This window comes from Pipra filicauda, unplaced genomic scaffold, assembly GCF_003945595.2.
Source record: "Pipra filicauda isolate LSUMZ 115617 unplaced genomic scaffold, ASM394559v2 scaffold176_size3548034_pilon, whole genome shotgun sequence".
NCBI lineage: Eukaryota > Metazoa > Chordata > Aves > Passeriformes > Pipridae > Pipra > Pipra filicauda.
In genome coordinates this window covers 1,066,520-1,496,406 of record NW_024104283.1, presented here as the reverse complement: position 1 = coordinate 1,496,406, position 429,887 = coordinate 1,066,520, and the positions used below count along the sequence as shown (strand labels likewise).

Sequence of the window (429,887 nt, the reverse complement as noted above, 5' to 3'; positions counted from 1 at the left end):
ATAAATTAAAATTTAACAAATTTTATTAATAAATGCAATGAAATAAGCAAGTTACTGCTGCTTTCAATTTAAGAAAAGAATCCATATATATATACAGAATGGTGTATATATATATGTGGCATATATATACGTGGCATATATATATATATATATGGTATGTACATGTATATACACGCCTCACTGGATATAAGCGTACTGGAGATATGTGAAACATGCAGATAGCAAGGGACAAAGCTGGAACTGAGATCGAGAGGTGTGCTGTCAGCAGTTCCCTGGCCACATCCCTCTCTCTCCATCACTCATTCCTTTCTCTCTAGGCTTTTCCAAGAACTGGGTTTAGAGCAACCCTGATTTTTAAAAAAATCTTCCTTTTAGTTGCAAAATAATTGAAAACCTAGAAAAATCTTAAAGTTCCTTGGAGAATAAAAAGTAGTATTTAATTAAACTCTCTTTTACATCTTCCTTCTAGTATACTTCAGATTTCAATTTTTTAAATGAAATTTCAAAATGCATGGCACTTCAGCTACCCCTAAAAGACATGCTGTTACTAATTCACCTTGTTTAATTTGTCAGAACGCAGTGGGGGAAAGGACGTTAACATATTTGATTCTCTTTCTCTCTTTTGAAACCAGGAGATTGATGGCAATGCTTTGTTACTTCTGAAAAGCGACATGATCATGAAATACCTAGGGCTGAAACTGGGACCTGCGCTGAAACTGTGTTACCACATTGATAAGCTCAATCAAGCCAAGTTCTAACAATTTCTTGAACAACAGAATCTGAGCTAAATCTAGACGGAAAACTAAAGGTAACATATTGCCTTACAGAAATGCATTCCTTTGCAGATTGCTTTTCCCTTTTTTTTAACAAAGACTTGGTCTTTTTTAACATTTGTGCATTGTCACCTGTTTTTAATCCAATGGGATCTTTTGTGCTGCTTTGTGTTAATAATATGCCAAAAATTATATAATTACAATAATTATTTTGTATCATCAATATTATTATGATTATAGTAAGTCCTATTTTTGTAATCAGAAGTGGAAAATCAAAACCAAACATCGTTACAGCATATGCTGAGGACTGCCAAAAGACAAATGAAATGTTCCTCACTTGCCATAGTTCCACCTCGGAGGAGTAACCGCTGACCTGCATCGGCTGGGCACCAGCTACACTGTCCTTGCTCGAGGACTGAAAAAGTGCAGCATTTGGTCACCTACTGTCTGATGGGAACTGTCTTGCACTATCTGGAAAACTTGAATTATTCACTTTAAAAAAAATTTTTTAAAAATTTAAAAAAATAAAAAGAGAAAAAAGACAGAAAAGAGAGTTTAAAAAAAAAATTAAGAAAGAAAGAAAATAGCGGGGGAAAGTTTTTTTTCCCAGCTAGGGTAATTTTCCCCGCTAGAGGGAGCAGCCCTAGCAAACTTGTGGCTGGAGCTATGATGCCGTTCTGTCTGATGAGCTTTGACCACCATGACTCAAAGCGAGCACATCCGTAAGTACCGCCCAGGAATCACAGACTCCCAGCAGGACAAGCGCGTTACCATTTACAGATAATTAATTCAAGAAAAGCCCAAATGCAGAGAGTGTTTCTGACAGGATGTTTCCCGTTACACCAAACAGGGGGTGGACAGCTCCCACGGTGTCTGGCATGCACAGCTGTCAGCTCCCTTCCCCGAGCCGTTACAATCTGGCACACAGTTTGTGGCACTCTAAGAAAAAAATTCTGGGCAGCATTTCTGGGTTTTCGTTTGCACCGTGAAAAAGAGAGGGAGCCGGGTGGGAGTGTTCCTCATGAGGACCTGAGCACATCTCTGCATTTTGCAATAATGGTCAGGTCCAGCACAGATGTTGTAGGGTTGGTTTCTGATTGCACCGTGGTTTTCAGTACACAGATAGGTGTGCTGGACTTTATGTCTCAAGTGAATTAAAAATTCACTTCTGCCTCTTACACAAATCTAAAAGGTGCCCATTGATACTCCATGTAGTCAGGGGAGGATTACTTCCTCAAGCTGAGGAAGTAATCTGTGGAATGGGTATGTTCTTGTTTTCATCTAAAAGAAGGACTACAAGGGGACACGTCCATATAGTTTAAACCCTTAGTGCATGACAAGGACAGGCAGCAAGCGTTTTTAAGTCATGCAGGTGATTTTAGAGCTAGTTGGCTCAGCTGACTTGAGAAATGGGGTCCTGATAATACACAAGACATCATGCTATTCGACCCTGTTTATGTAGAAAAGAATGTTACCAAAAATACCTCCTGGAATAAAATTCAACTTGATGCATGTTGCTAGTCTAGAACTCCTACCCATTCAAGGCCTAATCCTGAAAATCCTTAAAAATAGGAGAAACCGCATCCTATAAGACTTTCACTAAATTCTTGGGGACTACTCCCCCCAATAAAAGAAGTTGTCATAAGTTCGCAGGATTGTGTCTTTACAGGACTGATCAGCTTTCAGCAAATCCTGTCTGCATGCCAAAACACTCTTAATAGGGATAGCTGAACAATTGTGTTAATTGAAAAGTCATATACTGTTGAGTTATGTAATATATGGAACCCTAAATGTGCCAATGATTGGAACACAACACTCATCCAACACAACATCATTTTGTGTTTGTGGTATAAAGAATGCAAATTCAGTCAGCTGTCTGGTTGAGGCAGAGGTGACTTTTCTTCAACATCAAACTTGTACAGTTGATTCTTCACTCTTACATTTTTTAAAAAAATTGAGGGTTTTCCCAAAAAGATTCCCAAAATATGTAAAAATCTTGCTGTATTAGCAATATCACCTTCAGAGAGTCCTCACACAATCTTTTTCTTTTTATTTCCCTGCAATTTTGAACTTAGTTAACCTCTGTGCTTTTTCAAAAGGTGATTTTAATTCCCCCACTTTAAACCCCATCTTACTGTAATATATCAATAGTCAGGGCTGGTTAGACTTTATCAGATGGCTTCAGTGCTGGAAAATCCCACTTTGTCAAAATCAAAACTCTTCATAAAAGCATGTCACTTTCTAACATTAAATTCTATTCAACTGAAACTACAGCTTTCAGTAATGTCAAAACATCATTTTGACATTTTGGAAGTAGAACATTTGTGTTCGAAGAAGATTTTTGCATTTTTTTGTCTTTTCCTGGAGAATCTGTAGCCTCACATTTCATTCTGAGAGCGGGAAAAAAAAGCCATCTCAGAACCAGGCTTCTGTGAATAAGAATCCTTCCCATTCTGTTCTGTGTCTCACCCCTTCCTTCCATCCCCGCACCCACCTCCAGACATTACAGCCAAGAGGGCTGATAATACCAATGCAGTATTAATAGACTCCGTGGTGGTAATGATGTTCATACATATGATTCAATATGCTGAAATAGTTTTATGTATGTATCTGATGTGTACAGTCAGTGGTGCTATCTCATTCGATATGACACCTGTAGGTATGTCAGGACTGCCCAGGCCATGAGATTTAGTGTTCTGTTTTTCACAGGGGAGGCAGTAAGAGGATTCATTTTACGTGTAAGTAATGCTTGTAACAAGAATTCCTCTTTGTATGGTGGTTTGGTTTTTTGGCTTTTTTTTCACTGAGAGGCAATTAGGAGACACACATTACTGCAGTAATATTGCAATTGTAAATAATTTTTCTCTTTCAAGTCTTATTAGTGAAGGTAGTTAAGCAGCTCTGCTGTGCTGAGGGTGTCAGGCCTTTTCCTCAGAACAGGCGCTGAAGAACCAGAACATGCATGTCAGCTGCTTCTCCATTGACTGCTGCTCTAGACACCACTTGTACAAATTACTTCACTTGCTATTCCTTTTCCAGCTCTTGCTTCAGGCTGTAGCCAACCCAGTTGTTCCCAACAGGTGGGTGGATGTGTGATACCTTTAAAAGCAACACATGTGCCTCTTTTTTACTTCTAAGCACTCATAGCTGGATCAAAAGACACTTCGGTTGCTTCAGGCAGCTTCAATTGTTTGTGAGCATTCACTGTTTTTAAAAATAAAGAAGCAAGCAGGCAAAGTCCAAGGATTTGGGGACCACTTCTCCCTTGCTGAAATGACAGTTACAAACTGTTGGGAGCACAGAGACAGTCCTCCCTGGCAGACCATCTTCTTGCATCTAGCATGGCTGACCAGCTCAGCATCCGCTGCCAACATAGGCCACCCACATTGCTTTCCCATCCACCTGACATCACAGTCTCTTCTCTTGCACCAGCAAATGCCTCCTTTCCTAGCCAGACGTAATTGAGTTTCAAGAAATGCCTCTGGGAATACCTCCACTTCTCAGAGCCCACTGTCTTGCTTGGCAGGCTGAGGAGTGCAGTAGCCTTTGCAGCATTAGCAGCTTCACACAGTGTGATTAATGCAGGCAGGCACCCTTGGGACTGGCAGGTAAAGCATCACCCTGGGCTGTTATTATCCTTAATGATTGCTGAATTTCTATAGGTTGTCAGCAGTCTTCATGAGTAACACTTCCTTCCTTCTTAAAGAATGGATGGCTGCAAGAGATTAAATAGAGCATTATTAGCAAAACCAGCAATTAGCAAAACAACAAGAAAATGGCTGATGAAGTTTCTGTGTTGGATCAGCAACAGGAGCACACACCATCCTCCAAAGCCCAGCCATGACTGCAGCAGTTATGGATGGCCTTTCCTCTTGCCCTGGCACAGCCACCCTGTGGTCCCTTCCTGCCCATGGGGTGCAGCACCCTCCCATCCCTCGCTGTGCAGTCTGGGGGATGCGCAAGCTCAGGGAGGAATCTGTCGGCTCTTACCTCCCCAAAACATACCCAAAACCTTCAGTTAATTAGTTAGTGCCTTCTCTCTCTTTTCATTTGAATGGTTTCTATTTGAAAAAAGACAACAAGAGGGTGATTCCCCAGGTCCTTCCAGGAATGACCCCTCAGCTCACCACGTGAAGGAGCATCTCCAGGGTCAGACATCCACCCGGGTACAACTGGTCCTCTGTTGGCACAGGAGAGGGAGGCAAGAATAAAATGCCCCCTTTTAATTAAAATTAAATGCTTTTCAGGCACTTCCCCTCTCTGAAATGCAGCCTCCCTCCCCAGAGCCAGTTGGTTGGCTCTTCCCCAAGCATCAAGGAGGGAGGCAGAGAAGGTGCCCAAAAGGACTGCCTGCTGCTGGTTCATTCCAGCAAGGCAGGAGGTATGGAAGGACCAAAACCAGCTGCTACCCTGGTTTGAAACTGGTTTTGCTGGAAAGAGGTCTTGTGCCCTGGGATTTGGTCTGAGGGGTTTTGCTGTCCCAGATTCAAACACCTTTGTCAGAGAAAGCAGGCGAGTTCTTGCACACATTGCCTCATACCTTGCAGTATTTGCATGCTGTTCTCCAATCCGTGCTCCCTTCACGGGCAGTTGGAAATCGATTCCCTTGGAAATCTAGAATTTTGCTCAAAAAAAAATCATTTTTATTCACTGCCAGGAGTTAAACATTATGGAAACATGTCTGCTAACAATTTGTTTTGCGTAATTTGTACTAATGCTAATAAGCAACAGCTGCAGTACTTCCTGTTGTAAATTCTTTTGTGGTTGCAGTGGAATTATCACATCTGTACTTCACAAATCTGATAGATTCGAGCACAGCTCTCTCATTCTGGCCCCAGCTCCAGCAAATCCCTGTGCCTCAGAAGTACGGCTACACAAACAAGTATTTATAATCTCTGTCTCCCTTTGCTCCCAAAGCCTCCACTCCTCACAAGTACCTGGAGCAAGAGGGATTGGAGGAGTGGAGAGAAGGAAGAGATGTGGTAGCCTGGGGGTCAGCCAGTGCATATATAGTGTGGTTGAAGTGGATTGTTTTCAGCAGAGACATCGCTGACCAGCCAGGTTTATTGCAGTTCAAGCAGACAGGTTTTGGTCAAAGGCTAAGTACAGGAGAAAAGTGATTTATTAAAGAAAAAGAAAGAAATATGGGTGTGCAATATACTGCCACCATAAGACTTAAGCAGAAACCCAAGAATCTTTCAACTGTAATCTAAAGAAAAATGTTTCCCTCACTCAAGATGCTAAATAAAGCATATTAGGCCAAACCCAGATCCCACTGAGGTCCGTCCACATAAGTTATTCTATTGAATTCATAAGACTGGGGTTTGGCTCATAAACCAGGTCAAGCTTCAGCCATGTCTCATAGTAACTAGAGCCTAACAAGGTATTTCATCCTCCCTTACAAAGGGTGGAGACAGCCTCCGCTGGCCAGCCCACTCTCCCCTGCTCCCAGGAGAGCTGCTAGCTTCCTGGTAGAGAGTTCTTCCAGCTGCACCTCTACCTGATCCCAACACCTTCTCCAGTTAGCTTTGCATTTTAGCTAAGAGTTTCATAGAGGGTGGTTTGAGTTTTCCGCATTGGAGCAAACCAAAGCCTGTGCCCTGAGGATTTCAGCCGTGCCACTAGGCAGAAACTCGCCCTGATTTGAACATGACTTCACTGGGAGATTTCCACACATTCCTGAGGCAAAGCCTGAGGTGGGATTTAAAAATAAAACTTTTCAAAATGGGTCTCGGTGACCCACAATTTTTGGCTCCTTCAGCATCCAAGGCACTTCATCACACTTCAAACAGTTGAGTCTCTTGGTAGTGCCATAATCTGACAGGGCTTCAGAAGAGACTCCATCTCTGACTACAGAGTCTTGCTCCTATTGGTCTATGGGCAGCTGCCAAAAAGACACATTTGAGGCCGGACCGGAGAATGAGTGTGTGCATGTTGCTCAGAGAGGCTTGTCTCGCTGCACAGACAGGCTGTGAAGTGAGTGAAATAATAGCATGGTAAAGCAGCTAGGAAGGATGTCCCTCAAAAATGGGAAAGTCCCAGGCTTCACTGGAGTTCCACAGAGTTTGTGCCCTGTCGCCAGGTCTGTATTGAACTTGCTCTGCATAGCACAGTACATGTTTATTACCCATAGTCTTCCATTAGTGCTATATAAAACTGAGATCATGCTGCCCTTTTTGAACATAAAATACATGCAACCAACTTCATATTGTCAGATACCTACAAAAGAGTGGTGAATGGGAAAAACCTGTGTACAAGAATGAGGACATTTCGGAGTGGAGCAGTTTCACAGCTTTCAGCATCTTTCAGTTGCAACACAGAAGGAGAGAAAAAGAACTTCTGAATTGCAGTGAATCCAAGCCAGTGAAAGAACAGTGATTAATTTTATCCCTCACTTTGATGGTTTCCTGATGTGTAATGTGTTTTATGGCCCTGTATTTGCTGTAGTGGCAGTATGGTGAATTGATCCACATGTACAGGTTCCACTCTGTAACAAATGTGGATAGAGCCTTCCCAAATCTTCGTTCGCAAAGCCCAGCCATGAGTGAGTGACAGGTTCCACTGTCTCTAAAAACTATCTGTCTTCTTCATGGCTTTTCTAATCTGCTGTAGCATCCAGAAAGCTTCTGATCAGCTTGGTAAGAGTGAGTATTTAAAGAAAAACATATTTTCATTTCTTTTCTTTTTTTTTTTCTTGTGACACAAAAACTTTAGAAAGCAGCTGTAGCCACAGCTGTGTAGCAGGTCAACATACACCAGCTTTTCATTTTATGCCTCTCAGAAACTTTGTAGTAAAAAAATCTGTTGCTTACGCAGTCTATATGCTTACAAGAAACCAACTTAAATTCCAGTCTTCCATTGACCTTGTAAATGGAAGTGTTAAATATAGTAGAATTATTTACTCTGTAAATTTAGTAGAGTTATTCTGCTTTTTTACTAGTGTAAATGAGATCAGTATCTCATTTAATAGATCTCTCCTCTGACAATACTAGGAGTTTAAATGCAAGCTGTTCTGGCTGCTGTTATCAAAACTCACTATCAGTATTTGTGTCACAACAACGTGTAGGGATCGTGTCTAGTGCTGTGCAGTCATACTATGAGACGCTCAGCCTGCCTTAGAGAGCTGGCAGCTTGATAAGGCAAAAGAGACAACCTAAGGAGAAGAGTTTCCTAGAGGCAATTTTCCCTCCCTATTGCAGACAAATGCTGAAAACAGACAGAAGTCAATGGCATAAATTTCCCACAGTCATGTGAGTGGAAAATAGCAGAACACTGAGAAAAATGAAGGAAAACTTCAATGAAGGTGAACAGTATTGCCGCCTTCTGTTAAACCTCCACTGTTAAACCTGACGATTGGTGAAGCCAGGAGCCTGAACCGAGACCTTCTGGTCAAATCTAGTGCCTTACCCATAAGACCATCTGCTCTCCTGTATTCCAGCTTTTCTCTGTGCTCTCCGCATCTGACTTACTCCTCACACAGCCCTTACTTGCACCTACCTTATGCACCTGAAAAATAGCACCCAAATGGGCCTTTTAAGGTTAATTAGTCCTTCACCCTGCCCTCACTCTTCTCTATCTCAGTCTTCCTCTGCTATCTAGTCTTTTCCCTGGAACTTCCTATCCCTTTCCATTCCTATCCTCCCACTGTAGTTACTTCCATTTTTTGTCCTCTGTTCCATTCTTGCAGCATAGCTTCCTTTCCTTCCTTTCCATCTTTCAGTAAACGTGGACGTCACCTTCACCCCTGCTGCAACTCCCTCTCTACCTTTTGGCTTTTCTCTGCTCTTTCATTTCCCTTCTCTCTAGTTTTCTGCAACACTTTCTTTTCTTTCAATCAAGTGCCCTTCACAGGCAAGTCTTGTACCTGTTCTGCTGTGACAAAGACTACCATTCACTGACATCTTTAAATAAGGTTGTCTGTATATTTTTGACATATTTTTTATCTCACACAAAAACCCTTCCACTGCCTTCATTCACCAGGCACTTTTTGAGGATGGTTTTTAACTAGTTCGCTGATTACTATTTGCAATAAATACCTCATTAAAGGCTCAGCACTTGTATGCAGGGTGAGTGCAGTTTCCCCCTCTAGCTTCCATCTTTGCCTGAGCTGCCTATTGATATTCAAGCTGCTTAAATGCTCCTTGTTTTGAGCAGTCTCAGTTACACTGCTCACTGGGATGAATCCTTGGCTCCCACCCTGTTGCTGATGGCCACATGGACCAGGCTTGGACCTGTGAATGGCACACCATTAGGCAGGTGTGGGCATCGATGTGTGCTGAGCACAGAGCCACCAACATTGCTTCCTCAGGCCTGGAGAAGGTCCAGCCTGCTTTCAGTCAGCATCAGAAAGTTGGTTGGAAAGAAGAGGTGCCATTGTCAATGCTAAGGGCAACAGAAGGTAGGAAAGAGCCATTAAGCTGGAAGAAGAAAGAGAAGTGGTGTTGGCCAGCTGGAAGGTGGTGGTGGGATAAACAAAAGCAGCAGTGAGGGAAGGCCATGCTTGTAAACCTACATTAAGAATGTGAGAAAATCTATGTGGCAACTGGCACTTCGATATATACAGCCTCGTCCTTCATACTGAAATACATGCAATAACGCAGGGCAGATTCACACATGGATGCACAAGCGTGAGTTTAGAGTAATGACTGTAGCTTCTGTGGGGCTCCTGCATACTTCTACCAGTGGGAATGAGATCAGATATTGGCTCTGGGTCTCTGTTTCCAAACAGTGCAAAGGATGAGAGCAGAACAGTTTCTATCCAGCTGGAAAGTGGCAGCCTTAAATCAGGCCACAAAATAGATCAACTCCTGCTTACACTTTTTTTTTTTTTTTCAAATGCTGCACTGAACTCTCTTCCAACTCCTAACCATTAGCTTCCAAGGCTAGTGAGGCATTTACAGGGATTTTTTGATGTATGTGCAGCTATCAGTTTTTGTGTTGCTAATTGGGCTCGAAGTGTGTTAGCTTTGATTTTTAATGTTCTGTGATTTGCTAGATAAGCCTCAGTTTCTGTAGCAGCTATATAAGTGGGCTGCTTTCATCACATCTTGGAGATATTTTACAACATTGGACTTTTTATATATCTACTAACCTTGGAAGGTGAATGACATCTCTTTCTCAGTACTGTACAACCCTAGGAATAGATATTTTGTGACAGACATCAGATATCAAGCGACTATGTAACTATTTTAATTTTTTCAAGCATATACAAAATCTGCTAGAGAGAATAAAACCTGAATATACAAGCAATTCGGTTACAATCAAGATTCAAACTCACACTGTCTTGCATTCTGTCACCCCAAAATTTATTACAGCCTATATCACTTACTACAGATAGACATAACATCTCCACAGCTCATATCATTAGAAAAACACGTGTGGCTGCTCTCATCCAAATCCCAAAGGAGACAACAGGACCCTGTCCAGTACATGGCATAGGCTTCTCCTCGGTGACTGCTCTCAAAACAGAGAAATCAGTTCACGTACAGTAGCTCACCAGGCATTCTTCACCTGCCAGTGTGTATATTATACATAGAATGTAAATAATGAGATTTCCTATATAATAAAAATGTGCTGTCATGATAAGATTATGGGCTTGAATGATGCTGACTTGACTCATCAAACTATTCTATGATTCTGCTTTGTGGTTCTATGACTTGATGCGATGTGTAGGTAAGGCTGATGTCTTTTGAAAGTCCTTAGCTCAGACTCTCCCACCTCTTTTCATTGTTCAGTTTGATTTTACTCAAGTTGGCACTGCCACACTGTTGTCACCAGGCTCCTACTCTATTCTTGATGGCAAAAGGTGGCAGGGTTTATTTATTTATTTATACAGGCAGTATAACATTACTAGCAGCAGCCCCACGGATTGTGATGTAAATGATGCTGCCTGATTGCCTCCTTGGAAAGAAAAGACCATGGCAGCTCCCTCAGTGCACCCACCACTGCCCCCAAAGGTGATGATGCCCTATCCCCAGTGCACAGCACCACCCAGCTTTACAGTGTTTGATTGTGCCCTGCTGTGTAAACCTTCCTCAGTTGCTTCTTTCCTGGTGCTGATATAAATCTAGACCATCCCCACCAGTGTCAGAGCAAGGATTCCTATGTCATGCTCACTGGTGAACAATCAGGATTTCTGTATTAATCTTTTACATATCTTTGCCTTGGCACTGGGGTTTTTTGTTTGGTTGGTTAGTTTTTTTTGTTTGTTTTTTGTTTTCTTTCTTTCTTTCAATGAGAGAGGAACAAGATACATCTTACCCTGTGAGCAGTTTCAAGGTCCCCATGCAGCAATGCAGTTCTGTGCCAGTTGATGCCAAGCCTGCACATTTGTATCACTGCCATGAGCCTTGAGCTTTGTCTCAAGCTGAATGCTCAACATGCTGAATCTAGGTGATTTCTAATTCTGGTAAGCCTAATGTTCATTCTGCTGTCCACTCATTTTCTGTTATTGTCAGGAGGTGATAAACAATTTGGGTTGCTTTGATGTCTACATAGGTTTAGATGACTATAACTTTTCTCCATTTTTGATCAAGAATTCTTACTAAAGATGACATACAGGATATATTATTAATTATACCAGGATTACCATATGATGCTAATAATAATTGGGGAAATGACATCTGTCCCTTAGTTCTACTTATTGGAAAAGCAATGCAAACCCTTTTACACTTTGCTGTTTCTTAGCTATCAAAACCTCCCCTAATAAACCATCTCTAACAGTGAACATTGCGTTACATTGAATAGTTTTGTATTCACTTTGCAAATATGCAAACCAGGGAGAGCTGAGGTAAAATGAATGTGGAACTTACGGGTGGGAATAGCATGTGAATAAAATGTCTGGACTCCCAGGAGTGGCACAATTATGACAAACAGCATATTAGCATTGCTCTCACCCTGCCTCAAAGGGTTTTATTGAAGTGATTTGTCTTCAGCTGTGGAGGTGTGTGCCTTTCTGCGTGTATGTACTCACTGGTATGATGTATGTACACAGACATGCACCTGCCCACCACGTGTACACCTCATACATATTCATGCATCCAAGCAAAATAATAACTGTCAATTTAGCATGTTCTATATGGTGGGTCCAAAATATTCATTCTTCATGTGTACAGTGTTTCAATACATATGCAACCATTTACCAAATATAGTGTCAAACTGTGATTCCTTTTTTATTTCTTCAGCCAGCGTTCTTTATTAACTGCAACTTATTCCTTCCAGTTGTTTCTCTGTCACTATTTAGAGGCATGTTCTAATGTATAGCTGTATATTGCCTGTTCTGTGTGCTATATGCTACTGTTTAAATATTAATTAAGCTGAGTAATACTGGTCTAAATGTTCTTAATTTTGTACAACAGACTTTTGCTTGGGTTTCACAATTTGATGCAGTATGTTTAAGACTGTAGTATGGAAGGGGACCGTCTGTGATAAAATAAAAAGGTCTCAAACCTTCAGATTTATGTTTCATAGAAAAAGCCAGTACTTTCTTTTACTATTGCAAAATTATTTCTGTATTTTTTAATAAAGGATTGGATTTATTTGGTTCTATGTATGTTTTATCTAATAAACCTTATTTTTTAAATAAGAACCTGGACTCGGTCTATACACATCTGCTGTGTTCATTGTGTTCAACACACAAAGCACTTTTACCTACCAAATTCCCTGTGGCTGAGCCAGCAGCTCTGCTAATGCCAGAATTACCTCCTATCCTGATCAGTGCAGAACTAATCTCACATTTTGATTCACATTTCTCTGCTATGCAAATAAGAGATGGATACTGAGGTGTCAGCCTGTTGATAAATCCACACCGGGATACATTAGCTTCAATGCTCATTTGCAGGGCAAGCAGTTTCTTTGGTTCTCCACTGAATTAAGGCTAGGGTGTCAATTTGAAGCAAGGGCACAACACACAGGCAGACGCCTAATCCCTCAGGCTGCATCTGCATGGATAGACCCTGCTCTCATTTATGTTGATGTAAATCTGAGGTGGCTCAGCTGAAGTCATTACTGTTATTCTGGATTTACACTGGGGAGAAAGCAAGAGTCAAATTTTTCCCAAGACAAAAATATTTCAAGGTTGATCTGCCCACTTTACACACTGGCAGCTACTGGAATACTCTATCAATGTCTCAATAAAAAACCTGAAAAAGAGCCAAAAAAATCTCAGCTCAACTACCATTAAGAAACTTTCCCTAGAAAATAAGAAATGTTTTCTCTGCTATGTAGAGTCAGCTCTAGCTATCCAAGTAATACATTGCACTGAATGATTCCCTTCTTTTTTGCCCTTTAATTGCACTTTCCTCTATGTTGCTTTCAGCAATATAGCATGACGAAGTTTCCCTTGAAGTCAATTTGCCATCCACATCAGCAAAAGCAAGAATAGGCCCTGGATAATAGTCTTTGGGTCCTATCTTATTGCCCTCCATAATCAGATAGAAATAAGGTGCACAACCTAATATCACAGAAAAGGTAGATGAATGTATCCAAGGGACTCCACTAAAGAAAAGCAGGTTTAGGACACCCCTTGATATTGTTGATTCTGGCCCCTCTTTATGAATCCTGAATTTAAGGTAGACTTCAAAACAATGTTTAAAAGCTGTTTCTTCTAATGCTATTCCTTTGCATGCTAAGACTAAAAATGAGGCTTGTGAGATATACAGCAACCCAGCTGCTGCTCACCCTGAGCTGTAGCTTGTTGCTGCACTTCCATTCAAGGGGCAGGAGAAAGAGCAGGCAAGTAGATATCCCACTGCTGAGCAGACAAAGGCCTTGGTAGAGTCAACACAAGGTCCTGGGTCAGCTCCTGCTGACAGCCACAGGATCCTCTCCCCTGGTATGGATGTTCACATTTCCAGTGGGTCATGGAATTAAGTACCAGTTCATACAACAAGCCTGACCTCAGCCATATACTTCTCTTGTGCCCCTAAACAATGAAGTACAGCATTTTGGTTCTTCTGACAGGGACAAATTTGCCTTTTTTTCACCAGACCCTTCTTTTATCTCCAGGCTTTAAAGCCAGAAGAAAGTTTTCCTTCAGACTGAATATATTTAGAAGCTGTCTGAAGTCATTTGGAGCCTGGTTTCTGAGGTGAAGCAATTTAACTTCATTGCTGGTTTATGTGTCTGCAAAGTGCTCTGTCGCCTTGGTTTGAAGCTCAGACACTGTCTGTAATAAATACTAGGGGGAGGGGAAAAAGCTTTGATTATAAAAAGTGTATAGAGTAGACTGGACTTCAGGAAGCCTGCATTGATCTTGAAGATCACTGAATAACATGGGCCATGAGGCACTTTTCATTTACTATTCTGTCTAAAGATCCCAGCTGGGCCTCACATCCCAGCTCCACAAGGAATCACACAAGGGGAAATAAGACATCAGCATTCCTGCCTTGCACAGCCAAGAGACCAGGATTTAGATCTCAGGCAATGGATGAATATGTGTCTATATACATATATAGACATGCGGATATAAACATATATACATGCATATATATAAGGAGAGAGTAAAACACCATTTATCAAAACTGCCAGTGCAAAGCAAACAAAAGATCTGGATGCTTTCTATAATTATTATGTAAATTTTTTTGTATAGCAGACTTTTTCTTCCCCTAATTACCAGGTGTGATGGCAACAGTGGCCTGTCTGTCCTTCCACGTATAGGAACTCACGCCATGTAAGACCAGTCAGTTACTTGCTCTGTGTCTCACACAGAAGCAAAGAGGAAGAACATACATATCCTTCATAGTCTTGCTGAGCACCCTGTTAACGCCTAGAGAGCATGAAGCAGAAAGATGCATCCTGAGCAGGGGTAAGGAGCTGGGTCTGAGAGACAAGATGGTAGGAGAATGGGCGAATGCCTAGAGATAAATAAGAGCCTGGGAACTGGTGGTATTGTTTGTGACTGGGACAAAATAAGAAAGACAGAAATTGTAGGGAAAATGTGAAGCCAAACAATTTTTAAAAAAAAAGGAAAATGTGGGTCAAGTTGATGAAAGAATTATGAGCAAAAGAAAGGAGGCCATGATGGCCTGTAAGAGGACATGATGCTGGAGCTAGGATAAAGCACATCCTCTGAACCTGGGAATCACTGCGGGGACCTGAAGCGTGGGTGAAGATCTGCAAGTAGCAGTGGCTGCATCTTCGTAGGTTCCCCACACTAGCACTTCAGGAGTAGCTGCAGCAGGGATTGAATCCCTACCAGCCTGCAAACTCACACTCCCCAAGACACTGTGCCGGCCGCCAAGGAGCATAGGTAACCCCCAGGCACTATGGTGTGCCTTCAGCCCCTCTCCCCACCCTGGCACCCCTCTCCTGGCCCCACTCAGAGCCCTAGCCTTTCCTTCCCAGTCCTGATTTTTCCATTTCTCTTTTGCATTCATTTTTAACCCTCTGGCTTTTTAAACCGACGGGAGTTCTTTGTTCAAAAATAAGCCATCTTTTGAAATAGTGTTACTTCTCTCCTTGAACTTTTCCCTGTGAATGACTTGACATTAAGCTGATAGTTGCTCTTAACCAATTGTTAACCTATTAGTTGAGACCATAAAAATTACTGAAAGGCCAAAGCTGAAGCTGTTTAAATGAGAAATATTTCTACAGAACTCCCCTGAGATGAAATAAAAAAGCTCCTGCCGACAGAGCGGCTGCCAGTTTCAGACTAACAGGTTTGAAGACGATGTTTTGCTAACAGCAGTTAATCAGTAAATTCCCATTACTAATAAGGCCATCACTCTTGGCTGAAGCCGCAAATTACATGTTATGTTTCTCACTGCTGAAGATAAAGTGTTCTTTAAATTTTGCATCTGCAAATGTAATGTTTAGCACAAAACATCATCAGGAAAAACAAGAGGAAAATTGAAAAAATGTCACATACATTCAGCATCAATTTGCTTCTCTGTCACTAAAACTGAATATCTTTTTTGGTTTGGTATTTATTACCACCTCGAAATTTCTATTTAGGAGGGGAATAGAAACCATCAGTGCTGAGTTTTGATCTCAGGCATGCTGCTGCATGAGAGGCATCTTAAAGTCAGACATAGCCTGATGTAAGTGAAATCAGAACAGAACCCTGTCACAAGACAAAATTAAAAAGGAAACAACCTCAAAAGTTTCATTATAATGTTGCACCTTGATTATCATCCAGATCTTCTGCTCTCTTACAGAATTGCAAGTCTGGCTTCCTTCCACTGATGTAATCGTCATTCCAAATTTCAACTCTTACTAGAAAGTAGGATTTTTGCCATCGGTTCCAAAGAAGAGTACAAAAATGTAGTTTATTTTGGTTAGAAAGCTGGAGGCACTCCTTGATTACCAGTCCCTTTTGTTCTGCTTTCCCTGTCCAAGACACAGCCAAATTCAGAACACATCCAGTTGCTTGGAAATGGAAGACGAAATGTGCCAATAGCTGACTCGACAGCAGGGCTTTTTTCCAGTATGAAATGTTCTTTATCTTCATTTCCAGAGACAGCCATACAAAAGTCAGCTGCTTTAGGCAAAACTCATCCCTCCAATGCCAAATGATCTTTGCAGGGATACAGCAGCCTCACTTCTGCTGACCACTTCACATGAAAACATCTACATGCCTGGAATCCCACCATGACCTTCAGCAGCAACTCCCAACTTACTGGGCTGTTGGTAAGAGTGGGATTTTGGCTTGTGCACTTAATTCTGCGCAGGAGTGGGTGCACACATCCAGGCAGGCACATGCCAACCCCGCAGCAGTGACCATGGGTCCCACTCACTGTTGGTGGATGTTGGTCGGACTGTGGAGCACATTGTTAAGCCTCTGTGCTGGGGTGGGTGCAGGCAGGAGGCCCTCGTTGGTGATGATGGGGGTGTCTCCCTATTCTCCTCTTGGTGCTGCTACTGTTGTGTTCGGAACTAACCCCTCCTTTTTTCCAATGCTGCAGCCCCTTTCTGGAGCATGCACAGAGCCACTGGGGAAGGAGAGATTGGTGTAATGGTGTACAGGCAGCAGACAGGAAATACCGTGCTTTGGTTCAAGGGAAGTTTTTCCCTCACTGGGAAAAAACTGAAAGATCAGTTGTTTCAAAGGAGAAGCATATGTGGCCCAGGAGAATATAAAATATGTTGTGCACTCCATAGTATCGTCGCTGCAGAGAGCGGTGCCTGTCAGGAGTCAAGAAGGGCTCAAGACCAGAGGGTCAGAGCCTGATACCAAAGTGCCTTTTGAATCCCTGGTGCTGTGTTTTCTTGGCACTTAAAAACTTGCCTGTGAATTTCTCAGTCAATAGATGATGCTGGCTGGTGATGTCTGGTGTTTCTTCTTCACTTTCATTTCTGTTAACACATCTTCTGCTTTCTCTTAGAGCTATGTACAGCTTCCTTTTGGGTGAAGTCTCTATTTTTTGGCCGTGCTCTACTTTCTACATTTTTTTCACATACTTCCCCACTTTTGCTTGCACCTCTATATCCTTCCTTCACTTAGCTGCTAACCTTGTATTAATCATTGCTTACCCATCCCTCACTCTCCTTACTTAGAACAGCTTGGTTCTTCTCTTACAACTTTGTATTTTCCACCAGAAAAATCCACTTCCAGCTGGATCCCTCCTTCAAGATCACTGTCTAGGAAACAAAATGTCAGCTAGGAGTTTTCCGTCTTGAACTGGGAAATGCTGACTGGCATGAAATTCATGTTCCAGGGAGCACATCTAGAAAGCTGAGAAATAATTTTCTGTTGTGGCTCTACAATATGAAGGCTGTAAGTGGCCTCAGAGCAAGTCAGTGACCTCCACCACAGTTCTTAGTTTTTCTCTTCCAGTTGCCAAAGAGGGTCAATGCTCTCTCAGTCAAGTTACCTGAGCTTTGCCTCAGTGCACCTACCTGCACAGGGGAGTTGATAACAATTCTTTTCTCAGTGAGTAATTTTAGACATTATTTCTCAGGTGCTAGAAGTCTCTCACCTGAAGTCTCAGCTGCTAGAATCTTAAAATTAGGCACAGCGAAATAGGACTAATTGTTTTATTATAGATACCCCCCCCACACACACATATATATGCATATGCACACACACACACACATATATGCACATGAATGCCTATCTGCATCCCGCCCCTGAGCAGTGATCACCCCATACAGCAAACTGCACATTCCAGAGATAGTAGATGAACCTGGTTTCTATTTGAAGTCTCTCCTGAGCACCCTGGAGGTGATTGACGAGGTGTTCAGCTTTCCCAAACTGCTACCTCCATGTGTCACACTGACAGAGCTTCAACTGGACCCATGCCAGTGAAATTCTTTCCAGCTTGTCTTCCTGAGGAAGGGATAGTGTTTCCCTGTCTATCTCCTTTTGACCTTTTCCCTCCTAGCCCTTTGACCAATTGGCACAACTCAGTCAGAGGGTAGAGGTTCAGGGATGCTGAGATCCTTCAAGTTTTACCCATGAAGTCCCCATGCTGACACAACACCCCTTCCGTGTGAGGGAGCCAGCCTTGCTGTTATTACAACCGATGTCTCCATTGCCACGAACAGCTACTTCTACTTCAGGGACAAAGGTCTCAAACTGTGATCCTCAGAGGGGTTTTTTAATGGCATCTCCAACAAAAGGCGACATAAGGACCTCAGTTTTCAGTAGGGAAGTTCCCTGGAGACCCTAACAGCTTGGTTTTGAGCATGGGCAGTGGTTTTTAAGGTTGAACTAGGATGAGAATCTCCACCTTACTCCTACTTGCAGGATACACAGAATAAGCATCCCTCTGCCTTATGTCACCTGGCAGGGTTTTTTTATACTTTCTCCTGGGAGATGCAGATTTTAATCACCTCACTGGTAAGCATGCAAAGCAGGAACTCCCCTCACTGGGGCTGAAAATTTATGATGGCTTATTCCATACTTCAACAAGTCATCTATCCACAAACCTGCCAAATAAAAGACCTGCCACCATGTCACCAGCTTGTCTTTTGGAAGGACTGAGTTCTTCTGAGTTTCTGAACAAACAGGCTTTGGCCTCTGGTTCCAGGAGGTTTAGTACTGTGAATCCTAACTAAAATAAAGTACCTCCTTCAGCAAATAGAGTTCGTCCACCCCCGGAGGAGGGCATAAAATTTAAGATGAGCCCTTGTCTGTAATGCTTCTTCTCAACAAGCTTCATGAGATCTCAGCCTTCACAGACTCACAAAGTAAGGGGCATCCTGAGCAGTGACTGTAACATAAAAGTCAGATCATAGAGTTTTGAGTACTGTTATGAGACGGATGGTTTACAAATCTCCTCCAGGGTATTAAACAGAGTTGGCTAAGCCCAGTTGAGTTGGGAGAAAACTCCGATCTGAAAAAAACAAACTCACACAACTGCAGGGATGGAGGCAGGAAGGGGGTAGTTTCTCTCTAAATTTCCAGATCTTGATTTTCCATTTCCAATATGAAGCTGTCTGTCTCCTGTGTTTTATTTATCCAGTTTGAAGTATTTCAACTTGGTCTTGATTTTATTGACTTGAGTATTTTTGTTGGCTCTACCATCCCTCATCAGCAGGGACTGAGAATGGGTCCTTCACAGCCAAATCCATGTCCTGCTTCTTGCCTGTGAGCAAGAAGCATCACCAATAGCCATGGGCAGCAGCGGTCTTCTGCCTTCTCCAGAGAAAAATTGCCTAAAAGAGTATGCAAACCTCCAAGGATATCTGTTATGTGAGAAACAAAAAACACCTTCATTAGAAAAATTATTACTTCAGGTTTCCTTTAGTGGTTACTGGCAAAGCTAATGAGGTGACTGCTTGGTTCTTTTGCAGAGAACTGTGAGGTATGGGTTTTCAAATGTGAATAGGTTCATTTTAAGCCAAATTTATAGTTCCATGCACCAGCTGCAAAGACCTAGAGCTGCAAATCATGTTTATCTCAGAAATAATTTCAAATGAGCAATCTGGGTAAGAGACTCTCCAGTTTAAGAAACAAACTGAATTAGAAAGCATGATTAATTGCTATAGCCTCATCTAGCTTCAGATTTCTCTGCTTTGCATGCTTACCAGAGAAATCACAGCAGTTACATTTGGTGCTAATAAAAACACTATGCATGCCAATTGATTTTTACATTGTAGCTTTATTACCTAGAGTTTCATGCTACTTGGCCTTGTGGTTTAACATCCTCCAGCCCACATCTGGCTCAGAACAGATACTTGCATTAAAGCTCCACAAACTGAGCATACTGCAACTTCAAGACCCACCCTAACACAATCCAGCACAACAGAGGTTTCCCAAATTCACCAGACCTATCCTCAGATGAGCAAATGTGCACTGGAGGAAGAGCCCTGCTGGTCACAGGAACCATCCAGGCCATGGCTCAGGGGGTTTGAGAGGATCTTCAGGTCACAGAGCCTGTGTCAAGCCTGGAACTGTAAACAGAGAGCAGAGGGAGTGGGAGGCTGAGCAGCACGAGGCAAGCAGCACTGTCTGAAGATGCCCTGAGATATAAGGGAAGAATGCATCAAAAAGACCAAGTAAAAATTAGTTGGATCACTTAACATAAAAAATATCATTTGGAGATTTATCCAAGATTCAAAGGATCAGTCATTTCTGAGTGTGCAATAGCACTATTCGTTTTTATTAAATTTTGCTCCCTTAAATTATGACCTCTGCCTGGATGCTGCTATTTCGAAAAGAGCAGAACTATTTTTTCTCTCTCTTTTTAACTTTCTTCCAACTTTCCACAAAACCCTTCACCTCCAGCTAGAGAGGAGGCCTGGAAAATTTCAGCCTTCTAGGTGAAACTTTTGGATAGTTGAAAGCAAGTGAAAACAGAGAGATATAACATAATGGAAACACTTTGGCAGCCTTAGCTATAGCTGTCACCAACGTTCCAGCCCTAATGAAAACTTTCCTGAAGCAAGGCTGGGGTAGACACATTAACACAAAAAGGGCCTTTCCTGACCTCACTGTGGTTTGCAGGCAGGCTGAGCCCCCGAGACGGAGAGAGTTGCTCAAGCAGCCATGTTCCACATTGGAAGGGGCTTGCATGTGTAAATCAGAATGCTATTTCTGTCCAGGGGTTTATTCCCTTCACCTTGGGTGAGAGCCCACAATGACTTGCCTGGGACAAGAGGTTTCTGCATTCCTGGTTCTCAGAAAATCCTGTCTGGTATTCTCCAAGCACCAGCAGTGCTATTCTGGCCAGCTTCCCTGGACCTGCCATCCCACTGTCATGGGATGACAGACATGTTGTGTGCTAATCTGCTGGACTCCCCGAAGACTCAGACAAACAGGCCTCAGTTCCTGGCTCGCCTTCCCTTGCAGGGCTCACCTTCCCTTGCAAGGTCAAGAGATGAGCCTCAGTGCAGTGCCCCAGCCAAGCAGGAAAAGGTGCACCAAGGCTCCTGCTACCATAGCTCTTTCTACAGCAGTCCCAGCCAAGGAAACAGAGCTCCACCATGTCCAGGGCAGCCCGTCCAGTGCAGGGAGTAGGCAGCCTTGGCCCCAAAAAGCTCTGCATTTGCTCTAGACCAGCTGGCATTTCTGAGAAAGGTTCATGGTGTATTCTGCATTGTTGGCTGGTTTGCAACACGTAGAAGCAAAATGTGCTTCATATATTAGAATCATAGAATACCCTGAGTTGGAAAGGACCCAAGAGGATCATCAAAGTCCAACTCAGATTATACCCCCTGGCAATCCACACCAACTGTGTGGTCTTGAAACACCACACCACTATCTCAGTGAGAGCAAAACCCAACCAGCACTTTACTCACCATCACATGTAACTGTTACTTGAGTGTCATATTCAGACAAAACCAAGATGTTGAATTACTATTTGTCATTTAAAATCATTAATTTTGGGCCCCGAATTTGTGCTGCTCAACTTCAAGGATTCAAATAAAAGAGTTTTCCTCATTATTTTTAAGGTCCTGCAACTGGATTGGGGAAACTCCCAGTATCAATACAGACTGGGGGATGAAGGGATTGAGAGTAGCCATGCAGAGAAGGACTTGGGTGTTCTGGCAGATGAGAAGTGGGACATGAGCCAACAGGGTGCACTCATAGTCCAGAAAGCCAATCATATTCTGGGCTGCATCAAAAGAAGTGTAACCATCAGACTGAGGGAGAGGATTCTGCCCTTCTATTCTGCCCTTGTGAATCCCCACCTGGAGTACTGCATCCAGCTCTCCACAGAAAGGACACAGACTTGTTGGAGTAAGTCCAGAGGAGGAACACAAAAATGACCAGGGGGCTGGAACCCCTCTCCTATGAAGACAGGCTGAAAGACTTGGGGTTGCTCAGCCTGGAGAAGAGAAGGCTCCAGGGAGACCTTACAGAAGCCTTCCAGTACCTAAAGAGGGCTTATAAGAAAGGTATAGGGACAAGCTTTTTAGCAGGTTTAGCAGGGCCTGCAGCAATAGGACAAGTAATGTTTTTTAACTAAAAGAGGGTAGATTTAGGTGAGATATAAGGAAAAAATATTTCACTATGAGGGTGGTGAAACACTGTCCAGAGAGGTGGTGGATGTCCCATCCCTGTAAACACTCAAGGCCAGGTTGGATGGGGTTCTGAGCAATCTGACGTAGTTGAAGATGTCCCTGTATATTGCAGGGCCATTGGACTGGGTAACTTTTAAAGGTCCATTCCAGCCAAAACTATTCTGTGATTCTATGATTCTATGATTACTTTCTTATTATATATCTAATTGTCTTATAATATGCCTAATTTCAAAAGGTGCCTGAGGGCTGATTCTGAAGAGAAATAGCACTTTCCTGCTGCCGAAGTGCCTGAGAGGAGAAATACCTCTGTTGCCAACAGAGGGCTTAGGCGGCTGCTCCTTGAATACGCCAAGTACCCTTTACTCTTGGGGTCTTTTCTCTACCCACACATTGCACTGGGCCCCGCTGGCAGTCTTCAAGGGACCACTGCAGGAGACCCACAGTGCCACAGCTAGAAGGGATGCTATTACAAAGCCAGGGTAGGTAGGCACAGTCCTTAGCTGAATGGGGGCTGAGCAGTCATGACCATCAACTGCTGGTCTCCCTACCATCAAAGCATGAAACAGTGTTCCAGTTTTCTGGGACAAAAGGGCTTCAGCACAGGAATGGAGTAATCTGTAAATACATCACAGCCTTGGGGCAAACATCAAGGCCAAAGTAATTGCAGGCCTATCTGGCAAACTAACACCTGGTCACTGGACTGATAACCATGTATGCAGTCCCAGATCCCGCTAATGAAAGGCAGAGCAGAAGGAAATACTATTCTTTTGGCCCTTGGGCAAAAAGTGATGCTCCTGGGCATCACTGAGGTGTGTGGTTGTTTGGTTGTATTTTCATATGTGCATGTACTGCACATTGCCTGTATGTCCAAATAACACTTGCACCTCTATAGACAGATGAATATTGATCAATATTGGTATACATAGATTTTTTGGTGTTCTATCAATCAGGAGTGAGTCAGACTTTTGGTAACAGCTTCTAATTTTGCTCTGTAAATGCAACTGATCGTTGATTTCTAAGAAAGTAGTAAAAAAATATGATGATAGTTTATGTGTAATTCCTTCTCTACCCTTAAAAGAGGGAGGTTTCTGGCCCCACAGCTAAAGGATTGCCAGACAAACACTTGATTTTGAATCCAATATAACTGAGGTATGGGAAAGAACGGGTAAAGGATCCTCTAATAGCGAATCTACCATGGGCGGAGAAAGTTTCTGTTGTGTCAGAAGCTGCTCGACACAAAGCCGCTGCCTCCCCCGCTTCACTGCTCATTTCTGCCTCAAGTCCTCTTCCTCCAAATCCCTTCCTCCCCCAGGATGAACCAAACAGCAAGAGCAGTTTTTGCAGAGCTAATCCAAGTCAGGCTAAAACCTTCCAGGAGGGGTTAGGAACAAATAGCTGGGGCTGCTGGCAGAGGCCAGAGGAAAATATTAAATAATAATAAAAAGCAGTTATCATCTATAAAAGGATGACTGGCTACTGTTTAACAATCCTACCTGTGACCAGGATGATACTAGTATTAAAACCAGGAATATCAGTGATGGCAAGTGCCTGGAAAACATTACATTTAAGCACGAAGGCTCTTAAAGTGTCAGTTCCCAACATCCCTCTGACATACTGCTATCAGGCCACTCAGAGTACCTAGATATATGAAGCAATTGAAAGGACACATACTGTAATTACAGGGATATACAGATATGCACGTTTCAACCTTAACTTCAGAGCAATAAATCTTTGCTAGGTAGATAAATCTTTGGCTGGTAAGAGAGGACTCCTGCAGCTGGTTCCTGTAAAGTAAAAGTGCTCTCATATTAATAAGCTTTTAAAGTGAATAGTTCCATTGATTTTGGTGGGGTTCCTTTCTGAGGTGAAGGTTGTAGGGTTTCTTGAGAAGAAATCTGACTGGGATGCATTTTTTACAATGTATTTTAGGCACATTTATACTAAAATTTACTAACTTTTCCAAACTGAGGGTTCAGTGTGTTTCTTCTTCATTATTAAACCAGTGATCTACAACAGACAGCATTTTTATACAGAGTAGTCCTGGGTACATTTACTGCCAGCAGGTAAGACACAATGGTTTTACTAACAAAAACTTGCCAAGAACTGAGTGTATGTATCTTCAGACTTTACCACTGTATACTCGAAGGATTGAATTGATCTGCTTTTTACTTGTGTAAGAGGTTGCCTTAGCCATAGCAGAATTGCTTAGAAGCTCCAAGTCCATTTCAGACTGTAACATCTCTCTGACTGGCACTCGATGCCATCAGAAGAAGATATAAAACCCACAAATATACCCAGATGTTTTGCCAGCCACTGTCAGCTAACAGCTGGCTTGTGTTCTGGAAAACTTAACTCTGAATGTCTGTCCTTCTGCAAATGTGTTATCCTTTTAAAAATTCATCTGCCTCCAAAGTATTGTGGCAACAGTACCCTCACATTAATATGTAATGCAAAAAAATCCTTGTACTGACTTTTTCTTTCCATACTGTGAAGGGTAAGCACCGATATTTAACGTACCCTTCCTCTGCCATTTTTCTGTGCTTCTCTCTCAGAAAGGATACTCACGTCTGCCACCTCTCCTTTGCATGGAAACCTTTCCACACTTCCAGACATTTCTGTAACCCATTCTTGTTACCTATTTATTTCTCCCACAGTTATGTTCAGGTAAGCAGGTCTATCTCAACCAAGGCATGGACTATTTCCTAGTATTCCCCTGCCAGTCTATATGTAGAGGATGGCAATCATCGTACCTCAGTGCCAACAAGCTCTTTGGATTGCTTTTCCTACTCTCTAGACAGTCTGTGACCCTGAGGGGCTCAGTTACTGGTTGAGGCTATTTAGACAACACAAATAATTAACCCTTATCCAGCTGAATCCTTCAGGTCTAGCTGAACTCAGCAAGGCTTAAATTAAACTCAGTGAGGTTCAGGAAGCTCAGTGGCTTGCAGGATTGACTCTTTTTTATCTCTGAAGTACTTTCCCAATTTAGCAGTAGTTCAGAAGAGGCTGTGGGATTTGGATCATTATAGGTGTCAGTCCTTGGGAGCTTTGAGGAAAGGGCCGCAGGGTATAGTCCCCTCTTTCACTTGAGCAATAAGGTGACTCCTCTGGAAATCATTTCTTTTAGTGCCCTATTAGTATTCTGACACACTGCTCATCCTATTCAAAATTACCTCGTCACTGGTGCCTTTACTAACTGTCATAAGCATGAACGGGACATTAACAGGCAATTCATTAGCTCCTCTCTGTTCCAACACTCTATTCACAGCTGCTAAGGATGGGTTTTCTTCTATATGGGACGGAGACTGCCCTAGAAGCATACATAAAGATGCACGCACCTCTAACTAGGTGGCCTAGAGACCACAATATTATTTTCCCCACTGTTGCCCCCAGAGCAAGATCAGGTGCATTTCTGCCCTGAGTCAGAAAAAGGCAGGGAAAGCAACGAAGATAAGAGGACTGTCAAAGATGTGAGCAGGACAGGGACAGTAAAGTCTTTTTGTAATTTTATTAGAGCTGTAAAAATAACTGTTTTTCTCTGTTCGATTTTACAATAATAACTGTTTGGGCATGAAGAAATACTCATTTTTAGTTTCTTTTTATCTTACTTGCATTCTACATCCAGTTTAGATTAATTCTGATCCTAAAGTGAAATTTCTTCTATTTGTTTCTCTCTTTAAAGTTGTGGTGCCTTGCATGCCCCCCCTGACTCAAGCCATCCTACAAGAAGGCTTATTTATATGTCTTCTTTCATTTTGTTTTTGTTTCTATGTAACATAATCTGTAGGAAATCTGGATATGCCTTTTTATTTGAGAAGAGGAAACTTCTTCTCTGAGGCATTCTCTGTGCCTGAATACTTCAAAGAGCAGAGTATAAAAGCAGCTACATAGAAGCGCAATCCAGAGTAATCCTCTGCCAAAAACACCATCTCACCTCTCTAGCTGTAACAGACCATACACGGGGGAAGCAGCCTTCACCCTCTGTTCTACAAGCACAACTCGAAAGGAGAACCATGGAGAGATCATCTTGACGTTATGTGGGATTAAGAGAGCTAATCCAAGAAATCATCACATGTAAAGGATTCTTTGGATCAGATAAAATATCAGATTGGGATCATTTTCTTTAAAATGTGCTCTGCTTTCCTTTGAAGGGTCTGCATTTCTAGGCGCAGACAGAGCATTTTCTGAGGCATCATTTAGCCATTTCCTAATGGTCCTGCAAAGGGGTAGCTGCAGGTTTACGCACAGTAGAGGTCAACATCCATCTGCAATGAACTCTAGAGTCATAATGAAGAACAGTTCAGAAATCAGTTTCCTGCTCTTTACCCAGAGAAGGAGGAACATGGGTTTGGGACCTGGCTCCTAACTAGACATCATAAATAACTACATACAAAAGCAGAAAAAAAATCTATTTCCATGAGTTAAGCATATACTTTAGGAATAAATTAATCACTCTGTTGTTTCCTGTCTCCTACCAATAAAAGGGGACTTACTTTGAGTATGATGCACACAAGTCTCCAACAGAGCCACTCAATTTTTACAAAGAACTGTTGGATTATGTTAGCAAAATCCACCAGCTCATTGACTCCAGGTTTGTTGGAGCTGCCAGATCCTGTGTGCTGGCTTCCAAGTGGGGAATCACATCCTGGAGAACAGAAGCCTGCAAGACTACCCACATGAACGAGAGGTATCCCATGGCAGGGACCTCAGCAAGGTCATTCCTTTGGAGATCAAGCGTGCTGTTAGAGCAGTCCTGCAAGAGATTCACTTGGCTCCAGAGGATGTAAAACACTGCAGCCCCTCAAGCGTTGGTGTGACTATATCCCAGGGCCAGTGGAACTGCGCTACCTCTTCAAAACATGGCAGCGCAAGTCCGAGATTTGCAGTGGCATTTCTGTCCCTAAATCACACACGCTTTGCCAACACTTGGGTCTCTAATTTCTACTGAAGTGCTTAGCTCCCTTGAAACCTGTACTAAAGATTTCAATGCCTTGATGCGAGTAGCTTCTTTGGCAGCTCCGGCAGAAACACCTTAAGCACCGAGCTCTTCTTACGGACAGGCTCCCGCAGGGCCGCGGACATCACCCACGGCCGACATCTGACGGCTTGCAAGCCGGCTGCAAGAGTTGTCGCTCCCCACCCATCACTCCACGGGGAGAAGCGGCCCGGGCGGGCTCCGGCCCCTCTCTCTGTCCCTGCTGCGCACCCCGAGGAGCCGCCACCGGGCGCAGCCAGCGACGAGGCCCCTGCCCGGAGCGCGGCTGACACCTTGTGGCTGCGGGTCCGCACGGCCGCCCCGGGCCGCGGGCAGCCACAGCCGCCGCCGGCGGCTCCTCTGGGCCGGGCGGGGACGGGGCGGCGGCGGGACGGGCGTGAAGGAGCCCCGTCCGCCGCCCATCCCGCCCCGGGGCAGGTTTCCGGCGGGAGCCGGCGGTGCCGCCAGGTGGCGCCCGGAGCCGAGCGGTGCCGGAGGCGGGCGGGGGCGGGGGCGGGCGCCGTAGTCATTCGGCTCAATTCCTCCGGGAGCATCCCAGCCGCTGCCCGCCTCCGCAGCTCCGCCACCGCGCACACGGAAAGGCTCGGTGTTGGCTCAAATCGTTCGGCGCCAAAAACGGGACGTGGGGAAATGCGCGTTGTGTCAGCAGGACGCGGGCGCGGGGCCTCTCTCTGCCTGGCAGTGCGTTCACAATGCTGCAGCTTTTCCCCCTACCTTTTCTTTGAACCACACCTTCCTGATGCTCCAGTGACAGTCTGCACCGCAAGGCGTCCTGGAGGGTGTTAACCACAAAGATCGTTTGTGTCTGGCTTGTCAGGTTCAGAAAGCACAAAATGTGGCTTTTTCAGCACAGAAATAGCATGTTCTTTGGACAAAAGAGTGTGGTTGAGAATGGGCTGTGCCATCCTTCAGCTCTTCAGTGTCCTGCTAAGAGCTTCTGGTTTTTCTTTTCCTCATTATTTACCAGTAGCATCTGTAATTTAAAAAAAAAAAAAAGTCTTGAAAGTGTCACCATTATATTTCCCTGCCTTGCATTCAGAGTGCAGGAGCAGTGCAGACTGTGGTAATGAGGCTGTTTGGCTGTCCTGGCCCAGCTGGAGTGAGTGGCAGAGCCTGGCAGAGCTGGCTGGCAAATTCTGGAGACATCATGAACTCAGGTGATTGCCAGACTCTGAGGTGAAGTTACAGAGGGGCCTCATCTGACTTCACTCATGCGGCGTTTCATTAAAGGACTTTGCACCAATCAAAATGATGGAGCATAGGCCAGCATGTTGGCTCGGCAGGCTAATTAGTCTCTCAGACCTTCTGCTCCTCTGGAAGTCCCAGCCCGGCTGGGCAGGACAGGGCTTTGTGTTGCTCGCGTCAAGTGGCCAGCTTCCACATCTGTGGTGCTGGTATTTCGCTGGTCTGTGGGGCTCTCATTTGGCCTATAAACCGCAAACATCTGCTGGGGTTATGGTCGGCTTGTTGGCTGATTTCAGCAGGGGTGGTGACCTGCTGTACTAGTCAATCAGTTCTGGAAGAGCAAACTGGATGCAATGCGTAGGAGTTTGAGAGAGCAGAAAAAGCATTCAGCCAGTCAAAAACAAAAACTGGGTAAAAAAAAAAAGTCTGTGGAAATGGTAAAATGCTGCAGCTTAATAGCCTAGGAAAAGCGCACACCTGTGCCCAGGTGTCCTTGGTGGTTTCCACACATTTTCTCCCTCGACAGCTAGATTTTTTTTTTAATGCGTGTTGACAATCAAATGTGTTAGTTTATCAATGCATTAAGATAAGCAAAAATATAGAGTCACTTGAAATGAAGTAAATTATGAGAGGAAAATGTACCTCACACCTACACTGATTAAGTACTCTTAATTTAATTTAGTCGGGGAATAGTTTATTTTAAATTGATATAACAGAAATAAATTCACCATAATAGCCCAGATCACACTGACATCTTCAGCTCTTAATGCAGATGTCATGTGCATCTCAGAGAAATGTCATCATAGTTTGGCAGTCTGAGGAATGCCGTATAAGAGACTAATTCTGTTCTCTATCACAGCAGTGTCGGCTGGAAGAATTTCACCTATCCTTCCCTCCACTTTCTTTGGATTGACACAGATGGAAACTAAGACAGGAACGGACTGTCAAAGCTCTCAGCATTCATCCTCATTTCTTTGAAAAAAGTCCCTGCCACTGCTCTGATTCGCCTCTCTCCTGTGCCAGCGTAGATCAGGACTGATTCTGGAGGATTTGCACTAGCTGGCAACAGAACTGTCCTTTCTTAAGTGAAACATACATAGTTCTTTCCATGTAAATTCAGTTTAGATGCAGCAGTTTGGGTGCTGTTGAAGCGACTTATCCCACCAGTTATTCTATAGTCTCACCGAGCATTTATTTCCAGGGCAAGCTGGGTAGTACATGCCGAGAAGGCATGGATGGAACACAACTCTGTGTAAATAATACATTAGGTCTGAACTGGACCAGTTTCTGCTGGCAAAACAGACTCTTTGTTCAGGAACTTTGTCCAGATGGGACTTCCAGCAAATGAAAGTATTTTATAGTGCAACCTTGCAAACTACTTAGGGATTTTGAAATTAAACAAATAAAAGCAAAGATACTGTTCCTGTTCCTCAATATCTGGTAATTTCCCATGAGCATGGATGGCCAGAGAAAGATCTCTTTTCTTGTGGTTACATACCCTGCTATTTTGGGGATGTCACTCAGTGGACTGCATTATAAAAAAACATTTAATGAATCTCCCCTTGGGTTTGCATTCCTGGAGAAAGCCACAGCAGCCCAGATTGCAACTCATAGCAACCTAACCGCTTCTTGAGGCCATTCTTAACCTGCTGGGCAACCTCCTCAAGTCTCCCTAAAATGCATATGAGTGCTCGTGCCCCTTAGGAACCCTTAAAAAGCCGAGCCAGGGTATCTGTCAGCATGTGTCCATCTCAAAAGACAGGGGCTGCACAGGAGCAATGTGAAGAGACTTCTGAAAAAACAGTCTACAAACTTGTGATCTTCATGTTCAGTGAAATATATACTTTTTTTTTTTAATCAACCGTTGTAAGTATTAGAGTAGGGAATTAGATTCTCTGTGGTGGGAAAATTATCGCTTTCTATCAAATTCTCACAGATTTTCCTATGAGAGCTAATGTGTCTCACTGATAGTGTGTGGCTATCAGACGCAAGGAAAATGATCTAATTTATAGCCAGTATTGAGAAAGCTACCAGCAGCAGAATAAAATAGTTCTCCATATGGTACCATAAAGCTTCCAAAAACTGTAGTTAAAGGAAACAATGCTCGTAGAGAAATTCTCCTTTCATATATCAAGGAAGGGGTTACAGCAACAAGGCTAGTGAAGACTCACAAGAAGGAACAATGTCTTTGATTGTCTTAGATGAATTTATAGCTTTTATGTACAGGATTACAAGTATTAGATGCATCTTTTTGCTAACAGGGCTCATGTTTTGAAGTACAAGAAAACTCTACAGCTACATTCTGTGGAGGCTTCCACAGTTTGCCAAATGGAAAAACATTTGGAGGTTTGGAAAAATCTTGCACATAAATTACTAAAGGCATGAAGCGCCTGAAAGATGGATGAAATCAGAAGCCAAGGAAAAGCAGTGTGTGTGCCAAAGAACAAAAAAAAACATGTAATGATTTCTTTTAATGACTCTCCTGCAAAATGGAGAGCAAGCTTCCAGGGCATGTCGTATTCTCATAAAAGCAGCTTGCATGGGTGAGGAGAAATACCCTGTAAGTGGTCAGACCAAGACCCAATTTTTCATCCTTTCTGCACGTAGCTCTCCATTGATTATGTTAAGTGCTACCCACTGGTTAAAAACACAGCAAGCTCATTGTCTCTGCCTGTGGCAAAGGGCAGCCACACACTTGCTAATTTCCTGATTTATGACACCCTATAGAAGGAATTGAAAGTGGGCACAAGGCGGGGACACACACACACGATTAGAACAGAGGGAGATCAGGAAGTTTGTGATAAAGGAAAGGCAGGCTCTCGTCTGACATGTGATCTCTCTTGGCTTGAAGTAAACCTGCTCCTTCAAGGCTATGCCATCAACAGGGCCTGGCTCGAGTTTCACCACTAAATCTGAGTCAACAATCTCTAATCTGGACACTGGGCTCAGGATTCAGGCTCAAGTTGCAGTTGGAAGCAGACAACAGGGACACGGGGAGGTGGGGGCTGTGGGGAGTGGGGAGAGGAGGAAAAAGACAATCTTTGTTTCGCACTTGATTGTCCACATAAGGCTGAACTGAGACCATGTGTCTTTTTTTTTTTTTTGTCATCTCCAAGATAAAACTTCACACCTCTCTGGCCTTGAAGTTGCCTTCCTGACACTTAACATTAAGTACAGAAGATATATGTCTGAGAATGGAGGACATAAGTTTGTGGAGCAGCTCAGATTTGGAGTTCTTTTCATCTTTCTGACATGTGATACCGTGACATAAGCTGCCTGCAGTGGGGTTGCTATGCAGATATACAGTTTCTGAAAAGTTACACCAGGAAAACTAAAACCTACCGATGGATTTAGCATTTCACAAAGAAGGGGGATAAAATGTGTGGCAGTTAGACTCAGAAGCTAAAAAAGGTGAATTAAACTTTCATGAAAACAATCTCCCTAAAAAAACCCCCAGGATCAATAAGTATAAAAGTATCCTGTTGCAATCCCAGCCTTTGGGCTGCTGGCTTAATCCCGCTACTGTATATAATAAAGGAGACCCTGTGTGTTTAATGGCAGGGACAGAAAGAAGTGGGAAATACTTGGGTACTGTTCCTCCTAATTTCACCCTCTTCCCCTTCTTTGTTACTGCCTTGCCATGATTTTATTTTGAAAAATAAAGACTAGAATAAAAAATATGTTGTCTGAGGCTTCCAGCCAAAAATGTGCCAGCACTTTCCCTTCCCACCGCCCGCCCCCCCTCAAACTCCTTAGGCCAAAAGCCTTAACAAAAGCTGTTTTCTGTTTGGAAGATCTCCGGGTCCTTCGTTCTCTTTCCTAACCCCTAACACAGGAAATTATTTTATAATTCACGTTATTAAGGAATTCAACTCATGCTCCTGCCCTCTTTCCATCCTGTTCCCTGGATGTCAACTGACAGCAAGCCTGTGGGCTGGCACCTATCCTCTCTGACCCGCTTGTGTCAGCTCCTCTACCTGACCCTGCCTGTAAATCATCTTGCCGCACCTCTCGTGAGGGCGTGCAGGCGGCAGCCAGCTTTCCCCAGCATCCAACTGTGCTGCAGTGCCTGGGCGCCTGCTTAGCCTTATGCTTAGAAAGATACCTGTGAGCTATATAGTGGGCTGCTCCCGAGTTATATGTGTGTGTGTGTGTGTGTGTGTGTCCCCTAAACATTATGTTTCATATAATGCTTGTCACGCCAAAGACCACGCTAGCAATTGGGATGCCATAAATCAATCTCCTTTGGCTAGAGCTGGAAACCACATCTCCTGAGGTACTCCATAAGGAGAGGACAGGTAGTGTGAAGGGCCAGCATCACACAGCACGTGTGGGGTAGACCTGCTGGTGCAATTCTGCCAGCCTGGCACGCTCTCCTGCTCCAGAGCTGACTAGGGGATGCTGCCAGCACTGCTGCCCCAGGGAGTTCTTTGGCTGCCTGCCCTCCTGTGCTGAGGGCCCAGGAAGTGTGAAGGAAGCCATGGCTGCAGCAGGCTGAGGAGAACTCCCAAGAGCTGGGTTAGGGAAGGTTCCCTTTGCTTCAGAGATGGGCTCTGTAGGGGGTCAGTATTTACTGCAGCAACTCTAAAGCCCTTTAGGGCAGATGCCCTTTTTCCAGGAGAAAGCCACAAGCCCTAACTGGAGGGCTGTGCTTCCTCTTCCCAGCACTGCGGGTATTGTATTTGCGCCTCTTTCCTGAGAAGTGAAGAGAACTTCTCCCGCCTTTCTTGGTGTAGCTTGTGTCCCAGCAGACAAGCTAGGAGAGATTGTATCACACTGATCCTGGCCTGGGACATGGGAAGGGATAACAGCCTCTCTCAACAACTTCTTTTGCATGTGCCTATGTGGGCTTGATTCCTTCAGATGAAGAAGAAGAATGAAGCAGAGTCTCCCGGTCCCTCTGCAAATCCCCTGAGGACAACAATTTTCTGGAAAAGAAGGCAACACTGCTTCTTCCTCAAGCCTTTTTCTTTTACTAAATAGGTCCAGCAAGGTCTTTCAAAGAAAAAGTAGGCCTGCTGAGAGGTGGGAATCACAACACATCTCTGTTCTCAGCTATCATTAGATAATAATAACCAAGCTTTCCTCCCCAGGTGGTGCAGCATCCCACCTGCAAGTGTGGGCTGCCTGGATGCCAGAGAACTCAATGCAGGAGGAGCAGGTGAGGCTGCCCCTTATCCTGTGACAGTCGAGTACCTGGGCTTGTGTGTGGGTAGGGACATACAACTTTTAGATGCTTGCATCATTTGTAAGGAAAGGTCCTGTCTGCTCCTCTGTGTCTTGCGTATCCTTGGAAAACTTATTTCAGTAGAGCAGTGGGTGAAGTGGCTGGGAACTTACCTTCTCCAGCAGGTAGGTGATGCTTTGGAGACCAGGGAACAGCTTTGAGAAAAGAGGCTGTCAGCGGCCTAAGTTACTCTTTTTTTTCCCCTGTGGCTGGGTCTGTTCCTCACAGTGTCATAGAGGTTCAAGTCTCAACAAGGCTTGACTGGCCAACGTGATAGGCTGAGGGGCAGCCCTGTATCAAATACCCTGTCTCCTTTGGAGGTGTTGCAGTGTCCTGCAGCCAGCATCCATTGCACCTCTGAGGGGCTATGCTCCCACCATTCCTGGAAGCAAGCAGCCAGGAGCAGCTGTTCAGCTGTGTTTTTCACAGTTCTGTGTTTTGCTGGCGTGTCCTATGTTTTCTGGAAAATGTCCCAGTGTTGCTCAAGGTAGCAATGCATTTCTTTGCCTAGTACCACATAAAGGACAAATAAAATGTGTGCAAGCCTATGTAAAGATGTTCTACTCATTCCAAAACATTCAAGCAGTTATGATCAATATGAAGCAAATTCAACTCAATTCCTGACTCTTCCTCTGCTGCATGTATGACTATTGCCTGAGTACCACCTTGCCCCATTTACACATCCCAAACATCATGACAGCTTCGGGTGGGAGTGGAAGACAAGGCAACTTAAGAGACTGCTTCTTTTCTGAGTTACACCTCTATAAATCCAGAGCAATTCCAGGGGAATCCACCTGAACTAGCCTCAGCAAATTTGCTCTTAGTTCGAGCACAGAATGTTTGTCATAGTTGTTATTAAATGATGCTTTTACATATTCCAGGCCTATTTTTAAAACAAAGGCAATGAAGTTAGGGCATCCAGTTCTATATATGGACACTCCAAATGGCACTGAAATGCCTCATGCATGTGTTTGGCTGAGTGTTGATTTGGGTGTCCAAATATGGACCTCAGAATGGGATATATCACTTGGATAAGCATCCTTGCAAATTTGGCTCACAGCACTTATTTGAAAAAAGCAAATTTATTTCTATAATTTAGCATGGAAAAAGCACAAATTGTTTTCATTTTGAGGGACATCCTTATTCATGGAATTGGGCCACTCAAAAACTGTCATGTGTAGTAGTTACGAAAAAAAAAATAAAACCCTCAAAATCATCTAAGAAAACACAGCAGGAAATTAATGCAGAGCATTTGCAGCACATAGACCTCCTCTTATCACAAGGGCAAAATTCACGCTGACAGTGAGAATTTAGTGCTAGCAGAAGGACCCGTGCAGCTTGATCACAGCAAACTCCTCCTCTGCCCCAGCAGTGTGAAGGGATGCACACAGGGGCAGCTGCTTAGACACCTGAGGCAAAGCTGCATCTCTCTACTCATGAAGACAATCTCTGCATCTCAAATCTGTGCATGTGCAAGAGCTGGAGCGATGGCTGTTGCACGCAGGAACTTTCCCCTGTATCTCCCAGTGCATCAGGATTTTCTTTGGCTCCTTGGTAGTCAGTTCTCCAGGAAAGAGCTTGGCTTGACTATTAGGTCTTAGTAAGTAATAAATAACATCAGCAGCAAGCAAGCACTGTTCTGCAAGTTTGCTGGGTTCCCACTAATTGCAAAGGATTTTTACATCCTTGATGTAATTCCATTCATTTTGTTGGCATTGTACAAAGGATGGATTTGGCCTCAAAAATAAAGCAGGTTTCTCTTGCATAATGTATCATACCATTTGGTCTAAATTTTCCTCAAGGTTTATGTGTACTTGGATATTTCTCCCCATATATGCAGCTGGAGATATTTTTAAAATAACAAACAATGAACTGATTCAGCTGTCCAAGGCAGTTGTTCACATTCTGAATTTTGGGGTAGGTTGTTAAGAAAGTGTAAAGCGGGCAAATCTTCAGGAAAGCTAAGGTAAGTTTGTGATCATTGGAAATGTGTGAAGTCAGCTCCAGCCTAGATCACTTTTTCTGCCTCTGCTGTCCTGATGATTTTTGACAAGCTGATTCCATTTCTGGAAAAAAAAAAAAGAAACAAACAAAAAAAACCAGTTCACCAGAGAGAAAGATTTCTCTACAGAGTCTGTTGTTTTTCAGAAAAGTGAAAATGTGTGCTAACAATTCTGGACCACTGACAAAAGCAAAATCAACACACACAGCCTTCATTTTACAGCCAAGTTCATATGAATAAATAGAGATGCAGCAAGCTGTTTATAGGGAGACAAGCTTTACTCTACATGCCCTTCCAAGCAGGCATACTTAGGCTGTTGTTGTTTGCCTTACATGGCTGGTTAATGAAACTGTCTAATAGTTCCAGAGCTCAACAGACATTTCCAATCCCTACATCAGCAGCGCTGGCTGCGCTGGCCAAGAGCTGAGAACCAAACACTACTGTGTAAGATAGCTGTTGCAGAGGTCTGGGGGCGCTTGGGAGGAGTTTGGTGCTTTGAAGAACCTGTGATTTCAGGGGGAGTTCATACACAGAAAAGCCCCATCCTCACAAAAGGTAGGCAGAACACACTTCTGTACACTGCCATAGGTGCAGCATGAGCAAATTGTGCTTGGATAGATCCCCTCAAAATGAACAAAGCTGCAGCAAGTGCATCTATCCATGGGCCTTCTCCAAGATCAGGACCTAACTCTGCACTGTGGTGAGTGCATGGTTTTTTTCTCCCCACGCCTTAAATATTGCAGAAACAGAGAACGGTCAAGGGAGACATGAAGATGGAAGGGACATAGATACAGCTTTCAAGAACACTTACCCATATTTTTCTAAGACTTCAGACTGAGGGGTTTTTTTGTCTGTGATTAGGCAGGTAGAGGAATGAATAACCACATGCACAAAAAGGAAAAAAAATAAAACAACAGCACATTTAAGTGCATTTTTTTTTCTTGGAGATTTATTTTGTTTTAATAAATCTGACACCAGTCAGGGAGAGAGAAAAGAGTTGCAAGCCCAAAAGGAAAGCAGAACACTCTGAGGGTGCTTCAGATTCTTGCCCTCTTTAAGATGTTTCATCAGGATGTTTTTGAGCTCTCTCCTTAGACTCAGGAGTTGTTGGATTCCCTCCCCACCCCTCTTTTTTTTGTTGGTTTTTTTTTGTTTGTTTTTTTTTAAAAAGCGAGCTTACTCGCCCGGTGTGATTTCCAAGCTTTCACAGCTCTAATAAATAAGGAGCACCTGTAAAACAGTAGCTTGACTTAAGTGAAACTGTACAAAGGAAAATATAGAAATACAGTATATACATAGTGCTCATAGTGCACCATCACTACAAGGCTCTGGTTCAACTGACTCTGCTGCCCTGCTCCCAACACCGCTGACGCAGACACTGCTCCTGCAAACTGCTCCTCACTTCCCCGCAGCAGCCTTATAGAAAAGGTGTACTCTGAACACTCAAGAGTGAACAATTGCTTTATTTGAGTTAGTAAACAGTTACACTGAATCACAAGGTGATCTGAAATATTTTTTTTTCGATTTTTTTTCTCTCTTTTTGATTTTTGTGGGGTTTTTATGGGTTGCTTTTTTTTTTTTTTTTTTTTTTTTTTTTTGGCTTTTTTTTTGCTTTTTTTTTTTTATTTGTCAGAATGGGATACTCCACGACTCTCTTACCAATTCAGTGCCAGTATAACATGCTCTAGTGTACTTTTGGACTCTTGGCTACAACTGTACAAGTGCACACAAGTAAATTCTACCCTGTTATCCTCCACCCACTGATTGAGGATCAAATTGCACATTTCTCTTAACCATGACAGGAGAAAGCAAACAGTGAAACAGAATCATGGGGGATCTTTCTCACTTTACCCTTGTTTTCATTGGTTTGTCCATACCATTCTAATTATCATGAAAGGGCTATGCATATGGAGAGATTGTCTCACTGCCTTCCTGGATCACTGAAAACCATCAGGGTTGAAATTTCATCCAAGTCTTTCGTGACGCCCAGCAAATATTCCCCTCAGATTATTTTACACCTTGAGGGAATTTTGGTCTTTAGTTCAACACTCTTGCTCTGTTCCCAAATGGGGCGCTATTTAGGGGAATTTAAAGAGAAAGCTGAGAAGAATAAACATTTACTGAGTTCTCTTGGCATTCAGTCTCTGAAAAACCACAGTATAAACTATTCATGCTGCTTCTTACATCTGTCAAATCAAAAATTAAAAGCCATAAAAGTGTAACACTGAAAATATGGCATTAGAAAGGATAAAGGTGGCCTTTGTAAAAATAACAAGGAAAGCATATTAGCCAATAAAATATTCTAACTCTTCATTTAAAAGTGCATCATGGGTAGGACAGAGATGACTCTGAAGTGTTGCCACTCCAGTATTACCCCTTTCCCCCATCAAAACTTGAATAGGTCCAAAACCATACAATGCAAATCACGATTCTTAGTGTAGCAGCAAAACCACAGCAGTTTTTCAAAGGGAAAAAAAAATTTAAAAAAAAAATCCATATCATTGTCCAGTCTCAAATATCTGAACTTCCAAGTCAGTGAGGGAAAAGTACCTATGTTGGTCCATGTGGTTTTTGAAACCTGGGTGAAAAATCCCCCCCAGCAAGAAACCAAGAGGAAAAAGCGTTCCAAGAGGAGAAGAAGGGTGGTCGCAGGAATGCTGAGCACACTGTGTAGGTCCATGATGTGCTGTCTTCTGGGTCAAAGGCACCCGTGGGACCGAGGCTTCCTCGGAGGGGCTTCATGACAGGAAGCTACTTTCTTTGCTTGGACTTTTAGCCAGAGGGGGTGGTGAGCGGACCGGCTGGCGTCATTCGGTGGAGTGACATGGTTTGCTCTGCTCCCTTTCTCCATGCAAGGTACCCTGTCAGCAAGTGCTCCTGCAAAGCAGACAAACAGAGGAGATCAGGGCAAGTGGCAGGAGACTCATTGCAGGCAGGTGGGGCACTGTCTGAGCTCACATTCCACAAAGCCTCATACCGGACAAGTAGACAGGATGAGGCAGAAGCTTTACAGAGCTGCAATGTACTGCTCTCTTCACAGCACAGACAGGAAACTGGAGTCACAGAAGGGGAAGCAATTGAATGAGGATCCCACAGCACCTGGGATGGGGATGGGACAGGGGATGTGCCATGGTTCCCCAGAGGCACGCACTGCATGGGCTGGTGCGTGGCTCCACAGGGCTGATTGGTCTCATGAGGAAACTGGGACAGTACCCAGAGACAGCTCCATTGTCATGTAAATACTCATCTCCCACTAACAGAATTAAATCTGTAGGAACTATTTATGCTGTGTGTGCAAACTGAAGATGCCCCTCTTGGCCTTTCCCCAAATCCATAGTCCTATAAAGCAGAAGTGTATGCTCAGCACAGCAAAACAAGCTGCTATGAGTGAGGTCAGGCTCAAGTATCCCACAACCTCCTCAGTCTTCCCTTGGGATGATCTGCAACTTGTCTTGTACCACCACCATAACAGCTACAGCACCAGGGAGTCACAACCAGCAGAGCATGATGATTGGCACTGCCTAGCATGACAAACAGAATTAAAATAAAGGCATTTTAGGACCCAAAGAAGAAGTAGGCATTACTCTCACTAGGGTAAACAATTGCCAAGATCTGGTATTTTCAATGTTGAACACATATATTTCCATGGACCACAACAAAACCCTCCAGATCCTGCTAGAGCAGATTACAGGATTAGGGAAAGGATTTAACCTTCTAGTTGTTCCCTTTTTGTATCCTGGTCGTCATTTCCAGGTCCATTTCTCTCCTATTATTTGACGTGGGGTTCTAACTGCTTCTGTTTTCTTTTCTCATTTTTTTTAGGGCACAAAATGGATTAATTCCATAGGACCAGTTCAGACAAATCCCTTCTGAAGCCCACCAGTGCTTTGATTGGGTGAACAATAATGGAGTAAACACAGCTTTAATGATTTGAGGTCTTCAGAAAGCTGCAAGATATCTCCCCTAAAATAACGTGAGCTTTGCCAGTGGTGAAGGCCAGGGTCACGAGAATCTTTGGAATCATGTTCTTGAAAACCCAAATCACCTCATCAATTTAATGCAACTAACGACACGCAGGTGGTTATAAGCTCCTGATGCCTGGGGGCTACAGGGAGACACACCATTGCCTCGTGTGCTTCTGCTTCCCTTGCCAGTTGACCATGTAGGCTACCTGGCAGGGACTGTCCTTTCTCCCTACACAGTGAGCTTTGGACTCTGTCTCCTTGGATGGGATCTGCTGTCCCCTACAGATTTGGATTGAAACTCTGAAGTACTTATCGGCCTTAATTTTGGTGCTGGGGCACATTTTTCTTCTCAGTCTGCTCCACAACCTCCCCTTCACACTGGCTCCTCTGCAACCCCTCTCAACACTGTGCTTGTATCCCATTGCCAAACCTCCACCCTTCTCAAAGCAGAGACTGGAAGGCACATTGAATATGTTGACCAGCATAAACTGCCAGGGCACGGAGACCACTACATCTAGGTTAAGGAGTAACATTTGCACTTACAGCCAATGTGCCTAGCAAGATGAGCCTCTTTGTGTGCACAGAGAGCTGTGAACAAGAACTAGACTGAGAACTGGGATGTATCCACCTACTAAGTATTCCCCATAAAGTACACAACTGCTTTCTATCACTTCTTTGGCTTGAAATCTTACAAGAGAAGCAGAGAAAATAAAACCCGTAATGTCTGTATGAAGCCTCACTTTGCATTTCAGGTATTTTGCCTGCTCCTCTCTTTCCATACATTGACAGAAATGAATTTCCATCCCTCACTAACCAGTCTCAAATGGCATGGCATAACACAGACAGGTAAATGATTTGGGAGGGAGAGCATAAAGAAGTTCAGTGGTTCTTGATGCTTTCTGCCTAGAGCAGTCATCTATTTGTGTAAGTTCTGTCTGTTTTCCCCTACTGCGGGTAGACTCAGTGTAACAGAGAGTGCAGACTGGGGAGAAGAACCTTCCCCACTGACTGGCTCATATGGCAGTAATTGCATTTGATGAATGCATCTTTGTAGCGATCAGGTGACAGAATAAAAATCCATATCAGGCATAGCATGCAAAGTTCTAAAAAGAAATGAGAATGCACTAGTCATCACTGCTTCAGAGTTTGATGTCATGCACCTCATGCCAACACTAGTGTGGATGACCAGCACAATGAAGTCAGCTATTGATATCTTCCCCCAAAAAAACAAATTATTTTTTAGGAGAGCAACATATGCTCTTCACCCCAGCTGAACCTGCCTTCAACACACATCAAATATTGCTGACCAGACAGAAAAATTACATCAGCCACAAAAGAAGAATTTTCATATGGATAAAGCCACGGAGTTGAGCTTATGTGAGTTGTGCTGAGGTGAATATACTGGGTTTGTTCACCCCAAGAAGGGCTGGGCTGATTCTGGGTAGAAAGCCCACAGAGAAGTCAGAGGGAGGCTGCAGTTCCAATCCAAGAGGCAGCAGGAAAAATGTGACAGAGACAGTAAGCAGGAAGGCTCATTTCTGGCCTACTGTTAGTACAGGGGGGGAAAGAGAATAATGCAACTGGATGATGACCCAGCTCAAGCAGGTGATTTAAAGATTCATCTATGAGGGCTCAGATAGTGATGCAGTGCTTCCCTGAAATAGGTGAGAACCACACTGGTACCCTCAGAGGCTGAGCAATCAGCAGCTGTGACACAGGCTGCACCCACACAGAGCTTCCTCTTTGCTTGATGCCCTGACACATGAGGATTTAAATCCTTGCTAGAGCAACACAGAATTAGAGCACGGCAGGTCAGTTTGGCAGCTAAGGCAAAGCCTCCCCACAAGCGTCCCTGCTCCCTTTCTGCAGCTAGCCAGCTCTTTCCAGGTGCTGCTGCAGACCTACAGCCCTTTGTCCTGGGCAGCCCCTGAGACTGTTGCAGTGGGAAGCTTGGCCCTGCTTGGTAGAGCCAAGTGCTAGAAGTGCTCCTCGCTTCACTCCCCCTCCATGCTGAGGAGTTGGGTAGCTCAGCTGCAGGGGAATGTCCTTCTTCTGCTCCCTCACACCCAAGCACTAATCCCTATGTGTCTGCTCCTAACACTGCCCCAGGTGCCAAGCATGGCAGCATGCTCCTGCTGGCAGTGATGGCCACCAGAAATAGCTGCTTTTACACAGTGTCCTCCCCAGTGATGTCCTGCCCCCTCAGGGTGGCCAAGTCATTGACATGGTTTTGGATACGTGCATGCACCCACACCCACCCACACCCAGTTTTTTCCATGGTTGCTTCCCTCTCATTCTATGGTCCATTGAATTCTATCTCCAAATTCACATCTTATTGTTCAGGAAAAATTAGAGACTGGGTGGGAAAGGCTGAGGCAACTGTTGATGTGGACTGGCATGGCAGAGTTTCTATAATTTAGCACAGCACTTAATTCACCCAGACAATGAATGCTGACGTGCTAAAAGAGGCCTAGTTCATCTGGGACATGCACAGCTCTAGAGTAAAGGCACTGCAATTATTTTCTCAGGGAAACTGCTCTGAAGATAAACCACAAGAGTGCAGCTAAAGTCAGCATGGGAGCAAGCTCAGCCCTGGAAACACTCTGGAATCATCTGTTACTTGTAATAGTTCTCCAATATATTTTATTTTTTAGCAATTCTTAAAGCAGTTCAAGCTTCTTCATTAAAACCTTCCCCTTTCAACACTCTGTGATTTATCTTTCCATGAGCTGACTGAAAGGATGCCACATTGCAAAAGTCAGGGGAGACCTTTAGCATGAATAGGAAAAGAAGTAGAGTCCTTATGCACCAACTCTTGATTTCAAAGGTGGTGATTTCCTTCTGCTCTGAACTTGTACGCTAAGAATCCTCAGCTTTGGGTCAGCTATTAAACTCAGGCTCTCCCACCTACTGAAACATGAAATGTAAACTGAGCAGACATTGTGACTTTAAGAAATGCATTGGGGAAGAGCCCTGGGATTTGCCGTCCTTTTATGCCTAGGTAGAAGAAGTAGTAAGGACACTCCCAGCTCTATGAGTGAATTGTTGCAGGGATGCACCATGTCTGCAATTGCATAGTTGCCTTGTAGTCAGGAAAGGACCTTGAGAGAGAAAGATGAACTGGAAAGCAAAAGGTCTGTTGTATGCTGACTCCTGCTTTACTGCATCAGTTCCTAGAAAAGCTTTTGGGGAAATTTCACCAGTTTACATCTACATTTCACTCCTTGCTGGTACAGTTAGGACCATCTCTCACTAAACTTATTCAATTGAACCCTGAAACTAGCTGGTGAAGTCAGGAACAGTGATGTATGCCACCATGACCTTGTTATGTAGCAAGGAAATGGTGGAAACACAGTTCCAGGCTCTTCTTTATGCTCCTGCATGGGCCGAGGGAAAATCATCTCTCAAAAAGATGGACCAAAGGAATTTTGACTGTGGAAGAGACTCTGAGAGTGACCAAGGAAATATGGGGTCCATGCTTCCGGATTTACCAGACAGCCAGTTCACTGAAAAGAAACAAGATAGAAATGGAGCTTTCTCTGCCTCTTTCAAAAACAGTGACCATCATTCAAACCCCAGGTATATAACAGCAGAGTCTGCTCTTGACTGCTTTGTTCCAGCCTCAGGCTCCATGATAGGGATACAGCATAAGGCAAAGGGAAAAGGAGTCTCTTTCCTCCATTATACATTTCCATAAAGACAAAACAGGAGTACAGTCTAGAGCCTCGGTAAGCATGCAGCTCTTCTTCATAACCAGTGGAAATAGAATTACCTAAATTCAGCAGAGACCAGGCATATACTTGAGGAGAATGGCCTGGGTTGCTGTAAATCCTCCCTGTACCAGAAGGCAGCAACACAGCTTCACCATACCACTTGCTCTGCACAGACCAAAGAGGCATTGCACCTCCCCTCCCCTTTCAGATTTGGATTCTCCTGGGCGGAACAGCTGCCACCAGGAGCCCATGCTACAGTGTTTTAAATTTTCACTTCCTCATGTTCACATCACTTCCAAGCTTTTTGGGAAAGCAGATCAACACTGAATCAGTCTGCTTTCACCTTTCCTCTCCTTGCATTACAGGTAGGGCAGCGGTAAGGGTTCAGGAATTTTAACAGGAGAGGACCAGTGTCTTCATTCTCCTTTCCACAGCCTGGGGTGCTCCAGAGCAGGCACTGTGTTCAGTGCTCTGAAACACATCTGGTAAGAGTCTCTATATCCACCAGCTTTGGAGGAAGGCAGAGGAGACCAGACTTGGTAGGCTAAGATGAGCATTTGGGTTGTTATCCAGATTCCAGCATTGGTGTTGCTGTCTGGTTTCCCTGCTGTTGTCATCTTTCCTTCCCTGTCTATACCACATTCTTCTTTTCAAAGCAGCAATCTCCTGAAAGCCTCTCTAAATAGTCTCTTCATATAATTTTTAACCATATCAAATAAGTTTCATGTGGTTTAACCTCTTGTAGAACGATTGCTCAGTGAGTTTATGAAAATCTTCATTTTCAGTGTGAACTAAAGGCAAAACTAATGTCAACCAGACCCTCCTGCCCAGTCTCATGACACCATCTTTCTCCAGGCTTTTACTGACAGGAGGTCTCTGATTTATATTTTGGGGCACTTTGAGATATGCACATGGATCATGCAAAGTGGAAAATTCCTCCATGGTTCTGGATTTCTAATCTCTGCATTAGAGCGTACCCTATAGCAGACCACTACAGTGGCCCACAGAGTTTGCCAGGGCCAGTCCTGATCTACACTAGGATAATTGGGTATATCTCCACAAAAACAAGGCAGCCCATCACCCTCCAGTTAGTGCAGAAGAAGCATGTTTGGCAGCCTGGTAACTAGTTCGTTTTGCCCCACTGATGTGCAGACGTGGTAGAATATATGATTTTCCTCTGAAAAAAAACAAGCCAAATTTTCAACAAAGTTTCCCACTCTAATCTCGAACAGAGCTGAAACTTTGCAAGGATCTTTTAGCAAAAAAACACCCCAAAACAACAACAAAAAACACCTCAAACCAAAACAAACCAAAATAGAACCCCAAAAAACCAAACAAGCAAACAAAAACCCCCAACAACAAACAAAACCAAAACCAAACAAAAACAAAAACAAAAACAAAAAACCCAACCTCAAAACATAAAAGCTGAAACAGAATACAAACCAAATCCAGACAGTTTCTACTCTCCTTTCCTGAAAACAGGCAACCACTGTGATGTGATAACCCTTATTTAAGCCTCCGATTTTGTCTGAATCAGAATAGAAACTTCAGCTTGAATTTCAGCAGCCTCCTGTGGGCCCAAACCGCTAGGCTTTTGGCTATTCTGAGGTGCTTCTCAATTTTCTAATTCAAGTTGATCTCTCCAGTAAAACCAGTTAAATAGCCAGAAAAAGGCAGATTAACTGTTGGTAGTGGTATGGAGGATGGTGAGGGTGGATGTCTTGCTGAGCCACAGCCCATACCTCCCTCTGAGAGTCCTCCCCCTCACCTGGGTTACACTTGGGCCTGATTTTTTAACCTGAAATGCTATTGTGGGTCACAAAATTATAACAATTACAACAACAATAGTAACCATACTTTTTTTTTTTTTTTTTCCAGAATCAGCATTTGCAAATTTCAGCATCATCTATCAGGAAGCAATCAATATTTTCCCATTTTCCCATTAACGAACCCTCCACCCCTATCCATTTAGGACTGAATGTCTGGCACCATCTCTGTGGCATTTCTCCCTGGTTTTCACACCGCCCATCCTGGTTCCTTTCAAGTCTAAGGCTCATCCGAAGGCAAGGGGGCATGCTCAGGTGGTTAAAATGTCATGTAGATTATACTGTGGGGAAAGGAAAAGGAAACCCCCAGAACACATAGGGAGCAAGTGGGTGAGACCTGTCATAGACCTCAGTGCAGTGCTGGGCACCTTAGAGAATCCCCCTTATCACCAGCACTGCTTGATACTGAAAGACCTGCACTGGACCCAACCATTGCTTTAGATTTGCTTTGTTTCCTACCTCAAGAAAACAGGAACTATACTGTTTATCACCAAGAAGAACATTTCAGCAATAATTGATAAACTGCTTCAAATAAAACTGAATTGGCATTTTAATTGATCTGTGAAATTTAGGGTCTGAATTCAAATTTTCAATGACTTCATCATGTATCTTTTCTCATCATGTTCAAGCTTCTCTCTGTTGGAGAATTCCTGTGGGAAAGGGCTCTTTTTCTCCTCCTTTTGGATACACAACTTACAAGTGGCAGCATAAGTGGTTCATGAAACCTTATAAATATTTGGAGCAAAAGCAGACAACACAAAGTTTTACATTTAACCATATGGGCTCCAAATAAATAGCTGAAAAGTGCTCTAACCATAGGTTTCAATATCAGTCGCCTGATGATGGGATGCAGATCTTTCCAGAGAGGTTGGAACTCCATAGTTATTTCACTCAACACTACCCAACCCCTAAACCCCCTATTTTTTAAATTTTTTTTTTTAATGTGTCCCTCAATGGAAGTTGATTACATTACACAGCATGAGAGTCCAAAACTGGGACTGAAAGATGGAGCCCAACAGAGAGCATGGGTCTCCTCTCGGTAAATGCAGTCCAGCCTCTTTACCTCTAGAAAATTTGTTATTTAAGGTTGGCTCGAATTTAAGGCAGCAGTGTTTCAGAAACACTTGGAAAAGCAAGCCAGCTGCAGGGTGGATATCATTACAAAGTGAGACACATGTTGTACAGGAATACCATTCTTTCCAGAAGCCAAAGTTGTGTCTGGGGAAGTAAAGCCATGCAAAGGAGTCGGAGGCAGGACCTTGATCCAGAATGTTCCGAGGGCCTTCAACTTGCATTAAAGGCACTGAGCACTGAGTGCGCCCAGTACTGAACAGGACCAAGCCCAGATATTTAATCAGCTGTAATGTTCATGGTAGAAGCAAACATTAAATAGTTGAGGGTTCTGCAAAATGTTAGAGGTTACTTTGATTCACGGCTCTCACGAGATGATCATACGCTTCCAAACATAACCTCCGGTCTCAGGAGTGCAATGCAGCTCATTATCAAAATACTGTAAATAAGGTCATGATTAGTAGGTCTCAGCCATGAGGCCTTGACTTATGGGGGCACCCAGGCACATGCTTAACTTGCCTGTTTTACTCTACGGGACCTATAAAAGATTCAGGAGAGGCTCAGTAGGTAATCTGGAAACAAAAATTGCTTCAGAAAGGCTTGCTTGCCATCATCTAATTTCCTCCTGACTTCTTACTCAAAGAATTTCACTTCTGCTTTGCTTCAATCTTCCACCGGTTTTTTTTTAACAAGAACTTAATTTTATCTTAAAATCTATGGCTCACTGCTTGAGTATGTCCAACTTTTTCACAACCACAGTCCTCAAAAGTTTTTTGTTCCTTTCTCTTCCACTTTCATTGCTCATAATACTGAGAAATACTTTATAAGCTTCCCACAGTTGTTCAGAGCTCACTGCTCTGCACTGAAGTTGGCCATGACGTTTCAGGGTCAAGCGTCACAAAGACTGTGAGGTGCTTAGCTCCTTACCAGATTTCAGTGGCAATCAGACACATCCTGTCCAGCATCTTGGCCTCTGCATGTAAAAGCAATTGTTTTCTAGATGACGTTTTTACAAGAGTGCCTGTCTGTTTTACTATGGTCTTTGTTGCTAAGGACTCTGTATCTAATTATGAGTTGTGGTTTTTTCCCCCCTATAAACTTTCCCTGGGCCACTGACTTCAGTAGTTAGATGGCAAAAGAACAGGTTAATGGGGGAGCTAGAGTCTCCCCATATGGCTGTTTCAATATTAACACTTTTGAATACAGCCAAATCTGCCTTGAAACAACTTAAACAAGAAGAGCATTAGACCATATATGTATGAAAGTGCCTGATTAGTCTTTAAAGCCTGGCAAAGTATTATAAGTAACTCATCATTTCAAATGAATGTGGGTTGTACCAGCTTAGGGAATGGTGTGGATTGGATGCTTAGTTCAGTTCAAATAATTTTAATTTCATGAGACAGTTAAAACTAATCACAGCAAGTAAGCACCAAAATGATCTCTGAAGTCAGGGGTCTCAGGTCCTGGGAGCTGTCAGGTAGGCTACAGTCTCCAGGAGTTACAGGTTCTGCAGATTTCTGTGGGTCTGTCAATCGAGCTGTGATCATTTTTGCTGTCTGAAGTTCTAGCCATGTGTTTTCTTTGCAAACAGCCCTAGATGCTCATTACCTTTACAGATCAGACCAGGTGTAGGTATTTTCTAAATTGGGGTCAAGAATCAGATTTCATATTTGAAACACATGCCCTAGGAGGTTTTATAGAAAAGCAGGAGGAGCCCATCAGAAATCAGTTCTTGCTCCTTTGATTCAAAGAGTGTGCAGTGATCTATGGCAGCATACCACGAGCCTGCTATTTACTGCCACTGAGACGGAAGTTAGCACTCCCACACCCCGGCAGCAAGATGTGGGAGCTGAAAGCTACACTGGAAGTATGTCATTTTATACTTCACCATTTTGAGAATCTTTTTTTTCTTTCCTCTTTTTTTTTTCCCTGGGAAATCCTTTTTCTGATTTAATATATCTGAGAAGGTACACAGGCAGTTTCGAAACATAAGATCACACTGCTAGAGTCAGGCAGCTCCCAGGGGCAAAGCTTCAGTTCCCAGCAAATGTGTTTAAGACTTAGCGGTGTTAGTAGTCTCTCCTCTCCCCCTTGGGATAAATGGAAAATTTCTGTAGGCTCATAAGAAGCTAGGTGAAGGAAAACTTCTGAAGCAGAAGAATAGGTGCTAAGTGTATGAGTCCAATTACTCTGTTGATTTAGATTAGTTTAGCATCAGTGGAATCATATTCAGTTAAAATTAGCTAAATCTCTGGCCCATAATACTGTGTCAATAATGATGACTAGCATAGAAATATGTTTAAATATAGAAAATCTGTTTTCAAGTATATCTTTGAGGTCAAATTCTGTCCTGTTCATAGCAAGCAGGGCAGGGTAAGATGTTGGTAGATGTATGTTACAGTGACAGGGGAGAGAAGAAGTCTCTTAGGGCAGAAAAGGAGGTTAATAGCTATGCCCCTTGCCTCAGGAATCCTGACCAGAGCAGGAAATCTTGTGCTGGACCATTATGGGCAGAGGAGCTCACAGTGGGATATAGATTACCTCTGCCCTGAACTGGAGTGGTTCTGCATGTTGTATATTTTTACGACTACAATGCATGGACTAGACAGATGAAGGTTTGCTCTGTAACTCAGCAGATGCTGACCCCAGGACATACAGGTTGGCTCTGCAGGTGGCTACTATTTCCATTTTTTCTGGAAGAAGTTCTGCTGACACAAGCAGAAAAATTCCTTCCTTTTCTTACCCTTCTGTCCCCAAAGTAGGATTAGCCAACACACATACACATACACAGAAGCTAGTTGTGAGTTTACCATTTGCCACTTGATTTTCTAATTCAGTTTATCATAACTATCATGTTAAATATAAGCAGATGTCAGTGTTTTCATTTATTTGCTTTAGGAAACTTCGACATCAAAGCTGGAGGGTTAAAACTGATCCCATCAGGACATAAAGCATGTAGCAGGCAACACTAACACTGCTAATTTTAGAAACTCACGTTGCTCAAACTTGAAAAAATAACACTCAACAGAATATTCTCCCTAGCTTCATTCCTTTATCATAGTAGGACTTTGGCACCGAGACATCTTTTGCTAGTTCCTCAAATTGCATCAAGCAAGATCAGCTTGACAGTCCATATCCTGATGGAGAGACTAAACTTTAACATCAAGGATTATGTTGTTGATTAGCACTTCCAATAATCAAGTAATTGGTACATTTAATAATCCGGAGTTTGTCGACTTGCCCAAAAAGGTCATGCTTGCTTTGATTCCTTTTTTGAGAGTCCATGTTGCTACTATATGAATTCAATCTGTCTGTCCAGAATTCTAGCATAAAAATATTTGGCTATTTTCCTTCTTGTCATACAATTTGATGGGAAATAAAATTCAGGAAAAGTTGCACATTAGGGCAATATGTTCAGATTTTCCAATTAGGGTAGGCAAGAGAGAAAAAGAGAATTTGCTGGACTTTTTTTCTCCCAGGTTAGTGTGGCCAGTGCAACCAATACAAACCTCCAAGGGTCCAAGTCAACACAATTATTGGTCCAGTTTTTGCCCTCCTTGTATTTTATCAGAATTTCTATGAGGTTGGGAGCCTCTCTTGAGGGATCCTCCCCACATCCGGACAGCCCAAGGAGCAGGGTTTCACCTCCATGCTTCCTGGCAGGAGGAACTAACCCATGGGCACAGCAGAGGTCACAGCTGCAGTGCAGGAGGCTGCACCAATGTTCTCCTCCCCCTGCTTACCCCCTCTGCGTAGACACAGACAGGTCTGAGTGCTGTGCAGTTTTAACAGGCAGGGAGAGCGGAAATCTAAGCAGCCCCTTTGCTCCCCCAGACTGGCTATGACCAGCAATAGTGAAAGGAGGGCTCTGCATGAAACCACAGAGTCCTCACCTCAAATCAGTCATCAGAACTGCATAAATCACTTGTGCGTGCTTGAGAGGCTCAAAACCGACCCACGTTTCACTGCGGTACCCACTGGAATGAGATGGTTACCATGCTGTTTATTTCTACAGAGTATTTGGGGTATCTTCTTTCCCTTGAAGCACGTAACAACCTGATCTCACATCTCTTCTGCTTAGAGGCTGCTTTTTTTCTTTTACTGGAGGAAGGAGGGGACAAACACAGACTAACTAATAGTCATCACTGTGCCATGCTATGCTATTGCACAAACCCCAGAGGTACGGCAGACACTTAGGCTGGGCTTTTTAACTTCCAGTGTCTATGGGGACATCTATGTCTATGCCAGTCACCCTAAGTTTCCTTCACAGCAGGGAGAAATAGGCATTCCTAGGGCACAATTTGTCTGAGCTGTCTTAGTTGCTGACTTCAGGATGAGCTCAGCTGTCTCTTGAAATGCCTGCTTCTCTAGGTTGATTTTAAAGAGAATTTAGACAATTAGCTCAGCTGTGTCTTTGTTCCAGATGTCTGTATTGGGTCAGATTAATCTTGCCTGGCAACCTGAAAACTTTCCTGTAAGTTAACCCTCACACTGAGACAAAGGAATATGTAAAACTCTCGGTGAATGGGAAAATGGTTATTCCTGAGGATAACCACAGTGGCAGTTATTGACATTTAAAGAATACAAAGAGCTGAGGACAGTAACTGAGTGATAAAGCATCCTTCTTGTCTTTCCAATGCAGCTTGTTCAGTTTGCCCACTTTCACTGTCAAATATTATCTGTGAAGTTATGTCGTGTATAATCACATCAACAGGCAAAAATACATAACTCGGTGAAGCCAGAACTCTCTCTGAGATTTTAAGCTCTGGCTCTGAATAACATTAAACTCCTCCTGGGATTGGGACCTCATCAAAATGGCATTGCTGCAGTCTGGATGGTCCAGCCAAGCAGAAATAGATGCTTAGAACCAGCCTGTCTTTGTCTACACTATAAGCACATAAATGTGCAAGTGTCCTAGCACTGGCTTGAAAGAGCTATGAGGAGCTTGAATAAGATGGGAAAGAAAGGGTTAATCGTGGCTCTCCTAAAATTAAATAAAAAGGATACAGCCAAATAGTGGCCTTCTCACCAGATCAAATCACTACTCCTAGACAGAAGAGTGCATACATTTATGAAGAGAACCTTTCAAGCTCCAGAGGTAACACTGAGGTTTGCAATAAAGATCTCACTGCCAAGGGACATTTAGTCCATCCATATCTCAGGATATGGGGGTAGAGGGATCCCCACTAGTAGGACCTAGGAATGTGTAACGATTTAAAATATCCATTTGACTACTGAGTTATTGTATATGTTGGTTATTAGTCCAAGGATGTTAACTATAACTATGTCCTCTGTTCTTACTAACGTATCTTTTAAATGTGTCAGCACATGCTGACAGCAAAGAATAATGGTTGTGTTCCACCAAAGAAAGAAAATAAATAGTTTATGATCAAGAGAAGCAATGTTTCTGGCACTGCAACCAGCACAGGGGATGTGGTGTTAACAAATAAAAAGAGAGTCCTGACTATACTATATATTTTGATGGTGCAATTAGCCTGCACTGATGAAGCAGGGAGACATTACAATGGCCCAGATTCCACTGCATGCTGCTGCTGTCTATGGCTGTAGGTGCCAAACACCACTGCAGTCACTATTTGTGCTACCAGGGACAGGGATTTACTGGAGGCTGCAGAATATTTCATGGATTGTAATGAAATCTGGCATGTCACCAAGCCACATCCGGCAAGACATCAGTATTTTACTGCTGAACAGATTTCTTGAAACACCCACTATTTCCCCTTTTCCTGAAAGAAGCTCTCCGTGCTTGTGAATCTAAACAATTGCAATTACATTATCTTGTTAAAGAATACCTTCAGGGCAGGTAGCTCAGTGTGCAGCTGCAGGGTGAGCCGCATGTTGAGCTCTGGACGTCAGGAGCCCGAGCCCCAGGCAAGAGGCCATGAACTGCTGACCCTTTGTGTAACAAAGACATGAGGACCAACCAGGGACAGGACACTCAGAGACACCGCAGGAGCAAGAGTATAAAGCCCAGGGGTTCTTTTGTTCTGGGTCCCTCCTCAGAAACACCCAGCTTGAGCTATTATTTTGTTACTTAGAAATTGCACCATGACTAAATTATTTTAAGGATCTGGATGTCTGAGACTCTGTTATGGGAAACATGGGGTCAAGCCAGTAAGGAAACCTGGTCTGTGTGAGTGTGGGGTGTGTAGCTGCAAAGAGACTTCGATCCCAGCTCACGCGCTGCAAGGGTGACTGCAAGAGTGACTCCTGGATGGTCGGACAGGGAAGTTTCCTTATCAGTTTCTTGTTCACAACTTTGAAGCATCAGATATATATTAAAATATCTCTGCCTTGTTTTGCAGCCCTACCAGGAACCACACACACATACCAACTGCAGGGCTGGGGGAAACCTCAGCTGCTTTTCTAAGGTGGGAGATTTGCACCCAAGGCCTTGGGTACTTTAGATAAGGGAGTAAAGCCCCATGACAGAGGTTTTCCTGCCATAAGCTACAGCATGCAGGTCCCAAACAGCAGGCAGTCCCTAGGCACCAATATATGAGGAAGGCAAGCACAGGGAGAGGGGGTTGACTGCTGTTCAGAGAGAACAGCGCAGCAGAAAGCCAGGGTGCAGTCTGGAGGCAGACCAAAGTAAGATGGCTGGAGATGACCATTTGTTAAATCCATTGGATCTGAGCTAGCGGGAAGCAGCTGCGTTGTCCTGCTCTATGCTATGCTGCAGGGCAATTTCAATCATCATCATGAAGGCTCGAGTTGCTGTGTAACTCAGCTGGAATAAGTAAGCAGATTAATGGCCCAGACCTAAACCATATTCTAGGCAGAAAACCACTCACTTTGACATACACAGCACAATAACTTCACAGCCAGCACCATCATGAAATGTTCTGTGAGCAAAAGTGTAATGAGGCTACTGATGGATGGAGGACTGACAAGTACAGATGCAATACAACACAAAGAACAATATTAAAACATAAAAAACAATAGTTTTCTGAAAGTGCTGATAAATTGAAATTTGTATCTTTTTGTTTCATAACAGCCACACCCACACGGGTTTGACCTCATACCTGAAAATACGCAATTCTATTCACACAGAAGGCAGTAGCGATTACACAAACCTTTACTTATTCTGATTTCGAATTCGGAGACACCTCCTTTTCAATGGCGGCTCCAGATCCTCTGGCCCTGTGCTGAGTATTGGCGTTGAGATAATGCATGGTGCAATAGCAGTCTTTTCTGCTGGTTTTGGCACAGGCTGGATAACGCAACCTGTCTTGGGCAGCATCCGCAAAGCATATGCATGGTCCTCATCTGCTGGATTGTTAAGGTTCGGGTCCTGTTTGTCTCCCCCAGCAAGGGGCTCTTCCCCAGTCTTCTTGCCAGCGTCTCCCTCGAGGAGGCAGTTTGATACACAGTTGTTCTCCTTAACAGACTCCAGCTCACTCACCACCAGCTCCTCTGGAGGCTGGGGCTTTTTTGGCTCCTGGGGCAGCTCCAGGTTCTTGGAACCCTCTGTGCTCTTTGTGCCATTCACAATGACGTTGCACACCGCTGCACTAGCTTCCAGTCCCGGCGTGCCAGATGCCAAGGAGACGGGACAGCAGTGAGCTCCATCACTGCACGGTAATGTTTTTGAGTCAACCGGGCTGCAGTTGTCCCTGCAGTCACTGCAGTTCCTTTTGTCTGAGCTACCAAAAGCCAAATTTACAACACTATTAGGTTCACGTTCAACTTTCACTTGGGTGTGTAAAGCCCTGTGGATAACATTGTGCAGCCTAGACCGGTGGCCTACTGTTAGGTCTATCACACCATCCTGTGGACCCTGTAGCACACTGGGGAAACCAAACTTACTGTTCACTGGACTACTAGGTCTGACAGTCAAGTCAACAACTTCATTTTTACTGTGCTCCTGAAGCACTTGAGCTTGATTAAGGGACTGGCCCGAGCAGCTCGGCGATGAGTCAGAGGATTTAGACGATCCTTGCTTTGACTCTCGAGGAGATGAAGAGCTGTTGGTTGGCTTTGCCCCAGGCGTCTCGCTGGAGGTACTCGGAATGAAGCTTTCACCATTGCTGGAGAAGCCATTGGGGGGTTTGGAGTCATTGATGTGAGGGATGGGGATGGGAATGGGGATGGGAACGGGCAAAGGGACAATGACAGGATATGGCACTAGTAGAGTTGGGGGTGGCACCAGCGGGGCAAGGGACGGCAATCCAAAGTTCATCATCTGTGGCATAGGCATAGGACCATTTGGCATCATGCTGACAGGGGGAAAGGGAAGACTGGGCAAAGGAGCTCCAGGAGGAGGAGGCGGCAACAAGCCAGGAGGATTCCCAGGCATGGTAGGTGTTGTGGGAGGATGGATATGAGGGGAAAGCATTGGCCTGTGCATGGGGCTAGAGGTGGGACCCATATTTCTGGGACCACCTGGTGGGGGACCAATTCCAGGAATCATTGGATTTGACAGAGGGCTGTTAGGATTTGAGGCATGGTGAGGTGGCCCACGAATAAACGGTGGACGGATTTGTTGCATAATTTGCTGTTCCATGAATATGGGCAGAGGAACTGGCCCACGGTTCGTCATCACCATCGGAGGACTGCGAGGTGGGACACCAATTGGAGGCACAATGCTAGCAGGTGGCTGGACAGAAACTGGTGGAATATTTGGATTCTCACTGATGGGAATAGGTTTGGGAACTGGTGTGGGGATTTTAGTGACAGAGCAGTTGGCAGTGTCAGACGGAGAGGCAGTGGTAGACGCTGATGGTCCAGGACCTTGAATTTGGCCAGCTGCAGACACTGGGGATGGGGCTTTTCTCCGAGCATCTGCTAGTGGTATATTCCAAGAATCTGGAGTCAGCAGCTGCACTCCAGTGCCTTCTGCTTTATTTTCAACTGGAGGATGTAATGTACTGCACAGTCCAGCTGGAAGATTGGCCTGTGTCTCTTTGTAGAAAATGTCCATTTTGTACTGATTGAGACATTTTGCACTGCAGAACTGAAGCCTTCTTTCCCCGTCCCCAAAATCCAGATACTCTTTTGTGTGTCTTATGTGCTTACACCAGTCACATACCTAAAACACAGTAATAAAATCAAATCAGGTAAGAAAAGCAATCTTCTCTTCATAGCATTATTTTAAAAGTAATTTTTCAGTTAAATACATTATTTTTCTAATAGGAAAAAAAGTAACATTTCTGAAAACTGCACTTTTTTTTTTCTCCAACATATTGGTGAAATTGAATGCCACTCCCTTTTCTGGCTCCCATGATCTCAGTTCTACCTTACACAATGCATTATATATCTCACAGAGAAGAATCCTCAGTTGGTATAAACTGTTATAACATGCATATGTATGTATGCAAAATCCATATGAGTATGGCTGTGATTACTTCTCAGTGGTAAACTATGCATGCCTGTGCCATCTGAGATGCCATATTATACAAGGAGTGTGACAACTGGAAAAGGACTCAGAAAATTGCTGGAAATTAATGCAAACCAGTTCTGCTAAAATGCAGGACACAGTAACATATAGCATTCTATTCAGGGTATCAAATAATAACTTGGAAAGAGTGTGATATTTTGAAATGGCATCACAAAGCGAAAAGCATCATTCATTCTTTGCCCTTTGTTCCAAGGAGAAAGTTGGAAAAAGTCAGGGTATTTGTGTAAGGTTCAAATAGTCCCAATTTGTGATGTTTCAGCAAGCTGGAATTATTTTCTGAGCTGTTTGCCCACTCTTGTGTACAAGTCACTTTGAGTAAAACTTCTTGGCAAGCAAGGACCTGTTTAGCAACTTTTCAAATACTACAGCGAAAAGTTTGCACTGCAGGCTCATTTTTGTTTTGTTTCTCTGCTTTTCATTTAATCCTCTTCTGTGTTACTATTGGTGTGGTGGAGGCATAGCCAATTTTTTTTTAAATAAGGCTGCAGAACTAATTAAGCTGTGAAAGGTTTTCCCAGTTGTAAGCCACTAGACACTAAAGTTCAAAAAATAGTCATTCTAGGCTTCAGAATCCATTACTTCAGAGAAATTATTGTGATTTCATTAACACATTAATTTTGCAACACCAACAGCTCTCACAGATGGTGAAGACATGATCTACAATTCAAATATGACTCTTGTTTGCACAAATGCCTTTCCTTCATATGGCATTTTAAACAAGAATTAATGTGAGTAATCTTGCCATAGCTATAAACAGATAAACAGATGTCAGATTTTGCAGTGCCTCACTTTTTTGACAGAATTTTACACACACAAAAACCCCCCGTTTTTGTCATTTACATTAGTTCTCAAAATACTCCACTGACAGAGACTTTTAGTGCTTTCTATCAGCATGTTGAGCCTATGACCATGTCAGAATACATCCTGGTATTATTTGTTCTGCATTTTCCAAATAGCTCATATTAGCTTGTTTTGAAATGACCGTATCTTTTGTACAAAGAAAAAAAAACCTCCAAAAAAACCCCAAAGAACACTATGATTGTGAAAAGACTGCATTAAAAGGATAATTAATTTTAATAACTATTGGCCATATAAACAATTCAAAACAACATATGTTGGGCATCTGATTACTCATCTCATTTAACTCTCAGCTTTCCTTTTATATAAACAGTGGTGATATTTTTGAGTTTTCAGTAATATATCTTTTATATATATATATACACACATACACACACACTATATGCTATGGCTATTAACCCATTTAACTTCTCAACCTTTTGGTTCTCCAGTCAGGTTGCTGTTTGATTCCCTCCTGCCTTCCCTCCCCCCCTCTTCACACACTCACACATACACACATTCCCTCTCTTTTATCCCAACCTTTAAATCAAACTAAATAATCAATTTAGTAGCAATCAAGAAGTAGCAACTATTAAGTCATCCCTGAAGTTTACGAATGCAGGGCACAGATTTTTAGCTTGGGCACACAAACACTGTGCCCTGTGAGATAAAGCACAGGGGGTACTGGTCCTGCTCAGTGCATGTGGCATTAGGAAGGGTGTATTTCCACCATGATGCCCCATGCAAGAAAGAAAATTTCCCAGTGCATTACAAACAAGTCCAGCCCTGCATTGAGCACACAGTGATGATGTCGCACCCTCAAATATGCGGGCAAAAAGGCTGTCAAATGCACTGAAGGGTGATGCATCCCCCCAGGTGTGGGGCAGATGGGAAAGTAGGAGTGCATCAAGCAGGGCAAAGAGGAGCATCCCCACTTCCAACAGCTCCTGGATTTTACCAGGCATCAGCTCTCTCTCTGCTCTCCACAGGAAGGTTCAGTGACCATCACACACAGCACTGAACTGAGCAACCCATCACTGCAAACAGTGCAAACACACAGCAGTGAGCACTGAACCGTCCTGGGTATTTGGCATGGGTATGGGTTTTGCCACCCATCTGGCAAGTCAGCACACATGATGGAAACATCTTCTAATCGACCTCCCAAAATTTTCTGGCTTGCCACTGTTTTTCAAGCAGACAGAAGGGGAATTTGTGACTCTATACCGCACATTAATAAGGTACTATTTAACTCAGTAAAGCTGCTGAATTTTCTTTAAAGTAATTTTTGTTCAAGAGCTCACTGTTGTAGCCACAAAATGCTATCTATTTTGAATGTTTGGAATCAGAATGTACTCCACCTCTTGCCGCTTGCAGGGTACACCCTTGCCCCAAGGCCTGGCAAAGAGGCAGGGGGTCTCCACATGTACCCTAGGAGTTGCACAAAGAGGTACCAGGAGCTCCCAGACAGTTCCTGAGGCAGGCTGGTGCGGTTTGAAGTCCACGCTGGCCCATGACTGTCTGTTTGCAGGGGAAAGACAAGGAGGAAACTGACCTCAGGGGTGCCTGCAGTAAGGGATGGAGCAGGACTTCAGAAGCAGCTGCAGTGAAGACTTACCTTTTCTTTGGGCCAAGGAAGCAAGCCACCTTGTAAGCCCACTGCCAAAGAAGCAACTGAGAAATATGAGAGAATAAATCCAGCCTCCTTATCTTTCTAGGAAGAGCCCCCTCAATGACTTTAATTAAACGGACTGAAAGAGAAATACAGCCCCCCCCCCAAATTGTGGCATATTTTCTAATAATTTAATTTTTTTAGTTATCATTTGAAAAATTCACTGAAACACTTCACTGCATTATTGCTGTATTGATTTGTTTATCTCCAGTGGGCTCCTGTATCTCTCCTGGCTAGACAAATATTTTCTCTTCCTTGGTAAAATATTTAGAAGTCCTGCTTAGAAATTCTCTACTGATTTCTCCTGTTTTCAATAATTCACTGAGAAATAAGAAACTCTGAAGTCCGCCCGCCTCACTCATATATTGATCACGGACCCTTCTGTATATTTTATCACTAGATAAAATTAATTAAAGCCACAGAAATTAAAGGCAGCAAATCTGTTCCTCTGAATATCCTGGAGAGACCAAATATCCAATAACTATCTCATTGATTTCATGCAACATCTCAAAGTGTTGATGCTAATATCAGTGAGTAATGTCTATCTACTATGTGCATGCATTTCATTATTTTCTTTTTCTTTCTTTCTTTTTCTTTCTTTTTTTCTTTCTTTCTTTTTCTTTCTTTCTTTCGTTCTTTCTTTCGTTCTTTTTTCTTTCTTCCTTTCTTTCTTCCTACATAAGCAATCAGTCTATGCTGCTTAGTTAAGATAAAAGGATAAAAAGTGCATGTCATATGCAGGTAATATGATGCCTCATAATACCATAATAAAAGGCAGAAAAACAGTCCCCACATTGAAGAGGAAATTACTGGAGGAGAAAAAATGTCACTTAAGAATTAATGAATCAAGTCTGTCTTGCAGAATTGATCATTTAAGATGAGGTCAATTAATTTATGATACAAATGGCTATATCACTAGAGGTAATAAAACGGAGCAATATCATTCATTTTATATATAACTAATGACGTGCTCAGAGTAATTACAGACTTCTTCTAAAAGCCTACACTGATTAGTTCAGATGTGATAGGTGAAACATATATATCTTTCCGTTCAATAAAATAACATTTTCTTATCTGTAAAACACACAGCTGATGTCTTATTTTTTTAAGGACTTGCATTCCAGATATAACATCACTGTTCTTCACAACCAGCTCAGAATCATTCTGTTCATGCATTACTTCTGCTTCCCTTTTCCTGCCTCATCCTGTCCCTTCATAGTACAACCAAGAGAAGAGCTAAACTGTTGCAGAGTGCTTATTAACGCTGCACATTGTATTTGGTAGTGCTCACACGTGGGGCAGCTCCCTGGGTTTCAGTGGGATTAGTCACAAGCATTAATGCTGTAAGACCATGTTTGGAGGGTCTGACCCAGCACCAGTGGAAAACAATTAAGAGACTCCTCTTTAATGCAATCCATCGGCTTTGGGCCTGTTGCTTAATGCTGGGCCCTGCTCACCCTGGAGTCAGTGGGAGCTTTGTCCCTGACCTCAACAGCAGCAGAGGCACGGCCAGGTATTTTGGAAGGAACTGAGGCAGGAATACCCATGAAGAAAATAAATGCAGCGGGGCTGAGTTTCGGACATTTCCTAACAAATGTAGGCAAAGCCACTATTTTGTACATTTCTACCCAACAGGAGACTGAACCAGTAGTGGTGTGACTGACAAGGAGTGCGAACGTTACCAAGATAAAGGGTCAAAACTTGCAAGGTGCTAACAGATCCCCTACGCACCTTCATCTCCCTTGGAAAACACTTCTAGGACCGCTCTTGGGCAAGTACACTTCACACCATGAATGCCAGAACACGAACCCTGAATGACAGAAAGATCAGTAATAAGATAACAGCCTATCTCATTCAGCTGTAACGCAACAACCCTCAAGAAGATTAAATTTACCTAACTGGGGCATGTCCAAGGCTAAACAACAGAATGAACATTTCCTTCAGTACATTTAATGTATTTATATTTTAGTGGCGGGTTGCCAGTGTGCTACTTATAAGCTGAATGACTTGGTATCATTTATCCACTTTCCTGGGAAACACGCAGCAATCTACACCAGGAGACAACTCAGAAGACACCGCATCAGCAGAAACACGATTCGTGCCAGATGCGGGAACACCAAGGAAGCCAGGACCAAGGGATCCTGTAACACTCCAATTTCTCTAATACGAAGAGGTGGAATAAAGCCTTTCCTGTTGGCATCCATATCTTTATTTTGATAGAAATATCCAAAGTGGAGCCCAGATGTGGCTATGAGGCTGCCCTGTAGCACGACACAGGATTCTACTGTGTTTAAAAGGGCCACACTTGGGCTTTAGGCACAGGGTAATTAATACTTTAATCAATCAGTTGTCAAATGCAGGCACGAAGTTCATACATCAGTGCAGTCCACCACTAGCCTCTGAAGGATAATCTAGTATCAGACACTACTTCATTAAGAAATACATTTGGTAAAACCTGTTTGTAGACGTATTTACATCAGCCCAAGAGAAACCAGCATGCAAACACCCACCACTGCTGCAGTAAAAGTGAGTCTGTGCCTTATATTCAATGCTTTGGACTAGTATCAACCCCTCAGTAAAGCTTAGCAAGAGGACAGAAAGGGGTCACTAGGGCAAAGATGCCATTTTCAACTTCTCCAGAACCAGAGCGTGACTGATGAAACTCCTCTTCTTGCTCAGGAGAACACCACTGGGGGACACCTTGCACAAGGGAGGGCTGTATCTTGAAGATGCTGAAATGTGGGACTGAAGATTATAAAAGCCTCACATAAAATCCATGTATTCAACTCTGCTGACTAGTTGCTACTTCCTTTTCCCACTGTGGTATCCAACTGCTGTCTCTTTATATACACTCAGGCATATGTTCTGACTTCACAAATACTACTGCACATTTCTTATATCCCATTCTGGCCTTGGTTGCCTTTCCTTTTATCCCACGCTGGGTCCCAGAATGGTCTGGGAAGTTTCCAATCCTGACACCCAGCCAGGATGTGCAAGGCATGGAGGCAGAGACTCTCACCCCATCCCAAAAGCCATAAGATGAGGAGACAGTGCCCCTTCCCCTGTATATCCTCCTGCCTTGCAACCAAGTGAGAACCTGACACACCAGCCATATGTTTTTCAGCAAGGGCTCAAGTTTTTTGAAGCCTGCCAAACATCGGACACAGCAACAATTTAGAAATTAGGTAGTGGCTTGAAGCACACATACAGAGGTTTCTAGTATACGGCCAAATGAGTCACAACTAGTCCTCTAACACACAGCTCAGTCAGACCCTTTCCAGAACACCCAGATGCTGCCCAGCGTGAGCACCAAGGCACCTTGCCACCTGGGCCCCCTCACAAGGCTGTGAGCACTCCTGGCAGGACACTAATTCACTCTATCAGAAGGAAAGAAACCTAGATCTGTGTGTCCTGGGGAACTATGTGCCTAACTGTCTCTAAGGGGCAAAGGCATGTGAAACCTCTCTCAGCTGACCTCGCCAGCTCCCCAGGTTTATTGGGCAATGTGGCTACCTGCTCCCTCCCTTCTTTTCTCCATTTATCCATCAACAAGGCTTTTCTTCAGAGCAGGTAAAAGGTAATCCCACTCACAGATCCCATCTGCGGTGCTAATCCTGCAAATGTCCTTGTTTCTACAGTCCATTGCCTGATCGAGCACAGAGAAACTCTGGGGCAAAGCCTGAACCTCAAGTGTTAATTTACTCAACACTTGTGAGCACAGAGAACCTCTGTCCCCAGTGGGGCTCTCAGTCAGACTGACTCCTCTACAAACATCAGTTTGGAGGTCTGTACTAACTCTTCACCTCCTGTTCTGCTCACCCCCTGAGGAACTGCCCTTCAGGAGCCAAAGCTCACACTGGGCTGGATGGGTGCTGCTCAGTTCTTAGCACAGACTCACACACTCGTTTGACATAAAGATTGTTCCAAGGCATTGAATTTCCCTTTCTCAACTCAGAAAAAGGACGAATATTAAGAAGTGCTGTAAGGTAGGAACACAGCGGGTGTGCAGGTGAAACACTGCAGATCTGCAAAAGGGCACAGCCATGCTCAGAAGCATGGGGTCAGAGTGAGGAAGAGGGGGGGAACGTGTTCCACCCAGAGACGATGGCAAATGACAAACTCCTTTAAGAGGTTAGCAATAATCAGCATAATATCCTAATGCTGTTGTGTGCTCTTTTCACAGCTAATTGAGTTATCACAAAAGCTATTCAGCTGCCAGCACCCTGCGCCAAGCGATAGAGTGGGTGCAACCTTGCCAGAAGCCGCAGAAGCTGCTGTCGCTCAGCAAGGTGTCCCATGTTTCCCTACTTGATCCTCCTCCAAAACTCCCACCGGATCTGCTCAGGCTTCCTCCTGAGATGGACTGGGTAGCCTGGGGCACAGCCAGTGCCTGAGCAGGGTATGCAGGTGTCTGTGTGTCCAGCACTGCAGCGCTGCATGCAAGCCTATGGGGCTGGGGGCTTTGTCTGGCAGGGATGCAGACTGTCCCCGAAGGGGAAGGGCAGTTCACAGCATCTACTTTGAAGTCAACTATGACTAAGTCCCTGCCTCAGCTGTCATGACTGGGAATTGTTGCTCTTTCACTACCAAATGTCAAACAATACTGTAACAGGCATAATCCAAAGTGTGGCTCTAAGCAGTTATTCAGCCTCGATCACCATTTTTGATGTCTTATTGTAAAACATTCAGCATGTTTATTGTAGCAGGATTTTTCTATCCAAGATGGCTTGTGATAATTTCTTCATACTGATTGTTCCATTTGAATGGAGTGATTATTATAAAAAACAAAAAGAATCATTCCAGCTGAAACCTGCTGCGAAGGAACCCCGAGGCAGGCTCTAACACACTGTGAATGTGGTTACAATATAGCTTGTAGCGATGCTAGGTGTGAAGGAAAACAGATTTTTACAATGTTTGGAGCTTTGTGTAAAAACAGTTGACAAAACAGAACACTGCAGTTGCATACAACCTAAAACTGTCCTGTAACAAGTTTCTCTCTGTTTAAAAGAGATCAAAGCTTGTCTGTTTGCTTGCTTTTCCTTTCCCTGATGTAACCCTCCTAAACTTCTTGTTCTCCCAAAAATCTTTACCAGTTTTCTGAGTGAATACCGACTTTATGTCATTTAAATGCAAGACCCACTCTGTCTCCATTTTTCATCCTAATTATGCAGAAGTCTAAGCTACATGAAGCATAAGGAGAAAATAGAGTTATTTGGTAATTAATGGCTAATGATAAATTGATTCCATTTTTTGAATCACTGCAGTTGTCATCAGTGGTATTTAAAACATAGTCTTTTCAAAGCCCTTGTGTTCCTTTCTGTTGGGTTTTTTTTTAATGTTTCCAGTCAAAAGGAATGAATGTAAGTTATGCTAATGTCTGGTGGTAATACAGGTTGGGTCTTGTTTCATCAGAGTGGCTACATATTTGATTTTGTATATAAACAGCTGAGCTCCATGTTTTCAACTTCAGTCTGAGGCTTTGAAACCACAGGAGGAACTTTGGATCTGAAACCACTGGTAAAGCCTAAAATATGGTGAGCAAAACTTCAGGGAAAATGAATATAGTGTGAAGTGGGGCTTGCCAAGAAGGAAGTTCTTCTCCCTAGAAATGTTCCTGGCTAAAATAACACAGAATGGGACAATAACAGCGTTTAAACCTAAAATCTTTAATGTGAGGTTTTTACACTGGTACCATACAAGAGCTGATTAAAGGGCACATCTGCACTGCTGTTTCAGTACTGGCCTAGTCCACCACTGCAGCAGTGAGAGAAGTTCTAAATAAAATTAATACGATGCAGAAGATAAAAGGAGGGTAAGAGAAGTACAAAGAAGTGGGGGTTAAATGCCCTCAGCAGGTCAGACTGTCTGTCTCACCAAGATTCACATTTCAGAAATGCCTAAAGAACAACACCTCAGCCTGAATGCCCTTTCCAAGGGTAGTGCAGGCTCTGGGAAACCTCATCCCACACCAAGTGGGTCTTTGAGCATAACTATGTCATGCAACAGACTGTAGGGCAGAGCAAACCACCCTTCAAGCCATCAAGTCCTACATTCAACTCTAGAGCTCCCATCAAGCCTTATCAGACGGTGGCCACAGGTCAGCAAGCAGCAGCCCAGCATTCGCATGATGTTCTGCCCACACAGAAAGGCCAAGAGGCAGTTCCTCTGCCAGGCTTAGCCTAGTCTGAGAGGAGATCATTCAAGTGTATCTGTAGCCACCTTCCTGGTGGGACTAATTTGAGGGTAGGGATCTGTGGAGTCAACTGAGTGTCTCCACCATGCTCCTCATGGCCTTTAGCTGATGGGTGGCAGCACAAGAAGCCAGCTTGGCAGAGCAGTGGCACAAACACATTTGCTGGTCAGCCAGGCAGTTTGATTTGGGTTATGTGGGAATTGGTCACCTTGATGTTCAACACTTGATTTCCAGGCCAACACTTACCATGATGTGCATTCTCAAAATCCCCCTGGCTCTGAAACTCTCTGGAAACAACTCAGCAGCCAGAAATAAGAAGTACATTGAACAGGTGAAGCTGGGAGTTTTGGTGAACTACAGCATGTGCCTTCCCACAACAGGAGGTTTAGCTGTAGTGCCCCAGCGAGAGCTTTACTACTTTCTAAAGACAACATGAGTGAAATTCATGAAACTGCTGTCACTAAAGCCGTGCAAATTATCAGCAGTGGGAAGCGCTGTAAAGACTTCGAGAACAGGACAAGAAATGTTGGCTTTGAATATTTGGGAAGTGATAAGAAAGAAATCAAAGCTAGCAGCTGAAAAAACATTTCTGGGGCTTAGAAATACTTTCTCACAGTGTCCAGGCCCCGTCATATCTTTGGGTAGCAGGTGAAGGTCGCACTAGTAAAATCCCCTCTTTCCTATTCCTCATAGAATAGAAATGCATTTCTTTTTTCAGGAGGACATTTACTTCCATGTCCTTGGAGAACCTTCTGCAAAATTTCCATTTCCACATGTTCAGCTACAGGAGGCAGAACAGCTTCTCCATCCCTGGGGTGCCCAAGCTGTGGAGTCCCATTAGCACCTAGGCTGAGGACCACTTTGTAGGACAATCAACAGGGCCAGCACGGCTGTCATACCAGGAATCCTCACACCTGCACAGGGGCTGCAGAGATCCTGCTCCCCATGAGAACAGGACAAAACATCAGCCACAGAAGGTTTCCTCTGCAGAGCAGCTGTCAAACAGTGCAGTGAGGAAAGAAGCCTGTATGCGCTAGGCACTGCAGCACTCCCTGCATCTAGCCCCAGCAATGGGGAAAAGAAAGGGAAGTTGAGAGCAATTAACACTGTAAATTTTTCTATCAAATTCTTTTGAGAAATATGGATGGAGTTAAGCAAAGGAAAGCTTAAAGGTAAAAGATGAAAGGGGTACTTTACTAGGCTCAAGCGGTATCTCATTGATTGACCAAAATCTCCCCAAATGAGAAATCTGCACCCTCAGGAATCTCATGCCTACCAAGTCTGCAGATCACTTCAGAAACCAGATGAAGATTTACATTCTCTAATTAATTCACTTTTTTTATGCAGTATCATCATAAACACGTTCACCTTTCTTTTTACTGATCCAAACATTATTCTGATAATACAGCAAGCATTGTGAGGTGGGAAATAACCCATTTGTCTAGAATTTATATCTAGTAATATCTTATATGTATTTTTCCTAGTATATTTTCTTTTAGTATTCAAGAGAATATAAAAATAACAATAAAACCCCCTCTGTTACGATTCCAGTTGCTCATAGGTTGGTTGACAGGACTATAAGTGTAATAATGAGGAGGTTTGAGGGGCAGGTTAATGTTTTTTGCTAACATATGATGCTTTTAGCCTAGGGCATTGCTGGAGGCCAATATCGCTTCACCTGAAACCAAAATCACCACTGAACAGTCATTAAATCACTTGGAGTTAAATGTAATATTATTGGGTCTAGAGAATTATACTGTAATCTAGATTCAAAATATCATTAGTCCATAGAACAGAAAACAAGAATACAACCTGAAACCTTAGGAAATCTTTATTTACCCATAATAAAGGGTTCCAAGTCCAATTTCTTCCTCGCACCTATGCCATTTTACAGTGGCATAACTCTCACAGATTTGTGTGTTGCTTCCTCTGATTTATGCTTGTACAAGCAAGAAGGTTACAGAATAGAAGTCTCTGGGTAATTTGAAATATATATATATATATATATATATGTCTCTGTGTGTTTTCCCCCATTTATATAGGTCATGGATCTATACTTTTATTATTACATATTAATCTTTATCATGCAATAATATTTATAGGCCAGAATTCACTACACTATGTGCTCTAGCACATGCACGGCCATAGCATGGGCTGCAGCAGAACTGTCTGGGTCTCACAGTCTACCTGAGGCAGACTCCCTGCATATGTTTCCCCATCTTTCCCAAACACACAAAATCCTAGAGGGACTGTATCAGCTGCTGATCCGAAAAAATAATGTTAGGGAAAGATTGACTTGATTAGGGAAAGATTGATTTGACCATTAGTAAAAATGGATGAAAAAACCCCCAAAACTTTCCAAGAGAGAAGCTGCTGAGTTTTAGTCTATAGAGCTTTGAAAGGAGTCAAAACTGTTTGAGATTTGAACACATGTGATTCATACTTTGAGAACTGCTGTTTTCCCTGATGGTAATGGTACACACCACCCTACGTCCCAGAGTATGTTCAGTTTAAAAAGCAGCCCTCTCTCTGAAAACCACATTTGATTAGAATAACCCTGGGCCAGATCCAAAATCTGCCTGGATCAGGGAAGTGTGTCACATCAGTTTCAGCCTGGGACTGAGACATGCTACATCTCTTGCACACTGGGCATAGAAAGTGGAATTCATTTTCCTATTTCCTCTGGAGTTGAGGGCTGGAGAAGATGAAGCTAAGCAAGGGAAATTGCTTTGCCGCACACAGAGGAAGCATTCTGAGTCCTCTACTTACTGCAAGGCAGTGATCCTGGCTGAAAACCCAAAGCCCATTGGTACAGGCCAGGCTCCGCTTCCCCCTCCTATTAGCACAAAATCCCCAGTAGAGAGAGGCTGCTTATGAGCTCACTGGTTAGGCTTACTCTTGGGCACTCCCATATGGAGCAGGTAAGACTGAAATAAGGGGAGGAGAGGAGAGCAGAGGGAGGGGAAGGGAGGAGAGGAGAAAATCCAGAAGAGAATTTTAAAAAGGAAAAGAAAAAAAAGATTACTCTGTCCCAGGTAGGTAGGATTTACCACGACTATTACAGCCCCTAGCTATCTTAAACCATAGTTTTCCAGGATTTTAACCTTGAAAATAATAAAGGAAAAGTTATAAAGGTCTGAAACTGCAGCCTAGAGCCAAACATATGGTGAACTAATGGGTGTGAAAACTTCTTTGTCTTGTTCTGCTGATGCTCCTCTTGTTTCACTAAGAACATTCCTGCCGAGCAGCCACAGGACCCAACAGCTGTGAGGGTGGTGGGCAGCAACCAACTTGTGTGCAACACCTGAGGGAGAAAGAGCCAGCCCTTCACACACCCTACTGCGCACTGTCGTGCTTTTGTCAGGCCCAAAACATTTGCTGGTTTCAAGGAATGGAAAATGTGCCTTCTTCCTTGCTGATTTATACCTACCTCTTTCTAGGCAGGGTATGGAAATGGAAAAAAACAGTCTTTCGTACACAAATGAAAAGGTCTTACCTATCTCTCTGTTTACAAAGTGTATAGCACTAGAGCGTACCTGACACCAAGCTATTTAGATAAATAAAATCTATTTTTAGTAACCCCAGGATCAATCTGGGATAACTCCACTGAAGCCAGTGTTGTTTTTCCAGTTTGAATCATGTAACCAAGTGTTGAATTTGGCACAAAGAATTAATTTCTCACTGAGGAGGACACATTACAGCAGAAGGCATCAGATGCACTGTTCAGTAAAGAACACAATCACAGAGGAGCCTTTAGCAATGCATTGTGTTACTGTAGATGGCACTCATTCCTTGCCTGGATGTACGATGCACACTGCAACCGCACAGATTCTATTAGGTAAATGCATCATGGCAAACCCTTTCATACTTACAAGACCATGCAGATGATTTTCTCCTTGCATGACATGCACGACAAATCAGCTATGTGGAAGTGGCACACTAGGACAAAAGAAATCAATGTATTTAAACCATCACCCTACAAGTGATGAAGGATGTGCAGATTGTTATATTTCCCATCTCTTCTTGCACGTGTATCACAAGCAAGACCCTTAAGAATGCTATGCTCTTTAGATTCCTCCTCAAAGAGGACTAACTCTGTCTTGCTTTCTCCCGCCCTTTTCCTTCCCTAGGTCTTCCCACAAAACTCCTTCTGACAACAATTTCACAGGGTAGAGCACTACCTGAAATATTCCTCATCAGATCAACCTGAGATCCGGCAGGCAAATGAAGACCTGCAGCCATCACATACAAAGACTCCTAACGGTATATTTGTTCAATGCAACTGGAGTGTTTGCTTTTCTTTTAAGGGCCTTCCTTTACATTTATTTTAACACCCATCCTGGGTCAAGTGCTCCTCATCCAGTGACTTAGAGCAGTAGTAAAAGGAAGGTTACATAGCTGCAGCACTGAGATGGGACTTGCCAGATCAGCCTTAGTTGTTCTCTGCAAAGACAAAATTCCTGAGTAACTTCGGACAAGGGGAAGGGTAGACAGTGAAATAATCCAAACAGCACAATCATAGGTATTTACTTTGATTGTCCAGCTCAACTCTGCAAACAGAGGTAGAGATCTCAGGAGGGTGGATCATGGCAGGAATCTAACTAAAGCTCTGAACTAGTTCCAGCAAAACTCTCTCTCTCTCTCCATCTATTGCTGAAGGAGTGAAGGAGGAGAAAGCTCAGGCAAGTCTCTAAGGCCAGGAGGCTTGTATGTTTTTTATTTTCGGTATGTATCTTTGATCCTCTTTTTAAAATTTGGAGAAGGCTTACCTGTGTCTAACTAGCCTACTTGGAGCATGAGGTTTTTCAAACAGGTATCAGGTTTTCTTACATGTGTGTACAACATCCAGTACAATCAACCACATACCACGGGTGCCTTGATCCACCACCATCAAATGACCAAAGAGCAACATCACTATGAGAGTCTTTCCACTCTGTGGGATCAGGAATCATGAGGGGCTTTGCTCAAGTCCTGGCTTTAGGATTGGGTCCTCTGTCACTCAGTACAGACATTTGCACACTTGCTACTCATACACAGCTTGTTATATGGAATGTTACATGGAATGGCTTATTGTAGGATGCAATATAGTACTGGGGGAAAGGAAGATGGAGTTAAGCATAGTGTATTGACTATTAGACATGACTGAGAATATTGACTGTTCTTCACATCTTCCAGGCACATTTGTCACCCTGTGATATAGGAGGGGATATGACTCAGAGGTGGGGACATGCCGGTTAACCTCAGGCACTTGTCCAAGCAAACGAGAGATCTGAGGTATGCACAAGGGTTGAAATTCCATTACAGGTTTTAAATAATTAAACACTACATGTTTGGAAGCTCATTCCTTCCTATTACTTCTTAAATAATTAATCTGTATTTACATCTAGTGAACTTCATGGAGCTATACACATAACAAATTTGAGTCAAATTGCAGAAGAGAGATTGTTCCTGTCTGACAGCATTACAAATGTTTTTTGTTGTATACAGTAACTTCAGCTATTAGGGATCAGTCAAAAGCCAAATCCAACCTAGATGCTATACATCACAGGAGTTTTTTTATCAAATTATTCACAAGTAATCAAAACACTAAGAGAAACTGTAAATCCCCAGAGGAAAAAAAATGTGCTTCTTACCTCTTACAATAGTAAAAAGTGATTCAAATTGGAAGACAGAGAAATGAAAAACAGCATATATTGTTCTTATTGCACATAATCATTATGTTCAAGCTAATGCTGTCAGTTCCATGTAATCTGTAGTACAGTCTGATTAAAAAATACTAATCTCAAAGCCTAGAATAATAGATATAACAGAGTAACAGACCTTGGAATAGAAAAAAAAAAAATCAAAATCTATGTAGAGTCCTTTTCTTCCTACAACACATTATTTCCCTCTACTTGCTTCTAGTTCAAGCTGAACATGCCATTAAATACCCAGCAGGTTTCACCTAACTGGAACTACATGTGATGCACCAAAGCGAAGAACCAACACTGTTCAAACCTTCAAAACAATAAAGCACTGAAAAAGGCACTTGAAACACAGCTCTGCTGTGGGAAAAGAATTTGTAGGAATGGCATCAGGATTACATGTTTAATATACATGTGATTTGCAGCTCCAGTTAGCCTCTATTTACAAGTAAACAGATATATATTCGTTCACTTATGCAATTCTAGGTGGTGTTCCTACAAATTCAGTCCAAAACTAAGGTATTTCCTTTTCAAACAGCATTACTACTAACAGAAATGCTGCCAGTCAAACAGTTCCTTCAATTATAATAAGTGGAGCAAAGCTGCCTTCAAACTGAGATCTCAGTTACACCTGCACAGTAATTCTGGAAGTTAATTAGATTGTGGAGGGGTAAATACGGACTTAATATGCTCTTCAGAGGCCTCATAATGGCAAAAGACATATTAGGGAGAGAAGAAAGAAACCAACTTGATTTTCAAATCTCAGGTTGGCTTTGCAAGGAAGTGAGTAAAAATGTCTGTACCTGTAGATGAAGCAGTCATGCTTTGGAGATCACAGAAAGCCAGTGTCACCTTGCAGAGGAAAGGTTTGCTTAAAAAATATCTCGCAGTGTTCTTATTTTGTAATTCTTATTAAAATATAAAAAACCAAAGCAAGGACACCTAAATGAAGAGCAGGCATTGGATCCAATAATGACAACTCTCCTGTTTGCTCCTCTGACCTGTGCAGCTCTAATTCAGAGTCTCGAGGACAGAAGCTGCACATTTCTGAATGGCAGAAGACAAACAGTGCTGCAGAAGAAGGGACCATGAGGTCAGGTTTCAGTAAAAGCCAGGCTTGCATGCCAGGCACGGAGATCAAGGAGCGACTAACTCAAAGCACAGGAAGAATCAGTGCTTCAGATGTCAGCTGTTTCAAGGATTACAGGCCCTCCTGTTTCTAGTGTCAAGGTAATAATCAGAGCAGCGGATGCGCGAGGCTCCTCGCCGCGATAGCTGAACGTGCAGCTCTCGATTTGGATTCAGTTTGCGGGATTTTGTTTCCTTTTTAAACAAAGCCAACAGTGCCAAGTATTCATATTTCAAGGCTGTTTTAAGGATCAAAACCCATCTTACTTAACAAAAAGATGAGCAAGAGTCAAAGCAGAAAATTATATGGGAGCTTCACATACAGTAGGTGGAGAGGCAGGATTCTGTGACTTTTTATCAGAGGTATTCATTTAGATATTGGAGCTAAAAATGTCACTGTGGCGTGTGTGCTGTCCCATTCCCCCCCATATTCGTGTTTTCACATAAATCCTGATTTTGGCATATTACTTTATTGTGGAGACATGTTCTGTGTACTGGATGGCTTATGCAAATTAACCAAATGTCCTATAAAGTAGTCTTGAAATGCCTGAGATAATGAGTCGCTTGCATGGTGAGCAGTGCACAGTATTCAAAGAGGGACTCTTTACAGGTTGGGAGAGTAGGAGAACGTGATAAATGTGTCCAGACTGCACAGCAAGGCAGGATGCCTCACTAGCACTGTATTCCTCATCTCAAAATGCAAGGCTGACTGACTGGAATAGAAAAATGCAATGCTAGGAAATACCCAAAAATTGAAAACCCCGGTAATTACATGGTAGGCAGACAACGTGGCCCTAGCTGCTGAAGCACAAGCATGGAGGTCTTCTTAGCTGACTTGGCCAACACGTCTAAACCCGTTGCAGGCTGGGTTTTCTTCCCTGCATAGTTTGGATTTTCACTGAAGGCCTTTTGACATATGTTCTGTATGTGAATTGTATTGTATGCATTGCTTTCTTTTGGAGATATGTATCTGTCTACCAAAAGTCATACCTCTCTTGTGTTCCTTACCTGAGATGGAGAGAATGCTTCAAAAATGCACTCCCGGTTGTATCTTAAAAACAGATGTTTTATGTCAGTTGCTGCTATCTTGTGAAGTGTAGATGTAAAAGCAAGCTTTACATAGAAAGGGCTGGTTGTCTGCTCCCGACTCACATGGTGCTGTCTGAGGCATGTGAGGTAAATGACAATAAATCAAATGATAAATCAAAAATATACCACTTGCTTTTGGTGTGTGCTTAATTGACATTCCACCTCTAATAATTACATCCATATGGAATTTCTGTGTGAGCAGCTTCATTTGCAACATCACAATAATTAAATGACATTAGCGTTCAGAGGCAGATATGTGAGAAAGTGCTGTTTAGGAGTACTTGACAACAATGACAGACCTAAGGATGCCTTTACTTTGCATTCCTTTATTTCATTATTGTCACAGAACTAAACTGGGGAGGGTGAGGGAAAGAGGCTGGACAACAGGCATGAAAACTAGAAGGGTTTTTAAATGGAGCATTCCCTTTGCCTCCCTCCCTCTCCTTCTGGTCCTTCCAAGGCCCCAAATTTTCTGCTAAGGATCCTGCGGAGCAAGCCCTCAAAGGAAGCCTTTTTATACCTTTGCCCTGCAAAAACTACTGTGCACTCCTGAGCACCCTGCCTTGGAAACATCTCTTTTGGCTATTCACAGAGAGCATAGGAAGCTCCTCAAAGCACACAAAACTGCTATGCAGAAGGTAACAAAGCTGGCTCTCTGCTGTCAATGTTATTGGGATATGGTGACTGGCTGGGCCAGCTGCTTGGAGCTTTGTGCTAACCATGGCTAACCCTGATTCGGTGCGTTTTATCTCGTTTGACAATTGTGCAGACAAAAGCCATGAGGTAAATGCAGGAGGAATTCATCATTGCAATTCCACATGAGCTTCAGAAGTGCAGTTATGCCCATTTTTATGAATGGGAAGCAGAGACAGAGAGAGATAAAGTGACTTGGTCAGGGTCACAGGGAATACCTGCAACAGGGTCCAGAAGCAAACAGACACTTCATTAAGGTCTGGTCTAATACCACACATTGGGGCAATCTTCCTTACAAGAAACTCAGGGTTTGCATTTAGAGACCTACCTAGTTTGGTCATATGGAAAAATCAAGCTGTAAGCAGTTGCAGGTAACTGACAGGGTTTTAAGTGGTAAAAATCAGATTTAGTAACATCTAGGCCTTACAACATTTAGGGAAGGGGACTTTCTGCAGTTAACAGTGCTTAGAAGCCGAAGACTACAGGAAGATTGAAAACAAGTGGGGGCATAAAAAAAAAGTTACATGATTTATCATGGACCTGAGGAAGAAGATCATTAAACTGAAAGAAAGGAAAGATAGTAATGGGGAAAGAGAGATATTTAGAAGGGGAAGAGAGACCTAAGGATAAAACTACAAGGAGCAGAAAACCAAAAACAAAGGTCAAAAATAATTTAAAATGGAAGAATAGCAGATATACATATGTGAAAACAGCTCAGCTGACAGGGACAATCCTGCCTCACTGCAGCTTTTGACAAACACATACCGGCTTGTGTGAACCTTGAACAGAGGAGCCCATTTGTACTGGGGACAGTCACAAGTGGAGCAGCTCAGGAGACAGGCTCCCAGTGCAAGGGTACCAAGACAGGTGAGGGGGAGCAACCCTGCTCCCCTGTGAGCTCCACTTGCTCCCTGCTCACCATCTGCGGCAAGTGTAACATTAGCATTAGCTGTTTCAATAACGTTTTAAACCTTCCTACCCTCCTTTTTTAAAGTTCCAACATGTAGATTCAAATCGCAGGACATTCACAGGCAATTATTTTCTAACGATGCTAGAAGAAAAGCTTCCAGTCCTACAGCTTCAAAAAACCCTGCCCGGCCATGCTCTGTGGTTGACCTTTCTCAAGACCTAAATATATATGAGATACCTAAATAACATAATTGGCCAAGTATAAGGCTGATGTGAGCTGGAGGCCTTATACCAGAGGTGACATAGGCCCTCTCTAAGCAGGAGAGAAACTGCAGGAACTCCATCCTTGCTGGTTTGCCCCCTGCGTTCAAAAGCTTCTCTGATGCTCACTCCTCTCCCAGTTTTGTGTGATTTTATTCATGTGCATCCCAGTGTCATGTTTCACAGTGGGTGTACTTAGCTGTACAAACTGTGCCAAGTGAGCTTACCAGAACGGCAATGTTGTGCAGGAGGTGGTGCTTCTGCAAGTGCAGCCCAAAATTCCTATTTTCCACTGTTGCATGAGAACAGCCTATAATGCTGTAAAAGATATAAACGTTTTGTGGCCTTGCAGATAAGCTAGACAGCCAATCCATCATCATGACTCTGCATCACCACCACCACGGTGAAGGGATAAGGAGCGAAAGCTGATGGCTTCTGCACAACAAACAAACAAACACAGAGACAGTGTTTGCTCATTTCAATGTGCAAAGTTGACTTGTTTAAATATGAATATGTCGCTTATAGACAAATTTTAGTGACAGCAGCCCAACGGCATCTATCACTGTTTGAACTTCTGCTAAAAATAGTCACGTTGTCTTTCGATTTAATTAGATGCCACATCTGCAGGTAGTTTTCATTCCCTCCACCACATCTCTACCTGTTACCATTTTCTCCACCCTCCAGGGTATATCGTGCTCAGGAAGATACTAACAACACAAGGTTCATGTGGTGTCACAAACACCTGAAATCACTTCTCTGTCCTCACCAAAAGGCTGTGCCCTTTTCTCTCTCTTCTCCTCTCACTTGTTCTCTTTCTCTGTCATGCTCACAGGTGAGAGGTGCCAGGTACAGCTTCAAAATGCCCCCAATGCCTTCACTGAAGACTGAGGTTGTCTAAAAGACAGCACACACTATGGACACTGCGGAGCGGTTTCTCTCAGACCAGGTGGTGATAATCACTGCTTCTCCATTTACAGAAAAGTGAGCGATTTTCTCTTCCCCCTGTGCAAGCCTACAGCATATTACAGATGTGCTTTAGAATCAAAGCACTCTCTGGAGGAGCCAACTGAACTTTTCTGTTTCTGGGTTTTCACTGCATATATATTCAGATGAAGCATCTGTCTTAAACTCAGGGTGATCTGCCTTGAGTCAGGCACCTCCCAGAGCTCACTTAGGCACTGTGTTTACAGATACGAGAAGGAGCAAATCCCACCCAGGAAACAAGCAGCAATGAGAAAATATAAAACGTGAAATCTAAACACTTCTGATTTCCTCCAAGAGCTGCAATCCAGGCACTCTCCAAATCCCTCTTCTGAGACTCTACATGGAGTTCCTGAAGGAACTTAGCAAGGTCCAGGATATTTCTTATTTGCCCTCTTTGAAGTTTTTGAACTCTGAGAGCACTGGGAGGTTCCAATGACCACAGCAGCTCATCCCTCCAGCATAAGTATCTGCATGGATTTTGGTGCAGGATCAGGGCTTTGAACACCAGGGATGTGGTACCTCCACAACACTCCTGCTGTGCTGGTGCACCATGTGCTGCCACTCTGCCACCCAAAAAGTGGCTCTGAAAATAAAAGGTGTATTTCCAATGCTATGCACGATTTTGCTAGCTCAGCACCTAGGAATCTACAAACAGACAGCAAAGACCACGAACTGCCCATTAGACCACAAATCTTCAAAAAGGCATTTTGCCTTCTAGACACAACGTTCCTGCACGAGTGGCAATCCTCAATGTTTTACAGCTGAGCTATTTTGTCTGCTGTGTTAATCAGATTTGCTTTTAGCAGGTTTTTTTAACAGCACAGGGGGGAAATTGGACCAAACTCATCTACACGAGGGCTACTCCCAACACATACTGATACAGCTGAGTTGGAGGCAAAGAGTGGTGGGATTATAGTAAATTCCATGGAGGCAAGCACAGCCAGCTTTCCAAGTATGCAAGCAAGGTACTACAGCTCCCCAGGCAGGTTGCTGTGGTCTTCTCAGCCCCCACCTCAGCTCCCACCAGTAGTTCAAGGATACCAAAGGGACACATCTCACACATCTCACCAGGGTGGCCTTGGAGAGAAAAGCTACCACACTGAAATCACTGCAGCTGTGTGATGACTTAGGCCAGCTGAGATTTCAGCAATCAAAATCCTCACAGAAGGATTTTGATAACCATTGTGGACAAATACCTCCATTTATGCAGGGAAGTACATCAGCAGCCAGGCCCTCTGGTTATTTCCTTTCACTGACCACAGTGATCTCAAGCTAATCTCATTTGAACTTTGGACAGCTTGCACTCATCTGGTCCTTGGCCATGCCTTGCTGCTGGGGAGAGTTTCAGCCCCAGTTTGTGCTGGAGGAAAAAGGGACCTAAAGCTGGACTGCTGGACTGTGCAAGCACATCAGCTATAACCCCTCATTAAATGAGTGCAATGTGGTGACTAAGAAGGATGACAGCACAGTGGCAATTGCCAGAGCCCTGTGGCAATACACTGAGCATATCCACTGGGGAGAACAGCACTTGATCAACACAGCCTGCAATCTCTCGGAAAGGAAGAAATAGGATACATGTAAGATAAAACTGAACACATTTTCCAGGCCTTGCGCAACCCCTGTGCCTGTAAGGGAGTGTGTGCCCCTGCCAAGGACCCCATTCTTCCCTGGGCACGTGCTCTGGGAGGGGCCCTGCATGCTGCAGGTGCGTGCATACCCAAGAGTCTCACCTGCACGCTTTTCTCATGGCATTCCACGCTTCCAGTTTAAAGAAGAGACTGAATCCTGTAGGATCCGGTGATTTTACACGAAATACTGTCCCAGAGATTTATTAATATAAAGGGAAAAATAACTGCTAACAGAAGCATTTACCATTTCTACCTATGGAGTCAATCTCTTAGCTCTTTAATATTTTAGTTTCCAGCATCCTTCAGCACGTACTGGTAACATGATACACCACACAATGTCCCAGCACTATCTTCAGGCATTACATAAACCTATGTTTGGGATAGATTCTTATCCACTCTGAGACTCCTTTGCACCACCTCTGGCAGCTGAAAGGGGCCGCCTGAGTACATTATATGCACACCAACTTCTGAGACTTCTTTCTATTGCCAGAGTGATATAAAGGCATCCCTGTCTTGAGCAGAATCTGGTCCTTTGCTTAATGTACGTAACAAATGAAGCTGCTGTTTGAACACCAAAGGCAGAGGGAGAGGGTCGGTAACCAAGCGAACACCAAGCACTTCTTCCCTTGGCAGTCAGGATCCACGTTGTTAGAAAGTGGAAATATATCAGGATGTGTTACCTTACTAACCACAAAAAAACCTCTCAGAAAATGACTGTTTCCCATCTTGAGTAAGGAGACATTCATTTCAGCGGTATGTGCAGTTCATTTGGGACAGGCCACAGGTGGTCAATTGTTCCTCTGCCTGTCTAGATGAAGTATGTTTATTTCCCGTAATAAAATGTATTAATATAATACAGAGTTTATAGCTCAATTAGGAAAGTGACATGCAAAGAGAGCTTCTTGCAGAGAATACAGTTAGAAACGAAGTTTTGCAACTGAGTGAAATACTACCCTCCTCCCCATCAGACACACAGAAACTACACAGTTGGAGAGGCAATTGACAGGTATTTTAATACTTAACTAGCCTGTACAACTGAATATTGTATTGTATATTAAAGCTCTAGACTATAACTGTGTTCCTTTCTCTGTTTAAAACAATTTTAACTGATCATGCAGGCACTGAATAAAAAATAAAAATTAAAAAAAAAAGCACAGAATTTAATTTTGGTCCCGAGCATAAACAAAGCTGTGCATTGAGCAAAATTTGAGAACATTGTGCACATGCACACTTTGATCACTTTGCAGGATCCACACACACTGCTCTGCTTACTTCAGTTACTATGCATTGCCAGGGCAATCAAACTGTTCTTAAATACCTATAAGTAAATCTTGGAACCTGTTTTCTTCTATTGTGTCATATAATAATTCATAATAAATGAACTTCTCTGCAAATACCAACGATGCTGTTGTTCACTATTTGAACTATAACACAACATTAAATAAGAAATATCATTTTTTCACTTTGAACATTTTAAACTCAAATTGTATGCAAAGGCAATTAAACAACAGCATCCCCATTTCAAAGCTGGAGACCAGACATCTAAACATAAAGTTAGCAGATACCTAACTTCAAACATAAGCAGTCCCTCTGCTTGAATTGAATGGCTCTACCTGCAAACTTGAAGTCAGACACATGCAGGAATATGCAGTTCAACTGATGACTGTGGTGCTGAAAATGTAGGTGTTAAATGGAAGGTATTTATCTAGTAAATGAACATCCAAGGGTAGTTTAACCAATCCTAAATCAACATCTAATTATTTTGAGTAAACCACACCCTATAAATGCTTGCCTCCCTCTGTTAACTGTGGGACCTACAGAGAGAGTTCAAACCAGATGCCAAATACTGAGATGCTACAGATAGGCATCCAAACTGTGTCCTAAACAAAAGGGGGCTGTGGAACTGGGAAGAAACATGGCACTGGTGAAAACCAGAGTGAGATGAGGACATAGCTGAAGCTCAGAATGAAACACCTTACTGCGAATGCAACTAACAACAACATTGGATCACCTGAATTGCACAGGATTACCCTGTTATCCTGAGGGATATCAAGTACCTGGAGACATGCATGATTTTTTCAGAAATGGAAGTCACCTCAGGCGTGATGAAGATTTCACTGAAATTGTCAGTGCTAGATTGGTGAAAGGTGTACAGCATGGGAATATTTCAGATTACCAGAGCAAAAACCTGTGCTCAAGATACTGCTGTGCATTGATCTGCATGTACACCCATCTGAAAGACCCTAGTCTGCAAATAAAAGCAGGAATCAGAAAACTTCATGTAGGGAAACACACAATTCTTCGCAGGGTGAGAGACAACAGCACATAGAAATCACACTGTGCAATACAACATTCACAAAAATGTTGATACATATCGTCCCCCATTTGACTTATGGAGCCATCAAAAGCTCACTTCCATGGAACATTTTTGGAGCCTTTAGTTGAGTAAATCACCAATTCAGAATCTGTCAGACTTCATTATGCGGATTAAGAGTCTCTCCTTGGTTTCATTTGTTATGCATTAATAAGGGAGCATTGGTGACTGTACCCTCTCATACAACGAAAGCCTTTCTGCCATTACATAGTAAATTTTGTTCTTTCTTGCATTCAAAATAAACCTCAACACAACAGCAACACGGCTTAGTTGCTATGCAAAGACTTAGAGCCACTGCATAGGGATCAGTTCCAGAGTTTGGTTTGATTTGCACCAAGCCAGGCAAAGTACACCTGGATGTGGTCTGATGAGATTTTCCTGCTTGCCTATTTCTCTCGTCTACAGGTGAAGCGTGTAATCAGGACAGAACGACCCCAGGATCTCCGCAACCCTGTACAATCCCCATGCACATTTACTGCCTTCAGCTCAATGCCTGGTACAGTTAAAATACTAAGTACCAACAGACAGATTTATTATGAATGCTAGCAGCAATCTTTTTTCTCTCTCATTGACTAGATCTGACTCAAAAAGTTAATGGTAATTGCTCTCATCTTCATTTAGCAATGAGAGAGAGAGAGAAATGGGAGCAATTTGCAGATCTGAGAACAGGTCATTACAGGTGTGTTATATTAGTGTATTCATGAGCCCCCTGGGACAGCCATGCTGTGATATCCAATAACTTTCTTAATGTGTAATTACACACCATTGGACTATAATTGATTAATTGAAAAGAGAATGTAGGCAGATGCTAGGCCAAGGCTGATGCTGCTTGTTAAATGAATATGTCCTTGCTTCTTTTTAATAAGTTAAGTGAACTACTCAAAAGCAATTAACTGAGAACTGAAATTCATTAGATTTTAAGTAATTATTGGTATTAACTTTTATAATAAAATGAAGGATTTATATTTTGGGGTTTCCTTCCCATCCCAAAAGCAATATAATACACGTCACTGCTGAGATGTAAAAAGGTGTCTGCTACAGACAGTGAGCAGTGAGATATGCACCCCTTGCATTCAGATCTTCTTTGGTGTGCTTTCAGATAACTGTGTGGCACTAATCTGCCTTCTTGGGATGTCATTCCTGGAAGTCCTGAAGAGTTCTAGGGATTCCCAAAGAGATGGAGTCACATGCTCAATATCTCAGAGCACCCCCAAACCTCCCTGCAGTGCAGTTGAATGGTGGCCAAGCTTTTCCCAGCCCTCCTTCTCAAGGGCTGGGTCTTAACTCTGAGAAATAAAAAGAGCACAGGCTCCTGACTTTCAAAAGCCCACTCTATTACTGTTGTATGTTGTCTCTACAAGGGGTCAAAGCCTTCAAACCCTTTTCCTTTTCAATGGGGAAGACAACGCATGCAGCAAGATGAGGCATGAGCCAACTCCACTGTTACAGAAAGTCACGCTGGTTCATGTCAGCATCTTTTCAGACCTGACAAAACCCATTCTAATTAACACTTTGCATGACTGAGAGCCTGGGTCAAAGGTGCAAAAGAACCTGAGCACCAGGGAACCACAGCCAGTTTTACGGCCTGACCCTATGCTGAAGGTAGGGTGGTGGTGAGATGCAGGGCAAAGTACAGCTCCTCCCAGGTGCCTCACGAGCCCTACTGAGTCATCTGCATCTCCTGCACAGAATCCAAGAAGAAAATATTTATAGCTTTGGAAATTTTATTTCCAATTTATATGGAAGGAAATCTGACGAATTTTATTTCACCGCACTTCCCTTCCTTTGGAACAAGGCATATCTTTATTCTTTAACATTCTATAAAAACTGTCTGAATTTTATTTAAATTGGTTATGAATGCCAGTTTCATAAAGCAAAACCATGATTCACAACTGGTTTTCTTTCCAAGAGATACAAATCTCCCTTTTTTCTTTTTTTTTTGTCTTTTAGATTTATAGAGGTTTGGGTGCAGGGATGGCTTGGCTGACAATTTTTTTCCAGGCTATTTAACTTTAAAATTTATTGAAATCATTATTAAGAAGTAGCCTGCTAAAAAATGCATTTTCATCTAACAGTTTCTTAACTTTTTACATGTTTAAATTTGCAATCAATAAAAAGATTGTGGCAGTTTTTTTAACGTTGAAAAAAACCCCAAATTTTTCAATGAGAACATGTTTAATATGAAAATTATAACTTCAGTAAACACATCAAGTAAGGCAAGCAGAGAGTAAAAGTAGAGTAATACAACACAGCATTGCAGTGAGGAGAAATTAAGGTTGGAGAAATTATTCAGAGGTCACCAGTAATTGCAGATTTATTAATGAAAATTTTAATGCTTGTTCTGGGAAGGAAGATGACAGATTCAGAGCTGTAATGGGATTTTAATTATTTTCCTTTTTAACAAATGCATTCTGCTTCTCTTTAGAAATAATAAAGGTGATGTTAAAAATTGAAAAACATGCCTCCTTCTGAGGAAAGGCAGGCTTGTGCTCACAAAGTGTCAAGTGCCACATCCTAAAATAATGCTCCTGTGCTGGCATGAAGGAAAATGCTAAATTAGAGGCACTAGGGCAAAGTTGCTTGCTATTTGTAGCTGGCTGCAGTGGGATACAGGGATATGACTCACTCTTGGCTCCAGGGTGCCAAACACCCACCGTCTGTAGCCATGGTCTTTCCCAAATCTGTTCCATTCCCATTGTCCATCTTCCCATGCTGCCTTCCCCTCTCACTGTCACACCTTTTATTCCATCTCTTTAGGCCCCTGAATCATCTTCCTTAATTCGGTTCATTGGACCGAAAAGGTGGGGATTATGTAGAGCTACTGGTGGGACCAGCCTGCTTGTGCAGGAAGCTGCATCCCAGGCCATGGGGGAGCTTTGTTCCTTTTATTCCCTTCCTTCCCTTCCCTATTCCTGCTCCCCATGCTCCTGTGCATTTTATACCTTATACTTAATGCACCCCTGGGAACTGGCAGAGACTTACCCTCCCTACTGCTCGAATGGCAGCCCCTGCCCACCTCTGAAAGAGGCATGGGGAATCTCTCATCCTCCTTAATGCTATAGGTCATGGTCACTTGCTAATCCCAAGTATAAAAGGAGTGAGGTTTGGGTCTTATTTCCAGTAGAGCTGCTATCTCAGACTTGCTATGACAAGGTTTTGTTTTCTGTTAGTGTTCCTACAACTGGTCTCTGATTGCAGCCTTCAGCTTAAATATTATTAATAAAGATCATGTTCTCTACCTTTAAATTAGCTGTTAGCTTGCCTACTGCAATTTTTGATCAGAGAGGATGAAGATGTCTCAAAGCAGTTATTTGTCTTTTTTTGTCTACAGAACACAGGGTGTCAGTCAGAGCCCACCTAAAGTTAACAGGAGGGATCCTGTTGATTTCACTGGGCTTGATTTCACTGGATCAGAGGTTATGGAGTCCTACAAATGGTGTAAGTCAAGAAAAAAGCACATAACTTTAGCAGCATGGTGGTCCAGGATGGGGGAAAGAGAAAGGAAGTCCTGAAAGACCAAAGAAATCTCTCAAGACCCCCAAGCTTTTCTCCTGGCCCCAGGAACAGGATCCAAATCTCCCAGGCCCAGCCCATGCTGCTGTAATGTGAGCAACGGCCTTCACTTCCATTATGGGATAGAAAAACTTATCATTGAAAAGCAGGGCAAGAAGGACACAGCCTGGGTGCCAGGCAAGACAGTGGCTGCATTTGTTCTAAACTAGTAAACAGATCTGTGCAGACAGGCATAGAGACTACCACTTCCTGTGGAGAGCATATTATGGGGCAGCTGGCAGGCTGCAGCTCTGTGGTCCTGTGTTATCCCAGCGAGAGGTTGATCAGGGCACAGATGCCAAGGAAGCCAGTGCCCCATCAGTGCCTACCTGTGCCGGCAGGTAGGAGGCAGAGAGGGTCAGCTGGAGACAGGTGTAAGGGCTTCCCTCTCCCCACAGGACTGCAAATCTGCCCGTGGGCTGAGCGCTTCATATTTTCAGTGCATTCACTGAAGCCCATGGACTTCAACAGTCTTTCAGGAAGACTGCATAAGATGAACACCACGTAGCCCTTCGTTCAGCCTGGTAGCAATTAAGAACAAAAAACCCCTATAGAATAATTTTGCCTGGTTTGTTGCCCTTGCTTGAAAAGAAACAGAATGCAAGTTTTTAGTGGGGTTTTGGGGATGTTCTTTTTAAAATATTCTGCTATAGCTCATGGACAATTTAGTTTTTGAAAATGAAATGTTACAGGCGATTAGTCTACCATATGACCTAAGCGTCACTGTTATTTCAGTCACAAGAAAGGTTGAATTTCATGTGGCCAAGATTACTGAGGTTTTAAGAGCATCAGTATCAATTCACTGCTACAATTGCTTTTCTCCATATTTTTGTTCCAGGGCCATAACCGCCATTCTGACAGCTCTCTGTGCCTAGTCCAAAGTTCCTGAAGCCAACGGCGGCCTCTCCGATGGCTGTTATGGGTTTTGCACAGTCATCTGCTTGAATCACTGCACATGCCACAGTGCAACTAACTGTAGCAGCAAACTGAGCAAGGAACTGATGAAATCCATCAGGAAAACATCAAAAAATACCACCAGCAGTGAGATGCAGCAAAGATTGAGTGATGCTGAAACTGCGTTAAGCATGGATGTGGAAGTTTTAAACTCTCATCAGGCTTGGTAGCTCTATGATCTGAAACTCTGCAAGGTGTCACTGGTCTCTTCCTCCTCTACCCTCCTGCCTCTCTGTGGTGACAAAATTGCCTCCTGACCACAAGATTAGTACCTAAAAGGCTAGATGTGACCCTACATCCCTCAGAGCTGTTGGGCAACACTTCCGCTCCAGCTTTCTGGCCAAAAGCTCTGTGCATCCCCAGGCCGGGGCCAGGATGAAGGAAGTGCTCTCCTTCTCCCTCTGCCTCTTTGCAGCTAACAGGGTGAAGGAAGAGCCAGGGAGAGCAGAAGCGGAAGTGCATTTGCTTTCACTCTCCACTCTGCTAGGAATAAGGAGACAGCATGGGAAACAAAAAGGGTGGAAAGGCAAGAGAGGGGATGAGCAAAGCTATCTCTCCCTAATTCAGTCCTCCCTTGAAGGCACTGTGATTATAAATGGACTGAGAGGTATTTTCTTTTATTGCTGAAGCACTAACAAGGAGGGGGTTTGACCCTGGGGCACAGGAAGCAGGTCACTTACCTTACCAAAAAGAATTCAAGCCTCATTTTCTGAAACCAAAACTCTCATGGCCTTCAAAGGATACCAATATGCCTATTTACACTTAAATTGACTACAGCTGCAAAACCTATTGGCTTCATCTCATGAAAAATATTCTCTCTGCTTTTTAATATCAGTGTAGCAGGTATGAAATCTTTCCCACATTCCAGTACCATAGTTCTGAAGTTAACCTGCCTGCATCCTTGCTGCCCGTCTGGATGCCCCACATGTGCCATTTTTTCTGACCATGCCTCTAGTGCTGGAACAGCAGAGCAGAGCAACACAACTTCAAGAAAAGCATTAGCTGTAGCTCTGCCTCATCTCAGCTTTGCCATAGCCTCCCCAGAGGCCTTTTGCTCATAGGAGAACATTTTGCATTTCATGTTTCAGTTGCAGAGGTGTTTTCAGAGCTTTCTCTGCCTCTTTTTGTCAATGATTAAAGATAACTGGCTGCAGGTGAGTTTGCATTAAATCCAATAGCAAGCTTGTTTTATTTTGTGTCTTTTACATAATAGCTTCCAAGCACCAGGACTAACTTATAATTCATCGCATACCGCACTCACAAATGTATACTTTCAGAGCAGAACTACTAGGAGCAGACTTTTTTATTTCAAAGATGAAAAGATCATGGTTTGATTGCAGGAAAACCATGGATTACCACTGGAAAAGAAATTTTTTTCAGGGCGTTTATGTTTTGTTATTTGTTTGCTTTACATATAATCCCATAGCGGTGGGTGGTACTCACATCATCTCCATAAACAAATGATCTGGAAAGCAACATGGTGTTTAATTTCCTTAACCCATCAAACCCTCCTTACCTCATACAGCAGCATGCCAATCTGAAACCTTGACTTGATATTCTGAGTAAATGGGGGGAGGAAGGACAAACAGTAGGTTTTTCTTTCCCACTTTTGTTAAAAGGCAACCAAGCATGACTCTTCCTACCCTGACTAACCTGGGTAGATGCCAAACGGATTTTTCCTTTCTCTAGGCAATGGCTCAGGAATTTCATCCGGCTAGAGCTGAGGCTGTGGCCTTCTCTCTGGCCTTTTCACTCCAGCCTCCCCTTTCTCCACAGTTAATCCCATTTTTCTCCTCACATCCACAATTAGCTGGACTGTACTGCTCCCTGACAATCAGCTTAGAGGGGGGACTAATTTCTGCTTTTTCCTTCTGGAAACAAAGAGATGTGCCTGAAAGAAAAGCTTCCAGCCACTCATGGAATAAGAAACTCAAATCCTGAGGCAGCATCTATGGGAGAAGAATGGATGGCTGGCCAAGACAGCATGCTGACCTGGCTCCTTAAAAATAGATTTCTTTTATGTAGTTCCCAATATTTATCATGGATAGCTAAACTTAAGAAAACATGATCCTCAAAAATACTGAAAAGTACAAAGGGAAAATTTGATGTGCTCATTGATTGGAGCCTCTTAACCACTCTGGTTTTTGTGCCCTACAACAAATGTAAGGGCAAAACATATCTGGATTTAGCATGGGAAATGAAAACCCTATCCTAATCCTATAACTGCACAATGGCTTTCTATACCAACCAAAATACTTAATTATCACTGCTTTTCTTATGGAGCAGAACTACGGTAAGTACTTCAGGGGTTTCTTCTGCCTAAATTATACCTTTCTTCCTCTTATTTTCTATCAAACTTGTTCTCTTTTGAAAAAGAAAAAACCCCAAACAAATAGAATAGCTGAGTTGTACCTCACCACCCAAATTATCTCCTCTTCTGAGGAGTAAGAAATGAAGAAAACATACAATTTGTAATACTCTATGTTGCATTTGTAGTACTCTAGGTTACTTTTTTAATAATCAGCGTTACTATGCTTTAAAATCTCTCAAAGTATTGAGGAGCTAAAGTTTGCTCTTTGTGCCTGTGACCTGGGATGTTAAGATTCAGTCAGTGTAGCCCGACTCTCGCGGGAGAGCCCTGGCATGCAGACCAGGCAGCAGCAACTCAGCCCCTGGATCCTGCCTGGCAGCACTCTCCCAGCACGAGCATTTCCCAAACGGAAGAGCCTGCACTTGCTGAAACAAACCTCACTGGAAAATGGCAGCTGAACCCTAAAGCAAAGAAAGCACTTCTGAGCCAAAGCCTCCAATTTCACCTGACATGCTATTACACTTCTTACTCTCAACTGCACTCAGAAAACTCCAAGGATTTCCTGATTCTCAAAAGCACAAACAAGTTTCATTTTCTCTTTCATTTAAAAAATCTCATTTTTTCACTTAGGCACCATCTGCCCTGTGCTGTTAGATTCTGGGTAAGTTTTCACCATTGGGAAAATATTTTTTTAGAGGGTCAGGTGTCCCCACTCCTTTCTTTCATGTGTTTTTTTTTTCTCCTCTCCCTAGAAATACTGACTAGTCTTTAAGAGAAAGATGGTGTGTAAATGGCCAGTTCTGGTGAAATTTGCTTTACACTTGAGCACATTTTAATATAGCATTTCTTCCCAAAAAGTAAAAATATAGAAGGAATACCACTACCTCTCTGTGAAACGCGTAGCAACTTCAATGAATAACATTAGTTCCCCTACCACCCCAACTTATGCCCAACATCATATTTTCACTGCAAGTTCCTAAAATACATCTTTAAGAATAGTAGAGGTACATATTCATTATTTGTCTACTATTTCTTTTTCACACATAAATTGAGTACAGATTACACCTCTGCCAATTTTGTTTCCAATAGCATAGGAAAAATAAAACTATAACAAATTGCTTTTATTACGTCCTTAAACAAGAACTGAAACTTGTCCAAAAAAGCACATGAAAGATTAACTTTGATGACTTGAGATTTTGCCAGGTACGGGGGGGATATAATATAACAAAAACTTAAATATGTATTAATAGAGGAATAAGCAACTGGACATTAAAAGAATGCTTGATTTTAATAGCATAAAGTGAGTTAATTGGTTCATTGATTGCTTACACTAAAAACAAAGCAGATTTCAATGAAACTAATACGTTACTTATTTTATATCAAGTTGTCTCCCAGCTCTAGGTTCATCGGGCCTGATTTGACCAGAGTCACAGTAATTAAGCATGGCCTTGAAGAAACAGTTTCATTTATTTGGCACAAGAATTATGAGTACACCAGGGAATCACTTTCTGTGTTTGTCTAGTTTTCTCCCCTTAGGATGTAACACTGCTTCTTCTGAAATCACCAGGAACTTTGCAAAGGATTTAAGAGGAATCAAGACCAGATCTTATGGGTCACATTTACTGTGACTGGGTACTGGGCTGGGTACTGGGGACAAACTGACCCTTCTGAGTGACACCTGTGGCTCTAAAAAGCATTGTCTTTACCTAACGAGGGGTTGGCTCAGCACAGGAGACACTTGTGGGGTAGGAGAGCCTGTGGGCCCACTAATGCAGGTGTGGCCAAGATGCTTTGCACTTTGGCCAGTGCTGGGAGTGAGGATTGGCCACCATCCCTCGAGCTGCTGCCCCAGGTGTGGCCTTCTCTGATCAGCTGACTGAACCTGGGGGCCAACTTCAGCATCAGGTTAGGTCAGCTTAACAGGTCAACTTTCAATGGCTGTTGCACCTGGGACACCAGGATTAGCATTTGTCCCTGCATCCTCTACGGGGAAGGCAGGTACAGGCTTTAATGCAGATAAAACACAGCATGTTCCTCCACTGCCATCCGCCTCTTCTGTAGTCACAATGAAAAAAAAAAAAAGTGCTGTTGTTGTTGTTTCAAAGTCTAACCTCGTGTCCTGACTCTCTACAAATATTTCCATTTAGCCAAATGATAGATTTTACTTAAGTACAAACCAGAAGAAAGGTGAATGCAAGGGAGAGATCTATCTACTTATCTAAAACTCCCTTTTCGAAAGCCACGCATGAATCTCTTTTAAATGTATTACAATTCATCCTCTGTTTACTTTAGGCAAACAGAAAAACTCATCATGGAGCACTCATTTTCACAAGCTAATCAAGAACATTAGGTCCCAAAAGATTCATTTAACAGAAATATAATAGGCATTCCTGCTTGCTTTTAATCTTGCCTAGCTGCAAATGCTAAAATGAACAGCAAATTAACCCTGCCTTGGAACAGAGATTCTTTCACAGCTGATATCATCTCTCTTATGGCTTGTAAATACTCCAGGCTCCTTGTATGTAAGCCTTCCTAGCTTTCGCTCTTTCCCCACAGCAGAGAAGAGGAGTGGAGAGGAGAGGAATAGAGAGGAGAGGAATGGAGAGGAGAGGATGCTCCGGATGGCATGCAGCTATGAAGGGGTGGAGTAAGTGAGTGCTAAAGGGAGGACTGCCTGCCAGCAGAACAAAATGCAGCACTGCCACCCAAAAACAAAGCTAAAAGGTGGATGGGAGAGTGAGTTTTGGAGCAGTTCAGGGGGGAGGAGGGGCTTTTCGTGCATCATCAGCCACTCCCTGCATGGTTCTCCCTGATTTACCAGTGCAAGACAAGGTAGTATGACAAGGCCATTCACGTGCTGACATCAAATATATGAGATTTTTCAAGCAATTTGAGATTTTAAACTGTTCATGGATAGCAGAACTAGCATTAGAATGCTAAACAGGAAAAAAACCTATCATATTTCATAATGTATGTCATAATAAACAAAAGCCTTTAAAAAAAACGGTTTTCACTGTGCTAAAGTAACAATCTAGACTTGTTGTAAGTATGTTATTCTTACAAGTAGTTCGCAGTTATTCTTGAAGGCAAGTCTTGGAGTTTCCTTAGCATAGTGCTGCTGGGGAAAATTTTCAGCATGTCCATCTTCATCTCTAGCCTGAAGGGAAATATAATGGCCTATTTAGGGACTTACAAATAATGGAAGGAAAAAAATAGCTAAAAGCATAACAGCTCAGATCATTAAAACAGACGGGAATCCCAAAATACAACATTATTAAAAAGTTTCTTTAAATATTCAGTATACCTTTTAGATATGAGAACTTGGGATGCTGTTTTCTTACATAGCTTAGGTTGAACATGCAAATTCATTGCGGTGTAATAATTAAAACAACAAAAGACAAACCCAAAATGAAATATTTGAGCTGGAAACTGTGAGTAATTCAGGGTTTCAATTTACTCCATTGCATTTCTCAGGATTACATTACATATGTACTCGTTTAAACTTTTTGACATGCTTAAGCGATCCTTAGATAATGTACTTGTATTTTTAGTTTAACAGCAAGGCCAAAAAAAAAAAGGTTTTCATACTCATAATTTACATGTAACACTATTATAAATAAATTGATTCCCCCTCCATGTTTAAGTGAAGCTTTGAAAGGAGCAATCATTTAGAGACAACAATGATCCTTCAGTCCCATGCGATCAAAATATTTAATGACAAAGATGCATTAAAAGTTACTGGTTATTTGGAACTACACTGTTATTAAGAAAGTTGAAGTTTAAACGGAGACATTACCAGAGCCCATTAGCAATCCTGCTTGCATACAGTATTTTTCCCTTCTCATCTAGAGCGTTTTCTGCTTTTGAGTTAAAGCAAAAGGGAGAAGCAGGTGAAAGGAGGAGTGTCAGCAATACGCTCATTACACTGTTCATTTGAGTGACACTTGCACTCCGTTCTGCTCCATCTCATCTGATTCCTGACTGTTCGCTCTCTCCCTCTCACAGCCTCCCTAAATTCACAGCTGAGCTGTCTCCCTCACATATGGCTTGCATATAATTATGCACATTCTATTTTACACTGCATTAAAATGATGAGCTCCTGGCTCCCTGCCAACCCATTTAAATCAGCCCGTGCCCAAAGGAGCCAGGGAGAGGAGGAGGGCAAAGGCAGCGTGACTAGATCAGGGGCAAGGGGAGCAGGCAGAGGCAATGGGGGTGAGGAGCAGGTAGTACTGCTCCCCCTCCCTCCTGCTATCCCATATGTGTGTCCCCGGGGTGGGGTGGGACAGGGGGTCCAGGGATGCCCAGGTGCAATCCAGGCATACCTTGGTGGTTGTGGCAGCGCTGGCATATTGTTCACCCCTCACTCAGCGTGAACTGCCTGTCGTCATGTGTCACACACTCAGCGCCCAGGCTTTTCAGTGTTGGCATTTATGAAAGATATTTACACCTTGTAGGCTCTGTGACTTGTTTGTCTTCAAACAGGCTTCTGCCTCTCCCTGAGGAGATGGGATGGGAAAGGGGAGATGTGGGCTAACAGCACTGTTGATTTTTAGGAAAACATGAAGGGTCTGCACCTCAACGAAAGCCCCTTGACTCCAGCAGGCTTTGACTCAGGCCTCTGCTTGTCAGCCATGGGGCATGAACACAGTTTGCCCAACAGAAAATATCATTTTTTACAGTGCAAAATTTGTCAAAAAGTGTATTTTGAGAAGCACCTACAATTGACGATTATTACAAGAAGCAGGAAGTGGGAGACTTTATCAGTTTATTCTGTATGTTTCCTAGCAGCTTATAGTTATTTTCTCTCACTGCCCTCAATAGTTGCGGGTTGGAAAATATTTAAAATTTTTCTTTAAAACCACAAGAAAGAGGTAGAGGATTCCTGAGCACCTGAAATCACTTTTATATTGACAAAGGTTTAAATGTGTTCTAATTATTAGTTTGAAACTGAAACCTCTCTTACACAATAAATCTACCTCCATGCTGTGTGGAATACAAAGTCCAAATCTGACTGTGTTTTATAAAGAAAACCCAAAATCTCATTTTGAAAACAAACTTTGTCCTTTCCTTTCCTCAAAGAAGGAATATGGGTAACTCGCTGAAGCTCTTCCAGGTCATCTAGAAGACAACGGGGGGATGAATGCCTTGCTCAAATAGAAACAGACATATCAGCTCGGGATCACAGATGCCAATGGGATGCTCAGTGATGGACAGCTAGGGAGATATTGGTGGGGCACAGGTGTTGTGTAGGGCTCCAAATGCTGTTGGTGCTTCCAGATCCCTGAAATTCTACCTTGGTACCATGCTAGACATTGCGCATATGATGGCTGGCACATTGTACCCTGCCAGTGACTCTCTGGAGCATTATCTTGGTGCATGCACACACCTTGTAAAATGAAATGGATATCAGGGTGTTTGTAGTGCATATGCCAAAATACAGAGACAAACCCCACCGACTTTGACACGCTTACCAAAATTGCCAGTTACACAAAGGTTATTCACCCCTGCTGAACAACAGCCAGGGGTGAACATGCCCCTGTTCCTACTGATCCAAACCTTACTTTATTTATTTTGGATGTCATTACAATTCCCTAGTCTCAAAACCTGTTTAGCTACATACTGCTATAATTTACTCAGGCAGCAGAAATACATCTAATATATCTAGCTAGTTTCCATTGTGAAAACCACCTATTGTGATCAGCCAGGGAAAATTCTTCAGTTACTTTACAGTAATTCATTACTACCATCTTCCAGTTGCAAATAATTTGCAGAAGAAAGCACTTCTACAATGTTCAGCACTGTTCTAAGCGTATTAAAAAACTGGCTTGGAGTTTATCTCGCAATGGTAATATTGTGATATGCCTGTGCCTACACTGACCCACTCTCAATCATGACTGCCTCAGTTCCCCAGGATCTCGAGCTCATTCACAGCAGGCTGGCATCTACAGCTTTGCCATCAGGCTTGGCTGCCATGGGATGCTATTGTTTAAAAGCCAAATCTGTGATCACTCTGATTTTTTAAAATGCTTTAAAACTGCTAAAATCATTATACAAATGCTTTTATCAAAAAACGTATGTCCAAACTGCTAGATGTGATTGATTGCATATATGTAATACGTAGTACAACTGCTCTCACAGCACATTTTGTTCCAGGACAAAAAAGGCTTCAGCTCATGTTCTGAGGCCTGGAGCCATGGTTAGTGCTGCTAGTTTTATCAGTACAAAACTGCTGCAACTTCACTCTGGCAGTGCCTCTCCCGGGATTTACTGAATCTCCTAATTCAATACCCTCTACTGACAGGCAGCCGCCTTCCTGTCAGCTGCATGGGATCTGAGAGGGAAACCTGCCCATTGCCAGCTCCTGGGACACCAGGCTGGACACTTACAAAAGCAGTGGCACACACACCACCTCAGCTACTACAGCCAGAACAGAGCACATTGCCCAAGAAGCAGTATGGGCAAGGAAGACCTAGTGAGGAAACTGCAGCTGACTTGGTGGAGCTGGTTTGGCTGTAAAGTCAGCCTGATGATGGGTTGCAAGGGAAATCATGGACTTTAATTGCAGGTTAGATATCAGGAAAACCTTCTTAATGACAGGTATAGCAAAGCACCAGAGCAGATTGCCGAAGGAGACTGTCAAAGCCTCATCACTGGAGTTTTTTAAGAGCAGATTAGGCAAACATCTGCCAAGAATGACATGCACTGAGTAGCTCCCGATGTGGGGAAGCTGGACAGATGAGAACATCTCCTTTCCTAGGTCCCTTTCAAAGCTTTCCACCACTGAGCTTCGAAAGAAAGTGGCAGGAGATTAAGGAAAAAAAAAATTAAAAAAAAAAAAGAACAGAAAACAGGATCTGAAAGGACCTCTGAAATAGGACAGCATTTGATGTTCAGATATACATGGACTCATTAATAAGTGCATGATGACAACTATCTTTGGCTACAGAAACTGTGCTTTTTGTTCATAAGCCAGCCAGCCTACATTTGTGAAAGATGCCAATAGTTTGGAAACAAACCATATATTCAGTCAAGATTCCTTTTTTTAACACAACGGAGGAAGAATAACCTACAGCAGAATTTCCTTCTCTACAAAGTGCGTGGATATTTGTTTCTCCTTATTCTCAGAGAAAAATTATCTTGATCCAGGCAGAGAAATTCTGAGCTTCAGTGTAAGTCCTTTTGTACAGGTTTAGCCTTGGGAGAGGAAATCTGTGCTTACATTTTAATATTAAGGGCAGGATCTTATGATAGGATAAATCACAAGGCAGGTTGAACCAAATAATTTATTAAGATGGAACTTGTTAATGCAAAGCTTCCACTGAAATGGGACAATGCATGAGCAATGAAATCCTACTGCTTAGTCCACAAAACTTTAATGCCATTTAACCAAAAACACCTAATATCTATTTTCTAAGAGCTACAGTCACTTGAGTAATGCAGAGTGACAGAATATTAGCCTGCTTACTCAGGATAAAATTGGCACCTACTTTCCATAAACATCCTTTAAAACATATGAAATATGAGACCATTACCCCCAGACACGCTAAAGGCAGGCATTAGTTGAATGTCTCTGGTAGGACAAAAAATAAGCTGCAAGGAGTTGAATAGTATTGCTATAGAAGTGCAGATAACTGCGTCAAGGCTCCTGTCCCACAGCGATAAACAGAGGAAGTTCACATCACCCTTAACACTGTTGTCTCCAGAGACTGGCTGCAGATAGGAACTGGAAGCTGTGTTTCCATTTCCACCACAAAGGTTATCTCTCCCTTCACCAAAACTCGAAGGAAATCCTCGGGGAGACCCTAATCCTTGAAATTTTACTTCCTGTGCATTTCTGTTGTCCCACATAATCAATTATCATGCTCTCTACATTCACTATACCAGCAACAGTAAAAATAATACTAAACTTCCACCTGCTGGTATTCTTCCCAGAAATATGAACATACTTGCTGTGGGCTGGGTGGTGGGGGAGCCCAGCATCAGAGTTCTGCATGGTGGTTCTGTGCTGGGAGTGGAGCAGGGCCAGGGAAGATGGTCCAGAGAGGACGTCCCCTGGTTAAGCAACCATGCAGTTATAGGAGTGAATGGACTCTCAGCTCAGGGAAAGTCTTCTCTCAGGGAAAGCTCCCACTAATGTTTGATGACAGATTTGCTCTTCACAAGAATGTCAGGATTTTCTTGAATCACAAAGTGATGCAATAAGTCATATTTATTAGCTTGTTGCCTCTCTAGCTGCATTCTATTCACTAATCTCTACAGTTGTAACATTTTGCCACTCCAAGTCTCTAAAGTCTTCTCAAGCTTTTTGAAAAAGTCCCAGGTATTTTGAAACATGTCAAAACAATGTTTCATAAAATCTCCCAAGAATCAGATTAGTGAAAAGAAAGGACCTAAAATCACACTGGTTGTTTATCACATCATTATAACTTACATTCCAAGAAAGTTGAAGTTATCCCTTTTGCCTGACCTCTTGTGACTAGCCCAGGTTATAGGTGAACACCCTACCCAACATTTTCCAGCCTGGGGTCTCTTTACTGGCAGTGGCTCTCTGCACACTCGGTGGTGGTCTATGGAGAGCTTGCAGGTCATGTGCTACTAACTCCCCTTGTTTCCAGCTGCTAAAATGCATTTAAAGACAGCTAAAAATACATTAAATACTTTCCTAATGTTATTTTTCCATGTAAGCAACTGCTGTAGTCACCACAGGAATGTTATTTGATCACCAAGGGGAGGGGAAGTGGTCCGCAAGACAATCTGTCTACTGGAGGAGATCTACAAAGTTAAAAAGAAATTGGGAATATGCCCTCTTATAACTTCTTTATTAAGTATGCAAAGGGAAACCAGAAGGGCTTTGGCTGACTTGCTACCTCCTCTACTCTCGCCAAACATGCCACCCCATGCTCACACGAACACATGCACCAACACACATGTGCAGATCTCCACCCACTATTTAAGTTAGGAACTGAGATCTTATTTATGCTGGAAGCAGTCATCAGTGGATAGAAACCAGCAGAACAACATCACCATGACAAGCCAAACCTTGGGACTGCATGTGCAGCTCTCCCCAGGTCCTGAGAAGAGGGTATACCTCTGGCGACAGGTTTGTGCCATTTTGTTGCCTGTGATCTTTCCACAGACTTCCTTGAAATCTCTCTTTGGCACTCAGCTGCTCCTGGCTCCTACATATTACAGTACAGACTCCACAACTGTGGAGTCCCTTTCACAAAGTGAAGTTACATGGTCCCCAAGAAGGAGCAAAGATGTCCCTGAAAAGGTGCAGTTCCTAAGCAGAGCCCGAGGTTTAATTCCCCGCAGGCATCCTCAACAAGACAAGGATCCCTTTCATTGTCATATCCCTTGCTCACAGCTGCTCATGTCTTATTGTGACCTGCCCATTACAGACAGTGATGAATCTAGATCCAAACTCCAACCTTTGTTCAAATTTTAGTTGCTATTTCAAAAGCTAATACAAAATCTGAACACTAAACCACTAATGGTAAACTGGACTAAAAAAATTATTGAGTCCACATGTTTAAGAGAAGGTTTGGTGTGGAAATGACTTCAGGAGCCAGCGATCTGGCTACTGTGATCAAGCCCAGAGAAAATACATGATTCTGAATATCCTGCAAACTTCTCCATTGTGCTAATGGACGAAAGACCTACTGACTTCAAAAATAAAGTCACCAGGTCAAACCTCCTGTTCTAACTAAACCCAACACACACCACCTCGCTGTCCCTTTCTGAACACATGTAAAATCTGGCAAACAGGCAGTTTTGCTGAGAAAAGCCAACCCAGAATAAATGCATTACAACAAAGAAGGTGCCAATCTGTGGAATGATAGGGCAATGTTTCTGAAATTATACTTGTCAAAGCAACTGAGGACTGTCACATTCATTTTCTTGCATAACTGAAGCACACTAAAAAATCCAAACAAATGTGCCTGCAAATCTGAAAAACAGTTATCTAAGGATTTTTATTCTTTTTTTAATGCCTGTCTTCCACAGGTTATGGCACTGACTGGTCCACCTTTATGAACTTATTTTTCACTCAGAATTTCATGGTATAAAATTACCCACAGTTTATTTTAAAATGCAAACTGCAAACTCTTATTATAATGTAAGGAATATTAGAGGTGAATCAAAAGAAAATACTAATAACAGTACTATTTTAGTGCCTGCTAAAGTAATAACTTCCATCCTATTGCATTGAAAACTTAGACCAAAAAAAAAGAATTCAGCTTTGGATTCTATAAATCTTTTTCTACCTTTCCCCCAGTTTTGTTTCTTATATTTTATAGAACCCTGCTGGACTTCTCATTCTTCCAGGCAAAAATCAGGATTTTTTTTTTATACTATTTGCAATGCTGTACATTTATAGCCCTTTCAACCACAGTCATAAAATACCTAGAGAAAAACTGGTGATCACCTTCAGTTTCCCCATACACCCAGAAAGAGCAACTGAAGTAAAAATAGCAGTGTCTACTGCCCTGGATCACTCTTCTAATTTTTATAGGAAGAGGAGTAAAAGGATTGAGATGTTAAAGGACTCAGGCTCACAAGCAAGCGAAGGTGGTACAGCCTCGATCCAGTTGCTCAAGCAGGGAACTGCCTAATGCTCTCAAGCGAAAACTCTGCATTCAATCTCATATTCCCATTGCATTCCAGACTTACAGGCCTTTTCCTTCTTCTATCAGCTAATACCCAGGCAGTTTCTGCAGCTTTCCTGTGCTACCCTTTCCCTGACAGTTCATGGCACAGTGATATATGAGAATTCTTCAGGTGGCTGCCTTAAAAGCTAATTTTTCAAACTGCACAAACCTTTAACCATATCATAAATTTTTAACAGCCAGTTCAGAATTGTCAAAAAATAAATATGATAATAAACACATAACATTGAGACAATTTGAAATAAACTCTGTTTATTGCCCCCTCGAATGGTTTTCAACCAGTCACAGCTATGTGGGACCTTCATAAAAATGAACCTTTTCTAGTAATCTCCCTCCTGATTCATGACAGGCCTGATCTAGAGACACTTATGGACTGTGCTTGACAGTTATTGCAACATAGTCAATACACAGCCTAAAATATGGCTAGGAAAGAAATTAAAATATACTACAGACTTCCTGATAGCTTCCATTTTTGTAATGGGTAGCTCACACCAATGTAGTTGATAAGCTTTTCCTCTTTCTTCACATTCCCCGAGATAATTTATGAGATAAAAGCATTTTCCAAAGTATTCTGTGTGTTTCACTGTCAGGTAGTTCAATTATCCCTTTTCACTGCTGCCATTTCTACAAGGGTTCCCCAGCTCAGATGAAAGACTTAGGCACGAGGCAAGCAAACATTTCCAATGAGCCTGCCAGAGAAGCACAGAGACACAAAACCAAAACACAACACCAAGGAGAAGGAAAAAAACAGAGAAAAAACCAAACAAAACAGAAAAAAAACCCTCAAATGTTGGTTAGGGTTAGCTAAGGCTCACAGACCAAAGAAATCACCGTCCCTAGTGAATCTGTTTCAATGCATCTGCTTATTTCAAGCTTTGGTGTTGTTAATACCAGAGCAACAACGCAGATTTTCTCTCATTGCAGTGTCACATATAGGATTAATCATCTTGACTTGGAGCATATTTTTTTAAGGCAATTGCAGGCTGGTTTAATGAACTCCTCTCACACTGGCTTTTATAGACTAGTCATGATCAACATACCATTAAGATCCCTTCGCCCCATCCCTCCCCTCTCCGACAGCTTGCCTTATTTGCCTCACAACAGTCAATATCCAATTAAGAACCAACAGATTTGATCAATACAGAAGGTAACAATGAGACTTAAACAGCTGGTAAATTCTACATCTACTGTTTTTCTTCAGTTCCCATCTCTGAGGCATATAAACAGTTCTGCACCTTGAATAAATGCAGAGAAGAAAAAGCAATGACCAGGTCTGGCTGGTAAAGCTTTCCCTCAAATGGGCTGTGTCTGACACTACTGCACAGCAATAAATGCTTGTCTGAGGTCAGCGCAAGACAGGCAGGATCCTATGTTCTGTATTTTCTGTGGTCTTTTAAAGGGTGAAAATAGAAATCTCTTCCTGCTCTGGTTACAAGTGACATGTCACTTGTGCCGTTCACACATGAAAATGAAGGGGCTGTAATATTATTAAAGCAATCATTTATGAGCTGGGCCAAGGGATGACTGGTCTGGAGAGGGGGGTAAAACTCAATAGTAATGGAGTGCAAGCAAGAGAACAGGCAAGAAGAGGGTGAAAAGAAAGGAGGGGAAGCTTTAATATAAATGACACATCCTACAACCTTAATATCATCTCTCAGTCTTTCTGCCAATGATGAATGGCTGCAATAAAAGGTTGGATAGTGGCAGATATAAGCAGGAAAAAAGCAAAACCTGGCTGGTGGTGAGAAGCATTTGTTACAATTCCCAACAGCCCAGCTGGAGGTCAGGGACCGAGGTCACAGTACTGCGACTGCCTTTTTGTCTAATACCAGGTGCAGTACTTCTCCCTTGTCTCCTGCCACCTTTTTTGATGAAAAGTTTTACTTTCAAAGACATTTCACAGAGTAACAGGCTGATATAGTCCAAGTGAGGTAGCCCTCCTTTTCCAGGATTTCCACTCTTCTTTAAACAAGAAGTCGTGACCATGGGGGATGCCACGCTCTCACTGACAAATGGGACCTAATCCAAACACCTCTAAGCTTGCTCCCAAAACTGCCAGAAAGTTATTCCTAAATCACAGTGGCATGCCTGTGTTCTCCACTGCCCACTGCAACCCTCTGTCATTTGGAGGGATTCCAGTAACATATATCATGTCTAAAACCAGGAAACTGTCTGTTCAAACTCATAAGAAAGTTCAGAGCACACAGAGTTTTACAGGCAATTGGAGGCAATTGACTGTAATTTTTCTTCCCAACTTGCCTTGGGATTTGAGAAGTCCCATTCTGAGTTTTCTCCCTTCTGTCACAATAAAATAAAACGTGCTGAAAAACACCTCTGTCTTCCCAGTTCCTTTCACTACCATCTTCCATGGGGAGCAGTTGTGGATAGATCCTTGGCCAAGTTTCTGAGTCTACAGGAATCCACTTCTAACCATTCCCAGCAGTCTACTTCAGTCCTCAGGGTTTATCAGGCTGCACCTTTGTTTTCAACTCTGTGCATTGTTATTACAGAAAAAAAACCAAAACCAATACTACTCTAACTCTTAAAGATAGACTTAAAAAATGGGGATGCTTCCACTTGAAAAAGGAGCAGGCAGAAACACATTCACCGTCTTTCTGTCTTCTGCATTCACTCAAACGGCCTTTTTGTCACTTCTGTCCCTGACCCACTGGGCCCTTTACCACACAGCAGAAGCCTGCATGTTTTGCCACCTCTTCTGTAATCCTGATTTGGATGGTTGGACTTGATGATCAACTTTGATGGTTGAGCTTGATTATCTTAAAGGTCTTTTCCAATCTTAATGATTTTATGATTCTCTTTTCTACTTTTCAGTCTTAGCTCGTGTCTTGAAAAGCATCCTTTAAGGCTTCACCAGACTCCTGCAAGCTCCCAGAGAGCACTGTTGTCTCCTCAGGTGTATGCATGCGTATTTACATGCCACCCCTACCATTTCAGGGAGGCACTGTCAACTTTTAAAACTTCCATGTGTTTATTCCAGACTCTTATGAGTTTGCCCTTTATATAGCTTCTGCTTACCTATATATATTGCATATACTTAGCCAGTAACCTTGCTTACAGCTCTGCCCTTCTTTAATGTTTCCTCACAGTTCAATGGTCTACTCAGTGTCACCTCAAATGTGTCATCCATTGTGTTCCTGAGCCTGATGAAGCCCAGCTGATGGCCTGTACAGTAGGCCTGCTGCCATAGGTTTGTCTCGTTTTCCTTAAAGATGGAGCTATTGCTTCCACAGGGAAGAAAAAAGATGCAGCTATGACATTCCTCTGCAAAGCTGGTACCAAGGCTAAAGAGCTGGGAGCTGTCAAAATCACACCTCTGCACAATGAGTGACCCTGGGTCCTCTGTTCAAGGGTTGGGCTTGAAGCAGCCTGGTGGGCTTTGCAGTATTCGAAGAGCAAAGTACTCCTCACGCTTCTCCACTCTCAGGCTGTAAATCAAGTGCTTGCCTCTTCTGTTGCCAGCACAGGGACTTACCTATCTCAGTTTAGGGCAGAGTTGAAAGGATGTCCCTGTCTAAGCAAAGTCTGGAGAAACCTGTAGAAATGTGGCCTTTGTTCTTTCATCCACCGTGCAAAGCTCCAGGAATTCCGCATTGTTTGACCAAGATGTAGAGGTCTTTGTCTTGGTCACAGTGTACATTGCAGTAGGAGGCAGCAAGGTTTGAAGGAAACTGGTGCTCTTATTACTATCACTACATGGAAGTACAAATGCATCAAGAAAAGAACCAGATTTAAATAAACACTTTAAGCACATTCTTCCTCTACTGAATATTGCTGCTCTCTGAAAAACTTCACATAATTTTCTACTCCATACCTGATTCCATCAAAATTCAAGACCCAGTTCTCTTGTCTGCAACCAGGCCACTTTGCATTGGGCATCAGCTCTGTAAAGTGCATGAATGGTTTTGACCTCTGTTGTTCTTAGTGCACTTTTTCCATCTGTGCCTAAAGATACTCTAAAGTGAAGAAAGCACCTGCTTGCCCTTCACACAATCAGGAATGAAGTTAAGCTTAGACAAAGACCGGAGCCAGCAAGACAACCACTGGGGTGGTGACAGATGCTCAGCCTAACATGAGATTGAGGCCAGTGGACAGGAAAATCCGTCACTGTTTCCCAGTACTAGGAGCAGGAAGAGCACTGTGCTGGTAGTCATTATCGTCTCTTTATTAGCAATAGGCTGGTCAGAGAGAAAAGAAGCTGAGGAATCATCTATTCATACTCAGAGCGTGAGTTCCAGGAATAAAATTACAATTTAAATTAATTACATCTAACTATGTAATTAATGTTTGTGTCAGTTTATTACAAGCATTTTCACCATTCATGCTGTGAAATGCAACTTAGTGACTTTTTTTGTAGGGAATAAGATGGAACAAACATGTGTCTCACTTGCATTGTTAATATATTAATCGTTAAATTTTTACTAATAATATTAATCTCATTATCCTAATTACATGTGTTCTGCCTTTTTACAGTAGCATTCCTATCAGAATTAGATTGCTTCACACATCTCCATTGTTCCTTTCTTACAGTTTGGAAACCTGATGGGGAATCACTGGCATTGAAGAAAGGTGACATGAGTATTGAGCACAAGAAGCTGCAACATCAGCTGCTTAGCAGGAAGGGGAAATCTATGAGTGTTCTTTAACAACCGGCACACTTCTCAGCATACACTGGCAGAACATTTCACACGGCAGGAGGTGAGGTTTAAAAAAATTGGACCACTATAATCCTTTAAAAGCAGCCAGGGTCTCCTTCTGAAAGTCTAGGTCATGTGCCTGGCACTGCCTCATATGGTGTCTCTCTTCCACCATTTGTTTATTTGCTTCTGGCAGTTTTGGCAGTGAGGTATCAGAGTGAAATGCACACCACTCCATACATATGGTGGGAAGAATCTAGTGCATCAGTTGAATGCATACTGTACTGTATACACATTCTGTTTTATCTCTGAGCACAGCTGTGCTGTAAAAGCTTACAAAATGTGAAGCCTTCTGTGCAGCAAAAACATCGACAGGAGAAGCTGGCCTATAACTTATTAGGTTGTGACACAAGCCAAAAAAAGCCGGAGTTACAGCTGACAACTCCTGGCATCGTGATGAAAAGCACAGTGGCTCAAGTTAAAGAGGGAGTGTCAGCCCTAACTTCATGTTTTGAACTTTCGCTGCCGCAGGTCACAAATAGCATTGCTGGTTTGTTGTAGAACAATGATTCCCAATCCCGGTGCATGGCTTCCAGCTAGCAACTGAAGTAAAAAGGCAAATCATCCCCCTTGTGTCCCGCTGTGCTCGCAGGCAGCCTGCACTAGGAAGGGATTCAAGGAAGAGGTGGGCAAGAGCCAAAAAGCGATTGTGCCTTTCTTTCTCACCCATCACAGCAACCTTCAAGCTGGGATCAGTCCTGCATTCCCTACTCCCCCAGCAAATTGGACTGAAGGTAGTAGAAACACATGGTAGGAAACTCTCCTGCACTGGTTGGAGCAGATGTCTGGTAGATATTTTTCACCACGACCTTGAAACAGGGACTCTTTATTTAAATCCGAGTAAGAACAGCCACAGACCTAAGGTACCCCAGCTCATGCTTGTCTCCAGTAGTGGTCAGCACCACCCTCTTGAGCAGAATTGGAGGAACAATGGGTAACCAGACCTTCCAGGGGTACAGACCTGCCCTGAGGGCAGTGGGAGCAGGTGTGTAAGAGGCTTGACAAGTGAGTTTGGCCTGTATGTCCATGGTTTCTGGACTTTTTTTACATATATCTCAGTGTGCAGCACTGAGCTAGGTGAGATTGTAGTTCATCTCTTTCCCTACCTACTGACAGACTGCATATGTGCATGTATGTGTAGGCAGAGGAAGTGTGGTGAGTAAGCCAGACAGAATGGAAATGCAAGGTGGGATGGCACAAGACCGGAGAAATCACATTTGCTCCCTGATCCAATAGGAATGAACTCCTTTGGCAGCTGGATCTGTCAGGGCTGACCTGTTTGCTTCCCATGTATGCTGTTAGGGCTCCTCAGTTGGAGAAAAAAATCCCCCCTGTCCAATCTCACTGCTGCCTGAGACGATATCAAGTCTCGAAGTGGGCTTCTGAGTCCAGCAGCTTCCTTGACAGACATAGGTTGTGGAGAGCACCTTATGATGGGAGAGCACACTGGCATCCCACAGGCACTCAGCCAGGGGAATTGCACACTTTTCTGCTCCTCACGCAAACTTATTTTCTCAGGCAGGAGCCCACCCGATTCCAAGAGGAAAGGAGAGCTAAACCATCCTGTCAACTAGAGCTGAGGGAGAAAGGTATTCCACAAAGAAGCCTTTACCAGGGGGCTTCCCTCCTCCAATACAGTCATGATGGCACCCCCAAACTTAGCTGCTCCTTGGAGCTTCCCAAAAGGCATCGCAGGAGTCCTGCAGCAGGGAGCTGGCTCTCAGCCCACTCCCACCGCAGCCCTGTGCCCATGGGGTTCCCACAGCGTGTCACCACAGGGGACAGAATACAACCCCCAGCTAAGTTCAGCTTGTCTGCCTCATGGTAGCAGAGTTGTATGGCTTTGCCATTGCTCTGTGTCCACTGCCTTCTTCCTTAGCCCTGAGGATGACACCCTGGCTACTCCACGGCAAAGGGGAAGGGGGACATGGCTGTCACACTTTTGGAGGGGGGAGACAGAAAAGAAAGAGCAATTTAAGGCTCAGCCAGACATTTTGTCACCTCTCCTATCAAATATATGAAAATAAAAGAGAAGCAAGGAAAAGGGAAAATAGCAAGTTCTTGCCTCAAGCACCAATTGCTGCTGATGTTAGTTCATTTTCAACAACAGACTTTAATTGCATCTCCACACTGGATAAACCTTCTTTTCCAAAAGTTATTTTAAATACATGGCAGACTCCTCCTTAAAACCAGGCCATGGTCTGCACTAAAGGAAATAGTATCAGTGAAAGGCAATCAGAGGTTTGAAACAGCTCTTATGTAAGATATTAAATAACAAGAACTTATCCACTTAAAAAAAAAAAAAAAAAGAATAAATATGATAGTAGTCTATGTAAGCTATTTTATTTTTTTGCTACCAAAAAAAAATCTCCCATATTTTTGTTACCAAAACAAAATTGGCTATTAGCTATCCATTAACTATCCATTGTTTCTTGCAATGCGAAAAGTTCAATAAATGTTCAGTGAATGCGCAAAAACAAATGAAAGAAAATAACTTTGCAGAACAAGTCATCAAGTTGGGTGGTTTGCAGGCCACAACCACGCACAAATCCATGAGGAGAGTAATACTTTCTGGAAGGACATGTTCATTAGCTATTAACAATGGTACAAGAACTCCCACACTAAAGTAGTTCCAAGGAACTATTACAGAGATGACCTTGATGTAAAGAGCCATGAGTCTGGCCTGCAGAGTGCAGGGTTGACCTCAGATGGAGTTTTTGGACATTTGCGCCTCCCTGCAGTCAAGCTCTAGGAATTGATTTTGGATGTGGCAACTCTGGATCTGCTTTCAAACCTTGAAAGTAACCCATGGAAATTAATTGGGGCTATCATTTCTGCCTCCAGAAAAAGGTAATTAAATTGTTTCTTAGACTGATGAGAGAATCATAGAATCATAGATTCATAGAATCAATCAGTTTGGAAAAGACCTCCGAGATCATCAAGTCCAACCCTTGATCCAACACTGCCATTGTTACTAGACCATGGCACTAAGTGCCACATCCAGTCTCATCTTAAAAACCTCCAGGAACAGTGAGTCCGCCACCTCCCAGGGCAGCCCATTCCAATGTCTGATTACCCTCTCTGTAAAAAATTTTTTTACTAATATCCAACCTAAACCTCCCCTGGAACAGCTTAAGACCGTGTCCTCTTATCCTATCCTGGTTGCCTGGGAGAAGAGACCAACCCCCACCTGGCTACAACCTCCTTTCAGGTAGTTGCAGAGAGTGATGAGGTCTCCCCTGAGCCACCTCTTCCCCAGGCTAAACAGTCCCAGCTCCCTCAGCCTCTCCTCATAGGACTTGTGCTCGAGTCCCTTTACCAGCCTCCTTGCTCTTCTCTGGACCTGCTCCAGCACCTCAATATCCTTCCTGAACTGAGGGGCCCAGAACTGGACACAGGACTCGAGGTGTGGCCTCAGCAGCACTGAGTACAGGGGAAGAATCACTTCCCTGGTCCTGCTGGCCACACTGTTCCTGATCCAGGCCAGGATGCCATTAGCCCTCTTGGCCACCTGGGCACACTCTTGGCTCATGTTCAGCTTCCTGTCAATCCAAACTCCCAGGTCCCTTTCTGCCTGGCTGCTCTCCAGCCACTCTGTCCCCAGTCTGTAGCGCTGCAGAGGGTTGTTGTTGCCAAAGTGCAGGACCCAGCGCTTGGCCTTGTTGAACCTCATCCCGTTGGAATCAGACCATCTCTCCAGCTTGTCCAGGTCCCTCTGCAGAGCCCTCCTGCCTTCCAGCAGATCAACATGCCCCTCAACTTGGTGTCATCTGAAAATGAGACTTTAGAGATGGGAGTTGAATTTAACATTTACAGTAAATACAACTGGTTACACTACACACTGGCTGAGAGATGGAAGGGTAAAACACAGATGGGTATCTCCTGATGGTACTGGACATGGACTAGCTTTTCTTCTTACACGTGTCCTAGGAAAGGTTTGTCGTTGAAAGCCAGGAGGTCACAGCTTCTCTGGCCTTCCAAGTGTCTGTTCATGCCACAAAAAATTTTTAGGAGTCTACTCCTATAACAAGGAAGCACAGCACTCTTGAAATTCAACAACTTTGAATATCCTAACTTGGGCCAAAATGGACCTGAAACATGTAAATATCCACATGAAATCATACACACATAAGTACAACAGAGAAAAATTTCCCTTGACTCCTAATTCTTCTTTCTTCTGTTTTTCCTACATTTCTGAGTTCAATTACATGGTTATCCAGGAAGCCAACTTAGATTGCACTCCTAGAAATACACGAAGTAACTAGAAATGTCATCACTCTCGTGATGGCTTTCAGCAGGAGTTTAAATCTTTCTCTCTCAATCTAAGGAATGCAGAGTTGCTCAGAGGAATTCAGACAATTACAAATGAGCATCCTAGAGAATACCACTACTGGAATGGGAGCCTGCTCAAGTATTACCAACTACTCAGACACATATGAGCAGGAAGGCAAAGGGTAATTAGAGACATTAAGAAATGATTTAGTCTAGACCCTCAGCAAGACCTTTAACGTTTTCTTTACTAAAAAGTGGGATAAAGTAAATAAATAAATAATACTAGCCTTGGACACATTTTTAACCATCTTTCATACTACAGTTTTACTAGCTGTAAAGGACTCTCAAAATCACCTTCAGTAGTTCTATCAGTTTCTGCAAGATCACAAATTCCAGTCTCCTTCTACTGGCAGTCACTTGCTGTGATAACAGATAGAATGGAAACATTTATATAGCTCTGGGAACAGAAAGGAGAATGTAGTATATGGAAAAGAAGTAAAACCTACTGGTTGTGCCAAGATATGCCATTTTTCTTTAGACAGTTCTGAAGAAAAGATACAGTGACCTCACTATGAGCATAAAGCTTGTATGAGCATGAATCTCCAGGTTTAGTTCCACCACTCATGAGAAGTAATTGGAAACTTTAAAGTCAATCCTTAACATCCTAAAACTACAACTAAGTTACTTCATGAGAGAATGGAACTGCCACATACTGAGGCTGAGCAAATGATGCAAGAGCTCACAAAAGCCTATATGGTTTTTATTTTCTTTTTGAATCATTTTTCATCCGTTTTGGGCACCAAGTGATGGTTACCGTAGAAAGATCACTGCAGAAAGCAGAAGATACTCAGAACAAAATTGAAAAGGGGTTTCTAAACCAGCCTTTTTGGATCAGCTAGATCAGACCAACTTCCAATTTTTTCACATTTTTGCTCATACACACACAAACACACACACACCTCCATCAGGAAAGGCCTGTGTTATTCTACAGATTGACTTAAATGGAAAGCAGAATAATAAGAGAGCCTTGTCTAGGCCTTGTCAGGGAAAAGACCTGGCATATTCACAATAAAATTGACAGGCTTGATGGCTCAATGGATTTAAGCAACAGCTGGAATCTGATGAGTCTAAAATCACAAGTAAGCTAATCAGGAGAATAAATCTATCAGGATTATATTCGATTGACTGTTTTCACATCGCTGAGACATCCATACATACTACCTGTGTTCCAGGTTCACCCATGAGGCTGAAAGCACAGATTTCTGGAGTTTGTCTGCCAGGCTGGCTATTGGCCAGTGGCAATTAATGCGGAAAAGTGACTAACAGTTTTGTAAGGAGGTTAAACTCTAAACATCCCTCCAAGGGCATCCTCTCTCCATAAACAAAGGGGGAATGTTTTTAACTGAAAGAGGGTAGTTTAGATTGGATATTAGGAAGAAATTCTTCACTGTGAGGGTGGTAAGGCACTGGAACAGGTTGTCCTGAGAAGTCGTGGACACCCCATCCCTGGACGTGTTCAAGGCCAGATTGGACTGGGGTCCTGAGCAACCTGGTCTACCAGAGGGTGTCCCTGCCTATGGCAGGGGAGCTGGAACTAGATGTCCTTGAAGGTTCCTTCCAACTCAAACAATACTACAATGCTATGATAATGAAGCACATGCCTCCTTTATACTCATTACATCTAACATGCAGGAGATGGGCTGATTTCTAAAAGCCGCCACTCAATAAGAAAGGCAGCAAATTTCTACGCCAACTACTTTTAGCCACAGAGCAGAAAGTGGTAGAGCCAAGCCCATTGCATGTGCAAAGGTTTTCATTCCATGGGTTCCCAGGGCACAGAAGCTGTGGGGCTCTTAGCAAATCTGAAATAGCTTTTACGGTTGGAGATCAAGTCTCTGCAGTGAAACTTCATGAAACAGCAAAGGCAGAGAGGCAAAGAACTGAACTGAAGCAAAACAAACCAACAGTTGATTGGAAAGACAGCAAGTCTCTTTGGAAAAGTGTTTGCACGTGATTGATTTCATGACGCTAATATTTTTCATTCATGCATTTCTCATTTTTCCTTAGAGGAAAGTTTTAAGAGGGACTGATTTCTTGACGAAGTTTCCCATTAAAAGTATGTCAGAACAGTAATTAAGACATGACAAAAGGAGATTACAGTGTAGGTTCTGGATTTATACAACAGTTTCAGAGTCAAGGGCCCACGCAATTCCCTCTCACTAGGTCACTTGGGCTTGGACTTTCCAAAGACGTGGTATAGGTTAAGCAAACAAAGCCTATTGTTTTCTTTTTTCCAGGGAAATCGGTTGCTTAATTTGGTCCCATGCTTTCAGAAATCTCAGCCTTGGCAAAAGGAGCAAAGGAAACATTTTCCCTCATTCCAGAGCTGTGATGATGACAGGTCACAAATGCCCAGCTACATCAGGGCTGCTCAGGCATAGTGCTCCCCGTATGGTGGCAGGACACCCTCCTTCATGAGTGCTCCATGGAGGAAAGGGTTCATGCCGTGCAGGAGCACCCACCTGGCTTGCACTGTACCTTTGTGGGTCCCTTTCCTCTCCTGATGGGAGCATGTATCTCTCTGACTGCTACAGCTGTCAATCAGAAAGGAAAATAAAATGGCAGAAACCCATCTTTTCTTGATATGTAGCAGTTTGCTGGTGGGAGAGGCTCTTCCCTGTGAAACTCTGTCCAAGCTTTAAATTCACCGCAGATCTTCATCTGTCAGTGGCCAGTTCACAATTACCTTAAACACTTTGACCCATGCTGTGTCCCAAATATCCATCAAGCAGCAGCTGCTGTCTCAGACCAGCCCTGAAAGACTTCCCTTTTGACAGTTACTACATCAGATACGCTCGGCTTTGTTTTTCATTACAGCAGTGGCTTTCTGAGGGCAGATAGGGCTGTGCTTTTCTGTCTGTCTTATAAAATCAACCTGTAACTCAAAAATTAAGCTATGTTCTTTTGGTGTTTTGTCACTCCTGATAATAAAAAATCTGTGTGTCAGGCTTTCTTGACCGTAACCCTGACGATGCTTACTGATGTGGGAAGTCATCTAGTCATTCCCCAGCCACACTGACAGGGACAAGATACATCTGAGTCAACACAGGAAGCATACTGAGCACGCAGATTCTCTTTGTTAAACAAGAAGGTGCCATTTCTAAATAACCACTTTCTTAACTACAATCTCATTTTAAGCAGAGGTCACCGTCCTCTATTCTTCAAGGAATAAGAGTAGTGTGATAAAATCAGCACCAGGAAGGATACAGGATTAGAGACAGGGGCCACGGAACAAGGATTTAGGAAGTTGAGAAAGTGTCTCTAAATCTCAGAAAATGCTCACTTTCCTTAAACAAAAATCTACTATTCAGGTCTTGAAATAGGAGACTCACAATAGGAACATGAGCTCCGTCAAACCAGCCGGGTTTTCTGCAACTCTGACAAGGAATTCTGTGCAACAGCTCGTGAAAACAGGTGGTGAGTGTCCAGTTCAGACTGGGAAGCAGTGTACTACTGCAAAATTCCCATCTTCCCACCCCTTGATTTAAGAATTTCCTTGGCAAAAGAAAATGGGTAGCTCAGCAAACAGACTGAACTATCTTGTAAAAGCCTTGTTTTTTTATTTGCAATAGATGTAAAACACACAATGCATCTTTAAGATTTTACAGTTCTGGTAATACAAAAGAACTTAAATATTTCCCATTATCTTATAAAAGTATCGGGCCTTCAACTCACAGGAATATTTTATGAATGGTAAGCTAGAAAGACTTGCTTTTTCATTCTTGGGTCACATTCACGGCAATGCAAGAGTAAAGAATAAGCCTCTCTCTCTTTCAGAGAATTGATTTGCTTCATTAAAAGCCAAAGCCCTCTTTCTCTTGCCAGCTGAAATAGCTGCCTTTGTATCCTTAAGTGAAATCATTAAGAAAGGTGTCAGACAGAGAGATGTGTTTTTCCCAGGTATTCCTGAAAGCCATTGAATACTACAAGTCAGCGCTATGAAATTACGGTTGCACCACTCCGAGCATGTTTCTCTTCCCAAACAGAGCATCATTGTTCTTATTTAAAGAAATAATCCTCACAAAGCTGAAATAATTATTCAACCCAAACAGCCCATAGCAAGTGAAACTGTCTTTAGACAGCTGTGGTGGCTCTGTCTTCCGGAAGCTTTCATTTTAATGAAACTCATTAAGGAAAGAAATTAACAGAAATTAACAGGAAAATATCATAATTTGTCTTGTTTCAGAAGGCCTGAATGGAGACAAAAGGCTCTTTAACATGATGCGTAATGTGACCGGTCAAAACTCTCTGTGTCGCTGTCTTGCAGGCTGAGTAAATAAGTCCAAAGCTGCTTATGTTGCAGCTCCACAGTTTGGTGCAGTGAAATGAACACAGCACATGAGAATACCCTGTCTTTGGGCACTAAAGAACCTGTCTCTTAAGCATCTGTAGGCTATGTGCTCATACAAGCATGCAGGGATGTTCAAGGTAATGAATACGCTACCTGTAAATATCTTAGGGTAATGAGAGGTGAAGGCTAATAAACTCTCTGGAGAAGAGAACCATCTTACAGATAGTTCATGACAACTGTTTCTTTTTGTCACACTCTTCAAAGGAGGGGAAAAAAATACTCCACTTATCTTTTCAGATACATATTAGGTATCTAAGTTATCTCTGATTTCCCATTTAGAAGCACAAAAAGGAACATTTCACCATGGTTTTTAATCTCAGTGGAATTGACAGAGGAGTACGCAGTGTTGTAAGCAGCTCAGAAAGGCAGAGATAATAGCATCTTGGGTTAGCGTCCTCCACCTCTCCTCTGGCTCTCACTGCCATCCTCTTCCTTGACTGAGCCTGCTATGCTGCTGCCTCATCCCAACAGAGAGCCACACACACACCCACTCACAATGTGGGACAGGCATCTGCTCAATGAGAGTGGCTGGGCTAAAATCCTGCCCTTCTGTAACCAAATAAGTTTTACCTTTGACTTTCAAAGGAGCCAAGATTTAGACTTCAGGGAGCTGTGAAAAGGAAAGGGGTGGCACATGGGAAGCAGAAGGGACAGCTGGAGAGCAAGAGGGACGTGGCAATCCACAGACTAAATTCATAAACCAAAATTTTCCCCGGAGTCACTCTTTGTTACTCATGGGGACCAGTTGTTTGCTGCAGAAATATAGGGAAAATCTACTAAAAATCTGTTGAAAACACAATATATAAAAGTATTACCTATTTGGCATTTGCCCTTGCCACCTGCAGTGGCAGTCAGCTCCTGAGGCAGAGTCATGTTGTTTTGCCATCATATTATGAATCTACTGGCAATGCCGGAGTAATAAGAGGGACACAGACACTATAACTTCCTAGCACAAGGAATACGTTTAAAGACAATGTAGTGCTTCTGGGGAAAAAAGTCTTAGTTATATGGAATTTAGAAATAGTTTTCTTGTGATTTCTTATGGAGTTCACCGTGTCAGTGGCATATAGAAAGTGCCAGGATCCATGAGGGCAGATACAGAGAGCAGGTATGACAGACAGGAAAATTTGAGTGAGTAAGCAGAAGCTGTTGGCAGGAGAGAGAGAAGGATGGGCAAAGGAAATCAAGACTAATGGAAATGCTTCCAAGAAAAGTAAAAAGAATTGGGCCTTCAGATAAAGGAATTTTTGAGAAACAGACAACAGCAGAATGACTCCTCCTCCCCCAAATCGCATAAAGCCTTAAGAAGAATACAAGCCATAGAGGATATGGAAACCAAATGGCTGCAGAACAAGTTGTATCTGTCTAAACTGAAATCACCTGGACCTTCCCTTATCCCAGCTGACTAGGAAACTGTCCCCAGGTTTTAGTTAGACAGTTCTCACCTGACATTTATCCAAAATTGTATGCTGTTTCTAGCCAAGAATACCAGCAACATCCTTCATATTAACAGCATATTAAAAGCAATGGTCCACTTGTGAATACAGTTGTTCCAAAAAAAATACTTATTATATTGAAATCACTCGAGACAAACTGATTAGAATGACCAGAATTCAACCCCACAGCTAACACAGTTAATACTATACACAATCTGGGAAAGTTTGTGAATTTTTATATATTCTGTTTTATTCTATATATAAAATATATTCTATATTTCTGGACTTCAAGGAGTTGAGGAAAGCTATTGAAATATATCAAAAGAGAAAGTACCTTTTTACAGTCTCTCAGACTCTTTTTTATATGCTTTTGTCCAATAATGCCATGAGGATAGACAAGGATTAAATAAACAAACCCTCTTGCATTGTAGGGAAATGCCTGGATGACCTCCAGGAGGTTATTTCTGCCCTATCTTGTTCTATGTCAGAGCCATTTTAGGAATACAAATGAGTGGAGAGACTAGGAATAGATGAATCCTGGATATCGGACTGCTGTGGGTTTGCCAGCTCTTCCCAAACTGGCAGCAGCGATTTCTTGCAAAAAGGAATCCTCCAGAATTAGCCTCCTATCACTTATACTACCTTCTCCCTGACTCTGAAAGAGCACTGTATTTCTCTTTCACTGGCACTCCTTCTCATGTGATGCATCAGACTATATACATAGGCCTAAAGACTACCTTACGTGTCCTCTGACCCACAAAAAAAATCATACATAAATGATTCAGGAGTACATGCTTTATCCACTCCTCCTGTTTAAAAACACGTAAGCCAAACGTTTATCACTTACTACCACTCAGCTCAAGCTTCCTACTGGCTTCAGCCTGCCTTCAAACAGGCTAAAGATGACCTGACTTCCCGAGACACGGATGTCTATCTGTAAGTCCCATTACGGTTCCTGAAAGATGAGGTGTTCACAACAAAATAAATTTTTTACGATATTCTATTATATGATATGATATATGAGATATATATGTGTGTGTGCATGTATGTATATATGCATTTATATATAACATTTATATATATGATATGATATATATATATATATTATATGATACATATATTATATTAGGAAAATCGAACTGTTATTATATGGCTCTTTATTCCTTGTTTTGGCTAGTGTGGTAAGCAGAAAATATTCCACCAAACTTCTTTTGCTATCTTGATTTGCTCTTATTTATTCTGGCATGCAATTCACTGTGCATTTGGAACATTCATTCTCAATAGCTATTTCAAAATTGCTGCACTTCATTGTTTTCTTTTATATCCTCCCTTTTTCTTATTCCAAGGAGAGCAAATATAATTTATTCACCTTTTCATAAAGGAAGCCTGGAATCCTGCTGGTCCTGCCCAACACCTCCACAACCCAAACATTATGTCCTTCACTTCCCAGTACTTCTCTTTTTCTGTAATCCCTACCACTAATCTGTTTGCTCCTGGAGTGACCCTTCCAGCAGCAGCTCAGTGAGCATACCTCAGAAGTGTCCCTATGAACTGCTCCATCTCCTGCTTTGGGAAGAGGTCAGCACATCTCTCTCAAATGCCAATATGGCACAGAGATATGAACTGACCCACACTTCAGTTCCTGCTCTCTCATTTATGAACCCCACTGCAAGGACAACACACATAATACTCAGATAAGGGGACCTGTCTGTTCCCTGGGAAAAGCCAGAAACCATACCAAGAAAATTGTATCAAGAATATAGAGCTCCTGCACACCAAAGCAAAATCCATCCCTTCCCATGACTTCAAAACAGCCGCCTCAGCCTTTGCTGTCACTTTAGCTGTTAAAGAAAAGTCTGATCTTTGCTTTCAGACACGTGTTTTACGTAGCATGACAAGAAAACACAGTCGAAACTTTTCATTGCTCTAGTATAGAAAAAAAAAGCTTTTTATTCTGTGTTATAAAGGAAGAAAAGCTTTGAGAACTTTGCAGGCAGGTTTGTTCAGGAAGCACTTTAAATATGAAACAGAAATCTTTCTTATCATGATTCTTTTAATGAGTTTATTCATGGGACTTTTTTTTTTCTGGAAACAAGAGCACATGGCTGCTGCAGCTACAATCTTCCAACCAGATTTTCCACTTGTTAACTGCAGTTTTATAGAAACATAATTAAACCAATTTATATGGGACTACTACACTGTAAAACAGGGTGATCCCACTGAGAATTTCTCAGTTGCAATTGTCACTCAGTTCTCATTGTTACTTATTGCAAAAATAGCAAGATCAAACATAGCATGAGAGTGGATTTTTCAGCAGGTATACACGTTGCAGCAGCCCATAATGATTTAAAAGTAAAACACAAGAAAAATGGAAACACTCAGAGTACTGGTTTCATTTACACCTGAATGTGTGCATGCATGTGTTATGGATGCAGGGGATGTTGGTCAGTTGGGGATAACTGCTATAAAAACATAGACCCATATTATACCTGGCACAAAGCTTGCTTCACCTAGGGAAATGTGTTATGACTTAGTGAAGGCTCACTTTTGCCACTGACATTACTCTGGTAGAAAGGGACCTCATTTCACAACTAGACCCTAACTCATATTGGGGCATCTGTGCCTCAGCACTGCCAAACATGTACATCCTTCCTGATGGGCTACTCAGAGCCAGTTAAGCCTAGCAAACGTGTTTGTGCACAGCACTCGAGTAATACAGTGTGCGCAAAACCCGCTAGTTCTCTCCCATAATAGTAAATTCCGTAACAGTTGATTATTTATACATTAACACACAGATTTCATTTCTTCCATCCTATACCCATCCATTGTAGAAGTAGTGTTGTTGCCACTTGCTCTGTTAGGCACGAATTAATGCATCAGAGCCGTGTAATTTATGCATGCTATTTTGTCAAGTCTGTATGGAATCTTCTTTGGAGAGGCAAGCTGCTCTCTACTCTGGGGCCAGAAATAGTATTAATTTTTCTTTTCTTTTGGTGCCATGGACCAAGGTAACTTCAGAGCAGTCACAAGCAAATCTCTGATGAGATGGAAATTGCAGTGTTCTGTGTTTTATGCCATTTCAGGTAGAGATAATTTGTGTGCATGCAGAAGTACAACACCGATATAACAGAAGAAAACTCTAGTTGACGTGTATATTCAGGGGATGCCATTATCAGGGCAGCCAAACGACCAAGGACAAAGCACTGATTTACTAAGTTAGAATATGACCGTACATTTCTAGGTTTTAAAAATGAGCGAGGAAACCAAACTGCCTGCCTTTCCCAGGAAGCAGTATTAGTAGGCAGACAGCTTGTTCCACTTAAATGCGCCCCACTGCAATAACAGTATTACTTGTGAAATGAAGACACAACATACAGCCTTTTCTTAGTGCTTTACAATTCTTAGGTCAAGTGCTAATACATATTACAGAGCTCTCCCTGGCAAGTATTGTTAGAGCTGTCATTAAAGACCTCCAAAAGTCTTAGCTGTGCAATTGAAAATGTTTCCAAATCCTCTTATCCCAAACATAACAAATCTCACTGTTGTTAAATCTGATGTTTTGTAAATTTGATACTACTTGGCTTATTGAGGGGGCTGGAGAATTTTTTTTGTGCAATAACACAAATCTCCAGAAAACGAATAATGCGTCTCGGAGAAAGGGAATAACACGGATCTCTGGGAAGGGATTTATGTAGACCCGTGGAAAAGGAAAAATCAAAGACCACCTCCAGTACAGTATGAAGATGATTCTAGGATTAAAAGGCACAATAATGCTACCCAATTACAGCTCTGCCTGGGTCATGTGCTATGCGTAGCAGAAAGCAGCAAGATGGCAGATACTCTGGGTTATTTTAATTAATTTAATCATGTGACTAATTGGTCTCTGCTGGGTTTCTGTGGTAACTGCTTCCTAAGTGCTGATGGGCAATTGTGTTAAATGTAGCTTGGAAACTGCACGTAGGGTGCAGTGCCTTCTAGAGAGCAAAGGGAATTGTACAGCTGTGCAGGGAAGGTGCTCCTGCTGGGGCACTGATTATCTCCGTGCAGAATGTTTACAGCTGTACTGTCCCCTTTGCTCATCTGCAAGCATGCTCCCCGAAGGAACAGGCTTATTTGCAGAAAACGTGCTAGACTTTCTTCCTCCTGGGCGTGAAAGTAGATTTCCTGTAGGAATATGTGAGGGCACAAATATGCAGCAGAGCACACGCTATTTGGAAACAAAGGGAGAGCAGCCAGAGAGCCGTGTGTGCAAAACTGAAATGACTCCTGCATGCACAGTGTGAGGCCCTGGAAACCAGAATGTCTTCTTAGCGGTGACTGTGTTCGAGGGTAAATCCATTACCGAACCCTGACACAAACAACATGCGAAACTGCTTTTTTTTTTCCAACTGCTCCTGCGTCTCTTGTATTATTCATGAAATCCCTAAATCCACACAGGTCATAATTAGCATGGAGTACTGCAAAATGGCACAGAGCTGCCTTCAAAATTAGCAAACATTAAAATGACTTTTACAAGTCATTCTTTGCTTCACAGGTTGAATTTCGGATTACCACGAACAAGAAGTTGTCATCCTGTTAGATCCAAACTTACACTGGTGTCTCCTCACATGATTAATGAAACAGTACGAATGGAAAGATGATTAATAATAGCAACCTACATTCCAGTAATCACAACTGCACGTAAGAAATGACTGTTTAATGGGGTGGTAAGTTAAACTCCATTAAGGGCACAGAGAAAAAACAACTGAGAATCTCTTCTCCTCAATACCTTTCACTGAAAAAAAAACCAACCTAATAAAACATCCATAAGACAATACAAGACATGCTGCAAACAGAGAACACAACAGGGAACAGAAAATGCTATATCTTATCCTAACCTCGCCAGTGAAAATGCAGAAAGAAGTTAGGAAATGTAGGAAGACATAGCCAGAGAGAGGTTAAAAGTTTGATAGCTGTACTGTGAAGGCTAGAAAGGTTCCACTTAATAAAGCAAGGGAAAGGATAAGGCAGAATGGTGAAGGAAGAAAAATGTTCATCCCTGCCCTGGCCTACTGGAGGATAAAAAGCTATCCAGCCTAACTGTTGCAGACCTGAGCTTTATTTTATTTAATATAAATTAGGTTAAATTTAAAATACCTTATACATCTTTATCAGCAAAAACTGGTAGTTGTAGATCACAAATATCTAATTCCTCAATTCTCCTGTTGTAATGCCACCATTGGCAGATCTCATCCTACTGACATCACTGTAAATATTGTCCCTGATTGTCCAAGAGCAAAATACCTCCTTTGTTTTGAAACTGGTGGTCAGCACCTTTTTGCATTGAGTTATTCAAGCCTGAGTTCAAGGCTGAAGAAATCAAAAGCACAAAATAACCACATTTGCTGTTAGCTGTCTTTAGGAAACCAACTTTAGGAAACAATTTATGAACAAGATTATATGCTGTAACATCTCTAGTTGTGTTCTTTGGAAAAGTTAGGCATAGTGAAGCTCCTACACATCACATTTTATGCCAAAATGCCCAGATATAATGAATTAGAGCTCTACATGACACTTCTTTAAAAATAGTCCTTACTATGTGAGATTGAACACAACCTCATATACTGCTTTGTCTTTTCATGAGAAGACTTCTACACCTTCCATATTTTCACCAACAATAAATACTAGAAAATACTGACATTTTCAAAACACTCCAAAACAGCAGTGTGGTGACACTGATAACTCTATTATGAATGCTGAAATTTTTTAAGAGAATCTTGTGGATAACTGAAAGTGAGACAAAACCTTTTGATTTCAATGATAATAATAAAAAAACTTTCCAGTAGCACTGTAGCAAACCTCTTGCTCCTCCATACCCAGAAAGAATTAAATGGAGCTATTACAATTCCTATACCGGGCCAAAATTACAGCTGATGCAAGTAGCCCCATTTATTTTAATAAAGTTACGCCTGCTTACACCAGCTATGTATTTGCCCAACCAAATGGGACACGTCAATTTGGATTTGGATTATGTCACAGAGCCCTTCACGCTTGCTATGCCATCAGTGCAACCGCTCTGATTAGGAAGACGGGTCTCGCCATAGTGATCAGCCCATTTGTTCATCTCATCTGGCAAATTGCTGCTGACAATAGCCAGTACCTGAAGGAAGGAATGAAAAATATCCTATAACCTACACAGTTAAAGGATGCATCTGGGGCTTACACAGCAGGCAATATCTCTCATGAATGAGGTTTGGTTTCCATTGCTCTTTTACTTGGCTTAGCTATATATTTTGCTAATAATAATCAGTTTTATCAAATCTCTGCAACTATACCATCTACTTTAACATCCAGTTCAACTGCTACTCTAAGCAGAGCACTACTGTTTATTTCAGTGGCTTATGGCTCAGGCTTTTAACTACTATTTGTAACAGTTCAGTCTAAAAATGGGCCGTGTAATTTTGGGAAGTAATAATGCCTACCAAATCTGAGTAGGCTATCCTTTCATTCCTGCAGGAGACAGAAAATACGCAGAGGATGGTGTACGCATGCCCTCTGCCAGTGACAGCTTCAGTGTTTACTTGTGTTTGCTTGTTCCTGCTTAGTCAGTCCCAAGCAAAGCAGCTCATTTCAGGCCCTAGTTACAAGCATTAACACATCAAGTATTATAAATTGAAATTGCAAAAGACGAACTTCTGTCCAGCCTTCTCCTTCTCCACAGGCTTAACACTTTTGTATTTCCTAAATCATCTTTGACTCTGCTCTTGGAGAACTCTGCCTATCCAAACTCTCTCTAAATCTTACCACTCCTTGCTCTATTCATGTTTCAGCAACCACCCAACTATCCTCCTCAATACTGCCCTACCTCAGACCCTAGATTTGGCCACTTAACTACCATTACATCTGCGCCATCCAACTTACTGTCCTTCCCTATCCTCAGCTTCAGGCTCTTGTCTAGCTTCACTCGTTCCACTAAGATATTTTTTTTCAGGTTGTTTTTTTTCCCCCTAGACATACTAACTCACTTTTGTAAAAGTACCAGTAATTTAGCTGGGGTCTTAAATTATTTCTAATTCTTCCAGGGAATTATTTTCTGTCCTGTCTGGTATCTGCAACTCCTCCTAGTTCAGTATCAGCTGCAGAGTTTGTGAACTTGTTCTCTGTTCTCTCCTGGAGATCATTAATGAAATATGAAACAAGACCAACCTCACGAAAGTCCCTCTGGCACTTCTCTATCCACAACCTGATATGCTGCTCTTTATCACCATCCTTTACTTCATTCCTTGAGCCTGTTTTCAGGCCACTTGACAGTGTTCATACCCAAAGTAATTTGCTTTACTCTGAGGGTAAGATTTCATGAGATGCCATTTCAAGTGCTTTACTAAATTTCAAATCCATTAGAACTTCTAATTTGCCTCCTTCAGCTGATTTGTGTGCATGTGTACATACTAGCTGTGTTTGCTTGGCAAAACCTCTATACTCCTCTGTTACTCTTAGCCCATATGGTATAACTGCAGAAGACAAGGATGTGGTTGAGTGGGTGTGTGCATTGAATATCTACTTTTTGTCGAAAAACTCAACTTTTTTTTTCTAAAATAACAATTAGTTTTTCTCAAGCAAATTAAATTAAAAACTTCTGTAGCACATATAAAAACATTCCACAACATTATAAAGTAGTTTTTGTGTTGGCAGTAAACTTGGATCCTTTGCAATACAATCAGCTTCTTATTTCAGTGTCCAACTTCCTATGAAAATGTGGACTGAGGTATGCTGCTGTGCCAAAAATGCATTCACTGTTTCCGTGGAGGGCATCAAACTATCCATAGGCATCAAATAACACATCAAAAAAACCTAACCTTATCCAGCAAACATGATCCTAAGTCCAAATAACCCCATAAATATCTTTTTCTAAAAGCTGTTATGTATAAAAATTATATCCCAGCTGCTCTTTACAATGTTACAACCTGCCAGGTCATGCCTAACTGAAAGTTACTTTATTCTGCCATTAAGTAAATTAAATAAAAATTCCTTAGGAACTATCAGTTTCATTTCCTATGCTCAAAAAGAAAGCAACATTTTTATGTCTCTTTTTCTTTTTTTGGTGGTTTGTTTTTTTTCTTAATCACCATACAAATGACTTCCAAATTTTCAGGAACAGTTGCTGGTTTTGATGATATATTACAGATCCTTGTCAATATCTCTGCTGCTTCACACTTTTATTTCCTTAGGAACACTAGGCTGAGTACCATCTGCTCCTGGTGATTTACTACTCTCAAGTTGCTGAAGTTGCTCCATAACTTCCTCTTAAGAGACTTCAATTTCTGTTATAAGGCCACACTGATTTCCTGTGAAAAGTGTCCTTGGGACAGGAATTTCCTCATCATCCTCTGCAGTGAAGATGGACACGGGACATTTAATTTGATTTCTCTGCTACTCCACTTTTTCAGAAGAGGGCAGAGTTATGGCTGGGTGGCCTACAGGGACAAGGGACTTACAGGTGGTATTTTGTTTTCTACAGAGCCACTTTTTTTGTACTTCCTACAGTGCCTTGAATCTACACCTTTCAGACAATTTCCTTGTCTTTTTATTTCTGAACTTCATCTCAGGAACCTTTAGTTATAATTGCCTTGACTATGTTTTCAAAATTTTTGAAGGAAGAGCTTTGTCTCAAATAAGCAAAACATTTGGTATTTTTGCTCCACAAGTGCCTACAACCCTGTTGGCATTTCCATCATTTAACAATCATACTTCCAATTTGGAAAAAAATTATTTTTTCCTCTCTTGCTGTGTGAAAAACCACAGAAACAATAAGAAAGCAGACCGCATGCGAAATAATTAAATTGCCTGTACACAATGTACAGGGCAAATATGCGCAGGGCCCGATCCAAAGCTAATTACAGGCAATGGGATGTCACCCACTGAGGCTGATGGAATCTCGATTAGGCTCAAAGGAAGCCCACCAAAAAAGCAGAGGGAGTTTTATGTCTCATCTTTCAGTTACACTAATCATAGGTGTTGTTTGTAACAGTACTAGGTAACAAATTTTCCAGTAAAAGTGTGATTTTTAAGTTGACGGTGTCCCTTTAAGGCTTATGCACTTCTTCACTTAACTATGCCAGATTTACTCTCCCCTTTCTACTTTTTCCTTGCTCAGAGGTATACATACCATCTGTGCATCTAATATGGTATTCTTAAATAGCCTCCAGAGTGATTCAAGGCTTCTTTTTCCCCCCTTTTTAAACTTTCTCTTGATTAACCTTTTTCCTTCGTATTTTTGAGCCCTCTCTTTCAGAGATCCTGGTCCTTCATGACGTTAGCATCTTCCAACACTGACGTCAGGAGTATGGCTACCTGTTTTTTTAATGCTTGTGCATTAGTCAAAACTCAGTGGGGATACCTTATCAAGCCATTGATATTGATAAGTTGCTTCTGCAAATGGAGACACAAGACTGAGCCATTTGACAATAGCCAAAGTTGACCATTACTACTACTACACAATGAAATTATTCAAACCCATCTCCTCACAAATATCTAAATGGTGGTGTACTGTTTTAATCTCTGGATTAAGCTTTTAAGACTTACATTTAGTTCTAGGAGCTCTCTTCCACCTCATTTTTAGTAGCACTGAGCACCACAACTTTGAAAGCCTGGGGGCTAAATTAAAAATAATAAGAGCAATTTAGACTGAGTTGTTGTTTGATTTCTACCTCAACAGGTTTCCCTTTTCACTGGACACTCCGAATTTCAAGGGAAGGAAGGGCCACAGGCCACTGCAGTGCTGCATCCATCTGCGTTATAAGGGGAAAATTACTGCATTCAGCCAGTGCTAATGGAGACGCTGAGTCCTTGATGGTTTCACATACTCCCCAGTAAAGCTGCACCAGGCTACCATAACCAGCTTAAGATCCTTCCTCTCACAAAGCCCAGAGAAGTGCTAGAGAGATGCACTGCCCTGCTTTTAAAGTAAATGTACAGCAACAGAGCCACATCTCCTGCTCTTCCTATGTGTGCCAACCTAAGGACTGGTTCCTGTGTGACTATCTCCACCAGGCCCTCCATGCAACAGAGGCAAGGTCTGGCCTCCTGCTTCTTAGGCTGGAGAGTAAATAAACCAAAAACATCTGAAGCCACACTCACACACATACACACCCCTCCCACGCCCAAGCCCATCAAATACTTTATGACTGTTTCTAAATATTAATAAACAGATGAGTACATTTATTTTAGACACAAAATTGCATCGAGGCTGACAAGTCACAACATATGTTTACTTTCTGCCCAATTTAAATTCAAACGGGTGAGTTGTAAATGCTTGGGTTTTTGACAGAACACAGCCGGTCACTGAACTTAGCTGGCCAGCAAGCTATCTAATATTATTGCAGAAACGATTTTCTAGAAAAAAGATATTTGACATTTTCAGACTTTTGCCCTATAAAACCCCCCTCATTCTTCCAGCAAGTTTAACACTTGCACATTGAGCATGGCTTGATTTACTGCGAGAAGCTGACTTCAACTAACAATCCCCAGTAGTACATTTTCCTGTTCATCCAGCAGCTTATAAGTTATATCCATTTGGCCTCTCCTAGCCTCATTTAAACTCACAAGGCCAGATTCAAGGTTAATGTGTGTAAGGGTTTCTTCAGTCTTCCCATAAACCAGCAGATGTTTGCAAACAAACCTAAAAGGCGATGAAACTTTCCTAGCTAGAAGGGGCCAAAAAGATAGACAATGTGATTTACTCCCTTGGTCTGACTCAGTTTCATCCTTGAATTTATTGCAAGATTTCTATGGCTGATGGAGGGGAAAGTCACCACATTGGGAGAGTAATAGAGTGATTAAATACAGATCATCAGCTGACAAGAAATGTCGCAACACCACTGAATTGCTGCCTCACCTGCACAAATTACTTCACCACTTGTGAAATGTGACAGCAAGGTTAGCTCCTGAGACACTCTAGGACTAAAAATGACCTTCTACCTTCAGCTGGGCCCCTCAAATTTTCTGCTGCTGCCCACCGTGGTACCCTGCCTGGGAGGAATTTCACCCCATTAAACAATGCAATTAGTTCCAATTTCTGTATCCATACATCCTTTCAGAAATGTGCACAAAGGGTGTTGCTCACAACATAGTTCCTAATGCAAACAAATTTTTGAAAACGATATTTGCTTAATTTTGGTTTTCAAATAAAAATATATAGAGTGAAAAAAATACTGAACCTCCTTTTTCAATATTTTCCTGACTTAATGAGCTGACTGATAAGTGAACAGATGCATTAAGGCAATAATTTATTCAAATGTCATGATATTTTTGAACAAACATTTAATATGCATTTCTTTATTTGCTCAGCTCGTATTAGTATTAATGATTGATGTGTTCATTAGGAAAGGGAAAAGTGGCACCAAATATAATCTGTGCAAATTAGATTCACTTTGGAGATCTACCCCAAGCTTTTAACAGAATAAAGACTGTTCTTGATGCTCATTTTGTGTTGAACATGTGGAAACAAAGCTGGAAGATGCCTAATTTTATATGAGGCCAAGGCAATGTGGGCTAATCAACACAACCTCAGCTGAGACATGGAAAATAGAAGAGAGCAATATTTTTTGAGCAATTGGCTAGCTCACATATGTTGGAGCCAAAGGGGTTCAGAGGTAAAGTAAGCACCCATGTGTATTATATCTGTTCATTTTCTGCATCATTGTTATGCATCTAAACTCTTTAATCAAAAATCCCTTGGTGATGTAAAAATGTCCTAGATTCAGATTATAAGTCTATCTTGCCAAATTTTTAAAGGAGCAAAATGTCTATTTATCCCCTAGTGTCTTCCTCTATGTCTATTTATCCCCTAGTGTCTTCCTCTCCCCTTCAAAAATTCATCCTAAGTGATTTAAGACTTCAGTAAAGCTTCTTAGTAACCTCCAGAAAAATGGCTACCAGCCATATTTCTCCCTCAGTCAGTCTGGAGGTAGCAACTTCTTTCACTTGTCCAATACCAAAGTGTCATAACATCTATTTAAATCCAAATCATTGCTCTAAACTGCATACACCTAGTCCTCAAAAAACTTAAAAGCATTTCTAGTCAAGTACTAACACAATTAATAGTGTTTTATTGTAACATCTGTACGTAAACAAAACCTACTTCTGGGAAAAAGGAAAAATGCAATCCCCGAAGCTGCCCAGAACTGATGTGAGGACACCTCACGTAAACTGGTCACTTCATTTCAATCAAATGCATTCTGCCCAAGAGGCAGCTGTAATTAGCATATTCATCTTGATATAACCAAAGTAGGCAGAATGCAACACGACTGATGTAATGTGACATGGTGGTTAAAATTAAAAGTGAACACGCCTTTTAATTGGATTGGATACCTGCTAGTAATTCAGACAATAGGGATTTGATTCAAATTTATAGTATTAAATGGCAACAGATGGACAGTAAAGTGTCCACTGAGTTTACAAACTGACAAGCACGATGGGGTCGTCAGATCCCTTCATTAAGTCACTGGTGGCATCAGTCAGGTGCTGCTGCCTGTTTCATTGTTAGCAATGGCAATACATTTTGCTTTGCTCTGGGTGAGCAGTGAGATATTCTAACCGATGATCTCAGTAGGTTAATTTGGAATTTCATTTGCCTCTTCTAATCATGAAAAATCCTGGGTCTGTTTAGGGAGGGAGTTTTATGGGATTTCTGGGTTTAGCATCCTGTAAGTAACAAGGCCAGCTGATGACAGCTAGAGAGCAATGCCAATCTTCTCCTTTACAATCAATGCCACCCATTTCTTTCACAGCTCAGGATTTTCCTGATATTTCAGTCTCTGTTCCAGATTCTTGGTCACTATCTGCAGCCTTCCACCCTCCACAAACTCTAAGAACATCTTCTAAGGGAGGTTTTTTCCTTATTCCACTTTCTCCAGCCACTTCCTGAAAGAAGTTTGCAATTGTGCCCCACGTTTGAGCTATTTCCTCTGCAGACTCAGCGTCTCATCTGCATTCACTCATCAACACTCATTTATAACTCAACAAAGCAATCACAGCTATGGAGATGTTTGTTGTCTTTTTCCCTTCTACCTTCAAGCATTTGCAAGAAACCTCTTTAATTGGCTGCTGTGGCAAATACGCGTACGCACACGTGCAGATGTGCACATACACACACGAGCACACATAAATACACGTGCGCACGTTCTACGCAAACCCACAGCAGCAGCAGCAACTCTGTGAACTGCTTATTAAATCCTGCTTCTCTACAGCTCCGCAGAACCAAATACAGCCAATTTCATACAATCCAGGTAGGACACCTGCTCTGCACTGACCTTTCTGAACACATGATTAATGCAAGTTAAATCTGTAGGAGAAACAGGTTTTCTATTCAGAGCCCCACGTGCTTCCAAACTTATTATGGAAAGGGAGTCTAAAGGAACAGCTGAGCTTTTTTTTTTCTTTCTTTTTTTTGTCAAAAGCATTATATGCATCAAGATGCTTTAAGCAATTTTCCAAATTTCAATGACTGATGATCACTTTACAAATTAAATTTTGCAGATGCATAAGAAAGAGATGAAAGGAGCTTTTTTTTTTTGCCATTACCCATTGACTTAACAGTGAGATTGTTAAATATTTCTCATGCGCTGTTAGGCTGCACAATTAAGCTTGAAATCAAGAGAACTTTCTCTGACAAGCCTCAGTAATAATTTTGGGGAATGATAGCTTCTGCTTACTCCCAGTTTTTAGGTTGTGTTTGTATATACATGTCCATATTAAACACATAGTGATATACATTAGTTAAGCAAAAAACTATGCAGGCAGGAGTACTAAAGGTTTATGATGTTGCATGCACTTTTATAATCTTTAAATATAATTTGAAAATGTAAGGAATTGTCTAATGCAACAGAACTTAGGACTAAACAAATATGTGTGACTTCTTACAGCTCCATTTGATTGTTCACGTTCATTCTTGCCACATAGGTCAGATAAAAGACCCTAAAACACACTCCCTGTCTGCACTACCAACTTAAACACAGTGCTGTCCATTACTATCCTGTACAGGGAGAAAAAGCCACCTTTGTGTACATCTTTGTGGTGCTAAAGAGTAGTTTACTTTTACTTTTTGATTTATGCCTCTTTGTTTATTACTATGAATGAAATTTGACTGCACTGTAATCAAAAGCATCTATCTTTTTTTTCCTGATTGGGAGGCAGTGCAAAGCAGGAACAAGGTCAAGTATAAAATACTGGCTGACAACCTTGCAGTCACTTTGTCTCCAAGGTCTTAGTCAAATCAAGTAAATTATCCTTTAATATATCTGTGAACAGAGCCTATAACCTCTATGAATTCAGCCCTCATTCTATGTTTGGCTATTTGGTCATAATAAATTTGTTTTCTGACCCATTGAGTCAATAAACTTAATTTCAAAATTAATCTTTTCAGGCTTCAAACTCACTGGATCCAATTATGAAGCCAATCATTCCCTTTAAATTTAATATTCTGAAACTTGGTGGTCTAGTGCTTTTTGCTGTTATGTGACTCTTTGGTACTTAACTTTATATTAGATAGCCCATAAAATTAAATCTCCAAGGAAGGGAGCATCAGAACAACTCCAAATCTTAAATCTTCAGTTACAAACATTAGTACCAAATGTTCCTTTTTCCTGCAAAGGTTCCTTTTAATTGATATTATGCACAACACACATTCTACAGTATTTTGTTATGTGTATTTAACTATGCAAAATAGACCAAGCAGGAGCAGGAATGCAGATTTGGGTTATTTTTATTTGGGGGTGGCAGTGGTGATATTTTTAGGTTTCTTTCTAAATTTGATCTAGTCTAAATACTTTAAGTTTCACTTAATGGAGTAAAACTCTTAAGTTTTTCTTCATTCATTTCTGGTAATTTAGACAAACTTATTCTATTGGGAGACCCATTATCATTCCAAAACATATTTATTTCTATTCTTACGAGGCATGGTTGCTGATATAGATAATTTTAAATGGTCATGACTCCAAAATACCTGGAGCAATATTTGCATTTCTTACGAGAAAAGCAACTTAAAGTTGCAGAAGTCCTTTTCCTTACAAACTTCTCATCCCAGCCATGCAGCTCCCTGACAACCCTGGCTATGTAGAGATGCAGGGTACAAGGCACAGCTTCTGGAGCACAAATAAACTCAACTCCACCCGGACAAAAGGCAGGAAGGACTGATGTGCACTTCTGCCTAAACTACTTGAGTTCAGAAGCTCCTGAGACCAGTAAGATACCGGCTTATTCCAGTGTTGCTACTCTTGCTAAACCTACTGCAGAAGAGGGCTGGGAAGGAGTTAGAAGTTGGGAGCAGTCAGTGCCCAGATGACCCGGGGCTTTCCGGAGCACTTTCATGGCACTTCAGTGCGGTCTCCTGTCAAACCTTCTCCCAGCTGGGAATCTGTGGGGCATGTAGCACTGCAGTATGCATTTGTCCTGTATACAGGAGATGATTCTTTTCATTAGAATGATGACAAAAGTCCTAATTCTGAACACAGCAATTGCCATTCAGGGATGGATAATTTGCAATATTACTTAGTGCTGTTTTGAGACATTAGTGATGACTTATTCTTTACTGTTTAAACAGTCCTATCATTTTAAGCAAGTGCTTATTACAGCACTTCTTATCTAGGGGAGGGAGGGAAGATTGCTTAACAAGATCCATTAGGAAATTCAAGCCTTAAATAAAGTGACCACAAAGTCCTATCAGCTCCCAGAAACACAGCAGCTGTACATATTTAATGTAATACAACACTATATTGTGGTGGAGATCCACTGCTTAAAACATACATAAGGCAGGTGAAATGTGACTATTTTGCTTCTCTGTTTGAAAAATGAGAAAGAGTGGAGTGGTATAACTTCTTAAATACATAAATAAGCATTAGACTCATGGAGAAGACAGGTACGCTGTTGGACTAGAAGTTATAGATTAAAGGTCAGCAGTTAAATCTGAAACTACTGCAGCCTGGTTCCTTTGATCTTGTTCCTCTTGTTCCACTCTATTACTAACAGGTGAGATGTAAAACCAGAAGCATGAGGGTCTGCTGAATTCTACTGTACTTGTCTTAATTTAATGGCAGCACTTCCTAAATATTCTGTCCCCTGATCATTTAGTGCCATAAACACACATGCTACAGCTACAGATTTCCCCTGTTTGCTCAGATCCTGTGCAATTCCAGGTTTCCACAGGTCCAAAGGGGAAAAAAAATTTACTCACTGGCTTAGCTTTGAAGCAGAGCCAATGTAGCAATAAACAGGCTATCAAAAATATTATCTCACCATGTTTTGCCAAGTCCTCCTATATGACATTTTGTTAGTTTGCAACCCTTTTAGTGAATAATAAGACATTTCACTGGTATATGATAGTATATGATAGGAACATCTACTGTATTATGAGATATATATATGTGTGTGTATATATCTATATATATACACACAAAAAAAATTATAAATACAGAGAGCTTTCTGGATGGAAATATTCAGCATCATTTAGCTTTCAGAAGAAGTTAACAGAGGTGTAGGAAAGGGAACTAAGGAGAATGAGATGCTCTAATTCATCCCTTCTCATAATACAAGGACAAGGAAGCCTCCAATAAAGCACAAGCATAATAAATAATAAATCAGGTAAAGGGGAACTTTTTCATATCCTGCCTGACTGATTGAATTCATGGTCATAAACTATTACTGAACCCTGCTATTAATGGGTTACTAGAAGGTTGAAGAACACCTATGCATTATGTTAACATGTATTTATTTTCATTTAGTAGGGATCTAAACCTCCTATTTCAGGATCTAAGATGTAGGTAAAAAAGAATCCACTAAGAACTACTGTTCTTTCATCTGCGTCTCCAAGCTTTCCCAAATTATCTGGTACTCATCAATTCTGAACACACAGTACCACCTAAGCGGGATCCCTGATAATGCCTCCATTACTATGAACTATCTTAACTATCTAACCCATGTAAATTTGTGACTGGAAGTCATAGGAGCACTCAGCTGACAGGGATCTGTATCCTGTCAGCCTAGAGTTTCTAGACTGTGTCTTACACGTTGTTAACGCGCACTGAACTGCATGTGCGTATACGTGTGTGTGTGCACGTACACTTACATCCATGTGAGTTTATTTTCGAATGAGGAGTACTTAAGGAGCATGTATTTCCCTCCCCTACACTTTTCTTTAGACAAAAAGAATGTAAACAACACTTCAGAGAAGACTCATGTGACTTTTACTTGCCTGTCTGCTCCAGTAGACACTATGAGCTTGATTCTCCAAGACTGCCATTAAAATTCCACTCTACTGATTTTTGCAACCTAATTCTTCAGGCGTTTTTTTTTTTTTTTGGTAGGATGATGTGACCCAAATTTATAAAGGAGGTTAATTTGCTATAACATTGCATCTTGAATATAGAATCCGTATGTATTTATTTGTTATTATCATAGGTGTAAAAGACCAGATTTAGAGACCTGAATTCAATTTGAACTTGACAGGCTTGGTATGTTCTGTAGCATGAGGGAAGATGGCATCATTTAGGATGCAGAGGGTTTTATGAATGATAAACATCTCTAAGACAATAAAGCTACCTGAAGTCTCACACTATTTAGCACCAAAAGGGCATAGCTACTTTTTAAACAACTAAAAATGTTGGAGTGTTTCTTCTTTATTTTTCTTTAAATGACATATTGCACATTCTGCTATACAGAAACAGCTGCTGAAGCAACCTAGAGGGCATTTTCAGGCACTGTACTTCAGTGATTACAGCAATTTTTGTAGACATTCAATATTAGGATTGAATTCTAATTTTAGACGGAGTTAAATTTAAATTGAGTAGGAGGGACTTTGATGTTACTTTAGATGTTCTAACATTGCCTACCCCAACCCAAAAGCTGTATAGTGTCTGAATTTTGCAGCACTGATAATTTATTAGTAATGATACATTTTAAAAGTATGAAACTAGAGCTCACTAGCAGCAGTGAAAAGATGTCCACTATTGTGATGGGACCGAGACTTAGGCCCTGAAAGCATTTACCCACTGGTCATGATTCCAGTGCCCTGGGACTTGGTGACACTGTCATACACAACCCCCCTCTACTCTATTTCCGTGATACCTCCTCTTAGTTGTGTATGTGCAGCAAGTATCCTGGGACCTCAAAGCCAAACTGGGAGTCATATTAATGCTTATCAGTATTTAAATTCCCTGACTCTCACAAAACTCAAGCATGAAGCTGAAGGAAACTGAAAGAAAGAAGGTTAGTAAAGGGCTGACAGTCCAAAAGACAATACAGATGGAAAGTGGAGGGATTAGTGAAAGAGAAAAAAAACCAAAAGAAAAAAGCTTCTATTAGATGCTAAATAAGACCCAAGCTGGGTCATAAAGCTATGTCTATGTAGATTGCATCTTTCCTTATTTCTCTTACCTTGTTTCTCTTGAAATATGCTCTTCGGCAAGCTGCAAAGCACTTCTCGCTGCAGAAGCATTTCACTTCACTTCCCATACTCAGGGAATAGCGCTTGATTCCAACTTTCTGGCACCAGGCACACATTATTTGTACATTTGACACATCATCTTCTACAACAAAAATATAAGAACAATGTTTACATGAGATGCAAACTCCTTCCTCAGACATCTGCACAATTACTCTTAGATACAAATAGCACTGCTTCATCTTATTTCTAACTTCCTCTCTGTCAGAGAGCAGAACTGTGCATGCCTGTGATCACCAGCTTCATCCTCAGGCAGCCGGAGACCCGTACCAGCCAGCTTTGGCAGACTAAAACCTGCTTCTAAAATGGCTGGAAAAGATGATTAGCTTCAAAAATGGTGCATGGCTGAAAATCTCTGGAAATCTCAAGAAATTTTTAGTGTGTTTAAGAGTGCACAACTCCTTATTAAATGAGTAACCAAGACTGGAGGCTGAGTACTGTTGCTTTGTTCTTGTTACTTACAGTCTGCAGTAGTGAGCCCCTGAGATGTTCTGCTCAGCAAGCTGGTGACAAAACACAGCTAGAAGAGACTGCACCAAGGCAGGTCTCTAACACAAGCCCTCTTCTAAATAGGAGGAAGGAACATGGAATGCCCCTTTTCTGCAGTTTTGAAATAATGACTAGCGTAAAACAGCTTTTGTGTGAATTCGAAAGTCACAGAAACACAGACCTGAGCAAAACAGAAGATGCAGCACTGTGGCAAAATCTGCCATGTTATTTTTCAGTCATTATGCTCATCGGTCAAATTTTATTTCAGGCAGAGTTCCCAAGCTTCTTTCAAGCTCTTCTCTAATGTGTGTTACGAATGTGGCATGTAATGCCTTCTGTCATGTAAAAAAACCTCAGGACTTATTTGCTAAAGGGCAGCAATATCCTTGTGTGGTCATCATTCCCACCTCAGCTTCACAGACAAGGGCAGTGAATAGTTAAGCCTACTGAACAGATCAAGGTAATAAGTTAGCAGGAATCTTTCTGACTTAGAATTCTTCAGTTCTCATGTCCAGTTTATGATACAGAGTGACCTTTCAGTTACAGACAGCAGCCATTGTCTAACTTCTGGAAAAAAAATCCCTGAAGACTAATTGTTAAAGTAGTTCCTGATCCATGAGCTGTGGAGAATTCATAGCTCAGAGATTCTGTCATGCAGCCATCCTATTTCCCTATAAAGGATTTGTTTTTGAAGCTACGCTGTCATCGTTCTGTAAAATTATTGGCAAACTAATTTTTAGCAGAGTGATTTGGCTCCTTTCCCTGACTATCATAACTCAGAACTACGTGCTGCATTTTACTCACCTTATTGGAATAAATATTGCTAGTTTAATAACTTTTTTTCCTTCGACAAATTGTGTTATGATTTACAGCAACAAATAAAATTCTACAATGTAAAATAATGACCTCTTAGTTTTAATCAGACTGTCTACCTTTAAACCAATATTTAAGGCTAAGTTATAACACAGATTTGTGTTTAATGTATTTTATCACTTATCCTTTAGTGTGGGATTTGCCAATATTATAAATACCTTCATATACTGCACATCAAGGGAAATCAAAACACTATTGCCAAAATTATCACGAGCCATCTACAGGGTCAAAAAGCCTGCCCCTGAGCTGACTGTAATATCAGCCATGCACACAGGGTGCTGCTACAGTGGTGTTGCACAGGGTCATTGCAGCTTTCTCTCCAGACAAGTCTTGTCCAGGATGCTAACTACTCCAGCACAGACCAAGAGCTCTTCCTCCCATTTTTGTCCTGAGCCATTTTAAAATACTAAGCTTTTACAAAGGGACCTGGATTCAGCTACTTTTACACCATAATAAACCAATTCCTTACAGACTGAACCTGCCCCTTTGAATGTATCAGGGCAACAGAAGATCCTCTGAATCAAAGGAACAAGACGGCAGACTCTTGTTTCAGATAACAGCAACATTTATTCGCCTACTGATAAGAAGTATTTTATCTCTGGAAAAGAGAAGATCTACCAGTGATACCTTTCTAATAGCCTTCATTTCTGGTGAGAGTAACTCTCTTAAATGAAAAAAGAATATTACAGAGCTGAAAGAGAGTTCACTGGCAAAGTAGGTGCTGGAATAGCTCTTTTTGAAGCAAGTTGTCTTGTCTGGGGCAGAGTTTTAAGGGGAAACACAGAGCTTCGCCACTGGAATTCTCAGGGGCTTTCATGAGCGACTTGATAGGGAGAACACCTCAGCTATCATTCAACTCCTGTTCACTGATACTCATGAACTGTCTCCCATGGATGATCAGAAAGATCCACACAATCGTCTGTTTTCAATTACACAGGCTCCCACCAGCAGCTGTTTACATGGAAAAGCCACATTATGCATTTTTCTGCAGGAGGTTATGCAGGCCAGTAAGATTCAATCCACCTCCTTCTACCAAAGACTTTCTCTGGTAAGGAGAGGAGAGGAGGAATGAGGGAAAGGGACCTACTACGTCAAGTTGCTATCTTGCCATGCTCTGACCAGTAAAACTTCACCACCACCTCATGGGGACTCCTTTGAAGAGCACTGCTTCACTTGTGGTCCATGGATCTGACAGTCAATAAAACAGCAAAGAATGGTCTACGAACTACTACTTCCAGTCACTGTCTGCACTTCCTGGAAGTGACAGGTGATATCCAGGAGTCATCATCAATAGTCATCAAAATGTTCATCATTTTGAAAGAAGGGAGAAAGGGAGAAAAATAGTCTAGCTAAATACAAAGAAGTTCAATTATTTCTCTATTCTACTCCCTTCTCACCCTAGTCATCAAACAATTGTCACATACTGTATAATCCTTTTCATGGTAACAGTAATAATAAAACTAGATGCCTCTTCATTTAACAGACTCAGGAACATGGTACAAAAAGATTAATTGAGCACGGCCACGTGAGGCAGCCAGGAAACACCAGTACTTCAGAAGACGGTTTAGAGCATGCACTTCCTGAGACAGTACACTAATACATCACTATTTAAGTAATCTCCCTCAGGTGTAGGTTTGCCCAAGTCAATTTTTGATGCACTTCTAACTTTTTGTAACAGAGTTCATCAAGTGAAATAGAAAATATCCAGTATCACACGATTATGGACCATCAGTAGGAGCCCTGCCCAGGAGGAAAACTTGCTCTAAAATCAAATCCTTTCTTTCATTTTCAAGTGAAGTTAAGAACAGCAGAGAAAAGGTCCCACGCTTTGTGACGAGGAGAGGTACAGAGCTATGACCTATGGCCTATGGGTGTGGATGATAGGTGGGGACAATGATAAAGGTCCGAACCTGACTGTGTGCTTTCCTTCTTGGCACCAGTTGTGGTAGAGACCTGAGCAGGCCTTGTGAAAATAACTAATAGGGATGTTTTGTTACAGTGTATTAAGCTTAGTGACTGCAATGTTAACAGAAAGTGATACTTCGTGTGTTTCTACCAGCAATGGGAAGCAAAAACTTAGACTCAAACAGTAAGACTGTGTGAAATACGTAAAGCCAGAGTCTTGGGATTTAACTGCTGTCATTTGCTAAACACAAATTGAAATAATATGAAACCAAAAATTCAAATCTTCCATTCCATTCAAGATAAAATTCTTCTCTTTTTCACAGACTTTCATTTTTCAAGGCCAAATTCTTTGAAAATCACTTTACCAGATTCCCGCCCTTCTTTCAGGAAAATGTATCAAATTCCTGTCCCTAGAACACTCAGCAAGAAGAACCTGAAGCAACAAGTTCAGAGGGAAGTGGGAATTTCAAATCCAGCAATTTGAGACTGCTTATCTGTCTTCAGTCTTTATTCTAATATTTTTCTGATTAGAACTGTACTAAGAAAGCTTCTCCACAATAATTACATCAGTATATTACATCGGCAATGTTCTCCTTTGCTCACAGTCAAACTTTTGCTGGTAGTCTGGCTCAGTATATCTACTTAAAGTAACATGAGCTCATCCTGACACCATGCCTATGTCCATCACATGAACTCTCACTGGAGCAGCTCTTCTGATGAAGATCATTCACCATCACTTTTAGGACTTACATAGCTATGCTGACACATTTGTAAAGTACAAAAATATCATTTGCAAGTCCTGGCACTGATCATCCTGAGTGAAAGAAAACACTTTTTAATAACTGCATTTTTTTTCCTCCATCTGGGCCTTCAACTTTATGACCTGATTTTGCAAAATGTTTAGCATATTCTCGTATCTGTCACACTTATGACAGGTAGCATGGGCACTCATACAGGTGAGACAAAGAGGAGATGGCACTGACACAACTGAATAGTAACAGGAGAATATTCAGCAGAACGTACATATTGCTGTCCTCTGTAATTACACCAGGTAATAGAAAGATATATTCCTTCCACATACTCTACAAGGTCTAAATTTCCAGCCTCTACTTTTCTGAGATCTCAACTCTTCATAGGGAGAGCTACTGTGGGAGTTACAATATTGTGTTTTTCTACCTTTAGGTCGTGTCATTACAGGTGGAAGAATTACTCCCTGCACCCACCACACAGACACCGTTCAGTTACATCTCCTTGTGGTTTTTAGCCTGTGTATTTTTCATAATGAACAATGCAATAAACACAGAGTGCTTGCAGTGTTAAATCATGTTCCCAAAGGGAGTAGTTTGTATAACAAGATAAAATTATCACATTATAATAACTAAATATGCATCAGTCTAAAGCATGCTTCAATTAATCATCAAAAGTTTGCACCGCCTCTTTAGGTCTTAATTAAGCGGAATGTTTGGTATTTTTTTCCTTTCAAACCAGTGTGAAGGAGCTGCAGAAAATTGTTCCTCTTAAATCCAAAGAGCAGTAGTTTACATTAATCGATCTTATACGGAACCATAATTTGGAGAGGTGGGGGGAAGTGAAGGAAGGCAATGAGTACAATAAAGTAAATGCATCATGTACAGTCCTGTGTCTTTATCTAAGCAAACCAGCATGACCTACAGTGTTTAATATAATGTTCCTAAAATCCCTACAATTCTGGAGTTAGATCCTGATCAGCTTACTGGTTTACTAAGTTTTAGGTTGCAATACTCCACTAATAACCGTTTTGATCTGATACATATGTTCAGTTTTAACTCCGGTTTCAAAAAGGTGGATGAAACTAAATGCAGCTACAGCTCTAATCCTGTACGTTATTCTGATCCACAAGCAGGTACTTCAAAACCTTACTTTCCACATTTCCTTGCAAGAAATGCAGCAGGAGATACTCAGTTCTTCAGTCAAGAAAATAATGAAGGTGCCCAACCGCAGTACTGAAAAAGTTCTGTTGTGCAGAAGGAAGACCAGAGGACACAGGGTTTGGGACTGAGATTTCAAATATGGCACTTGGACTGAATGAGCTTGTGTGAAACCTGTACCTTGTCTGTGGTTGTATCTGTGATCTGATACAGCAAATATTTGGCATTCCATATCTCCGCAGTGTCTCCCAACCATCCAACTCTGCTATTAGTTTCCTTCCACCACACTATCAGAAGCCACGTGTCTCCCCACTACTGCTTTCTTCCACTTTTCCTCTCTTTTTCTGCTTGCTGCATTCCACCCCCTCACACAGGCAGTTCAGATCCCAGGTTTTTTTGGTAGGGAGCTAAAACAGCACTTTTACCTTTAGATGGTAAACTATAAACTGGCATATAATCATTAAATATTTCAGCTGCTTTCTCTACGACTTTTTAATGAAAAGCTGCAAAAACTTCCTTTTTTAAAGACATTAGATCTTAACTTGACTCTAGCATGTGCAGCAATAACAATAAGGGCTCACTGTTTCCACTGGGATGTGCCAGGATTTCAGAATTGGTTAATTCCGAGTCACCCGCCTGCTGCTTCTGAAACCCCAGATCGCTGTTGAAGAAAACCAAAGAGCACGTATTCAGACTTTTCATCCCAAAGCAGTTCCTGATGTTGCTGATCCCAAGCAAGGCAGAAGCACCATTACAGTAATTTTTCTTACACCCAAAATGATTTACCAAATCAATCTCAAACTAAAAAAAATGAAGAAACAAACTCCTGAGACATTGTTGTAGATCCACTTGTGATATCACTTAAGTGCTGATCCTCTAAATAGATGGGGGGTGTGACAAACTTAAGGTACAAAAAGTACCTTAGAAAAAGTAATTACCAGAGGAAGATTAAAAAATAGGGCTGACAATAGAAAGCTTGCTGCTGCCATCGCTATGGAAATACCTCAGAGGCTCTACAATGCATTTCCTTTTAAGGACCAGTCTTGAAGTTCACTACTCTGCCAATAAAGCAAAATGTCCCAGCTCCTTTTAAAAAATCATTTTGGGGAACCACCGCCTGCCTACATTTTCTATGTATGAGCTTAGGCACATTCTTATGCATAGTTCAGTAAGGACTGAATACACAACACAAAAGCTGGCATTTAGGCAGGTTTTAAACATGTGGAAAAAAAGCACCTATTTCAGCTAATAGAGGGGGAACTCCCTGTGTATTTTGAATATATGCTATTAAGGTGAATGTGTGGATTTGTGATTTTGTTTTTAGCACAAAGGAAACACTTGGCCCTCTACACAGAGCAAAAGATATCAACAGTGGGCTAGATGGGGCAGGCATCCTGGCAACCACTAGCATTTAAAAAAAACAGGCAGCATAAGCCTACTTACTAGTTTCAAACTGAAAACAAGAGAAATAATTTGAAGAGTAGCGACTACAGGATTTGTTGCAGTGGTCTTTATTAAAGAGCTAAACCTGTAGTTAGAGAAATTGTAATGTTGTTCAGCAACTGGAATAAGATATTTGTGAAATATTGAAGAGGGATCCAGAGCATAGCAAAATGAAAGTCTCCTCAATATATAGACTTAATTAGATCTAATAGTATGGTCTTTATTTAAGGAAAACTGCCACTGTATTCTACCTTGAATCAAACTTCTTAGTGATGCAGTCATAGATCCAATTCCTTGGTGAATTTTGACAGATGATCTAGAAGTTTATTTTTACTGCCCTGCTAAACACCATTTAAAACATCTGTGATGCTTCCAGATTCCTCGAATACAATATAAATATTGAGAGAGGTTTCAGCAGGCAGTTCCAGCATGTTTGTAGGGCAGGGACTCTGCTTATTCCCGCATGTTGCACAAAGTTACTCATGTGCACCTGTATTTACAAAATCTCCCATAAACTTTAATTCTAAAGTAATATTAAGACATAACACAGAAAATCACTCATTCCTTTCTATAAAATAACTAATTACTCACTTTTGTATTTGAATCTGACACTTCCTCGCCAGCTTAGGTCACGGGTCTATTTTACAAGGTAGTCAGAACTGGAAATGCTTCTGCTCCTCCTTTAAGACATTTTGCCTCACCAGATACAGTTCTTCTAGCCCAGTTCTTCTTTACTTTCCTGAGTTTCTGATAGCTTCTGGTACAATTCCAATCATTATAGCTTGGAAATCACTGAACCTAACATTGTGTAGAGACACTGATCTGTGGGTTGTAGGTTTTAAATACCCTTTCCTTTTCCAAATGTACTCAGTATCTTGTGAAAACCCTGGGAGGGAGCATTATTTTCCCCTTGTACTTCTTTCCACTGTGAAAAGCTCAATCAACTGCATAACATCATCCTCTCTGCCTCCCCTTCCACTGTGTCCCTTGGCAGTGACCTCCCCTGGCAGCTCAGCACGGCAGGGAGCTGGTTCTTGTTTGGGATGCTCAGAGGAGCAGAAGCACTCCGTGCATTGCTTGTACACAGAAGGAGGAAGGAAAGGGAAGGATTTTGCCAACATCCATGCTCAAAGGATAGAACAAGCAGCAGTTGTACCTCCCCTACCAAGGCACTGCCATGGGGATCCCAAGATAAAGTAAGTCAAAGAGCCAAAGAGCACTCAAAGAAATGGGAAAACTGAGACACCATAGCCTCCAGCAGGTGCCAGGGGGAGGAGGCAGCGTGTTCTCACCTGCATTGAAAGAATTTTTTGCATTCTTCTTTAACTAGTCTTGATTTTTGCCTTCCTTCATCCCATGTAACAAGAGTTGTCCAAACTTGCCTGAGCAAAAGGGCAGAGTCACCCTAAGTGCCCTCTTAGATTTACTCTGTCCTTAAGGGTTGCAGAATAAAAAAGGTTTGCACGAAACATACTAAGGCCAACTACTCTGCACAACTGTGGTAGAATTTTTAGTTCTAGATCATTCCTGGCTATTGCACTTCTGTTCCTTGCTATTTCTATATAATTTTTAAATTGGAAAAAAAACAACCAACAAAAAAACCCCACCCACCTTCTTTACGTTGCTGTGGAGAAAATAAGAATCTTCTAACACTAAGTAGAAATAAACTTAGGATCACTGATTTGCAACAAGCTGTACTCAAGACTAACCCTGAAAATCTTGCAGAATCTCCTGCCAATTCTAAACGTAGTGACCAGCCTGCTAGGCAAGACAGACGGTTATTGGCCACAAGGAGACTCTTACACCAGCTCTCTGGAGGCTGCACTGACTTCTTTTTTCTTCCAGATGCAGGTTGGATGGCTGACATTGACTTATAAAGTCACATTTGTTTTGAGACTGCCTGAGTGTGGTCTACCTGCCTGGTGGTACAAATCAGTGCAATGGTCTTGCAAACAGCCTCCACATCAGAGTAATTTGCATCCCTCTGGTGGAGGCTTCCCATGACTGGATTTAGCATCCTCCACTGACATGCTATAACGAGTCTGTAGACAATCAGTGCATCACATAGGGCCCATGCATTTAACTCAGCCTTTTTTGGGTGTAATTTTGAGGTACAGCAAAGAGAGAGTGCCTTTATTGGATCTACCTATTTGGTTAGGTAGACCCCTAATGTTTTCCAGGATCATATAAGCCAATTTGTACCTAACATTTCATTTGACTAAAAGAGAAATCTGAACAGCTTGGAGATAAATTTTAGTCAGATCAGTCAAAATTATTTAGTTTTCAAAACGCCTTACTGCAAAGGTGTAAGGAAAAAAGGTAATTTTGTTAAATGTTCAAGGTTTTAGCCTGGTTGTACAAAATATGAATGCAGATAGGACACAGTTCAGAGTTTTTCAGCATACTCAAGGAAAACCTAATCTGCTGAAATCTTCAATGACAGCTTCCTAGACACAGTTCAGGATCAGCACTACTTCCCCCTCTTGCTCGAGCTGGTAGCTGTTTCTGATATGAGGAGTCATATTTGTTTCCCTGGAAATCCTGTTTCCCTTGGCTTCCTGACTGTCTTCCCCAGTGTCTTCTACCTCTACAATTGCTACATCAGTGCACATTGCCAAGTATCCTTCCCATTTCTCCCTTCAGGCTTCTGTGAGCATCGCCCATGCTCTGCTCTTTCTCTTCTCCCTCTTATCTGAATAGAATCTTATCAGCAAAAATTATTCAACTAATAATTCATTGTGACTGTTTCTTGGATCTGCTTATCCTCTTCAGACCATTACACTCCTGTCCAAATGAATACCTCAGCCTGTCTGACACCTTTTTACTCATGCTGACCCTTCTGTTCAAGATCAATACAGCAAGAATTAAAGTCTTAATAATTTCTCCCTGAGTGCTCACTCCATATTATTTGCTCAATAAGGTTGGACTGCACCATCTTTCCTGTCTTTCAGGTTCATGATTTAGGTATCATTTTTACCTATGGGTACTCTGTTTCGAGCTATATTTAAGTCTTGTAGATTTTTCTCCTGTACAATATCTAAAAGCTTTCCTCATCCATTCACAAAGTCTGGACGCATCCCAATTCTTAGCATATCAGTCACTACAGTGCATTACTACCTGGTTTTCTCTCTGGCCCATAATGTAACCTTGTCCTATGTGTGTCTACTGAAAACACACTGTAAATGTCCCTTTTCCTGCCCAGTGTTTCAACCTCGAACCTTTTTCTTGGCCTCTTTCTGCCTCTCCCTCCTGTCGTCTTACTTCATTTATTAACTCAAACAAATGTAAGCTGCTTCTGTTCTTGTCACAGGTCAGTCATAGTCTGTCTGTCCCCCATGTTGAAAATTAATGACGTGAGTCTAATCATTTGCATGCTCAACTCAAAGAAGCACCTTTGTGCTGTTTCCAAGGTCATCCCCTATGTTTGTGAGGGACTCCAAGAAAACATCCCCAGAGTTACTCTTGTCTGACTTTGTACCACTCTGAAGTTTTCTGCTTTGATGTAGTGCCCACAGAACAGTGTCAAAGTGCAGTGCCAAGACCACTGCCTTGCACATTGGTTCTCCTTTGTACTCCCTTTTCTACTTGTATTCACCAGTCATTTCTTGCCAGGTTCTTTGGAGTGATCATGAGTAGGGCACCTACGCCCTAAGATAAAACAAAACAATTACTGGCCATGCTTATTGCAAATCCCACAAAGGTTGTGGTTCTCCTCCCCCTCCAGTCCTCCCAAGCTTTGCTCTCTGAAACAAAAGTGAGATAAATATGTTCATCTGCTCAGAAGTCATGGTAATCTAGTGCTCGTTACTGATCATGGGATAAAGTCAGAGGAGGCAGAGATTATGCATTTATATCCCCTATGTAGGTAAAACAACAATCATTATTAATTAATGGATTTTAAAAAGTAAAGTTGAAAAATACTTATGAAAAGCCTTCTCTGCACGTTACCCTTAGTGGTACATTCAAACACAGGATCATATGCCATAGGTGGATGGACAAAGAACAGAAGGCAGTTGACTTGGCCAAGATTAGCCTGTGTCAATTTAACTATTGTTGCAGTAATTTGTTTCTCTACTTCATAGTTCCATCTCCTCCTGCTTATTTGATGTCATAAAAATCCAGCAACTGTGGCAATTTGCACAATGCATGCTATAGCCTTGTGTTCGCATACCACAAATTCAGCATTCTGGATTCATTTGTGACTCCCATTGGAGGGGAAAATAGCTTGGGATGGCACAAGCCCTTGATTAAAGCTTTAGGGCCAAATCAACAACGGTTGAGGATCCAGCCCATATGGCCCGAGATCTTTAGCTGTGTAAAGGCTGCAGGAATGGGCCCAAATAGCTTTGGTAATTAGCAAATACCCTATAAAATAGATTGAAAGTTTTTGGCAGGGAATGAGTATTGAGTAACATTTTAAAATTATTCATAGCATATTAGTATACTTCTATAGAGAAAAAACTCAAGGGCATAACAATAATTTAGGAGGGGCAACTGTACATGACTGACAACAGGCAAACACATTCTGGGACTGATCAGTATTTTACAGTTACCTTTTGAAAAAGCTACAAAGGGCAGAGGTGACCATCTAAAAGCCGGGACCTAATCCTACAAGCTGTTCTGCCTGTGCAGAGGCACCCTTGCACCTGGTGGGGACTCTTTAGCCAAAGTGCCTCCCTGTGTGCGTAGAGAGCTACTGTTCTAGGGTAGGTGTTGCATGTCACCCTGATCACTCAAGAGCAACCAGAACAACATCCAGGGACATCCATGGAAGCAGGACTGAGCCTATTCCTATCTAGATTCACCAATTATCACGCTGTGTAGAGCAGTAAACAATAACACAACAATTAATCACCTTGGTGTAGCAGCAAGAGTTCCTTTCACAGATTACAGTAAGCAGCATGCGGAGTGGAATAAATAATTTTTCATGCAAACTCTGAGGAATGGCATATTATAAAATCACTCCTGATAAAAATCTAATGAAAAGGTAAAACATCTCAGCACAGTCTCCTGGGTAGAGTGAAGATCTTATTAAACCCTCAAGAGACAATGGTCAGGGATTTCAATGGAAATCAAGAGACAGTTTTCCCAGTATGAGCTTGTTAAGCTGATATACAGACATGATACTGATTTGATGGCTTTGTCTCTCTCACTGTTTCCTTCATGAAACCTATTTTCAATTTAATAATCTTCCATTAATTTATTTAAAGGTTTTATTCACCAGAACAATTTTTTTTTTTCTAAAAGCAGATTCTACTGAAGTGCTGAGAGTATAATCCAGCATGAGAAATGTCACAAGCAGTGCAAGTTTGTTGTCACTGCATTTGCAGAAGTTTTTCAAGAATACTAAAGCAACTAAAGCCACTCTTCCACTCCATTTTAAAGCTCCCTGTGACCGGATTTCAATCATTTCGAAATCAGCCCTCTTGCTAAGACATCATGATCTAGCAGTCTCAGGACATTGTCAATGACAGCAACTATTTTTAAAAAATGTTCATTAGGATTTACCTGCTGGTGGCTTTATGAAAGGTGGTGGAATTAATGGGACAATAATAGGTACATTCCCATGATCCTTCGACCCTGCTGGTGAGTCCGATAGTCCATTTCCTGTTGCAAGCCCTGGGTAGCTTGGGTTTATATTGTACGGTGAAATAACACTGTCCTCAGGTAATTTTGGTTTTGGCAAAGAATTCTCTGTAAAACACAAAGAACACATTGTACAGTATGACACATATATTTCTTAAATGGTGTTACATAGTTTCACCAATCTCTTCATTAAATTACTTACCCTAACACAAGAAGAGTGCACAAAAAAACCCAGACATTTTCCCTTTTATAGAAATTTATACTTTCCAGTATTCTTCAGAAATGCTCCATTTTTTTTTTAAATCAAATTCACACTTTCTTTTTGCAAAAGGTAAAAGGTAGGATTATGTATGCCTTGTTTCGTCAATGGCATCCTATTCCTGTACTTTATTTCTACTGTTTGTATGGTGATCACACCCAGTGTACTGTGTCTTCACCAATGCAAGAAGCATAAACTGAAGAGGAAAAGAATTCTGAGTAGTAATAATGAAAAGGATTTAAAGAAATGAACAAAATATTGAAATCACAGCAAAGTGTGCATGAAATGATGACAGTTATTAATCTAATTCTTTATTCCCAAAAATCACCTCAAGATTCTTATTGGTAGGAATTTCTCTCATACACTTCAGCTATGGGGCAGGACTTAATTCTCAATACTCCCTCTCTTCCCATCACTCAGAACAAGAAATGTACTTTTTTCCCTTTCATAGATTGCACACACCAAAAATACAGACATTTGACATCTGTGGTACATAAAACATAGGATTTGTATCATGTGCCCATAAAAAAAAGTATGTCACAAATTTCATCAAGCATAGACTGGAGCCACAAGTCACTCAATAAAAGATCTATTTATTAAAACATAAATAAACAAAGCGCATTGCTACACAGGTACAAGTTTCTTCAGAGGCAACTTAACGCCATTGTATTTTAAATGAAAAATAATTATTGATCACCAATGTTGCTATAGAACTAACAAGCCACAGACATTCAATTTTAACACAATTAGGTTGTTTCCCATTACCTCTAATTTTTTCACCTGTTTTCTAGTCATCTCTCCTTCAGTACTGGTCTCTCTGGTATCAGTACTCACCGCAACACTCACTGAATACAGTGCTGCTCCTGGCTATCAGAAAGAAAACCCAAAACACTGCTGTCCATGAACACAGTGAAAAGTGGCACTCCAAGAGCATAAGAGCTGCTGCAATTTCCTCTCTTTACCTCACTTTTGTGGAACTCCTGTTCGGTAAGTCAAGATGCAGTACTTTTCTACTCTTCTCTTCACTCTGATGACAAGTCCCTACCCATCCCATGGGACTGAGGAGTCAGAAGGCAAAAACTGAATGACGGAACAAACAGACAGGATCTCATCCTTTACATTTTGAATCACAAAGATTCAGCACTGTCCCAAACAAATTCCATCCCCGGAAAACTTCTACTACACTTGCAGAAGACAGTATGTTACAAAGGTGGATAAGAAGCCTTTTGTGAATGTTCACACTCATTCCTACACGTGTTGGGAATATTCCAGTTTAAAATCTTTCAACACTTAAAGAGGTTTAAAAGTAGCCTTAGTATGGAAAGCTAAAGGGTTCCTTAAAGCCACTCTGCTAAGAAAGGGCTCCCTCTTTTCATGAGCAGTTTTTTGGTACCACAGATAAATGACTTTCAACTAACTCACAAAAGGCATTATTTGTGAAGATATATCAGTAAGCGCCTACCAACAGCAATTCTGTTAAGTGATTTTCCTCATACCTTACTGGCTTCCCTATACCACAAGAGACTCTCAGATATTTTTATGCAAAGCAACCAAGACACAAGTAGCAGAACATGCTTCCCAATCCACACCAATTCAGACAGTTGAGCTATTAATTCTTCTTCACATGAACACAGAAACATGAAGTCTCATTACCTTTGAGAACAGAAATGTGCTGGCGGCTTTCCCCGTCTGCCGAGTAGTTCCTGAATTCAATATCTTCTCCATCTTTTAATTCAACCTTATCATAACCATACCAGCCAAGGAGCTCATTCATAGTGTTTTCTGCAAAGTTCTGAAAGAGAAAAATTACCTACTTATTTATGTAATCAATAACCATTTGGAAGGAAGGGAGGACTGCATAAATTGAACTGTATCTGTGCTACATGAGGAATGTCAGGTTTGGCCCACCTCCTCAAAGACTAATGTTCATTTCATAAGTCAAGTGCATAAAGTGAAATGCATTTAAATCTCCAACTGGCACATGTAATTATGACAGAGACTCATACGTCTGTAATTTAAAGAAAATTAAAAGGGAAGTTATTTATGACTTTTGCTCTGACATTCAATGTCAGAAATATTTTAACATACATTCATCACACAACTTGTCTCTGTTCCTATAAAATATTTAAGAATGCAGCAAGAGAATAACAGAAAACCTGAATTTTTTTTCAACCAACAGTTAATCAATCTTACTGTGTTACAGTCTTTTCAGCTGGAGCAGGTCACTGACACAATTACAGTTCCTTAAGGTGCCCATGAACCAAATCAAATAAAATCGCAGCAAAGAAGTTTTTCTTCAGTTATAAGCCCTCACATAGTCAAACCACTTAAAAACTCTTCACTGTGAAAGCATTTTACCATAATGTTTCATACAAACATCTCTTATATTTGTTTAAGAAAACCTTTCTCAATTTTGCCATATTTATTTTTAAACTGATTTCCAAGTGGCTGTGCAGTTACATTTTATGTCTGTACGGAAATGCAAAGCATGGAGCATGACTGTTATAACCCTCAATTTCTATTAAAAATATGTCCTCTAGGTCATATGGCAAAAATATTTCTGTAGAAAACACTCATTACTGGGCCAGGAGATTTAGTGGAGTAAGTTAAGAAATCTGCAGCCAGGCAACAAAGCTTTCTGAGACCAAATAGTGCCATGGAGCTCTACAGCTTATGGATTTAGAAAATTACCAAAGGAAACCAGCTAATGAATTATTGTGATGGCAAAGATCAGCTTAAAGTAGTATGACACCTATAAATTGAAATGAAAAAGCCACACACAAAGCCTTTATATTTGGTCTCTGCTTTTTTTTTTATCAGCACTCTTTTACAACAAATTCCAAACTTCATATTCCTGCAAGATCTTGACATCTAAAATAATGCTTCTGATAAGCACTGCCTCCCAGGACTCTGGCTACCAGCAAAGGAATAAGGAGAATATGATGCCGATTCAAAATAAATGGTACATGTCAAATTCACAGGTTGCTAGATTTTGTCTAGTAACTGCTCTAGCTTAATTTTTGAGTGGAGCAAGTCCAATGATAGAACACAGCAATTCTCCAGTCATTTAAACAAATAAATAAAATTAATGAAATGATAACTGCTTTCAAATTCAAAGCTACAGCAGGCACTGTGCTCCAGAACCTCAGCACTGCACTGCTCCTGGCTCATTCATCACACCAGACTACATAGGTGTTCCTATCACTCAATGAGTGCTGTAAGGCACCTATAAGCAATAAACACAAGCAATTTGTACTCTTTCAAGAGTATCATCTGTGTAATTGTGCTACAAACATATTTTAGGAAAAGAAAACCCAAAACAAAACCCCACAGCAGATCCCTGAAGCATCAATTTCCTTTCGGTTTTTCCCTTTTCATTTTCACTTGACCATCTGATGAAAGTCACAGTTCTGTGGCTCTCCTGTGCAGCCCTGAATTACTGGAAAACATTGCATCATTCCAACTCTACTTTCAGACTCAGCATTATAAGTACAACAGCCCACTACATCTGACCTATGTCACTACTACAGTTTTTAATGAGTACAATGCAGCGTAATGTGGCTAACACCTACCTATTTCTAAAATATATATTTAAACTCTCATTTGAATGATGCAATGTTGTGTTTTAAGAACTAGCAAAAATGGGAAATTTTTCTAGAAGTTTTTTTGTGTTTTCTTAGCTTTTTAGAAAACTCTCCTAGTGCTGAAGAGTACCAATGCACTAACACTGTTTCTAACCCATGGGAACCCAATAACAAAATGACCTGGAACTGTGGAGTGAAATCTCACCACTGCAGCTCACCCAGAACATCCTGAAAGGGTCTATGGAAGCTTGAAGGAAAGATCTGCCAGCTTCCCTTGCTTTGCTGAATTTCAACTGTGGAGACACAGCCCTAGAGACTAATCTAGCAAGGTAGAGACCAATTGACAAAGTCTTATGGACTTAAATCCCATGCAACCAAATTAATTGAGTAGCTCTAAATTTGCCTCCTGGGGGTGCTTTGTGTTTTATCTGCACTGTTGATCAACTCAGGCAATGAGTAATTTCTAATTACTTGTCAAGGAATATGTAAGCAAGGTTGTATATATGTTTATTTTTTCTTGAAAATTCATACATGTGTATGTCTCTTCCGAAAGTAACCAAAGTGATAGTTGGGTTTGTAACAGCACAAAGTTCAAGTTATAAGCGATATAAGAAAATGAACATTCACAATGACAAGAAATACACTGGACTTTGAAATTACCCATCATAGAGACTTGACTCTCTCATAAAAAAGTAAATCACTGTGGTCTTTCCTACTAACTTCAGTGAGAGTACAATGAGCTGAATATTAGCAGTAACAAAAGTAAACACCATTTTAACATCATGCTTTCTCAACAAGAGTGGTGTGGTTGAAAAAAAAAAAGAAATTAAGCCATTCTCCCTCATAATTCATCCTACCTATTACAGTGATGCAGAATACAATTCTCTCAGTAGCTAACTGCCAGAGCTTCATTACGCCACACTTCATACACAGCAAACCAAAAGCATGACCCCATCCACAGCAAGCTGACAGTCAAACCTGAGAAATGTGTTTTTAACTCTCTTGCATAGATGGGCATCCAAAGAACAACATCACCTTCCCTCAGACTCCTGACTACAATACCCATTTACAGTGATGTCTAACATCCTGACAATTGAGAACATGGTCACACAGGTCACGTCCTTGCTGAAGCCACTGTCCTGAAGCTGACCACTATTAATTCAGGGTTTCCATGTATTTTCACTTCTTTGATTTCAATGATAGACACAACCTACATGGATTCAAGATAAGGTAACAAGATGGGATTTGTAAAGACCAGTGTGGTGGCCATAATCAAAACACAAATGATGAGACGACATAATTTTTCTCTGTGTGAATACAGGGGGGGAACAGTAAAAGAAAAAAAAAAGAGACAAAAAAGTTCTTGATGAAGCTACAGAAAGGAAGAAAGCAAATTAATACAGAATCTGTACACACAGAGAAAAATCTCACTGAAAGATGTACAAGCTTCAAAAGCTTAGTGAAAGGAAGGGTGATGACTGTAACAGCAAGGCTTGAGAAAAGCAATAATGTGGGACCCGAGGTTGGAGCAGAAAAGTAGAAGCAGCAGTGATGAAGCAAGCTATGCAGGAGCCAGTGGAACTGAGAAATAATGGATCTGCCAAAGACCAGGGAGGAGATGTGAAGGCGAGTGTGGGTGATCAGATGGACAATGTGTAAGGAGCTGCAATTCAAAGGCTTCTGTAGGAACAGGACAGCAGAGGCACTGAGCTAGTCCATGTTTACTTTCAGACTCATTCCCCAAAATGATGCGGAGTGTCTGTAGGATGGAGGCTGCCACCTCAACACTGCAGTCATTGCAGAGGGCTGGGATGATGTGGAAGACCAGCACACCAGGGAAAGCCTTGCTCATCATCGATAAAATCCCAAGTCAGCAATCACACTGCTAAGCTGGGACCCTTAAGTCCAGAGCAAATTCCATTGAGCCCAAAGGGAGCCTCCCAGCAGCAGTGGCCCTGCAGGGCTTGCAGAGTTCGTTGCAAATGTACAGCACTGGAACCTAACTTCACCCTGACAGGAAGGCAATGCTCAGTCCCCTGAGGGGAAACCAAGAGACCAAACTCTGGTGCCACTCACAGTGGGGGTCAGTGACAGAGCTGAGAAGACAACCACAGAAATCCTATCTCACATCCTTCTACGCTCACTCTGCCATGCCAAGCTCAGTTCTTTTCTGCATGCACCAAGCAGACAAGCTTCTAAGACCACAGTGGAAGAACCAACCACCTCTTCAGCTGCCAGCACACCTAGGCAGTTGGTTATCACTCTGCCAGAGCCAAACCTCCTGCTCTCCTCTAGCTGACAGCGCACCATCACAGCTGCCAAACCGCCAGAGCATTCACTATGGCTGCAGCCATCCCAACCAGCTCATCCCTGCCAAAGACACTGGCCCAAAAATGCTCTGGTGGCCCCAGTCACGCACCATTGCCAAAGTCCTTCCTTCCCAATGGATAGCAATTTGGGTTTTGCCCCCTGCTAAATCCCAAACCACTTATCACCCCTGCAGGGCAATGTGTGATTTGCATGTTTTAACTGTATGATTTCTCTATTCTTGTACTACACACAAATATGGTCCCTCCTGGAAGAGCCAGGATAACTATTACGCTTGTTGGTATTTCTACTTGAATTTGCTTCCTATTCACATGAAAGATGAAGAAGAGTGTGTTGACTTGCCAGACTGTGGTTTCTTTCCTATGTGAGACTGACTTATATGCTAGGCAGTAAAAATATAATCACATTTCTTCCCACTTTAGGATTCATTTCATCGTAACAGTACACCTACAGTTTGATTTTTTACATTACGATGCATCATTTTCCCAAATCTTTGCTAATTAATACATTCTGAAACTAAGCCATGCTTCTCTTTCCATCTTAGATCTCTTGTCTTTCCTTCTCTATGAACCTTATTCACAGGGGGCAAGGCCTGGCTTCACCGAACGAGGCCTGGCAAACACGGAGGCAGGAAACACAGGGGAGAATGAGTCTGTCAGACTCATTTTCTTCTAGGTTTTACTGCTGAATGTTTATTTCAGATCTGGGAGGAAGCACAGTGGCTCCATTCCATTTCCTTGCCTGCATAACCCACTCAGCGCAGAGCCTCACAAATTCACTTTTCACTTTCACTGCATCAAGGAAATAAAAATGGTTCTATAGTCACAACACAAACTTTTTTTTTTTTTCCAGCCCTCACATTCTTTGCTTATTTATGTTGTCACCACACTGAACTCGAGGGTTAGGCCTTTATGCTATCAGAAAGCAAAATTCATTGATGCTTTGCTTTTCTTTTTTCTCCCATGTGCATGTTTGGTTCTGTTTCACCCACTTTGTTCAGGGAAGTGCCATTTCTGCAACACACTGGCAGATGAGGCTCCCTGTGCAGACAATGCAACTCCCTTTGCAGCCATCCCTAAAAACCCCTTCCACAGAGACTCCACAGAAAAACCCTCCACCTGAAATAATGCAATTGATAAAGCCTGCCTGCTTTTTCACTTTCCCAAAGACATTTTTTGCTTTTCAGGAGAGAAGGGAGGAGTTTCCTTGGAACCTACTGAGCGCTCTGAGCGAACTGGCTCGCTCCAGGCGCAAGGCTGCTACGCCTGCTTCACCGCTTTCCTCCTTCTGACAGTAGTACTTTCAAATGCCAAATGGGGAATATTAAAACACTAAACTGAAAGATATTCTGATGAGTTTACTATTAAATGATAACAGATGGGGCTGTCCTAAGCTTTAGGCATCAGGAACGAAGCCCAATTTTAGATACAAATTAGTTATTGAGAATATTCATAGATGGTAAACTCCTTGGGCACATGAAGCAGCCCTGTGAAATTACAGTGCAAATTAATTGCTTGCCTTTCAACTGTTAGAGACACACGGATACATTGTCTCATCTGTGCGGGAGAACTTCCAGTGCAATCCAGTACTGGATGTAACCTCACTTCACAACATTTCAGAGCACCTAGCTGTTCCTCCTAAGCTTCCTGGTAGCAGGATGGCAAATGGAAATAAGCTGAGGAGGGATACATGGGGGATCATTGTCGAGCCATCATTGTGCCTCGACAAGCGCTTTCATCAATTAAACTGTAAAAAATATTTTCGTCTTAAAATAGTACTGGGTTCCCTGATGATGACAGCTTTGGATCTATTAGGTGTGCTGTTATCCACCAGCAAGTGAGAAATGGCACTGAACTGAATTTCAGAATAATTATCTGCTCTTCCTCCAAAGCGCGAAGTGAATGCTACATCTGGAAGAAAAAAATGGAAAGGGGGACAAAAGAAAAAATAACTAGAAAAAAAGAAAGAGTGGCTGTAAAGGTCACAGTGAAAGGAAACAAAACACTTCCTCCTGAATATATTTTTCATTGAAACGTAATATCAGAAAACTGTGCAGAGTCATGTACTTTTTGCACACAACATTGTATCAAATTAAAATTTGTTATAACCATCATGTACGTTAGGTTAGCGATAACAAAAATGTAACTCAATATCTGGCATAAGGAAAGAGCGAGCAACCTGAATATCTATACAGTCATGTTAAAACTGAGCTATGACACTACTGTTGGAAAACACCAAACCAAGCAGTTGGGTGTTGTGATCCTTCTAGAGCAAATATCTGACTGTATCAAACAGCAAATCTCGAAGGAAGTCTCTGTGATGAGGTAATTTTATTGCTCATTCATAGTGCCTTGCATTTGCTGTACTTAAAATAGACATTTGTACCAACGGCCTTTTTATTATCCGAGGGGGGGGAATCACATATACACCAGTCTTTTTTCTTTCTGCTAGCTAAGGGAGGCAATTCGATCCAATGTGGGCTGAAACCTGAGTAGGTCACTGTACACCATGATAAAATTCCCTAATCCCTGAGCCAAATTTCCCTGAGGGGGCCCTCCTACTTCTCCTTCACTTTCCAAGCTGACTTTTCCATTCCCTCTCTCCTCTTTTCCTCCCCTTCATCTCTTTCATTTCCCCTACCTTAAAGCCTTGATATCTGATCTGCTGCTGATACTCGGGTTACAGTTTTTACAGCTTAGGCTGTCTACTGCTGTATACATTCCTTTCTTTCTGCTCTGCCGTGATTACTTACCAGAGCTTATTTTACACTGGTCCAGATGAAAGCAGTTCAGATGAAGGGAAACAGTCGCCTGTTTGAACATTACAGATACGAACCTACACAAGGGCACATTGTGCTCCCTCTGTCATTTCACTGCAAACATTTTGCACACTGTAAGCAATTTGTTACATTATTGTATTCCTTGGGTTTATGAAGAACAACTAGACATCTTAATTCATTGGTAAAGAAAAAGGGTAAATGATCACCACAGGATTTAAACTTTCTCAACCGGTCAAAAAGTCAAACCACTTTTTTTTTTCTCCCCCACCCTTTCCCCTTCTTAGGTGATAGCAGCCAACTGTCCTACTAAAAATGCATAGCATATATAGCATAGTTTACATTGAAAGGTAGGCTATGAAAGGTTCTGCCATCAGCTGTCTCACTCTCAACCAGAAATTACATGTGTTCAAAACGCCATTTCTACCCGCCTTTAGTTTTGAAGTCATCTGAAATCTTGAGGTTCCCAACCTTAAGGAGCCACGCATGATTAAAAAAAGAGAAACTCTCTACTCAAAGGTTAATGCCAGTGCTTAATACCAAAGCATTAGTTTAAAATTATGTAATTTTTCTCCTTCACACAATGTTGTTTTTGTTTCTTCCTCACCCTTTCAGACAAACATCTGCTATACTGTAGAAGAACAACTATCTCCCAAACCGCTGAGTGTGCCTGCAGCCAAAGTAAACAAAACAAACCCAGAGGATCCAGCACAGTCAGCCTTTATATCCAGCCAGGATAACATTTCACATGTTTTGATTAAAATTAGCTAATTTGTAATTCTAGAACCAATGAAACTTAAAAGCTGCAATCCATATAGATCACATTAGGCGATGCTCTGAGGGGCCAATGTCCTGTACTACAGACCTCTGCAGTCCTCAAAATTATGTGGGATTACAACGAGCAATGACTCTCCGGTGCCTGCACAGAGCCCTCTCTGAAAATAGGATGTGTCACATATCTCACAAAGAATAATACCACTCCTCTGGACTTGAAACTACTACAGATTGTTTCCAAAAAGATGCATCGACACATTATTTTGTTCATTTCCCCAATACTACTCTTGTCCACATTTCCAGCTGATGTACACACAGAACCGTGTACACGTTCATTACTCAGGCAGCAGGAGCAAGAACGCCTGTTTTAGGCAGGAAAGGGCACCTAACTGAAATTAGTGGTGTGCAAAAGAGGGGAGAGAAGAGGGGACTGTGCATTCCAGTTTAATTTTATGTGGGGAGACCAATGTTCCAGAAAGCAAAGATATTTTCACTAGGCATCATGCATATTTATACACCCGGCTATATAGTGTACATACTATGAGAACGTGTGACATTTTCCAGGCAGTCTTCCACTTACAATCAGCCTTTTAATAAATGACATATTCAAATTAAATCTCAGCAGCTTTATCTCGTAGCCAGACTATGCTGTTTTAGTCACTTTATCTGCGTATTTAACAACAACAAGTTCAGCTGAAGTCTCGCAATACATCGTTACCAACTTTGGGGAATTAGAGAGGTAAAACAAACAGACATGGAACAGACGAGGAAAACAGGCGCAAAAAATAGACTGGTCGAGCCTAGAGCAGCGACCTAATGATAAAAAGTCCCAGAATAACGTTTTTGTGTGATCGCAGCCATCCCAACATCTGGAGCGGCCGCCAGAGCACAGCTGGATTAGCACCCGTTCCCATCGGGCAGGACGGCCCTCCTCATGGTAAATACACTTCCATCAAAAACAGCCCTCGGACAAGGCACCTTCCAGCGACACCTCTGCGCTGCCATGAACCGCGGAGTGAAGCGGTACAGCAGAGAAGGAGGCGAGAGGGAGAAGGAGAGAAAAGGGGTCTCCACGCTCAAGTGCGAGACTGATGCGCGGCTCAGACCGCAACGTTTCACTTTGACAATTTAATTACATAGTTGCAGCTGGCTATTGAAAAAGGAGAGAAATACAATGTTTAAAAGAGGTCCCTTTCTTTCCCAACTTTAAGGGCTTCCCAGCTACCTGAGGGGATGGCTATAGAAAGAAAGAAAAAAAAAATAGGCTCATCACTGGCACCCGAGGAGCTTAAAAGCCCAATGAGGGAGAGTTATTTTTAAAAAATAAATAAAGCTGGTCAATGAACAGGATTTGCAGCCTGTGAATTCGTCTCTGTTTGCAGCCCAGGAGGCGGAGTTGAGACACATTCAGTGCATCCTACAAAAAAAAAAATGACAAGAGATCCTTTCTTATTTCATCTCCATGCTCGGAGGCGGGGGGGGGAGGCGGGGGGGAACCCCGCTCCCGTCCCCATCACAGGCACCTACCTTCATCTCCTCGTTGATTTCCCGCTTCACTGGGTGAGCCGGCTTCCTGCTCCTTTTATTTTCGGGAGGTCTCCCTTCTTTCTCCATTTCTGCCATTTTTTGCGCCTACTTGGTGGTGGTGGTGGAGATGAAATGGCTGCTGGTGCTCTGGGGGGGCCGGGAGGGGCGCGGGGGGGCGGCGGCGGCGGCTCTCAGTGGTAGCAGGCGGCGCCGCGGAGGGCCCGGGGGGAGCGCGGCGGCGGCGGGCGGGCGGGGGTCGCGGGCGGGCAGGGGCGCGGGTGCCCCGGCGAATCAGCCATCTTCTGCCTCGCCGCCGGCCCGCATGGGAGCGGCGGGGCGGGCAGGCGGGAGGCAGCGCGGAGCGAGCCGGCCCCGCGCCTGCTGTGGCGCTGCTGGCGGGCTGCCGCGGAGGGGGCGGCGGAGGGAAGGGGGAGGCCGGCCCCGGACCGCCGGCGGGCGGGGCTTGCCGGCACCGAATCGGCCGCCGCTGCCCGCCATGGGAGCCGCGGAGGGGGGAGGCGCCGCGCCGAGCACCGGGCGGAGCGGAGGGAGAGGAGCGGAGTGGAGGGGGCGGCGCGCACCCGCACCCGCCCCCAGCCCGGATGCGGGAGGGGGATCGTGTACCCCCCACGCACACCCGAGGGGTCCCGTCCCGTCCCCGCCACCTTCAGCCGGGGGTCTCTTCGCCCGATTACTCCTGTTTTTCCCTTTATCTGCGCAGGGGAGGTGCGGATGAATGGTTTGGTGGGACGCGCTTCAGCGAGGAGGTGCCGGGTTACAACGCACACTGGGGGCGATACATTGATTATTCCAGGGCTGTGCTTTCCCGCTTTCCCTGGCAGTCCCTCATTACCCGGTACAACACAGTACGGCGCGGGGGTGTCCATTGTTCCGTTAGTCTAAATTGTAATCGTGCGGGGCTTCTCGTTATGACTGCGGTACACCCTAAAATGATACATTTTTTATAAAAGCACCCAAACCCACAGTCGAAAGATAAACTGCGTTCCATGTGGATATGAGTGGGCTCCCCATAAAAATATCTGTTTAGCCTGTCAAAGACAAGTTCGTTTTGCGTACAACAATGTCTGATTTACATTCTCTGTTTCCGAAGCTTTAAATCACTGGCACTTTTCAGCACGAAAAGTTGAGCACAACTTTGCTCATTTCGTGACTAAAATGAGCCTTGCCTGCCTGCTTCAGATGGCAGAGCGATTAGAGACACGAGGCACATTTTCCCCCGGGACGCTGAAAATAAGAAGAAATGGGGTTTTTTGCATAGTCTTAGCTGTTAGAGCATCGAGCATCAAAAGTGAGATAGCAATCGGATTGTCTGTAAAATCCTAGAGCGCATCCGGTAAGGTCACGGCTGCTGTGAGACGAAGGTGATGCCGCTCCCCTCACTGCCTGAAAGAATCAGGCAGATGCTGGGAAAAAAAAGCCTTGATCGTTTGTTTTCGCAGAGCAGCAGGACCTCGCAGAGACCCTCGAGAAGGCTCTGCTGGCAGTGAAGAGCTGCAGGAGTACAGCTGCAGCAGGGCTTGCGCTGTGGGCTTTGTCCATTCTGCGAACCCCAGGAACACAAGGTCTGGGCTCAGACCCACCAGCAGCAAGTATGAGAAGAAACGAAGGTTTATTTTTTTCTTGCTTATAATATATTAAAATACAGTGATCTCTGAAACTTGTGGAAAGTAACTTGTGCCTACAGGTAATCTCCAAAGGATAGTGCTTAGTAGGGAGGTTTCCCTCCCGTGCCCCACCACCAGCAGCAGCAACCTCACCTCTGTTTTGTTCACCGTATTCTGTTACAAATGAATTGGTACAGTTGAGCTCTCATCAAGTACAGAAGATATTCCCATTAATCTCAATGTATTCTTTCATACAATAGGGATAAGACAGGCAGCACAAGGGGAAGTTGCTTTTAAACACAATCTCACATGGCTCTTTGAAACCTTTGGCTGGAAAAGGCAAGCCAACTTTAGACAACTATTCTGCATTGAATGGCCACCACACTGCTGATAAATCCAGTCATTCAAGTGGAAAAGGCAAAATTAATTCTTGTATTAGACATATTGATACAGTTCATACAGTTTCTCTATAGAATGGATAGAAGAATTTTAATGAAAACCTTAACTTTACTCTGCTTAAACAGAGTATTACCTCAAATGGTTCTTGTTCAGTGAAACATCAGAAGACTACCTCTCAACACCTACTATGTATATTGTAATAAAGCACTGTTTGGCGGCATAAATTTAACAGGTTTGAGTTGACAATCTATCAAAAAGATTAATCTCAAACTCCCAGCACAAACAGAACTTCCTTTAACGTTGGAAGATACTTTGGAGAATGTATTTGCAAGCCTGGATAATGTGAATTGACTTCAGTAGGTTATAGTGAGTAGACCAAAATTAATGTCTTCAGCACCAAATCTGTCAGTCCAGTTTTCCTGAGTAACATCTGCCAATTTTGTTGCAAATTGAAGCACTTCACACCCCCCTTGCTACCAGTTCTAAATGCCGTTTCTCACTTGATCACCAAAAGTAAAGTAGTGGCTTTCAGATAGGGTTTTTTCACAGTATTTTTCTGCATACTTTTGAATGGAGATGTGAACTTATTTCTCTTAACAGTAGGCTCATTTTCTCAGCTCTTCAAAAAGAACCTCCAATCCCCCAGTATCTCATCAACCACCAGATGAAAGCCACAGTCTTAAAGCATATCCTGTTTTTCTCAGTATTTAATATAGGATTGGGATGGATACAAAAGTTCTACCTCTCTGTCCTAATAATAATATCTCCATCTGACAGCAGGTTATTTCTGCAACTGTCACGATTCCTGCTTTTCTAGAGGTTGTTATTACCTTTACATATTACATATTATTACACTGCAGAAGTGTTGTTCTTCTAGTGATAGCATATGGAGGACCATCAACTGCCAACAGAGAAGTTCATGCATTTAGAGCGCTCAGATGTTATCTGACACACATTGGAGGTACTGAAATAAGTTTTGGAAACCATCTAATTATTCCACTTGTTACTAGGGAGGGAATGACCAACAAAAAGGAATGCTTTCAGATTTTAATGGTAGCTCATGAATTCATAAGGGGAGGCAGAATATCAAAATTTATGGAAGCCACAAATTTGTCAGCCATACGATGGCACTGATTTGAACATCTCCAAAAAGCTATGAGAAAATAAATCTGGTATTTACATTACCCTAACATTAAATACATTTACTGAACTGTGGCAGCACGTATTTCTTGTGAAAACCTGTCATTTTGGTAAAGAAACCTGGTTCAGTAGTTCTCAGTATGGATTCTGCAAACATCTTAAGCAGGTAAATAAAGGTGACTGATTGGAACAACAGAACAGCTCAGATTTGTTCTACCTGACAGAGATACCAGGGTATGTGGTATCAATAAGCAGTTTGCAGCCAAAGATGAAATCTCGGTCCTGTGGGAATCAGTGAAGATTTTACTCTTGAGATTAATGAGACCAAATTCCATGTGAACTTTCCAGGGTGATTTTAAATCAATCTGTTAGAGTGCATGCTCTAACCACAGTGCAACAGAGAAAGTTACTCATTGTCTTGGCGTTTCAAGGGTTTGAAGCTGGTTGGTTTTTTTTGTTAGCTCACTGGCCACTTTCAAAATTGGGAAGAAACTTTGGGATTCTGCCTTTCAGTAGTCTGTAAGTCACCTGCAAGCCTGAGGTTCAGGACCCTGCTGTGTCTGAGTCATGGCAAGAATCTGAGCTTTTCCTTCCATTGCCCAAGCACATGTTTTACACCCAAGGCACCTTGCCAACCATATTTTTGTTCTTTGCATTTCCAGCTCTGAAATTGCACTTGGATTTTTGCAAGTACGGTACTTTGAACTTCCGAAAAACAAATATAGTTCATAAAATGACAGGTGCAAATGAGTTGCCTAAAATAAATCATCCTGAGTTTAATTTATATTCTATTATTCATATGCCTATTTATTAGTATTTACATGTTTTAAAAGGGTACCTACCCAAGCACCAGAGCCGATTTTTTAGATAACACAAAAGCAACACTTTGCCAACAGTTCTTCAATTTGGTTTTCATTAATGTATAAGTCTCTTTAATATTATTATTGAGATATTTCTTCTCGATTTTGCCTGCTGGAGAGGATGAGATAAACAAGCAGGCCTGATTTTTCCAGCTGGTAAATATGTAAAGCGGCACAACGCCTTCAAAGCGAAAGGTTTTAGGAGGCAACGGCAAAAAACAAACGGCGCTCTGGGAGCACACTGGAAACAACGTGACGGTTTCAGAGGCAAAATCGGGACAAGCGGGGTCATTCCCGGAGCCGCGGTGCTGCCCAGTGGGAGGCGGGAGCGGCGGGCGGGCGAAGGGGCCACGGCCCCGGCGCCGCCGGCCCGAGGAGCAGCATCCCTGCATCCCAGCGGCCGCGGCGAGAGCTCCCCCTCCTGTCCTGCTCCTTTTCAGCATGGTGGGAAACGCATCATGAAGCCTCGGACACCGAAATGTGTTTAAGCACCAGTCTGCGTGCGTTTATGCACGTATAAACCCACACGTACACTCCCACACACGGGGGAAAGCTGATGGTATAAAGGGAGGCTGTTCTCTCTTTTTTTTTTTTTTTCTTCCCCAAGTAACAGCCCCAGACGTTGCAGGCCAAAGGAAAGGTGCGGCTCATAACTGGGTTCTTTTAATATTGCTGATAATTTACCTTATTATTCCCTGCTTGCCAGGGTGTTGTCAGCTCTCCATCAGGTTGCTTAGTGATGTCAGTCAGAATGGAAAACATATGTCTATGCATTCTTTCACCTGTATCTGAGGGGAAGCCATAATAAACAGCAATTTAAATTCAGGTATTTGGTTTGCTGGAGTGTTTAATTAAACAAAGAAATTCATTATGTCTGTTCACAGAAAAGTTCCGTTATGCCGATTTTTTTTCGTTTGACTTGAAGTGGAGATGTTCCTCTGACTTTTTGTATAGCATGCTCAGGTGATAGATTATTTGTGCCATTAGAAGCAAATAAATGCACTGAATAATTAAAAAATTGGCTCCCAATATTTGGGAGGTTTTTTTAAGTGCACCCAGCCATTTTTGTACACATGGAAAACATATATGTGAACTTCTCCCTTGCTTCAGTTCCACCCAATCCCCACTTCCACTTCAGTGATGTTTTTTCACCCATACCTTTGAGAAGGGGCACATTCCACTCGTTCCTGAGCTTGGACGAACGCCCACAGCATTACTCACACACAGTAGTGTCTGTAGTTTCCTTTCTGCTGTGGATACTAATCTCGATCCAGAGTTTTCTTAGACGATTGGAGGCTGTTCTGCAAAACATCAAGAGGTAGCTGCTCCAAAGTAGACACAGTATAGCAGTTGCAATGGGAGCTGTGGTGGCTTTCCAAACACCAAGGTCTGGAAATGTTTGGAGGTATTTTAATATTGATTAATATTTCATTTTTTTGTGCTCCTTTAGGGTATCAGTGTCAAATCTGTACAGTTTAATGGCAAGGCAGAGCCTTAATACTGTTAGTTTTTTAAAGTTCTGGCAAACAGAGAGAAACTATTTAAGTCATGAAATCATTAATAACAATTGCTCTTCTGGCCTGAATCTTCACATAACTTGATAAACAGAAAGAAATGTTAACTTGTTGCTCTGATTTTTTTGTTAAATATTTTCAAGTCTTCTGTTACAATGCATTTCTTTTTCTTGTTTAGTTTCTCATGTTCCCCACACCAAAAGTAAGCAAGAAGAAGTCTTTAGCATCAGAAAACACCCACACCATTAAAAATCAATCAATATTAAACCTTTTAAAAGGTAGCAATGCATTAAAAACCAAATTAGTAAAAATATGCCCTGGACACCAGTATTGACTTTGGGGAAAAATCTTTATCATCTGTCTACTGCTACGCTCTATCACTACGGTTATTCAGTGACTCTTCTGTGATGCTTTCATACTAAATATAATGCCAAAGATCAGGTAGAAGGAAATTAAGGACACACGGATGAGCAAGAAACTTAGATGCATTATAACTTTGCTGTGACAAACTATGGGTTTACATCCTCTAGACTCCATTATGATCAAGGCCTATACCTCAGAATGAAATGAATCTTTTCAGAAGAGATTTTGTGAATCTTTTGAAGGTCCATTTGGCCCAAAACAGTGGTCTGCTTCCTCTGTCATACAGGTTGATAAGAGCATATACCAAGCCCTACTTTCTTAAGGGCTTCTTCTTTCCTTGTGGCTGATACCCAGAATTCTGACCTGAGATACCCTTCTACTCTCTGTGTGCTGTGCTCCTGTTTCTCACATACATTGAAATCAGGGAACTGTCAAAGTTAAAAGCAAAACCAGTGAGAGGTGGAGACTTGTTCCCTCTGTAGCAGTCCTACAGCTGTAAAGCTCCCTCTGAGGTGAACTGAGAATATTTACAGCCAAGGTACATTCATTTCTTCACCTATAATTTTTTTAGAATTACTGTTTCCACCCCTTCCCATTCTTTTACTTCTCCATGCAGTAAAAGGCAGGAGAGAGTCTTGTTGTTTTACTTTATTAAATGTGTAAGTCTACCAGATGCTACAATGACAGAAGGCAAGGGGGAGAAGTTGTGTAGAATTGGGATACAGCAGAAAGTTCTCCCTTCTTTTTAACTTCACTTTTTTTTTAAATAGATTAATTGTGCTGATTCCTGAAAATATTGTTACAGTAATCTACATCAAGTTCTTCCTAAAAGTCATCCCTCGTGTCTTTGTCTTTCTGTGAAGAATAAAAGAATTTTTTGCAATAACAATAACGGTTTATACATTTGCTCTTAATCCTGTATTTCCCCTACGAGCTTTGTTGCATGACATAGTATGTCAGTGTAAGTAATATCTGTCAATGTTGGAAAACAATTGCAGGTTCTTTTCATTCATAAAGTCATTCTGGAGTTTCTTCGTCCTTAATTTTCTTGTCATGCATTCAAAAACATTACATCATTTTGTCTAAATTACCCCCTGCATTGCATATACAAGATACAGTGTGTTATTCGTTTGTTTCCTGGACCCAAAGAAACATGTCAAGGTACTTACACTGACGTATACTAAATGATTTAGACTTGGGTAAAGTTGTGCTTTGACATGTCATTATTTGACAATTGCTCTTCTAGTGCAATGCTTGCTTTTCTGCCAGTAATTCCCTGGAATCCTGCATGGTGTGATTCAATCTCTTGATCTTCTCAGTTATGTTTACATTCATTTTACACATCCTAATACATAGTGGCAATGCCTTCACATTTCTGTGGTGAAAAGTCTGTCAAAAAATCCAAACATATCTTGGGAATGCAGAAATACATTCAGGACTGGGGCACATATTCAGCGAATCCTAGAACAGCAGAGATTGGAAGGGACCTCTGGACATCTCCCTGCTCAAAGCAGAGCAGGTTGGTTCTATGTCCACTCATGTTTTAAATATCTCCAAGCATGGCGACTCCATAGCGTCTCTGGGCTACCTGTTCCAGAATTTGAACATTTTCATAGTAAAAAACCCCTTTTTCTCATGTTTATGTGGAATTCGCTGTATTTCAATTTGTGCCTATGTATCCCTTGTCCTTTCACTGCAAAAAGTCTGGCTCCACCTTCTCTACTTGCCTCCCCCCAGTCAGGTATTTATACACATTGATTGTACATCTCCCTGGCCCTTCCCTTCTCCTAGCTGAACAGTGCCAAATTTCTCAGCCTCCCCTCAGATGTCAGACGCTCCAGTCCCTTTATCATCTCCAAGGCCCTTGTCTGTCCTTGTTCCAGAGTGTCCATGTCTCTTTCACGCTGGAGAGCCTGGACCTTGACTCAGTACTCCAGATGTGCCTCACCAGGGCTGAGCAGAGAGGAAGGATCACTTCCCTCAGCCTGCCAGCAGTTCTCTTCCTAATACACCCCAGCCTTCTTTGCTTTAAGGCTGCACTACTGGCTCATATTTAGCTTGTTAAATGCCAGGGTCCCCAGGGCCTTCTCTGCAAAGCTGCTCTCCAGCTGCTTCCCCACCTGTATTACTACAAATATTGCCCTGATCTGGGTGCAGGATTTTACATTTCTTTGCTGAAATTCATAAGATTCTTTTCAGCCTATTCTTCTGCACCTTATTAAATTTGCTTTGATTTATGATCTTCTAAGTAATCAGTAATACTATTATCTGGAAATATTTCGTTTTCCTGAACTGTGTGGCTTTTCTTAATTAAATCATGCATGTAACATTAATTATAATAATCTATGTCTCTTACCGCCATAACCAAAAATAGATTTTGCTTAAAGACAGTCCTGAGAATCCTTCTCTACACAGATAGGATTTTTTGCCTTAAAACATGATCAGTGTATGTATCTGTCTCCATCCAAGATTCTTGAACTCAAGTGTGGTTATCGATTTCTTTTCACAGTGCTACTAGTTAAAGCAGAATTGACATGTCTTCACCACTTCCTTTCAGGTCACCAGAAGGTGCAGATGGGAGACGGTCACATGCAATTTCCATCCCACCCACACGGCTCAGCAAAGGCTTGCCATGAGACTTCACCTTTGGGTAAGTTCTGGGAGTATAGGGTAAGGAACTCCAATTCTATTAGCATGCATTGAAATCCTGCCCACATAAACATGACAAACCCTGCCACACTGGGGTTTATTCTGAGTATCACTAGAGGTCCCCAGGTGCCTCACCATTCCTGCAAACTGAGGCAGCAATGGCTTGCAGAGCCAAGGCTCTGTATTATTGCTTCCTCCCATCCCCCAGGACAAAGTGAGAAACTGCTTTCTGCACACTGTACGTGTGTCACAGCTAATGTCTCTTGAGCCCTGGTGCAAGGACTGAGGTTTATTGGCTTTGCCTGAACTGCCAACACCAAAACAAGGTCCAAGGCGAACTTCAAAATGTTTTCACCCATACAATTAGTTGGGGTCTTTTTGTCTGTTGTCAACTAATATTACAACTGCCAGTTAGTATTACAGCTATTTTGCAGATGAGAAATAATCAGGAGAGAGATAAAGTGACAAAACACATGTACTTGAAGAGACTCGTGGCCTCAACTAGAACTCAGCTCTTATGCCTTATAGGACAGTCCTGTCACCATTAGAACATGTAATCTAACCTTCTTGGAAAAAAATGAAATGTGAGCCTCCCTTTGAACCGGTTTGACTTTGAGCTCCCTCATGAAACACTGATGACCTTTGAAAGAACACAGGGATGGCACCATAGACAGATTTCCCCTCAGTTGGCTGCAAATAAAGTGATTTGAAATAACTGCCAAAGCTGTAATTTATCAGGCTTTTTCACAGATTCCACAAAAGCAAGGAAATTCGAAATTGAAAGGCTTTCTCCAGGCAAACATGTCAGGCATTTGTGCATGAATTGCAGGAGAAGACACGATATGTTTCTTTTAGGGCTGTTGTTGCCATCGCGGTAAGCGAACAAGCATCTGTGCTTCGGAAATCAGTGGATGGAAGGTGTTCCGTGAAAAGCAGCATGTGGGAAAGCAGCTTAAAATGGTGAGAGTGTACAAAAGTAGCAGGAGTTCTGAATGCCATTCCGGAGAAGAACTGGAACAAGGCTGACACATAGAAAGGTGGCGAGAAAGCAAAAAGAAATGCAAAGAGGAGTACACTGAAGAAAAAAACCCGCCCACTTCTGGCTAGAGAATAGGTCTGAGCAAATTCCAAGAGAGGAACAGAGAAAGAGGAAAAATTAAAGGCCAAAACGGAAGTGTAGGTGCAAAAATCCAAAACGGATTGTGCAGGTGAACATGTAAGTTAAAGTTTTGGTATGTTTTATTGTGGAAACAGATACAAAACTGAAAATCAGATGTCCCAGTAGGACTCCTGATGTAGCAAATATGTATTTATTTATAGTACACAAAACCGGTAAGATGATTCTCCTCTGTAGCAATTGCCACCAATACTGAAAAAATGGCAAGATTCACATTTAGTAGTATTTTTTTCACAAGTGGTGCTTACCTTAAATCACCATATGTAAGGGTTGCACTGCCAGTCCTAAGGTTCTTAATTTCACTCCAGGGCTGACAATTTCCTATGTCACTACACTGTGAAGCTGTATCCAGAATAACAATTTAATACTTGAGTGCCCAGAGCCAGGCAGATGTTTTGCATAAAAGTGTTCTCTGGTGCTTGTGGAGTGCCTGCAGCTCCCCCCAAGAGGTGGTGGGTGATAAGCACCTCTGAAAAACAGGTCACTGTCACTCAAGAGCTCAGAAAGGAACTGAGGCGCCGAAGTTTAAGGCTAAACTTACAAGTAAGTGACATCATTGTGGAAGAGTGGGTCTCTGAAGGACTGCCATGCTTTCGGTCATTTGAATTTTGGCATGTAATAGGCATGCATTTGTAAATCAGATGCCTTTATAGCTTGTAACATCCTCCAGAAATGAGGATAAAAAAAGAGGGAATTAGAGAGGAAAGAAGGAAGATGAGGGGAATTAATAAAACAGAAATGGATGGAGATGTATTCAAGGTTCTTTTAGACTAGCTTGAGCATGCCTCATTGGTTCTCAATGCAAACTATCAGTTAGGAGGCTTAAAATAAACATAATAAAATGGGGATTCTTCCACGTAATGCACACTAAAACTGTGGAACCCATGTCCACAGGATGTTTGGGGGAAAAAAAGTCTAAACAGCTTCAAAGAAGAGCTTAGAAGAGACAGACTTGGAAGATCTGGGAAATAGCTCCATTTTCATTTATTAAACATGATAGACTTGATAGGGCATCTGGCTCAAGAAGCCTCTAAAATGCAGTCAGGTGGGAGCTGGACTGACATACCACAGGACATATTTCTCTGTACTTGCTTGATTTTTCATTCTATTCCCTTAAGCATTTCCTACAGGCTCTTATGGGAGATGGTATACTACTGCAAATGCTCCTTTAATCTGACTCCATACTCTTATACTCTATTTTGCATTAGTAGCTTACGACTTCCCTTCTATAGGTTACTTAACTGTGCTGGCCTAGATCAAGTTTTCTTCCTCTTATCCTCCTGTAGCAGCGACTATGATTTCTATAATGTCCACATATTAACTATTTTAGAGCACGTACTGAAGAGGAGGGCAGGCATTTTACATACAGGAATTAAAGGGAGAACAGATGCAAGTGAGTCGAGTGCCAGGTAACTATAAATGAATCACCTCTGGTACCCTGAGATTCATCACTCTTCGCCTCCAATGGATTGACATCAGGATAGATTCAAAAGCAGAGGGAATAGTTCTGGCAAACCTATATTTAACAGAAGGCTTTACCTAGACTGGGGGAAAGTGTGTTGATAGTACAGTATAACACAGATTAATACCTTCTAATTTCCCCAAAGCCATGTAATTATACTTGAAATAGATTATTTTGGTCAGAATTATGGAATTACAAGGATAGATTCAAACAGTTTTGTTTAACTTGGGGTTTCTAACTCAGATTGAAAAACCATTTTCTTTATCATCCAGGTTCACTTTCATATATCGAGGCTTGGTTCCCAGACTGGCATTACTGTCCACCTGGTAGCAAGGCAGCGAGTGGGCACAGAGGGAGAAAAGTCCCCTAGAAAACTGTTCTCTCAAGTGTTCTGGGCTTTGAAGTTGATCAGTAAACAGCAAGCCAGTGTTGAATCTCTGGTGCAGAGCACTCGTGCTGTGCAGAACTGCTCAGGGAGTGGGTAGTGGCTTTCTTGGGAACTGGATCTTTCAGGCATGCTTCAAAGGGGACTCATAAATAGAAAGGTACAGAAACTCAGGTGGACGTAACAAAGGCACTGGTGACTTCTGCAAAGTTTACTTCAGAGGAAATGTGCAGCCAACCTTGGTGGAGAATACATACCTTCCACCCTCATAAAAAGAGAATGATAAAAAAGTGAACAAACCCAGCCCTACTAGCAGGAAGAACATTTAGTATTACATCTGTGTTTTGATTATGTATGTGAATAGCAAGCAGCAAAATATAAATAACACTTCATAAATTACGTATGTTTAGTCCCTGAGAAGTAAGCACTTTAATGGAGAAATCTTTCCATTTATTTATTTAAATCCATGTAAAATGTGCATGTTGTGTATGTTTGCCAGTTTCCTGACCATTATAGGTCTTTAATCCCTGGGTTCTATCATTATTTAGTAACTATTACATCATTTAGGTAGAGTTTTGCAACCAATTTTTCACATAACATACAAAATCCTAATTTTTTTTCTGCAGGACCCTCCCAAATCACATCTTCTATGATTTTAAGGGATATGAGATGAAAAAAAAATCCATAGAAAATCTACAGATTTGTGAGGTAAATTACTAAACAGAGTTTAGTAATGGGCACATAGGTAAGCCTTTGTTCAGCATGGCTGTCATTTCGCTCTTGCCCAAAACATGAACTCCTTAGGCAAGAGATCATTTCCTTTGTTCTGGTTTTGATATGTGTCTGGCTGGAGTTTTCCACTGCTACTAGTGTTCAATTAAATACAAATAATAAATAGTTAATGGGTTGCCAAGCTGCAGAGGTGGGGCTAATCAGCTGAGGCTTCATGGGGTAGTTAATGATGGATTAGGAATGGGCGAACTGATAAAGCTGAATATTTAAAGGCTAATATTGTACAGGATGATGGATGCTTTGTCAGCTTCGATTGCGTATGACCAGAACTAACAATGTGCTTATCTTCCTCCTCCTTCTTCTGTAGATTACTTGGCTCCAAATCGCTGCTGTTTTGAGAGTCTCTGTCCAAATTCCCCTGAGTGGGATTCCGCCTGTCAGAGGAAATGGCCTAAGAGGCTGTCTTACAATTGAAATTGGGTTGGGAGGTGAAAAAACAGTGACTCTACGAAGGAGGGGTGTGATCGGCTGCACACTTGTCTGCCCCTGCTCATACTCAGCTTGCTGAAATGGAGCGACTTCAATTGATTTTGCTATTTTTGCAGTGCTGCCTGACGAGCCAGTGAAGAGGGAACTGTGTTCTGTGAGAAAGCAGCATGGGAGGGGCATGTCCCACTGCCTGTGCTGCACTGCTGGGAGCTACCCGGAGCTTTGGCTTCTCATCTGCGCTGTGCACCGATGAGCTGCTGTATCACTGTGTTTTGTGTGCAAAGGGTAACATACACCTACTCTGTCAAAGGATTCCTATATATCACATCAATATTTATTTATTTGTTTTAAACAAAAATAGTTATGCATTTGTTATTTATTAACCAGCATGTTCTCATATTGGCATACTTAGGCTTAAAAATTAATAACTTTTAGTGTAAAATTCTGTGCAAGGGACATGACTCCTACTGAAACCAACTGATGTTAAATGTGGTGTTTTTTCAGCATCTAACTATGGGATCAATAAGGCCTTCATCCTTGTCGGTAGTCTGTCAGCTGGTAGGAAGACAGGCAGCCTTGTAGACAAGACACAGACAAGGAGGTCAAGAGAAGTGGATTCTTTTCTCAGTTTGCCTTCGGGCTTTTGCAAAGCCTTGGACAAATCACACAACCTCTCTGCTAAACCTCCTGACTTCCAAAATGGAAATGAACATAACTGTCTGCTTCCCAAGGATGCTATGGAGTAAATCAATTCTCAGAGAGGGGGGAAGGGAGGGGAAGGAGGTGTGTGGGAACAAAAACTACCTGGATGCTTTGGAAGGAACAGACATATTTCTGTTAGTATGCATTTTTGTAAACAGCCTTGGAGTGCACCTAAGTATTAACACATTAAAAAATTAAGCAACAGCTAGAGGATTTGGTTATATAGGCAGGGTATAGTTAATAATACATTAACATTGCTAGTCTCATTCTCCTATGGACATAATTCATTTTGGATAAGGCCAGGATAACTACAAAAGATTGAAAGGTCAAACATTCCCAATCAAATGAGAACACTTTGCAATTGTTTTAGTTTAGATGGTAGTCAGAAAAATATTTCCACCTTTCATTTGCTAGAAAAGCTATCCAGAGCTGGCATTAGCAGTGGCTTTGATGTATTCTCTGGTACATTGGTCCAGAGCATGCTGATGTAAACAGAAGTGTCTCTTGACCTGTTATCTTTGTTCTTCAACTTTGATATTTGCCCCCTTCAATAGCTTCTTTCTCCTCCTGGGGAGACTTAAAAAAGTCAATTGATAGAGAAAAGAAAGAGTTTCAGGTTTTTTCTCTGCATAAGACCCTAAAGAAATAGACACATCTATTGTACAGTCACTGAAGCTCTTGAAATAGTGTGGGTTTTTCTCTTGAATCCTGCAGGGAAATGAGCAAAGAAGGAAAAAAAAAAAAAGCATGCAGTTTTGTCCACAACTACGGTAAGTACATCATACTTTTGATACTTTTGCTCCTGATGGTTTTTTTGAGAGAAAAACTGAGAAACTCTGCTTCAGAAACAGGCAGTGCAAACAGTAATGCCTGTGGGTAAGTTGGTCCATCATTGCCCATTATACAACCTTGTTTTTTGATGCCTGTATCTGTCAAATATTAGCTAATTTGTAATGACTTTTTTTCTGTGATTGGTGTGTTAGCCTGAAGCTAATTCTTAAAATAGTTCAGTCAGTTTGCAAAATGACGTTGGCAAAAAAATACATTTTTCTTCCATTAAAAATATCGTTGGGTTGCATGACTGAGAAACTCTCCACGCACTATACCTGAAATTTGGCAAAGGATTTGCCAAGGATTTGATGGGTACCACCCATAAACATGTACAATAAGAAGAGCCCACTATTAGGATGCAAGCTGTGCAGACAAGAGGATGAGTGGAACTTAATGAGCAAAAAATGATGAGGCTGTGACAAGAATGAAAGAGCGGTAGCCTGTAAGGATGGTGTGTAGGACTGAGGTAAAGACATGAGGATGTTAGGAGAAAGAAACCATGAGCATGGTCCAGGAGTTAAAAATGAACTACTGAAGTAAGACTCTTAGGTTCTTAAAAGAAGGGAAAGGGATGAAGGGATTGGACTGGGAGACGGAAAGTCTTTGGGTATTACAGCACAGTCTTTTCAAAGAGTCTCTGTACTCAAAAACTAATAAAAAAAAAGCTATAAAACTCACTGACAAAGTGTTTGCTTTATTTCTCCAGTGATTGCTGCATTTAAAGAACATCAACCTACTGCTGATGAATCCTGAGGAAGCTGTAGTGGCAGTGTGTGGTGTTGTGGATATCAAGGGTCTTTCCCTAGTCCTAAAACATTTGGACTTAGAAGAGTTCCACATAAACTTTGCAGAGGTGTTCAGTTTTTTAGACTAACACAAAGAACAGAAATTTGGAAAAGTGAAAGTCTCACACGTTAGGAGATGGTAGGTTTGCTGCCCATAGAACCCTAATTCTCCTCAGTTTATATGCATTATTTTAAGCAGACTTTAATTGCATAATCATGTTAGTTTTTCACAGAACAGTTACCACATTAAGTGCAAGAACGGATATGGCTCAGGAAATGAATCAAGGAACTTGTCACCATTACAGGATGAGGTGTCTTAGTAGCAACTCTTAAGTGCATCCCTCCGGCAATTTTCATTAACTTTCTGCACAGAAACATGCCACTGCATTCTGTCATTTCTAAACTGTGTTTATGCCCTATTTAGCAACAGTTTGTTCTGCGACACCAGCTAACTAAACTGCCTCAATGGCAGCTCCTTCAAAGCAAAGCTTTATTGTCTCAGTGAACAGGCAGCACAGAAAGCAAAGATTTGACACCAGAACCTTAACTCATATGTCACCTTCCCAGTTCTCACAAGTTCTCTCTATTCTAGTTTTGCCTCTCTCCAGTTTGGGAGAGGACATTTACAAAATGCCACAGGCATGTCCAGTTGTTGTTGACTCCACAGTCAAAGCCTCTTCCCTAGAACAGTACTTTTTAAAGTCTTGGAATTGTCTCAGGCATGAGAACAATAAACACCTTGTCATTGCCATTGAAAAACAGGTAAGGGTGTTCCTTTTTAGTAGCTTCCCCCTTGTAACTCCAAGACTTATTTGCGCTTTCCCCGGACATCTTTATTTGTGATGCAATTGTTTTCTATTTGCATCTTCTTTTACAGTATCCTTCAATGTAACTCTCTTTAATCATATGGAACAGTGCAAACAAAATAAAAGGGACCTGTCTCTTGTATTGATAATGATAAGAAATGTAACACCCTCATTTTTCATGTGAATGTAGTCAATGGGACAATTTTCTCATCAGAACTCTGCCTGATTTGTTGTGACAAAGCCTTGAAGTTATAGGAGGAATGTAAGTGACTGTAAAGACAGAACAGATCGTATTCTTGCTGAAGTATTTGTGGGACTGAGGAAGTTGTTTAAATCCAATTTCTGAAGATGGCCAGTGAGTCTTCCTCCTCTGGGGTACCGAAAATCCAGACTCTGAATTCACAAAAGCTTTGGGTGCAGGTAGCTGCAAAGAGGCATCGTGATGGCTGTGCTCAGAATAAATGAAAAGCTATATGACACACCATGTAGTGCAGACCATACTGTAGAATTGCGGGATTCAGAAGTCTTCAGAATTAGCTGTCAATTTTGATGTTAATTGTTTAGTTGTAAGTACCTCTTCGGCTCTCAAGGAGGCTGTTCATAAACCCCTCATCTGTGTCCCAGTCGAGCACCATGGAATGAACCCATAAGGAAAGGCAGAACATGCAGTAACGTGCCACATCCCAAACAACTCTGGGAAGAGACAAAAAAAGAACACCTGTACACTGCAATTATGGAATCACAGAATCATCAAGGCCAAAAGAGACCTTTAAGATCATCCAGTCCAACCATCAACTGAGTACTACCACTGTAACCCCTAAACCACTAAACCCCATCACCCAGCAGCAGATCCAGACGCCTCTCAAACACCTCCAGGGATGGTGACTCCAACCTATTCCAATGCCTGACCCTAAAAGTGAAGAAGTTTTATAGAAAACATGACTGTGTGGCCAAGGACTACAGGCTGAACACTTTAGGTGTGAACCTGAACTCTCTTCTCCGCCAATCTCTCTACACAACCCTGGGCGCAGACTGACCACATCCAGTTCTGTGAGACGCGTCCAGCCAGCCAGGAGCCAGGCGCGGGTAGAGCTCCCTCTCCAGAAGCTCCGGGAGGCGACAAGCACAGAACGGGGAAGAGAAGCGCTGCCCCTTTCCCCACCACGCGGGCTGAGGACGCAGGAAAACAAGAGACGCCCCCTCCAAGCGCCCAGATACATCACCCCGCCCGCCGCCCGCGCTTTACGGCCCAGCGCGTTTTGCGACGCCCAAGATGGCCGCCCCCAGGGCAAAATGAACCCGCTCCGGCCGCCGCCGGGGGGAACGCGGGCTAGGGCCGGCTGGGATATAGCCGGGTCGCTTCTTCGCGAGGGACACTCGTCCGTGCCCGCTCGGCGTGCGGGGCCCTGTCGGGGCTCGTAGCTGGAGAGCGGAGACTCCCCGGGGAGGCGGTATGTGGGGCGCCCTGCTGCGGAGCGGGGTCCGTGGCACCGGCGGGCTGCGGTCCATGTCGTCGGGCGGCCCGCCCTGGAGCCAAGTGGTGTCAGAGGCCGAGAAGATCGTGGGCTACCCGACATCCTTCATGAGCCTGCGGTGCCTGCTGAGCGACGAGCTCAGCAACATCGCCATGCAGGTCCGCAAGCTGGTGGGCACCAAGCACCCGCTGCTCGACACCGCCCGGTAAGTGCCGGGGGAAGCCGGGGGGCTCGGCGGGGCCGGGGCCGCCCGCAGCCCTGGGAGGCTTGTCAAAACTCTGGGGAAGTTCTGGGCTCCGCTCGCTGTCGGGAGTCGGCGGTCGGTATCGCCGCACGGCGCCCGGAGCCGGGGCCGTGACTGGGATGTCCCTGGGGACGCGCTGTCCTGGGGCCGTGAGGTTTCGCCTCCGCTCCGGGATCCTCCTTTCCCTACCGCAACAGGTTTTCCCTGCGATTATACGCTGTCATTCGGAAGTTGCTTCGTTGTGACGCCACGTGCAATGCTTCCCCATGCGGTGCAAAAAAACCCCAAACAGTTGTGTTTTTTTTTTTTTTTTTTTGTTTTTTTTTTTTTTTTTTTTTTTGTTTTTGTTTTTTTTTTTTTTTTTTTTTTGTTTTTGTTTTTTTTTTTAATATGAAGAACTATATGGCAAGGAAAACGGTGGAAAAAAGCGGGGGAACTACACAGCTTAAAAACTCAAAATGGCACTACTCTGAACTGTGTATTTTGTTACCAAGAGCTTTAGGAAGCATTCTCTGTTTTGGAATATGCAGCTGGGAGCTGCGAGTTTTTTATGTTGTTGAGAATTTTAGGGTTGTTAAGCTCTTTATCCACTCTTTCAGTTTTTAAGGCAAACTAATGGAAGACTTGCATTCCTGCCGATAAGCAGAAACGGGGATTGTTGAGCAGCGTTTTCTTTGACTGTAAAATAAGAACTGAATGGCGGTGGGGTTTTTTATATATACAATAAAACTCCAGAAGCTTACCAAAATGAAGAGAAAAAAAGAAGTGCAATTTTCCAAGGGCTTTTTGGTTGTGGATTTGAGTGTTTTTATTGTTTTTTTGGTGTTTTTTGTTTGATAGAACTGTGTTTGCTATAACTGCAAGTATAGTAACATTAATAGAATCCAAGTTCAGTATGCGTAGTATTTTTAAACAGGTGTAAGAGGAAAATTAGCATTTGTTTAAAACAGATGTTCTGCTTTTCTTTTAAAGAACAGAAATTGTAGCTGTGTAGTGGTCCTTAGCAACTCCACAATTATGGTGTAATAATATAACAACAAGATTTGTTTTCCAAGCTCTTTGTCTCTTAGTCTGGTTGTTTTGAGTGAAGAGAATGAGTACAGGGGACTAACATAGCATTTTTAAAGAAACATGATTTTCAGCAAGGGTGATTTATATATTTAAGTAGACTTTTCTGGAAGAAACAAATCAACTTGTCAGTAAAAAATGGAAAATACCTGACTTTAGAAAATGCCGGTGGAGGGGATTTGTTGAATTGTTTATAAATGGAGGTTGTGATATTATGATAAAGAGGAGGGACAAGAGAAAAATGTTTTTCTGTCTTTGTGAGGTCAGTTGATGGAATTAAGGGAATAGGAGGACCAAAGCACAATGCATTTGGGCTCTTAAGTTTCCACCGCAGTCATAGAAGTATCATAGAGATCTACAGTGCTAAAGTGAAACGTCAATGTTAGCTTTAGAGTGTCTGTTCAATGTGTGGTAGTTGCTGGTTTATTTGTGAATTAAATTTAAATGCAGCATTTTGGGGACTGGTGGGAAGTTTTGGGGTGGAGCTGTGATGTAAGAGTTTGTTGGTAGGGTTTTTTTTTGTTATTTTAAGTGGGCTACTTCAGGCTTAATTCTATAAGCCTGTGGCTTGTGGGACACCAGTAGGAATATAGTCATGCCCAGGGTCAGCAGGATTAAATCCATTAATTTTTAAAATTCATATATGTTGCAGAGTACCCTACTGACTAACCTGATGTGTCATGCTGGAAACAAAAAGTATTTACTCACATAAAACTGAAACCCTTTACCCTTCCTTTGAATGTTCTTATTTGCTTCGCTGGTATTTCCAAAGGCTTTGATGCAGTTGCATTTCCAATGGCCTTGACCTTTGTATTATAAGAAGAGTTAATGTCCTGCTGACAAGTTGTGGTACACCGATAGCAATGCACAAATTGTTGCCTCATTCACCTTGTTTTATGGTGTGATTTTGCAATAAGGCAAAATTTGACCTTGTTCTTTTTTAATAATCTTGATAATATATTTCTGAAATTTAAGTGTTGTATGTTTGAATGAAAACATGAGTGATTTTAGTTTTGGGTCTGAGATCTGTCCTCTAGGTTACTACAGCAATTTAGGAAACAGCTCTTGATTTTTCAATACTAGGATTTTTTCAATACTTTTAAATCTCTGGCTCATTACTTATGCTTAAAAAGTAACATAGGTTTCCTGTTGTGTGTTCAGACAAACGTTTTAAAGCATGGATATCTGAAATATTTGGTGATTTTTTTTTTTTAAATACTTAAGTGATTGATACGTTCTGCAAATCTAATCTTGGAGACTGTGAGTACATACTGCATACGTCTGATAAGTACTCCAACACTTAAGGAGATTTTTGTATTTGTGAAATATCTGAAAAATATGTGCTGTAAAATTGATTAATTGCGTGTGCTGTTCTCAAGTTTGTACTAATTTGTTTTTGTGGTTATAAGTGGTGACAATCAAATTGTGATTGTTTGCTGTCATGTCTAAATAATATTCATTTTCCTTAACCTTCTTTGACTGGTGGCATTTTGTCATCAGTGGTTTTGTGTTTACCCTCCCTTCCTGCCTAAAGGCTTTGCCGGCCTTTGAAGTCTTCCTGAGACCATTAGGGATTTCTTAAAGCAGAGTTTTCTGCCAATACTTACCTGCACGGAGTAGGTTCTGATCTGAGACAACATAAGTGCCACCACACTAAAGCCTTTAGTGTAATGGGAGTGTTGATGAGTGTTTTTAAAATTTTACTGGGCTTTGGGTCACCAGGCTGTTGCACAACGTCTGTGCTGAGAGCCTTGAAGAAGGCAGCTGAAACAAACTGTCCGTGTGAGACAAGACATGTGGAGAAACAGCTGTTGGGCCAGTGTATGTTTCTCTGATGATCCCATCCATTTCTTTCTCTCGTTTGGATGCAGCAGTGGCAGCTCCTGGGTATAAGTGCCTGCCGTGAATCAGGACTGCAGCAGATGTTGTGCTGGGATGATGTGTGACCCTGATACCTCCTACCAAGCCTGCGCCTGACCAGTGGCTTTAAATCTGTGAGCTATTGCTGACTCTGCTCTTGGGAGGGCAGAGATGGGTAACTGAGCCCTACGGTGAAGGATTTGGGAGCTCTGTAATTCATGCAGTGAAGTAAAGGGTTTTTTGTTTTGTTTTGTGGTGGTTTTTTTGTTTGTTTGCTTGGTTTTTTTATTTCTAATATTTTGGGTTTTTAAAAGTCAGCCACATGAAGTGAACATCCTTAGTACTAGCTTTGCCAGACCTGTTAGAAAGAGGGTGAAATGTGAGGGAAAGGTTACATTTTGTTTTAAAAGGGCTAATGTCTAGTGGTTAATGGATCATTGGAAGCTGGAATATCTGGATTAGATTCACAGCTGTGCTTTTGGCTCTCTGACTAGAACAAGTCACTTAATTTTTCATACTTGCATTTACTTATCTGTGAAATGAATAATGCAGCATCTGTTTTCTGGAGATGTTACACTTCATTCATTACAGCCTGTATCGATCACTGTGATCTTTGAGTGGAAAATGGTGCATAAGCAATATTAACAAAAGAAATGTTATCATTAAAATATTTGCCTCTAATGGATACTCTGGAAACAAAATTGCAATCTGACTACTTCTGGATCTTTCTGTTTGTAGTCCTGTGAGTCACTGTATGGTTTTTCAGAGCTTTAAGATTTCTTTCACTATAATGAAGTGTCTTCAGCAGCTGCTCAAAACTAGCATTTTTTTTTTTTTTTTCTCTTCAGGCGTTGCCGGACTAAAGGAAAACTTTTTTTGATGTGTGAACTTATGACCTCCTTTTCGGTTGAGAAGCAAACAGATCTCCAGTCTTCTCTTTCCCCTCTCTCTAGGCTAGCATACATCCTTCTTAATATAGGAAAGAGTCTGTAATTGGCACAGTGATCTACTTTTCTCAAATACATAGTGTGAATAATGTTCTCTTGATTACTTTATCTCCCTTGAGAAGGGTATAGCTTGCTGCAGATTGTAAACAGTAAATGTTATGGCCAATGCATCACTTTTATAATATCACTAAATGAAATGGAACACTTCATACACGTAAAATTATTATGGGATACCATTTAGCTCCAGCCATTCTCTCATTAGCCTGCGGGAGGAATGATTATATTTTAGTTCTGTCAGAATTGTTTGTTGGTGATAAATGCTTAAGTAGACTTAGTTATGGTTTTCCTGGATTATTACAGAAATAAAAAGACTAACTAGAGCAGGTTTTGTTCTGTTGTAGTCTGCTCGGTGTAGATCTCTACCCATTCTAAGCACCAAACATAAAATGCGATCCAGAGGACCTTCAAGATTACATGCTTTTTGTTTCAAATGTCTGATAACATTGGTTTCCTGGTAGTTCTGTTTCTTTGTCAGCTTGCAATGGCTTAGTTCAGTAACAGGTCTTGTAACTTCAGGTGTGATGTGCCTCTGACTTCCTATGTAGGTGACCAATTTCAGAGTAGACCTAGGGGTTTGTTCCGGCCTATTGTTATTGGAATTGTTACTGCCAATTTGTATTTTGCCTTAGAGCAATGGTGACCTTAAAGCTGTCCTTTTTTTATAATTGTAGGTTTAATTACCTAGGCAGCCTCATCTCCTCAGATGGTAAGATTGATGGAGAGATAGACAACAGGTTAGCAAAGGCATATAGTGCCTTCGGAAAGCTTCATAAAAGAGTATGGCACAATAAACACTTGAAGAAATGTACCAAGATCAGTGTTTACAGAGCCATAGTGCTGTCTACTCTTTTATATGGTTCTGAGTCATGGGTCATCTACTGCCACCACCTGCGTCTCTTAGAACGCTTCCATCAACGCTGCCTCCGTACAATTCTAAACATCCACTGGTCAGATTATGTGACCAATACATCTGTTCTAGAACAAGCAGCAGTCACAAGTATTGAGGCCATGTTGCTGAGAACACAGCTACGTTGGGCAGGACACGTCTCCAGGATGAAGGACCACCGCCTCCCTAAGATCTTGCTTTATGGTGAACTTGCCACCGGCTGCCGCAAGAGAGGAGCCCCGAAGAGAAGATACAAGGACTCCCTGAAACAACATCTCAGCCTTGGGCATATTGATCACCATAACTGGTCTACTCTGACCTCCAATCGGGAGGCCTGGAGACACACCATCTATAACGCTGCTGCTTCCTTTGAGAACGCACGCAGGATCACTCTCGAGGAGAAAAGACAACACAGAAAGAGTCGTGTCTTGCAGAATACACCATCTAAGGAGTCTTTCTGCTGTGCCTTTTGCAATCGGATATGTCTATCTTGTATTGGCCTCATAAGCCACCAGCGTGCTTGTAACAAATGTGGATAGAGCCTTTCCAAATCTTCATTCGCGAAGCTCAACCATGATGATGATGATGATGAGGTGCTGTGATTGACTATGAGTAGCTTTTTAGCAAGTTGTTTCAAATATTAATTATTTTTTTTCTGGGCTAGAAAAACGATAGTGTTTGTTTACTTGGCAGTAGCTAATGAGGTACCTTTCTCTGAAAACAGCAGGCAACTGGACACTCAAAGTGAAAAAACAAAGGGTCTGGCTAACTTAGAACTACTAAAATTTACTACAACCTTGTAAGTTTTACTGAGTTGCCTAATCTGTAAAGGGCCTGGAGTCATAAAGTCCCTCTCCTGCACTTGCCAGATTAGAAGTTAAAACACATTTGCATTCACTAAATTTTATTGTATTTTCAGCCTGCTTTAACACTTTGTAAAAAATGTTTTTGTGGTAGAGGATGTGATTTTTATGATTGTGATCATAATGCCTGTGAAGTTAGCTATGATACAGCAGTTGTGGAATTTCCTATGTTTGCTGCAGAGATCTGTAACTTTGTGGAAACACTGACCACCACAGCTGACCTGCAGGGCACTTCTGCAGAAAGTCTTAGTAGGGATGTTAGATATGCGGAAATGTTTGTCCTTCTTGATGTGTTTGATACTACTTGCAAAATTACCAAAATACTTATAGGAAGGTGCTTATAGGAAGTCTGGCTTTGTCTAGGAAAACTTTTTCCCAAAGCCTTGTGCATAGCTGATGGAAAAAGGTGTTTTCAGGAAAGCTCCAGTTGATTGAAGTACCGGAGTTAAATTCTTGCTTTGACTCACCCCATCAAGAAATCTTTGTCTTTGAAGAAAGGCTGGTCCCTTTTAGCTAAATTGGGTTTTGTGAATATCTCCCAGTCAGCTGGAACAGACTTGAGTAGTAATTTCAAAACCTTCATGTTACATCTCTTGTAAATGTTGGTACTCCCTAGGGGTTTCTGTTACCATACTCACCATCGAGTAAACCCTTCTTAGACACAAAAAACAGTTGATTGTGTATTTTGACTGAATGAACTCACAAAGAGCTATTGCAGAAAAGTTCACTTTGGAAGGTAAAAAGACATGAGAGAAAAATCATTGTAGGTTCATATAGGGACTGAAACTTCCTTTTGATTACTTCCATATTATTCATTGTACCTGTGGCCTTCAGTATGGCTCTTAGTCAGCCACCACTTAATACTGTCTTGTACAGTTAAGAGGAAGAGAGAATCCATTTTTATAGGTCACACTCTTCCTTTATGCTGTAGTAAGGTAGAATGGGATGAATAGGTGTGTGCTGTTTGTTCTTTTTTCCAAATTTTGTTTTTTCTTTCTATTCTTTGGTAAGTTTCACCAGTGGGGTTTTTTTTAGTTTTCTCCACCAACAACTTTACATTCATATACTTAAATGCTCATATCTGTGAGTTATTACTGCTCTTTTGAAGAGTTGCACCAAAATTTGTACACTTGGGCTTGAGGTTCACAGTTCACGTTTACGGGACCTTAACTTTCTTGTTTTAGGTTATTTTAAACATTACATTTTGTTGGGTTTGGCAGTGATAATCTCGTTGTTGAAGGTAAAACATATTAGCCAGTCGTGTGTGTATAGATATATTAAAAAAAGAGTATTTACTCAAGTTTGGTGCCTTTATTCTCAAAGACTCATTCCTCTCCCTCCACCCCTCCCCCCCTGCATTAGTAAACCCTAGCTCAGGAGGTAAAGGCAGTCATTGTCATGATTGTGGGTTTGCTACAAATTTTGAGAGAGGCTGAACTGATGATTAAACAGCCAGTTTTCACCTCTAATGGTGCTGAGTTCTTGTCATTCATTGATGGTATTTGCATGGAAGAATTTATGTAAAGGATGTTTAATTGTATGGTACAATTTTCTGCTGAACATTTTGCCACCACGAGCAAAGTAGGATTGAGTACCAAATCTGCAGTATGGATGTGCAAAAGATAGGCTGCAAATTAAATTTTCTTGCATTTGAATAATTGCTTTTTTGCGATGATTCTCATTTAAATATCTTTGCAATGATTCTCATTTAAATATCTATGTTGAATCCAGGCTTCTGTGCTTATGAAGAATGTATTATTTCAGCATGTAGGGTGGTCTTTGTAAGCAAAAGTGTATTCAGTAGGTGATGATTCTGTTTGGGATTCTCTGATGGAATTATTTATGGTGAAAACTAATATGGTGTCCTGATGTTGGTAAGTTATGGTATTTTTAATAGGGAATACCAATCTGAAGATTTCAGCAGAATTTCATGTATAACTCAGTATGGTTAAGTGAAAGACCTTGGAATTTCTTAAGCTTGGGTTTCAAGCATGTGACAAAGAAACTGACTGTATAATGAACAGATCCAAGTGCCTGTCAATCTTGAAAGGATGTAGTATAACACACCTAGAGAAAACTTTGCTTTACTTTGGGCTTGCAGTAGCCTAAAATGAAGGTACTTTTTAAAGTTCACATCTGTTCTTTCCTGCTTTCAAGTACAATTGATTTGTAATGCATGTGAATATTGAATACCAAGTTTAATGTACTAGTGAATGACTGTTAGGTCAATGTTTGCTCTGCGCAGGAAAAGAATACTGAATAAGTGGAAATAGTTTCAAAAGAATTCGTTGTAACACAGAAAAGAGTTGCCAAATATGCCTTTCTAGAAAGTGCAAATGAGAACCAATGTCAAAGAGTAATCAAAATTAATATTTGGGTTACTGGAAGTGGTTTTCACTCAGTGAATTTTCTATTTGGCTATGATAAGTTAACTTCTTTGCCTTACAATAATAAGGGGAAAAAATACTTTTCCTAGAGCTTTTTCTCTTTCTGAGGTCTATATTTTGTAGCTTGCAGATAGTGTTTTACCCTGCTCAAGATATTTTCCTGCTCTGCTGCCTTTTTTTGTTGATGCTGCCTCCCAGTTGACTTCTTTCCTTGCTTTGGAGGTCCTGGCAGTGAGACCTGGCAAGAGACCCAGTTAACCACGAGCATATTCAGAGCTCCCCCAAAGACCATGGGTAACACTGTATCCTCTATAGCACTTCATAATCTATAGAGGAAAGTAGAAAGCTCATCAAGGAGGAATGGAAGCTCGGGAGTAGATGTTTCCATACTTACACTATTGCTTTCTCCGAGGGGCGGCAGACCATTGTCTTAAATTATTAATATCTTTCCTTTACCCCACATCTGAGTGTCTTAGTTTCCCTTAGGGTAGGCAGACTGTCTGCAGTGCTTACCCTAAAGGAAGTACTGCTAGAGACAGACCTGACAGACTATAAAGGAGCACTAGGAATTTAAAAATCGGATCTATTACAAAAAATAAGTTTAAAATCTGTAGCAGCTGCTTTGCTGTCCTTGAATTGTCCCTGCCAATTGTCTGGCATTGACAATCACTTTAGATTAATTTTTTTTTTCTCTTGCTGTACAACAGAATTTCATTTAAGGAAAGAAAAACTGATCATATAGGGAAATTGGTGAGACTCATTATATGTGTGAGCTTTTATCAAATATATGCTGTGAGCTACCTGGACTTTACTTATAATGATAGATAAGGCTTAGAAATTTGCCTCAATACTTAATTGAGAAACTCTAGGACTTGTTCAGCCTGCTGGAGGTTCTTCAGGTGAGCCACAGTCATCTTTTCTTCAATCATCAGCTATTCCTAAAGAAACATCAGGGCCTCTAGCTTTTGTGTTCATCTTTCTCATTTCTTTTCCACTTAAATTACTAGTGATGGTTGTTCCCATTTGCCTTCTTGTTCCCCCAGTTCTTTTCTTCGAAACAGCCCTAGTTGGTTCTTCATGGCTGCTCTTCCATTTTGGGGAAAAACAAAGTAAGTTCTACAGGTAATCCTCTGTTTCTTAATTAAATGAAAGTTAATTGTTTGCTATGGTTTGTTACATCTAGTTTTTGTTCTTCCCAGCTAGGAAAGGAAGTTATACATCTAGGAACTACTGATTTAGCTTTATTTTTCTAGTTAAAAATATGAACAAGCAAATCCTTTAGCCTTTACTCCCAATTTGTTTCCAAAAGTACCACCTTTAGAAGGAGCTTTCTTCAAAAACAAGAGGAAATTATTTTTGATTACTTGTTAGTTAAATGATCCTATAAACATGAATTGATTGACTTCCTAGCTGTCACTAAATTAATTCATTTTATAGAATTTGAACTCTTTAAAGAAAAAATCATTCTCCCTAACAGCTCCCATTATTTCTTTTCTAGATCTTCACACTCATTATGCAAACTTGCTGGAGTGACAGGTATCTTTTTTGTTAACTGCCTTTTCAGCACACTTCACAAAATAATCATAATCAAAGGGTTGATACCTCTACATGTATGTTGTGGTCCTTGAAATAACTTGCATATTTCACCTTAAAAAAGTAAAAAAAAAAAAAAAAAAAAGAAAGAAAGAAAAATTCTGTGTTTCATTCACAAGGTAGGTCTGGGTCTGTAACAGGATGAACTTGTGTAGAGCCATCCTGCAAATGCATAGTCCCGATTTAGGCAATTTGAGGGTAATGGTCTATACCAACGTACTTTGTGTCTGATTGTCATCTGAATGATTAGCCATTAGCAGAAGCACCATATTTAGTTGATTTGGTAAGACTGCTTTTAGTCAAACTTTACAGAAAGTTCAACTTGTTAAGAGCTTAATGAAATAATTGTTAGGCCAAATACACGAGCAAAGCCACAAGTGGAAAAATTGTCTCTTTTACCCATTTGAAAAGTGACTGTACTACCATACATGATGTTTTGTGTTTTCGTTAAATTAGTGTTAAACTTTGAGATTGAATATTACAGAGCCACCATGCTTTCCTAGTATGGAAATTCATATGTTCTCATAGGCTAGAAACTAAAGGTTCCTATAATATGTCAGTGCTGCCCATGTGCATGCTTTTATACCGGGGAAAGTTTTTACCACTGTAACCTTCCAGTGTCTGGCTCTCAAATGCTTTCTATTTAATGTGGTTTGTGAAGATGAAGGTATACTGTGTGCATATTTGTTATGCTACATTATGTAGTATGTTAATGCTACATTATGAATTTCATGTTTGGATTGTTCTTTTAGAAGTTGACTTCTGAATATGATCTGTCTGATACGACTGTATTTCAGTAATTAAAAATTATTCTGCAGGAAATCATATCTTCCCCAAACCTGTGTTGCCTTGTGGAGGTGAAGCTGAAGTGTTAAAGAGGCTGGAGATCAATTAGTCATCTGTTCTTTATCCCTGATTGTTAAAGCCAGAAATACCATGGAGGGTTTGCACTCCATGTTTTAATGTCCACGGGAAGAATTTGTCGCTTACTGATTATTTGTAAATTTAGATAGTATGGGAGTCATTGGCAGGCTCTGGAAGAAATCAGATGACATCTCTCAGTAGGAGTAATAATGTGGAAAGATCCTTTTCAGAAACTACTTGAGAAAGTAGTAGCTCAGAAAACTTGAGAAAGCTGGAAGTACGGAGACCTTTGGGCAACTGTGCTTCCAATACACATTTATTTAAGGAATGGAAGGCATTAAAGGAGTTTCTATTGGTAGAATTTACAGTATATTTTATGTGTCTTTTGTCCATAATATAACTTCATAAAACTGAAACAAATAGTCTTGCCAGTTGGAAAGTAGGGAATGAATCCATGTAATGAGTATAATGTGTCATAGCAACCAAGTTTTGAAAAAGTCAGATTCCAAAATAATGTTACAAAAATTACATCAGAGGGGGGAAAAAAAGTACTACGTGTTATAACAACAGAAACATGGCCTTGCTTGTTTGTTTGTGAATCACTTGAGATCACATTGCTGCCTGTAGATTTTTTGGGAGGAGTGGGGCCAGAGCCAAAGTGTATGTCCTAACACATAGTGCTCGTTCAAGGGATGCATGAGGTTATATTTTTTTTGGCCATCCTTGTTCCTGTGACACTTTGAAAGAGCTGAGTTAATTTTTCCTGTTTTGAATTTATTTTCAGATAAAGTACTAACTGAATATTCACCTTCTTGATTGCTTTTCTACTTTTAAGACTTTGAGTTCCCTTGAATCTTTCTGGGTTTTTTTACCAGGGCTTGTCAGGGAATGATTAAGTTTTAGTGCAAAACATTAAGAATGAAACTTCAAGAGTTTTTTTTTTTTTTTCTAATTAATGCAAAATAGCATTGTTGGTGGATGCCATCCTGCAGCATGACGTCTTGATGCTTCCCAGAGCAACAGCAGTGGGTATTTGTGCATCCCTCTCCTACCTTGAGTGTGCACAGGACTCTGAGCCTGGAGGAGCTGCTCCCTGGGGGTGAGCCAGGCTCACTTTCTACCCAAGTGCCAGCTGAGGCTCTGCAGATCTATTATAAGACCCTAATGTATGTCTAGTACCTGTGTGCACATAAGTGGCCAGCAGGACAGCTCTGTGTTGGATTCAAAGTGCGGACCCAGAAACGGCGTGGGCTGTCTTGCTCTGCTTGCACAGATGTTCTTCTTTATGAGATTAGTGCTTGCAGTTAGCTCCTTGGAATATATTTTTCATTTGAGGGCTTTGATTTCTGTTTGACAGGTTTCATTTTCAGTCTACAGCGTTCTTTCAGATACACCATCTTCCTAATAGTTAATTTATAAAAAAAACTTTTTCAGCTAACTGTTAAAATAAACATGCATTGTAACTAGAAGTTGAGGTGTCTTCAGAACTAGAATTGTTCCTTTCTCTTTCCTTGTTCTGTTGTAATTGCTAGGTGACTTACTTCCTAGAAATATCAAGTCTGGATTAATATGGTGGTCCCTGGGTGGTACCACTGCTTCAGCTTACCTTGGTGTACATGTAGGTATTAAATATTGAAAGATGTTTTCATGTTGTCATGTGGTGGAGCTCTGTGTAAACAAGTTTTATTTACTGAGCAGTTTGGGAAGCATGTACACACCAGTTTGCCTTAGGAAATCTGCCATTTAAGCCTTTGTCCTGATTTTCTCTGGCTATGGTAAATGGAGTGGTAGACAAGGAACCATAGTAGTGAGTGTTATTGAGAGGAAGAACCATTGTCCTGAGGTTCTTGAATAACTTAAATGCTTACCAACTGCTGTCACTAAGCCTCATAAAACATTTTTCAAACCTTTTTTCCCCTCAAAGGAATTCAAAAGCAAAAGTCTGATGTTGTATAAAATAGTATCTTTGCTCTAAAAATCTGTAATCCATGTGTTCAGTCTGGAGACAAACAAATATAAGACCTTATAAATATTAGGAAAGCAAGAAAGTATGTTGAAGATTGTAGACGTATTAATGCTTTAAATCTGCATAAGAATTAGTGTTGCTGTGGTACAGAGTGGAGTGCAAACGTATGAGACCTTTGAATGATGTTGCTAATTTCTGAGTGTAGTTGTATGCTTCACATTTAAAAAAAAAACCAAAACAACCAACCAAAAAAACCCCCACCACTTCAGGGAGCGATGAAGTGGAAGTTTTATTTGTTTCCTAGTTCCAAATGTGTATTGTTAAAGACAGCAGATGCTCAAAACTTATATATGTTTCATCCCGGCCTTATTATGAGTAATTTGGAGATATTTTTACACTTCTGTATCGAGAATGGGAAATCCGTTCCTCATTTGAGTGTTTAATAAACATTTCAGAGCTGATCTGGCTCTAGAGAGTTAGAGGAAGAAAGAGCAAGCTGCCTCTCCTTTAGCTTCAAATTCCCCATTTATGATTTTTATGAATTCACAAACCATTGAATATTTATTTATTTTTACTACTGAGACACAAAAGGCAGAAACCTGCAGGCTGCTTATGGTGTGGATAGTCTATTGTGTTTCTGTACCTGATGTATTTTATTTAAAAACTGAATTTTGCATTAGATTACCTCAAAAATATCATCATTTGTTGATGTGAGTAATTTTAAATTTTTCCCTTCCCTGTGAATGATGAATTATTCTTTCACAAGAGATCTAGATTATTTTAATTAATTACTTTAGGCTTTAAATCTTTAAATTTTAAATTAAGTTACAGGTGAGTTAAGCTGTTCCCTGAGGAGCTTTTACTGTGTTAGCAGTGGAGAAGGATAATATTTGCTGCATAATTCTCTAATGGGCTGTTGTATGCTGCTCCGTTGAACAAGTCTGATGTTTTGCTTTTGATTTCTGGTCTGTATCCAGCATTTCAGGGATCAACTTGGACAATTAGTAGATATCACCAGAAACATATTTTCCTGTCTGCTGTGGAAGAGAAAGATTAGGACCCATTGAAATATATTGCTTTGTGAAGTTGCTGAGGAGACCACAGAAATTTAATGTAAAACTAAATGAGGCATTGATAACGGCATATATGAAAATTTAGTAGACAATGGGCAAAATACAGAGACAGGTTTACTGATGTTGGTTTCATATCCTGATCTCAGTACATGTTCCCTTTGCCTAAGCTATTTTTTTGTGTACATGTATAACCATATACAATTACAAAGGGTAACCTAATCGTTGGTTTATGGGCTGTGGAGATTGAACCAATGCATATTTTCCTCTTCTTGAGTATGATTACTTGTTGAAGATGTCATACATGTAGGTCATATTTGGTATGTGTTTAAACTGAGCCCAAGACTGATTTATGAAAACAGGGGAATAACAAACCTAAATTGTGTTTTCCCATGTGTGATTACTGTAGCCAAGCTGCAATTTATTTTGTAGTGTCTTAAATTACAATAAAAGTTACATTCATAAAATAAAGTAGGGTAAAGAGTTCAGTCATTAAACTTTTTTTTTAAGTTAGCTTTCGTTACTGTGCCTTTAATTGTGTTAATTACTTCAAAGAATTCTTTTGGAGGCCAATTGAAAAGCAGAATCAAGAGGGAGGAAAAACTGCCTTAAGCAAAGACTTTTTTGTGAGAACATTCTTACAGTATCTTATGGGAGAGATATCACTAAAACACTCTCTTTTAAAATCCCCCTGTCTGCATGCTTTTTTTAAATCTTAATATTTTTGGTTTCCTAGTAATCTTCCAGAATACCAGATTTCAATGCCTGAAGCCAACGGCAGAGAGCAAAATTATTGTGTAATTAAAATTTTCTCATATATTTTCATTTATTCTATCTTTTGAAAGTGGAATGCTGAGTTTAGATAAATTCGGTTGTTGAATTTGGTGTGCTCTCACAGTGTTCAGTGATTGGAGTGCTACCCTTTCGCATAAGAGGCCCAGACTGGGTTCTTCATTCTGCCCCTGTGACTGTTGGCAAGTCTTTTTTCTGGGCAAATTGTGGCAACTTGATGTGCACAGCACCATTTAGGAGTATGGATTCAGAGCCTGGTAGGAACATATCACCCCAGATACCTTGAGTTCAGAACACATGTGTATGTTCTGCTTCCCACTCCGTGTGTTGTGGAAATCCCCCTGGGGAGGCAAAAAAAAAATTGCCCTAGCCTGGAGTCACTGTTTACCAGGGTGCAAGAGCTGAAATATTAACAGAAAAGTTTATGAAAAACTTGAATGTGGCTAATTCCAAGTGATTGGAACTTGGCCATGATGTTTTGGAACTGATATACTTCAGTTTTGTTGCAGGTTGGATTTTTTGGCCTTTTTTTTTTTGTCTTTTAATTTTTACCATCAGCTATTGTGAAGTCCTCCATTCAAACACTACTGGCAAGTAATTTGGCAAATGCTTAATTTGCTTCACCATTGCTTTGGTTATTACAAATTCAATATAAATGTAAATTATTAATATAAATGCAGTTGGGGATGTCAAAGACTGACAACATTATTTACAGAAATGTTGAAAGTCATAATGCTAAGTAAATGGGAACTTTTATTTGGCATCCTGTGATACTGAAAAAAAAAAGTATTTGTTTATTTCATATGTAAAGAAAGTTACATCCAGTCTGATTTATTTCTTGCTTCATATACAAGTGGTTCTAACACATTTTTAGGCTGAGGCAGACAGTAATCTCCAGGTAACAATATTCTGTGCTATTTTAAGAATGCATTCTACTGATGGTTTTTAAAGCACTATATAATGATGACATACCATGCAGAGGTCTTACTTGCCTGAGGCAAATGATCTGAATTGCACTAGATGCACACTTCTGTTTGCTGATGGGAGTGTTGAAAAGGTGCTTGATTTCATTGTTCTGTGGTTGTTTTTTGCGTTTGTTTTTTTTTTTTTTAAAGTAACGTTTATTTCTTTTAATTTGCTATTAATTATACTGCATTCAATTAACAGCTGAAATATTTTACACAGAATAAGAAAAAAAGTGTAAGGTTGCCTGGGAAAGAAGTTTGGTCCTTAGTTTTTGCAAAAGTAAGGTTCAGTTGATTGCTTGGTAACGGCAAGAATGCCATGCAGTTTGGATGAAGGGTGCCAAGCCAGGGGCAAGGTAGCTTTTCAAGCAAAGGAAAAGAGTTCTGACAGATTTCCTAGCAAGTGGGGAATTGGAGTGAAACCACTACATTATTAGAGAAACAGTTAGTGAGGGAGGAAGCAGTCAAGAATGCTAAGAAACCCACAAATTTCAGAAGGAAAAAGTAAGGGTATGTTACAGAAGTCAGATTAAAGAGGAGTCAGGGTGGAGTGTGTGCATGCTGAGGGCTGATCACAGTGAGATAGTTAGAAGTGCATGAAACAATTCCAGTTTGCATCCAGAGCGTTCCAGTAGTTTCAAGAGGTTTTTGGCTGCGTAGTGCTTTTGAAAGCTAAGCACCATGTATGTTCTTTTCATCACTTTAAATTGAAACCAACAGAAAGATGTAGTTCAGCAGACAAGCATCTCCCCTTATGGACAACAGTTCATGAACTTCATTTGTCTTGCAGTGCATGTCTGTATTGTGCATACACAGTCTGACAGCCTTTCTTCAGTATCAGTGTGTACCTGTCAAGTAAAACTGGAAATACTTGGTGTTTTTAATACTCATCTTCAGAGAATATATGATACATAAAGGAATGCAATGTGACTCTTTTTAATTGAAGAGGTGTGTGAATAATACCATCATCATGGCTGGGCTTCGCGAACGAAGATTTGGGAAGGCTCTATCCACATTTGTTACAAGCACGCTGGTGGCTAATAAGGCCAATGCAAGATAGACACGTCCGATTGCAAAAGGCACAGCAGAAGGACTCCTTAGGTGGTGTATTCTGCAAGACACGGTTCTTTCTGCGTTGTCTTTTCTCCTCAAGAGTGATCCTGCGTGTGTTCTCAAAGGAGACAGCAGTGTTATAGATGGCGTGTCTCCAGGCCTCCCGCTTTGAGGTCAGAGTAGACCAGTTATGTTGATCAATGTGGCCAAGGCTGAGATGTTGTTTCAGGGAGTCCTTGTATCTTCTCTTCGGGGCTCCTCTCATGCGGCAGCCAGTGGCAAGTTCACCGTAAAGCAAGATCTTAGGGAGGCGGTGGTCCTTCATCCTGGAGACGTGCCCTGCCCAACGCAGCTGTGTTCTCATCAACATGGCCTCAATACTTGTGACTGCTGCTTGCTCTAGAACAGATGTATTGGTCACATAATCTGACCAGTGGATGTTTAGGGTTGTACGGAGGCAGCGTTGATGGAAGCGTTCTAAGAGACGCAGGTGGTGGCGGTAGATGACCCATGATTTGGAACCATATAAAAGAGTAGACAGCACTATGGCTCTGTAAACACTGATCTTGGTACTTTTCTTCAGATGAATAATATACTCGTAGAACTATAGGGAAGAAGAACCTGTACTAATTAAAAATATGGAAGTGATGGTGTTGTTTGAGCAGGCAAATGACCGAGCATTGGCGTGTTGCATATGTATTTTTATGCAGGAATAGGAAATGCTTTCCTGTTCTTTTGGGACTTAAAAATATTTAGTGTAAGATATTTCTATTCCGTAGTAAAGTAACTTCAATTTTGGGCTCATGATTTGCTGAGGGATTTAATACTTCATCTGAAATCTTGCATTGACTTTTGTAACAACTCTTGCTATTTGAATCTTTGGAGTAGAGACATTAAAACTCTGCAAAGCTTTTCCTTTGGCAAGGGAAATTCTTGGCTATGGTGGGCCCTGATAAGTTTTATTCCTGTTGCCTTAGTTATTACATTCTTGCTTCTCAATATTCTAGTTCAAAAAAGCTCTATGGAAGAGGAAAAAATCTGTACAAAATGAGAGAGAGCAAGAAAATCCCTAAGATATGTGAATCTCCTTTTCCTGGAGAACAAATGAAAGCTTACTGAAATTGATAATTATTTTGGAAAATGATGTTTGTGTCAGACCACTGTGTCTGTCACTGTGTCAGTGACCCATATAGTCACTAAAATCCAGAAATAAATCAAACCACTTTTTTTTTTTTTCCCAGTTTAGTATCGAGACCATTTGTTCTGTATAGGAATAATACATAAGAGATATTTATTATTGATGTATTGTTGTTATTTCAATTTTAATTGCCTCTTTTGAGAAGAAAAAATTTTAAGGTGGAAAAAAAAAATGTCTTTGTACCTGCAGGATGATGCTAATACTTTTGTGAGCTTGTTTTTCTAATGGTTCAGGAGAAAATTGTAGATAAATGGTTTTATTAACTAAAAATCTTTCTGGATATATTGCATAGTTATTTCAGAAAGCGTGAAAGGAATCTCCTTGTTTTGGTTGGCTGTTAAGTGATGCAGTAGGATAGTTTTAACAAGTGACTTAACGCTCATTGTGTTGGGTGGAAGATGCAAGATTAGCCAGAGAGATCTTGGATTGTGGTTTCACAAGCAGCTGAGATGGTTTGATGGCTGTTGCTGCTGGAAGGGAGATGATGCTCTTTTCTTCCCTGCTCTTGCCTGTGCTTCCTGTACATTGGCTGTGGTGTGGGTCTGGCCTTTCTGTGAACTAGTGTAACTTGTTAATCCAGAAGGGAAAAATGGATGTTTTCTTTGGTTTTGGCTTGTTTTCTGTTGTGCTGATCTGATTCACTGATATGGAGGTGCTTTAATGTTCACTCTCGTTCAATGCATGATATTTAGGTTCCTTAGTGAGGCTGCCTTGTTGTGGAGAAGTGACTGCTTCCCTCTTGGTGTTGGCAATTTGTAAAGACACTCTTGTTCCAGTGTCTGAAATAGCAGCTGAGCTTCCTTGTGGCACCACATGTGGTTCCTCTAGTTCTCTGCTAGTGTTTCTCCTTTAGCTGAAATGAAAAAAGCTTTAAGAGTTCTCAGTTTCTCTCCTTGATTCCTAAATATGGATGAATGGCCTTGCATATTATAGTTGTCCTTTGCTGTTACTGTTACTATACATTGGTTTCATTTATGGATGTAGTTCTGCAAACAGGCAATGAAGAGTGGTAGCAAGCCATGAATTCAGGTTTGTGTCTAGATTTTCTCTGTTTACCCCTTCACTTCAGGATTGAGTGAGTAAAGGAGTGGCATCTGGTAGGAGCAATCCTGCTCTATTTCACGATAATTTCATCTTAATACAGAGCTCAGTGTAGGGAAGGATGTATTTGTCTTCACAAGCTGTCTAGTTTTGTGAGGTGAATACATGTCAAATATGCCTCAGATATTTTAACGACTGATTTTGTCTTGGCCATAAGAAGAGAAGGTTACAGATCTCTTTTCCTTTCAAGGGTAGCCAAGGTCACACTCAGTCACCTCTATATGTTGTCTGAAATTTAACTTGCCTTAGGAACTAAATGCATTTCAATACTCTTTTTTAAAAACCTTCTCTGAAGAATCTCAGATAAGCTGAGATGAGAATGGCTGCCCTTCTAGACAGGGTAAGTGGGATGCTTAAAATCTTCCAGCTGTTTGTCAGATACTTAACTCTGAAACTGCTGTACCATCTGTCTAAAAAGGTGAACCGAGCAAGAAGAAAGTGTCTTTCCAATTCAGATGAGTCTGCTGCATCCTGTGAGGTAATCAAGTCACAGATGATTATGGGAACAGTGAATTCTAAATTTTATAGGAATAAAATCTATGAAAGATGACATGGAATGAATTCAGCTTCTGAGTATCTCAAAGGAGCAACATCCCACCATCCTAAGTTTAAAGTCACGTTTTTGTCTGCTATGTGAATTTGTTATTCGACCTTGTATGTTGATAATAGATTTTGTTTCCTTTGTTAAAGGTGTCATTTTATTTAAATAACTGGTGTTATCCATTATTTTATATAATGTATTACACATGCCTAATATTTGTTGTATAAAGATTTTTTTTTTTCCTGAAATTTCTGAGAAGAGTTGAAAGGTGCAGCAAGAGGACAGGGTAAATTTTATAGGTTTGAAATAATCAAGATAATTAAAACATGAGTTCTATAGAGTACAATTCAATGAGGAGGAAATGAATGCAGTGTAAAAGCCTCCGACAAGAAAAATGTGAAAGACGTTTCTTGGTCCCTAGTGCCATCTGCAGGATTGCCACTGGAACAGGCAGAGTAAGTAGGGGAACAGAAATTTGGGTGCGTTTGATGAGAAAACAAGAAAGTGTCACCTCCAACAAAACCTGAGAAAATACAATTTCTTTGTCATGCTAAATTACATAACAATGCATGTGTCACTTTGTTTAGAGCTTGTGAGCAGCATGAGGTTTGTTGGGAATACACTGTGTCATGAGGTTTCTCCACACATTTTGTTTTCTGCTTCTGCACTAGCAGGTGGCTTAACCAAGCTTGCTTTCTTTACATTTCCTGAAAGAAATATCAATCATGTAAAAACACACATCCACTGGGAACCATTTTTGGGATAACTGACCCTTTGGCTGTGCTTCCTTTTTGAAAGCTGCATCCTCAGAGAGGAAGATTGGACCCTAAATATTTTCCTAATATTCCTTCCATAGACATTTATATAAACGTACCTATCAGAAATAATGATGTAGATCTGCAGCTCCCCTACCACGTCTCTTTTTGTGGTATTAGAAGGGAATTTTTTTCTCCAGAGACCATTAGGCAAGCTGACTGTAGACGTGTGGTGGCAGTAGGCAAATGATGTATACATGAAAGGGCATAAGTAACAACCAAGAAGAATCAAAAGTGGGGTTTTGGGAAAGAGAGAGTGAAAGTTGAAACCAAATGTAGGTAAGATGGAGGTGACAACAGTGGTGGTATCTGGAAAATTGCTAAGCCCTTCGAAGTTGCTGTACATACCTGCTGTTTGGCATGTGGCTCCATCAGGAGTGTTCCCATCTGCTCTACAAGAGCTTAGCATTCACAAAGAATGTTTTTTTTCTTGCCTCTCCCTGACGGGAAACTCTCCCTTGTCAGAGGCCGACCTGCCCTCAATTACCTACCTATTCATCACTTTTCTCCTGACTATTGTAATGTGATACTCCTGGGCATAAAGCCTGCAGTTCCTCTGAAGCTCTAGCTGGTTTAGGGTCTTGTTGTGTGTCATGTCGGCAGCACTGGCTGCCACAGGGTGAATCTGATCTTTCTTTCTATGTTGACTTCCTGCAAAACAGCAGGCTAAGGTATCTGTCCATAATATTCAGAGTGCTTGCTGTTTGAGGTTCAGTATGTGTAAGGGGCTGCAAGAAGCTGCAGAGGGAAAGCTGTGGTTGCTTGATGTGCTTTCTTACTGGGACCCTTTTGGAGTGAAAGTCATATTTAGCAGAACATTCTCCAGGACTGGTCCCTCACCAGAGAGGTAGGTCCCTTTGGGCCTAAGGAACTCTTAAGCCTACATTGGCAGTTTTCTGGCATCTGTTGTAATAGAAAGTTAATCATGAAAATTTTTGGAGTATCATGGACTGGGGAACAAAAGCATCAGCCTGTGTGTCCATCAGGAGTTAGTTTTTACTATGTCTATGTCTGTATGAGAGCTTGTTGCTGTGGACAGCCTTTATAACAAGCATAGGGAAACGAATACTTCAGAAAGCACAATCTGTGGCATCCTGTGCTGTGTTACTTTAATAAGTCTGATGGTTGTCTTTTTGCAGAGCTATGCAGGAGGGAAGTGAATGATTCATGCTGACAGTGTTTCAGGTCTACAGGCATCTGTACTGAGTCTCTGAAGTTCAATAGTCACTTTATTTGAATTATTCTTTGGATCAGTATAGGGAAGAGACTATGTGAGGGAAATACCTGAAGTCCATCAAGGACTTTTGGAGATCAGGCATATGATGGTAAGTCAGGCATACTGGGTTGGTCTTGTGAGAACCTGAATTGAGACATTCTCTTAATCTTTCTCTTAAAAAAGGATAGCAGATTTTTTTCCCCAAATATATGCACCATCAGGGAAAAGGCACCAAGACTTGCACAACAGAAGCTGGGTTAGTAAAGTGGTTTTAGCACTGAAAGAGTGTCTTTTACATGTGAGGCTGTTTTGGCAATGAAAGCCAGAAAAAAGTACTATAGCAAGACCAGGGATAGGAAGAGGCAAAGGCCTTACTTTGTAAGGTTCTTCTTACTAAGTAAGCTTTTGCTTGTTTAAAAATAATAGAAGAAAAAGCTGTAGTGGAACTATTATGTGCATGTTATTGAAAAACTATGCCTCTCTGGTCTGATTAATCTATGTTTCAGAATTCTAAGAATTTTGCAATTCTGAATCAGTTATTTTGCTTGAGCCAGACTAAAACTGAAGTTCCGAAGTGAGTTATTGCTCCTACAAGACACCAGAGGAAAGTAAACAAATAGCAATCTTAGCTGTTTTGTACGTACACAGTCTTTGTTAAGATGCACATTAAAATAGTAGACTCCTGGCCTTGAGTTCCCCAAGGAATGCTTTTTATTCTGTCCTTTTTTCATGAAGAATAAAATATGAAAGCAAACTTCTGGTGTAAAAAAGGCATTATCACAAAGCAAGGATGTATAGAAATGGTGCTGATACTAAATGAACAAATTAGGGGAATGTTGCCATTGGGCACTTTGTCATTCTTTGCATTTGAAAGGCAAGTGTCTGCTCATCTGAGCATGTGTGTTCCACACAGAAGGAAGCATCAATGCATTATTTGTGACAGTAGTATTTTAATCTGCAAGATAATGCTGACTCTTCTTGTCACTTGTGTCCTGTTTATTTTGATTCCATCTCTGTTCAGAATGTTACTGGTATTTAGAAAGCATACAGGGATAAAGAATGGTCTCAAACAGCAGGTTGTAGTATGTGACGTAAGTTCTGCTTCATTTAAAAAAGTCCGTTCAAATATTTTAAAAGTCCAAAAGAAATCAGTATTTGTTTGCTATTGCTTATTAGAATAAGTGGGAATCATAAACAGTTTGAGATCAGTAGAGCAGTTTGGGTATAGCAGAAGGTGTTTCATTGTTTAAGGGTATATGTACTGTTCTTTAGCTGAACATGTATGCATATAAATTCTCTCTCGATTTATTTCCAAGGACTTGTGGAGAAGAGAATAATTTCATTAGGCAAGCTCTTGTAATGAAAACATATGTATTTTTGGCCCAGATTCTCCTCTAATTTGAATTATTTTCTTCAAAAAGAATTTGCCTATGAATGTGTGCGCACCAAAAGCGAGGTTCATGAGAGTGTAAAAGCAGATGCCAAAGTTGATCCTTGATTAGAAGAGCTTTCCTCTCAGTTTTAACTGACATGATTATTCCTTCACAATGACACGGTGGGGAAGGTTTTCAATGCAGCCTGCAAGAGTGCAACAATGAGTTCCTGTTCACACTGGGAATGGCGTAGTTAAATCCTCATGCATCGTGCTGAATGTCTGTCACATCACATCAGTTATTAAAGGTACGAACCTACTGGGCAAACTGCGAGAAATTCAGAGGGTTGCTGTAGACATTATTAGGACCAATTACATGTTTTGAAAGTGAGCTTTACATGTATAGTCATTACTTGTTCTGTGCTGTGCTCGGATTGCAGCGAATGAAGTGACATTTAAAAAAATGCATACAATAGGATGCTTATGTAACAGCTTAAATAGTCAACATTTTGATGTCTTTATTCCAAGGCAGGAACATAGAGGGAGAGAAGAGATTTTTTTCTTTAACCCTCATAAAATAATTTGACCAAAAAAAATTATTCTTCTTTTCGTGGTTGTGGAAGAGACTACCTGGACTGTGTAAACTTTGAGTTCCAGGTTTTGGTTTCATCTCCTAGTTTCTTTGAGTCTTTATTTCCCTCTTTGTCTTCTCTTGTAAAACTTTCTCTGTGTGGATTCCTAGTAAAAATGTAAATTAAGGCACTCCCATTTTCTCTTACTTTGTCTAGAACCCTTAAAGAGACCCTGTACTGCAGAATTGTGGCCTGCTGGGATGATGTTTTGCTGCTTTTTGTAAAAAGAGATGTCATTTGAGAGAAGGAATCAACTCCCTTAGGACATCTTTTACTCCTCCCTTTTTTTTTTCCTCTCCTCCTTTCTTTGCTTCTTTCTGCAGCACCTTCTGCTGTTCAACAGTTGCATATTGTTCAAAAGGTTTCTGCAACAGCTTTCCAAAAGGAAAAAAATGAAGAGCTCTCACCAGGAGCAGAGGAGATTTTCCTGGTTGTGGACTACTGTGCTTATCTTGGGACCTCCAAAGATGTGTATGGATCCATGCAGATTAAAATACTTATAAAATGGACATTTGGATCTGGTAGAGTTGAAGGATGTTCTCTGTAAGAACTGAATCTTTCCAAGCTGTTATGAAATTAATTTCGGTGTTCATTTGGGTGCAGATTGCAGGAATATCTCACTTGAAATGGTAATCTACGCTTACAAAAACAGTGTCATTTTTGTATCCAATCCAACAACAAAGTTAATTTAAATGCTACATGAGAAGAACTGGGCAGATGTTAAGCAGACTCCAAATGGCCCATAGAGTGAAAATTCCGTAAATTCCTTCCATGGTTTTAGCATATATTTAGCTGCACAATACTGACCTTTTTAAAAGGACCAGAAAAGCAAAACCACGTGCTAAATTTTCGGGTTCTGTCCATTGTATTGCCAGTGGTAGTGTACTGTAACTGTACGTTATCTCATAACATGTGATTGAGTCTTAAAAACAGAATTGTTTATCAAGGGTGTGCAGTGAGGTTACTGCTCATCTGTGAACACTGAGTAATGTGCATTCACATAGCCCAAAGCAAATGCAAAATAATGCAATGTAGATTGACCTTTTCTTATTGCAGGTTAACCTGATTCTAATTATCCTTGATTTGCCTCAGGCTTAAAGTGGACAGGAATCACAGTTTGACCGAGTAGAAACTTTTTAACTCTTAGTAACTTGCTTTTGTGTTTACATTCTGTGCTGCTAGGGGGGAGGTAAAGCAACTGGGGGTAGAACAAAGGAGGACAAAACAAAAATGCTTGTAGCGGCAGTGGGAGTCACCTACTATAAATCTAAACTGAAGTTCAGCATTGAACATCTGCTGGGTGTTGTGCAGTCTTCAGTAACTTACAGTTCAAACAGTTTTAGGACCAATCCCAAAAATAAAATGGGATCAGTAACTTTGTATCAGCAGCACAGGGATTTTCTTTAGTGAGTGTTGTTTGGTGTTTTTTGTTTTGTTTTTTTTTTTTTTGCCTTTTTCAGTTTGACACAGTGAGAAAATGAAGGTAGATTGTAAATGTATAAACTCATACGGGTGTATAAAGTGAAGATCTGAAGTTTTAATTTTGTTTAGCTTTGTGGTATTGAGTGAACTATATCTTAAGTATCACATCTATTTCTTTAAATTTGTATAATTTTTATTAACGATTATGAAAGTGATTTCGTTTCATAAGTCTCTTTTCTTCACTGACTCCAAATAAGGTCACTGAATTGTGGATTCACTGCTCCAGGCTGAAAGTTTAGAACAAAGAAATGCCAGTTTTGAGATATTTGTGTTTTCTGTGTTCTGTAAATTCATAAACTTGTGACTTTGCTCAGAGAGTACTCTAGATAGGGTTAAGAAGTAAACTCTCAGTGGTGTGCTGAGGTAGCTATTATGGCAACACACTTTTGGAACTTTCCCTTCCAAAATGTGAGTAGTAGTTTTTTTTCTTTTTTTGAATGGTATGTGCTTTTCTTGCTTTGTGTTCTGCATGAGAGGTCATCACAGCTTGAGATACCAGTTGAAAAATTTGTAGCTCATACTATCAAGTCACATCCAGAAGTTCGTGCAAATTGTTGAAGTTCATTTTTGTGCCAGTGTAGCTGAAAAGCAGGAGTTTCACTATCTCATTGTGATTAACATGTAAGGTAATGAAACTAAGAATTACACAGCTGCATTCTAAATTGGTAAAATGACATATAGGTCAGCACGAAATTCGGTTTCACAAGTTGTTTAAAAATTCACTGTGTAAAGCTTAACCCACACTTACAAGTAACTTAGTTCAGCTAGTGATGAAATATGCCAGGTATTCTCAGTGTGCTCATGCCTTTATTTTGAGTGTGGTTCAAAATCCCCAACACTTCAGTCTAGTTTTTGTAGCTAGGAATAAATACACCAAATAAACAGCCTCCAAATGGGAATGGATTTATGCCATAGCTTTTCATGTAGCTGTAACAAAATGAAAAGTGAGGTAGGAAAGTCTTGACTGATAACTGGACTTCAAAACTATGTCAGCAAGTTTGCCATGAATTATTTGAAAATTCTTGTATCTCTAGACATATGAGACTTTTCATAACATGATATGGATGGTTTAATGCTACACTTGCCATGTGTGCAGCAGCTACAGCATCCCCGGGGAATTGTTGAAAAGATTCAGAAAAACATTCTAGCTTTATTTTGAAGAAACAGTAGTCTTTTTTCCTTGTAATGTTATGGCCAGCATCCCATCCATGTTATCCTGTTTCTTGACTTTGCAAAAATAGTTTTGGTCTGGAAACAACCAGTTTTACCCTGAAGAAATAAAGTTTCTGTAAAACTGTAAGTGAAGTCTAAATTACAGTACACTTGCAGTTTTGTTGCAGGTTTGTTTTTTTTTTCCTTCTAACTCAAAAAAACCCCACCCTTCTGTTTTCATCTGAAACAGCTTTACTTGAAAGTATTTTCAACACCTCTTGAGACTTACATAGGGTCTATAGCTGAAGAAAAAGCAGTGTAAGCCCATACCCAGACACTTTTAATAATAATTTTGAGCTAAATTCTGCTCATACTATTTTGGATCAGGAAAGATTCCTGTTGCCCTTTGCAACTGACATAGCAGTGTACAGTACACCCGGTAATACACCGTATTTTGCCCTTGTCCTAGGAGACAGAAGGATCAACCTATCCATTGTTTAAGTAAAAAACTGGCCTATTCACAACCCACCCTCCCTACCTAAGGCTGAAACAGTAGACCATGTGCATGTTTTGTTGACGGTGGATTTTTGGTGGGTTTTTAATAGAAACCTACAAAGCAATGGTACCTTGTCTACGCACAGCAGTGGACTGGCGTAGCTATAGCACAAGAAGCTATTCTGGAGCAGGGTGTAGATTCTTTTACAGAAAAGAAGTGGTTGTATTCCAAAACAATTGTGGTCCTTTCTGAAGAGCGCACTTATTTAAAATTGCTCTCTTAAGTGGTGTTTACCTATAGCTGTGAATGTGAGTAGTTTAAAGATCTGTAGCTGTTGTCCTCAAGCACCATCGTGTGCACAATATTTGCTTATATGATTCTTTATACCCCTGGGAAAGGAAAAGTAAAACTGATGTTGCCACTGCTATATTGACATGGAGAGCAACTTACTGTCATAACACTTTGCAGACCAGCTTGCTGTACGTTTTTCCTGGGTCAGCAAATATTTTGTATCGCTGCTCTCTAGCTATTGGGGATAAACTTCATCTTTCAATTTGCTCTGTTTTCTTGTAAGACAAAATAGTTGGTCTTTTTTCAGTTGATGTCTAGTGATACTCAGGATGTGGTATGTAGTTCCCTACACCTAACTGAATTTATCCTTTCTGCATATGTTCCCGTATAAGAAGCCCTGATGAATACTGGATGCTGTGAATAGGGTTCAGGAGGAAAGCAAGGAAAGACAGGGGAACATCAGCTGTGCCTCATGGTAATGGATGTCTTGATCTCCCTTGAAAAAAAAATGTTTGCCTGACTTCTTGAACAGTAAGGATGGTGACATTCCACATTCCACACCATTAGAGCTTAAGAACACACTTAACTGCTGCCTATCTCTAAAAATTTCAATTATTTTGCACAGAAATGGGATTGCTGGTCACTGACCTGCAGTAGCATGTAATATTAGCCAACATCCTTGAATATTCATAACTCTAGGTTTTAGATGAAGGCACTTTTCTACAGGCATTCAAAATGATTAATTGACTATGAAATCATGTGAGATCTCCATGCCCATACTGCTTATATCTGTGCATAACTTTGTGAAGGTTTATTCAGCTTGCTTGTTGTGGTATGGCAGAAGTCGTGACTGGCACTGTGGGGTGGTTTTGATCCTCTTTCTTCAACAGAACCCAGTACAAATGATTTAGAAACAGTTATTCCTCTCTGTTGGGCACCCCAAGGATAGGTTCTGAACTCTTCCAGAATATTGTGCTTCTTGGAAAGACAGGTGAAAATAGAAACCAAGTACTGTTAACTGAGGTGTTCTTGCTCTGGATCTTTTTGGTGTTCAATTCCAGAGGAGATTTAGGGAAATTCTGGAGCTCTGTTGTTCCTAGACAATAATGGAAACGTTTGTTTAAAGATCTTTCCACTGAAAGACTATTAATAACCATTATCTTTCACTAACCTTAATAACCAAGGGAGAAAACCTGCCTCTAAATCAGTTGAAAGCAAGGTATATTAATTGGAAAAGGAAAAGAAAGCTTTTCCCAAGCTAAGTTTTACCCTAAATGTAACAGATGCCAGAGACTGAATGTATTCAAATACAGATTTTTCTGTTAATTTCACGTGAGAGGTACAAGAAGTAGTGATGGACCTCAGTCACTTATGTCCTATGGTTACTAAAGGAAAATGCAGTTTTTACCTCTCACCCTTTTCCAGTGTGCAATTTTTTCCCTTCCCTATGTGCTGGATGTAATAATTTTGACTGTAAAACTTAATTGGCTTAATGCAATTCGGCGTAATTACCACCTTTTCTGAGAGGAAATAGGATCTTCAGTGCTGCTTCATGAGCCAACCTCCTCCTTCATATCCAGCTTACGTGGGACTGGATTGTTTCTGGAGGAGTTGGTGATTGCTAATCTACCTGCGTGTAACCTCTACCACAAGAAGAGCAGCTTCAATGGGTGCTGTGATCTGTGACAGCCACCAGCCTAGCTTTACCCTTTCGTTTTGCTTTCCTTTCAGTCCTGTCTCCCCTCCTTGGGCTGTAAGAGCAAGGACAGGAGCTTTTAGCATGTATGGCAGTAGCTGGTGCGGCGAGGAGGAACAAGGTTAATATGATGTGGATGAAAAATGGGGAGGTTGGGAGCCAACATTACTGCAGGATTCACTGGAAAAAAGTCAGTGAGGGAGTAGCCCAGACCTCTGGTCCGGCCACACAAGTTGGCCAGACTCTGTGTTACAAGGGCCTCCAAAAAGTGTCTGTAGCCTAGATTAAAAAGTTGTTAACCCTAAACCAGGTTGTAGTATTTCTTAGGGATTGAGGATGTGATGGAAAGTGATGGTGATGGAAGACAATTTTACCTTCTAAAATAATAATAGCAACAGCAATAGTAATTATTATTAAATAAAAATCAATTAGACTCTGAGTCATATTTCCTAGAACAACACCACTTTGATATTGGTGGCAATACTACCTTATATTACACAGTAGAAGTGTTCATTCCATTGTGTATATGATGCTGCATTAGCTATTATTCTTTTATTAGATGTAGATTGTGTTGGGAGAGATCTAATTCGAGTTGCTACATGCTTTACTGCGTGTTATTTACAAGAACAGTTTCCTGTTGATGTCTATCTTACCCTTCAAAAAAACTCTGTGTAATTTTTTTTTAAATAAGAGTAAATAATAAGATACATGATTGGACATTTAACATTCAAGAAGTGCTGCTGCTGTGTTTGTAGTCTTGTATATATTCTTGGAATAGTCCTGGTACCCTCTTAGATGAAGGAATAAATTGCAACAGATGTTTGTGGTATTCTTTTGAGCAGCAGACTAGTGGTAGGATTGCAGCACATCCCCAAGAACAAGAGAGCGTACCAGAAGCACCAAGTCCTTGCCACTTGAGATAAGAGCTTGTTTTCTTCTATTAATGCTACTTTATCCTCTAGTTAAATCAGTCCTGCAAAGAAGCACAACTGTACAGCTACTATCTCTGCAAAATTGGAAGGAAATTCAAGGTGAACAAGGGAGTATTTTGTTCCCATCTCTGCTCATCTTGTAAGTTACATTGAAAACTTCACTAAAAAGAGAGATAATTCTAAGAGACTGTTGAAGAACTTCAGTTGTGCAGTCCTAAAACTGGAAACCATTGTCGTATCACTACAAGCCATTTTTCATGTGAAAATGGTGGAAGATCATTGATTCAAAGGAAGAATTAAAGTCCCAAGATGAGTTCTTTTTGCATTAGCACACTGTATGTTTACTACAGCAGTTTTAATAAGAGAATATAGTGCAAGAGTAAAACTCTATTCTGAGTGTTTATGTTCATGGCTACTTTTGTATATGAATACAACAAGCATAGTCTATGTAAATATAAAATTACTGCATGATTTCTATATGATGAAAAAGGGACATTATTTAAAAAGAAAGACTTTGTGCTGTTTTATAAATTGTTCTGTTGAAGTAATTTAAGTCACCAGTGTGACATGTTGATGACTTTGGATATACCTGGAATTACAGATTATATATGTTACTTGTCATTTATACTAGCTCATTTGAATTTTCTGCTTGAGGCACTGTCTCAAATGCTCCTCAACTTCAGAGCTAAATCAAAGTGTTACAAGTTCCTAAGTCTTTGTTTTTGTGGATTTTGAAGATACGTTTGGTAAATTTGATGCAGCATTATTGACTGACAAAAAAGAATTAAGATATTCCATGTTCAGATGTTATATAAATGCTGTCATATGCCTCTTGTATTATTTTACAGAAAGAATGTTTTAAAATTTTGTAGTTTTGACGCTTCTGCAAGCATAATAGATCTGATAAGAATGGAACACCAATTCTACAAAATCATTTTCACACGTGGTAATTGCAAATGTAAACTAAAGACAGTGGAGCATCCGGCTTATGTTAATATGAAGTCTTGGAAAGAAGGTTTGTCCTAATACATGAATATGTACTGTAACTCTGGTCAAGGGCAGTATATTTTAGTAGATTTAATCTTAAAATTAGCAGATGAAACACACCAAAAATTAGCATGTCCTCTCTTTTATTGCCTTGAAGAGGCGTTTACATTAAATCACGACATGGTCATTCAAACCTCTGGACAGCATTAGAAATTTCCTCTGACAGAGTCACTGAATTTCTGTCTGATACGAAGACTGAATGCACTGTTTTTATTCTTTTATCAAAATAGGCTCCATGGAGTCAGTTCTAAAAAGGTCAGTAAAGGGGAGCTAATGAAACTGGTTGAGAATTTGTACCAGGATTGACATTTTCTATATACAGTCTATTAACATTTACAAGTTCTTATTTTTAGATGGCTGACTTACCTATAACTGTCAGATGCACCCTTGACAGTTGAATTATCTTTTTCAGTCATTAAATCTAGAGAACAAGAATTTGATTACTTAAAGACTACATACTTTGATTTGATCTGAAGTTCTGCTCAGTGAATATAACTAGAAACCACTGTTGTCATTAAATTTAGTTAGCATGTGTCATTTTAGGTCCTACTATAGTGCTAAAGTGCCCTCAGAAGTTACTTTGTTTTCAAAGCAATGGGTGATTGTGTGTATTTGCAGTGGTTGAGATTGTGAAATATTTCTGCTTAAGGAGATCATTCTCTGTATATTTGCTCTGTGTAAGTTAATGAGACCATATAGTCCTCTTTGTGAGATAAGATTGTCAGTAAATTGGAATTTGTTCTCTGTCCAAGATGGGCAAAACTGTGGCTCTCTCCAAAGATATTATTGAGAGTTATCCTTCTTATTGAGAAGTGTCACCAATGTACTGTCATTCTGTCCTGTAGCACTAGTCAGCAGAATTGTATTTCTGTAGAGAGGACTGTGGTCTTCCAAAAGTTTGCAAATCCCAATGTGGGCTTGAAGGATCCCATTTGATTTTTATCTCCTTCACTCTCTTGCTCCAGTCCTGAAAGAATAGGAGACCTGACTAGTAACTGGCTTCAAAATTTTGGGGGTTGAGGTTTGATTTTTTTTTTTTTTTTTTCCTTGTGGCTTGCTACTAAGAGCCTACCCTTCTGTAGTTTATAGTATGGTAAAAGAGGAAGCAAGTTGGTGAGCTTATCAAGGCTGGGAAGAGCACTGCCTGGCCTCTGATCTGCTGACTCAACAAAGATCTTGCAAGTTTGCTTCTAGAAGCGAAGACCATTTGAAATGAGGATCTGTGCAAAGAAACAGGTTTATTCTTTGAATTTTTAAAATTCAGGAAAGTTAAGGAAGATGGTAAGCCTGAAATCTAGAATAAAGTTTGCTGTAGTGTTATCAGCCTAGAATTAAAATTGCACTGAAGTACCTTCTAGTGTTTTGGGGGTTGAACTGAAAGCTTGCCTAGCAGGTTGTACAGAAAGATGAGGCTAAGCCTCAATATACAGTGATGGCCTTTTTTATCATTGACTTTTGCAGGTTTATCTGAAGAATCATCTGAGTTATAAAAAACTGTGTGTGTGTGTTCTTGGGTGTTTTCTAAGAGACTGAATAATGCTTGTGGCAGGGGGCAGTGGATCCACACTTGTCTTTCCACATAAGGACCTCTCAAGAGGCTTACTATTAAGGAAGAGTGTAGTGCATATACAGACATTTTTGTGAATTATGTCTTACCTCTGGGTCAGACTGTTCATTGTGCCTGGAGATTTTTTTGTGCAGTTTCTACTTTCTTCAGTGGAGTAAAGTGTTTTCAGTTCCCTCACAGCAGGCTTGCATGTCTCTGCAAAAATTTGTTGTGAGAAGAAAGACATTTATGACTTTAATTTTTTTCTAGAGGAATGAGTAGCCAAAATAGAATAAAGCATAGAAACAGATACTGGTTTTTAGTGGAGAATCCAATATCTTCATTTTCTGCCTATTCTTTATTTCTCATCACTCACATTTCACCACAAAATACTAATCACATTTCATTTTAGAAACCTCAGGATCCACTGTGGCTGGCCTCATCGACAGAAAGGAGATGTCTGAGCACAAGCACAGTCTCTGAAAGGTTCCAGCATTCTAGTTGGCTACCTCCTAGTCTGGTGAGGAGAGAAAATGAAATCTCTAAAACTTTTTTTGGAATGGCATCTGACAATGCTAAAGGCAGTATTTGCCAACTGGCAAAAAACGAAGATGATAGGTAAAGGAAATTGTTGAGAGCACTGTGTATTATAATTGTAGTGGTACTGGGTTGGTTAACTTTTCTTTTTTAATGTTCTTCATGATTCCAGTGGCATGCTTCTTGGATATCTGTACATTTTTCATTTACATTTTGACATTTAAATTTATGATCCTGTAATTTTACAGCTCGTCTTACATACGCTTTTTTCAATGGCAAATTGAAATCACAGATGAGCGCGCTTAACTTGAGTGCAGAAAAAAAATGTTTAGTGGGATGGGGAAAAAAAAAAGAGTTGTAGCATACAAACTTATTCCTTGGCTGCAAGCTTGTATGTGCAAATTAGGCTCGCTTATGAGAACGACCTTTTTGATTTTTTTTTTTTCTGGTGCTAACAAATCCCAAGCAAAGTGCATATGGTTCCTCAAAGTATTAAAATGTATCCTGCTGTTGGCATGGTAGGGAACACGATTTGTAATACTTGAGAGCTTGCCAGCAAACTGCAGTAAAAATATAACTGGACTATCAGATTTGTGGTGAAAATTTAGCAAGTTTACTTAGAAGTACTTTGGCTATGATCTGAAGTTAAGTTCTGTCCTTCAGATGTAAGGTAACATAGGAGGAAAAAAAAGTTCTTTAACACTTTTGTCATGTTTTATCTCCTAATTTTTTAGAAATATGTTATTTTTGTAATTCATGTACCTTAGAAGCATTTTCTGCTGAAGTATTTACCCTGGTTTTTGTATTCTAAAAGAAACTTAGTAATTAGACACCTGTACATTAAAGCTGATGAACAGCACTGTTATGTGAAGTGTAGTGTTAAGAAAATTTAGTCTGAATGCATGGTATTGTTTTGACCAAAGACAGACAAATAGAAGAATAGAACAGCCTAGCGCTCGTCATAATTTTAAAATCTCGAGCATGAAATTGATGGTTTTTTTCCAGACTGAAATTATGTAGAGAGGTTTTCATTCATCGTATCAAGCATGAACTCTTCAATTAATCCAACGATTTTACGTGTAAGCAGTACAAAATGGCTTACAGATTATTGAAATCTTACAGAATGATGTAGAAATTGAAGCAAGAGTTCCAAGTCTATCTGGTTGTGTTGGGATGGTAGTTCTCAAATTCATTCATATTTACTTATGGGAACATTTGTAGTTGCATGTCATGAGCAGAATGTAGTTAGCATTGCTATGGTGATTAATCAAGTCACGGCACATCAGACAATGTGTATATTGGATTTTGTCTTTTTTCCATGGTCTCATGTGACCTAAGTGAGGTCAGGCGTAGTTGGTTTTTAGCTGAAGTAAGAGCTGGAGAACTGGTGGAGGGAAAACTGATTTTAACAGGTAACTCATTTACTTGTTTCTGCAAGTCAGCACTCCATGAATATTGCCAAAGTATCATTTGGGAAAAACTGTTTCATAGAACCTGATAAATTTGGGGTGAAAATTTAAAAAAGAAACTGAAATCTGATATTTGATTTTTGTATAATTTTTTCCTCAGACAAGACGGAGCACTGCCAGTTCTGTGCATTAGTTGTTACAGGTTTTCTGGAGCATTTCTGGTTTTTCACAAGGTGGTGGTGGCGGTTTGAACCATTTTTTAATTTTGTTTTGTTTTTCTTCTTTTATTCTTAAGGTCTTGCTTTAATTTTTTGAGTGTATTGCAAGCAGTACTCTTGAAATAGTATTTGTATTTCATTCTTATATAACTGTAAAACTAAAAGATAAAATAATTGAATACTGGAAATCATTGGGGTTTTTTTTCATCATTATCTTTGCTCTTTTTTTCTTTCCCTAAAATGTCAGTACACTCAGGAGAATAAAAAGCCTAGGAGTTGTCATAGTTTTCAGTGAGTTACGGCTTTACACGGGTGCCTTTTGCCATTGACAATAATAAGAGTGTGCTTTTGGTATAACTAAAGAATATTTGAAATACATGTAGAATTACATTCAGAAGATTTGTTTTCTTTTGTCAGTAGGGTGGTGTTGGTTTGGATAAAGTTACATTGCATGACTGAAAGCAGCACTTTGTTGATCTTCATTCCAGACAAATTAGAAATCTTAAGATTTAAGATTATTAAGAATATTAAGTGGAAACATGCTTTCAGGTCTTTAAAGAAGAAATAGATACTCTTCAAAATAAGCTGGACTTCCAGTAGCAATTTGAGTTGACATTTTTCATGTAACAAATTTTATCATTTATTTAAGATTAAGCTGCTGCTGAAAATGCAGGTCCTATTTTGAGTTACTGTCAGCAGAAACTATTGGTGTTGTGAGCTACATGGCAAGATGTGTGCCAGGTTAGAATAAAATATCAGGTACACCTGGCTAATCTACATAATAATAAAAAACTACATGTAAACTACGTGTAAAAAAACATTAGTTATCTCCCTGCATGTCACAGGCAAAGGTTTCTCTCTCCTCACTTCCACTACACTTTGTCTCAGCAAAGGTTTAATATCAGTGCTGTATTCCTTTATCAGAACCTGCCATTTTGTTTTTATTTGCCTCTGGCCCCTGTATCTCTTGGAGACAGGATCAGATCAGTGACTTAAATTTCCTTCCTTGTGACTCTTAATTCTGGGATAATTTTGTTCCTGGCAGTTTCACCCGAGCTCTCTTTAGTTTTCCCTATGTGGTAGCCCTTGGAAAATCTTTATTTTTAGATTACCTGAAGAAGATTCCTCTACTTTCACCTTTCCTATTCCAATGTTTTCCAAGGTTGCCTGACTTATATAATGAATAACATTTTTTGTTGTACTGTAGGTACCTGAAGTGGTAGATACACTTCTTCGAAGCAAATTGACAAAGCATGACGTGTCCTTCATTTTTCTTTTCACTCTTGCTTCTTCTCCAAGAATGACATTTTGGTAAGGTGTTCTCCTTTTTGGCAGTTCTAGAGTGGCTGTTTTATGCCTCTGTTAGCAGTTCTGCCTTCCACTTGTTTGCTGTGCAGTCAAGGTTGCTCCAGTGGGGAGAAATTAGGGTCCTTATTCACATTACTTATTCAGCATTACTTCCTCTTGCCAGTTTTTTTTCTTGTGGACTCCAGCAATTCCTCTGGACTAAGTTTCTTAACTTGCCCTCCAGATTCTTGCACCTGGCAGTCTAGAAAAAACTGAGGTGGTCAGTACCACCAACACCTTTCTTGAGTAACTACGTAAGTTTAGTACAGCAGCTCTATCTCTTCTTTATTTGTGCTGATGTTCTGTTTTGAAATTGGGATCCATCTTTTTGTATTATGTAAATAAAGCAGCTGGTGTGAGGACTGTGTTGTCTTATGTTACTTGTTTAGTCTGGAGTCCTTTGGAATGATAAAAAGCATGTTTTTGCCTTCCACTCCCCACCCCATTACGAATTTAGTGTTGTTCCATATACTTGCCAAACAGAAGCTCAGACCCTTCACACACTGCTTGTTCTGGTCTACCACCCCTTTTAAAAGGGCTCTGTTAAATTAAAGCCTCACTTATTTGGAATGCTAATTGAAGATTTGACCCTACCTGCTTTGTAGCTTTGTAGCTTTCCAGCTTCTTTCTTGCCCTTCTTGAGCATAAGAGTGACGCTTTCTTCTAGTCCTTGGCAACCTCCCCTGATTACCAGGAATTTTCAAAGATCATAGAGTGACCTGGCAATAATATCAGGTAGTTTCTTCAGCACTTCTGGGTGCATCCCATTGACTTGTGCACATCTGACTTATTTAATGTTCCACAACCTCATCCTCCTCCACCTGCTATTGATCAAGTTTATATATCAAACATAGATATTAAACTGGATTTATGTTATCATGGAGCTAAATTACCTGGAGCATAGAAATGGTGAATTTTGGTGTAGCCAGTAGGTGAACAGTATCCTAAAATGACACTAGTGTTTTGGGATTGCTGGAATGTTGATCTTGGCAGTGGCCAGTGGACTGATCCTTGAAGGCATAGTCAACAACAGGGACTTCTTGTCATGTGAACGTGTACTTCTGTGAACAGGCTGTGCAACCAAACCGACCTATGCTAAGTAGTGTTTGGTATCTACAGTTTAAGCAGTGTTGGAAACTCTTGGGATTTTGGCAGAACAGACCCCGCTGTTAAATTGCATTTTTGTGTCATTTGCATGGTATCAAACAGAAAAACATAAAACTAAGCAACACAAAAATTGCGTGTGATTATCTATCTCTTGAACGTGTTGCTTAATGCAGTCTCATTTGATGTGCAGGAAGACTTCTCATCCATACCCGAGCACATTTCTGGCTTCTCTGTGCATACTGAATGCTTGTTATCCTCTTGATCTTTGCCAAACGTATTCACATCTTTAGTAGTTCACACGTTTCCAAAATGTATTATTGGTTGTTTTATGAAGTTGAGTGGGTTTTGAGAACTTTGAGTTATGTGGTGATTTTTTTGAATCTCAAGTTTATTAGTGATAACTGCTGTGATTTGGTAGCAGATTGGATAGAAGTGGACCTGGAAACTTGTATTTGGGGTAAAGATAAGGTTTTAGATAGTACATTTGTCCTTGAGATACTACTGCTTAGTGAAAAAAACACCAGACCACAAAGTTACTACAAAAGAGTTACCAAAAATAAGCAATGGAGAGTTTATATTTCCTGATGGAAATGGGATGAATTTCAGTGGAAGTTGGATCAGAAATACTGATATTTTTATAGTATTTAAATAATAAAGTAGTTTGTAATCTGGTTAGAATACAGGCGATGCTTCAATCTGAAATGTGTAACTTGGGCTCCTGACATGCAGTGAAAAACCTGATGGGAGTTCTGTTTCCGCCTTTCCTTGACTACTTATCTTTTTCCCCTCATTCTTGGCACAAAACTTGTTAAGCAGCTAAACCACTGGAGGGATAAGTTGGATTTAGTGGCAAAAATCTACGTTAGCTTGCACTGCCAGTAGTTGGTACTTCAGACTTTTCCAGGGAGGTACCAAATCAAATGCTGTACCAAAGCAAATGCTCTTGATACTTCAAGCCATCTATGGAAGAAAATCCCTGAAACGCTTGTATGTGACATGCCATAGCTACAACTGAAAGATTAAAATTCAAAGAGATTTTCTTTATTTTACAAATCACCTGCAAGAATAATCTCTGCTTATTGTTACATAATGAAGATGAATTTACAGTTTGCTACATCTTCTCTGAATAATTCCAAATGAAATACAACAAAAACAATTCTAAAGTACACTTTATTACCAGTGGGTGTAAACAGTCACATTTCTATTTCCTGTTTGAATTCATTATTTTAATCCCTGACAGATTCATATTTGTGGTAGTAATGGACCCTGCATGGCAAGTGCTGAGAAAACATTTATAAAAAGCTTTGCCAAAGAAATCTGCCTATATAGAGTACAGTGACTTTACTGTTGAGAATGTGTTTATGGGAAAAAACCAACTTACTAGTTGAGCAAGTCTGATTTGCAGATTTTGTTGCTCAAATATCCAAGTTACTTAATAACTCTAATACAAGAGATAGAGTAGTACAGCAGTTCTATTGATATGTTGGCAAAGAAGCAAACATGACTGGTCTTTACCATCTGTTTATAATGCTATATAAAGAAGACCTTACTGGTTGCCATGGAAACCAGCATTTCCAAAACCACAAGTGTTTGCTTAAAATCTCAGGCCTGCTAAAGTCTTGTATTTTCTGAGGAAAAAAGAATTGAAAATATCCAAAGTTTCCCAGTGATTTTTATTTCCTAACAGTTGTTTTATTGTAAAATGCTTTCAGTATTTTTGCTCTGTATTTTCTTTGAAGACTTGAGAAGTTTAAAGCATGCTGCTGGTAACTTACTGAGCTTATTTGGTGCTTAGCAATGACCCAGGAAAAGCGGACAGATACTTGTTGGGTTTTGGGTTGATCTTTGTAAAATGAGGTTTTTTTGTTCAGATGAACAAGCCCAATTGTGATATTGACACAGTGGCGTGACAAATACAGAATTTGGGTGGAGGTTGCATTGAAAGTACTTCTTAGTCTAGTAAAAACCCAGATTCATCTCGATTATCAGAGTCAGCCACCTGGGTCTCACTGAGAATAAAAGACTCTCTAGAATCAGAAATCTAGAGAAAAACAGCAAATTAAGGTAATACTGATAAGAGTTATGGTCTAAGTTTGTCTGTGGTCTCCATTCTTGGCTTGAAACCGATTTTTAAATTTTTTTTTTTTTTTTATTCCTTGGAACTATTGAAAAGCCCTGAATTCTAGTATTGAAAAGTATCTACATTTGTCATAGAATGTAGGAATATTTATATTTCTTCTCATTTGTTACTATATGTACATATTACTGCCTTGCATTTTATCCTAATTACCCAATATGTTTTAAGGTGGTTTTTCCCCCCATCAGTTTACAAAAGGCTTCTGCTGTGTATGGACCACTTAACTCTAGTAGGCAATGCCACTGTAGAGGTGCTGCATTTTGAGTAACGGTGCTGGTTGGTTTTCAACCAATTCATTTTATTTGTATTTAAAAGGAAGGTTATTATTTGTGGGACTGTTGGTGTGTACTTGGCTTGAGTTACTTAAAGTGAGAACAATCCATTGAAGTACAGAACTTGGAACCTCTTTCTCACTACTAGTAAAGATCCTTCAGCGTTTTTAAGGAAGAAATATTTGTAATTACTTCATCTGAATAATGCTGAAAATCAGTTAAGTTGTTATCTAGAAATCTTGTTGCGTACAGAAGGTTAAAATAACTTTTTATATCATTTTGTCATGGCAATACAGATTGCAACATTTTTGCCCTTTTTATGTTTCATCCATTTGTAAAACATACTGTGAGCATTTCAATCTGAGATAATGGCCAGGAGTTGACCTTTTTCATTGTTACATTTTCCTAGTAAAGTTTATTTAATGCAAAATACATTTTTATGACAGGCTCTATAATTACAATATTGCTGAAGTGACAGTGGACCTCCAGAGGTGTCTGAATTCATTAGCCTTGTGAAGCTAATCATCTTTCTGTCGTTCTCCAAACTCTTCCAAAATATTTGTATTTCTTTCACTTAGCAGAATATTCCTGCATCTGAGAGAGTCTGTTGCCAGAAAGGTAGTCTTATGCTTGAGTAGACCTGTTGATATTGGTCGACAGTGGGGTGCTTGACCTCCCACTAAGTTTAAATAAAGCAAATATTGATGGAGAAATCAGACACACAAAAATTAGGCTTCTGTTTAAGTATTTGTGGTTAGAAAAATAAGGGTGCCAGACCTGCAAGCTACTCCTGGTCAGAGTAATTGCATTCAGACACTAACTGCATTTTTTGGTATTAATTTGCCTGCTACCCACATCGCATTCCAAGATCAAGTCAAACACTGACTAGGAAAACCAGCGGAGACTGGCAGTTGGTTTAAAACCACATTTTGGTGGTTTGTTTTCTATGTGGTGTCTTTAGTGTCGTCCTTAAGGTGGTCCTTTTTGCCCTACCCCTACCACTTATAAGATGTGATGGATAAAGGGTAGAATGAGTCAAAATAATAATAATAGTAGTAGTAAATAATCTTTTTTTTTTTTGAATAAACAATGTCTTTGAGATAAATGTCTTACTTGATTATAGATGCCCTTTATTTTTATAGTGGGTTTTTTCGATATCCATTGTAGACTGTCTTCAGATCTTAAATGACCATGCAACCTCAAAACAGCTTTTTTCAGCTTTAGCTCCAAACTGTTGCTGTGCATCTCCGTCTTGATTCAAATGAAAAAGATAGTGGTTCCCTTCTTTTCACCAAGCAAAACTTTTTCCTCTTTGTCCTCAACTGGTCATAAGTTTTGTAGGAAAATGGGCTTCTTTGTTTTGGGGGGTTTTTTTGTGTGCTTTTTGGGTTTTTTGGTTGGTTGCTTTGGCAGGGTGTTTGTTTGTGTGTTTTTTTAACAGCAACTCCTCCCATTGATCCTAGAGATTATCTTGTCCTAAAGGAAATTAGTGCATCAAAACCCCTGTAAAATAATATGCAACTATGTAGCTGATTTCAATGGGGAATGATTCCAATAACCTCTGCCTCTGGGAAACCAAATAAACCTAGTAGCAGTGGATGGTAGACTGATATGAGTGTCTAAATAGGGTTCTACAGTCTCCAGGGGAAATTTTGTGGTTTCTTATTTCAAGAATTCAAAGGCTGTATTGATTTCTAGAAGCTGTAAATGCTCAGTTACAGTGAACTCCAAGTTACCAAGGCCCAGTATCTGTATTTACTTTGTACCTGCTCAAAAAGCTGTCGTTTCTTAAACTTCATCTTTTGGATAAGGTTTGATTTTTGTGGGATCTTGCCCATTTGAATCTCCACAATTTTATTTCACCTTCTGGCTTTTGTACTTTCCTAGGAGGTTCTCTCTTTTGTGATCATTGTTGTGTTTTAAAGGTTCTTGGAATTTTCTTCTTGAAAGTAGTGCAATAATGTGGGATAGATACCAAAGCTGGGAGAAATCAGTGCAGGTAGCAGCTATCAGTCTCTCGTCTGATATTGAAGGGTGCTGTGGCTTTTCCTAGAAATTTATCTTGTTATAAATTACTTCTGGGAATGATGCAATTGACTCCGAATTCTGTGTGCCACCTGCCTGGAGATTTAGTTTTCTACACTCCCAGTCCCTGTGAAGATCACATTTAGTAAGCAATAGAGTGATGAAATTTTTGAAATTTTTCACCTTTAATTAAAAAATATTTCTCTTTGTAAGCAATATTGCATGAAAATTGAACAGCTAGAGTCGCTCAGGTTGGAAAGGACCTTAGGAGCTCTCCTCCAGGAGCTTTCTGTTGAAGAAGGTATGCCTTTGCAACCTTCCTCCAAAATAAAGCAATGAAGATCGTCTTTGTTATGTTTCTGTTTAGTTTGTGAAGACTATTTTTAAGACACACTTTATGTGGCTTTCTGGGACTCTTGAATACCTAAATTTCATACAAGCTGTATTTTAAGTGTACACTGAGTGATTTTTAGCCACTCTCTCCAGCTGAGTAGATGTCTGAGACTTCATAAATGGAAGAAAAGGTACCCAAATTTATGGAGTTCTTTTGTGGAACTGAGCATTTTGAGGCCTTGGTTTTTCATTGAAGGCCTTGGTTGCAATTTGTTCCCAAGTATCCCTAAGTTCAAGACTAGCCAAATGGAAGCGCAGATACCACGTTTCCTGCATAAGTTTTTCTGTGACTCTGACTGTAGAGATGGAATTGTGAGCCCACGATTTTGAAGCAAGTACTTTCTCACTGGACCACAATCATTCTTCTTTTGCACATGGCTAAGTTACCATTTTGGCTTAGTTTTAACTGTACAAGCATCCGACTGTGTGGTGGTCAAAGTTATTCAAAAGTTGCTTTGTGTCATAGGTGAAGTCAACACACTTCTAAATTGCCTTTTTAATCTTTTTTTGTTGTTTTTTTTTGGTTTTCGGCTTTGGACAAAAATCCAGTGCGCAGACAGGCCTCTGTCATCTTCACACCAGAGTCCTTTTTGGTTTTTTTTTGTCTGAAATCTTGTGTTTCTTTGTGATTGGCTTCACAAGCTAATGGAGTGAGACCCCTCATTTGCTTGGAGGCAGGGAGAGCAGAAGTGCTATTAAAGACTCCATTGTACTGTGCCATAAGATCTTCCCACAAAGTGGGACGGGAACATCAGTTCCTCCAAGCCTGATCTGACACCTTAGACAAGTCTGCTCTTACTGGATAAACCTCTTAATTACCAGGCTGTTACATGATAGCTTTGGTGATGAGCCCCATCCCCATCACAACTCGGTTTTTCAGGTAAAGAAATTCCCCCAGCCCCAGTACTCATTTTCCATACGCAAAGAGATGTTTGGTTGTCCAAATCCCGGAATAAGTTCCTAAAACACATCTTCTCTTCTGCAGCTCCAGTGAGCTTTTAAGATGAGGTGGCATGTGGGTTGCAGAGCATCCCTCCCTTTGCCCATGCTCAAAGCACATGTCATGTCAAGGCTGATTCTTTTCTACGCATTTGGCTGTGGACGTTGGAATGGACCGGGGTTTTTAATTCGTTCTGGAGATATGCTGTGCAGAAGGGTATTGAATATATACTTGAAACTTGAGTAGCAGGTGAAAAAAAGTTGCTGTAGACTGCTGTTAGCATATACCACATATGTAAGATTGAATGTTCATATGCGTGTTTGAGTGTGATCATATGGTCATATGGTGAATCCTGTGTGCATATGCAGTGGTTTAACATCTCTTTAAAAACTGAGTATGTCTGAGAGTTTTCTCTTATTTACTTCTGACAAGTCATTAATGAAGCAAATTGGATAAAAGCCCTTAGGCCGGTATTTCTTGCATTTCTAATAAGGAAGCTGACAATCTTACTGAGTAGCTCCATGCCTTACCTCTAGTGCTAGATATAGAATTGTCAGTTATAATTGACTTCAAAAAAGTGGGTTATTTTTTAAATGTATCTGCACCTGTAGCCATGAGTGCCTCCTGATAACCCTTCTATACTGAGCAAAATAGAAGGTACTTTCCTGAGATGTTACAGATTATTCAAAACTGCATTTGTATTGTCACATCTGGGATTGTCAGTTTGAATTTGTCAGAGGGGTTTCTTTTTTAGAATAGTTTGTATTTCATCCTAAAACTAGCCTGTGTTTTCAACGACACTATCCTAGGCTTATAAATCTTCTTCATCAACGTAATTGATTTTGGTTGGTTTACACTTTCTCAGCTGCTTTTTATTGGAGCTGTGTGAACAGGTGATTTTTTTCCTCCGTTTGCTTGACAACTGAAGTGGGAATATAGAGGAATGGAATCTTTCGCTGTTTTCCTTCCTCTTGTAGCTACACAGATGATTGATCTTGTCAGTGAGACACATTCAATAAAATGCGTGGAAAGGAAAGGAAGGGCAAAAATCACCAGAGGAGGTGAAGAGGACAGTGATCTGTTCACTTCAGCTCCTACCAGCAGACCTGTGGCTAGAGCACACACATGGGTGATGGTGGAGGGGCTCCTCTGGGGTGACTGAGGAGAGAGCTGCAAATCCTGCAGCTCTTGCTTCCTTCCGTCATGAGCAGAACATTTGGGACTGACAACATTTATCTGAACATCTAACACCCCCTTTATGTCCATTCCAAAATACATTACCACATCAGTTTTGATGCGAAATTTGGTCTGTATTCTACATAGTTAAATTTGAGTTAGCACTAGTGCCTACGAGTATGGCTTTTTTTTTTTTTTTTTTTTTACTTCCATTTGGTACCATGAAATTACCCCCATGTCCAGTAACTGTTACATTTACCATGTTTCCTTTCTGTTGTTTAAATTCACAGGTTAATGTAATGCAAAAAAGTGTTAAGAATGTAACCTGGCTTTGCCTCATGCAAATAATTTAAAATCTTTGTGGTATTTAAATAGGATTGCTCAAAAATACAAATGACGCTTGCAATGAATAGCAGATTTTTTTTTTTTTTAATGAAAGTGTAAATTACCAATGGAGTTAAACCTGACAATTATTGGAGGTTAAAATTCTACTGAAATAGGTGCACACGTGGAGCAATACACAAAGCAGTAAGTGAAATGCTCATGTTTGCTTGATTTATTCTCTGCAGCAGACGGACTTTGGTAGTAGGAGGTGTAATTTGCAGCACATTAGCTATTAGCCATGTCATTGCTTGAGTGGGTGGTGTGAGTCTCGGGTGCATGTACAGTGTCACACTGCGCATGTGTCGGAGCCAGGCGCTTCTCCCCTCTGCTGTAAGGTGCATTTTTTGTGAACACTGTTCTGTATTTAAAACTGTGAATTGCCAGTTTTCAAATGGGTTATTCTGAGGCACAGAAAATATCTAGAATAATGCCTTTCCCTCCTTTCCTCCCCGCTCCCTGCCGTTCCCTCCCCTAATTCTTAATGTTTTGCAAAACTGGATTGTAGAGGTGTTTGACTTTCCTACCTTTTTTGGTACGCAGTCCTCTGAGGATCAAGTATGTCATTTGCAGGATACCCAGCCTGTAACTTACAGGAAGCAGAATTGTGCTAACGTTTGGGGGTTTTTTGGGTGCCCTGTGCATGCACTTGTGGTGTTCAGCAGAGGTTTTCCAGAAGTGTCAGCTTGATGCATCTTTTTTTGTGTGCACAATTTCATTTGTGATGCTTTTAGTTCACCTTTTTTTTTTTTTTTTCCCTGGAGGCACCTGTCTCCTGCCACATACCCATCAAGACTAATTGCACCATCTGGAAGATTTTTGTGTTGCTGTTACTTGTGCAGGGTATCTCTGGGGAGCTTAATTCAGAATGTGAATGTGACCCCTGAAGCCATGTCAAGTAGCTGCAGTAGTTTCTAGTGTCTAAAGGATGATCACCATAGGCTTTATTTGTTTCAAATGTAATGTGGTTTGCTTTAGTGTGAATGTGTTATGTGTCAGTAACACAACTTCAGTCATGTTTTGAAAATGGAGTTAGACTTTGACTACTGGTTTGGTAATTCACAGAATATCCTGTCTAAAAGTACATCCAAACCATATGTAACATACAGGCTGTATGATTAGGTGTAGAAATGATAGACATTATTATTTGATTTTTATGTCCTCTTCTTTCCCCCCCCCCAGCTGCACTTCTCATTAACAGTTTTCTGTTAAGAATGCAAGGTATTCATTGCTAGCTGTGTTGCAAGCCCCCTGAACAGCTCTGAACACTTGTTTTGGCTATTGCTGTGGACCTGTTCGAGTATTTTCAGCACAGGTAATTTTCTTCTTCTGTTCCTCACTTAGTTTGAATCAGGTAAAAGTGCTTCACTTCTAGTGTCTATCTAGGCAGTGGCTTTTTTAAAGGCCAGTTCGTAATCCTGTGATGAACACCTTTTTTCTCTACTTTTGTCATATCCTGTCCCATGGCAAGCTGTAGAGCACTGGGCATGAAAAACCAGTGTTCTGATTGTTAAAAGTATCACTACAATTTGCTATGCTTTTTTTAAAAGGCATTATTCATTTCTCATGGAATCCCGCCTTTAATAATTCACTCAGATTTTACCAGATATGTGGAAAAAAAGCAATTATTTTCCTAAAACCAATTTTCTTCAAAAATAGAGTTGTAAATAGTGTTGAGGAAATATATTTAAATTTAGTTGCATCATCTGTGTACCTTATGTGGCTGTGAGTAATGTGGTCAACTGAAGTTCAAGCCAGAGAAGTACTTACACCACCACAAACAATTATGAGTTCTGTATACAGGATGTGTACACACTATATATTATTCATTATATGTATTTTCTGTTTTTCCCTGGGTGGTTTAATGTTCATTGTGGCTCTGACTTTGGAAATCTGTGGAGTTTTAAGTGTATAACTGTCTTGACTGCATTCTGTTAACTGTATATTGGAGCACGGTAAGAAAAGAATTATGTATTTATGTGCTTGGTGAGAATAGAGTTATGCAGGTTATAAATTCAGAGTGTTGAAGGCAAGCAGCTGTCCCCTGTTCCTTAAGATCCCTCACTACATGTACCCTCTAAACAAAATAAAGGTGCACATTGCAAGACCACAGTGTGTGCCCGTGTGAAGAGATCTGAGCTGTGCAAACTTCTGTGGATTTGAGTGACTAGAAAGTGCTGGGGACTGAACAACAACAACAAAAAAAAGGAATTTCTGCTTGGGGAAGTTAAAGAGTATCTTCCTTTCACTGCTTTTTATGCTATTTTAGTCAGGGTTGCTGTGAGTGTGGGGTGTCATGCTGCCAGGCTCAAAGGGCACACCTGACCTGCCCAGGGTGGGCCAGCCTGTTTAGTCTGCAGGTGAAACAAATAGCACGTGGGCAGATTATAGAGGCACAGAAGTCATGACCTCATTGGGCTAGTTAGATCCCATCAGAGCTAAAAATGTTGTGGGTTGTGGTAAAAAGCCATACTGACCTCCTATTATCTTAATTGATCATGGCATTTGTAGGGTGCAGCTACACTGAGTGTGAGCTCAGAAGCTTCTCTGGAGGGAGAAATATTAACCTGGAATCAGTATGGGTGTGAAGATCAAGTAGCTGTCAAGCACCAGCTACCTAGATGGGTCTGCTCATTCTCCTCCTAGAGGATATATTTTGTGCTGTTTTCCCATCACTGCCCCATGGACTGTAAAGACTCAAGAAGTCAGGATTTTATTTGCAGTAGCACAGGACCTTTCACACAGAAGGGTACTATGTACATTATTATTTTCATGTTTGTGTCTGTGTTAATGAAGTAGCATACAGAATATATTCTTGCATTGTGGAGTAATGACAAAATGCCAAATGAAACTTTAGCTTGCATCCACTGTTTTCTTTATTCAAACAAACTTGCAATATGAACATCCTAGATTTTCATTCAGCTGTTTTAAGGATAGTTCCATTTTGATTTCCTTCAGTTATTAGGGCTAAAATTATACTCTGGAATAAAATGAGTTAAAGTGCTTAGTAATTTGTAATGTGGTTCTTCATATGATTTATTTAAGGAATATTTACATGATATAAGAGGTATGGGCTCTTATTTATTGAAAATTAGCTTACAAATTTAATAGTGTCTGGAATGTATTGTCCTTTTGTCTCGGTATTTAGCCATATTGATGAATGTAGGAAGTAGAAAGTAGTTTGAGAAGAACAGGAAGAATACAGCTGGAGACATTGCTGTCCAAAAGGAAAGCTCAGCTCGCTTTAAAACAAATTAATTTCCAAGGTGGTGTATCTAAGTGGTCATTTAGAATTGCTCTCAACAAATACAATTTTGTGGGTAGTTTCCTTCTGAACCCAAATTTAAAGTTGTAGCATTTGAAACAGTTCTTTTGTTTAGAACAGCCCATCTATACTTCATTTATCTCCAACTTTTATTGTACATATTTCATCAGTTTCTGCAAAGTTTATTTCTAATATACTGAAACCTGTTTTATGTACTGTGCCCTCTGTTCATAACCACTCTGATCTAAACAACTTTCTTTCAACAGGTTAGATTTTGGTTGTACCATTCCTCCTTTGCCTTTCTTCTCATGAAGTAGAAGGCTTCTTTTGGCTTTTTTGTATTTCAGACAAGAAACTGGAAGCTCTTATGTTCCTGTTAGAGAAGATCACATTGAATTATTTTGAAATACTCCTGTCATGACATGATGTGAAGTGCAAGAGACATGCTGCTCCTTGAAAATAATCAAGGTTTAATTAAATCCTGAATACTTGTTTTTCTCTGCAATAGCAGTATTCCATTGTAAGTGTCAGGGAAGGCATGACAGAAGATCATGATTCATAATTGCAACTTACTTCCTTGCGAACATGAATATTAAAGACTTGATGAAGCGGTGGCAGCCTGAGGTCTTTCTTTTTTTCCGCTTTGGTATGACCAGTGAAAATGGGTTGTGAAAACATGCTTTTTTTTTTTCTCTTTCCTTTTTCCAGGGGTTTTGTGTATGACAGCCGAAACAATTTACAAATGCGAGGTTTAGTCATATTGCTGATTTCCAAAGCTGCTGGACCCAGCACGGCAGAGCTCTCTTTCCAACACAACATGGTCAGTGGAATTTATTCCAGGTATGTAGTAACTTTCTTCAGCATGATACCCTAAAGTATATTTAATGGGCATTTTCATGGTAGTATCAAAACATCTTAAGTGGCCTGTTCAGCTGTTCAGGAAAATCGGTACTTACCTAATCACAAAACTTGGTTCTTCAGGTTTATTATAAGCTTTCCACAGTGAAAACCATTTTTTACTGTTTGTATAGCTCATATCTTAATTGTGGCTTTTGGGCAGAACCAAATTGAGGCCGTTTGGGTCAAGACAGCTGAAAAATTTATGTTAAGAGGTACTTGGAATTAAAAAAACCAAAGATGCTAGAAAATGTTTTTAATTAGAGTATTTTCATTTTGATTTACTCTGATGTTATTTGGGTACATGTGCTTACTAGAAATTTCAGAGTGAGAATCCAGCCTTGTGGGCCACCAGTTGGTTTGACTGAGCACATAAGTTTTTGTATAGCCCATTTGAAGGATATTTTCCCACAAAACAGCAGCATAGAATAAAGTTTTTACCTCCCGCATATCACAGCAGATTTACTGAACTTACCACTACTGTTCCTCAGGCTTTCACTAAGATGTTTCCGCTTCATTGTGTTCCTAAATATCTTTTAAGTTTTTAAGCTAAGATACTTAATACTAGTAACAACAGTAATCAAAATCAGTGGTTGCTGTCCTTTGTATATTGGACAGTGAACTATTCCATTGAAGTAAGTAATGAGATCTGGTTGAAAAATTGTAAAATTTGAATTTTTTAAAATCCTTTTGACAAATCATGTGTGCTGCTTGGTCGAGGAAACAAGACTGTTGTATTATATGTTAATTGTATTTCTGACCGCTGTGATATATTAAATGAAGATGCACAAACTTAGTGACATGTTTGTATCCTGATTTAGTTTAAAATGCAGAGGTAGTATTTTAGAGTTGAAAAGACCAAATAAAGATGTTAAAATATACGTAGTATCTTAAAATAGCAGAGAAGGAAAATATGTATGAATTAATACAGACAGAAATAACAATAAGTAAGAAAAAGAACAAGGCTGTAAAAGAGGCTTGTTATGGAAGACTTTGTTGTCCCTTTAGCTGTTTAATTCGATTCTTGTTTTGTTTCATCTATAATGTCCCCTTAGGGTTGTAAAATTTTTATATTTATATGCAAATGATGCTGTATGAAACCATAATTCTAGTTAGTTAATTATGGCACAGGAGGTATTTTAGTTTGTTTTGTAAATGAATAAAAAGGTTTACCTTAAATGTGCCTCATAGAAGGAGAGAAAAAGCATTATTTTTTTGATAAGTAAGTTCTTGAGTATGATGATTCTGACCATGGAGGAAACGTTTGAGCATTTAAAGCTGCCGTTGGGAAGGTGACTAGTGGAAGTGTTCATTAAGGAGCAAATAAGACCTTGAATTAATAATGAGCCATTTGGTGTAAATGGACATAATTGGAATGATGCCAGTTCAACCAGCCAAAAATCTAGCCTAATAATCTAAGTTTGAGCAAGTCAATAGCCATTATAATATCTAGTTCAGAGTTACAAAGGTACTCCAAAAATGAAGCACTTTTGAATACGCCCACACAGGTTCACTCAAGGTTCATTACTGTCTGCAGAAGTGATAACTGTGGAGTTGTTAATTTAAATGGATTTTCAATGACACTTTAAGTCTGCAGAATGGTGTAAATACAAGCAAACTTGCTTCTGCGCTGTTTCATTTTGTGCCAGAGTGGTCAGTTCTTGCCCTACACAGAAATCACTGTGGGTTTTGATTTTTGACTTTGGATTTCTTTCTTTATTTAAAGTACTTTTGCAACTACACTTTTAAATGTGCATGTTATTTCTGATTTTCATTTTTCCATTGTATAAAGCTAAGAGAACAAGCAGCTTGTAAAATTGTCATCTTAAAGGGCTTTTGTGATTCTATTTTTTTTAATGCATTACAAATACTGTTTTACAAACTGCTTTCTTCTGAATAAGAACAAAAAGATATTGTTTTCCATCAGTACATTTTTGTCTGATATCTTGGCTGCACTGTAATTATATATGGTGTGTATATTGGACATATATATCAAAGGCAAACTATATCCCTCAGTGATATGAAGTGAAGAAATACGCTTAATCCTTTATTGTTCAAGTCTCCAATGTTGGAAAGCATTTTTTGGAAATAGATCCTTACAGATTTTCAACTCAACTGTAAACTATACAGCTCTTTTTGTTGCCATGCCATATAATTACTTCATCTTTATATATAATATTTTACTGGAAATATTATTTCTGGCACTGTAATGAGCATCTTTATTGCCTGATACTTACGTGCTGTGAACATTATATTGTGGACTATTAGCTGGGATATGGCTCACTTGATTTTAGGATACTTAGCAGTGATTAATTAATTACATTTCTGTAATCTGAGCATGAGCTAAGTTGTTCCAATACTTGTCAGCGACTGCACCCGCCCAGTTTTTCTTTTCCCAGTGTTTGTGTTGGAACCAGTTCTCGTACTGTCTTTAAATACTTGGTTCTGCAGCAGATAGCCAGGTTACATCAGTCCCCTGTAACTGGTGCTACAGTCAATGTACAATGTGTGACCAGGAAGGTGTAACAGTGTAGTAAATTATTTAACTTGGAAAACCACAAAAAATGTGGTGGACTTTTTCATCCTGGATTTTGGCACGTTCTGTGTAACTTCCTCTCCCTATTTCATGTTCTTGAATGGCAATATAAACAAGCAATACAATAACTACAATTAAAATGGACACCGAGACCTGAATTTGGAATAGCAAAAACTTTTTTCTTATCCTGTTCTCTAGAAATGTCAATTCATGGAACAATTGACCTAAATGTATAAAAATAGATTATCTAGCTTCTTAGTGGGCATCTGTTTTTCACTGGTACACAATGGAACAAAACTGATGGCTGCTACCAGAGAGCAACGTTTTCCAGAATAATGAGGATTACAATTTAGGTAGTTAGAGGAACAGGGCTAGTGTAGTTAAATGGTGCTGCTGCTGGCCAGCATTGCCTCCAGCTTTAGCACTTCATAATTTGCAGGAGTCATGATCTGCCTGCATTAAGCTGGGGCCATGGGGGTCATTGTATGCAAGGATATTGCCTTATGAGCCATGCTGAAGATAAGGGAGGAAATGTTATAAAAGCCTGCTTGGCATGCTTTACTATGTACAGCCACCTCCCTATCATGTTGGCAGCAACCTGACTTTATTCATATTGGCAGGGAAAAGAACCTGGCTTTATTTCCAGCTCAGCACCAGTGATCCCAAAAGAGGATGAAGAGAAGTAGCAGAATGATAAACAGCTCTATTTCAGGTGCTGGACAGATTTCCAAAAGTTGAAACTTTCTGCTGGTCTCTTAGTATTAAAGAAAATATTTCCTTGGCTACAGAAGCATTGCAAATATAAGGATGAATTGTAGTGCTCACTACAGAGTATGCAAGCAGTGTCATGTAAGGGTTGATGTCATTGCCTGTAGTCAAGCAAAGTATGCATCCTATATTCCCTTGAAACTCCTTACTCCTGTGCTGAAGAGAAAGCAGAACTCCCATTTGGGTTTAGGCAGAATCGAAGTAACAATAATTTATCACTTGAATGGTATCAGAGAATACCTTAGATGAGACACAGGAGGCTAGAGCTTCATAAGAGCTTTGAGACGCATTTCCTAACAGATGATTATACTAGAGCCTGACACTACACTGCCTTCTGTCAGAGCAAAACTCACTTGTATACTCCCTCAAGTATGTAGCTTGCTGTTATTTTGCTTTACTGATGAAAGTGAGGTTTTTAATTGGAACTCCAGGGTCATGTGGTCTCTAAACACTGACAGCTTCATGCTTCATGATTGGAGCTAGATTCTTACAGTTGAAGATACTAAGACTGGCTTGGATCCTCTCACTAAGTAACCAAAGGGGTATCTTTTTCTTTTCATGTCTGGCACCACCAGACACTACTGGCTGGAGACTGAGGAATCACCTTGGCTTTGTATTGAGCAATGAATTCTTGACACAGCCTCTATATTGCAGCTTAAAATGCAAGTGACACCAAAGAACAGGTTTGGGCTGTCTCTTCAGGACTCAGTATCCTTGGCTCTAATACAATAAGTTAGCTTTTTCTCTCTCTCTCATGTTTTGCCTTTTTTTTTTTTTTTTTTTTTTTGCTATTAGTGCCAATTTCAAAAATACCCTCTAGTACTGACATCCATTGAGTCAGCTCTGCAGATTTCCTTGGATGCTTATCAGAGATTTAAACAAAAAAAAAATCCTTTTTTCAGTCAAATCTGCTGGTGCATTGACAATGGCGGATACTATGGTCATCGAAAAGCAAAGACCTTTTTATTCTGCCAGTCTCTGCGTGTGTGTCTATCTTACTGGAGATGGGGACATATAAAGTACTGATACTGAACCTGATAAATTCACCTGGTAAATTCAGTAGATTGCTGGATTTGGACTATCAGTACTGGGCTCTGTCCTTACCCCTTCTTCAGAATGATGCAGCTGGTCTTTTTAGCTCTGGGAATTCATCTTTTTGCAAGATGAACATGCTTTCCTGCAAGAAGGTACTCGCTGGATAAACTTGTCTCTGAATCGGAATCCTTCCTGCTGCTTAGAAGAGTAGTGGCAATACTGTAGTGACAGGAATCATGAACACAGACTCCTGTTACTTAGTGTTTTAGTAATGATTTTGGAACCAGCATCGATGCTGCTTCCAATAAAAGCCCGATTTAAGAGTAAGTAGGCAGCAGATGCCAACTCCTTGTTATGGTGATGGGTCTTTTGCTCATTGTATTCCAGTAGTAATACTTATTAATTGCCCAGGGTACCCTTTTTGGGAGGTTTACACACACATGGGTCACGCAGTCTGATTTCACATGCTTTTTGTCATTGTGGCTATACCAAAGTCATGTTGTTCTAACCTTCTCTAAAGGAACACTGTTTTCAAATTTAAATCCAGATCTTAACCAGAGAACCATTCACCCTTAGGTTACTTTTTCTCTGAAGGATTCTTTGGTTGCAAAGAAGTCAGGAGGGGTTAGATATATTCCTAAGGTCCATAAGGACAGAGGACAAATAGCTGTGTCCCTTCGCAGTTCCACCTAGCTTTCTTCCAGTATTTTTTGCTAGATATGGAAACAAAGCTTTACCTTAATTTTCTTCCCCTGTATTCCAAAGAGCTTTGTGCCATCTTCAGAGAAAGTTTGACCTTCCATTAACCTCATTTAGGGTTAACCAGATGCTGTTGATAGCACATCAGGTTCACAGGATAATTGAAGTTGTAAGGGATATCAGGAGGTCTGTAGACCAACCTTCTTCTGCAAGTGGAGTCAGCAATGAGGTCAGACTCATCTAGCTTTCTTCACAAAGGTCAGGTCTTTCAAGAACATAGTCTTCCCAAGCTGAAAATCAAGATGTGTTTTAAACAGATAAGTGAATGTTCTGCAGCCCTGCCTGTAGCCTCATGCTCTGTGTTTAATGCTGTCACTGGTGTGCGTTCACATATATAGAGCTCACAAGAGGCCACATTGATGTTGGCGTAATCTAGCCTGTTAGGTGTCCTTTAGGTCATTTGAAAGCTGAAGTATCCAAAGAACTTTCCATCCCAAGATTTTCAGAATTAGAAATGGTGACTGTGTCAAGGCCTATTATGAAAACACAAGCATAAAGGTCTTGTCTCTCTTAGGGATGTGCGACTGAGTATTAGGGACAAATTGCTGTGTGCTTTTGGGACACTAGGAATCTCTTCTATTTCTTGAGGTGACAGCTCACCATCTGCAGCTCTCTCTGTTCTTTCTCTAGAACCCATGGCAGCTGTAACAAAGGTGATGCTGTGCTTGTTAATGCAGTCTTTATTGCTGTATACATGAAAGGCACTCAGGCTGTCTCCTGGGAATTGAAGGTTATGTGAATGATGGTCCTTGGACAACTTCAGTCTGCAAAGAAAAATATGGACTAGGGTAGTCAAAAGCTTAGAGGTAATATACTGGTTATAGTGTGCTTTTGAGACTCGCAGTCTGCACAAATTTACACAAATGAACACTGGTTTGTTGACTTTACTTATGTATGTGGCCTGGACTGCTGTTGGACTGGAATTTTATGGTTGAGAAGAATCTGAAATGGCAACACTCTGTTTTATGTATTTAGCATAACAGCATATGAGGTGTGAGCACACCTCTGGAAATTGAGAAAATGTAAAAGGTGTTCTGCTTTTTGGAATGTAGAATTCCAAAATGCATGAAAAGTGGAATAAATACTGCATAAGGATGTGCACCTTCGGCTCTGTGTTCCCTGAGAGCTCCAGTTGTTGGCAAGTAGCCTCTGTCCTGTCTTTGTGAATACAATCAAACAGACTCAGATGGCTGTTGCATCTCCAGTTGGAGTAGATGACTACAATAGCAAAGGGCTACCTTCTGGTTTAGGAACAGGTCATTATTACTCTGGCAAAAGTGGTCTTTTACTGTGTAAGCTGTATCTTCTCTTGCTCAGCTCAGCAGTAAAGTTTTGCCAGCAGATTCTTTCTACTGTAGACAAGTTTAAAGATGTTTGTAATTTTAAATAATTGTTTAAATGCTTTCTCACTGAAGTGTGTCTCCATATTAATATATGTTCGATTATTTATTAGTTCTATGGAAAGAAATCAGATAGTTCTCCTTTAAAAGAAAGGAAAAAGTGAATCCATTACAAAGCATCTTAGCTAATAAGCCGTGACAAACATGAGTAAATTTTGGTGCAGATGGTGAGGTTACAGTACAGCAATACAATAGTATTGCTACAGTGTGACACTTAGAGGTTGCTTTGACTTCTTTGCTGTTACATTTTACAAAAGCCTTCTTTTTACCTTGTTATGGTGTAGGTTTATCTGTGGACAAATTCTATTTGAGAGTTACTGTAAAAGGCAAAACTCAAATGAAATAAAACCAAAGAAAAGACATACAAATTATGATTTTGGTACCTACAAAAATACAAAGAGCACAAGTGTGTGACTTTTCACCTCATCTTCAGATCTTGCCTTTTTTTCAGTTTCTGTGCTCTGAACTGTACAGTGTCTTAACTTTGGAGATTAGATTTGACTGTTTCTTACCTTCATATTTTGAAGTAAATAAGTGATTTCTAACTCTATCATGAACACATGTCATGTGAAGAGTACTTTTGTATTTGTAAGAAGTTGGGTCTTTTTCCCATTACTACTTTAATGAGTTTACTACTAATGGAAACTAAGATTTACCCTGACCTGGTGCAGTGCAGAGGGAGTGGCTGTGAACCAGAGTTTGAGAGACCTCATGCTACATTGCACCTCTTCCTATCAATGACATAAATCATAGTGAATATGTTTAAACAAAATATAAAGCAAGAAATGAGAAAAATGTAGTAAGATCAGTAGTGTATGTAGGAACTCAAAGAAGGCAAAGCTTTTTTCTTTTGTGTGATGTAAGTATTCAGACTAGGAGTTTTAGTGCAGAATAGCTGTTGCACTTTAAATTCACACTGGCTTATTGTGCACAAGCCCTGGGTCTCAGCTGCAGATATTGCAGAGATTAATCTTATTAATGGAACTGCTAATTGGTGTTTGACTTCTAATTATAGTAACAATAGGCCATAACAATCTATCCTCACCTTTACTGGGGCACATTAGGACTCTTTATCATAAAAATGATTTCCTCTGGGACTTACTGTTCTTATTCCTATCTTCTGGAAGGCTGGCTTTCAGCAAAGGTACAGTATCCCAACTAGCATGTACTTTGAAAGCTTAGCTAATTAACTGGTAGAGAAAATGCATGATCCTAAAATATTCAATATCTAAGTACATTAAGAAGTACAATGCTCTTGACAAAACTGTTTGAAAGATAATGGGAAAAGTATGTCAAAATATGAGCAGTGATGTCTTTTATAATCCTTGAGAAATATATAATTTTGTCTCCCAATCCCTGGTAGCTTTTCCATAGCTTTTAGTGTGAGGAAATCTAAGCGGTTATTCTAAATTATTCTATTTAGATTTTGCTCTCCGTGATTAATCCTATGAGATTCTTCATCTCATTTACAAGACGAGTCTCAGGAGATGAAAAGCACATACAACTTGATTACATATTCCTATTGATCATCTTGCATCCTCAACAATAAAAATCAACTCCAAATACAAATCTAAGAATATTACTAATTCATTACAACCAGTACTTTTCTTCATTAACTTTCATTGTTTTCAGCATACACAGCATGTGCAAATACAGCAATTCTATGTCAAATAGGAAAAAGTCCTTTCCTTATGTTGTAGAATAATAAAAAGGCACTGCATTAGAGCTGATCAAAGACAGTGCAGAGATATGGGCTCAAGTCTTGTTCAGAATAAGTCTGTTTAGCACTAGATAGCTGAGCAGTATGTGCATTGCAAAGTGAGTTTTGTTTTCTATTTTAAAAAGAAAGTAATTTTCACTATCAAAGAAAGCACAGTAGGGATGACTTACCTTGGAGGAATCATAATGCTGCCTCTGTCTGTCCAGCCCTCCCTTTTCTTGGAGCTTCTTCCTCCCAGTGAAGTGAGAGCTGGACCGCCACGATGTGCAGCACAGCATACAAAACCAGAGCAGCATTGATGGAATTCTGCAGTGGGTCTCGAGCAGCTGTGGGAGCAACAAAGCCCTGCCCTCACCCTAGTGGGAGCTTTTCAAGGGCCAGGTGACCTGTGGGTAACAAGATCTAGCACAGCCTTTCTGGGTCATGGCATCTCCACACACTAGAGCTGTGCTTTGGTGGTCTGCTGTACAATCTTTCTCTTGCCACAATTTTCTACTTGAGAACTTTCACGTTTCTCTACAAGAAAAAGATAAAATAGTATTTGTGAAGAGAAATTTCCAACCATCAACTAAGGGCAATCCAGTGCTGTACCACAACAGCTCTAGGGACTGCTTATCCCTCAGAATGATAATATCAATGTGACCAATTGCTTCACTGCAAGTTCTAAAGTAACTGTACCTATGTAGTTTATTTGTCCTACAGTCCCAAAATGTCTCTCATTCTTTTCCATCTGCTGAAGTACCAACTGTCCTTGTTCCAAACACAACCCATTAACTTCTCCCTTGACAAATTTTACAATGCAATTATGCAGTTTCAATACAATTTTCTACAATACTCAGAAAATTGTAGCAATATGAAGTATTATGAGACTTACTGTATCAATTAATTTATTTTCTTAATATGATTCAGTCAGTACTCTGACATAATGTAACTGAAGATATTACAGAATTTTTCATCTCCTGGAGTGGAGTTGAGGAGAAGGTCTTCATTTTACTCCACAAATACATGTATATTAAAATATGAGACTGTATGAAGACTATGAAGCATTCATTCTCTTCCCCTCGCAATAACGGCATATTCTGGATCCTGATCACATTATAAATTAAACGAAGGAATATTTCTTACTGCTTCATTGGTATCTGGCCTTTAACCTTGAGTAGATTTTTATGTGGAATTTGACAGCTCTGAGGTGCTTCTAGAGCAAACAATAAGAAAAAAAAAGGACAGCATATTATTGCGAGTGGTGTAGACAGGGCATTGTGTTGCTGGACAGAGAAAATTGGTTATTTGTAATATATTCCAGTATAAAGGTGGGTGTGTGAGTACACAGAGATAAGGAAAATACAAGCAAGTTACCACTTGCTGTAGTGTTATAGCCAGGATTGATAAAGGTAGTAAAAAATTTGGCATGAAAAAAGGAAGAGAGGCAAGAGAAGCTTTCGTGTAGTGGTGGTGTGTTGGTTTGTTTGTTGGTTTTTTTTTTGAAGGTGGGGAGAAAGGACTCGGTGGAATTCTGGAAAATAATCTAAAATAAAAAATTCCTGACCTAAGAAACTGCATTTTCCTTGGAGGTGACAGTTTGGCTGGGAGAAACAAATCTTTGGACTGACTCCCTTTTAAGTGGACAGTGACTGTGAAATCAAGTGTATGCTGATGTCTTATGGTAGATCTTCATCTTCTCTAGCAAAGCGGGATTTTTATTTGATTCAGTAGTGCAAGTGTAAGACTGCTCTCTTATACGAATCTGAATCATGGGTCATCTACCGCCACCACCTGCGTCTCCTAGAACGCTTCCATCAACGCTGCCTCCGTACAATCCTAAACATCCACTGGTCAGGTTATGTGGCCAATATGTCTGTTCTAGAGCAAGCAGCAGTCACAAGTATTGAGGCCATGTTGATGAGAACACAGTTGCGTTGGGCAGGACACGTCTCAAGGCTGAAGGACCACCGCCTCCCTAAGATCTTGCTTTACGGTGAACTTGCCATCGGCTGCCGCAAGAGAGGAGCCCCAAAGAAAAGATACAAGGACTCCCTGAAACAACATCTCAGCCTTGGGCATATTGATCAACATAACTGGTCTACTCTGGCCTCAAACCAGGAGGTCTGGAGACACACCATCTATAACGCTGCTGCTTCCTTTGAGAACACACGCAGGATCACTCTTGAGGAGAAAAGACAACACAGAAAGAACCGTGTCTTGCAGAATTTACCACTTAAGGAGTCTTTCTGCTGTGCCTTTTGCAATCGGACGTGTCTATCTTGTATTGGCCTTATTAGCTACCAGCGTGCTTGTGACAAACGTGGGTAGAGTCCTTCCCAAATCTTCATTCGCGAAGCCCAGCCATGATGATGATGATGAGTGCAAGACAAATTACTAAGGAACAATAGCTAGAATTAACCTAATGGAAATGACTCATTAATAAACATGAATCATCTTCGCAGAAGCATTTTCAATGGGTATGAGAGGGCATTTCAGTACATTGGAATGGAGAATATTAGTCCTAATTATGTTCTTCTTTGGCTATTAGATTAAGAGGAAAGTTAAATTGTTACTTAAGTTAATAAATGGTTTTAGGTATGGATGGCTTGCAAGACTAGCAAATCCAGATTTGGAGATAATGGTTGCATTTTGAGTTTAAGTTACTAGAAGTATGTACGATGACAGTGATCAGTGATTTGAGAAGAGGAATAAGGAGCTGGAGAATTAGGGATAAAGATTGTAAGAATATGAATACAGTATGTATTCTAACTGTGTTGTATTTGAGAAGGTGCTTATGCAGTCAAAAGATAAATTAAAAAGATGATGATTTTGTTCTAGAGTTTGCAGCAATTGAAAACTTCTGATCAGCACTGCCAGCATGACTATGGAGCATGTTTGGTACATGTGAGATTTTGGGAGCTTGATTGCTCAGCTCTGAAAGTCCATTTAAGTACTTGCAGTTGTAGATTTTAATTTTTTCAAAGACTTGGCCAAATTTGTGTACATTTTTGTGGAAAAAAATGCAGCCAAATAAATTATGCATCTATTGTTGCTGAAAAGGGAAGAAATATAACCAAGTTTTATTTTATACTGTATAGTATTTCTGATTTCTTTCTCATAATTATGTTTCACCAAGACAATGTTCTGAAAGTTACTTCAGAAACTTACAAAGCTTACTTCAGTCTCTTATAGCTGAAATTTCCTTCTGGCTTTTGATATTCATGCAACAAAACAGTACAGAAGGTTCAGCTAAATTCTTACGCTGTTCCAGTTGGCAAATTAAATTTTTAACAAAGCTCCAGTAGTAACTGCAGTCAAAAAAGGATCCTATTTTGTGGACTCAGGTAGGAATTCTGCAGAAATAAAGTTTGTTCTTGAAGGTGGCTTATTAGCATATAGCTGTCTCTCTGTCATCACTCACTTGGGGTTAATGTTGCTTGAATTGCTTGATGTCATTTTATTCCATATTAAAGTGTGTAGATTGAATCATTCTGGGATGAAAGAACCAAAAAATGAAAGCATGAGATTTTCAGATACCTTATAGAACTGCTGTTAATAAGGTAAAAATAGATGGAAATTGTGCCAGTGGTATAATAGTAAGTCATTTTTTTAATCAAAAGACACATTTTTCTCAAAATCACACGGTATTTTGCATAAAATATATATGAATAATAATGATAAAACTTTGCAGACCTCAACAGCACCAAATGCTTGTTACTATGCTGATATGGTCCCAGAAGCAGCAGTCTTTGCCTTGCTCCAAAAGGTTTATTATCCTTTCCCTGCTGGCAATTCTGTCAACACACCTGGTGTAAGGGACAAGGTCTCCGAGAAGGCTGCTGTCTCCCTTTAGCTATTAGTCTCTTTCCTTGTACACGGCAGGCAATATCCATCTGCTGCATACTTCTGCTTTGTGAAAAGCAAAAGCATTCCTATAATAAACCATTTTAATATATGGGATTAATGTCCCTATCCAGTTTTGAATATGGAAACTTCAGAGAGGAGAGGAGAGCACCTGTGATAACCATACTTTTAATAGCAGAAATGCCATTACAGCTGTTCAGAATAGGACAGGTTTCCTTGATAGTATGAGGTATCTGTGGTTGTGCAAGCAGTATATGTTTTGAAAACTTCTTTCCCCTCTGTATCTTGGATATTTATGGGTATTTCAGAATATACAGTATTTTTATGTAAGCCTGATTAAAAAAAAATTAAAAATAAATATATTTATATATTTATAAACTCTATCTGGGACACTGTATTCCAGTGATTCACATTTTATTTTTTAATGCCTTTTTCCTGTGCCATTAGACATATGAACAATCTATTCCCTTAACAGGACTGCTCATTTATCAAGTGTTCATTCTTCACTGCATAAAAAAGGTTACCTTCTTTGCTTTCGCATAAAAAGATTCCTTGTATTTCAGGTGTCATTAGTACTAGAGATTTAATGTCAAGGTTACTGCACCTTATCTTTCAGCTACATTGAATACAATTACAGACAAACTCTTCAGAGATATTTCAGAGGAAAACTTGAATTAATAAGTCAAGCTGGTGGTCTCAGCATAGCTGACAGTACACAGGAATGGGAATTTCTGTTATGTTGGATCAAAATGTCTCCCATAGTCATTGCAAATAAAATGATAGCCATCCTTCAGAGTCTTGGAGGGCTGAGAAACAACTAATAAAAGGTAAGAGGAAGTATGGTCATAAAACTAATTGTTAGTAGCCTGTTTCTTCCATTTACCTGCAAGTGAGAATTTTTGTTTCCCTTCATATCCTTGCAGTTAGTTTTAATGCAAGTATTTAAATATTTTGGTTAAATAAAATGTAGAATAGTCAGAACTATTTTTAAACCATGTTGTGAAATTTGTTATGGAATAGATGCGTGAGATGTAATTGGATGATACATATTGTTGAGGGCCTATAGAGGAAATCTGAGTAGTCCTGGATGGATGGGCATCCTGGGTGGTACCCACGAGCAGTCTGGCTGACATATGCTGCCATCATATGGGAAGGAATCTCGGTCATTCCCGTAACAAAATATGTGATTTTCTCCATTATCGTGTTCCTTTTGGTTTCTGCTTTGGTGATAGCAAAGGCATCCAATCAACAAATTAATCCTTTTGTTCATACCTCATCTTTTGAGGCTTCTGGTCAACATACCTTATGCAGTTCTGGGTTTTACTGTCTTTGCTTGTATGATGTATCCTACCATCACATTTTTTTCCAAGGCCATGCTACAGCAACTGTTGCCAAAGCTTTTGATTACCTTCTCTCTTGTCTTTTTTAGACTCTTGTTTGCAATACCTGTAACTCACTCACTTCAGTAAGCCAAAAAGAGGACCTTTATACTAGCTCCATTGTAAACTCTTCTTTTGGCTTGCTCTTCTTCCACTCCATCAATTTCAAATGCCTTATTTAATAACCTTTAGTTATTAAAAACGTAGTACTGCTGTTTTAAGGCAACAGTAGTTGTTTTGTTGTTTCTAGACCTGTGGTAGTTATGCAGAGGTGGGCTTGCTTGTGATCAGCTTTCTTGGAGCTGGTTATTCATTTTAATTTTTGAATTAACATTACAGAATTTAAACTTACTCTGAACTGTCTGGAAACTTAGCATTGAAATAACTATATAAAACTAATGCATGATATTTGCTATGTTCTACTTAGACCTTTAAATTAGCCTGATACCCTTTGGATTAAATAATGAATCAGGGACTTGGGTTTGTTTCACATTGCACAATATTTTCATATTTGCTGGTGTATGCTTGCAAAAGTGTCACCTTGTTGGGGTAAGTAGTTTTGTCAGTAATAAAATGAACTGTAAAAAGGGCAGGATGAACTTGATGCAAAATATTGTTGTTGATAGAAAACTGTTTACTGTATTTCATTATCAGAGTACCCGTTCAGTTGTCATAGACTGGCATTGCCTGGAATTAATGGAATTCTTTTTAATTTTGTAAACATTTTTCTAAGACCCTCTTAAATAAAACATGTTTTTTATCTTTCAACCAATTGCAAAACACAATAGTATTTGTTGTTTTTTTTAACTAGAAAATTTTCTGAGTCGATTACCAAACTGGAGATATGCTGTTAACATTGGTCTGTGTTCTTTAGCCACTGACTAAGCATTCACTGAGGATGCAGGAAGTCCAGGTTTGGCTTCCTCAAGAGTTTTGTAGGATGCAAATCCCTAGTACTCCTCAGTCTGAATTTTCAGAAAAATCCTCTTTGCAGGGGGATATAGGACACCTAGGTCAGGAATGCCCAAGACTGTAATGTTGTTTCTCTCCCAGTAACTTTGTGAAGCAGGATCTGGAGTCCAGGTGTCCCACCTTTCTCTCCTATAATCTCCTGGAGACGGACTTTTTTCACTCTTTTGCCATCTGGCTAAATGAATAATTCAACATTTTGTGTAACGGCAGAATAACTCAGCAGGAGTGGCCGAGGAAGGAGGTGTAAGGATGCGCTGGCCTTGAGAGCCCTTTGGCTCTCTGATGTGAGACCCAGATTTCCAAGTGATGCACTGCATGCTTCAAAAGAAGAGACTGAAAAACGGTTCTCTGCAATCGTGCTGTCAGGTGGCACGTCCAGTACTCAAGTTCTTCCTCTCTCTTACAGTTTTATGACTTCCAAATGCTGGCTGTCACTTGGAGTTTGGGGGGACATTGGCATATTTATAAGCGATAAACATGTCCTTGCTTGTGCTGACAAATTTTCACATTTGCCTGGTTACATCTTTTCACCCACGTACCATCTATAAACACAAAAAGACAGGAAAATAAATGTCTCCAACAGTAATTTTCTGACTGGAAGTCAATGTATGCAGCTGGGTAGAAAGGTACTTTAAATCATCTTATAGGTGTTTCCTCAGAGATGGCGCTCTAGTTGTTTGAAACAACTTTTTTTCCACCTGCTGTGAAGAATTAGTTGCCTTTCAGACACTTAAATATTTCCATGCTGTTAAAGCAGCAAATTGAAAAGCAGATGAGAAAGTTTAAATCCAAGGCTAAAAGTTCAGCTTCAACTTTTAGTTTTATGACTTTTTTCACTTGTGTCACAACCTAATTGTTGTTTTCACTTTAAGCAAACTCAATATTACTTAATTAATAACTCTATTAAAAATATCTATCTTCCTTCATGGCAAATGACAGTTCTTTTTAGTATCCTGTGTTAGATAATAGTCGAGAGAATAATAGATTCAAGGGACCTTTGATCTACCATTACTGTAAAATAAAAATACAACTTAATTTTTTTTTTCCCACTGACCATAATGGTTTTAACCTTGTGTACTAATTGGAATGGGCTTGTGGGGGCAGAGTCTTAAATGAGACACAAATGAAGGAAAAATTGCTAATGCTGCCACTGTATATCTAATGAGCACTGTGTAATAAACCATAACCTCTTCAACATTTCTATGGAAAATGGTGTGATTATTTTGGATGGCTGGCCCTTTGTGTGCGGCTCATTACCATCTGGCATAATGTGTATTGATATAGCCTGTAATTGTCAACTCTTATTTGACATGCTGCCTTTAATAAATGTGACTTGCATGGCTAGAACCCCCTAATGGTTATATGGAAAACTGTAATTAAAGAAAATATGTATACTTAGGTAAAATACACACCCTTATATCCATAAAATGATTCTGTAGATGGTCTCTGTTTTTCTTTATGTCCTGTTCTTTGTGGGAATACTTGTATGTATTCCCAGGTTAGTACTGCGCCAAATACATTGCATTACCAATGTGGATACCTAAATATATGAAGACAGGCATGAATCTTGAATGTAGGTAATTTCCTCTTGCAGAACTTGCTGCAAAAAAAATGTTGAAATATATATTTTCTATGTGCTGTAAGATGGTATATATATATATAATATATATATATTAATATACCTGTGGTAATGGAAGGGTTCCCAGCCTGCTGTTTGCTTTGTATGCTCCTGTGCTGGGAATGGGGGGAAACTGTAAGGCTCTGGTTTTGATGTTTCTCCTGAAGAAGGTGACTGAAAGTATTCATACCTATTTAAAAGAAAATGGGCTTCTGGCCAATAATAAGTTTCAGATGCAGGGACCAGCATTATCTGCTACCAAATCTAAGTTATCTGTTGTTTATTTTCCAAAAAGTTTCCTTTCCTTGGTTTTATGATTCATTAATACATGAATAACTGAGACATCATTCTGACAGTCAGAATGTTTGCACTACAAAACATAGGATTTCCCCAACTTTAATCAGCTTTAACGCTTGTGCAATGGGATATCATCAGGTGTTACCTTCAATTGTGCTGTTGATGGAGAGTCAAAGATCATTGCTCTTTGTAATAGGTTTTGGAAAGTGCCTTCACTTTATTCTCTTCTGGATTTGCTTATGTTCAGGCTACTAGATCTTAATTTATGTTTGCTTGATGATCAGCGTATTCTCTTGAATTTGTTTTCTCTTGTGTAGATACTTAAAGATTCTTTAAATGGCTGTGACCAAATGTACTGATTGAATATCAGCCTTCTTGCATTAAATAGCTTTGGTTTCTCACTTTGTCTATTTTCTATTCTTTGACTGTTAGTATGACTCTTCTCAACTTTTTTCTCCTTTCCCAAATTCTTCCTGAATGAAGTTTCCAAGTAATAATTTTTACTGGTATCAGAAACTCAGGGTTGATCAAAACACTAGTTTTGCTAGTATTCTTCCCTTAAATCATCAGTGGATCCTACTGGTCTGTTTGAATACAGTCACATTTTGTATCTTAGCTGATTATCTGGGATGATCTGTTCCTTCACCCTCACTCCACCCTTTTCCAAACTTTGGGTGTTTTCTTCTTGAAAGAGTCCCTTGTCCTGTATGTGTATGGTCTGCTTTGAGATCTTTTGATTGATTTTTTTTTGCATTGCATATTTTTACTTGAGTAAAGCATATTGAACCAGTTCAGTTGACTTTGTATTGAGGATGAGTCATTCTCTTTGCTGTTTATCAGCTGTGTCATTCCTTTTCAGCTGCCTTCTCTCCTGAGTGGAAGTTCTCTGGACCTACTAACTGTAAAATCTTACCCACTGCTGCTGTTCATGAGCATTATTCACTGTTGGACTAGGAGATATAAACACCTGCTTGTGTTAATACATTGCTTAAAAATATAGCAGGTTTTCTAAAATCCCTTGCTTTTGTGTGGTTGTGTTTCTGCCCAACCTTGCCTAATGGACCAGTGCAGTTCCTAAAGTTCTTCTTGGCTTTGAGGTGTTTTTAGTATATCCTTTTAAAATTGTCTTTGCTCAGCTCCCAGTCCACCTCAGCGTTTTCTCATCCAGTCCTTTGTCATTTTTCTTCCTTGACTAGTTTCTCTGGTTTGTATTTGTTGCTCTCAGTTTTCCAGTTTGTCTAAGCTAGATAGAGAAGGAACTGTAGCTGGTTTGGCTTTGTCTAAGCCAGGATCTTTTAGCTTTTTGTTTTGTTTTTAATCAGATTAGTCTTTTTAACGGAGGATTTTTGGCTTTTTGGTCACATAGCAAAATATGAAAAAAAAAATACTCTTGAGGAGTTTCCAAAAAGTTTTCACATTTTTCTGTTTAATTTATCTGACTGATTCAGCTTGTTTTATCAATGAAAATATTGCTCATATGTAATATTATATGCTTCTCAATATCATCTGACATATTTCTAAGGAATGTTTTTATACTGGTTTGGATTATATTGTTTTCATGTAACAAATGTATTGAGCTCATGTTCACTTGTACCTATATTTTTAGTTGTGATATGAACTCTTTGTAGCAAATTGAATTTTTAATGTAGAGAATTCAAGTTGAATGCAACATTTCTTGAGCAAGCAAAATTCCTTTTAGAAATTTGAGCTAGTGTCAATACATTATATTGCCAATATACTTTATTGCATAAACATACTGAACACTCTGAATACCTGCATCATTATTTACAAAATGAGGAAAGTAGATATTTAAAGAAGTAAACATCTTAGCTCTTGTTATTATTTGATGTAATATTTGACATGGTCTACATAGCTGTTAATATAGTCTATAGCAGATACCAACTGGAATTTCAACTTGCCTTTTATTAAAAGTTTAAATCTTGATAATTGCCTTATAAAAACACAATATAGCATTTGACAGCTTTACATGATTTTTGAAATATGAACATTCCCATAGGGATAACCAGTGATTTTAAAATGAGATTATGATATGTGATTTTATAAATTTGACAATATGCTTATAAACTAGTAGCTCTGAATTTTATGATTTATTTTTGGCATCAGTGTTCAAGTAATCAAAGAAATCTTTTTCCAGATAACCTAACTAATCAAACCAATGGAAAAAGCAAAGAGTATTAACATGAATATGTAAAGAAAAAATTATTAGGTCAAGCTAACCAACTCTCCTTTAAAAAGTAAAAAAGCCTTAAAACCCAAACTGTAAAGCCATTTTGTTTTTAAGAAAACTTATGTAAGTACTGGCTCATGTCTAGAATCTCTTTCTTCTCTGGCAATGTAGGAAAGGTCTCTAAGAAAAGGAAAGGTAATTGATATCTCCCTTTTTAACAGTTCTAGTGCTTATGAAATCTGTAGTAACTAAAATAAGATACAAAGCTATTTAAGTTTCTCATATTCTGGTCAGTGGGGATTAAAAAACATACCTAGACCTGCCACCACATCTCAAGTTTGAGCAATGCCAATGTTCTTTTAATACCTGTTCCATGCAGAAAGGACTTTAATAGCAAGAAGGATGCAAAGGACAAACACAACAAGATTTGTCTTTACAGCGAGTGTATCTGGATTCTTACCTTGTCAGCCCAGCCCACCTGCTCCTCATCTGTTTACACAGCTGCGTTGTCATTGGTTTCTGGACCTTAAAGTGGCTAGATATTTCCTACTAAGCAGGTTTCTTCTTCATATTCCCTTCTTTATTGTCCCAGCCTACATTCCTGCCTCTGGAAAGCATCAGCTTGACTTAGTGATTCTGGTGGTATTATTCTTCTGACTTTTCTGATGAACACTTTTTCTTTTTAAACTGAACTTGAGATAGTGAGTCTTACCAGGTCTTTGTCTAGATTCTCTCACCTGGTTCCCGTAATTGATGCTTTTGCTTCTAGGCTGGGAATACTTTTCTTTTAGGCTGTGCAATTTGGAAAGGGAATTGCTGTGATGATGCCATCCAGCCCAAGAAAACTGTGCTGTAGGTTGTGATCCCTATTCTTTGACCACTGATGCTGATTATAGGAGTAAGCCACACAGAGCCTTCAGACACAAGTTCACCAGTTAGGGCTTTGTTTTGCTGGGGGTGATGATGCAAATATGGATTGCTTGCAGTCTAGTGTAGGCAGCTGGCTCCCAGACTCAAGGACTCCTGGCTACACTGTGATGACACAGTGGTGGCTGTCTTGGCACATCAGTGGCACTAGTTGGAAGTTGATACAGGTTGATTAACAGAAGGGTTTTTGCAGGTCTTGACTTCACTGATTGTTCTGTGGTAGACTTAACACTGAAGTCAAGACCTGCAAAAACCCTTCTTCCTAATTCCTGCATTAAAGAAAGGAACAGGACCCTGACCTCAAGGGCTGTTCTCCCTCTGCTGCCAACCACCCACAATGCTTAGGAAAACTGGTTTTCCAGTTGAAGTGAATATCTGCCCACTAAAAATCAGAAAACATTTGCAAAACCTGTAATGGGCTGAGGGAAGATCTTACTAAGACAAATTACGGTGAAAAGAACCTGAGCAATAATCAGTGGTGTGTGAGATTCAGAATGAAAATGTAAGATCTTTCCAAAATAAAGAAGGAAAACATGTGAAGGAATATTAGTAAAAGTTTTACTTCAAAAACTTTGTGATGCTAGGAAGAGAAGGATATGAAAGAGGTAAGATATATAGCCAGTTTAAAAACAAACTGGCTGTTAGGAATGCAGTTAAACAACATACTCAACAAATTTCATAGAACTGATATCTTTCAACTTCATTTATCCCTCAGGTGAAAGGCACCCCTAACAATAGCTTAAGTGACCAAGATAGAAGAAAACAGAGAAGTCTTGGTCTCTGACCTTGTTAAGGGATAACAGTGGGTAGATGTTTTCTGCTGGATTGCAGATATATGAGTCATGGTAATGCAGTGAATATTTGGTGTTCTGCTTAAGTCTGCTGCTTTAACCTGAAGATTTTTCCTGTTAGTGAAACCACAGCACCTGCCACATATGTTGACTGGCTAAACATTCCCCCCTACCCTTTAATTTCTTATAGAAGAGACTATACACACAAGATGAGAATGAGACTTTCCATCACCACGATGCTATTTGTTACTCACTATACGTTGTTCCTCTAATCGTGGTTTAGTAACCGTGGCATTGACTTTGAGAGGTGAATGGGAAAAAGAATTGTAAAAGTCACTACCCTTTCTTGCTGTGTAACTAAGTGGGCTATCTTGGTGCAGCACCAAATAGTATCCAGAACATACAGGATCAAATTGAATGTAGTGTGTGCACCTTCTTGTCTTTATAAAATTTTTCATTCTGTTAATTTTTCAAAAAAACAGTAAAATTGGATAGGGAGTTCTGCCCAAATACATTGTCAGTACCTGAGATTATTACTTTAATTCTTTACTTAATGTTTTTTCATATGTAATTTCTACTAAAGAACTATTTCTTTTTTTTTCAGATTCATAGATGTGTATATATAGATTATTATACTTGTCACTGAAATGGAATGGATGTTGGTAGTTTTAATTTTTTATTTTTTTTTTAAATCCCAAATGTAAGGCTTTTCATCCGAATTAATCCTTTGTGTATTGAAGAGAAACTATTGAATTGACAATCACAAAGAAAATGTTCAAATCTTGGGTGTGTACTGTTAGTCACTTTAATTCAAAGGTTTGATGGTAAAAGTTCTTAAAGAATTTTTGATCTATCAGTTCCATTATCTTTGTTCATTGCAGTTACTTCAAAAATTTTTGAATGTGGTTTTTAGTGGCTAATTTAAGTCTTTGGCCCATTTCTCTGAAATATTATGCCTAGTAATAACATTTTTAATTATTAAATGCTTCTTTGTGTAACCTGTCATCCTTTGAGAGGCCCAGTGTAGTTCTGACAGTTGGCTGATAATGAAAGGTAAACTGACTCAAGTTTTCTTGATGTTACTGAGAACTTGAATTTCCATCACAAATATTTCAGAGGAGTATTTAAGCTGAAGTTCTCTTTCGTTTACAGCAATACAAATGCACTATTTAATATTTCTGTTTTATCACATTTTACAAAATACTATTATTTCTTTTTAGAGTAGGACCTGAAATTAGGAACTGAAGTCACTTATAAGAACTCTTGCAGAGATTGTACTGGTTAGTGTTTCATAGCCGCAGGTCTTTAAAGGTAATGCGAACAACAAAGAACGTATTCAGGATGCCAGGAAGAAACACTGCAAAATTTTTAGGAGTTACATAGGAAATTTACAATCAAAACCTATTTTGTTGCCACAGAATTTTGTTTCACTATTTTGCCAATCCCCTTTATCCTGTCATACATTTTTTTGTAGGCTTTGACATTTGTGTGAATTCTGCATGAGATGTTCATCACTGTAAGACCATTACAGTGATACTGTGATGAGGCAAACTGCAAGGCCTACAGATTGGAAATTTTAATCCAGAACAAAACTGTGAAATGCATTTTTTTTGAGATAGAAGCATATTTACAAAGTTTCTCCATTAGTTGTTTATTTTTCTCTCTAGGTGTGGTGCCTGCATGACTGTGAGGTTTCTACAAAACCTATATTCCTTATTTTGGTGTCACAGTTGCAGGTTGTTGCAGCTACTACATTAGTTTATGTGGGCCAATATAAAAGATTTCTTAAAGTCTGCTCAGAACTTTATCAAAGTTCACCAAAATATACTTAAATGTCAGTGATCTATGTGCTTTCATTGTGGGGTGGGAGCAAAGAGAGGGAATAGAAATTGCACTTGTTTTTTTTTGTTGCAGGATCTAATTGTTCATATAGCTTAATTTTTGTTTTTCTGGTGTTTTCCTGCAAACTGGTGTTTCACAGTCCTAGAATCAATATAGCTTCAGAGGACCTTGCTGAAGGGTTTTTTCATTACTTGTGGAGTTAGTTTTTCCTTTCTTTCCAGAATGCCATTTACAGCTTGAGGAGCCCATAATATAAGGGATACTTTACAGCAAGCATTTAACAGAGCTTTAGATTAGGTACGCTGGTACTGAAAATGCAGGAACAAGGAGTCAGAAGCATGTGTTAAACCATGATAGCCAGACTGTGACCCATCAAAATTTCTTAGTAAGGTCCCCCAGGTACCATTCTCTTTGGAACAACCATTTCTTTGTGTATTTCTGCATGTGGGTTGATTTTTGAAAGGGGGAGAAAGAAAAGCAGGTTAAGTCGTGTGTGGAGCTCAAAATAGTATCATCTCTTGAAACTTGATGCCCGAAAGTGGAGTCTCTGGGGCATTTGGTGGTGGTTTGCAGGGCCTTCTTGCTTCAGAGGTGAAAGGCGTGGAAGTGTGTTAGCATTTGGTGAAAAAGTTTTCCTGATTCTTAGCCTGCTTCCATTTAGGAATTTTGTGTGTTTAAAAATGTTGACTATTTTGTCAGTTCTCCTTTGCTATGTAGGTAGGTAATTCCTGTGGCAGCCACTTCTTGTGTGAATGTGGGCTCTGGAGTGGGAACAGGATGGAAGCAGTCAGAGTTTGTAATCTCATCGCCCTGTTTCTAAGTCCAGCATTGCATAAACATTATTTTTTTTTGTATTTTAGGATTGGCTGCTTTCAAATATGAAATTATTTAGTCATTGAATTGTACTCTGGATCGAGAAAGCTGTATATAGTATTGCTTTAGCCATTCAATAGCAACTTCGTAATAGCAGTGTTTATTTTTTGGATACTGGCCTTTACAAAGTTGTGTCAAGGATCCTCCTGTATCCACAGTAGCCCCATGGACTTCTTATTCTGCCTGGGTGTTACGGAAATTATCACAAAAAGCATTCAGAAATGCATTGCCTGGGATTCCTGCAATAGCTTTGATTCTTGTATTTTTAGTTTGCTAGGGAGAGAGGGTGGAAGAGCAGTTTGTAAGATCAGAATTAGGCACAGATTATCTGCGTAATATGGTTCTTGTTAGCACAAATAATATGAATACCTCTTGGAGAACAAGCGAATTATATAAAAAGAAATGAAAACATCCAGATCCTGAGCATTTGGAAAGCATGACGGTGATGTATTTGTGTAACCTTTTCATGAAGAGCGATGCTGAAGTCAAAGAGGGGATTTTTATTTCCTTCATTAAAAGCTTATTAAACGAAGAAATAGGACAGTCGTCGTTTTGCTTCAATAGTTGGGGGTCACAGAGGCAGGCCTGGTCTCCTCAGGATATTAATGCCTGCTTTCAGCTGGGGGAAATGAGCCGTCGCTTGAGTTAGCTGCAGCTTTATGTGCTCGTCACTAGGGATCCCCATATGTCCTGGGATCTACGGCAGTCGGAAATGGCAGAGCTCGGCAGCGGGGAGCAGAGGGCTCTCATTGCTATTCGTAACAGGTAGCTCAGCTCAATCTGCCCAGAGCAAGTCTGTTTAATGTTGATCAGCTGTCCATCTGATAAACCGAATTGATATGGACATATCCTCCAAGGGCTGCCCCGACAATGACAGCAGGAGCATCAGGATGTCTTGTTAGTCTTTTTCTTGGAGCTTGAAATTTTATTAACCCTTTGTTAGAGCTGAGGCAAGTGTGATTACAATACTGCAGCTGGGTTGTGTGAGTTTCTCCCTCACCTCTTTGAAAAGCAGCATCAACCTTCGGTTTTATTGTCTACATGGAGAATGGCTAGCTGTTTGGTTTTTGGATTCTTTTTCTTTCCGTGGAGCCAAAAATTGTGAATTATACAGGCAGCTTTGAAAACAGCTTAGTTTTTTTGTGCATGACAAAATACATCGGGAACCTCTATTTATCCTCTTCCCCAAGCTCATCTGCGTTTTGCATGCCTGCCCAGGCCATGTGACTCTCCTGGCTCTTCTCTCTTGCTAATTGGCACAGATCGCTGGCCTGAAACAGTTGCTGCTGGGGCTCTTCACAGGTCACATATATCTGGGGCAGAAGGTTACTTTAGATTAATATGATGTGGGGCAGTTGCAACACATCTGCACTGTCCAGAGGGAAGAAAATTAATTTACTCAGTATTATGTTAGTACTGAGGCAGAATCTAACCTGAGCGTGTATCAGCAGGTATATGCATATGTGAAGGTTAGGAGCAGTTTGGTTACTCAATGAATCAGCGCTAGGCCACTTTTGAATAAGCACAGGAAGCATAACATGCCTTTGTTCTATGTTGTAATTATTTGGAACTGCCTTTAGTCATCTGTTTAGTTGAGGGCCTGGATTGTGGTTTTGCTCATATGTGAAGTCTCCATGGCATAAAGGGAACTGCTTGAGTCAGAAAAGATGTGAATATGCTGCAGATTTCATAAGGGGGGGACGGGTCCCCGTGTGTATCTAGGTTTGCAGTGTTAAAAGGATGCTGCAGTGCATGGCTCTGTTCCCCTCTCTCCTTGTCCCTGCTCAGTTATGTCAGTTCAACACCTCATTGTAGTTCTGAGCTAAGGTCACATCTCTGGGCTCCTTGGAGTGACAGTCACTAACTGTCTGGGGCAACAGGGTTGGACTGTGGGAGGAGAGGGCTGTGCTAATGACTCTGCCTTTTCCAAAAAAAATCAAAATAGAGGGCAAACCTCTATGGAATAAGCTCTGTGGAAAGCCTCTCACAGGGATTTGCTGGACAGTTGCTTTAGCTGCTTTTGACTGAAACAATCAGTGAAAAATCATTAGTACACAGTTCTAAAATGTTCAACTGTTTTTCTTCTGCCTGCACTCTTCCCCCTTGGTCGTATTGAACTGCAAGGTATCCTATTATTAATTAAACGCTAATTTGAGCAGCCATTGACTGCAGCATTCTTATGGTGTTCATATTGGCTTGCTTGCAGTTCCCCCGCTGATACATCCTTTGTTCCTTCCCATCAGTACTTTCTGCTTGGCATTTTCGTCATGTCAGTGTCCCTCAAGCTTCTGGTAGACAAAACAAAAGAAGAAAGCACCATGAGGACTGTATGGATTATTTTGCTTTAGAATTCAGACAAAGGGTGGCTGCTTACCTGGAAGTACTTAATGACAGTTCTCTATGCTTAACTCCTCCCAGTTGTGGCTTCTAGCAGTACACAGAAGAGCTACACAATAATTCATAAAATATCTGTTTAGTACATGTGGTTGGTTGTCCATTTTCTTTAAGAATCTCTATTCATAGCATCAAAATAATTGTCCTTTTTCTTTCTTTCTTTCAGTCAAAGAAGTCTGGCTGAGATTACAGAGCTGATCCACACTGCTTTTCTGGTGCATCGTGGTATAGTAAACGTTGGTGAGCTCAAGTCCTGTGACGGCCCACTGAAGGATATGCAGTTTGGAAATAAAATGGCTGTTTTGAGTGGAGATTTTCTCCTAGCAAATGCTTGCACGAGCCTTGCGCAGTTGCAGAACACCAAGGTAAAAAGAAAAAGATTTTTCTGCCAGAGCAAGTAACTAACTATGAGTGAATCTTTTGAAAGAGAGGCCCTTCTAAAAAATCAGCAGTTATGTATGTATATATGGAGCATTATTTAAAAATCGGCATACTTACAATATAGCTGTAGATGGATTGACAGGCTGCTGCTGCTGTGAACATGTTTACCGCTCTCCTATGGAATTACTGTGGTGATATCTTTAGTACACATTCTGAAACACTGTAGTAACGGGTGAGTGGTTACTTTGGTGAATTGAAGATACATGCAGTGGCATCTTTATGACATGTCAGGCTACAACGCCACTGGCAAACTGCCAGCTGAAGACATATTTGGTCTGTTATTTTCTTTTACCTTGTGCTTTGTGAAAGGTTTGCTGTCTTAGAGAATTCTTGGGGGAAAAGGCTTTATTGCTTTGTCTCAGGTGACTTTTTGCTCTTAATAAAATTACTTTGTTAGGCATTTGGATGTCCCTGCATATTGGACTGCCCTTGATGCCTTAAGCCCCTAATGTGTTTTTTTTTTATTTTTCTAATATTTGTAAGACTTGTAAGTTTTATAAGTAGTGGAAGTAGATTTTAAAAGCAGCAACCTCCCCCCACCTTTGTCCCTTGTTCCTTTCCCTCTCTCTAGCACCCTTGTTTATACATTCCTTAACCCTCTTACCCCATTCTATCCTCCCTATATCACTCATAGCCCCAAATATAATAGAAATGTTCAGTCCTTTGTCAAGGCAAGGCCTAGACGGTTGACAGAACAGCATATCTGGGCCTAAACCACCGAATACGGTCAAAAATTAGGTAACTATGTACCCTTTGTGCTCTGATGATGGTGAAGATGGATGAAGGAGGGGTCCCAAAATACACCCCAGACCCATTTCAAGGAGGTGGACCCGGGGCGGACCAGAGGAGAGGCCACAGGGTGGGCACATCTGGGATTGGATGGATGGTATTATAAAATGTAACCTCTCAGGCACGGCCTGCGCGCGTCGTATACCATCTACTGCCTTGGCAAATAAACCCTTTCTTATCTCACCTCTAATTAACTGCTCCTGGAGATTTTTTTCAGCACCAAAATACAGTGGCAACACCCTATTGCTGTATATGTACTCGCTTCTACAGGACAGCTGCAATCCAGTTGCTCATACAAACTGTTTGAAACTTTACAGGGAGATGTTTTTAATGAGAAACAAATTGTATATATGTATTATCTTAGAAAATGAGACTGATGGAGACATTAAGAGATCATCTCTCTAGTCAGTTCTTCTTTTTGCCAGGTATGATCAGCTACTCCAAACTATTCTTGACATGCATTTGTCTAGCTTGTTCTTAAAACCTCCCATGGTGGAGAGAATCCTGGGCATCCCTGTGCCAGTCTAATGTGGCTAGACTAACATGCATGGTTGAAGAGTTTCGTGTGTCATTCCGGCAGAAACAGGAAACAGTACTTTTTTGTAGAGGTACTTTTTATACATTTGAAGATTGCTGCCATATCATAATGTAAAATAAATGTTTGTCCTGTGCAACTGTCAATAATCAGCATAGTTGTAATCATGAGTTTAAGGAGTCTATTTTTTTTAGATTCTTATGCTAAGTCTCCTCATGGTGGTAGTTGAGTATTTCTGCACTCCTTTGATCATGAGTGTGACAGTTTCTCTCTGAAGTGGTATCGTTTTCTAACACAGAGCTGAGATTCAAGAGAAGAGACAGAAAATTAGATGTCAGTCTACTGGAATAGTGGGTTAAGCCATTATGGTGACAACTGGTAGTAAGAACTAAAAAAATAGTTTTAAATAGTGCGTACCATAACCAAAAAGGGGTGCAGTTGATTTTACTAATTATTATTGATTTGTATAAATTCATTTTTTTTAGTACTTTGTAGGATTGTCAAGAGAGACCAAAGGATTTAACCCTACATCAATTTTTTGTTTCAACATAACAGGAAAATTTTATAAAACATAGCACCTATTACTTTGCATTTAGTACATCAGTGAGTACTGCAGCAGGAATGTATTATCCCTGAAGACTTGCCAGGAAGCAAGCCTACAGTGAAATGAAGCACAAGAAATAATTTTTTTTAAAAGCAGTCATTATACTGCATGTTGGAAAATTCTGCCAAAACATTTTAGCACTTTTTTTCATTTTTCTGACATCTAAATACTTTCGTAGCTTCTACATACGATAAGTGGGATGCCATTATGGAAACTGATTGACTTAGTAAATGATTCTTTTTCATGTGTCTAACCCTACTAGCAAAGTAAGAAAAATTGAAGTACAAGCTATAGAAATCTCTTGACAGGTGCAATGATTTAAACATACTGTATTTATTCTTTTGTAAATGATGAATTTTCGAATCTGGCATCTGTTTTTTAGCAGTGTGAAATAACTGTGACTTCTTTCCTTCATAATGTTTTGTGTTCTGTGATGTAAAAGGTAAAAATCACAGTACTGCTTTTTTTGCTGGCATTTAGCAAATTGGCTGATGAAATGAGCAGCATCGTATCGTACATGGTAGTGACCATGGTATGCTATAACCTCCATAGACATGCATAGACCAGAATTTAAATTAAAATGGGTTTTAACATTAACTGAACTCACTGCTACCAAGATAATTTTATTGTGCTGTTAAACTCGTCTGAGCTTGTGTATGATGCATTTATCTCTGTGCTTCTCTCGGGGCTGACAATTAGACATGAAATTCTGTAGTCGTAATGAAATGCAGAGCTATTTTATAATTGCCAAGGGTAAAATTAGCAAAGTCAATTATTTTCCCTTAGGCTTTTCCCTGTAGATATTAAAAGGCTGCAAGGTAATTGCCTTAGGTAACACTTTGATTTTTAAATAACATTAAATATAGGAATTGTTGTTGTTAATTCGTAGTAATTTTCCTCTTTTTGCTACAGTTGTGAAATATAACTGTAATGATATTAACAAGAATCAAGGTTCAATGTTTGTGGTTTTGGGGGTTTTCTTTTAAACTAGTGCCTGTACCTCTCATATGTTTGCTAAAGTTATGCAAAAGAAGGGTTTGGGGTGGTCTTTTGGCCTTTATGTTTTTTAATCTCTGAGGTACAAGGACTCTAGATTTCTTGAAATGTGAGTTAGGAAGCCTCCTGTAAGATAAATTCTTATTTATCTTTATCTTTTGGATACATAACAATTCAGAGGAAAGCATTGTCATTTTCTACTTTGTGAAGTTATGATACATTAATTATGAATACAAAGTTGGTGTCAGCTGAGGCTTAAACTACTGACGGGCAGATGCATCTGCATACTATGCTTTTGTAATCGTGGCATTTATTCAGATAATAAAAACTTTTGAAAATGAACAGTAATTTCTTCAAAAACCTTACAGCTGCAAAGCATTAGACTGATCAGGTCATATGTATTTACAATTCTTTTGTACATTCATGATAACTTTTTGGTTACCTTATATAAACTAACATTTGGATGGTGGCTCTTTTTGGCCTGTGGATTGTGGTGATAAATTATGTTATTGAAAATTATGTGGATAAAACCTTACTTCAGAACTACATCCTGTAGTAGATTGAATATTGCTAATCCATGGATTTTAGAACAGAATTGAGCCTAAAGATGAATTGGGTTGGGATGTTTTAGTAGGTGGTATAACAGCAGTGGAAGGGGGAGCCTTTGACAAGGAAAGGCTTGTTTGTGTTTTGCTACTTAACAATGCCGTAATGTGTGGTAGTGTGATGATTTGTTGAATTGGGGTGTGTTTATATGGGATGACAAGGTTATTTTGGTAGGCCTTCTCATTTTGAGGTTGCAGTGTTCTGATACTAGGATCATGATAAGATATTTGTGAAAGTCATTGTAAACATGTAGTGGGAGTGATGGAAGAGTAAATTATGTTTGCCTAACAAAATAGGGTACCTCCCAGCTATCTCGTGGGATATGTGAACATAAGCAGTTTTAAATAAATGTGTGAATAAATTATTAAGAAGTGTAAAATGATATGTCTAACGGTTGGTTCTTTGTTGCCATCTGAAGGTAATATATCTTAACATTTGTTATCTTGCTTTGCCTAGCCAAGGATATGGGGATGAAGCTGCTAAGAGCAAATTTTTTGAATGAAAGTCCTTCTTTGGCTCTGGTAGCAAGAAGTGTTAGTTTTGTCTTTGATTTCTGCTTGAGTAACCTTCACTTCTTGCAATATTTTTAGACTGGCTTTCAGATGCAAACATAGCAAAAGTAACAAATATTAATTGGCATTTTTGTCACCTGTCAGCCAGATGTGCAATACAGGCATTTTACCACAGTGATGTGTGCATAGTGACCATGGTATTATCAAATAATGTGCTTTTTCAGGGTTTATAATAGATAAGTTGGAAGAAATCTGTTGCAGCGTTAAAGCTGGTACTTCCTAGCACACCTGAATCATTAGTTGTCTTATGAAACTATAGAGAGGATGCTTAAAAGATGTAATTATGACCAGTTTTGATGCTTTCACACTCTGAAGACAGTGGTACATAGAACTTTCAGACGGCTGAAATAATGCAGTTTAGTGCAGTGCCTAGAAAATAGTAAAATAATCTGTAAATGCATTACTTTCAGCTCCAGAAACTGATAAGACGACATCCCTTTGTATTTAAAGAAAGAAAACCCACATACCAGCCAAACAACCAAAATAAAACCATACAAACCCAGCATATCCAAAACAAAAAATAAAACCCCCAAAAAGAAGAAGAAAAAGCCTAGCCCAAAAACCTGAAATACATGTAGTGGTAGTGTTCTCCATAGTTCTTACTGAAATCTTAAGAACTGACTATTTTTCCCACCATAATTCAGTGAGGTCTCATTGAAATAATTAAACTCTTCATGGAAACCCTTCAAAATCTACAGCCTGAAAGCTTAGAATTGAATTTAAAATCTTGTCTGCCAATGCAGAGCTCTGACAGAAGACCACATTATAGAGCATTGTTTTATTAAGTATTATTTGTTTATAAATAAACAGTAGCACAGATGTAGTACTTATATAGTGGATGCATTTCCTTATGTTAAGTTTATGTATTTCTAAAGGCATAAATGTGTTGTTTATGAAATAAGCCTTTTGTTTGCATAAACATCAATAAGCTAGTCATTTGAGTCTTCTTATATCTTCCTATTGCAACAATCTAAATGTACATTGAACTTCGTATAAGAACTACTTATCTTGAACTGTGGTTACAATCTTCAAATTTTTTTATAGAAAACAGAATAAGGAGCTTTTCTGAAGTACTTTATCATGTCTGTCTTACGGTACCTTCCTCTAAGGCACTGTTTGATGATGATGTATTGGAAAAGATGGGGAGTAGGATAATATCTCTATTGATGAGTATTTTTAATTTAGTATTTTAGAGTACCACAGGGACATGTCTCAAAACCAGACATTACTGAAAAATACAGATAAGTTTAAAGAGCTCTGAACTAATTTATGGAAAAGTACACTTAAGAAACATTGCTTTGTATGGATACTGGGGGAGAAGAAAACCAAGGAAGAAATCCTATGTTTTTGAACCTTTAACCTAATATGCAATGACATAAGGCAACATGATTGAATTATTACATATCGAAGCTCTTCTTTGGGCAACCCGAAGTAAACAGTTCTGTATCTTAAAATACTGAGATATATACTGAATATTGTCATACAACTTAGCATAGATTTTATTGGAGAATGCAAACACACTTTCAGTACTGACAAATTTATAATTGATTCATAATTATATATGAATCATAATGAAGAAAAGTGTTATTTGTTATAATTATTACTAATTTACTGTTTAATTATTACCAAAATTTACTAATGTGCATACATTTCTGAGAGGTAAGTTTAGTTTTAGTTTACTGCAAAATAAAACTTTAAAGAGACTGTAATTGAAAGAAAGTTTATGTCCATTTAATGGACATGTATTGTTTTTTTCTGCATGATGTTCTCAAACATTTTTAATAAGAAGACTTCTTTTCTGAAGTTTTATTGACAGTCATGTGAAGTTCCTTTGGTAGCAAAAAAAAAGAGGCACTTTTTATAATAGTTGATAAGAGGGGAAAAAAACCTTGTATGTTAGAGATAAAAGGTTAAAATCTTTTGGACTCAACACTTCAAATTTTTCCCACACTACTGTCGTAAAACTTTTGTCTAATATTTCTGCCGTCATTAGAGGCAACAGTTTTTGTGATGTTGATGATGATAAAATTCTAGAATGATGCCAGTGAATCTAACATTGTCTCTTCTGATGCTTATGTCAGTGGAACAGTTTCTTAGCAAGTGTTTCTTCTACCATTGTTCGCAAGAAGTAAATTTATAGCCCCTAAAATAAAATGCAAATTCAGTTTTCTGCATATTTTACAGGGTTTTTCCTATTTCACTTTTGCTATGTATAACTGGTAATATAATTAAATATTTAGAAAATTTCATTACCTTAATGGCTGTCATTATATATTTGAAAAGTAATCTTTTAGAGAAGTTAAATTAGAGGATTAGGTGACACAGCTTATTAACTTATTAATTTAATTGAAATTCTAAAAATTATACTTAATCTGTAATTGTGATAATGTTAGAAACAGTCTCCATTTAGATCTATGAGTTCTGTTGCATTGCAATGAGTGTCGGTTTTGAGATTAAAACTGCTTAACTTTGCATTAATTCCTAATCGCTACATTCCTCAAATAGGTTTATCCTTCACCTTAGTGGCCTGTTGCACCTGTACTGGTTTTTAAAGCTAACGCTTATGTTAAGCTTTCCCAAAGTTAGACTCCACTGTGGTTAGTATAAGTCTGTATTGGAAGAGTATATTTTTCTGTGGTTTTTGGCCATGGCACTGCTGGAAAAATTTGTTTAGATTTCAGGCTGTTTTCTGTCCTTCCACTTCTGCATGAAAAAATAGTTTTTAAAAAAAGAGTGATTTCTGCCACTTCCCTTATGGACAGTTATGACTTAAAAACAGGGCCTTGTAGCAGAATGACTGCTGCAGAACATGGAAGGACTGGAACTGAGAATGATAGCAGAATACATAATCATAGGTATCATTGAATCTTCAAGTCTAGATTAAAGTCTTTCCCAAAAATATACTGTGAGAATATTTTGAAAGGATCAAGGCATGATGCTATTGAGAACAGAATTGTGTTTCAGGTTCTGTCTCAATGTCATGTTGACTGAGAAAGTAAATGTCTCAGGAAGAAGTTTTCCACTGAGTTGGGAGGTTTTATCAGTAGCTTACTTAAGATTTTTGTAGTGGTTTGCACAAAGTCCATTTAATGATCTTGCCTCTAAATTCTCTCACTAACAATTTCCTCAATTAGCATCTGAATTTACCTTCCTCATCGTAGCAGACACGTCTTTCTGCTTCTCTGGTCTGTCCAGCTGACCAAAGTCAATGTTACTGCTTGAGTTCTTGAACGAAACACCCATTGTTATTCCAGGTAAATATTGTCTTCCTCAGAGGAAAACTGCACTGCTGCTTCTAACATGTGGTTAAGTAGTTCTTTTTCTGAAAGAACTATGGTTTGCCTCATTGTAGTTAGCAGAATGGTCTGGAGAATACTAATATGCTATCTGTACATGAAGGAGAGAGGGCTTTTCAGAGATGACTGAGCATCAATGAAGAAGATAATGAAAACTAATTTGAAGAAACTGAAGAAAGGCTGATTTCAATGAAAGTCAGAAGTCATTCGACATCTCAAGATAAAAGCTAAAGCTGGGAAGTCTATTCTGGGTGGTTGGTGTCCATCCTTCTTATGTTTGCTCCCTTAATGTGTGTCCTGGGATAAAAAAGTGTTTTCCCCTGGAGTTAGAAAAAAGTGGTTAACCCTGGGAGGTGGTGTTTCTGGTGTGCCAGGGCCAATCAGAAGCTACATTTCACTACTGTAAAAATCAACATATGGCACAGGCTGGAAGAGAAGGAAGTTGAGGTAGTTGAAAAAGTTGTAACCATGTTGTGAAGCCACGAGGAGGGAGGGCCAGCAGGCCCTCCTCTCCAGCCCCTGGCTGGGGGGCCTGGAGCAGTGCAGTAGCTGAGTGGAGCCCCCCCTGAGGCTGGTGATCGAGGGGCACTCCGAAAGAATCAGAGAGACCCCTGGATCGCACCTTCTTCCCCTCCTCTGTGAGGGGGGGAGAGGAGGGGAAGAAGACGGCTGCTTGCAGAGCTGAACAGAGACAGCAGTGGCTGAAAGCCAGAAAAATAGCCAGCAGCAGCGAGATGGCGTGGAGCCAGGCTCAAAGACGCAGAGAGATGTCCTGCAAGGAGAGAGAGAGCTGGCAACAGAACGAAGAAACTCGATGAAGACTGTTTTGGGGGTAAGACTGAATTAAATCTCCCCAAAACCCCTTTTAGACACCCTCTTTTGGAAAGAGGGGTGGACTTCCATTTGAAGGGAATTCTGAAATGCAGCAGCACCAGAGAAAAAGAGTGAAAGTCTCCAAGGAAGTCCCTCAAAGGCTCGGGCTCGAGGGATTGGGATTTTCTCAAAGTAAGAACAGAAAAATTCTGACTACAATACTCAAATCTGCTGCCTTAAAAATAAAGGGCACTAACTAATACCACAGAAATTAATTTGAAGGAACTGTGACCTGAAAGGTGACAAAAGGACTTTTTTCTTCCTGAACTCTTGTTGAAGAAAAAGAGAAATTTAATCTAATGTAAATATATTATTTCATCGTGAAAAAATAGTTGTTACCTATATATATATATGTAAATAAACCTTGTAAGTATTTTCCCCTTCCCCCAATGCTGAGTAGCTGTGTTTTGTCTGAAACCCCTCTCACACTGAAGCAAATTGGGGGAGGGGGGCTCGAACTCGGAAACTGGATTTTTGAGGGGTCTCAAACCACCACAATGTATGACACTAAATTGTCAGTTGTCTAGTGGTGAAGACAAATATCTTAGAAGTCAAAATATTTGCAGGCTTTGAGATAAATAGGTGCATATTACAGATGTGTATATATATGTGTATGTATATGTAAATCAATTTAATTGAATGTTAAGGCCAAATTTGTGGGGTTTTTGTTGTTGTGTTGTTTGGTTGGTTTTTTTTAGGGCGAACCTCCTCAATTTTCAGAGAAATTGCCTTTCAAAGGTTTTAGACAAACAGTAAAAAGTGACTGTATTTAATATTTGTTTAACTGTTAACAAGAGGCTGTATCCAAGATCACTGCCAGAATATATAGCAAATAGATATTCAAAAGAAAACAAAATTTATTCTAAGAAATTGAACAAATGAAAACTTTTGGATATATGATGTTTTATTCTGTGTGACATGCATACTGTGAGAAAGGACTCTCAAGAGCCAGCAGTTCTGCTGCTTCATTCACCACTTACTTAGAATAGGTATTGGCACTGCCTGGGTTTCTTAAATAGAGATATTTGTTGCAGCTTTTTCTTTCCCAACCATGAATAATCATCATGGGAGAATTCATTACGAAACAGCTTTCACCCCTAAACAAATTATAAAATGAAAATGAATTTTCATAAAGCAGGTACATGAAATGAGTACTAGTGAAATTTCTTCACTAAAAGGGTTATGAAGCATTGGAAGCGGCTGCAACAGGGAAGTGGTGGAGTCACCATCCATGAAGGTGTTTAAAAAACGTGTAAATGTGACACTTAGGGCCATGGTTTAGTGATGGACTTGACAGTGCTAGGTTTAGTTTGGACTTGATGATCTTGAAGGTCTTTTCTAACCCAAATGATTCCATGACTCTAAGGTGATGTCTTCCAGGAGTGATATTTGCAATGTCAACCTCATTCTCTTTATAGCTGAAGGAGTCAAAGATCTAAAGTTCAGTTTTCTTGGCTTTATCTGAAGTCTGTTTCTCAAACATAGTAAGATTCCTATTGAGAGTGTGTAGTAGGATAAAAAGCAATCAGACCTCTCTTGGGTTAAAATACTGTCTCAATATTATCTCTAATAGCCTTTTTCGTGTGTGTGAGGACTTAACACATACTAACATCCATCTTTGGATGGATGGGGTCTTATGTCATACTTGGTTCTAGAGGTGGACTTTCATGACAAGGCATTTAATATATACAGTTTTACAGAAGGACTGAAGGTCAGTGTGATTTCAACAGAGAATACACTTTTAAAAAGCGAAAATGTATTTTATTTTCAGTTGCAATTCAAGCTGTTATTAGTAGTGATAAGAATCTAAGATTTGTCTGCATGGCCTTTCTTAGTCTCCCAAGAACATAACTATTTATCATAGGGAAATCTGTTCCCAGTACAATCAGTAATCTTAACCCTTCTGTAAGAGGGTATTTGGCACCACCTTGTAGCCTTGATTTTTATTATTTTAAAGATGAGACAAGTAGTAGTTGTTATTATTATTGTTATTGGTATGTAAAATGATCTGTGTTCCTCCTCCAGCGGGTACTGGTGTCACAGAATGGTTGAAGTTGTCAGGGACCTTTGGAGATCATCTAGTCCAAACCTCCTGCTCAAGCTAGAGCAGATTGCCCAGGGCTATGTCCAGATGACTTTTAAATATCTCCAAGGATGGAGACTTCGCAGCCCTTTTGGGCAACCTGATCCATTGTTTGATACCTTCACGGTAAACTGTTTTCATATGTCCAGATGTAATTTTGTGTTTTAATTTGTGCCCATTGCCTCATCCTGTCAGTGGGCACTGCTGAGAAGAATTTGGCTCCTTCTGCATTCTGTGGATGGTAGCGGTGGGGGGGGGGGGCTACAGGGGTGGCTTCTGCTAGAAGCTTCCCCTGTCCCATGGAGCCAATGCCGGCCAGTTCCAGGATGGACTTCCTGCTGCTAGCCAAGGCCAAGCCAATCAGGAGCAATAGTAACACCTCTGTGATAACATGTTTAAGAACAGAAGGTTGTTGCACATAAGGAACTCCAGCCAGGGAAGAGCAGAGTGAGAACATGGGAACAACAAAGTAGACACCAAGGTCAATGCAGAAGGAGGGGCAGGAGGTGCTCCAGGTACGGGAGCTGAGGCCCCTGCAGCCTGTGGTGCAGACCATGGTGAAGCAGCTGTGCCCATAGAGGACCATTGGGACAGCACTTTGGGAAGAACTGCTGCCCGAGAGAGGGACTCACGCCAGAGAGGTCCATCAAGGACTGTCTCCCGTGGGAGGAACCCCACGGGAGCAGGGGAAGGACTCCTCTCCCTGAGCAGCGGCAGAAACAACAACTGACCGTAACCCCCATTCCCTGTCTCCCTGCACCACTGGGGGGGAGGAGGGAGAACATGAAAGGAGGGGTGAGGGAAGGTGTTTTTAAGACTGTTTTATTTCTCACTCTTTGGCTCTTACCTTGTTCGTAATAAATTTAAGTACTCTCCCCACTTTGAGTCTGTTTTGCCCATGAAGGGAATCAGTAACTGACCTCTCCCAGCTCTTATCTCTACTTATGAATTCTTAGCTGTTTTTCTTTTTCCTCTCCTCTGACCAGTTGCAGAGGAAGAGTGAGAGAGTGGCTTTAGTGGGTACCTGGCATCTGGCCAGGGTCAACCCACTACAGCTGTTTGTACACATTGTACTGTAGGAGAGGTTAAAATACGTGTGTCTTGTAAATAGGGCGATAGATTATATATCTTCTCCTTTCTTTTCCCTGCTGTAAATCTTGTCTTTAAAATTAACTTTCCCATTGTAAAATTTTTAGTAAAAATGCCTTTACACCTGGAGTGGTTTCAGTGTAATATTATAATGCATAAAATTTTATCAGTAACGTAGATAAGTTAATTGTATTTTTAAACAAAATGCTGATGTATTTTACTTCTTGTTGGCTAGCAAGAATATTGAGTCTTTGGATGCACTGTAACTGGTTGTTAATATTAGCGTTTTGAAATTCAACAGCATTTCATCTGAAGTCTAGAATCTGATTGCTGCTACTCTGGTTGTTGACTTGTTAACTTAACAAACATCTGCAGCTTCATTTAGTTGATTCCATCTGTCATGCTAAGTGGTATTATTTCTGATTCACATTTTTTCAGATACAGACTGTGCAAAATTGTTAATGCTGCTTGCAGGTATAATTTGTGTTATTCAGTTGAATGCTCAATTCATTCGTGAACATATCCTGATTTGATGGTTGTCTGCAACTGTGTGTGTGGGAATAGTGTTTTATAGCCATGCTCCTGTGTATCACTTATTGATGAGGAGGGGTTTGTATCTACAGAACCCTGTAGTCACGATACTTTCTTTATTTGCTGTTTTGTATAGAGGAAAGATGTAATGAAATTACCCAGTCCAAAAGGGTCAAGCTGAAGAAATCACACATTTCTCTAACCTGAGTTACTCAGCAACAGTTGTTGAGTACTTCAGTGCAAGGATCTGCTGCACTGGATCTGCAAAAGTATTAATAAACTGTGTAAGGTATCATGTAGAGGTAGACAAGGGAAAAGGATATTTCTTCTGTTGGTTATGTTGGCATTAAGGAAAATGACTGAATTATGCACTAAAAGTCTTTATACTAATGAAACCCACTTCTGTAGATAGTGCTGCATCAGCACAAAAAGGGTGGCTTAACACTGGTGAAAATCCCTAAGGCAGACTGACCTTAAGGTAGATATTTGACAGTGTTAGCAATCTTCAAATTGACTGCTGCTGATTATTTTGAAGCATTATTTTGATGTCTAGGAAGTACCTTTTTAACAAGTAATGGGTTTGGGTGATGCATTTACACTGGACATTGTATTTTGCTACTAATTCATCATTAACAGAAGAAAAAAATAAATGTGGTCTTCTAGACCACTTAAAACATGCTAGGAAGCAAATCATTGTAAGGAGTCCTTTCTATGTGTTTCAACTAAGAGAGGGCCAGCTTTAAAAAATAGTAAAGCTCAAGATGATTTCAAATAGTAAATTCAATAGGATTCATTAAACATTAGATTAAAAAAACCCAAAACATTCTATAGACTGGCACACTTAGTCATACCCCTGTATGACTAATGATGTTTGAGATTACCAGGAAAGAAAAGTGAATTCCACTGTTCTTGGAACTCCTTTCAGTTTTTACTCCTCCCCTTTTTAATTTTTTTTTTTAAGGTATTACTGATTAATTGAAATCCAATTTCAGCTGTTTGCTGAGTTTTGTCTTTAGCTTCCTAGTGTTGCAGTGTTTCTGTGTCAAATGCAGGAGAATATTTAATTTTAAGAGCTTTCTGTATAATTTTTAAGAGTGGAAATATTTCCCAAATAAGTGCTTGTTTGTGGAGGGAAGTGAAATTCAAGTTGAAGGAATTTTTGTCTGTGTATTTAATGTTTCCTGACTATTTAGTTTTCTTCTTTACTTGTATGGGGAAGCCTTGCAACATTTTCAAGTCTACATATCAGCACCAAGTATTAGGGTCTGTCATAGCAGATGTGTGAGGAAAGGATATAGTTTCAACATAAGGATGGAAGGAATTACTTGTGGTCCTTCTTGGAAGGAATTTGGCAGAGCTAAGGAAGTTTGTCAAATAGAAATCATGAGGGATGAAGAACAAAGATATACCCATTGCTGTGTTCTTCCTAGTACTGTTTCCTGTCTTCCTGCAAGAGCTTCATCCTTTCCATGATGTTCCCCTTGAAAATATCTGGTAGAGTCTGGAGAGACACTGTATTACTACTCTGAAATAGAGTGATCTGTGTAATCAATTCTACTTCAGCTGCTGAATTTAAAATAAACTGACCATTCTTTGAATGGAACTCAAATTCATTCCATTTTTAAAATTAGAAGGAAAACCAGGAAAAAATACATATGCAGAGTTACATTGCAGCAAACTTTTAAAAGAAAATATTTTGAAGACAAGTGAAGGGAACAAAGTGCTCGAGTTACTAAACTGATGGCATCAATGTTGTCCTTTCATCCAGGTTATTTAGAAATCCCATGAAGGATGAGTGGGGCCTAGAATCCATTCTTTTTACTGTGCTTGATGGAGTCTGAATCTTATCTTTTAACTTCAAAGAAAGTATTCTACCAAAATGTCTTCTGTTCTGTGATTTCCCTGCAGTATTTCTAACATAAAGTTTCCCTTTAATTAAAATATGCCTCTTTTTCTATAGATAGAGTTTGATTTGTGCAGGACAGTCAACTGCAGTCCCTGCATGAACTAGGATGCTGTACCTACAACACTGAATATGGCCCTGTTCTGTGTCATCATGTATGATGAATTCTGAACTCTGAATTATAGAGAGGTCCTCAGTAAACTGCATGAAATTCTGATTTCTGGAAAAAGGAGGGAGGTATGTGGTTGGTTGAATGTCCTGAGTAATTTTCTGAACAGCTAAGTGAATTACCAATGTTTTGATTTATTTCTTCAATTAATATTTAGAAATTCTGAGCTTGAGAAAGTAGATTTGAAGTAAATTTAAAGAACCTTGAAGGGCTAAAGCTGTGCATTTTTGACAAATAAGTTACTACCCCAGAAAAGGGTAAATTCAGTTTCACCAAATTTCTTTAAACCTACAGAACCTAAAGGTCTTTAAACCTACAGAACTCTTCTGGCACTGAAACATAGCACAGTCTTTTGGACTATTTCATATTTTAATGAATTGGACAGGTCAGAGCATGTATTCTATCTTGCTATGGAACGAGCAATCAAGTGGTTGTATCTAGAATTTACATCATGCCTAGACAGTAGGAGAGATTTTAGCCTTAACAATCCATCTCTTTTCCCTGTATTCATCCTAAATTGATGGCGTTTATGTTGACCGTTTAAAAGCAGAATAGATCACATCCCTAGAAAGGTGTTGAAGTAATACCTCCTTAGGGAAAAAAAAAGATACACTGGTGAAACTGTTGCAAAAGGTGTTTAAAGGCTGTGAAATCACTTGCATGTACACTTGTCACCTACAGGTAATGGGTCATCCCCTGGTTCACTCCCAGCCCTGTGGACGCTCTAGGGGGAGCAGAAAACGGAAGATGCTGATACAGAGTGGAAAATGAAAAATAGAGTGGAAGTTTGTTTTCTCTCAATGTGTTGTTACTCCTGCTCATCTCGAGTACCCATGAGGAACCAAGCTTCTCAAAAACATGTAGAGTAGTAGAAAATAGTGGGAAGAGAGATTATAAATAGCCTGCCTTTGGTCTCTTTTGAGTTGCTGCTGTTTTCAAGCACTAATTCTGGTGATCCTTTCTTCTCTTTCCCCATCCCTGAACTTGTTTAAAATGGAGCTCAATGTTCAAATGAGAAGAGAAGCAGTTGAGAGCACTTCATTTTTCATCTACCTTTCCTGCTTCTCGGACTTGCTTCTCAGAAATGCCGGGAAATGGAACAGGGCACTCGTCAGGCAAAAAGGCACCGATGAGAATGGGGATAACTTGGATGCTGTTTTCTGCTCTTCCACTGGCATGCTGCATGGTTTTGTGGAAAATCAGTTCATTATCACCATTTTCTCCTTATATAAAACAGTAGGGAATATATTTTACAGGGATGTTGATTGTTTTCAAATTTTGTGATGAAAAGTGCTACCTAAGAACTAGACAGTGTATCATTGAATGAATACTACTGAATCTGTAATATTTTTTCTTCCTCTATGCCATTTTGGGACGCAGAGGAAAATTGCCTGGTTCCCTCATTTCTCATTTCTTTCCCCAGCGCTCAGGACCCCAGGCCACAGATGTTGAGCTGCAGATGCTTTTCAGAGATCAGATTAAGGATTGGTGAGGTGACAGAGCCTCATGCAAGCATCCCACTGTGCTCTTGAAACTAGAATTTCATTCCTGGTAGTAAACTGTATGGCCTTACATTTACCTTAAAAAATATTCTTTAAAATATATATATATATTTGGAAAGAAGAGAGTTAATATTAGTATTAAGTTCTCACTAACATAGAGTGTTCAATGTATCAGTAAAGGCCTAATGATATTTAATATAAGGATTCTTCTAAATAGCTGATGTGTAATTCTCCTAAGATGTTTTATAAACTCGTAAGGAGGAGATACAGTTGTTCACAAATGTTTCACCAAGCTTGTTTTAAGACATTTAAAATTGCCTTTGAGAGTAGAGTTGCACGAAAAAGAGGGAGGAGAGATGGAAAAAAGAAACCCCAAAACAGGGTTCTGCTCAGTCTAGAGTTTCAGGCAGGAGAGGAAAAGGTCTAGTTATCCAGAGCCAGCTGCATTGTTAAAAGTTCATACTATCACTTTGACATTTAGAGTAGGACTCAGTGTCTTTGTAAATTCCTCTTCGTATTACCAGTGTAGGTCTCTGAGCTCAGACCATTTCACAAACCATAACATTTTTTAGTGAGTGATTGATCTGTATTATGTGTCCTAGCCATCAGAAGAATCTTGGGATGTTGCTTGTATAAACTGTAATACAATCTGATCCTGGGCATTTAGTTACAGACTTTCATAGACCTATTGGCGATACTCAGTCCTCCTGGATTTGGGAATAAGGCTTATCTGATACCTTAAAAAAAAGGGGGGGGAATGTTGCTTAAAAAAAAAAAAGGCCCTCATTTTCTCTGTTCCCCACTTAAATAACTCAACACATCTGGTAACACTGTAGGATCATTGTCCTTTCAGTTCCTTAGCAGCTCATATTGCTACAATATTTCTTCGGTATCTAATTTCCTAAAGGGCAATGTGATTTTTTTTTTTCCCAGGCTGTTTTTGTAGGTCTTGCAAATTAACCCATATGCATTGCAAGAAAAAACATGACTTTTAATCAGCACCATTTCTAAAGTTAGCACTTGCTGTGTGTATATGAATATGTATATGAACCAGTGTTTAAAAAAAAAAACACCACCTTTTTGCTAGTGCTCAAAACTAGCATACAAATGTGTTTTTATTATCAAATAAAGCATGCCTAAATGTTAGAATATCTTTCTGTTAGGGGGTTTATCATTGACTTCTTGTCTTCAGTTACAGGAATGATAAAAATTGAAACTAAATCTTTTAATTCAATAAGAGCTATGTTGAATTTTAGGAAGCAAAAAGAGGAATCAGATATAGACTCATATGCATAGGAAATTAAACGTTCAAGAAATTAAAACTTTGTGAGCAACTGAAGAGGTAGCCTTAAGGTGTGCTTATTTGAAATGCCTGCATTTAATTTTACAATAAATCTGAGTATTTTGTTCCAATTAAGCCAGTTCACGTGCACAACTTTAAATTGTACAGTAGTTTCACAGTCTCAGGGAGACCGTGGACTGCTTGTTTTACATTCTGGATCAAGTTCAGATTTTTAGGCTTTGCTTGAATAAAATAAAAAGTCTGAACCCTGAAGATAATACAGATTGATAAATCTGATTTAAACATTCCTATGTTGCAGACTTTCAGTGTATGTGGTACAGCTGAGCCTCAGGCCATGCACTAAATACATCCACAGTGCATTCCCAGGGCACACGAATACCAAATGATCACATTTGAAAGGTTACCTTTCTATGGATTCTGACTTTTCTGTGTTAGCCACGAAGATTAGAATTTTAACAGCTCCCAGGGAGAGGTATTGTGAAGTATTTACTTGGCAGGAAAAAAACCAAAACAAAGCAAAGCCCACATGAGGTACTGTCTCATATTCATGAACTGGGATTTATTAGTTCTGTGAATGTCCTTTTGAGAATACACTCCATAGTTCACACTTTAGGAAAAACAAGTCTTGTTTTTCATTTATATTAACTTAAAACTTTGATAGAAGAGTTACTGTTGTAGAGGTTTTAGCAGAGGCACAGCATCATGCTTGTGCAGAACAAATCTTAGTAAATCCTGCAATCTTTCACAACTAGCTTTCTGCAAGGAAAGTTATTGTGGTTTGTCTCTCTGGAAATCTGCCAGTAGCTTTGTTAGTGAACTTGGTGATAATTAAAGATGTAAGGTTTTTTCTGCTTTTCTTTTACAGGTTGTGGAACTCATTTCAAGTGCTATTGGTGACTTAGTTCAAGGTATATATTATGAAAACTCAAAATCATCTGAGGTAAGAATTTCAGTAGATTTATATACCCAAGGCATTTCGCGATATTAATGTGTGACTACAATAAACATGATTACTTTCTCATCTGTTAAAAAGGAGGGAGAAGGAGGAAGAGAAGTAGTTGTAGTCCTAGTGATTGTCATCGTTATGACACCTGTAAGCTCTGATGGAATTTTCCAGAAATGCCCAAGGAGGGACTATTTTATTTCTGTGAGCGCTTAATAAGATAATGTTGTGTCATTACCAGGCACTCTAGACACATCTTACTACAGTCTTTCCAAACACTTCCAGAGGTTTCTAGTCAAGGTTCTGTTAGAGGCATTTATTACAATGTTGTCAACATCATTAATATTTTCATGTCAAACCTGTCATTTCTAAGCCCAAAGATGTTTACAAAATGCTTCATCCTGAACTTACATCATGTCCTTTCTTCCGAGTTTGGTCCTAAAGTGTTAGGAGTGTAGCAGTATATTCTTCTTCACCAGAAGTCACCATGCATGTATTGTCTTTACTGGAATATTTAAAGAAACTTCTAGAGAGCATTCATGAAGTAGGCTTGCTTGGGCAGAGTTTTGGCGAAAAAAAGAGTTCTTCCTTTGATTTACTATGACTGTGTCTTAACACATGCAATAAAGTAAACAATTTGAAGTTGCCATGACTCTGCAGGTTTTATGGTAGTCACTGATTAGCGCTGCGTATATGTGAATATCAATCTTGAAATCCGCTGAGGTAGATAGATTCACTTGTAGTGGTGTTGTCTCATGCTTCTGGTTTGCCTTGGAGACCTGCATCTTACAGTTCAGTAGGTGTTGTGTACTTAAATTGCAGCTCTGGTTTGCTATTACTTAGTTGTATTATGTAGCAAAATTAATACCTTAATAGTGGAAGCCCTGATCTCGTGGGTTACTGCTACAGTGGATGCCTGCCCTGATGCCCCTGCCCCAACCAAACCACTGTGGGCAAGTGGAGAGTGACAGTGCCTATCAGCAGCTGGGCTCCAGAGGGTGCTCCCTTGGTCAGTGTCTGTCTCTGCTGCTCTGCAACAGCAAGGACATGTCACTAAAACTAACCTTATTCAAATGTGTCCCTCTTATTTTGATTGAAACAATCACAGAGCTAAGGGAGAGCCTCCAGCAGTAATGGCACACTGAGGAGCTGCCTGGGGCTCACGACTCACTGGGTTCTGCACAGAGGATGGCATGTGCCCAGCATCCTCTGGCACCTCTCAGGAGGGGACCCTGGATGGAAGCATGGCAGGAGTGCAGTGTTAGGAACTTGGCAGTGCTTCTGCATCTGCTGTGTTTTACCTGAGGATAAACCAACTTCAGCCTTCATTGTTGCTCCCAAGGAGTGTGCTAAAGGTTATATGTTAAAATGGACAACATCTTTAAGATTTTTGGAAAGAATGTTTACTATTTTCCGTACTCAAGCAGGTTTCTAAATACAAGTAGATCGCAGGTATATTTAAAAAACACCAACCTACTCTATTTTGTGTAGAAATAAATCTCTATAGGTTGATCTCAGCAATGAAACTGCATTTTATTTTAACCATGGCCCCTGTATAAATGAGAAATGTTGTGGACTCTTGGGTTCCTGTGATTGCAGAAAATATTAATTTTCTCTTTCTTAGTTATTCTTTTTCTGTTTATTTTCTGCTGCCTTACTGAAGCACCCCTCATGTGTGGATTGCAAGGGCAAGTGTGAGAGAAACTAAGTGCAGCTGCATGGTGTTTACCTTGCCCTGGCCCAATTACAAAGAGCCAAGATTTATTTTGTTTCAGTGACTATTTCTAAGGAGAGTTGAAAGTACACTGTACCTTTCCTAAGGGGAACCCAGTTAACTCAAAATGCAATTAGTGTGGTGCCATAACAGAGAAATTTACATGACAGTGTCTGAAGTTTAGTCTTTATAAGGGATAGTGCTTGGTTTCCAATTAGACCTACAACAAAGTGTGGGATCTACTTTAATTTTTTTTTTACCTTGTTGACTGAGAAATTTAGTTCCATATTGTGTGATGGACCTATCCCTATTGCTTTCTTTGCATTTTTCTGCTGAGGCAGTGTCCTGTTCATGTTATGAACATCTCTTTAGCAAAGACTGCCAAATGGACTAGATCAGTTGTTTGTCTTATTTGTATCCCTTGTGCGTCTTCCCTCCTTCTCTAATTGCAATTTGATTGAATCAAAAATGTGAACTACATTTCCTAGAGGTAAGTCAAATACTTTAATCTGCTCCACAACTAAATATCAAATGTCAAACTTTTTTTCTTTTTAGGAGTAGGGCATAGGGATAGGGATGTTGGTAAAGGAATTTTCATTGCTGAGAATGTCTTAAATTTGGAAAAGCAGAAAGATATCTTCTCACCTTTTCCCTCTCCCTCCATTTTTAGGCAGGAAAACTGTACTTCATATGTTAAATGTCTTTAATGCAGTTGTCATAAAGCTCTTCAGTACCATAAAATACACTAATTTAGCACCAAGGTGTTTTGAGTTTTGCTGAATGTCTACCTAGATGGTATACAAAAATACTCTGCAAAATTAACCTTTCTCCTCTGACATCCTAAGCTTGTGTTTACCCAAAAAGAAGTTTGTCTTCTTGGATGACCCACTAGGAAAGCTGAAAGAATTATTTGACCTAGCAAGACTGACCTTATTTACCCCGAAGATATATAATGAGTATAATTATTTGACAGTGCTCATTACCACTTTTTTTTCCTCTGCACAACCACGTGCAATCCTACAGCCGTCCCATTTTAGTATATTCTGTTTGATTGTTCATCTTGTCTGCATAGTAAGTCATTAGATCTGTGTTAAACTGGGGAAAAAAAGTGCTAATATTTAACTTTTCATCTTTATTTAAAATGGCGGTCCAAACTACAAGGTGTAGGCTTTGACACAGCCTTGAAGTTAAGGTTGTCACTCATGTTCAAAGTAATAAACATCTGCTGTAATTTAAGATGTTGCATTATCAATATTAAGGTAATATTTTGGACTGTGAGTTGGAGCAGAAAATGATAAACCTTTACAGCTCTGTGCTCTAGATGTGCTCTTAGACCAAAATTCTGCAACTAAAGGACATTCTTCCCAGTCCCATCTGCCTTTCCTGAATCTAGGTCTAATTTGGGAGTAAAAATTTGTGCCTTAGTGAATGAAAAGGTCAAAGTTGTCTAATCTGGCCTTCAGTCTTGATTGTGGTATCTATTTTTAGCAGAAAAAAAACCCCATTACTCTGAGTCTCTGTTTCCAACTTTTAGGAGACTGAAGGCTTCTAAAATGTTTGCTAACTCAGAGAATACTGTCGTGCTTTTAGAAATATTCTGTTTTAATATTCCAGATCATTTAACAAATATTAATGAAGGTTGCTTTAATATCCTTGTCAGTCCACTGAACAAGGACAAGATATACAGGGAAGTTCAAGGTCAAACTGCAGAATCAAGAGTGGGACTTGAGTGTTGGCTCTTGTACTTTACCTGCCAGACCATTCTTGCAATCTTAAAACTTAGGGACTCTTATGGGAAATCACTTGGTTGGTTTTTGGTTTCTTTTTTTTTCTCATCTCCAGAGTATCTAGCTGATGCTAAATGTGCATTGCCAGAACTCCTGTTCGTGTCAGAATGGGATATTATGTAAGACAAAACCATTTCCATCATGTTCCACTGATGATCAGAATAGCTGTTTGGTGGTTTTGATGCAATGGTGTGAAAATTGTGCACAACTAATATGTAAAACAAGTTTAAAAAGAAATACATTAGTGGGAAGTACTCATTTTACCAAATAGTGAATTACCAGGTATTTCTAATAAATGTGTTTTCTGGGGAAGGACAGGCTACATGTAGCAAGTGGTATCAGTTCTTTGATGTTTGGTCACCAGCCCTGCTTTGAGAAGTAATGTTTTGGAATACTGCACGTGTCCATCAACTGGACTGCTATGAGTGTGTTAAAATTAAGGATTTGTTTATAATTTTACCAAAGGAAGTAAACCAAATGCATTTTGAGACATGTAAATCACCTTTTAGCAGTGCAGCAGTCAGAGTTTTCACTTTTTTTAAACAAATGTTTCTGTTGCAAGACAAAAGGGAAGGATAAAATATGGAATTTGAGTAAAGAGCATCTGTGAAAAGAACGGGTAAATGTGTCAGAGGGGAAAAAAGCATAGCTAGAAAGAAGGCCAATGCTGTTTGTTTACTGCTTTTGTTCTTTTAAATACTAAGCTTTTCCAGAGAGATTTAAAATAACAAATGTGAAGAGATTTAAATTTATTATAAGTTTTCAAAATTTTTTTAAGTCATGTGGGTTTTTTCTAGTGTCACGATAGAAGTAGTTGGTGGCATGCTTTGTTAACTTATTTACAGACACCCTTGTTCCTCCAAAAACAGTGAAGACATGTATTAATAGACCAATAAAACATGCCGTGTCATGTTCAGCAAGCACGAATACATCTGTTGAAAGCTTATGTGAACCATGTGCAAGATGTTTTGCAGGGTCTTGCTACTGGTAGAATGATTCATAGTTGCACTGGATTTTATTTATGTAAAATAGAAGTTCTTGAACTACCTAATTTAAAACTTGAATATGCAATTTAAAATTATTTCCGTGTGTTTCTGCAGATTATTTGCCCATTGAGAACTAAACTAAAGTTTGACATAAGTGATTTAGACATTTCAATCATTTTGTGCAACAGCAGATGGCTAAGAAAGAGCTGCCATGGTATGGAAATAAATTAAGTTTTCCCTTATACACTGTAGCTGAAGTTTTACATCGAAGTGTCTCTGACTTGTACTTCTTCCTGGTTTTGCAAATGGGTTTTTGCACTTTGAAGACAGGTTTTTCATGCATATTTCCTTAATATGTTTTCAGCTGAACCACATATGAGCATCTTCTTTGGTGTGATAAATCAGACTGAGTTAAGTGCTGCTTTTGTATTGGGGATCTTTTTTGCCATTGCTAAAAGCTGCCCTTCCTGATGGTTATGTTTGCATATTTTGTCTTGCAGTTTCGTTTTCTGAAAGTTTTTTTGTTTCCCGTTTCCTGAGAGGATTGTTTCAAACACAGTTTAAAATTATGGAAGTAGCTTAATTAAAAAAAAAAAATCTTAACTAGACAATTTCTAACAAAACAGTAACCGACCTTGCTGATAGTAAAATAGGAGCACCCTCAGCTGTTCTTAATTTCCCATAGGAAACAATGATTGACAGAGTTGGATTTGTATATTTTCCCTGCATTCCCATGCTGACATTGTGCAAACTGTATCTGGAGTTGACTGTTTTCTTCTGGTGATGGTGAGGGGTTCGACTCCCTTCTTCCAGTTTCTGCCACCCAGACAGCATCAGGAATGGTTGTGATCTGGCCCGATTTTGGGCGACAGAACTTGTGAATGAGATCCCAGGCATTAGTTAATCAATTGTCTGAGCACTTTCAACTACAGCTGGAATTAATTTGAGCTAGAAAAGTCTTTTATATGAAGGACTAAGGAGTCTTCTGAGCATGTTAATGTCCACTTTTATACCCACTGCTGACAAAACAAAACAAAGCTTAAAAAGCAGTGAAAATTTCTCTAAAAGTAGTAAGCACTGTCATGATGTCAGATTTTACAGCTTTTGCAATCTAGAACTAGTTTTGGTTTTCCCTTGATGTTTTTACAATAGTGTTTAGATCTTGTCCTACATACCTTTGTATGAATGTAGTGTGGTTGGTGGACACTCTGTGTACAGTATGAGTTAAGCTTGGGAAAAAATTACATTGTTGAAAAACTTTGCTGAAGAAAGGTTGTGTCTGCCTTCTTAAGCAACAGAAGATTTAGGAGTGTGTGGTCATAAGAGGTTCTGTGATTAAAATTTGCTATATTCTGTCATACAAGTTCATATGCTAAGGCACATCCATACGGACATAATGCCTTTTTACAACTGGCTTGTTTCTGTAACCCAGGGATTTACAGTAGTTATGTCTTTTAAGATTTCAATGCTATATCTTCAAATATGTGTCCAGTTCTTACCTTTTTTTTTTTTCTTCAAGTTAGATGCTCATTTTAGATACTTGAAGCTTCTACATGATGTTCATCTAGTGGACAGTAACTTTTTGTGCCATCATTTTCAATCTGGTTATGAAATTCAAACTTGTTTAAGAATATGATTTTATAACAAATCGTAGAATTAATTTCCTTGTATATGTTGAGTTGCAATAATTGTTTAAGCTTCTTCAGTTCCCATAGTTGATATTTGATAATGTCTGCATTTCTCTTGCTGCTCAAAGGCTCCAGCAAGCAAATAGTTAGGGGTCTTCTGAAAGATTTTTTTTTTAAACTTCAAAATTGTTTCAGGGTACTTTTCTAGAGTATTTTTGTCTTATTTGGATTCAGAACAAATGATTATAAAAATCACTGCCAATTTTCAATATCATCCAGCGAATTTTAGTAAATACTGTTTTTTCACTGAGCAGATTGGTTGTTAAGGAAAAGATTGTGTTTCGTCTTCCAAGAGCTCCTGATTTTAAATTTCAAATAAATTGATCTATATCTGAGTGGAAAAAAAGAGACTTGATATATGCGGAACTACTTGAATTAAATGCTCATTTTGACATTTTGCCAGTCATGGGAATTTGCAGATGCTCTGGGATGAGTTAAGATATTAAAACAAAAATACTGAAACACGAGGAAAGTTTAGGTTTGACTTTGTAAGTTGTCATATGCATAATAGCAAACATGTGGTTTCTCTGTTCTTCACTTTCCTTGTATAACTTAATAGTATGTCTGAAAGCAAAGACATTTTGATATAGCTCTGTGTTACTTGGCATTGCAGAATGCTCCTACTTCTTCCATTAGTCTCAAATTATCCTCTCCCTTGTAACACAGCACTTCTGGGTGATATCCATAAGGGAGGAAAATTAGAGCCGAACGGATGGATTCTATTTCATTTGTTACTGATTTCATGACAGATAATACCTTGCTAGAAAACTATAGGGTCACACAGAATTACTACTTACTCGTTTCTAAGTAATTTAATTGACATCACTTTGAGGGAAAAAGCTTGTTATATAAAAGGGGTTTTTTATTACTCTTTTAAAGAATATCTTTTGGCTTAATGTATGCTATAGATTTAGCTGAACTGAAAAATTACAAAATTTATATGCTTGAAATTTTTTTTCTGTTGCTTCTCATTGCTGATTTTATTTTTTTCTAAGTAAAACAACTGTGGTCCTTTCAGGTTTTGGTCTTTTATTTTTTCCTCTCTTTAGAGAGTACCTAAAGGTATGACAGTATCATGTATGTGAGACAGATGAAAGTCATGTCTATCTTTGAAGACCCATTAGTGAAATAGTGCCATATTAACACCTTATAAGTCTAAGAAATGGCAGTTGAATTTGGGTTTGGGGAGAAAGTATTTTATTTGCATTAATTAAAAAATGCTTTGTGAAAAGTAATCCAAATTAATATTTTGGATAAAAAAGGTTTTGAGAATGATTGAGCATTTCTGACCTTACAGTCAAGGTGATAAAGTTCGAAAGAGGTATCATTGAGATCTCTGTCAGCCCCTGAGAAAGTTAATACCTGACACTTCTAAATCGCAACTTTAAACATTCAGTCATTCCCCATCCTTAATATGGGAGTAGAAGAGGTACAAGTCATCCATTGCAGCCCTTCATTTTTTCAATGCAGTCTATAAGGATATTTAATACCTTTTGTAATGTGTTTTTTTCTTGACCACAAAGGAGAAATTGTAGGGACTTCTCAAGTTTTTTTGGGATTATTGGTTCTTGGTAACTGGTAAGGGGCTGAAGTGTAGGTGTACTCTGGGGGGTTTACTTTTGGGATTTGTTTTGTTATTGTTGTTTTGGAGTTTTGTTTGCATTTTTTTTAACTCCCCAGTCCCTCATGAGGGATGTAGTTGGCTGTTAATGTTCAGTGTAATGATACAGTCATTAAGAAAAGATTTATACTGAATCTGTTGACAACTCCACATATTTTGCATTGTTCTTTTTGAGCAGAAAATGAAAAAGGTTTTTGTTTGAAGCTGCCAGTATATTTATTCTGATACTTTTCCCTAATCATCCCTAGAAACCACCTATCTTTATTTGGCATCAGAGTTTTGTTTGTTTTGTTACTTACCACATGACTCACCTGTGCCACACTATTCATGTCTGTGAGCTGACACATCTGCAGTTTTGGTGTTTTCATGTTAGCCTTTGTTTCATTTTCAGGAGAACTGTCTTACAGATGATATTGGCATATCTCGGTGGAAGGAGCAGGTTTTCCTGTCACATAGTGCCTTGCTGGCAAAGAGCTGCCAGGCTGCAATGGAGCTAGCAAAGCACAGCACTGAGATTCAGGACATGGCATTTCAGTATGGGAAGCATATGTCTATGAGTCATAAGGTATGCTTTTTCCTTAAGTTCTGGGGTCTTAAATACAGCAAGGCTTGTAAGATGTGTTGATCTTGAGCTCTGTTATATACTGCCACTATGCTGTAGACTTTTGTCAGCAGGTCATTGTTGAGATGTTTTACTGCTGCCTGGTGTGAAGATGTTTGTGGAAACTGCTGGTATGAACAGTGCTTGTGAACTAGCAAAATCACACTCCTGGCAAAGTAACTCATTACATTCAAGCTTCTGTTAATGTCCCTCTAGCACATCTTTCTGCAGCAGCTTAAAACTTTACCTTACCTGCTCCTACATTCTTCCTAAAGCCACAATCCCAATAGCAAAAGTTGCAGAAGGAAGCATGTCATAGAATATCCTGAGTTGGAAGGGTCATTGAGTCCAGCTCCTGGCCCTGCACAGAACAACCTCAAGAATACTACCATGTGCCTGAGAGCATTGTCCAAACACATCTTGAACTCTGTCAGGCTTGGTGCCATGACCACTTCCCTGAGGATCCCGCTCCAGTGCCCAACCACCCTGTGGGTGAAGAACCATTCCATAAAATCCAATTTAAACCTCCCCTGAGGTTTAACCTCATTCCATAAAATTCAATTTAAACCTCCCCTTCAAGACATTCCCTTGGGTCCTGTCACTGATTGCCAGAGAGAAGAGATCAGTGCCTGCACCTCCACTTCCCCTCACGAGGAAGTTGTAGACTGCAATGACGTCTCTCCTCAGTCTCCTCTTCTTTAGGCTGAACAGGCCAAGTGACCTCAGCCACTCCTCACACGGCTTCCCCTCAAGGCCTTTCACTATCTTCATTGCCCAAAACTGCACACACTGTTCAAGGTGAGGCTACACCAGTGCAGAGCAGAGCGGGACAATCACCTCCTTTGACCAGCTCGTGATGCTTTGCCTGATGCCCCCCTAGACACAGTTGGCCCTCCTGGCTGCCAGGGTACTGCTGACTCATATTCAACTTGCCATCGAACACCCAGGTCCCTTTCCACAGTGCTGATCTCCAGCCTCTTGTTTCCCAGTCTGTACTGGGAAACTGTGTTGGGTCTTGACTGCCACCATGCAGAGATTTGTACTGTGAGGCTCAACTGCCTGCAGCAGCACGTGGGCTGAGGCATGAGCTGCAGTGGCAGAAGGACCTGCTTGCATTCCCTTCTAAATAACCTGCTGTGGAGGTACCTTCCAGAGGGGGCAGCTTGAGAATAAGGAGGGAGGCCACCAGATCTGGACAGGAGCAGCCCGCACCTTTACAGTAGTAGGATTTCCCACAGAAGGTTTCTGACCTCCATTAGAAGACTTTCAGTCTGCAGCTACTGCTAGTCCAAAGGAAAACACACAGTGGGGAACTCAGATCCTTGGCACTCTTGTTTTGCCCTAAAGATCTGTTCCTGTTGTATTGCACCACTTGCAAGATTAGCTGTAGCTTGAGACAGGCAGACAGGCCTCTCATGTACTTCAGCTGAGTTGATTTAGATAGTTTCTAGTTCCTACAGGAGAAGGAAGTGGTTTTATAAAGCACAGTTTTACTGCCATAGAAATGCCACTGTATGCTATTACTAGGTACAATTCTACCAGAAAATTGCTTGTAGTGCAGCTATAGCCTTAATGTTTGGTGAATGCTTTAATATTAATGTATTCACTATTGACACATAGTTGTGTATAAAGGATTGCATAATTTTCATAGAAAGCTCCTAGCTATGTAGCATTTCCTTTGTCAGAAGGAAGGTCATACTACATCGGCTTCCTCAGGTACTGTAAAGTAGAATGTATTACCCTGCACAGATTAAAAACTGATCTTCTTCCCACCAAAGACTGGATCATTTATATTTTTAATGCTTCCTGACACTCCACAGCTTCCTGACACTCCACATGGCTGTGTCCTATGGCTTGCCCAGCTCTGTAAGCTGTCCTTTACCCATGTCTTTGCAGACTCTATACATGCTTCTCTTTACCACAGCTTTCCATCACTGCAATGGTTTCACAACATCTTTCTGTCCCTCCCCCAAACTTGAAAAAGTGCAACCAAAGTACAAGTGTCAAAGCAGAAAGTGGTGGGTAGGTGTAGAATCAGGATATGGACCTCAGTTTGGTGCATGGGTGGATATGTAGACTGTTCCTGGGAACTGAAGAAATGTGTTCTTCTCTTTCAGCTACATTCAGACCTTCAGCCGTTTGTTAAAGAAAGTTCGAGTGACACAATGGCCTTCAGTTTGAATTCTGCTCCTGCAATCCTTCATCAGGAATTCCTTGGAAGGGAGGCATGGATTAAGCAGATTAGAGAGGTAAATTAAAGCATTGTTTAGAATTTCCTGGGTTTGCCGTTTATCTCTTCCTGTCCGTACTTTTAATCTTCAGAGAAACTTAGAAATTAACAACAGGTTTACCTATGCTCTCCAATGCTTACTATCTCTCTCTTCCATGCTTTCAAGAGGTGGGGGAAATCTAGGGACCTGACAGTCAAGCTCTGTCAAACTTTTGTGTGTCAGTGTAACAAACAGATTCATTTATGTGGAGCTTATGTCTGGTCCTCTGCAATACTTGTGCAGTCCCACATCTTAGTTTAAAGCTACGTTCACTGGCAGCTTAAAGCAAAGAACTTCAACAATCACAGTGCTTGAAAGGTAGACACATTTCCTTCTGCCAACTTGACTCTGGGAGCAGTAATTTTGGATGAAGGGAGAAAGATTTGGGGGACTTGGCTTTTAGACTACTACAAAATATTTGTGAGATCTGATATCCTTATTCTTTGTTCTCTTATTCAGCTATTTTTTTCCTCTAACCCTTAGATGAGGAAGGCAATAAGATAGCTATGTGGTAGCTGTCTTGTACTACAGCAGGAATCAGGTCCATGAATAGCTTCTTGGGTGTTTCTGAAACACAAATAGGTAACTGTAGAAGGCAGCAAGAAGGGAAAGGAGGGGGAAGCGCTGAAATGGCCAAAATTAAACATTCGTCAGTTGGACATGTTTTGTCTGTCTAAACAACAATCATGACTGCCATTTGGAAATTCCTGCTTGTAGTTACACAGATTTTTTTGTTAAAAAGGCTGCTGCCTTCAATAAGAAGTTGGCTCTGTGCAAGCATATTCATTCAAGATGTGTTGGTTGAATGGCTCCTTTCCTTGCTGGTTTAAAACAAGAGTTTTGGGTACAGGGGATGGAGTCCGAGCCTTTGCCTCATTCTGCATTCATGATGGCCAGGTTGCAGCCTACCTTCACATAATGAAAGCAAGGGGCATAGTCTCTTCAGCAGTAAAATTCTGGGAAGTATATGCAGAATCTACAGCTGTACAGTGGTTTGGAGTTGGGGAATCTTAAGGTGAAGCAAACCTATTGTCATTTTGAAGTTAGGGGCTGGTAGTTCACAATGCATGACAAAGAATTTTGGAATCTTACAGTCACAACACAAGGCCCATATGTGAGTTGAATGTAAATGGATTTGGATTATTGCAGTTGGAGAATAATGGTATTTCCACAGCACGATGTATAAAAGCTTTGAAACAATTTCCCATCTGCAGAATCTAGAGGAGATTGCAGGACTCCAGGAGTGCTGTCTGTCTGCTTACTAAATTTTCATACCAAAAATGGGCATTATAGAAACAACAAAGCAGTTCTTTGTGAAGGAAGCCAGGGTACAAAGTGACATGTACTATGCAGAAGTATTTGCTGTCTACTGCTACTTCATACATTTATACATATACGTATGTATACTTTATACATGGTATTTACTATACTGAAAGTGTTCAGACCTTTGTGGTGCAGTCGTCATCACTTTGTATAAGAAGAAAAGAGTTAAATCAGACTGTTCAAATTACCGTGGCATTACTCTGCTCTCCATTGCCGGCAAAATCCTGGCAGGAATACTCTTGAACAGACTAATACCCGCTATAGCAGAAGGAATTCTACCTGAAAGCCAGTGTGGTTTCAGAGCCAACAGGAGTACCACAGACATGGTGTTTGTTCTCAGACAACTGTAAGAGGAGTGTAGGGAACAGAATAAAGATCTCTATGTAACCTTTCTTGATCTCACCAAGGCTTTCAATACTGTGAGCAGAAAAGGTCTATGGCAGATTTTGGAATGTTTAGGATGTCCCCCCAAGTTCCTTAAAATGATCATCTCACTTCATAAGGATCAGCATGGCCAAGTCAGTTATGGCAATGCACTTTCTGAGCCCTTTCTAATTACCAACAGTGTAAAACAAGGCTGTGTTCTTGCACCAACCCTATTCACAATTTTTTTCAGCATGATGCTCCAAAGGGCCACAGCAGACCTCAATGATCAGGACAGTATCTACATTCGATACCGTACTGATGGAAGCCTTTTCAACCTAAGGCGACTGAAGGCCCACACTAAGACCTTAAATCATCTTGTCCGGGAGCTGCTCTATGCTGATGAAACCGCCCTTGTTGCCCACACAGAAGCAGCTCTGCAGCGTTTAACGTCCTGCTTTGCAGATGCTGCTGAGCTCTTTGAGCTGGAAGTCAGCTTAAAGAAGACAGAAGTTCTCTATCAACCTGCACCTCAGGAAGTCTTCATCATCCCCATATCACCATTGGCCAATCAGAGCTCAAATTAGTCCAGCAGTTTAATTACCTAGGGAGCCTCATCTCCTCGGATGGTAAGATTGACGGAGAGATAGATAACAGGTTAGCAAAGGCATACAGTGCTTTCGGAAAACTCCATAAAAGAGTTTGGTGAAATAAACACTTGAAGAAAAGTACCAAGATCAGTGTTTACAGAGCCATAGTGCTGTCTACTCTTTTATATGGTTCCAAATCATGGGTCATCTACTGCCACCACCTGCGTCTCCTAGAACGCTTCCATCAACGCTGCCTCCGTACAATCCTAAACATCCACTGGTCAGATTATGTGACCAATATGTTTGTTCTAGAACAAGCAGCAGTCACAAGTATTGAGGCCATGTTGCTGAGAACACAGCTGCATTGGGCAGGGCACGTCTCCAGGATGAAGGACCACCGCCTCCCTAAGATCTTGCTTTATGGTGAACTTGCCACTGGCTACCGCAAGAGAGGAGCCCTGAAGAGAAGATACAAGGACTCCCTGAAACAACATCTCAGCCTTGGGCATATTGATCAACATAACTGGTCTACTCTGGCCTCAAATCGGGAGGCCTGGAGACACACCATCTATAACACTGCTGTCTCCTTTGAGAACACACGCAGGATCACTCTTGAGGAGAAAAGGCAACGCAGAAAGAACCGTGTCTTGCAGAATATACCACCTAAGGAGTCTTTCTGCTGTGCCTTTTGCAATCGGACGTGTCTATCTTGTATTGGCCTTATTAGCCATCAGCGTGCTTGTAACAAATGTGGATAGAGCCTTTCCCAAATCTTCGTTCGCAAAGCCCAGCCATGATGATGATGATACCATACTACTCAACTAAGTACTCACTGCAACATAGAATATCTCACTCAGGAGCCTTTCTTCACTTGTGTTGGTTTAGAAAGGAAAATCATCTTTCATTAACTACAAGCTCTTTGAGATATCATCCATAGTCACTTTCACTATGTGACATTCAGTGTTGGCCAAGCACTGAGACCAGAGACTTCATCATACTGGCAATGCTCATAAGCCACCCTCTTGTGCAATGTCATTTGTATGGTTTAAATAGCTAAAGCACATGCAGTCCACTCAGTCCATGTCAGAAGCTTAACCAGTTGAGCAAGTCTGATGTAAAAGGTAAAAAAGATCTGTGTATCTGAGATAAGAGTCAGAAAAAGTCAAGAGTCAAACTGCTGTGAGGGTAAAAAACAACAAAAAAAGTAAAGTTAGTAAAACTATGCAGTTGTAGTAAAGAAGGCTTTGGAGACAGATTGGGTAAGGTTGCTGCTTGGAGAAGCACAACTGCCATTGACTTGAATGCTTGACAGGAACAGATCATGAGGAAATATTCTTGTTGTTGGTTATAAGAGCAGGAGGAGGCAGGGGGAGCACACCTCTTCTGGTATTGCTGAGACCAAAAAATATCTTCCAAAAAACATGTTGTCAGATTCTCTGCTGCAATGTGAATCCGCATATAGACAATCACTTGTTAAGGAACATGTTTCTGGTGTGTACTGATATACAATATAACTACTAGATATATTTTGAAGAAGCTGAAAGATCCAACCGGGTGAATAAAAGTTGGCAAATCAAAGTGACGGGAATACACAAATAAGGAAGCAGTTATTGGCAGTAGTTTTGCTACTCCCAAGTTCTATCAGGCTGTTTTCTTAATATGCATTCCAGAAAAGCTGCCTCTTGAGAAGATTAAAGAGAGAAGCAAAGAGATTTGGTGGATCAGTCGCCTTTCTCCTTCAGAGGAATCAGCTCTGTTATCTACTGTTTTCCTTCATTTTCCATTTGTTTAGTCTCTCGAGGGTTCTTTTCTTTATTTTATTTTTCCTCCCGTACAAAAATTAATTTATTTTCCAAATCTGTGCCATCTTGGCAACATCTCTTTAAAGCTGTGCTTGCCACATAGTGTTCCTCTTCAGTGTGGGCTTCAGCTCTTCTCCTTGTGCCTGTTGTCTGCTCCTTTTGGCTGATCTCTCAAGTGCCCACAGAGGACATGGAGAGGTAGTGGTCCTAAACTACATCTTTTCAGGAGGCACATTCCAGAAGAACTGAGATTCGTGGTCTTTCCTTGTGGAAGCTAGAGGGAAAGAAACAGGTGATTTTTTTTCTTTAATGTGCCTGAAAAAAGAAGAGCTGTGGTTGAATGAAGTGATAATGACACTGGATCTGACCTCAGGGAAGGGCTTTCAGGGTGGTTAAGCAGGAATGCTCTGGTTCTGTCAGAGCACTGCCACTGAGTGAGAAAAACATCTTCCTGTCTACATCATCCTGTAACAAAATTGAGGAAGTTGGATCTCTGCAAATATTCATCAGGATCTATGTATTCCGAATTGGAAGGGACCCACAAGGATTATAGAGTCCAACTCTGAAGTGAATGGCCTGTACAGGGATCAAACCCACAACCTTGGGTGTTATTAGCACCATGCTCTAAGTAACTGAGCTGTCTCAGGGTCTACTATGTACTTGCCTGCATCTGGGCAAGAAGAAATGTAAAGTTTATTCATATTTCTTTCTGAAAGTATTAGGAGTTACAGGTTGTATCTCTCTCTCTCTCTCTCTTACTAAAAGGGTGATGCTGAAGCTTAAATACAATTCTAAACCAAAAAGCACCTCTAACCCAGGTGTAAGAGCACTGACATCATCCAACATCCCCTTTTGAAAGCTGTAGACTATTACCTACTGCAAATCACTGTAGATATACAGAGTTCTCTTTAAAGAAAATAAGTCCTGTTATTGCTGATATGGAGTACAGCTTATTTCGAAATCTCATGGGAGAGATTAATTAATGCAAACAACAAGATCTCTGAAGACCAAAACACTTTGGATTCAACAAATGTTTAACTATAAGTCATAATAAAAAAGCCTAAAAATTACATTAAGTATCTGCAGCTCTCATCTGAAAAAGAACCATGTTGTATAAGCTGGTAACACATTTAGTTTATTTTAAAGTTTTCTGTATCAGATTCCTAAAGAAAGTCAGTTATGTTTGAAGTAGTAGCTCTTTTAATTGCATTCTTTATTCTTGCAACTCTAGTTTGTAGCATATAATGTCTTATATAAAATCTCTTTCTTTTTAAGGCACAAGGAAAAGGAAACATAATGGACTACAAACAGGTTGGTAAATTACATTTATAATTCATTTTTAATATTTTTAAAATATTTTCAAGGATATTCTTGACAATTGAAGGAAACTTCCTTCTCAAAGTTAGGCTATAATTTGTGCATGTGTATATGAAGGGAGAAAAATGGCTCATACCATTTCTTGATTTTAAAAAGCCAGTAACAGCTGTACTGTAACTATCAAATGTATCTATTTAATGATAGAATTTTAATAATGTGTTTAATAATAGTAATTTAATAATTAGTAGACATTGAATAATCATTTTTGCTGTTATTTCTCCCATTTACTTCCCCAAACTTGGTTTTGAAACCAGGATTCTGATGGCTTTTTCTGTCTTTTTTTCTAAGAGTCATTTGCAGGTTAGATCCTATCACTGGTCTCTCTATTTTGGTAGAGTATGCTGCTAATTTTTTTTTAATCTTGCCTTAGTTCCAAGCCATCTATTAAAAACTATACATACACATTTTATAGTAATTTGTGTTTCTTCCAGTCCACATTACAACTTTTAGCTGAGTCACCACTATATTTGCTACTCCTCTATGATAAAGGCAGACCTGACTAAGTATCTGGAAGTAGCTGGGACACCCTAAAGCTCTTAGAGAGCTGCAGGAGATGGCTGAGAAGGTTCTCCTGGTTAAATATTTGAGCACAGCATGGTTGTGGTAGAGACAGATGATGACATTGTGTCCCCAACCCACTGAGCATGAGCCTGACTTGTTCTGAGTCTTAAGTAAATTGTGAAGGCCCAGTCAGTTATCTCCAGCATCAGTGGGAAATAATATATAAATTATTGAGCCACGTGCATGATTGAGAATTGCTTCTTGAACTGGGGCCTGAAGAGTGTTACAGCTCTGATTGATTGCTGCTAGTATGGAAGGCTAACACACAAGTACAGGTCAGTTTATTTAAATTATTCTGTATTAAGAAAAACTGTGATTTGGATTATTAGAAAAACTCTGTCCTTCCTCTTAGAACTTAAAAAGGATCTTAACCTTACCTTGCTACTTAAAATCATTGTGCTTTTAGGTTTTTCTCTACAACAGTCACAGTTGTATCAGTTTTCTTTTTTCTAAATCACAACTGAGAGCACTAAATTTATTCTTCAAATATGTCTGTGGGACACTTCTGTGAATGTTTAAGCCAGGCCACTTGCTTTTTTAAGTCCAGAAGGGGTTTTCTCCTTTTAATTTTTACAACTGTGGTCCATAAAATGTCATTCCCATACTTTAAAAAACAGAGGGGGGAAGAAAAGCATCTAAAATTGCTTTACTAAATTAAACATTTGTCAGTGTATTCTGTATTTTGACTGAAATTATTTCACTGCTGACCACCACGGTGAGTGCATTCATCCTGCTGCAGTGCAGCCCCATGGTGTAAATGACAGTAGTCCCACGGTTTTGTTTAAATGCCAGAGAATCATCATGAGATGTGTCATGGGATTGTAGACGATAGATTGTTCACTCTCTTGCTCCTGAAATGCAGCACAGAGTTAAAAACAGAGGGTTGTTGTTTGTAGGTGCTTTTGAGCTGTGTTGGTTTTCCATGAAGATTTGTCTTGTTTGTTTTGGAGCAACCTCTACCATTAGATCTTTTTGTTACATATAATGAAAAATCAGTGTCAGTGATTTAATGAAGATGGGTTTTTTTAGATGTGTTAGTAATATTACAAAAGCAATCAAAACCATTCAGATTAAGCAATTTTCTTATTTTTTGGAATTAATGTCTGAATTATCAAAGTGTACATCCAGTATCAACTACCAGTTGCATCTTTATAGTCAGTGGGTATTTTCCCACTTCTTTGGTATGAGAGTCCAGCGCAACTTTTGTTTCACTAAAACAAACAACCATCACATTTTTTAACATAAATATAAAGGTGATTGCTTGTGTATGCTAAGATGACATTACCAGTCAATATTTGCATTAATGGGATTTAAGGAAGTTATGCTTTTTGGTAAAAAGTCATCACAAGTACCATTGTTTAGATTTAAAAGCTAGTGGGTCTTGTTCAAAAGTTCAGTGTGAAAGACACGGAAAGGCCTAAGGAAGAGGAGTTGGTATCTCTTCTAAAATAACAAAGAGTCTGTACAATCACTCCATCTCTCAGGATGACTTATAATTTTTTGGCAAAGTGTAGTATAAGAAGTGTGTAACAGCAGTGCTCCTTGTAAGCAGGCCATCTTTCCTCTGCTCTTGGGGGCAACCCTCATCAGATTTGGTCTCATCCTATTTATAGTGTAGCTTTTAGTTTGAAGTGAAAAGAAAATTCTTCTGTTTGTCAGATGAGTAAGGAAAATAAATCCTATTCTGCTTATGGAAGTTTCTGCAAAGTGTCTGGGCCCTTTGAAGATGCATTTATTTACCTTTGTACAGAAGAAATTTCTAAGAAAATATTGGATAAATACTGCCCCAGTTTCAGCTGACATATTCTGCATGTAGCCAACAAAGATTTAAAAAAAAAAAAATTAAAATCTTATGACATTACAAAGTGATGCAAATAAGTGATCGTCCAGCCCATTTTGAGAACGTAGAGCACAAGCCTATGTTCAGCCACAAAAACTCCAAGAGTGGTTGCTGAAACATTCCAAAGTATTTAGAAAAGAATGGAAAAAACCTGACAAAATTAACCTACTACCTGTGAAACACGTCATACCTTTTTGAAGTAGCATTTCAGCAGTCTAAAGCACCAGTGCGTATCGAGCGTGCTGTTCCCACAAAAGAGAAAACAAATTTAGAAGAGCCAGTGCAAAACACTGCATACACTTATAGCGTTGTTCAGTCACTCAGCCACAGATCAATTTAGATTTTGGGGTTTGGGTTTTATTTTTATTTCAGCAAATACTGTGCACTGCAAAAATGTAGAATGTTTTAGCTCACTTCAAGATCAGAGAAAATGCATGATGTTTGAAGATTTCATAATAAATTTTTTTATTTTTAATAGATTTTATAATAAATTAAGCTGTTTTAGGATCATTCTTCTAAAATAACAACATAAAAAAAATTCTGAAGTTACTTGTTGATATCTTGCCACTGAAATAATTAATCCTAAGTTTGACTACTGCAAAAAAAAAAATTAGGAATTTCAGTGTTCTCATTCTCCTATTGCACATAAAGTCTAGTACAGCCAAAATACTCTCCAATCTCTCCACCCCCGATTTGTTGTTCCCTACAGGTAGCACTGTCTGAAAGGAATCTTCTTTCCTTTGGCTAGTGAGGCAGAAATGTCTCAGCAGAGAGAATTTGAAATTAGTTGTCTTTATACTTGAACACCTGCTTAGTTTTTGACTCCTTTAATTCTTCAGCCTCCAAAATCCAGCAGTTCTTAGCTTGCCCCTTTGACCTCTTGCTGCCCTCAGACCAGCCATTCTGTCCAACAGCAATCCAGAGCAGTTGGTCTGAAAGGCAAATACTTAACTGCTGTGGTACGGATCAGAAATGATCTCTTTGCCTTTTTGAAACAAATGGACTGGGAAACACAGTACTTTGAACTCTACTTTGTTCACAGAATCGTACAATAATTTAAGTCTGAAGGGACCTCTGAGGGTTGTCTGGTCCAGCCCCTCGCTCAAAGCAGAGCCCATATGGGTTTGCTCAGTTAACTTTTGAGTATCTGCAAGGACAGAGATTGCACAGCCAACCTGAACAGCCTGACCAGTGCTTGACCCCCCTCCTGATGGAAAAGAATTTCCTTGGGTCTAATCAGCATTTCCCATGCTGCAACCTGTGCCCATTACCTCTCATCCCTTCCATGTACACCTCTGAGAAGAGCCCAATTCTGGCTCCTGGCCCATGAGGTAGTTGGGACAGTAGTAACAGCCTTCTCTTCTTATGGATGAACTAAACAATTCCAGCATTTTCTTGCAGAGCATGTACTGCTCCAGGCCCGTATCACCTGGGTAGCCTCCCGCTGCACTTGCTGCAGCACAGCAATGTCTTTCACTTAATGGGAAGCCCAAAATTGGGCACAGCACTCCAGACTCAGTCCCAACAGCCCAAATAGGGACAGTAGTTGCTTGCTGAATACACTTGCTAACACAGCCCGAGAAGTGGTTTATGATCTTTGCTTTAAGGACACACTACTTCAAGAAAAAAAAAAGTGTGTCAATAACTAACTACGAAGGAAAAGGAGTGTAGCTGAAACACCAGAAAAATAGCGTGTGGTGTGTGTTGGTCATTGATTTAAATCTAGTGGAGTGTGGTCAAGCCTGGTAAGGGGCAGATTCTTTTAGATGTATTTATGTACCCTATGTGAAACTAGCAGTTGGTTTGAGTTTCAACATCACCATTTAATTACTTTTTTTATATTTGTAACAAACCTGTAGACTCTAAAAGCTGTGTAGATCTTATCAAGATTGTTAATCCAAATGCAGAATATCCCTTATGAATGTGCCGAAATACTTAATAAAAGACTTCCAAACATTAATGCTTCAAAGTAGGAGCAGAAATATGACTCCACTACAATTTTATGTATTGTATGATCTAGGCAGCACAGGTTTTTTTTTCATTATCTTAAGACAGTGAAGATTATGATGGTGCTGGGTTTTTTAGTTCTTAGAGTCATAGGACAACATTCAGAGGTAAAACTTCGGGTTCTGAACTTCTTCTGTATGAGGCAAAACTGTCAAGCCTGGTCAGTATCTGAATATGTTGAGGGAAACAGAAGATGCTGAAGAAAACTGTGCTGATATACTGGGAAGGAGATCACTTCTCATCTGAGTTTAAACTTGGCTGTGCTATTGGAAGACTACTCTATAAGCTGAACTTAAATAACCAATCACCAGTTGGTGATTTTTTGGTGTCTCAGCACCTTTAGAACAAAGTAGGGCTATAGTGCCCGTGGTCTGAGCAAAAGCTTACAAATAAGAATGGAGTATTCCAGCATATCTCGCAGTTCAACAGGAGAAAAGTATAGCTAAGCAATCTGTATTTTGACTTGTATTTGGTTTTAATTACTGAATGTCATTCTGAAGAAGGTTGCATGGATTAAATTGTTCCTACAAGTGGAAGTATGCACAAAATGATACCGTGTAAGTAGAGACTAAAAGAACAGACTCTTTTATTTCAAAGAAACTAATGAAGCAGCTTAATTAAAGTTTATAAAGTAACAAATAAAAGCAGTTCATTTTGCTTTTCTGGGTATTTGCTGCAGAAATCAGCTGCTCCTATCCAAATGAAGTTTTAAAATAATACTTCTATTCTGGATACATTGTTTTTTTATTCTGTGTTCTTAGTTTGTGAAGTTCATTACATAAAACTATTGAAGGTCAAAATTTGAGAGTATGGAAGTGTAACTGTAATGCAATGGAAAATACAACTGAAGTCTTATATTAGGGGAGTTTTGCATATAGCAGAGCTACTGAAGCTTTTTTTCCTATGGAGTTATTTCCTGTATTTCTCTAATAACTATCCTACTACCAAATGCCAAATCTGTACTTCCTTTTTTTCTTTTACAACCCCAGCTGAGATAGAGGTAGCATGCAGTCTGGTTAGTTCAAACTGTTTTGCCTCTGTGTATGCTCATTTGAGTTGACCAGCCACTTCTGCAAATGGAATATAAAAGAGATAAGTTTTTGAGGACTGTAAATTGTTCATTTCATACAATAATCTTTAACTGAAAAGCTGAGGAAGGAGCTGCCATAGGAGTGGGTATTTTTTGTTTTGACGTTCCTTGAACTTTGCTTGGAAACATTCAATAGCGAATTAGTCTGATTTTTGTATAGTGATTCCTCTGCGTATAGTTTGACACGAGCTTTGCAATTGTATGGGCTTCAAAGCAGTACGCGTGTCTAAGGACTTACTGAAGACAAGCGTGTAAATGGATTGCGTCCTTGTGTTAGGATTCTCCCCCTTTCCAGATTGTGCTGTTTCGACTAAGTCATGGTACATATGTGCCATCATACATATGCCTAAGCTAAGCTCCTCTGACCTTTGACCAAATTGAAGACTTTCTAGGAGCTATTTTCTTTGCTGTTTACATCCCAGTATATACTTACATCAGTATTAGAAGGCGTGCTAATCCTTTTTAATAAGCTTTAGCAAATCAGCAGAGTTTGCTTCAAGATGTGTGGGTTCCACTGTCTCACAAGGTTGTGCCTCAAAGAAAAGGAAAGAGACACCTTTTCACACTGCTAGCATGCCTCATCTCACCTATCCCCACCTTTGCTGCAGAGCCGTGAATATGTGGCTGATTCTCATTCATTAGAAGACGTGTGGAATTAGCTGTGCAATGCATTTATGCCTCAGGGCAAGTTCCTTTCCAGCACACAGTGCAGGAAGATTCTAACTGAAGTGAGAATAAAATTTTTATGAACTGGGACTTGAACACTCAAATGCTGTAATATGCTTTCAGCTAATTTCATCTTTAAATACAGATAATGAATCCACTCCAGTTTGTATTCAGATAGGAAGTGTCATTCATTCTGTATGAATGCAAGTGTGTATAGAAAGCGGGTAACTTTCCATTTGGTCTTATCTTAGGATTTTTTTATTTTTACATTATTTTAACTAGATAGGTAAGGTCATACTGATGTATTTTTAAACGAAGCAATGAGCTGTGTATTGGTGGAAAACATGACTTATAAAACCTTGTATAGTTTGTTACTGTAGATACCTATGTGCAAGAAAAGCCCCTCTTTTAAAAGCTGGTACAGTGAAGTAAGATGGCTGTGAAAGCCAGGTGGGGCACATTAAAGATCATGAAATGCTTTAATGCTTTTGGAATAATCAAATCCCAGAGATCCACCTGGCCTTGATTCCCAGGCTCTGGCATGAGGCATCAGGCTAGAGTTGGTCTGGGAACACCTGTATTTTAGAGTGGAAAATGTAACTGTGTTTTGTGGCAGTCTCATGATGCCGTTCAAGAAAAAATAATAACTGAAAATAAAAATACCCTTAATAAGAGTGTTTGCTGTTTAGAGCTTCTGCTAAGTTCAGGTACTGGGAAAAAAACATGTTTTGTCTGTAATTTTTGTGTTATTTCATAAGAAATTTAACCTAGTTTGCCCTGAAATGTCTGTTATTCCATGAAAATATTTTCTTTCTCATATGGTGCATCACCAAGCCTTTGTCAAATTCCATAGCCTTAGTGAGAAGGAGGAGTTTGCATGGATATAGCTCAGTATGATAGTTTAACACATTTTGCTGACACAATTTCCTTTTGTCCACTCTGACACATGTAATCACATGGTCTATAAATAGAAACTTGTATTACAAAAGACACACATTCAACGTGTGTCATCCTATGCCCGTTTCCAAAACCAGGTGATAAGATGGGTGTTCATGAAATGCAGGTTTTGACTGCAGAAAACAAGAGTCTGAGTGAGTGGCTGGTTTGCCAATTCTGAACAAAAGCTCTCAGGCAGTGGCTGAGGTATGAAATTCCCAGATATTTAAAAACTTTAATTTTTTTTTTAATTTAAGTGTGCACTTTGGAGAGCCAGTATCTCTCAGATGAAGAAGTAATGGGTGATGTAGTTTAAATTGTGCACAGTTTAGCTGTAGTTGAGAGCCAAGCAGAGCAGCTGAGAGGATTTAAGAGCTTTGTCTGATGGCTTCGGTTTTGCCTTTACCTCGGAAGGGGCTGTGGAAGCCCTGTATTCCCAGAGATCGTTGTGCACGCTGGCACTGCTACTGCTGAACCACCCCCACCCATTGTGCTTCTGTTTTCTGACAGCTGCAGGAAGCGATCAAGGCTGGAAAAGGTGTGACTTCTGCCATCGACCTCTGCCGCTGCCACGGAAACAGAGCACTGGCAGCCCTGGAGCATTTCCCTCCCTCCGAGGCCAGGGATGCCTTGGCCAACATCGTCTGCGCCGTGACCAGGTTTCCCTGACCTGCTGCTCTGGGGGGAGCGTCTCTCCCTCCACAGGTGGAAGCAACCTGGCGGAGAGACTGACGATGCCCCACACCTCTGGTCGTCTCATCATCCCATCCCAACAGAGGAATGCATGCCAGCTGCTGCCGCCACCATCACCACCAGCAAAATTCGGGAGTGGAAAGAAAAAAGGTCACAAAAGGCTTTTGCTTGTCGTGCCAGAAGCGCACTTGAGGCTGCACCAGTAGAAATAATTAATGAGTCCCGTTTTCGTGACCTCAGCAAATGGACAGGAAATAAGTTGGTATTGATTGGGTACCGGTGGGGACGGCGCCAGGGTGGAGGCCGGTGGTTTTCCTGCCAGAGGGGAGGGATGGAAGGAGGGAGGGATGGAAGGGCGTGAAGATCCAGGTGTCACAAGAAACTCGTTTAAACCTGCCCAGAGAGAGTGAGCTGCCGAAGCCGGGAATTAACATACCCGCTTATCCAAGGAGAAGGGCAGATTGGAGGATTAATGGGGGAAAATCCTCTCTCTGTCTGTGTGCAGTCATGTCTCCTCACACTGTTTTTATGTATTAAAACATAAAATTACCCTGTGCCTAATGATTTTTGTATTTGAGAAACTTGCTGAGAAAATGTATCAAGCATGGTAAGTAGGAGCTTTAAAATATTTAATCAAATATTAATTTGACTCTGTTAAGGGAATTGATTGCCTGGGGTTTATACTGTGCCTGTGTAATATGTTGCTCTGGATCAAAGAATGAGGTTTTTCCAACTCTTCTGAGGGAGGGAATATCCCTCTTTCAGATCCAGAATTTTTTTTCTACAGTCTTACACAAAAGAATTTCCTATGTTTGTGACACTTGTGTTAATTTAAGCCAAATAAATGTTAATTTGTAAGGCTAGACATCATCCTTTGGCATAAAGAAAGCAGGAATGCTTCTCTGTGAATAGTCACCGCACTGAATAAAATGCAGAAAATATTGGAGAAGTTTTGAACCTCAGTGTGTTGAATTTTCAAGTCCAATTATAGACAGCATATAAGGTGTATCAGAAGCCTGCACTTTGAGACCGTCTCTGTTTTGTACATAGGAGATGATTTTTGTGGTTTGCACACGTGCAATCCGAGAATGCCGTTGACAAGAAGGCTGAGTTTACATAAATGATCTAGATTGAGACTCAGCTACCTTTCTTCCTTCTGTGGTGTAATTACAGCCCAATCTGGAGACAGCTAGCACAGCAAACAGATTTCATTACATCCCTCACTCAAACACTAAGTGGAGTTATTTCTGTTAAAATCTCTCCTCCCTCCTTTTCTCCCTGCACTCACTCCCCCTGTCACACAGTTTGTTTGTCATAGACCAGAGTGTTGCACTCCACCCAATGCAAAATGTAAATGAAAACTCTATCCTCTAAAAGTATACTGAAAATACATCCCGCATGATGTACTCTGTGTACATTCTGCCCACATTATACCATAATATTTTATGTATAATAAGCAACCTTGAGTCGCAACCTCTGTTTGGGAGCAACATCCAGAAATCAGGACTCGCTTTGTTCTGGAGAATGGCTTCAACACCAGACCCCTTCTTGCTTACACTTCCTCTTTTACCTGCCCTCTCTTACCTTCATTTTCTCTCATCCCAAGACTCTGGCACTTCTCCATGAGTTGGTGCTGTTGCCACAGCAGGAAGACTGGAGACAGAAGAGAAGCACTGAGAAGCGTGGATTATCCCAGGCAGTTACCTGTGAAGTTCCCTGAAGTTCTGCTAACATAAAACATGTTTTAAATAAATACCTAAATTCAGAGTCATATTTCAGTTTTCTTTGTCTCTGGTTTTTACATATTACGTATAGTAAGAGCCATACATCATCTTGTCTTTGTCTTACATCTGTGTTAATTGGTTCATAACGATTCAGGGCTGCAGGAAGCTTGGATATGCTGGAGATATTCTGAGTCACCTCAACTCAGTTTTGTGAAAGAAACATCAAACATACTGCAAACCCATGTACACCTGGTTTATTTTTTCATGAAAGTACAAGTTTTTATTTATAGTTGTTACCAATAAAGGAGAATAATAAAAAATTAATTACTTTCTTTTTTTGTATTTTTATCACCACAATGTTCTGATTGCTCTTATATGATTCAACCTTAATTTAAAAAAAAAGAATGTGAATTATCTCCTATCAATATTATTAATTAATTTTATAATTAAGATATTTATCTATAATTCTTCAGGAATTTTTGTTGTCTTGTTTCCTCCAGGTAAACTACAAGCAAACTATTATAGCCATCTGTCAAACTGAGTGAATTAGTTATTGCTGTGTACTAATATACTCCTCACACCTCATATAATTTCTGAGCAATGGTGTAATTTTGGGGCTGTACTGGTCTTATTTTTGTCCCTTGATTCCTTTTCCCCACCAACCTCTAAAAGGCAGTCAGGGAGAGGGAGACCTGTGGTCTGAGGGGCAGCTGAGGAAGGCATTCACACCATTTACTTCAGTCAACTACCTACTCAAGCAGACATACTTGTTGGCTGCTTCTCTGAATTTATCCCAGGTATGGAATTGCTGGACCATTCCACTGATGCACAAAATACAGGACAAGGTCCCAACTGCTTTTTAGACCAGACTAAATTAAAAACTAGCCCAATGTACTGGGTCTTACTGTGATGGATTTAATTTTCTTTGTAGCATCCTCTACAGTGCATGTTTTGGATATGTAGCTCAAACAGCATTGCCGGCCTGCTGATGCTTTAGCTATTGCTCAGCAGTGGTTGCACTGGCTTTTTCTGCTTCTCACTCTGACACCCACTGAGGGGGTTGGTTGTGGGCCAGGGGCAGGGAGGGGGCACAGCTGGGACAGCTGACCTCGACTGACCTCTGAGGTAGTGTGCACCGTATAAGATCATGCTCAGCAATAAAAACTGAGGATGGGGTGTTTGGGATGTTCCAGGGGGTCTGTTGCCTGGGGCTGTTGGCACATCAGGGAACTCATGGTGATTGCTTTGTATCACTTGTTTTTTGTTGTTTTGCTTTCATTTTTTTCCCTTTTATCTATTAAACTGTCTTTAACTCAACCCGCAAATTTTCTAACTGTTGCCCTGCTCTGGATATGAGTCTGGAGACACTTCTCAATCCGTTAATGGTTATGGATTTTCAGAAGTATCTATTAAAAATGTGTCTTTTATTGGTGGCATCAATTTCAGCTTCCCACAATATTTTTGACCTTCAGGAAGGTCAAAAGCTACCTTTATTAGCTTCAAACTGCTCAAGGAACAGAAGTAGTTCAGTACAAAGCTCACTCTCTTCTGGTCTGAGAGTCTCCTTGCCCTCACCCATGCTCGCTGAGCTGAAGCACTAGCAAATACCAAAGGGAAACAGTCTACTAAAAGTGCCTTACGTTATTAAAAGCATCTCTTTTTAGTCTCCAGGTCCCCTTACCTGCTTTTAAACACTCTTTGAATGGTTTTGCATGTTCAGGATTTTAGTAAAGGAGCAAGTCCCGTTCTAACCTCCATCTTCCCTCAGTTGGAAGGAGAGGAATGCTGCTCGCTGTTCCTCTGTGCTGGGCACAGAGGGCAGGATGTGCCAAATCTTAACTTGGTTAGATGTGCCTAACAGCAGATGTGCTTCATCTCATCCCAGAAAATACCTCTATAAGGGACTTCATCCATCCTTTCACTACACAGAACTAAAACGTATAGTGCACTCCACTGTGGGGGGCAGTGAGTGAGCAGCTGTGAGATGCTTAGCTGCCAGCCACCACAGTCCTTTTTGGTACCCAGGATGGAACACAAAGGGCTCAAGATAATGACGTTTGACTGGAATGTGCTAGAGGGAACTTGATGTGCCTGTTTAGCTATTGCTGGTCATGATGTTGACTTACTCATTCTCAATGCAAGTTTATTTGTTTCCTTACCCACTCCTTGTCATGCTCAAGAGTGAGCTTGACAATTCAAGAGCTTGTTGAAGACTGGTTTTGTCCTCTGCAGTTTGCTATGCTGTGTGGCACTCAGTTCTGTTTTGCCTTGGAGAACTGATAAAAGCACTGGCCCTGAGCCTAATCTGATATTTGGGCTCTGCATTGCTGCTGTCCCAGTACTTTGGGAACCATCTCGTGGAGATAATTAACAATTGCACCTTTTCTCTCTTTTCATCTGAGAGACAGTTTGTGGAGGAAACAAAGAATGGCACCCTCCCCTTCCCCTCCTACAGGATAGTTGTTTTCCACTTTGTTGCAATGACTCTCCAGTATTTTGAACACCCCTGGGTAATCAGAATGTTCACATCAGTGTGTCTCAAGAATCTGTATCCAGCTTTTCGTAGGATTAACTGAATATTTAGGAGTGTCCTGAGGCCATGTGGTTGTGGGTGGCAAGGTATCTAGATCAGTATTTCTCTCTGACGATGTAGGACTTGACCCCCAAACAAGTGCAGGATCCTGATAACATGACAGAACATTTGAAAAAAGGATGCCCTGGCTAGCTAAAGAGACACAGCTTCTCACACTGTGCTGGGCCTGGCCTAAGCCTGCCAAGAACTGTTCAGCACCCTTAGAGGGGAGAGGCGGTCTCTGTGTCTGAAGACGTACAAACAGGCACCATGGCTAAGCCAGAGACCCAGCTCTCAACTGTATCAGTTGCCCCTGTAGTCAAGAAGAAACAATGGAGGCAGAAGTCAGTTTGTTCAGTCAGGAAGGAAGCTTCTCCCAAGAGGGAGCAGGAGGAGGATTGGAGAGGCAGACAGCTGTGCAGCAGAACAGTCACAAGAACAGGAGGAAAAAGAGAAATCATGAACAAGCCAGAAATCACCAGCTCCTTATCCCTGAGTTAGCTTCAAGATACACACAAAGATTATAGCCATCAGCCTGGTGAGCTAATTACCAGCTGGCTGCTGCAATGCTGGGATACTGTAGCCAACAGTCAGGAATTGGAGAGCAAGGAGGCCCAGCAGCTGGGATCTCTCACAAAGGATTGTGGCATCAACAAAGGGATTGGACAAGGAGCAAAAAGCAGCCTCTGGAGACAGCTGCTGTTGAGCTCCAAGGAAAAGTATCCCCTCGAGGAAGACCTTATAAACTCTTGAGGCAAGAGTGGACAAGTACTGAGTGGTTTCCAGTGTCTGAGGGAATTAGTGGCAGAGGTGATCTGCAGCAGCCTGAACAACAACCAGGCATCGAAAGACCCAGATGAAGTCCCGTGCCTATGGTCCATACAGTGGAAGTTTGTATGGAGCACACGGTCAATCATATGCCAGCACCCTGGTGCTAATGACTTGGCCAGACATCTCTCTTCCACCCCAACCCTGCAGGTCTGTGTCTCGGCTGGGGAGAGACTGTCCCAACAGTTCCAGCTATTCAAAGACAGTATGTCTTCCTCCTTGTCCGTGCTAGCCATCATCTAGGCTAACAGGTGAGCTTTCTCTGCTCAAGGGGAAGGCTACCATGTGCACATTTATGTGCCACCCTCTGGTTCTGTCTGCATGACCACAAGAACATGAGGAATTGGGATGCCTCAAACATGGAAGCTGGGGTATGTGAATTGCAAGGAATAATGGTGACCAAAAAGTACCCATACAGGAAAATTACCACTCCGGTTGCTCTTGGGCAATTCCCCAGACAGTGTAGAAGGACTGATACTCCCTCTGACCCAAATGAGGAACTTCTGGTTTGCAGTTAGAAGAATCAGGTAATGAAAACACTGTCCAGGAATAGAGGTGCCCTGCCTCTGGCCAGGTGAAGGGAAGGGATTACCAGGTTTATTGGACTGCATGGATTTGATGGCCTGGCTATGCTTCTCTTAATGTAACCCTGCATGTGCCTTGTCTTATTTGCAATAAAGAGTGCAGAGGTGGCCCGTATTTGACTTACTGTCAAACTTGATAGAAGTTGCTAAAAGTTTGAAAAACCCTTTTTGGTTTAATGGAAACATTAAGGAAATACTCTCTGGAGCTGCTGGGGAGTGCTTCTTGCCCCAAGCGGTGTTAAATATGCCAGACCACCCACCGTCCTCAGGGGTAAACCTCCTGGTGAGATCTCTCTGTGGCTTTTTCTTCTGAGCAGATAGTGTTTGAATTTTCATCAACACAAAAGGCTAACTCAGGCAACTGTACCATGCTGCAGATTTGCCAAGGAAGTAGCTTCTGGGTCAGATGACTAGCTGTCGCTGTTCTTATCAGCTGCTTCAATCTCTCAGAAGAGTAAGGCCTCAAACTTTTTTTTATTCTTTGTAGTCTTCAAAGTACTTTTACCTGCCCAGTGTCTTACAGAAAATAAAGAGCTAAAGCTTTTCAGTCTCTCAAGGCAGTTCAAAGGAAAGAATATTTCCAGTTGTGGAAGTCATCTATTCTGACGGTCTTTGCATTAAATTATCATCTTTTTTTCCCTTTCAGAAATCAATCCCTAAAATGCATTAATTATTTACATAATTGGCATTCACGTGTTTCTCTTTTAAACTAAGCCTGTTTTTCTAAAGCTAAGAGAAAGTAGCCATTAGACTAAGATTCTGATAGCAAATGCCTTTAAAATAACCAAAAAGATAAAGTACTAAGCTTGCTTTGAGTGGTGAAGGGCAGAAAAGGGTGACAAACAAGTTGGCAATCGATCCACCAAAGCCTCATGCAATCACCTTTGTCCACCCTTTCATGCATTTGCACTTGTGCGTGACTCTGCCCGCAGCTCCCGGCGTTGCTGCCGTATTCCCAGCCCCCGACAGCAGCCAGAGAATGCTCGGGCTCCCCCCTGTGTAGGAGATTCCTTCTTTGCAGTGCATGAAGTTGACTTTAATTCATGCTTATTTGCAAAATGCTTTTGTCAGCGTGCATCTCCTGAGGAAAGGCAACCCTTTTCTTCAAAATAGAAATAGCAACAAGACAACTTACTAAACTGGGAAGCAGTGTTCTACAGACTTCACATGGTGAAACTGCAAGTTTATCTGCAGGAGAAAGGACCAAATGTATCATACAAGAACACTGCTCTTGGCTAATAGTGACAGGCAGGTGTCCCACTGATAACTAAAACAATAGTTCTCAGATTTGTCTGGTTGTTAAGAAATTTATATATAAAATTCCATTTGAGGCATATTTTGTATTACTGTATAGGAGAATTGCAATTTTGCAGTGACATTATAAAAAATCTTGCTTTGAAAATTTTTTTTTTACCCTACTCCACTACTCCACTTTTTCTTCCTCCCTTCATCCCTTCCCCCAAATATCAAAGACGGAAATTACTCTGCTTTATTATTAGAACAGTGGTCAACATTTTTAAAGTCCTGTATAAAAGTAAATATTTTACTTGCAAAAAACCCCAATATCTTAAAACTAGAATTTTTTATGCCTTCAATGTTTACAGCAAATTACTTGTTTCAACTGCAAGGTTCAAAATTTAGCATTTATTAAATGTCAAATTATAAAAATTAAATGTTACGCAGAAGTAATTAGAAAAATCTAAAACAAGTACCAATAGATTAGATTAGATTAGGGGTATTTTTTTGTACAGAAAAAATATAAACACTCATTTTAAAAGGCTTTACTCTCTGCAGATGAGCATGACGCTTATCCGAAACACAGCATGGTTAGGAAATTAGCCATTTTTCCCTCTTTGCTAGTTTTGATGAAAGCTCTCCAAGTTGCACATTGTGTCTGAACATTTCTTCATTCATAGCATGTGCCCATTGAAAACTGTTTTCTGTTTGCAGCATTTTAGCTGCACTATTTTTAAGCTGGTTGAACAATGCTACTAGAGGCTGTAAAGGGTGTGTGTTTCATATGCAAATCATTGGCAATAATTTTCTACAATTACACTTAGTTGCTTGCATCATTATTTTCATAAAAAATGGGTTTAGCAGGAGAACATTACAGAATAAGTGTCTATATTAGTAAGATTTATTTTTAATCAAACAATTCTATTGCTTTTGTCAACCTATGGAAGTTAATATGGTAACATTTTATATTGAAGTATAAAAACTATGAATGTCCCTACCTCTGCTCACATGTTGTATGCCTACAAGACATACACATGGCTTTTAGTTGTAATATGCTAAGATATCTTTGCAGAAAAATAAACAGGGTTTAAACATCTTTCTTAAAGATGACTGGTGCTGCTAAAAATGGTCACATTATTAATGATTGGAAGTATTTCTTACATAAACTTTCATGAAAAGTAATTGCTTTCAATCACATTCTATTGTAGTAATAACCACTAAGGAGGTGGGTTTTCTCTGTTCTTCTTGTAAACCCAGGTCTCCAAACCTACAGTTTTCATTAAAAATTCAGCTCAGACTAAATTTTCACCACTTTCAAAGGGAAATTTCTGTTGGTTAAAATGCCTTTTAAATTCAGGATTATTCTCAAAGTAATCACTGTAGGGTATGACTGGGTTATGCTAGATGGGTTATAACTGGATGGATTAAGGCATCTGGTAGCCACAAACCAGAGATCTATGTTAATGCAAATTCAGAAGGGAAGGTTGCCATCCACCCAAAGAACAAGGTTCAGGAGTAGCTTCCCAACAGTAGTGAGGGCAAAAATCAAGAAGGGAGGATCGCTGGCTGCTTCTAAGACAGTGACTTTTTTGTGAAAAGGATTATATAATACCCTGACCATGACAGAAGCAGCTGGGACTCAAAAAACCTAGAAAGGCTGTTTCAGTTTCAGAACCTGAAACAAAGAGGATTCCTACAGTCCGAATATTGCTACTTCCAGTCAGACAGCTGAATTCTCAAAGAAACCTACTTTTCCATATTGCTTCACAGATTATCTTGTTTTCTAGTATTTTTGCTAACATTTGAACTTACATATCTTAATGAGGTATGAGACTATACAACAGGTCCAAAATATTCATTATATAATGGGCAAGATATGGAATTGAGTATTAAGCACACAAAGCAGAGTGTGCTGTTTGCACTTGATTGGGAGATATGGACCTCTTTGAGAGAAAGGACTTTCCAGGCTGTATTTACCTCTTTTGGATATAAAACAGAACTTGGCAAACAGACCTTTATGGGATAAATGCTTGATCGTTCAGAATCAGTTATGGTGTTGATAATAGGATGACTGTGCATTAAGTGAGCATTACTCTTTTTAAATGCAAAGCTATGAAATAGCGTACAATGGCACAGTTCTTGGCTGAACTAACTTAAAAAGAACTGTGATTTCATTGCCAAGAGATTAAAAGAGGCTTATGCTTCCAAGAGTGAAGTTTCTCAGATTTGTCAGTTTTTAAACAGTTATGGATGCAGCTGATGTCTAAGTAAACTGCTGCAGCACAGAAGGATAATTCAGGTTGCGCACCGGGTTAAGTTACTCTATTCTTGAAGCTCCTTTACATTTCTGTTCTACTCCATCTTCCACTGCAGTTTTGATCTGATTTTTTTTAAGCTTTTATATCAAATTCTTCTTCCTTTGGTACTCAACTGTTACATATCTGCTGTCTTGCCAGTATACTCTGGTGCTACTTCAGGCTAGAAAAGTGTTTTCTTATAATGAATGTTCATTTTTTTGATGAACATTTCATTTTGAGATGAACTTTTAATATTTCTAACCTGCATACACTTGGAGATGAATCAGCTTGTTTTTAAAATCCAAAGATGCCATTTGGATTCTCTATTTTGATATCCTTGATTCAGCAAGCAACACAATTATTTCTTGCCCATCTCCATGAAGTCTAGCTAAACAGCAATTTTGAAGTTTCCAGTCATTGTACCTACAAACAAGAAGCAGTGTTGTGATAAAATAAAAAAAAAAAAGGGTACCATATAACAATTCTGTTTCTTGAGAAAAAACAAAAGCAATTATATTAACTGGCACTCCAAACCAGGGTTTCACAACTAATGTAGTATGTTGCTGGCAGAACCCTCCAACACTGCTTGCAGCCATAGGAAGTTTAAAAATATAAATGAAGTTCAGGTGTCTGCCACTGCTCATTTCTGCCTGGGTTACAGCAATGTATGGATATTGCCCGCAGCATGTTACTTGTTCAGTATTGTTGCCTGTGGGCCAACAGAGGTTCCAAATATTCCTGTGCAATGTGTCCATACATGTCCTTTCAGTCTGACTGGCAGTGAAGAGCATGAAGGTATGCAAATTTTGTTATCAAGTTACCTTATTTGCCATTAAATATTTCAGGTTTTATAAACTTGGAATTGTAGAATACATTTTACTGCAAATCAGGTGAGTTAATTGAACTGATTTTTTTTAATGGTTCCTTTCAGACCCTTTTAATTTTAATCTAAGGCAGAAGATTTCGGAACCTGCACTTCCTTTCCCCCCCCCCCAACATATTCAGTCTCTTTGAAGTTTATTTATATCAAATACAGACCTAAATAATTTAGAGCGAATTCCAAGCTGCCTAATTTAAGTACCTGCCCAATTTCTGTGAGTCAGTGCCTGATTCCTGACACCGCACACACAGTTGGTGTTTGGAGTCCAGCTGGACACCTGCCGCGGGGCAGGGGCCAGCCTCCCTGAAGTTCCTCTAGAGGGCAATCCAGCCCATTCCATCCGGCCCATTTGAGCCCAAGCCAGCCCGCAGGAACCCACAGTAAATATGAGGCACTCAGATTAAGAAATTGCTCTGTATTCCCAGAAAACAGCTGCTGGGCTCTGGGCTGCCTTGCAAGAGGGGGCACCCACCCCACCTGCTACACACACAGCAACACAGTGGCCAGCAGGCAGAAAGAAGTCTGGTTACCAGTGGGGGCTTGTCCTTCTGGGCAGGGGGCTTGTTTTCCCATTAGGGTCTTAAATTGTATGTAAGGTTTCAAGGAACTTGCTCTGTACACCACTGTTTCTCATGTGCTTTCCTTCCGGACTCTGTGACTCTTGTGTTTGGCTGCAAGGTGGCCTAGTTTCAAGATGTGGTGGAGAAAAGTGATAGACGATGTACTGGTACCATAGCAATACTTTTTACAGAATGAAACTGCCAAAATTAGTTGCTGCTGAAAGTGCTTTCGACATCTCATGCCACATCTCTGCCTACTGAGTGCTGTAGGCTATTGCAAGAATTTACAAGAAAGAAGCCTTGCTGAAGGATTTTAGTTGGATTCTTGCTTATCCCAAACGTTTGCAGCACAGGAAGCAAAAAGGCTTCTAAATTTAGAGTTATACTTCTGCTCCTTGTCGTCGTACCAACTCTCAGCATACTGAGCTGCTCTGACTCCCAGCTCAGAGCCTGCCACAGGGTCAAGCACTGCCAGCCACCCTGGTTCCTCACCCCTGCCCAGGGGAATCTCTACCTGATCAGATCCTTTGAACTAACTCAGACAGGGCATCCTCCAGGGGAGGGCCTGGCACCTTAGAGTGCATAAAAGTCTAAGGAGCTGCCCATAGTCCACCCTTACAGAACTCCATACAACTGCAAACAGGGCTTTCAGCTCGCCAGGGGTTCTGAGCACATCTGTGTTGGTGGCATGGCTGAAATTTAGTTGCAATTTGGTCAAGTCACCAATGGCCCATTATACTGGAGAGCAGGGGTGATTTTTTTACTAAGGAGTTCTCTTGCTAGAGCACCACAACTCCCCTCCCTGGTGACCTGAAATTTTTCAGAGATTGCTGTAGTGTCACAGAGTGGCTTTTGAGCCACAGGCACGAAGTGGGGGGAAAATGAACATTTGAATAAATGACGTGTGTAGCACAAGTTCAGATAGTGAAAAAAAATGGGACTTGTCTGGCTGAGAAGCCAATCTAAACTTGCTACCTGCATTGCCTGGAGACAACTTGACTCGCTCCCTTTCCATTAAATACTGTTATTGCAACAATATGCTCGTGCTTCTTTATGCTTAGCTGAGGCCCTTCAGGTCTCCTCCTGGGCTTGGGTCCCTAGTAGCTACAGTGCCTCAGGCCAGCACTATAGAGCAGAAATGAGGTGGAGTTCAAACTGGCAAGTGTTTTCTCAAGGGCTCTGAAATTGAGTTTGGGATTCCACGGGCTTGCTCTTGCCTTATGGTTGCCTTTCCTTAATCCCACTAAGTAAAGCATTCAAGTAAAATCCAGCTGAGATCTAGCACTACTTAGCAGCTGGGACAGGTGTTAAAACATGGTACCCTTTAAGAAAACCTTCAGTTAGCTTTACAATAAAGGGAGGGGGCAAACCATACCGTAAACTTAAGTCTTCATAGTGCTAACAGACTCAGAAAAGTTAGCTGGATGTGCTCTTATCTCCAAAGAGAGAAGGAACAGGTAACTGCAGACCATTTGTCTTGTTAATAAAATGTATCCTTCGTTCAGTGGTTCTTATGAGTTAAAATGCTGGTAGTTCCTGCTTTTAAGGGCTCCTTTTAACAGCTGTCTATCAATGACAATAATAAAAAGCGCAGTCAAACTATTATCTGTTAGGATTATTCATGGAATATGACACTGTAAACACACCCAAAGCCCCAGATGCTAAATTTAGAAGAGTGACGTAAGTGGAAGAACAAAATTTTAGAGAACTGCTTCTAAAGAAAGCAACAAAAATCTGAAATGGTTTATATTTTTATATAAAATTTTTTTATATTGAGTCACTCTTTGTATTGTTCAATTCTAAGGAAACAGCAAGTGTCTAGGAAAGTGCTGAGTTATGGGGCAGAAGATTTACCTGACATTTTTTTCCAGTTATTTCTCAGTTGACTTACATGGTTTTGTATTTGCTTTTAATTTTAAAAAAGCATCAGAGATAACAAACAGAAGATTTATTTATCTGGTACATTCACAGCAGTGCTCAGAGGTCATGTGTTCTACCTTCACATTTACTTGCCGCTTGCCTGGTGTGTACTTACCTTGTAACTTCTGTCGGATACATCCTTCATGCTGGATGCAATCCATCACCCTTCATAGAAGCTTATTTTATATTAAACACCTTTTATACACATCTTTAGACTTAACTTCTGTCGCTCTAGTGGAAAAAAAAGTAAAGCAATTACAATATAATCAGAGCACTTGGCTGTGTACTTTCGTTAACAGCAAAATTAATCTATTTGTTAGGAACAGCAGCACTGGCCGAGTTCATTTTGCAAGTAAAACATTTCATGCCAAGCTGCCAAGTTCCGGAGGTATGTTACATATAGCCAAAAAATGTAATCGCCATAACTGGCCATAGGTTACAAAACCAGATTTCACTCTCCCACATTTTTTTTATTTTTCTAATCTGTGGGAAATGGTTTGGTTTTCTACAAGCTGTTAAGTAGAAAGGGAACGTATAATTTGGCAGGCTAATGTAATGTCTTTTGCGCTCCTGTCAATTTCAGGGAAGATAAAATCTACAAGGATACTTAATTAAAAAAGAATGCGATGTCTGTTTTATAAATCACTGCTGCCATCTGCCCCCCAAACGCGGAGCATGGAAACGGTCTCGTGTTAAACTGGCGTGGGAAAAAGCTTGGATGTGAATTAAACCAACTTACTTTTTTTTTTTTTTTTAAGTACAGGCTTAAGCTTAAAGCGGCACCAGACACCGGCCCTTCCTACTTGGCGATAAGTAGAGAAACCCTCGTTAAGGTCACACAAAGGCAGGCGGGCAGAGCTCCCACGGGTGCCGCCAGCTCCGGGCAGCGCTGGCAGCTCCAGGGGCCGCAGCCTCCCGGTCCGGGCAGGGGCTGCGTGCGGGTGTCACGGCCGGTGTGTGAGTGGGACCCTCGGCGCGTCCCCCCAGCTCCGCCCGCGGGGCTGCCCCGGGGTGACCCGCGGACAGCCGGCATGGGGACGGATGTACGGGATCCACACCGGTGCGCCCGCAGCCGGGGGCTTGGGAAGCGCCGCGGGGTCCCTCCGCCGGCCCGACCGGAGCCTGGTGCTGCCTGTGGATGACGCGGATCCCCCCGCTCCTGCCCCAGCCCGGCGGTGGCGGGACGCGCGTGGGTGCGTGGGTGTCCGGGGACGCGCGGGCGATGCGAGTCCGCGTGCCCGCGCGCGGCCACGTGCTCGCCGCCACCTCCCGTCACCTGCCGTGGGCACGCGGCCTCGCGTCTCCCCCGCGCGCGCACGTGCGCGGCCCACCGCCGGACTCTGCGCGCGCCGCGTCCACGCGACACCGCGAGGTGCCGCCCGGCCGCGCGAGCCGGGTGGAAAGCGGGGGAAGCGCGCGCTTTCCACGCGGCGGCGGGGAGCGCGCCCCGTCCCTGCCGGTCCCCGCGTCCGGTCTCGGTTCCGTCACGCGGGGCCGTGTCTCCGAGCAGTGGCGGCCCCACGTGCGGGCGAGGGGGCGCGGGAAGGGCGTGTCGCGGAGCGGCCGCGCGGCCCCCCCCCAGCGGCGGGGGCTCTGCCTGCGCGGCGCCGAGTGGGCGGTGGGGCGCGCGCGGCGCGGGGGCGGGGGCGCGCGAGGACTCCAGTGGGAACCGCGCGCGTTCCCAGTGGCAGCGCCGGGGAGGGCGGGGGGTGGGGAGCAAGGGGAGGGGGGAGGAGCGGGCCGCTCTCCCCCCTCCCACCCCTGCCCCTGCCCCGGGGCGGCGGGTGGCGCTGGCCGCGGCGGGTCGGGGCTCGGTGTCCTTGTGCGGAAATGACACACGGTCCCGTCACGTCACGCGAGAGCGCAGCGCGCGGACCCTCGCACACAAAGAGCGGGGGGGAAGCGCGGGCACCAGCGGCGGCCGCTCCAGCCGCCCCCGCCGCCCCGGGGCTCCCGTGGCCCCGCGCAGAGCCAAGGTAGGTCCCGCTGCCGCTGCTGGCTGGGACGGGCGCCGCTCCACGCACCCCACGGCGAGCGGGGAGCGCCGCCCCGGCGGGTGGGGGAGGACCGGGGAGAGGGGGGCCGAGCGGGGGGGGGGGGGCGCGTGAGGCGCGGGGCCGGCCCCTCCCCCGGCCGCCCGCGGGCCGGGGCCGCGCTGCCGGGGCGGACGGGCGGGGGGCTCTTTGTTCGCAGCTGCGATCGGCGGCGGCGGCGCGAGTCGCGCGCGCCCGGCCCGGGTGCCTCCATCTGCGGGGCTGGGGAGGGGGAGGACGGGGAGCGGGGAGCAGAGCGGAACGGTCACGGCGCCGTCACCTCCAGCCTCACCTTATCCCATTCCCCCCCGCCCCCCCTCCGCTCGCCGGCCACATAGATCCGCCCGGGCAGGGTTCGGACCGGAAGCACCAACCGCCGCCGTCGCCGCCTCGGGCTCGTGGGTCTGACCGCGGAAGCGGCCGCGGCCGCGCCGCGTGCGGGGCGCGCGGGGCGTCCCCCGCCGCAGCGCCCGCCCCCGGGCGGGGCCTCGCGCCGCCACCGACGCCGCGCGCGCCGCTCCCACGTGGCGGCCGCTCCACTGCCCCTCGGCGCGCGAGGGGGGAGCCTCGGCCGCGCGGGCACCGCCGGGCACCGGCACCGCTCCCCGGACCCGACACGGACCCGCCGGGCGCCGCGCGAGCGCTCCGCGGGAGCCGGGGCTGGCGTCACGGGCCCGCCGGTCGCGTGGCGTCCGGCGGGCGGTTCTGCTGGAGTTCGTGTAGACTCTGGGTGGGTCACGCGCTGAGGGGGCCGGGGAAGGGCAATGCGGGGGAACTGCTGCCCCTGCCCCGAGCACCTCCCGCTGCCCGTCTCCCGCTGCCCGTCTCCCGCTGCCCATCTCCCGCTGCCCCTGCTCAGGTCGCCCCTCGCTGCCTGCACCCAGATCACCTCCCGCTGCCCCTGCCCTCATCGTTGCCCACTAACCCCTGCCCACATCACCGCCCGCTGCCTTTACCCAGGTCATTGCCCGCTGTCCCATCCCAGATCACTCCCTGCCTCTACCCTACTTTTCCCTGCGGTGTGTCCACACAACCTTTTGTAAATAGAAGGGAACAAACTCTGAACCAGCAGAATGCGAGCCGGCGGCAGGCCAGCAGCCATGTGACGGCTTCCACATAGCGTTGACGCAGTCCCAGAGCTTTTTGGATTGAAGTGCAAGTAGGGTTTGTCGCTGCCACCTATAAACGCAGTGTATGCCTGACCCTTGGGGCAGAGACATTTAAACAGGGAAAGAAAAACCTTTTCCCTGCTTCTGGCCAATACCTGGCAATCAGATAATGAATTTACTTGAATGATTACATCTAATAAATAATTAGCAGTGTATGTTAATACATTTTCATCTTCTCTCCTACTAAATCAAACTCAGCATTGGACCAACTAAAATTTTTATCTTTGCTAAGTATTTTCATAGCTTAGGTAAGTCCAGTGGATAAAAAGAAAGGAAAGTTGAATGCAGTTTGGAGGAAATTTTAAATTGTCTGCACAGTATTTTAGAATAAAAGCAAAGGATGAAACAGGAGAGAGGAAAGTATTGAAGACAACAAAATCTAAAAGACCCAAATTAAGAACATGCCCTCTAAGTCCTGTTGGCATAATGCCCTTGTTGCAGGCTGGCTTCCGTGGAGGCTTGAGGCTTCCTGTCCTATTCCCCAGGGCAGCAAAGGAGGTTTTCAAACTATGTAAAATATAGGGATTGTTATTGTCCATAAGAGTAGTGCTTCCAACAACATCTGCTGGTTCTTTAAAAATATTTTTCTTAGTTTTAGAACTTGTTATACATGTATTTGTAGTCAGAACATGTTTGTAATGTTGGAATGCTGTTTTCTAAGGTATTTAATATTCAAGTGTCAGTATTAGATATCAAGAAAAAATTTTACTCAAAAACTGCACTCTTGGGTCACTCAGTAGCAGCACCCTACTACCTCAAAATGGATAGAATAGAAAGCATCTGCTTTTGGTGTTATTTATATTGTCTAGTTGCATTTTGCTCATTGTTCAGTTAACCAAGGCAACATGCATATTTCACAGTTTCTTTAAAATGCATAGTCAATTTGAAATCAGTTATCTGTTTTGTTGGGATTTTTTTTATAAAGGTGGTTTCAGGTGTCAGACTTCCTCAGTCTTCTGCCTCTTCAAAATTTGTTAGGCTTTGTCAAAATTGTGTAACATTTAAAGTCAAGTCATTGGCCAGTATCTGAACAAAAGGCAAATATTGCCTCCAAAAAATACATTTTCTGGGTCAGCCTTGGAATGGTATTTATGTGTAATTCAGTTGAATTGGAGTTGCATTGTTTTTTACAAATTGGAGGAACCAAATGTACCCTGAGGATAATTGCAATATTGAAATTATTGAACCCAATGCTACAGCTAGGAAGTAAAAGATGCAGATTACTTGCCTCCCAGAGGAGAACCCAGAACTCACGGTTCTCTAGGTTTACTTCTCAGCCCAGCAGGAGAGCTTTCCAAGAGACAGCCTGGAAGGGAGCACGCACCCTGAACAGGAGGCAGCTCCTGGGCAGCCTGAGCAAAGGGCACGTACCTCCAGTCCTTTTTGCCTCTGGGACTGCAGGGCTGTGTGGTGAGAATGGTTGCTTCCTCTCATTATTTCAAACTGTTACGTAGGAATCGGTCTTCCAAAACATCACGAGGAACAGAATTTCACACTATTACCAGGAAGTTCGAGCAGCCCTTTGCTCACCTGCTACATGGAACAGGGCTACTTCCACCTACCACACCAGCTTTCAAGACTGCAGGCTTCCCTTGGGAAGCATTGGTTGCTTTGTGTGGTTTATCCAGTGAGTATTTCTTGTGAAATACAGGCAGAGACCCAGAGACAGGGAGCAGGACTTCAGGCATCTGACTATCCACTGTGTGTCTAACTGCTAGATCATTTTCATTTGCGGAGAATGAATATGTGTACAATACTTTTGATTGGCTCTGGGTAAACCAGACTCTAATTACGTAGTGTAATACCATTGCAATTTTGTGATAAACTCCTGTTACAGGATGGCTTGTGTAAGAGAGATGCTACTTTTGGCTGTTCAACAGCAGTTCAATGTACACATCTTGTAAAATTTAGCCAGTGTTATCTCCTTGAAAGATCAGCTTTCTTTGGTGTTTCTGTCATTTATTTATTTCATAAGTTACCTGTGCTTTAAGGAGTGTATCTTGTATCTTTTACTGCATGCTGGAAACAAGGAAATTGAGCAGTTTATTCCACATATGCTGTTAAACACATATTTGATGTTATTAACAAACGTGTAGGTATTAACATTTGTCTGAAATGTAAAGAACTTGCTCTTCAGAAGCAAGTAACACTCAAGTAGAATACTTTTCATTGAAGCCTCTGAGTTTTATATATGAAACAACATACCACTGTGATGCTTTACAAAGAATAAACATAATAGACAATGTCTAAACCCCTGCATTTTTAATAACATTCTTACAGTCGATAGTGTAGAATTAGGGACATTCCTTCCAACTTACATGCAGATGCTAAAATATTTAGTGGGATGGTGTGCATCCAAGAAGCAACATCTACCCATTTACCATGTATTAGTGAACTGAACAGTGCAATGTTATGCAAGTATTTAATTTACAAATAGCAAGCTTCTATAAAACTGATAACAAGCATTATTGTTATTATAGTATAGTATATTAGTTAAGGTAATGATTAATTTGCATTTGTGATTATTAACAAGTGTTATGAAATTGGAATTGCTTTTCACATACAGCAGGTGTACATTTTTATACTTTTCTTCATGGCTTTCACGCTGTTTTTTTCAGTTGTCAGAACTTAGTACATTAGATACGGGAGCTCAAAGTTACTTCTGTAGTTAGAAAGAGCAGAGCAGCAGTATTTTTTTCTGATGGAATTTTTTTGTTTGTTTTTTAAGTCAGGACTTGAAAGTGATCAGTCAGGCTTTCTTTAAAAATGATTGCAGAGGCGGAGAACTGCCTTCATCTTATATTATCAGCGAGATCTTTTCTCTTTGCATTGTGCTTTTACAATGGTCATAATCATAAGACAGGTTGGGAAGGCATCCTCTGAGGCCAACACACTGGTAATTGTTAGGTGGTAAACAGGAGGAGGAGAATGCACATTATGGGATGATTTAACTTAGGCTTGTGATTCAGTTTTGGTTTATGGATGAAGAACTAAGTACACTTCTATGCTATATTTAAGTACCAATATGCATTATACTAAATTATATGAGACTGAAATACAGTTACAGTATGAGTTGGAGTTTGGTCCCTTATCATAAAGTCTTTTGTACCCAAGTGCTTTAAATCTTAAGTGCCTTAAGGCTTCAATGCATATTTCAGGTAGGCACATTTTTGATAGATGGATCGCATTTTTACTCTACTTGCAAAAGCAGCATCAGGATGGTAGTTACCAGTAAATGCACAAACATTCCAAAATCTCATTTTTAATGTGTTCTTCCATGCTTTGGAACTTGCAGCTTTGCACTATGCTTTGAGCTTCTCTGTTAACCATGGTAATGATAATGGTAATACCATTTCATTGTTGAATGTTGTTAACCAAAATGATACAACGATGCAGTTAAGTGTCAAAACCTGGTAAGTTTTTTGCGTAGAGGCATGTATCTGAGCAAGAGTAATGGAAGTAGAGAGGGTTAAGTCCCTTCACTGAACTATCTTGTTCGTTGTCTAATCTGATGAGAAGGGGGAGCAGGATCTGTGGAGAGCAGGATTTTTGGGAAGGGAGTTTGGTGAATAGTGACAGCCAAGCTGTGCTGGGACTCTCCTTTACCTCCTTGGATCTGGCTGTTGATATAATTGCTGTTGAAGGTGTTTGGTGTGTTTTGGAATACTCCTTCTAGAGAATTCACCAGAAAAAAGGACGTACTGCAGCAGCTGTCCATATCATAGGAAGAAAAAGCTGCCAAGGCTAGTTGCTCTGGCAGTTGCAGGCCTGGGCTCCCAACTTCAGCACAGAGTATTCACTCTTTCCTAGAACTAGCTAACTGCTGTCCTCTAGATAGCATTGAGTCATTATTAGGCTGAGGGTGATAAGTATGTTTATCTTCTGTTTTAAAAAAAGATTGAAATATGTTTTGTATACTTAACATGACAAGGAACAACTGCCAGGTGTTTGCTTTACTGTATGGATTTCTTACTCAATTGTTTTTTGCAGTACTTTGTCCCAAGATCTTTTAGGTCTTTTTTTACTCCAGCTTTGCTTATTCTGGGCCACAGTGCTACCTCAAAACAGGTTTTACACTGCTACCTCTTTTAAAGAGACAATAATTATTATTCATAAGTACTGATGCATAGCAGAAAGTATTTTAAAGAATCTGAAATGTTTTATCTTTAGTGAACTTTAAACAATCAACAAAATTATTGTTAACCTTACACAGACAGGCATACATGCATGGACATGCTCAGGCACAGACTCAGACTTTCCCTCTTCTCATAAACCCTAATTTCCTATGGAAGCAATTGCTCTGTTGATATCTCTGTGTCCCTTCACTACTCACTGGCGACCCAAATTTGAAGCAAGATGGTGGTATGATAAGTAAGGTTTCGTTGGCCGTGAGATTGGTTCAGTTGGTTAGTGCCTGGTGCTAATAACACCAAGGTTGTGGATTCAATCCCTATATGGGCCATCACTTGAGAGCTGGACTCAATGATCCTTGTGGGGCCCTTCCAACTCAGAATATGCTGTTATTCTGTGATGAAATGGTTGAGTCAAGCCAGTGGCTTGCTGGTATATGGAGAGATTTTAATTCTTCCTTTCCATCCCAAACCTTTTGCATACTCCTGAGCTGGACCTGATTGCTTGCCTTACCCTGTGCCTCTCTGAATTACAAGGAAAGTAACAAAAAAAAAAAGTGAGGGTTTGTTTTTTTTTTGCAGTTTATCGAAAAGGTTAAGGTTAAGGTGGGCACCCATGGTTGATTGAAGGAGCAGGTGGGGCTGTGAGGTAGGAGATCCAAGAGGCAGTTGAATCCTGTCTCTTGACAGAGGCTGTTATATGTGCTTTATTTTCTCATAATACCTGAGTTCTTACAAATCTCACAAAGAAGACAGGAAACTAGATAAGGAGACAGGTATTATTAGGGCTCCTAAAAGGGAAAAAGTTGGAGCTTGTGCTTTTTTTGGCACCAAAGAGTTCAGGTATGAAACACCATCTTTCTAGGCCTCATTGGTTCTGATACTGATTTTGACTGTTTGCTTTAATTGTATTCTGGCAGTTTTCAAATTAAAAAAAAAAGTAATAACACTGTGTTTCACATTTGTGAAACAATGTTTTGACTTAATGTTATTTGACCTGAGTTCAGGATAGCTTCGATCTTCCTGATGGTGCCTCCTTCAGAAAGTTAACTGTTAACCAGGGTATATGCTTTAGTTTTAACTTTTTTTCCAGTTCTGTAGAGTAGCTTTTCAGATCTTCATTTCTCTTCTTCCAGTTTGATTGTATTCTCTGAGAGGAATTCTCCTTAAACATTCTTCCTATTTGAATAGCAATAATAGCAGAAGTCAGAAAGAAAATATAATTCCAAATATACCCTCCTAAATATTTTATGTTATTCTACCCACTGCTACCTTTGTAGCCCTTCTTGCTCTGTGTTTAACATTTTTTAGTGTTAGACACATCAGCCTAGGATTATCTGGAAAACCATTTAGATTTCCATTATAGAATATTCTTTAGTGGTATCAGCAGATTTGCTTACTGTCACCTCAGGCCCTCACCAAAAGACTATGTGTCACACTCCTTGAGTACTGGCACATGTTGGTCTTGTACCACAGCCCTCAGAGCTAAGCCTAGTGCAGGATGAAAAAGTGCAAGAAAGGTCTAGATGCTGAATATCAATGTGTGTCTAGGATATCAGGACAAAATATGAGCAGTTAGTACTTTGTGCTTTTCTTAAGGTCCAGCATAGCTTTCTTATGATGCTGTACGAAGTACACTGTTGTAGGATTTTTCATAAAGAGCTGTAGTGGCTGTGTTTAAATTCATAAATATTGTTCAGTTAGTAAGACTTGGTATTAACCCATACCAGTGCTTATCAGGTGGTTTAGAAGTTGGTGTGGGCCACTTAAGTTTCATGCTGTTATGTCTCTACAGGGTTTGCAAAAGTTTAAGTGATGTGATTATTGTGCTGTTAAGCTGGCATAATTTGTATACAGATCAATTAATAAATGCAAATTGTGAAATAGGGAATTATGGTGGTAAAAGGAATAGGTGTCTGAGGGGTTTGTAGTAGCTCTGTGTCCAACTGAGAGAGACTTATTTTTATACATGATGATGAAGACAATTACTTGTTATCCCCTCGAGGATGCCCTTTACAAGGCTGTATATAGGGGCCCTGTGGAAGATCAGCACATCAAAGAGTATTTTGGCTTCTAGGGTGGCCCACTATGAGCTAATTTTGTAACTCTATACATCTTTTGTGTGGGTGCTACCCATTGTAGTGCAATCATACAAAACCTAATCCAAAATGGGACCTCATACTTGCCATTACAGCCATCAATTGCTGACAAATTAAAATTCATATCTACACAGCATTCAAGTGTTTATGGAGGTTTTTAACAGTATCTTGAGATTTTAAAAAAAAATTGTTATTTAACATTATTCAGGAGAGCGTACAGACTTTTCTTCCTTCCATGACAGATTCTCTTTTTCTCCCCATCTCTCTTTTAAATTTCATTATAATTCCCAGTCCTGGGCTGTATGTACACTTTTGATTGACTGGTTTTATTCACTTGCACTTGTAAAGTAATAATATTGTGGGGCCAAGTAAACATAACACTCTGTGTAGATGAACATGAGCGGAGCGTGACCGTTCACCAGTCACCAGTTTACCAGTTGAGAGTGTCAGTTTGCATCTGCATGCCCTGTAAGGGTCAGTGAGATCTGATTAAGTTGTTTGCGTTGTAGATCTCTAGAGATTTAGAATATCTTTCAGGAACGTGTTCAGAGATTGATGTGTGTAGCTGAGTAACTTGCAAAATTAGTTTTCAAGTAAACAGAAATACAGCTGTTTACTGTTTTTCAGAAATACAGGTGTTTACAACAGAGCTGTAAATACAGAGTTTTTCACATGAGAAGTAACGCTAAAATCATGCTAGCATAGTACGTATTGTTTTTCCTCACAAGAAATATTTATATTTTTTGGAGGCTGATAGGAAAAAAGGACTCACTGTAGATTCATCTGCATTATTCTGCTTGAATTGATGCAATCCATATCAAAAGATCAAAGATTTTTAAATGAAAAGTTACTCCAGTATGTATATTACAGTTTATGATGAGTTTTCTTTTTATGATGACTTTGTGTCTCCCACAATGACAATATGAAAACATTTGACTGTAATAAGTAGAGACTTTGTACAGGGTGGAGAGTTTAATACAGTTAACTTCCATTTATATACTGCCAAGATACTTTATAGAGAAGGTTAGAATGATTTACACTTTTCTCCGTAGCAGAAAAATAAACAGAGTTTTAAATATTTTCCTAACTGCTGTCTGTTGTCTGCAATGTAGTTTGCATGTTGACAGGTCCGTCGATGGCCATGAAATTTACTGAAAATAGCTAGTTGTTACAAAAATACAGACTGGAAAGACTGGAAATTATCTGTGGGCTGTTAATGCCCAATGCCTCTAGATGAAAAGTAATTATAAGAACAGAGGTAGGTATTTTCTAATCCCAGAAGATGCTGATATTTATTTTCATATTTTTGTTTTGTTTTTTAGTGAGATAGAAGATGAATTCAGCTGAAATCGCTGATGATGATGAAGGTAAGATATTACACTTGGTGTCATTTTTGATCAGGCAAAAACTCTTGTTGAATTAAAGCCTTTATCATCTGATAAAGAATGAATTTGGATCAAGACAAATTAATGGTTCTTAAAAAGCTATCTAAAATGCACCATTATCTTTGTTACTCATTATATTTTCTACTCTACATCCTTTATGCGTTAGATTCTTCTTTAGGGAAGAAACTGTCATTTACTGGAAAAGTCAATGATTTGACTTTGGGGTGATCTCGACATACACTTATCATAGAAGTCATAAAAAATGATGATGCTCTTCAAAACACATTTTCATAAGAAGAAGCAAACCCCAAAAGATTGCATTAAGGATGTCATGGTTTTCTGGAGAGGGTGCTTTATCTTTCTAAACCTTCTCTTTTTCCAGTAAAAATTCCTAAAAAAAATGTGAAAGTAGAAAAAGAAAACGAAGATGAAGCTCTAGACTGCTCAGTAGCATCCAGATCTGCTGAGAAACACTCACTGGATGGCGCAGTTACTTGCCTGCAGGATTCCAACAAACGGAAACAGACCTCAGTTGGTTGTGATGGTTCAGGAGGCCAGCCAGATGCCTTACCCAGTGTGAAGAAAAGACGCTTTACGCAAGAGGTGACTTCTCTATACATCACTGTGACTTTTCGGTTCATATTTCTTAGGCTAAATTCATTGCCGCTATAAGTACAGTGCAAGTCTTTTAACTAGATTTGCATTGATAATGAATTTGATGCAAATGTGGCTAATCTTAAGTCAGTTTGTACACGTCTGGTGCAAACTGGCTTAAGATAACATGGGAGCAATCATATTTGTGAAATACAGTTACAGGGTAATTCATTCATGTGAAGTATGTTTTTGTTGTTCGTCAGAGAACGTAGGAGCAGGCAGTGATTTGGAGTAACTGGGCATGACTCTGATTACAGTCCTTCTCATGTCACACAGACCTTCAGCTGGATCCTCAGTGATAGAATCAGGGCTGTAATTCTTCCTTCTGTGACACGAATTTAATGTCAGTGAGACAAGTATAAATTTGCGTATTATTTGAAAGGTAAAAATGCAGGGATGCAGAAGACTTCAGCCTATCAAGAGTGGAATGTATTACAACTTCTAGTGCAGCTTCCCACTTGTGGTAATCCAAATGTTTTTCTAGCTGTGAAGGAGATGCCCAATCTCTTCTGTTATCCTGATCTAGTGTTTCACCCTTTTAGCAATGGGAGATTTTAATTAATCTTTGCCGAAACTGAGCAAGTTTCTTTTTGTCCTTGTTCTTTTTAGTAGAGGGAGCAGTGATCATCTGTTCCCAGAAGAGTCAGCCCTTCCTTCCCAAGACTAAAATTCTCTTTTTTCAGCTCTTCTTCAGGAGTCACTTTATATTTTTGTTGCTTCTTTTGAGAGTCCTGAAAGAGTGGTGTCCAGTGTTACATAGTCATATCTCTCCTGACACCCTCTAGAGCAGTATAATGACCTCCTGTTTTTCACACTCAGCACTTTATTAAAATAACCTAGATTCAAATTCATCCTCTTTTGAATAACTTCAGGCCCTGGGTTATATTTAGTTTGTGACCTACTCTAACGCACATATCCTTTTCTGCTGTTCTGCTACCTAGCCAGTTGTATTTGCGCATTTCATGTCTCCTTTCTAGCCATAGCTCTCTGTATTTCTTTTTCTTGACTGTCATCTCTCTGACTTCTCAGGGCTGTTTTTTTCCCTGAATGCCTGTGGTAGGTAGATTTTAATCTTATTACACGGTTTCTTTCTTTTCCTTTCTCTTTTTCTTTTTACAATTGTTTCCTTACATTCAAATTCTTAAAAGAGCTTTATAATGGTCTCTGAACTGTGCGTGCTTTGTATTTTACTGTTTCCTCTTTGCCATTAATAAATTTTTAAATTTAATTTTAAATGAATTATAACTTTGGACTTATAATATCAGCAGTTGACCCAGCAATAACGATGAAAATTCATTCTTGGCTGACCCCAGTGAATCAGCATGTTTAGTTAAATAACCAACCAGAAATAGTCCTGAATCTTAACAGCATTTTTTAAGTTAATTGCTTTTTTAGTACCAATATTTCGTTTTAATTGATGACTTCATTAACTATTTCTATTTAAACAGCAGACAAAATCTTAATTGTTTTCAAGAATGTTGTGCTCGTAGTATATTTTTACCACACATTGCATAGGCATCTATGTATAATATAAACAGAGCTGTACTTTTTATTGGGCTGCTGATCATATTACTGAATTACTTTCTATCTGAAGACATTTCTTTTTTTTTTTTAATTCTGAATGCCACTGTATAACCAGAAATTAATTTCCCCTGATTTTCTTTAAAAAAAAAAAAGTTGGAAGATTGTAGGTTTAAAAAATTTATGGGCAAGACTTTTTGAAGTTCTCATGTGTTTGATAAAATTTTTCTAAGTTTCTTGCTCATATATTTTTTATTCTTTACTTATATGCTAGAATATTATGTGCTGTATTCTTCCAGATATTTGGACTTGGTTTATTAGGCATATTAAAGGTCATAAATTAGCTGGACTTGAGCACTGAACAGAACAATAACTAAGCAACTTTTAAAACTTGGATTAGGACTCTGAGAAAGAGTGCAAGAGACTATTTCACAATTTCTTGTATTGGTTGTTGTTTTCCAAAATACTGCATTTTGCAAATGTTCAAAGAATATTTAGAACATAAAAACTTACTGTGTAATTGTAGTATAAAAAGCAGCACTATCTTGTGTACATTGAGTCTCATAGAGCAATATCTTTGCTTCTTTTTTGATGGTACATGAGAGCTGATCATCTTAAATGGGAGTAGTATTATCTGAAACACAGGGGTGTTTACAGATCAGTGTTACAAAAAACTAATTAAAAATATTAAATACTAGTTTAATTGGAGAATTTACAAACAGCTATGTATTTATGGTGTGGATAGTGCTGTTCCCAGATGGAAACTATAGACAAGATAATTAAAAGCAAAAGGAAGGAAAATAAGAATGCATCTGAATTAAACAATCCTTAAATACAGGCCCAAACGTTTTGTTATCTGTTAGCCGAACACTGACTATGTGTTTCTGAAATGTAGATAACCAAATCTGTCCCAGCACTCAAGCCAGGCACTGTGAGCTGCATCAGTGAAAGGGCAGAAGTTCTGCTGCCATTGCAGCAGAGATCTGCTGTAGTTCTTTGCATGAGCTCCAGAGCATCATGTCCAAAACTGAGAATGCAAACTTTCACAGTCTCACCGTCAAAGCGCAGTAAGATACTTCAGATAATAAACTTGTGTTTTTTAATACACATTCTAATATTGCTTTGCCCCGACGTTGCATGTGAGTGAGGTGTGCATTAATAGAAGTTACCCCCACAATGCCAAGTTTTATTATGTAATTAATTAGAGAAAATAAACAGCAGGAGGTTAGATGAGAACTGACAGACACCTGATGGCCCATGGCAAGCTGTTTATTAGAAAAGGAATTGAATGAGTCATACGCTGTATGTGAAGGAATATTTGGGAAATTCTCTGTTAACAGGAGTGTTAGTGGAAGAACTAGCTACTTAGGTAGCAGGTCTCATTGTGTAAGAAATATTTTGGTTTGTACTTTTGATCTAAAACAGTAAAATAATTTGTAATTCAGTTTGGGTGTCTGACTGGGAAGCAGTACTGTGTTTGTCAGTGGACATTATCGTGGCCTGCTCTCAGGTGATGTCTATATGATGGAGCTCTGTTACCATCCAGAAATACCACTGTTTTTCCGCTGACAAGTATAGGTGGTGTGTGATAACTTCAGTCCCAGCATAGGAGCCTACAGTTAGGTGGGAGCAATGTGGATCTCAGTTTGCTCACAATTTCGTCTGTGTTATGGTATTTTACAAGTCACAAAGAGCTGATTTAATTAGGGTGTATCATACCACTCTGGAGTAAAAGCCACCCTTTAACAATTGGTGGTGTTACAGGCCTCTGGTTCCTCGCTGTCCTCATAGCAAATGTGCTTTACTACAAGTGGGACAGTCTTCTAAATGTATCGCCTTTGCATTACGCTTTCATTTGATCATCTCTTCATCCACACAGCTTTGGATGTGAAAATACAAGGTTTCATATGTAGGGTTGTATGATGTGAGTGAGAGCAGAACTTGGAAACATAGCTTCAATTTAACTGAGTGCTGGTTTCTAAACTTGGAGTAGAAACCAGCTTGTTCTTTCTGAGCCTCTTTTAACTATACATTGCATTAGAAATTAAAAAGTAATTAGATTCAATTTATCACTGCAGTAAGTAGATGCCAAGTGGGAGTACACATAGGGACCACGTTGATTTCATGAGTTACAGTCTGTTTTTTTCAGAAAGAAACCATAATTCAAGTTCCTCACTGTAGGACATAGTGGGGTCTTCACTGGAATTTCAAATTTCTTGTGGCTCAGCTCAGACCTCAAGTCTGTGTTTCATCTGTTTTAATACTTGAACGCAAATTCTGTAGTTTTTTAGCTAATTAATGTTCTGTAGAACAAGCCAAGAAAAATGTTTCAGTACAGTCATCTCTAAAATATGGGAGTGTTTTCTCATGTTTGAATTATGTATGTTGGATTTTGATTCTGTTGTATCTGCTTAACTTCCTAAGAATTATTTGCAATATCTATATGTTTGGAAAAAAAACCCCAAAACCAGACACCCAAGCCCTGCGTATTTGCTGTGAGATGATGAAAATGTTTGGCATTTCAAGCAATGAGGAAGAATTACAAATTATTGAGAACATTAATTCTTTAAGAGCTCATTACTGTTTTTATGTAAATAATTTAGAAAATTATAAACCCATAAGTCTAAAATTCCCTGCATTTCAGAAATAAGGAAATATTAGGCTTCTGTTTCAAAAAGATAATACCAAGGTACTTTTCACTGTAAGTTTTTATTATTTAAATAGAATACCTTTCAAAAATTAAGTCATTTTTAGAATTTGTTTAGGAATTGTGCGCCATCATAAAGATTTTTAAAAAAAGCTCTATATAAACCTTTCACATCAGAAAGAAGAGAATAAGCATCATTTTTGTGTTTTATAGCCTTTGTGACATTTTCAAAAGCTACCCTAAAGAGAGTGCTGGAACATTAAATGCCGTTGTTGGAGGCAGTGGCAAGGTCACAGGACTAGGAGTCAGAAAATCTAGATGCTATTCTTGGCTCTGTTGCTGACTTGTTGCCACCCAAATTCTCTACAGCCCAAGGTCCTCATATGCAAGGTGAAGCCTAATGATACGTAATTTGGGAGAGTATTTAGAGCTCTGTGGGTTGAGAGTACTAAGAATTATTATTGCATTTCTATTCCATGGAGAAAGCCATGAGCCAAAAAGAAAACCTGAATAATACTTTACTGCATTTTTATTTTTCCTAGTGAAGTTACTAATTTTGATTATTTAACACAAGTCCCCTGGAGAACGTTTGACTTTGCATATTTATGTAACAGTGCCTGCTTAAGGGGCACATATCTATAGCTAATATTTTTAAGGCAGTTTTATTAATACAGTGTTTATTCATTTGAAGGGCTCCCTTTCAAACATGAGGAACAGAGATACTGGCTCACCCACTCAGGTAAATGCAGAGCAGCCAAACAAGAACAAGAATTCTAATGTAACATGGCTCTCTGAAGAAGAATCTTTCAGTGACATAATCACTCCATCTTATAAAAAACCTCTCTATGGCATCTCACACAAAATCACAGAGAAGAAGAACCCACCAGGAACTGAGCAGTTTGCTTCTTATGAGTTGTTTGAAAAAATCAACCCCAGCAGTCCCTCACAAATTCGGACTTTGAACGACCAACGCAAAAGAGACTCGGCCACAGCCATTGCTGTAACAGCAGCCACAGCAGATTCAGACTCAAATATATATTCTTTGATACAGAAAATGTTTTACACACTTAACACCCTCAATACCAATATGACTCAACTTCACAGTAAAGTTGACCTGTTGTCTCTGGAGGTTAGCAGAATTAAAAAGCAAGTCAGTCCAGCAGAGTCCGTTGCAGACTTCAAGCCTCCCCCAGAGTACCAGCTGACTTCTACAGAACTCAAACAAATCATGGATCAAAGCACATCAGGCGGAGACCTGGCTTGCCGGTTGCTAGTGCAGCTCTTCCCAGAGCTCTTCAGTGACGATGAGTTCGGCAGGAGCTGCAGTGCATGTGGCTTTCTGAACAAAAGGAAACTTGAATCTCTTCATCTGCAGCTTATCCGTAACTATGTGGAAGTTTGTTATCCTTCTGTGAAGAATACAGCTGTGTGGCAGTTGGAGTGTTTGCCTCAAGTCAACGATTTTTTCAATAGATTTTGGGCTCAAAGGGAAATGGAAAACAGTCAGCAGAATGTGCAATCATCCAGTTTTTATGAGACTGAGCAGGTCGAATCCTCTCATTTTATGGAGGATAAAGAGCAAGAGGAAGCCTTATCCTTGGACAGGAGTAATGTAATTGCCTCAGATTACATGCTGGATGCTCAGGATCTCAATGAATTTTTAGATGAAGCTTCTTCACCAGGGGAATTTTCTGTTTTTTTGTTACACAGACTGTTTCCAGAACTCTTCGACCATAGAAAATTAGCTGAAAGGTACAGCTGCTTTGGAGACTCTGGAAAACAACTGCTGGATCCTCATCGGCTTCAAATAATCCGTAGGTACACTGAAATTTACTTTCCAGATGTGCAAGAAGAAGAAGCCTGGTTGCAGCAGTGTGTTCAGCGCATAAATGATGAGCTTGAAAGTACATATATGGATGGAAGTGAATGTGATCAGATGAGAGATGACTGTTACGATTCTTCTAGTTTACCAGATGATGTATCAATCATAAAAGTGGAAGACAGTTTTGAATATGAAAAACCTGGCAGGCGGTCAAAAAAAATTTGGCTTGTACCCATAGATTTTGACAAACTTGACTTTCCCCCTCCTGATTTTGATGTCCCTGTCCCAGATTACCTGTTGAATAAAGAACAGATTAAAAGCATATATGAAAGCAGTCTTTCCATAGGCAACTTTGCCTCTCGATTGCTTGTTCTCTTATTTCCTGAACTATTTACTCATGAAAACTTACGGAAGCAATACAACTGTAGTGGATCTTTAGGCAAGAAACAGCTCGATCCCACTAGAATTAAATTAATTCGGCATTATGTGCAGATACTGTACCCCAGAGCAAAGAATGACAGAGTGTGGACATTGGAGTTTGTTGGGAAGCTTGACGAGAGGTGTCGACGAAGAGACACAGAGCAAAGGCGCTCATACCAACAGCAACGGAAAATCCACGTGCCAGGGCCTGACAGAAGGGAATTTCTCACCTATGCAATAAACCCTGAGAGGTTTCGAGAAGAATTTGAAGGGCCACCACTGCCACCGGAAAGAAGCAGCAAGGATTTTTGCAAGATACCACTTGATGAACTTGTTGTTCCTAATCCAGACTTCCCTGTGCCTTCTCTGTATTTACTGTCTGATAAGGAGGTAAGAGAGATAGTGCAGCAGAGCCTGTCGGTTGGCAACTTTGCTGCCAGGCTTCTCGTAAGGCTCTTTCCTGAACTCTTTACTCCAGAGAATCTGAGACTGCAATACAACCATTCAGGTGCTTGTAATAAAAAACAGCTTGATCCCATCAGACTGAGACTGATCCGTCATTATGTGGAGGCAGTTTATCCTGTGGAGAAAATGGAGGAAGTATGGCATTATGAATGTATACCGAGCATTGATGAAAGATGCCGGCGTCCTAACAGAAAAAAGTGTGATATACTGAAAAAAGCAAAGAAAGCAAAAAAAGTGACAGGCTCCTTAAATTGCTAAGACTTTGACCACTAAATTATTGTCAAGATTACACTTTGGTTTAGACTGAAGGTCCTGTCGACAGCTGAGGGTGCTCAGGATCTGGGACACTCAGGCACTAAATTTGTTGCATTTCAGTGTGTGTGTTGCATCTCTGTTGGCACCGCAGCAGTGGGAAGTGGCTTACTACATGGGTAAAGACCATCAGTGACAGAGCTATCAATGACTCACTGAGAGCATGATTTTCACTGGTGCAATTACATGTATTGAAACTATTACTCCACTCCCCATTTCTGCATCTTCTTTTTCTATCACTTTCTAATAATAAAGAATTTTTTTTTAATGGTTGTGCTCTTCAAGGGCAGTTTTTCATTATACCTTATAAACAATATTGTTAATTTGGATTTTGAAATGTCGACTAAACAATTTAAATTTGAAAGTGCCGTGTTCATTGGAAATCATTGGAATGTTAGACTTTTCTTCTACAGTAGCTGCAGCTTCACATTTGTTTTGTTCTTCATGATGTTGAGGTACTGTAATAATACTGTGTCAGAGAATGGGTCAGAATGGTGTCATTTGCATTTTTGACTGTTACCCAGGTTTTGTTTCTAAAATCAAGAATTAACTGTTGAAGAATTGAGACTTGAGCACAGACACCATGTGAATTTTTTTTTATATTGACACCACAAACTTGATCCTGCCCCTATGAGTTCTTTTACTGTTTTGTCTGGCATAATGCCTGGAGTGACTGAGGATTGCTCGTCTGAGTAAAGCCAGCAGAACAGACTCAAGTCTATATCCATGCAATGTCTTCCCATCACCTGTTTGTAAAATAGTAACAGCAACAACAAAAAGACCTGTAACAAGAACTTAGAAAAATTATAGACCTTACTTTCTATCAAAATCATGATTCCAAAGGTTTCCAGTGTGCTTGTATTGAATTGCATATATAGAAAGTATGCACAAAGACCATTAAATTCAGTGTTGCAGGGTCCCAACATATGAGCTGTGGTAATGTAACTCCTTTGTGTGAATGCAGCAGTGTCTGGATATTTTGGGTGTAGGGATACTGAACTCCCTCACTTTGCCAAATTGTTTTAGTGTAATTAGTAGCTATTTGGAGACATAACTGTGTATGTATAACTTAGGTTCGTATGGTCAAGTTTGCATCATTAATATGTTCAAGTGTAACAGAGACCACCCAGAACCCAATGTGAATTTGCTGTATGACTTGTCACTGGAGAATGCTGCTTTAAAACCAGTTTTCTCTTTCTTTTTCTTTTAATACTGATAGAAATGGTGAGAGAGAGTCAAACATGGATTTTTAAGACAGTAAAGACAGTGATTGCTTACAGACCATCACTGGAACACCTTGGAGTAATTATTGATGTTCTTTGTGGTCCTTTTCTGTTGTTTACTTAGATGGGTCATAGTAGCAAATTTTAAGTCAGTTCCAGTGTAATTTTCTATTTTAGCATTTGTAAGAAATTACAAAATATTTGATATTTTTACTTCAGATTTTTAGAATTTATTGTTCGTAGACTCATATTGATCCCTTTAAAAGGAAAACAAAATGTTTTTCCTGATGGCAAGAACTAGTAAAAGTATTATATTAAGCCAGGAGTAAATCATAGGTAGTAGCATTTGCTCGTTTTGCCCATATGGTAGTAACATTCTCAAAGAATGTATGAAGAAAGTCATGAATGTACTAAGTAACACACTGATACTGTTTATATCCATTTAAATGTTTCCTGTTGGTTTGAATAATAGCAGACCATGCTCAAAATGGATATCAGAGCAAATACGGCTATAATAAATCGAAACCATTTTACCAAAGATAAAGAACTGATACCACAATGTCTGCATCTGTTCATTTTAGTGCATAAATTTAGCAAATTGAATGTATCAGAAACCAAGACTTTCTCTTGTAATTGTATGCTACCTAGAACCTCTGTGAAATTTTTCTACATGCACTTTTATGGGAGATATAAAATAACAGAAGATATTAACAGCTGTTTAATTTGCGGTTGCAAATGGCTGGCCAAAAGGTAAGAAATGAAATTATATTTTCTTATCTTAATGTCATACATGTTTCACTACTTGGTGACGTCAAAGCTCCCAGAAGAATTCAATATATATTAAACTTTTTTACAAGTTATAGATGTTACTAGCTAGCATGCAAGTTTGAGACATACTGGCTTTTACTATAGATGTTGATATTAAGTCAAAAAATCAGTCCATTCATATTATCTACAAAGTAGTGAAAAAACAATTTTCACTTCGTAAAATGACATTTTCGACAGTGAGTATAAAAATATTTTTGTTGCATTTTTCTCTTCTAATTGCTGTGTACATTCCTTTTGTCTCACTCTTCACAACCCTTTCATGATTCATTTGATTGTATATTTTATAACTGATACCAAGAAAATGCAGACATATAAATAGTGACATAGTTCACTAACAAAAGCTCTTGCAGTGCATCTGAAGTACAGGCACTTCATCCAGTTGGTCAGTCTTGTAAATAAATTAAAGGTATATTTTTTTCATACAAGGGGAATGTTGTCTGGTGATTGTTTGAGTATAAGCAAGATTTTTTTCCTGTAAAATCTGTTACTAAGATCTGAGATAACCTTAGTTGGTCAGACAGATACATAAATGAAAACATCCCAGTTTGCTGGAGCCATTTTAAAAGATTTTTCTGTCTTTCAGACTTTTTCTGTTTAAAAGAATAAACTTTGAAAGTGAAGCTGTCATAGGGGAGTTGCTAGATATTGAAATGTTTGGCACATTTGTAGCCATGCACTGACTTCTTATGGATGAGCATTACTTTCTACCTACCACATCAGTAAACTCTGTTAAGGTGAATATCAGCTTTCAGTAAGTATTGAGTATACAATTTCTAAGCTTTCTAACAGAAACAGTGTAGTGTATCATAATTATTTTTGCATCTTACGCATTTTCTACAACTTAAAAACTTCTGTATAAGCTCTGTAAAAAACTTAAAATGGCACATCAAAAGAGAGATGCAGTATGCATCAGTTAACTCTGTTAACTCAGCCTGTTAACTCTGTTCGGCTGACAGAATCAACAACAAATGTGTTAGCAAATGAGACAAATCTTTACTTGAAATCACTTTGTTATGCTGATGCAGTACAGCCAGTAGTGTTTCGTATTCTAAGAAATGTGACTTTTTTTTCGTATCTTCAAAATGCATATAATTTATTTCTAGGTTCATTTTTTTAAATCTGTCATTTGTCTCTTTTCAGTTATTGTTCGATGTTCATGTTATAGCAGTGAGAAACAGAATTGTGTGCTCAATGCTCTACAAAGGCACACCAGGTCTAACTTCATGCTGGAAGGGGATAACATGAATTCTGCATCCCCAAGAAGCCCAGAAAATAATATGCAGGTTTTATTCATAATTTACTTTTATTCAGATTTTGTTTGTCTGATTAGATTAAAGGGATGTGAAACAGATGGAAAGTTCAATGTCTTAAGCTTGCCTTGTGGACAGGGCATAAACTGACAAATGTTCTTACTTATCAGCCACATTTTAGTTGATTGCACTTAAAATTTATGGAAAAACAAGTGTGGCAGGTATAAGTCTACAATTTTTCTGAGTAAGTGAAACAAATTATCACCATCATTGCCAGCATTTCTGTACTGCCTTGGTTTGCCTTTCTGATTTTTTTCCATTATGACTGCAACTCTGCGCCAATGGAGTCACAGATTTTTCCTCAGGAACATTCTGAGAGCTGCTTTTTAAATGTGCTTGAAGTGATAATGTGAATAGATAAAGTGATGGTTTAGTTTCCACTTTTAATTCTCTCTTGAAATTGACTTTGATACCAAAGGCAGAAAAAGTAAGAAATACACATTTGTTTGTCTTCATCCTTTCCTACCTACTTTTTTGTTCTAGTAAATGTTAAGATAGATAAATTTCTAGTGGTAACAGTGCTTTTGAAATCCTCATTTTGCTCCCTCCATTGTAAAATCATCCATCTAAATTTCTCACTGGTAGTGATAGTCTTAATTTCTTACAGAAGTGTCTCACAGAACACATAATACCCATCTTTGTCACAACTCACGTAAATCCTGCTCTGAGAGGTCATCTCTCCTGCAGCAGAGGGCTGGCTGAGTGAGCTGCCCTGGGTTGGCCAGTTCCAGTGCTGGAAGCAGATGACTCCTACAAAATCAAAACTCCATCACATTACCATTTTCCTTGTACCTCATCTGATACCTCATCTGATTGGCAGAAGATTAGCCCTTGCACACATTGTATTTTTTTTATCCAACATAATCCTTTTCATTTTTGTAATTTTCTAGATGCTGTTTTTTCTAGCTAGTGGCCATGAAAGCCTGTGACATAAGCAGACCACTTGCTTACTCCATTTCCTGGTCTGTTCTGTCATGGAACTGCGGTCCCCACTGAACATTTTTCTTTGATTAACAATTCGGAAAGAAGAACTCCGCCCCCCATGGGAGGGGGAAATAATAGAAGAAAAGTAAAGCTGTTCTTTCCCCACTTCTTTCCTTCCTTCCCCTCGATCCCAAGACAAAAGTCAATAGAGCAAACCTGGTTTGTTTGTGTTTAACTGTTTTCCTTAAATTCTGTTTACAAATTAGGTGGAACTTCCCAGTCATAAAATGGGCAAAATCACCACATGTTCAATCACACTAAAATTGATGCTACTAGATGGAAACAAATTATTACTGAAGACTGGAGGAAGATCAGCTAATTAGTATCTACACACATACATCACACGCACAAATGTCAAGTAATCATTCCCAATTTCCTTCACAAATTTCATTATAGCAAAACAACTGTCATTGTTTCCAGAGGCATTTTGTAGTCTTTTGTGTTAGTGCTCACTTCTCTGGAAGGCAGAGTATTCTTTTAATTGTCACGCTTTCAGGAATGTACCACTTTGGTTAGCTCCTAAGGTAGTGTGTTAGCAAGGTCTACAAATGAAAAGAAAATCCTAAGGTACCTGTCAGTAGTAGGGACGAGTCACTTAATAAGATCACATCCTACATTTGAAATCTGACCCCTTGTATAAAACTTAGAGTTTGATATTATGTCATGTAATGTTGTGCCTTGTTTCTCTTGCTCCCTATCTCTCCTTGTTCCAAGAATTAGAACAAAGCAGGGTCTCTCTCCTTGCTGTGCTTGTCTACCTGCAGAAGCACTGGAAACCAATGAATTTTAGCTTCAGTAGTACTCAGATTTGCATGGCTTACACATACAACCCTTTTGCATTCCTTTCTCTGGCATGCCGTCATAGAGTGACCATCACAATTGGCCTGCACAGGCTGTTGGAACGCTGTAATTTGGTACGTGCTGAAGCAGACTGTCCTCTTCTGACATGGCATTACAGGAAAAAAACCATCACCAGGAAAAAAAACAACACTAAGACACAAAACGACAAAAAACCAAACCAAACAAACACCAAAAAAACCCTAACCAAACAAAAACCACAACACAACAAAAACCACCAAAAAAACCCACCAGAAACACTTTGGTGCTTTTCTGTTCTATGAAAAAAAGAATTGTCTATTTTGGGTGGCCAGAGGGGTAAGGGTATATTTCCTCCTCTCTCTCTCTCTCTCTTCTGCCAGACCCAAGTCCAACTCCTGTGTGAGCAACACAGGCTGTCCCACGTGCAGCAGATGCTGCAGGTGTGTAGCATTGCTCCTGCAACAGGTGAGACACGCAAAGCTGCCAGATAATGCTGCTGTGCCAGTGACAACGAGGTCCTGTACCCACAGTCTGATGGTGCCTGCCTCTTGTAGGACAAGGCACAGTCATCTGGATCAGGTCATCCCTCTGTGCAATGGCAGGCAAGCTGGCCATTCTGAGCTCCATGCCTGACAGCATGAGGTTGAATTTGTCTGTGGTTAATGTAGAGGTGGCTTGGACAGCACAGTCATCTGGGCAGCCTCCTGTGAACTTGCAGTCACTTCTCAAGCCATCCAAGTCTCCCTTTTTGACCTCAGCAGTATCTCCAGGAAGAAGTTCTTTCATATAGTTCCTCCACCATGTAGACTAAGAATGAGAGATGCCTGTGTCTGATGTGCTGAAATTCATTTCAGCAGTGACAGAAGGGCAGAAACAATGATCACTTATGAAATTCACTGTCCATAACCTGAACTCTGAGCATTATGAAAAGCATTTGAGTGTCTCTCACTACTCCATGCACAGTGGGACTAGAGATTTGGTAGTTGACCAGTAGCAGATTCTGTGCTTTGGAAAGATGGTTAAATTTTTTGTTTGATCACTTCTTACTATTTCACCATATCATCTGACCAGACACTTGACAATGTTATCGATGGACTCCATAATGTTAAATTCATGGCTGATGAAAGGAAGATGCTCAGCTGACTCCCAGATGAGTTTATGTATGCTTTACATGCACAGTCTGTCTGAGCCCACCTTGTCTAAAAGTCACCTGAAGGTCCAGCAAAAACTCTGTTCCTACACCTCCCAGAATGCATGCTGCCCCTGCTTGCCTCTGCTCACTCAGTCAGTAACCAAGCCTTGCCTTTCTTTAACTCACACAATGTTTAAAGACTGCAGAAACAAGCACAACCTGCTTAGCAATGTCTGACCCCAATAAAAAGGTCTGATCAATAGGGAAACTTATCCAGGACCGATCCACGTAGCCAAGCGGAACAGCTACTTAGCTTCCTCCTGTCATAGTTTTCCTCTGAGATCACCCTGCCTCGTGACTGAAGATTTCTATTTTGAAGCACATGGGTACAGTTCCCTCTCCAACCATTTCAATCCTGAAACCACAGAGGGTTGTCTTACGTGTCACAAGACTTCTTAGGAAGTCTGCCTTTCTTTTCCTTTGCTCATATCACTAGTGGATCAACAGTTAAAACCTATAAACTCCTGTTTCTACCTTCCACTGTCAGTGAAGACCTGGTTTGGGCGGCAGATAGAATCACAGAATGGTTTGTGCTGGAAGAGACCTTTAAAGATCATCTAGTTCCAACCCTTTCAACCCCCCTGCCACAGGCAGGGAACACCTTCCACTAGACCAGGTTGCTCAAAGTCCCCTCCAACCTGGCCTTCAACACTTCCAGGCATGGGGCATCCACAATTTCTTTGGACAACCTGTTTCAGTGTCTCACTACCTTCATCATAAAAAAAAATAAATAAAAAAAATTTCTAAATTTATCATCTTGCAGTTTAAAACCAGTGTCCCTTGTCCTGTCATTACAGGCTCTGATTAGAAGTCTCTGTCATCATTAGGAAAGGGCTAGGTCTTGATTGCTTGTGCTCTTATCTACTTTAGTTTCCAGTAGGCTTTCCCAAACACTAAAAATCTAAGGTTTTGGCCTAATATAGTATTCACATTCTGTTCAGCTCAAGAAATTACCCTGGTAAGTGCTCTTTCCTATGTCACTGGCTTTCAGGGATGCAGCTTTCCTGCCCATCGTGGATTCCAGGAAGGTGCTGACTATTTTTTGTTGTTGTTGTTGTTGTTGTTGTTATTGTTTTTATCCTACACAGAACAGACCCTTTCAGAAAGTTAATTTCTTCACATCCATACCTTATCTATCCCCAAGCCCCAAAGCATTCCTGGTGTTCACAAGTGAGGTCCTCTTTTGGCCCTGTGCTCTCTGGTGTAAGTTACTACTGCTGGAGGTGACCAGCTGACAAGCATTTGACAGGTTGCTGACCCGCCACTGGAGCTCACTGACATATTACAACACACCTTTCTACTTGTTTTTCTCAACATCCCTGGAGATTACGGGAGGCACTTAGAATAGCAAGGGTAAGTGCAATTGGGGAACAGAGGATCCATCTCATTTATTTCCATAGCAGTACATGCAAGCTCCAACAGAGTAGAGAGAGCAATGCCTACAATGGAAGTACAGCCTGCTGTCTTCCTCTGGGTGTTTGCTATGCTGAATCCCTTCACTTCTGCAAGGATCACCAAAATCCCCTAGAAAAGTTTTCCAGGATCATGTCCTCTCGAGAATCATTTTTTTAAACATCTACACAATCAGAAAAAAACACCAAACCAAACCAAACCCCCAAACCAACCATATAAAATCACACAAAAAAAACCCAAACCAAAACTGCACAGATTTTAGCTATGCCTGAAGAAAGCTAGAAATTATTTTAAATCCTACACTCAGCAGTCACCACTCTTGAGGCTACGGAGAGGTACAGCCTGCTTAAACACACCCATCGAGTAGCTGTTGGCATGAAAGAAAAAGTGTCTGGAGTATACGATACTCCTGCTGCCTATTCTGGGCTACCTTCTTCCCTCAGGGCAGACTGGATGAACAGTAGTTACCTGCTCCTACTGGCCAGCTTTCCTGCAGACACACACCTGCATGTGGCTGTCTAAAGATATATAAACAGAATAAAAATTCTGTGTGCTTCACAGTTCATCCAGCAAGTTCCTTGTGTTAGAGGAAGCATATGTTTAACATCACCAGTGCTAGTGGTTAGTCCTGAAATGCCTGTGCTAACTGACAGTATTTTCCTGTAGTAATAGAAACATGAGCTTTTCATCCCAGTATGGTCTGACCTTCACTCTTTACACCACCTAAGTATTAAATATCCTGTTAGATGCCACATGAAATTAATGTGAGAGTCAGAAATGTCATCTTCCTCTGTGTGGTTACTTAAACAGTAAAAACCAGTAGTACTACACGCATCTCCTCGCTGGTCTGTCTTCTCCGTGAGAGCAGAGTATCACTGCCATGGTTCACTCTTAACTTCCTGACACACCTGGTGAGAGACTAGCCTGGCTGAACAGAGAGCTTTGGCTGGAACTCAGGAAAAAAAGGAGAGCTTATGATCTTTGGAAGAAGAGATAGGCAACTCAAGGACTACAAGGATGTTCTGAAGTTATGCAAGGAGAAAACTGGAAGAAACTAGAACTTAATCTGGCTACTGTCATGAAAGACATTAAAAATGTTTCTATAAATACATTAGCAACAAGAGGTGGGCTAAGGAGAATCTACATCGTTTATTGGATGGATGCGGAGGTAAGCATAGTGACAAAGAAGGCTGAAGTACTTAATGCTTTTTTTGCCTGAGTCTTTAATAGTAAGACCAATTGTTCTGCAGGTATCCAGTCCCCTAATCAGGACAACAGGCACAGGGAGCAGAATGAAGCCCACATAATTCAAGGAGAAATGGTCAGTGACCTGCTACACCATTTAGACACACAAGTCAATGGTGCTGAGTGGAATCCACCCAAGCGTACTGAGAGAGCTCACGGAAGAGCTCACTGGGCCACTTTCAATCATTTACCAGCAGTCCTGGCTAACCAGAGGCATCCCAGATGACTGGAGGTCAGCCAACGTGACACCCATCTACAAGAAGGGTTGGAAGGAGGATCTGGGAAACTACAGAACTGTCAGCCTGACCTCAGTGCTGGGGAAGGTCACGGTGCAGATCATCTTGAATGCCATCGTATGGCACATGCAGGACAACCAGGGGATTGGGCCCAGCCAGCATGGGTTTGTGAAAGGCAGGTCCTGTTTGACCAACCTGATCTCCATCTATGATAAAGTGATTGCTTAGTGGATGAGGGAAGGCCTGTCGGGGTTGTCTACCTGGACTTTAGTAAAGCTTTTGATGCCATTTCCCACAGCATTCTACTGGAGAAACTGGGTGCATATGGTTTCGATGGGTGCGCTGTTCACTGGGTAAAACCCTGGCTGGATGGCTGAGCCCAGAGAGTGGTGGTGAATGGTGCCACATCCAGCTGGTGGCTGGTCACCAGTGGGGTCCCCCAGGGCTCAGTATTGGGGCCAGCCCTGTTCAATGTTTTTATCAATGATCTGGACAAGGGAATCAAGTGCTCCCTCACTAGTTTATAAATGACACAAAGTTGGGTGGGAGTGTTAATCAGCTTGGGGGTAGAAAGGCTCTGCAGAGGGATCTGGACAGGTTGGGCTGCAGCCAATTGTGTGAGCTTCAACAAGGTGAAGTGCTGGGTCCTGCCCTTGAGTAAAACAACCCCAAGAAGCACTACAGGCTGGTGCAAGAGTGACTGGAAAAGCAGCTGGGGGTGCTAATCAACAGCAGCTGAACATGAGCCAGCAGTGTGCCCAGGTGGCCAAGAAAACCAATGGCTTCCTGGCCTGTACTGAGTAGTGTGGCCAGCAGGACAAGGGCAGTGATTGTCCCCCTCTACTTGGCACTGGTGAGGCTGCACCTCAGATCTTGTATTCAGCTTTGGGCCCCTCACTACAAGAAAGACACTGAGGTGCTGGAGGGCAATGGAGCTGGTGAAAGGTCTGGAAAACAAGACTTACGAGGACCAACTGAGGGAGCTGGGATTGTTTAGCCTGGAGAAACGGAGGCTTAGAAAGGAGGTTGTAGGAAGCTGGGAGTTAGTCTCACCTCCCAGGTAACAAGGAATTGGACAAGAGGAAACAGCCCCAAGTTGCACCAGGGGAGTTTTAGATTGGACATTCAGAAAGATTTCTTCACCTAAAGGGTTGTCAAGCATTGGAACAGGCTGTCCAGGGAAGTGGTGGAGTCACCATCCCTGGAGGTACTTAAATGACATGTAGATCTGGCACTTAGGGACATGATTTAGTGGTGGACTTGACAGTGCTGGGTTAATGGTTGGACTCTATGATCTTGTATCTTCTAACCTAAAATATTCTGATTCTATGATTCTCTGTCATCATGAAGTTTCCTGCTTAGAAATAAGCCACTGGAATCAGTATCCTTCTGTATTCTTGGTATAGCAGCAGTGGAGTTGGTATTATTAACCAAGATTAGACTAATAATGAAAAAGGAAACAATTTAACATAATTGGGGTTTTTAGCCCTAACTACTTCATGAATATAGAGATAAAACAAAGAAAGACATTCTGCTTGTTGTGATGTCAACTTTAATGTACCCTTTCTGATTAACAAAATTAGACAGCAGTTAAACAGTGATCAAATTAGTCTTTATTGGTTCATTATTTGTAAGAAACTGCCCGGAAATACAAGTGTTGGATCTTTTACCAGCAAAAAGTGACAGGTTTATTGCATGATTATTGATGTATGCAGCAGAGGGAGATAACATTCTGACACAAGCCCTTAAAAAAGGGTACTGCAATTTTGTTTAACCAAAATTCATATTTAACAAAAAATACGGTTTTCTGCAAAAATCTTATGCTACCACATGCAACCCCCTGTTACTTAAGTACATCCTGTTTGGGCACTTTTAAGTTTTTCCAACGCCTCAAAATTACTTTGTATTTTTCACTTTCAGTTTTGTCCCATAATTTTTTTAAGACTACTCGCATAACTACGGCAGTTCCTGTTTCTTTATCTTCGCCTACTATGAGATCCAGTGTGTCACCAACTTTCACCTGGAAACAGAAAGAGAAGATGAGTGATTATAAACATTCTCTGGGGAAAACAAATCCCCACAATCTATATCCAATTTCATTTTTGTTCCTTTTTTTCCATTCAATATTCTTATCACAGAGGAGAGGAGGAAGGCAGCCAATGCTAGACCCTGATAGATCCTCCAGCTATAAATTTCTAGGAAAGCTACGGCAATAAGCAATTAAATGGCCCATGACCTTCCCTGCCAAAAGTTTCACCTTTCCTATTACACAACCAACACCTAATCTGTGAAAAAGGTGTAATGTATGGGGGTTTTTTTCCTTAAGGGTGCTTCCCACCAATCTTTCTCTATCAACACAGACACAAAACAGCAAAATGCAAAGTTCTCACTCCTGTCTTTAAAACAATTTAAAGTGTTTTAAAGAACAGAGTGCTCACCAACTGCTTGTGCTCCTCTCAAAGGTCACAGGAGCAGCACACCTCTCAAAAACTAGCCTCAACTTTATGGGATCAGGAGTGAAAACTTCTCATCATACTGCCCTTTGATGACAGTAACTACCACCAAGGATCACCCTCACATAAAGAAAGGGTGGGTAGAAGTATGTTTGTCACCATTCTGGTGAGCTCTGCTGTCAAAAGCTTATGGCCTGCAACCCTTCTGGCTCTTCCCCTAACCGTGGTCCTGAGTGCTCTGTTACAGATGCAATAACCTTCCTTGAGTTACCTCACTTTCAAACCCTTTCTATCATCAAACTTTCTCTTTTTCTTTAATCATGTGCCTGTTTCACCAATATCTCAGATTTAATCATTCCTACTCCATCAAGCTTGTGTATATACCATCACTTCTTTCAGCAACTTAAAATGTTCTGTCCTTGCTGCCTTCTCCTGACTTTCAGCCTTAAATTTGAATCTCCAACAACACAAGTCTCCTGTCTGCCTTAGGGAATAAGGTTTTACCAGGGGAATCATAGCCACAAACACCCCTCGGTGTTAGCAATGCTATGCATTCACATTTGCAGAGTGATTTAGAGGGAGAAGGTAATGCCTTAACTATTTTCTTGTACTGTATTAAAAGGATTTAAATTTTAAAAAGTCTTACAGTTCTACTTTTCTTCCATAGTTTTTCTCCATTCAGCCTGAGTTCATTATTGTAGAATGCATCTTCTACTTTACTGAAGAAAAACAAGGTATTATTGCAGTTACAGCATGCAGCAAATAAAATGCAATTGCTTTTCTGCAGATACACACCACCAACGTTCACATGCAAGGCACATTTCCACAACTCTAATTTATGCATAAAGGACACCTTTATTTATAAGGTCAGGACAGACCTGAACTGGAAGAAAAAGTCTTTCACAGATATTAAATGAAATAATAGCACATAGTTGCTCTGTGCCAGAAAAGCTGTTTCTAAAGGTGTCTCCTGAATACCCAATGAATAATGTACCCTTTCCTGCATCAGCCAGTTTAATAATTTTTAAGTGATCAAGTTATACTAATATTCTGTTCTAACAACATTGAAATATAAGGCTTATATATAAGGTTGCATTAGATCAAACGTGATACATTTATTGACTGCACATTTACCTGTTGGACCTGGTACATTAGGTTTGTATTTACCATCACCTATTTCTCCAGCCATTAAGCAGTGCATTATTTTACTCCCTCAATCTCAAATTAGATCTTTTTGTATTACTCAGTACAGTATTTTGCGTTTTCTTCATTTTAAAAAAACAGTAACTGATAGAAAATGCCTCCTCAGCAATCTTAGAAATACTGCAGACAGGGAAAAGCAAAGTCAGGCTGTTTCAAGGGAGGTAAGGTGAAACAAACAGGAACAGCCATACCCTGTAAACATATATTTAGACAATTAAAACAGCTACACCAAAAGAAAATCCAAATACTGGGTTATTCCAGCAGTAAAAGGTTATCAAAAGTCCAATTTAAGATGCATGACATCTTTCTCATCAGCAAGTTGTTTCTTCTGTACTTACTTTCTTGCCATGTCTAGGCCAGCTTTTATGATCACATCATATCGAAGAGACTGCACTACTTTTTCGAGATCCTTGTAATCTTTTACTATGTTGGGGTCATTTTCAAATTCATCTTCCAAATCACTTTCATCTTCATCCTCTTCTTCCTCTTCTTCTTGAACAGTTTGTCTGCTCCTTCTAGAGCTTTTGTTACTTTTGTTCCGCAGAGAAAGTACTGAGATATACTCTGGAGAAAGTCTTAGTGCACTGAGTTTGACTGGGGAAAAACTGAAACATCTTCTGTAGTTTACTGTGCTTGCTTGACAGCTACATAATATGCTTCTCCTCCAAGTGGGATACAGTTTATTCGAGGGAAACTTCTCCCATAGTCCGAACCAGAAATTTAGTTTTCTAAAAGCAGTGATGGGGAATCTGAAGCCAGTCATAGCATACCCTAAGATAAATCAAACATTCATATGTAAAAATGAGCAACTGCTTTGACTATTGGAAGGATTTCCCCACATATGGAATAATAGGTACTACAAAAAGATGATTATCTAGTTCCCTGTACAGCAGTGCATCACCTAAAAGCACAGGGCTTTAGATGGCTTTATGATGTGCCTTTTTCATAAACTGTTCGCCATTACAAAGAGCTAAAACACCAGATGAGAAACAAACACAAAAAACCCCAGTGGAATACTCCATTCATAACTCCTTTTCTGGTGTTCAATATTAAATGTCCAAACACATTGGTGGCACTATCCTCCCTACATCCGAAATACAATTCACAAAACAAGCAGAAATTAAGTTAACCATGTCATAAAAAGCACAGGGAGATCTATATCTACCATGAGTCATTCTCAAGTTCCTGAACACTGCAAGTAAGCAAACCCAGAAAAGCCGAAAGCTGCTTAACTTCAGTTTCTGCTTGGGCCACAACACTGCTATGTGGCAGAATGCTGCACAATGTCCCCTGTTTCTCCAAATGGTAACTGGCACCACGGTAGGGTTTGGGAGAAATAACGCAGCTCTGTGTACCGCAACAGGACAGACGTGCAAGCTCCCCGGCGCTGCTCCCCTCTGGAGCCATTCCTAACCTGGGACAAGTAGGTGGAAACAACCCCCAAAACCCCAGATGTCTTTCAACGCTGTGAGAAAACGATTTACAGTCCTTACTGGGTAAGGGTGCTGTGCTGGCTTTTATTATAGTCTTATTTCCATGGAAATACGTGTTTCTTCATGAGACTGGCGCTTTCCCCACACCCAAATGACCTCTGCTCAAATCTGAAATGAGGCGGTTTTTGTGGTTGCGGAAAAGGCCCTGATCAATGAGGGCAATTACTGGTCAAATAAAAATAACCACATCTCATTTCTCTCTTTTTTTTTTTTTGGCATTTCAATGTATGACATATAGTTTAAATTGTAGGATGGTACGATCCTCGCAGAAGACATTCGCCTCTCCTTAATTAGCAGGCAAATTCCTAGAGCAGTTATTTGAACGTGTAAACAATTATTATGGCTTATTTTAGCGCTCGACCTTAGTTTGTTCCCCGCTGGCAAGCGGGTACAAGCGGGCTAGGAGGGCCGTGAGCCCGTCCCGAAGGAAGGGCGCCCTCTCTCCCTCGTTAGAGCCCTCGGGCAGGCACAGCCTCACCCACCACCCCCTAGCCGGGCCGGCCCCTGACCCGCCGTCGGGGCGCTCGGGGCCCGAGCCCGGGCAGCTCCGCCTTCCCTGGCCTCTGCCCCGGGCGGACTGGGCCGCGCAGGCCTGACCGCCGCCGGGGTGGCCGCGCCTGCCCCGCAGTGCCCGGCCCCGCCACCCCGGAGCCGCGGCGCGCCCGCCCCGGCCCTGCCGAGGGGCGGCCCGGCGGCCGCGGGCCTTACCTGGATCCCACGGGCGCCTCAGGCCCCGCCGCCGCTGCCGTCCCCGCGCCGCCGCTCGCCGGCCGGAGGCGGAGCCGCCGCAGCCCGGGCTCGGCGCCCTCTACCGGGGCCGGGGCCTGGCGGACCCGGGGTGGGACAGGGAGGGCGGGCGGCGCCGGGGCCGCTCACTTATCCGCCCTTGTGCCCATCGGTTTGGGAGTGGAGGTACCTCTCACAGAATCACAGGGTGGGTCACGTTGGAAGCGACCACAGTGGGTCATCTGGTCCTACCCCCCTGCTCAAGCAGGACCATCCTAAAGCACATGGCGCGGGATTGTGATCACAGGGTTCCTGAATATCTCCAGTGAGGGAGACCTCACAGCCTCCTGAGCAACCTGTTCAGTGCGCGGTCACCTGCCCACTCAAGCAGTTCTTCCTCATGTTCAGGTGGAACTTCCTGTGCATCAGTTTCTGCCATTGCCTCGTGTCCTAGTGGTTGGCACCACCGAGAGGAGCCCGGCTCCATCTTCTTGGCGGCACTCCTTTAGATATTTGGCGGTGCCTCTCCCCTTCTCCTCCCCGTGCCCGCCGGTTTGGGAGCGGAGGCCGGAGGGGGTTGGCAGAAAGGCGGAGGGCGGTGGGTACCCTGCTGTTCCCTCCCCAGCCCCGGGACGGGAGGGGCCCCCCAGGAGCCCCCTGCGCTCCAGCCTCTGCCCCCTCCTCGGCCAGGAGACCTGTCCAGCCACTGCTGCTCTCCCGCCCCACTGTCAAGCTTCCGAGCTGTTTCCCGTTTCATTTTTTCCGGTTTTCTAGGGATTTTTTTCCCCCTGTGTTTTCAGCCCCTCATGCTCCGCCCACATGCCTAAAACAGAAAACGGTGGAAATGCTAGTTTCCCGACCGCAGATCAGTTTGAAGGGTTTGGCCACCATGACAATCTGATCCCACTGTGGCCTGGGTTTCCCCTTTTCTTTCTTTCCTTCCCTTTACATCTCCCTCTTTCATTCCCCATCTCAATTACTGATGGTAATTCCTTCTCTTCAGTGTTCAGAAACTTGGTGCTTCTGAATGCTCTGATTGCTTAGCATTTGGGGAAATCTCTGTATCCTAACAGAATGGGTACAAAATGCAACCCTGCCAGATTGACAGCATCTTGCCCTGATGTAAATGGCTGCACAAGGTCCGGGGTAATTCTGGCAGATGAAGAAGCTCCTCCACCTTACAGTTCTGTTTTAAAATGCTGTTGACAGATCAATCATCCCTTGGAAGATTATTGGCAAATCTGAAAAGTGATCTGTGGAGCTACTGCTGCACAACAGCTGTGCAATGAGCACATTATAAGTGATGGATTAATTTTACACCTATATAAACTTTGTCATAAAATGTTTGAATGGGAGGTTTTTATCTCAGGGGTATTTTGTAATGGAGCAAGTCATTGGCAAAGCTATTTCCCCTCTCTAGAAACCTCACTGGGATCGAAGCTGTGACTGTCTTTATGTCTTTATTTTGAATGTTCCAGTGCCCAGTTATGATTCTGACCAATTTCAATTGAGAATATAAATGCTAACTTTTTAGCACTTTCCCCCTATATGTCTTAAAATACATACTTACTGAGGGGAAAAAAAGGTTGATAAGAGTAACTTTCTTGCATTCATAGTGGCACATAGTAAGTCAGAACAGAAATTAATATCTAGAACAGTGGGGAATCCTCGAGCAGACATGTTACGTCCTCTATGGGGGAAAAAACTCCACACTGAAAATTGAACGAAAACCACTCCAAACCTAGCTTTCCATACGCCCCATTCTTTTCAGATCTCTTGAAGTTTGATTTGTCTCATGTAGGATAAAAGCCATGATCTAATTTAACATTGCTAAGAGCAAAGTTAGCTTACTCTTAGTAAAGAAAGGTTAATCAGGCATTATATATTTTATTGTACCTTCATATTGACAGGCAAGGTAAAGAATGTGCCTAAAATCACTCTGTCTTTTATATTTTCAAGTATGATGATAAAGTGGCATCTTACAAAAGCAGAAATTAAGTAGCCACAGAGCAAATGTGACTTGGATGTCATGAACATGCATCTGATTTATCTCATCATTGCACAACCCCAAACAGGGACACCTTGCTTCATTTCCTAGTCCAGCTATATGGGTGACTATTCTAGTTGTACTAGTTAGAAGGTGCATCATGTTACTATGTCTCAGTCATGAAAGCAGATGCTTACCGAGCAGTTGTTTTCAGGATTCATTCAGACCAGGACCAAAGAGGAACTTCTGTGTCCCATGGATCTCATTGTCAGATTGCCACCATGCCACAGAGTGCAGAGGCCAGGAAACCCCTAGCACAAGATCTGTAGTTGTGTGAGGGCTTGGGAACTTCCAACATGAGCCAGTAAGTGCATTTTTTAATTAAAAAATGCAAAAAAAAAAGGAGTTAATAATCAATAATTCTTCTTTAATTATATGGAGCTGTAATTATAACCAAAACGTTTCGGCAGGGTGAAAACCTGTGTTAATTTTTCTCTTCTCCCAGTTTGCCATTAGATGGCAGCGAAAAGCTCCTCTCAAAGCTGCCACGGGCTCGGGCTTCCTTCACAAGAGGCTTTGCTCAGCCACAGACCGGTCATATCTATCTCTAAGAAGAATGTTCTTTAAGCTGCTTTCAGGTAATTTGATTTTTTTTTTTAAAATCATATGACATCTCAGCAACATACAGTCGAAAGTTTCAGCTTTGGTAAGAAGTAGTGGTCATTCATCTCTGGCAGATTAGTGGTGGTCTAACTTTTATTTTTTTTTTAATTAGTCTGACCAAGATGTATTCTTCTTCTCAGGGCTATTCTCATAGAATTGCTTCTTTTTTTTCCCCCTTTTTTTCAGTCAAGTCATCTCCTGTCTAGGAAGGTTAATTCTTTTGTTTATAATTTTCATGTTGTGTATTTCCCTATACTCCCTATGACATTCTCTCACAAGGAGACTAGTCTTTTAGGTTTGGCAACTCAGAGGGGAAATTCTCAATAGCTTTTGACCTGTATGTTGGGTTCTGTAATTGGGAATTCCCTCCCCACTGCCTAGGGTTTTTGTTGCCTTTATTTTCCTGCAAGGTCTGTCAAGAACAGACTCCCCAGGGAAGTGGTCACAGCACCAAGACTGACAGAGTTCAAGAAGCTTTTGGACAATACCCTCAGGCATAAGGTGTAACTCTTGAGGATGGTCCTGTGCAGGGCCAGGAGTTGGACTTGATCCTTATGGGTCCCTTCCAACTCGGCATATTCCATAATTCTGTGAAGTGACAGCAGTAGATCTGCTGACACTCATTGCATCTCAAAGTAAAGGGCACCATATTGCCATTAGAGCCCTGTGAGTACCTCTGACCAACATTCTGCAATGAACATCTCGCCAGATTACTTGTCACTGCAGATTTAGCTTCAGCATTGCATTGTTGAGACTACATGCCTTTTAAGTTGCACTGTTTATTTCAAGGTGTACTGAGAAGGTAACTGGACAGTGTTTTATGCATATTTATGCTGCCTGGGAAAACACAGTGTCCCCATGTGAGCATCACCTTTAAGTTTGTCCATATTCATTTGAATAATGACTGCTAATTTATCTCCTCCAGTGTTATAACTATTGTAACTGCTTAGATGTTCTCTTTTCTTAGTCCATAGTCTGGAAACAATTCCTCTAACTGGTTACTTGCATCAGGTCTGTGACTTGATAATCTTACCATCTCTTTCTCTAAAGCTCCTCTCTGAAAAATAATCTTTCATGCAGAAGAAGATCCCTTTCTAGCCCTTCCAGTGCTGTCTTTTCAGTTGACACTCTGCTCTAAACTACCCATTCTCACCCATTTGCCCATATAGTCTACTGTGCCAGTTTTTACTACAAAACAGCGTGCTTATTCTCTTTAGGATACCTTTAATGCATCCAGCCACTATATACACTGAAACTTGGCTCTGTTTCTCTCTACTTACCAAGTGTTTGTGTTGCCGTTTCACCTCTTGCAATAACAACCGCGTTATGAACTTCTGTCCATTTTCTCTTGCAGCTGCATTGGCATCCTGCACAAAGAATCCCTTTCCAGAAGCAAGCAAGATTTCACAAAGCACCTTTGACTGCAGCTTACTTATTCCTTGAAAACACATCTTAGACATTAAAGATGGATAATTAATGGAGTAAGGTAAGATAGATGAGTTTCAGGTATTGTTTGGTATATTTTAAGTGATGGAGATATAGGCACTTGCTAAAGTAGTATTCTCTTTTTTTAATTCCTATCCTTTTCACTACCTGACTAATTTGGCTTTTGTCTGCCTGCCTGCTCTCTTTTACAGTAGAAGACCACATTGAGTCATAAGAAGAAAGAATATGGAGGTGGGAAGTGCAGACTGCTCTAATCAGCACTGCAGAAGCAACAGAGGCCACCCTAATCAGTCAGAGCAGGGTGACCCACCTAAACCAGAAATACATAGCTGCTTTGCTGTTGAAAACTGGTGTTACATCACTGGTTAAGCAAATGAGAGGAAAACAGTGAGTAACTTCCTTCAGTCAGTCTGGTATTAAATCCAGCTACACTAAAATTAAAGGCTCTGCAGTTCCACTGCTAATTCTTAATTTTCCCAATTTGGTGAGAGGTTTTCAATGAGATTTGTTTGGTTGTTTCCCCCTCACTTTCTTGTTTGCCACTTCTCTAAAACATGATTTTCTTTTATAGGAAAAGTTAATATACTGTTGCCTAAAAAGAGCTTAGAGACTTTCATTCATTTTCTAGTGAATGTGCTCAGGTCCTGCTGGTGTTGGTTGCTGCTCTAGGATTTATCTAGTTACCACTAACAGCGGGTGGCAAATAAAAAGGAAAAGCAATCAATTAAGCAGTCATTCTTTGAACCTTATTTATTAGCCATAAAACAACATAGTCCATGAGCAAATGTTAATTAGTTTGAATTATTTGTTTATTTCTGTGTTTCCTCTGTATTCTCCTCAGATTAATGACTTTAGTATTTAGGAAATAATGTTCTCTTCTCTAGTTGACAGTAAATAGTTCAGTATATACACAGGAAAAAGGCTGTGCAAAGTACTTCAGTTTCCATTGTGACTAAGGAACAAAGTTGTCTTGATTAGCATTTATAAACATTATTGCATTAGGAAAGAAAAAATGATTTGTCAGTGTCAATACGCCTTTGATATATATATATATATGTAAAGAAATAATGTAAATGAAGGTACAATAGGGAGGGATAGAGTGTCAGAATAATCATATTACTTGGTGTCAAGGCTGTCTCATCCTTTCATGGTGTCCAGCTCCAGAGGTGTAAAAGATGTGTAAATTGCACAGTGGAAGATCTGGGATGATCTGTCTCCTATGGAAGTGTGTCCTTGCAACACCAGCTGTCTAAACTCTGCGTGTTCTCATCACTGTGTGACCACCCCTTCTGTACACCTCTCCTAAGGATACCCTGTGATACAGTGTTCACCATCTAAAAGATAGATGAAGTCTGGACACTCTTAGTGACACACGATACATGCTTCCATTAGTTCATCTTTTCAAATCCTAGACTACTCCCTTTTTCTATTGTGAAATGGGAAGAAGAGCTGATCTACCTTCTAGAATTTGGCCATTTATATACATTTTAATAACATTTGCTGTTATTTTGGCTTATAAAATAAACAGTTCCAACTTAATATCTTCCTGTTTATCAGATTTCTTGATGGTTCATTCTCATTATTTTGTTATCTCTGCCTGTCCCATACTCAAACTAGAAATTACCTAGAAAATGTTACAGAAGAATAAGCCTTTCAGGATGCTATCCAGCAGTCATGACTAGGACTGAATTCTGAAACTGAGTCCTCTGTAAGGTAGCTTCTCTTTTCATATACACTATTTTTTGATAACTGTGTGTAAAAATCTGCCCTGTCAAGTGGCAAAGAGAAGGCAGCAAATAAAGAAAAATAAATAAATAAATACAAACAACAACAAAGCCACAAACAAACAAACAAAAACACAAAACCCAAAACCAAGCAAACAATAACAAAGAAAAAAAGGAGCCAGAAGAATACTAGATTCAAATTGCAAGGTACAGATGTTCAACACTTCTCAAAAGAAGATAAAGGCTTCCATTGCTACCAGAAAAAAAAATGCTTCATCTGCAGGGCTGAAAACATAGGTCTTGAAAAGTGTGAAGAGTAGAAGAAATCCCATCAAGTCATAAACTAATGGTGGTGGTTTAAATGACTAATAAGTATGCAGAGATTTTCAGTGTATGTTTTTGTTGGGAAAGAAGCACAATGAAGTAGCAGTATAATATGAGGATAACTAACTTTTTATCAGGGCACGTCTCCAGGATGAAGGACCACCGCCTCCCTAAGATCTTGCTTTACGGTGAACTTGCCACTGGCTGCCGCATGAGAGGAGCCCCAAAGAAAAGATACAAGGACTTCCTGAAACAACATCTCAGCCTTGGCCATATTGATCTTCATCACTGGTCTACTCTGGCCTCAAATCGGGAGGCCTGGAGACACACCATCTACAACGCAGCTGTCTCCTTTGAGAACACTCGCAGGATCACTCTTGAGGAAAAAAGGCAACGCAGAAAGAACCGTATATTGCAGAATATACCATCTAAGGAATCTTTCTGCTGTGCCTTTTGCAATCGGATATGTCTGTCACGTATTGGCCTCATAAGCCACCAGCGTGCCTGTAGCAAATGCGGATAGAGCCTTCCCAGATCTTCGTTCGCAAAGCCTAGCCATGAACTTTTTATCCATTGGTAAGAGAGGTAATGCAGAAAATCATATCCAGTGGGAGAAATCATAGGCTTACAGAGCTAGTGCTCAAGCTAATGCTGAGAAGAACTTGGTTGCACTGCTTGCAATTACTAGTAAGTCTTATGATAGAATAAAAATTCAAGGAGATGGGAAAAGTGCTAACATTGCACTATTGCTCAAGACCTGGAGTGAGATAATCTCAAAATTGCATCAGACCACAAACATTATCAAGCTGATGAAGAAAAAAAAAAAAGACAAATTTATTTCTAAGCTGCATCAGCAGAGTTGTCAGATGCTGAACTCTCACCTTAAGCAGAGTGTGCTGCTTTGGGAAACATGGTCTAATGAAGACAGATTTGAGAGAACAAAGGAAAATGACAAAAATGCATAGAAATCCTGGGGAGAAAGGTTGAAGGAACTGAATCTGTTCCTCAAAATACAGGAAAATATAGTGCCAAATGTCTGAGCTCATCATCAACACTCTTGTGGTAGTCAGTGAAGAGATGTCGTCATCCTTCGGATGCGATTAATCTGTTTCAGATGTCTGTGTTGAAATGAGATGAATTACATCATAGAAGCACTTGTTTCCCTTCATCATCTATCAAGGATTTCCAGGGAGACTCACTTAGATGTAGATGGCTGCTGTCATGCAACCCTTCCTTTCTCCTCTCAATGTAAAGTGCTTGATACGTTCCAGTAAACACTTTGTTACAAATCTGGTCATATTATTATCTGTGTACTTAATGTGCAATGCGATAAATCATTACTATAAATTTGCAGCAAAGAAGACTTTGTGTTAAAAGAAATATTCTGCAAAGATAGTTTGGCAAAGTAACAGGAGTCCTGTGGGCCGTGGAATAATACTGTTCACTGATTTTTTCCTGAGAGTTGTATTTAAACTTGCCTCAAATCAGAAGATGCATAAATGACCTTTGATCAGTTTTACTTCTCCGTGTCTATAGACCTGTTATCTGACATTATGCCTCATGAGTGAAGGAAAGCCCTGTCTTGGTTTTGTCCTATTCCAAGTAGCATGATCCCAAACACTTCCTGACCATGATTCAGGGGTTGGCCCAGGCCAGGGACAACTACCTACCACAGGCAGTTTAGATTCAGCCTCCATTTTCTGGAGGCTGGGGGAATTTAATAGTATTGACAGGCCTAGACATGTCAGTTGGCCTCAAGGCCAAAGAACAGGCTCTTCTGCCATTTAATTTGTTTGTATTGATGTCACCTAAGAGTTTGTTGACTTAGGGAGAAAGGTGTGCTTTCAAGCAGATCTGAAGCCACACCTAGTTGTGTAGGCTGACACCATCCCTTGAAGTCTACCCAGAAGTCAAAGGATTCATAGGCATTAAGGCAGCAACTCTTACATGTTTCTTCTTGAGACTGTTTCTGAAATCACAATTTCACTTCTGCTCAAACTTCCAGACTTATGATTCCATGGCTGGAAATCATGGCTTTGTTTACTTCCCTAACTGTATACTGCTAAGAAGCCCAATGCTTTTGGTCTCAGACTCAGAAGGGAAACAGTGGCACTGCTGGGATCCTGGTATAATGAGGCTCTGCATCATGGCAGCAAGGCCCATGTTGGAAGACACGCATAGCGGAATCCAATCAACATTTATTACCAAGTGGAGATTTACAGTACCACCGATCATGCCTTCCATTAAAAGTTCTACTAACGTAATTTGAATCGTACAGTTGTCTAAAATCAGTTTCAACCAGCCAACTCCCATCAGTATTTCAGTCTTGTTCTGCTATGACAGTGAATGTGCACCTGTAAGGAAGGATGCTTCAAAATAGCTGGCAAATTTTGATTATATGACTGGAGCTGCTGCAAGATAGGTCCTTTCCACTAAACAAGCAAGAGAAGGGCCAGCCTAACTAATGAAAAGGTAGTGTTCCTATATATTAGAAAATACTGGCCTTTTTCTCAAGGCAAAATCAATATGCCAAAAATGGACATCAAGGAAACATATCACCAGATGATGCTAGCTTAGATCAGCATATATGGGCTAGTTGATGCATACTGCAAAGCTGGATTTCTCTCTTCAAATCTGTCCTTTGAAAAAAAAGACCAGGTTCTAATATATAAATTTTTATGTTCACGGATGGATATAATAACTTATAATATGACTCAGGTGAGTACTGAGAGCTGCAGTAGCATGAGCTTGAAATGGATGAAGACACTGAGATGAGCCACAGAGTATAGTAAGTTCTAATATATGAGTAGTAAGTTCTAGTCTATGCCCAACCAAGGATAGCGAAAAGCTGGTTGGGGAGCACGGGATCTAGTGATTCTTGTTGGCAATTGATGGTCCTAAAATATTTTAGATGGATCAAGATTGGCATCTAAAAGGTAAGAGTAAATTAATGGTTAAGTCAAAATTATTTCTCATTAATTCCACATAATGAACTTATTTTGCTAAAGCTTCTTATTTTAATGCAATGTATTTAAATACATTACTTATATGTCTCTGAGACTATTTTTCTGCCTCCTTTTACAGACAATTTTTTTTTCTGCCAGTCATTTTAGCTAATCTTGTTTGCTAATGCATTACACAAAACAGCACAAGTTTTGCTTCTGTTCACTGAATTGAAAGCTGTGCCTATTGCAAAGTTCAATTAACTTAAAAGTCACTGGTGGAATATACAGAATTACATTTAACTCAAAAGATCGAGATAATTTTCTCCCTTCTCTTTGCTAAACTATATCTCAGCATGATGAAAACTAAGAGCACACTGCTATCAAAAGCTGATTGATTGAGGGAGTATATCGTCTTTTCTAACAGAAAAATATCAGAAGTGACTTTTGGCCACCAGATAGCAGTGCTTCACTTTGTACAGTTCTCAACTCACAGTGTTCCTTGCCTTGTAAAAAAATCCATATATTTGAGTCCGGTCTCTTTGCTCAGATACATCTTTTGCAGACTTCATTATAGACTTCAGCTGGAAAAAAAAAAAAGGTAGAGATTTTGTAATCAGGAGTGCAGGTGATTTATGTGTTCAGGAGGAATCCAGAACATTGCAGATTTCCAGAGCAGGGGAATTTGGTTGTAGAAATCTAACAGAGCGTAGGCATTATAATTATAATTTTCAATGACAAAAGTTTCAAAGAAAATCTTAAGCTTAAAATATTTTTAGTGCTTCTCCCTTGCTGCCAGTACATTTCCCTATCTGCATTAGTATTTCAGGAATATTTCAGAAGGGCATGTTTTTCGCCTCAGAACATAAACTTAACGTAGTTTTATTATATCGGTAATTTATAATTTCTGCCAAATGTGTTCAAACCTCTGGATTATTCTTTATTTTTAAATAAAGGAACAGATTTTACATTATTTTTAGCAAAAAGAAAGATATCCTCATTTTCACTGAAACTTGTTAAAATGCCAAAAGTGCAATATACTATATAATAATAATAATAACAACTATCATTTGTATAATGTTGTGTTGGTTCATGTCACCTTACAAGAACTGTGCATCATCCTAATTTGTTACAGATTCAGTTCCAGATCACAGGCAAGATGCACAGCTAAAGAGAATGGGAAAGGCCATCTGACAGTTATTCCCTCATTCTTATCTGTCCTGGTGTTGACATCAAAGTGTCTCAGCTGCCACTTTAACTTGCAACAGTCAGTTATGATCCCTATGAGATCATGCAACAGCTTTATCACTTTCTTTTCTCCCAAACAAGGCAGGAGAGATAATAATGGAAACCATCCCTGTCAGCTTTACACTAGAATATTCTTTTCTTTGGCTATTTTAGAGCCCCAACTGGATTCCCTTTGTTTTACATCTCCTCCGGGGAATCTGTTGTCAGGATGGTGTGAGCCTTCACTTTACTGCTGTGATTCACGTGACTTTCCTCGCAAGGAATTTCACCCTTGTGTAGTGTTAAGCTTGTCTATTGAACGAAAGGGTGACCTTCTCTCCTGTTTGTGATTCATTTAACTGTGACAACTAAAGCAAAGTGTTTGCAAGGAAAAGTAGTGATAAGAATGTTTTCAGCTTTGTCACCCCTCTCTTATTCTAGGTCCATTACAGTTTCCTTTTTTATCTCCTTGTGTCTATGATCAGGACAACTCATCTTCTGATTCCCAGCTCTCAGCATATAACTAATGAATAATCAGAGGCATAAGCCCCTCAATTTGATTACTGTTACCATAGTTACACTATAGATAGACTGTGCCTCTAATATTTAGGAACTGGACTCTGATTATGATCAGGGATTTATTAAAAAAAAAGGGAAATGTTACTTCAAAAGTACTTCACACAGCGTAGCTCTCAGAAGCTCTTTCATCTTCGTATAGAATAAGGATTGATATCTTGAGCGGTACAGCTTACAAATTTCCTTTATTCCTTGGGAAGAAAAAATATCTATAGCTTTGTCAGGCATTCTGAAACAATTAATGTGAGACTTGGTCTAGACACGTTTCCTGTGCTTTGGGACTCAGTTCTAGCAGTGCCCTTGGAAAATCTTCAAAAGCAGTCCTGCCCTTAAAGATGGCAAATGAGTTATGTAGTGCTGCACTTGGATATCCCCTCACACTTTGTTCTGAGATGAATAAAAACTTATCCAATTTTGAAATCAGTTGATTAGTCTGAGCCAACAGGACATCTTCCTCATCTTTTAAATAGAAATAACTGCTTTGTGACAGCAGAGTCAGCACATCGGTGTCTCTTTTTTTGTAGTTTATAACGTGGACAAGATTGTTTTTGTTCATTTGTCTGTACACTGAGACACTTGATGGATTTGGTGAGGCATTGGCATAATATATCTTCAGTCAGTTAAGGGAGGAGATACAATATAACTATAGCATTTACTGTGCCAGCAGCTAGAACCTCACCTACGCAGAGGCTACGGCTGGAAGAATCTTCAGTTCCACTTGTTACACGGGTTTCTTTAAGGAATAATGGTAGTAACATATTCAGATCCAAAGAATGCTTGAAATTGCAACCAGTGATCTGAGAACTAGTGGTGAGGCAGCTCTGAACAAGATGGGATCTTAAGTCCTCAACCTTTCACCCGCTGCTCCCGTCACTGGAAATACTTAAGCCTCTTTTACCTTTCCTTCTCTCACTCATGGTTGGATTTTTTTTTTTTTTAATAGAAAAAGCCTGATGTTTCTATACACATAAGCTTTTCTCGGCAGTAACTGCAGTTCAACCTCTGCAGTCCTGTGCCAATCCCTCCATACCAGAACACGGCGCCGTCAGCAGAGAGGAACCACCGCCTCTAAGACCCAAACGAGGGGCGGGGGGACAGAGCTCCCGGGTTTGCCAGAGCAGCCCGGGGAGGGGGAGCGGAGCCCGCAGCGGAGCAGGACAAGGGCCAACGGGGAGGCAGCGACTTGTGGGGCGGCGGACACGAAGGGCGGGGGCAGAGGTATGGGGCGGGGGCAGAGGTATGGGGCGGGGGCGGGGGAAGGCGGTGGCGGGGCGTCACGGAGCCCGCTCCGCTATAAAAGAGCCGGGCGCGGCAGAGCGGCGCATCCTTGGCACTCGCAGCCACAGCGGCAGGAGGAGCAGCACCACTATCGCGGCGGGACAGCATCAGACGGGCATGGGGACGGCGCTGGCGGCGCGGCTCGGCCTGGGGCTCCTGCTCCTGGCCCTCCTCCTTCCCACGCAGGTGAGCCCCGGAGCGGCTCGACGATTCCTCTCCGCCGGCCCCCGTGCGAAACACGGGAGAGCGGCCACGCTGAGACCCTCCCTCCGCTTCCCCGCCGCGGGAGCGGCGGAGAGCCGGGTTTCTCCGGAGAGAAACTCCCGTCCGTGTGCGCCATCCCGGAGCCCGCCGTGGGTGGCGGGCGGCTCCTCCGCCCCGGGGCAGTGGCCGCCTGAGAGAAGCAAGCCCGGGCAGCCCCGGCGGGGGATGGGGCGGGGATGGGATGGGCGCGGACGGGCGGCGGGGGCGAGCTCGGCGCCCTGGGATGGCGGGGGCGGTGTCGTGACTTAGCCCGGTCAAATTAAAAAAGATGAAGTGGCAGTTCGCCGCCTTTTTTTCCCATGGGATCCTCGAAGGAAAGCCGCGGAACTGAGGTGTACGCGGCGGCGGAGCGTTCATTCCCCCGCTGATGAGAGGGAGAAAAATCTCTCCAAATCCGAGAGAGCTCCGGGAAGGCACGAGTGTTACAGCTAGAGGGCAGCTGGTCCCTGGTCTGAACCGTCCCCAACGGAGCGTGTTGGGCTTTAGGTCCGGTCCTGGGGCTCGGTTCACGGCAGGAGTGGGAGGTTTGGAGGCTCGATGCAGAGTCACCAGCATCTGGCTGCTGCGCTGGCTGAGCCTTGCCCTTGGCGCGAACGTAATAGATGCAGAAGCGATCCGCTTCTCCCTAAGGGACCAAGCCGAGCGGGGCTCCCAGATTCCGGGTCGGCGTGTTGTTCCTAGAGACCACCTCTTCAAAAAGGTCAATAACACAGTATCAGAAATACAAACAGCAAAGGGATTGCCGGAAGGTGTTTTAATTCTCCCTCTCCCTTGGTTTGCAAGAAAGGCATTATCCTTTTTCCGTTGGCTCAGTGGAGTTTTGCCTTTGTCAGTGATGAGAGTAGGATCAGACCCCTTGGGTTACTGGTATTTATCACACTCACGTTAAGAAAATCTCCAGGGTCCCATCTACTATGATGTTGTGGAACTTGGCTATAAGCCCTTTCTCTTCCACACACAAAAACAAATCCAGAAAAAAAGGTTTTCTGTTTAAAACTAAGAAAACTTTTAAAATATATAACCACGTGTGGAATGGTTGTGGAATCTTCATAGGAAAATTCCAGGGTGGGCTGGGACTTGCCTTTTAGGTTATTAAGTCTGCAGTTCATTATTGATCACTTTCGGACTGGTTTCAACAGAAACTTCCACACAGCGATTTTTATCCTGCAGTTCTAAATTGCTTCTGGCATGGTGCCAGTTGCCAAAACCCGTAACTACCAGAAGCTTTACACCATCCTTACATTGTCTATGGCATGCTTTTTTTTTTAGTAGAATGTACTGAAAGAAAATTCTTATGCAGTTTTCTAATAAATTTAACATTAACTTCATGGCTTCAGTATTGAGGGACAAATTTATTTTATTCTTCTGCTAAAGAAAATCTCTTTTCTCAGCAGCACTAGAAATACCTGAAAATTAGGACTCCTTTGTGGAGAGTATTATTTATTAAGTGAACTTGTTTAAAAAAAAAAAAAAAAAAAGAAAGTTGTTTTTACTTTAATTAACTCTAAGGGCTTACCAGAATGCTCTGGTATAACGCAAGTTTGCTGCCACAGAACCGAAGCCAAGCTTTCTGTACTGTGCTCATTTTTGGGGAGCAGATATGTGATTCCTGCTCTTGTTTTTCATCTTGTGTGTCACATGATTTTTTCACTGGAATAAAGGAACACTTTAGCTTATCTTTGAAAGTCATCTTGTGCATGTATAGGAAATAGCTTGATATTGAAGTTACACAAGTGTAGGTTTTTGTTCTGTTCCTGTCATGCAGAGTTATGAGAGAAAATCAGTATTTTTTTTAATTTTGCTTTCTGTCAGCATTTTTAAAAATTTGTTAATATTCTGTGGTCTTTCTGCTGCACTTTTTTTTGGTACATTCTAGCATGCTGATAGGTTCTGATTTAATCAGTATGGTTTCATTGTTCTAACTTCAACAGTTCAGTCTACCGCAGCAATGTAAGAGAGACTGAAATATTAAATCTACTCACATAAGCCCCACCTTCCTCGAAAGGAATCCACAAACCAGTCCCAGAAACAGTATTAGTAGACTCTTGACCATTGTTTGCTCATTTCTGTGGCTTAGCCTGCAAAGGCAGACTGCAATTCACGCAGTTGGTTGAAGGTCTTTCTTATCCTAAGATTAGTCTTTGTATATCTGCATAGCTCTACGTTTGCTTTGTTTATTTGTTTGTGTCTGTGTGAGGTTTTTTAAAACCTACTTATCTTCTATTTTAGAGCAGGGTTTTGATAAAGTGATAGTTGTGTAAAAACATTTAGAAAAATATTAGATTTATTTCTTTAACAAATCCCACGTGTACAATTCAAATTGTCTTTGTCCTTAACTGCACAATGAGAGACACGAGCATTTGTATGTATTGTATCTGAGTATTGTGACTGAGTGTTGCTACACATTATTACTAGTAATTTGTCTTTTGATAAAAAAAAAAAGGCAATAAAAATCTTTTTGTTCCCCCCCCTCCACATTCTAGATCTACTGTGATCCCGCTGGAACAAGTCCATCACCTTCAAACTATTCTTCAGCAAGTTCCACTTCTCTGTCAACTGTGACAAATTCAGTGAACAATACCACCACTCACGGACATGGAAATTCTCTTCACTCAACCACAAGTCTTTTTTTCATTCTCTCTGTTTCTCTTCTGTATTTTTGCTGTTAAGAGACTCTGGCATGGAAATGGCTACCACTCCCCACCCTGTTTCCTGAACCATCTGAGATGGCTAGATCTCCACCCCAGCATGAGAATAAATCAGTCCAAACTCCACATCAAAACAGCTTGGTTCCACTCCATACTCAAATTAGTACCAGTCTGACCTAGAGAAGCACTCAGTATTCTGACTTTCCAAAGCTGACCAATGTGAAAAGACCAGCTTCAACAAGGAGGTAAAATGATGAGCTCTTTCACCAAATGAGTTGGAATTCTGAAAAACAAGATGGAAGCAAAAAGAGACAGTATCGACAACCCCTGATTTAAACCCTGGAAAACAAAGAAAAGCTCAAATGATTCTGTTTCTTGCACAGCCTACACAGTTATAACTCATGGGTAGTATGATATATGAAAAAGGAACAATATCAGTGGAAAGGCTTTACCTGAGATTTAATTTCTATAAATTTCATACAAGGCTGAAATAGAATACCAAATTTTTGTAAGAATCTCTTGTTTAACCTCAGTCCTAACCAAATGGTTAACCAGGCAGGGCTAGTTTTGAAATAGCTAAAACCCCACCAGTTTTCATAAGAGTGGAATTACTTATGGTGGGAATTTGAATTTGACATTTTCTTTAAATTGTTTGTATATTAAACCATATGTGCCAGAGAAAGGAGGTGTGGAAACATTGGAAGAAGCACCAGGAGCTTTTTGTAAATGAAGTTCAGAAAAGAACAAACAAACAAATGTCAAGGGATAAATATCTCCTCTTTCCCCTATTTCTCCTCCCAAGTTCTACAATTTGTATAATTAATTTTTGCTCCTGGAACTTTCCTTAATTATGAAGGATTTATGGAATCTTTTCAGTAAAAATGTTCTAGTGCTGCTTTTTTTTTTTTTTTTTTTTTTTTGGGCACAAGGTAAAAAACTTACTGCTTTTTTTTAAGAGTTTCAATTGTGATAGTCTACTTTAAACATGGGCTAATATTTGCGGTGGGGAGAAGGAATGGGGAGAGGAGAGCAAACCGCCAAAAACAGAAAAGAAATTAAATGATTAGGTGTTTAGAATACGAAGACTGGAGTCTTAATTTAATCACTGAATTTAAAAGTTATCTTTGTAAATACTACTTTTTTTTTTAAATTTTCTGAATCAAAACTGCTATACTTGCACAGATTGTTTCTGTATCATCCAACACTTTAGAGAATAGTATCTGGTACTTGATCAAAACAAGCTTTGTTGAGGAGGTTCAACTACCTTGATGATGATACCTTGTCAGAAAGAAATTAATTATGTTGATATGATCACATGTGAGTGTACATGATCATACCACTGTCTGTAGATATTTATCTCAGTATAAGATCATGTTAAACATGAGTGGCTCTCTAATTTTTTTTTTAATACACATCTGTCTTTCAGTTACATTACCATCAATTCACAGTACCATATATTAATAGCAAACTAACAAATTCATGTCAATGAGTGTACATTTCCTTATGCTTATCATTTGTATTCAGTAAAATGTTAATGACTGTATTTTTGTGTTTGTATAATTATGCTTTGATTTATTAGCTACTGATTTTCATTGAAAAAATCTGTAAATAAAACAGTGGACAGGCAATGCATTCTAGATGTGCTCCCAGACACTTCTACAAAAACTTGTAACTTGCCTGCGTTAAGTGAATGAACTGTTAAGCAAGATGGTGTATGTGATTAAAAACCTCAAAGTCTAGAAATGCTGAAGTGTAACTAGTTTTATTTCTCTGGAAGGTTTAGTGGCGCTGGGAGTCTGGATTCCACTCTGAAACCAGTGACTGAGATTTGATTAATGTTTCTAGTAACTGCAATAAGTTTTCCATACTTATTGCAACCTCTTCCCTTTCTGAGTATTATTATTGTTGAGGAATCCATCTGGTGCAGGTAGCTCTGCTTTCATGTTAGACAAACAGTGCTTAAACAGTTTTCCTTTTGTGGCAATGAGTAATTTCCCTCACAACGGCTAAAGCTGTTTTTCAGCCTCTGGTTATCAAGTATGTGAATTTACTGCTTGAGGTTTCTGACTCCCACAAACACACTAACATACTAAGAATATCCTAATAATACAAGCTGCACCATTCTTGATAAAGGACAGAGGCTGGAAGAGGTAGGAGTTTATGCAAAACTTTGCTGAAAAGCAAAAATTAGCCAGATGAGAATTCAATAACAGGTTGTCACAAACTGTAACTTTCCAAATCTGTGTCTTTGTTGTTTTTCAGGTATGCTCCTTTCTAATAACCATTAGGATATTTGATATTCTGAGTGATTATCTTCACTCCCTAAATGCGGAGAAACACATTTAAAAGCCCCTAAGCACTTAGGCATGCTGCACATGAGTCTGTGTTTGTCAGTGGGAAAGAGGCCCCTGGAGAGGCCTCCGGAGGGAATGTGGCTCGGCAGGCCTTTGCTTATGTTCCTTTACTTTTCCAGTAGGCTGAACAAAGCCAAGGAGCAGGATAAGTTTATCAAAGCTCACTGTTTGACTAAATCTTGGAATGTGCGGGGAGTATCAAAGCATATTGTTCCCTGGTTTAGCTTTTCTCCAAATGCTCCAGGAGAAAGCAATGAAGATCAATCAACCAACCTGGCTCTGTACCTTTTTTAAAAAAACATAACATTGAAAATAGCCTCTCTATAAAGACAGGCAGAGAATGAGAAAGGCTGCAACAATTATCCTTAATTCAAATGAATTGAGGTGCTTGGCCTATTTGGTAGCACGCTTTTTTTTTTTTTTTTTTTTTTTTTTTAAATAGAACCAGATTGCTCTTTAGTAGCACCTAAGTGTATTTAAAGTCTCTCAAGTTTTTGAGTTTTCACCAGACCAGATGAGTGATTTAGAAAAATGACCCGGTAACCTTTTTTCCGTTCCATTCCATCACCGGACAATAGAATCAGCGATGAAGAAATCCATTCAGGGAAAGAGGATGTGATGGATGTAACAAAATGGGGAAGGAGGGAAGGCAGGAGAATGGAGCCCACACATAGCACTACTATTTAATTTTTTTTAAATTACACCTATAATAACTAGAACCAGCTCTCACCTATGCCTCTCACTTTCACAAATCTGTCCAACTGAAGTGTGTCTGGATAATGTATATTGCAATGACTCTGAAACAGTTCTGCTTCTGTTTGATGCATGGCACTGCTTTTGATGTAAACATATGCTAGCCCCATATGTCCTGAATAAAGTATAGTGTTAATATTTGAATGAAATAACCTCAAATGAGAACTTAGTTTGTTTGCAGTTTACTGTTCCTTCCTTCACAACATCATACTCTGAATACCCTGTAAATTTTTTCAAACTTCAGTTTTCAGTTAGTTTAGAAATGCACAGTGTCTTTGAATGAACAACTTTCATTCAACAAAAATCTCCAAGAGTCTTTTGGGCCAGATCCAATACCCATAAGCTTCTACTAGCGGCTTCCTTGTTTTCAACAAGATGCAGCCATGTCCCCCAAGCCTTTCTCCACATGTGAAAGCAGTGTGCATGGTGATGCAAAGGGATAGTCCCTCTTTCTCTATGTGGAGATGGGACATTATTAACATCTCAATAAATGACTTTCCAAATGAACTCAGGGTTAGTTTGACAAGCCATTACCAATTCTTAACCTAATCCATCAAACACTTAGGATTTGCCTATACAATGCAAATATTCTCAAGCTAGCTGGAGACAGTAGCATACTCTCTAATGTTATTAGTACAATGTTTAATATGGAATAATTTCTCCTGAGAGTAGTTCTTACACAGCCTGTTGGCCTGTGGAAGGGCTCATGAGAACAAACATTTGCAGGGACGGGCTCTTTGTCAAGGTCTTTCCAAGTCAGCATTTCCCTGCACTCAGATTACACCTGGCTCAGCAGGGAGCTCACAATGACACCTTGTATTTGAAAGTGAAGATCTATATAAACGTGCATATTTTAGAGGCAATTCAGAGAGATTTGCATTTCGTGTGCATTCAGGCTTATAGGGATTTGATTTCCGATACATGACTGAAATGATTTAGGTAGCAGACTTCATCACCCAGCATCTTCATTGTAATGGATACAATTGAGAATGTTTCTTGGTTTTGCATTAAAGATAGCTTTGAAACAGGAGCTGTCAGCTCTGCCTTGTAGCAGCACAAAGCTCTTCATTCTAGAACACACACTACATTTGATGCGCTCTGAAGGTCTACTGTGTCCCAACAGATGAAGGGGCTGGTTATTTTAAATCCACCAGTTTATCTACAGCAGTTTGAAGAGCAGTACTAGGCTTTCTGCCATACGTGCTTTGAGATGTGGTGTTTTCATCATTATACAGTAGCCTCAGGAAAGATACTCGAGCCTTACTTCAGTTATCAGCCTTCAGTTTTCCAAGTGAAACCCTCAGCATCCTGCTCATGAATGCATAATTGCTCAGGTTTAGACTTCATCAAAATGTCCAGAATGAATGACCTGGAGCTGAAGAAAAAGACCTGATCAATTCTATACCACCCAATCAAAATCCTAAACTAAAAAAATCTCATCTGCGAAGGGTCATTCAATTCTCTCTTGAATCCAGTAATACTCCCTGCAATGTATGTGCTACAAGTACATGAATAAAACATTTTCAGGCTTTTCAGAAGTGAACTGAGACTCTTTCTTTTATGCTTTCAGCTTAGCAGGAGCTATGCTTTAACAACTGATGGGTGTACAATATAAAAATTGAGCACACAGCAGAATTAAATCGTGGTAGCTTGGGTTTGCTGCATAAACTGAATGATCGCATTCCACCAAAATCTCTCTTGAATGACCTGGTGTGAAAAGTATTCTTTATGTGGCACAAATTATTAAAGGAAGCAATGCCTCTGTAAAGCAATTGTTCTGTTTCACTCTTTTCAACAACTCTGACTGAAAACACAGCATGGACTTTTTTTTCAGATTGCTTAGTGTGCATAATCTGGATTTAAAATCTGTGTTGAAATATGTAAGCTTCACATGACAAAACTGTATATTTTTTCTACTGAATTGCATAAAATGCAGATGGTTTTTGAGGGGTAAGACTGAACTTTGCATTCAGAGGAATATATACACCAGAGTACAGTAACAAATGCATATTTGTGATTGTTTGGACTAGTAGGATTCAAAACTGACTGACTTCATACAGCTGATTATAGCAATTAGAGCCATAACAGCAAGGATTAAAAAACCCCCAATTTTAAAATGGGTAGAAACCATGTTGTGAGAATCCTGATTGTTTTAGGAGTCAGGGAGAATTTCCTCTGAAAGCAGATTACCTGGTAGCTGTTCAGTTACAAAGACAGTCTGAGGCATGTTAGTAGAATGAAAATGGACTTCATTGAATCATGAAACATGATAAACAATATAGATTTGTTGAAGTCTTTGCCTGAACAGGGCAGTTTCAATGTTTTAATGTGTAAGTACAAGGAAGTTTTTGAACAATGAGCAAGAAAAGTCCCTGGGCAGGGCTGTGGGATTAATGCAAAGAAGTCATGGCAGTATTATTCTGATAATGACATTTGCTATTATATATCTACTATATACAATTTTTAAAATATATTTTCTAAAACTTGCTGTCTTTTCTAAAACTTTATTGTCTTTTTATGTTTCCATCAGTATCTTCAAAACCCTTTTTAAGGCTATTGTTGCTACTCTGATTTTATTATCTTTCCTGTTTTGGGAATTAGTAGTTGCCTCCATTCCAAAATTCTCAGGCTTCCAAAAGGTGTGCCCTCTCACGAAGTCCTCTCAGGAAATGAACCAACATGAAGCATTAGCAGGATGACAGACTTGACTCTTTTCCCCTGCTAGTCTGTGTTTTTACTGAAATTAAAATATCAAAAGAACATTCAGCTATTTTCAGAACACGAACTCCACAGTAATTTAGCCCTGTTAATCTGGCACTGATGTAAGCCCTCTGAACATGGTGGAGGAACCGGATGAAAGGTAAGGCATCCACACATACTCCTGCGACCTGACTGAGATGTCAGCTTTGATCCCAAAATGCATGATTCCATCTACCAGGGATTTGTGGATTTTGCTAGGTGGCTGATAGGGGTCTGTGACTTAAATTAGTATTTCAGTTTGTTTACATTTAGCAGGTCTGTTCTTACTCAGCAATGCAGGCTGACACTGTTCAACATCTACTTCAGTCCTTTTTTCCCCCCTCCAGTCTGATATCATGCATTCCTCAGAGCAGAGGCAGTCTTTGCTGAGTGTCTGCAAAACTACTACTAAGCTTTAGGTATTAATCAGCAGGTTTTATACTGCTTTCTCTAGCAGCACTAATTAAAGCCCAGGTCTTCAAAGGTAATTTGGTGCCTGACTTGAATTCTTATTGAGATCAGTGTCCTTGCAGGTTATAGTCTGACTGCCTTCCATGTAAAATTAGTATATAATACTGAAGGCTTTTATAGATCTCACAGGATCTCTGCTTATTTTTCAGAGAAACAACATCTAAGCCCCTCTCTCTTCTGTTTTTCTTGCCTGCTTGTTTGCTTTATATATTATAGAACCTACGATTGCTATGGCAGAAAGAGTGTTTGTAAACACGGTTCCACCAAGGTGGTGACTTTGGTACAGCTGGGTTCAGAATCGCCTGCTCTTCACAGTCTGCCTGCACTCCTGTCCCAGGCTCTCACACATGAGGGTCAGTGCCATTTCAGAGCAGCCATACTCAGAGAGAGCTGAGGGCCTCAGCTGTACCCCAGTTTTGGGCTTGAGCCAATAATTGCACTGAAGACCTGAATGATGGGTTTACACTCATTTCTGAGATGACAGGAGGAGGGGCTGAGTGAGAAGCTGATGAGCTGGGAATATGGAAAATTGCATTCTTTTTCAGCTGGACCCTTCAAATTTGATTTCCAGTAACACTGAAATACTTCTACTTATCAGCTAAGTATGGCTAATTATAGCTAAGATATTTAATTTTTATATATTCATGTTTTTATATATATATAGCAGATATAGCTAATACAGCTAATTATAGCAAATAAATTATGGCTAAGGGCCTTTTGAGATGGTCTCAGCCCTGAAGAGCTGGCAGTCTTACTTCAAAAACATACACAGCAGACAGGTAGACAAGAAAAATGTGATTCCTCATCAGCTCAGCACACCCCAGCCTTTGGGACATGAGGGCAGTGGATGGCCTCTCACCTCCTCATCTCCTGTCTGGAACAGGCAAGGCTTCCCTGTCATGCAAGCTGCCCTGAGGCCAGAGGGAACTGCTGGCTGTGGATAAGGAGCAGGGCAAACGCCCCAGGTGGGATCACGGCAGCAGCTGTTGCCCTAGGGTGGAAGATGAAGTTGAGTGCAGGGAACAGCCTGGCTGTGCACCTGTGGGGAACCGGGAGCCCACGGTCATGGCGTGCGCTTTCTGAAATCCCTGGCTCATGAGCATAGCCAGCAGGTCATGAACAGGCTGAGGGAAATGATCACTACCCTTTATTCATCTCCCGTGTGAGCACATTTGCAATACAGTGTGCAGTTTGGGGACCCAAGTGCAAGAGTAGCCTGAGAGAGGCCAGAGGAAAGACACTGTGGTGGTCTTGGTTCTAGAACATGTTGAATATGAGAAGAGGCTTGGGGAGCTCATCTTGTTCCACCGGGGAAAGGTAGGAAAAATTGGGGTTTAATTGTTATCTTGCACTACTTACATGACAGGATGGGGCGCCAGGAAGGTTAGGGAGAGGGCAGGAGTTGGGGTGGCAGGTAGGGGATCTGGTGGGAAAAGGACATCATCATGGAGGGACTCAAAAAATAAAGATATATCCTCAAAAATGCTTATAGCAAACCCTTCAACAGGGATCTTACAAACTCCAAAGAAGTCCTGCATCCAGTTTTGGACACTGGAATTAGCGGATATGAACTGGTTAAATTCAGAGTAGAGCAAATCACAAGAGCCATAGATGCAAAAAAGTAGAAAGAGTGGAGCATATTTAGCTGCAAAAAGAGAACTAGGAAGCATAATGAAACCTGTAGGTAAAAGGCAGTTGCTGAGATATAGGGACAGAGCCTGTCCTTCCTGCGTGCTCTGAAGATAACAAGTCATGTTCCAAAGCACTGAGCTAGTTTGCCTGGGGGGAGCTTGTGGATATTTCTGAAAGCAGGTTAGACAAACATCATTTGGTAATAGCTTAGATCTAGCTGATCATAACTTTGGGAGAGGGGAGGACTGGAGGGCCTCTCACGGACCTTCTCTCCCCTCTGATTCTAGTATAATACTGATGATGCAATCCCAGAGCATGAAGAGTACGCATTCAGAATCTCTCCACTCAAAAAAAAATTTCTGCTGTGTAAAACATCCCTTTAAACAAAATAATCAGGATTAATAATGCCGAGTTGTTCTAGTTTCCCACTTTCGTGAGTACTGTCTCCTTGAATTTATTGCTTCAGTACTGAAAATTCAGAAGGATCCTCTGAGACTGTCAGGTGGATAACACAAACAAGCTTATATGCAGCACTTAAATGAGACTTTACTTTTCTGTGTGCCCACTATATGGTTCCTTGTTTCCACTGTGTAATAGTAATATATACAGGAAGTATCTGTTCTCAGCTGGTGGCAACAAGACTTGTAGATATTTCCAGATCCAACCCATGCCTCCAGTTAGCAAATTCCAGTAACTATGTTGTCCATTCAAGTGCTTGGAGTAGCGCTACACTGGGTATGTTTGAAAAAGGGCAAACCAGCACAGCTCCAACACAGCCCTAACCACAGGAGGTGGAAGGTGTGAAGACACGTGTCTTGCACAAACAAACATTGGTCTTCCAAGGCAGGAAGGACAAATCTCACCATGCACAGCACTCTCTGGAATAGCAGATCTGCAAAGCATGTGTCAGAAAGACTCGTGTCACCGTAGCAGATGGTAATGGATGTGATCTTTTCCTCAGGTCTGCAGATAAAACTTGTGGGAGCGGGAGACTAAAGGGCAGAGCCTCCAAGGATTTGGGGGATATGGAGAAGTAGGACTGGCAGAGTCGTTTTAAGGACAAGGGTAAATAAGGAAAAACAAACAGTTTGTGTGGGTGAAAGATAATTTTAATGATGCTGCACAGTGGGGATAATGAATTGTTATCAAATCACTGTTTCACTACTTTTGAAGTTAACTTTATTGCCCTTTAGTGAACAACCCCATGAACACTCAAGCTATGGGAATTCTGGTGTCTAACAGACACTTTCTGTGTGAGGTGAGCCTTTAGGAAGGCTCACCTTAATTAGGGTTTTTAAAGGATGCCTCTCTTTTCCCCAGGTTCTCTGTTTTCATGGGATGAGCAGGAACTTAATTCTGTTTATGGCTTTCACCATTCTGTAAAAGCCTGTTGAGATGGGCCAGTGGGTTCCAACACATGAATTAAGGAAATGTGAAGATGTACATGCACCACATGGTCATGTAAGCTAACAGTTTAATCAGTTAGCCAGGCTGGAAATTATGGAAGATTTAAATAATAAAAAACCCATCATACCTTTGATAGCATGAGGAAGACAGTAAAGAAGAGAAAAACAAGTTCAAAGAAGTTGTTTCTTAATGTCTGTCTCCTTGAAATATGCTTCTTTATGTAACAACACTTAAACAGTGATAAGGCATTTGTCAAATGGCCCAGATTTACTGTGCTTGAAATTGGAAGAGGAGTTACTGAAATTTTAGTAAGTGCTCAGGAAACCTGGAGCTCATAATATACTATGAAAGCTTTGTTTGTTTTGTCTAATTTACATCTTTCAACCTTTCATTTTCTGTAGAAGGAGATAGAATGTGAATTACTTTTTTAATGCAGCAAAGATTCTCTGAAGGTTACTATAGTCTCTATAGTCCATTCAGCACATTCAGAATGCAAATTAGTTCCACATCAGAGTCTTTCTGTGAGGCTTTTCATTACAGGGGGACATGTAAAGCACTCGAATTTCTTTTTTAATTTCAGATAAAGGTGGATCAAAAAGTGTATAGATCTCTTTATTTGTATTTTTAAAAGTCTTTTTAATACTTTTTCCTATCAAACATGAAAAGGAAAATAGTTGCATTTCTAGGTATTTGGGGACCCCTTTGAAGCACTGAGCAAAGGAATGCTTAATACTTTGAAACTATCTATTATTGAAGCTATCAATTATTTTAACATTTTTTCAGAGGCAAAACAAGATCCTCACCAGACCAGCTTTGTGTCTCGTTTTTCTTGTTCTAAAAGATTGTCTATCTTTGGTGTAACGAGAAGATCGTCAGACTAACTTAATGTTTAGCACAAGATACTTTTCATCTTCAAAATGCTTTGTGAACATCAAGCAAGCATATCAACTGATGTTTCTCTAGTGAATACTTGTGTTGAATACAAGGAACAGATCATGATTTTTTGTAAAGTCTCGTGAGAGTCACTATACAGTAGTGTTAATTTTAAAACCTTCCAAAAATTAAATACAGCAAACTAAAATAACACCTCTTGGATTTCTAATGATAAGCAACTTTGTCTGCTGAAGGTTAATATCACTGAGACCTGGTTTCGTAATTTTAATTCAGGTTTTGTTGAAGTCAGCCTGCAGCACTGAATTCTTCTGAAGCAATTGTTTTATTATTGCAACCTGTGGGGGCTGATGAAGGCTTTTGTGACTCCTCCCATTATCTTGTTCCTACTTACATTTTACTACCACTATCAGGATGCATCAACAGAGATGAAAATTCTACCTACAGTATATTCTGGGTCCTTAAAAGAAAGGCAGGGAATATACCATAAAAACCTTATTCTCTAAAGAGCTTAATCAGACAACAGGTAAAGGTTGTGGTGCTAGGAAAGATTATGTAAAGAAGAAATGGACCAGTTAATTGTTCAGTTCTTGATATCAGATGCTGCAGGATGCTTTTTTAATAAGACTTGACTCATTAAGTATGCAGTGGTTAGAAAAATGAAAAACTTTTCATCTGAAAGGAAGAAATAACTTGGAAAACTTAAGGAAACTGCACCTGAAAGATTTCTAAGGAGTAGTGACACTGCCTCACATGTTTATATTGTTGAACTTTTGACATATTTATGTAAGCAAAAATGCAATGAGGCACAGAGGATTACAAAATGGGATATAAAGTTCTCTGATTGTACATTTTTTTTGTTTATGTGACCTTTCTTATTTTCTTCTTATTTTCCATTAGAAACAATTGCCTTTTGCTTTTTCATCCATTTTCTTCTCTACAGTTTTGTTCTGAATGTTAATGATTTTTTTACCTGTGATATTCAATATCTTAATCAGCGTCTGGTCTTGACTCTATTCAATTTAGCCATAATACTCCCCCCTCCCAGTATTAAATTGTACGTATTTTTATGACCTATAAACTCATACCATATTATAAAGATTTGTTCCACTTCCTTTTTTACCCAGTCCCAGGATATCTTTTTTTCCCCGAAGAAATTCTTACTTTTTAAATAATTGTGTAGAATTCATCCCTTTTAAAGGGACCTGTAAAAATTCTATTATCTTCCTCTGTTCTAAAATCATAAGTGGATAATGCAGATGTTGAAATATTCTGAAGTTATTGCATCATTACAAAAGGTCTGTAATTACATTTATTATTAATGGTTTTCATTAACAGATTCTTTGAGTTTACATTGCTCCTTTCATCCAAAAGACTTCTGGTACTACATAGTAAAACATCCATTACAGCTTAAGACATCCCTGGAAGACAAATGAGTCTTCAGACGTATCTAGATATGTGAAGAGGAGCCGAGGCAAAGACTGCTTACAAGACAGGAGCTGTGAGCTGGTGTTAGAAAGAAAAATAATTCTCATGATTTTCTTCTCTCCCTGTACATTTCAACCATCTGATTTTTTTTTTTTTTTTGGTGCAATTTTGAAAGAGCTTTATCTACATCTCACAATGTCAAAAGCATTGTTGCAGAGGGAGCAGCCTCTTTCTGCCAAGGAGAGAATGAGAGACCTGGAGGACAGGATTTCTTTGGTCAGACCCTGGACAACTGATCCCGGCGTCACAGAGGTTTGTGCTTAGCACGGTGCAGTTCTGTGTGACTCCTTTTGCTCAGCACTTGGGAGACACCACTACCAGAAGCTGGAGGTGACACTACTTGGATATGCACCTGAATTTCCTTCGGAGTTTAAGCCCATGATACAGCCCTGCTTTGGCAGCACTCCCTGACACCCTTGAATGGATAAACACGTACTGATATTACATCGAATATCACTAACCTGTGACTAGGAAAGAGAGCCAGAAATGAAGTCACCAGAATAATTGTTTCAGCTATAGTGGATATGCAATTTTTTCTTTTAATAACAGAGAGCAAAGATGTTCACAAGGTCTTGTTTGGTGCTTTTTTCCAGTGCTACCTTGGCACTGGAACACTGAATAGCTTCCAATTAATCACAAATTTGCTGGAGCTAGAGCAAAAATCAACATCTACTGTTCTGGGGATGTCAAGTGCCTGAGCTATTTGTCATGGATGGCTTCTGCTAACGGCAGATATGCTAATGGCATGATATTTTATCTTACAAATAACCAGAAGTTTGCATTGATCCATGGGAGTACGAGGGAAGGGAAAGTTACCTATTAGATACTACACCTCACTAACAGACAGATTAAGCTTCTGTCCATAGTACTTCCTTGTAGTACAGGGACTTTTTTTTGTCTTTTGTTTTGTTTTTTTTGGGGTTTTGTTTTTTTTTTTTTTAGTTGGGTTAGCCTTTTTGTGGGTTTGGGTTTTCTTTGGTTTGGTTTGGTTTGGTTTGGGTTTTGGTTGAGTTTTGGGGTTCTTTTATATTTGCATGAGTGATATCCTGGATGATAGCAAGAATTCAGGCACTGACGCCTGAACTAAGGACATAAAATACTTCATTTGGTGCACAGTTGCTTTTTTTACCTTCTAAACTGGAACCTTCCGTATCTTTTTCCATTTCATCATGTTAGAGCAGCTTGACTCTGATGTTTGAGCTTCAGCAAAGGAAACATCAAAGCCTTTGACCCGCTTTCCTCCCAGGAACCTCACTTTGCATCTGTTGAAGGAGCGCAGATTTCACTGTTGCTAGTGGAGTCCCTCCTCTTCAGGTGGGAGTGAAATTATTCACCTGCTATTTCCCATGGAATGCAAGGTTCACTGATCAGATGAAACAAAAGCAGCATTTCTCAGGGGCCTGGAAGTGGTGTTCTACAGGAATTAGGCTATCTTCTGCTGAACCTAGAAATTTCTTTCACTTTTCAGACTTGCCAATGTTAGACTGCAGCCATGCTACTTAACCCATTCTGTTACTAGTCAAGTGGCACTAGGAGTACTACCCATGGATTATAACCCTGCTACCTGTTGCATAAGCATGAAGCAAGGTGCCCTTGCTGCAATGACCTTACACTTGAAGAAGCTACAAAGCTATTGTTGCTTTGTTGCTGTTTTGGGACAGATACCTACCTCTTTGTACCTCACTGTTCATTTTCACCCTTTGATTTTAGTCTCAGTCCCTCATCTGACAATTTTTTCTGTTAGAATTATCAAATGGGTATTCTTGATTTTTTCCCCCCTTTTGGCTGCCCATATTCTATCAAATATGTGGTATTGTGAATAAGAGTTATCTCTTTGCTTTGAAAGCTGTGACATGTTCAGATATCCTTCTCAGGTTTGGGCAACATGAAAAATACCAAAAATTTTCAGCACCTTCTCAGTTGCTGCTTTCTTGTATTTCACTGCTGGAAGTGAGTCCTTCAATTGGTGACATCCATTCATTTCTTTGTTTTAATGGAAACTGTTTGAGGATACTAAAAATGATGAAGCGTTTATCTGACAGCTCTTCTCAGACATTTGCTAAGCATTCACAGTAATCCCTTCTGGTTGTGTGCAGATACATAAATATGCTATCTGAACTGAAGGGGTATGCAGAAATGATTCTTCTGCAGCGGCACAGCTTCAGGTGTGGGGCTGGAACACTTACAAGTGTGAGAGCCAGTACTGCAGCTTGATCTGAGCCTGCTCAGCAGGCTCAGAGACCTCTGAGTAGTGCTGTAATGGTGCCTGAGCTGCATGACTCCCTTTTGTTTGGGGATTTTTGGATTTGTTTGGATTCAGTTTGGCTGTGGTGTTACAAGAGGTCATTCTCTCTGCACACGTTAGAGTATGGTCATGCATTTGATAATGAGAACTGAAAGGCCAGTACCTCTGAACAGGGGCAGAAAAAAGGAAAAGCTTCATTTTTCCAGAAATGCTCTCCCACCTGTTTTCTGCCTGAGAGCTCAAAGCAGACTTCACACACACACAGGAGCTAAAAGGGAGAGGAAGAGACCATCACATCTTATCAATCCGTTTATGCCTGACCTTCCTTTTTTCTTAAGGAAAATTATTTGACTTTAATTATTTTGGTAGAGTAGTTTCTTATAAATTTTTTCCTCAGTCCCTATCTCCAGTCTAAAATACAATGAACTCACTACTTCAAGTGGGGAAATCTTTTTACAATCGATCAACAATATATGAGATACAAAATAACCTATTTGTGCATCATCTTTGACTTGAAACTATAAATAATTTTCTCCTGAAATCTAGCTTCACCCTTTTGGGCTGAAATAATCCAACTTGTCATTCATTCTCATTAGAGAGTCACTTGGATACAAGCAAGCAGAAAGCTATGGATGAGTAAGTTCAGGAAACTGGAGACAAAACACTTTTGTTGAACTGACAGTAATTTCATATGACCATATGAAATGGCTGCAATGTACGGAGGAATTGGGATAGTAACACAGGAGTCCACCTGACAGAAGAATAACATGCAATCTGCTTAAAATGAAAAAAAATTATGGCATCAACCTACATTTTGTCCTGATTTCAAATGCAAATTACACTCAAAAAATGTGAAAGGCCAAAAGATAGACAGAAAATGGAAATTCATTCTTTGTTCCTGAGAGTGCCCATCATGCAAAGGCAACATTTTCTGAATCTTATTCACACTTTTGACTCTAATCATATCAGTTTCCAAGGTAAATAATTAATTTTTTGGAATAAAAAAATCTCTATCTCTAGTTCTCTTGACTGATAAAACAGATACCTAAAGTGGTGGGAATCATCATGCAACAGAAGGACTGTGGGATATTCTTAGCCTGAAAAGTTTCCATCCAATTGAAGACTAAATTGTGTGAAGTAGATTGATGGTAAGGAAAACTGAGTCCTGACAATAACTGTCAGGGAAGATATATTAATGTACAGTAATGGAGTAGAAGATAGCCTTTTTTCCCCCTTCTATTGCAGCTTCAGTAATTACTTGCACGAAATGTCTAGTAAGTGTCTTTTAAAAAGACATAAACCAAGTTACACTACTCCTTACGTGAAAGGCTGAAGTAAACTGAAGACTAATTGGACCACATGTAGGAAGAGAAATGATACTAGAGGTTTCTGGATACTTTGTAATAATGAAGCATACTTTCATACAGTGATTTTGTTTTTCTTTTGGCTTTTTAGGAGAATTCAGCAAAATGTTCAGTGATTTCTCACAGAACCTGCATCATGCTTCCAGCCACTCTTTCTTGAATGACCAATGTCCTTTACATGAACGCCCTTATCTATGCCCCTCTCCTGTGAAGTGCTAGAGCAGAAGTGGATGAAGAACAGCAATTCCATCCCATGGAAAGTACTTGAGGTTTCTGAAGTCCTTCTGTATCTTTTGTGGGAACAAAATATAAAGTGGCCCCTTTCAAATGCCTCTGTGAAAGAGAGCTGGGTTGAAATGCCTAGTTTGAGATCAAAGACCTCAGGTATGCAGTTCATTTTTGCCACAAGCAAAACTCATTCGAAATGCTCATGTTCCTCTGAGATATTTCATCTTTGATATAGTGGGATATTTGGCTAAATATCACTTTGAAAATGGTGCCATTGTGCTAGGATGAGAGGAACTTAAGTGGGGAGAGCTGATGTTGGAATGACAAGGAATTATGAAAGACCTGGAAAAGGAACATGTACATTTAATAAGGTGTTAGGTCTCTGCAGGATCCAGCCTACCTAAATTGAGACTTAGGAGCCCAAAGCCTAAGGCTCAGACAGTTACCCAGTCTGTCTGCTTCCTCCACTGCAAGGTGCCTCTATACCATGTTTGAAAATTTCCTGGGCACTTACTGTAGTAATCTATTCATGCCTAAAAGCACCTGTTAGAAAAGAGACAGGTAACTCCCACTCCCCAAAGCTGTCATGGTTCAGGCAGGCAGGCACCTGAATGGCATGGGTGCTCTGGGGTGGCCAGAAGTCCTGAATGTGGCTGGGTCTGTGACTGGCTGATGGGTTTGTGTGGTGGAGGGACAGGACAACCTGCTCCTGAGGAACAGTCAGACTTGGCTGTGGTGCTCAAGCCCTCATGTTATGTGTTTCTGCACAGCAACCCACAGAGGGTAGGGTAAAGGCTTTCCCCCGAATTCTCCAAGGCCAAGGGTTCAGAGAGTTCTCTTCAGTCTTTGTTGGGCTCATTCAGAGTTTAGAAATCATGCTTTTGTCTTACAAATACTGTCATCAGGAGGGGATGGAGACATCTCACACTTCCCACCAATTCTTTCCACTAACAGTGAAAAGGAACAGCTTCATACACAGAAAACTTCCCTGCACATCTCCAGAGAACGTGCTGGGAATTTATGCAGTTAGGGCAGGTGGACTGGCCAGTGTCCCGCCAAGTGACCTAAAGCACATTGGATCTTTGCACGGCAGTGTGTAAAATGAGCACTTTATTACAACTCTTACAGCTCTTTATTACCACTCTGTTTCTATATTCTTCAGCCTTCATCATCAGGGGTGGTAAGATCAGGCTTTTTGTATGCTGCTGCCTTGCAAACATACTGATGTGCATTCATAATTGTAGCTGACATGACGCGTGGTGCAAGTGATGCCTCATCCTGCTGCAAATGCTGGGAGTGGAATGCAGTGATTGTTTTAAAAGATATCTGTATTTGTGTAGCTTGTATTACTTTTGTATTATACAAATAAGTGGACTTGAGAAAGTACAGTCTTGTGGAAATAGAGGTATAAATAAAATTAATAATAGAATCATAGGATGGTTTGAATAGGAAGAGATCTTAAAGATCATCTTCTTCTAGACTAGGTTACTCACAGCCCCATCCAGCCTGGTCTTGAACACCTCTAGGGGTAGGGAATCCACAACCTCTCTGGACAACCTGTTCCAATGCCCTACCACCCTCACAGTCAAGAATGCCTTCCTAATATCTAATATAAACCTGCCATCTTTCAGTTTAAGGCCATTCCTCCTTGTCCTATCACTACATGCCCTTGTGAAAAGCCCATCTCCACTCTTCTTGCAAGCCCCCTTTAGGTACTGGAAGGCTGCTTCTTGGAGCCTTCTATTCTCCAGGCTGAACAACCCCAACTCTCTCAGCCTGTCTTCAGAGGAATTAAATGCTGGATGAGTTCATGTTCTGGTCTACTGAAATGACAACACCTGTTCAGTATAAGGGGAAAGGGGAAAAAAAAGTGTCAGGCTGCTAAGGTTTGGAAATTCATGCCTTTGTTCCATGTATAACAATCTAGATCAAAAAGCATCTCTCTGTGAGTCACATCTTCAGGCATTGATGATAAGAGAAAATCAGGAACCCAGAAATAAGTTTATTTAAGATGTTACATCACACACACACAAATGGAGCATCTGGATGTGAATGTCACTATCTGTGGTGCATCCTTCCACATAGAGCTAAAAATATTTAATTTTCATCATATAAATAAACAGCTAGAAAAGCTCAATCTGACTCAGAGATTAATATCTAGCAAACTAGGAAATTAAAAACTGCTCTTCAAAAGAATTACACGTAGAGATGGAATTTGCGGGTTCTGTACAGCCTCGCAAGATCTTTCAGTTTCGTCCTAGAGTTTGCCTTATAAAGATGGTTTGATGCCAAAACTTGTGGCAGGTATTTATGTTACTCAGTTAACTTGGTTCCAGCTCTACTCTATTACATCTTTGGCTGAATGGTTATTTCTGTACCCCATTCCTCATCTGTAGAAGAGATGTCATGTGTTTTTTCCTCCTAAAGTGTAAGTTTCTCTGCTCTTGTGCTGCCTTTCATGATAAGTACAGAGGATGCAATCTTCTTTACTGCCTCTGAGTTTCCACAGTATGCAATTATCAATGTTAATGTCTTTAAATTGAGGGAGTGATTGGACCTAGCAGACTGCTTTGTTGTTTGTGTGTTGTGTAATTATCAGCATTCGTTACCAACAGGTATGTCTAATTTTTCCAGCTCTCAGCAAGCTGACTACAATGGTGGTATTATGGGTTGGGTTAAACTGACTGGAACTGGTGAGTGAAATGGCTGCCCTTCTGTTATGAATAAATGCAACAAACACAGAGCTAGGCAGATTAAAAAAAAAAAAAAGGATGAAAAAAGGACTTGTTCACTATGTGAGCTCTGGATTTGAACTGCTCACAGAGGAGCTGAAAGCATGGAGCTTTGGTGGGATTTCCCAGGGTATTGTTTAACCATGTGCACACAGCGTTCTTCAATGGGCAAACAGCAGGTGAGAGACAGGCACAGAAAACAGTAAAATTGGAGATACGGTCTAAGAAAATATATGCAAGAGAGAAAGCATTTAAGCAGTGTCACTGGGAACTGAGAACAAGGAGCAAAGAGTCACCTGCTGTACCAAGAGATACTGGGTTCTGGCCAACCCATATCAAAGAGTCTGTCCTCAGCTGAAGTGCTCCAGCAGTTATATTTCATCAGAAAAAGTGTTCTTGCTCAAGCACACTGCTGTGTAACTTCTGAGGTGTGAATGGAAGGCTGAAGCTACCATGATGGTCTGCCCGATAAACTGCTTGCAAATTTATAAGCAATCAGAAACGAAGCCTAGTAAGGAAATGTTTTGTAAAAATCAAAATCCCCTCATACCTAGATATATTTAGAAGAGAGAATTATCATTATTCAAGAGAATACTTGGCCATTGCTTCTTCTTTCCCTGTGTTTTCCCTGCTTCACTTTAGTACGGGTGCTATGGCTTGACAAAGGCGTGTGATGTGCTCAGAAGCACAGAATCATAGCCCATGTTTTCAGGTGTGCAGGTTCATCTGAATCCACAGCAGCCTATTCCCCACTGGGCAGCCACCAGTTTACAGCATAATCACAGTTACTGTGTGCTGGAATGTGGTGGGAGGCCCTGGGGACACAGGGAGCGAAATCAGCTATGCCTGTCTCCGGTGCCGTGCCGGCGCGTTGGGAACCAGAAGGGACTGGGTGCATTGCCCAGGGGACCGAGGGCTCGAAAACAAGCCCTGCCGCTCCGTGCGGACACAATCGCGCCTTTGTTCTCTGTGGTGGGAAGGAGAGTAGCTCGGTGCGGAGGATGCCGTGGGGAGGGTTGCCAGGTGGCAGGCAGGGCTGCTGTGACGCCCTGCCCGGCACAGGGCTGCGGCCATCGCTGAGTGTAGGAGAGAGAGAAAAAATTCAGATTTGAAAAGCTCTTTAGAAGTAAATTACCCAGGAAAACATACAGAAAGAGGCACTGGCACTGTTTGGAAAACCAGGGCAATGTTTCATTTGATCTCGATAGCAGGAGAAAGCAGAAAGTGTTTATTCTTTATTCATACGCTGGGGGTGGTTTGGCTGGGGAGAGGTAAGCCAGGTTCTGTGCAAGTTTATATAGGTTACCGTGCCAAAAGAAATTACGAGGGGTCACAGAAGGGCAGTTTGGAGAAGTGTATAGTACAGCTGTTGATAAAGGCAGATGTTACTTGTGTGCTACTACAGGTAATTCCTATGTGCCCTTAATTTTGCAGCTCAGAGCACAATAAAATTTAGCCAGCTAAAGTATTATATTGGAATATACAACAAGGTAATTTTTGTTGCCCAGTTATTCAGCTGAAACGAATTAAACACTTTACATATAGTAGGCACCAGTCTTGACATTTGCCCCTCCAAAGAAATAACCTCTTGTTCACACACTTCCTAAGTTTGATACAAGAAAAACAACATCACAGCTATGAATTGTTCATGCAGGTCGAGGTCTGAACTGCAGGAAATAACATCAAATTTTGAAATTGCCACACAGAGAAGCTGTGTAAAAGCACAAGTGAGAATGAACTTCAAAGTTTTCTTGGCTGCAAACAGAATAAATAAGTAGTGAGCAATTTGAGGAAGTATTTGGTGTTGGACTTACTTTGGCCCATTAATGTTTTGCTTGATTGTTGCAGTCAGTTAAAAAACAGTATCCTAGGCACAGGATAGATTGACAAAGAGAATAAAGCCCCAGTTCATCCTATATAAATGTTACCAAGGTTGCGTCAAGAGCACTGAGACAATTGTTTGACTGTTAGAAAATATACAAAGGGGTATTTCTGCTGTGAGTTTTATCATACCCTTTATTTGTATTTCTGTATTTTCCTGCCATTAGTGCCAACGAGCACAGGCTGTATCAGGGTGTTATAAATTCCTCTCCCTTTAACCACAGCAAGAGTTTTTAAGGCTGGTTGGTGCTCTGAGTCCAGCTTCTGATCTCTGTTGCGATGAAGGAAATGCAGGAAGGATTTACTGCACCATTCAGGATTTGCTCCTGCACAAGCAAAGGGAGGAGTGGGAGGCAGATAGGCAGAGGTTGCCAAAGAAAGAGCTAATGGGGAGCAAGAACTAAAAAAACCCAAAGACCAAGAATAAAACATACAGCAATACTTCTTTTTATGCATAATGTTTTGTTTAAGTCTCTTGATGATGTTTCGTGGGTGCTTTCTCCTGTTCTTATTTTTTAGTCTATCATCATAAGAGCAGGTCATGTAAGGTTTTGAGGTCTCTCTAACATAGACACTACTTAAAAAGGTGACTGAATATTCTACTCTGTACTTCTGTATATTTTGCTTCTCTGCACACACTTTGCTCAGTGGCCTGCCCTCCCATTAGAATACCTTTAATGTTTTATTCGGATACCTCCTACTCAAAATGGTTTAACACATAAAGGTGCTTTGCTCATTTGAGAAAAAATTAAGCTACATTTCTGATGCAGAGGCAAGATTATTTGGGCAGCTCTCCTGTACGTTACTGCTTATGCAAATGGTGCCTTGGGAACGGGCAGATTAAAGTGTTTCAGGGTAGGATGGCAATGCAAATATTGCATCTACTTGCCTGGGAGTGCTCCCCTGCAAGAAGGGAAACAAGCTCTCCTGCATGTTGCTGACTTCTCTCTTTCTGTATGAAAGTTCAGGGACTGCCTTAGAAAACAATTAGCCATTTAAAGTAAGGAATGAAAGTCCAGAGTGCCTGTTTCTGAGAAACTTTCTTTCTTTAAGAAGGTAGATTCAAAAATTTGAATCACTGTCTTGCTGAGGATGAAGACATGAAAAAAAAGAAGTAAAACTGGAAAAGGTGATGTAAACAAAAAAAAAAAAAAAAACCAAAACAAGAAGGAGTGCAGATGACATCTGAATGTAAAAAAATTTAAGTCTACACAGGTAATCACCTGTCTTGAATTACTAGAACAGGGTGTTCTGACAATGAAAACACATTGGGTTGCTGCTTGTTGAAAAGAGCATTTTCCAAGCCAGTCTAAGCTAAAAGAGAGCTGCACTTTGGTAAAGGGAGGAGAGACCAATCCAGGCTGAGAAGAGAGAGAGGCAAAGAATTCAGCTCCAAAGATTCAGATTAAACCTTTTTCTGAGAATCAGCCTTTTCTAGGATTGTTTAGTCCTCATTTTAACATGCTTGGTGATGGTCTGCAGAAATCCTTCTCTAAATGTTCCTGTTGGGTTTTTTTTGGTTGGTTGGTTGGTTGATGGGGTTTTGTTTTGTGTTTGTTTTTTAATTATTATTTATCAAAGCCTATGAATAGTGGAAAAAAATGCTTTGTGCATTCCAGGTGCTGCGCACATGTAATTGTGTTGCCAGTGTGTAACTGCTGACAGAAGTGTGGTGACACATTTGGCTGCCTGCCCTGAAGGTCTCCTCCAGGCTCCTGCTAGGACTCTAGGCACAGAGATGGGTTTTTTTTGTGAAGCAGTGTGACACGTTTGTCCTCACCCAGTGTCCTCCTCTAAAGGCAGTGGAACATGCTCCATGAATTGTTGAAAATCTCAGGGAGAGTCAAAGACCCTGGAATCCACCTGAAAAGTCTCTGAAGAGATTGAAAGACTTTTGGGGGTGAAATAGAGTTATCTCCAGGTCTGCTCCCTGCAGGGCTCTGAGCAAAGGCCTGATTCAGTACCAGAATTCATGCTTCAATTCAAGTGTCTGTTTATGCTCCATGGAGATGCCTGCAAGGGGCTGACTGAGTAAACTTCATTTTTCATGCCAGCACTTCAAGATGACAAAAAAGGGAATGGCACCTGGGGGGGTCTGGGGATAATTCAAAAGCATGGGTGTGTGTGTGTAGAAAAACCTTGTTGTAGCTACCAGTATCCATGGCATGAATTTTCTGTTTGCCACCCTTGCACAGCATTTTCTTTGTCACTGAATTAGTCTTCAAACAACTTGCTGTTATCCTGATTGTCAGTGTACCCATGGAGTGCAGCGAAAGATTAAGGGAGGCACTGTGAAAGACTGGGACACCACAGGTATTGCAAAGAGCTAAAGGGACTTTCTTCATTGGAAAGAAAATCCTTTTACAGCCCCATTGAAAAGGCTAAACCCATTTACTCAGCCTCTCTGCAAGGAGCAAGATGTTGACAGCATCCCTTCAGAATGTATTATACCAAATGGTGCTTGTAAACCAGGCCTCTGCCACTACTATTTTGGAATGCCTGTGTAATAAGGATCTTTCCAGTTGTATAATTGAAATATTATTGCTGCCTCTCTCATGACTTCAGTTAACAGCCTGCTGCAAAACTGGAGTAAACTTGCAAATCTGGTACAATGGTACAGACCTGCTATGTCTGCCTAATTGCATGAAAATGTCTGGAAAACAGTCAACATCTGAAAAACAGAATGCCATTTGCTATTGTGCAGTGACTCTTACTGGAACCTCCTTAACTACTACTGAAAGAGAGCAGACATTCACCTCTTCCATTTGCCCTCCCTCTCATCTGTCCAGAGGAGGACAGTCCATTTCCTCCATTGATTTAATTAAGGACTGAAAATGCAATTTGAAAGGGAAGAGTGGAAGTGAAGATTTATTTTGATATGCAAAAAGCTGGGGGTTTGCTTGTTGGCTCCCCTTCCCTCCCCATGTCTGGATGAGGAGGGTCCTCTGAGATGTGATGACTACTTGGAGCCCGGTTTGTCGAAATATGTACTGTCCATCTTCCAAGCTGAAGAACTGATAAGGCAGACAGGGAATATCATGGCTTGAGTGCTGCAAAGGAGTGAAAGTAATTGTGCCTAGAGTGAACAAGCTATTCCTAAACAGCAATATTTTCTCCATATTTTCTCCAAAGCACTGTCCAGAAAAGTAAATGGAAGAAATAAGAGGAAAGGGAAGACTGTTCATACTTACAATTTAATTCCACAGTCACTGCCCATTTTCTACTTGAATTAAATTTTCAGAGCAGAAAAATAGGAGGGGAGATAAAAATTATGGAAGTATGGCATAGTATATTAGTTACATCAAATTTAATGAGTGGTTAGATCTGAGTTGTTGAGCAAAGTCAAAGGAGAAAATTGTTAGAAAAGGACCATGTCTTTAGACCAAATTTTTGAGGCCTTGCTGAATGGTATTACACAGGATATTCAAGTTAATGTGCTCAATAGGGAAGTCTCAGGTGAAAGTGTGAGAACACTGTAAGTAAAATGACGGTATCCTTCCTTCCCAGCCTCCAAATTTCAAAGAGATCGATTTTTACAAAATTGAGAACTGAAGACACTGAAAAGTGTCTGTTAGCTCACTGTAATTATGTGAGGCTGAAAATAATCCTAAGCCAGCTGTAAAGGGGAAGAAGAGATCCAGGTGCCTGGAACAGGTAGACACATCAGTTGGTCTGCTGTTTTGTTGACAAGTGAAGTTGCAGCTGTGATGTTCGTGGTGCCTCTCAAATGCTGCCGAAGCACTGTAGTCCTAGCTCAGCCCACTGTGTTTTAAAGGGGCTTTCAGGTAGGAAGGAAGAAATCCTAAGCATGAATGCATTGCTGTGGCCAGAATACATCTCATGGTGATTGAAGGTGTTAGTGACTCCATTCATGGCCATCCTGCTAGCTGTCAGGGTACCAAACATCACCCGCAGCACAGCTCAGGATCAGGACTTCTGAACAGGGAATTTACAAGCCATTTGACTGTCAAGTTAAAACTAAATTAATGAAGCTGCTGCCTGTGAAAATGGCTAGGAAAAAACCCCACATTCTGAAAAGTGGGAATAAAAAGATGCTGCTAAAATTTTGAGGGATTATTTGTTTGGGATTTGTTATTGCTGTAGTTAATTTGTTTGGGTTTTTTGTTGTTGTTGTTAATATTAAACAAGAAAGCATGTACAAGACCTAATTTCTTTTCATTCTACTTCTTAAAACTGTTTGCACTGACATTGTTCTTGTTGCCTGAATGCCCAACCTGATCAAGACTCCACATAGAAGATGGTTACAAAAATAACTCCAAAGGTGGCAGTATCCTTTAGGCAGCAGGGAATTAAGGTAATGCTGACACCTTCCTTGCGCCTGGCTCACATGTCAGTGATCAGGGAAGCCTGGGACAGTGTTTCTTATTAGGTTTCTGTAATATGATGCACGCTCAGATAAGTAAGCCACTCTTTTTGGTTTTGTTTCTTTTTTGTTTTGTGTCTACATCTGTTCAGAGAAAGGAAGAGGGAAATCTAGGAGAGTCTGGTGGGGTTTCTGTCCTCCCCCTTTTTAGGGTCAAAGGCTAAGAAGAGAAGACTTTAACGGCTACAGGGACACAGTGACCAAGAGCAGTCAGAGGTACTTCTGTAAGCAGTCATTCTGCCATGTACTACTTTAGAGTGAGTCTCTATTTACTGATATGTGAGATCTACTTGCTGATAAAATGCAGCCTTCTGCATGTCTTGAAAACAAGGATCAGAGGATTAGGGAGATGATGCTGGAGGCAAGTGTAGAGTTCAGATGGAGATGTGTAGATACTCTGAATGAAAGGGAAGAGCAGCTGCATAGGCTGCTCAAAATTTGCCCAACAAGAACACCTAGAGCATGAACTGTTTAATAATGAGAGTGACCATCCAAGAAAGAGGACCAGATCGTCTAGTGTAGTAGACTGATCTTGAAATACAGACAATCTCAAAAACAAACAAACAAAAAGGAGATGGTGATGGAGGAGGGAAAACATGATGCATGTGAAGAAGACACGGAATTCCCATCAAAGGTCTAAAGTTATGTTGAATTTGTGAAAGAAAAATATATCAACAGTTGATGTGAGCACTCAGCAGCCTCATTGACAAAGGACAACTTGGCTGAGAAAGAAGGAGATTTCTGGGGGCTTATAAAGAGCTGTTTCCCCAGCATGAAAGCCAGAAGAGTAGCAAAATCTAAGAGAGTCTTTGAACTAGAGGATTCAGAGGAGGGCCGTGAAGATGATCAGAGGGCTGGAACACCTCTGCTATGAAGACAGCATGAGAGATATGGGGTTCTTCAGCCTGGAAAAAAAGAAGGCTCCTGGGAGACCTTACAACACCTTCCAGTACCAAAAGGGGGCCTAAAAGAAATCTGGAGACTGAAGTTCAAGGCCACGCTGGACAGGGGCTTTGAGCAACCTGTTCTAGTGGAAAGTGTCCCTATGCATGGCAGGGGAATTGGAACTAGATGATCTTAAAGATCCCTTCCAACTCAAACCACTCTATGAAAACGAAATGCCTGTGAAAATTTAGAGGTGGATGTGGGTCGTATTGTAAATGTAAGCAAAAATCTCAGTACATGCATAATGAGCATCTTCATGGGATTCTTCACCTGGGCTGCTCCAATGGCTCAGATGTCCAGGGTTGACCTGAAAGAAGAAAGGAGACCCTACTGCCATGTGTGGAGAGTGAATGCGTGTGTGTGTGTGTGTATGTCTGCATGTGTAAGAGTTTTCATGCATAGAAACTCTGCCTGGGTGAGAATTTTTGTGCCTAGAAGATGGTGCCATATCCTGGAGACACTGGGAGAGGCAGCACGGTTTGATAAAGCTTGTGGTGGCATATGCAGGTTTCAGGTAAGGCTGTTGGGCAGGTGGTGACACAATCCATGCTGACCAAGATATGTGGTAACAATGAGGAGCTGCTAGAGTTCAAGAGACCTATATTTTGTGACATGTGCACAAATATAGCACACATCCCTGTGCTATACAGAGCAGTGATTTTGGGCTATCTGTTGTCCCTGTAATTCTCTATCATGAGAAGTCAGCAAGCACTCTGGCTTTTACTTTTGTAAATGAAAAATCCATCTGTTACTGCTGTTAAGGGATCACTTTCATTTTGGGTCTTCTCTGAAAATTGTTCCACAGGTGTGATCACCTCTCTTAAAACTGTTGGCTCTTATCCTATTACAAGAGAAATAACTGTCTCCTCCTTTGTCAGACTCCTGCTGCCTGCCTAGGGTGGTGTTTTGGTGCCGACCAGAAATGCTATTCCAGTGCTTGAATACATCTAGATTTGCTCATTCATAAATAACAGGTTTGTAAGTGTAATTTCTTCCTTCTGCCACTTAAAACACAAGCTTGAACTCTTCAGTCAGTTCTTAACAACACTGATGTCAAATTTGTGTATGTTGGATTACATGTGAGGCACTGCTGACTCTCATCAATTCATCTCAATCTGTCCCTCAGTTATCCCAGGGAACAGGAGAATGAGGAAGAATGGATAGCTTGGGTAAAGCAAAACCAAGGATAATTCAAAACCTCTGTATATTCACTTGGCTTCTGCCAACTATGTTCCTGCTGCTCAGACTTAATTCTGCCTATCTGAATTAGGTGAAATAAGGGTTAAAAAGTGCTTCTGTTCTGGAGTCACTGTTTAGGGCATCCCAGGAATGCTTGAACTCATTTATATTTGTACCACACCTGACCACAACTCTGTCATGGTCTGGTTAAAGCTGCTAGATGGTACATGATAGACCCAACTGCTGGGGCGTGATACTCACACAGTATGTTTCTGTCCTTGAGATGGAGACAGTATGGAAATGAAGGAAACTATACCCTCCCATAGTGCACCCTCATGTTCCTCTGATGTAAATGTAAAATATTTCCATATGGAAAATGCAACCTTGCAACTGAAATGAGACCTTAATTAAGAAAAACATTAGTTTCCAAGTTGCTCATGGACAACCACTGGGCAAAAGTGATTCTGAAAGTGGTACCACTTTCCATTTGACTGTCGATCTTGTGTGTGTGCTGGAGCTCTGCTCCCAGGAGCCCCACACCCAGTACCCCTGATTATTTTGGGATGTGGTGAGGGAAGACTAGAGACTGATGAGAGCCCACTGAACACAAAGGGACTCTCCTTCCTCCGGCTGGTGGCTGGCAATGCATTCCCACGACAATATTTTTAATTAGAAACCTTTTGCCTCAGGAGTCAGTATATGTGGAGCTAAACTTACTTCCTCGCTTCAGTGAAGTTTCACTTTCTCTCTAATTATTTGTTATTTTCTTTCTTCAAACAGGTGCTAGATACACTCCCTTTTCATATGTCTAAATTGTGTCTCTTCAGCATGGGTGAGTGAATTGCCTGTAAGGTACAGCCCAGTGCCATGCTGCCTTTTCAGTGTGGTAATTGGACTGATGAAATTTACGGGAGTGTAGGGGAGGTTTTCTGTACCTGCTATTGTACATTCTTCTTAGATTAAACATTTACTGGAGAAAAGTTGGCTACTGTTGCAGGAATCAGTACACCTGCTTCACTTAGCAAACTGCAGTCTGCGTGGGCCTGGCCAGTGCCACCCTTTTACAAGAACGAGGAACCACACGACTGTGTTGAAGCCCTTGGATATCTGTGACACGGGTACAGCTTCTTCACAGGTCTTTGGGGATTTAATTTGATTTTTGCCATTGACTATACTGCAGCTGCAAAGTGCAGGGATTCCTCTGGCATGTAGATTTAATTAGGCAGAAATATAGAAAAATAATGAACAAAGCCTCTTTCCCCTGAGATCTAACAGTTCGAGTGTCATATAATTAAGAGATATTTAGAAAGCCTTAGATGGAAAGGATGAAGGATAGAAATCACTGTCATATTTGCAATTTGTGTTTCAGGCCACATGGGATAGAAATCTAGGAAAAAAATCTGGACTGTGCATATTTAGTGTCTTCCTTTTGATAGAAAATTTGCAGGTATCTGCTTTTCACATAGGCAAAGACAATGTTATTTATACACACTAGGATTGGAACCTTATGCTATTTTTTTTTCTTAAAGCCTAGTATTTGTGAGAATTGACTGCAACACGTATTCGACAACTAGCTCATAAATAATCAGAATTGTACATTCAACTATTACTGGGCATCTGCATACAGACAGAAACTGCAGCTGATTGACTACTATCCCTTCCCAAACAATGGAACTGCTTCATATAATAAAAAAGGAAAATTAATCTACTGTCTAGCAAAATGTTTTCTTTCTGTTAAAATTATAGGAGAGAAAATTAGAGATCCTGATATTGCCTCATTTATAAGCATACAGAAGTTTCTGGCAGTTAAGTAACTGATGGAATGTTTATTCTTTTAATAAACTATTTTTAAATTGCTTATTAAGCTATAGTTATAATCCACATGAGCTACAGGGAAAATCAGAATGGCTCCAGGACCTCTTCATGATCAGGAGGTACTGAATTGTGCCTACTGCTCTGCACAGCACAGAGCTTACATGAATGCCTCATGTTGTGCTTGTGCACTGCACAGTGCAGGCAGGAGAAATGATGTGACAATTCTGAGATCACTGCAACACTTAAATTTAGAGTGATCTGCAGCTTTTCCTGCTGAAACCTGTGAATGCCGTGTCCCTCTAGGTGCTATGGGCCAAATCCAGAGGGTGATGTGTATATCCAAGTGGTATCTGAGAGACTTCTTCACTCACCATGCTGATGGCAATGGCTCAACTCTGGCATGGTACCAAACATGGACCTGTTGCTCTACTTTTCTATGTTGCTCTTCACAACTTAAGCTGCTTGTACATTGTAAAGCTGGGTTGTCAGCAAGGCATGCTAACACTGAATAGAAGTGACTTTTTTTACCAGAAAAATGAATTGTTCTTCAGGACAACACCAATTACTTTGGAAAATAAGTGAGTATTTTCTTCCAGAATATTCCACCCACTCAGAGAAATCCTTGTCTCTGTGCTGTTGTTTTCACCTAGTGCTCCCAGTTCTCCTGCACTAAACATCTCTCCTCTGCACTGGTCACTCCTTGACGTTCAAGGGACCACATGTGATGCAGCAATTCCTCATTCTCCAGTTCCTACAACACAAATGCAATGCTGTGTCCCAGCTGTGACAGGAGTGTGCTGCACCTGTAGGCTTTTTCCCAATGGTTTATTTTCATGTGGAGGGGTAAGCTACATTTTTCCTTTGCAGAAAGAAGAACTTGTGTGTGGGCTGCTGCATGTGTCACAGCGGAGCAGCTGGCAGGTGGTAACTTGTTTATCTGCAAGAAAGAGAGCTGCTCCTGAGCTTTCCCTGCCTACCCCAGCTGCACCTAGGCTGGGGCTTGCCTGTGGAAACAGGATGAGAGTCAGACCTTTGAGAACTGGAATCTGTCAGGGGAGAGAGGTGGAGTAGACAAGGATGGGTCCAGGCTGTGGTCAGGCACTTTGGGACATGCAGGACTGTGAGGGTTTGTGGGAGGGATAAAAAGGGGGGTTGAGAAGTTGGGTGCTGATTTGGGTAGATCAGTGTAGAGAGACTACAGGGAAACAGAGGACAGGCAAACTCATTATTCTACAAAACAATTTCCAGTTCTGCCCCAGACTGAACCTCCTCCTACATCTCCTCCTCTGTGTTAGGAAGAAGGCATGAACCCCACCAGGACTGCCTCCCAGTCTCCTGTACCCACCCCACAGGCTGCCACAGCTGTCTGCTCACCTCTGCCAGGCCAGCAGTGAGCTACAGAAGTCTTGGCCATCCTTGGCTTGCCCCTGCTGCCTGTTTCCCATTCAAACATGGGGAAGAGCTAGAGCCTCCATGTTCTCTTACAAATGGACATATGCTTATATCCTGTCCTTAGTTGCCCATTACAGTTGGAGTTTCCTGGAGCAGAAGATTTATCCTTGCCATTGCCCTGGTCTGCTTGGGAAGGAAAGTAAGTCCCAGCTTTATTTCTGAGACCTTTATCAGACTATATTATTTTTCTCACTGATAGCAGTGGCTGGGAAATTATAGTTGCCACTGTAACCAGTGGGAGTTGGAGATACTCAGTACTTCTCTAGATGGGCCCTGAGGAGTGGGATGCCTAACTAGGGAGTCTGGAAGTTAGACATCTGAACCTGAGCTAGTCTCCCTAGCCACTTATTTATGCATTAGATAAAACTCTCATTTCACATGTTTTCCTCTGGCACAGGAGTCGTACATGGTTCAGCTGTTAAGTGATTTACAGTACAGCCACCAGCGAGTCAAAATCTTCCAAAGATGATGAGTTTGGCAAAATTTAGTTCTGGTCTTTCATCCTTCTGATAAACAGCCTTTCCTGGCCTTTCCTTTGCAGGGAAGGCCAGCCTCACAGTCAGATGGTCAGGAGTACATTGCATTAAATTGCTTCTGCTACTTACTGTCCTGCTGACTGATGGTAGAGAAAATGCATGGTGACTTCTGCTTTAGTTTCTTCGGTTGCACAACACCCTACCATTTATTTTAGATTATAGGAGCTCAGCTTTTTGATGTTGCATCTCATAGCTCTTGTGGGTTTGGTTTGCTCTATGTTTTTAACTCTTCTGGAAGGCTCCAGTGAGTTTCCACCCAGACTACAAGAGCCAGGGTTTTGTTAGTAACCCTCCTCTCTAATGAGAAATGCTCTCTGCAGGTCCTGCTTCTTCAGGCGGGAAAGACAATAGGTTTGCTTGGCAGTATCTGAATGTTTATCAGGTATTCTAAGTTCATTAAATGAAATGGAATGGAGCTTTTAGCAGTATTATTAGCAAGATGAATATAATTTAAGAGAGTAGGAGAGTGCTTCATTTCCTACCTTTAGCAATAAACTGAAAATAAAATGTAAATGTCAAGTGGTAATGTAGCAGTGTGCTTAGCAACCAGATGATCAAATGTTAGGAAAATGCCAACAGCAGTAAGTCAGAGCTGCGTGCTTTTGTGTTTGTGTGCATGTAAATAATCTTCCTTCCCCAACTAGGACCTAAATGTTGAAAAAGGTTATTTTGTTCCCTTTCACTTCTCTGTTTGAGTCATAACAAGATTAAAATATAGCAGAGAATCAATATAACTTTGACAGAAAGGTAGGCCCAAAATCCCCAGATACAATAATATGCAGATACAATAATATTATCATGGCAATCAAAGTGGTATTAGGCTGGATAGAAATGTGACAGACTTTTCAGACTCTTCAAGAGGCCGAAGCTGGTATGAAGAGGGTATATCTAACAAGCGTGACACTATAAGCAGTGCCCTTAGGCTTTGAGATAAAGATCAGCTATGCTTGTGGGGATTTAGATAAGAAAAGTATGTAAAAGGACAGCCTCTCACCTTAGGATGTTTATGAGCTCTTCATGTCCATCGGAAAATCTTGAGACACTTCTAGGTTTTGGAGAAAGTTTGTGTGACCCATCATAAGGAAGCAATGGAATTATTTCACAAGCTATCCAAGCTTTAGTGCTAGGTATTAGTATGGACTCACTAATCACTGTTTCCCTTCCTTCATGTTTTCCTAACTATACCATATTATATTTTTTCCTTTCTCAAATATTTATAGAGTGTTATCAGTTCTCGCTCACATGCTCTTGAGATTTTTTCTTAGTTTTCTTTTTTTTTTTTTTCTCCTGGTAAATCAGCATCTCCAAGGCATTACACAATTTTTTGTTGCTTTTCACTGAACTACCTGTATTTTATCAATATCTTTTCAAAAATAAGCTACCAGGTCTTACTGTGGTATCTGCTCTCATGAGAGCAGTAACTATTGCTCCCAGCCCTGGAGCAGCTGCATTTTATAAAGCAAAGAAATGTTTTGGTTTTTTTTTCCCCTTTGAGCTATTTCAAGCAGGCTGCAAACACCAAAGGACTAAGCTATTCCACAAGAAAGCTTTTCCTGTGGCATCATGTCTAGGTTTTATCCATGAACATGCAGCTAGATATGGTGCTAGGAAACCATAAACATCTATGGGCATCACTAGTGAAAAGGGCCCCAAGCATTTTCCCAGATGGCATGGAGATTTTTGGAAAATCTGCTATAAGTGTAACACAGCCTGCTGCTGCACTTCTTCCCAGCGCAGCCCTCACTGCTTTGAAGGGTTTATAGGCTGAAAGACAGGGCCTGGATAAATACAGTGTGTATTTAGGTCTTTGTAACTGTTGGATGGATTAAATTTTACTCAGCGTGCTCTGCCTCACCCTGCCTCTCCTCCTGTATTGATTTTCTTCATGTGGGGTTGGAAAGTTTTGTTCATCTGAGAGTGATAACCCTGGTCTCCCACTGCCTTGCCTGCCTTGGATTTCAGCCCATGCACTGCTTATCTCCTTCCTGTTTCAGCATTCTTCCTCAAAGGAAAAGCCAGGGATATGAGCACTGTTTTGTGCCATTATTCATCACCAAAATAAAAGCCAATGCTCTAATTGACTTCAGTGAGCACAGAAATTCATGTTACTTTAGTGCCACTATTTTATTTCTTTTCTTTTTAGAAGATATATGATTGAACATAGTGTCCTCTGTGTTGTCTTTACATCCAGTTGGTTCCAAGGGAAGGTTTGTGTTGCAAAAGTAGGGGTATCATCAGTTAACCCAAAAGGAAGCTTGAGACCATGAGTACCTAACATTTTTTTCAAACTTTCATCTCCCCTGTGCCTATGCTGAAAGCTGTACTGTTTAGTAATGACTAGATCTAGGCAGGATCTGGATTATTCCTCTTGGGAGAAATTATAAGGGTTCCCAAACATAGTATTTGTCACAAAATTGACTAGAATAAAAGAAAAAAAATTCTATTTCTCCTGAAAAAAAACATATGAAAGCAATCAAAAGGAATCAAAAATTAAACTGTTCCGATTTTGATGGCTGCTAAAAAAAAAGAGCAAATATATCTTCTAAAGACACTGTTTACATTACAACTTCCTCTCAAAACAAAGCTGCCTTTCCTTTTAAAGAAAATTTCTCTAAGAAAAATCTCTTGCAAAGTCAGCAGGTGATGTCTGGTAGCTCACTTTTCCCACCTGTGTTTTGGTTTGCTTAGCTCCTCTAAAGCCTTCTGGAGTGCAAAATCAGCTAGAAATATCTTGCACATGGACTACTACATGGCATATATGGACTTACTTTTCTAAGTCAGAGCCATGAAACCCTTGGTAGGGATTTTGTCAGCTGAAGGCTGTTGGCATAGCTGGCTCTAGACTGTGGAAATGCTGCACTCATGGCACAAGCAGGGATAGTCATCTTGGCATGGTCCTCACGAGAGAAGTGGTGTGTTGGATTGCTTGTTAGAAACCAGAGAGGGACTGGGTTTTAATGAACGTTATTACTGAAAATATCAGGCCTTTAGAGAAAAAGTAGTTTATGAAATTTAATTATCTTCTTCCACTGAGTTAGTGAAGGAAGAATAACTATGGCCACCTTCTTTCACTGTCGCCATTGTTTTGTACCAGATCACCAACAGCAGAGGACTTTGGTAAAATTCTGCTTTCCTGCATTGACTTCCATCTAAACTTTTTGTACCTATGTAATGACCAATACAAGTAACAATGATCTGAAAATAGCAAATATAGCTAACTAACAGAATGACTATCTGATGACAAGATCTGTTGGCAGCACATAAAAACTCTCAAGTCCTTGACTTTGCCTGTGTAACTATAAATCAATGCTAGCATCCCTTTAGGATCTCCTGTGTATAACAGTTGTGTAAGGGTCTCCTGCTGTACTAGTGCAGTGTACATACTGCGTAATGCTATGGCGTTCTGCTGTCTTAAGTGAATTTTTGCCCCTGTTGGCACTGACCCAATCTGGTCTAAGCTATAAGGCAGCAATTCCCTCACCTTCACAAAATTGCACTTGGTACAGACCTGGATCCACAGCCCAGGTAGTTTTATTCTGTGTAATTGATTTGTTAGCTGCCAGGGGGGCACAGATCACTGCATAGTCTCGAATTCGTTGGAAGAACTTGGATTCAAGGAGGAAATGTGAGTTAAACAGGGAGCTTGGAAATTTTTCCCAGGCATCAAAGTTGGGAAGAGGTTAAAGCATCAGAATATTTGGACCATTGATATAAGAGAAATTCCTGGAAACCTGAACACCACTGCTTTCTACAACGATTTCAGTTACATTTTGCTGGCATTTCTGCTGCTTAATGCCACTTGTGCTCAATTAATAGTTAATTAATGTGAGTAAGGCTGCAGTAGGGAAAAACATAATAATGAGTCTGCTTACTCTCTCCACTCCCAACAAAGAAACAACACAAGAGATTAGTTTCTTCTTGATGATTTGAAAGCCCAAATAGTGCATTTGTGTACTCTTTGTCTGTTTGTGTGTATTAAAATAAAATTTGTATTAGGTGGATGTTCATGAAACAGTATTTAAGGATTCATTATTAATTTTGTAATTTTTTCCAAAACCTCTATAGCTTTGATTATTTTCCTTTTGGATATAGGAAGACTTATTTAAAGAATTAAAATCAGTATCACAGTCTGGGGAATTTTTCTTAATGTGTTTGCTGGCTCGCGTTTCACAGTTCTGGTTTTTTGTTTGTTTGTTTTTTCAGAAGATTTAAAGTGAATACAACTGATACCAGACTTCTGAGGGGCAATGAATGAGTTCTGTGCAGTTTTTTTCAGTCATTAATTTTAGCCAGTGATATTTTTACCAAAATCTCTCTTCATTGCTCCCTAAATTGCAATTACTCTCCCAAACAGGAATAAATGTTGCCTACACAAATTCTTCTGTATGGTTTTATGTAGACCTAATTTAACATACTGATCTCATCTCACTCCAGGCTAGAAGCAGAGCATCTCTCATGTTATCACATTTTAAAATTAGTTCTGCCAGATTTGCTGTGATTAATTTTCCAAGAGAATTTAACTTTCAGAAAGAGGGGAACTATCAGAGGGTTCGTCTTAATGAAGCTGTTTCCATTTTGCTCTTCCATGACTGATAGGTTTTATCTTAACTAGTTAAACAAGAATGCTGTGATGGAAAAGGACCTTTAGAGAGAAATAATCTCCTAAGATATTCAGTGTACCAGAATTAACTCTCTTCTCTAGGAGTCTGAGTATGTGAGTATATACATATCATAATTTTTCATAGGGTTTTTTGTCTTATTGCTATGTTTTTCACGGAACACTTCAACTGTCATTTAATCAGCTTGATATACCTTCTTAGGAAGATTAATAAATTCACAAAGTTCCTAAGAGGATTTAGACATGTTACTGATCACAGAGCTAGGAGACTGGCAGTAGTTAGTTTTTTAAAACTCAGTTAAACAATTTAATGAGACTGCAAGCATAGTTCTGGAGAGTTTAATTTCTTTTTTATGTGTGTGTGAGGAGAGAAAGAAAATATTTTCTGTCAAAATCTCAGTGAAAAGCTTCTTGCTGTGTGCATTATACATGGGCTGCATCTAGGATGTCAAGTCCAGTGGATGGCCCTTTGGTCTTTTTAATGGGATAGGGTACGTATGGTGAGTGCTGGGAATCCAAGACTAGTGATGGGCAATTCACAATGAGAGCCCAGAGCACGCTACAGAATGTTTTGCAATCTGTGTGGTCAACTCTTTGGGGGGAAGAAAAACCCAAACAACCAAACATTATGAAATAGAAAAACTATACAATTAAATATCAAAAAATGTCACTCTCTTTTGTTGGTTCCTTTGATTGGACTGATGCATCCAGCCAGTCTGGAGCCCAGCAGTAACAGACTCCTCTGCTGGCACCCACCTCAGAGGCAGACAGGCTCACAGGGAAGTAGGGAGACGAAAGCAAGTTTTTAGGATTAGGGCTGGAGGTATTTGTAGAGCCAATGGCTTAAAAAGAAGTGGATCCTTCTACAGAAAGTGAAATATTTATCAAATTGCAAAACCCCTTTGCATTCATCTACTCTGATCTTCCTGCTACTATCAGCCCTCTACCTTCTTTAATACACATTTTGAGTCAAAATATTATAACTAAGTATTTAGAAAAACTTTGAGTTAAAGGGAAGCTACCTGAAAACCTGAGAGCTTACTCCAGTATCTGACAACCTGTACAATTTAAACCTTGCACCTTTTTATTTTCTCTGCCCTTGGGTTCCTGCCTGTTACACCAAATGGCTCAGTACCTCTAGTCTTGTTCTGTATAGCTGGTATTTACAGACGAATACACATGATATAGATATGTAGCAAGCTGGGACTTGATAAAGATACAGAACTCTGGATATGGATATCTGTGTTTAAAGCATATTTTCCATTTCTTTGGTTATGTTAACTTCTATTAACCTCTTCCACAACTGTGGAACCTTAGTCAAGGTTCTCTAATAGCACTCACAACGCATTAAAAACACAGAGGCAAAATACGTCTTTGATACTGCTCCATACTCCTTCTTCCATTGGTCAGCGTGGGATTGTGCTGTCTCTTTCATCTGGTTGTACTGGAGGTCCAGCTCAGATGATGATCCCAGATGATACCCAATTTCTTATCAAAGCTGCTCTTTCCTGGAAGAGAGGCTTTCAGGCTATGAGTCTGACTCGTAGAGTCAGACTCTGTTTCTAGATGTTTGGCTTCAAGTCTTTTGTATCTTAACATTCAGTTTTCGAAATCTCTCTCTTCTTGTGCCCTGTCCCCCCAGTTGCTCCCCTTCTCTATTCTTCGGGTTACTTGCATACTTGGGTCAGTATCAGTTTTTATACCTCCATTTCACAGCTAAAAACGTTGCAGAATTAATATCTTTATGAAACTGTTAGAAACCCGCCTCTTTAGTTTTTATATCTTGCTTATAGAACCTGTGCTTGTAATTTCAATCTGGTGTTCAGTATTGAGCCTTTTTTCCTACAATTTTTTATATATTTACTATACTAAAATAGCTTACATATAACTGAAGTTATTATATCAGTGCTATTAATTTAACAGCCAAACTTGTAATGTCACAAAAAGTCATCAGATTTATTGGGCAAAATTGATTTTCCATATATTTGTATTACTGGCATTAGTTGTCTCATGTACTTTTAAATTCTAGTAACTGTCTCTCCTTTCAGGTTGTCAGTTATATTGACTAGGATTTTTACCCAACTGATGCAGTATTTATTTATTTTAACTTCCTTAGGAAGTCTTGGCACAATATTAGGACTCTTTCCAACTTTTGAAACTTCTCTAATATTCAACGAGCTATTGAAAACTGACATATTGTCTGATTTGTATAATTCCTTCACCAACACTTTTTGACATTTGGATACAATATTTAGGACTAGAATTTTAAAAAATGTATTTAGGTTTTGTTTATATTTAACTATTTATCGTTCTTCTCAGTTACAGGTCAAATAAAAAGCCCCTTGCCAGGCTCTGATTTAATTATGCCATCTGGTTTCTTTTTGCAAATTGAAACTTAGCAAGGGACTTTTGTACTATAACTTCCTAAATAAAAGATACAAAACTGTTCTAAAACCAAGATAGAAAATGGAGCCATAAGTCAAATAAACTTGAAGACACAGAACCTTTGTATAAACTCACAGAGGGATAATGAGCTTCCAGAAGTCCTGTACTTTCAAAGTCATCTGGTAGAAATCTGTTTGTATATCTTTAAAAAGACTTAAATGTAGCCTTATATGTCAGAAAGGTCTTCATTACGTTACTGGAATTACAAAATACTGTACTTAATAACAAATGTGGATTAAGACAGATTCTTTGCTGTGAGATACTGTTCCCTAAGAGAGAGCGAGAGAAGTGCCAGCAGGAGGGAAAGGTGGAAGACTTTGCACTTGAATTTAGAAACTGAAGTGTTGCCCGCCCAGAAGGGAGAGGACTCATGGGGAACCTACCCAACAGTGAAGGGCAGGAATGAGAGGAGATTAAGAGATACTCCAACCTCGTGGTTGGCTTCCCAATGAGAAGCAGGTGACTTGAACAAACAGGTTCACATAGAAAAGTGAATGATAGTTTCGCAAGCACCAAGAAGCCCTCAGGGTGCATTGCAGCCTGCAATTCTTTGCATCAGCAAGATAGGAACTGTGCTACTGCCATATACCCGTTGTGATAAACAAATGTATCTAAAAATTAAATCATGCAGCACTTAGAAGGAATTGTGTCATTCTGTATGTGTCTTTCCCAAGTCCTCCAATGTGCTTCTTGCAGGTCAGGTGTATAGTGTAGAGGGATAAGTAGGTGGTGAGGAAGAGAGGGAGCATCCTTTCTGGCTTGCTGTCTTCTTCATATGGCACCTCATCTTCCTCACCCAGGCAACAAAACAGTGAACTTACTAGAAGCCCTGTTTTCCAGAGTAGTTTTGTGTTTTCTTCCCAGGAACAGCACACTGGTGGAATAAAAACCCTGCAGCCTAAGGTAAATTTGACTTTTTACTAAAAATAAATTGAGAAAACAGGAAATTAGACTCCTCCTGGAAACCAGCCCTTTCTTCCTCTTGCCCCAGGTAATATTTGAATATATTGACCAATTCCAACCTTGCCTGACAGAGAGATTTGAGGAGTTAGGCTCTCACTGAGTTTGTCAAAAGAGTTGCTGTGAGGAACCACCCCAGATCTGATGGAAGCTGCAGCACATGCATGATCCTAGCCATCAGAGAGTCCACATTGTTGCTTACCTTCAGGATGTGAAGCACAGGACATCAGGTTTCCATGTAGCACACAGAACAGCTGCCTGTTGTTTTTCGTGTTAATTCCACATCCCTATAATTCTTTATCAAAAACATTAACGATGGAACAATTTCCCGTTTGTATCTTTATTTACAGCATTAGCTGGACCTGAACAAAAAACTGCACTGAACATTTTTCATTAAAGCAGAAATTTTATTGATAAAGACTTCTGAAAAGCTGTAGTTCAGTTTGTCTGTAAATATTTTTGGTGCTTGTTGATGTTTATGCCATAGCACTCTGCTCTGATATGCTATTAGGGAGGTGGATTGGTCATTCATCTGCTACACTAATAACCCTTTTTCAGATGAGGTGTTGGGAGGGTTGGTTTTACTGATCAAAAGCTAAACTACCATCTGCAAGATTTCAGAAAAAATGTTGTTCTATGGTGTTGCAAATGTGTTACAGTCTCTTTCCTAGGACCATTTGCATCCCCGAAAAGACAAAAAGAAAAAGGAGTTCAGATCACATGAATCACAGGCCCAAACACCCTCATGAAGACAAGTTGATTCAGTTTGTTTTCTAGGGTTTATTTCTTCAATTACATTGAAACTCTGATTTGTAATACATCTTGATAGAGCAGTTATAGAAGTCCCGTGAGCAAATACAAGCCACCCTTTGTCCAGGCGCATTGCTAAAACGACAGCAAGGTCACCTGGACACCTTTTTAGAGGCAGTGAATTGGTGTGAATTCCCGATATCGCATGTACACCTCCTGTCTCCAGCTGCGGATACGAGAGGAGAAAAGAGGGGGTTGCAGGAACCCTTCACATGGGTTGTGCCCCTCTCAGCCCAAGCCCACTGTGATCCTGCACCTCACTGGAATAGCATCATGTTCCATCACATTGCATTCATTGCATCTCCAGTGTTACTGAAGTTCATATGTAAATGACTACAATAGTTAAGCAAAAGCCCCATTAAAAGTGTTTTCTTACTCTCTGTATAACTTATTTAAGGGAAAGTGACATTTCTTTTTGTTTTGATGTAACAGCTTCACTTAAACCCTTGGGTACATTGGTCCCAATTTACTAAAACTTCTGTGTATGCCTAATGTATTCTTTCAAGGATAACTTCTTCAAAGTGTAGAAGTCAGCTTAGTTACCATCAAAGCAGTAAAATCCAGTATTTCAATGTTCCTGTTAAAACTTTATTTAAAGACATTAATTGTGCTAGTCCCAGCAGGGTGTCCTTGCAAATTTAAAGAACAAAGGCAGTTATTTTGTAATATGCACATTCCAGGACATTTAAATTATTGACCAGGTATGTAAATAATTGATGGCTCACAAACGTATCACTGTAAGAGCCCTGGAAAGCATTTCATTCATTTGCCAGGGAGATGGTGGGGTCAGGACTTCTGTAGTGAATAATGATTCATGCTTTCCTTTCCCACTCAAATGCCATTATCCCGCTCAGCTGCATGAACAATACGTTTAGGCTCGAACCAAGGAATAAACCCTTGACGCATGCACTAAGTATGAGGAACATTATGTAAAGGTGCCTTTTAGTGATAAACACGTGAGTATGTTTTCATTTCTCTCTTGTCCCCAAGATAAAGTGGTCTTGGAAATGAGGAAGCCCTGTGAATTTCTCAAAGTATAAGTTGGCAAAAAGAAAACAACCGTGTCTATTAAGGAAAATTGACCCTTACATGTCACCCTCTTGCTGCCACTGCTTTGTGTTATGCCTCCTGCAGACCTGGCAGCTCTGTCCTGACAGAACCACCACAGGCAGGACTCCACAAAGGGCAGTGCCATGGCTGCTTGGGATGGTATAGAGACTTCAGCTCCCAAGGGAAAGGTGTGGGAACTTGCCCCAAATGCAGCCTATGTGGAGTACAGGAACTGGGGTGTTTTGGGCTGTGGATTACAAACAACAATGCAGTCACTTTTGGAGGGCTCTAATGCCAAGCTCTCCCTATCAAGGAATACCAAATCACTGGTGGCATGAGAGTAAGCAGTGGTCCCCAGGCAGTACCCGTGCAGGCAGACTGAATTCCCATCCCCCACCATGTCCCTGGCACAAGGCTTGCCCTATATTTGGGTCTCCTTTGGAGCCAGATGAGGGAAGAACATGGCTGTGATCCAGCTGGTGCCCAGGGTGGTGCCTCCTGTGGTCCCACTTCTCCTGATGTGGTGCAAGAAGCAGTGTCAATGAGCTACAGGTCCACAGCACTGTACCTGAGCAAAATCCATGCTACACAATTTAGAAACATGCAAATATTTGTGAAGTTGACCAGCAAGATGTAATCTCAAAAAGCATATATGTCACATGAGAGGCAACAGTCCTCTGGTAAGCCTCAAGTGGGAAATCTATCCCTTTTCCTGATAGCTCACGGATGCTGTTGAAGCCATGCCTGCATAAATATTGAAACATTTTTTTAAAATCAGTTTAAGTCATCAGTCATTTAGGTTGATGCTTTTCCTCACCCAGCTTTTACCACAGGCTTGTTGACCCTTTTTTTCATAGACTCGGTTTAGCCCAATTCATAAGACAGAAGAAGGGGGGCATGGAAACATGAGATGGATGGGTGACCTAGAAGCAGAGATGCGAGAGCATGAGGAAAGGGGAACTGAGCTCACCCTGGTCAGTGGGGTGCTCCAGCAAAGGGTGAGAAGAGCAAGGAAATGCCAGTGGGAAGTCCAGAGAACACCAAATGAGATTAGAAACCCATATTTAAGAGGAAGACATAGTGTGTCCTTCCTTGCCAAATGAAAAAGAGGAACAATTTAAAAGTCAGGAACAGCATGGGAAGGTGAACTCTAAACAAAGAGCCTGAGCCTGGTGGAATGAGACAGCACCCAAGGGGACCAGCAGCTGCAGCAGCCTGAGGCAGAGCTCTCTTCCCAGGGTGAAGGACCCTCACCATCCACTTTCCTCTTGGGTCAGATGTTTTCAACATTAGTTATCACCCTCTTAAATCATTACCTTTTGTCCTTTAAGTGCAACACTCTGAAAGGGACTTTATAGAGTACCTTAGGGCTGAAAAGAATGGAATTGTGTCTCCTCCTGTCTCTCACAAGTGGCAACCCTCTTAGTGTGCCCCGGACTAACACAACTTCTTGATACTGATACATAAGAAAGTTTGTACCCATTTTACAGCCCAGGTCTTTTGAGAGTCAGATGCTCCTTGTTTTGTACTTGATTTTTCTCTCCTTCTGCAAAGTAGCATTAGCACTCGTCCTTACTGGATTTCTTCATAGTGATTTCATATCCTTCCTCCAAGCTATTATCAATCACTTTGAGCTCTAACCCTGTCCTGCAAAGTATTTGCAACTTACAGTTTGGTGTTATCTACTACCTGTACCATCATTTAGTTGTTAATGAAAATATTGAGTGAAAGAGAGCAGATACTATCAGGTCTCTGCCTGATAGTCTCTCTCCCCATCTGACAGTGACTCACCAATAACCCCTGTGCTAAAAGCAGGTTTTCAACTCCTTGTGCCCATACTTTAGGCTGGTTACAGCTAGACCTTGTTGCTGAAGCTTGTTTATGAGGATGTCATGTGAGACGATTGTAAGTCATGTATAGCTTCCCCCTCAGCAACTAGGTCGGTTACCTTGTCAGAAAATGACAGTAGATTCATCTGGCATAAGTTTTTGTGAAAACAGAAGCTGTTTGCTTGATCCCTTTGTCATCTTGCAGATACATGAGGACTGAGTGTTCCCTTGTTTTTCTGGGGCACTGGTCAGTCTATTCTGGCATTCACATGTCCTCCTTCATATCAAATTTGCCTTCTGCAGACCTCTCTTCTCTTCCACACAGTATTGAAAACAATCGATAGTGATCTGAGGTTTTGTTGGCCTGATATGTTATAATGAAATATGCTCATGCACAACCACCCACCTAGAGAAAGGTTGGGTGATGTCTCAGCCAGAGTCTCAGAGTTTCAACAGTTGTCAGATCTTCCCCAGCTCTGGGAAGGTCCGTGATTGCTCAGAGTAAATAATCCAGTGGTAGATGAGAAATAACCTCAGGCAGATGGATGTGAGAAATGGTGAGGGGAAAATTAGCCTTCTTAATGAAAGCAGTGTTTTTTACAAGCTGACAGTAGCATAGTATACAGGAAAATCGTTTAAAAAACCTCTTCTTCGTAGTCTTCCTTTTTGCTGGTTGCTGTTTGCAGGTACAAAATGAGAAGTATGATTTAAGTCTTCTTTTCCAGAGATGTTTTCATTTCGGAAGATCCTGAATTGCTCTGTTCTTCAGGGGGTTATTTTCTCAGTCTTGATTATAGATGATATCCAGAAATTCCTCAAAGTCAGGGAAATTAGTGGCCTTTGTGTTCCCTCTGGGCCTCTGATTCCTCCTAGACCTAGGTATTCAGCAGACATATCTACAAAAGTATCTGGAGGGAAGATAGCAATATTTAGATATTGAGATAATAAATTTGAAGCCAGATACCTCTCCTATGCTTCTGAAGGTCTTTTCTTAATTTGAAGTGCTCTACTGTATAAATCCTACCTATTTCCAGAAAATCAGAAAGTAGATGTAATGTTGTGTGTGTGTCTTGCTAAGTTTAAGCTAGTCACCCTGAGCTTTATTTACATCAGTAGAGAGAAATAGGCCCCTCGAGAAGGTAATTCATCAGACTCACTTAATTTACACTACTTTGTGAGTCATTCTCTTGAGGTATATGTAGCTCTCTATTGACTATAAATGCAGATTAGGATGACGTGGATAACTTCAAGATGCCCATGTTAGATAAGACAACTAACTGTTCATCAAGCATGTCTGGACTTATTTTAAGGAATAGTAAGAGTTTTGGGGCTATTTTAGTTTTGGTTTAAAAAAATACTGTTCCAACAGTAATATAAGACCCAATGAAAACAAGTTAATATGCTTTAGCTGCAGACTATTGAGCCCAGGAGTATTCAGGAGTATTCGAATTTAATTCTTCTGAAAGGCAAACTAATTATCATTGTCAATTTTAATGTTATAAAGCTTCAAGCAAATATAAAAGCATTAAAGTATCAGTCATTTATGCTTTGCATTCAGTAGCTACTCAGAAGTAGCTGAGCATTTGTTTCCCTAATCTTTTATGCCTACTTTATTGTCATCTGTTGTTTGACGTTCAGGAAATAACACAATATTTTAATCAACAGTGTAAGACTGTGTTAAAGCTTGATGGTCCATGGCTTAATGGCAAAGCTGAGTAATTAAAGCTGTGGCGTAAGTTGGAGGCAAGTTCTAGTAAGATTTCTTCTGCAAACAAGGGAACTTCCAGGATGTACCCTCCAATGTTTAGGGACATAGAGGTGGAGGAGCCACTAGTATTGCTCTCCTCTGTCCTGGGCTGTGTAGTGAGACCCCAGACCTTCATATAGTCATGCATAATGTAGTGTAGCACTCCTTCTAATGTGCAGCCCACGCTGATAACATTAAGTGAGACTGTTGCCTAGCTTTCCAGACACACTACCCGGTGGGCTGGTTGTCCTGTAACTGAGATAAACAACAGCAAGGATACCACTGCTGCTAAATGTTGAAGTTGCTTCTGGTGAAAGCAGAGGAGTGAAACTGCTCTGACCACCCCCACATAGATATTACGTGTCTCTGACAAATTAATGGGAAAACTTTCATTAAAATGAAGAAGAAAATCCACACTGAAACAGCCTAGTATGAGACAGGTTTCCTACTGCGTCCTGGAGCCCCCTTCCTCCTCTCTCACTGTCACAGGTCAGCTAATATGTCAGATGCAAAAGATGACTTAATCTTTGGCTTTGCCGTCATGTCTGATATAAAGAACGTTTTAAAACTCATGTCTAGGGTGTCTGGTTTGTAACATCCTCTAGCATATGTAATAAAGTAAAAACCAGTTCTGGTACCTTACAAAACATTACCTTCCCAGAAATGTTTGTCATCCACACGTTTTCACCATGCAGGTTTCTCAGGTTTGCCCGCTGTATGAAGTGGTTAGGAAAGAGTGTCATGGGAAGGAAGAGGGTCACACCACTTTCTCTTTTCTGGTTCTGCTTTTCATAATGCCATCATCTCACAGGTGTGGAAGTGTTTGAAAATGAAACCTTTGAAACCAATGCCTATGTGGCAATGTCCTTTGAAGGAATCAGGGAGTGAGATACCATAAACACGGCTCTCGGGACACAGTGTGTCACAGAGCCCTAAAATTTGGCTGGATCTTAGGAAGAACTGAGAGGAGCAAGGCTACACTGGAGATGTGGTGAACGATGCCTCACACATCTCTGGGGCTGCATTTCCACCAGCAAATTGAACAGAGTGCTTAGAGGTCTTCCTTCGTGAAATGTAATTATAGTACTGATCAGAAAATCTCCTAACGTTCCTAATCCCCCTATAAAATTGAACATACATTAATTTTGCTTCTGAAAAATGTCTTTTTAAAATCTAAAAGGTGAGACATGCTTAAGGTTTGTAACACAGTGGCTGTAGCATCCTGCAAGTTCCTTTCCTTTTCCATAAGGTATTTTTTTTTTTAGTTCATTCATTTCACAGAAACACAGAATCACAGAATAGTTAGGGTTGGAAGGGACTTCTGGAGATCATCCAGTCCAACCCCCCTGCCAAGGCAGGGTGACCTAGAGCAGGTGACACAGGAACTCGTCCAGGTGGGTTTTGAATATCTCTAGAGAAGGACACCCCACGACCTCCCTGGGCAGCCTGTTCCAGTGCTCTGCCACCTTCAGTGTAAAGAAGTTCCTTCTCATAATGAGGTGAAATTTCTTGTGGTTTAGTTTATGGCCATTGCTCCTCATCCTGTTGCTGGGCATCACTGAAAAGAGTCTGGCACTGTCCTCTTGGCACCTGCCTTTGAGATATTTATATGTACTAATGAGGTCCCTTCTCAGTCTTCTATTCTCTAGACTAAACAGGTCCAGCTCCCTTAGTCTCTCCTCATAAGAGAAATGCTCCATATTTGTGGCCTTCCTCTGGACAACTAATTTCAAATGGTTTTCAAAATTACTTGGGCTTGGGTATGGGTCTTATGGATCATTAAGGGAAAAAATAAAATCCTGAGCAAAGTATGTTCTTATTCACAGAGTGTTTGCTTCTAGTTGTACCTTCCACATATAGAGTGAATTAAGTTCTTAGTGTTTCAAAAGGAATAATGTGATTGCAGTAGCAGTACTATGGCAGCATAAGGAAACCTGCCATTCATATCCCTTTTGTTGTTCGGTGTAGAATGATTTGGAGCAGAGGAGCAGATATTTATCACTGCACCCAAACCTGATCCTATGGTATTTGCTTTGGGAATTAGAAGAACGTTCTTAAAGTATTTTTAAGACATTTTTCTTTGTCCAGAGATAAAAGTAAATTAATTTAGGTACTACATGGTACTTCTCAGCTGTCTTGTAAAAATAGAATTTTTCTATGTTACAGCATAACAACTATTCTAAGTAGTAAAAAAAAAATGTAGTTCCTCCCTTTTTTTCTTTGTGGGATGTAGTTTTTGCCCTCTGTCTGTCTGCCTGGATATTTCTGCTGGTTGATAAATATGGAAGGAAGAATCACACCTCTGATCTTTGAAGCCTTTCTCTTAGGGGCTGAGTCCTGAATGCAGGGTCCTAGTATCCCTCAATAAAGGAGTTTAATTGTTCTCTTCAAAGGTGCACTAGAGATACTCCACAGATAGTCTTCAGTTTCTGTATTTCATATGAGATGGACAGAAGAGATAAAGGAATTCTGAACAGAAATTTACATTACAGTTCACCTCATCAGTATGTAGCAGCAGAGGTGAGAAGAAGCCCACACTTAACCTTAATCAAAGATTGTCCTGGCTGCAATAGCATTCATTTGTTCATTCATGTTTCTTCTTGTACGGAAAGATCATTCAGGAAAGAAAAAACTGATTTAGAAGACAAAAAATAAATGCATTCACCTAGCAACTAACTGGATTTATTCCAGTACTTGCTGAACCCTCTGAGGAGCAATTCTTATTGATTTGTCATGGAACCTATCAAAAGTCCTTTTCCGCTTTTCCAACTATGGAGGTGCTGTCTGTGAGACTTAAACTAGTGCACTGTATCGTGCTCTGTTCCTGGAAACCTTTCTGCTCCTGAGATCAAAAAGAAAAATAAAGTGTTTTATTATTTTCATGTCCTTTTCATATGCTGGTATCTCTTAAATAATTTAGACGCTTCTCAAGTGAAGTTAGCAAAGTCTTCAGAGTGGGAGAAATAGTTTACTTCTGTGTGTGGGTTTGCTATCAGGCAGTATTCAAAAAAATAACCATGCTAATTATGGGCAGAGATAAGGTCTACATAGTCTGGCTCAAGTTAATCATAAACTGAGTTCTACTGGATTTCTGCCTTTCACAACACCATTAAAAAAACCCAATCAAAAAACAACAAAAACACCCCAACTTGTTTTGTAATTCAGACCGAAGTTTCAACAGGAAAGGATTAAAGGTCCTTGTACTGAGAATAGCTGTACAGTCAAGCTCTTCTGTGCATGCAGAACTGTGGTCAGGTTTTGCCTAATGATCTCAGAATGCTGTCTTGTAATGGCCTAATAGCATTAATTTTTGGTCTGAGACCATTTAGATGTCCATACTGATAAGTAAGCAGATTCCAGGAAGGCAGCCCCTCCTCCCCCGCCACAGTATTATTTGGAGAGTCGTTCAACCAAGAATGGGAAAAACACACTGAGAGCATTGCTAGAAGAATATTGGATGGTCTAATTGAGAGACAAGGAGTGAGCGGTAAAGCTAATGTAACAGAAATTATGGGAATAGACATGTCTAAAAATACTCAAAATTTATGGTGTTCTCACTTTTTTTTTTAATACTCTAGAGCATTGTGATTTACATTCAAACACCATGGTGGGTTTAAATTTTAAATGAAGCTGGCTTAGAATTATGAATAAGGCCATTAATAACCTTTTATTGCATGGAACAACTTCCATAATTGCAGCAGGGAAAAGAACTTCAAGCACTTGCATTTGAGTAATTGATGGGCAATTTGCAATGTTTGTTTTCTATTTTCTGGAGAGAAATAAGAGGGCCCTAATTTTCTCATTGACATTTGTTTCTCTCTAACGGGATTTTCAGAATCCAGCCTCATTGATCAGGTGTGCAGAGCTAGTAAAAGTAGCCAGCCGCTTTGAGCCTTGGAAGAGGGAAATCACAGAATTTCGTGGGATGAGAAGTATGGATCTAGATTGGGCAAACTAGTCTGTGCACGTTTACTGGTGCTCTGTAGGGTTGCCAGCTCCACTGGTTGGATTGTGCACTTGATTCTGAGGCTGCAACAACCCAGCCACCAACCGTGAATACCAGATATTCCCTGGGGGTTAGAAAATGAGAAATGGAACTGAGAAGGGGTTTTTAGAAAAACGAGTTGCAATATCTGTCCTTTACATGGGGAAACACACAGCCCTACTGGTAAGTGTGACTGCTGAATCAGAGCAAGGACTACACAGAATAGGAAGGTCAGATTGTTTGGTGCTGTAAAGTGGCACTCAAATGTAGGAACGCAGATTAAAAGATTACAGTGAATCAGAACCCCACCTGACATCATTTATGCTAGAAGTTTGACTTGATACTGATAATACTGGCTCTAAAAATCTCTTGATTGATTTAATTTTCCAATCCATGTTCCTTCAGGTCAAGGCTAAGTTGTGTTTTACTGGTGCTGCCCATGCAGTCTTTGTTTGGGGATAAATACTGTGAGTGCTCTTAGCCAGGCAGTTTCCACAAGCACTAAAGTTTTTAATGTTTCAATTGATTTTTGGCCAAAGAAAGAGGAAAGCAGAAAAGAAACTAGAAGCATGACACAGCACAAGACAGAAGTACCAGTATTCAGATTCCCCTAATAGAGATGAGTTTCTTAGAAAAAATACTCTGGTCAAATAGGAGCTTGAAGTAGTCCAATGTGGAAGTGGCAGAAGGTGAAGAACACCTAATGAAAGGCAGTGATAGAAATGGGATCTGATAAGGCACAAAGCAGAAACTTCAAATTCCTCTGAAATGTTTCAGGTTGGGAGCTTACGTTTATTAATAACACATTGTGTTTCCTAAAGGAGCTCAGAACTGAATTAACTGTGATCCATTACCTCTTGTTTATGTATCTGAAGAACTGAAGGTTTTAAATATGACACCAATTTTTGAATGTGCTTCAGAGGAGATCTGAGATACTACGGATCTACATCTGCTATGTCTGTACGAGGTAAATCACCAGGAACCGCCCTAAAGAAAACAGTTAATGTACACATGGGTAAATATGATATATAGGGGATAGGAAAACCCTGCTAAAATGTATTCCTCAGAAATGTATCAGAGCTTTTTTTCTGAAGAATTCAGCAGGGATATTGATGTAGGAAATACAGCTGCTCAGCCAACAAAAGGCATGCAACAAGGCTTTAAACCAGGCTGCTGTGGACATTCATCTTTGAGATATACAACTAGCTAAATGAAGAGAGAAGAGAAGTTAGGAGTCTTGAATGGTTTTCACACTGAATTCCAGCCATAAGAGGTTAATGCAGCTTTATATTGGGGAGGGGGGGGGAGTGGGATTCAAGGTCAGTGACTTGTCTGAGCACTCAAAGTGATCAAACTAGCAGTAAGATATTCAGGATAGTAAAGGTAAGGGCTAATTGTAAAGGATCTGATCTCCTAATATTGTGTGATAAAATGGCAAGTGAAATTCAACATAGGTAAATATAAAGGGAGGGCAAAACCCACTACTAATTTCACAGTGCCCCAACCTGCCCTTTTTTTCATGCAGAAATGAAACATTGATGTTAACTGCGGACATTTCTAGGACACTTTGGAGGGGGAAACTAAACAGATTAGGGGTTTTTTTTGGCCATTATATTGTTGCATACCCCTGTTGTGCTCCACCAACCCTGTTCCAGCTCCCAGGAAAGGTATAATAGAACTGGGAAAGGCAGAGAAGAGGGAGTGAATGGCTGAAAGCAAACAAGGAATGACTAAATATCCATAGACTTTTCAACCTGGAAGTTAGGTGACTATCTATAATATTGGTTGTACGTATAAAGAAAAAGGCTGAGGAAAAACTGCTTCTTGTATCTTGCAGCACAATAGCTAGGAGTCTTCAAACAAAACTTGTACTCGGCACATTCCAAGAAAAGCAAAACAGATAACTTTTAAGGAAACATGCAAATCAACTGGGGAAAACTTCTTACGTAGGAATTTGTGGACATCAGCGGCTTATATTTGTTCAAAATGCAAGGACAAATTCTTGAAAAAAAAATATACGAAGATGTCAGCTTTGACCCCAGAGAATCTTGAGTGGGGCACTGGGATATGTACCAAGGAAGCACCTAGGTACAAATACAGCTGCTCTTGGGTGTTGGTGTGAGCCACTGATGAGGAAAGAGCAATGAAGAATATGAACCTGTGAGCTCCACAAGTATGACTGTTCTTCTGCTCCTATATCAACATTCTTTCAGTCTTTGGAAAATGAAAAATGAAAAAAAAAAAAAAAAAAAAAAGAATATGTTTTGCCTCTGATTCTCAGTGGAGATTAGACCTGGTGGAAAACGAACTTTGGACACAAGAATGTATCCAAACTGTGTGACCTCTAGTCATGACTCGCTGGGACTGGAGTCACCCCAGCAGACATTATACAGTGTGCTGTCCAAAAGACAATTTCTCTGTGACTGTCTTGGCATTCTATTTGGCAAAGACTGTGCAGCATGTCTCTGGAACTGAAATTTTAATATATTCATTTTTAATGTCCACCAATTTTCACAGGCTGAGCCTGGGAAAGCCCAGAGCTTTTGGTTTTCTCCCTGCTAAAGCTAAGAGGTCATAGCATACAAACTGAGCTAATAAGTAGCTTCTGAGAAAGTGTACAAGAAGGTAAGATGTGAAGCTGAGTAATAAAATAGAGTTTAAAATGGCTTCCCTTTCACCCCTTTCCCCTCCTCCCACCCTTTACAAATGTGTGGTGATTTGCCTTTTTATACCTTTAGGTGTGGAAGAAAAAAAATTCAGCAGTCCCTTAAAAAGTTAGCCTCAGACCTGTGTTTGACACTAAACCAATTTACCACTTTTGAGCTACAGCAACCAATACTCAAGCTAGACTAAAAATTTACATGTCACCGTACTACATGTCAGAGTGCTTCCTGTGGAGCAGCCTGCTACAGTCAAGGTAACTGTTTCAAAGTTTCAGTCCTAAATGTGCATTTCCTTTTTGGCAGCGTGAAGTTCAGTCTGCACTGACTGTAACCTGTGCTTTCCAGTGACTCCCTGTACACACAAGTTACACCAAGGTGAACTCTACATCCATACTACTGATACAAAAACCAGCCCATTAAAGCTTCCTTAGGCATCTCTGTTTCTTGGAAGCCTTAAACATAGGCTGGACAGGAAAAAAAAAAAAAAAACACCACAGAAAAAAAAGCACCCCCATAACTGTAAATGAAAGCCATATCCTGGGGAAAAGTGCAGACTTTCTCCTTTAGTGTCCTCATGTACAGCCAAGTTTTGCTGCAGGAATAGCATCCTGGGATTAAAATCCTTGTTCAGGGATAGGGCCACAATTTTCAGTGGCTGTGGCAGATGGATCAGACCATTGCTGCAGAGGAAAAAAGGAGGATTCTCAGTACTGTACAGAAGGACTGGATATCTAGAAGGTGCTCATTTTCCTGTTGGAGTAACAAAAGAGAAGAGTCCTAGTTGGATGTTAAGTGTAGTTTTTCTTGAAAAGCAAAAAGTTTTTCACTGCGAATGTTTTCATAACTTTCAGCAATCTAGGAAGATTGCAGAAAACAACAGAATGGGGATTTTGAATCTTGATACAGAACTGTCATCTGTAAATGACAGTCACAGGCTGTGTTGGAACAGCAACTTGTGTTACAGATCCACTTGTGATATATTTTTGCCTTTTTTCCCGTGCTTCTTTCTTCTTTTTCCATGTTTTATATGAGATGATTCTTGACCTGAGATGCCTGCTAAGATTGTATACATATCTCATTCAATTATAAAAAAGCATAAGGGAAGATTTTTTGCTTGGTTGTTTTTTTTCCTTTCTTCTCCATTTTTATATAAAAATAAACTGTGGCACAAAGGCTGATGAACTTGCACAGAGTAAGAAATAGGAATAGGTCCAGTTTTTCTCATTTCCCCCTACCTTGGCATTCATCTGCTGACTTGAATTCACTCATGCAATAAACAGCACAGTTAATACCAGATTCCCAAATCTTTGTTCGCGAAGCCTAGCCATGATAATACCAGATTTGGCTCTGTGCATCAAGACTTACAATGGACTGCTGCACTCTTCATACCTGCTAGTCACTTCATTCAAAGCTGTCACCCATCCATCATTTCCTAGAGGTCAGTTCTTGTGTTTGCCATGCAAAGACTGATACATATTGCATTTGTTATTTACTTTCACAGTCGAATATTTTTAATTTTGATGAGTTTTTCCAGTCACTTTTTGGATACTTTTTTGGGTAGAATCTTCTTCATTGCCATTTTCATCATCAGGACCAGCACAGACAAGGCAAGAGACACACTGTGGGACTGTGTCTTTTTCCTTAATGGTGCAGAAACACGTGTGATATTTTTTTGCCCCATGCTGGAAAATTCCTGTCAAGTGATCTCTTTGGAGTAACAGTAAATACTCACTTAGGGCAGTTGATCAGAAGGATGGTTTGGTGTGCAGTGTGCATGACTGAAAATCTCATCTGATGCCTCCCTTCCACTTATTCCCCTACTCATTTTAGTAATAAATAGATCACAAACTAAGCACAGAAATATTTTCCTGTTATTTGACTCCCCTCTGTTCATAGCAGTGCTACTCCATAAACCTCACTCTATACCCTCCCATGCCTGCGGAAGGCTTTATTCAATAAAATATATTCAAGCTTAAACTAAAAGTCAATGCATCACGGGTCTGAAAAAATTACTAGGAATATTAATGGAAACAAATTTCTTCCACCAGTTACCATCACTTCCCACGCTCTAAATCACATCTTAAGAACATACCATTGATGCTGCTCTTTTTTCAGTTCTGCATTGGCAGATGTCACTGGAATAAATGTCTTGACAAGAAGTTGTCATAACTTTTTTCCTCCTCCTTTAGATAGTAACTGAGTACCCAAATGCCAGTTTTCCCACACACTGCCTCATACGTTTAGAATGCATTATGTATTAAATTACTTTGAAATATTTGGTAAATGAGTTGGCATCTCTCTGATAACTCCCAAGGAAGTCAAACATAATATGCATGCACTTTTAAACTATCTATAAGCAGTGCTGTTCAGTTTTCAAGGGTGAATGCTCAACTGTGTTTGACTTCCAGTATATTTTTTTAAAAACTCATATTTAAATGTGAATAGTACATAAGAATAAAAATAAAATTAGTGTATACTAGTGTTTCCACAAATTTGAATAGTTTCAGGTTTTATACTTCTAGTAAGACAATGGAGCATAATTTAAATAACAACAAATTTTGAAGGAATTTTAAAGTAGGATCTAAAACTATACAGTTTAAAAAGTATGTTCTCTAGAAAGTGAATGCGAACTCTAAACTTCTAATGGCATTTTACCACTTGCCTTTAAGCAATATTTTTTCTGTATCAATACCCAAAAGACTTCGGTAAGAAATTGAGAAACTGTCTCTGCAATCAGAGCTTTGCTTTCTAATCATGAATTGCTTCTAGGTCCACAGATAACAGTTGATAAGGCTTTCTTGAATTTTAAAATGACACTACTTACTAAGCTGGTTTTTTTTATTAAAATGATACTTTAAAAATACCTAGATGAATAGCTATGATAAAGCTCATAGTAAATTAGGGGAAATACTTTTAAAATGAAAGAAGATCCTATGATATCATAAGCCAAAGAAAAACATGAGTAAGGGACCTGAAGAATGGCCCTGCAGAAATGGTCCCCATTGATGTGAGGAGACTGCCTGTTGAGCTTATCCAAACAACTGGCAATACAGTCATTGTAGGATAAGTGGTTAGGAAACTATCTAGTAAGGGTATCCCCTGGTATGCCTGCCACAATATGCCTTGGAACAGGTTATTTCTCTGATTATCATTAAGGCAAGATTTTGGGAGATACATTACCAAAGCTACCCCATGAATAAACTAAAGATTAGTGTAATTCAAGGGCAAGGGGAAGATTTGCAAGTAGAATTACAAGGGAACCTCAAGAAGTCATCTGGAATTGAGAGGAAAAGAAACAACAGGCTTAAGAAGCTAGAGTCCCTCTTTAGCTCATATCTTGAGGGATGCAACAAAATGACAAATACTCAGGTACAGCTCATCTGATAGATATATAGACATTAATTAAGTAAGTTAAAAATGTATTTCTTTCATTTCTGTCTTTAAAAAACCTTTGAACTGCCTTATTGCTTTTGGCTTCTACAAATAACCATAAAGAGAATGAAAGTATTTATCCGGTCTTGTGCTAAGAGTGATTTTGAGATATTAGTTAGCATCAAGTTATTTAATGGTTATCCTGATAATCTCTGAACCACACAAGGCCCTGGCATTTCAGTGCTTTTCCCCAAAGCAGGGAAACTGAAATGTGGTGCCTCCACTGAAGATGTTGCCAGACTGTTTGAAAGTTGGTTGCATAGAGTTTTAGTGGAAGACGTCTCTTCAAATGGCAACATAAAATAAAGAGAATCCGCTGAACCCCAGGCAAAGCCATAATCAGGGCTTCCTTGAAAAATTATAATCAGTATGTTGTAAATAAATGTTTGGGAAACTATGTCTTGGAGAAAATAGTAACCTGCTACCTCAGCACTTGATCTAAACCAAAATGTTTGCTACCTTGACCTGATTATGGTAATTTAATTTCCATTGTACACAGAATAAAACAGAGAAGTAGTTTGCTAATGTGTCTTGAACACAAAGCCCAGTCTAAATAACTAGTGTAATATCTCAGTGTACTTAGAACTAACTCTAAAGATCTCACAGTCTCTATAATGTGGTAGACAATCTGGAGGATGCTTCACAGCAGATCTGTCTAAGGAGTACTCAGTACTCTGACATCATTCAGTCTCCATTTATAGAAGGCAAGTAGGATTTCATTCTGCAGCCCAGACCTTTGCCAGTCACTTGTGTTCTAGTCTTTTTCCTCTCCTTGTTTCCACTTCATTCTCTGACCCATAAAAGAAGGGCACTGGCCTCTCTCTTCACCCATCATTGATTGCTGTCATACAGCTCTGGGAGGGCCTGGCATCCTCAAGCATCATCCAAACTCTAGGTGGACATTTACATTATTTTCTTCATTTTTTTCCTTTATACTTGCTCGTACAAATTGTTCACCTGTATTGTTTGTTTACGTTTTGCAAACACACGCTTTTATTTGCTTTTATTTGTTTTATTTAAACCTTGCTTGCCCGAGAGTGATTTTAAAGTAATTATCGCTAAAAATCCTTCTGGCAATCTTAAAAAATAAGATACTGGCTGTTTTTCACAAGCTCCACACTATACTCCACAGGTTATCTAAATCCAAAGACGCTCTGTCTCTGCCTGTCTATGGAGAATGGTTTGAGAGTTGGTTAAAATGGGTTTGGGAAGAAGAAACGTTTCCTGCTCACCACTGTCAGCCAGGAAAGTGCTCTTGCACCTAACAAACAAAGAGAAGCACACCTCATCACCAAAGGCACTTCAAAATTTCTTCTTAATAGATTGATTTCTCTTCTGAAGGGAACATCGTGTATGTTTTGAATAGAGGACAACGGTTCCTCAATACTTCTCACAGAGTATTGGCTGTGTTTTAATAGTGCAACAGTTGAATTATTTTAGTTCATATTTTTCTTCATTTAATCCATTTAAACAAACAAAAAAGGATGTGATAGAAGGCAGAAATGAGATACATACAGCTTTAAGCTAGCTAATCGGGTATAGCTGATAACTATAAGTATAGCAGCATGGCATTGAAGTAAAAGCATTTACCCCTGGCCTAAGGAGGGTTTGCAGCCTGTCTTATGCTCAGTATTACTTCAGGTGTTCTGCATGTAGTGCCTGCCTGATCCAGCCAGCTTAGACACATCTACTCAAGCTGCACTTTAGCAACTTACATAGTTGTAGCATTCATCTAATGGGTAACATTTTGAATATTCATTGGGAGCTAATTCTGCTTCCTGGAAATTAAATGGAGCGTGACTCCTGGCTTCATCAACAGGCAATCACTCATACAAACACCACCTTGCTCCCCCCTTGAATATTCAGTAAGATAGTATGGCTTGGAGTATTGTGTATGACAGTTTTAATATAATCTTTGAAGGGGGGGTGGATTTTAAATTAGTAGCAGAGTAAGCAAAAAACTGTGGTAGGGTATTAAAGACTAAATAAAAATACAGTTGGCAAGCTTAATTGTCACTCACAGTGAAATTACATGCCTTTGTATTATGATAGAATTGAAATATCGCTACATTACTTATTCCTGTGAATCAGCCTCCTGCCTGGTCCACGGCAAATGAATAGGCACCAAGTTTATACACAGAAACCATTCACTCTTACAGCTGCCTATTCCATAATCAGACACTGGAAGGAGGGGCAGTCAGTGCTCCCCCATACATTATATTGAAATTCATAATTTAACCAACCATGGCTGGGAAAGGATGAGCATTAAAAAAATTACTTCCTAAGTATCAGCTGAGAAGTCTTAATCTTACTGTTGAAGGTGGCTCTTTTCAGCCATGTAATTAAATATAATATGTAAATAGTAGGTATTACATACAGCAGTTGACTAAACCCTAGTAAAGAACAGAGGAACAATTTTACATTCCCAGATGCTGGAGTATTTGCTTTGGAGCATTCCCCAGAGGTGACTTCATGAAATGTAGTGGTGATCTCCTAGCTTCCTTCCTCTGGTTTTTGAGAAGTGAGAGGAAAGAGATCCCAGGCCAGACGTTTATATGCTACAAAATGCCGCTGCTCTGCTGGGTCTCAGCCTTGCTAGGCCAGTCTTTGCCACCTGACCAGGAGACCTAAATGAATTTTATAATTATTGCAAACATTAAAATAGACTGGATTTTCCTTCAGTTCACAGATGGATTTAATACTGAAGATAATAATAATAATAAAAAATCCTTATAATAAATACAAGAAACCTCATGTCATGTTATACCCTTGAAAGTCCTTTTCATGAAGCAATAAATTATAATGCCATAAAGGCAGCAGGTATGGAAATTTGCTGATTATTCAAGATTTGATCTTTCAGGTTAGTAAGAAATTTTAAAAGATTTATCTGACTAAATGTAGACGTCTAGATCTGAGTTACTCACCTTCAGGTGTCTTCATAGAGATATAGTTGAAAATGAAGTGGATTCATGATGAGTATGATTCATGTCATCTCAGAGTAGATTTTTAAATTTAGCTCAGAGGAATTGCTCCTTCTAAGCACCTGTTTACCTCCATCAGATACAAAGGAATTCCAGATATAAAGGAGTTTAGACATCTGCGGTATAAGTATCTAGATCTGACTTAAAGTGAATTGTACCCCATCATCAGTGCCTGCAACCACAACAACAAAAATAATTGGGAATCAATATGGGTGCAAATACCAAAACTGAACTGTGATAGTACTGAGATGCCCTGTGATACTGTCTATATTTCCGTTGCAAACTCAAGAGAAGAAAAACAAGTTTGTGAAAACCTTCAACGCTCCCCTTCGCTCAAGTGCCAAGTCAATATCAACCACCTGCAAGTGTGAAGAATCCCTCTAATAAGCAGCTGTATTGACTTTGCTTGAACATCTGCTTCCTCATCATCCCCCAAAAGAAACTTTTTTTCCAGGAAGCCTCATTGGGAACACGCCCATTGTGAGGGGTCTCTGACTACCTTACTGTAAGTATTAGGTTTGAGTTTTTTCAATACAAAATACCAAATACTCAACTTTATTGCTTACTCTGCAAAACTCACTGCTTGTTGCTGAAGGCAATACTGAGACAGAATCATAGACTTATGCTTTGTTTTGGTGCAAGTTAGAATTTGCTGGCTTTCATAATCTAGTGTATAGCAACTTCATGATCCAAAAATACTGCCCATCTATGGCTCTGAATGTATGGGGTAGAATAGTTTGTTTCTATTGGTAGACTGTACAAGGTTTACAGTGATGCATATATAGGGCTGGTCCTAGGAGGGGCAGATATTAAAAACCCTTGTGAAGATGTGAGCAGTCACTGAGTTTTGTTTGATGCCAGAGTTGGAACTGAGAGCAGGGTCTGGGTTTGGAAGATGAGTGCCAAAGAGATAATTTAGGTCTGGACAGATGCTCATGTTTAGAACTAAGGAATGGTGCCTGAAAAGACAGATTAATAATGTAGAGTGTTTGTGGGGTAGGATTCAGTTGGGGTGTAGTTAAGGCTATGCTTTGGCTTCATTTACTGTTTAGATCAGTCAGAGCTACAAATGCTAGGTGTTTCTGGGTCACAAAAATGACATTTAGAGGGAGGTTGGCATGGGGCTGCAACGGCAGTTTCAGGGGTTATAGTGAAGTTTGGCCTCCTGTTAAGGTGATGGACAGCTGACTTGGACAACTAGGCTTTTAGCTGTAGAAGGAATGTCACCCTGGCCTAGGTTATGGGCTGGTTTCATAAAAGAAGACTATTTTGTGTCTTCATGTGGCCTTCAGCTAAGGTGGAGATTATGGCTAGCAGGGCCTGATGGAAAGTAGATATTTATGTGGCAGTTTAGGGTTAGGTATCCAGAGGGTAAGAGCTCATTCTTTTTTCAAGCTATGATAAGTATCTTGGGACTTTAACTGTGGCCAGACATCATGTTAGGGAAATAGCAGGACCAGAAGACCAATGCCTAAAGGTACAATACAGAAGGCATTGAGGACTAAGATACGGGCTTGTGCCAGGAGGTAAGATTATTTCATGCTTCTCTGCAGCCTGCATAAGGTTTTCAAAGATACAATCAATTTTAAGGTTAGAAACAGCAGAGCCTCAAATACTAGTTTGACGATTTGACTCCTTGGAGGTGCGATGTCTAGGAATCAAGCAGGTGTAGGCTTTGTAGCCTCATAATCCAGTCTATCACTATTCCAACCGGACTTTGAATTTTTGAGTACCAGGCCCTTACGAGTTTGGCTTAATTCAAGACCGTGAAGACTGTCTAGGACGAAAGGCTATGAAAGATTTTGGTGGAGAATGGTCTTTGTATTACTTTGACCTCTTCCAGAAGGCTATACACACACATATAAATGATGCGTGTGCGTGTATACTTTATTAGTTTATTTTCTGTGTTTGGGTAAAGGCTTAATAATCTACCTTGTACTAGGTCCTGAAGACTTGAGGCTTCATGGCTATAGTCCTCAAGGCTTGATCTCTTACAATGAGGACCATTTTTAGAAGGCAAGAATAGCTTAGTTTGGCTTTTTTGTTTGTTTGTTTTAGGTTTGGGTTTGTGTGTGGTTTCGTTGTTGTTGTTTGTTTGTTTGTTTTCCAGCTAGACCTTTCTGTGTTAAGCCTAAAGCCTAACTTTAGTTAGGGAGTAAAGTTAAATTTTTTGTATGTTGAACTATACACATTTAGTATATAGGAGTACTCTAAGCCAAAGTCTTGCCAATGAGTTCTGTAAAACATTCAAATTTAGAAGGAATAGTAGAGAGGATCTGTTTCCCCACCATTGTTGTGCAGTAACCACACTCCCAATGCTACCCGTACCAAGAGACACATCCCAGTAGCAGATGGATATGGAGCATAAGGAGTTAGCTTCCTTTTAGTACCAATCCTCATCCTAATCTGCTAGACCTGACAAGATCCAAGTCCTCCAGTCTCTGCACTCTGTAAATCCAGCCTTAACTGTAAACATAACCACAAACCCTAGCCACAGGCTTCATAACAACCAGAAGAAAGATCATACTTTCCTACTGATAGCAGTCCAGTCCACAGTCATTCCAGTATCTGTGAATCAAACTGCTCTTCAGTTGAATCTTGTCTTAATTATGTAGCCCTGAGCTGTCTCTTCTCTTTAGCTCTCTCTTGAACTTCGAGTAACAAAGAACCATTCTCACACATGGCCCTACATCTCATCCTCGGCAGTGATCCTTACATTACTAAATTGAGTTCTTCATCCTCTTTTCCATAACTCTCATCCCTTCTCCAATCTTAATCTTAGGTGTAAATAATTTTTCAAGAGATCATTTCAGCTACAGAGATGGACTTGTGACTAGCCTTGAGCCAGTTTCTTTTCATTGTGAATTCCATCCTGCTCCTCTGCACTGACAGATCCATGACAAAGCTGCTCCTGGACTCAGTAACTGTAATCGTAAAGAGTAGCCTAACCTTCCTTCACAAGTGTTCTAGAAATCCAAAATTAAAGGAAAAACAAGCAGGATCAAGCAAATATCCTAGTAATTTGATCCTTTGAGTTCAGAGCCTCACATCTAAGTCCACTGTGAACTTAGACTTGTAGAGGGCTGGGGAGACTCCCTGTTATGGCAAGAACAATTTAATTTCATCATAGATCCTTATTCTAACCCAGAGTGCCTTCTATTTTACTTTATCTTTCAGTTGCCTTCACTTTGCAATCCTCTCTCCAGCACCAGTTCTAGCTGAAAACCTAACAATAGCCTAGAAATACCTACCCAGAGAAATAGCTGTTGCAGTGTACCATCACACTTCAAAGTGCAAATACAGTGTCACACAGTCACCAGTCAGCTAGAAAGGAACTTTATTATCAACAACTATGGGACCTGTTAGATTAACTTTGTATCTGTTATGAAAGAGCAAAATTTCAGTTTAACAAAAGCTGATCAGATTTTTGCATCATTACAGAGTATCCCAGGTTCCTGTGCTGCTTCTCATGCTCTGGCAATGCTCCTTGATGTTGGATGCTGACAATCTCTCTTTAGTTTTCTTCACCACTCACCTTTTTCTCAGCAGTTTCTCTTTACAAGCTTCTGTGTACTATCAAAACAGTCTTTTACATTGAGTCAGAGGTTTTATCACCTCTACAATGAATATCTTGCTCTGACTTATTTCTTTTAACTTGCTACAGTCTCCAAACTGCCTCTATCCAGTTTATGTTCTCACTGAGCTAGATTAAATATAAGTAAGACCTTTTCTCCCACAGGGTCAGCTTTTTCTCAGGTCCTTGCATAGACGTTTATCTAGCTAGGTTGTTTTGGGACCCACAATACTATGTGAATAACAACGCCTCCCATTGCAGCTTGTGACCTGCTGATAACACCTGCTTAGGAATTTTCAAGAACAGTCTGTCCTGCAGTCCTTGGTGCATTAGCAAGACTGAAGTACAGACCCACAGGTCCCTTTTAACACTTAGAGTGGGCCTTTTGGGCTTGTTTTGGCTGCAAGGACTCTATTTACATGTAGCAAAGCTGCTTGCACTCCAACCCAGTGCATAGTAAGTGGGAATCATTAGTGGATTAACTTTAAAAGCATTTTGTAGGTCTGATTTAAAAAGCTGTTGTAGACTTATACAGTAATATCCTTAGACCTATTCTAGTAAGTCCTACTTGGAGCAACACAAATATAAGCCATGCTCTGCTCTGATAATGCTGCTACTTTAGGGCAGCAGGCAATACATGCACCTCCTCCATCTTCCACACTCTATTTTTTAACCTTCCCTAATTCATTAGCAAAAGGGGAGCCCTCTCATCCCTCCTGGGAACAGCAGCAGTTTTCCCTTGCTTCTTATCCTGTCTCTGTCCCTGATGCCCAGCTTCTGTTACCTCCTTCCAGTCCACAGGCAAATAAGGCCTGCTCACACCTGAGCTAAGCTTTAGTCCTCACACGCAGGTCTTACACTAGTCCTTGCAATTTTCAGATCTTCCTGCAAAGTTAGACCTTACTGGTAGTAACCCTAAGCCCTTCTCAACCCAAAAGCTAAAGTTAAACTTTCCATACTCTATTCATATCACTTTCTCCTTACTACAAATCAAACTCCTTACTACCTGCTTTCCTAAATACTAAATCTTAACCTAGCCCTAATCCCAGTGCAAGCAGTAATTCTGTTACCCCATCATGATATGGTGCTGGCTTTATGCCAAATGACTGTGAATTTTTGGAGCCTGGAGCCAAAAGCTGGTTGTTTTTTTTTTTTAATTGAACTGTAGGAATTACAGTCAGTGTAATTTCTTTTCTCATTTGTTGCCAATTCTCTTGTTGATGCTAATGAGCAAATAAAAAGCACATGTAGCCTGGGTTAGCAGTCAGGTTATGGTAATGGCAAGTACTGAGGGTTTGTGTTGTTTTATCATTTAAGGCTAACAGAACTCAAATTTGGGCGTGGAATTAAGTGTCAAAGCAGGACAGAAATGTTGTATCACTGTCTCTGGGCAGTGATGAAGGTATTGGGAAGTTTGGATTTGGAGTTATGTGCTGAAGAGATTGGTTTGCTGCTGAATCCCACAGAGCCCACACAGGTGGTCCAAAAAGGGCTCTCCCTTGCAAGGATGCTACCCACACCAGCAATCAGGGCTCTTCTGTGAGTCATGAAGGGGATTTTGTGTTTCCTTCCCTTGGCCTAACTTGGGGTGGAACAGTTTGGTCAGAGACCTGCTGTACCTGGCACACCCCAGGGCACTGGTGGCAGTGAGCAGTTTACGGATTGAGAAAATCCTACTGCAGTGTTTTTATCACAGAAGCTTGTCTGAGAGCTCCTTCAACAAACATGGTAATCAAGAGTTTAATTTACAGAGAATTAAAATTTATACCATGATAGTGTCACTGGCAGAGTACAGGCTCTATGAGTCTTATTCCCACAAGGGTTAGAGAGAGTTAAGATACAAGTGCCTCTTTCATCATCCCGGTTAATTTAAGTGAGTACCTGAAACTTGCATACCTTGCCAGCAGACCTGAGGCAGCATAATAGGTTCTGCTTAGAGTTGCCATAGCTTCTTGTTTAACCAAAAAAACCCCAACAGAACCTGAAATTTTCTTGATGTGGCAAGAGGTTAAATTTGCTGAGCCAAAGGACCTGAAGACAAACAGGAATCCCGTGACAAAGATAAAGAGGTATTTGCAACGATGGAGGTCCTGAGGTCCTTAGAAATGCTGGGAGTTATATAAGAAGAAATTATACAAACATATTAACATGACACCTTTAAAAGCTGAATGTAAGTCTTGTTGAAACAGGTCATATTGGCAAGCCTAGAAAAATGAACTTGCTGGTTATATAGGTCTAGCAGCAATTTATTTACCACAATTTACAACATGGGCCTGTGTGAAGGCTGAATTCGTCATGGTGGGCTTAAAGGGAGACTGCATATATCTCACAAGTAGTTGGATTTTTCTGAGTGATGATGAAATCGAGGGTTTAAAGGGCAACTTCCCTTCACTTTTTTTCTCTTTTTTAAAAAATATATTTGTACTTCCAAATCTCTCAGTTGCTGATGGAGAGAGGGTAGAAGGACTGTGCTGTGTGGCCTGTTTTCAGCCTTGTGTGGGTATGTGGCTGCATCCCAGCCTGAGACATTACATACAGTGTCTAATCCTCTAAACCATAAAATCTCACGTGAATAGTGCCATTGATGAAGCTTGCAGGTAAGGGCTGCTTGTGTGAATGACCGCTTGAAGGACCCAGCCCTCTAATTTCAGTCTGTACAAAACTTTCCTAGCTGTGTTTTGTGTAAAAACACCTAAAAATCAAATCCTCATAACATTCCTGGCAGTCTTGCTGCTGTGGTGTGGAAGGTATTGCTAATATTTAACTGACTGCTCTATGATGGTGAAAAACGATGAATGGATTAAGGCCCCGGCCAGGCTCTCAGCAGAGCTGATCAATTGCACTGGGAGCACATGCCACTCTCAAATGTTGGGGAGGCTCAATCCTGGGACTGGGGATAGAAAACAGAGACAATCCCTGAAAACACTGTGAAACGCAACAAAGCTGACCTTCCTGTCTTAGTTTTGGGCCCAAAGGAGCAGGTGGAAGGCAAAGAAGAGGGGAAAACTCTAGTTAATAAACTAGTGTTAATGATGTGAGTCATTCCTCCAGTGCCTGCAAAGAAACAGTCAGTTTATCTGCCAGGAATAAGTTAACGCTGTAACTGCTTTCCCAGTCTAATTACCTTACAAGCTGAAAGGAAATGAGGAGTTCTTGTTCCTTATTAGGTTTTTCTAAGGTGAACCGCTTCAAACATTTGCACTAAAAATAATGGAGATGAGGACGTGTACGTGGAGCGAGACCAGTGTCTTGCTCTAAAGTAGTAAAGTTTGTTTGTTCTTACAGAAATTGGACAGAGGAAAGTTTTATGCCCTAAATTAACAGATACATTAGATATGTGTCAGACAACTGTCTCGGAGCAAGATACTTGGAGAGAGTCTTCTTCCTTGTCAAGGCTGCTCTGTCACATACAAGGAAGATTTCATTCTCCTAAATATTTTACATGAATATGAACTATTGATCATTCCAGCCAAGAGATACACAGGTTGGGTTCTTTTATGGTTTTTTGTTTTTTTTTTTCTTTTACCATTCAATATCCTCTTTCACGCAAGGCATAAGTGGAGAGGCAATTCACTTCACATACTCATTTGGACTCATATTCCGATACACTACTAGATTTCTTGTCAGTAAACACTTTTTCTAGTGCACCCAGGGAAAGGAATATTAAAAACAATATATTCCTGGGAAAGTGAATTTGAAGGGTTCAGAGAGCCAAAACTCTAATTATGTGTCTATTTGCTCTTCTTTGGAAGTTTCAAATGATGACACAAGTTTGGTTGTGGACACTAGCTGTGAAATGTATCACTGGCTATAGCATATCCAACTTAATCTGAGGAAAGTTGACAGGTAGTAATTTATCACATGATAAGCTTATTCACAGACATTTCTTTAGGCAAAGTCAAACACTTTAGTGTGATCATAAAGACCTCTGTAGGCAAGTGTTACGGGATTTAAAATTTTAGGCTGAAAGTCTCACAGGATTAAAATGTCAGAGTACTAAAATACTGCAATATAGGTAAAGGAGAGATGAGCTTTGGAGGTAGTACTGGAAGCAGAAAGAATCAACTCACACTGGGAATATTTGTACCTGCAACTTCCCACTCAAACCCAGTATTTACTGTGAACAGGCTTTCAGAGACTGTCTAATGTGACAGTTGCTTGAATTAAGTGCCAATTATTCATTACTTAGTCACGAAAATGTCTGACAGTGCATCAGTTTCTTAGCAATTGTACAGCTGGTCAGGAAAAAAATAATCAATACAACACCTACTCAGCAGAGTTTATTGATTTTTGTCAAAACTAAAATGTTATGCAGAGATGGTTCTGGTTCAGTGGAAGCCACAAATAGATATTTTCTCCTGGGACCACTGCACTTGATGAAAGGGGTTGTTGCAGCTCCTCTACCATAGGCTGCTACCCAGCTGAGCTCCTGACCGAGGGCTCCCTAAAGCCCATCCTGCAAAATCAATCCTGGCAAATCATAGGGGTGGATGGAGGAAAATGGCCTTGATTGTTCAAATTTGCCTTAAATGAGTGAGAGAGGGCTCATGCAGGAAAATCCTGGGAAACAGTAACCTCGTCCACCTGTATGGCTGAATCTGGAGAGAACATCCAGATGCCTGAGTGCCTGTGATACTTGCGTGCCTATGAACCAGGTTTGATTGTGTCCTTTTTTGACCCTCAACAGTTGTTTTTGTGATTCCTCTCTCGGGTATCCAGTGGTATGGCTTGAGGGTTTCCAAGCCCCATGGCTCTGGGCACTTGGCTCTTTGGTGGTATTTGGTGGAAATACTAAGTATTTTTGATACTGACACAGTTTTGAATTCTGCTGGGGACAAAACGGTTTTGAAAGGCTGAAGTCTTCTGCACAGAGGAGTTTGATCTCTCAAGATGTCTCTGGCTGTTTCAAAATTAAAATGATATTTTGACTGAAAGTGCATGAAAAGGCAGGCTCAAAGAGTGCTGGAGACTGAGATATAAAGGTGGCTCCTGTGCAAAATAGGTAATTCTACTTAGCTGACATGGGGTTGTAGGAAACTAAAAAGGTCGTGAAATTACTTTGGAAACTCTTTTCGAGGAAAAATAGTTTCAACAGGCTTTTGAAAATCATATGGACTTTTACAATACCCACTGTCACCCTTCTTTCCCTGTTATGTCTCCGAAGCAGGAAGAGTAGAGTAGAAGAGGGTTCAGTATGCAGTAATCTTCTCAAAACCTTCATGAAGAATGTGCTTTGGGGCAAAGAATTGAATGGAACCAATAGAAAACTAGTTTGCCACAAAATGGCTGGAAATACAGTTATGGCACTTCTCAGAACTGATTTCTTACCGAAATGTTTGAAATGCGGGGCCTTCCTGTGTTATGACCGTAGGACAATGAGTTTGCACACCGTGGTTATATGGGGTGGAGATGCTGCTCAGGAAAGCTGCCAGGTTTCTTTTATCTTTGTGAAGCGTGTGGTTTCTATATGAAGACAGTAGGATATCACAAATAAGTTGTTTTGTAGATCTCACACTTCTGTCCAGAAAACAATAAAGCTAGCAGAAAATGATTTTATCTTCAAGTCTATTATTATTAGTGGTAGTAATTAAAAAAAATTAGATATTCGAATTTTGAAATTTGGAAAATTTATGAGTTTTGGGGTAAAATTACTGAAATCTTGTAAAGAACTGAAGAAAGAACTGTGCTTTCAATCTGTATTTAAATCCATTAAATGCTGTTACCTAAGCAAACACATCTCCTAATTCTGTTTTCAGTAAAATGTGGTCTTATTTAAAGTTTTGCTTTCATTAACTTCAATTTCCAATTCTTGATTTATGTCCCTAATAATTAGGTTTTTATACACTTTCTGAAACAACATTTGTTGATTTCAAATCAGTTGGCCAGAAGAGAGTAAGGAATCACAGGAAAAGTAAGGTGCTTTTGATGGGGAAGAAATTTGTCTGACGGATTTTTCTATTAGAGAACCAACATTGCCTGAGAAAGCAGGGGTAGTTAGCTCTTGTAATTAGAATAGCAACAACAATGCTCTCATGCATTTAGTTTGTTTCCTGGCAAATCCTACATTGGTCACATACAACCCACAGTATCTCCTGTTGGTTTTGAATGTGCTGGAGATTTTTATAGTCATCCTTATACTGGGGGAGAGAGGAAGAAGATGACTGAGTGCTAGAGAATTAAATTATAACTGAGTATGATTGATTGTATCTGTATTTTTTAACTTTGTTTATAATGTATTTTTCTTTCAGAATTTTTGTATTATGTGCCAAGATGTTAGGAAAATGTTTGTTCAGTATTATGAATCTTATTTTAAGCTAGGAAAGTAGATGACTAAGTAATACGAAATCTGTCTTAACTTTTTATATGTGTCCTCTGTTGCTGAGGACTTCCATACAAGGTTACATCTTTTCATACTTCCAGGATATGTTGCTGTGTTGTACTTTTAACCCTGTTATCTGTCTCATGCACAAATGTTTTGAAGATTGCACTGCAATTATTGGACCATTCTCCTCACCTGTGGAGTTAGGGGTTTTTGTGTATATTCAGTACCTTATATCTAAAAAGACAGGAATAGTCATAGGTTCCAGAGAGTAACAGCAGAACCACTAAACTGACTGTTTAGTGTCACTGAAATCCAGGGTTTCTTGGTTGGAGGTTTTGCCTCCAAATGCAAGGAGGAATGAAGATATGTCTGCATACATATGTGCTTGTTTTTTGGTTTTTCTTTATTTGTTTTTAATTACTAGAATCTAAAGATCTCTGGGTAGATATACTGTGTTTATAAAGTAGTATATTTATGGGGTAAATTGTTAGATTTTGGATGCCAGAAAAAAATTACTTCCTCAGCTGCAGCCGTACATAAATTAAAATGAATAAATAGGTTTGAATGAGAGGAGAGACTGACATGTAGGTCTATAAATAAGCATGACACAGAAGCAAAAAGCCCAGGATTAGTTTCTGTGACTCCTTTTTGATGACCCCAAAGGGTTACCACAGTTTCATGCTGGCAGAATACTGTGACCAAGAGGCATTTTCCACTAAACCAGGGCAAGGAAGCTCTGGATAACCTCATCCAAGTGTTGTGCTGGGAGCTGAGAGATCCTCTCATAATTCTTGGAAGAGGAGGTTGTCCTCCAGGTGAAAACAAGGGATCTCCATGAGGTCCTCTGCAGTAGGTCCCTTCCATGAGGAGATACTACATGGGGACACCTTTGTATCCAGTCTAACATAAGGACCAAGATGTGCATCAACTGACCAGATGGCTTGGAGAACAGGGGGAGTGAAAAAAAATTAGAAGATAATGTTAGTAAAGTTGGTCATAACTCAGTAATTCATTACTACCGGTTACAATCTTGGTGGCATTGCACCTGGCACTCTGGTTTTAACAAGTGTGCTGTCCAGAAACTTTCATCACCTTGTGGAGACATGAGATGTTATATTAGAGTTTTTTATCTTAGAAGGTGGTCATAAAAAAGTTTAGTGATGAAACTAGAAGAATTTTACCAGAAATAAAATGCATAAGGTCATTGAAAATGCTTACACAAGCATGAGTGGTTATTCACCTATAAAAAGCCTTTAATTTAGAAAAATATCTGCTGTTTAGGAAAGGCTGGAATCCATGTAAAGGTTGCTCTGGGATTTAAAATCTATTAAAAAGACTTGTGAATAATTACTTACGGTAAATGTTACTGACATTGACTCATAAGGTCCGATGTACATTGGTTTAATGTGCCAAATAACAGGTCTTAAAATCCAGTTTCTTCTACTTTCAAATGTCCCTGATAGCCTGATAAATGAAGTTTTAGATTAAGACTTTGTTGGATTAAGGTAATCAAATCCATACTTTAGAATCTGCATGACTCTTAATATGAAAGAGTTCAGCTATGTTTTTCCAGAAAAGCACTAAAGAAATAATTTAAAAATGTTGAAAACTAATGATGCATTTTAGAGACAGAAAACGATCTGGTGTCTCACTTTCTCATAACCTCTGAAGAATGGATTAGTTTTTTTATTCTTTTTCTTTCTTCGTGTAGCATCATTCCTGCTTTGCTCACAGAAACAGTGCTGCTGTGCAAAGATGGGTGCAGTGTATTTGTGCATCTTCAGCTCAGGACATGGACAGCAGTTGTTGCAGTGGATGGAGAGAGCAGAGCAGAACCTGACTGGAAGGGCTCAGGAATACCCTGGGACGGAGGGCTGCCAGGCTTTGTGAGTATGTGGCACTTCCTCTGTGACAGAGAGAGAATGAAAGAAAAACTTGATAGAAAAATAGATTGTGGTGCTAACTGCCAATGTCACTGTCCTGCTTAAGGGACAGTGCATTACACAGAGGTCCTTGGCTCATTGAGTGTGGGGAATGCCCCTCACACGCACATGACAGGTGACAGATCAGTGAAGAGGCTGTATTTACACTTCATAGGCAACAGGGTTGACCAACTCTCCTACACACAGCTGAAGAAAAGATACAGCTGCATGACAGGAGGGCTGACACAGTCTGCTAGGGCTGATCTGAGCTCAGTGGGAAAAGGTACTTTCATGTACTGAGTGTGTGTGATTGGCTACTGCTTATTTTCAGGAGCATCCCTTGCCTTCTCTGTTGTGTGAGTTAAGGTTTAAAGATCTATCTTCAGTGGGATCTGTTTTCTCTGTAGGTGCTTGTCTTTACTGTGAAGAGCCCTAGTCTTTGGATAAATACAAGAAAATCTGTCGTCTAAAGAAAAGGCTGTTAAACCATAGCTAAGGATGACAGACTTTATCCATGAAATCATTATATAACACTACGCCTTAAGTGCTGTACCTATACCCCAGGTAAAGAAATCTTCTGTGAAGAGGAGAACTTCTGAAAAGTTAATGTTAGTGACTATGTAAATACAATATGCTTTATTGTGAAAGTCAATTTAACATTTCATGAAGTGTGTTGTGGTGGAGTGTGATGGAATGCTGTTTCGTTCAGGCACAGCATGGAAATTTCTGCGCAGTAGTCATAACAAGGCCCTCTGGAAACGTTCATCTTGCAGCCTATAAATAGGTGAGACCACCAGCCCATAAAGAGTTACTACGTTACTGGCACTTGCTGAGCGGTCAGAGAAGTCATTAAATGAGGATTTCATTACTTGGTTGTGGAACTGGCAAGAGAAAAACATTGCTTTCAGAGATGGGGAGAAGAACTGAGTGAGAGTTCAGAAAAGACATGAGGACAAGAATGCCTTCAGAAGACCTGGAGTGGAGGATCCATGGATGTTGTCCGAAGGCTTGTGGTTGAAGTCTGAAGAGTCTGGCTGAGTGAAAAACAGATAAGGATTTTATTCCTTCGGAAAGGTCCTCGGACTTCCTCTCACAGACAGTGCCAGAAGGCTGGTGCCTACCACTTACTGAGACACCAAACTTTTGAATTCAATCAAATAAGAGCTTACATTCCACATTGAAATATGCTTTACATTTGCTTTCATTTCTAATATAGCTATGGCCTATATAAAAGACTAGAACCTGTGATTATGCTTAATTGGTCAAGCTTCTGGGATGTAGGGCTGAGTTTAATTCCATTTTTCATTACTGAATTCCATTATCATTAACTGAATAGAGTACATCTGTGGCCTGTAGCCTGATTGTGAAACAAGACCAGTTTGAAACACTAGGGATGTGTTATTGATTTGACTGGTCTCCATGGATTAGGACCATGAGTATGAAGGTAGCATTTTCCCCAAGATGTCTGCTCCTGCCTGTGTTGGAAGAAATGCTCTGCATTGCCTTCCTGAGAGGAGGAATGACTTTGCATGGATCAGTTTAGGTACATGGACATAAGACTTATCAGCACATGCAGAAAGAATTTCTTTATAGCTGATGGGGTACTGTCAGATATAAAACATCAGGAAAGCAGAATAGATTAGAAAAAATAACTGTAATATAACTTTTACAATAAAAACTCAATAAGTTTTCAGAGAGAAAAACAAAAATTAGCATTGTAAAAGTGGCAAACAGCAATCCTAGTCTCTGCAGCCATTTACATAAATCTCTTTATTATGACAGCAAATTCAATATAACTTTCTACTCTTTTCTGAAGCAGCATAGCTTTTTAGAGTGAGAGCTCCATTTACTGTGAATAACGTAATCCTCTTTCAGTTTAGAAAACAATTAAATATAGTGGCTACCGATACCTCAGAACCCTGGAAATATCCAAATGTTTCCAATATTTATTGTTGGGTAGGTAGAAAATAATAATGTGGTCTCTACATGAATATTTTCAAGACCTCATTGAAACAGTTCTATGAATATACAAAAATATTACAAATGCACTACAAACACATGACTGAACCAGATGTACCTCTGCTTGCAGTTGCTGCAGCTAATGCTACTGTTTAGTAAACCTCATTCTCCTGCAAATAAGTAGACAACAAGAAGCAAAACTTGGTTCCAGAGGCTTTTCTAGATCGTAGGCAGCTTAAATTGGGACAAACATACTTCAGAAGTTGATTTGGCAAAACCTTTTGCTTGCTTTTCTGCAGATCTGAAGAAAAAGCCTGGAAATTATTCTGTCAGCACTCAAAGCATGGAAATGTTGAGGTACACCTTAGTAAGAAAGATGTTTATCTCTCTAACCTGCAGTGAACAGGATCTTAAATTATTTAACAGCTCCTTTCTGCCCATTAGGTAAGGCTATAATAATTAAACTTTGTTTATTAAGGATGATGAGGAGACTTTCAGTTATTGCATAATGTTTCTCTTTAACAGCATACCATATGTTTTCTGATAGCCTTAAAATCAAACTATCACATCTTGACTGTGATATGTTGGAAGAACTGCTGTAAATATATTATACCATTAAAAAACTGATGATAAATATTTTGCTTATAAGTGTACCTATGCAGAAATATATCATTGCCCATGTGATAGGTATTTCAGAGCTAGCTGAGACTGACTTCCTTCTGATTTCAGAAAATGATTGTCTTAGTTTAATTCAATCACTTTTCCTGAGAAAATAGTGTAAACTTCAGGCAATTCTACTACTTACTGGAGCTTATAGATTTGACAGAGGTTGGATGGTCTGTTTGTCTGCAGGGTATTATGTACTGAGAAACCAAGGAGCATGTGTTTATGTGCTGTGGGAGTATTGATATTGGAAATGGTATAATTTTCTGACCTGTAAAACCTCATTTTCTTGATTACTCAGTGAATTCTATAAATACTTCCCTTGGGTAAACTAACTTGGACATATTGTGGAAAACCAATTCTAACTTGGAAATAATTTATATTGCATGTATAAGGAATGGATTTTTAAAAAAATCTGAAATAGATAAATGTTACTTTGAGTAATAGATAATTGTATTTGAGTGCATAAAACATGAAAAAGACTTTTGCAAAGAGGAATGAATAGTTTATTCTGTCTGGGGGTGGATATGACAGGAAAGACATCTTGCCTTACAGCAAGGTTCAGCAACAGGAAAAGCATTCCAGTGCTAAAAGTAGTGAAATAGTGGAGCAGTTTACCTGAGAAGTCCATCAAAGTTTCTAGACTTCCAGCTGTATGGAGCAGATTTAACAGATATCAGGAATTAAATGCATGTACTGAGTTGAACTCTGGAGGAGAGATGGTAAATTATTTCCTGGGATCTTCTTAGCTTTGCTTTCTTTTTTTAGTCTTTCCCATCATCTCACCAACACCCACCATCACCCCACCCAAGAAGTTGGTCTTTAGTCCTTTTCAAAAAAGGAGTGAACTTTCATAGATATCCCTGAAAAATCTGTACCACTTGGGTTATAGCCCCGAGGTTTCTGTATTGCAAGCACTGAGTCAACTATTAAAACATGTGCTAAGATACCTCACAGCGCTGGTTCTTGTCGAGGGCTTTGTTCATGGACATGCTTACCTGTCAGACTGAGCATGGAAATCCCCAAATGTGGGCTTTTGTCCCCTCAAATATGGGCTTTCTTCCATGTCCCAGCTGTGGAGTCAAAGCAACTCCAGAGCAACCCTCTGGAGGCAAACTGGGCGATCACTGCTGGCTTATTCCCAGAGAAAGTAGATTCATAAAACCAACCATTAAATTTCATTTGTAATGGCTTATTTAATCTAACTGAACATAGGCAGTAAGTTTCTAGTGAGAACAAATATGCATATCAGTAGAAAAGTTAAAAAATATAGTACAGATGTTTAGAGATTTGCTGATCAATCAATCTGGCTCTTTTAACCAGTAGCTCAAAACTAATAAGAAAATAAACATGTTGTGCAATGTTACAGGTATAGGACTTTTAATGCTGGCAGGGGAGTGCTTAAAGAGATGCAGGCTGTCGTGCAGATAACACAAGGACTTCCATGACTGCTGCCGGTGTGGTCCTAATGGGAAGCTATACTGAAGCAGAAATTCAAATCAGTTTGGATTTATATCGTATTTTCTCTCCCTTCTGAACATTCATGCTGGAATCTGGCACTGTTTCAGAGAACAGACTCTGTCTGAAGGAATTCAAGATGGAGGTATAGTGATCAATCAGATAAAATATAGGATGCAGAAACAAATCACTGAAAATTAGCTATTTGAACCACAGCCACGTTAAGCCTTTCCCCTTCTTATAGGCAACCATGAATCTGTAAAGATTAAACTATCCTTCCCTTCTTGAGTTTTGCCAAGAATTTACACAAATCTTTCTGATCAGCATTTTTTTTATGCTTTTTGCAAAGCTCAGTGTTACAACTCATCTTTATTTAAGCCTGGAATAGAGCCAGCAGAGTTGCATCTCAGTCATTTCAGGAGACAGTTTCTGACACTTGCCCAGTCCAAAAGGAAATAAACTTCCAAAAAATTTATTTGCAATGACTGGATAGTTCCTTGTGATAGCAGCCCTTGCAAGGGGGAGTACAGAGCCTGCTTCCTTCTAGTGCCTCCAGGAGGGCACACCATCCAGAAGGTTCAGGGAGGTGGTGGAGCTGAGGTGGCAATGTAACCCAGTTGCAGCTGGCCTTCAAGGGAGGGAATAAGGTTTTACTAAAGCAGATGACAAAGCCCAGCTTCTGCTCTGCTCCTCTATATGTATCCCTTATTATCCTTAAAATCAAAGGGAACTGACAAAAAGGGAACTGACAAAAAGTCTGCTTAGGACTTTCTAAAATCCTAATCAGACTCCTTTCAGGTCAGATAGCATTGATAGCTGGGTATGCCCCGGTTTCATCTTTTTTTTTGATCAATACAGCTGCATCAGAGGCTGCTGGTACCTGGAGGAAGGGAACTGGGTGCAGTATGGCACATGCTTATGCATCTCAATGAGCTGTGTGACCAGAATACAGCAGCACTGGTGTGTTTGGGATACATAGACCCTTAGAAACCAAGACTAACAGTGTTGAAAAGGGTCTAACTGTTGAGAAGTACTAGCCAAGCAGTTCTTCAGCTTTTTGCAGGTTACATTTTCAAGCCTTTATGTTTTATGAGCAATGCTTAGGCACCGTAGAAGTGGCCAGAATGTGAAAAGAACAAACAGTTCAATGTCAAGAGCAAATCATGTGGCTGCCAGTCAGCCTGCTTGCTTGCCGTACTGAAAGTGCAGCCAGGTTACAGCTGGAAATTCCCACTTGGGACACAAAGTTGAAAGCTATTCTGGGCTGAAAATAGTGGATACATGGGGGGAGACAGCCATCTACTACAGCGGGGAAACTCCCATGTTCTTGAGAGAGTTTCAGGAAGGTGAGAAATCAGCTTTTGGGGTTAAAGTGAAACATCAAAGGTACACTGAGACTTCATTGCAGTCCAACAAAAACCTGGGGTTGGAGCCAGCTAGCGACCATGCCACTCTGCTGTGCTGCCCACGCCTACCTCCAGGCTTTCTCTGGCAGCAGCTGCCATCCTATTTGGGCACCCCAGTCCTACTACCTGTGCCTGTTGCCCTGCTGCCTCCGAGCAGCCACTAGCACACAGGGGGTGGTCACAGCAGGGCCCTGTCAGGCACAGTCAGTGAGGGCTTGCTGTCAAAGCCTGTTTTACACAGGCACACACTGGCAGAAGAAAGTCAAAGAGCTTTAGGGATGTTTGTTTTCTGTGGAAGTACTTCCACCCTTCTTCTTGTTTATTTTTGGCAAAGATATCCCCTACACTTGCTTTAGAAGAAGATTGACAAAATGTAATCGTCCTTTCTTGACGTTTTGCTGTTCTCAGGGCAACAGGACTCACTTTTGCTTTCTCTCCCTGTTTAACAGTTAATGATCTGGAAAAAGAAACAAGGGGTAAGGTGACATTGGCAGCGCTGCAGCTCCCGGGGGAGACAGGCTCTCTGCAGGAGCTTGTGCCCTCTCTGGATGTCAGTGGCCAGCAAGCAAAGTAGCTGCTGGTGTCCCCAAATAGCAGCCACTTCTCATTACATCTCTTATTCTTGGGGCTGGGATGGGAAGGCAGTACTGGGAACTGCAGAATATTTTCTTTGAAAGTCATTGTTGAACCAGGCTTGACTTTATTTACCATTCTGAACTTTTAGAAGATACATTTCCCTAGAGAAAACTATATATTTTCAAGAGATATAAACAGCCAGCTACTGTTCTGAAATTGTCAATTTGTCATGACTGCTCAGGTATCAAGAACGTCAGCAATACAGAGGGTTGATCCCACTCTAGATAAAAATACCATGATCAGAGTCATAATATTCTGATTTTTTAGTTTATAGCAGGGAACAGAATCAGAAGTTGCAAGACAGCATATTTCAGTTTTACACCCCCAAAAATATTTCATTTATATTTACCAGTTGGGTGAATTGCAGGAAGATTAAAAATTTTATTTCTTCCATGAATCCAAGTAAATATAAAGCATTGATTTAAAAATAAATAAACATTAATTCTTTTAATCACTGTCACTTTAATACCCACAGTGGCAGTGCTGCTTGGAGAATGTACTTTACTGGTTTTTAAGTAACACAGCAGAGAAGACAAAACTCTTCCTGCTCAAATTCTTGATGGTGCACTGCAAAATGATATGATAATTACATCACATTGAGCACATGTTCACAAAGTCAGCAGCTCAGTTTTGCTTAGTTTGCAGCATGCCATAGGCATTTAGGCATGCTTTTTCATTCGCTGGTGGGATGGAATCTTTTACACATCAGTGTGGCTTTGGGACCTGGAGATAATCAGAAGGTATCTACATGGTATTTTCAGTTAGACCTTCTCCTGCTGCTGCTTCAGCCAAACCGTATACGTATAGTCTCAATATTAATATTTCTGTTTGGGTGTCAGTGTCTTTTGTCCTCAGTTTGTTTCTGTGAAGAACAGTTCTACTGCATTTTTTTTCTGAGGGATGATCAAAAAATGAAAGTCCCCAGGCTTGAAAAGCATAAAAATGTTGTTGGTTCAGGTGCTTCACTTTAGAAAGGTGACACCATAGCAATTCGGACTTCTCAATTTCCCTGTGTCCCATCATGTGAGACACCTTGGGTCAGGTTATTTGATCTGGAAGGGCAAAAATGCTTGCACAACTGATCACTTATGGGAGAATGCGATGAGGAGGCACAGGCTGGTATGTCTGCTCTCCTGGCAAAGGACCTGGGGCTCAGTGATGAGCGATGCTGCAGTGAGGCAATGAGAGGCTGTGGCACAGTGCTGCTGCCAGTGATATCAGCAGTGCTGGGAGAGGAGTGTAGAGCTGCAACTGTTGGGCAGGTCTGATCTCTGAACATGGAGCTGAGTGGGCCTGGGAGATTCAGAGTCAGATTCAGGGAAAATACTTCCTTACAGTGGACATGTAGTTGCTAAGTGATGAACTCTTTGCTTGTCAATAGAGTAATTAATTCCCAATAACCATGATTCTGGTTCAGGAACAGCCTCCATGGAGGCTGCTGGGAACTGGTTACATCCTCACTACTTGTGCCAGTAGGTTTCCTCACATGAGCACTCCCTGGTAACTGTGGTAAAGGGTGTGGGCAAGGCAGGCTGATCAGAGCAGCTCTTTGAAAACCATTAAAATTTTAGGAAAGAAACTACCTTGCCTGTGAGCTGGCCATGAAGGAAGCAGGGAATAGCTGTTGCTTAAAATGCAGCTCCAAAATGCAGCCACCTATTCTAGTTTCACCTTTCATGCTCCTTGGAACATGCCTACAGAGCACAGCTTATTCTGCTGTGGCCTGTCAGGTAGATAAAGTGGTACGATCTCATTAAAGTGGTTACAATATAAAGCCAGCAAGGTTTGCAAAGAAAAGTAGTAGCCCTTGTTAGAGCAACCAGTGTACCGGAAAAAAACCAGAACATTTCGGGTACTTGGGCGTTTTCCCAGATTGTCTGCCCCTTGCACAACTGCAGATACAGACATGGTTACTGCGTGGTTACTACAACTGTACAGGTGCTCTACAAGACACAGCAGTTCCCATGTGGAAAAAGAAATACACACAAACTTATGTAAAACAGGTAACAAGTCCTGCAGTGGATTGTTGTATTAAAAAAAAACAACAAACAAACACAAAAAAACACAAGAAAAAACCACAAAAAAAACCAAAACCAAAAACCAAATCAAACAAACTCAAACAAAAAGGCCCCAAATGTAAACCACATTAACTAAAACAATTGAATGCTTCTCAACTCGGTTTGGCTTTAAAATAAAGTTCATCCTGCCACGTATTACCAATATGTGACTTTGCAAACAAGTCTTGGTTCTCCATGTCTACTCCTACGCAGCAGAAAAAAGTGTAACATTTTCCATTGCAATGTAAAGCTGATAATTTCTTTTGCTGACAGATCAGTTTACACAAGGCATGTACACCTGGATGTTTGGTGACAAGTGGGATCTGAAGGTTGCAACAGTGCTCCCAGTTGCCATGACATGAGGTCTCCAGGGCAGACTGGAAAGTCCAAACAGCCACTCTGAAAATTGCTAAGTTTTGTGCAGTTGTGAATAATATGTTCATACATTTGTTTTCCCTGTATATTCAGTGTTTTATGCAGTATCTGGGTTTCATGCTATATAAAATGTCTGTATTGCCAGTTCACCAATATGCCACAGGAATTGTGAAGGATGAATCTGAAAGGTTTTGACCACTGGCTAGAAAGCAACTGGCATTCAGAAATGAATATATTTTAGTAACACAATCATTGGTGAAACAGCTAAAAAAGCTCATTATCCAAATAATTGTGTACAGTGACCAGGGAACCCATTGAAATGCATGAGGCAATTCACGCTTTCCAAACACGATTGATTTAGTCTGCCTGCCAAATTTGGGTATTAACACTGTAGTGATTTGCAGTTGTTTCATGTTTTCATAGCCATGGATTTGGAGATATAGATCCAAAACCAAAAACAAGCCCTTAAATTTTGGAGGACTGGGGGAATACTGAGCTCCATGGAGCACTAATGGAAAAATATAAAATCCTGGATGTCATTCAGCCATGCTGGTTAACACAGCCTGTACCTTTGTTCTTGGTGGCTATTTTCCAGACTTTTAAAAAATTTATTTCTTTTTCTTTTCTTCCAATAGACTGACGACGAAATATTTTAGAGCTACAATAGCCTTGCAGTGGTATTGGTCTTGAATTAAATCGAGTTTCTCTAGGCAGTTGAAATAATGAGGAGGCCATTAACTGTGAGGTTTGTATTGGGCTAAGCAAACCGAGTAAGAAGCGGTTACAGAGAATGCAATAAACATCTCCTAAGTAAGAAAACGGTTCAGACGTGGGAGGAAAAAAAGTTCTGGCTTTTAAAGTAGCTGTATAGACAATAGTTCCTTTAGGACACTCAACTGAAAAGTTGCTTATTTGATCTCCCAAGAAGATGTAAGTTCTCTCAGCACAAAATGTTGAGCCATTAGGAGATTTGGATTAGGAAGGAACCACTTCTGTTCTAAGAGTCAGGGAATACTGCAGCTATTCTACAAAGCTGTATAAAGGGGCTAGTAGCAGAACATTGTGCTACGGCATTGGCAAGATGACAAGATCCAAAAGTGGCAGATTTTAAATAAATAGGTGGAAATGCAATTACTTAGAATAAATTTATTTCACTATTTTTCTCACTTTCATTATTGCTGTTAAGTACTAATTACACTAGGATTTATATTGCAATCTGTAAGAGTAATTGGTCCTGTTTTAAAGCATATCCTATAAAAGGACCATTTTACAAGGCATTAACAGGAGAGTGCTAAAGCCATTCTCATTTGGTGTCCAATACCTCTCTAGTAAGATACAGCATGGATTTCAAGAATGGGTTTCTGTAGTTTTGATTACTTATGCAGAATAACCATCCTGACGAAATTTGGGATCGTACTAGAAATCAAAGACAGGACTGCATCATTAATGCCTGAATTTATGTGGAATAAAAAAACCTTCATCCTCTAACTGCCCTCTGATATTTTTAATGTAACATTCCCTAAAAAGAATGAAAGTTAAGAGCAAGGATATGGATACACACAGAAAATTATTTTCGCTTTAAAAGTTCATTCCTGTCTACCCTCCTCTGAGCTGCAAGAACTACTCAAGGAGCAAGATTTGTTTTGTTTTGTTTTGTTTTTAAGGGGGGGGAGGTAGGCAAAGCAGCGCACAGTCAAGTATTAACCAGAGTAATGACAGAACTCACTTGTCCATGCTGAAGAAAGGTAGCAGGCATAAATTTGTTTAATGTCTCCTGCCTTTGGCTGCAGGGTAGAAGGGAGGTTGGGGAGGTTCCCCTTCTTGGAGGTTTCCTGGTGAGCAGACAGCCTCTGAGCCTGCTGGGGGAAACTCTGCCTGCTTCTGCCTCTATGAGAAAGGGACTGTCAGGAAAAAAATGAGCATCTATTTAACCCCAAGCTGTGCAGTGGTGAATAAAACCAACTCACATGCCCAAGGCCATGATAAGGAGAAAGCTGCTTAAGCCAATACAAGGGTCTTAGATAATAAATAGAGGAACCGGAATTGCTCATTTATGAGCATAAATTCAATAGAGATGGCATTGCTGGAACTTGATGGGAATTTTTCTGGTGACTGAAATCTTTAAATCACTGGTTATAATCTCTTAAGAAAGGTTTAGTGGACAGAAGGCGATGAGAAATGGCACACTATGACCAAAAGAAAAAAAAAAGCATGATTAATTAATTTACTAGAGACAAATGGCAAAGAAATTATCTCATGGACTGATTTCTGACTGTGAAAAGTGCAAAGTGGAGTAGGAGTTTCTCTCTGTGAGAGAAATAAACCCCTACTTTTTATGGGGAATGGGTGACTGGCTCTCTCAGTTACTATCTATAATGTTAGGAGGAAAAAGAAAGTTACAGTTTTTGTGGGAGATGTTAATCCAAATGCCATATGCTGGCGGTTTCATGCTGCCAACACTGAAGCATCTTCAGAATCACTAAATAACATCCTTAATTTTCTTTCTTAAAAATGATTGTTCCAGGTATTAGGGAAAGTCCAGACTAGACTTTTGCATCAGCAGAGGGGAGGTACCACAGTACTGAAAATTAGTAGTACAGTAACTTGATTATATTTGTTCAAGGCAAACAAAATGCAAATTAGTAGCTTTAGCTGATACAATTTCACAAAGTGGAAAGCAATCCAGTTGGGGGAAAAAGTGTAAATTTTAATTTACACTTTTTTTTTAATTTACATTACTTTCAAGAAAAACAACAACATCCTGGCTGAGAGGGAACGGTTAAAACAATAATCCTTCTCTCTGTGAATATAAAATGAGTGGAAGAATGGGGAGGCTGAGAGTGACAAATATAAGACATAAAATTCTAACTGGAAAAGTGGATACAGCTCTTTCCATAGGGTAAGATACTAAATACATGGAGTGGGATAAGATAGTAAACACTTGAGCCCTAAGCTTTCTTAAGAATAAAAATCCACCTTCGCTTCTCAGCCCAGCTGTGCTCCTGGTCACCTACCAGTGCCATTGGCTCACTAACAGCAGAGAAGAGATTTAAGGATATCTATAGATACAAAGCAGAGAGATGTCATAGCCACGTCATATGACTCTTTATCTTCCCCTCTGGTAATAAATCCAAAGATTGCTGAATTGCACCTAAACATTTGAAAATGCATAGATTTGTTCCAGGAAACAGAGTGCGGCTGAGAGGTTGTAGTGGTGAGTGATGTTGTGGCCACTGGGGAAGCCCCCAGGAAGAAAGACAGGAAGCTAACCTGTTAGACCCATTAGGATTTCAGTGGGCACTGCCAACCATAAGTCTGTTGGATCTTAGTCATAGGAAAAATAGCAGAAACCATGATGGGGGTACTGGACTGATAACAGTTTGAAAACAACTAACGAGTGTCAACAAATTGATAGAAAAGTGCTTCCAATCAAACTAACTTGAGAGCTTTGTAATGTTGTTATAAGAGGTGGCTGATAAATATTATAATGTTACCATTGTATATTTAAAGTTGTAGACTGATTTTTTTTTTTTACTTGGATGGTATTTGACATTTGTGTAGAAAGTGGGAGTGATACAAAAACAGCATAGAACACTAAAATAAATACAGCCTCCTTCAGCAAAATACTAAGAAATATTATTTATTACAAAGTGATGCAAGTGCAGTCTCTGAGTACTGGCCTTGTCCTTGTAATGTTTCATCAGGCTCCTGGAAGGCAACCTCAACTTTGAGGGCTGACCAAGCTTTCTGAAGTAGTGCCATGGGTAGAGAGCTAAGTCATTTCTGAAAAAGATCAGTTTGAAAATTATATCTTCAGTTTCTCTACGCACCTGGTCTTCCATGGTAAAGCAGGGAAAATCAGTCCATCCTACCTATCAGTAAAGATTAACTTACTGAAAATAGAAAAATATGTCAGATGTTATGAAAGTGGCATGTGAGTAGGGACCTGTCAATGTTAGCCTTATAGAAACAGTTAGATATCTGCAAAGGCTATTCATGAATAATTAAGCTCATTCTCAGATGTCATCTTCAGAGAGTTCATAATTTTTCAGGACTGTTTCTTGTCAATGTTCTTTAGTGGTAATTACAGAAAAAGGTTAGTGCTTGCAGCAGGTCCTAGAAAAAAGACTTTAAAATGAAATAGATCAATAGAATAATTAAGTGGTATTTAGTCTTCTTCTCCCCTACCCATACATTGTACTGATACTTAGAGCAATGACAGCAATTTCTGGTTGTAAGAAAAGAAGCTTGAGATGAGTTAAATTCTCATATCTTTAGTAAGATTGAAATATGCCCTAAAAGGGCTTCAAAATGTTGTTAATTCAATAGCACACTCAGTCTGGTAGTACTAGACTGCATGGAAATGTGATGTTTGTTTAGTGAGTTTGGTCGTAAAAGCCACTGTCAGTGGTTTAGGAAATGACCATGCTTTCAGTGTAAAGAATGCATTACTGTATTTGCTGATGTCTCTTCTTGACAACAGCGTGACCGTTCCGTTTACACCAAGCAGAACCAGTTTTGAAAGATTTCCTGCGTCATCTCTGATCAATCAATGATTTCTATGTTTGTCAGTCAGATGCATTAGGAACTCTTGATTTTGAATGAAATAAATTTAGTGGTGATGAAGAGCAG

At 40.5% G+C, this 429,887-nt stretch overlaps 6 protein-coding genes and 4 long non-coding RNA genes across 17 annotated transcripts in view; 6 read left to right on the top strand and 4 right to left on the bottom strand.

The window, feature by feature from the left end:
• The window catches only part of SCML4 (Scm polycomb group protein like 4), a 79,526-nt gene extending 70,779 nt beyond the window's left edge, over nt 1-8,747 (top strand). The window contains exon 9 of the mRNA XM_027748118.2: nt 633-8,747. Coding sequence (XP_027603919.2) covers nt 633-758 — 126 coding nt within the window. The 3' untranslated portion in view covers nt 759-8,747. The remainder of the gene's footprint in view (nt 1-632) is intronic.
• A 27,973-nt stretch (nt 8,748-36,720) lies between these two features.
• Nucleotides 36,721-153,745, bottom strand: LOC114002232 (sine oculis binding protein homolog). Of its 2 annotated transcripts, XM_027748115.2 has the most exons (7): nt 153,278-153,745; nt 143,942-144,080; nt 141,952-142,137; nt 129,760-129,911; nt 88,912-89,007; nt 53,261-55,215; nt 36,721-38,468 (listed from the first exon to the last, which is right to left on the bottom strand). In XM_027748115.2, exons 1-6 carry the CDS (start codon nt 153,371-153,373, stop codon nt 53,263-53,265), a joined length of 2,622 nt encoding a protein of 873 aa, XP_027603916.1. In that variant the 5' UTR covers nt 153,374-153,745; the 3' UTR covers nt 36,721-38,468; nt 53,261-53,262. The 2 variants fall into 2 exon arrangements, with proteins under 2 accessions (XP_027603916.1, XP_027603918.1); XM_027748117.2 differs by lacking the exon at nt 88,912-89,007.
• Nucleotides 153,226-168,282, top strand: LOC113992687. Of its 2 annotated transcripts, XR_005562978.1 has the most exons (6): nt 153,229-153,310; nt 154,738-154,905; nt 161,736-161,828; nt 162,683-162,787; nt 165,478-165,559; nt 165,951-168,282. It is a non-coding gene; the product is annotated as an uncharacterized LOC113992687 (long non-coding RNA). The 2 variants fall into 2 exon arrangements; XR_005562979.1 differs by lacking the exon at nt 154,738-154,905 and having other exon boundaries at nt 153,226-153,310.
• A 2,177-nt stretch (nt 168,283-170,459) lies between these two features.
• PDSS2 (decaprenyl diphosphate synthase subunit 2) lies at nt 170,460-288,453 on the top strand. 2 transcript variants are annotated; one of them, XM_039379825.1, is made up of 8 exons: nt 170,461-170,876; nt 218,722-218,853; nt 244,422-244,620; nt 262,413-262,487; nt 270,678-270,851; nt 273,005-273,136; nt 278,511-278,546; nt 286,223-288,453. In XM_039379825.1, exons 1-8 carry the CDS (start codon nt 170,650-170,652, stop codon nt 286,379-286,381), a joined length of 1,134 nt encoding a protein of 377 aa, XP_039235759.1. In that variant the 5' UTR covers nt 170,461-170,649; the 3' UTR covers nt 286,382-288,453. The 2 variants fall into 2 exon arrangements, with proteins under 2 accessions (XP_039235760.1, XP_039235759.1); XM_039379826.1 differs by lacking the exon at nt 218,722-218,853 and having other exon boundaries at nt 170,460-170,876.
• Nucleotides 243,882-244,827, bottom strand: LOC120322968. Its single transcript, XR_005562980.1, has 3 exons — nt 244,754-244,827; nt 244,236-244,307; nt 243,882-244,149 (listed from the first exon to the last, which is right to left on the bottom strand). It is a non-coding gene; the product is annotated as an uncharacterized LOC120322968 (long non-coding RNA).
• Nucleotides 277,086-284,934, bottom strand: LOC120322969. Its single transcript, XR_005562981.1, has 3 exons — nt 284,544-284,934; nt 281,204-281,255; nt 277,086-277,509 (listed from the first exon to the last, which is right to left on the bottom strand). It is a non-coding gene; the product is annotated as an uncharacterized LOC120322969 (long non-coding RNA).
• A 12,289-nt stretch (nt 288,454-300,742) lies between the features above and the next one.
• BEND3 (BEN domain containing 3) lies at nt 300,743-320,139 on the top strand. 3 transcript variants are annotated; one of them, XM_027731759.2, is made up of 4 exons: nt 300,743-300,982; nt 309,760-309,804; nt 310,205-310,425; nt 315,336-320,139. In XM_027731759.2, the coding sequence occupies exons 2-4, from the start codon at nt 309,771-309,773 to the stop codon at nt 317,607-317,609; spliced, it is 2,529 nt and encodes an 842-aa protein (XP_027587560.1). In that variant the 5' UTR covers nt 300,743-300,982; nt 309,760-309,770; the 3' UTR covers nt 317,610-320,139. The 3 variants fall into 3 exon arrangements, with proteins under 3 accessions (XP_027587560.1, XP_027587569.1, XP_027587579.1); XM_027731768.2 differs by lacking the exon at nt 300,743-300,982 and adding an exon at nt 301,662-301,769; XM_027731778.2 differs by lacking the exon at nt 300,743-300,982 and adding an exon at nt 301,840-302,198.
• Nucleotides 320,140-328,448: 8,309 nt separating this feature from the next.
• On the bottom strand, nt 328,449-332,929 carry MTRES1 (mitochondrial transcription rescue factor 1). Its single transcript, XM_027731797.2, has 4 exons — nt 332,771-332,929; nt 330,908-331,340; nt 330,013-330,085; nt 328,449-328,933 (listed from the first exon to the last, which is right to left on the bottom strand). Exons 2-4 carry the CDS (start codon nt 331,330-331,332, stop codon nt 328,757-328,759), a joined length of 675 nt encoding a protein of 224 aa, XP_027587598.1. The 5' UTR covers nt 331,333-331,340; nt 332,771-332,929; the 3' UTR covers nt 328,449-328,756.
• LOC113993555 lies at nt 332,635-338,423 on the top strand. 3 transcript variants are annotated; one of them, XR_003542689.2, is made up of 6 exons: nt 332,639-332,996; nt 334,990-335,139; nt 335,281-335,413; nt 336,793-336,924; nt 337,076-337,271; nt 338,043-338,423. It is a non-coding gene; the product is annotated as an uncharacterized LOC113993555 (long non-coding RNA). The 3 variants fall into 3 exon arrangements; XR_003542687.2 differs by lacking the exon at nt 338,043-338,423 and having other exon boundaries at nt 332,635-332,996; nt 337,076-337,608; XR_005562977.1 differs by lacking the exons at nt 334,990-335,139; nt 338,043-338,423 and having other exon boundaries at nt 332,640-332,996; nt 337,076-337,608.
• Nucleotides 338,424-344,984: 6,561 nt separating this feature from the next.
• CD24 (CD24 molecule) lies at nt 344,985-349,610 on the top strand. The gene is made up of 2 exons (XM_027731980.2): nt 344,985-345,141; nt 347,703-349,610. The coding sequence occupies exons 1-2, from the start codon at nt 345,073-345,075 to the stop codon at nt 347,886-347,888; spliced, it is 255 nt and encodes an 84-aa protein (XP_027587781.1). The 5' UTR covers nt 344,985-345,072; the 3' UTR covers nt 347,889-349,610.
• Nucleotides 349,611-429,887: the final 80,277 nt, after the last annotated feature.

Bases quoted from the DNA above. Each gene is read 5' to 3' on its own strand.
- LOC114002232 (XM_027748115.2), bottom strand. From the start codon at position 153,373: ATGGCAGAAATGGAGAAAGAAGGGAGACCTCCCGAAAATAAAAGGAGC. The intron at 129,912-141,951 runs GTAAATCCTAAT...TTTTTGTTGTAG, and splicing joins TTTCATAAAGCCACCAGCAG to AAGATGATGTGTCAAATGTA. The intron at 89,008-129,759 runs GTAAGAGAAATA...ATTTCCCTTCAG, and splicing joins CATATTTCAAGAGAAACAAG to GCTAGAGATGAAGATGGACA.
- PDSS2 (XM_039379825.1), top strand. From the start codon at position 170,650: ATGTGGGGCGCCCTGCTGCGGAGCGGGGTCCGTGGCACCGGCGGGCTG. The intron at 244,621-262,412 runs GTAAAAAGAAAA...TTTCTTTTACAG, and splicing joins CGCAGTTGCAGAACACCAAG to GTTGTGGAACTCATTTCAAG. The intron at 262,488-270,677 runs GTAAGAATTTCA...TTTCATTTTCAG, and splicing joins AAAACTCAAAATCATCTGAG to GAGAACTGTCTTACAGATGA.
- BEND3 (XM_027731759.2), top strand. From the start codon at position 309,771: ATGAATTCAGCTGAAATCGCTGATGATGATGAAG. The intron at 309,805-310,204 runs GTAAGATATTAC...CTCTTTTTCCAG, and splicing joins AATCGCTGATGATGATGAAG to TAAAAATTCCTAAAAAAAAT. The intron at 310,426-315,335 runs GTGACTTCTCTA...ATTCATTTGAAG, and splicing joins AAAGACGCTTTACGCAAGAG to GGCTCCCTTTCAAACATGAG.
- MTRES1 (XM_027731797.2), bottom strand. From the start codon at position 331,332: ATGACTGGCTTCAGATTCCCCATCACTGCTTTTAGAAAACTAAATTTC. The intron at 330,086-330,907 runs GTAAGTACAGAA...GTTTTTCTTCAG, and splicing joins GGCCTAGACATGGCAAGAAA to TAAAGTAGAAGATGCATTCT. The intron at 328,934-330,012 runs GTAAGACTTTTT...TTCTGTTTCCAG, and splicing joins TATGGAAGAAAAGTAGAACT to GTGAAAGTTGGTGACACACT.
- CD24 (XM_027731980.2), top strand. From the start codon at position 345,073: ATGGGGACGGCGCTGGCGGCGCGGCTCGGCCTGGGGCTCCTGCTCCTG. The intron at 345,142-347,702 runs GTGAGCCCCGGA...TCCACATTCTAG, and splicing joins CCCTCCTCCTTCCCACGCAG to ATCTACTGTGATCCCGCTGG.